The sequence below is a fragment of the Anoplolepis gracilipes genome, chromosome 2 (genome assembly GCF_047496725.1).
Source record: "Anoplolepis gracilipes chromosome 2, ASM4749672v1, whole genome shotgun sequence".
In the NCBI taxonomy this organism is placed as follows: Eukaryota; Metazoa; Arthropoda; class Insecta; order Hymenoptera; family Formicidae; genus Anoplolepis; species Anoplolepis gracilipes.
The window spans coordinates 18,513,266-19,062,268 of NC_132971.1; the positions used below are offsets into that span (position 1 = coordinate 18,513,266).

Genomic DNA, 549,003 nt, shown 5'->3' on the forward strand with positions numbered 1-549,003 from the left:
GTGACGATTATTCGATGGATGGCGGAACCGGAAGTCAAAGATCTTAATCTGTCTTTAATATCCTGCGTCTGAGAGGACTGCCGAGCTACGATCGCCGTTCGATTTGCAGACTGAAGGAAAACTGGTTGCTTTCAACCACATTGCTCTCGAATGGACATCGCTCATTTTCCCACAATGATAAGAGAGAGAGAAATCACGAATGAAGGTTCCGGCGAGAAGAATCTCGCTGAACGGAAACAAAATATCGATGAAGTAGAATGCGCTAGGAATTAACGAGAAAGTTTCTATAGGACTTATAAGTTCTAGTTGCATCGACAAAAATTGATTGCTTTCTCGGCTCTTTTGCGCGACAATAACATTATAAATCCATTTTTTATCAGGCTTGAAGTATCTCAATTTCTCCAACGCGATCAAAATTAGAAATTAAATATGGCATAACTTTAGTGATCTTAATACTATAAATACGTAAATGTAATTTTTGTATCTAATTTGTAATAATTAGGATAATATTATAAATATTAATATTATAATAATATTGTATTAATATTATAATAATATTATAAGAATAATATTATAAAGGATAAGAAGATAAATATATTAGGATAATATTATAAAAATTCGAGAATTAAAGCAGAATAATAATTCAATAAACTTATTAGACAAATATACATATATACATACACACACAACACAATTAAGGAGCACATTTTATTAGATAATTCCTTTAATTAGATAATTAAGTGAAAAATATAAACAAATTAACTTTTGACATTCTGGAAAAGATAAATTACGTAATATATCCCGAAAAAAAATTTTTCAATGTATTGGCATAAAGTAGCATATTTTGAAAAATAATGTTAAGGGAATAACATTTAGAAAATGTCTTTTGCTATAAGTATACTACTTTTCTTTTAAACAGAAAACTATGTACCATAGGACTTGACATTACGCTTCTTTTTCGGCGTTAAGTTCTGCAACGTTACAGAAGCAGACTTTACGATTTGTCCTCGTCGCAAGCTTACTTAGAGAGCACAGCTGAAATTCGTCTTGTCTCTTATCTGTCTCATTTAAAGCATAAGACGACCTAGACGTATAAAAGACTAATAATAAGAAAAGATAAAATAATGATGAGTTATCGATCCAAATGCCATGGAAAACTAGTTGTTATTTTTATTATTTGATCTTTTGATGTCAGTTTAAAAAGCAACTTAAAGTTAATTATTAATATATAAAACATATTCGCAAAACAAGAAAATACAGTTATAATTGACGCAGTGGACAATTTTATCATATAAATTCTTTAAACGTACAAATAACAAACATGATATTTATAACAATTGAATTAAACTGTTCTGTTAATCTTTTATGTTTTTAATTTAGTTAAAAAAACATATTTTACAATTATGAATATAATTTAACACATTAAAATAAATTTCAGATGCGAATTTTTATGCAAACATTGTAATGCATAATATGAAAACGAAATCGCTCTCTTGGACAATATTAAAATACGTTACGTTAAGTGAGATCTGAACAGCTTCGAAAACACGGATTTAGAATTTTAAAGCCACTTTACGGACAGATTTTAATTCCTAAAGCGCTTTAAACTATCCTAGGGGCTATTTAAACTTGCAAATCCGTTCATTTGAGTTAGATCCTGATAGTGCTTGCTTCCCTTTAAAAATGCTCTTCCACTCGGAATACAAGCGACGATGGAGTATTGCATTCCGCTGCGATTAAAGCAATTATTGATTTTGTATTCGCATCGACCAGCACGAATTATTCGAAATATTAACAAATCATTCGAGAAATTTGCCACATTGATTACTCGCGGTTCCAGTCAATATGTGACTGACATGTCAAATTCGTAATATCCCTATCATGTTTAAGACATACTAATCAGTTTATTATTATATATCATATTGAACATTTTAATAAAATATAACTTTTTCTAAAAATTCAAAAAAGAGAGTTACTATTTTTAAAAATCTTTTTAATGTTAAAAACAATGTTTTCAGACTCAGATTTGTCACATTATATTTTTAGAAACTAAAGATAATAAATTGTATCATAGAAAAAAAACTATTTTATACCATGCTACAACTAAAAAATATTACTTCTTTGTAAAGAAAGAAAGAAAGAGAAAGAGAGAGAGAGAGAGAGAGAGAGAGAGAGAGAGAGAGAGACAGACAGAAATTGAATAATTATTGTGGTATTAAAATTATTTTCTCTATTTTTAAAAATTTATTATAAAGATTAAGGTTAACAAAATATTTTTGACAAAATTATTAAAAGTTAAAAATTACACTTTTTGCATAGTTTTTATTTAAAAAATATATATAATAAATAGTATAAAACTTTTTTATTATGCTTATATGTATAATCATTATTTACTAATTAGTTGTTTTTGAGAAAAATCTTAATTGTAATTTGTACGTATAAATAAAATAAAATGCAAAGCAATTAGCATTGGTGACAATCATGCACAGCATGCACAACATGCTTGTCTGTTGATCAGGAGAAGCAACTTTTTCCTCGGCAAAAATGTCGAGATATCCATAATTTTCGAGTTATAAACAGTTGAAAAAGACGGCTTTCTCACGAATCAAACTTATAGAGTTAAAAGATTAACACAATTATATTCTTCAGTTAATTTTAGGTGGAGTTTACTTTACTAAAATTTTTATTTAAGAGTAAGTTACAAAGATATATAGTAGCAAAATTTGGAAGTTTGCAAAAAATAATGACTTTCCTCCACATTTTCGTTGAGAAAAAAGTTGCTTCTTCTGACACGGACAATCACGCATTTCATGTTCTCAACTTCTGAGACACCCTGTCTAACAATAATTTTATTTATATACATTATAAATACCTCAACTTTAAACTTTAATTTTCTTTTAATTACATAGATATTTAGACATCATTTTGATTAACATCTAATTAAAATTTTAAAAGCTTACTAGAAATTGATTTGTTTATTAAATAATACTATTTTAAATAAGATGAGACTAAGACATAGAAGTATATATTGGGTGAATGCAAGTTCGTGCTCTATTTTAATTGATGTCATTATTGATATTGTAGTGTTGTACGTAATGTCTATATATTATATACCGTTTGAAATATCTTCATCTGTCATTGAATGTCATTTAAACATAAAATTGATATATTTTGTTCCTTTTAGTTGTGACAAAAATTATTGAAAATGAATGACGAAAAAAGTATATACATAATATGTAGATATTAGATACGAACAGTGTCCAATGCTGAAACATCAATAACTACATTAATTGAAACAGGGCTCAAATTTTTGCACTTACCTAATATTTTTATTTAAAAAAAGCATATTTAATTTGAAGAACAGCATACAAAGATAATAAATATATAGATTGTTCTCTGCTTGCAATCCGATTTAGAAAATGAATAAGAAATTAAAAAATATTAATATTCTAGATATTGAACTTCTCTATAATATTGACATTTAGTATGCTCTATCTTTTTCTAAAAAATATTGAACTACGCAAAATACTATGCGTAAAAATTACCTGCTAGATCTTATAAATTGAAGGATAATTAATGATATATAAATTTCCTTCGAGAATACTCGAAGAATACTGCTGCGAGCAAATGCGTATGTGCTTTTTACGATTTTACTGCAGTATTTTTCACTGGTCTGACCCGTTTCACGAAATAACAATATTTTCCAGCGAGATCACGAAGAGAAAGAGAAAAAGGAAAAGAAAGAGCGGAAAAGAATTTTCTAGGATCTCTGTATGTCTTAATTTAATTTTTACTCGTGCAAATGCTTTCCGAGTATGCGATCCGTAGGGAAATAGTCTCCCATTGTCTTCACTTTTTCTTTTTCTCTCTTGTAGGCCTATTATTTATCTATAAGCACATGTAATTGTTTGCTCTTAGTTGCATTTGATTCTCTATTATTTTATAAGCACGTTGGATACCTGCCATTCATATTTATTTTAGTTGTTTTATTATATATTTTAATTATTTTTTTTAGTAGTTTAAGAATTGCTGAACGCACAACAGCAAAAGTAACATTTTACAAACGGACTTAGCTGATGTACGCTTGATATTAAAAAAGTTATCAAAATACGCAATTTCTGCAAAGATAGCTTCTCAGAATATTATTGTAAACTCGAAAAATAGTATATTACAACTTTTATCAATCTTCAAAAACAGTGATATTAAATTTGCAGCTAAGAAATAAAATTATTCACTGTTAACTTCTTGAATTTATCGATATTTAAATTATCAAATTAAAGAATCTTTATTTAATAATAAATTTTTATCGAAATAATATACAGTATATCGAAATAACTAATTGTCATTGCGAGAAAAAACATAAGAATAAATGATACTTTCGAGTAATCGATTTTACATGACTTTTTCAAGAGTGAGAGGAGAGAGACATAAAGCACATAATAAAATCATTGTTAAAATTAATATTAATTAATTTAAAATTAAATTAAATTAATAATTAAATTAAATTATTAATTAATTTATAATTAAATTAAATAGTTGGAAAACACAAGAAAAAAATTATAAATATGCAATATATTTTATGTAATTTGCGCAAATTTTGCACGGAAATATTATTTGAGAGTTACATAAAATTTTAGAGAATTTAGATGGAAAAAGGAAAAAAAGAATATTATATAAACGTAGATTGTATACTTTTTTCAATTGATAACAAATTAAATAAAAATGTACTCAAAACGCTCGCTAAAACATTATACTCTACAAGCATATTTTTCCATGAATTTAAAACAGCAATACTATTATTACATTCTACTTCTCCTATATAATATTTTATATTTACAATTAAATTTTACAGAATATATATATTGTTTATACAATTATTTATTAGAAATAACTTATCAAAAAAGCCAGAATTAAATAAAATTTAAAATAAATTTTAAATCATTATCTTACCCTTGGCGTTACTTTCTCTGAATAGAGAAACAGGGTACAAAGTCATTTTGCGTTAAAACCTTTTCATGAACCATAAGTGGACGCAGCGCCCATATAACATCCCTTAATACGATCAACTGCGCATAATACCTTAAAAGACATTGTTAGGCGCGATTACGCCGACAGTCTGGGTTAGCTAACTCTAAGTTAGCGACTCGTTGTCCCTTTCTGGATTATAATGCTATCCTATAACATAAACTGAGAAAGAAAATTTAGTTGAACTGGGTTAGCGTTAAACCACGTCAATACCATCGGCTTTTAATGGCGCATCGAGGATACGGCACTTGCAGTAACGCCGCATTGATTACAAAAGCTAAAGGGGCTTGCTACATCGATATAATCGATATTCAACGGATAATCTCGTAGCTTGAGTGAGCATCAATTAAAATTAGTTTAATAAATTGAATTAAGAATTGGTTACACAAATATAGAATACATATACTGTAGATAAGTAAAATAAATAATTTTAAAATCTGAAATTGATATATCTCTCTCTTTCTCTCTCTCTCTCTCTCTCTCTCTCTCTCTCTCTCTCTCTCTCTCTCTCTCTCTCTCTCTCTCTCTCTCTCAAGATAAAAATAAAAGAGATAAAAAGCTTCAGGAGACACATACAAAATAATTCATGTGTAATATATTTATAATTTATTAAAATTTATATTATTGATAATGTTATATAATATATTAACATTAATATACATTATATGTATATATATATATATAATGTATATGCATACATACATATAATTTATTGAACATCTGCTTTCAAATCTCTATTTTTTTACAGATAAGTAAGTAATTCTACGAGAAACTATTCATTTTCCATGAGATTAGTGTGGATTGTAAGTTTTTTTTTCTTTAGCGAATCATCTTTATTATTGCTTAATGCAAGAGTCGTGTACGTAATTTTTCTTCCACTGAATCCGCAAGTTTTCACACCTCCAACATTCTTGAAATTCGGAATGCCAGTTCAAGGACTTGATAAAATTTATCTAGTTCCCTATCTCTAGCGATAATCAAAGATTTTAACTTTGCCTTTGATTGAATTGTTACAGAAAAACAGTTAGTGAGATTATATTAAATGCGGATAATTATATCAATTTGTATTATAAATATTTTAGCTTTATTTTTATTTTATTATTAACAATCATTATGTGCACAAATTTAACATTGCAATAAAATACATTACAGCTAATTGTTATTTATTTTATAATATGTAGATGCAATAAACTGAAACGTTTATTTCGGAAAATGAAAGAGCATGATGGTGACGATCGTAAATCAAACACGCGTTTAGTCGATAGTACATTTGATAAGTACAGTGTAAACGATGCATTGGTTTATCGTCAAATATCGATTATCAAATATATTGGTCTCACATCTCTTACTCTTATGCTTACTATCAATATTTGCTTCGATGTGTGTGTGTGTGTGTGTGTGTGTGTGTGTGTGTGTGTGTGTGTATGTGTGTGTGTGTGTAATTAATCCTTAACAATATTTTATATAACATCCATTACCATGATTAATTCTTAAACTATATTTTATGTAATATCACTCAATCTTTTAATTAAATATATACTATTGTAATTGATCTCAATATTTATAACATCACAATTTCACAAAATTTTTGCGCATTTTGAATTAGTTTATATTATATAAATTGCATTTACACAGATCAAAATTATAATATAAAGTTCCAATCAAATAAGTTATTTATATGAATTTTCGCACATAACATCACATATCAACTGCGTATTTATGCATTCGCAAAATAGTAGTGGATTTATCGATTATCCATTGAAGTTTAAGTCACTCTTTAATTTATATTAATTATATTTTATCAAATAATGTCTATGTTAAGATAAAATTATTTGTTTTATTAATTGATTTTATTATGTATATATTTTTAAAACTTGTTTTTTACATATACACATACAGGTATTTTATATTAATAAAAATTAACATAAATCTCTTCTAAAATCTCCTAAAAACAGAAAATTATGTAAATTTTAGCCTAGTAATTATACTTTACATATAGTAATTACTAATGTATATTTATTGTTTAACTATTGTTACGAAGTTTAACTATATAATTAGTATATTAATTTATTATAATTAGTATAAAATTTTAAAGAAAAATCATTAATAAGTAAGTTATTAAGTTTATTATAATGCTAACAATTATTATATTTACTTTTTTAATAATAAATAAATAAGCACTTTATTATATAAACAAAAATTTTTGGAACAAAATTAGAAACGCTATAGTTATAATAAATTACTGAGAAAATTATAGTTATAGATCTCCGAAAATGAACATATACATATATTCACAACTGGTTCTCGCATTTGTGCTTAGAGCACACGTAGTTACTACATGTTCAAAATGTGGCAGATAAGATAAGCTTACGGGATTGTAATGCAAGCGATAAAGGCCGACGAACAATCCGTCAATCGCACGCGTTATCTTTGCCATGAGTCAGCTGAAGCAGATAATACTACACGCAGGTAAAAATGCGCCATAGTCTGTCATTCGCAACGTTGACAACAAAAATGTTTCCGCAAGGTCTGCTACTGATACTGCTCTTCTGCGTCCTTTCCTGCAACTGCTACGCACAAGTAATTAAAAGAGTATGTATGTATGTGTGCTCATCGAGCTTTAACATTCTAGCTGTAAAAAACTCAACTATTATTTTAGATAAATCTTCTTTTTTTGAATCTTGTACATTTATGAATAATCATGTATATTTTATATTCTATATTTTATATAATTATATACTTTTTCTAATATATGCGATAAAAGATTTGACATATTTGACAATTCATATTGCTGAAAAATATAAAATATTATCTTAAATATAAAATGTTTAACTTTTAAGCTTGCATAAAATTTTGTATGTGATAAACATTATGTGTATGTAAAAAGTTATTTATAAGATAATTTAAAAGAATTTTCAATTCATACATTATTAATTCATTATAATATACAAATTAAATAGTTTTATGTACTTTATATTTTCAATTTAATTATATATCATAAAATAAATTCTTGATAACCATAAAAAAAATCGTATTATATATGTGTAAAACGTTTAGTGAGCAATATTTTAATCTATCTTACGCTCAAATTGAATCCATTTCAAAATAATTAACCAAATAACTAGATAGTATTAAGAAAGATTAGCGACTCCAAGGGAAAGTCGAAATTGTAGTAGGGCTTGTAGTTATATCGCTTAGGTTTTCGGCATTGAACACGTGCTTAAGAGGGAAGTTTGCACATTTTCATCGACTGTATAAGTATTCTCTCTTGCGTTGGGTCGTAAAGTTTAGCGCCTGGCATGGTGCAAAGTCGATGCGCGCGGTTGTCGCGCGATTAACCCCTTCGCGTGGCCGATATTGCATTTTCGGGTCAAATAATGATAACGAGCCAAGTTAAACAATAAGCAGTTTCTAGGAAGGACGATGCTGTCGGCAAAAGTTTTAATGAGGATCGAAAGACAAGTCGCTCGATTTCCTGTTTGACATGAACAACCTCGATCCCCTGCCTTAGTCAACTAGATGCGAATTTCAAGCATCAATAATTAGTTATATAGTAAATAGGTAGATTAGACGGAAATAGATCAAGTTTTGCAATTGCAAAAAGAGTTTAATTTCAGATTTTTCTTTTGTTTAGTATGTAGTATTAATTAATTTCAATTTTTAGCGACGAGTATACGTATGAATCAATTTTTCAGGTTTGAATTTATTAAATTAAAATCAAAATTAATTTTGGTGCATGCAAAAATTTTTTAGTTTGTTTTAATATACATAATTGATAAAATTACATACCACAGATTTATGCAATGAATAAAGAAGTATTGTATCATACAATTTTAACAAAAAATTTTACATAAAAGTGAAATTATAACTACATACAATATACTAATAAAAATATATAATAATTATGATAATAATAAAAACAATATGTATATTTTGATAAAAATATTTCGTAATGACACTCTTCTTTTTTTCGGTATTGTGTAAAATTATTTAAAAAAGAGGAACTATACAAATATTTTAATATATATGATATATATGTAATTAAAATTTAAAATACGTATTTTTTAAATACTAATAAAACAATACTTTTTTCCATCTCCATAAAGTAGTATATCTTTACTATATTTAGTTATTTATATTATTACTTATAATACAATGTTAATAATTTATATACAGTAATGTTAATATACAGTAATATATGTTTATATACAGTAATGTTAACAGAATTTTTATAGTTAAATAAATTTATCAGAATGCAAGCTTTTTTTCTTATACATACATACATGTGTATACATATATATATATGTGTGTGTGTGTGTGTGTGTGTGTGTGTGTGTGTGCATATGTGTATGTATATATTTACGACAAAAAAATCAATTTGTGGACGTAGAAAAAAAGATGCAAGCTACAATTACATATTTTATAAATACTTATAATTGCAAATTATTTATGAAAGTAAAATAAACATATTAATGATTATAATAATTATTTTTGAAAAAAAACTCTATATTAAAATGACATGATACATTAAATTGACATATGCAATAACACATTGAAGATGATTTCAAATATATCAATGTTTATTGAACTGCAAGCGATAATATCTTTGATCTCGATGTGAAAGGTTGGACGTATGAAAACACATTTCAAGCATACGTTGATAAAATGCAACATTTTATCTTTGAAATTTTATATATTTCAAATTTATTAAAAAATTAAAAAGATAGAAGACTGTGTCAAATTAAAATGTAAAAATATAAAAAATGCATTTTTAGTAAATTTATAACACAATTTTGTATAATGCATTATATCGCCATACATAAGATAATCTTATAAAAAAATCAAATTATATATTTATCTTTATAAATAAAGCAAATTAATTTGTATTATCGAATTAATATTTAATATCGGTATGTCCTAATCATCGAAACATAACCGGCATATAGTTTAAATAATTCTACGTATTATATACAATTTATTATAGAATATCAAAATATTAATCATTAAAAGAAAAGCAGAATTATTTGTAATAAGCAACATATAGACATAAAGAATTTGTTTTGAAATAAGCTATCTATAGATAGTCTAGCGAAAAATGTATTCAATTTCTTAGATTGCCTCGGTTATATTGTATCGTGGTTACATAAGAGTCAAGTAACACCAGTGTAAAAGATACTGGGTACTCTCATCTTTCATTTCGTTTATAATACTTACGAAACTGCTTTTCATCTTCCCCGTCCATTATTTCCTTCCTTGTAACTTAAAGGATTTGCCAGGGCAAGCGACCACTTAAACACTCGGCGGCAAAAGATTTAACTTTCTTTCCTCTAATTAATTCCCCGCTGATTCTTCGGAATATTAAACGACTGAAAAAGAAAAACAAAGCTTATATATAAAAAGATTCTCTACAATAGTGCTTCAATAAACTTTTACGTATTAGATAATATCAGTTAAATATAAACTTCTATATATTTTGACTATTTATCATATTCCAAGTATTACTACAAAAATTTTCAAGTTTTGTTTTATCTGTTTTCCCGTATTCAGATGAATAGAACAAAGAGTGAGTTTTATGATAGGGGCTACAAAAGCGTGAAAAGAGAGCAGGAGGTATAGAAGAGAAAGGTCGCGCTTGAGGGAACACGCATCCAAAACTAGATTATAAAGTTTCATTGTGTTATCACTGCTTAAAGGATTAACGCCTTCTTGCGAAACGCGTGTTGGGAATTCTATTCAGTCGCACTGATTTGTACAAAATCGATGTAGAAATGAGTAAGGTGGCGAACTAATTAGTCACTCTTCCATGTCATAAATATATATATATATATGTGTGTGTGTGTGTATATATATAAATTTTAATCAGAGATCTATATTTTTATTAAAAAAATGTATTTTTGATATAGAACATGACACACCAAAGATTCTATATATGTATATAATGTATCTATATATGTAATGTCTATATGTATAATGTTATAATGTATAATATATTCTATTGTATTATAAAATATAAATGTAAAAATCTCACCATTGTAAACTGTGAATAATATTTTTATTCAAAAGTACAATTTATAATTTTTTAGATTAAAAATAAGCAAAAATAAGTACAAGTAATGATATAATTTTAATAGGAAATAACGAAATATTTCTTACAAATGTGAAAAAATAGAAAATAGTGCATCTATAGTATAATGAATTTTTCACAAAACCTATACATATATCATTTTCATCTATACAATTAATGTACACATGAAACAAGTACTATTTTTTACACATATTGTAGCATAGTCTTTCAAATCAATATTTTTGCATATACATATCGAATTATTTTATGTTATTTTTAATTTTCTTTTTATATTTATTATATTTATTTATTATATTTTATTTATTATATTTATTCACACAGGAAAACACAGCAACGCAAAATGAAACAAAAACTACATTGAACGATTCTATAATTCTGTCAACTGCTATGATTTGCACTATGTTCTTCGTCATGATTGTTCTAGTTCCTACAGTGTTGTATTAGTAAGTATTTTTCTGCAAATTATAAAAAATTTTATCATACAACATTATCTTGATAAATTCAATAAAATAATTTTGTGTTAGACATTTTTTATACATATAAATAATCTAGTATCTGTTTAAATAAACTTTCAATTCTATTTAATTTCAGTATTAAAGATATGCCATTGTATAAAATAAAATGTGTGTATGAAATATTTATATATAAAAATATATTTTACAGTAGGTACTGTTCTAAGGAAGAGATTGATGAATGATGACCAACCAAAAATATTATCAATATTGATAATAAAAAATAATTGCAGACTGCAATCATTTTTTTTTACTAGCTAAATTATCAAATAGCAAAATAAATTGATAAGCATTCGTCATATATCAAGATTGAAAAAGAATTGAAAATGGTCGAACTTTTCATCACAAAACTATTGTACGCCTGTTAATGCGTATATTCATTCAATAAACATACATAAATTAATAGTGGTGTTCACATAAATTAGTATGATAATTAATCTGTCAATCTGGGTTTATAACTCGTTTTTAACAAAACCATGCAAATTGTTTTGCTAATTTTTGATTCAATCAAATGCAAAATACAACGAAATCGGTGCATTTTGTAGAATGAACTTGCATGAAGTCAACAGATTATGTTTAATATGTATGTACAACATGAGAGATGAGAGTTATCTCTCATTAGTTCATATATATATATATCGATAATATAGTTTTTATTCTTAGTTCTAATATAGTTTTTAATGTTAATATTTTAATGTTAATATTCAATTACAAAATCATTATATAGTTAATATTTTTATGCGTGTATAATTGTTTCTTTGTTTATAAAATGTTGTTTAATATTAATTTTATGGAGTTTTGTCTTCTTTTGAGATTTCCTATTTTCTATTGTAAATATTTGAACGTTTAAATCGTTCTCCGGAAGCGATTAAAGCCATTTTTTATGAATTCTCGTATTTGACTAGCACTATATACGAATATGAATTAAAAGCCAGGATAGAATCATGACATTAATCGCTTTCAGAATCATTCAAACTCACTTTCATATAGAACAATATACGTTTTACATTTCGTGTACTATTACATTTTTAAGCTTTTCATTTTTTTATTTATAAAAAAAGGTATGAAAGCGTATAGATGTCAAACTTATTCAATTTAACTCACTTATTTGATATTAAAGAGAAGAACAGTAATGATTTAAAGAATTATTATATAATTTAACTTTACCTATATATTTTCTTATTACGAATAGATGCTGCCATCTTACACTTGCTTCATATACTAAAACGATTTAACTTTCTAATAATAACTGTGATTTAAAATCTATTTTATAGATTTTATAATTTTAGTATTCGTTTAATGATAACTATTTATTATTAAATTTTATTTTTAAAATTTTATTTTTAAAACACTATTTTACATAATTGCGTTTTTTATGAACATTTACAAATACAGAATAATTTTAAAAAAGTATTATAAAATTTATAAGCATACTTTTAAATTTAAAAAACATTAAAAGAATTTTTCTATTCCAGATAAAGCTATTAATTATATAACATAAAATATGTTAAATATTCTTTTGTACACAAACTCGATGACATAGATAATATCTGGAATGATCTCTGTGTTATACTTTTTCTATCTATCTATTTATCTGATAAGTAAAAATTTTCTTTGCTACAGTAAACTACATTTATAATAAAATTTAAAACAATTGTTCTACACAGGCAAAAATGAGAAATTTTTTTCTCTAAGATTTGTTATAATTTTTTTGTTTTAAAATGTGCCTAATTTGTGAAGCTTAAATAAATAAATATGAAAAATTTCTAAATATATTTTTGCTGAAATTTTTTCATTAAAAGTTAATTTTATATTTAATCCTAAATTAGTATTCTCTTATTCAATTACATATTGAACATATACATATATATATATATATATATATATATATATATATATATATATGTTAACAGTACTACGTATGTATATTTATACATTGATTTATGAATCAACTAAAAATAAAGAACAAAGTTTAGAATTTAGATTTGAGTGAGTTGACAAAATAACAAAATTTTGACAAATTCACAAAATTTATTTTAACTTAGCAAAAAAATGGTAAAATAATTATCTAATTGTAAGAACAATAATTATAATATAATTATAATCTAAGAACAATTTTAGTTGCTAATGTACTTTACTGGTACTGAATCGATGAGTACAAAATCAGAAAAGATAAAATGTTCAAGTTGCAATGAAACGTATGACATGAGTAGTTGGCATTTCAACTTCAAGCATTCGCTGTCGTTGAACGATAATGAAACTACGTCCGCGCTACGTTTGACCGAACGATCTCGATAATTTCAGTTAAATAGAGTACTTTATCGATTCGGATAGCTGTGTTTGCAATTGCAGAATAATAATGTGGCGTAACAAAGTGTGCGACATACGCACATATTGCAATAAAAAGTGCGTGTGAAATGCGATATAATATGACCGCATATTCCATCCATTGTTAAACATGTATATAAATCGACGAATGCTTATGTCATTTCACATCTATTTTAAATCTATTTAGATTTGATCTACATATATCATCAAAAAGTACTGTGTTTACTTCAAAGAAAAAATATTTTTCATGCAAAGTTTCTGAAAATTTTAGTAGATAAAGTAAACTACAAATTTTTACAATAATAATTATTGAATAAAAGAAATAGTTAATTTAAAGAATAAAAACTTGCAGTTCAACATTTTATATTTTTATTTATTTATTATTTATTGTTTCTTAAATATTTCTAAATAAGCAATTTTAAGACAGTTTTAATTATGTTTTAATTATGTATAAGTGTTTAAAAATAATTTTTATTTTTAATTTACATTGAAATTCATAGAACATTCTTGATTCTAAATATATTTTTAATATGATGCCTTTTTTATGCATAAGACTATATGATTATAAAGATTTTAATTATTACAGTATAAAAATTTTTATGTAGAAAGGAAAAAACAACTTATATTTATTCTATTTTTCTCTATAATTATTTGGTTGAAACTAATAATAGCATAATTAAATAAAATTATGCAATTTGTTAACATAAATACAACAAGATTTGATATATGTCTAAATTATAAGAAAAATAATTTAATTAATTTTCCCGTATATTTATTATAATTCTACTATAAATAAAATAAAAATATTTATTTATTTTTAATTGGCTAATAGAAAAATTAAAACAAAAATTGCTTAAAAAAATAATTTCACATACTAAGTGTAACTAAATATCACTCGTAAAGTGTCACAACGTGAACGAGATAGTCAACGTAGAAGCGAGAAAATATATATAAAGCTCTTCTCTCAGTGTGCATAGTAATATAAAGTTTAATACAGTCTCAAACTTTCATGGGTTATATGATCAGAACTACTATACTGGTGCACCAAACGCCCAAGCAAAACGCGCGCGTTCTCGGTGCATTGCAAATTTCAAATTCTTCTTTAAGGCATGAAGCACAGTTGGGTTTTACGTTGTGCAAAAGAGCTTATTTGGAAATTTCGAGTACTCTTCGTACGAAGCGAATCCATTACGCTTGTGTCGTAACTTTGGTGACGACAATGCTTAAAATAAAATCACAACAGAATAATAACTACGCGACGCACTAATTAACGAAAATCATATAAGTTAAAATTACGAAAACTACACAAATATTTTACTGCCGAGAAAAAAACAAAATATTAATGTTCGCGTTTGTATTAGTACAAACTGCTGACTTATAGCTAATCACTAAAAAATTACAAAATTACAATTAGAAAAATATGTATTGTCAAAACTTTTGTCAAAAATAGTCGAGAAAGAATTGTGAAGTAAGAGAATTAAAAGTCACACAAATTAATTATTTACGAATCTTTTTTATTACAAAGATTTACATTATTTGAACAGTTTTTTCTATTTATTCTTACTGTTTAATGGTAAAATCACAACTAAAAATATAAGTTATCAGTAAGTTTAATATTATCTGTCGTTGGTAATATAATAAAATATTGTATCATTGACGGTAAAGTAAGACACCAACCTTATGAGTGCTCGCACAGTTTGAAAACTTCACTGCATGCAAACGCTCTTTCAGGAAATATAATCAAAGTAAGCAATAATAAAAATAGTTGATAACACAATAACACAATAACTGTTACTCGACAAAAAAATTTATTATGTCAAAATATACAGGGTGTTAAAAAATAAGACCAACAAACCTTAAAGAAAAATAAATTACGTTAAAACAAACAATTTTTATTAATATTATTAATAAAAATTGTTTGTTCCCTACGACGTTCTAATACTACGTGATAAAATAGGAGATTTGTGATTTTAACAAATTAACAAAATACAAACAATGTATAAGTGGAAAAATTAAATTATTATTTTAACCTTGAGCGAAAAAGAACAATTACATAAAAATGATTCGCTCTTCTTCACTTTTTATTCTCAATTCTTCTTCCGTTTCAATCAAAGTCTTATAAATAAGAGTTTTCACATGCCACTTCAAAGAACAAAATAATATTAATAAAAAGAGTTCGTTTTAACGTCATCTATTTCCCTTCAAAGTTTGTCGGTCTAACTTTTTAACACTCTGTATATGTAAATCTGCGAATTGTGTATGCGTGTGTGCGTGCGTATATTTTGTGTGTGTGTATACATATATGTACATATATATGTATAAGTGAGAGTTATCGATATTAACTAATCTAAATATTTTCAATTTCTTTAATGAATATAAGCGACATTTAAAATAAAAATAAAAATATGAAATAAATTAGCAACAAGAAATAAAAACAAAAAATTGTCTGATTACATTCTATTTCTTTATTAAAAATTACATTTTGTATTCAATTTTAAATTGGTATTCTTTTATTTGATTACATCTTGTGCATATATTATATATATAGAGTGATAAAAAACTGAAAAAGTGCCATAAATTTGTGTGATGAAAAAAGGGACGAATACAAACATTTTAAATATAGGAACATGGGTCGGCGACGTTTCATTACGGCGTGATGGGCGTTCAATTGAATCGTCACAACTCCTGCAATGCAATGATTTTATTCCGTCAATTTGATATGTTTACAATAAATGTTCAAAGTTACGACCGCCAACGTTCCGACAAAAGTTACAGCGACGGAGCAATGCTTGCCGCGTTCTTTGGAATATTTCAGATATGTGTCGGGTGGTTTCAGATGCCTCCACGATGCGAGCGACCAAATCCCCTTCGGATTCGACTTGTTCGGAATAAATCATACTTTTCATTACAACCTAGGAAAAGAAGTCGAGAGGCGTTAAATCTGGCGACCTTGCATGCTACATCACAGGTTCACCACGTGTAACAATTAATCAGATATAATTAAGACTTTTTATGGTAACATATGTGTAAGCATCTTTTATCTTCTAATAATAACATTTTAAAAAAGCATTTTTGTACATATTGAAACTGTTGTGTAGACTAGTGTTACTGATATTCAGACACATCGTGATTTCGTATAAAATAGTATAATCAATATAAATATAACACCTTTATACTTTCGATATTCTTCACAAAAGTCCGCGTTCTATCTATTATTAATTACTTGGGCTAAAACCCAGATAATGTGTCGATTGTCGATCCGCAGAGACCACAACCCTCTCTTTACGTTCTCACGCTTATTACCCACGTGGCGTTTACAAACATGAGTTCAGAGATTGAGAGATCCGAGACCATAGCCGCTGCGGATCGCTTTGATTGTACTGTCTATTTGTTTTCGGTTTCGTCTTCTGATGATACGTGTGTATGTCGTGCACGACTTCCGGTCTCTGTTATAGAAACTTCTTTGCCAAGTATTAAATTTTCTATTTGATCTTCAGATAATGTCAACTTCATGTCGTTAGCAGTCAATATTCATTTTTACATTTAAAGAAATGAGACAAAATTACGTTTGTTAAAATAATTTATTAATTATCACTCCAATTAAACATCCATACGATAAAATATTCTCTTGTTACTAATGAGCTATCAAATTATATCATCAATTTACAATTAACCATCGTTTTACAATTTCACGTCAGATACAGTTTATGTAAGAAAGAGCATCAAACAAGTTTCTTGATTCTTGGATTTTGAAGTCTTCGAATAATGATACAGTTACTTAGGAATATGATACATCAAATTTACCGTTTTATACAAATAGGTGGTATTATAACGAATACGTGGCCGAATGATCCTACGAAGGGAAAGCTTACTTTTATTTTGCGAGAAATTAATTGGGGTTTTGCATTCTTGAACATAGTTGTCATAGAAATGTTATTGTTATTTACTGTTTATAAATATTCAGACAATGCAACGATGATAATGAAGGTTCTATCACAATTTTGCGTTGGAATGGAGGTGATACTCAATCTTATCCTATCCAAATTAAAGCGCTCACACTTACAGGTGAGTTCTCAGTACATTAACTGTTATTCTTGTATATGTCGTCGAAATATTTTTTGTATAGTGGTATACTTACTTGCCCATTACTGAATGTTACTTTATGTTTGATAACTGAGATTTGAAAATAAATAAATAAAGTTATAAAGTAAATAAGTAAATAAAGTTTTTTTATGTACTATTAACAAATTTCATAAATTTCTTGTACACTTATTATTATTAAAATTATTTAAACAAAATATTATGTTGCTTAGCTTTACTATTTACATAGTAGAAGATATTTTTAATTTTTTAATAAATATATTAATTAAATTTAGAAACTTCTAAAAGAAATCGAAGATTTTTTTCGCACTTCCAACGACAATGAAAGAATCGTTCTGCAAAAATATATGGATCGTTATTTCTGCTTTTTCGTATTTATTGCAATATCCAATTGGACAGGTATTATCACCTTTAGCTACAGTCCTATATTTCTTTCAACGAAGTATCCTATTGAATTATGGTACCCATTTTCTACTGAATCATCGATTGTGATATGTATTCTCTACGCTACACATGTATACGGTATCATGATAACTGGATGTCATTATATTGTAAATTTTATATTTGTCATGCTTTTATTCTATTCATCTGCAAGATTAGAGATACTATGTTTAGAAATACGAAATGCAGAAAATGAAAAGCAAATAAATTCATGTATTGAAAAACATCAAAAAATAATCAAGTAAGTGATTCAATAATTTTCAAAAAATGGTAAAAGTATATCCATAAAATGTAAATTTTTATATCCTTTTTGCATATATATATATATATATATATATATATATATATCTTTAATATTATAAATATAATAATATAATAAATTTATAAAATTTGAACATAATAATATTAATATTTTAGCATAATAATATATGTATAGTACATAAATAATGAAATTGTAATTTATTTGTGTAATTAGATTTTTCAATGAAACAAAACATACTATACAAGCTATTCTTTTCAAAACAAATATGGTGATGGAATCAGCTATTCTTTTTGGTGTTTTTCCAATTATTCGTGTATGTTATATTTTTATTAATGTTTAATTATTTCTTATTATAATCATTTTTGCCTTCTAGCAATATGTATATAATATTTATTCTAAACTTATTTTAATATTAAATATAGAAACAATCGTTATGGGTAGTATCTCAATTTATTTTTATGGTACTCAGCGGATCTTCAAGATTGTCCCTTATTGCTTGGACAGCTGACGATTTAAAGGAAAATGTAATTTATAAAAATTAAAGTTTTTTCTCTGTTTATTTAGTAAATTAATAACCAGTTATATTTATTTTTATTTAGTAAATTAATACAAAATATATTATATGAATAATATGAATGTAATGTATTTGATATGAAGTGTTCGATAGTAAGTGTTGTGACATTTCTATAATTGTTTTAGCAACAGATAGATGTTTATGATTATTAAATTAATAATAATTTGATAATGATACTTTTTTTATAATTCCAGAGTGAGCAGGTTGCAATGGAAATATATAATATACCATGGTTTAAAAAATCACGATATAATACTAAAGATATATGTTTCATGATTCAAAGAAGTCAAATACCGCTTGAAATTAGCATAAGAGGTCTAATGCCAGCATTATCTCTTGAATATTTCACTAAGGTATCATATTTTATGTCTTTTTGTAATAAAATATAATAATGTAAGTAATAAATATAGACATAATAATAAATAAATATAAACAGAAAATAAAAATAAAATAAAGAATTATGAATTGTTTGTTTACAGTTTACAGCGACGATGTTATCTTATTTCACAGCAATGAAAGCAATAATTGATGATTAGAATCAAAAAAGATAATTTACATATGTAATATCTTTTGTATCTATTAAACAATTCCATGTGCTATATAGGAAAGGAGATCAGAAACAAAAGTACAAATGTAACAAATATAAAAAATACATATATAGATAAAATTATCCGACTGAAACTGTTATTATTTCATTTTTATTTATACGACCTTCCATTTTTTTAGTAACGGTCGAGATCCGGTGAACAATAGTTAAACGAGTATTACTTATTATATATACATTTTTTTTTATTGGTTTATTTCTAATTATTAGTCAATATTCTTTTTGGTTTTTTACACAAAGACTCATAAAATATAATGTGAGCAAGTTCTATTTGATAGCAATTATTTAAATAATTTGATGTAGAGACAAAAATACAATGTTATTTTTGTTTCAAGTTTAACCTTTTTTTTTATTTTAGTAAATCATTAAAGTATTTTATTTGTTACATTATATTCTCTGTTTCGCATAATGTCATTCAAAAGAAAAAGATCGTGAACTAGCAACGGTAAAAAGCGTCCCGCACTAATATTTTTACCATAAAACTTTTGTATAAATTATTTATTAGGCTCCAATAATTTTCGAGATACATGAAGAAAAACAAAAAGTCATTCTACGTATGAGAAGTGGTTTTATTTCTTAGAAACGTTTTTCTGCCGCAACTTAAAATTTCTAAATTCATCTATTTATATATAGCCTCCTCACATGTGTTTAAAGTTTTATTAAAATCAGCATTTGCGTGTTCGCAAAATTCCTTTGTAATGTTGTTAATGGGAATATATATTTAAACACTTTTTATCTTTTAATAATAACATTTTTGTATATCTTTACTGAAATTTTCATACCAAGCGTTAAGTGATGTTTTAATTACATAATGAAAGCAAATAAAAAAAAAAATTATTTTTTACGTTTATGATGTTCGAAAAATCAAATAAATATATTTAGATTATAAAATAAATTAAATTATCAAAAAATAAAAGTAATGTAAAAATTAAAATTATTATAAATTATATTTTTTTAATTATTAAATTTAAAATTTTATTTAAGAATTAAAAAATATTTAACACTTTTAATGGTTACTACCTCGTGAAATCAATTGCAAGAAATGAAGAAATAATTTTCGCGCGCGCGCGCACACACACACACACACACACACACACACATACAGAGAGTGTCCGGTCGCGACCGCCCCATAGTTCAAGGGTAGATAGAGCAGATCAAACTGAACATAAAAGTCCTGTACCATTTTGCGATTTGCGCAATAATTATTAAAATATTAATTAAAAACGCTCAGCGTGTGAGCGCACGCTGTATATAGCACTCAGCATATGCTGAGCGTTTTTAATTAATATTTTAATAATTGTTGCACAAATCGCAAAATGATACAGGACTTTTATATTCAGTTTGACTTGCTCTATCAGCCCTAGAGAGGTGGAGCGATTATTACCAGACACTTTGTATATATGTATATGTAATATCGTTCGCGCGGGCATATTCTATTCTGTATTTGACCTCGCAGTCGGGGTCCAAGTCTTCCGTGATCATGCACCCAAGGTATTTGAAAGAGGCAACGTTCAATCTGTTTATTGTCGAGGTAGAGAGACACCATATCGTGAATTTGGCGACTAAAAATCATCATCTTTGTTTTATCAGCATTGATGTTCAATCCTGCCTCACGATCAGTTATAGAGATCTTCTTGAGGAGCAGTTGTAGATCCTCTGCGTTTTCGGCCACGATAACCATGTCATCTGCATATTTAACGGTGTTAATTCGTACTCCATTTACTTTTATGCCAAGATCCAGATCACTAATGGTTTCTTTAAAAATCCTGTCCGCATATAGGTTAAACAGAAGAGGGGAAAGAATGCAAACCTGCCTGACTCCTTTCTGTATGACCACTCCTGGAGATGTGAAGCCACCAACTCTTATTTCGGCTTTTTGTTGCCAGTATAAGTTCTTCAGAGAAACACTTGAATTTTCTTAAAAAATAGTCAAAATTCAACCAACTGTAACTTCCTTAAAAATAAACGAAATTTAAATTTAAAAAAGGGTTTTAAAGGTTGAAATCTCTACTTTTGAAATCTCATCATTATTTTTATGTTTCTCTGAGTTTGGTAATTTTTACATGTAGAAAACTACGAGCTGGACAAAATGCAAAATTTTTTCCTCATTTTGTGGGCCTGTCACGTATCTAAAAAAAATCTGCGAAAATTTTAAGCTTTCTAATGTAAAAGCTTAAAGCTTTCCCTACAAAATTGTTTTTTAAACATTTGTCCACGATTTTTTTTACTGAGTTATCATCGATTAAATGAAAAATGAGCACTTTGACTTTGATCACTCATAACTCCGTCAAAAATCATCGTACCGAAATGAACTAAAAAGATTCTTAAACTTGAAACTTTGCTTCAACAAATGGTATAATTTTCAAATTTTTTTAACAAATATGTAAACATGTTACAAATGGATGAAAATAACGTAAAAATTTTCGATTTTTCTTTTTTTTATTTTGACCCAGAAAACAATTGTGTGGAACAACAACAAAAAATAAGTTTTTCACGTTTTTTTATACTTTAAAGTGCACTAAGTTTGACAAAAAATTGCCGAATAGCTATAAAATTTTTTTCATGATAGCCACTATATTTTTATGAGGCAAAATGTACAAGAAATTATGAAGTTTCTTAATTTCAATAAGAAACAATGGAAAATAAAGTCAATTAATGTTAAAAAATTTCCAGTATACTAACACTACGTTAACTTTTACTAATTGTAAGTATTAGTAAGAGAAAAAAAACATTAAAAAATTTTTTTTTTCTACTAAAATTTGAAAAAAATTTTTAAATTGCCAGCGTTAGCGTTATCCAAAGCATACCACGAGAAAATTGCACGGTCGGATTTATGCTTCATTTTGTGTTTGTTTGCATCAAAATTTACACACACGCACACACACAAAAGAAGTGTAAATCCGACCGGACAACTTCCGCGTTGTACACTTTGGATAATGCTAATGCAGGCGGTACTGTAAGTTTCAAGTCCCATAACTCGAAAAGTACTTTACGAAAAAATACATAATTATAATGCTTTCGAAAGCTCTCGAAATAAGCTACACAAATATGCAATAAAATATAGGGAGGGCGTTTAAAAAAATGAAGGTGACCTTTATGTGACTTTAAAACCGCTACCTATGAAAAACTCATGAAATTAGTTAATAGATATTTTTAAGCCCTAAACTTTTGTCTAAAATATTTTTTCAACAAATTAATATTTTCCAAGATAATTCGCCGTTTCAAAACTTTTGACACACACTGTGTATTATAACATATAATCATGTATATATTTTCTCCTTTATTTTATAATATTATATAATAAATTTCACACACATACACATACAAAATTTCATACTAATTATAATTATTAGCATATGAAACATTTATATGCTATTATTATATGTTTAATATAATACATTAATTACTCTAAAAAATACTTATATAAGATTTCCGTACATCTACGACACAATTGTCAATAATATTATTATTTACATTATCAACAATTTTAATTGGATATAAAACAATTGCCTACAAATGTTATAAATTATTTTGTTAAATTTAAAAAATATTTTCTTCAGCACTATTTCAGATTTTATAGTAAAAAATTAAAACATGTGAGAGAATTTTAAACAGAATATGCATATATTGAACGTATTCTTCATCGCACCTAGAACTCAAAACGTGCGTATGTGTAGTTAAAGAGTACGAAAGAAGGCAATTCTGTACCCCTGCGTTAAGATGGTGAAAATACAGCAAAGAGGGTTTGGAGTCAATAAGTACTGAATCTCTCTTATATATACCCTTTATTATCTATTTTCAATTTGTATTAGTCCCACTTTCAATTAATAAGTTTTAAGTACGTGTTTTCATAATAACATATGTGTAAGTATTTTTTATCTTCTAATAATAACATTTTAAAGAAGTATTTTTGTATATATTGGAACTATTGTGTAGACTGGTGTTACTGGTATTCAGACACACCGTGGTTTTATATAAAATAGTTTAATCGATACAGGTATATCACCTTTATACTTTCAATATTCTTCACAAAAGTCCACGTTCTCTCTATTATTAATTATTGGGGCTAAAACCCAGATAATGTATCGATTGTCGATCCGCAGAGACCACGACCCTCTCTTTACGTTCTCGCGCTTATCACCCACGTGGCGTTTACAAACATGAGTTCAGAGATCGAGAGATCCGAGGCCATAGCCGCCGCGGATTGCTTTGTTTGTGCTGTCTATTTGTTTTCGGTTTCGTCTTTTTGTGTTCCCATACAGATATACATGTGCGTGTGTATGAATGTATGTCTATGGATGTATGTCGTGCACGACTTCCGGTCTCTGTTACAGAAACTTTTTTGTCAAGTATTCAATTTTCTACTTGATCCTCAGATAATGTCTCCTTCATGTCGTTAGCAGTCAATATTCATTTTTACATTTAAAGAAATGAGACAAAATTATGTTTGTTAGAATAATTTATTAATTACCACTGTTCAACATTAAACATCTTTACGATAAAATATTGTCTTGTAAATAAATGAGTTATCAATTTACACCATCAATTTAGATTTAACTATGTTTGTACAATTTCACATCACATACAGTTTATGTCAGAAAGCGCATGAAACGAGTTTCTTGATTCTTGGATTTTGAAGTCTTCGAATAATGATACAGTTACATAGGAATATCATACATCAAATTTACCGTTTTATGCAAATAGGTGGTATTATAACGAATACGTGGCCGAATGATCCTAAGAAGGGAAAGCTTACTTTTATTTTGCGAGAAATTAATTGGGGTTTTGCATTCTTGAACATAGTTGTCATAGAAATGTTATTGTTATTTGCTGTTTATAAATATTCAGACAATGTAACGATGATAATGAGGACTATGTCACAATTTTGCGTTGGGATGGAGATGATGCTCAATCTTATTCTATTCAAATTAAAGCACTCACACTTACAGGTGAGTTCTCAGTACATTAACTGTTATTCTTGTATATGTCGTCAAAATATTTTTTGTATAATGGTATACTTACTTGCCCATTACTGAATGTAACTTTATGTTTGATAACTAAGATTTAAATGAGTAAATAAAGTTTTTTTATGTACTATTAACAAATTTCATAAACTTCTTGTACCCTTATTATTATTAAAATTATTTAAACAAAATATTATGTTGCTTAGCTTTACCATTTACATAGTAGAAGATATTTTTAATTTTTTAATAAATATATTAATTAAATTTAGAAACTTCTGAAAGAAATCGAAGATTTTTTTCGCACTTCCAACGACAATGAAAGAATCGTTCTGCAAAAATATATGGATCGTTATTTCTACTTTTTCGTATTTGATTCAATATCCAATTGGATAGGTATTATCATCTTTAGCTGCGGTCCTATATTTTTTCCAATCAAGTTTCCTCTTGAATTATGGTACCCATTTTCTACTGAATCATCGATTGTGATATGTATTCTCTATGCTACAAATGTGTACGTTATCGTGATAGCTGGATGTCATTATATTGTAAATTTTATATTTGTCATGCTTTTATTCTATTTATCTGCAAGATTAGAGATGCTATGTTTAGAAATACGAAATGCAGAAAATGAAAAGCAAATAAATTCATGTATTAAAAAACATCAAAAAATAATCAAGTAAGTGATTCAATAATTTTCAAAAAATGGTAAAAGTATATCCATAAAATGTAGTAAATTTTTACATCCTTTTTGCATATATATATATATATATATATCTTTAATATTATAAATATAATAATATAATAAATTTATAAAATTTGAACATAATAATATTAATATTTTAGCATAATAATATATGTATAGTACATAAATAATGAAATTATAATTTATTTGTGTAATTAGATTTTTCAATGAAACAAAACATACTATACAAGCTATTCTTTTCAAAACAAATATGGCGATGGGATCAATTATTCTTTTTGGTGTTTTTCCAATTATTCGTGTATGTTATATATTTATTAATGCTTAATTATTTCTTATTATAATCATTTTTGCCTTCTAGCAATATGTATATAATATTTATTCTAAACTTATTTTAATATTAAATATAGAAACAATCGTCATGGGAAGTATCTCAATTTATTTTTATAACACTCAGCGGATCTTCAAGATTGTTCCTTATTGCTTGGGCAGCTGACGATTTAAAGGAAAATGTAATTTATAAAAATTAAAGTTTTTTCTCTTTTTATTTAGTAAATTAATAACCAGTTATATTTATTTTTATTTAGTAAATTAATACAAAATTATATGAATAATATGAATGTAATGTATTTGATATGAAGTGTTCGATAGTAAGTGTTGTGACATTTCTATAATTGTTTTAGCAACAGATAGATGTTTATGATTATTAAATTAATAATAATTTGATAATGATACTTTTTTTATAATTCCAGAGTGAGCAGGTTGCAATGGAAATATATAATATACCATGGTTTGAAAAATCACGATATAATATTAAAGATATATGTTTCATGATTCAAAGAAGTCAAATACCGCTTGAAATTAGCATAAGAGGTCTAATGCCAGCATTATCTTTTGAATATTTCACTAAGGTATCATATTTTATGTCTTTTTGTAATAAAATATAATAATGTAAGTAATAAATATAGACATAATAATAAATAAATATAAACAGAAAATAAAAATAAAAAATTATGAATTGTTTGTTTACAGTTTACAGCGACGATGTTATCTTATTTCACAGCAATGAAAGCAATAATTGATGATTAGAATCAAAAAAGATAATTTACATATGTAATATCTTTTGTATCTATTAAACAATTCCATGTACTATATGGGAAAGAAGATCAGAAACAAAAGTACAAATGTAACAAATATAAAAAATACATATATAGATAAAATTATCCGACTGAAACTGTTATTATTTCATTTATATTTACATGACCTACCATTTTAGTAATGGTCGAGATCCGGTGAACAATAGTTAAGCGAGTATTACTTAATATATATATACATTTTCTTTTATTGGTTTATTTCTAATTATTAGTCAACATTCTTTTTGGTTTTTTACACAAAGCATCATAAAATATATTTTAAGAATTTTATTTGATAACAATTATTTGAATAATTTGATATAGAGACAAAAATACGATGTTATTCAGGTTTATCATTTTTTTTATTTTGAAGAATCATTGTAGTATTCTTTTTATATTTGTTATTATATTCTCTGTTCCTCATAATGTCATACAAAAGAAAAAGATCGTGATCTAGCAATGGTAAATAGGGTCTCGCACTAATATTTTTACCATAAAACTTTTGTGTAAATTATTTATTAGTCTCCAATAATTTTCTAGATACATGAAGAAAAACAAAAAGTCACTCTACGTATGAGAAGTGATTTTATTTCTTACAACGTTTTTCCACCGCAACTTAGAATTTCTAAATTCATCTATTTTTACGAACTCCTTTACATGTGTTCAAAGTTTTATTAAAATTAAAATTTGCAAGTTCGCAAAATTCTTTTATAATGTTGTTAATGACAATATATGTTTAAACATTTTTTATCTTTTAACAATAACATTTTTCTATATTTTTACTGAAATTTTTATACCAAGCGTTAAGTGATGTTTTAATTACATAATCAAAGCAAAAGTTATGAAAATTTATTTCTTATCCTCATACTGCTTAGAAAATCAAATTAATATAACAATAATTAACCAAATTAATATATTTGGGTTATAAAAAGAATTAAATTATCAATAAATGAAAATAATGTAAAAATTAAAAAATATTTAAAATTTTTAATGATTACTAACTCGTGAAATCAATTGCAAGAAACGAAGAAATAAAAAACGCAGACAAATGTATATAGATATATACAGGATGTCTGAGAGCTGGCGCAACATCCTTTAAGTAATCATTTAATTTTAGTTATTGTAATATAATTTCCATTGAGCAATATATACTATGTCCGCATCTTCTTATGTTTCGATGCACTGTGCACCGTTATCGTTACAGTTATCGAAAAAAGTAACGATGTTACAAGTAACGCATTACTTGTAACATCGTTACTTTTTTCGATAACTGTAACGGTAACGGTGCACAGTGCATCGAAACATAAGAAGATGCGGACATAGTATATATTGCTCAATGGAAATTATATTACAATAACTAAAATTAAATGATTATTTATATATAATCAAAATACATGTATTTTACATGTAATTATTTTATTAACTTTTGTTGCTGCTTATTTTTATTTTTTTATTTTCTTTAGTGTTTATTTTTTTCTTTTTTTTAAATTTTTATTATTTTTGTTTATTATTAAACTAAATATAATTCAATTAAATTATTATTATTAATGTATATTATTGTTTTTCTAAAAGAATGTATATTCTAAAAACATATATTATTGTTTTTCTAAAAAACTAAATATATTTAAATTCTTTTTTGTTAAACTAAACATAATGAAACTAAATAATGTATAACGTATATTTCATTGTTTTTCGTCTATATTATTATATTTATTATTAAATTATTTTTTTAATATTTTATATAAGAAACAATTTTTAGTTTGCACGAATGTTAACATTGTAAATATCTGATATACATATATCTCATTATATATACATATATAATATCTGCGTATTAAGGTAGTGTAATAGTTAATATAATAATAATAAATAATAATAATTAATTATAGTATTAAATATAATAATTATAATATTAATAATAATAATTATAATAATAATATAATATAATAATAATAATATAATTAAAAAAATATATATTGTCTTAACATTTGTCGGAAAAATCGATGAAATCTATAATTATCTCAATGTGATGTTTATTTTAGACATAAATGCTAAATGTATTTTTAAAAAGTATTATTATTTATTGCTACAATAATGTATTCAGTAACCAAATTAGCAAGCAGAAATCTAATTTGAGAAAAAATAATTTTATTGCTATGTCCGCATTTTAATACAATTCGATCCACTGTGGGTCGTTACAAATTTTGTTTGTTATGGAAAAAGTAACTTTGTTACATTTTTCGATAACGAATAACGAAATTAACAGTTACTTTTATCGTTACTTTCCAGACAGCACATGTTTTTAAAAGATGCTTAAAAGACAACTTAAAGACGTTTTATTATGTTTTAAATATCTTTAAGATGATAAAATTTCTAATTAAAAGTAATCTTTTGGCTTTTCTGTGTATATATACTTGAATATACTTGAATATGTTATACTTTTTTTAAATATAATTTTCAAACAAAGAAACATAAATTTTTTTCGTTTTATTCATATGCGCGCATTTTATATAATACATATAACATATACTATAGATACATGTGCACATATGCGTGAAATGAAACTTAGGGATTGATAAGAGTATTGAAATGCAGTACATCACATAGAAACTGCTGAAATCTTTTTGTACTATGTTTCTACTTTGTAAAAAAATATTTAAGTAGACAGATAATTCTATAATTAGTCAAGAATTCGAAATTATAAAAATTATTGTATTATGTTAGAATTTTAAAATAAAAAAATTGAAGAGAAGTGAAGAAAGCGATTTTGACCATATTTACAAGTCTATTAAAAGTAAACTAACAAAAAAGAAATTATTTTATTTACATTTACAGAATCTAAAAATATTTAAGAAAGCTTGTTTACACTTTTTCCAAAAGCTTATCTTATTTAAAATAATTTATTATTATCAAAATTATTACACACTTTATATCAATAGTACTATCAAAATTATATCATTTTGATTACCTTAATGTAAAATAATGTTTAAAAATTTTTAGTACTTAGTGTAAAAATTTGATCTTGTATTAAAAAAATTTTTATGTAAAATTTATATTGTATACAAAAAAAAAGTAACGGAAATTGTAACGATTCGTTACTTTTTGAATAACAGTAACGATAACGAGTTACTTTTATAAAGTAACTTCCCCAACTCTGTATATATAATATACACGTTATAAAATAATAAATGGCAATGATCATATATTTTGCTACAATTTTTAATAAACTTTTAAACAAGCTAAATCAAGTGTTATACAAATATTTATTCGAGTTTTGTTATTATATGTGAAAATTTTTATTTTGTTGGCAAAATTTTCCTTGTTTTTGGCAACGTTAAAAAATCCTATTTTCCATAAAAATGCCGTTTTCCATAAGAATCAAGATTAAATTTAAACACAAATAATTTGCAAACTAATAAAAGAATTTTGCTTCAGTTTTCCATAGATCAGAAGAAATAGTGAACCAGTATATACAATTTTCATGCTTTTCACAATATTTTGACATATATATGTATGTACAATACATCCTTAAATTTTCTACTTAATTCGAAAGTAATATCTTTTTTATCGTTTCGTCGTGTCGTTTCCAATCAATGCTAATCTTCACATTTGAATAAATAAGTAAAAAATGTTTGTTAGAATAATTTATTAATTACCACTGTTCAACAGTAAATATGTTCATGTCAATTTATACTTAACAATCTTTTTACAATTTCACATCAGATACAGTTTATGTTAGAAAGAGCATCAAACGTGTTTCTTGATTCTTGCATTTTGCATTCATCGAATAATGGCACAGTTATGTTTGAATAAGATTCATCAAATATACCGTTTTATACAAATAGATGGTATTATAACGAATACGTGGCCGAATGATTTTAAGAAAGGAAAGCTTACTTACATTTTGCGAGAAATTGTCTGGAGTTTTACATTTTGGAACATATTTGCCATAGAAATATCATTTATGTGTGCAGTATATAAATATTGGGGCGATGTAACAACCATCATGAAGGCTCTGGCGCAATTTTCCGCTGGAATGGAGATGCTACTTAATCTCCTCATATTCAAATTAAAAAGTGCGCACATACAGGTATTTTTGATGCATTAACTGTTATTCTTATATGTTATTGTGAAGCGAATTATATTTTATATAGTTGTATATATTTAGCTTTATTAATTATTACATCAGTGTACATAATTTTTAATAATTATTAATATAAAGATGTTAATTAAATTTAGAATCTTCTGAAAGAAATAGAAGATTTTCTTCTCAATTCTAACGACATTGAAAGAACGATTTTGCAGAAATATACGAATCGTTATTTCTGCTTTTCTGTATTTGTCGTAATATGCCACTGCTCAGTCGCTATCGCCTTTTCTTGCGGTCCTATTTTTCTTTCAAATAAGTTTCCTCTTGAAGGATGGTATCCGTTTTCTACTGAATCACCGATTATAATATGTATCATCTACTTTACACAAGTTTACATTGTGGTACAAGCTGCATTTCATTTTATTGTAAATTTTATATTTGCCATATTTTTTTTGTATTCATCTGCAAGATTAGAAATGTTATGTTTAAAAATACAAAATGCAAAGAATAAAAGGCAAATAAATTCATGTATTAAGAAACATCAGAAAATAATCAAGTAAGTAATCAAGTAATTAAAAATTTACAAAACTTAAAAAATCGTTAAAGTATATCTAAAAATGTAGTAAATTTTTAGATTTTTTGTACATATTTTTATAGTATTGTAAAAATAATAATATAATCAATGTTTTAATATTTTAACATAATAATATTAATATTTTAGCATAATTTAGCATAATATAGTATAAGTGTAATTTAGTATAATAATATAGTATAAGTGTAATTTAGCATAATAATATAGTATAAGTGTAAAATTATAATTTATTTTTCTTAATTAGATTCGTGAATAAAACAAGAAATACCATACAATATACTATTTTCAAAACAAACATTGTGCTAGCATTAGTTATTATTTTTGGTGTTTTTCCAATTATTCGCGTATGTTATCTTTTCATTAACAATTAATTATTTCTCATTATGCTTATTCGCTTTTTGGCAATATTTATTCTAAACTTATTTTTATTATTTAATATAGAAACAACCATTATGGGTATCATCTCAATTTATTTTTATGGTAATCTGTGGATCTCAAAGATTATTTATTACTGCTTTGACTGCTGATGATTTAATCGAAAATGTAATTATTGAACATTTTTCTCTTTTTATTTAGTGAATTAGTACAATTATAAGAAGTATAAATTATATGAATAACATGAATATATTTCATAAATATGAGAGTCGTTACACTTTTACAATTAGTTTGGCAACAAAACTAATAAAGAATTTACTGAAATAATAATAGATTAATAATGATAGTCTCTTGATTCCAGAGTAAAAATGTTGCAATGGAAATGTATAATATACTATGGTTTGAAAAATCACGATATAACACTAAAGATATATGTTTCATGATTCAAAGAAGTCAAATACCGCTTGAAATCAGCATAAGAGGTCTTATGCCAACATTATCCCTTGAATATTTTGCGAAGGTATATTATATTTTATATTATTTTTATAATAACGTACATTATATATCATATAATATAATAAAATTAAAATTAAGAAATATGAATTACTTTTTACAGTATCACGTAGCGATGTTATCTTATTTCACAGCAATGAGAGCAATAATTGGAGACTAAATATTCTTTTAAAACAGTACTTTGTTTAATGATCAGATTCATTGTAAAGTAAAAATCATAGTAATTAATTAATCAATTTTTATTTTTTTGTACTAGGTAAATCTATCGAAAATAAGTTGATCCATATCTAACGAGTTTACATCGGAAATGACTTGAGCTTTTCGTTCAATGCTCTTTTTAAATCATATTTATATAAATAATAAATATAATTAAAATAATAAATAAATAAATAATTTTTTATGTCTAAAAAATGGAATGATTGATAGTATAGATTATGAAACATAAAGAAATACGTGTTGTTGACAACTGTGTAGCGCCAGAATAATATAAGCGTGACAGCGAGCTGGCTTTTCTCGCCACTTGCTAATACTCACACGAATTGGTCGATATTTTTTAATTAATTTCTTAATAATTATTGCGAAAATTGCAAAATGGTAAAGAACCTTCTTATTCAGTTTAATGCCTTCTACTTGCTCACGAGCGTTGATTTAATCTTTACCGGACACTCTGTATGTGTATGTGTGCGTAATAAAACTGTAATAAAAAATTTATATTTTCTTTGTTCTTTACTTTTATTATTTTTTTAATTAAAATAATAAAATTATTTTAACACCTTGTTACAATCAACCTCAGGAGTAGAAAGAAACATAACAATATTGGATTTTCACAAAACACGTTTGTCTATAACATTGCAAAACTTATTTTAAAAAGTCTTTCATTGAATGTAAAAAAATAACGTAAATTCTAAAAAAAGACAAAAATAAAACGCAAAGGTTAGAAACTTTAATGTGCCAATTCTTACTTTTGTCCATAATCTTCTTTACAATTATTTGTTTGATAGATCGAATCTTCTTATCGTCACATTCGAGATTCCACTAGAAAAATCTCGAATTGATAATTAACATTTTGTTAGACAACAGTAATCTCTTGTTTTACACTTTCAGTGTGATTCAAGAACATTTAAAATTTTTAAAGAATTAAAGGAGAGCCGTGACCGAAGAAAATAATGATTGAGAAAATCATCCTCCTTTTTTCACGATGTATTATATTTCGAGATTTTCCTATTAATTTAAACAAATTCTTCACGAGAGGGAAAAAACTTCAACACAAGGTTATCTTATCTAGGTCTGCTTGCCTTGATAAACTCCGTGGTTTCAGTAAGGTTCAGAAGAATGTAATGCTTAAAGATTCATGCAACAGCTTAATATAAACAATTTTTTTTAAATATTGCAATGCATCCTATATGTATATGTAGACAACATGTATATTTATATATATGTATAAAGACGCAAATTTCTATATTGGAACTACATCCGCGCAAATATCTCACAGCTATTAGTCATAACGAATCAGATTTGAGTGTAATCATGAATTTTTGAACTGGAGTAATATAGATAATATAAAATTTTGTATAGTGAATTCTCGTTCGGGAAAAGACTTATCTCTGAAATAGTATTTATTAATCAAGCGCAAAATAATGATCTGCAGAGTGATACCGAAGGTCTACGTCATGCATTTGCGACAATTGTAAAAAAACTGGCCAAAATCTACGTAATTATATTAACTGACATCTTAACTTATTTATTTATTCATTTTTTTATTTATTAAAATTATAATTCATAAAAATAAAGTTTAAATTTTTCTCGCTGTCTTTTCTCTTGTTATTAATTAAGATCAAGTTGATCAGTATTTATCAGATCGCTGCACCGGCTAATGCACACGAGTCAATGACATTCTGGTATGACTAATCGGTTTGCGCAGGCTCTGTGCAAGTTTTAATGAGTCGTTTCCTCGACTATCCATCTTATTTCAATTTTCAAGCTTAATTCTAGAAAACTGCACAAAGAATGCGTTCGTCGGATTCACTTATTCACTCCTTCTGACGCTTAGTAATCGTAACTAAATATAAAATTTTTATATGTACCGAGTAACTAAAAATTGTTTGGAAGAAAAAATTATTATTCTATTGTAAATAAATTCTAAATTACAAGTTTTATAAAAAAATGTTAAGATAAAAGGTGGAAACAATTTTTAAGGCAGTATTTATAACTTAAATATTTAAAATAAAAATAGCAATATAAATATTTTTCTAAACGGTACTTTGTTTAATAATCAAATTGTAAAATAACATAATAAAATTATTTATAAAATAACGTAATCTATTATTAAGATAATATCTGACGGTATTGTTAACAGAATAGTTCTCTGTGTGTGCGCGCGCGCATGTGTGTGTGTGTGTGTTTGTACAGATAATAATAATTATAATTACTATTAACATACAAAATTATTATATTCTATTATTATATTTAGTACAATGCATGTTTAATATATTGAGTATTCTGAGTAACTTTTTGACCGTCTTAGACTGTCAATGTTCTTGTCTGGTAGTCAAAGTATGGCGAATTACCAAATAATTAGATTTGACACAATTTGCATTGTAAAGTAAAATCGCTTTTCTTACTTTAAATGTTCTTATCTTGCCAAATATGAGACATTTTCATTTCATTATTTCTGTCTATTTTATCCGCGGTGTTATAGCACAACTATTTGTATAAGATTAAACGTGGAAGTTATTGTATGGAATAATTGTAACAGTGATGCGTGCGAAATTACACAACTTTATTATAATTTTGCGACTTTTTAATTGTTTACGCTGAAGAGGGCTCAAAAAAAGAAGCTAGAACGTTCGTTTGTATCATTGATTTATATTTTTATAAACTGTGTTATATTTAATCAACATATTATTTATTAAATCATTTCCTATCAAATCATTTGACTAATTATGCGATATATTTTACTCTCTATAGACTAATTTCGATTCTTAGTTTATTCTGAAAAGAGAGAGAAAAACTCTCGTGTTACATATTAACAATAACACGATTGTGGATAATGTCATTGCATAAATTTTAACAAGTAAATTTATTTTTATTTTTTCTTTTATGTATATATTTACGTATACCGCAAAGAATTTTTGGATTCGAGAGATTCCCTTGTCAGTATTATAATCATGACAACATACGTTAACATGACGTAAGATTATTAGGTCATGATGTCTGATTATTAACATTTTTCCCACATATCATGTCTATAATATAATATTAGCTATTGGAATAGAAAAAATTATGCGCAGCTAATGAAAATCCATGCAAAGGACAAAGATGTTCCCTATTCACAATTTATGAGTACGGATATGCATTAAATAGCGATTTCAATGGTCTCACACACACAAAGATACTCAGAAGAAAGAATAGAACTGTCTTCTCATGCTTTTGTCAATATTTTGACATATATATATCTCTTTTCAATACATCTTTAAATTTCCTACTTGATCTGAAAATAATATATCTTTCATGTCATTTACAATCAATGCTAATCTACGTTTGAATAAATAATTGTTATTAGAATTTTGTTAGAATAATTTATTAATTATGACTGTTCAACATCAAATATGTTTACGATATTGTCTTGTTAATAAATGAGCTATCAATTTACACCATTAATATACTTATACTTACCACATCCAATTTACAATTTCATTAGAAGCATTTTATGCTAGAGAAAACATCAAACGTGTTTCTTGATTCTTGCGTTTTGTATTCTTTGAATAATGGCACAGTTATATTTAAAAATACATCAAATATACCGTTTTATACAAATAGGCGGTATTATAACAAATATGTGGCCGAATGATCCTAAGAAAGGAAAGCTTACTTTAATTTTGAAAGAAATTATCTGGTATTTTACATTCTTGAACGTACTTGTCATAGAGATGTCATTCATGTGTGTTATATATAAATATTGGAGCAATGTAACGACCACGATGACGGTTCTATCGCAATTTTTTGAAGGACTGGAAATACTATTCAATCTTCTCATATTCAAGTTAAAGAGAACGCGCATACAGGTATTATACAGTATATTAATTTTTATTCTTATATGTTGTTATTCTTAGGGTGAATATATACATTAGCGAGCAAACGCGGAAACGAATAGTGAACGCGAACGTTTAAATATTCGCGTTTGCGTTCAAAAGTTGTTTGTTCCTTTTTTTGATTGCACCGAATACTAGCATTCGACCAGATTAGACATTTGCTACAGTAAATTAAGATTTTAATACAATACATAAAAAAAGTAATTAAAATGAAACGTTCGCGTTCGCTTTTTGTTCGATATTCGTTCGCTAGGTGTATACGCAACCTTATATGTGTCGTGGAACGAAGTATATTTTGTATAGTAGTATATTTGTCTATTACTCAATGTTACGTCATATTTAATATTTAAATGGATAAATAAAAGTTTTTCAAACATTAATAAAATCTTATGAACTTTTATGTGCACTAATTATTATCAATATCAAAAAAATATTATGTTGTTTATAACTTTATTTTTTTTATATTACATTATTGTATATAATTTTTAATTTATTAATAAAGATAATATTAAATTTAGAGCCTCCTGAAGGAAATAGAAGATTTTCTTCTCAATTCTAACGACATTGAAAGAACGATTTTGCAGAAATATACGAATCGTTATTTTTGCTTTTCTGTATTTGTTGTAATATGCAACTGTTCAGCCGCTATCATCTTTTCCTGTGGGTCTATTTTTCTTTCAACGAAGTTTCCTATTGAAGTATGGTACCCGTTTTCTACTGAATCACCGATTGTAATATGTATTCTTTATGTTATACAAGTTTACATTGTGATTCAATCTTCGCTTAATTTCATTGTGAATTTTATATTTGCCATGTTTTTTTTATATTCATCTGCAAGATTAGAGATGTTATGTTTAAAAATACAAAATGCGAAGAATAAAAGGCAAATAAATTCATGTATTGAAAAACATCAGAAAATAATCAAGTAAGTGATTAAAAACCTATAAAATTCCTTAAAAGTATAAATTTTAAAAAATGTATTAAATTTTTAGATCTTTCTTATATATATATATATTTATGGTATTGTAAACATAATAATATAATCAATTTGTTAATATTTTAATATTTTAATAATATTAATATTTTAGTATAATTTAACAAAATAATATATAGTATAAGTATTAAAATTATAATTTAATTTTTGTGATTAGATTCGTGGATAAAACAAGACATATTGCACAATATACTCTTTTCAAAACAAACATTATGGGAGCATTAATTATTATTTTTGGTCTTTTTCCGATTATTCACGTAAGTTATATAATTATTTTTTATTCTTACTATTTCTTAGTTATTTCTTATTATGATCACATTTCGCCTTCTAGCAATATTCATTCTAAACTTATTTTATTATTTAATGTAGAAACAATCATTATTGGTATCATCTCAATTTATTTTAACGATAATCTGTGCATCTCAAAGGTTATTTATTACTGCTTGGACAGCTGACGATTTAAACGAAAATGTAATTATTGAAATTTTTTCTCTTTTTATTTAGTGAATTAAGTACAAATTATGTGAATAACATAAATGTATTTGATATATATATATATATATATATCAAATATACATATATCAACTATATAAGAATTGATATATTTATACAATGACTTTGGTAATAAAATTAATAGATGGTTTATTGAATTAATAATAAATTAATAATGATACTCTTACGATTTTAGAGTAAACAGGTTGCAATGGAAATATATAATATACCATGGTTTGTAAAATCACGATATAACATTAAAGATATATGTTTCATGATTCAAAGAAGTCAAATACCACTTGAAATCAGCATAAGAGGTCTTATGTCATTATCCCTTAAATATTTCGTTAAGGTATATTATATCTTTTTTATAATAACATACACTGTATATTATACATGTAATAAATATAAAGCTTGATACAATAAAAATAAAGAATTATGAATTATTTTTTTACAGTATCACATGGAGATGTTGTCTTATTTCATAGCAATGAGAACAATAATTGATGATTAGATATTTTAAAACGATACTTTATTTAATGGTCAAATTGTAAAGTAGAATAATCAAATTATTGATAAAATAACACAAATCATATTTAAGATAATACCAGTCTAATTGTTGTTAATAAAGAAATTTTACACGTGTATATTTGTATAGAGCATTTTTATTTTAGAAAAACACGCTGAGATACTTTGAAAATAAATAATATAGGTTTTGCAAATTAAGCAAACATTCCACGAAAGTGTATTGTAAAACTTATTTTATGACCAGGAAAGGTGAAGCTATGTCATTGCCAAAAGAATATGCAAACAGATGTCATAGTTAACTAATCATTAATTTTTGTCTAGCACGTAGTGAATCTACATAAAAAATAAGTAGAACCTTGTCTAACGAATTTATATTGAAAATACAATAAATTAAGCGTTTCGTCCAATGCACCTTGTAAATTATATTTTATAATTATTAAATAATTAAATTAATAAATAACTTGAATAATTTCTTGTGCTTGAAATATGAAACAATTGGTAGTGTAGATTATGAGCCATAAAGAAAGACCTGTTGTTAACAACTCTGTGTAGCGAATTAAGTAAGCGCAAAAATAATAGCAGAAACCTACGATTGAACATACGCTGTCCATTTTTTTAAGTTTTATTATTGTTATTCCGTTTTTAACTGTTTTACCTGTAGATATGTATTATTTACTACGTAAAAATAAATATTTGGCATTATTTAGATATGCAAATATTTTTAAATATATTTGTCAGTATATAATAATAGTGAAATAAATGAAATATTTTTACTTTTATTTTTATTTTTGAAGCTAAATATATATTTTCTTTCTTAAATAATGTAATAATTACTTTATGTGATAATTATGTTGACATTGATTTTGTACATTGGATCGGATGATACTATGACTTACCATATAAACATTAATATTGAAAACATAAATATTTTCTACAGCATATATCTTATGAGTGCATATGCTATGCGATCACAATTTGATGAACAAATATTACTGGAAAAATTAACTTCATTTACATTTACGAAAACAATTTTTCCTGTTAATTTAACTTATACCATACAATTGTGTCCGATTTAATGTATAAAATCAATATCAACATAATTATTACATTAATTAATTATCATATTATTTAAGAAAGTTTCAGATAATGTATATAAAGCTCTAAAAATACAATTAAAAATATGTTTCTCTAAAAATATTTTAATAACCAAAAAATTATTTAACAAAAAAGCTTTTGCACTGTATATAGCACAAAAAAACTTTTTTCTCTTTTCAAAAAAAGTCTTTTAAAAAATATTTAACATATGTAAATATATTGTATGTATTTCCAAAGAAAAAGAGAAAGAGAAAAAGAGAAAGAGAGAACATGATGGAGAGAATGTGTCCTTTCAATTATCTTTAATAAATTTTCAATAAAAGTATTTGGAAAAAGAACTAATTTTTACAAATGATAAGATAATGATAATTAAAGTTGGAAAGGTTACTTTATAAAAGTAAATCGTTAGCATTACTAATTTTAAAACAGTTACCGAAAAAAAGTAACTGTAATGTTACAAGTACTTCTCAACCCCGATAATAATAATAATAGATTAAATAAACACTTTATGAATTGCTTAACTAAAACTTCTCAGCATTTCAAAAAAAAATCTTTTTTTTTCTATTTTATTTTTCTTTGATTACTTTTCCCTTGAATTGATATACTTTACATCAGCAAAATTTGATTTTTAATAGTAATTTTGAAATTACTTTTTGCAAGAACTTTTATTTCTTAATAATTTTTAATATAAACAATAAGAAATATCCTTTTAAAGATTACAAAAACATAACAACATATATTAACATTATAACAGTAAGACCATTGTTAGATTATGGTACCTGATATTAGATATATCATATGAAATTTACCTACATATTCATGTCTATACAATACAATGCTAGAATGAAAAAGAAATTATGCACAGTTAATGAAAGATCAAATATACAATATGTTCCTTATCTATAATTTTTGAATATAAACATGCATCAAATAATGATTTTAGCAGAATAGTGGCTCTGTTAATACTTTAAAATAAATCATATTATTTCTCTACCTTAAAAAGTAGTACTAGAAATGTTAAACATAAAACGCTTAACCCAGTTTATTGAATTTAACAAATTAATATATTTTTGGTTACTGCATACACACACACACACACACATACAAACACATACACACACACACACACACACACACACATTCAACATAAAATTTTATACAATACTTATAATTATTAGTATACAAAATTTTTGTATACTATTATTATATGTTTAACATAGTCCTGTACCTTGATTATTCTAAAAGGCATGTAAGATTCCCGTTATATCTACGATACAATTGTCAATAACATTATTATTTATATTCTCGACAATTTCAATTCGATATGAAGCAATTGCCTACAAGTGTTAGAAAATATTATTTTGTAAAATTAAAAAAATACTTACTTTAGCATTATTTCAGATTTTATAGTAAAAAATTTAAGAAATGTTGTTTATAAAAATATGTTAAATAAACTGTCGATTATACAAGCTGTATCGATTCTTGGCCTATAATAATAAAAATTAAGAAGAAATATTTTTGACAAGGAATACAATAATATTTGTCTGTACTTTATCTACACTATATTCTATATATTCTATACTACATCTGGAATTTTATTAAAATAGAGAATTATTTATTTTACGATACATAGCAACTCAAGCGACGTTTAAAGAAAATATCAGTTTCGATCAGCTTTACCCTGTCTTATTACTAATTTATAATGGTCATTTCTTGAAGCTATAATTTGGTTTTAATATGTTTGTGGAACATAAAATATGCTATCTATTAAGCTCCCCATCCATATATTAAATATTCATAACTTTAATAATGAACTTCAACTTCTCTATACTTCTTAATTGCGTTCCGAAATACTAAAATAACGTATATTGAATGTTTAATGATAAGAAGTCTAGTACATAGCTCGGGTTGTATTTGAGAATTAATTACACGCAGAAATGGTACGTTTTAGTCTGAAACCTCAACAAGTACTTCAGATTCTTGAAATATTAGGAGTACTATCCAGTACATCGCCAAAACCAATATCTGGAAGATTTTACAACATTCTTCGAAATATTTTTTGGTGCTTTATTTTAGGCAATTTTATATTTCAATTAATCGGCAATTTTCTCTACATTTATCACAATTTAAATGACATTATGATACTAAAATCTATATTAATAGTTGCTTGTGTTACTGATGGGCTCCTAAATCTTATATTATGTCAAATTCAGAAAGAGCGACTTCAAGTAGGTTTCTATTATTTTAAATAAAATATAAGAAATAAAAACGTTTAATAATTAATGTGCAAATTAAACAAAATTAAAAAATGCTTCAAATCCGAAAATAATAAAATATTATATAAAGATTACACAAGGTTCTTATAAAAATTGTAAAAGATTTTTATAATTTTTTTAATAAATAATTAATATTTTAAAGAAATTTTTTAATTTTCTTATTTTATCATAAATGTATTTATGTTTAATTTAATTATCACATTTAATTTTATGTTAAAATATGTCATTAATAAATGTAATCTTATCTTTTACTATTTAATATATCTCATTAAAATTTATATACAGTATTGCTTTAAATATATAGAATATCATATTTATCATTTTAAAACATCTGTTTTTAAGAATAAAAAAAGATCTCTGAAAAAAATTATATTATTTAAGTAACCAACTATATGATAACATAAAAAAGTTATTGTTGCTTTTTTTTGTCAATATCACTTCAAAATCATTATTGTTTTTTAAAATTAAATTATGTATTTTGATCTGATGATGTCCAAGCAGATTTTAAAAAAATTCAAAATATAATACCATAATTGTCAATATAAAAAATAAAAAGAAATTTGAAATAAAAAAAGCAACAATTATAAACTTTTGACATTTATTTTGTAATTTATATTCAAAATAATAAGTAATATTTATCTCATATATTTTTAAACACGACAAATAAATAATCTTATTTTTTCACTTAAATTAAAATGTGCATTCTTCTAAATGTGCATTTTTTCATATTATTTAATATTATTGTAAAAATGTTTTTCCTTGACAATTGATATAACGATACTAGAATTATCAGTCGATAAAGCCTAAGAATGTACACTACTATTGTAAATATCATATTCTCTAATCGTCTGATTGGGAATAGAAAGCTGTCCAGAGCAAACATACTTGCTCTGGTCAGCTCGTTTATCAAATTTAACATTTAAATAATCTAACATCTTTCTGTAGAAAAAAAATATTAAAAATAATTATTTAAAACAACATATCATTATAATACCAAAGCCATATTTTGGATAGATCTCTCTGTAAACGATACTTTTAATTAATTTCCAATTTTTTTATATTTCCAAAAAAAAAGAGAATGTTTAAGATATTTGTAATAAATGGAATAATATATGTATAATTTGCACGAAAACATAATATATGTATGTGTAATGTGTGTGTAAACAAATTTATTTACAGTATCTTATAGAAGAAATTGAAAACTATCTACAAACTGCCAATACGAATGACATAAATATTCTACAGAAACATTTGAATCGTTATATGTTAGTAATGGCAACAAATACATTTGTGCTTTCCTTTGCTGGATTAATCATCTGTTTTCGTCCTTTAATCACAAAAGAACGTTTTCCTGTTGACGTGTGGTACCCATTTTTTATGGATATACCATTGAGATCATTTTTAATCTATGTCTCGCAAATTTTTTGTGGCATAGAATGTGTTTTATGCTTAAATACCGATAGTTCAATCGCCATGTTTCTTTGCTATTCGACCGCTAGACTGGAAGTATTACAACATAATTTGGAAAATACGAAAACTAAAAGTTTTATACACGCATGTATTAAAGAGCATCAAGATATCATCAAGTGAGTAGCGTACTTATTTTAATATTATAAAAAAATATTTCTATTTATTATGTTTTATATAAATTTTGTCGTTATAACAGTGTTAAACATATTTCAATACTGTACATTATGTGTATATATACATTTTTAGCAAAAATTAGAGGAAAACCTAATTTTTTTTAAACATAGACAAAATTTAGCCAGCTGCAACTTCGGTAAAAATAAACAAAATTTAAATCCAAAAAAGAATTTTAAAACTTAACATATCTACTTTATAATACTTACTATTACTATTATTATATGTTTCTCTAATTGTAAGTATGGTAAATTTTACATATAGAAAAATAAACTGAACAAAATAAAAAAATTTCATCTCATTTTGAGCCTGTTTTGAGAAAGTCGCTAATTTTTACATTATTTTTTCTATTTGCATCATATCTATATGTTTAAAAAAAAATTGGCTATTATAATATTTAATAAACAAAAATTTTAAGAATCTGTTTTCTAAATTGTAATGCACAATGATTAATAGTGTTATAAGCAATCAATGCTCATCTTTTATGTAATCCATGATAACTCAAAATAAAAAATCTTAAAAATATTTTTAAAAAATGATTTGATAGAACTTTAAGTTTTTACATTAGAAAAAAAATTTTTGTAGATTTTTTTGGAAAACATGACGGACTCACAAAGTGAGACAATTTCTTATTTTTTCTAGCTTGTAGTTTTCTATATGTGAAAATTATCAAAAAAACACAAAAATAATAATAACTGTTAGAAAGTAAAGATTTTAAACTTGTTTTTTTAAAATGTAAAACTTTTCTTTGAATTTAAATTTCATTCATTTTTAACGAAGTTACAAATAATTGATTTTTGATTATTTTTTTAAGAAAAATTAGATGTTTCTCTCATTTTTGCGAGAAGTATGTATGTGTGTATGTATGTGTATGAATGTACACACTAGCAGAAATATTTAGAAAAACACTTTTAGCTAAAAGATATACATAATATTTTATACATTTATTTATTAATTTGTAATAAACAAGACATATTACAAATTTTTATACCATTCTGCTTATTGTCCAAATATTAGATTTGTTGAACTGACCGAAGCTACGACACAATATTTTATTCTAAAACTCAATCTTACCATGGGCACAACTATAATTTGTAGTCTCTTTCCATTAATTATTGTAAGTTTATCAACGAATTCTTAACTATTTATAGCTTCTTTTTTGTTAATATATTTATTATTTAAATTATATTTAAGATCAGTATTTTTATTTAAAAATAAAAGCTTTCTTTTATTTTTTTTCACACTTTAAAATATTAATTTTTTTCACGCTTTAAAATATTAAGAACTTAATTTTATTTCCAAGGCGGATCAATCTTTGACTGTAAAATGTCAATTTATGTTTACATTTCTTAGTGCGTGCAAACGATTTTACGTCAGTGCCTGGTCAGCAAATGATTTGACTGAAATGGTAAATGATTTATTAAATATCTAGTTTTTTTATATTTCAATGTATTAATATGTGCCAGTTTGTCGATTAATTATTGTGACAAAAAAAATAAAATATTGATAACAAGATTTTATTATAGTTATCTAATTAGTTTATTTTGCAAAATTTTAGAGCAAACAGATAGCATACAGCTCTTCATTTGAAGACTATATGGCACCAGAAACAGTAAATGAATTTTTGTTTATAATATTGAGAAGTCAAAAACCTCTTACAATATCGATGGCAAGTTTTCTTCCCATTCTCTCTTTAGAATATTTTGGAAATGTAAGAAAGATTTATATTTATTAAATGTCGTAATATAATATTATATGTCATACTATACTAAAAATAAATTATTCACATTCGTATTATTTTGCAGTTTATGACAAAGGCTTTTTCTTATTTTACGGCAATGAAGAGTATTATTAATACTTAACTCTATATATACCTATATATTTAGATACGGTTTAATGCATAATCCTGTATTATTATAGTTATTATAGCATTTAATTTGTTTAGCAATTATTCTAGAAACTGCTGTTGCACATATTAAAATATAAGTAATTATTCTTTTTGCAATATAATTTTATTAATTTAAAAATTTTCAAGACTTTATTTTATTTTAAAAAACAAAGCTTGAAAATTATATCTATTAAATAAAAATGTACATTTTTCTTTCTAAAGAATTTACACTAATAAATGTTATATTTATTGTGCAAAAATACAAAACGTATACAAAATTATTAAAAAACCTTTTCAAAAAAAAAAGAATAGAAACGCTCAGTTTTTAAAAGATCCCAAAGCATATAAAAATAATATTTTAACTTTAGTCGTTAAATCAATACATCAATAGTTTTACTTATAAAGAATTTTACAAAAATCAATAATTAAGCTGGATAGAGATAATATTAGTTATATATAACAATAATAAATATTATACATATATATATATATGTACATACTTCCATAACTAAAATATGAGTCAACAATAGATAAAAATAAAATTAGTTTTGACTTTTTTGGTTTTGTGACTAATAGTCAAAAGAAATATATTTATGATAATAATCATAAAATATAAAATATATGTCAATTATATTATCATAAAAATGCATATTAGGGGACTCCTCAATGATCTTGATCTTGACAATGTTGTGACATTCACAAATTTTAGTCATTGCTTGTTGTTTATTAAAAAGTTATTAACAAGTAAAAAAAAGTATAGTTTTTTTTTAAGTTATAAGTAATTAAAGTTTCCTAATGATATTACGCAGAATTCACGAGTTCAAGCCCATAATTACATTCACATACATATCAATATGTCGTATGTTATTGATTTTTATAAAATAGATAAGGAATTGACAGATAATAAATTACTTTCCACACACAAATTCTTCTTTAATCAAAACCAAAACAAATCATTTTTTAAAAATGTGCAAAAATTAGGTTTATAATTTATATTTTATGTAATTTATCCTAAACAAAACATTTACTGTATGTGTATGTGTATGCGTATGCATATAAATGCGTAAGTGTGTATGTATATGAAAGATTAATATTTAGGGAAATAATATTTAATATTTTTATATTTATATACTAACAATAGAAGTTACTAAAGATATAATGTTTTACAAATAAATAGTTTAATTAATAGTAATTGAGTAAACTATTAATTTGTAAAATAGATGACTAATAGTTTTTGATCGTATAGACTTTATGACAATTATTGTATATAATAATAATGAAATAAAAATAACATTTTTATTAGAAATTATTTTACTAATATTTTAAGCAATTATTTTATTAATATTAAAAAACTAAATGATATCAATAAAAAATACTTATTATTTTTTCAAGAAATAAAGCAGACGTCAATGAAAGGAACTCTTAACTTATTTTACATGACTTTTGTTTTCTTCTTATCATGCACATATATATACATATTTCGTGCACATTTACACATTTACTGGTATAAATACTTCTTATAGACATTAACGTTGGATATATTCTTTCCAAAACAATCTATGTAAATTGTAAGGTTTATTAAATGAGAGAGTAATTGCGGAATGATAGAGCGTGAATGATAGACCTATAAAATATAGATTTGATGAAAGCTGAATATCAGAAACGTTTACAAGTTTCATACAATGCATTTTCTTCATATCTCACTTCCGTTTGTATCATATTTCGTTTCCTCTATCATTTGTAGACTATTAATTACTTTCTTCTTAATCATGCACCTTGGGAGGAATGCATAATAAAGCAATGATCGATTTATGTCGTTCAGTATCGTTTACACAGTAATATATAGCTATATTTCGCGCAAGGCAGAAAAGATATGAATATATCTGTAAATATAATACAAGCAGTTGTTCTCAAGCAGTGATCTGAGATGGTGCTAATCCGTATAAGAATTTATCAGGTACTTCGAATACTTGAAATTTTTGGAACGTTTACAAGCACATGGCCGCCAGATTCTACAGCCGGAAAGCGAGAAATTTTCCTTCGAGATCTTGGTTGGACTTTGGCAATTTTGAATGTGTCTGCCTCTTTGCCACCGCTGATTCTTGGTGCATGGTATTCCGAAAATGATGTTATTCGAATGATGAAGGCACTGTCAGAATCAACAGCACTAATGGAAGTATTGCTCAACTTAATTCTATGTAGGATACAAAGATCACGATTACAGGTTTGATTACTTATTATCCTAAATATACTCTGTATACAATATTAAAACCACATGCACATAGACTTGTTACATTAAGATAAACTTTTTTGCAAAAAATATAATGCAATGTAATAGACATATTATGGCAGAGCGCATATAAAGTAAACATTAAGAAAGAATACATAAAATAATCTTACATTTTTTGTTAGTAAAATCTGAAATCTTACAAATAAACTGTACTATTTTTAAAATTAATATAATATATATCCAAATTAATGACAAAATAATTATTTTAATTGCTTAATTAAAATATTTCTTATCCATACAGAAACTTTTAGCACAGATGAGGAAGTTTCTGAAACATTCTGAATTAAATGAGAAGCATATTATACAGAAATATATAAATCGTTACTCGGGCTTCTACGCTTTTGTTGGAATATCCTATATCCTGGCAGCGATCACTTTTTCCTGCGGTCCTTTGTTCTTATCGATAAATCTTCCAATGGAAGCGTGGTATCCGTTTTCTATCGAAACTCCTTACACTAGAGGTATTCTTTACATTCTGCAAGTATTTGCCATCTTGCAAACTGGATTCTGTATCACGGTGGATTTTATGATTGCAATGTTCTTCTGGTATTCCTCTGCAAAACTGGAAATGTTGGAACTGGAATTACAACAAATAACGCACGAAAGTGATGTAAAAACATGTATTCAAAAACATCAAGAAATAATAAGGTGAGAAAATAATTTTTCTTAAATATAAATATTGTCAAACGTTTATTATGTTATTATGCAATCTATTAGTTTCCTATTTTCCATTAATTACATAAAAAGATTTTTCTTAATTATCTGCTATCTCATAATAAAGCATATTATGTATTAGCTTTATAAAATGCAAATTTATGAAATTAACATACTTATTAGCATTGCATACTTATAGAATTAGTTTTAATTAATTAGAACTAAATTTACGTATTTAAAATTTATATTAATATATTTCAATATTTTAAATATGACAATAAAAATCTATTCTCAAGTTCTTAATAATATAGCACAAAAAATGTATAAATTATTGTCAAAATTAATGTTAATATTAGTTTTGTAGATGAAGTTCAATACACGGTTCGATATTTAATTTGTAAATCAAATATTACAATGGCTTCTGCAGTAATTTGTGGAGCTTTTCCGTTGATTCACGTGAGTAATTACAATATTGCCTAACTATTATATTTTTTATTTGTGTTCTTGAAAAATTTAACTACTTTTATATATAAATAATATTTAATTTAAAAAATTTAGGAAAAAATTGCAACATTCTCTTTCATTGTTGCTACATTCTCTGCAATAAATATTAATATTAAATTTTATTATTAATATTAAAGTAATAATTGTAATTATATATTGACTTTCTGTCTCTTTCTCTATCGTTTTTTTACTTTCTCTTTCTTATCTTATGTATTTATATTATGTGTTGCGTGTATTTCGATAATATTCTAATTATAAAACTTATATAAATACTTATTTCTCTATTTCGTATTACGTAGATAATATAAAGCATTACATTAAAAAGCGTAAGATCTAATTTATCTAATATTTTATTATGTCCTATATGCATACATTCGTTGTTTTATAATTTTTGCAAGTGCTATTAAACATTAATTTGATAAATATACATGCAAAACATTAATTATTGTTAAATATTTTAAATATAAATAAATTTAAATAATAATTTAAATAATATGTATATTTATTTAATCTAGAAGCAACCTCTGGCTGTAACAGCACAATTTATTTGTATGGTGTTGGGTGGATGTGAAAGACTTTATATTACGGCTTGGCCGGCAGATGATTTAGCAGAAATTGTAAGTTATTAGCAAATAAAATATTTATTCGTAATAATAATTTCTTGACTTTGTTTTTACTATAAGAAATTACATATTTTTGACAACATTGTTTTTTGATAATAGTTAAAAACTACATTTTCGATTATTTTTAAGCATGCTACAAAAATTACAACATATGTATATATATGTGTGTGTGTGTGTGTGTGTGTGTGTGTGTGTGTGTGTATGCTATAAATATATTATATAAAAATTAAACTTGACAGAATATTTTTCAATTTATATAAAATATTTAAATTGTGTTGAATTGACATTTATCTTTGCATTATTTGATATATACGCAACTAGATTATATTAACAAAATCTGCTTATCTTCATAACATTTAGAGTCAACGAATTGCTTGGTCTGCATATTGTATACCGTGGTTCGAAAAATCTCATGAAACAATCACTAATATATCTATCTTTATGCAAAGAAGCCAGAAACCTCTTTTGATATCTATGGGTGGTTTGTTTCCAGTATTGTCAGTACAATATTATGCTAATGTAAGTTATTTTATATAATATTTTATATATAAAAAAATATTTTTTAACATGTGAAAGTTTACTAACTTCTTCTATTATTAACAATATTTTTCTTAACAATATTTATTTATATATACAAATATATTAAAATATTTATTTATCATATATAATTTTAATTTCTGCATTTTTACAAAAAAGAAACGAGAAAAAGAGAGGAGAGAGAAGTACATTACATTTTAAATTATTTCCCTGTAAAAGCGAAATAATACAATAATACAAATAATCATTTATGAGATAATTTTTTTTTGTCTATATGTATTTTATAAAATATATGTTTTAACTTACAGTTTCTAAAAACGATTTCATCTTATTTTATGACGATGAGAGCTGCAATTGCTGAATAAAACAATCATCTATATAAACGCTACATTTTGTGAAAAATGTAGAAACATTTGGAAAATATATTAATATGATGAAATCAAATTGATATATATATTATATATGTATAACTAAACATATATTATATATATGTATAACTAAAAATATTCTAAACTCTAAACATAATATTATTTTATAATTAAAACTAATTTAAATAGAAATATAATTGTTAACATACTAATACTTATGTAATCATCACATGTGACACATCAATTTCTAAATATATTGTTACGTGCGGGAGTCGCGATATATCAAAAAATCCTCGCGTCGAAACTTTAATTCGTTCACGTGCACACGTAAGAAATAGCAATTAACTTTATAATGATAATAATAAGGAAGAATATAACGAGAGAACATAAAGAAATTACATGTCTTTTTAGCCCAAGAGCTGTCATTGCAAAGACTGTTTATTTACATAGCAACCTTAGCTTATCAGTTTTTTAACTAATCAATATATTGATTGCCGTTGATCGCAGCTGACGGTAAACCAGGCCGTAATAAGATAAATATAATATTAATGTATGTCCGTGTTAGTGTGGTATTTTATTTTATTAAACATATATGTATATACATGTATATACATATATATATATTTTTTATTAAACATATATATTATAATAAATATATAATATCATTTGTAAAGAAACTTTACTTTACAATTTTACAATAATACAATAAATGATAAAACATATATATATATATATATATATATATGTACACGCATACATCCATGTATATATATGTATATATATATATATATATATATATATATATATATGTAGGGTGTGTGCATGTGTGGGCGCGCGCGCGCGCGTGTGTGTGTGTCGTCGGTGTATGTGTGTGTGTGTGTTAAATTTTATAAAGAAATTTTAAATTTTTTACAATATTTAATATTTTTTCCTAAATATATATGTAAATATATATGTCTCACACACCACACACACGCACACACGTACGCACGCACGAAAAAGTCTATAAGAAATGATAAGTTTCATACAAGTGTCAAAAACAAACCAAATTTTGTTGAATAGTAATTACATTTATTAAAAATAAAAAATTTGTTTTAATTGTATTACCTTAAATTGTTTTAGAATTATCACTGCAAGTTAATTCTACTGATGTTCTTTAAACCTTCATACACACTTTTTAGCATTGCTACTACATAAAAAAATAAGTTAATGTTAGCTGAACAACTTTTCCTTTTACTAACAATTCGATACTTAAATAAGGCTATAAGTTCGAAGCTAAACGAAGGAAATAAAAAGGCGATCCATCAGTGTTATTATAAAAAATATAGAGAAAGCAGATTATAGAGTAGAAGCAAAAAACGAATACTATAGATACTTATTGCAATCGAGGGGTTTTTTGCATGCCATATATCCCACGTATTTTAACTTTATTTCCTATGATCGTGAGAGTAGGTACTAGTTAACATGAGAGATCAAACGCTAACCAATGAATAATAAATGCCCTACTGATTGCACCATTCTACCTCCAATTACTATTTTTCTTTCTACACTATTTCCTAGATGCACTTCTTAATGCCTCGTAGTTATTCAGAACATCTTGTACAAAAATTTATATCACAACATGGCACTTATTAATCTGAAGTTTGAACAGCTACTTTATCTTCTTCGAGTGTTTGGGACCATTACCAATACGTGGCCGCCACATCCAAATATTAGAAAAAGCGAGCTCCTTCTCCGTAAATTTTATTACTACTTTATTATCTTTATATTCGTGACGGTATGGATAGGAATGTTTTTAAATACATACAAAAATCGAAACGATGATGTCGGCGAGTTAATGAAGACTATATCTCAATTGACAGCTTCTATGGAAGCTGTCCTCAATTCAATTCTATGCACAATTAAAAGAAAACAGTTACAGGTAATCATATTTATTGAAATTATTTTTTTGATGTACACAAACAATTTTTGAGAACTATATTTTAATAATTATATTTGTAATAACATTTTTGCACTAATTTATAATAATATTTTACACTAAAAATTATTAATTAATATAATTGATTTTAAAGTAAAAAAATAAGCTCATATGAAATAAAAGACTTACAAATGCTAACTATTACTAATAAATAAAGTGTAATATGTAATACAGTTGAATGCAATAAAATTGAAAATTTTATGTAAAAAAATGATTGTGATAAAATATTTCAGAATTGAAAATTTGTAAAATTTGGCAATATTTAAACTTAATCTAACTTTTTTTTTAACATAATTTTAATTATATAATTTTATTATAATTTTGTATTGCATTAAGTTCGAAAATTTTTTAAAATATAATAATAAAAAGAATTATTTTTATTTTCTTTTATTGAACTATATTATGAATTATTTCTAATATGTTTTAGTCTCTGGTGATAAGCATCGAGGAATTTATGAAATTTGCACAAGATCGGGAAATAGTTATTCTGCAAAAATATATAGACCGTTATGCTCCATTTATAACGATTGTAGTCATATCCTTTGGATTAGCAAGCCTTACTGTCATTTGTGCTCCTTTATTTATGCCTCAAGAGTTTCCTTTGAACGTATGGTATCCATTTTCGACGGAATCTCTGTTACGAAAGTTTATTCTTTACATCACGCATATAATTACAACCGCATATACTGGTTGCTGTCTTGATGTGGACATCATGATTGCCCTTTTTTGTTTCTATACAGCAGCCAGACTAGAAATGTTGACTTTGGAAATAGGACAAGCTACAGATGAAATTCATGTCATATCAGCTATCAAAAAACATCAGGAAATAATACAGTAAGATAAAAATAAATTTTAGAGTGAAATAGTTGAGAGACAGAAATTGAATATTTTTTTAGATTTTTCAGAAGATTATGATAGAATAGCATATTAACTATTGTTCTATCTAGAATCCATAAATTTGATTAATACATCAATATATAATCATAGTATATGTATAGAGACTCTGTATTTACATTATATAAAATATATTTTTCTCTCTTACGCAGGAGGAAAAGAGAAAATAAAACAAAATTAGATTAATTACTAATTAATTACCTTATATATTAAATTAATTTCTTTATGAGTGTATACTAAATTTTTTTAGATGTAAGCCATAAAAAATATCTTTTTCTCTTTTATTATTTTTTCATAAATTTTGTAACCTTTATAATATATAATACTGCCGATTTTATTTTTTTTCAATTTGCACATTTTTTTGCATGAGCAGATTTATTTCAAGAACGCAGCGTACTCTTCAATATATACTTTTTAAAACTAACTTTACGATGGCATTTACTGTAATCAGTGGTGGTTTTCCTATATTATATGTAAGTATTTTGTGGTTAAGAGACACGGTAGTGTCTTAGCTAAGTCCCAGCGTAAGCAAAAAAAGATAGACCGTGTCTTTTTACGCGAGTCGATAGTTTAAGATATATCGAGATTATCAGATTTGATATAACCGCTGAACAAATTAAGTTCTAACTGGCTTAACTGATAGCTTGAGTCTGAATTATATAAAGAAAGTGTTTTTATTTTTGCTCTATGTGTATCGTGAACGTCAATATTACGATGCAAAGTCGAAATGTGGAATTTTTTCATTAAGATACGTCGTCGTCATCGACGTTCATTTTTCAATAAACAAGTACATATAAGTTGTACGTTTGATGCATTCTTCGCTGGTGGCGCAAAAAGTTGCACGGTTGGCACATTTAACACAAGATTGCACTAGCGACTAGCAGCGTTTGAGTTCCTTTAATAAGTTTTTTTTCTAAGTTTCTTAATTAAATTTTTTAGGTAAAATACTTTTAAGTTTATATTTTTAATTAACACAAATTTTGTTATTTTTGTAGAATATAATATAGGAAATTAAAACAATTATATTATATAATTTTCTTGCTAAAAGGTTTTAATAAGTTTTTATTTTTACTTAGCACAATTTTTTTTATATCATTAATTTTTGTAGAATATATTTTACACAAAAATTAAAATTTGTGTAAATTAAAATGATTATTTTGTAAATTAAAAAAAAAATAACACGATTTTGGAGATAGATTTTTTACAGTTAACGCACTATTTTGCAAATACATATACAGTTTTTTACCTGGGACTTAGCACTTTTTTTTACATTTTTTTTTTAAGTAATTTTTTATAGATATAAATATACGTAAGTAAATACATAAGTATTAGAAAACTTATAATTTTAGAATTTTTTAATTTGAACACAGCTGCAAAATAGTATTCTGATCCCTCAATTTCTATCTATGGCATTGGGCGCTTTACAACGATTTTTTATTTCCGCATGGGCAGCCGATGATTTGAGGGAAGTCGTAAGTTTTCTAAAAAGTTAATAAGCATGATTTGTATAATAAAACTCTTTCAGGTATATATACATATATTTATACGTATATATATATATATATATATATATATATATATATATATATATATATGTATATGTGAGTGCCTTTGAATACAGCTCATATTCCGAATACAAATCTATTCAAACTTGATTTTGAATTATGTATTATAAGATTTGTGATATATGCAATCTATCATCAACCATCAAAATTACATTGTATTCAAGATCAAGCATAATTGCATAATTAAATTATTTATATGTACCCTTATAATAAAAACAAACGCAAAAGTCGTTATTTCTCAAACTTTTGTTTTTTAAACTTGGCATCTGAGCTACTCATACATATATGTACATATATATATATATATATATATATATATAATGTATAATTTTATATTATACAAAATAAAAAACATAAGATACATAATTTGCAATGTGCTTTTATGTGTAGAGTACACGACTTCCTTGGTCGGTGTACAGTGCTTCATGGATTGATAAAACACGAGAAATGAAAAGTGACATTTTGATAATGCTTCAAAAATGTCAGGAACCGATTTTGATATCTATGGGTAGCTTTTTACCCGCTCTTACTCTACAATATTATGGTGATGTGAGAAACGTTTTCTTTATTTATTTGTACATATTTTAATACATACTTTTATTTAAAAAATATATAATTACTTTATATTTGCGTAATATTTTAATAGATTTATATTGTATATTTATATTGTATATTGTTTACAGTTTGTGACCAAAGTCATGTCATATTTTATGACAATGAGAGTAGTGATTGCTGCATAAATCTTATAGATAAAAATAACTATAAAAGAAAGAAAAGAAAAATGTCAAAATAAATAACATTTAGATTTTAAATTGTGTTACTTTATTTTATTAATAACAAGTTGTACTTTACAACATATTATGTTGCAAAGTACAACTTGTACAACATAATATGTTGTAAAGTACAACTTGTACGTATATACATAATATCATGTATATTCTTCTTTAATTATATAAATTATTTGACACTATTTATATTTTTCTTTAATTTCGTAAACCAAATAATAAACCCATAATATAATTAGTATTACGAATTAAAAAATAATAAATATAAGATTTTTTTAATATTAAGGCTCCCGAGTTGTTGTCGAGAAACTCTAAATTGACAATGGCGACAACCATAACTGCGGTAGAAATAAGAACCTAACCAAATCATTATTGCTCTCTTTTTTTATTTCACATTGTCAGTTTCTTTTTTTCTATTTGGCGTGAAAGTGACGTTTGAAGTGACGTTTTGACAACAAAATTATTCTTGCGTGCCATTTTTAAATAAAAAGGTATTTCAATGAACCTATACTAGATTTAGAATTAAATTAACCCAGAATTTTCAACAATCGATAAGTTTCCACGAAGAAAGACGCCAGCTTCACACACACCAGTTTGATATTTCTAATAGTGCTTTAAGTTTGCAGACGAAAAAATAAATAAAATAATAATCTATAGAGAGAGGTACGTGCTATTAACAAATTATAAAAATTACAGAGCAGACAGTAGAAGCAAACAATGTTAATACGTATTGTAATTATCGAAAGGTTTATGCGTGTGATATATTGCAAGTATTTGAACTGTATTTCTTATGATTATAAAAGTAGGTTCTAGGAATTACATGAGTAATTAAACGCTAGCCATTAAATAATGAATGCGTTATTGACTGTACTACGTTCCGTCTAATTGCTATATTTTTCTCTTTCTACAATATTTTCTTGATGTGATACTTCATGTCTCGTAGTTATTCAGAACATTCTATAAAATTGATGTCACGATATGGCAGTCATTCATCTAAAGTTTCAACATATAGTTCAATTTCTCCGAGTGTTCGGGACCATTACCAACACATTTCCGCCGCATCCAAATGTTGGAAAAAAAGTTCTTTTTTTTCGTAATTTTTATTACTGCTTTACTCTCTTTACATTCTCAACAATGTGGATAGGAATGTTAATAAATGCATACAAAAATAAAAACAATGATGTCGACGAGTTAATGAAGAATGTGTCCCATATGACAGCTTTAATGGAAACTATTCTCAATTCAGTTTTGTGCACACTTAGAAGAAAACAACTACAGGTAATAATATATAATTCTTAAAAAAAACCATTTCTTATATTTGTATTTAATTCTTTTGCTTAATAATTATCTTTTATAAAATAAATATAAAATAAAAATAGATATTTCAATCCAAAAATATTAAATGACAATAAAAGTAATACTGAATAAAGAAATAACTCGTCTAATGTAAAAGCTACATTTTGCGGTAAACATAAAAACAACAAATTTCTTCAATCTTTCCTACAACTTTTTAGTGTTGCTGCTACATAAAAATTAAATTAATGTATAGGACAATTTTTAATTTGCATGGTATTTTGTTTATGGTTCTTACAGGATACTTAAATAGGTGCCTTAAGGATGTATCTGAGCTATCTAAAAATAGTACAAAATTGATGAAACTTTGCGAAACTCTTCCTTTATCTCTAAGTTATGAAAAAAAATTCAATTTGATTCACTAAACCATTAAAAAGTAATTATAATTTTAATTATGGCTGATTTTACAACTATTTTTACGAAGAAACGCGATTTTCTCTAATGTAATAGATAAAAAAGTAAATGGGTAAAAAGTTATGGATAAAGAAATAATTATCATATTAATTATGGCTGATTTTATACGTATTCTTACGGAAAAACGCGATTTCCTCGAATATAATAGGTATGTATATATATACGTATTTATATATGTATATAAAATATATAGTATATATATATATATATATATATATATAAAATATAAAAAATTATGTATATAAAAATGTTCTATATGTATTTTCACTCACAATTTTACCTTTCCATCGATAAGTCTTCATGACATTTGATATCGCAATAGTAGTGTAATTCCAAAAATCTTTACTAACCTACAAGCCAAATGTGTTACGATGTTGCCGCGTTTAACCCATGCAGTGTCAAACATAATATTAATATTTAATAATAAATAATAATTATAGTTATTGTTTAAATAATATATATTTATTTTTTTTAAATATATTTCAATTACTTTTTCTATTTTGCACTAACAAATAATGTTGTTAAATAAATAAGAATTTTATTTTATAAAGTTAAATTCAGAACATTTTTACTGCCAAAAGTTTTATTACAAAAGATTGAAAAAGCGCATGCTAAAGCTAAAAGAATATTGAAAAAGTGGGAAATAATGTTTTAAAAATAAATATATTATATTAACTACCCGCTTGTATCAGTTTTCATTGGATTTACTTATACGTATAGCGTAAATATGCAAGTATTACGGATTTAGAACACTTTTGTCATTGATTGTACCTCAGATACATCCTAAAGTTGCAATCAGACGAAGAAATAAATAAAATAGCAATCTATATGTGCTATTATAAAATTATACAAATTATAGAGCAGAGAGTAGAAGCAAACAACATGTGAATACTTATTGCAATTATCTTAGGGTTTATGCGTGTCATATATCACACGAATAAACCCTTATTTGAACATATTTCTTATAATCATAAAGTAGATACTAGTAATTACATGAGAGATCAAACGCTAGCCATTAAATAATAAATGCGCAATTGATTTTACTGTATTCCGCCTTTTAACTGTCATTTTCGGGAGCGTTCCGTTTGACCACGTCAAGATTGACCACAGCCACTTATATCGACCGATGCCTAAAGTCATCAGCAACGATTAACCAATCAGATAGCCTCATTTTAAACTGGCCAATTGGCGACGTGGTCAATAGACTCCCACCCTCATTTTCTTTTTCTACAATATTTCCCTGATGCGCTGCTACTTTATGCCCCATAGTTATTCAGAACATTCTATTAAATTGACGCCACGATATATATATGGCAATCATTCATCTAAAGTTTCAACAAATACTTTATCTTCTCCGAGTGTTTGGGACCATTACCACCACATTTCCGCCGCATCCAAATGTTGGAAAAAAAAAAATTTTTTTTCGTAATTTTTATTACTGCTTTACTTTCTTTACAATCGCAACAGTGTGGATAGGAATGTTAATACATGCATACAAAAATAGAAACAATGATGTTGACGAGTTAATGAAGAATGTGTCCCATATGACAGCTTTAATGGAATCTATTCTCAATTCAATTTTGTGCACACTTAGAAGGAAACAACTACAGGTAATAATATTTATCGTTGAGAAATATTCTTTTGATGTATGCTAATAATTTTTAATAACTATCTTTTTAGAATAACCTTTTTCTGTATTTATAAAAAATATTAGTGATTAATATAATTAATTTTTCGAATATAAAAACAAGTTAATATAAAATCTTTATAAATGCTAATTAATAGAATGTAATTGAATTCAATAAGATTGGATATATAATAATTTATTATTAAAAATTTTTTACGTAGACAAAAATGATCATTTGAGCAAATATTTTAGATGGGTAAGAAAGAAAATTGCTAATTTATAAAAATTATATCTTTTATAAAAATTATAGTAATATTTATTTATAATTTAATTATTTTATTACAAAAGATTGAAAAAGCGCAAATAAAGCTAAAAGAATGTTGAAAAAGTGCGAAATAATGTTTTAAAAATAAATATATTATAATTTATATATTTATAATTTAAATATAACTAAAAATTTGATTTATATATTTTATGTATTATTTTACTTAACATAAATTAAATTACGGAGATGTAGAAAAATACTGTTAGATTAAAATAAATTTGATATATAAGTATATATGTAATTAAATAGTGATAAATCTTTAGATTAACTTAAACCTTATAGATTATTTTCGTCTTTATTTCATATGATAAGAGGCACATTTCTGAATAATATATACTTTAAATTTTGTGGCACTCTCTCTTGCTTTCTAAAGTATGTGATTTTGAAATATAATAATTTTCCTATTTATTTGTATCATCTGTAATTATATAGTATAGGGGAGACAGCTTAAATGACCTTAACTTTGACATATGTTGTAAAGGTCATGATTATGAGTAACCTTCAAAAGTTTTAATTGTCAAAAGTTTAACTTATTGTTTATTAAAAAATTATGAACAAAAAGAAACTATACAAATTAAATATAATTAATGACATTCAATTTTTACGAAATGTTAAAATCTGTGTGTATTTTTCAAGAGCATGATTTTACATTGAAACTTCCACGCAGTACTGTCAGCTTTGATAGTTTCTACACTAGCAAGTTTTGTTATTTTTATTTATGTGAAAGAGCATGAGGCGAAGCCCCATCCCTCTGTGCACCCTCATCTGAACGTTCTTTCCCAGCATGTATTTTCCAGTATGTCCTGGGAAAGAACGTTTGGGTGAGAATGATAGAGAAACAAGGCTTCCGTCCGCTGTGCCCTCTCACATATGGTAAATATGAATAATAAAACTTGAAAGTGTGTAAACTACTACGGCTGGTTGTATTACGTGGAGGTTCTAATGTAAAATTGATTTTACGATTAAATAAAAAACTACAAATTTTTATATAATATCAAATTATATTTATTCTATTATCAATATAAAAATGTACTGCTAGTGACGTAGTAGCAAATGTAAACAAAAGAAATATGAACACTCAAGTAAGATATGACAAAATGTAAACAAAAATATATAAACACACAAGTAGAATATAACAAAAAGATGATACAATTAAGTACAAAAATTATACAATATAATATTATAAATTTGTATATTTCAGAAACCAAGAGAGAATACCATAAAATTCGAAGTGCGTATTACTGAAGATTATATCCCCTATCATATAAAATAAAGACAAAAATGATTCATAAGATGTAAGTTAATTTAAACATTTATCTAAATTATTTTCCAACTCCTTATCTTTTTTGTCATTGTTGCTTATTGCAACTAGTTCATATAATAATTTTATAAAAATGAATTTATATTAAGTACATTTAAATTTATATTCAATACAATTAAATACATGTATACGCATCTTAAATTAAATATCGTATTATCATAGATAATACGATAAATAGTAACAATGACGCAAATCTAAAAATAAAGAAAACAATTTAATTAATTACATATACATCTATATGCTAGTATATCTATTTCATAAACGTTTACAATTAAAATATAATACACGCAGACTATATTTGCTGTGTGTATGATTTGTTCTTGTTCTTTTCTTCTTTTGTTTTCTTATTTTTATTTTATTCGCTTTTTGATCTTAAAGACTAAAAAACTATTGAAAAGTTTTACAGAACAATCTTTGAAAATAAATCAGCTGCTATTTCAGAAACAAAAAATATTTGGTTTCAAGTATTTTGTGTGAGGCAATATTACATTAACTTTTAAAATAGCATAATAAACTACGTTAAAATAATCTTTTGTACAACCTTAAACTTTACAAAATTGTAAAGTATATAATACTTCTAAACCAAAATCAAGTATTATCTCTCAAAAAGCGAATGACATTTGCGTAGAGCAGAGACTAAGTCAATTTTGATCCATAACAAAATTTCTTTTATACATATTCCAGATTATAATATTGTAAGATTTTAATTTTTTTTATATGTAGATATAACATTATTAAATATTCTTTTTTTTCTTATAGTATATTATTTGTACTTGATAATTTAAACAGAAAGAAAAATATTTTGAAAATAAAATATGATGAAAATTATTAATAATTATTATTGATAATTTTGTACAATGCACACATTACTTATTGAATACAAATTACTTATTTCGATATCTATACAACATTTTTAAAATATGAATCATGAGTGACTTGGTGTCCGCTGACAGAGAATTATAAAAACCTAAATGATTATTTCTAACTCTCGTTAAACTCTCTTATAAATGTTATGTGTTTTAGAATCTGATAATACGCATCGAGGCATTTATGAAATTTTCAAAGGCTCGTGAAAGAGCTATCTTGCAAAAGTATATAAATCGTTATACTACATTTATATTGGCTGTTGCAATAGCCTTCAGTATGGCAGGATTGACTGTCATTTTTGCTCCTTTATTTATGCCTATGGAATTTCCTTTGAACGTATGGTATCCGTTTTCGGTGGATTCATCGTCACGAAAGTTTATCCTCTACATCATGCAGATATTTACAACTATGCACGTTGTTTTCTGTTTGAATGTGGACGTTATGATTACACTTTTCTTTTTATATTCAACAGCCAGACTGGAGATGTTAGCTTTTGAAATAGAGCAAGCTATTGACGAAAAGCATATCATATCATGTATTAAAAAACATCAGGAAATAATAGAGTAAGTAAAATAATAAAAAATTATATATATTTATATATTGTATATATGTATATATATTGTACATAGATTATATATATATATATATACACAGAATGTCCTGGTAAAGGTGGACAATTTCTCGTGGGCATGTAGAGCAGGAAAAATAACGCCATAAATATCTATAATATTTTTATCTGTATACCATTTCTATAGAGATATTTGTCTCTAAAGTTTAAATTTGGGAATCATTCTTCTTAAATAACTTTTATATTACTTTATACATCTTAATAATGTATAAGAACTTTTTTTTATTATTAAGTGAAGATCTTTAAAATAGCGTGATAGATTTTTTTATATTACCTCGGAGAAGCAGAATTAGATCATTTGTAAGCCTTTTAACTTACAAAACTTTAAGGTTGGTGGGCTTTTTTATTTTTAAATTGTTTTTCGATTCTTTACATCTTTCTCTAAGAAAAAGAAAATCTTGTTTCAATTCGTTAAAACTAACTGTTTTCAAGAAAAATCGCATTTAATTGATACAAAGTAAACCTTTATTCGTAATAATTGAATAATAATTTTCAAAATAATACAAAATTACATTGTATTTTCGGTTGAAAAAAATTATTTATTACTGTAAACAAATAAGAAATGCTTCTGAGATATTATGGCGGGTGCAACAGTTATCAATTCATGGTGCACGGAATTACGTTGAAGTCGGGAAATCATTTTAAACATTTTTTTTAATTGTCTAAATTTGTTTTCTTTTAAATAAATTTTAATACACAATGTAATTTTGTATTATTTTGAAAATCATTATTCAATTATTACGAATGAAGGTTTATTTTCTATCGATCATTCTATCGATCCATTTATATAAAGAATATCTGATAATTACGATTTTGTATATTTGCATATATTTTTTTATATATTTAATTATTTTTATTTCTTTTTTTATTACCGTTTTGTCACTTTTTTATTATTTTTCATAAATTTATTAGAAATTTTAATAATGTAACACTTGTAAGTTTATTTTTATACTTGTAAATTTTTTTCGCAGATTTATTTCAAAGATGCAGCAAACACTTCAATATATACTTTTTAAAACTAATTTTACAATGGGATTTACCGTAATCAGCAGTGGTGTTCCCTTGTTATATGTAAGCATTTTATGATACAAAGTAAATCTAAGTAGATGCATAAGTAATAGAAAACTTATAATATTAGAACCTTTAATTTTGAATTACGTACAATTTAAGCTGCAATCTAGTATTCTGATTCCTCAATTTCTATCCATGTCATTGGGTGCTCTACAACGATTTTACATCACCGCATGGGCAGCCGATGATTTAAAGGAAGTCGTAAGTTTTTTAAAAAAGTTAATAAATATGATTTCTATAATAGAACTCTTTCAGGCATATATGTATATACATTTGTATATACATATATACATATATATATATATATATATATATGTATATATAAACTTTGATGGCTCATATGTCAAGTATAAATCCATTCAAACTTGATCTTGAATTATTGGAAAATTTAAGATAATACGATCTATCAACCACCATACTACTTTGTTTTCAAAATCAATCAAATTGCATAATTAAATTATTTATATGTATCCTTATGGTAAAACCGAACGCAAAAATCTTTATTTCTCAAAGTTTTGTTTTTTGAACTTGTACCACTTGGCATCTGAGTCACTTATATGTATATATAATTTTATTATACAAAATAAAAAAAAAATATAAGATACAATAATTTGTAATGTGCTTTTATATATAGAGTACACGACTTCCTTGGTCGACGTATAGTGCATCATGGATTGGTAAAACACGAGAAATGAAAAGTGACGTTTTGATAATGCTTCAAAAATGTCAGCAACCAATTTTGATATCTATGAGTGGTTTATTACCCGCTCTTACTCTAGAATATTATGCCAATGTGAGAAACGTTTTCTTTATTTATTAGTACTTATTTTAATATATACTTTAAGAAAAAAATTATTTTATATTTATAGCGTGATATTTCAAAATATTTATATTATATGTGTTTACAGTTTGTGACCAAAGTCTTATCATATTTTATGACAATAAGAGTAGTGATTGCTGCATCAGTCTAATAGATAAAGATTAGTATAAAAAGAAGAAAAAGAGAAGTCAAATGTTAAAATAAACATATATTTAAATCATAAATTGCGTTTTTTATTTTATTAGTAACAAATTGTATTTTATAACATACTATTTATATTTTTCTTTAATTAAATTTTTTTATTTATATAAACTCTTTAATACTAATTATATTTTTCTTTAATTTGATAAACAAAATAATGAACTCATAAAATAATTAAGGGCTTTTAATCCTTTTGGATATGGCTGTATATCTTAATCTCTGCAGTGAGTTACTAAAGTTTAAAATGTTTAGTATAATATTTTTATATATTAATTGCAAAAATATTGCATTTGTAGAAAATAAAAATCACAAAATCTTTTTTTCATAGATAAAACATTATTTACATAACAATATCTCATTTTAGTGCGTAAAATTAAAATTATTATAATTAAAAATTAAATTTATAATTAAAATTTATAAAAGATAGACTTAACTTTTTTAATATATTTGAATTTTAAAAATATATATAACAGTAATATGTATAAAATAAACATTATACTTTATTAATTTTATTGCCACTTAAATATGTTAAACAAGAAGTTGTTCTGAATAATTCCCCGTAAGATTCAAATGGGGAACATTAATTTAGGAGATATGGAAAATTAAAGTTTGATAATAAAGTTTGTGTACGCTGTAATAATCTGTTATTTGTTTTATTAAAAAAAATCTATTTATGACTTTCTTGCGTAAGCGAAAGAGAAGCAGAATAGGGGCCTCTTCTTGCACCTGAAAAGAACTCTAAGCCAATTAAAACTTCTCTCCAAAAAATAAAACATTACCCGGAATATATATAATATTCAAAAACTATATAATATTTTTAAATGATGGTTTTTTACAAATTGAGGTGGGTTAGATTAAATTGAGATTCGTGGTGAAGGTACACGGAGAGGAATTCCGGACTTTAATTCTCGCACACGCATTCGATAAATAACATTTTTGACAGTAAAAATATTTATTTATTGGAATGAGAAGAAACGAGAAAAAATAATAACCTATATGTGTATAAACATATTTTATTTGCTTTTTTTATCAAAGTAAAACAGAATATTTTGCAAAATAATATTAAATTAATATCAGTTTATTATTCTTAAAGAAAAGCATTAAAATTATCAAACTATTATTTGTTAAATCTTTTCTAATCAATGTCCTTCTGCATTGAGTCTTGCGAGGTATCACACACAATCAGAGCAATAACAAATTTAATCGATATCTAAGCGATAAAATCCATGAGATGTAACTTTTTATGTGTATTTATTCTTAAAAAAAACCATTTCTTATATTTGTATTTAATTTTTTTGCTTAATAATTATCTTTTATAAAATAAATATAAAATAAAAATAGATATTTCAATCCAAAAATATTAAATGACAATAAAAGTAATACTGAATAAAGAAATAACTCGTCTAATGTAAAAGCTACATTTTGCGGTAAACATAAAAACAACAAATTTCTTCAATCTTTCCTACAACTTTTTAGTGTTGCTGCTACATAAAAATTAAATTAATGTATAGGACAATTTTTAATTTGCATGGTATTTTGTTTATGGTTCTTACGGGATACTTAAATAGGTGCCTTAAGGATGTATCTGAGCTATCTAAAAATAGTACAAAATTGATGAAACTTTGCGAAACTCTTTCTTTATCTCTAAGTTATGAAAAAAAATTCAATTTGATTCACTAAACCATTAAAAAGTAATTATAATTTTAATTATGGCTGATTTTACAACTATTTTTACGAAGAAACGCGATTTTCTCTAATGTAATAGATAAAAAAGTAAATGGGTAAAAAGTTATGGATAAAGAAATAATTATCATATTAATTATGGCTGATTTTATACGTATTCTTACGGAAAAACGCGATTTCCTCGAATATAATAGGTATGTATATATATACGTATTTATATATGTATATAAAATATATAGTATATATATATATATATATATATATATATATATATATAAAATATAAAAAATTATGTATATAAAAATGTTCTATATGTATTTTCACTCACAATTTTACCTTTCCATCGATAAGTCTTCATGACATTTGACATCGCAATAGTAGTGTAATTCCAAAAATCTTTACTAACCTACAAGCCAAATGTGTTACGATGTTGCCGCGTTTAACCCATGCAGTGTCAAACATAATATTAATATTTAATAATAAATAATAATTATAGTTATTGTTTAAATAATATATATTTATTTTTTTTTAATATATTTCAATTACTTTTTCTATTTTGCACTAACAAATAATGTTGTTAAATAAATAAGAATTTTATTTTATAAAGTTAAATTCAGAGCATTTTTACTGCCAAAAGTTTTATTACAAAAGATTGAAAAAGCGCATGCTAAAGCTAAAAGAATATTGAAAAAGTGGGAAATAATGTTTTAAAAATAAATATATTATATTAACTACCCGCTTGTATCAGTTTTCATTGGATTTACTTATACGTATAGCGTAAATATGCAAATATTTCGGATTTAGGACACTTTTGTCATTGATTGTACCTCAGATACATCCTTAAGTTGCAATCAGACGAAGAAATAAATAAAATAGCAATCTATATGTGCTATTATAAAATTATACAAATTATAGAGCAGAGAGTAGAAGCAAACAACAATGTGAATACTTATTGCAATTATCTTAGGGTTTATGCGTGTCATATATCACACGAATAAACCCTTATTTGAACATATTTCTTATCATAAAGTAGATACTAGTAATTACATGACAGATCAAACGCTTGCTATTAAATAATAAATGCGCTATTGATTTTACTGTATTCCGCCTCTTAATTGTCACACACACACATTTTCTCTTTCTACAATATTTCCCTAATGCGCTGCTACTACATGCCTCATAGTTATTCACAACATTCTATAAAATTGACGCCACGATATATATATGGCAATCATTCATTTAAAGTTTCAACAAATACTTCATCTTCTCCGAGTGTTCGGGACCATTACCAACACATTTCCGCCGCATCCAAATGTTGGAAAAAAAGAGCTTTTTTTTCGTAATTTTTATTACTACTTTACTCTCTTTATATTAGCAACAGTGTGGATAGGAATGTTAATGAATACATACAAAAATAGAAACAATGATGTCGGCGAGTTAATGAAGAATGTGTCCCATATGACATCTATAATGGAAGGTGTTCTCAATTTTGTGCACACTTAAGAGGAAACAGCTACAGGTAATAATATTTATCGTTGAGAAATATTCTTTTGATGTATGCTAATAATTTTTAATAACTATCTTTTTAAAATAACCTTTTTCTGTATTTATAAAAAATATTAGTGATTTATATAATTAATTTTTCGAATATAGAAACAAGTTAAAATAAAATCTTTATAAATGCTAATTAATAGAATGTAATTGAATTCAATAAGATTGGATATATAATAATTTATTATTAAAAATTTTTTACGTAGACAAAAATGATCATTTGAGCAAATATTTTAGATGGGTAAGAAAGAAAATTGCTAATTTATAAAAATTATATCTTTTATAAAAATTATAGTAATATTTATTTATAATTTAATTATTTTATTACAAAAGATTGAAAAAGCGCAAATAAAGCTAAAAGAATGTTGAAAAAGTGCGAAATAATGTTTTAAAAATAAATATATTATAATTTATATATTTATAATTTAAATATAACTAAAAATTTGATTTATATATTTTATGTATTATTTTACTTAACATAAATTAAATTACGGAGATGTAGAAAAACACTGTTAGATTAAAATAAATTTGATATATAAGTATATATGTAATTAAATAGTGATAAATCTTTAGATTAACTTAAACCTTATAGATTATTTTCGTCTTTATTTCATATGATAAGAGGCACATTTCTGAATAATATATACTTTAAATTTTGTGGCACTCTCTCTTGCTTTCTAAAGTATGTGATTTTGAAATATAATAATTTTCCTATTTATTTGTATCATCTGTAATTATATAGTATAGGGGAGACAGCTTAAATGACCTTAACTTTGACATATGTTATGAAGGTCATGATTATGAGAAACCTACAAAAGTTTTAATTGTCAAAAGTTTAATTTATTGTTTATTAAAAAGTTATGAACAAAAAGAAACTATACAAATTAAATATAATTAATAACATTCAATTTTTACGAAATGTTTAAATCTGTGTGTATTTTTCAAGAGCATGATTTTACATTGAAACTTCCACGCAGTACTGTCAGCTTTGATAGTTTCTACACTAGCAAGTTTTGTTATTTTTATTTATGTAAAAGAGCATGAGGCGACGCCCCATCCCTCTGTGCACCCTCATTTGAACGTTCTTTCCCAGCATGTATTTTCCAGTATGTCCTGAGAAAGAACGTTTGGGTGAGAATGATAGAGGAACAAGGCTTCCGTCCGCTGTGCCCTCTCACATATGGTAAATATGAATAATAAAACTTGAAAATGTGTAAACTACTACGGCTGGTTGTATTACGTGGAGGTTCTAATGTAAAATTGATTTTACGATTAAATAAAAAACTACAAATTTTTATATAATATCAAATTATATTTATTTTATTATCAATATAAAAATGTACTGCTAGTGACGTAGTAGCAAATGTAAACAAAAGAAATATGAACACTCAAGTAAGATATGACAAAATGTAAACAAAAATATATAAACACACAAGTAGAATATATCAAAAAGATGATACAATTAAGTACAAAATTTATACAATATAATATTTTAAATTTGTATATTTCAGAAACCAAGAGAGAATACCATAAAATTCGAAGTGCGTATTACTGAAGATTATACCCCCTATCATATAAAATAAAGACGAAAATGATTCATAAGATGTAAGTTAATTTAAACATTTATCTAAATTATTTTCCAACTTCTTATCTTTTTTGTCATTGTTGCTTATTGCAACTAGTTCATATAATAATTTTATAAAAATGAATTTATATTAAGTACATTTAAATTTATATTCAATACAATTAAATACATGTATACACATCTTAAATTAAATATCGTATTATCATAGATAATACGATGAATAGTAACAATGACGCAAATCTAAAAATAAAGAAAACAATTTAATTAATTACATATACATCTATATGCTAGTATATCTATTTCATAAACGTTTACAATTAAAATATAATACACGCAGACTATATTTGCTGTGTGTATGATTTGTTCTTGTTCTTTTCTTCTTTTGTTTTCTTATTTTTATTTTATTCGCTTTTTGATCTTAAAGATTGAAAAACTATTGAAAAGTTTTACAGAACAATCTTTGAAAATAAATCAGCTGCTATTTCAGAAACAAAAAATATTTGGTTTCGAGTATTTTGTGTGAGGCAATATTACATTAACTTTTAAAATAGCATAATAAATTACGTTAAAATAATCTTTTGTACAACCTTAAACTTTACAAAATTGTCAAGTATATACTTCTAAACCAAAATCAAGTATTATCTCTCAAAAAGCGAATGACATTTGAGTAGAGCAGAGACTAAGTCAATTTTGATCCATAACAAAATTTCTTTTATATATATTCCAGATTATAATATTGTAAGATTTTAATTTTATATGTAGATATAACATTATTAAATATTCTTTATTTTCTTATAGTATATTATTTGTACTAGATAATTTAAACAGAAAGAAAAATATTTTGAAAATAAAAATTGATGAAAATTAATATTAATTATTATTGATAATTTTGTACAATGCACACATAAATTACTTAATTTGATATTTATATAACATTTTTAAAATATGAATCATGAGTGACTTGGTGTCCGCTGACAGAGGATTATAAAAACCTAAATGATTATTTCTAACGCTCGTTAAACTCTCTTATGAATGTTATGTGTTTTAGAATCTGATACGCATCGAGGCATTTATGAAATTTTCAAAGGATCGTGAAAGAGCTATCTTGCAAAAGTATATAAATCGTTATACTACATTTATATTTACTGTTGCAATATCCTTCAATATGGCAGGATTGACTGTCATATTTGCTCCTTTATTTATGCCTCTAGAATTTCCTTTGAAAGTATGGTATCCGTTTTCGGTGGATTTATCGTCACGAAAATTTATTCTCTATAGATATTTACAATTATGCACGCTATTTTCAGTCTTGATGTGAACGTCATGATTGCTTTTTTCTTTTTGTATTCAACAGCCAGACTGGAGATGTTAGCTTTTGAAATAGAGCGAGCTACTAATGAAGATCATGTCGTATCGTGTGTTAAAAAACATCAGGAAATAATAGAGTAAGTGAGATAGAGATAAGATATTTTTTTTAGAGATTTTAGAACTTAGTAACAGAACTGCGCATAAAGCAGATTATTGCTTTAATTGTATTAATTAATAAGTACAAAATAAATATATATAACTATCGTATTTATAATACATGAAACATATTTTTCTTTCTTTTATATGTTTTCTCTTAGAGATAACAATAAAAATAGGATAAAATAAATTATAGATTATGTGTATATGTATATGTATAAGAGTGGCTCACGTAAGTTTTTACAACTCAATATCTTGGAAAGTATACTATTTTAAAAATTTAGATTTTGTATTAGATAGGTCTAATTGACCTTCGAACATAAATGGAAATTGGTTTGTAAACCCAGGTTAGTGTGGATAGAAATAAAAAATATTTTGAATAAAACTAAGTTATTTTTTCCTATAGAATATAAAAAAATGTAATTTTATGTAGGAATACTAATAAAAAATTTTAAAGTTAATCATTACCCTATTCACACAACCAGGGTTTGAAAATTTCTATTCACGGATAAGGTCCATCAGACATCAGACCTAGAGGGGCGTAAAAGTTGTTCTGAGCACTGATTAGATCACACGGTTTGCAAGCTTTATTCGGCCCAACATTTATATACATATATATATTTTTATACTTATACACAGACTTTTGTATATTAACCTAGACTGCTAATAGCGAATGGATGAAACAGAGCGGTCATTTATCATTTGAATGTGAATGCATATGTTAGTAAGTGTGAGAACACACACACACACACACACATTATTATCTTTTATTACACACGTACACATACATGTACACACATACTGTGTATTGAGTGCTTTATTTGCTAGTAGTTTGCGCCCCTTATATCTAGAGGCTGTCTATCTGACTCATACAATTCAAGACCTAAATATTTAAAATCAATGGTATACTTTCCGAGATATCAAGCTGTAAAGCATTATATTTGTATCTCATCATATTATTTATTTCTCTTTTCATAAATTGCTTTTCATAAAATTGATAATAACCTTAATAATGTAATATCTATAAGTTAATTTTTATATTTGCAAATTTTTTGCACAGATTTACTTTAAGAACTCAGCAAACTTTTCAATATACACTTTTTAAAACTAATTTTACAATGGCATTTACTGTAATCAGTGGTTGTTTCCCCGTATTATTTGTAAGCATTTTGTGGTATCATGTAAAAGTATAATTAGAACTGTATAAGTAGTAAGACTTATAATTTTGGAAACGCAGCTACAATCTGGTGCTCTGATTCCTCAATTTATATCTATGACTGTGGGCGCTTTACAACGAATGTTTATTACAGCATGGGCAGCAGATGATTTGAGGGAAGTCGTAAGTTTTCTTTAAGAATAATGAAAAACAATTATGATTAAAAGTTCATAAAAGTTTATCTATTTTGCCATTATATCATCATATGACTCACTTGAGAATAGTTTCAAATTTTATTTCTATTTGTTTAATTCTCAGGCTGTTAAATTTCTAAGATTCTATCATTATTAGAACATAAAATTTACATTACTTTGAAAAAATAAATAAAATAAAATAAATAAATAAATTTATAAAAAAAAATTATATATACATATATCACAATTTAATACAAAAATTGTAAATTTTTAAATATATGCAAAATAGATTATATTTTATAGTTAGTTATATTATTACAGCATTATAAATATATTTATATAATTTACAAAATAATAATAATTATGTTGAAACATTATGTTGAAAAAATTATTTATATATTAATACCATATTGTACATTAATACTATAGACTTCTATATGTAATAATATATAAAGGTCTGTGATTTATAATTCATATGCATAAGTATTTTAAATTTCATTATACACAAAATAAAAATGAAATTTAATACGTGATGTTTTGTAGAGTTCGCAACTTGTTTGATCGATATATAGTGCATCATGGATTGGTAAAACACGAAAAATGAAAAGTGATATTTTCATAATGCTTCAAAAAAGTCGGCCATGTTTGATATTTATGAGTAGCTTATTACCCGCCCTTACTCTAGAATATTATGGCAATGTAAGAAACATTTCATTTTTTTAATAAAAGTATATATTATTTTTAGAATGTTAGTGTAAAATTTCAATAGATTTATATTGTGTGCTTGCAGTTTGTAACCAAAGTCTTGTCATACTTTATGACTATGAGAATAGTTATTGTCACATAAATCCTATAATTAAAAATAATTATGAAATAGAAGAAGAAAAAAAAAGATGTTAAAATAAAAATATATATTTAAATTGTAAATTGTGTTACTTTATTTTATTAATAATAAGTTGTTCAATAATATATATATGATAATAGAGAAAAATTTCTTTAATATCAAAAATTCAAAGATTGTGAATGTGGTTGAACATACTTATAAGAATAAATATCTTTACGCGTAAGTAAACCTTCTATGAAATACATTGTATCGACGTAAGCTATTATCAGTAAGTAAAGTTTATCGTTTGCCGATACAACTATGCCGTTTTTCATACGACGCTTTTTTCTTGCAGTACGCTGGTGCCAACTGAAACCATTTTGGAGCGGATGGAACTACGTGGCTAGATAATTTTTTGGTACCACGGTGAAACGATCGATTGGTTCATGTCCATGCTAATAGATCCATATAATTGGTGTATTTGAAAAGTTTATGAAAATATTACGAATTTATTAATATATTACATTACATATTATATTATTTATTTAATCTACACAAATCCGTTGCCTTAAAATATAATAAAAGCTTTTTGTCAATCACCGACACTGATGCGCAACAACGGAGTTGTCGATATTGAAGCTAATACGTTGTTTATAACATACAAATATAAAGTCTAAATTATAACAGCGCTTAAAATAATTAATATTCAAGAATTTATTATTGTACTCATCAAAATTTTATATTCGATGCGTACAATAATAAGCAGATATATAAATATGGAATAATTCTCTAAATTAAAAAAAAAAGAATTATTTTTTTAAATAGAAACTTTTATAAGATTTATGAGATTAAAAGTTTTTATCTCTAAGTTTCTCTTGTTTTAATTATTCAAATAAATAGACTGAATTAAACTGATGTAAAGAAGTTATAATAATTAATTACAAATAATAATATATAAATAATATTTACCCTAGAGTTGCTCCGCCGGTGCAGGATGCCTCTCCTAGGCCTTCTTCTCCTCTCAGATGTCACGGTTGTAAGAAACTATTGTTTTAGACGCGATATATTTTTTTTAATTTGTTTAAATCACTCAATATTTTAAACCATACAAAAGTAAAAACGCGATAGCTTCGACGGCACTCCCGCATTTTTACGCGCGATACTTTAACGGCACTCCAAAATTTTGCAACGATCGAAAATCCCATTTCATCACGCACGAGAATCATATTTGGACTCGACAAGTCAGGCACGACCAAACTCGAAGCAAGAGTTAAGTCCGAAGCGGAAGAAGACGAAAGATCGAGAGAATCGATCGCGACTAGGGTTTGCTCGATTCTCGTCCGTGCAGATCTGCATCTCAGACCGACTCATTAGGCACGATTTCGGATAAGCATATGTGTCTATCATATAGACAGTCCACATGATACGTCATAGGATTGGTAGACAGATCAAAAAAGAACACCCATTTCATAAATGTTCAACAATCTGAACATTTATCAAATGGATCGGACCTTTTTACCGAGCGTAAATCATGACCTAAGTCCTCCAGTTGACATCTTCAATGCGATACATATTGCTGGTAGACGGTGCAAGAAAAGGGAACCATCAACTATTTATTCCAACAATTGACCAAACTCTAATCGATTGGGGACGAAACTTGTTTGTCGAAACAGACCGCGTTCTCAACAACTGATTAAAATTTTATTTTAATTTTTCTTGTTGAATAATGAATAAATAAATAAATCAATAAATTGATAAATACATAAATAAATAAATGAATAAATAAATAAAGAAGAATAAATACAGTTAGAAATATATACAAATGGAGAAGATGTACTGTAAGAACGAAAGGTCCCATGGCATGCTACACTCCTAAGTACTGGGACACCCTGTATACAGCAAGGAAAGTATACTTTACATTTAGAGCGAGAGATAGAAAAGATTAAGTACAAATTACTTTGGCAGTTTCCTATAAAAAATTACTTATGCACTTAATTTTTATACCTTGTAAAATTATCGAATGGAAGTCTTTTCTATTGTAATAATCGTTTGCATTCCTTATTGGTTGCTTACAGGGTATATGGCAACCATCGATTGCACTAATTATCCCTGGAAATCCATGCAATCGATTTTCAAATATCTAAAATTACATAGTTATATATATTGTTGCGTCCGCGGAACGATATAGTTATTTTCGAACACGCGCGACACAACTATTCCATTTTCCCTTTCACACTCTCACACACGCAATAAAAGGAGAGTTCTTTAAATATACAAAGATTTTTATAAGAATAATAATTATACAGAATATAATTGTAATGCTCATTAGCAATCTCTTTATTAATCAAAGTCCTGAACAAGACTTTTTCTTAAATAACCGTCTTCGCGCGACGCTGCTTCGATTGTCTTCGACGACTTTAGATCGATCGATATATTGATTCTTCAGCTCAGCTGAGAGAGTCAATCAATAATTCTTCAAAACAGACGACACAGACATCACAGACACAACAATGTGCATGTGCGTGTGTGTGTAAACATATTGTAAACATACTTCACAAGATAATAATTGACGTTCTGCTATAGTTGATCATTTTATATATTGTGGTATTAATTGTGTTAATACACCTGTAAGATTTTTAAAGATTTGATGTCCAGTGTTTTTCGTCAAACCAAACCTGTCACCAGCAGATAAAAAATTCTCTGGTTTTGACAATATCCAAATTGCAAACATCAATTTCTTTAAAATGACATTAACATTTTGTATATTGTTTACAAGAGGAGCAACAACATTAAGTAATTCCTGTAATAAAATATCAAATTAGTTATATACATACATGTCTTGTATATTTTCATTTCACTTTTAATATTCAATAAATATCTTGAAAAGATTTGTTTTTTTATATCTCGAAATAATTAATAAGTTAGCATTAAATACAAAGATCTTTTCAAGATGTAGTGTCATGTCACATCATATAAATACACCTTCTTACGTATACATATTTCAAATGTACGTCGTAACATTCTAAAATGATCCATGAATTATATATCGATATATTGGGAAATCGTTATTTCACAATAATTTTTATTACAAGGCCTTACATTTCGTCTTCCATCTTCATGTAGTATTGGATGACCTAAATCTTTTATCACATTATTTATTATATTGTTTATATCAAGGCCTTCATTCAATATAATAAATATTGAATCCATTATTAATAATTAGATGTAATGCGTTTATTTTATTGTATTTCGAAAATAAGTTACAAGTACGCCCACACTATGATATACTACATAGTTCAGAAAAGTGTGTTCAGCAAACGTCATTTCGCATTATTCCGAATTCTTAATTAGAATTCTCCAGATCGTTTTACCACAAGTTTACGCGTAGCCAGCAAGTAGAGTTTATTAAATTTGCTAGAGCTATTATAAAAAGAATTAAAAAATAAAATAAAATAAAATAAAATAAAGCTGTAAAATTAAGTAAATTAAATTAAATTTATTTTGAAGAAAAAAAATATAAAAATATTTTTTTAAATATAAATTTTGTTTAAAATATAAAAATAATATTTTTTAGGAAAATAAAAATTATTTAAATACAAATTGCGCATAAAAAAGATGGTAAAAACAATTACAAAAAAATTATTAGATAAAAATTAAACTTACATATATAATAAAATATAATTTAATTAAAATGAAAAACGTAAAAAGTTTTAACTTTATTGTATAAGGTATACTTAAATCACATTATATTATATGTATTATGTATTACCTATTTATTTATTGTATATATTACACATGTATATTATATGTATATGATATTATAATATTATATATTTTATACATATAATATACAATAAATATATATAATATTATATATATTTATATTATATATTTATAATGTTATATTTATTGTATATCTACTGTAAAAAAAATTTGCTGTAAATTATACGAAATTAAAAGAACACGTGCAATAACACAAAAGTCCATTGAAATTCCAAATTCTTTTAACTGATTGGTTAATAAACGTAATCGATAAGTACATTAATAATTTTTTGGTCACGATAGACTATCAGTTACGTTTGATCTAAAAGTTTCTAATAAATATATATAAACAATAACTAATATATTTATAAGAGAAAAATTTTGATGCTTTGTTAATTAATACACACACAAATGTTTTAGTATTATGTCAAAAAATATTTGAATGTTAATTTACATTAGTATATGCATTAAATAGATGTTTGCTTGTTTATCTTCGAATATCACTACAGCAAAGTCAGAGGAAATCTATTTTTTCCTTTAAACAGAAAGGGATATAGCACTTCCCACACACATTTCTACAATCATTGAATAACTGTTAACACCGTGCATAATATTTAATAAATTAAGTGAGAAAGTTTCACAATAGTTCGAACACCATAGCTTTTACTACTGCTTCGTTGCAACTTGTTATTATCCTTACACATAGATGCAACACTAACCAAAGGTATGATTATGCTAGCGCCGTAAGGGGATACTTTATTCATTAACAAGCTGGTTTCCGTAACGAAGTTCGCACATAAAGTTACAGCGTGTCTCAAAATCGATGTCTATGTAATCACATTTGATTTTCTTAATAATAAACTAAAATTTAGACGACACATCTATGTAAAATTGTTACTTACATTGATAAGTTGATAATTAACATATAATTTAAATATAAGAATAGTCATAAGGTGTTACAAAACTTTTACTACAATTATCATTTATGTGGATCCACCTGTAACTTGCCTTGTGAATAATCCTCGTTGGGCTCTTCTCTTTGCTTTTGCAATGCGCAAACGCAAAATATTACGAAGGAAATTCATTGGCATACGAATATGGAGAGTGCAAAGAGAATTTATCACGGATAACGAATGTGTTCTTTGTGCTGATAACGTGTTTACACGACGTATGTACGACGACCATATCATCATACCATGACATTGAAGATTACGCCAGTCAAAGCTATACTCTTTACAAAGATCAGCGTAGCATTGACGTGCGCCTGGCCGCCGTCACCAAAAATGACGAAATCTAGCATTATTCTTTTTAAAGCTTGCTGGTATATGTGTTACTTCTCTAGTATTTTATTGTTACTTCCGTTGTTAACTTCAGTTTATGAGTATCGTGACGATCCGGTAATTTTAGCAAAGTCGGTCTGCCTCTCTTGTGCGGTCGCTCAAGTGACGATCAAAATGATGGTGTGTCGTATGCAATATAGTTCTTTTCAAGTAGGTATTACATATTAAATTTGAGAAATGTTCGTAAGATAAAATAATTTATATTAATTATTTATATATTAACATGCTCAAAAAGTATATATAATTTTTACATGCAAATTATTATATAAAAACACAATAGTAATGTATATATAATGCATGAATAATTTTACAAACCAGATTGTTTGTAATTTCTAAAAGGTATATTTTATAAAAGATTTTTAAAAAATTTGATGCAAACATTTTAATTACAAATAAATGTACGTGGATAATAGATCTATTCTCTAACATTTCTTTGACACACAATTTATAACAAATATGTGTTTTCTCAGGTCATTTAAATTATTTCTTTTAATTCCATTATAATTGAAAAGTATCACATTGCTTATATATTTTATGTCTATGCCAAATTCTAACTTGTTTTAGCTTATGCAAATTATTAACTATTTTATGTACGTAAATAATATATTTTTATTTAAATTTAAAATATAAAATATTTTTATTTAAATTTCTACATTCTTAAAAAAAATCAAAACATATTTTAAATGTTCAGCGTTTTAAATATTAAATATTAAGTTTTTGATATAATTAGTCTATATTATAATAAGATTAATGTATAAATGAAGTATATATCCTTCAATGATTAGAGACGGACTAATTGTTGTAAATATAAAAATTAATTTCTATAATAATATTTAGTACAAATTATTTATAGTACATATAATTTCAGATGCTTTATCATGACATGGAAACATTTTGCAAGCAGGCGGATGATAAGAAAAATATTACTTTGCAACGATATGTTGACGATTATAAATGTGCATACGGTACTTATACTTTATGGTGTTATCTGACCGCTATTGGTGTCATTTGCGGGCCATTATTTCTTCCACAACAGTTTCCGACTGATGCAAAGTATCCGTTTCCCGTGGTACATCATCCGGTAAAAAGTATTATTTATTTGCATCAGTCATTAGTTGGTTTACAAGTTTCGGCCGGAATGTGTATCGATTGCAGCATTGCGATTCTTTTATTTTACTCCGCAGCAAGATTAGAATTATTAGCTCAAAAGATTCGTAGTGTCAAAACTGAGTGTGAACTCGATGCATGTATTAAACTGCACGATGAAATATTAAGGTAAAAACTGATTATTTATCAAATTTGAATATTTATATCAAGGTTTTAATTATTTTATATATAAATTTTAAATATTTTATATATTATTTTATATATTTTCTGTATATATATAATTATACAGGGTGTCTTATAACTAACGAGCCAACGCTCGTGAACGGATAGAGTACAGTGAACTGAACAAAAAAGTATTAGGTCATTTTGCAATTTTCGCAATAATTATTAAAATATTAATTAAAAACGCTTAGCGAACAATATTATACATATGTACAAGATGTCCGGTAATAATCGCCCCACCTTTCTAGGGCTCATAGAGCAAATCAAACTGAACATAAAAGTTCTGTATCATTTTACAATTTTCGCAATAATCATTAAAATATTAATTAAAAACGCTTAACGTATGAGCGCATGCTGCATATAGCGCTCAGCATACCCTGAACGTTTTTAATTAATAGTTCAATAATTATTGCGCTAATCGCAAAACAATACAGGACTTTTATGTTCAGTTTGACCTGCTCCATCTGCCCTTGAGCTATGGGGCGATTATTACCGGACATCTTGTAGATATGTCTAATATTGTTTGCTAAGCGGTTTTAATTAATATTTTAGTAATTATTGCGAAAATCGCAAAATAACTTAATACTTTTTTGTTTAGTTCACTATACTCTACTCACTCACGAGCGTTGGCTCATTAGTTATGAGACACGCTGTATATATATATATATATACATTTATATATATATATATATATATATACGCTGCAAGACAAATTGCAAGACAAACATAGAAAAAGTTTCTATGTTTTTAAGTTTCTGTATATATATAGAAACTTAAAAACATAGGAACTTTTTTTACTTTAAAAATAACATCTACTAAAACAATGAGAAATATTAACAAAAAACAAAATAAAATAGATTTTACTCTATGCTAAATATTGTTTTTTAATTAAATATAGGTAATTTTCAGATACATTAGCAAAATGATTAACGTAGTGTGGCCTTTGATTTTGACTACGATTACAACAACAGCTATGGGTGTTGTTTTTGGAAGTTTAAACATGGTCACTGTAAGCATCACATGAATTATTTAATATAAAACCTCTTGATCTTGGATAATAATCAATTGTGATGTCAGATCTTCTGATTAAATACAAAAAAATCTTTAATTATTAATATTATATTGAATTCCCAAAAAAGATGTGTGTGTCTGTGTGTGGCTTATTTTTAATAAATAGGAGCAACCAATAATGGTCAAGATCCAATATTCCATCGTAGTGTTTAGTGCCAGTTTGGAACTCTTTATATGCGCTTTTCCAGCTGATAATTTAATGCATATGGTAATGTTCTTTGATTAAAAATTAAATTAATTAACATTTATATATTATACAAATAAAATAAAATAATATACTAATAAAAGTTATATATTATACAAAAACTGTAATAATAATTTGCTTTTCTTTATAGAGTAGCAGAATTTGTCTTGCAGCGTACGAGTCGAAATGGTTTCAAGGAAGTGTAAACATGCAAAAGAAAATCTTTCAAATCATTTTCAGGTCACAGAAACCTGAAGTTATTCGAATAAATGGCATTCTTCCAGCATTGTCATTACGTTATTATGCAGGGGTAAAAATTATATATTTTATTTTTATACATTTTTATTTACAGTATTAACGCCTTGTTAATTTAATCTTAATCTCTTCTTAATAGACTTTATTAACTAAAACTAACTTTTCTTGAGCATTTTGTATATATTTATAGTCTTACTAATAAAATATTTGCGCTTTATTATATAAAAGAGAGAAAAATTATCTAATTATAATCATAACCATAAAAAACAATGAAAAATTTTTTATTACAGTTTTTGTATACATCCTGTTCTTATTTTACTGCAGTACGTATAATGGTCAACGAAAATGTTATAGATTAAATAAAAAATGTTTTGAAATACATGGTAAAGTATATTTATCTTGCTAGCGTTTTTGTATTTTATAAATATTAAATACATTATTTAGATCGTTGAATATGTAAATGTAACACTAGAAATTATATAGTAAAATAAATAATTCTATTTTATTCTCTGCGATCATTGTGTATACTATTTATATTATTTGATTTTGGCTTTTTTATATTCCACATAAAAATTTTGTAATATCTAAAAAACTTGTCGTATACAATATGGAAATGTACATTCCATGAATAATCCTTATTTTTGTATTCAGATATAAAAAATAATGTTTTTGAAAAGCTATCGAGTATAATTTTAACAAATAAGTAGAAATATATTTAAAAAGTTAAGTTTTAAGCCATATATTAAGTTAATCCTATTTCTATCAATAGTTTAATATATCCTTCTTTAACACAATTATATATATATATATAACATATTTTATGTTAATATTTTATATTATATATATAATATTTTAATTATATTTATTATATTTATAAAAGTTTTTAAAGCTAGTAAAATTAAAATTAAAATCCAATAAATTAATTAGAACATTTACTGACTAAATTAAATCTGTTTACCTTATATGTATAATGAAATCTATTTGTAATTTTTGATAGTCTTTAAAAAATACACTTTTTTATTAAAATATTGTATGGATATTATTCCAACTTAGTAAGCTTCTTTTAACACATTATAATGTTTTACTTATCTGTAGAATTACAATTTTCCCTTCTCTCAGAAAATGCACAGCAACTCACAAATATATTACATAAACAAAACTCGACACTTGTTAGAAATACCGGATAACATTCAGTGTAACACATTTTAATACACATGTTCCTTTCACATGAGGTATGTGTATTAAATTATAAAATATGGAAGACATATGATGCGAGGGATAGTACACGCTCAGTTATAAGAGGGAACGCCTTATGGTACTTATAAGCAGAAACACTTTATTGCAATATCTACACCAAGAATCAAGAAAAACATCTAAAAAAAAGTGATAGATAATTTATCAGAATCTACGGTTTCATTTTTCTATAATATTTAGAATATGAAAATAGATAATACCTTTTAGATATCATAGCTATTATTCAGTTTCTTTATTATTCTGTTTATATTTTATTGATCATTATTGTATGTTAGGAAAGAAATTTTTATTTATTAAATATTTAGACGCGCAGCACCATCTCTCATCATATAATAATTTTATCGATGTATATATCATAATTATGCGAGACGAAACACATTGTGTTACAATATATAACATACTTACATAAATTTTCTCTTACCTACATACATATCTGTTATCGCTACATGTCTTTTGACCATTTATAACGGTTTTTCTGGAAAAGTGTCTACTTCAAATAATAATTAATTAATTTTTACGATATTATATGAGTATATAAGATACAAAGTATATTGTAGTCATGCGAGGAAAATTGATGTTAGAAAAAATTATTTTTTTTGTGAAATTAAGTTTGTTTCCAATTTGGGGTTGGCCACTATCAAAAGACGCGACAAAATTGAAAATAGCTTGCATGAAATTATATCATTATTTATGTATTTTTATATTAATGTGTTTAGAAATACCAATGATATATACTATTATAAACCATCTTAATGATTTTATAGTTTTAGTAGAGTTAATTTTGGAACTAAGCGCCATTACTCATACTATTGGAAATTTCATCTGTCACAGAATTAATAAACGTCATATACAAGTAAGTGCTATTTATATGTATTTAGTATCGAAAAACTTAAATGCAAATTAGTAAGGAAATCAAGAGCGTTTTATTACTATACTCTTTTATATCAATAATATGTATTACTGTTTGCAGTATGTTACTTTTGAAATGATACGTTTTTCTAAATTAATTGAGCCACACGAAGATATAATTATTCAACGATATATTGACAAACTTATCTTATTTCATGCTGCATCTATATTAAATGTCTATACAGCTTTTACAGTAGTCGCTTTTATTATACCCATTACAATGGATCAACCGTTTCCATTAATAACCGAATATCCGTTCGATGTATCTTATCAACCGCTAAAAACTATTATCTATATACATCAAGTTGTGGCCGGATTATATGTAGCAGGACAACTAAGTAGCAATATTTTCATGGCTCTTTTGCTTTGGCTTGCATCCGCAAGAATTGAAATATTAACAGATGAATTGCGGAAAACCACAGATGTTTTTCATTTGGTCAAATGTATTAAAAAGCATCACTATTTGCTCAAGTGAATATCATCCACTTTACATTTTTATAATTGCAAACACTATGACTCCTGTACATGTTGCAAATTTCTCAAATATTTAAGAAATATACATATATTGTAATTTAAACAACCAACAATAAAGTTTAATTATTATATTTTATAAATAAATGAAAAAAATCTTACATATAAAATCTTGGTGTATGTGGGTATATCAAAAGTCATATTATTGCTTATATTATGTGATTTGTTAAAAATCATTTAAGTAATGTGAATTTTAAATGTTTAACACTTATTTAGATTTGCAACTGAAACTGCTATTGCTGCTCGTCCTTTTGCACTAACAACTATATGTTGTAGTACAACAAGCATGGTAATACTCGGTATTTTGCTTCTTATCGTAAGTACACTATATTAATAAAAAGTTATTTTTTCATAGATTTACTTCATTATAAATTTATATTCTTTTATAGATTTTTTTGCAAATTATTCCTTTGTAGAACTTTGTATATATATATATATATATATATATATATATATATATATATATATATATATATATATACAGAGTATCCCATTTTAATTCCTCCAGGCGAATATCTCGAAAACCAAGCCCGGGAGAGGAAAATATTTCAGGCAAAAGTTGTTCGATTTCGAGGGGGCCATAAGATGGTACCATTGGTCTGACCTTGAAGAGTCATTTGAAGGTCACATGAACGTCATGTTTAATTTTTTAAATGGGACACCCTGTATATTATTGCATAATTTTGTAGCTTATCTCGAGAGCTTTCCAAAACACAATAATAAAATATTTTTTCATTAAATACTTTTCGAGTTATAAGGCTTCAAAGTTGCAGTATTTTGACATAAAATACAAGATATCTCGTAAAATATTCATTTTTCAATTATTTTACCCTAATACTTTTATGCGCATAATAATGAGACGAATCAATTGGTGTAAAGAAAACACATAGTTATCTGTAAGAAAAAATTTGAATTTGCAACTAGCAGTTACACATTTTTACTTTAACATAATTATGTATTTTAATTCGAAATCAAACAACTTTTGCCTGAAACATTTTTCTCTCCCGGGCTTGGTTTTCGAGATATTCGACTGGAGGAATTAAAATGGAACACCTTGTATATATATATATATATATATATATATATATATTAAAAGACTTCTCAAATCCCTGCATTTGCCCTTCGACCCACGAGAAAACCACGGCTCAAAACCGTGAATGAGGCAGTCTTCTTAAAGAACAGTAATTCTTCAAAGTGGATTTTAAAATCACCTTCAAGAGACGTCGCTCCTTCTAATTAATAAACTGAAAAAAACATTTCAACAGAAAACAATGTCAAACATCAATCGATACACCCGAGAAATCAAAACCATTCAAATCTTTCCAGCGAACTCTCAAAACAAAATAGCCCCTTTTAAATTTGAAATTCAAACATTTTAACAAAATAATTTTTTTTATTGAGAGACTACACTCTCTAGAATTCTCTAAAATTAGAAGGACTTAGCTGGTTTTGAAGAAGTTGTATCGCTGCATCTCTTTCTCGGAGTTTTTTTTGTGTTCTCTCCTGTTCTGCTCTCCTTTCCTGCCTCAATTGCGCCACACTTCCAGAAGAAGAGCCCGTTGTATTTCTGGCTCCACTGTGGACGCTGGCGTCTGAGAACGGATCCTTCTCGGAGAGTGTGTAATCGACATTGTTTGAATTTTTTTATTTCTCTGCACACACACTAATTCACTTATAATATCTTCTGACGGATAGACCCCGTTACGTGGATCGTTTATCCCAGAAGAGCCCCCAAAATGTTACGTCCGCGGAACGATTTCAATATTATTTTCCGAATGCGCGCGACGCAACTATTCGTTTTCCCTTCTCACACTCGCGCACACGCAATAAAGGGAAACTTCTTTAAATATACAACGATCTTTATCAAGATAATATTTATACAGATTATAATTATAATTCTTATTAGCAATCTTTATCGATTGAAGTCCAGAACGAGACTCTCAAAATTCTTTTTTCAAATATCCATCTCTATGCGACGCTCCTTCGATTGTCTTCTACTTGAAAATCAATATATTGATTTTCCGACTCAGCTGAGAGTCAATCGATACTTCTTTCGTTACACGGAAGATACAGACGCAACAATATATACAATACATACAATACTCAAGTTATCAATTATACTTAAGATATATTGTAAATCGTATACAGTGATATATACATATAGATAATAATGGAAAAGATTCTCATTTTAATATAATACAATTTAACAATCATTTTTATTTCAACCACTTAAGTCACATTATCAAATGTAAAATAAAAATTATATTATACAGAAAAAAAGAATATTCTTATTTTGATAATGTCTTTAATTTTAAAATATAAATTTTGAAATGAGATTACTTTGCGTTAAACAAGGAAAATTTTCTTATATAAAGACATTTTATATAGTTCAACCAATAAAAATATATTCTTGTTATTTCAAAATAATTTTTTTGAATGGAGAGGAAAAAATGCATAAAAAATAACACATATTCAAATTAAAAATTATAATTTTCTTGGAGTCAAAATAATTATTATATTTTTAAAATGATAATTATAATATTAAAACATGATTATAATATTGTTGAAATTTAAGATTTTTAAATTCTTCTAAGAAAATTATAAATCGTTGAGTATATATTAAACAACAAACGCGTTTATATGAGTATATAAGTTTTAATTTGACATTTATTTTTTTCTGTGTATGTATTACAAAAATATTGTATTTACCTATATTTTTGTCAATAATTTAAGAGCAATTTAGTTGCAGCAATTTTTCACTCTAAAATTTTTATTGCTTTTATTTTATTGATTCTCTCTATTTAATGTCGTTACCACCTAAATAATCATTGTGATATTTTAGATTGTTTAACTATAGACATACTTTATACTTATTTGCGCATAAAAGAAATATACCTATATAAATGTAGTAGATATGTATAGTATGTACAAAAAGTTTTTGGAGTGATTTTTCGTAAGACATAGTAACGCTATTTCTCAAACAACTAGAACTTGATAGAACAGACCTTCCTTTACAACACATCAGAAAATGTATTTCAATCTACCACTGAGCTGCCTGAAATTTTTATACATATAGAAGAAGATCTGTTCTACCGAGTTTCATAGATGTTCGAGAAGTAGATCTGCTAATGTGTTCTACAAAAATCATTCTGGGAACATTTGTATACACAATATAATTCAATTAATAACGAATCAAAAATTTTAATGTAAAAAAAACATAAATAAAGATATGCCAAATTTCACCTATTTTATCATATTTTTTGAAACAGAATCGATCTAAGCTATTAATAATAAAATATATCGGTTTAGTTTTGACCGGTTTATCAGAAGTATTTGCGTACACATGGCCAGCAGAACAGTTAATTTACACAGTAAGTTATACTTATTACTAAAAATTATTATAAATTAATTTAACTCATGTTTATTATTTTTCCAGAGCCAAGATGTCGCACAGGCAGCGTTCGATATAGCTTGGTACGATCAATCAATTAAAGTACAGAAATGTATACAAATTATTATACGAAGAAGTCAAAAACCAATAACGGTTGCAATAGCTTGTCTTATGCCCACATTATCTCTTAATTATTTTGCATCGGTGAGAAAGATTTCAAATTGATTGAATTGATCAAACGTAGTTATCATATTGATAGCATCAATTATTTAGCTATTGTCATATACAATCCGTATTGATTCCAATTTATATTGATATTTTATTAACAAGTTTTAATAATATTTGACATAAACTAACATAAACTATAACTACAAAGATATAAAAATATATGCATATTTTTATTAATAAAAATTTTCATATTTCTTGACACAATGAAAACTTAATTATCATATATTTGTATATATTTATATGTTTCAGTACTGTTCGACTATAATCTCCTTTTTCACAACATTTCGAGCATTTCTAGATGATGACGAATAAAAACAATGTATAGATTCAATGTAATCATTGTAGTAATTGATGTTTACACGAAAGAAATTTATATTGTATCACATACATTATTATATAAACATAAATTTCTGAACCAATAATTATATATTGTTTGATTTTAAAATTCTTATAAATAAAGTTACTTTTATTACAGATTCAAATATTATTTATGAAAAACAGTGATACATTCTATCTATTTTTCATATTAATAATACATATTTTTATATTTTATTATATTCAGAAAATCATTTTTACATATACGTGAAGTTAATATCTAATATTGTTATAACATACATCAGTAAATACCGCATTAATTAAGTACAGATATATGTATAATTACCAATGATACATATTAATAAGTATATTATAAATACATTGCATAGTGCATATTTATATATTAATTCGCTATTTTATTAAAGTAGTAGTTCTAATTGTAATACTGATAGTAACGGATCTGAACCATTTCTTATCTTATTCATATATTTATTCATTATCAACTAAAAACTATCTTACATGCATCAATGTATGCTTAAAATAGTAACAGCGGTATTAAAAAAAAAATGCAAATGCTCAAAAGGTAATTGCATTGTCTCTTAATAAAAATAAATCTCATACATGTCTAAAATTATTATAGTTCATTTTACATGAATAAAAACTAGCTTGATCATGAGATGATTATAAACTGCAGAAATGCGTATTAATCATAAATGTATTACATATAAATAGAGTTTCGTCCTATCTTTGCCTTAAGTTTCTGCATGCCAAAATAAATAGCATATAGATAAAGAGATAGCAAATTTTCCCCTTATGCACATTCGTGTACGTTTCTTTCGGCGATTGCACGATTGTACATGCGTGAGAAAGAAAAATATACCTTTTATCCTATCTACTTATCTTAATACACAGAAAGATAGATAAAACTCTATCTATATGTAATATATCTATTGTATTAATATAAAAATCTTTTAATTATTAACAACAGATAAAAATTATAACATACAATAATTTTGAAATATAACAACTTACAGATTCAAAATATTTTTTCTTCCAAAATTTGCATCATTAAAATTGCTACATTATCAAATGTACATAATGATTTCACAATATGAAAAGTAAAAAGTAAAAAAATTAAATGAAAATCCAGAATCCAGAAAAGTGATGTAATCTTACAAATAAAAATTATCGAAAGCCTCAAATTTCTGCCATTAGAAAATATAATTTTCTGTTATAAAATCCTCAATAATAAGGAAAAAGAAATTCCAAAGTTTCATATCAAGTTTCAAAATAAATTTATATAATTTTTATAATTTTGAGATAAAATATTGATAATATTATAATGTGAAATAGTTCATCTTGCTAACTATGTATTTCTAGATATATTTATATAAACTTTGTTTTAGTTTAATGAGTTTTGCATTTCAATTTTTAAAAAGTATTTTTAAAAAATGAGAAATTTTCTATATATACACAATTACACATATTTATTCTTTTTATTATTGATTAATTACTTTTCCATACCTGTCAACGATATTTTTCTGTATATTTTTTACATTACACTTTTTCAAGAAAAATATTTTTACAATGTAATTGTAGAAAAAATAAACACAATTGTATTTATAAAATCTCAACTACTAATACACTAAATAGATTTAGTTAACGTCTTTGCGTGTCTTCACAAAATAATGATATATATAACTACAATACTATAAAGATTGTTCGTGTTATAAATAAGTTTAGTTTTTCAGCTTCCTACATAAAATTGAATATTATAAAATATTGCAGATTCATGATTATCGTGTAAAGAAACATTACAATTGTAGAAATTCTCTTATATTTTTCTCCTATATTATACATTAGTTTTGATAAATCGCACTATTCTTTCGTGAAATCACTATTACAAATTTATTACTCGCAGCACCTATAAAACATAATCAAGCAAGTCAATGTACATGTTCCCTGCAAAATATCTTTCTCTTATAATACTGCGTATATAAATTACGTATTGAGCTATGCTATTACACATTAAATATGTATGTATTATAAACCAACGAAAGCTTGTAGCTGTGGCAGAGAAGACATAATACGAGAAACAGTTGAGAACGAATATAGTTCTGACGATTATTATATTGATAAGCTCCGCTGTGTGTGTAATTATGACAAGTAAAATAACACCGGAAACCACAGTCAAATTTACGAAAATAATGATTACATTATGTTTTTCACTGCCACCTTTGAAGAGTGCAACTAGATTTCAAGTGATACGTTTTAAAATTCTACGCTTCTTATTCAGTGTGCATATAATAATATCAATTGTGCCCATAATATATACTATTTTTAACAGTGACTACAATCTACCAAGAAAAACAAAGATGTTTTGCTTAGTGGTACCCTTTATGCAAGCCCTATGGAATATGTTTCTTTTTGCACTGCATTATGATCGATTGCAAGTAAAAAATATCAAAGTGATAGTGAACTAATTTTAGATAAGCCTTTATTAATCTATTGTATGCAACTTTGTATTAAATAGATTAAATATTGTACTTAACACACTATATAACATTATTAATCACACACAAAAAAGCTTTACAAATATTATTCTATAAATAATCTTTTTATCAGCGCTCTACATTAATAATTTTAAATTAAAAAAAATATACATATATATTTAATGAAAATATGTATATACATATACATATATATTTTTTCATAGATTTATTGTCGTTATTTGTAACTCCAAATTTAATTTTTACATTGTTTAAATTATACAAAAACTGCATGTACATTTTATGTATTTTACATTTATATATTCTAAGTCGAAATGTCGAATTAAATTTCAGTATTTGATGTCGGAAGTGGAGCATTATTTCAAATGTGCAGAAAAACACGAGAAAGAAATTTACCAACAGTACGTCGACAAATGTAAAGTGTTTTATGCGAGCTCTACCACAGCGGTTTTCTTCACTGGGATTGCATCAATAATGGCTCCGTTGATATTGCCCGATCAGATGTTTCCCGTAGAAGCAACGTATCCTTTCAATGTGGAACGTGAACCAATGAAAACTATTATTTATATAAGTCAATCCCTCGTTCTTTGGCAGACTTTTTCGAGTGTTTGCAACTGTTGTCTTGTCGGTCTTTTTATATGGTTTACCACAGCTCGTTTCGAAATCTTGTCAAATCAATATCGAAGCGTCACTAGCATTTACGACATCATCGCAAGTATACGACAACATATAAAACTGTTAAGGTAATAAAATAATGTTTTTTCTTGTATTTTAACTTTATATTGTATTTAATTACGTTTCTTATGAAGAGAAACGCAGTAATGTTCCGACTATAGTAGAACTTAATAATACCTTTTCTTTCAGCATTCTTCTCACGTGCAAAATATTCGCACCTTATATGTATCTTAAGGCTCCCGAGTAGTCGCTGAGAAACTCTGAATTGATGATAGCGAGTGGCAATAATCATAACTGCGGTAGGAATAAGAACTCTGTCATTATGTTCTTTTTTATATCGCATTGTCTATCATTTTTTCTCTATTTGTGTCGCATTGACGTTTAAAATTGACGTTTTGACAGCCAAATTATTCTTGCGTGTCATTTTTAAATGAAAAGGTATTTCAATGAAACAACACTATAAATCGCTTCAGCACATTTGTAAAATACTCCGAAAATTAAGCTTAGCAAGGAATATACTATGTGAAAGGAACATTTTCCATTTTTTTTAGACAGCTGACAAACCGCTTTTCCCATATAAGTAGACTTATTTTGACAGTCATTTTACACGACTATTTATTATATAACTATCAAGGGAAAGCTTAGTTTACGGACAATTTTACAAGTGTGCTAAAGCGATCTGTAGTCTTGTTTTATCGAAATATCTTTTTATTTAAAAATGGCACGCAAGAATTCTCAGAGTATTATTTCTCGCTTGCAATATGGCCGCGGTGACTACTGGGGAGCCTTAATATCTTTTTCACTACGTGATTTAAAATGTTTGTTAATTTAAATGCAATTTACTAATTATTTTTATGTTAAGAAAACGTATAGCACAACGTTATGCACAAATCACAGGATCTAGTAATTCAAGTAACAAAGTATCGTGATATATTAACTGCTAATTAATAATTCTAATTTGAAATTTAATAATAGAATTTTTTCAATATATTTATTTGGTAGTACGTTAAATATTTCGTGGCAATAATTATTAACTTTTGTACAAGATTTGCTTCCTGTAACTTATAACACTCTGTTATTCACACGCTGTCGTTCATCTTGTTGTCATTCGTAAGAAGAGAATCAAGTGATAATGAGTCATTTTGTATTATCGCATTAAGGCTCATCTACATAGGTTGCTATTCGTACAACTTGCAACTGCAGAGAACGCAAACGATGCATTTGCAAATTGCAAAAAATTAGTTTGTCTAATTTATTGCGTGCAATGAATTTACGTCTGTGTGGATCTTGTATAATTTTTATTTAATTTTTTACTTATAAAGTTTTTACAAACAATTGCAGTTTTCTGCCGATCCCAATGGATAACATATTGAAAATATAGTGCAAATTTTGTTTATAATGTACATTTAAATTATTAAAATGTTATAAATTTTTTATATTGACAGTAATATAACTTAACGATATATTATTCTACATTTGTGTTTGCAAATTTCATATAGCGACTTATGTATATGACTTTTTTTGATATTGACGAACATTATGTAATATCAAATACAATTACTCCTAACTTATTTAATTAATTAATTTCTTAATGTTCTTATTTATCTTATAATCTTATTATTGCATTTTTAAATCATATTAGAAGTCTTATTGAGGAAAAAATGTATCAAAATACAAATAATTAATAGTGCAATTATTAATGGTACAGCAATAAACAACAAATTATTTTAGATTTGCTCAAGAGGTAATAATTGCCGTTCGTTTAGCAATATTAACGGTAATAATCGCTTGTACATGCTCGATTGTAGCTGGTGGTTTAATAATTATAAGCGTAAGTAGTTATTTGTATTGTTTATTATCATATTGACTTTTTTATATAATTTATGTTATATGTAACGGTTGTATGTGACTTAGTTGTATTTAAAGTAAAGATTATATTTTCTTTATTCGATTTCGGCGGTTAAATTATTAAAATGTTATATATTTTTATATTGACAGTAATAAAACTTAGAAATCTCCTCTACAAAGTGATATTTTATTTATTTTGTTTAGGTTTACTTGTTTTGAAATAATAATTATTTACTTTCAATGCACAATTTCGTTCGTTATATATCAAATTAACATATCATATATATTTATTTATATGTAACTTTTATATACATATATGTATATATATATATATATATATATATATATATATATAAAAGGTATTCTATATCCTATTATTGTCTACCAAAAAATAAATATTTAAATCATCAGATTTCCATAACTCCCTATATTACTTAAATTACTATTTCTATAACTTATTTATAAATTATACTAATACTATGTATTATTATACGTACAGGAAAGCACATTAATGGACAAATCACAATTCATAATTCTATGTATAGCTGGATTTATGGAAGTTTATGCGTATGCTTGGCCAGCCGATTACTTGATGGACGCAGTAAGTTGCATCAAAAAACACATCAGTATAATTCAAGTAATAGACCTAAATATAAATTTAGGTACATTATATATATAAAATATATATATTCTTTATGTAAATATTAAATTACATATTTTTTGTATAAGTGACATCTTTCTGTCATTTACAATTAGTTTGATTTAGTTTTAATTTTAATGATTAATGTTGATCATCTTATTCTAATTTGCATATTATTTACTAGAGCACAAATGTTGCAAAAGCAGTATATGAATCACTGTGGTACAATAAAAACGCAATATTTCAAAGAAATATATTATTTATCTTGTTCAGAAGTCAAACACCAATAGCCGTCTCAGTTTCTTCTATGTTACCAGTTTTATCATTAAATTATTACGCATCGGTAAAATCTCACAATCAACATATTCTTCTTACACAATTAATATATATAAGTAAAAAGATTAACTTTGAATTCATTAACTCATTCTAATATCTTGTTAAACAGAAGATTTTCTAGTAAATTTAAAACAAAAACAAAAATCCAACACGTACAGATATTACGTTTTCTTCGACCTATTTCGGAAATATTATTTTAAGTCATAAATTTCAAAATTTTTGTCCCTCTTTTTCTTAAAAATGCTATTATTATTCATTTAACTTCCACATTAAAGCAAGAAAACATTAATGTTCTTATTTTACATATTTCAGTACGTATCAACAGCTTTCTCTTACTTAATGACATTGCGAGTAGTACTTCTACAATGATAAAATTAAAAATTAAATTTACATGAGTTACTCCAGATTGTATAGAGAAATCATTATATTTTTCTTTAGAAAACACTTTAACATATTTAGCAAAACAAAAATAGATTTATATATATATTTTATCAGTAAATGTTAATTTCAAAAATATATGTCTCAGAAATAATTGGTTTTTATCTTTTTCAAATTTAAAAAATAGATTTAATATTACTATTTATGTAAGTATAATATATGTATATGTAAAAGTATTGCATACCTGCTGTTCCATTCGTAGTCCACTATATGTATCGCGTCTATAAATTTGTCTGGTCTTTAGTTTCTTAGTATTTCTTGCTGAAACCCAAATATTTTTATTTTCTTAACGTGCAAACATAAAATAAAACCATCACAGAGCTTATATTTTACTACTTAATATATTATATATATACATATGAGTATATGAGATTTTCACTTATTTTAATTTTCATCAAATTTTATTCGGCTGATATAATCTCTCTCTTCCTTCCTCTCTCCCTCCCTCCCACTCTCTCTCTCTCTCTCCCCCTTCCTCTCTCTTTCTCTCACACTATATATTTAACTAAGAACTAATAATTAAAATACAATAAAATTATATTAAGGCACTCGCAGTTGCAAGTTGGAAAAAAACTTTTCTTTGTGAATTTTTTCTGTCGAAATTTTTTTTAAAAGTGCCTCTCGAAGATTGTTTGTTACTTGGACACTATGGGACAATCTTCCACGAAAAAATTCTGAAATATAGTTTTAATGTTGATTGATACCATGTAGAAGTTTCAAAATAAGTGACACAATAGTTTCAACAGAAAAAATTTACAAAAAAAAAGCTTTTCTTTCGACCCGCAACTGCGGGTGCCAACTTAAATAAACTTATAAGAGATAACTTATAAACAACACTTATAAAAGATAACTTATAAACAGCACGCACTTATAGATCACAGGCATTAAATTTCTTCCTTATTTTTATATATAATAAATATATTTCAGTGATATCTCAGTTTATGTTAGAATACAATACTTCATCAATGATGCAATGGCACTTAAAGAAATTGCTATATAACGCTACACATTTCAAGTTCTATCAAATTAATTATTAATCTTTCTCTGCCACCTAATTTTAGTCAATACAAACAACATGCAGAGAAAAAGACCACATTTTATATCTCAAGACTGCCACATATTTTGCAATCGATGTTTTATACCTCACAAAGTAAAATAACAAAGCCATACATCATTTTAGTTCATTGCAACGCATGAATATTTTTTTTATTTATAAATAATAGCTTTACACACATTATGTATCAATCTTAGTCTTTGTAAGTTTTCATTTTATTGCATATTTTATAAAAAAATTAAGATGATGTAACAAAAGTATGAAAAAGAAATTTATGGAATGGTATAGTTCCTTAATAAGATATCGTTGTATATAATTCTAACATTTCACCGCACGTTCTTGAATATCGTTGTTCGACAATATGAGAGATAGATTTGCATTAAGTTAAACATTACTTACAATATACTCATATGTGTGCAGCTTATGTACGTGATAATGCAAAAAAGGATACCACTAAGAAAAGTGATTGCTATTGTAAAGTTGAGCATATTCCTTATATGGTTTTGGCCGTTATCGCAAAACGCAAATAAACGTAAAGTGTTATACATGAAGATATACCAATACGTCATTGCATTATTAACTATAGCCGCAATGGCATCAGTAATATTTGCCGTTTTAAAAAATTCAGATGATCTTGAGTTTATCATAAAATCAACATTAGGTTTGTTCCCTTCTAGTCACGTGATCTGGAATAATCTATGTCGCATAGCTACTTATCAACGACTACAAGTAATTAATATAAATATTATTTCTTGAAACGCATATTTATTTTTCGCGTGCGTCTCCAGTTGAAATAATACAATTAATTACAGTATGTCACTTTCAAAATAGAAAATGTTTACGCGCTGATCAAAGGTCATGAAGAAGCGATTGTTCAGCGAGACTACATTGATAAGTTTGCCCATTTCTACGGCTTTTGTACAATATCGTTCTATATGAGCGTTTTCGCCCTCCTCGTAGGACCTGTCCTGCATGACGAACCACTTCCGATAGCCGCTGAGTTTCCATTCGACGCGTCTCGTCAACCGTTAAGAGCTATTACACTTATACATCAATGTGTGGTTGCTCTGTTTATAGCTGCAAACTTGTGTATAAATACTTTTATGGCTCTTTTGCTCTGGTTGACATCAGCAAGATTCAAATTGTTGATTGAGGATTTACGGACAATTACAAATATCTATGATTTCATGAAGTGTATTGAGAAACATCAACAATTACTCGAGTAAAATATTAGTAGTTCTCTAAAGCAATTTGTTGAAAATATAAAAAAAATTTTTATTACCTTTAAATGTTTAGAGAAAGTAAGTACAACATCATGGAAGGTAAAATTATAAAATGCAATATTTTAGGTATGCAAAAGAAGTAACACTGCTAGTTCGTCCTTTTGCATTGGGAACTATATTTTCCAGTACTTTAGCATTAATAACAGCCGGTCTTATTTTTATTATAGTAAGTACATTTCATAAAATTATACCCATCTCATACGTCAAAAATAATATTTAAAAATTGTCAAAAGTGTCATAATTATAAAATTAAATATATTAATTATATGTATATATCCACTACACACAAAAATATAGAAAACACTTTTTATATGTCAAAATATGGGTTATTTTCAAATTGTTGCAGTTCAATGAAAAATCATTGTAAAAAAGTTTTAGAAAAAGCATTTTAAAAGCTTGAAGTTTTAACTTTAAAACACTGTCGATAATTTTAAAAAATTTTTGTATTTTTCTTATAGGTACTATGTTTTAAGAAACGCTTTTTTTCATTTTCCTACAATGATTTTTCACCGAGTATTGACAATATTTCTGAAAAATACAGGTTTAGTTTCAAGGTCATGTAATTCGGTCAAAAAAAATCGTAGGAAAGTTTTAAGAAAAGCATTTTGTAGGTAAAACATTGTACTTTATGAAACTTGATTTGAATTCATCGAGAGAATTTTTCTTATCAAGCTGCAGAGTTTTAAAAATACATAATTTTAAGGAACAAAACAATGTGTTTTTTTTAAAGCATAGATTAAGGAAAATACAAAAATTTGTTAAAACTATCGATAGCGTGTTAAAGTTGGAACTTTAAACTTCAAAATGCTTTCTTAAAACTTTTCTACGATGATTTTTCACCGAGTTGCAACAGTTTGAAAATAGCTCATTTTTGACATACGTATAAAAAGTGTTCCCTATATTTTGGTGCGTAGTATATATATATATATATCAGGTCTTAGATAACACATTTATTACAATTATAAAATGAATTATTTATTTATTGTTTCAAATATAATTACATACAGTTGACAGAATATGTTAAATATTTATCCTGAACTTGATTGCATTTATGACATCGTCGTAACATTGATTATTGGATTGACTCTAACGAATATTTAAGATCTGTATTGAATTTGATTAAAAACAGGGCGTATTCGTACAATCAATTCGTCTTTAGTGTCAACTGATGTGAAATAATATGCACGATACTCATCACATATCCCCAAAGAAAGTTTATTGGACGTAAATGGCAGCGAGAAACGTATAAACGTAATATCAATAATAAATATCATTTAAGATGGTATCGTAGATCTTAATGATTCGTCGAACATGAGTTATTTGGCAAAAGATAATTGTCCCTGTGAGACCTGTCATTCCTCAAAATTTGTTGCGAGTTCTGAATAACTCTATAACTAAGCATTTATAAATAGTAATAGTAGATTTATAATCAAATTATGAAATTTATACTTATATGTAATAAGCATATTTTTTAAACAAGCTTTTTAAAAATATAAGTACGCTTTCTGATAAATATATTAAATAATAATGTTTTATATACATAATCGTACTATTAAAATTATATTATCAAAATTTCTTTTTATGATAACTCTCTCTTTCTATCTTGTTTGTTTAAACAGAAAGTTTCATTAGCATTGAAGTTACAATGTGCCTTTTTAACAGTCAGTGCATTACTAGAAGTATTTATGTACGCCTGGCCAGCGGAACACTTGATTCACATAGTGAGTTCATATATGAGATGAGTTAAATATTAATAAATAATAACGTTATTATATATACATAATTTTGTTATTTCTAAATGCCTTTTCAGAGTAATAATATTGCAGAAATAGTTTTTGAATCAAATTGGTATGAAGAATCCAAAGATTTTCGGAAAAATTTACCGATGATTATACTGAGAAGCCAGAAACCAATACTTGTTGCATTGCCTTGCGGCTTGCCTTCATTATCTTTACATTATTACGCATCGGTGAGATAATAATTTTAATAGTTAGAAGTTCAAAAGCACACATTATCATTTAATCATTATATAATTATTAGAAGTTATCACTTCAGGTAATTCTCTCTACATAAAAAAAAAAGAGAAAATTTTATTCAAAATTATGTTATAGCAACATAAAACAATAATTAAATTTACTTTTGAACGCTTAATTATAGTAATAATTATTACACTAAAAAAATAAGAAATAAGAAATACATATTATTATATATCGATATAACAGTACTTATTTCTGCTTTGATTATATAATGAATAAAAAATAAATACATATTTTTTCAAAAAAAATTCGCTCACATTTGCACATATAACTTTTTGACAAGAAAAATAAGTATATTTTTAATATCATAAATGTTCCAGTATCTCTCAACTATATTCTCCTACTTTACTACAATACGAATAATGTTTGAAGAGTAATAAGATGTAACATTTACAAATTAGCGTATTTAATAAAGCTTTAATATTCGTAGTCATTTTAGATGTAATATGTTTGTTATTGTTTTCGAGGCGATTGAAAAGAATCTGAAACTTTTGACGTTAATATATTTTATATAACTTAGAATTCTAACTTTATTTTAATTGCATGAAGCATTAATTACCACGTATTAGTTCTAACTAATCTATTTTCATTACGTTAATTAATTCTTTCTATTTATGATGAGTTGTCGACCTATTCTCATACAATACCGTATTAATAATATGAATAAATCCGTTATTATTTTTTATTTCATTTTTCGTTATCATTTTTGTTGTAACTTTTAACAATGTAAGTATTTTTAAGTCTATATTTATATAATATTTTTTTTTTGTTTCAACTCGTAAAACATACTAGCACAGTTTGCTAAACAAAAACTGAAACCCCTTTTTTAAAAAAATTAAAGAAAATGTGAAAAGAATTATTCTTAATACACAAAAGACGTAATTTTTATTTTTACTTATTTTTAATTTTTCAAGTAATAATGTTTTGAAAGCAAGAGCTTAAGAGATAACCACCTTGAAGTTTGAAATTTTAAGGCATTTTTTCAAAGAAGTAAATATTACGCAAGGAAAATTTTTTTGGCATTTATTATGAGTACATTAAACTATATAAAAAATTTTTTTTTTAATTTTTGATGTAAAAGTTGAGCGCGTAATTCCGCTATTTTCTGTACGCGGTTTTGAATCAATGTGTACGTTTACCCTGCAGTGCTTAAGGTTGGTAAAAAAAAACCAAAAAAATTGATTTTCTACATATAAAAACGAGAGCGCTACGTAACCATTTTGAAAAATATGCATTTTTGTTAAAATGGTAAAGATTTGAAGAAAAAAACTCATTTTTTTGCTTAAAAAATTTGAATTAAAAAAGCGAAAGCAGTAGAAATTCTTCATATATTGCAACAATTCGACGTAGCGGCCTAAATAATATTGAAATAAAGTGTAACAGAGATCGGAAGTCGTGCACGACATACACGCGTATACATTCATAGACATGAGTACACACACCCGCGCAAACACATGTGTATACAGACACGAAAAGGCGAAACCGAAAACAAATAAACAGCATAAACAAAGCAATCCGCGGCGACTATAATCTCGAATCTCTCGATCTCCAAACTCATGTTTGTAAACGCCACGTGGGTGATCTAACAAGGAAGGTATGGAAGTGTCCTCTTCTGATTTTAATGCGCTTTAAATATATGTAGTCTAGATCAAAATAGGGGACACACATTTTTTTATACGTTAAAATATGACATTTTCGAAAAAATCTGATTACACAATTTTAAAGTACATTAAAAACCATAAAATTTTTATTGGAAACATTTTTTTATATTTCTTACCGTATCGACGGTATTTGCTCAAAAATATAAAAACCGATTTTTCTCAAAAGGGTGTTTCACCCCCTTAACAGCCCAATGAGCACGTATAAAAAAATACCTCTCTCTTATTTTGATCTAGACTACATATTCAAAGCGCATTAAAATTGGAGAGAGACATTTCCATACCTTTCCTTGTAAGGGGCACCAATAAGCGCAAGGACGTAAAGAAAAGAACGTGGTATCTGCGGATCGACAATCGACACATTATCGTCTAGGTTTTAGCTCATAACTAATAATAGAAAGAATGCGCACTTTTGTGAAGAGTATCGGAAGCATAAAGGTGTTATCTAACCTATATCGAATCAACTATTTTATACGAAACCACGGTTTATCTGAATTCTAGTAACACCAGTCTACACAACATAAAGATCTGATTAAATTTTCAAGTCGATCTGATTTAAATTAACGACGTTAGACTGCACATCGTTTTAAAAAATGCTGTTTCGAGAAAAACGCGTTTAAAGTTTTTCGTAACAATTTTTATTATAAATAGCGAAAAAAAGGTTACATTATTATTAATCAGCGATGCCTGCGCCATATAATCCTCTTCACCTCAGCAAAAGAAATCAAATTTTTGAAAGTGCCACGATGGTGTTATTTCTTAAAGTTATAAATTATAATCAAGATAGTTGTCGGACAATCGTGATGTAATGATGTTGACAACAATCTTCATCTGACCATTAATATAAAATAAAAAACATTATAATATATTTTATAAACATTAAATACACCTATATAGCAATTACTTAGTACGAAAAATATCTATTAATGATTTTGTTATAAAGATGAGAATTAAAATTAATTGATTTTAACCTCACACATTTCCTTATATGTGTATACGATATAAATGTAATATTGAATTTTAATTTAGTTTAATTTTAAGGCAATCCAATTTTTATGTATTATTTTTGTATATATGTATGTTCTTAATTTTTCTCTTTTTTATTGTGTTGTTTGTCTTGTTTTTAATGTTTCTCTTATCAAAAGAAAAAACTTTCCCAAACAAAATCTCTGAAAGATTAAGTAATAAGACATAAAGAAGTCGAATAGGTAAGATCTATGGATTGCTAAGAGGTTGTGCCCATATTTTATGGAATCCTCAATTATTTTTAATTAGTCATCTTGATATGGTCTTAATCTAGGTCGCGTGCGTATGTGTTGATATTTTTCAAAATATAATTATATAAATGCAATATATTTCTTTTTCTGTTAATAAAACCATAATTCACGAACATTAAGAAAATAAATTGAGATTAATAAAATTATTATATACATTCTTTTATTGTTCTTGTCATATTTTATGACTATGAGAATAGTTATTGCCATATAAATGCTATAACTAAAAATAATTATGAAATAGAAGAAGGAAAAAAAGAAAGACGTTAAAATAAAAATATATATTTAAATTTTAAATTGTGTTACTTTATTTTATTAATAACAAGTTGTTTAATAATATATATATATATATATATATTAATAACAAGTTGTTCAATAATATATATATATATATATATATATATATATATATGTATATATGTATATATGTGTGTATAATAATAGAGAGAAATTTCTTTAATATCCAATATTCAAAGATTGTGAATGTGGTTGAATATACTTATAGGAATAAATATCTTTATGTGTAAGTGAACCTTTTACGAAATACATTTTATCGACGTAAGTTATTATCAGTAAAGGTTATCGTTTGCTGATACATATTAATCCACAGTAAGTTGTAATAGAGAGAACCCTGATGAAGATAGCTATGCCGTTTTTATACGACGCTTTTTTCTTGCAGTATGCTGATGTCAGCTGAAACCATTTTCGAGGGGGTGGAACTACATGGCCAGATATATTTTTCGGTAACACGGTAAAACGATCAGTTGATTCATGTCCGTGCTAATAGACCCATATAATTGATGTATTTGAAAAGTTTACGAAAATATTATGAATTAATTAATATATTACATTACATAATATATTATTTATTTAATCTACACAAATCCGTTGCCTTTAAATATAATAAAAGATTTTTGTCAATCACCGACACTGATGCGCAACAACGGAGTTGTCGATATTGAAGCTAATACGTTGTTTATAACATACAAATATAAAGTCTAAATTATAACAATGCTTAAAATATTGTAATTAATATTCAAGAATTTATTATTGTACTCATCAAAATTTTATATTCGGTGCGTACAATAATAAGCATGTATATAAATATGGAATAATTCTCAAAATTAAAAAAAAGAACTATTTTTTTAAATAGAAACTTTTATAAGATTTATGAGATTAAAACTCTTCATCTCTAAGTTTCTCTTGTTTTCTTGTTAATTATTTAAATAAATGGACCGAATTAAACTGGTGTAAGGAATTTATAATAATTAATCACAAGTAATAATATATAAATAATATTTACCCTAGAGTTGTTCCGCCGGTGCAGGATCTCTCTCTTAGGCTTCCTCCTCCTTTTAGATGTCACGGTTGTAAGGAATTATTGTTTTATACGCGCAATACATTTTTTTTAATTGGTTTAAATCGCGCAATATTTTGAACCATGCAAAAGTAAAAACGCACAATAGTTTGGACGGCACTCCCAAATTTCGGAACGATCGAAAATCCCATTTCATCACGCACGAGAATCATACTTGAACTCGACAAGTCGGACACGACCAAACTCGGAGCAAGAGCGAAGCTCAAACAGTTTTAAACTTTGTAATTACTATACTATTCTTTAATTTTTATTAAAACAACACATGATAATAAATAACAAGATCGTCAATCTCGGTCTCATATACATATATTGTGTTTATATTACGAATTTACATTATATTAACAATTTGACACGGTCACCAAAACATTATGTCAATTCGTTTCTCGAGGATAATAGACAGTTTCAAGTAAGTGGTTAATTAACAATATTAACATACCTATTATTACCACAACATTGAACAAAAAATACATATTTATATTACTGGTAGTCAATACTGTCTATGGAGATGGCGGGATGACGGACCGCAGAATTCAAAAATCAGTGTGAACGAATCCTTCAAGTTATTTGCTACATGAGAATCGAACAATAATCTACCACATTTTACGTCATATACTAATGTTCATCATACACCGTGTCATTTCATTCAAGCTTATTTTGTATTGAAGAAAATCTCAGCGGAGATAGAAACGTATGTATGCGCATTGTAAATTAGTATCAACTGGACGAATGTCACTCAAGTTTTGTTTTTCTTCGCCACATGTACTCAATATTAGTTACAAAATATAGTTATTACTTTTCTGCACAATTTTTTTACTGTAATAATATTATTATCTTTATGCTCCAACCACCAATTATTATTAATTACTTTTTTATATTCCACATAAAAGTTTTGTCTAAATATCTAAAAAACTTGTTGCATACAATATGGATATGTACATTCCATGAATAATTCTTATTTTTGTATTCAGATATAAAAAATAATGTTTTTGAAAAACTATCATATATAATTTTAACAAAAACGTAAAAATATATTAAAAAAATTAAGTTTTAAGCCATATATTAAGTTAATGATATTTCTATCCTTAATTTAATATATCCTTCTTTAACACAATTATATATATATATATATATATATATATATATATATATATATATATTTTATGTTAATATTTTATGTTATATGTATAATATTTTAATTATATTTATTATATTTATGAAAATTTTTTAAAGCTAGTAAAATTAAAATTAAAATCCAATAAATTAATTAGAACATTTACTGACTAAATTAAATCTGTTTACCTTATATGTATAATGAAATCTATTTGTAATTTTTGATAGTCTTTAAAAAATACACTTTTTTATTAAAATATTGTATGGATATTATTCCAACTTAGTAAGTTTCTTTTAGCACATTATAACGTTTAACTTATCTGTAGAATTACAATTTTTCCTTCTCTCAGAAAATGCACAGCACCTCACGAATATATTACATAAACAAAACTCAACAATTGTTAGAAATGCTGTATAACATTCAGTGTAATAGACCTTAATACACATGTTCGTTTCACATGAGGTATGTGTATTAAATTATAAAATATGGAAGAGATATGGTGCGAGGGATAGTACACGCTCAGTTATAAGGGAGAACGCCTTGTGGCACTTATAAGCAGACTTTACACTTTATTGTAATATCTACACCAAGACAAAAAAAATCTATAAAAAAATGATAGATAATTTATGAGAATCTATGGTTTCATTTTCCTGTAATATTTAGAATACGGAAATACATAGTATACTTTTAGATATCATAGCTGTTATTCAGTTTTTTATTTTGTTTATATTTTATTGACCATTATTGTATGCTAGGAAAGAAATTTTTATTTATTAAATCTAGACGCGCAGCACCATCTCTCATCACATAATAATTTTATCGATGTATATATCATAACTATGCGAAACGGAACATATTGTGTTACAATATATAATATACTTACATAAATTTTCTCTTACCTACATACATATCTGTTATCGCTACATGTCTTTTGACTATTTATAACGGTTTTTCTGGAAAAGTGTCTATTTTAAATAATAATTAATTAATTTTTACGATATCATACAAGTATATAAGATACAAAGTATCCTATAGTCATGCGAGGAAAATTGATGTTAAAAAAAATTATTTTTGTTGTAAAATTAAGTTTGTTTCCAATTTGGGGTTGGCCACTATCAAAAGACGCGACAAAATTGAAAATAACTTGCGTAAAACTATATCATTATTTATGTATTTTTATATTAATGTGTTTAGAAATACCAATAATATATAGTATTATAAACCACCTTAATAATTTTATAGTTTTAGTAGAGTTAATTTTTGAACTAAGCGCCATTACTCATACTATTGGAAATTTCATCTGTCACAGAATTAATAAACGTCATATACAAGTAAGTGCTATTTATATGTATTTAGTATCGAAAAACTTAAATGCAAATTAGTAAGGAAATCAAGAGCGTTTTATTACTATACTCTTTTATATCAATAATATGTATTACTGTTTGCAGTATGTTACTTTTGAAATGATACGTTTTTCTAAATTAATTGAGCCACACGAAGATATAATTATTCAACGATACATTGACAAACTTATCTTATTTCATGCTGCATCTATATTAAACGTCTATACGTCTGTGGTGATAGTCGCTTTTATTATACCCATTACAATGAATCAACCGTTTCCATTAACAACCGAATATCCATTCGATGTATCTTATCAGCCGCTAAAAACTATTATCTATATACATCAAGTTGTGGCCGGATTATATGTAGCAGGACAACTAAGTAGCAATATTTTCATGGCTCTTTTGCTTTGGCTTGCATCCGCAAGAATTGAAATATTAACAGATGAATTGCGGAAAACCACAGATGTTTTTCATTTGGTCAAATGTATTAAAAAGCATCACTATTTGCTCAAGTGAATATCATCCACTTTACATTTTTACAATTGCAAACACTATGACTTCTGTACATGTTGCAAATTTCTCAAATATTTAAGAAATATACATATGTTGTAATTTAAACAACCAACAATAAAGTTTAATTATTATATTTTATAAATAAATGAAAAAATCTTACATATAAAATCTTGGTGTATGTGGGTATATCAAAAGTCATATTATTGCTTATATTATGTGATTTGTTAAAAATCATTTAAGTAATGTGAATTTTAAATGTTTAACACTTATTTAGATTTGCAACTGAAACTGCTATTGCTGCTCGTCCTTTTGCACTAACAACTATATGTTGTAGTACAACAAGCATGGTAATACTCGGTATTTTGCTTCTTACAGTAAGTACACTATGTTAATAAAAAGTTGTTTTTTTATAAATTCTTTTGCAAATTATTCCTTTATAGAACTTTGTATTTATATATATATATATATATATATATATATATATACATATATGTATATTTTAAAGTTATCAATTATACTTAAGATATATTGTAAATCGTATACAGTGTTATATACATATAGATAATAATGGAAAAGATTCTCATTTTAATATAATACAATTTAACAATCATTTTTATTTCAACCACTTAAGTCACATTATCAAATGTAAAATAAAAATTATATTATACAGAAAAAAAGAATATTCTTATTTTGATAATGTCTTTAATTTTAAAATATAAATTTTGAAATGAGATTACTTTGCGTTAAACAAGAAAAATTTTCTTATATAAAGACATTTTATATAGTTCAACAAATAAAAATATATTTTTGTTATTTCAAAATAATTTTTTTGAATGGAGAGGAAAAAATGCATAAAAAATAACACATATTCAAATTAAAAATTATAATTTTCTTGGAGTCAAAATAATTATTATATTTTTAAAATGATAATTATAATATTAAAACATGATTATAATATTGTTGAAATTTAAGATTTTTAAATTCTTCTAAGAAAATTATAAATTGTTGAGTATATATTAAACAACAAACGCGTTTATATGAGTATATAAGTTTTAATTTGACATTTATTTTTTTCTGTGTATGTATTACAAAAATATTGTATTTACCTATATTTTTGTCAATAATTTAAGAGCAATTTAGTTGCAGCAATTTTTCACTCTAAAATTTTTATTGCTTTTATTTTATTGCTTCTCTCTATTTAATGTCGTTACCACCTAAATAATCATTGTGATATTTTACATTGTTTAACTATAAACATAGTTTATACTTATTTGCGCATAAAAGAAATATACCTATATATATGTAGTAGGTATGTACAAAAAGTTTTTGAAGTGATTTTTCGTAAGACATAGTAACGCTATTTCTCAAACAACTAGAACTTGATAGAACAGACCTTCCTTTACAACACATCAGAAAATGTATTTAATCTACCACTGAGCTGCCTGAAATTTTTATACGTGTAGAAGAAGGTCTGTTCTACCGAGTTTCATAGATGTTCGAGAAGTAGATCTGCTAATGTGTTCTACGAAAAATCATTCTGGGAACATTTGTATACACAATATAATTCAATTAATAACGAATCAAAAATTTTAATGTAAAAAAAACATAAATAAAGATATGCCAAATTTCACCTATTTTATCATATTTTTTTGAAACAGACTCCATCTAAGCTATTAATAATAAAAAATATCGGTTTAGTTTTGACCGGTTTATCAGAAGTATTTGCGTACACATGGCCAGCAGAACAGTTAATTTACACAGTAAGTTATACTTATTACTAAAAATTATTATAAAATAATTTAACTCATGTTTATTATTTTTCCAGAGCCAAGATGTCGCACAGGCAGCGTTCGATATAGCTTGGTACGATCAATCAATTAAAGTACAGAAATGTATACAAATTATTATACGAAGAAGTCAAAAACCAATAACGGTTGCAATAGCTTGTCTTATGCCCACATTATCTCTTAATTATTTTGCATCGGTGAGAAAGATTTCAAATTGATTGAATTGATCAAACGTAGTTATCATATTGATAGCATCAATTATTTAGCTATTGTCATATACAATCCGTATTGATTCCAATCAAATATTAATATTTTATTAACAAGTTTTAATAATATTTGACATAAACTAACATAAACTATAACTACAAAGATATAAAAATATATGCATATTTTTATTAATAAAAATTTTCATATTTCTTGACACAATGAAAACTTAATTATCATATATTTGTCCTTATATGTTTCAGTACTGTTCGACTATAATCTCCTTTTTCACAACATTTCGAGCATTTCTAGACGATGACGAATAAAAACAATGTATAGATTCAATGTAATCATTGTAGTAATTGATGTTTACACGAAAGAAATTTATATTGTATCACATACATTATTATATAAACATAAATTTCTGAACCAATAATTATATATTGTTTGATTTTAAAATTCTTATAAATAAAGTTACTTTTATTACAGATTTAAATATTATTTATGAAAAACAGTGATACATTCTATCTATTTTTCATATTAATAATACATATTTTTATATTTTATTATATTCAGAAAATCATTTTTACATATACGTGAAGTTAATATCTAATATTGTTATAACATACATCAGTAAATACCGCATTAATTAAGTACAGATATATGTATAATTACCAATGATACATATTAATAAGTATATTATAAATACATTGCATAGTGCATATTTATATATTAATTCGCTATTTTATTAAAGTAGTAGTTCTAATTGTAATACTGATCGTAACGGATCTGAACCATTTCTTATCTTATTCATATATTTGTTCATTATCAACTAAAAACTATCTTACATGCATCAATGTATGCTTAAAATAGTAACAGCGGTATTAAAAAAAAATGCAAATGCTCAAAAGGTAATTGCATTGTCTCTTAATAAAAATAAATCTCATACATGTCTAAAATTATTATAGTTCATTTTACATGAATAAAAACTAGCTTGATCATGAGATGATTATAAACTGCAGAAATGCGTATTAATCATAAATATATTACATACAAATAGAGTTTCGTCCTATTTTTGCCTTAAATTTCTGCATGCCAAAATAAATAGCATATAGATAAAGAGATAGCAAATTTTCCCCTTATGCACATTCGTGTACGTTTCTTTCGGCGATTGCACGATTATACATGCGTGAGAAAGAAAAATATACCTTTTATCCTACCTACTTATCTTAATACACAGAAAGATAGGTAAAACTCTATCTATATGTAATATCTATTGTATTAATATAAAAATCTATTGTATTAATATAAAAATCTTTTAATTATTCACAACAGATAAAAATTATAACATACAATAATTTTGAAATATAACAACTTACAGATTCAAAATATTCCCTCTTCCAAAATTTGCATCATTAAAATTGCTACATTATCAAATGTACATAAGACTTTCACAATATGAAAAGTAAAAAATAAATAAATTAAATAAAAATCTAGAATCCAGAAAAGCGATGTAGTCTTACCGATAAAAATTATCGAAAGCCTCAAATTTCTGTCATTAGAAAATATAATTTTCTGTTATATAATTCTCAATATTAATAAAGAAAAGGAAATTCAAAAGTTTCATATCAAGTTTCAAAATAAATTTATATAATTTTTATAATTTTGAGATAAAATATTGATAATATTGTAATGTGAAATAGTTCAGCTTATTATCTTCCTAACTATGTATTTCTAGATAAATTTATATAAACTTTTTTTAGTTTAATGAGTTTTTCATTTTAAATTTTAAAAAATATGAGATTCTCTATATGCACACAATTACGCATATTTATTTTTTTTATTATTAATTACTTTTCCATATCTGTCAACGATACTTTTCTGTATATTTTTTATATTACATCTTTTTAAGAAAAATGTTTTTACAATGTAATTGTAGGAAGTATTAACATAATTGTGTATTTATAAAATCTCATATATATTGTTTTATTGTAACATAACATTCTTGTCAGCTCTCTGTTTCACATTAAATATACATCGATAAAATTATTACATGTATACGATGAGATGTGATGTTGTGCGTTTAAACTCGATAGGCGAAAAAGCATCTTATATCAGTACCTACAACAGGAATCGAGAAATATATAATAACCTAATAAATATAATTTATATTTTGGTTTTCTCTTATAAGAAGCACATATTTCCTCCTAAAATATGTATATAATACACTTTAGATATTGTAAAGAAATTTTAACTTACTTATTATTTTAAATTTATATTTTGTCAAAAAGATTTATTGCAGATACTGTAAAAAACGTTTTCACTTATTAAACTTAAACACGCAACATACACACAATCCCTCATTAAATATTTTATAATAACTTTACTAATGTCACACGCAAAACGATAATTTGTCGAAATATACTTGAAACATTTGTATTAATCTAGTTTTTATTCTATATTCACTTGTTTTAATATTCTTAGTCTATCACATAACTCTTGAAGAAGTGCTTTCTTTTCTAATAATAAAATTTACGATATTCTTATAACTTGAGATATAACATACGTAATGAAGTAATTATGTGAGGAAAATTAATGTTAGAAAAATGAGTTCTATCATAAAGTTAATCTTATATCCAATATGGAGCTGATCGTTGTCAAAAAATGCGTCAAAATTTAAGATGTTCTGCAAAAACTGTATCACTATTTCAGTATTGTTCTGATAAGAGATATAAAAGTATCGTTAATATGCTGTTACAAATCATCTTGATGTTCTTATTGCTTTTAATAGAGTTAGTACATGAAATGAGTGGTCTTACTCATATTATTTGCATTAGTCAAACTAATGACACCAACTTATGTCCTCCTATATGTGTGGTAAGCAGGACTTTTGATTATAATAAAGTACGTTTGATTAATAAAGTACATTTGATTAGTAAAGTAGTTTTAAAGTTAAAAATAGCTAAATAATGTATTATTAAATATTTCTTATCTTTTTCAGAGAGTAGCAGGTCGCACAGTATGCATTTGATACGAATTGGTATTATAAATCAACTGAAATATCTACAAATTATTATAGAAAAAAGCCAAAAACCGATAACAGTTAACAGTAAGTGTTATGCATTATCTCTTAATTATTTCGCTAAGATGAAATAAAAATTTCAAATTAATTTAGATAATATTTGGCCAATTTTCTACTTTTTCCTAATATATTTGTAAGAAATAAATTAAGAGAAAAAATACGTAACTACCTATAAACTTGGCAATTATTTCGAATTATTAAGAGAAAAACGTTTTAAAAACATGGATTATATATAGATATATAGAGTGAGTACATGAGGTTTCATTCTAACGCATATAAATAGAATAGAAAAAGAAAATATTATGTCTAATACAAGTTATTGAGAACATAGGAGTCCATATTGTATAATATATGTAAAGTATTGTACGTAAAATATTTTAAATAATCTCTACAATCTTATACTATTTGATTATAAAACTAGTTTCATTTTTTATTCAAGTTTTCTTCAGCCACACTGATTTTACAACACTTACTAACTAATTATTAAATAGAAATTCAAATCTTTTTATATAATATCCAAAAAATGCAATTTAGAATTTAGTATAACCTTATATTAATAAAATCATAAACAAATAACATTTTTACAAATAATTTTTTAAAAATAATTTAAGTAAATGTTTAATACATTTATTATAAATTATACTTACAATTAGTTGAAAAAAAATATCGAGAAGTTGACGTAAAAAAATGACATGACATACGTCAATTTCTAATGCACGAATCAGAAGTTGGCCATATCGCAAGGCCGAAAATGAAATGGTAGACGTCGCCCGCGATATTTCAAGCCGGAAAATCTCGTATAATATGTAAAATATTTACATTAAATTATACATCGTTGTATTCGTTTCAAACAGTGCTACAACTTTTATCATGTCAAAATATCTACATTATTATAAAAAAATTCTACATACCTCTCCGTTCTTCAATACAGATAAATTTTGTAATCAATATATCAATATATCACTATACTCACAATAAAGTTTAGTTCAATCCATTTAATTTCATATATATTTGTTATGGTCTGTCTCTTTTAATTTAAAAGATAAAAGGGGATGGCCACTTCCAGCTGAGACACCCTGTATATAAAACAGTGTAGACAAAAATATTTATTTATTATTACAATTATTAAATATTGCAAATATCATAGATATAAAAGTATTTTAAAAATTCATGCATACTTATTCTATTTGTAGTCTACGTTACGTATATATCATGTCTATGCATTTAATTTGCAATGTCTACTCTTTTTGCTAAAGTGTAAATATTTTCACTTTTTAACGTGACAAACATGAAATTAAAATATCACAAAGCTTATGTTTAATTATAAACACTAGGCAACAAAATTATCGCAACAAAAATGTATACCAAAATTTCACATAACTTCAGATAATCACAACTCCACAAAAAATTGTCGTATTTAAAAAATTTTTTTTTATTTTGTGTAGGTTAAAGTCTCTACTTTAACCAGTTAACTGCAAAATTTATTTTTCAAAGTTATTTAACCTAATTTTTTTTTAATTTATAGCAGGCTTACTGGTATTATAAAGAAAACATACCACTAAATGACATTTGTATTACATCTTTCTGAAATTTTGAGTTTTTATATCAAATAGTAATTTTTTATTTTACACGACGTGTATACACGTCGACCGCACCAAAACGAAGATTTGGATTGACGTGTATACACGTCGAACGCAGTTAACTGATTAAGAAGTATTTATCAGATTTCGAATTTTTCCTTCCCCCCCTCCTGTCTTTTTCTAAAGAATAAGGACGTGTTTTATCTCGGAAAATTTGCACAGTTTGACGCACTTCACGGAGTGGAATGAATTTTTTTCACAAGTATCATAATATTCATTGTAAAATTTGGACTTTTCCTTGCAAATTAAAAAAAAATTGAGATCGATACGATTTTTTTCGCGAACTTACGACGTATTAAAGTGACTATACATTTTTGTGCCTGTTACCTACAACATTAGCATTATCCGATGCGCACCACAGGGAGGTATTGGATAAATTTTTCATTTCATGTGTATGTGTGTATGCTCTGTAGGCGTGTGCGTATAACGTGTGCCGAAGACGAGGCGGAAATACACACTTTTAAAATTAAGCGCAAATATTCCTTTCCAACACACACACACACACACGCACACACACACACGCACACGCACACACACACACACACACACACGCACAGCATACACACATACACATGATGCGAAAAATCCGTCCAGCAACCTGCCCGTGGTGCGCATCGGATAATACTAATATTGCGGGTAACAGGCACAAAAATGTATAGGTCACTTTGATATGTCATAAGTCCGCGAAAAAAAATCGTATCGATCTTTTTTTATAATTTGCAAAAGAAGTCCAAATTTTACAATGATTATTACAATACATGTAAAAAAAATTCATTTCAATCCGTGAAGTGCATCACTCTGTGCAAATTTTCCGAGACAAAACACGTCCTTACTTTTGAGAAGAAGGCGGGAGGAAGGAAGGAAAAATTCAAAATCTGACAAATGATTCTTAAAGCAGAAGCTTTAACCTACAAAATAAAAAAAAATTTTTTTAAATACGACAATTTTTCGTACATTTGTGATTATCTGAAGTTATGTGAAATTTTGGTATAAATTTTTGTTGCGATAATTTTGTTGCCCTGTGTATATATAAAATTTTTACTATTTGCGTTTAATTTTTATCAAACTTTTTTGGTTAATATACAATCAAGATAATTGGTATATTCAACTAATTAAAAAAAAATAGAAAATATAAGAACTAATAATTAAAATTTTGCATGAAAAACTAAGATTAATAATGAAGAGAACAAATTACCTGGCTAACAAAATTTGTTTAACAAAACTTATACAAAAAATTGTATGGAATAAGCTTATAAGAGATAACTTATAGACCACACGCACTCACAGATCATATGCATAATATTTCTTTCTTATTTTTATATCCATATATTTCAATGATATCTTATTTCATGTTAGAATCTTTCATCAATATTGCAATGATACTTAAAGAAATTGCTATACAACGCTACAATCGCTATACATTTCAAGTTCTATCGAATTAATTATTAATTCTTCTTTCACCTAATTTTAATCAATTGCAGACAACATGCAGAGAAAAAGACCATATATCTTAAGACTCACATATTTTGCAATCGATGTTTTATATCTCACAAAGTAAAATAACAAAGCTATCAATTTAGTTTATAGCAACGCATCAATATTTTTCTTATTTATAAATAATTGCCTTACACCCATTATGTATCGATCTTAGTCTTTCTTAGTTCTCATTTTAGCAAATATTTTATAAAAATATTAAGATAATGTAACATATGTATGAAAAAGAAATTTATGGATGGTATAGTTCCTTAATAAGATATCGTTGTATATAATTCTAACATTTTACCGCACGTTCTTGAATATCGTTGTTCGACAATATGAGAGATAGATTTGCATTAAGTTAAACATTACTTACAATATACTCATATGTGTGCAGCTTATGTACGTAATCATGCAAAGAAAAATACCACTAAGAAAAGTGATTGCTATTGTAAAATTAAGTCTACTCGTTATATGGTTTTGGCCGCTATCGCAGAACGCAAATAAACGTAAAGTGTTATACATGAAATTATACCAATACGTCATTGCATTACTAACTATAGCCGCAATGGCATCGTTAATATTTGCCGTTGTAAAAAATCCGGATAATCCTGAGTTTATCATAAAATCAACATTGGGTTTGTTCCCTTGTAGTCATGTAATCTGGAATAATCTATGTCGCATAGCTACTTATCGACGACTACAAGTAACTAATATAAATATTATTTCTTGAAACGCATATTCCTTTTGCGCGTGCGTCTCCAGTTGAAATAATACAATTAATTACAGTATGTCACTTTCAAAATGGAAAATATTTACGCGCTGATCAAAGGTCATGAAGAAGCGATTGTTCAGCGAGACTACATTGATAAGTTTGCCCATTTCTACGGCTTTTGTACAATATCATTCTATATGAGCGTTTTGGCCCTCCTTGTAGGACCTATCCTGCATGACGAACCACTTCCGATAGCCGCTGAATTTCCATTCGACGCGTCTCGTCAACCGTTAAGAGCTATTACATTTATACATCAATGTGTGATTGGTCTGTTCATAGCTGGAAATTTGTGTATAAACACTTTTATGGCCCTTTTGCTCTGGTTGACATCAGCAAGATTCAAATTGTTGATTGAGGATTTACGGACAATTACAAATATCTATGATTTTATGAAGTGTATTGAGAAACATCAACAATTACTCGAGTAAAATATTAGTAGTTCTCTAAAGCAATTTGTTGAAAAAATAAAATAAATTTTTATTACCTTTAAATGTTTAGAGAAAGTAAGTACAACATCATGGAAGGTAAAATTATAAAATACAATATTTTAGGTATGCAAAAGAAGTAACACTGGTAGTTAGTCCTTTTGCATTGGGAACCATATTTTCCAGTACTTTAGCATTAATAACAACCGGCCTTATTTTTATTATAGTAAGTACATTTCATAAAATTATCACCATTCCATACGTCAAAAATAATATTTAAAAACCATCAAGAGTTATAACATTGTTATAATTATTAAGTTAAATAATAAATTACTAAGCACTTATATAAATAGTAATGGTAGATTTATAATCAAATTATAAAGTTTAGCCATATCTATATACATATAATATGTATATTTTTTAAACATGTTTTTTTTAAATATATAAGTATGCTTTTTGATAAATATATTAAATTATAATGTTTTACATTGTCCTTCTATTAAAATCATATTATCAAAATTTCTATTTATAATAACTCTCTCTTTCTATCTCGTTTGTTTAAATAGAAAGTTTCATTAGCACTGAAGTTCCAGTGTGCCTTTTTAACAGTCAGTGCATTACTAGAAGTATTTATGTACGCCTGGGCAGCGGAACATTTGATTCACATAGTGAGTTCATATATGAGATAAGTTAAATATTAATAAATAACAACGTTATCATATATACATAATTTTATTATTTCTAAATGCCTTTTTTCAGAGCAATAATATTGCACAAATAGTTTTTGAATCAAATTGGTATGATGAATCCAAATATTTTCGGAAAAATTTACAGATGATTATACTGAGAAGCCAGAAACCAATACTTGTTGCATTGCCTTGCGGCTTGCCTTCATTATCTTTACATTATTACGCATCGGTGAGATAACAATTTTAATAGTTAGAAATATTCAATAGCACACATTATCATTTAATCATTATATAATTTTTAGAAGTTATTTTAGAAGTTATCACTTGAAGTAATTTTTTCTATATATATATAAAGAAAGAAAAGAAAAAATTTTACTCTAAATTACGTTGTAGCAAAATAAAACAATAATTAAATTTTACTATTGAACGCTTAATTATAGTAATAATTATTACACTAAAAAAATTTGAAATAGGAAATTATTTATATATATTTGCATAACACTAGTCATTTCAGCATTGATTATATAATGAGTAAAAAATAAGTAGGAGAGACCGGGGTTGAAAGCAACATTTTTTAGTTTTGATGAAATAAACAAATTCTATATTTTTGTTAGAGATTTAACGTTTATTTATACGGATAAGTTAAAGATTTAGGATAAGTTTGATAGCGATAATGTGTCATTAAATATTTTGAGAAAAATGTTATGACCATGCAAAATGACCGAGCAGGGTTGTTTATTTTCTACCCCGACTTTGGGGTTAAAAGTAACAACGCTGGAGTAAGTTGTAACACAAATAGATACAAGCTGAATTATAAAATGAGAACTAACAAATAATTAAAAGTAACTTTAATTAATAATATTCAACATATTAAAAATAATCAACATAACATAAATTGTCTTTTCTTTAATTGACATAACATAAATATTATTTCTTAATCAGTAATAAACGTAACATAAATTGTTTTCTTTTTACTTAGCACAACATAACATTAGCGTCTTAATGAGATCAATTAAATGCAAATAATTAATTAAAATAAATTGTTTTAGTTTTCACTCGAAGACTCATCTGAGTAGCAGTTAAAAACACACAAAATTAACCTTATTAGATTTTTTAATACAATGCTCATGTCCCATAATTACATAATTAATTAGGTATGTTGATTTATACATACAATATTTCGTGTTGGAGTAAATTGTAACATGTTACAATTTACCCCAACGGCATATTACTTCTAACCCCAAAATACGATACATTCTAAACTAAAGTATTTATATTAAAAACGTTTAAAATATAATGAAATGGCAACATATATTTGTGTACCGATTAACTCATAAGATATGAAGAAAAAATAATTGCTGATAAAGTGTAAAATTTACAAATAAATCCAAAAAAATATCATTGAAACTTATTTACTCACATGATGTGTAGTTATCTCGTACACAACACTCGTTAATAGAGTAGCACTAGAAGCAACTATAATAATGGCAGCGTAACACTGGTAAACAAGTATTTGACTCGTTTTGTTTTAATGATATCTCTTTTCTTTACAAAGTTATCAGCCGTGTTACAACCTACTCCTGTTACTTTCAACACCGGTCTACATATATAAGTATATATTTTTCCAAAAAAAATTTGCACATATAACTTTTTAACGAGAAAAGAAAGTATATTTTTAATATGATAAATGTTCCAGTATCTCTCAACTATATTCTCCTACTTTACTACAATACGAATAATGTTTGAAGAGTAATAAGATGTAACCTAAACAGATTGGTGTATTTAATGAAGCTTTAATATTCGTAGTTACTTTAGATGTAATGTGTTTATTATTGCTTTCGGGGCAATTGAAAAAAACCTAAAACGTTTAGCGTTAATATATTTTATGTAACTTGGAATTCTAACTTTATTTTAATTTCATGAAGCACTAATTATCGTGTATTGGTTTTAATTGATCTACTCCATTGTGTTAATTAATCCTTTTTATTAATTTATGATGACTTGGCGACTTATTCTGACGTAACATCATATTAATAATATGAATATAAGTCCGTTATTATGTTTTATTTCATTTTTGTTACAATTTTTAATAAAGTAAGTATTTGTAAGTCTAAGTTTATGCAACATTTTTTTTTGTTTCAACTTGTAAAACATACTGATACAGTTTGCTAAAAAAAATCTGAAATGCCTGTATTTAAGGAAAGTTTGAAAAGAATTATTCTTAATACGAAAAAGACGTAATTTTTATTTTCTTTTTTTTTATTTTTAAGTAATATTGTTACAAAAGCAAAAGCTTAAAGTTATAAATTATAGTCAAAATAATTGTCGGGCAATTGTGATGTTATAATGTTGATGATCATCTTTATCTGACCACTAATGTAACACAAAAAATATTATGTATGCAGTTGTAAACATTAAATACACGTATATAACAATTACTTACTTCGAAAAATATCTATTAATGATTTTGTTATAAATATGAGAATTAAAATTAATTGATTTTAACCTCACACATTTCCTTATATGTATATGATATAAATGTAATTTTGAATTATAACTTAGTTTAATTTTAAGGCAATCCGTCTTTTATGTATTATTTTTGTATATATGAATTTTCTTAATATTTCTCTTTTTTATTGTGTTTTATTGTCTTGTTCTAACTTTCTCTTATCAAGAGATAAAATTCTTCCACTTGAAATCTCTGAAAGATTCGATAATAAGAAGTAAAGAGATCGAACAGGTAAAATCTACGGGTTACTGAGAGATTGTGCTCATATGTATGGAATCATCAATTAGCTTTAATTAATCATCTTGATACGGTTTTAATCTAGGTCGCGTGCGTATTTTTCAAAATATAATTATATAAATGCAATATATTTCTTTCTCTGTTAAGAAAATCATAATTCACGAACATTAAGAAAATAAATCGAGATTAATAAAATTATCATTTATTCTGTATATATCTGGTTCAGATTAAACATGCTTTGATGAAATTATTACATGTATACGATGAGATATGATGTTGTGCGCTTAAACTCGATAGGCAAAATAACGTTTTATATCAGTATCTACAACAGAAATCGAGAAATATATAATAAATAAACTAATAAATATAATTTATGTTTTGGTTTTCTCTTTTAAGAAGCACATATTTCCTTCTAAAATATATATATATATAATACACCTTAGATATTGCGAGGAAATTTCAACTTATTTATTATTTTAAATTTATATTTTGTCAAAAAAAGATTTATTGCAAAGATACTGTAAAAAACGTTTCTACTTATTAAACTTAAACGCGCAACATTTTCACGAATATTTCATAATAATCTCACTAATGTCACACACAAAACGATAATTTGTCGAATATTAATCTAGTTTTTGCTCTATATATATATGTTATAATATTCTTAGTCTATCACAAAAAATTATTTTCTGCGAAATTAACGCACTAATATCTGCGTTTGGTTCTTAATCACTCAATTTTCTAATTTGCTTGTTTGTAAAATTTAAGATGTTCTGCAAAAAACTATATCACTATTTTATTTTTATTCTAATAATAAATATAGAAATATCGTTGATATATACTGTTACAAATTATCTTGACGTACCTACTACTATTTTAATAGAGTTAGTATACCATTAGTAATATTAATTGTAAGAAAAAATAGAAAATATAAGAACTAATAATTAAAACTTAGTATCAAAAAGATTAATAATAAAGAGTAGAACAAATTACCTGTCTAACAAATTTCGTTTAACAAAACTTATAGAAAAAATTGTATGGAATAAACTTATAAGAGGTAACTTATATACTACACGCACTCATAAACCATATGCATAAAATTTTTTTTCTTATTTTCATATCCATATATTTCAATTATATCTCATTTTATGTTAGAATTCTTTATCAATGTTGCAATGGTACTTAAAGAAATTGCTATATAACGCTAGATAACTACAATCACTATACATTTCAAGTTCTATCGAATTAATTATTAATACTTCTCTGCCACCTAATTTTAGTAAATACAGACAATATGCAGAGAAAAAGACCATATATCTTAAGACTATCACATATTTTGCAATCGATGTTTTATATCTCACAAAGTAAAATAACAAAGCTATCAATTTATAGCAACGCATCAATATTTTTCTTATTTATAAATAATTGCCTTACACCCATTATGTATCGATCTTAGTCTTTCTTAGTTCTCATTTTAGCAAATATTTTATAAAAATATTAAGATAATGTAACATATGTATGAAAAAGAAATTTATGGATGGTATAGTTCCTTAATAAGATATCGTTGTATATAATTCTAACATTTTACCGCACGTTCTTGAATATCGTTGTTCGACAATATGAGAGATAGATTTGCATTAAGTTAAACATTACTTACAATATACTCATATGTGTGCAGCTTATGTACGTAATCATGCAAAGAAAAATACCACTAAGAAAAGTGATTGCTATTGTAAAATTAAGTCTACTCGTTATATGGTTTTGGCCGCTATCGCAAAATGCAAATAAACGTAAAGTGTTGTACATGAAATTATACCAATACGTCATTACATTACTAACTATAGCCGCAATGGCATCGTTGATATATGCCGTTGTAATAAATCCGGTTGATCCTGAGTTTGTCATAAAATCAACATTGGGTTTGTTTCCTTGTTGTCATGTAATCTGGAATAATCTATGTCGCATAGCTACTTATCGACGACTACAGGTAATTAATATAAATATTATTTCTTGAAACGTATATTTATTTTGCGCGTGCTATCTCAGTTGAAATAATACAATTAATTACAGTATGTCACTTTCAAAATGGAAAATGTTTATGCGCTGATCAAAGGTCATGAAGAAGCGATTGTTCAGCGAGACTACATTGATAAGTTTGCCCATTTTTACGGCTTTTGTACAATATCGTTCTATATAAGCGTTTTGGCCCTCCTTGTAGGACCTATCCTGCATGACGAACCACTTCCGATAGCCGCTGAGTTTCCATTCGACGCGTCTCGTCAACCGTTAAGAGCTATTACATATATACATCAATGTGTGATTGGTCTGTTCATAGCTGGAAGTTTGTGTATAAACACTTTTATGGCTCTTTTGCTCTGGTTGACATCAGCAAGATTCAAATTGTTGATCGAGAATTTACGGACAATTACAAATATCTATGATTTTATGAAGTGTATTGAAAAACATCAACAATTACTCGAGTAAAATATCATTAGTTCTCTAAAGCAATTTGTTGAAAATATAAGAGGAAAATTGTTATTACGTACCTTTAAATGTTTAGAGAAAATAAGTATAACATCATGAAAGATATAATTATAAAATGCAATATTTTAGGTATGCAAAAGAAGTAACACTGGTAGTTCGCCCTTTTGCAATGGGAACTATATTTGCCAGTACTTTAGCATTAATAACAATCGGCCTTATTTTTATTATAGTAAGTACATTTCATATAATTATCACCATTCCATACGTCAAAAATAATATTTAAAAACCATCAAGAGTTATAACATTGTTATAATTATTAAGTTAAATAATAAATAACTACACACTTATATAAATAGTAATGGTAGATTTATAATCAAATTATAAAGTTTAGCCATACCTATATACATATTACATATAACATATATATTTTTTAAACATGTTTTTTTAAATATATAAGTATGCTTTTTGATAAATATATTAAATTATAATGTTTTACATTGTCCTTCTATTAAAATCATATTATCAAAATTTCTATTTATAATAACTCTCTCTTTCTATCTCGTTTGTTTAAATAGAAAGTTTCATTAGCACTGAAGTTCCAGTGTGTCTTTTTAACAGTCAGTGGATTACTAGAAGTATTTATGTACGCGTGGCCAGCGGAACACTTGATTCACATAGTGAGTTCATATATGAGATAAGTTAAATATTAATAAATAACAACGTTATCATATATACATAATTTGGTTATTTCTAAATGCCTTTTTTTAGAGCAATAATATTGCACAAATAGTTTTTGAATCAAATTGGTATGATGAATCCAAATATTTTCGGAAAAATTTACAGATGATTATACTGAGAAGCCAGAAACCAATACTTGTTGCATTGCCTTGCGGCTTGCCTTCATTATCTTTACATTATTACGCATCGGTAAGATAGCAATTTTAATAGTTAGAAATATTCAATAGCATACATTATCATTTAATCATTATATAATTTTTTGAGGTTATTACTTGAAGTAATTTTCTCTCTCTCTCTCTCTCTCTCTCTCTCTCTATATATATATATATATATATATATATATATATATATATATATATATATATATATAAAGAAAGAAAAGAAAAAATTTTACTCTAAATTACGTTATAGCAAAATAAAACAATAATTAAATTTTACTATTGAACGCTTAATTATAGTAATAATTATTACACTAAAAAAATTTGAAATTGGAAATTATTTATATATATTTGCATAACACTATTCATTTCAGCATTGATTATATAATGAGTAAAAAATAAATACATATATAAGTATATATTTTTCCAAAAAAAATTTGCACATATTTACACATATAACATTTTGACGAAAAAAAGAAGTATATTTTTAATATGATAAATGTTCCAGTATCTCTCAACTATATTCTCCTACTTTACTACAATACGATTAATGTTCGAAGAGTAATAAGATGTAACATGAACACATTAGTGTATTTAATATTCGTAGTTTTAATATTCGTAGTCACTTTAGATGTAATGTGTTTATTATTGTTTTCGGGGCAATTGAAAAAAACCTGAAACATTTAGCGTTAATATATTTTATGTAATTTAGAATTCTAACTTTATTTTAATTGCATAAAGCACTAATTATCACGTATTGGTTTTAACTGATCTACTCTATTGTGTTAATTAATTCTTTTTATTAATGTATGATGATTTGGCAACCTATTCTGACGTAACATCATATTAATAATATGAATATAAGTCCGTTATTATGTTTTATTTCATTTTTGTTACAATTTTTAATAAAATAAGTATTTGTAAGTCTAAGTTTATGTAACATGTTTTTTGTTTTAACTTGTAAAATATACTGACACAATTTGCTAAAAGAATCTGAAATACCTGTATTTAAGGAAAGTTTGAAAAGAATTATTCTTAATACGAAAAAGACGTAATTTTTATTTTCTTTTTTTTTATTTTTAAGTAATATTGTTACAAAAGCAAGAGCTTAAAGTTATAAATTATAGTCAAAATAATTGTCGGGCAATTGTGATGTTATAATGTTGATGATCATCTTTATCTGACCACTAATGTAACACAAAAAATATTATGTATGCAGTTGTAAACATTAAATACACGTATATAACAATTACTTACTTCGAAAAATATCTATTAATGATTTTGTTATAAATATGAGAATTAAAATTAATTGATTTTAACCTCACACATTTCCTTATATGTATATGATATAAATGTAATTTTGAATTATAACTTAGTTTAATTTTAAAGCAATCCGTCTTTTATGTATTATTTTTGTATATATGAATTTTCTTAATATTTCTCTTTTTTATTATGTTTTATTGTCTTGTTCTAACTTTCTCTTATCAAGAGATAAAATTCTTCTACTTGAAATCTCTGAAAGATTCGATAATAAGAAGTAAAGAGATCGAACAGGTAAAATCTACGGGTTACTGAGAGATTGTGCTCATATGTATGGAATCATCAATTAGCTTTAATTAATCATCTTGATACGGTTTTAATCTAGGTCGCGTGCGTATTTTTCAAAATATAATTATATAAATGCAATATATTTCTTTCTCTGTTAAGAAAATCATAATTCACGAACATTAAGAAAATAAATCGAGATTAATAAAATTATCATTTATTCTGTATATATCTGGTTCAGATTAAACATGCTTTGATGAAATTATTACATGTATACGATGAGATATGATGTTGTGCGCTTAAACTCGATAGGCAAAATAACGTTTTATATCAGTATCTACAACAGAAATCGAGAAATATATAATAAATAAACTAATAAATATAATTTATGTTTTGGTTTTCTCTTATAAGAAGCACATATTTCCTTCTAAAATATATATATATATATATATATATATATATATATATATATATAATACACCTTAGATATTGCAAGGAAATTTCAACTTATTTATTATTTTAAATTTATATTTTGTCAAAAAAAGATTTATTGCAAAGATACTGTAAAAAACGTTTTTACTTATTAAACTTAAACGCGCAACATTTTCGCAAATATTTCATAATAATCTCACTAATGCCACACGCAAAACGATAATTTGTCGAATATTAATCTAGTTTTTACTCTATATATATCTGTTATAATATTCTTAGTCTATCACAAAAAAATTATTTTCTGCAAAATTAACGCACTAATATCTGCGTTTGGCTCTTAATCACTCAATTTTCTAATTTGCTTGTTTGTAAAATTTAAGATGTTCTGCAAAAAACTATATCACTATTTTATTTTTATTCTAATAATAAATATAGAAATATCGTTGATATATACTGTTACAAATTATCTTGACGTACCTACTACTATTTTAATAGAGTTAGTATACCATTAGTAATATTAATTGTAAGAAAAAATAGAAAATATAAGAACTAATAATTAAAACTCAGTATCAAAAAGATTAATAATGAAGAGTAGAACAAATTACCTGTCTAACAAATTTCGTTTAACAAAACTTATAGAAAAAATTGTATGGAATAAACTTATAAGAGGTAACTTATACACTACACGCACTCATAAACCATATGCATAAAATTTTTTTTCTTATTTTCATATCCATATATTTCAATTATATCTCATTTTATGTTAGAATTCTTTATCAATGTTGCAATGGTACTTAAAGAAATTGCTATATAACGCTAGATAACTACAATCACTACATTTCAAGTTCTATCGAATTAATTATTAATACTTCTCTGCCACCTAATTTTAGTAAATACAGACAATATGCAGAGATAAAAATTATATATCTTAAGACTATCATGTATTTTGTTCAATCGATATTTTATATCGTAGTAGAATAGCAAAATTATACATCATTTAGTTCGTAGCAATGCATGAATATTTATCTTTATATCAAAAATAGTTGATATGCCTTATATACAACTATATATCGACTTTACTCCTTGTAAGTTTTTATTTTATTGCATATTTTATAAAAATATTATTGAGATAATGTATCATATGTATGAAAGAAAAATTTATGAGATGGTATAGTTCTTTAATACGATTTCGCTGTATATAATTCTGACATTTCCCCGCAATTTTCTTGAATATCGTTATTCGACAACACAAGAGATAGGTTTGCATTAAACACTGTTTGCAATATACTCAAATGTGTATAGCTTATATACGTGAACATGCAAAAAAAAATAACGTTAAGAAAAACAATTGCTATTGTAAAGTTGAGTTTATTCTTTATATGGTTTTGGCCCCTACCGCAAGATGCAAGTAAACGCAAAGTGTTATGCATGAAGTTGTATCAATACGTTTCTATATTACTAACTATAGCTGTAATAGCATCGATGACATATGCTCTTATTAAAAATCTGGATGATCCTGAACTTGTCATAAAATCATCATTGGGTTTATTCCCTTGTAGTCATGTAATCTGGAATATTCTATGTCACATAGCTATTTATCAACGACTGCAAGTAATTAAGATATTATTTCTTAAAGATTTAACGCATGTTCCTTTCGTGCGTGCGTTCTCAGCTGGAATAACACAATTAATTGCAGTGTGTCACTTTCAAAATGGAAAATGCTTGCGCGCTAATCAAAAGTCATGAAGAAGCGATTGTTCAACGAGACTATATTGATAAGTGTGCTCACTTCTATGGCTTTTGTATAACATTGTTCTATATGAGCCTCTTCGCGCTTTTCGTAGGACCTATCCTGTTGGATGAACCGCTTCCGGCACCGGCTGATTTTCCATTCGATGCGTCTCGTCAACCATTAAGAGCTATTACGTATATACACCAAATTGTGGTTGGCCTATTAATAGCTGCACACTTATGTGTAAACGCTTTTATGGCTCTTTTGCTCTGGTTGGTATCAGCAAGATTTAAATTGTTGATTGAGGATTTACGAACAATTACAAGCATCTACGATTTCATGAAGTGTATCCAAAAACATCAACAATTACTCGAGTACGTTATCATTATTTCTCTAAAATAATTTGCAAAAATACTAAAGATAAAGTTTTATTACATATCTTTAAATGTTTAGAGACAATAAGTGTAACATCATGTATAAGATAAAATTATAAAATGTAATATTTTAGATATGCAAAAGAAGTAACTCTTGCAGTTCGTCCTTTTGCATTGGGAACCGTATTTTTCAGTACCGTATCATTAATAGTATTCGGCCTTATTTTTATTACAGTAAGTATATTTCATAAAATTATTATTGTTTTATGTCAAAAATATTATTTAAAAACCATCAAGCGTTATAACATTGTTATAATTATTAAGTTAAATAATAAATAACTAAGCACTTATATAAATAATAATAGTAGATTTTAATTAAAATATAGAGTTTAATTACATATTTATGTAATATGTATATTTTTTAAACATTATTTTTTTAAACACATTAACATCCGCGCATGGCTCTCACTGCCAGTTATAGTTATATGTTTGTAAATATTGGAACCGTATATATTTCGAATTATTATTTTTTTTAATATATATCTTATAGTAGTATACGCTTTTTGATAAGTATAGAATAATAAAAACATATTATTAAAATTTCTTTTTACAATAATTCTCTTTTTCTACTTTGTTTATTTGAATAGGGAGTTTCATTAGCATTGAAGATCCAATGTGTCTTTTTAGCAGTCAGTGCATTATTAGAAGTATTTATGTATGCGTGGCCAGCGGAACACTTGATTTACATAGTAAATTAATTTACATATGAGATAATATGAATATTAATAAATAATGACGTTACATGTATAAGTAATTTTATCATTTTTGAATGTCTTTCTTAGAGTAATAATATTGCACAAATAGCTTTTGAAACAAATTGGTATGAAAAATCCGAAAGTTTTCGAAAGAATTTACAAATGATTATACTAAGAAGCCAGAAACCAATACTTGTTGTATTACCTTGCGGTTTGCCTTCGTTATCTCTACATTATTACGCATCGGTGAGATAGCAATTTTAATAGTTAGAAATATTTAATAGCACACATTATCATTTAATCATTATATAATTAGAAGTTATTACTTGAGATATTTCTCTCTAAATAAAAAAAAAGAAACATTTTTTTCTAAATTATATTATAACAAAATAAAGCAGTAATTAAATTTAACTATTTAACGCTTAATTATAGTAATAATTATTATATTAAAAGAATTAGAAATACAAAATTGTTTATATATATCTGTATAATAGTAACTCATTTCAGCTTTGATTAATAAATACGAAACAAATACCTACTTTTCCAAAAAAAATTCACATACATATGCACATTATAGTACTTTTTTTACAAAAAATATATACCTTTTTTAATATGGTAAATGTTCCAGTATCTTTCAACTATATTCTCCTACTTCACTACAATGCGAATAATGTTCGAAGAGCAAAAAGATGGAGCAGGAAGAAATTAGCGTATTTTGATGAAGCTTTAAAAAAATGTTTTTCTGCACTATAAATATGTATATATTATTAAATATAATTCTTATTTGATCAAAAAGAAGAAGAAAAAAAGAGGTTTAATTTTGATTTAGATTAAATTTAATTTTTTAGTATTAATAATTTTCTATATACTATAAAATATATAATAATGTACAAAATATCGAAAAATTTATATTTATTTTTAAATATATAGGGTGTTTTAGCTTTTTTCCATCAAACTGTACAGTGGTATAGCTAGAGAGGGGGTTATGAGAACTCGAGCCTTTCCCAAGACTTCAAGTTAATGACAAAAATCCCAAGAAAAAAATTTGTAATTTTCAATAAAAAATAAACGGTAGTCCCTAAAGATACAGAAATATGTTGGAATTCCCGCCCTTCTCAAAAAAAGATCTGGCTACACCTCTGAAACTGTGTCAGTATATTTTGTTTTTGAGTAGAAATAATAAAAAAATATAAACACGTTATATAAATATACTCTTGTATTCTGAGCTTATATTTATTATTAAATGTGTTTCTAAATATGTATATGCAAACATGTATAAAAAGTCATTTAAAGACACATTTATCGAATGTATGATATGTCCTTAATCTTAGTTTTTTTATCGTGTTGTTTGTCTTGTTTTTAATCTTTCTATTATTGAATAGAAAAATTGTCTCATTCTCTAAAATCTCTGAAAATTATAAGAAATAAGAATTGAAATCAAACTTTGGATCTACAGATCAAAGATTGCTCTCACATTACATGAAGTCATTAGTCATTTTTAATCTTAATACGGTTTTAATTCAGCTCGCGTGCATGTGTTAGTATTTTTCAAAATATACTTATTTAAGTGCAATAAATTTCTGTTCTTAAATCATAACTTACGAATAGTAGGAAAATATATTAAGATTAATAAAAATTTCATATATTGTTTTATTGCAATAAAACATTATTTATCTATTTCTGCATACATCTGTTTCATACTAAACATGCAAAATTATTATTACATATACTTGAGATATGATGTGATGCGTTCAAGCTCAATAGAAGAAACGTCTTTTTGCAGTACCTATGACAGGAATCAAAAAATACTTAAAGTAACAAATAAACTAATAAATATAATTTACGTTTGATCTTGTATAATAGCAAAAATATGCATATAATACACTTTAGAATACTATAAGGAAATTTCAAATCATTTATTAATTTAAATTTATATTTTTGTCAAAAAGGTTATTGCCAATATTGTAAAAAATGGTTTCATTTATAAAATGGGTAATCTCTATCGCAAAATTAATCTTATGCTCAATATGGAGTTGGTCGTTGTCAAAAAAATTATCGAAGTTTAAGAACTTCTACTAAAAACTGTATCATTATATTTCATTGTCAGTATTATTTTGATAATAGGTGTAAAAGGTGTATTGTTAGTATATGCTTTCACAAAGAGAGAGAGAGAGAGAGAGAGAGAGAGAGAGAGAGAGAGAGAGAGAGCATCTTGACAAACATACTTTAATAAGGGGTATGGGGTAAATATTTTAACTCTGTTAAATGTCAATTAATTTTTCCAATTTTTAAGTATATATTTATCTTATTTTATTCTCTATATAAATGCCTTCTATATATAATAATCGTATAATATTAAATATATAACATAATGTACGTATACATATATTACACACACACACACACACACACACACACACACACACACACACATATATATATATATATATATATATACATAACTTAATTAATCAAATAAAAAAACTCTCTTTAATTAAATACAATGAAACAGGTTTAAAAAGGCATAAAGAGCTATATAAACTATAAGAAAGTAAAAATAAAAAGTATAAATAAAAAAGTTATATAAAAAAATAATAATTAAATAATCATAAATAAAGTGCCACGTTACATTGAGAATTTGATAGTTTAACTGTGAATATGGGGGGACGTTTCAACAAAATGATACATATTGTTTACCTGTATAAATGTATAACGAAGTGATAAACAAGCTTCGTAAGATTTAGTCATACATGGAAATTTAGATAAACACTATCGTCACTCATAGTTATAACTACGTCGCGAACAGTCATCGTAAGAATTCTCTGCAAATTTAGCGACATACATGGATTTCAAGTTACCTTATGACAATGTGAGTTATCATTTTATGTCTTTTTATTCTTTCTTGTACATATATTCTACAGTTATTTATTTTAAATTATTACATTTACACATTTTTATTCCTTTCTCTTATTTATATATTTTTTAATTTATACTTTTTAAACCAGATATAAATTTATGTATTTACTTATTCATATATTTTTATTCTATAATTTGACTAAATTTCTTTTATATATTAACGTATTTTTTGTTGACTTCTTTATTCAAATTTTACACCACTAACTCACATACCCGCTTTAATAACTTTGTTTTTAATTGTTCAATACTTTGCTTGACTTCTCATTTCATTGTTGATTCATTTAACTTAAGAATTCTGGTTTAAATTATTTTATTGTGACATAACTGCGTTATTTTTGTTAAATTAACCACCCCTATATCTGCACATAATTATTATACGTTTACAGACAAACAATCAAGCTTGTCTGCAGTTTGAACTTTTGTCAACGACAATTCAAGGATGGCTAAAAATAACTTTAGATATGTGTAACTGTTACGACCATCATATATAGATTTTGATTACCTTATTGCGTTGATATCATTCCTTCTTAACTGTAACATATAGATGTACAATTTTCTACTAAAAAATTTTTTGCGTTTGTTTGTGTATTCTATTCCGTGAATTTTAATTAGAATATTTAATAGTAGGCGCTGAGAACGACTTAAAAATGAGTCTTAACGTCCGCCCACACTCACACTTAAACTGTCAAATTCTCGATGTAACACGGTACTTTATTTAATTATTATTTTTTTCTATAACTTTTTTATTTATACTTTTCATTTTTACTTTCTATAGTTTATATAGCTTTTTATGCCTTTTTAAACCTGTTTCATTATATATAAATAATTTAGACTTCCCTCTCCTCTCTCTCTCTCTCTCTCTCTCTCTCTCTCTCTCTCTCTCTCTCTCTCTCTCTCTGTCTCATATCGCTTTCTTTGAATCCTTTCAAATCGAAATGCACACACACATTTATACATAAATAATTCAGTCTCTGCCCCCTTTCTCTCTTTCTCAATCTCTCTCACTTTCTCATACCTTCCTATATTATTCTCCTCTTCTTCAAATATCTGTCAAACAAACTGTCAAAATTGATAGTTTGACGTTTGACAGCTGCAGACAACACGAATGAAGCAGCACACAAACTTGATAACTAACAACCAATCAGCATCATGGAAAAGAGGCAACAATCACTTCGAGATTTACGACTATCGATATAACATGCCTTTTTTACTAAAGGGAAGGGAGAAGGGATTATCGCGATATCATGAGTTATGTCTTCATTTTTACATTATCTCGTCTTTAAATTATTACGTGAAAAATTTGAAATATTATTGTAATATTATCATACATATATTTTATATAGATGGCTTATTGTTTATAATTGTGGTATATTACTTTTTGTAATAATTAGTTACACCTATCATTAGTTACCCTCATTATTATACAATATTCTAAAAATATGACAAATATCATTTTCAAAATCATTAATTCTAAATAGGTAGAAATGCATATATTTCAATAAACCGTAAAAGCTATATTTATATTAGAGAGAATTAAGATTAAACTTAATCATTGTTTTTTGTATACTTACAAAATAAAATATTTAATTTTATTGTTTATACAATAGAATTTTATTTCTTATTTTTTTATGTGAATTTTCATCTTCTACAAGAAAACAAAGTGTAAGTTTGCAAGTGAATATTTTTCATTGAAATGTCTCTGTATATGTATTATATCAATGATATATATACAGGGTGTCTCATAACTAACGAGCCAACGCTCGTGAACGGATAGAGCACAGTGAACTGAACAAAAAAGTATTAGGTTATTTTGCGATTTTCGCAAAAATTATTAAAATATTAATTAAAAACGTTTAGCGAAAAATATTATACATATGTACAAAATGTCCGGTAATAATCGCCCCACCTCTCTAGAGCTGATAGAGCAGGTCAAACTGAACATAAAAATCCTGTATCATTTTCCGATTTTCACAATAATTATTAAAATATTAATTAAAAACGATCAATGTTATGAGCGCGCGTCGCATATAGCGCTCAGCATACCCTGAGCGTTTTTAATTAATAGTTCAATAATTATTGCGCTAATCGCAAAATAATACAGGACTTTTATGTTCAGTTTGACCTGCTCTATCTGCCCTAGAGAATTGGAGCGATTATTACTGGACATCTTGTACATATGTATAATATTGTTCGCTAAGCGTTTTTAATTAATATTTTAATAATTTTTGCGAAAATCGCAAAATGATCTAATACTTTTGTGTTCACTGTACTCTATCCGTTTACGAGCGTTGGCTTGTTAGTTATGAGACACCCTGTATATATATATATATATATATATATACTTTTTTATACATATGTAGATTTATTATAGTAAATATTTTTTTTATTTTTATAGTATTTATTATTATAGTAAATACATATACATGTATACTTATTTATATTTATGCATTATCTTTTGCGTATTATCATTATGTACATAATTTATGTATGCTAATGTAGATATATAAATATTGAAAAATAAATATGTATATACGCAGTAATAGAAAAATATATGTATAGAGTGAGTCACTTGACAATACTTGATTTTTAAAAAATGAATAAAGTTAAGTAATATACACTGGCAATAAAAATTATCGCATATATAAATTTATGCAAAATTTTGCATGATTTCAAATAAGCATAATTCCGTCAAAAATGGTCGTAAAAAAATTTTTTTTTATTTTAAAGCTTAAAGTCTCTGAAAAGCATTTGTTAGATTTTTAATTTCTCCTTTCCCCTTTCCGCCGTCTTTTTAAAAGTGAGAACGTGTTTCGTTTCCAAAAAATTGCATAGTTTGACGCACTCCACGGGGTGGAATAAATTTTTTTCGCCAATATCATGACAACCATCGTAAAATTTAGACTTTCCGTAATAATAAATTTTTCCGCTCAGTTCTTAACATTCTTAAGGAAACACCCGCAAATGCAGGTTGGAAAAAAAAGCTTTTTTGGGAGGGGATTTTTTCTGTCGAAACTATTGTGTCACTTATTCTAAAACTTCTATACGATATCAAATAACATTAAAATTATATTTCAGAATTTTCTCGTGAAAGAATGTCTCATAGTGTCCAAGCAACGAGCAGTCTCCAAAAGGCACTTCTAAAAAAAAGTTTATTTGCGGTGATCACTCCAGCTCCGAGTAGAAATTAACAAATGCAAAAAAATTTTTTTTTTTAACTGAATAAAATCAAGTAATATACTCAAATCGCTTTTTGTATTTTATTAGCTGAATGAAATTTTATTTATTTATTTCATCATTTATTTTGAAAATAGTCAGGTTTCCGTTAACTCACTATATATATATATATATATTTGTAAAACTTTTGAAATATATATATATATATATATATATATATATATATATATATATATATTTCAGAAGTTTTACAAATTCAAATATCATAATTTCAAAAATATCTAATGGGCTGATACATTACAAACAATAGTACAATAGAATACACTGCATTCTCTTGATGCAGTCTATGAGTCAATCATGAAATAGAGAGAGGGATATCACGTGTACAACAGAATTGCATATCTGATGCAAATAGAAGCTACTAAATTATGACAATCAACATTTGTCTACGGCCATATATACATCAATTTCTGTTTATTAATATTACTATTTCTCATTTGTTGAAAAAGTGTAATCTTCAGTGCTTTTAGTAAAAACTTCTCACTTTCTTTCTCATTTTCATCAAAATGTTTTCTTTGACAGCGTTTTCGATTTTTATTTAAATTCGAGTAACTTTTCTCTTTTCACTAATCAAATACCTTAACAATTTATTTGCATACACACAACTAAAGATACATTGTATACATAAGAGTTTAAGAATGTTTTATACTTACAATTGTAGCAAAAAGTATAGCTAAAATTCGATTTTGGCAAATATATGTTAATATAAACTATATAGTGTAAATAATAAAGATTGTGCAGAATCTTATCATTTTATTTATAGCTAGAGTGTGGAAATATACTTTTAATTTTCTGCTACTTTTTTCAGAGAATTATTAATTTAATATAATTAACTTAAAAAACTATAACGCAATTACTATTGTTTTTTTTATTTTTCAAAGAATTATGTAAAAAAATTTTATTTAACGTTAAATATTAATATAATATTTTAAAAAATTTTACATTGTCTTTAAATTTGTGATGAGTTTACAATATTCCAAAATTAAACATGACTACCATAAAATTAATTATTTAATTTATCAGTCATATAATTATTGGACATAATTGCTACACAACATAATATATCTGATCATACTTTCTTTTCCGTGCAAAAATTACTTAATAAATCATTCCAAATGCACATTGTCACTTGATCTATTTTCTCATTTTCTCATTTTGACATTCAGCTGATACTTATCTTTCGACAGCAAAATCTTTTTATCACAGGAAAATTTTTTATTTTGTGTATTAACAAAAATTCAATTTTTATTTAATTGGTTAAGACATAATACAATTTATTAAATACAAAAATATTTATGATGCAGTAATATTATTGAGTAGTTTATTGGATCATATCAAGGACTTGAGATAAGGATATCTCTAGCAAAATGGTTGCAGATAACTTAAAGATAAATGCAAAAACAATAGCATATAATAAATTTTTTTAATAATATTTAAACAAAAAGTCACTGTCACAGTGTAAAACATACAGATTAAAAACAAAACGTATATAAATTTATTACACTTTATAAAAGTATTGCGATTCTTTAAAGTTTTAAGTTATCCAACTATCTATTATTTTCAGAATTTTACCATGGAAAATAACATTTACAAAGGAAAAATAGTACCTTATACGAGTAATTATAAGAGTATCGGAAAAATGATGTGGATCAAGATTAAAAGCCATGGAGATAAAATCGCACATGTAAGTCAATATTTATGCGTGACATTACAGCATAAGAAAACTTCAGAATTTACAATAATTAAGTAAATAAAAAAATGTGTTTCTTCTTACTTTTGTAAACATTATAAATAAGTAAATAAATAAATAAATAAATATATATATATATATATATATATATATATAATTAAATTACATATAGAGAAAAATTTATATCACTATTTTGATATTAAATACAGAACTAAAAAGTGGAAAACATTTAATGGAAAAGTAAAAATATTATAGCGTTCTATTTGATAGAGATATAATATGTCCTTTTCTAGCTATATGAAAATAACAAACTTATATTATAACAATTAAATTACTTAACAAAACGATTTGTTAAATGTATGCAAATAAAGACACTAAATAGAGAAAGCAATAAATATAAGATTATTATATATAATTTTGCAAGAAGGAAACTCTGTAGAATTTCTATAAAGACAGAATTAAACTTGAGAATACTAAATAAATTAGATATAAATTATTATAATTACAAATTAAGATTTTTTATCTTTTATTTAACGTTGTTCTAATATTAGCAATAAGAGTATAGAAAGTATAGAAAGTATCTAACAAGGAAAGGTATGGATGTCTCCCTTCGATTTTAATCCGCTTTGAATATGTTATAGTCTAGTTCAAAAAAAGACACGTATTTTTTTATTCGTGCTCTTACGACCGTTAAGGGGATAAAACACTCTCTTGAAAAAAATCACTTTTTATATTTCTAAACAAATACCATTGAAATGGTAAGAAATATAAGAAAAAAGTTTCTAATAGAGGTTTTATGGTTTTTAATGTATTTTAAAACTGCATAATCAGATTTTTCGAAAATGCCATATTTTTCGAAATCCCTCTTTTCCCCCTTAATTTGTGAAAATTTTAAAATTTGTTTTATAGCAAAACTTATAGCATATTTAACGACAAAATCAACCATATGTATATGATAAAGTTGTATTTCGAGATCACATTTTTCAAAAATAAGTTAGCAATACCTCTATATTGCTATACGCGTGCCCTATATGTAGCATAATAAATTCATAATAAGTAAATATTTGAAAAATTCAAGATATTTTACCTTATTATTGCAATATAATAGTTTACAATAAAACGGACATCCGATTTAAAAATATAATAACTTTATAATAGAGAACTATGTATCATAATAATATATAACTGTATAATAGTAATAATAGGTGCATTTAATGACACAAGCGTCATTTCATCTTTGTTGTCACTGGGCGTTGAAAAAAGACAAAATGATGCTTATATCGTTAAAATACTTAATATATCGTAGTTAGACGCACTCACGGAAGAAGTAGTTACATATGCGGAGCTACAAGACAAAATTGTAAGATGCGCATTATGGCTTCAAAAACAAGGAATCAAGTCCAACGATGTTGTCAGTGTGTGTACACATAATCATCTTAATTCTATCATACCTTGTTTGGCGGCAATTTATATTAACGCGATTTTTAATCCGTGGGACGAAAAATTGGATTTGCGTAAGTTTTTCCGTGAAATACAATACAAATATTACATTGCACTTGATTAATAAGATCTAGACTCAAAAATAATAATTAAAGATATTATTTTTCTAAAGATATTATTTGTAATTAATTCTTGTAATTGTCTTCATAATTATAAATATTATATAATAATATTAAAAATGCACTTTTAACTTTTATTTTATTTTATGTAGTTTTTATTAATTATATTCTCTGTTTGTCATTAGAAACCGCGCTGCACGTCATAGAGCTGACCAGCCCAAAGATAATCTTCTGCAATGAAAAATCTGCAAATGTTATCTTAAATGCGGTAAAGAAGAATAACTGCGACCCAACGATTGTGGTTTTCGGCCATCATCCCGACATCACATCTTTTTCCAACATTTTGAATTCTTGCAATGATGCTGAAATAGCAAATTTCCGATATATCGAGCTTGATAATATCAAAAAAACAGTGTGCATTTTGCATTCCTCAGGTACCACGGGAATGCCGAAAGGTGTCGAAATATCCAATTACTGTCTACTGTTTCTCATTGAGGGTAAAAGTCTGAATATCAACACGGTGTCAATTTGGTTCTCATCACTTTATTGGATTAGCGCAGTAATAATGAACATCAATGCAATCGCGAAGGGCATCAAAGTGATTATCTATCCAGAATTCGACGAGGAGATGACGTGTTTGCTTATTGAAAAATATAAGGTGAGAGAAGAGTTGATGAAATTGCGACAGTATTTGGCAAGAAAATTTTATTTTATATTATTATTTTACTTATTTTATTATTTTTATTTTATTTATAAGAGACTTCTTTTTATATATTGAGATCTTAATACAAACGATTCTAAATTTTAATTTTTATCTAACAGCTAACTTAAAAAGGAGTTATACCAGCATGCCTAAATTGTTTTGTTCAAAGATATTTTTATAATAATAATAATATTGTTTTTATTCACGGATTGTGTGATTAAGTAAATATTAACTTTTTGAAATTTAATGTTTAATAAATATTATGTAAATATATCACTCTTACAAAAATGACATTAATTTGCTATTGAAATCCATTCGTTATTCAAACATTTACATTTGTAATCAAAAAATATCATTACAACTGATAATATGTTGAAACTTAACATAAGAAAATATTAAAGATATTATTTTGCATGCTTTCATAATATCTATTTAAATTACATAAATGGTTTTACATTTCCATATGACGTGTATGGAAAGTGTATTGGAATGCAAAAACATGAATCATCTTTGGTAACAATCATGTTTAGGTAACAATGACTATTCTAAGTACGAGCATGATAAACCGATTTCTCAAAGCGAGTTACGTAACAAAATATCCATTATCATTTTTGAAAGTTATTTTCTACAGCGGTGCAATAATGAAGCTGAAAGCGCAAGAAGATATGAAACGTATTTTACCGCATGTCCAAATGTTACAAACTTACGGCAAGTGTCTTTCTATGTAATAAAATATCATAAATATAATATCAAAATGTAAAAAATGACATAAAAATTATATCATGGACTTGATTGAAACTTGATCTTATTTATTTGCGTTTGTAGGAATGACGGAACTTGGTGGGTTTGTGACAGTTCAACTTCCAAATCATAAAAATGGATCTGTCGGAACAGTAATCCAAAATGTACAAATAAAGATTATGGATCGAGAAAACGGAAAGATTCTTGGTCCAAATCAATCAGGAGAAGTGTGGGTAAAAACGACGACCATGATGAACGGCTATTACAGAAATCCTGAAGCGACAAAAAATATAATTGATGAAGAAGGTAAAGAAATTGTTTTATTTTTATACAACATTCATAATAATAAAATTAAATAAAAATTAAACAAATGTTATTTATAATAATTAATATAAATAAACTACAAATATATTAAATTTTATTGAATTTTTTTGCTCTTTCTCTTTCTTTCTTTAACAAAATATCTCTAATAATACTATAAAAACTAAATTTATTCCAGGATGGTTACACTCAGGTGATATCGGCTATATCGATGAAGATGGAGAATTATTTATTATCGACAGGATAAAAGAACTTATAAAGTACAGAGGATATCAAATCTCACCTGGAACAATCGAAGATATGTTACTATCACATCGAGCAGTGTTAGAAGCTGCAGTAGTAGCGGTACCTCATGCAACAGACGATGAACATCCTATAGCTTATGTCACTAAGAAACCCGACGTCAAGGTATAATTTTGTTGCGAATATGATATCACGGAAGAGCGACAAGGAGTTTGTCAATTGTCAAATGAAATATACTGAAAAATTCCGATAGCTTTTCTTAAAAAAATTTATAATAAAATTTTTAATGGAAATTTATTGCAAATTTTTTCGACTCTTTAACCATAGAATTTAAATACTTCTGTTTTCTTTCTTTATAATAAATTGCAAATTATTATGCAGATTATTTTAAGTATTAAGCACATGTGCAATATGTGTCAAAACAATACATTTTTGTAGATAATTTTCATGTTATGCTACAATAATCAAATTGCATCTATGTAGGTGACGGAGCAAGAACTAATAGAATTTGTGGCAAATAACATGATGGATCAATACAAGCTTCGTGCTGGAGTAATATTTTTGGACACTTTTCCATATACAAGTTCAGGAAAAATTGCGAGAAAAGATTTAAGAGCAATGGCTAAAAAATTAGCCGTGGAAAAAGAATAATTAATTGTAATTATATTATTTCTTATGTATAATTATAATTATATTTCTTATAATTATAATTGAAATTACATAATTATAATATATATATATATATATATATAATTTATAGTCAAAAACTTTTGAATTAAAAAGACGTTATATAAGTGGAATATATTTACACAGATTGTGAGATATATTTATATAGATTGTGATTATATATTACCTTTACTACTTTATAAAATAATAATATTTTATTTTGACTGACACAAATGAATAACTTCCTTAGAAATATGTTTTAATTTTAATATTATACATATTTATGTAGTGTAGATAAACAAAATGTGATATGTGTTTATTATAGCATATAATTTATTTAGTGAATATTATATATAAACCAGATTTAAAAAAAAATATTATTCACAATAAAACTTCATGTTTTATTATATTCGTGTTAAACATATTTATAATACTTTATTTAAAAGTATTGTAGAGGGTGAAGTGTTACGAAAGCAAAAAATACAATAAAATATATTACCGATAGTTACAAAAGCGTGAAAAACATTGTGTATATTTAAACATTGAAAAAACAAAATTTATTTTTATTTATGTGTTTTAATGGAAAAACTCAAATATAATATCAATTAAACGTAAGTCGTAGACTTTTTGGATATCAGCGTATCTTTGCCTCTTGACACATAGCTACAAAAGAATCCAAAGTCTCTTCCCCGAATGAAATGATTTGATTAGGAGACAACAAAAATCCATAACGGTCACGATCGCCCAATTCATAAGTATACACGATAGGCTTCTGATAAATGCCTTTGATATAATCCATACTAACTCCGGTACATACATCTAGAAATAATTTTACAGTAAGAAGTAAGATTTTTAAATAAATAATTATTTTTAGATAAATTAATTTAAGCAATAAAAAAAATTCTTTTTAAATTAATAAATTACTTATTGTTCAATAGAAGTTATTTTAAATAACTAAAGCATTCAAAAATACAATAGATAAATTAAATAAAAATATTCCAAACTCACAGATCGTTTCAGCAACATTTCCGATCTGATATTTAGTTCTATATCTTTGTTTTAAAGCAACAATTGATTTCAACCCAATATTGTACTGAAATAATAAACATTACATAAATTCTTGTTACAGTAGTGTTCATTGTACGGATGGTGACAATATACAAAATATTTTATCAAAAGTAATATTTCCATTATTTATTTTATTATCACATATTTTTTAAAGTTTACATTATTTTTCTATAATATAATTTCTTACCAAATCGTTGTAATTGTCAAGATGTTTTTTTCGTAGAGCCGTAAGGGAGCATCAATAGCTGCGAATAACTGTAGAACGAGATGTATGCATAAAATTTGTCGGAAATGGTCACAATATACTTAGACATACTCTTCGTCTCTACCTTGGAGAATGGCTCGGTTCCAGCATATGTTGGAGAACAGGGGATGCCAGTAACGCCTTTACATAAAAATACCATAAATTTGGCGTTTTTTTAATGGCATTAACAAATATAAATACAATTAAATAATCAAAGCACAATCCTTATCTTACAGGCTCTTCAAATTCTTACGATAATTTATATTTTCTCACTTTTCTTAGTATTCTTTTAAATTGTTATAAAGAAATGACGGATTTCTGTTTTGTCCAAAATCTTAGAACTCACTTACCCACTCATAATCCCAGTTTCTGTTTGGATCAGCGCCAATGCAGAAGAGACCATACGGCTTACGCGTTTTTCTCCAGATTCGATTCTAGAACGATTTAAAATGTTATTTACGTATATAGATAATTTTAATTCATAAATTATTATATAAAATATATGTTATACAAAAATATTACAAAATAAGATTTACCGTAGTGTGCGCGTATCCGTCAGGATTAAACACGGGAAAAATGTATATCAATCATGACTCTCAGCCAAAATCCTAACGTTCGCGTCCTTGCTGATCAATAGCTGATGTAAGATGTACATGACAGTCGCCGGCGAGATCCATTCTCTAGCGTGAATACCACCTTTAATAAAAATTCCGGGATTGTTTGCTTCAAAGGAGACCTTGACACCTTTGATCTGACATCCCTTGTATGATTTGCTACCTACAATAATCTGCACCTTGTCTGGATACTGCTTAGCCAGATCGTCTAGGTTCTCGTAAATCTCATCAACAGTGTGAAAGCTAGTGAAATCGAATGTTGTCGATCGATTTACAAGCGTCGTTTCATCAATCAACGCTTGAACATCCTCTATATAGACTTGATAGGATACTTCAGTCTGAGTTATAATTTCGTAAAATTCAGGAAATTTGTGCGGTGCTACCATAACATCCACGTTTCTACCCACAAAACTCGGTGCTTCCCAAAATGAGAACTAGATAACATTAAAAGACAATATTATGCACTTGTAATTTTTATTTATTAATTCAAGTTTTCATTTTAGTTATTAAAAAACTAATTGCAGATTTTTAATTGCAAATTTGTTTTTAATTTCATAAACTGCAGTTAATTTTGTAAATTTCTAAAATTAATTTCATGCACAAATTAATTAAATTATATATATATTAAAAGACAAGTTTATAACGCTGAAGTAATAAAAAATAAAAATTTGAATGACAAATTAATTTCTAGAGAAAATAAAGAAATTATTGTAAAGATATTATTACTTTTATTTATAATTATACTTGAAGGTTTACTTACTCCATCAGGAATCTCTTCCAATCGATGTAATTCGTCGGCTTGCATCTTTGTAGTCGGTAGAATCCTGAAGATTTTATAGTTCACAAACGTCGCTTTCTGAGCAGCCATCAAACTCACAATGATACACGATATTATTATCTTCCACATGATGACTCTAATATCAATACATAAGAAGAATTATTTCTTTCATAAAGATTGACTTACACTTTATTCTTTACAAGACAGAAATAATTTTGACTGCAGTCGCTGTTTCGTTCATTATAGTTAAAGATTAAATGCACACGATACTAACAAATATCTGAAACATCATATAAGAAAAATCATATTAATCGATCAAGCAAAGAGCGATTACATCAAATTTTATCACTTGACACGAATTGGTTACAAAAGAATACTACAAAGAAACTTTTTAAAAGAAATTGTCCGCGAATGATCATTCTCTCTAGACCTATGCTTATTTTTGTAATTCTATATATTAATATAGATGATTTTATTGTTTTAAAAGAGTAATTGTATATTTTATATTTTTACACTTTATTATTGTATGCAAATATATTTCTTCTTACAAATATATAATCTGTCAGCTTATGATAAATTATGTATTGATTATTTCACGATCAATAGCTTTTTTAATCGAGTCACAAGCATTTAAAGAAATAATAATCTTAATAAGCAAGTAATGCAAAAATAAATTAAATAGATTTAATAGAATAAATTAGAGAAAATAAATAAATAAATAAAGTAAATCATTAAAATTAAATTATGTAATTATTCAAACAAGAGATGTCTATAAATCCTTATTAGAAAACTGAAAAAAATAAACTGAAATATGAATAAAATTTAGAAATAAAAATAAACTGATTGTTCTCACAAGGAAGTGACGAGGTAATGTGTAAGCTTGTGTATATTATACACCATAAAAGAAATTTGAGATATGCAAAATTGCAAATTAAAATAATATAATTTATTTAGTATTAATTAATTATAAATTAAATTAAGCAGTCAGAGTAAATAAAAACCATGCGCAACAATGATAGTTTTACTTTTAACGCAAGTTTTACTTGTAAATAAATTTTACTTTAAAAATAAATAATTTATTTTATAACGCAAATGTTTTAGTCTTTTTCAAGCCATCTTTAAGTACAAAATTAAATAAATTGATAATATCTAAACAGTAATTAAATCCTGCTCATTGACACGCTCCAATCAATAAATGCTCGCAAGAAAAGTAACGAATCTCCTCATCGATCTCAAATATGAGGATGAAACGTATACTACAAAAAGTCAAAGCTCCTTATTCGCGAAGGATGCAAATATAAAAACCGCGCATATTACTTTTCTCTATTGAAGATCAATTTTCGTGAAAAATTTAAAAAAAATAAAATAGAATTGAAATTTTAATCGTCTACATTTTTTAGTTATTAATAAAAAAGTAGTTAAAATTTTTCCACGAATAATGAACCTGCAAATAAGGAGCTTTGACTGTATCCAATGCAGGTATATTTCTTGACACAACGCAAAACATCACCATAAATTTTTCCATCAAACACAGTCGCACACTTCTTAATAAAATAATTATGAAATATGTAATATTATGTATAATATATATAATTTTATATTAGATATAATATATATATTATATATAATTATATTATGTATGTATGTATATATATATATATATATATATATATATATATATGTATATATATATATATATATATATATATATAATATTTATATATTTAATATATACATATTTATATATTTTTTATGTATGTATATATATATCTATATATATACTACTTTTAACAAAAATAAAATTAATTAATATTGTTAATATGATAATAAAACTAATTTATATTGTTAATATGACACAATTTTTTCTTTTTTGGATGTCCACGTGCTTTTGCTTCCTTGAACATAACTACGAGTGAGTCCACAACCTCCTCTCCGGTTGGAATAATTTGATCAGGGGGCAGCAAACATCCATAACGATCGCGATCACCTAACTCATAGGTATAAGTAATTTGTTTGCCATAAGTAGCCTTAATATAATCCACACTACTTCCGATGACCGTATCTAAAAAGAAATTTACAGTATTTAAAAAGTAATATTTTATATCACAATTAAAATTGCAAATTCAAATTGCGACAATGCAAATTAACTTCATAATTACATTGCAATATGTAATAATTTTAAGAAAACAATTTTAGTTATAATAGAATATTTGAAATAATTAAAAACTGCTTTAATACGCATGATTACAGAACAAAAATTAAAAATTTTTTTCTTACAGATTGTTTCTGCAATATTTCCGGTCCGATATTCAGTTCCATATCTTTTCTTAAGAGCTGCAATTGTTTTCAAACCAATAGCATGCTGGAAAAATAGAATTATAAATTTAAATAATTTATAAGGCTCTTTCAAATAAAACTAATAACGTCAAAGAGAAAAGCAATATGAGCAATGCAGAGTGTAAGAGTGCAAATAAAAACTCAAGTTTTTAAAAATAAAAAACACATTTATTTGAACGTTTTGATTCATCTTTAGACTATCTTCAGCAATACAACGTTAGAATATATAATCAACATAACACACTAAAGCACTTAAGAATACGCAGACATGCAAAATGCAATAATAGTTTCTTATCACTTCCAATCAATTTCTTATCACTTTACAAACAAAAATACCAAATGCTTGCTCAAATGTACTTCCCAATATAACTATAATGGCAAAATTGAAAGAAAAATAATAAGAACTAGAAAGTTCAAATAAATGTTTTTTTAATTAAAAAAACCCTGCTGTACTAAATTGTTATATACATATATGCATTATTCTCATTATCATCATTATCCTTGTCACTAAAAATTAATACAAATTATTCTTTAATAAATCAAATATTAAATTGATTAATTTTTTATCAAAAACAATGTTCATCTTTTTTATATAATATGTATTAATATATTATATTCATCGATTATATATACATATATATATATATATATATATATATATATATATATATATAATATTTTCTAAACCTTTTTAAAAGATCTTAATGTTGCAATAATAAAATTTCTTACTAATTCATCATAATTGTCAAGATGATCTCTTGTGTGACCATAAGGAAATAATAACAGTTGCGCATGGCTGTGAAATGCAATATACGCATAGAACTTGTCGGAAATGGTCTTGATATATTTGGCCATACTTCTTGTTTCTATTTCGGAAAACGGCGCTCTTCCCGCGTAGCCATTGGAACATGGTGTAGTGTTAATTCTAGCTGAGAAAATCAAATTAAAAATTAATGTTAACATTATATATATATATATATAATATAATATAAAACTAACTTCTAATTTCTTTCAAAAAGTTGTTCAAATTTCTAAAAGTTGTTTGAAAAGTTCGTAATAATCTATACTATTAATATTTTATTCTTTTGGCTATTTAATCAAAACATTTAATAAAACTAATTAGTCTTTTATCACAGGATAATTACTATTCCATCTATAGTTCCAGTTCCTGTTAAGATCTACACCAATGCAAAATAAATTGTATGGTTTACGAGACTTTCTCCACATTCGATCCTAGAAACGATTTAAAAAAGTCTTTACTCATGTAATCATCTTTACTCAGGATCATCTCAATTTAAAAATAATAAATATCACAAAGTATTATTTACCGTAGTATGTGTGTATACATATCCGTCAGGATTGAATACGGGAAAAATATACCAATCATGACTCTCAGCCATAGCTCTAACGTCTGTGTCCTTATTAGTTAGTATTTGATGTAAGATGTACATGACAGTGGCCGATGAGATCCACTCCTTGGCGTGAATTCCACCCTCGATGAAGACTCCAGGATTATTTACCGCGAATGATACCTTCACACCTTTGATCTGGCGTCCCTCATATGTTTCGCCACCTATAACGATCTGTACATTGTCTGGATATTGCTTAGCTAGATCGTCTATGTTCTCATAAATCTTGTCAAGAGTGTGATAATTGTTAAAGTCGAAAAACGTCGACCGATTCGCAGGCATTGTCTGATCCATAAATGCTTGAACATTTTCGATGTTAATCTGATAAGATATACCAATTTTAGCCATTATTTCGTTGAACTGCGGCAGTCTATGCGGGGCTACCACAATTTTTATTGTTCTATTTTTGAGAGTCGGTGTATTCCAGAAAGTGAACTGTAAACCACATTTAATTTCGCAATTTTGCTTAATTAAGATTTGATTTTAATCTGTTGAAAAATTTTTTAGCCACTTATTCTTTAATTTTATTTTTACTTTTATGAATCGTGAATAAAAAAACTAGTTTGTATAATTATAAAATTTTCAATTTTCTTGTAAATTGTGTTCCAGTTTACGAAATTTTATATTTTTATTGTACATTCTAATTTTCTTCAAAGAAAAAAAGAAATCCGTGCAAACTATACATATGTACAACGAAAATCTACTTACTCCATCATAAAATTTATTCATTTGGTAAAGTTGTCGAATGTGTTTTTCTGTAGTTGGCATAATACTGAAGACTTTGTAATTCTCGAAAGTAGCTTTCAAAGCGATAGCAAAGCTCACGATCATCATATTTAATATAATCATGCTCAATATGACTCTGTACAAATATTTTCCAATAACATTAATGCATAAAATTAATTTGTATTAATTGTCAAATTACAACTATCAAAAAATAAAAAATTTTTTGGATTATAATATCATATATTTTAGTGTACAACTTAATCATTGATGATATTCTCTTAAAAACTTAATTCTCATAATTTAATTTAAAAAATCAACTTCTCTTTGAGATAAAATTCCACATATTTAATACATTTAATCATTAAATATAAATAATGCAGAATCTAATAGCAACAGATATATGTACATAAATTAATAGAAAAGAAATTATGCTGATCAAATAAAAACTCATATAGAAGTCTATTTTTCTATAAGTTTAATTTATAATAAATCATATTTTTTCTGGTAATTATATATTTATAATAGTAGAATTATATTCTTATATATATAATTCTATTTTAATTACATTATAGTTGTATTCTTATAATTGATTCAAATATATAAGAGCAATCAAAGATGGTAAACAATAAGTAACGACTTTAAAGATACGTTAAAATTACTTGCTAAATTAAAGAACTTGTTCTCATATCAAAATAAAAACAGCATTAAATATATGCTATTCTTTAAAGAGCGCATGTTAAAAGTCCTTATTAAAATGAATAAGCATGATCATACCTTCTCGCAAATCCAGACATTTCGTTACGCCAGGAATAATTGATATCAGAGAGACAAAATTAATCCATGAATGTTATAGAATAGAAACAACGACAATTTTTAAATTATACATTTTCAATAAATATTTTTCTTGGAAATTGATATTTCAAACAATTAGATTTTAAAATATATAAACAGAGCAACTAAGAAACACGTCTGACACCGACGAAGTACAGGCAATGTTTACGTGACTAAGTTGCTTACGTTTAAAATGTAATGTGTACATATGTGTGTACATACATATATATGCGTGACCAACTTGTTTTAAAATATATTCTTAAATTTACAAAATAATTATTTGTACAATATTTCCAGGTTAGGAGAAATATTGAAAAATATTGAAATATTATATATATATATATATATATATATATCATTTTTTCTCATTTCTATAAAGTTGTGGTTTCGGGCTTATGTCCGTATGTTATGAAACCTTCGATATATAATATTTATATCCTATATTTTTACATATATAGTTTTTTTTAATTACGTTTCTACACAAATAAAATTATGCAATTGAAATTAATTTGCTTAGTATAAATAATCTTATAATTAAAATAAATAAATAATAAATTAGACATTATCTGATTAGCGGTTTATAGAATAAAAATATATTTTTTTACATTTTAGCAGAAAAATAATATTTAAAATTAGTTATGTCAACTGTAAAATCTCTTTATCTCTCCCACCTGTCTTTACTTTTTTAACATGACTATAAAACAATACAAGAAAACCCATAATCTTTTCTCCTGTCAGGATAATTTGCCAAAAGAGCAATAAGAAATCGTAATCAGTATTACGCAAAGCGTATATATAAGTGATCGGTTTGCGATAAGCGATCTTGATGTATTATAATTTATAGCACTTTCAGTTATTATACCTAGAAACACCTTTTTTAGAAATAAATTTGCAATTATTGTAATCAAAATATGACAATTAAATAAGTAAGAAAGATATATAAACAATAATTTCTTTACATATACAATCTCTCACCAATATTTCCTGTCATATAAACTGTTCTGTATTTTTGTTTAAAAATTATAACTGCCTTCGAATTGATAATAATATAAAATAATATAATATAAAATAAAATAATATAATATACTAAAGTAATAAAAATCATAATTCTTATAAAATCGAAAAGTAAAACTAACGGCACATTTAATTTGAGAAAAATATAATAAAGATAGAAAAAAATATAGCATAAAATTATAAAATTGAATAAAAATTTATATATAATTAAGAAAAAAATACACATTTTATTTGTAATGTACAGTCGTTTTCTCTCTCATAGAAATGTAATTTAAATAACATTTGCCATAAATGCCTTTTATATGTGCAATGGACTAATGAGCTCGAAGTCAAAATATGATAAGTTTTGCGAAATATGTAAGTGAAAAATGTGTGTAATAATCGATCAAAAGGCACAACAATATATGATCAAAAGCCAAAATTAAAAGCCAAACAGCAATATAAGGGTATGAGCAAGTATATAACATTCAAAATTAAAATAAAGTTTAAAATTAAAAAGCAAATCTTTTTACAATATCAGACTTTTTGATTCTTCTCTTTAAGATCCTCAGTGGTACGCAAACAAAATAATTAAAACTTTATTAAAAATGTCAACATCATGTCAGTGAAGAATTAAAGTAAATAAAGATAAAATTAAGAGTTAAAATTAAATATGAAAATAAGTAACGGCTAAATAACTATCTTAAAGTCATCCAAAAAAGAAAGACGCATGTTTTAGGCAAAGAACAACGCAAAAATTAATTGATCGTCAAACATAAAAAATATCGATAAATACTTATAGCGATCGCTAGTTATAAACGCTCTTGCAGCAAAAAAAAGACAAATACAACGATGTAGTAATCATATTTCGCTGTAAAATGATTGTAATAAAATAATTAGACATTGTTCATGAAAAATATATGCAACTTTTGTATATATTTTAACGTATATATTATTTTTATATATAATATATTTAAATAAATATTTAAATATTTAAATATTTAAATAAAGGTGCAGCAAAATTATCGAAGAGTAATGATTATTTATTATATAGTTACATCTGTGTCAGAAAGTAATATTTTATGACATTTTTCAAAAAGCTTCAAAAATATATTTAATTTTTTATACACATTAGATATGTTAATAACGAATAAAACTTCTGAAATAAACTTTTGAGTTCATGTTTAACCTCAGTAGCTATATAGATTAATACAATATTATGTTTGTTTCAATAAACAACATTTATATTTTGATTGTTTTTGCACAGTTATATTTACATTTATATTTTCACGCAAATATTATATACAGTGAGTCACAACCTGACAAGTTTCAAAATGAAATTAAAAAATAAAATATAACTTAAATGTTTATTTCTTGTTAGATAACAATAGAATTTTTGAGTATATTATTAAAATTTGAAAAAATTTTTTACCTTTATCAAATGTTCTCCGCATTTATCCTTTATTAGCCTAGATCTATCACGTAGATTCGCATCGTTATTAGTCTGGAATTATTAATACATACAGGAAAAAATTACAGTTATACAGTTATACCAGATAATATGGTACAAACAGTAATGTGAAACTACGTCATAGACTAGACTAATGTAGGATAAATGCAGAGAAAGTTTGATAAATGTAAACAATTTTTTTTTAATTTTAAAAAATAAATAGAATTACGTAACACTCAAATGGCATTCCATATGTTATTGTTTTCGACAAGAAATAAATATTTCAGTTATATGTCATTTTTTCATTTTATTTTGAAAATCGACAAGTATTTCTTTGACTCACTTTCATATATATATATGTATATCTTAAATTATCTATGCACTTATTATAAATGATTTGTGAATTATCTGTTATGCGACTGATAGCATCGGTTTTAATCACATCATTTGTAATCAAGGAAATTAATGTGAACGAAGAAGTATGTAACAGAAATAAATATAGTAAATAAATTGTATTAATTTTTCTGACTTTGCGAAAATATGCATATCTAAAGATAATATTATAAAAAAGTTTGATTTTCCTAAAGATAATTAAACAAGTAAGATTCAAATATTGATGATTTCACTATTTACGATAATAAAATCACAACAAATTAAAATTCGAAAAAAATCCATAATTAAAAATCGAAATACTAAAATTGTCGTCAATTGATTACAAAATAATATCACAAAAAATAAAGCAATTTATAAAAATTAATAAGAAATTATTGTAAAAATATTATTATTTTTATTTAAACTTATACTTGAAGGTTTACTTACTCCATCGAGAATCTCTTCCAATTGATGTAATTCGTCGACTTGCATCTTTGTAGTCGGTAGAATCCTGAAGACTTTATAGTTCACAAACGTCGCTTTCTGAGCAGCCATCAAACTCACAATGATACACGATATTATTATCTTCCACATGATGACTCTATATCAACACATACGAAGAATTATTTCTTTCATAAAGATTGACTTACACTTTATTCTTTAGAAGACAGAAGTAATTTTGACTGCACTCGCTGTTTCGTTCATAGTTAAAGATTAAATGCACACGATACCAACAAATATCTGAAACATCATATAAGAAAAATCATATTAATCGATCAAGCGAAGAGCGATTACATCAAACTTTACCACTTGACACGAATTGGTTACAAAAGAATACTACTAAGAAATTTTTTAAAAGAAATTGTCGGTGAATGATCACTCTCTCTAGACCTATGCTTATTTTTGTAATTCTATATATTAATATACATGATTTTATTGTTTTAAAAAAGTAATTGTATATTTTATATTTTTATACTTTATTATCGTATGCAAATATATTTCTTCTTACAAATATATAATCTATCAGCTTATGATAAATTATGTATTGATTATTTCACGATCAATAGCTTTTTTAATCGAGTCGCAAGCATTTAAAGAAATAATAATCTTAATAAGCAAGTAATGCAAAATAATGCAAAAATAAATTAAATAGATTTAATAGAATAAATTAGAGAAAATAAATAAATAAATAAAGTAAATCATTAAAATTAAATTATGTAATTATTCAAACAAGAGATGTCTATAAATCCTTATTAGAAAACTGAAAAAAATAAACTGAAAATTGAATAAAATTTAGAAATAAAAATAAACTGATTGTTCTCTCAAGGAAGTGACGAGGTAATGTATAAGCTTGTGTATATTATACACCGTAAAAGAAATTTGAGATATATAAAATTGCAAATTAAAATAATAAAATTTATTTAGTATTAATTAATTATAAATTAAATTAAGCAGTCAGAATAAATAAAAACCATGCGCAACAATGATAGTTTTACTTTTAACGCAAGTTTTACTTGTAAATAAAATTTACTTTAAAAATAAATAATTTATTTTATAACGCAAATGTTTTAGTCTTTTTCAAGACGTCTTTAAGTACAAAATAAGTAAATAAATTGATAATATCTAAACAGTAATTAAATCCTGCTCATTGACACGCTCCAATCAATAAATGCTCGCAAGAAAAGTAACGAATCTCCCCATCGATCTCAAATATGAGGATGAAACGTATACTACAAAAAGTCAAAGCTCCTTATTCGCGAAGGATGCAAATATAAAAACCGCGCATATTACTTTTCTCTATTGAAGATCAATTTTCGTGAAAAATTTAAAAATAATAAAATAGAATTGAAATTTTAATCGTCTACATTTTTTAGTTATTAATAAAAAAGTAGTTAAAATTTTTCCACGAATAATGAACCTGCAAATAAGGAGCTTTGACTGTATCCAATGCAGGTATATCTCTTGACACAACGCAAAACATCACCATAAATTTTTCCATCAAACACAGTCGCACACTTCTTAATAAAATAATTATGAAATATGTAATATTATATGTATAATATATATAATTTTATATTACATATAATATATATATTATATATAATTATATTATGTATGTATACAAGGTGTCTGGTCGCGACCGCTTCATAGCTCAAGGGCAGATAGAACAGGTCAAACTGAACATAAAAGTCCTCTACCATTTTACGATTTGCACAATAATTATTAAACTATTAATTAAAAACGCTAACTAAACAAGTAAGATTCAATCATTGATGATTTCACTATTTACGATAATAAAAACGCAACAAAAAAAAAATGCATAATTAAAAATTGAAATTCTAAAATTATCGTCAATTAATTACAAAATAATATTATAAAAAAATAAAGCAATTTATAACAATTAAGCTATACATAAAAATATATCATTGATATTATATTATATTTAAAATTAACTAAGTTAATTTTAATTTTTATTACAGAACCTTAAGATTTTTGGCTTCTTTAAATAAGGCTATGAGAGAATCCAAAGTTTCTTCTCCAGTCGGGATAATTTGATCCGGAGGTAATAGAAAGCCATGACCGCGATCACGCAATTCATAGGTAAAGACAAAAGGTTTGCCATGTAAACTTTTTACATAATCGGAAGTACTTCCAGTAGCTACATCTATAGAAACAGTGTTATATTTACTTTAATTACATTTAGAACTGTTTTATATTTATCTTTAAATTAATATAATACTTAAAAACACAGTTTATTACTTTTGTATAATTAAATAGTGTTTAAATATAATTAGTAAAATATCATTATTATATGAAAAACTAAGCTAAGAAAATTATGTTGAGTGAAAATTATTTTACTTACGGATCGTTCTGGCAATACTTCCTGTTATATACTCTGTTCCATATCTCTTTTTGAGAGCTGCAACAGCCTCGGTACCCATAATATACTGAAATAAGAAAAATCACATAAACTCGTATTATTAAACCAGTAATCATCCTAGAGATCAATACGCGATTATTCTTGATAACACTTTTACTTTAAGACAGATATATAAAATTACAAGAAAGCATGATGTAAGATTTTATATTGCAGATTAAATTAGTATACTATTAATATTAATACTTTATCTTGATCACCGAGTTCATAAAAAAGTAAATACTTCGCTTTCAATATAAATTGATCTTTTTTGCATTGATTTATAATTTAGATGGTTGCATGTAATTTATATTATTTTATTACTAAGTGATAATTATAATGATATCAAGAAAATAATAACTTTTTTATTAATTTATAAGAAATATGATTTTTTATATTCTATTCAAAATTTTCTACAAATCGTAATATTTTACGATATTAAAGTTTCCTCACCTCGTTTTTATGCTGCTCCTTACGAAGATCTTGTGAGTCGCCGTAAGGGAACATTAATAATTGCCTGTAACTGTGGAATGAGATGTACGCGTCGAACTTGTCGCGTATGGAGTAGATAAATTCAGACATGGTCGCCGCTTCTCTATCGGAGAATGGCTCACTTCCGGCATAAGCGTCAGAGCATGGATTATTGCTGGCACCTTCTTCTATTAAATGTCAAATTACAATGTTATTAAGAAATATAAAACCAATCTTACTTTCATGAGCTTTTTAAAGATTTTTAAAATTCTTCAGAAATATTATTACATTTAACAATCTTTAAATTTTCTTTTGATGGAAATAACATTTTATTTATTTTTCTTATGGTTATCTATTTAAAGAATATTAGAGTACTTACCATTCCATCTGTAATTCCAATTTCTGTTGAGATCACTGCCATTACAGAAGATACTATATGGTTTAAGTGTCTTCTTCCACAATCGGTTCTGCAAACGATTCATAGAGTTTTGTAGATGATTTCAATTTATTATAAAAGAAAACAATCTCATACAATATCATAAAAAATGACTTACTGTTATATGTGTGTATACGTATCCATCGGGATTGAACACGGGAAAGATGTACCAATCGTAACTTTCAGCCAGAGCTCTGACATCCGCATTCTTGCTGATGAGCAGCTGATGCAGAATGTACATTACCGTCGCCGGCGAAATCCATTCCCTGCCATGAATGCCACCTTCGATAAAAACTCCAGGATTGAGTACTTTGAACGAGACTTTGACACCTTTGATGTAACGTCCTTCGTATGTACTTCCAGCAGTAATAATCTTAACTTTATTCGGAAATTTCTTGGCTAGGGCGTCTAAATTCTTATAAATTTCGTCAAGGGTGTGATAATTGAGGAAATCGAATGTCGCCGTTTGTTGCGCCATTGTTCTGTCAATCAACGTTTGAACATTCTCTATAAAACGCAAAAAGGGTATTTTGATTTTGGCAGCCATATAGTAGAACTCGTCCAGCTTGTGCGGAGGAACCATAACATCTACAGCTTTAAGTATAGTGGTCGGCGGTTTCCAGAAAGAGTACTGTAAATATTTTATTTCGTACAATGTTAAAATCTAATTTTATAATTATTAAAAATAATTTGCTTTCTTTTAAATTTTATTTTTTAATTTATAAATATTTATTAGTAATTATTACATAAATTTGTAAGATTAATTTTTAAAAAAATTTTGGTTAGACTTTCGATCAAACTAAATGTAAAATTTATTTTCATTGAATTTTAATTAGTGTAAAGTTATATTATGTGTGATACTAATTTTCTTCAAGAAGAAGCAAAAGTTTGTAAAAACATTACTTATAAGTTTATAAGTGCATTTATCACTTTTTATTCGCAAATAAAAAATTTACATACATCACACAAAACGTCTTCCAATTGACGCAGGACATGGACCTGCTGTTGTGTTGTCGGGATAATTCTAAAGACTTTATAGTTGTCATATGTAACTTTCTGGGCGACCACCAGGCCCAGGACGATGCACAATATTATTATCTTCGACATGATAATCCTATACAAACATATTTTTAATACTTTTAATATACAAAATAAAATCCAATATTACTGCTAATATTTAATTTAAGATATTATTTTTCCAGATATAAAAGAGTGTTTTATTTATTATTTTATTAATTTAAAACTGAATAAAAACATAAAGTAATAAAATCAATCATTTTAAATCGCATTTTACTATCTCTTTATTATCTTTTTATTGATTTATTTTTAAAAGAATCATATAATTAATTTTCTTTTATACTAATATTTTAATTGTATTATAAAGTGAATGTATTCTTCAAAAGAATGCGGAGCGATATAACAGCGCGTATTGAATATATGTTAAAATATGTTACATAATATCAATAAATTTGTGCACTTATTATTATTGTTAAAGTAAAAGAAAAAATGTTACGAACGTGTTATGAAGTTATATGCTAACAATATTTCAATTTATGTTAGGTATATAAATTATATGAAAAAATAATAAAAATAATTGTCACATATATGTTTATTGTACATTCAAACATTTTATTATCCCAAAAGCTATTAATACGAGGAAAACAATTTTATCCAGATGAGAATATGTATTGCGCGATAAATAGAACAATAATTTTCAAGCGATACGTTCGTTACATACTTTCCTTTGTTAAAAATCGACGTTTTCAACGACCAAATTCAAATTACAGATGTGGAACAGCTCAGAAAGGCATCCGACACCGACGTATATCCAAAGAACACTGGACTAACGAGCACGAAGTCAAAATATATTGGATTTTCCAGCAAGCGATACAGACGATACAGTGTAACACTGTGTCCATTAGTATAAGTGAGACACAACAAATTCCTCACACTATGTCGTCTGTGTTGCTTGTTGAAAAATACTTATTATAAACTAAATATGTAAATAACAAACGATCAAAAGGACACACCATAGCTCTTTAACTTTGTAAAAATTTTCGAAACGCTTTGATATACTAGATAGGTACATTCTTTTTAATAAAAATTTTTATTTCCCTAGTTTATTTAACTTTTCATTGTATGTCTGGAACATGAAAAATGTTTGCAATCATGAAGTAAGAAATATTCTTACATCATGTTTGCAATAAACATATTTAAATTTAAAAGTAAATATGCAATGAAATTATCGCCGATTAACAATTATCTATTATCTATATAGTTATATCTGTGGTGGGACAAATAATATTTTAAGACATTTTAAAAAGCATGTTGTATATACTTTTCAAGAATATATTTATTCTTTTTTATAGATGTATTAATTTTAATTAGATGTATTAATAATGAATAAAACTTTTGAGTTTATGTTTACTCTAGTAGCTGTACAGATTAATACGGTATTATTATTTTGATAAATAACAATTAAATTTTAAAATTTTTGCGCAGTTACATTTATATTTTGAAGTAAATTATTATATCTTTATCTGTGCACTCTTATCACAAATGATTTATGAATTATTTATCATACAATCGATAACGTCGATTTTAATCACGTCATTTCTAATCAAGGAAATTAATTTGAACAAAGTGGTAACAGTAATAGATGTCGTAAATAAATTATATTAATTTTTTTTACTTTGTGAAATGTTTATATTTAAAGACAATATTATAAAAAAAGCTTTTTCTTCCAAAGATAATTAATCAAGCAAATGCAAATATTGATACTTTCATCATTTGCAATGATAAAGACACAATAAATTAAAATTCGAAAATAATGCACAATTAAAAATTGAAATTTATTTCATCGTCAGCTAATTACAAAATAATATCATAAAAATCAGCGCAATATATAATTTATATAATTTATCTACAATATAAATATATTTATAATTATTATTATATTTGTTATATTATATGTATATACAATACAATCATCAAAAATGGATACTATATTTACAATTAATTATGTTAAGCTTATTTTTTGTTAGAAAATCCACGTTTTTCGGCTTCTTTAATCAGAGCTATGACAGAATCCGTAGTCTCTTCTCCAGTCGGGATAATTTGGTTCGGAGGTAATAAGAAACCATAACGACCTTGATCACGCAATTCATAAGTGAAAGAATAAGGTTTGTGATAAACGCCTTTTATATAATCACAAGTACTTCCAGTAGCTACATCTATAAAAACAGTTTTATATTTAGTTTAACTATATCTAGGACGGTTGCATACCTACTTACTTTTAAATTAAAATTAAATATTTACTTTTAAATTAAAATAATATATTTAGAAACAGACAAATCGCTTTCTATATATAATTAAATAGTGTTTATATACAATGAGTAACATTATTAGACATTACAAAAAATTAAGATAAGTTAAATTATTTTACTTACAGATCGTCTCGGCAATATTTCCTGTTACATATTCTGTTCCATATCTCTGTTTGAGAGCTTCAATTGCCTTAGAACCGATAGCATACTAAAATTACAAAAGCCATATAAATTCATATTATCGAGTGATCATCTTAGAAATCAGATACCCAATTACTCTTGATAGTATGTTTATTTTGAGACAGATATATAAAATTACAAGATAGTATGGCATAAGATTTTATATTGCACATGAATTGGACTAATATATTATTAATATTACTTTATCTCGATCATAATCCATAAAATAATAAATACTTCACTTTCAATATAAATCGATCTTTCTTGCATTGATTCATAACTTTATTGGTTTATATTTTGATTTATACATAATTTATATTATCTTATTAAGTATAATAAAGATTTAATGATATTAACGGTGCTAAGAAGAAAGTAATAATTTTTTATTAATTTATAAGAAATATGATTTTCATATTCTTTTCAAAATTTTCTCTAAATCGTAATATTTTACATTATTAAGTCTTTTACCTCATCGTCATAATTCTCAAGATGCGTTTTTGTGTGGCCGTAAGGGAACATTAATAGCTGCGAGTAACTGTGAAACGAGATGTACAGATCGAATTTGTCTTTTATAGATTCGATGAATTGAGACATACTCTTTGTTTCTATTTCGGAGAACGGTGCATTTCCGGCATATGTTTCAGAGCATGAATTGTTGCTGGCACCTCCAGCTATTAAATGTCGAATTACAATTTATTACATTATTAACAAAATATAGGATCTATCTTAATTTCTTGAGCTTTTCAAAGATTTTAAAGATCTTCAAATTTATTATATTTAACAATCTCTAAACTCGTGAGAGAAATAACATTTCATTCATTTTATCCTTATAATTATTTGTCCAAAAAAATATTAGTACTTACTATTCCATCTGTAATCCCAATTTCTATTAGGATCGCTACCATAACAGTTACCATACGGTTTACGCGTCTTCCTCCACATTCGATTCTGCAAATAATCGATAGAGTTTCATAGATGATTTCAATTTATTATACAAAAAAATTCTATAAGATCACGAAAATGGCTTACCGTAGTATGAGTGTATACGTATCCGTCGGGATTAAACGAAGGGAAGATGTACCAATCGTATTTTTCGGCCAGACTTCTGACGTCCGTATTATTGCTGGTAAGCAACTGATGCAGAAGGTACATTACTGTCGCCGGCGAAATCCATTCTCTAGCATGAATTCCACCTTCGAGAAAAATTCCGGTATTGTTTGGTTTAAACGAGACTTTGACACCTTTGATCAAACGTCCCTCATATGTCTTGCCACCTTCGATTGTCTTCACTTGGGCATACTGCTTAGCCAAGTCGTCCAGGTTCTTGTAAATTTCATCAAGTGGATGATAGCTGGTGAAATCGAATGATGTCGAGCGTTTTAGAGGAGTTGTTACATCTATCAGCGCTTGAACATCTTCGATATAAATCTGATATGATATTCCGATCTGACTCATCATTTCATGGAATTCAGGCAATTTGTGTGGTGCGACCATGAGATCCACATTTCTGCCCACGAAACTCGGTGACTCCCAGAAAGAAAACTATAAACAACATTTAATTTCATAATTTAATCATTTAATGTTAAAATTTAATTTTAATACTATTAATATTATTTGATCAGTTATTAATTTTATTTTTGATCATCTATAAATCTTTCATAGATAAATTTATAAATTAACAAAATTAATTTTGATCGAATTGTGTATATTTCATGAAATTGATTTTAAATCAATGGTAACTGATAAAATCATTGCTTGTAATATTAATTTGTATGAAATAAAGAGCATAATTCGATATGCATACTTTACTTGATCTATATATACATATCTATAATATAGATCTGACGAAAAAGATTTACTTACCCCATTAAGGACTAAATCTTCTAGCTCGCGTAAAATTTTGACCTGCGGCTCTGTAGTTGGAATAATCCGAAAAACTTTGTAATTATTGAATGTAGCTCTCTGGGCAACCGCCAGACCCAGGAACGTGCACAACACTACTGCCTTCCACATAATGGCTCTAAAAAACAGTTTCTCTTAAATAGATAAGTAAAATGGCTCTTTATTCTTAAAACTAAAAAATAAGTTAGGCTATAGAAAGCAACAAAAATAGTTAATAAATAATTCGGTTACAAAAACGAATTCAGTTCCGAAACGAATCCCTTAGTATAAAAGAACGGATATACTACAATTTAAAGTATTTATACAATCGAAAAAATAAATACAAATAAAAACGAGTCCGAAATGTTCGCTTTTATTTAACCCTTATTTATTAACTTTTTTTTTTGCTCTCTATAGCCTACTTATTTTTTAGTTTTCAGTTTCTTTTATTTTAATGCAAAATAAATTTTTATGAAAAATTTCTTAATTATAATGTAACACGCAGTTTTTGAAAACTGAAGAAAATTTAATCGTTGATGATTATTACTGCTATCAATTAGTTATTTAATTTTTGTATTAATTTAATTGAGGATACTTCTTTTTCCAAAAGAAAACTTACCTTGTGCAAGGCAGGAGTACTTATGATCGTCGCTGATGTTTCGTTCATAGTATTTAAACACTGGATGCACACGGCACCAAACAATCGAGACAACAGGAGATTTTTAAAAAATCATGTCGATCAATCAAAGATTATGTTTACTTTACGTGGGTTTTACCACTCATCTATCGGATTAACTTTAAAAGAATTTTGTGTTATCGCATCAATCCTGTATAGCTTGACAGCACTCGACGAATATCGCGATTTCACAATTAGTCTAATATCTTTATTGAATGTTTAAACACATATTCACGTACTCTTTTATAATTTGGATCTAAATATTTGCATATTTAGTGCGTACGTATTTTGCAAATTATTTTTAAAAATGAAAAAAGTTAGTTTTGTCTCATATAGTTAAAATATAATTTTTTTTTAATATTATAAAAAAATATTTAAATATACCTAATTTAAAAAGAAAACAATTCGTCTAAAATATGGATTATCCAAATTTCTGCTTCAGTAAGTACAAAGTGTAATACATTATAACATAGATTTAAAAAAAACTATATAATTTGCTTTCAACGATGATTTAATCGTATTCAATTGCAGTATACGTGTGTAAGATAAATGTAATAAAATCTAACATTACTATCAATCATAAATAATCATTAAATATTTGCTGTTATATTCGTGCACGTTATCATATATATATAAAATATTATGTAAAATAATTTGACTTCTTGATAAACAATTTTATCATATTTTTCTACAAATAATGTACTTCTTTTATATTTAAGTAAATCACAAATGGCCATTAATCTATATTTGGATTTTCTTAAGCATAAAACAATTTAATTTTGTTTTATTAAGAGCAAAAATTGTACTTTAAAATTTTATTAATTATTATATATATTTATATAATCTGCTTTTGTTCTATTCAAATGCATAAAAATACTATAATAACGATTAATTGGGAAAGTTCACTTCAATGCTTTTGCGTATAACAATCTATTGTATAAATACGCGCGCATAATCGTCGTAACGAATTTTTAACCGAATTTCCACTGTGCTTAATTCATATATATATGTTAGTATATTTCGTCATGTATATTTATATATATTTATCAAATGCATCAATTTTATTGTCTTATTATAAATGTTTTATCAATTAATTATTGCATAATTGATACCGTTTTTAATCAAGTTCGGTGGCTAATCTGTGTAAATAATTAAAACCGATAAGATTGTCTCGTTACCTCATTATAGATTAAAATCAAAACAGAACTCTCTTAGACATCTAGATATATTGCAAGAATGTCATATATCTTGTCCGATACACCGATTATAATATCACGAGTGTTTTATCATTATCCGCATGATTTACGTTTCTGTGTTTCTTTAAAAATACTGGATTATGATTTTTATCTTATAAACAATTGGCATGTTTCAACATTGCAATGGATTGCAATGGAATCAATAATCAATATTATGCAATTGTTCGCGGAAAATAAAAAATAAAAATAAAATTCATAACTTTTTTCAATTTAATGACTTAGATACTAAATTTTCTGTACAAATTAACTTGTAAATTCATATAATAGAAAATAAAAATTTGTATTTATACTTGCTTAAGTAACAATATTTCGCCGGATGCCACCTGTCTTCATGAAACACGTTTGAAAATATTTCCGATGTTCTGCCTTTCGACTTTTATACGCGCCGTTTTTCTAGGATCATAATACACGTGAGATACATGCAAAGTAACAGAATATATGCGTTAATTTGCATATGCAAAATAAATTTTTTTCTGGACAGTCGGCTAGCTTTGTGAATAGTCAGCATACTCTAGGGTGTCCCACATTCATCGTTTACCTTGATAACATGCGGGTTCTTATCATACATCTGCAGACGTATACTGCAGATATTGTGCGTCTTTTAAAAATGAAGCAAAACTTGTAATTGAAACATTCGATTAGATTAAGTAGACCTATTTTTTCAGTTTAAAATAATCTGTACACGTTTTGTATTTGTTATGATATATTTATTAACAATGTTTTACAAGATCTTATTCATGCCGCACGCACGAATATATCTATAAATTTAGGGTGTCCAGTAGTCTCATTGTCAGTAAAAAAAATTAGACTTTTCTAGGTTTCCCAAAACGTGGAATTTTTCTCTGACTTTTTAGCATTACTTTTTTCAAAATGCAGAATTTGCGTACATCTGTATGGTAAGTTAAATATTAAATCACGAGTTAATATTAAGAATAAATGGGTTCAAGCTTATATCATCTATATTATGTACGGTAATCGAAACGAATGTGTCACTACAAAGAATTCAGAATGCATATATATCAACTAATAATTGCTTAAGTCAATATGATTTTTCAACGTAAGACTTGTAGTATCAGGTATTAACAATCGAACAAATAATTACTTTTACACTTATTTTATGTTAAATATATTTTAATATATTTAATGCTGTATATATAATATCTAACATCATAACAAAACTTTTGAAAGTATTTTAATCAAATTAAATAAACAAATAAAATAAAATTGAAATAAAATTTTTAAACAATTGTATTAATATGTTATGTTATGTTAATAAATCTAATATGATATATTAATATGCTATTAATATGTTATTTTTCTTTAGTCAGGAAGACATTTAATATTACTATCAATATTTTTTAATCCAAATTAAAGAAATTCAAATAAAATTTCAAATAAACACAGTATGGAATCTATCAATATAGAATTACCGAACGTGTCTATAGATGAACCGATTTTTATTTTTTAGAAATTTTTAAGTTATTGAGAAAAAAATGTGGACTGATGTGAAAAAATCCAGATAAAGCATGACTATTTCTGACTATTTTTTGACATTTTCAAATAAAATCCTCTGACAATTCCCGGTTTACCAGATTTTCCTGACCACTAAACACCCTAATAAGTCTATATAATAACAACTAAAAATTTACATATTTATTTATGTAATATATATATATATATATATATATATATATATATATATATATATATATGTAAATATATATACACATATACGCATTTCTTTAGAATTATTCAGAAAAACCGGCTTCTATACAAATTATCGACATTATGATCCTCCGAAATGTACGCATTATGCGCGCGCAATACGCCTTTATTAGGAACGTTTTAATCTACATCTTCAAAATTACGTCTAAAAAGTTGCAGCATCGTAGAAAACGTACACAGCATTCACAATTCTGATTCTTTTGTCGCTTACAACATTCTTCTGTCAGCATAACAGTATAAACTTACAAATTAATTGTTTTAATTAAGGTATTTGTATGATCAAATCAAAAATTTTCTATAATGAATAAATTAAAAACACCAATAATTATGGAAAATTAAGAAATCAACGTTATGGAAAACGTTATATACATATACACATGTCATACACAGTATACTATATTATACATATAAAATGTATATATAGTATATGAAAAATAATTGATATTTTTATAAATCACTATTTTTCCGAGAAAATATGGCAAACAGATCATATACTGATTTTTCTTGTTTCACGTTAAATTATGCTTTTATAAAAAACAAAATATTATTAAAAATAATTAAAATAAGTACACTGAAGTATATATAGAGATACCTCAGAACATAAAATCTATACCAAAAGATTTTTTCGTGAAGAAACATATCTCTAATCAACTTAAAATTAATATAAATTGTAATTAACAAATACATTGAATCCAATTGATTAGCTAATCAATTGATAAATATTTCATATAGCATCAAATATTTTTCGGCAGATAAAGAGTAGTTTTTCTTTAATCAATTCTTATTGCAATTATTCGAAATAACCGTATACATCAGTAAAATTATAGTTTATTATATACGATACGTATCTTGTGTACGCGTACACAATATGTATAATTGTATACCAGCTTAATCAAAATTTCAGGCTACATCACAGTCTGCAGTTTGTTAATAAATTCTCAAATAATCAAAATTGAAAAAAAATACCTACCTTTCCTAGACCACGTTCTAAATATATTCTATAATGAATTAGGAAAATAAAAAAAAAGTAATTTGCTAATATTAAAAAATATATAAAGAAGAAGGAAAGATAAAAATATTAATTTTTTGTACACTCTCTCCCTTCCTCCCTCTCCCCTCCCCCTTGTACTGTATAATATACATATATATATTGTATTTCTTTTTAGAAAAGGAAAAAAATTATAATTATATATTTATTATTATTATTATTATACATATTATATCATCATATATCGTTATTTAATATAAATATGTCAAATAATTACGTTAATTATAAACATGTCAAATAATTTTTATGAATAGATTTAGAATACGTGTTCTAGGATATATTCAAGGATTGTAAGTTATATGTTGCTTATTAATATATCAAAAATGCTTCCTCACAAATTAAAATGCTTTTGCTATTATTTTGATGTTATTTGTAGCATAACTAACGAGAAGATGAAATATACTTTGTAATACAAAATCCAATATTACAAACAATCACAATCCAATCATCTAGACGCAATGCTTCGTTATAAAATCATTCATTCTTTCGAAATTTATTTTTTTGTTTTGTTTTATTCAGTTTGAATAAACCCTGTGAAAATGTTTTCGCTAAAAACACGTAGTGAATAATCTTCTAGGCTGATGTTAAAAAAGATGTTAAAAAAAACCTCATTTGTCAAATTTGTATAATTAATTTGATATGTAATGCAATTACAGCACAAAGAAGATTATTAATATTATTTCTGGCCAAATTAGTATATCTCATCCGACTAATAACTAACTGTTTCTCATATTTGCAGAGAATATTTCTTCAACATTTGTCCTAACTTCAAATGCAGATCTAGCTTTTCCATTAAAGCATTCTTTGCGACTTGCAGTCAAAAAATCTTTCTGAGTTTCCTAGAGAAAAAAACAATTAAATTTAGCCTACTAGAAATAAACAGAAAAATTACTAAGCACATATGTTGCTATATTACAAATTATTTACATTACAAATACATCACAATACGCTAGATTACAAATTACCCAATCATTTCCTGATAATACGCATCGATCGCGTTCTGCTATAAATGAGTGATTTCCATCCCATGAGGAAGTCTATGGCCCTGAGTGTGACTCATACTGAGTTGCCTCGTCGCCATCCCACCACCGCATTGACTGCTCCAATCCGCAATAGGTATCGGCATGCGGTAAAACTTCGATGAAGTCTTGTTAAATATTGGCAACAACTCGTTCGCTTCGGTAGATAACGCCTGAAGATAAAAAAATTTCCGTGTTTCAAATATTGCTTAATAATAATATAAAACTGTAACAAGTGCCGTTAAATGTATTTATAAATTTGTAGCATTACCTTCAAATAGATAATAGCGTCTGTTCCGTAACCCTCACAACTAAGCAGCACGATGTCACCGTGCAAATATCTAGCGTAGAGCCGAGACAATGGCAAACCGTAACCATATCCTGCTAGAGGTACCGTATGAGCATTATCCGATTTACTCGGTTGTGGAGCGGTGCTGTACATATACTTAAATAAATGGTCCGTTTGTGAACGAGGAATGCCGCCACCCCTGTCGGATATCTAAAGAAAACAAATAAATTATAAATTAATAATTATTTTTTATAGCCTCTCTAATCATGCATTATTTTAGAAATCGAAGTTTCCATCGTACCTTCACACAAATATCCTCTTTACCGCGCACCAACAGAACTTCGAGCGATGGATAATTATCCGAATCTGATCCATGGTGCTCCATCACAGCTCGCATGCTGTTCTTAAAGAGCTCGAATAACATATGATATAAATGACTCGGCACATAAATAATTCTAATTTCACTACTGCGTTCAAGCTCTGAAAAAACAACAAATAATTTTGTAACTAGAACTCGGTCAATATTATTTTTTCTATAGCTTTAATTAATTCTTAATTGCATAATTTGACAAAAATCGTGCGTATAGATATAATTCTCTCTTTTTCTTTTTATACACATAATTAATATATATATGTATAAAGATAAAAGAAATAGATGAAAATAACAATTTATAATATAAACTCTACAGAAAAATCATTTATATTATTCTAAATTATTTACTAATATTAATACAGTCAACAGTGTTTAAACTTGCCATTATGTTGCTTGACTATTAATTCCGGACTAGCCAGATAATATTGATCGCACAAAAATCGTGCGTTCTCGTAAGCGTCCTTAATGACGCCAATCACGTCACAGGACGGATCTATACATCCTACGTGTCTACTGTGCCCGTTCAACTGCCCACCAAAAAGGAGCGCTAAAAGAAAAACAAACATTAACAGCAAAATATTGATAACTAATTTTACTTAATTTATACTTAAAATCGTTAAATTACTTAATTTCATTGAAATAATCGATACATACTGTGCTGATTAATTAGCATACGAATGGAAATGCGGGACATCAAAAATCTGTCCAGGAAATACTGTATGCTATTTTCAGTCTGAACGTCCACATCATAGGACTCCTTCAACTCCAGAACGCCTTGCGCCATCGTTTGAACAACGTCGGTGTGTCTGTTCCGAATCTTTATCAGAGCTTGGCAGAATCTATAAAAAGATTCGCGTCGAAGAAATCGATATAAAACGATCGACCTTCTCAAACATCGCAATTCGTCCAAGAGAGTGCTTAATTCACACACTCACTTGTCTAAAGTTGTATCGTTGACTTCAACTTTCTCGAAGTGTATTATTTCCTCGAATGAAGTGACGTATAAATTATTCACAATACCCACACTAGGCATCTTCAGCAGATTGTCCGGTAGCAAGTGAATCTCTTTCATAATATTAGCGAGCCGTACCGGCAATTCTTTTCTCAAGAATATGAAAGACTTCCTTTCGCAGGCACTTAGACCTGAAAAAAATATACACAAGATATAATCACAAGTAGGTACATTCACAAGCTTTAATTATCAATATAATAGAACAGGATAATTAATTTTTATTAAATCAATTAACAGGCAAAAAACTTTAATAAATAATTTTATCATTTCCAAAATTAAATATAAAAATAAATTTTAATAGACATATTTTTAATTCACGCAAGCGTGTGCAAAAAATAAAACTCTAGTATTTACACATTTTATTTTCAAAGAAATCTCTTATTTTCTTTTCAACCGTTTAGTCTTTTTTTTGATTGATAAATTTTTGTGTAACGTGTTGACGTTAAACAGTCATCATAAATGATATACAATTGCGGTACTCATCAAAACAGGTTTTATTCTGTATCATATTTTTTTCACCTGTCAGACATAAACTGCATATTTCTTGCAAGCAATTAGAAACGTCTTCCAGAAGAGAAAAAGTGATAACTCACTGTCGCGTTATCGCTGTAATATAGATCAGTGGAAAAGCAAATCGCAAGTTTTTTACGATATTTTTATAATTAGTTAGCCATTAATTGCATAAACAACAAGTGTCTTTCTAAATAACGTTATATTTGAATATTGTATTTCGTAAGAAAAAAGTCTAAATTAAATGGTCCAAATTAAAATGGTCCGTATTTTGAGCTCACATTTATCGCTAAATGTGCCTCTAAAAGTATTTTTATACATGTAATTGTATACATTTAGAAGCATGTTTGACGATAAATATGAGTTCAGAATACGGACCAATGTATTTAAGATGCGCAAAAAATTTCAAAAAGAATATTACAATATAAGCTTTTTATATAGAGTGACTAAAAAATGATATCAGAGACAATTCTAAATTGATAAAGCTTTATCTGAAATATTATATTTGTACGCTGAATTTTATACACTTTGTATAGCTGAATATAGTCGAAAAAGAAAAAAAGTGAGAGAAAATTTATTAATATTTACATTTCACATTTGAATTAGAGCAAACAGAAAATGTTCACCTATTGACCAATTAATTGATAAGAAATTGTCTATTATAAGATAAAGAATTAAAAGCATGTACATCATCATCGTCTTTTATCACTGAATTTATGATAGTTTAACCAATTATTATTAAAAAGTTATTTACAAAATTAGTGTAGTAGCTTTTTGTAATTACGTAGATACATATACAAATATTCCGACATAAAAAAGTTCAAAACTTTTAGCATTTTATACCAATACTTAATAAATTAATAATTAATATTACAAAACAAATTTATTTAATTTATTATTTTAGTATCTTGCATAAAAAAATTGCACAATATGTTACGGAAAATTCTATACTATACTAAAATAAAATTCATTTAAAAGCTATTATGTATTATTTCATCATCAATAAAATACCGAAAAGTCGATACAAACTTCCTTTAAGCTAAACAACTTCTAATAATCGTACATTGACCTACTTAACAGGCTATTGATAAATATGAACTAAGGCCGCATTCGCATAAATGTTACTCCACGCGCTTTCCCTATAAATATTTTACTATTCAACTGCAAATTGTTAAAATAATTAGCAAAATTCTTCGTTAAAAAATAAAACTTTTTTACTTTATATTTAAAGATTTTTTTCGACTCTTAAGACTTAATATTCTATATTAAAAAATTGCATTTTTAAATTTCGTCAAACACTTATCCTATAAACAAAATATTTGTATTTTACATGATAGTTGTTTAGTAGAAAATTATTATGATAGTATTTGTACGCTCGAGTAAATGTCGATAAATCGATCGTAACATGCCTTATCTTCTCGTGAGAGTGAAAATTCAATTATTTACATTAAATAGACATGCCTCTCTCTGAGACATGTTTCCCGGGTGTCTACAGCAGTGTGCTCTGAAAATAAATCTCGACCTCGTGAGCATGCAACGCGAGAAGATTGTTACTCGGGATTGCAAATCTGAAAAATTGCTACTTGGCATCCCAGCGCAAATGTTTGAACGTTATATGTAATAAGCATCAGAGATGTAATAAAAATGAAACAGTAAGTTCATACTCATTAATAAAACATTTGTTGATCAGTCGTCAAATAGAATTTTAAATCGTGCTTTATATCTTGAAGCTATTAACATAATAATTAACTGATAATTGTGTTCAAAAAAGTAATACATAAAAAAAAAAACTTGTATGTAAAGAATATAGTTTATATGTATTTTCTGCAAATAAAATCCAGCAACTTTTAGTAATTTTTTTCGTTAAATTTATTATTTTCTAACATTGAAAAACATAGAAAGTCAATATTATTTCTGTAAATAAGAGAAGTTCCTCGTATTTTCCAATAAAATTTTGTTCAAGAACAACATATGCTACAAAGAATTAGATAGTATGTTCAATTTTGTGCTTGAAAAACGACTACTTATCACGCGGCATGTAATCAATATAAAGGTTGAGAACATCAAAGAGTCAATGATGATAACTATGCGTTTCTGCGCAATTTTAATCAGCCTTAATAAAGATGAAGGTTGCATCATTTTCAATGGCGGATTCGCTTGTCGGTATAAGATTCCATTTATATCTTATAATTATATTGGATTGACATATGCACGGAACTTCTGTTACCATATTTTGCAGAAATCTAATTTGAAATGAATTCTATTTAAATTAACAAAATATGCGTGACATTACAACATTATATGACACTTCACATATTTAATCGTTGCGCGCGTTTGAGAGACGCAATCTTTGCAATAAATTTTGCATTATCAAGTTTGTCGCAAACACTCGTGGGTGTCAAACGAAATTACATCCTCATGAATTTTCCGAAGAGAATTGCAGCATTCACGATTCGATTCTAGGAGCGACCAGCTGAGAAATTGCCGGGAAATTGAACGTCCTTATCTGCCAAACGCAGCTCGGATGGACTATTATTGTGGCGCCATACTTTTATCGAAAATTTTATTTAACAATACAAAAATGGATAAGCAGAAAATCCTGCAGCATCTGCTCATTGTTCATCACAAACACTGGTCTTAACATTTTCATGAGATAATGAAACTTCCCGGTATCGCGAAGCTATTTCAATTACGTGGAATTTAATTTCATGTTAAGTACTTATACATTTAAACTTAATTACAAACAATAGATCAAATGATAGTTAAATTTTTCTTATCTAATTAAATAATAAATTCAAAAAGAGCATCCTATAAAAATATCAATACAATATTATAAATTTTAAAAATGTATAAATTAATTGCACGTAAACTCTTGCATTTTCTAATTATAAAATATAAAGATAAATTAGTAAGCATAGTACATATTTCTTTACTTTGAATTTAAATAATTTTATTCAAATCAGCTAGTTGTATTTTATTAAATTTTATTTAAAAAATAAGTAAATATTAATCAATATGCAAAAATGCATGGTTCTTTGATTGACAATAAAAGTACATAAATAAGATAAGAAATTCTATGGCATCCGTTCATTGCGCATCACGAATGCTAATCTTAATAATATTCATATTGCTAAGTAATAAAACTTTTGATATCATGAAGCTATTTTAATTAATTTTTAATTTAATTTTAGTAAAAATCTCTAATTTAATATTAATTATTTATACAATTTTATTTACATTTTATTTACATTTTATACAATTTTATTTACATTAACTTCCATTATTGATACATTCTAAGCTAATTACTATTATATACTCATATATTGAATAATAACTAAACTTGTCTTATTTAATTAGAAGCATTCTAAAAAATATCAGGCCTACAAATCTTAATAATAAGAAATATTTAAAATAACTGTATAGACTTGTATTATTTAATTATAAAGTCTAACGATAAAGACAAATTTGTATAAATGTGATTTCTATTGCTTTAGACTTAAATAATTTTATTATGGTCAAATTCACTATTGCTTTAAATAAGTAAATAGGTAATATTATTATTTGTTACATAAAAATGCATGAATCTTTAATAGAAGCAAATGATAATGTGTTCAACTTGAAGACCATCGAGTTATGAACAATTCAGCAAAGATGCTCATGTCCAACATACTGAAAGTAGCACGCAGGGGCATTACCCTTATAAATTACCATATTGAAATACGCCTAAACGTTTATCTCGTGCAAATAAACACATACACTTCCGCTGTTATCCGCAAATTCTGCTTTGTTCGAAAATATTATTTGTTTGAAAGTATCAGCAATGATAACGACATCCGAGCGCGTTCTTTTTCAACTGACATATAAAATAATCCGCTTACAAAGAACAAAATAAATATCTCGTGGTTCGTCATTCTGAGTCATCAGTGGTATGGCATGCCAACGATAATAGCAGATAAGAATATCGTTTTGTCCAAATGGAAATAGTAATCATGAAAATACTACATACATATTGCTATCATACTAATTCTTTTATACCATTCGACTTGAGCCAACAAAAGATGATTCGAGAAGATGATTCAATATTTATATACATGCGTATATATATATAGAGAGAGACCGATTAAGAAAGAAAGAAGCTTAAACATACGTATGCTTAATTATATATATTATGCCTAATACTTAAACATAAGTATTATATTATATTCTTAATACTTTCAACAAAAGAAACACGGATATATTTTCTTAGAGATTATTTGGGGTCAATAGAGATTTAAATAAATAAAAGGGAATTATATTAAAAAATTTTATTTTTCGGAAATACACGAGCTTATCGGAATACTCCGGTAATAAGAGGTCACTGACTTTATCCAGAAAAAAAATAATTTGGAATTTGACCTCAACTATTTCTTGTCCGAGAGACATATGTTATATACATAATAACGACGATTCAAAGTAGTGGGCGAAAAAAAAAAACTGACGGATCCAAGAATCTATCCGAAATAGTGTAGAGTGACGTCAAATGAAATCAATTGTTTACCGGATGTGTGACGATAAAACTAAAGATGAAGAGTCTTTTGGACTTTGTATTTCGTTCTTGACATTCATACCTATAATCGGCCGTACTTATTTTGCCAAATCTATAAATTGACTTCTTTTACTATTCGATGACGCATGTATGATTTGCAAGAAATGCATGTGACATTTCTTCGTTTTAATTGCACTTCCTACATTACGCTTCTTTATCTCAGTTTTTTTTTTCAAGATTTAAATATATTTCATTACATGTATATTCTGTTTTAAGCATAAAAGGTGCGGTTAAAACGGATACAGATCTATTATTTATAAACTGCATTCAATTTTAAAAAATTGTAAATTTATATCATTTCTCCTTAAATAAATTTTAATAGCTCTAGTTTTAATAAAAAATACATTCCATAAAAATTTCATTTGCTATATAAAAAGCATAATATTCAATATTTTGTTGGAAACCTATTTAGATTAAAAAGTAAATTTATATTCTAAATAAATTATACTCACTCACAAGTAAAAGTACATGACAAGTTTCCTAGTCTGAAATATCTACACGTGTGCATTAGCTATCAAGGTCGTATTTGCACAAACCAATAGTCGGTTTTTCATACCAGTAGATAGCGGCAAGAGTTGATTCATTTTATTTTCGCATCGCCATATAAGTATTTAGACACATAGTAACAGATAAAATTAGAAATCATCGTGTTTGTTATAATGACTTTTTGACTAATGTTTTTTATTTCCAAAGAATGCATATCAATACGTGTGTATAATATTTGCATTGTGCATAAAAATGTATTATAATCGAAATCTAATAATCTATTTTTTATTATATTTGTTTATAAATATTTATTAAAATTTTTAAAGTATTGAATATAAACGTATATATCACCAGAAAATTGGTAAAAAATTATAAGATAAATATTCTGATATGTAAAATAAAAATGTTTTTAAGATGTGAGATATATTTTTCAATCACAATAATTACTTACTTTTTTACATCTATTTTATATATATATATATATATATATATATATATATATATATATACATCTATGTAATGTATTAATAACACAAATATATATAAGTAATTTAATTGCTCGTAGAAGAGATAACTCTGATACCACAATTTTTGCCTTATTGCCCGTGTTTTAAAAGTCACTCTATGAAAAAATAATAATTGAAATCCGGTGTCGTATATCCGAAAGCAAACAATTAAGCGAGATTAAATAAAGATAGCTTTGTTCCTTCAAAACAAATGTTTACATGAAAAGCTCATCAAATGTTAACTGCTTCTTTATCAATAATTTCCGATATAGATAGTACGAAATAATTACGAATAATATTGCTGCAACATGTACAACGACACTACGAATACGAATTATGACGTAAAACTTTTAAATTAGATAAACGCAATGAACTTTTAAATTAGATAAACGCAATATTCCGGATTGGAATTTATTTGATTGAGACAATTATGATATTTATTATCTCTGACTTACTTTAATTTTTTATTTTAATTGATTTATTTTTTATTATATTTAATTTCATATATAATTCTATTTTATTTTATATAATTCTATTTTATTCGATTTTTTATTTCTATTTACGCGGATTTATTAGAAAACTAATATTAAAGTTTACATTGCGTAAACAAATATATTCTCACAAAACTAATCTTTTGCGCCGTTTTCATGTTTTATATTTGAAATAATACTAAATAATAAAAAAAGTAAAATTTAATTTACTTCTAGTGCTTCTGTGAAGAAATGTGATGTAATAATTAACTGTGAGTATAAATCGAACAATTTGAGTGCCTGAATGCTCATCTGTTACAAAATATTACTCAAGTATCCAGACAGATATATTATTGAGTTTAAGTTTATTAGTTTTTTCTTAAATAAGAAAAGCATCTCTTTTTAAGATTTTGGAAAACGCTAATACGTTACTAATCTAAATATTATCTCACGTATACTATTTATAATTATGTAGAATAATTTTGCAAAAAATAAATAATCATTGATGATTCTGCACGATAATATGTAGTGATCGCAAACTATTAAGCTAAAACCACATGTCCTTAAACAAATAAGGGCACTTAAATAGTGCGTACTTTGCAGATTATGCAATCTGTCGATGACGTATCACGCAAGCACGTGTAAATTCTTAATATGCATAATTGCATGCGCATAATGGATTTCTTTTCCTCGAATCAAAAATCACTTTACTACTTCTAAAAACATCACATTATATTTTTTAAGTAGTTTTTTCCTTTCGAATTAAATAACAAACAAAAGAAATACATTACAGCTTACATATTAATTTATAATTATGTATTTCAAATAATAAATTTCCTATTACTTTCCTTCTCACAATGAAAAATCAGTTTAATGATAGCCATCTAATATGTTACAGAATATTGTAAATTGTAAAGTAAAAGTAGCATTCTTATATTAACGAGATACATAACATTCTTATAGCAACGAGATATATCGTTTATATGACAAAGCACTTTTTCGAGGTCATCGACGGATGAAACGTAACCGGAACAGGCTGCATACGCATTTCTACGAAGTTAAAACCGGACCAGTGAATAAAAGGTAACATTAACGAAGGTGTACATATAAAAACATGTTGCTCATTGATGTAAAACATCCTCTCGTATGTAGGCAATATATGGTCAAGATGTGTCAAACGCGTTTCTTGGAAATGGTAAAAATAAATCGGTAAGAGAACATCACATATAAAGCCATGAAAAGTGACTACGTTGCTGCCGCGAAGTTATAAATCGGACTTAAATAGATAATTGACACCGATAAGTCTATAGATAATCTATATAGTTTGTACGTGAAGAGAGACAGATTGTTAATAGGATACTGGTTGTAACAAATAAATTCTAAAGTACAATGTATAACAAGATAACAGAAAATGAATGTGATAAGCGCTGCAATTTCGAATAAACATTGACGCATTGCAGTAAAATATACATTAAAATCAGTCAAGGCGAGTATAAAACTCAACAACTGTTCCTTCATGTCCTCACTGGTCTCGCAAAAGGAAGATTTAATATACAAACGTTCTCAACCTGTTTTTTATTGTAACGGGATGCATTTTTGGTTGAGAGAATCTATTAATTTATTTATTATACGTTATCTAAATCTTTAATTTATAAAAATACAAAAATAGCACACAAATATATGTATTTAATATATGTCGCGTAATTTTGTTTAATAAAATAGGAGCAGAAAAAATTAATAATTTTTCACATTAAATCAAATTAGTGATAACAACTATAAAAGTGATTAAAAATATTTTACTTTTCGAAAATACTTTGCAGCAAAAAGGATCTTTGTTTCAACCTATTTAAAATTAAATACTTGGAATATCAATCGGTTCAAAATGTTTGTCACTTATATGTATCCGCAAAAATAGCTCGCTGTATTTTCTTTTAAAATATTCGCATACAAGCCTTGTTTATCGATCTCATAAACTGTATATTTCCTAAACTTATTTCTACTTTACAATAATGTGATTTATAATAGAACTCTAATAACTGTCAGTGTACAAATAATTTAAATTAAAATTTATGATAAAAGTTATATATCTACAATATTCTGATATAACAATTACTTTTGATATATGAAATTAAACAATAAATTTTGTTTCTAGTGAAATATATTAATTTTCGCATAACAATAATTTTATTAAATAATTTGGGCTTTTTATATCCAATTGGTGTTGATTTAAAAAATTAGGTCAAAATTATATTAATTCAGGATATTTTATCGTTAATATTAATAAGATTTAAATGATGCATATGTGACTTTTAAGATTTAATTGCTCTTATAAAGAAAATTAGTTTTTTATGGATAATAAAATATTTAAATATTTTCAGAATATTTAAATATTAAAATAACATATATTTTATTAACATTCACAAAACATTAAATTAACATTAAATTAATTATAAAACTAATATTAAAATTAATTTTATATTTATCATAATGTGAAATTTGCATTTTAGAAACTATAGAACGCATTTTTTGCTTTAACTTTAAAAATCTGATTTCAGATTTAACCCGTCGATTTTACTACTTTGACCTTGATTCCACAAGGCTAATGTCGAAATTTTCAACAATCATTTCGAATAACAAATATCCTTCTCCTTAGTTTTATATAATTGTGAAGTAAAAATGCATATGCGTATTAAAAAAAAAAAGATATTTCGAGAAAAAGAGGAAAAGTATAAACCAATGAGTAGTTTAAAAATATATGATATGAAAAATATTAAACGCACACCAGTTACATATAAAATATTCAATATTCAATCATAAATAGTATTAATTTAACGCCGTTTATATGCGCGCGTATACAAAGTATCAATTTTAATTAGCGTACATTCATTCAATAATCTTAATCGTGTCACTAATATATGTCAAGTGTATGTCATGTATTTACATTTAGACGAATGTATAATTTGGTTTACTATTGATCGAAAACGCAATAGAGAGAAACAGAATTAAAAGAAAAAAACTCATGATCATCGTGTGAGCAGCACGTGGCGATAACGCATGTTGCGTAATACAACATTAATGATCTCTATAGCTTTGTTACATGACAAAAATATCTAATGAAAGTTTAATGCGTTAACGTATAATTGAATATATAAGGTGAAAATATGTATTAATAAACAAAATATATTTTTATAATTAACAATACATATATATTTTGTTTTATATGTTATTATTAAATAAATATTACATAATAAATGATTGTAGTAAAATGATCAACAATTCACAATTATAGTATTATTCTATCTATATAAAACAAATCATCACATAGAAATACTATTCATAAAGAAATCAATATTTAATATTTGCAATTTAAATTTTCAATTTATTTTTAAAAAATCTTTAATAAGTAGTTACGACTCGGAATAAATTTTTCATTTATTTTCTTCAATCCATTTTTCAGTCATAAAAAAATTTACTTATTTACTTGGCTAAGATTTTTTTATGTTTTTATTTTTACATTGCATGCATCATACATTTTTCTTGTGAATAAAAATGTATCGATTTCGCGGTACAAAATTCGCACTAACTGACGTGTGATGTGTATATTTTTGGCGAAATGCAGATATATAGTGAGATATGTGTGGGCGTATAATTGCAAGAGTTACCATCTGCGGGGTACAAACTCCACCAAATCTATATCCGCTCCTGCTTTTCATATTATCAGACTTTGCCAAGTTGTAGGCAACACTTCAAGATAGAGGATGATATCGCGCACACAGTTGTTTTATTTTCACGATTAGGTCTGTGTTGGAAGATCGAATATTATTGACAACGACTGAAATCGAACGCTTTCTCTAAATATATAATATATTGTGACCTTGACCCAGTACGAAGTGAAGGGCGCACGTTCCTTGAACGTGAAACATATTGTCTGTACATCTACATTTTTCAATACAAAGTTAAGAGAATTATTCAAAGATTTTTTTTGGTAGTTCTCTCAGTTCATTATATTAGTGATAATTCTTTAATTTGCTGCTTGTATATTATTCGCGCCGAAATTAGACGGATTCTTTTGTATTCTAAAAATATTTTGCATTCTTCGAAGCGTGTCTCATGATATTCATCAACATTCACGCTCGAAGAATAACATAAAGGAAGTAGTAAAACAGGTAATAGTCTGCGGACAAGGTGAGGCAGGAAGTTGTTGCGATGCATTTACATAATTATAATTATTATTCGCCATTCGACAATATTCAACACGCTTACAATAACAAGTTGAAAACAAAAAACTTTCTCAAATTATTAAAAAATGCGCTTCGTCAAAGAGTATGTTATGAAGAATTCTATTGAAGTGTAAGATTCATTAAAATTTAAACACATTTATGATGCTAAACCGTCGACGTTTTTCAAACAAGGACAACTGCTAGACAAAACATGCATCATACTTGTACTTTGAAAACAGTCATCCGAAGGTGAATGATCTAGACCGTCTATCCCATATTCCCCTGACTTTAAAACAACAATTTTACTTTTAATCAAAATAATATTCTTAATCATGCAAAAAAAGCAGAATTGAGTGATAAATATCGATCACATGTAAATGTTTCTGAATGTATTGTGACACGACAGGAAGAAACTCATTTGGATTGTTCATGCGTACAACAATGCATTACACAAACATATCTGTTAGCGCGCTTTATCGACAAAAACATACATAGAAGGAAGATTTTACTTTTGTAAAGAAACATCAAGGCGAAAGTTGCAGCGTTTTCTTTTTATGAAAGAGAAAAAGAGAGAGAAAAAGAAACCTCAGTTCCCCGAAATGAGAACCAGTTCTTACATACATATACAAGAATATATGTATGTGTGTTCACACATTACAAATTTATCATTGAATCCGCACGTACGCCATGCGTGTACATATGTACACTGCAAAAAACAGACTAGTATAATAACGATGATGTTATCATTAACGCATAAGTGCAGTAACGAATTATACAATGGGACATAAGACACATATAAAGGCTCCAGAAACCCTAAAATTTGTTAAAAATACTAGATAAATATTAATATCAGGAAATATATTGTGTATATATATATATATAATTACTAATTATAGAAAATAAATATTAATTATAAATATAAATATTTATAGTACAAATTAGTCATTTTTTTAAATGACTAAGCATATCTTGTAATCTTTACAATAGTACATAATTTGTTACATATTGTTAGACATTGTTATTAATGATTATTAAAGACAACTTTACTTTAAAATTAAATATATAATTTTTATAATTCAAAAATTGTGTGTGTATGTAAATAATATTTAAACATAATTGTATGCATTAAGTGAAAAATATTTTATTTTTATTATAAAAATATATTTGAATATCGTTTAAACAGAAAATAAAAAGTAAAATAAAATAAAACAAAATAAAAAACAGAAAATAAAAAAATAAAATAAAAAGCTGTAATATATATGCTAATTTTCTATTTTATATTTATGTATAATATTGGAATAAGTGTAATATTGCAAATTATTTTATATACGTATTATATTGCATAAATATTTATATATATTTATATATTTATATATAAATATATATAAATATATAAATCCTGCATATTTATAATATAATACACTTTACTGTACTATGCTTTATATATATCATGCAACATTATAATATTCTTGCAACATCAAGAAAAAAGAGATATTAAGATTACTTTGTTTTGTGAATTAAGTAATAAAAATTAATGTGTAAAATATTCAATCTATATATGGTATATTAACATTTCTTACTATCTTCAATTACTGGAATATTTTAGTAATATTTTGTAATGTTTTTAAACGTTTTTGAATTACACATAATAAAATCGTATAGTTTTGTTCCAAAAATGTTTCATATCAATATAATTTTTTATTGTATTTTATATCGTATTTTACTATAAATTTTACTATGTAACAAATATGTATGTGCCAAAAGAAATATCCCATAATTTTCAACGAAACATGCAGAAATATTTTTTCAGTAATCAATTTTTTTAAAAGAATTATCGTGAAATATTTAATAGTATCCAGCATGAAACGTTTTATTTCTATTTTATTATATCGACATAAACTTTTTTTATCGTATTTTTTATTACAAATTATAGAATTATAGATAAAGGGAAATATATATATGTGTATTAATGATAAAATCTTATTATAAAATATATTTTATACACCATGATTTCTGATGTACAGAATCTAAAATTTCTTGAATAAATAATTTTTTCCTAAAATCATCGTTAAATAATTGATACCGAAATACTACATATACCATAATATTATATACACTGACATGAGCACCGCTGTTATACATTAAAGTTTTACGGACGCCGCATCGCGTCGGCCGGACTTCTGACGCCTCTTCTGTCAATCACGTTTAATCCACATAATGAGTGGAGCGGATGAGACACGGGACACATATGCTACACGCCAGAGTATATAAAAAATCGAGACGATATAAAACGATAAAACGTCTAGACGGTAGCGACGCGCCTGACGGTAAGGGCGAGCGTGTTTGTCAAATGCGACGAGGACGTGGAGGAGCTTACCGAAATCGATGAATTGCTTTATCGAGAGCGGCGAAGGATTGAATTGCGAGTAAAAGTCCAACATCTTGCCGATGTTGCTCAGGCAGTTGCGTGTGAGCTTCATTTCGCATCGCCTTGTTGTTACACATTAAACCCGCGGTCGAAATCCCGTAACGTCGCACGGGAAGATTCGCGCCCGGAGAGGTGGTCACTTGTATCGCACAGAGAATGATATAAAAGACTAACGCTCGCCTTTCGCGCGTAGTAGTAATCGACACGAGAATAAAAAGATATCGCCGATTGTCGTACACAACCACGAGGACTCGCGTCAACGAGTGCCGAGAACTCGACGGAGCACGGTGCGGTATATGCGGGCCAAGCGTCAAGCCACGCATGCGTACTACGAATGTACACGAGTTATCCCTTGTCAAAGAGAAACGCACATATATATATATATATATATATATAGAGTTTAAATGTAATCTATTTTTCCTTTCAATGTAATTGATGCCATATTTGCGTTTATATAATTAGAAAATATATGTATTATAATACACTTATAATCTTTCTATCTGTCTATTTCAAAAATTCAAATTTAAAATTTTAAATATTTTCAAAGTGTTCGAAATACGCTAGGGCGCAGATTACTTTATCATAAAAATTGCAGTGGAAAATTTCCATCATTTTACATAATATTCGTGTATGTAACAAATAATATTAGTAAATAATAAACATTCTTCTACTATATTCTTCTACTATTTTTGTAAGCATTACTGTATATTTATTTATATATAGATGCACAAGTGTTTTTATTCATTTCGTCAATTCATATTCCGGAAATGACAAGCGATATTTTGAAGTGCCATCTATTACAGCCGCGATGACACTGTGAAACAATTAACCTCTTCGTTCTCGCACGCCTCTCACGGTGCGTTTCTTATCATCAATTTTACGCGGTCGGCAAAGATGCGTACTTTCGATAAGTCGGTCTGACGATCTGATTTTTCTCTCGGGACGCGCAAACATGAAACATGACGAGAAGCATGCTCGATCGTCCGTCACGCGTGCAACGTGACGCGTAGCTTTCAGGTTATGAGCTCGCGTGCTCCTTTCACGACGGTCTTCTGCTAGATGATCAGCGCCACTTGCGCGACCCGCGCGACCAGAGTCGCCTTTCATCGTGGATCAGGCGTCCGGCTACGACGTGGCAATGTGAAATATTGTCCCCGTCCCGGGATCATCTTTTCCCCAGCCTTCTCGAACCGACAAGGAATTTCACTCGCACGAAATTTCGCCTTCTCAGGAACGTTTAGTCGTGCGCTTGACTCGCGCGTTGACGCTGCCGACTTCCGGTGGAGACAAGCCCATGTGGACGATCGCAACGAAGACCCAGATCAGTCCGTGATCAGTGTGTTCTTGGTGTACTGCTATTCACGCGCTCTCGCACGTCGAAGATCATTCCCTTGGTTCTCACATCATCCGGATTCTGTTCGCATCATCATGGCGGACTTGGACGACTTTTTTGCTAAAAAAGATCGCAAGAAGGCCAAGGGCAAGAAGTTTGCCACGACTGATGAGGTCGCCAAGAAGTTGGAGGAAACGGGCAAACGAATCGAGAAGCCCAAGCCGAAGGAGAAGCCTGCGAATCCCGAGGGCGAGGAGTCTCAACACACTGAGGTAAGACGACGACCAGGCGACGATCCTTTTCACGCGTTTTCCTAGTGTACATTCCGGAATTCGTGATCGTCGTGCACGACGCTGCCATGTTTGTTCTCGCGAATATCAGGGTTGCGTGGAGTAGCCGACGACGATGATGCGCGAGATTCTTCAAAACTTTAGATGTGCCTTACGTAATCGCCAAACAGGCGAAGTGTGCGTCGCGCCAGCTGTTTTCGAGCACGTGTACTCGGGATCATCCCCTGGTGAACAGCATCCTCATAGATGCGATATTCCTTGTGTTTAACTTTTGTGATTCTTTGTGAATATATTAGCTTGAAACAATTTACAAAGAGTGATATTTGTTATACATGATATTCCAGATTAACAAGATACTTCTGCAATTATGTATAGTGCTATTCTAAATTTGATTTTATCAGTTATAAGAGTCAGTTATGCCGAAAAATTATTTAATTCTGAAAGTATTTATCAAATCACAAAAATAAATTTAAGCTGAGTGCAATAGGAATACCATAAATATATCTTTTTTTCTTTTAGGATGAGGATGAGTGGAAGGAATTTGAAGAGGAGAAAAAGGATTATAGTGGTCTAAAAATTGGGCATTTGACAATAAATGACAGCTTGGATGCGGAATCGGATGATGAAAGAGGCACTGGTGAAAACAGTTCTGACGGAGAATCTGGCGAGGGTGGCACAAAACATACGGGACCATGGAAGAAACCAGATCTACCACCAGAAGCTCCAGAAGTAACAGTAGCACCGCCACCACCTGTAGTATCCACAGGAAGTAGTTACAAAGCGCCACATTTAAGAAATCAATCTACGTTTACTAGTCCACGACCACGAGGAAGGAATGTTGCGCCTGATATACATAGCGAAGAGTATTTTCCAACTCTGAATTCCAAGCCTCAGCAAAGTAACGGCAGTAATCCATGGGGCAGAAAGTAAGATACAAATGTATTTAATAATAATATTTCATTCACTTTGATTCAACTTCAAAGATACAAAAGTAATAAAGATAACCAAGTATTTCCTTTTAATTTTTTTATTTTTATAATTGAACATAAATAAAGATAACTGTAGGATTTGTTAGTAAGAAAATATTTGTATCTCTATAAATATAGAGAAAGGATATAGAGATAAACATTTATTGAAAATATGTATAATAAAAAAATTAAAATCCAGTACTAGCCGGTAAAACTTAAATCAACGTATATTTTTAAAAAATGAAACAAAGTTTTATTTAGATTAATAATTAATTTTAGAGAATTTGAAGTATATTATATTTAAATATGTGGATATTTTCAATTATAGGCGACGAGAGGAGGGAGCGTAGTGAATGGATATTTTTAATTATAGGCGACGAGAAGAGGGAGCTTTTGAAGAAGTTCGCAATCGAGGTAGCAGCAGGTCATATAACGCGTCGGAGTCTCAAGTTCAAGTGCCCAAACTTTCCCTGGGCAACAAGTATGGCGCTCTGTCGCAAGATCAAAGCTGAAAACACCGATCAAATCAAAAAACATCACATCAATATCGCATCGTCACTCTTTTCTGTTTCGTGACCCAACCTCGCCGAAAAAATATATTTTCTAGACTAGGACCACGTATCTCTAGCGTATATCACAGTACGCATGTATACATACTCTGGAGTCTTTATAAGACTCGAGTATGGCAATTTTGGTTCTCGTCGGCAATTTTAAAGTGATCGTGCGACGAATCATCGATCTTAGGTATTTGCACGTGCGCTCATGGACCTTGCGATTGACCTGTAATTAACTCGAAACGAATATCGTGCGTGTGCACAAGCTTATTTTCATACCGTATAGACACGTGGTTGGAAATTGACTTTGATATTTCATTTTCTAATCAGCATAGTGTGTAGTACACTGCTTCCAGAAAAACGTCAGAATGTGCGGAAGAATGTGTTCGAATGTCCTCGAAACGTGCTCGAATCTTCAAAATGATAGATTGGAACAACACTATACGCGTCATTGTTATGCGCAGATTGTGGAGTGAAAAATATTCTTCATTAAAATATTTTACGTGGTATTCGCACTTTCTTTTATACAATGCTGTTTTTAATTTAGCGTACATACTGCCACGATCGATGCCTTTTTGAGTATTGAATTATCGATATAAATAGAACAGATCGCATTGTATGTCCGGAAATAATAAATTTCGAGATCGGCATAGCAATGTCGCGATATTGAAATTCACGCGATTAATTTTAACTGCTCTATAAGAACTATTCTTTAAATAGTTTCAAATGATCGCGAGATTTATCTTGAGCCCTCTCTTTCTCCACTTTCGAGAGAGTATTGCTTCGCTCAAAATGGCAACGTATGTCAACGAAGAAAAATCTCTAGGTAAAAGAAATTATAATTAAGATATATAATATATATATACATATATATATATATATTAATCGATTTTTTGGGGGGTTTGGAACTGGGCTTAGAACGGCGCAAAAAATATAAAAATAAAAGCGAAATAACACGAACGCAATTTGAATGAGAGTAACGAGATGCGAAAAGAAAAATAGTGCAAAACACCAGTGAATGTGTCGCGATGGTGTTATATACAAAATAGGAGGGAGAAAGACACACATACCATATATATCATATATTGTGTTAAATATATAAAGAAAATCTTATGTACATCTTTGTTGACAATTGTATAATTCTCTTTTTATTGAGCTAAGAGTTTCTTTCTCGAGACGCAGAGTGGCAAACATAAATGCCAAATCTGTTTCTTGGAAGACGGTTTCTCGTTATTGGCGGATTCTCCCCGGCGGGGTGACGCATGTTGTTTTCGGAATACGATGAGAGGAATGCCATACGGAAACGATAGATAATATGAATTCTTGTATAGCGTGATAAAATGTGATTATTTATAAATAAATTTCTTAGGATAATTCATATGTACTGCCTTTTGAGCATTTTTAATTCGCCGCACTGTATATCATCGGTTGATCGATCTTCGAAGGGAAAAGAAGTGCAAGGTACTCGCACTGAAGTACTCGCGAGCACCTTAGCCGACCGTCTTTCCGAGAACGTAATCTCTGTCGAAAGAAACACGTCGGCTTTCAATAAACAACGTCAAAAGATATTTAACTTGAGCACGTGGCGGAGATGTGCAGCATCCGGTGCCTCTCAAAGATAGTTTCGAAATCATTTTAGTCGCCGCGGAGTACTAGCCTGCCCTTTGTTACAGAATAGTTGAAACCACAGCCTTCTATATATTATTTTATATACTAATATATAGAAGTATGTGGTTGAAATACACACTAATTTTATCACTACTGTTATACATGAGAGCGAGCGATGGAATGACAGGAAGTGAGAGTGCGCGAAAGTATGGAGTGCGAACATACGTGGCGTATTTAATAAAATTCAATCATCAAATATATTTGGTTGCTATTTTTTTTCCGCTCCTTCGTTAGTAAAATCCTATTTTATGTCAATTACATTTAATTTTATTTTAAAAATCTGAAAAGTTTACGTGTATGACTATTACTAGGTTATTAATAAAACAATTATTACAAAATCAAAAAATATATATAAAGAAAACAATCATACAATACATATAAAAATTTTATTTTTGTATATCTAATATATTCTTGGGAAAAAGTTAATATAAAAATAGTTCATATCAAATCATATATAAATATATGTACATAAACATGTATATATATTTGTCTTATTTTTTCATGGGTTGAAAAAAAATGGAAATATGTGCTTTCTCTTAAAATATAGTGTTAAAATATCACGATTATACGAAACGCACGTGCGACAATACATAATACAAAACAATCTTTATTAATCATTCATTTCCTGCACATTCTCATTTTCTCAGATCACTTAAATTGCGCTCCGAAATTTATTGTAATGGAAATCTATAATATATGTACGTAGCGTGAATTATAGATTTCTAGTACTAATAGTAAATTTCGGAAACAGCTTTAATCACAAGAATTTTAATAGTATCGTAGGAAAGAATATTCGTCATCCTGCGCAACAGATAGTGTTCAAAGAACGTCATTAAGGCTCAACGCATCCTCATCGCTACAAAGAAACAAAAACCGTTGACGGATGATTTATTGCACCTCTTTTCTATGATCGTAGAATGGCTCGCGAACACACCTCTCACAATATTTCAGTCCATGACTTCCATTATTGCTGTAAGATGCGTACATGAGATTATCCAGTAAAGAGGCTCTGTATCTCGGCAGAAAGTATATCCAGCTTTTTGTCAACTCGCCAGTCTAAGAAAGAAATAATCCATCAGAAAATCAATGAAATTAAGTAATAAAGAATACTGATATGTCGTGTTCAATATTGAAAAAAAACTCATACAGAGAATAACGTATCAAAGATACGTATATATATATATTTCATATATAAAACATTTAAAATTATCAAATGTTTTTTTAATAATAGTTTTTTTTATTAATTTAGAATTGATTCTTTTTAAAGAATGACGCAATAATTTTTTAATTATAAGCAATTGAAAAAGAACTTTTTTAGGAGATTAGAAAATTTTTATTAAACAAGAAAGAAAGAAAATGAAATAGATAATAAAACTACATTTTAAATTTTAAATGATTTTAATTTAATAGAATTTTAATTATTGGCTCACAGAAAATTACAAAGAGATATATAAAATTAGAAAATTGTAATAAGTGACTACATTCTTCGATGTTTTTGCTAAGAAAAAATTGACTGCAAATTGGCAAAATATAATTTAAAAAATATTTGAAAAAACCTATATATATATATTAAATACCTCTTCGAAAGTTTTCCCAGAGTTGAGTGCAGCTTCTGGAGCTAATAAAACTTCTTCTTCGGTTCGCTCGTACAACGTAGGATGCTCCTCTAATTCATCCAGTCTTGTCAGCATTTTAGAATCCACATCATATATTTCCCCAAGCACGAACTGCTTATCCAAAAAAACAGTGTGTATGCAATTTCATTAATCTTATATAAATAAGAGATTGATCCTTAAAAGGAGAGAATTAAAATTATTTAAAAAAAATAAAAATTGAAAGGGTTGAGAAAAATTTTCATATCAGATTTGGTTACAAATAAATTCAATAAAGAAGCTAATATGAGCAATAATTAAATGTTTAAATAATATATTTGATAAATATGTGTTTGAAATATATTTGACGGAACGTTTCTGCAATATTATAATAAGAGCTTTTACAGTCATGTATATAGTTCTATTGTATGAAACTGAAATTTTAAATTAAATTGAATTATGTTATTATTTAACATTTAAATTAAATTAATTGAAAAACAATGAAAAATAAAATCACAAGAAACTAATATTTATATATTTATTAAATATTATTAAATATTTATATAAAAACAAAGAGAAATTTGTCGCACATTCTTGGAAAGTATGACCTTATATTTTATCATTTTTTAATTTTCTTTTTAATCCTTTCTTATAATGTCAAAATTTATGACTGAAGAAAGACTAGTTAGTGCAGAAGCGGTTCGTTAAATGTATTTCATTATCAAATTTATTATTACACATTTAAACACTTAATTCTTACTCATAGCCTCCTTATTAAAAATATTATTAATTTAAGCCAATAAATTTCGATTACATAAATTAAATTCTTTAATTCCTTTAATGCTTCTACTTTTATTTCTTTAAAACGTTTCATTTTAATACTATAAGAGATTAATTCTTACATTGCCGACGTCGGCTTTCTTCAGCAAGAAGGGGATGTTATACTTCGTAGCGATCACCAGAGGATACGAAACTGTCGTCCTACCAAGGCCCAGGAATTTTGCATAGCCATTCGCGGCATCCTTAATAATACCATGATTCGGCTCGCCTCTTTTTAACGTGCCATACACGAATACGCGGTGCAACGGACTCTTGAACAGATTTTCATACATGTCGGAAATCGCGGGAAATTGTCTCACGTGACTTTATTGCACTTTACCTACGTGGTATTTACGTCACACGAAATACATGCAATCTAATCTAGAAGTCATCGATAAAAATTACTCAAGGTTGTGTATATTTAGAATAATACTTTGAAGAGATTGGAATGTCGCGAAAAAATGTAATAAAATGCTCGCAGTTTCCTTTTTAAATTCGCATCTAGACAACGCATAAAATCGCTCTAATTCAGTAAAAAGACGCAGAGATCAATGAAATACTTAACTACACGATACTGTCACAGATAAACTGATGAAAATTCGGAATGTCAACACTAGATGTCAGTAATGTCAACTGGCGGGATTATTTAAAAATTTAATATGTGTGAACACACGCAAAGTATATAAAATAATATATCTTATAATTATATTTCTCACATTTTATCTGTCAAATTTATTCTCATTCTTAGTTCATATATATATATATATATATATATATATATATATATATAATTACACAAACAAATACAAATGCGTTAAATGTAAAATTATACTGGGATTATCGCAATTTAATTAAAACGCCAAGAAATTGTTAATTTTTAACTGTCAAATCGATTACAATATAAATTTGCAAAACACAATTTTTTGCACGAAATTTACATCGTCTTACTATTATTTATATGACATAAATGAAAAGCGTTCACGTAATTTACTTATTATATTATACCTTGGTCAATGGATAATCCAGAATCTTTTCCGATGAGAGGGAATAAAATGAATCCAGTTCTATAATGGCAATGTTAATAAACATGGTAACCGCGGCGACATGCAGCAACATTTTCGTAAAGTGTAATAATTGAAATGACAATGACATGTGGTCAGTTCGTGTTCGCATGCGTCGAATAGAGAGAGGGCATCGTACGTGATAAGATAAGATTTTCGTCCAATAAAATTTCAATTTACAATAGCACACTATCACTGATCCCACCATCTCGCGTGATGGTAATGTACTTTAAAGTGACTTCAAAATTTAAATATGAAGACTCTATAAAAAATACAATAAAAAAATTAATACAAAAGAAAATAATTTCCATTCTGTGATATAGGTAGTTTTTGATGTTACCATAATAACTTGCTAAATTTGCATCAAAAAGAATATTTCCTAAGCATATTTTACAAGAAATATTTCACGAAAATTTTCACAAGAAAAGAAGTAATTAAAAAGAATAATGATTATACACTGATTCTGCTCCGTAAGGTTTCACTCTCTTCCGGCACAAGATCCTTAAAATTCTCATCTCGAATTATTTGATTATCTTGTCGTCTGCAACGTAAAAGCTCCTGTAATGTTGTCCAGTCTTCATCCTTTGAGATATCATTACCCTAATCATAAAAAATTAGTTAACCATCGATAAAAGCTTTTTTTATTGAGATTTTTTAGTAAATAATATATAAAGATTACCTTCAAAAATACATATAGTAATCCCCTACTGCAATCATTTAATAGCACATAATTCTGATAATACAGACACGATATCAGTTTCTTCAATGTTTTATTCGTCAAACGATTAACTAACAAAACATATAATTTTCAACCATCAATATGTATTGCAATTCATCAAAAATATATTATATAATATAACAAGATCGTACAACTTAGACTCAAATGTTGCAATTCTAAATTTCCACTCGTCATCACAGAGCCTTTTATTGCCATAGTTTCTCTTGCAAATGGATGACTAATATTGCTATCTAAGAATTTTTCCGAAATCTGTGTAAAAATTATATTTTATATTTTTATTTTTATTTCAATACTTTCTGATTAATAAATCAAATATTATAAAAAATACTTGAATAGAATTGTCTGATATCGATGGGGAAATCATTTGTGTCCTTATCTTTGACGAATTATCACGACGATTCGCTGCATTATGAAAACTATCATGAAATAAATTTTTAAGTAACTTGGAAAATGCTAAACATACTTTTTTTTAGAATTTTGAATTAAATTCTGACGCTGCCCTGTTTTATTTCTCTTCCATCGCATTGTGACGGAAGTTTCTTGAATAGTCCCGTTATCTAGCTATAATTACAATCTTTTATTTATTGATAATGAGTAAAGTAATATGTGACGAGAGATAATCTATTAACCTTGCTCTCTAGCTCGAAAAATCTGCGACGTCGAAGATCGATGACTTCTTCATGGGTCAAAGCGGACCTATCGCGTTTATTATTAAAGATAGTAAGTAACCTAAATCAAAAGTATCTAATTAATCATTTTTATCATTTTTACTATTAAAAATACATGCAAAGTTCCTGAATTATCAGCAAGGCTCCGTCATCTTGTATTTTATTTCCAGTTAAGACCATGCTTTGTAAAGATCTAAATATTGGCAAACATTGCGTTTTATTAAACGTAACTGTATGAAAAAAAAAAAAAAAAATTTATATATATATATATATATCTTAAATTAAAATTATTATAATCAACTATTACCGATTAGTTCGAAGCATCGCAGCAATATATTCGGCACCGATATCTGTAATATCGTTATCTGCTACATTAAGAGCAATTAATTTTGGATCATTTGGTGGGTCTCGGTACTTCAATTCATCTGCGATTTTTTGTATACCTTTGTCAGATAACTTACACATCTTCAACGATAAATAATGTAAACTAAAAAATACTAATTGTTCAAATTAAATGTTTATCGCAATGGTACATATATGTATGCTATATGTATAACGTACTTTCTAGCCGGTGTGCAAAGCAAAAAATAATTCTCTTGCACATTAGGATTGTTATCCAGATTTAAATCGGTCAGACATTCGAATTCTATCAGCATTTGTGCTATTTGTAAGATGCCGTAAGCATTTATTTGACAATTTGGCAATCTGAGAGGATATAATTATTATGTATTGTACATATGTTAAGTCACACGGCACATTTTAAAGTTTCTGTTACTTGAGCACTGTAATAGTGTTATATTTCTGCAACGTAGTATTCAGTGCATCCAGGATGCAAATCGATACTTCCTGTCGTGCAATGCAAAAAGATGTTACCATATTGAAAACATACAAATAACAATATCAATTAATCAAACGTGATATTTTGGTATATTTTTAACATTCTTATCTTTGCATTCCAGTTTCTGTATGTTTTCCATTATTTTAGGATTCTCAAAGCAAACATAAAAGATTGGAACAGTTTCCTCTAATTTGACTCTAAATAAATCACAAAATTAAAGACGAAGAAACAAAAGTTTGAATAACAATTATAATATTTACTTTTCTGGCTCAAACTTCGTATATTCCATGCCATTCTTTATCTGCAAAAACAAAATGTTCACAAAATTATTAATAAATTAGTTTAAGTCAATATGATAACATATTTATAAAAGATTTACTAGAAAACTAGGCAACGGTTCTACTTCATATTCCTCGCAATGCTTTAAAAACTCTGTAATAAAATTTTCTTGAGACATTGTTCCTGAGTGATCTATCACAAAAAATAATATTAATGAAAATCTATATATCATTTATCTTAATAATTTTACAAATGTTTTCATATGTTGCTTTCTTTTCCAAATATTTTTAATAAAAAAATATTAACCATTTATCAAAGATGCTTTATCTCTCATCGAGTACTTTTTTTTAATATCTGTCATCTTTGATTTAACCTTTTGCTAGTTTTGCTGGTTGCAATTTCGAGAGAAACAAATGAAAGATATATTTAGTAGACAATTCAAACATATTCACTTTTTTAATTATATATCAAATGACATAATAGTGTCTCCATTAAAATATTAATTTTTTAAAAATTTTTTAGCAGTTTGTCGTATTATTGATTTTTTTAAATTACATCCCTTGCACTAAAAATTTAAAAAATTTTTAATGATATTTTATATTCAAAAATATTCTAGAAATATTTATAAACATACATTTTTTTAATAGCTACATATTTCAATTTACAAGCGCAATGTTAAAAACCCTGAACTTTCCTAGGAACTTATTGTAATTAAATAAAATAACTTTAATATAAGTAAAAAATGAAGGAAAAATTCACGAAATCGCAATTTATATAGACTTCAAATTTTTCTAATGAAACGTTCTAATAAATTTTCAAATAGTATTGCTTTACATACAAAAAATTATTTTACATCTCAAATTAAACATATTATACTTCCTTTTCTATTATATTAAAATATATATATGTTATATATAAAGAAAGACATGCTTGGAATTGTTGTGTTATTAGATATTTGTTACATAAATCTTAAATTCTCAATATTTTTTATACAGTTTATCTTCGTGCAGTGTCATCGAATCGAATCTTTCAATTTTTCAAATTACGACATGCGTCGTAAATTTATATAGATCTGGCACCTTCATCGGGCACCCTGCTGTGGACTGAACGTAATTTGATGCCTGGAAAATATAGGGGTGACTAACCCCTAGAACCATGTATAACCGGGGATGCCGGGAAAAGCCTTTGGCAAGGTATATCAAGCGAACTTTTGTGCGTGCGTGCTGTACAGTGCAATAGAAGGCAGAGAGCATCGAGTGGCGATAAAGGTCAGCCGTGGGGCTTTCGAGGGATTAAAGTCTGTAATTACGGGGCTACAGGGACGATTACCAAAATGATTTGTGTTGATCCTAACGGCGCCACAAACGACCGCCGTAAAGCCTGAGGCTCGATCGATGACACATCATCGTACGAGAAGCGAACAGTTGCGTTAAATCGACGTGCGGCAAGAATGCTGAATCGAAGAGAGAAAACTAGAATTATACACCTCTATGAAAAATAGAAATCTGTAATTTATTTGCTATATAAATCTCACTATATTGTATATAAAATATTTTGATTTACTATATAATTGTACACACTCAATCCATTATTTCTATACATTTACACATTTTAATATTAATATATTATTTAAATAATTAAACAAAAAAGTGATATATTGTTGTAAAAAAAATAATACATATAACTATAACAATAAAATATAATAATATAATAATAATATTATATATAAAATGTAATAATAATTATTAGAATAACAATATAAATTATATTTACCTTAAAAATCTCTCTCTTCTGTTCTTATATTAATTTTGATATATTCTTCAAAAACTTAAGTATTATAATAATCATTTATTAGTCTCTTTATTCGTGATTTATCATCAAAATAAAGTTGTTCAATTCTGCTCTTGCTTCTACACGGCGGCATGACAAGTTCGCGTCTTGTTATAGCGCCCCTCCGCCCAACGCGCGCGTTTCTTCAGTCGTGCTTCGCGCGTCCAGCGAGCCGCACGTGAGGTGGATTATTCGCGTTCCAATCGCGAGATTAGACACGATCGGTGACAAATTGTGCGCCTTCTGTAAAAATAGTGTCTTCCAATTAAATCCTGAGTACTAAATTAAAATATCACTTATCAATGAGGCATTGGTTTTGCTGCGAAATGTTACTGGATTAAAAGCAAAAGAAGAGCAACAAAAGGTAAGTTACATTACTAATTGTTATCACAGCTTTTTAATTAATTTAATTTAATTTATTTATTTCCAATCAGCATTTTGCAACTTTCATCGAAAGAATTGATGTGTCTCTAGTTGCAATTATTTCATATACAAACTCCTCTCTCTCTCTCTCTCTCTCTCTCTCTCTCTCTCTCTCTCTCTCTCTCTCTCTCTCTCTCTTTTAAATTAATTAGTAATATTAGTAATATTGGAGCAAAGTAAAAATTTGTGATTGCGTCAATTTCTTCAATTTAAGAAATTATTACGAATATTTCAACAGTAATGCAAAAGAGATTTACGTCGTGTAAATCTTTGCGAATGTTTCACACTTCTCGGCATCCGCGAATGCATCCCTCGTCGATTGCATCAATTTATAAGTGTTTACATCACGATGTCAGGGCGCGCCGTAATCACACACGAACATTATGAATTATGCATCCCGGGGTGGTTTCGAATTTCTTTCAGGGTCATTTTGATCCTTACACGAAGAGACGGCTCGCTGTACGCCGGTAGTCATTAATATTAATTTTATGCGACGCATAACCGCTAAATTGGTACAAATTACGACATAATGTAGACGACACGCTCGTCAATTCAACCGCGCATTGCCGCGCTTTCAGAAATTTCTTTCGACCGCGATCAGAATCTTTTCTATTTCTCATTATTCTCCAAGACACTTTTCAAGTCATGTCTACATTTATTTCAAAGATATACTTCACGAATGACGGAAAAATAACATGCAACAATAGAAATTAATGGTAGTCCTGATTATGACTAGATACGATAAAATTCGCAAGTTTTATGTATGATAAACAATTTCCTTATCTAGCAGTGAAATAAGATAGGCATGAAGTGTTTTAAATGTCACTGCATTCGTATATTCTGTTTATGCAAGAAAATCTATCGCCTTATTTAGGTACAATCTACAAAGGAAAAACTGTATACAGTTTTCATTCAGGATGATTATGATATTATGATAGATGATTATTTATTTAAAAATTATATATAAGAGGAAATAAAATTGGTATAAAATATTTGATTTTATTCAAGATAGAAAACACACACGAGAAAGAAAGGAAAAAGATAAAAAAAAAAGAAGAGAAAGAGGGAGATTATTAATCGTGAGAGAAGATATTTAAAATTTTCAAACTCAATCATTTTTCCACACGAACTTTAATTATGCAAATTTAATTATACTATATCCATATAGGTACGCTTTTTTTGCAAAGCGTATGGTAAAGCGCAAAAACACAGGGGCGATCTTTCGAGATCAAGTCGTATTTCTCCAGATGTTGCTGATGCACTCGATGCAGCTGGCCGACCGCTTGTTACAGCCGTGCTCACTTGTAAATTCACCTTATTCTTCTTTTTCTCTACACGGAAGGAGGTTGACTTGCTTTTTTTTTCTCTGTGTAAGGAATGCGGGCGACTCGTGTCTGGAGAACGACTCGTTGAACAAAGGGGGGTTCCCCGCGGTTTCTGTGTGGGACCTTCCGGGCCCTTTCTTTTCGGCTTTCAAGTAGGTCAAAGTTGGATGGACGAGACATAGAACGACAAAGAGCTTTGAGGAAAGAGTTTTGAAAAGTCAATCAAAAAGAGACATTAGATAGACTTAAAGAGAGAGTGTCGGAAAAAAATTAAAAAGAATGTAACAAACTAAAAGACAGATAAGAGGCGTAATAAGACATTATAGTCTTACTATCTCTAAAAATGTGAGGAATGAATCGTTGAAAGCACTAATTCAGATTCTGTAAACTGTGATTATAAATTCTATAACTAATAAAAAATTATTTTTATTCTCTTTTTAGTGCGGAATAGATTCTCACGGATGTCGCGTCCGCTTTATAGGGAAATCCGTTCTTCTTTCTTTAAAGAATTCTTTCTTAAAGAGTAATGTCACGTATGAGCGTGCATTATTTAAGACGAATAGTCCGCGAATAGCAATTAAAATGCGTCACGTGTCATTTCATACAAATGCACGAGTAAGCCGAACACGTGGTAACCTGAGAGCAGACAGAAGAATGGATTGAAGAATATAATAATGACTCAATCGAATCGGCTATTCTCTCTCGAATGGAAAATTAAAATGTTCCAATAAAGAAAAAAAGAAGAAAAAGTCTAAAGAATATTTTGTGTAAAGAAAGACGACAAAATTAAAGAAAGTGTGAAGAGAGAAAGATTTTTTAATTCTATAATACAATGATTTTGTAATTGTAGCTTTTTCAATTAAAAGAAATTAAAAGGAAAATTTTTCTCTTTTGAATAGAACAGTCTTGTAATTTGCAGAAAGTTTGACTTCGCGAAATTACATTTTCTTATAATATTAAACAATTCTATTATTGCACTGCGTATCATTCGTCGCGAGTTTTTCATTCTCTCGTAATCAAGTCGAACGGAAGTGGTAGTAACCCACAAAAGGACAAGCGGTCAAACCGTTTTACATTCCGTGGGTGTTTTCTCTCGCTTCTAACACTCTCTCCTCTTCTCTGTTTCTCTCCTCCTACTCTTGTCAGCCACTCTTCTGTGTCTATTGCTCCTATCTTTTCCTTTCTTCCTGGCCTTCTCTCGGCTGGTTCGAGACCAGCATAGCCAGTCGCTGTGTCATCGAGGCCTGATACATCATAAATATAAATTGGCTGAGCACTCGCGCGTGTGCGCGCATAAATGAAGCAGCGTAAGTGCGTGCGTGCATGCGTTCATGCGTGCATGCCCCTGGCAACGTTAGGGAATGTTAATGTTTAACCGGCAGCGATGCTGGCCAAAAATGATAAACAAATCGCACCGAGAAGTTTCGCATTAACACGCCCTTCCGTACGTAAACACGAGAATTTAACAGGAGGAGTAGCCGCGAAGTCACGGCAATTTACCGCGAGAAACCGGTCTCTCTCTTGCTAAAAGAATATTAAGTTCAATTTTAAAAATTCACTTTATGAAAAAAATGTGATTATTGCTCCTATATGATTATTGCTATAAATTTTTGCTAAGATTTATCTCTTGCTTGCGTGCTTGCAGAATTAGTAACATTGTAAATGCATGAAAATGAGATTGCGTGAACGTCAAGAGCGCGGAAATAATCTCGATTTCAAGCAACTGCGCGATGATTAACAACGTTCGTGGAATCGCCTGTCAGTTTGTTCGTTTTAGTTAAACTCCCTGCATTTAGTTCCTTGTCTCATTCTCTCTCCAGAGAACCTGAACACATATCTATTTTATTTTAAACGCAGAGAGCGCAAAAGGAAACGCGGCTAAAACGAATAAAATCTAACTGGCCTTGCGATTGCCTTCGGCGATTAGTCTGCACGCTCAGGAAGATACGCACGCAGATGCAGGCAACTTCCAGAGGATCGAGATAAGCTCGTTAATGATGTTTGTATTTACTTGAAAGTGCACAAAGTGCCATCACAAATTCGTGCCGGAACCGCGATGATAGAGTTGACGAATCATTTACAACGCGTGTCAATCTAAATAACATATGTATGCCAATCATGATTTAAAATATTAATATAACATATGTACAAGATATTTGGAATTTAACCAGAAATGTTCTACTCGATTTGACACAAGTACTATTTTAATGATATTATTATGTAATAACAATATTATATATATATATATATTAAAATAATATTAATAATATTTTATGTCTTATACAAAATATGACAACTTGTACATATGTTGATTTATAAATACAACGTACAACTATTGTAAGCGGAATTATTGTAATTAAACAGAAACTCCACAGCAAATGGTTCACACGCGGGATTAAAACCGAGTGACAGTTATCTTAATTGCCGGGTCTTCAACGTGAAAGCACCGTTAGCTCCTTGTTGTCGTTCCTTAATTAACTCATCCTTATGCTAGAACTGTGGAAGGCTCTCACATGACTGTTATCACATGGACGGTTCGCTCATAAATAATGTTTTTTAAACTTACAATCGGAAGTATGTAATTCCTCGCGTGCATCATCCTGTAGATCAAGTTACGGATTTATCAATTATATCAATCGACAAAAATTCTTTGGTTTTTTTCTCGATAGACATTGCATTTTTTTTGTTTTTTACATTGGAATCAAATATGTCCTTAAGTTTTAAGAATGATGTAGTAATATAACTTTGTATAAAAATATTTATTTATTACTATATTATATGTCGAGATAAATAGTTAATTTATATTGCAATGTATACTTAATTTCCTGTTATACTTTACTTGAATAATATTTCTTTAAATGCCAATAATCAGCTGACATATTTGATTTGTCCTGGTTATTATATAATATATGTATATGATTCAGATGTTAATGCAATATTAATTTACATTCTCGCTAGATGATAATCATGAATCTCTAGACTGTGAATACGTTCAATGTACCTTCAGGACCAATCGATTGTTTGAAAAAAGATTGTTTTCGGAATCACGATAAATCACTACGGGTAAAATCGATGGTGTAAGCGAGACGTGAAGTTAAAAAGTGAAAAAATGCTTCTTGCAGACTGGATCGAAAAGAGCGAAGAGAGAGAATGAAAACAAGAGATGCAAGGGAGCACCTGTCTAACAGCTGCCTCGCATATGGCGTTAGTATACTCATGAGATTATGTAAAGAGAATAGGTGTCTTGTGTTGTTAAATGCGGGCAAAGGTTTTCAAAATAATTAAGATGATCCATGTCGCATGAAAAAAAATCGACAGATTTTTTAAGAAATCTTTTCTCGCAGAGATGACTCTTTTTCTAAAATTTGGATGAAATACTACTTTCTTCCGTGTCTTTTAATATCCTTACAATTCAACGACAGATTAAAATTCTATCTTGAATGTGAAAAATCATTCGATTTTGTCAAGTATATTTATGCCTATTCACAAAGGATTATATAATATATTTAATCCCATTGTGACCACATCTGTGGGTGGCATCTGAATTTCTCATTTGGCTCACGCATCTTCGCGGAATGTAATATCCTCCCTTCTCTTTTCCAGCCGTTGCGCAGACGCTCCGACCATTAGTCATCCGCCAATGGGTCCTCTGTCTGGTAACTCATGGTCGAAAACCCGTAACTCAAAGGAGAATACTAATAATTTCCTTGTAAATCTAAATCTAACGTTTGCGCTCAATTTCGCCATGATAATAAATCTATCCTCTTCCAGATTGCGAAAACACATTCGTAAATTAAAAAAATGCTTAACTAAAGCGAGCGCAACAACGCATTGTATTCGAAAGATGTACGAATAAATAAAATTAAAATAATAATGAACCAAAAAGATCCGCGTGCTTCTGTGAGATGTACATGTTGAGATCTCGATACAAGTTTAAGGATTAATTCGCGACGGTGGCTCGCGCGTTCTCAGAGAAAGGGACTCACGCACGTATTGCATTATGAGAAGGCGTGGCAAAGCTACGTAACAATGTAAAGCCGACAATTAAATGAGAAAAAAATGCACAGCTGTCCGTTTATTCGCGCAGCCTGCCCACGCGTCCGATGCCAGGCGTTTATCTCTCCCCGCTTGAATCTTATCGAACCATAGATTGTCAATTTAACTATGGCTCATTAATTCTTGATCATGCACGAGAACAGACCACAGTGGAACGCTAAAACAAACAGATTAACATGATGGAAAATCATTTACTTAAGAAGCGATTAACTCTCTCTCTCGGTGACGCGACAATCACGGGTAAGAGAGCCAATTAATTATTCTTAATTATTAGTGAATCTGAGAAAGCAGAAAGTTGCTAGTATTTTCTCGTATTGTTTTTTTTCGAAAGAAATAATTTATTGTTAAAATAAACGAGAATGATCGTCAAACAAATGAGAAAATAAATTATAGAAAACAAATCTGACTAAAGAAAACGTTTTCTTAAGATACTCTCATAATACGTCAACGTCATCTCTTGTCAGAAGGATTCATTATTGTGCCATATTCAGAAGAGCGCAAATATAAACAGCGATTAGGGTGTGATCCTAAGTAAACACAGTTTCTGAAGTGGTTACGAGTCGCAGGCAAGAAGTGACGGAAATAAAGGTGACAACTGTACCAAGTGCGATAAATTTCTCCGGTCTTATGCTATAGTATCTTCTGTAAAATTTATTTATATTTAAAAAAACTTTCAAAAATCTTAATAAATATATATTGTTATTCGAGACAAATCTCTAAATTCAAGACTGTATTTCAAATCTGCGGCTTGTTGTATTGTCCCGAAAATTCCAAACGTATAATCGAGTTTATTAAAATATATTTTTTATTCGATACGCATAAATTAGCTTGTTGATTCGCCGCGTCGCCGGTAAGATCAAAGTGATGCTCTTCAATTGGTGGTAAGAGGACGAGGGCGATTAAGTTTGCGGGTTTGAAGAGCATTGAGAATCTCGAGAGAGCAGTCTCGAGCAGCACGTGTAGTATAAAAGTGAAAAGGCGCCGCCCTCACAAACACGTTGAAAAGACAGACCAAAGCTATTCCGACTAAAAGATAAGAGATGAAGCATTACTTCAGATTAATCCACTTTTAATGTATCATTTTTCTTTTTATAAAAAAAGACATTATCATCATAGATAACTTAAAACACTTGACGACTCAACCATTATGATAAAATTATCAAGAAATTTTCATTTTTTTTACTTCCTTTCATTAGTTTTGCAAATAAATATATTGGGAAAAAAATATTTAAATTAATCTTGAGACCTAATTAAGGTCCTAAATAAAAAATCTTATTCTAATTTACATAATTTGAGTCATAAAGATTACTCGCGAGATATATTTCCGAGAAAGACCAGTATCTTTAGAAAAGGACCATAAGAGTCTGACCCCAGACTCAATCACGGATGAAATTTCTTACGGTGTTCGTTCGTCCAAGATTCCACTCAAAAGAGCGCCGCGAGTTAGATCTTCGGATCGAATGATTCCAGTGCCCGGCGAGGTGGGTCTCGTGCCCTTTCACGATTTCTGTGAAATCGGAATAAAGAATTAGACCTGTGTTAATCGTTGTGCTGTAACTCGAGATTTGTGTATTCTATGTTTCGGTTTTGTGACCTCACTTTAAATACTCGTGCTCGAGCAAAGAGAACCTTGAATAACACAAGCGCGCGTTTCCTCGAAATACATGTGAAAGGCATTTATTCCACCCGACCAAATCTCCGAATTCATCGCTCATTAAATCTTTGAATCTCAGTCGAGAACAAAAACGCGTTCGCGTTAATTGCAAACATCATATTCTATTTATAGAGGAATTATCAAGAAATTTTATTACAAATCCTTACTTGACAATTGTGTCGATAATTATAAATCTATCATTTTCTAATGCAATATATAAATTGCAAGAAATAAATTTGTTATTTTTCAGTGATCGAGCAATTTAAGAATGTGGTGGCATAAAACGAAAGAACAATCGATCGGCAGCATGTGTTATGTGATAGTCACTGGGCGCAGCCTGCTGTGGACGCTCTTGTCTCTGGCAGCGTTGATGGCAGTTTTATCGGGTCTCATCACTCCCAGATGGCTTGTAGGATCAACGACGACTAAGGATACGAGTAAATATCTTTTTATTCCCAACGAAATATCCGTGCAATATTGGAATTCCCGTTGCATACTTATATATAATAATGCAACGATAACATTTGTCAGAAATAAACTATCTCTCCATTTAATATTAACATACTTGCGTTATCGTACAATACACCTACGCTCTATCATATTCATTGCTTGCTCGAAAATTTCAGAAAACGGCACGGAACTGTACACGCCAACAGTCGGAATCTTTAATCGTTGCACGAGATTGTTCGGCAAAACGCATTGTGCGAATTTTAACATCGACGGTTTCGCCACGGATTCCAACGTCTTTCCGGGATGTTGGAAGGCTTCCCTGTTTTTCTTATCCGCGGGCTTGGCTGTGATGTCGGTGACCGTGATGGCTGCTCTACTGGGATGCTGCGTACAGAGCATTGGCCGTAAGAGCATCTTCAATCTGGCGGGAGCGGCGCAGGCCGTTGCCGGTAATGTTGCTCTTCGAGAGAGGAGGATTGATATGAGATGATGAGATGATGAAACTCCGACACTAAGCTTCTTAGCTCAGACGCAAAATAATCTTATAAGATGAACGATATCTTTAGGTATCTCATATATAAAGAGTTTTATATATTTTTTTATATACAATAAAATTAAAAAGTTATGCGCTTGAAAAATATTGACAACTTCTAAAAGCAACTTGTAACTTATTTTTTCTTTTTCTTTTTTTCTTAAAAACATTTTATTTCACGTTTCAATCTTTATTCCAATAAAGCTCGTCAGTCTTTTCTCAAGATTGCTGACAATAGTAAGAGTAAATGCAAATTTTTAGAAGGCAACGATCGCTCTTTGTGCAGTTGGCTATTCCACGTGCCTAACGTGCTTTTAGCCTAACAATGGCATCTCGAGCACCAATGGCACAACTTTCATTGTAACAAAAGATTGTGCCCGGAATAATCAACGAGTATACGCAAATCTTAAAAGTTTATTCACTTTGCCACAATTCTAACAAGTCAGATAATCAGAAAATGTATTCTTGTAATGCGTGATCGTTAGTGTGTTGCTCTAATTTGCATTTTTTTCACAGGAATACTGTATCTTTTCGGAATGATCCTATATCCCGCCGGTTGGGGTGCCGAGAGGGTGCAGAGGATCTGCGGTGCTGAAGCTGATGCCTTCTATCTTGCTAACTGCAGTCTTGGTAAAAAAAAAAAAAACGAGTTATTTGATATTAAAAAAAATTAAAAAGTTGTTTTAAAATCGAATTTTTAATAGTAATAAACATTTTTAATATCTTATCTTGAAATAATTATGATGCTGGCGTAGTTTCCTACTCGATCAATAGTTCAAATGATAGATCCATGCTCTCATACACATAAAATAAATGTAATAAAAACCAATACATTTCAAATTAAATTAATCTTAATTTCACATTAATTTTACAAGAATCTAAAATTTAAAGAAATAATTTTGTTCAATTTTTTCAGGTTGGGCCTTTTATAGCGCGGTGATCGGTGTCGCTCTCACTTTCGTCTGCGCCGTTTTTAGCGGACAGGCGGAGAAGTCGACGGCCAGCGACAAGGTCCAGGATAAAATGGACGAAGGAAAGACTCTAATATGCTTAGCCTGAGCGTGCAAATAAAATCAGCGAGGGGTCTGACCTCGCCAATGGGTTTCCTTGATATAAAGCGTCGAAAAAGAATGCTTAAAGACCAATGGAATTTTAAAAAATATTCACCTCGTTGTGTTCACTGCATGACAGAACAAAGACAAATGTTTTTGCGAATAAAATTATATAATCTGAATAATTAATCTTGCGAGACTAAAGAAAAATATTTACAAATATCATATATATGACGTACCATACAAGGAGTACAGCATTAAATGTACTTACTGTCTTCCTACAATTACTGCCGCAATTTATATAGATGTATAAGCAATGTTTTTGCAGAATTCCTATTTTATATTTTATAAAGTAAGCCATTTTATATATAAAATATAATTTTTTGGCTTTGTTTACTCGATGTAAAGAGAAAATAAATGTATTATCGTAACGGAAGATAATATTTAACAGTGTGATTTCTCTTATAAGCATTTGCTTAACTAATTTTTCATATTTGTTCATATTTCACCAACAAGTTTGATTGATAAATAATGGAATTTATTCGTTTCATTATTATTTTTCAACAGATTGTTTGAAATTCGATCGAACGTATAATTTAAATAGATACATGTACATAAAAAATTATCGACTCACATATCATCGATTATATACACATGTATAAATAATGAAGGCACCAAGGGAATCAACAATTAATAATGTACATGAGCAAATTTATACAAAAATTTCAAAAAAAGAAAACAGATATAATTGACAATGATAGGAAAATGTAACGGGAGCGAATAACGAAATCGCCATTATACAACTCGTGTGTAACAATGCGCGATATGATTATTTACTTAAAGTATGAGTGTTATTTGGTTGATGACTTGCCGTTAAAACCGCTGACCATTGATCGCAGTAACGCTACGGTTGTATAACTATGCAAATAGTGATTGACGTGATGTGATGAGAGAGATGCTCTTATCGCAGGGGAATGTCAAATTCGGCGGATCATGGACATCGAGTGACGTGTCTGTCGATCACAGTCGGATTACAGTGGCGATCCGCGTGTGACGCGCCGCAATAATAAAGATATTATTGACGCATCTGCTATACATTCATTGTATCTTTCTTTCTTCCTTTCTCTCTCTCTCTCTGTCTCTCTCTCTCTCTCTCTCTCTTTCTCTCTCTCTCTCACAAACGTTTCGAATTTATATGCAATATTCGACGATTTATCAAACACGAACATTTTACAAATATCAGCCTTCTGGCGTGTTGGAGTCTCACGCGCGAAACTTGGAGAACAACATTGCGCAGAAAATTGCTAAGAAGAGAGCGGGATTAATTTTTACGTCCACGTTTCGTGCGGGAGACACGAGAAAATATAATTGCATAATAATTATAATTAGAATAATAATAATAATAATAAAATAATATTAATCGCATTGTAAGACAATAATAATAAGAATAATAAGAATAATAGGAATCTTTTTACTCCTACCTGCTGTTGATGATATTTCATTCAACAAGAAAATTTATCGATATCTGATAGAAAAAAATTATTAGGCGAACACTCGGCATAGAGTCGGCCTTGTGCAAATGTGAATATTCTATTTACATAAGCTACCTGTAATAAACTGCCTGTCTAGATTAAGGAAAATTGCTAATTATAATTAAGTTTAGCCAAGAAAAGCAAAAAACAGTGTTGCATTATGTGCGCCGGAACCTTTTTATATTTTACAAATACTTTTAATTTCTCTTTATTCTGTTATTCTTCAGCCTCACCCTTTCCTTAATCTAGACAGTCTCTAGACTTTCAAAAAACGACTGACTCCCATTGGTGAGAACGCTTGCAGGACTGTGTGTGTGTGTGTATATATTTCGTGTTTAATCGCCAATTCTTAAACGTCTACACACACACACAGAATTTACTACTTTTTTATAAATATAAGTTATTAATATTTGCTCCCCCCCCCCTCCGTTGCGATACGTAATGTAGAAAAACAATTCTACAAGTAAAATATTATATAGTAAATATTTCACATTTCGCATTTACAAAATATCTTTATGGATAAGAGGCGACGCATCGTTATTGTATCGCGTTATTGCGTTAAAATGCTCGGGATAATATGTGACACGTCATAGCTCGATGAAAAATGAGAGATCTTTATGGAACGTAAATTCTCTTCGTGTTATCTTGTATGTATTTATATCTTCTCTGGCGGATAATATTAAATTTCTCTGCAACTTCAACATATATTACACAATCTATCTGCTTAATACTTTCTCGTTCCTCATATATATATAATTCGCATTCGAATCGCACGCGCGCGATGATGATATCTTGGATATGAATAATTATAACAAGCGGGTTTGATTTTTATTGAAGCTGATTACTGATGTTGCCATCTCGTACAAAATCGTTTTCTTTCTCCCTCCCTTCTTCTCTTTCTATCTCTCTGCATTCAAGAGCCGACATATCTATACATATTAATATTCCCTAGGAGGCGCAATGCCGAGTGATCGTATCGCTCGTTCAAGTTCCGACTCAATGTGCAACGATTCATCGTTACGTTTCAGGAGCAAATATCTCGACGGAATTATCGGTGTTCTGCGCGTTGGAACGCATTGCTCGTCTTCGCTCCTCGATCATTTGTCGTCGCGCCTGCTCTCTCGCCTCACGCGCTTTTTTATTCGCCTCGCTATTCGCAGTCGGTTTTGCTTTGTGGACTGCTATGACCCGTCGTTTACCGTTCTGTTGCGAGGCTGATGTGGCTTTCTTGTCCGGTACAACCTGCACAAAGTATAACCGCAAATAGTCGTAATCGTGAAACATTAAAATGTTATAAAAACCATTTAATTTTTATTTGAAAAAGTAAAACAAAAAAATTTAAGAGACGTTACATTTAAAATAAAATTTCGCGTAGTATCTCTATTTTTTCCATTCTTATAATAAATATATTCATTAATTCATTTTTTAATTAGGAAAATTTAGATTTAACTTTGCACACTATTTTCAAATTTTGAACAACACGGACAAAATTTACCGTTTTGAATCTTGCATAAATAATAATTTGAATTTATTTCTTAGCGAGATTGTTTAACTTGGTCAGCTTTCCTCGTCAGATTCAATATGAAAACTGATTCAGTATTAACTCTAATAATATTTAAACGTACCTCTTGCCATTGTAACGTTCTCAGCTTTTCTATCTGGTCAAAAAGTTCATTCACTTGAACAACCTGCAACATTACCATGTCCCAAAAGCCAGCTAAGTCTTCATTCGTCGTTGGAAATTCCTCACCCGGTACCTGATTCTAAAATATCAAAATATAAACCGTTAGTTGTGCTCAATCTAATTGCGCACAAGTAGAAAAAAATAATTAAAATATTACTTACGATATTCTTTTGACATAATCCTTCGAATTGCTGCATTTTCTGTGAAGTTAACAATTTGGCTTTTCCTGCAGCAGATCGTAGCTTACCAGCTGCCTCCTCTGGCAGTGCAACAGTGTCACTGGCTAATTCGGCTTCTGCAGATGCGGCCAACGAGAGCAATCTATCTGTTTCTTGTTTAAGTAACTAAAATCGAATGTCTCTATAAATTTATATTATCGAGAATTGCGGCTGCATCACGTAATACATGTATTCTTTTTTCAATTACCTTCATAAAATAATGACCATCCTTCTCTTCGATTACTTTTTCCGTCTCTTGAGTCTGTTTCGGTATGTTTGTCGAACTAGTGCTAGGTTCTAACACAGGTAGCACTACTTTCGGTGCCGCTGGCTGTTGATCGGGTATACTATTACTACTATCGCGCTTCGGTGCATCTTCTTCCATAGTAATCGGAATTATCTTTATACTACTCTGTGAATTTGTTGCAGGAGTCTTCTGCTCGGTTTTTCTTGTTGGTGTTACCCTAAAAATGTAAAATTATTTCATCTCGATAAAGTAAAAAAAATAAAACAAGATAATTATTATTTTATTTGTGAATAAAATATAGATGCTCACCTTTGTAGAGGTTTTATGACTTGCTCCGTTCCGTCCGTAGGTTTTCTATTACCGACTACCGGAAGCTGTGCCCGAAATTCCGGGCGTAGGTGTCGCAAAACAGGCAGATTTTTCAACGACTCTTCCATATTCGCATTATCTGCCGAAATGTTATTGTTATTACTGGATTTATTAAAATTACTGGTGCTTAGTTTAGTGGTGCGTTTGTAGAAGAAACCCTGTGCCAGAGCACCCGGGCCATAGAGCCGCTCCACTCGCTGCTGAATAAAAGATTTTTCACTATTCGATGAAGTATTTAATACTTGACTCTCAACTTCCACCGTTGAGCCGTTCAGAATACCAGAATCACTAAACGATGTATCTGAAACTACATAAATAACAAAGAGAATTAATTAAAGAAATTTAAGAGATTTTATGATATAAAATATGAGTAAAATTAAAATAAAATACAATAGATAAAAATTAATATCAAAATTATATTACGCCGAGAGGTTAGCCACTGAGATAATTTTTGTACAAGGGCTAGATAATTCAGCGGCAATCCCAGCAAAATTTTGGGTAATTCAAGGTTATTTTTGGTAAATCTAAATAATCTTTAGCATTAAAATAATTTAAAGTAAAATTTCTTTTTCAAAATTTATTTTTAATTTAAGATACTATTAGGTAATCTTAAGTAATCCGAGGTATAATTTAAGGATAATCCGTATCAAAGGGTAATTTTTGTACATTCTAACTGTTAGTGACCAACCCCTCATATTACGCTAAATATTTCAATTCTTTTTGGAGCCTCTTTAATTACACAATAACTTAAATTTATTAAATCATTAAACTAATTGTAAGATTTGACAGTCGTAAAGCTTATCAGAAATAATCTAGATATAGAAAGAGTTACAAACAAATATGGAGTACAGAAAATCTAACCAACAATGTACATAGAGGTACTAACAGTGTGTTTCTCGTCACAAAAAGCAACAATCGTCAAATGTCAATAGTAATATCAAAACAAATATAAGTTGATACACATGACCTACGAATTCGACAATATATAACGACAGCAACCATTATATTTAAATGTTAAAATTATCTAATAGAAAGAAAAATACACGTATTATTTCATATTTATACGATCTAATAACGTCAAAAATTAATTTTTAATAATCACAAAAAAACTTTTTCAATTTAAAATTTAAAAAAATAGATAGAAAACTATTAAACAATATGATAAAATTAATAATTAAAATTATTTATTAAAAAGAGTTTCCCTTACGATTAGCAACGCCCTGCTTCGGAGAGGAGAAACCTGTACCGTAGGACTTGTTTTGTTGACCACAGGACATCATCTGCGGTAAGCCGGGACTTCGTTTAGTCGCAGAAGTGTTCATTCTAATAGGACTGAGGTCGGGAAACGTGTGTAACGACACTCCCTTGTCGACTTCCGAATAATCCTGACATATGCTGATCGTGCTTCTGCTCTCCATGTACGTCTCAACCTTGCACTCTTCCTTCATACCATTCGTAAATCCGTTTTGTCTGTCCATCGCTAACGGTGATATCGACTGACTCTTAGGCGGATGTTGGGGCGTCGGAACGGTGAGATTCTCGTTGGATCTTTTAATATTTTTTTAGATATTTATTTAACCGATATACGTGTTTTACACGAAGAAATAAAAAAAAAGTGAGTTGCAAGCATCTCACCTGAAACCTGCAGGACTCGTGTCCCTCGTGATCAGTCTCGCGCCAGGACTGCTGTCTCTCGAGCGGAATCCTTCCCTCAGCTTGCTGTCGTATCTGGTGATTCCCGAGTAGCCGCTTATACTGCACGCCAATCCCAGATAACTTGGTTTCTTCGCTGCCGTCACCTGCTCCGGCTCCGGGCTGCCGGGATGTACATTGCTAACGTTCAGCTTCTTTTCATCAGGGCTGAGGTGCGATTTCTGCAACGTTTCGCTGCTGCCGTTCGCTAAATTCTCAGGTGACGACACCGGTTCGCCGTTGCACGCTGACAGATTCAGACTGTGCAGCGTCTTTTCCGACACAGAGTCTACGGTGTTCTCTGAAAGAGGAAATTTCAATCTAACATTCGCGAAAGCATTCTTCTTCTTGAGCTCTAATTTAGAATCTTATAATCTCTAGAAACTAAAATTACGAAAAACACTAGCGCAAATGTCACATTGCATAAGATTGAATAAGATTTGATAATTTTGAAAAATTAGTTTCTGCATAATTAACCCGATACATGACAAACTAGAGTTGTATAAATGGAAAATTGTATAAATAAATATTTAAATCACGCGTTTAAATCGTATATAAGTTGACTAATTACTCGATCCACCATGTTCTCATTAACTGATCAATGTTCGCGAGCCAACTCAACCGACGAGACATTCACCTTCGAAAAGTACTGTCGCCCACGCGATTATGCATATGCCAGATCGAGTTAAACGAATCTTATTCACATCGTTGCCGCGTAATGCGACCTTATTTTCTACGAATCGAGTGGTTCCAAGCTCGTTACGTCGAAACAACAAAAATTCAACTTGGTCACACAGTTTTAAACTATAATCGACCGGCGCGCCTCGCAAAAGCGAGATGTACCGACGACAATTCTTCACGCTCGTCTAAATCGTAGCGATGGTCCTGGAACACTGAGCAGAGAGTCCCTCGCGGGCATCTCGTCAACGCCTTCTTGGCAACGATGAAGAAAAGAAGCATTGCACTTGGTGCGCTTGCCTACGGTCTAAATCCGATCGGCATGTCGAGTGAGCAAAAAGCGCCCGCGACCTGCGAGAAGGTAACGGTGGGAGAGATCGGTGACCCCGAAAGGCGACCTTCAAGTCTCAAAAATTTGTCTGAATCTTGAGTAAATATCTAAGAATTAGTGTAATAATTCGAAAGATGTATGCGAAAAATCTAAGCTGGTCACGCACAGTCCTTTTTTTCAATCTAATTTTTTTTTAATCAGCATAAATCAGAATATTTAATTAATGTTCAATATTTGTTTTGCACAAAGTCGAAGTAAAAATATATACGTGAGATAGTTTTTACTGATTAGATATTTACGTCGGCGCTGTTGGATGTTTACCGTGCAGCTTTCAGCATCAATTAAGTGTTATATTTTAGGATAATTGAAAGAACTCGTTCAAGAGATAAACTTTAAGAGATCTTTCCAAGCGCACATTTCATCTTTTTTTCCGGAATGATTTCCTCGCTTGAGCGACGCGTCTAATTATTCGTCCGACCGAGTTCTCGCCGAGAATTCCCTGCGAGAAACGATTCTTCCGGCAGGAGACACTTTCTATCATTGTAACAAAGTTCTCTCTTTCCTAAGTTCTACATATCATTATTTAAAAATCCATCCAATTCGTGTCATTTATTAAAAATGTGTGAATTCTTTTTTCGCGAAATTTTATCATATTAAATAGATTACCGGATTATGTATAATATTGAAATTTTTATACGTATATATATATATATATATATATATATATATATATATATATATATATATATGTGTGTGTGTGTGTGTGTGTGTGTATTTCAGATTTCTCTCATTGACAAAGAATTTAGGATTTTCCTAATAACAATTCAATAAAATTAATTATCCACGGAATTTTTCTCGATAACAACGTAACGATCTCTTATCAATAATGTGTCTCGCAATAGCGGGAACGATGTTCTCTCAATGCGTGGATAGCCAACCTGATCGGTCGGACGCGGAGCGGTCGACGTCCAGGCTGCAGCTTCCGATGCTCTCCTGACTGGTCATGTTGGGATGATGCCTGGCGCCGATCGCCGCCGTCGATCTCGAGTCCGGGTCCAAGCGATGGTAGTTTAGGGGTTGCACGGCCAAGGAGAGCGGTCTAGTTCGTCGATGTGAGCGGATGCCGCCGGCTCCGGGTACCGACGACGTCACCGTTGCCACGCAGGAGTCGTCAACGTCCTCCAGGCCCGCCACCTCCCCAGCCCCACGCGTCTGCCCGCTCGCTTGGTGTTCCTCGTCCACGCGATCCTCGTGCACACTGCACAGGTCCGGTTCTCATCCCGTATACTGTCACGCGTGTATCGGAATTTGTTCTCGAGCTCGATATCGGCTTACATTTGTATATATGTATACAATATATGTATATGTGATGTGCGATTCTAAATATACCAATTTTACCAACATTTCTGATTAACAATTGACAATATTTTCTTTATAAAAAACGAAAATTTTAAAGAAAAGTCTATAAATAACGAAATGTTCTTTAACATTAAATTAATTTTTTTTTTAATTTTAATTCGTAATTAAATATTTAATATTTGTTTTTAAAGACTAACTTTCAGTTAAACTTTATTTAAAAGAATACTATTTTAGCATTTAACAAGGAATATTGCTTCTCTTTTCATTTTTATCTTTATTTATTTCAACATTTTTATATCATATTATAACAATATTAAGAAAAAGGCAATTTATAATTCTTAAACAAATCTTATATAAAATATTGATTATGTGACTTTAAAAAAGCTTGGAAATTTAGTAAAATTGAAAAAACTACAGAAAAAATGACCTCAAATGTAATGAGACTTTATCTTTAAAAGGTTCAACAAAACGTTGACCGTCGCATTTCTCCGTATTTCCTTTTTGAATATCACATTATCTCGAAGCACGAGAAAGCGGCACGAATTAGCATTTACCAGTAATCGTTGCGAATGCTTTTTGCACGCGACATTCGTACGGCAACTGATAAACGGGTCTCTGATATCGCTTTCTTTCTTTTATCGTGTATCACCGAAGGAGCTCGAGAACATTGTAGGGACAGGAGCTGGCGCCACTCGAATAAATTCGATAAATTATTGTTTCTCGATGGACCAAAGTATTTTGCATGTATAATATTACACAGCTGGATTTTGCCGGGAGACTCGACAATATAACATTGATGCAGGAAAATCTCGTAGACAACAAAAATAGATTTTATAACACAGTTACCGCTCGATGGAGCGAGCGAGAAATCAATTTCGATGAGATTACCTTGGAATTCTTTCATCGGTATTTTCGCGAATATAATATTAGCAAGTTATATTTTGCCTCTTATTAATGTAATGAGAGTAATTAGCGATATATCGACATAGCACGTGCGTAAATGTCTGACAAAAGCTCAACGCTTTAATGTCCCAGCAACGGAGAAAACCAAGTGGAAAGTTCCACAGCGCAATAACAACCAGATTTGTGAAGTTAATGAAAGCAAAAATCATATGTTATGTGCAGGCAATCTCATTAATTTCACCGTGACTTTCGTATTTTCCTTCATAATCAAGACAATGAATAAATAAGCAATTTTTATTGCCGCAACTCACGCATCAATGTCATATTTTTCTTTTTGCGTAATATTATGCGCGAAACCTCCGTATGTCATTAACTTTTTTTTATCTCAATATAGCGTATTTACTAAAATAAATATTCACAAAAAAAGAACAAAGTAAGATTATATAAAATATTTCGTAATATTTGACATCCATTTCAATGTTTTAATTTTTAAAAATAAAAAATGCATAAACATATGCTCGATTTAATATTCCGTATTATAATGAATTTTATTTTAGCAATCTGTATTTGGTTACTTTCACAAGATATGCTTAAAATAATTATCTTGTATCGGAATGCATGCCTGTTAATGTTTTTACTTAAAACTTTAAATTTTTATTTATCGAGTCATCTGAAATCTATTATATGTAAAGAATATCTATTAACAATATTGAAATACTCTGGCACTAAACAAACTTTTCAGCAAGTCCAAAGAACACTTTTCAAGAGAATTAAAAGATGAATAAAAATGCTTACAGACGTACTTTCAGATGCAAGGAAATCATTTTGAACAGTTCTTACGAAAATAAAAAGATACTAAAATAGAAAATTCAATAACCATTATTTTGAAAATAAACATTTAAAAGAACTATGTATAACAGATTTAGATCTCGAAAACGTTATCGCAGAGTGGCACCCGCTTTCAATAATTGATTTATCGCTAATAATTGGCTCATGAGAAACTCGTGCAAATAGTTCCGGCACACGAATGAAATTGTCGACAAATTGGCGCCGGTGTTAATTGCACGTGCTAATCGTGCGAATGGCATCGCTCATTCGTCGCGAATCGAGCGGGGATTTCAACTACAGGTCCGTTCATTTTAGCTGCACACTTTTTTGCCTTTAAAGTAAGATGTGTAGACAATAATGTGTGTATTATATGTATCGACATTAAAGGAATTAAAGATAGTAAAGGAAAAAAAATTAAATATAGCGCAAAAGTGTGGCCAAAAAGAACAAATCTTACGTACAATCGAATCAGCACAAGCGGGTGCATAATCGAATAAGTGTTGTCAAACTATAATACATGCAGTTAAAGTCACTTTCACATTGGCGACTAAACTCGCGCGACAACTCTTCAACATGTTACATAGGAAAAACGCATCGTCCATTGACGATTGTCGCACGTTTACTCGCTCATGTAATCGCGACGACGGTGTAAGTGTAATGTACACATAGAATCGGAAGGAATTTCTCCGAAAAAGTCACACAGTATAAAACATAGCGACTCATTTCTCAAATCGTTACATGTCTCGATTAATTTTAAGTATTTACAATTATAATAAACGAGTTGTTCCGAAACAAGAACACTTAAAGGAAAAGAAATTTTTTTTATAAATATTCTCTCTATTAATTATATATTACAAATTATAATAAATGAATCTTACGAAATTACAAATGCTGTATTGTGATAAATTTTTTGAATTTTATAATGCATAAAGTTCCTCGGGCAAAAGAGCACCAGACTCCAGACTGCATTCACTGTAAAAAATAATTGCAGACAGAGTGTCCAAAATTTTCTTACAGCCACACTGTTCAGAAGAATGTCTGAAAATTCAGACACTCTCTCTGGACCTTCAAAAAAATGACTTTAATAATTAAGACAGATTGTCTGAAATTACTTTCAGAACCCCAGGTCTGAAAATTCAAACAAAAATGTCTGAATTCTTAGGCAATTTTTTACAGTGTTCATATAATATGCGTATAAAATGCGTATAATATATATGCACGTAACGCAGATTGAAGAAATGAGTGGCGCGAATAGATAGATAGATAGGTAGGTAGGTAGGTAGGTAGATAGGTAGATTGTCCGGTGTTGTACAATGTTGTTTACGATGCGGAAATCGGCGCTGACATAATTGCGAGTTAACGGTTTTAAAGTGCATCGCGGATGTACAGGCGTGCGGTCAAGCAAAAATAAAGTGTATAAGGTGAACGAATCATGCTCGATCGTCGATGATGATGATGATGATGAGCGTGTGTATGAGTGGACGCACGTACGAGCGAGAATTAATCGACGACCCATTGAAGAAAATGTCAAAGTGTTATTATATACGCGTATACATGTAACGATGTTTCTCCGTAAGGTGATGCTGACCGCGCAAATATTCGAACAAATCATCGTCAATGTGTCGAATCTATTAATTTCGCTTGTCTCGAATCTTGGATGCATCAGATAGGAATGACGTTTGAATGCATACCGTAGATGCATCATCGTACTATGCCGTTAATGAATCTCGACGGACCTATTCACGTTTTAATCGTTTACCATAAACATTTAGAACGTAACAAAACACGGTGTGCTTTCAGTTATGCTGCCTATGTATATATAATATAAAATGGAATGTTATTATTAATAGATTAATTCTCAACGATTAATCCATTAATAATATTAATGTATATATATAATGGAATGTTAATTTATTATTAATTGATTAATCGCCAACATACATGAACTATTGTAAATCCGTGTTACTCTCCATAATAAAAAAACATGCAAATAATACACACAATCTCGTCGTCAGATCGGCAATCAGGGAATTCATTCGCAAAATTATGAAATTTTTCAATCGTTTACAAACGTCTTTCCCTTTCTTTCTCCCTCTTTCTCTCTGCCTACCTTCGCCGCCAATGTTTCCAGAGGAGGAATTTGGAGACATTTTTTTTCGTTACCGGATTCACTGTATAAGTACCGCTCTCAATTTTTAAAGGCATCCTTAGCCGCGAACGCGTCACTTTGGATTGCGTTCGATACGCATCGACGTGCGGGCCGATATATCGATCGTAAGATGATCTGCGAATGTCAAAGGAGATGATATTGTACGTGTATTACTCTGCTTGTATTTCGAAACGGCGATAAGTGTCGTTAAAATGCAATTCCAAGCGTTATTGTGCGTTCTGTATGCGTGTCATATTATTCACATATACCTTTTCTTTCTCCAAATTAACGTGTGAGAATTGAGCAATTTTTATTTCTAATTAAATTATTATTAATATTTTGTAATAACGTATTTATAGATACATCACAGTTCATCTTATTGTGTAATTAATCTCATAAGCAAAGAAGATATATCCGTAATGCAATTTCAACAAACGCTACCGATTTATTTATTCTACTCTTGATCACACACGCGGCGATTGTGATTTCTCTCTTTTCCGCGTTGCCCTTTGTCACCGTGATACTCGCGAGCACGTTTCTAGGATGACTAGTTGCTGAAGACTGGCATCTTCCCAATCTCGTCTCTCTATACTGTGATTCTCTCTCTATCTCTATCTCTCTCTCTCTCTCTCTCTCTCTTTCTCTTTCACCCAGTCTCTCTCGTCTTTCCAGCTGGTCTCTTTATCTTTTCTTGAGTCGGGAGTATTTTTGGAACACTCAAAAAACTACGATGGCACACGGTACCGCTTTCTCCCCCCCCCCCCCCGTCCCCGCATGTTGTCTTTTCTTCTTCTGCTTCTGTCTTACTCCCTTTGCGCGGGCATTAACGCGTGAACGAACGTGGAAGGGCGCATGAATTTAAAGAGGACCCACGAGCGGAAAGTCGGCGTGTCTACACGTGCCCGGCACGCGCGTGCGCCACAGAGAGAAGCGCGCTGCAAAGACGATCGACACATAACTCGCGAGCAATCTTCACAAACCGTCATTCACTCTCTTGTGACGAAACTTGAAAGATTCTTAAGATATAAAGAAAAATTATCCTATTTTTTTTTTTAAATTAGAAGTAGAAATTATTTTTTAAAGCTATCGAAGATAAGAATTGTTATCCTTCTTCTCTTTGTTAAAATTATGTAATAAAAATAAAAATGAAAATAAACAGTGCAAGTTAATTTTTTAATGCAATTTTCTAGAAATGATCAAATTACGCATCTCCGGAAGAAGAAAAGCCTGCCTTCGTTTTCACGTGCAGGCGAGCAGATAAATATCGTGTGTAAATCCTTGTTAAGAGCTAATAACCCCTTTTGGTTTCTGTCATCTGGTCTTTTATGAACCGTTAATCCGTAAGCGCTTTTATGGTCGGCGTAATAGTTTCTCTTTCTTCGCAGGGTTGCTTTCTCCGATGTTGACTTTCAAACAGCCTCAATCCACGACTGTTGCAAAGTACGCATTACTATATATAAGAAGCTATTACGCTTTGTGTGCTTTAGTAGGTTGACATAATTCACCTGCCTTTGAAATGAAAAAAATTCCCAAGAGACACGAGAAAATTTTCTGCTTTCGAAGAACGCGTGAATTAAGTTCGTAATAAAAATTAAAATTTATGGCAAAAGCTAAACTTTTAAACTTAAAACAAAAGCTCTTAAGTATCTAAGTTACAATCAACAAATCTCTGGTCTCGAGAGATGTATAAAAAAAAAAAGTTAAAATTTGTTATTAATCTTCACAGAAATTTAATCAACGTAGTAAAAGCTATTCTTATAAACTATTCTTAAAGCCAGCTTATGTCGCAACGAAAAGGTTAAATAAATTTCAGATAAGACAGAGTGAAGCAAAGCAGCGAAAGGGTACGTTTCGTTTCTCCCCAGAAGGTTTCTCGTAATCCCGTATGTTAGACATAATCCGTGCAAACGTTTCCCTTATTATTCTATTTCAGTGCTCCTGGAGAGATTTACGAGGTCGGTAATTGAAACCAACAGAATTCCAGACGTTGTCAACGAGGAAGGATTCGGTGGTTCGTGTCGCCATGGGGTTCCCGGTTCGTTTACACCGATAACATCGAGGGCACTTCGGGATGTCAACGACTCTAACGCTAACAACTCAAACTAGTCAAAGTCTCATTTGCGGAATCGCTATAAAATCTATGAATTCCTCTTCTCATTGTCGAGATCGTTGCAGAGAAATGCTTGATCACAAAGCTCGCACCGAGAAGAGAAAGAACGAGAACGCGCATTCAATTCTGACTTCTCTTCCCGAAGATTTATGCTACGCGGAGCATCAACCCAAAATGTAGGTTTCAGCCAACTACAAAGTTCTGCACTGAACGAAGGTTCCTCGACCTGTGCGCATCGGCTGATTCCTTTACCTCCGCTATACCGGCATCACGACACCTGCCAAATGATCTTCGGTCACGAAAAGCACGAACTCTACCGATAAAAATAAAAAACTTTGCACCGTGAAGAGTCACGAGTAATGATTTATGGCCGATTAGAATTCAGTCACGAATCAGAAATTATGAAAATTTCAGATTCCGCGCCGATTAATTTCTAGCAATTACTAGTTATTAAACCGTATATTATAAGCCTAATAAAATGTCTGATATAATAGATATAATGTTTTATACAAATTTCCATAAAATATTATTAGCGCGGAATTTACCATAATTTCATAGAGAAAAGTTGAAAAAAATACATCAAGGACACAAATAAAGTTTAACCAAATAACGCATGACTAGCGTGAAACAGAAACTACCGTCTGGGAATGCAGAAAGTGCAGCTATGAATTCAAATGTAATGCCAGCGCTCCGCTGAAAGAGTTGTCACGTACGAATCCGATGAAAAATTACATGCACAGATAGAATCTGACATGTCCCAAATATAAAAAAAATAGACTTAAATATAAAATTGAGAATATTTTATTTATACAAAAAAATTTGACGGGAAAAAATAAAAATGCTGTATATTATTATAAAAAAAAATATTTCCAAAATTCTGACTTGAAAACTTGTCTAATCTTCAAAAGTTGTTAACGACTTTACGGTTAAAAGTATAATGTACCTGATCTTATCTCGGGACAACGAGTCACCAGCTCAAGTTCAATATGCTATCTGCGATTCTAATAGTCCTCAATAAAGTCAATAAGTGTGATCATGTGAGATACGACTGTGTCATTTCCGCAACTGAACGAACGGAGGCAGAAATCCCGAGAGAACAAGGTATACAAGAGCACCATAGACTACTTTTCCTATAGATATCAAATCATACAAAGGGACATGTATTATAGCACCCATCACGGTTTACAAAGAAACCTACATAAATATCTTGCATACCAATCTCTCCGTTCCTCGAATACACCTGTCTCTGCATACTTGAAGGCACGAAGGTCCCTCTTGTTTCGCGTATTCATCGAAAAGACACTGATAATGTTATTGATGCAAACGATTCAATATGGATAAGAGTTAGAAGAAGATTAAATCATTAAACAATCCCAGCAATTAATTATCGACGAGCGATGTAAATGTCATTCAAACGGACAACACTAATTAATCGATGACTTCTATACATTTGCGTGATTAAAAACAACATGCAGTTTTTTTGCGTTTGTCACGCGTGACCTAGATGTAGAATATCTCATAATTTCTCGTCTCGTCACGAAGTCCATTGACATGAAATTTTACGTACTTTAGAAGAGGAAAATATTTATCTTCGAATGTGGGTTGGACTCATTTCACGGAAAGTGGAGTAAAATAAAAAATAACATTATTCGCTTAATTCATGATAATCACGAGTTAGGTAAAATTAGATTCTGAGAAAATACACGGTAATTTAAAGTACTGTTGCTAAAAAGATGCGTAAAGATTTTTAAAACTTCAAAGGTAAAATTATCATAAATTCTGCACATTAGATAAATGTTTATGCATGTACATTTATAATGTATTGTATGAAACACGCATGGGAATTCTATCTGGATGTTATGGTTGAGAACTTGTAAGATATATTAAGTTACGAAATGAACGGTAAATCGTGGGGAGACTAGCCTAAAATAGAGAGCCACTGTCGCAGTTACAAGATGGTTCAAATACCGGTAGAATCGTTTTCCGGTTTGCCCATCCAACATTGTACAACGGATTAAATATACGCGCATTCACAAATGAGTTAATAAAAATTTAATTTATGAGAGATAACAAAATCTCAAAATCGATTTCGTATAATTTTATTTCTCGGCTATTATAGGTATGTATTAATTATAAAATATCGAAAGCCGTGTTTCTCTCTACTCTGTCTATGCATGTCTACTTCGCGTATAGTTGCACACTCCTCCGCGAAACTTCTGCAACTTTCCCGCTAAAGAGGAATTCCTCCTCGCTTTCTGAAAATTGTCGGACGAGCGTCGCCGGTATTCAGAGGTAAGTGACACCGGGTGAACTCTCCCGTCTATATATAAACGAAAATAAACTAAAGTGACATTTGAACTATACTCTCACTGTCACCCCTCTTCTTGTACGACAAACCAAAAGAGAGATGCAGGGAGGAACGGGCGTCGCGACGATCGTCTGAGAAAAATTGTGCCAGCTAAATCAAGAGGCGCCTGCGTCCTCCCTTTCCGATCTTCTTTTCAAATTACTCCTTTCTAAATTTACAATTTACATTAACTGCTAATTTTCAACAAGCTCGTATCATCATTGTAGTATATTTTAAAGATTAACATTAAAAAGATTATGTATTTTCCTGAGACTGAAGAAAAAAATATTAATTCACTGAGATGACAAGAATTATAATTCTGAAATTGTAATATCAATGCAACGCTGCATCCTTAATATAAACATCGCGGAAGTAACTACGCGAGCAGTTTTTCCGGTTAAAACGCTCTTGTGCAAAACGTATAATAACGTATGATAAATTAAATAATGAAAAAAACTATCTTTAATTATAAATTCATAAAATTAATTTAATAATAAAATTAATTAATTTATATAATATTCTTTTTATCAAAATATTACGAATATTCAAATATAACAATAATCAAAAAATGAAAAATGTTTTTTATTGCAATTGAAAAATTGAAAAAATTACATAAATTATTTAAACATAATTACATAAACTATTTATCACATGAGATTATTAGAATAACTATATCAAAGATTTTTTTATAATAATTTTATAAGGCAAATTTTTTATTGTTTATAATTATATTCTTGAAGACTTTTGATTCGTTATTAAAACTGTATAATCTTTTAAATGTTTTGATATCTTCAAAAAAATGTGATCAAAAAAAATTTTCCGAAAGCAAACGTTTAATTATTACTCATTCATGAAAATATCCTCGCTATACTATATCAACACTATCGCAGAAAGTAAGAAATAGATATCCACGTCACAAAGAAAGACTGTATATTGGATAGTGAAAGAAAAAGCTTCGATCGATGTCTACATTGAAGACCGCAATCGCTTGGAAGACTCTCGCCTCGTCTGAGAAGCTATTATAGTCGAAATTTGACGTACGATGATGCGTCATAAGTCACGCTTATACGAGATTGCGTATCTCGCTTCAACTGCACGTCATTAATCTCCCACATGGTTTTAATTAAAGATACTGTTCTTGCAGATACGCTAATGACTAGTTACGTATGTAAATGGTTCCGTACTGCAATCATCGAAAGAATGCGTATTCTAACTTGTACGAGACTATTTCATGTTTTATGTATGCGATATTTTAATGTTACGATTCAACTCTGAGACAATCAAATTTTTTTTTAACGAGTCCTCAACCGTGTTTGGTAAATTGAGCGTGGGTTGTACTAAAACCGGACTAATGAGACAATAAAGAATAATTTCGACTTCTGTATTTTAAACGAAAGCCATCGCGTTGATTGTGCCAAGTATTTAAGCAAAGGTCATCGTGTCTTTTCGATTCTGACGTCCGATTTGCACGTGCAAACGATGTCAAGGTTGTACTCTTTTTATAGGAACCAGCAAAGTTAATTTTCAGATAATGTATTTAACTATCAGACAAAAATAACATACGGATAAGAATTTTTTTTTAAATTCAAGCGTGTTTCACTTTTATTCTTATGACGTATGAATAAAAATGAGCCCCGATTAAATGTGCAAAGCATGACGCTGACGGAAAGCATTCTAACGTCGTTGACTCACAATGAGTCTCAGTAATTATTCGCGATGTCGAAAGCTTGACGAAGAACGGAGCTGTTGGTGTTTGTCGTGCAAATGTCTTGTCGAAAATGAAACGAATAATCGTGGCGGAACGCCCGCACTTTATTCGATGCATTTATGGAAAACGAGCGAAGAACGATCACGGATAAAAGACGGAATTCATCGTGCAATTTCTTTTACCGTGATTCTCCTAAGGAAACTATATTTCGCAGCTGCAGCGCACGATGACGCGCGCAACGAAATGTCACGATCACGTGCGTAGCACGAATCAATAAATACAATGTTACGCTCTACATCTTCGATCAAAGTGGCGTGTAAAGTTTTATGCATGACGAATGTATGATATAGGAATAGATGAGTGCGTAAGATTGCGTGCAACTGTGTCGATCTATAGATGCTGTGTGAGATTGACGTGTGCAATCGTATAAACATATTAACATAGTGGAAACATCAATTGAACGATATGAGCGTGTAAAGAATGTCATTCGTGTAGAGCAACATACGTTATAACATAGAATTATTAAACATAATTCCCTCTCCGTGTATTACATGCTTACAAATTTCTATTTAATATGTCAAAGTAGTATCCTCTAATACTACACAAGAAACAAATAAATATATATATTTATATTTAACATGACTAAAATAATGTATATCCACAATAATTTAGCGTGTGTGTGACGTTTCGACGTACACGATACGCAGGCACGCAATTTATGTCGGATATTTCCCGTGTAATTTGCATTCGCGATCTTCGCTTCGAGACGAGCGATCGCGACGGAAAGGAATCCGTCGACATTTGTTTCCGTTTCGAGCGATAAACATTCAAGAGGGGAGGAAAATTATGGGAGTGTCCGAACGTGAATAAAATGCGTGGTCTTTCTTTTCGTTGAGAGTGGGGAAAGGGAAGCGGATTTCCGAAAAAGGGAAAGCGCGGGATGCAGGTTGCCTGTGCGCGTCTCGCAGCACGCACGCACGCACGCCTACGCGAATGCGATAAATTATGCGAAGAGGCGGGCCACGATATAGGGTAGGGGCTACCATAAAAGAACCTGTTACGTTCTAGATATTAGCCCGACCAGCGCGTACAAAATCAGCTGCATCACAAGTGACAAGAGAGGGGAAAGAGGAAGCGGGAGACCCAGGCATCCTTGCTCCCTCTCTGACATGTCGCGACGTAGACGCGATCACAATGAATGCTGGTAGAAAATAAACGCAAACAGGGTCACCGGGGTAATCCTCGATGCGGTTAATGGCACCGTCATAGTTACACAATAAATAAGTACAGGTTTTATGAGCTGTTGTGGCTGCTTTTAAGAACGCATTATATCCCGTATCAGTGTGATTAGTTACACGTAATAAAGGCCATAAATGTGCGTATTCTCCAAGAATTTTGTTCAGTACATTTATATATCAGTTCCTACACCTTGAAAAAATGTCTATAAAAATTAATTTTCTCCAGTTATTCCCCAGTATTTTCATTATTTCATTATTATATTCCTGTTCTATAAATATAATATTTTTAAAAAAATCTGAGCGCAAAATTTTATTTCAGGTTTTTATTCGGCTCTGACGTCTCTCCGCAGACAAGTAAACCTCGAGTATCGTGCGGTTCTTTATTCCTGTTTATCGATCGTCAGCAGAGAAAACCGGTACGTGTACACTGTACGGTGTTTCGTGTAAAACGGGCAACACGCGCAACAAAGAATGGCTTCGTACGGTAATTTCGTGCCGGCCGACGCGTACCTATTGTAATTACGTACCGGGTAAAAACGACATTCCGCGCAGGGAACACGAATAAGGCGCCGCAAATTGTAACAGTCGCGCATCACGGGACAACGCAGACAACAATACCCGACGACAAAGGCGTGACACGGTCAAATTTAGCGCATGTCGAGGGGTAAAAATAAAAGCCGTGCTCACAAACGATACTTCAAACGCGCTTAAATTGCTCTTTAATGAGGCTATGCGAATTAGCCGCATTGTTTTGGCATTCTAATTTGTGACAAGATTGCATTAGTATTTGTAACATAATTCGATCAAGTACTTGTGATCAATCACGTTATGTGCTCAGAGTCACATACTTGTATTTATAGTGTGGTGTAATGCAGGTGATCGAATTTGCTATAGTTGTATTTATATTCAGTAATAATAAAATAATCATTAATCCGGACAGATTATAATAGTCTGATTACGATCAACAATTTGGTTCGTAAATGTCGTAGCATTAAGTTTTTATAGATAGGAGAAAGCACGATTTAAAAACAGCAGAATCGCGTGACTAAGGAAGTGTACTGACAAAACATAAAATTTCAATTACATCTGTCACAACTGATTTGAAACGGCAGTCAAACGATGCGTGATACCAACCGCGATATTACACAAGTTGTGTGGTTTCCTGCTTCGCTTTAATCTTCTTACACTTCTAGCGCAGTATATTATAGCGACTGAGAAATTATGCGGCAATCACCTCGTTGTAGTTGCAACGTAGCAGCTGTGTCATACCGAGTACACTGCATTTTGTCGCGATTATCGTTCGCGATGCATCATATGAAAGTCACCATCACTGCAACGGACTGGAGCAATGAAATGAAATTTCGCAATTTATATCAGAATGTATCAAAACTGTTCATAAATTTCAAATCAAAATTATAAGAATACATCAGAGAAATAAAATTGTGACATTAAAAAAAATTTAAATAAAGATTGTAGAAATTGCATAAAAAAAGGTAATATTAAATTAATTTATATATTAAATAGTACAAGAAGAAACACATAAATGAACAAATTCTCATATATAAGGTTCTCAATACGCGCCCTACATCTGTCGTTCGCGATGATCACCGATCATTTTACTCTCCCCTATCCTAATCACTGCCAATTAATATCGGTTGAAGACCATCGTTACCTCGATGCACCATGCCGGGAGGCGAAGTCGAGAGTCACTATTGTAATGAAACAATGGGAATCGCGCGCATGTGAGATTCGACCACCCGGAATCTCTTGACGATACGCACACACTGCACTCAAAAGCACGTCACACTTTACTGACGGACGATGCCATAAGCGAATCGAACGGCTGCGACGAGCCGTTACGCTGCCATCGCGCTCGTAAAAGAAGAGAGAAGGAAATGCACCCGACATATTTTTGATATGTTGCGTATCGCGTGCCTGACTAATATAAAATACCGCTATGTATGAAAAATAGTCGTATATTATCAATAGAAAAACCAATTAAACATCAAAACAAATATATCATGCGATGAAACTTATATAAAAAATATTGCAACTGTATTCTTTTATACCTTTTCTCTATTATCGTTCATTTTGTCAATTTTATAAACAATCATTTATCAATAATATGCCTGCCTAAAAAAGTATTTCCAATCTACCAAATTTTATATTTATTCAATATTTCATTTAACATTATATCGCGCGTGTATATAATTCATAAACAAAAAATATTTACGTAATAAAAAGGAATTATTGTACAATTTTTTTTTTTAATCATAGTTTTATAGTTATAATATTTTTATATTCGTCAAAAATTGAAATTTACTACTACAATTAAATTTTCTTATAAAGTTTACTGAAATCCGTACGGTATTTATAATGTAGCGAATAACATGTGTGAGCGTCAGACTCTCGGACATTACCGTTATGCTTTATTAAAAGTCATACATCATTGATCAAACTCTCTCCCTGTCTATCTGTAATCTCACGATCTGTCAGACGGTGTCAGCGAAGTATAGGATGTATCGGATAAAATCGAATAACAATGTTCAATAAAAACTGCTTAATCCTTATCATATTTTGATTTAAATAATGCATTGTCATAATTGTTTAAATTATTGTTGGCGTTAGTATTATTCGCTTCCTTTACAAACTAAATAAATTTTTAATTTCTAAAAATGACATTTGCATCAACCGAAATGAAAATTAATTCGCGACGATATCTGAATGGAAAATCTATGAACCGCTAAGCACGCAGAAAGAACGAATAAATGGGTTATGCGTGCGCATGTCTCGACATATCTCGTTCCTTTTTCACGCACAAGAGACACGTAACGGTTCGCGCGTACACTCGAGTACACGCGTGCACGATTACATTAATCCACATACATCAAACAACAACAACGCCTTAATGACACGACTGACAGTTTAGTGACTGAAGTGGCGCAATCATTAAACTCGGCACTCCAACATCGCCGGAGATATTTTGTCGGCAGAGAAGCGGACAAGAAAGGATAATGACCCATCTCATCGCGGTAAGTGCATCGATTAGAGAGCACAACGATCCTATCCTATCAAGAGTATATTTTCTCTTTTTTTTGAGCGATGCATAGATCACTTTAAGTGCCTCTGAAAATGATTTTAAAGCACGCTCAGAATAAAAATCTTTTACTGACATTTCTATAAAATGTCAAAAACCTATCACATTCTTGAAGAAGAATAATTAAAAAATATACGAATATATATATATATATATATATATATATATATATATATATATATATATGTTGCACAGTCGAATGATATTGTTATCTTAACCGAGATATATCCGTCAGAAACAATTTGAAATTTTCATTTTAGGATGATTGTAAAGAAATAAGCTCAACTATGACATTAGAAACGGACTATAAGAAAAACAGCGCCAACGGCATGACATCAGCACACGTGACTGAATTTACTAATCGATAGTAGCCACACAAATTGCGACTCAAGGAAAACACTCGACTACCACGTATAATTTAATGTTAAACTATGCATATTCGATCGGCTGTTCGACGAGAACGCGAGACTCCATGGCCGGTTCGCCTCCGCGAAATGCTGATACGGGTGTCGCGTACGAAGTTTCAAAATTCGATGCCCCGTTCTCGCCATAATCGCGATCGCAGTAGGACGCAAGGAAAGTACGGCTCAAGGACAGAAAGAATAATCTACGAATCGAGATTTAAAAAATTCTATTAAAAACTCAATTTCTGGAAGAGAAACGAACGTTTAAACCCCTCGACGAGTTATCGATCGATGAGTCACATTCGATAATAACACTAAAATATTACCACGCATTTTACAGATGATGCGAGAAACGGACGAATATGTATAGAACTTGTCGTACAAATGTACTCCGAAAATTACGTTGATTTATAATAGTACTAAATAAACGGAGGTTAACCTAATCTGGAGCAGAATATTTATAATTCCTGCCACTTTAATCAATTCATCATATTATTCATCATATTAAATGTTGTTACAAGCACGTTGAAATACATAACACACCTATACACATCGTCAGGTGTAAAAGGAACGATGACGACGCACTACGCACGCACATACATAGACACATTTACTAAACCGGAGCAGGACAATTCAAAAACTTGTCCGACAATGCAAATATCTAAAAGATATTCGTCTGTCTTCAAAACGTGTTTCGAAATACTGATGAGATAATGTAACTCTGAAATTTACAGACAGAATTGATTTTAATACCTTATTCGCGAGGTACCTTCCAAAAAGCCGGTGCGAACGTGATCGACGAGACGATGTTGGCTGCGTGCGTTATTCGCGACGAAAAGGACACTAGCGATCCTTTCGTGTGTCCTGGAACGCGCGTGTTTACCTGTCCGGAAAGACCGCACCCTCGGCCCCTCCAACTCTCGCGAGCGCACAGGCAAGTGTAAAAAGAAACGGCTCGGGAAAAAAGAAACGTCGAGGAGATCGCGAGGAGAAAAGGGAATCAACGTGGGAAAGAGGAACGCGAGGCTCGCGCTTGTCACGTAAAGCGCGTGCACATGAAAGGGTTATAATATTTACTCACGGTATACGTGCGTCCTATCGCTGTCAGGCTCCAGGATGATCGGCGGACGACGTTTCCTCGCGAAACCAATGTCGTACGCGCACGTCCCGACGCGTTCACTTCACCTCGCACGTTTCACCGCGGCGTGTTTCGGGCTGTGCCCTGCGAATCCCTTCTGTCCACGCGACACCACAACGGCACCCGTCAAACGCGACACGCACCCGCCATGTTGCCACGGTGACGCCAGCGCCGCTCGCCGCTCGCCGCTCGCCACTCACCAGCGCTACAGTCAAGCTACGGGCGCGCCAATTTTCGAAAGTGTCACATTTTCCTCTCATTGTCGCGCTCGAGAATCAATTATATATATAATATATAAATCTCATTGAGAAAATCCATAAGAAAGTCATTATTATTTGATAAATAAAATCTCTTCACTTTTAATTAATATCCGATAAAAAACGCAAAAGATGAGATTCGGAAATTTTCGTGGGGCACTAAAGACACGTGTCACATTCCTTTCTCTTTTCCAATCTTCGATCGGGCGGATGTTTTTCGCGAAGGTAATACGCGAATTCATCGTCACTGTTCGCGATATCAGATACAGGAGACCGTACGAGACGAACTATAGCAAATTCTTAAAAATTTGAACATTGTTGCAATTTTTGTGGTATGTATACACGAACGCGCATCAACCATTTGTAAACTGACATTTATTGATCGTGACAATTATGGCAATAGTGCAATCTTCACGATTACAATATCCTTTTTTACTTATGTTCGCAGGTATGTACACACGTAATAATACTGATTGTGAGACCACGTGGGCTGCATAGACCGAATAACGCAAGCACTGCTTCATTCAGCGACTGCATCACGTGATACTGTCATCTGTCACATTGAAAACGTGATCGAGACGACGAGACAGGTCGAAGATTTCGTCAAGTCTACGAGTCAACGATTCTACAAAAGAGGTTAGGTTGCCGGTCGTAAATAGTGTCACGTGCATTCGAAAATTGCGAATCTCTTTTCCAGACTTCTAGAGCGAAAAGGTAGGGAAAATGCAACATTGCGTAAATCGTAACAACTTCTTGTCAAATAAGAATTAGTTACGTCCGATTAAAATTACAGTGCAATTACAGAAATATGACCGGTTACTTTACAATTGCATGAAAAAAGTGTATATATCATAAAATAAAATTCAGAGAATTTCTATTAAAATATATTGTATACATCGTGGATACTCTGAATCTAAAAATTGTATGTGTAGTTTGTTAAGAAAAGAGAGGAGAATAGATATTCAAATTATTTTTACATTGATTAAGCTTGACAAAGATAGGAAAATATGGTAGATGAAGGCTTGTTCTCAGAACACATATATAGTACAAAATTTCAAGAAGAATTCAAAAAGTATTGGCACTCTCAATCTGATTTTAAAAATGTCGATTTTGAAATCATATCAAAGCCCTTTAAAATCTGTAGAATGTCAAATTTTTTAAAAAATGAAAGGTTCATAGAGAATTTAAAATGCGAATTGGAAAATTATGATCATAAACGCAAAGTTACTGATCTTTATCAGTTTGAGCAAACTAATGATTTGTTTAATGCCTCCGACTACTGTATCCAAATGCTGTACAAATCTTTCCAAAAAGATATGGCACCCTGGATGGAACAAAATACGAACATTAAGCTAAACAAAACTCTCTCTATGTCAAGTTCTCGTTACTATGAAACAGACTATTTATTGTGCCATGACGATAATATGTATGATCGAAGAATAGCTTACATATTATATTTGTCGAAAGGTTGGACAGAAGAAGACGGAGGTGCTCTAGATCTTTTTGATACGGATCAGCAGGGTTCACCTATGAAAATAGTAAAATCATTAATTCCAGAATATAATTCTCTTGTATTCTTCGAAGTTGTAGACAATTCCTATCATCAAGTAGCCGAAGTAATAACCGATGACAAATGTCGATGGTCAGTTAGTGGTTGGTTTCACGGTCCTTTAAAAGAATGTTATCGAGTTAAATCGCCAAGATTTGAATTAGAAAGAAATTTTATAGAACCGAGCACCACCGAAGTAGAATTAAGCTCTTGGATCTCTAAAAGTTATCTATTACCCAGTATAATGGATCAAATTCACAAGAATGTCATGAAAGATCCTTTTACATTTCTTGAAAACTTTTTGAAAGAATCTATGTACAAGCAAATTGTGAATGATTTGATGTCTCAAGACATTAGATGGCAGATGGTTGGTCCTGCGGACATACGTCATTATGAGGTAGCCGACGAACAAACCTTACCAAAAGTATTGAAAGACTTTTATAATCTATTTAAATCTATCTCCTTTTTTCAATTACTATGGAAATACACGGGGCTCGATCTTGTACCCGACGAGAAGACTATGAGGCCTAAGATGACGATAGAATTGCAGAGATGGTCAGCGGGTTGCTATACATTACTGTACGATAAATCGCAACTGAAAGATAGCTTAGATGATGCAGTACAAACTCCCTCCCTTGATAACAACACGAGTACTACAGCATCGCCTGGTGCATCGACCTCAAAGTCCTCGACCGAGAGCATCTTGAATACAAATCAATTAAAAAGGAAAAAAGCAGACTCTTCTTGTTCAACTACGACAAGTTCGTCTCACAAAAAGAAAGCAACTAAATATCCCGACACTCAGTCTGACATTAGTAGTCATTCTCTGAAAAAGGACCTTGGACATGACGCGGACGAAACTTCTTTGCTTCAAGATGAAGACTCGTCTCCTAGTGACACATCAGATAGTGACGATGAAAATGGCGAGAATACACTTGACGTGATAATCCAATTTCACACGATAAACGACGAGGGCGTACCAAAAACAGGAGACACGATAGATTTTATAGATCCTAATCAAGAACAAGGTACTCTAATTCAAATACCAATGTTAGATAATCATCTTTGTCTAGTTTATAGGTCATTAACGGTATGTCGTCTTCAACAATATCTGAATCATCTCTATGATGGCTATTCTTATAGTTTGATATGTTCGTATTATGAATAATCACGCATGTGGTATAGTATTAGACTTTTGTTATAATTCAAGATTATATTAATAAAAATCTAACAAACAAAAGACCAAAATTATTTTTAATTTGAGTTTGTTAACGATCAAGAACAGCATTCTTGAGACGAGATAACAATATTTGCTTTATAAATTATTGTAAATACAACATTCATATTTTAATAAAATTTATTGTGAGATACAAATTCTTTTTCTCTTTAAAAAAATACGTAGATGTAATAGCTAGATACGCATGAAAAAATTGCGAATATTATTCATCAAAAAGTTAAGAAACTAATTTAATAATAATATACCAATAAAGGATATTAACGTGAGAAAAATAAAAAAATTTATAGTTTATAAGTATGTATACTCCGGCCAAAACATTTTTTTTCTAATTTTTCAAAAAAGGGAAAACTAACATGTAGTATAGATACATAATAATATGCGTAAAAAAAATATTGGTGCATTAAGCAATTATCGGCAATTTACAAATTTGCAAAAATTTTGCAGCGGTCTTGCTAAGGTGGAGATTAAGATCATAATGCAAAAAACATATACAATCATTTATTCGATGCGATATATACATGGCGTAAAAGAAAATTTCTTATTTCACTTGCGAGAATCACAGCAAACGTTTTCGGAATTCATGCAATCATAAAGTCGGATGCGAGGGATGTTTAAGAGAAAAGTTTCCCCCGAAACTTAAGATTCGCATTTCGAATATGTACCATCTATAGTCAGACTGGAAACTTTTCTTTCGCCCATCCGCGAATTTGTGAATACGCGACGATTGGATATTACGATTTGTATGTGCATCAAGGAAACGTAACTCACACGCTGCTCTTTGCAAAATCAATTGCGAGTCTCTTGTCGCTCGTAAAGTCTCGAGCCATTCCGTGAAGGAAGCGGGAGAGGATGAGAGAGAGGAAAGATTGAATGAAAAATGAAGGCTTACGCTCTGCGGTGATTACACTCGGTGATTTCAGGTTCCTGCACTTGAATCCTGGGTCGTGGCAGATTCAGTTGTCCCGCTACGCCATCCTTGGCTGCGGTCTTTGACGTAACCTGACACGTGATAAAGTGTTTTAATACGAAAACTACTAATAATTGACGGTGACGCGAGAGCGTAATTTCGCAGAAACACGAGTAGGTGGTTTAAAGAAGCGTTAAAGGAGTTTTAGTTGCTCGTCGAACTGAATGAGGAAACTTTATCTCCCTCGCGCGTTCCTCTCGCGTCGTCTTCTATTTTGAGAGCGATCACCGGAAGTTATTAATGGGCGCACCTTTTCGATGCGATTCCGTTCCGGGTGACTTCATCGGACATTCTTTAAGTGATCGTTAAATTCGTTCGTCTGATTGATCGTTATTTAATTTATCATAAGATTAAATAATTGACAGCTGCAAACTTGTCATATTTCTTCCCCGAAATCATGTATATATTTTTACAAGAATTTCTTAAATTATTATCACAAGATATGTTTTTTTTTTTTTTTTTTTTTTTTTTTTTTTTTTTACTTCTGACACATAAGTGATGCGTTTATGTCAAATATATATATTTATTTATTGTTGCCACATGTTACTGTAATTGTATGTTATCGACAAGACGCGCGAATTGACGCTAAGTAACCCCTGTGCCATCGACAGATTCATCGTAATTAGATAATATTGATTTATTGCGCTAGACAAAACGGGGGGGGGGGGGGAACCGGGACCTTTATTCAAATCGTCGTCCGCAGATTACTAATCACCTGGGACGTGGAGGCAATCCCGGCCATTCGTTTTCGTAGCTCGTTCAATTGCAGCTCTTGCTGAAAGCTGGCATCGCTCTCCTGCGACTCCTCTCGCCTGTTGCCCTCGATCGATTCGCTCGAGTACTCGACCTGGATCCAGGGACAAATCGTCGGCGACGATTGCAGCGAGCCCTTGCTTCCGGGTCGGGACAGGCGCGGAGAGAGTCGTCTCAATAGCGACACAAGTTTCGATCTAAGACGATACTTTTTATCATTCTTACGATACGTAGCGTGGAAAACATGACAGAAGCAAAATATAGTGAGAATAATTTTTCCAAAATTAGATGGAATTTTTTTATCAACCGTTTATCAACCTCTTTTATATAGCCTTCACATTCTTACATCTTAAATTCCACAATGTACATATCTCTGAAATGCGCCAAACGAAGACTACTTACACGCCGCGTAGTTTTCAGACATTGCTAATTATTTCACGTGTAATCAATTTTCCGCGGCGAGTTCCATTTACGTCGAGTTGTACATTTTCATCGCATGTCTTCCAAACAAATATCATTACTAGTTTTTTTTCTTTACAACAAATTAATTACCGTTGCCAATGTAACTCGCGTTTCTCCGGTATTCTCCTCGCTGCGTATATGACTTCATCACGATTCACCCACTACATTCAATACTGAAGTCTGCCTTCCTTCTCTCCGTCATTAAACCTTGCTGGTTTCCTCTTGACTCACGTCTTTACCGTTACACTTTTCTACCCGTCTACCGTGCGAAACAACGGCCGCCCCGTTTCAAATGAGCTTATCATAAATTATTCGCTCTTGTTGCGTGTGCACGAAACACGCGAAACGCACGAATTAGCATACCTCGTGCTCGGCGTTTGAAGATGATCGGAAGTGAGAGGCGCACTCCTAGAAAGCTGTTCGGCACTTCGCGTTGCGTCCCTCCAATGAAGTTGATTGGAGCCGAAAGTGACAGATCTTCCTACCCTCCAATCCAGGCTGCTACTCTGTCTGGGTTGCAGATCTGAAAAAAAAAAACGATTAACTGATTGTATATGTCTATGTATGTAAGTATATGTATGTATTGTATTATATGCGTGCAGGAATTTTAAGAGCCATAAACTTTTAGCACACATGCATTAGTTGCAGCAGAGTGATCTTATATAAATCTCATTTGCATATTCGCAGGAAACCATTTGAAATATGGTCAAATATTACATTCTTTACTTAATCCACATTTTTTATTGATAAAGGAGAAAAAAACGCAAATTTTTTTGAAGTAAAAATTAAAAAATTATTTTTTAAGTAAAAAAATAAAATTAATCATATAAAGAAATATAATTTTTGAAAAGATTCAAGTGTGTAAAAGCATTAAAAAGAGAAAAATTTTATATCTAGTAAAATTTAAAAGAAGTAAATTGCTATTGAGTACTCGTGAGCTCACTCAGTTTGCTAATGATTTTATGACTCACAGTTAATGGATTACCTTGCTCGTTGGCGTTCTGGCCGACCCTCCAGTCCAGAGAATTACTATTTCTATTCACGCTATAAATGTTATCACAGGATTTGGTGGCAAGGCATGTCGCGTGATGACGACGTCTCAGCAGTCTTGATACTGGTCCCAAATTTCTACAAAAAAATTCAACATTTCTTAGGTCGACGTTTTACCTCGCACCAAAAAAAAAAAAAATGTTGCAAACCATACACCTTTGCCTTATCAGTATAACATAAAGCAATATACCGAGGTATACGATAAAAAAAAATCAATCGGATGTTATCTCGGTAAAACTGATTTCGCTCTATCGCGATAAGATATTCCGTCTCTCGCGATAGAACGATCGAGCGAAAATGTACTAACTTCTTGAAGCGTCGCGTCTGCTCGATCGGCGGCTTGTTCTCGGCAGTCGGTCCGCTGGCCGTTTCCGGTTCCGGGCAGTAAGTGCCCACTCGCACGTGGCTGTACGTAGCGCGCAGCTGCACCCCGTCCAGCGGCCGGAAGTTGCTCCGCTCGATGGACGAGACGCGTACGATCTCGATCTTCGGCCGCGCCTCGCTTCCGCTTTTCCTCTCCATGATCGACTGATGTAGCGGGTGTCGTCCTCCCTCGTCAACGATGAAATCCACCGACGCGTCGAGAGAGTTCAATTGCTCTCGACCTTATTGCCCGTTCGATCCTCCCACATATCACTCCGCATCACGGAGGGAAATCGCTGTGTCACGTCAAAGCTTTCGACATCACCTCGTATTCGTCATCCTTATCTCTCTTCCGATCACACTCACGTCTTACTATTTCGTTCGTAAAATCTAATATTTCCACTCGCTTTTACGACGCGCCGTAATCATAGGGAGTAGGAGACCAGGAAAAAATACGTTGATACACGAATAAATATTCGCGTATAAAGTCGCGTGTAAAACTGGAAATTCAAAGCCTACGATTTTTCACATTTATTTTATGTGGTAGAAAAGAGATGCAAAGATCATTTCGATGCACGGTACGTTGTCGTAGTATATGTGCTCTTTCGGATCAACAAATGTCTCTCGACCGGGATAATCGACGAGAGCGCGTTCGTCTTCGTATCTTCTCGATGTGCAACACTATCCACGTGCTCAACGTTATGTCACGGATCTCGAGACACGCTTGACAGTCGACGCTTCGATCATCCGCGAGATCCGTTAGATCGCGGTTGAATTTTCCCCGATCTCGCGATCTCTTTTTAATGTTCGGCGATATCACAACGGGTGGTTAGGTTGCTTTTATCGGAGCGACGAGCACGTTCGATTTACCAACACGCACGCTCTGCTCTCGATCGCTTCGCTTCGCTCTCCTTTTCTCTCTCCCTTCTCTTCTTCCTTCTCCTTCTCTCTCTCCCTGAGTCGCGAGCCAGGAGGGAGAAAAAAATGCGCGGGTCACGTTCATTCATCCCACGGAGAATCCTACGACGTAATTATCACGCTGCGCGATCGCGACGCACGCGAGCGAGCGAGCGAGCTAGCACACACGCCCGCGCTTCTCTAATTGAAATGTTCACGCGTGCGTGCGTGTCGCGAGATCTCGTTGTTTCTGGCACTTTTCAAATTAACGTTTCTGGATCATGTCGTTTCACTCACACAGACTCACATTGACACCTTACAATCGTTCTCTCGATTATTACATCTTTTTTCGGTAAAACAAAAAAAAACTGTTCTGAAAAGTTTATCAGACACTTCCAAGCTTATTCTCACTTCCGGCAAATGATAGATGATACTTTTCGAATTGGCACAAACATATCGACACATTGTTTCTATCGGCATCACTTCCTGTTCATGTTGCAAGAGAGAAAAATAAATTGAAAAAACTTGATTTAACATAATCACATATAACACGCTAATAAATACTGGAAAAACCTATTTTAAATTATTGAAAAACCTATTTTAAATTGGCACGATCTTGAATATTAAAACCGCGTACATTCCTCGCTATTAAACATGATATAACATTAAAGACATAAATACTGCGCGCATGTATATTGTTTCGCGATTGGAAAATCGAGCTCGGATATCAGACGTCCTGCATGGCTACTGTCTAAAACGATAGCCACACACTGAATGCGACTATTCACTATTCACATGACACGCGGACACATCGCCTCTCTATTCTTCCTGTTTTATTTCTCTATCTGGAACGCGGCTTCTCCCCCTCTTTGCCCATAAAATGTAACGATGTTCGTCCGTCCGACCCAAATCGCGGCGCGCCACCTCAAATAATGCAAGTCAATCGACACCGATCGAATTAATTTCGAGCGATGACGATGTCCCCTCGACATTTTTTTGCGTGCGAGATCTCATGCGAGAGATGTAACGTGCTGATGTAGTGTGAAACTATGATTTTACACGTCTTTAGTCTCTAAAAACATGATGCTGATTTTATAATAAAAAAAAGAAAAATATACTAACTTTATATTATTAGATTCTCATCTCCTCTCTTACTTTTATTGTGATGCTACTCTGATAACGCGTCGATAATCGCGCATTTGACCGTTGCCTTTTTTTTGATATTTACACTTAGGCGTTTTTTTTTGCAAAACAATCGATCGACATCATCGTCACGCGCGAAACTTGTGTTTTTTATCCCACGAGCGTATTGCGTTTAATTCAAATTTCCAGTATAGTTGAGACAGTGTTATCGGAAAAAGTCTCTCCTCCGAGAGTCCCCGAGTTCTTTCGGAAGACTTGCGCCGAAGCGTCTCCTTTTAGTCCGTGTCCCAATTCCCTTCTTCTCACGTTCCGCAGATATTCCATGGTACACTCGTATTCGGAAAGGTCAGACGAGTATGCTCTAAAATCGCGTGTTAAAGGGCTAAATTTATCCGCGAGGACGACACAAGCGCGCGAGCGCCCGGCAAAGTCCAGTTTCTCTCCATCTTTCGACGTCAACGATTCGACCGCCATGGAATTTCTCTAGGAACCAAACGTGGGGGGAAAAGGTCACCGACACGCCAGAATTGGATTGTGAGCTTAATTATCGCGCCGACCGCGCCGTGAACATGATATCGCGAGCGGTATTACATCGATGGGCAACGTGGAATGCGTTTCCGCATCTTCCTTTCCGCGCACGGATGCAAGTTGCATCATCGCAAGGTCAATATTCAAATAGGATCTTGCCTCGAGAATAAGACCAAGGAATTCAAGCGCTTTCAATTCGCGCGTTGCATTCATACGTGTCTTGCAATCTGCATAGATACGCTCGCATGATAATGCAATATGCTTCTTTCAATTAAATCTACTTACGTTGCCATCGTTATTTTTAATTATATATGTCGTTCAAAGAGACTACATTTCTTAGATTTTTAAGTGTACTTCTCTGGAAAAGTGTTTTTCTGGCTCGTCTAATTCTAATTGAAAATGACTTATTTCGCGACGATAACTTCGTTTTATTTCTACTTGGAAATCGAATCAATGCTTTTAATTGCATCATCGCTGAAAACGATCCAAGTGAAACGGCAAAAAAAAAAAAAGGAGAAAATTTTTTTCTCGGGAGGGTCGTTTAATGGTGACATTTAATCCAGGGGGATGATTTTGTGCAACGTCAAATTAGTCGGTTGTAATCGACGACGCCTGAAAAGTCTGCAGAAATGTTTGCAGAATGAAGCTACTATGTCGCGATTGTAGGCGAGCCGTCGATGCTTTTCGACGCAGCATTCCTTTTATGTCTCTCTCTCTCTCTCTCTCCATTTATAAGAGACCAAGAAGTCTTAATAATTTTCAAAGTTTATAATATGAGGCAAAAGACAGGTAAAAATACAAAATAAATTTACGAAATTTTGAAAATATAGACTTCGGTCTATCATCACTCACGATCAAATAATCTAAATTTTCACATACACACATTTTTTGTAATTTTCGCTCGATTCTATTCATATGTATTCTCCACAAAATTTCAAATGTCGCTCGTTTATTTCATCAATAAAATTAGAACACGTGTAGCCAAACTGTTCAAACAACAAAAAACACCGACGCGAGGATTTTTTTTTTTTTCAACCGCAAGAGTAATTACAACGGATAGGCTTCTATGAAATCTCGTTGCGGACTGCAAGTCTTTTAAAACGGATCGCGAAGCAGTACAGCGTGAAGAAACGAGTTTTGTTGTTGCGCGCTGCTTGCGTTTGCTGTTTTGACGCTACCGACATCAGAAATGGCAGCAGTTTTGTTGCTACTGTATGTTTAACGAGGAAGGGATTCCGATACGCCAAATGAATGAATCGCGCAAAGAAAGGAGACTATTATTATTGTGCCAGGCTGTATCGCGAGGTTGCATCGCGATGCGACGTGGGCGAAGATTTCGAAAGGCGCGGTCTGATCATGTACGAGCGGAAACTACTGCGCGACTAAACGTGATTAAACGGTGAGCCGCGAACTGACATTTACACGTGAATAACACGTTATTTATATCAATCTTATCATGGAGGATCTCTAGATACGTTGTTCAGCGATTGTCTCGTGTGTACAATCGTTGGATCGTGACGAAAGGAAAAACCCGTTACTTTGAAGCATATTTTTAGAGCTACATTAAATTTACATAGCTATATTAAAGTTGTCCCGATATCAATTTTTATATTTCGAATACGAAACGCGGAAATAAAAATCAGAAAGAAAGAGAGAGAAAAAAGACAGAAAATAAATTAGTCGACTCGAAATAAACGAGACACCTACGGTCATCTATATATCTATCAATATTAAAATTAACCATAAGATTTGTGTATGTATAAACGAGAAGCGTCCAATTTTTCAAAAGACTCTAAATATATATTTACATGTAAACGTAGAACACTGTGCAGAGAGAAAGAGACAGAACACTGTGAGCATATTAAGATAGGGGAAAAAATAGCCGTAGGATGAACGTCGAAGAAGTTAGATGTCGGACGAATAAACCGCTGGAATTTGAAGGGTCTCGAATATAAATGTGTAAAGGGAGAACCGCACACTTACGACGTAGGCGTCGGCCGCTCTACGTCCACGCTCCGCGCGTCGTCGGGATTCACTGCTGCGCTGCGTCGCTCCGCTCCAAGCCACGCGCGCGACGAGCGGAGGAAGGGGAACGGAGCGCTCTCCGTCAGCTCTATTACACATCGGTGGCTTTTTGGAGCGGTGAAGAAAAATGTGTAATTAAAGCGTAGCTACCTGTGTAGTTGTGCGCCGGCGAACGTTATACTTTAGCAGGCGGCGCGCATGGAACGATGATGAGGGAGGATTACGCGCGCGCGCAAGCCCAAGTTAAAGATGTTTATTATTCTTAGGATACTATACTAATGATCCTCTGATGATTTCTTGTTTTCCTCTTTTTGTAGCTGCGATGCGATGAAATGATACAAACGTTCAAAAGCAGATTTTGTCCACCATATTTTTCATCTATAATTAGAATTTCAGAAAAAAAAATTATAAAGATATAATAATAAATCATGTAACAAATATTATTGCTTAAACCTTTCGTAGAATTCGTTTTAGACGATTTGTAATCCGCGGTAGAATTCAAGACAGAAATCTATTTTAATAATTAACCCTTACTACCAATACTCCGTATTGTTATTTTTGGCATCTTCTAACTATCAGGTGGGTCAGCATATTTTCGATAAGTTTATTAATATGTAAAAGTGTTTTAAAAAATCGGAAAAAAAGTATATACCTTTTTTGAACATTCTAAATAAAGACTAAAATAATAAATTTGAAAAATAATTTACTTAGATATATTATTTTATGATTATTTATTTTCGAGAAATTGACGTTAGAAAAATCACAGACAAATATGATCCATCAGTACGGAGTAACGGAGTTAAAATAATAATTAAATCTAATAGTAATTAAAAATCTGTTTTAATAATTTTATATGAGTGTATGTGTTGCACATCTCTCTTACTTTATCTGATATGCATGTATTTTGTACACATTCTTCTTTAACTCTTCGAATATACATATATAATATATTCTTATACTTCATCTTATATGCATGTATTTTGCATATATTCTTCTTTAACTCTTCGAATATATTATATAAAACATTATAGATTTCTGTCACGCGAATTACACATTACTTAAAGTAGATTGTAAAGAAAAAAATCCAAACTGAGCACAGAGATGGTAGATGTAAAGTGGGTTCTTAAATTGAGAAATAAAAATTAATGTTAATCCCTTCAAGACACGCGACATGCTTGCCGTAAGAAAGTCCTCTTCGTGTTTATCTATCGCCTTTAGGATTGACGATAGATCAGTTCTTCCGAGCGGAAAACGCTGCAGTAGCGATATGGACGGTTAGTATTGAAGTATCTGTTGTACTCTTGCCAATGCTACGATAAGCACTTTCAAATCGTTACATGCGACTTTTATCGGCGTGACGTCGAGCTACATCGCTTTGATGCGTTATTTCGTCTCGTCTATCGAGCGTATACGCCCCACAACGGGCTCTCTCCATTTCTGTTCTCCACTGAAAACAGTGTGCCCGTAACGCGAACATACGGTCTCTAATACTATAATCTGCGTTCTCCGTGAATTACACGAATCTATTTCGTATATTATATATATATATATATATATATATAGAGCGTTCCAACTCGGAAAATGTACGTTTTCCGTTATCTTGCAATCGTATTAAATTGCAACTGTCAATCTTTAATTCGCATCGAATTTCTGTCGTTTTCCGTGAGAAAAGCGTATTTGCTTGCTACGCGTATATAGTTATATTTGTACTTATTATATATACAGAAATAAAAAAAAAGCAAGGAAGTGAGAGAAATTCAATATCGATAAATGCAAAATCTCATCAGCCGAAGCATTAGAGAGCATATTACATACATGAAAATCGCAAAACGAGTACCAAATATAATATCATTTAAAACTTGTCAGATAAATACATTGTGCAACACTCTCTAATGAAGAGATCAATATAAAATAAATTCGACAGTAAATTATAAAATATTAAATACTAGATTTCTTTTTCTGTTTTTATTCAGAATGAGAAATCTAAAATAAATAGAAGCTATATGTATATCCCTTTGTTTTTTCAACATCATATGATGGAAGAAAAATTGTAGAGACTTACTTTAAGAATAAGCTCTCTATTACAAGATCGATGAACCGAATATGTATAAGGACCTTTTCACTAATCGGCGGAATAATCGACCCGCTTAGACTTTTATCGAAGCACCCATTCGTTCAGAATTCGCATCTCTCGCGCATAGAGAGAGAGAGAGAGAGAAAGAGAGAGTGAGAGAGAGAGCGAGAGAGAGAGAGCGAAATGTACCGTAAATAAATCCATTATCTGATCATCTTCAGCTGATCGTCATCACATGATCCCCCTCTACGCTCCATCATTCGTAATAACTTTACGAAACGGGCCGAGTTCCGGGGACGGTCGCGAAAATATTTTCGGAGAGAGAATTCTGCGTCGACACAAGCGGAATTCTGTCCTGAAATATACCGCGCGTGTAACACGTGTTTTCACAGCGCGTTGAAACGCGCGTGCCGATCTCGCGTCAAACACAAGCTGCTTTCAAGGAAACGACGAATCGCTTGTTTTTCTTTAATTTTTACGCGAAAGCAGCAAAACGAGAAAGTATTTAAAAAATACTACAGATCTGTATAAGAACTTTGAATATAAAAGAATAGTAGAAAACATCATATTTAATTAATGTGCTAATGGAAAGCGCAACGATAAATGATCAGAGTCCTATATATATATATATATGTATACAACATAATATATATAATATAATAATATTAATAGAGGTATAGTTGTGTGAGACAATTAAGGAGTAACTAAACGATAATAATAAATCGTAAAATGTTTTTATGGAGGAATGAGAAAGATGAGTGACTGATGAGTATTTAATCTATACGATAAAACAATATGTGCATTTGATAACATTCGTATTGCATGATTTGATGTTAGAAAAAATTCTAACATTTCGCGTGCAGATGCGTAGACGCCCTACGTTGCTCGTGGAATATTGTATTACGCGCATGTTGGGAACTACTGCAACGGAAACAGCATCGTCGTCGTCAGTAGTGCAAACTGGTATATATTTTTGAAGCCGAGAACGCGCGCGAAGCGAACTTCGAAGTTTCTACCAGCTGAAGAGTCTGTATCTGATGCCTCTCTAATGTTGATATTGCACGTCAAGGTGACATGCAATCAATGCCCGCGACACGACGTATATTTGCACCAAAGTATCCAGAATGCGTTAAATCCGGAAATTGCATTCAGAATATACAGATATATAGAAAAAGAAAAAAAAGGTAAAAAAAAAATCGAACCGAGAGACGACGATATTTTAGAATTTAGAAATAGAAGACGATACAAACTCATTCAGCGTGTTGCCCCGACGCGCGCCCCGCCTCGAGATACGTACATCAGTATCGCGACGACGCACTTCGCGATATCCTGCAGCGACGTCATCGAGGAATGATGCTGTTCGCCGAGTCCTACCGGTAGATCGACAGCCAGACAGTAGCCGCCCTCCCGCGAGCCGCCGACATGAGGGATGAGGCGCTCAACTCTTACGGGACATCCCCCGGAGGAATACACACCCTCGTCGGCGTACACTCGGCGATAGCGTAAACACTGTCGCTTCGCGGGTGGACCTCCGGATGTCGCGAGCGTTTTCTGGGAACGACGGCGTTCTCTTTCTCCGTCGAAGTGTGTTTATGTGTATATATATGTAACGCTCTATTTATGTATGTATAAAAGGCGCGACACGACAATTCTCTCTCTTTCTCTGCTCTGTCCGATTTGTTCTCTCGGGAAAGTCGCAAATAGTTCTTTCTCGCGGATATAGCCTGAGTTTTTACATGCGTCCCTCTTTTTTTGGCGGGAGGGGCAGAAACGGTGAACACTGAAACTCTTCACACGCCGTGAAGAGCGAAAGACGAACGGGCAGAGGCAGAGATGGAGAACGAGAGAAAAAGAGAGAGAGGAAGGGAAAGAGAGTGTGTACGGGCACTCCTCCTCGCCTCCCTCTCTGCTGGTCGGCCCTCCCGCCTCTAGTACTTCGATCGCGACCATCCGCGGGATGCTGTCGACTACTGCACGAGATGCGTCGAGAAAATCCCTACGTTCCCGTGCCCCTCCCGACTTCGCGGGCTCTCGCTGCACGGGCCTGCGCTTTTCGGACGACGTCGTCGCGACGCTCACTGCCGAGATGCCTCGGTGCGCTTCGGCCGAATTTTAATATTGTTTTTGTATTTCTAAAAAACAAGAAATATAAAATTAAATGACGTTTATAATAGAATTATTATCTTAGAATTAAAATATTATCTATTACAAGATTACGTTGGAATAGAGTCACAAACATTCGTAACGCACGAGAAAATCAAAGATAATCGGCCGAAATCGATGTGCACCGTATATTAAGAAAGCACTCACCACATCGTGGTTCATTTAATCTTTATTTCATATTTGTACACGCCCTTAGCATGCCACATACAATCAATATAATACAGTCCAACGCAGCCAAGGTAGAAGTAAAATACAAAAAATATATATATTTATATATTTATATATGTATACTCTACGCCGAGAGATATTATTGTTACCACGATGTGTATGTTATAACGTTTAATATAATAGATGGATAGTAGCTAAGAGTATAATACAAAGAAGAGTGCTGTGGATACGGTAGGACACGTAATTCGGATTGAATGTGGTGCGATTTCGCGCGGATCGCAAGCGCGACTTTTTCTCTCTCTTTCTCTCTTTCTCTCTGGCCCATGATCTCGATAATAAAAACTCTCATTCGGTCAACTATATAAATGTATAAACTAAAAAGAAAGCAAACAAACTTCCTAGAAATTGAGAACAATTTAACGTCCGACCTTCGCGCGAGGCATACTCAACGAAAGCGCAGAAGTTTCCTAGCCGGTTGTTAAGTATGACATGAGAAAGATTCGACCGCGAATTTGAAAAATTTCTTTCGCAAACATTCTCTAAGCAATCATCTAATTACGTCCTATCAATTTACCGTATCTTGTCGCATTTCGAGCTTTTACTCGCAATTTCACCGCTCGTTTAAAGCATGCTGAAGCCTCTTGTGAGGCCGATTGAACCAAAAAAAATTATATAAACTATTTCGATTCTATCTCGTAAAATAAAATGACGCAACGAATTCGTGAAATAAATTACAACGAATTCGCTGTAATTTAACACGTTCACCCAGGGATAGTTAAAAATATTCCGCTAGTGTAACAACGTTGGGCACTCGCCAGGAAGAATAAATAAATCCACTTAAAAATATGAGAAGAAAGAAATTTATGTAAATAACAATTCTCTGTCGAAGATTGTAACATGCAACGAGCACATGAATCTCGTTCAACTGTTAGCACATTAATACTCTTAAACAGTATAATTTCGTACATAATTTAGCATATACAATTCTTTGACTGTCAATTAAAGACAGTCTTCGAAAAAGAGATGTTCTCGATAAAAAAAATGATCATTATTATTGGACGTAAAATCGATCGCTCGGCGAGTATGACCTGACAATTCTTCTTTTTTTTTTTTCCTTTAACATACATACTGCTTACACAGCCATAAGTTTTCTCAAACTCGGCACGGAGACGCCTTCGTCGCGATACTCTAATGCGCGGATGTAACCATTTATGGCAGCGTTATGAGGCCTGCTTAGGGTATAGCGATCGTCATAAAAATGAAAACTTAACCCAAAATGATGAAACGACAATAAGACAATAGTTCATGAGAGTAAAACCATGTCAAGTCTTGTGAAAAGGTTTTCTCGCAGTCGCCGTAAAAGAATTCCTTTATACGATTTAAGACAAGAAACTGAAAAAAAAAACATCGTTTAACATATGATGACTGTATTAACAATATAACGTAAATGAATTAACGTAACTCCACTAAAAATAAAATCGATATATATCGCATAATCTGACTTACTCCTCATCTAGGCGGGCGGTAGGAAAACAAAACGGAAAAAAAAAGAAAAGGCGGTGGTAGAGCAGAGATTTTTAAAATACACCGTATTCTTTCCTGATTTTTTTATCAAACGGATGAAAAGCAGACTCAATTGAAAAAACAAAGAAAACAATAAAATTGTAATTGACGAAATGATTGTATTTAATAACATTAATTAAGTCCCTTTGCCATTTCAATTTTAGATTTTTGCCATTAATTGACGTATCCCTTTTTACAAACTCGCGATAAATTATTTCTCTTCTTTCTTACTCTTGCTCTATCACCCTCTTGTATCTCCCTTTACATCACCGTTTACGCAAGATGGTCCTTGTATTCCGTCGGAACACATGTTCTCACTCGCGAGACTTTTCTCCGACCACCTCGTAGATGACATATTCTCTAAAATTCCTCTATCTTTTTACGCGTGTGTGTGGAATATATTTTTCTCTCTCTATATTTTATAAAATACATTAGTTTACAAACAACGTGGATTAAGTGTCGACGCCCTGCGTGGGAGTCATCGCAGCTCAGACTCGATCGTGAAAATTAAGGAGGAACATGAAGGGAAAAGGGAAGTGAATTCGGGAAACATGTGCATAACGCAAATTGAGTTTGGAAGAACGGCAGTACTCAAGTTCCGCATAATATATTCGGTCGCTACCGCTCGAACGCACTGCGTTAAGAAACTCTTTTCGTAGTCTTCTCGTTCTTGTTTAATAAATTCCGTCATATCGATTGTCAAGTCGTTCCACGTAACGTTTTGTCGAAAGGATTGAAATTTTTATTTATAAAAGACGCTTTCTATGACGTTTTTTTCTCTATCGAACTATCGAATCGCGAAATTGTTACAATCCGGCAATAATACACGAGCGTTTTAACAACGTGTTAACGTGAAACAATTCGGATTATTACTCTAATGATGTATATCGGATATTTTAAGGCGCGACAGAAAGATCGATGTGTTTTTCGCACACGGATGTACGTATACTCAGAGACGATAAAATTCTAAAGTAGCACTTCTCGACGACTTCCAAGTGGGAGTTTCACACACAACTAGAAATTAATTACATATATTTAAACGCTACTATGTGTCGCGTATGGGGAGCTGTTCAAACACTGTAGCGACTTACCTGCAATTTTTACGCAATAAGCGAAAACTACACTGACGAAACGATAAAAGCTCTCGATAAATTTGTAACCGTAATATTACCTATAGTCTATGTCTATCATCTTTTTCAATGACGACCGATAACCACGGAAAGAAAAAGGGATTTTTTTTTCTTCGTAACAAGATCGTTTAACGGAGCTGTGCGACCGATTGGCAAAGACGTCGATCAAGAACAATAAGACTATCTCTTATCGTGCTACATACATATTTACAATTCCTCTAGCATTGCACGCTAGAGCGCCTTTCTCCTTCGCGTCCGAAACGTGCACTAACGTAGGAAGCAATAGGAAGGAATCTATTCAGAGAATGCTGTTCTTTTTCTTTTGCTCGGCCGCTACAGGATAAGTTTTCTTCTCGGAACACACTATTAAATAAATATACTGTTTGTAAAAACATCGGTAGAAGCGCCGCTTTTAAAAGCTCCATAGAAGCTTCAAAATCATTCTTTCTTACATAGATGTCGATATACTGTGATAGTGCATGCTGCGGACGTATCTACATTGAAGCAAGACCAAGTCATCGAATACTTTTCATCTATCCGCTTTGCCTTTGAGTCTGTACAATTTTTTATTTTGTTGTCGCATTCGCCAGATCAATGTTCACGCTGACCATGGAAAAGGTTTAAACGATTTTTATCAAACTATAGCGTAATAAAGATTTCAATTCAATCTTCTTGCAAACACGTTGTAGTCTATCTTTCGCTTTTCTCTACTCGTAATTGCCAGAACATTATTTTTTCAATATAAAGCTTGAAGCTATTAAATACATACTCTATGTTTTCTCTGTAATTAATCTATTGATAATAAAGAACGTTTTATGATGTAAAGCTGCAAAAAAATCAATCGACAGTTCCATTTGGATAATAAATGTTTTATTAACCTTATTGATATTAATAAAGCAATATATTAAATTATAATATTAAAAAAATATATTTTTGACAACAAATCCCTCTATTAAATGTACAATTTTTTCTTAATATAAAACAATCGTATGTTCTCTGGCAAAGAGAAATATACATGTTATTAAATATTTAAAATTAGACTAAGAAAAAATCGGATTAAGAAATTCTAAAATGATGAATCAATTCGTAATTGAAAGGAACTGTCGATCGAAGAACCGACACGAAAAAACGTATAAATATAGGATAGTTCAATCGAAAAGTTCGAAAAAGGATTGATAATAATAGACGAGTAGGAACTGCAAAAATACTGGCACAACGTTTCGCATACATCTGCCGTCGTCCATGTATTTTTATTATATGACGAGGTAGATATGTGAGTAGATGGGAATAGGGCGGTTCAGTATAGATTACTTCGTAAAACTTCGATAGACTTCGTTGTAGTACGGTCTTTACAGATTAACGAGGGAGGGGAAGAGCGCGGAAAGATGTTTTGGGGAGGATAGGCATAACGAACGCATTTTTCTCGCATTTTCGCGTTCACGCATTCAAAGTCGTCGCTATTCAACGACCACATGTTCGGCTCGTATTGATTAGCAAATTGATAATCGAGAAAAATAACGAATGGCTTTACAACGTCAGTATATTCTGGGACCACAGTCTCTTGCGGACCTTTGTCCTCTCGTGTCCCTACGTATCCCTTAAACAGAGAAGCACGTTGATTTTTTTTCTGCGCGAATCCGCCGTGAAAATATATACGCTCGAAGAGAAAGTATTACCTCAGAATAACCTTTTCCATTAACATAGACAAGCGTCCTTCCGAGTGATTGGGCGGAAGTAGAGATTTAATGAGTTCGCGGATAAGGGACTCCGTCATGCCTGGCGACGTGCGTTCCGCCGATTCAAAAGCGCCTCGCAATTCTTCAATAGCACCGCCATTCTTGCTACCGCTACCACCTTCGCCATTATTGTCTCTCGCCGAATATTGGTGCTTTCGTTGAAGCTGCAGGATAATTAGAAACATGAATCATTGCCCTAAGATCTTTATATATTTAAACTTTTATCATTTTACATGTAATTCATTATATACCTCGGAAAGCAGAGGCATGACAACACCGGACAGAGCGACGCTTCGCGGATGCTTGAGTTCCTGCGAACTTCTGGGCCTCTGTTTCTCCTCGCCAGGTCTGTGATCGGCCATCGAAGTAATGGGTACTTCCGGTTTGCTGTTTCTCCTCTTCTCTCGCGTGTTAAACTCCCTGCTAGCTCTATCCCGATCTCTACCTTCCCTATCTCGTTCTCGTTCCCTAATACCTTCTCTATCTCTTTCGCGACCGTCGCGCATCTCCTTTGTCTCTCTGAGCGTGGATTCTCGACTCAAATCACGGTAATCTCGCTCGTCTCGTTTCTCTCTCGTATCCACCGGTGGTGGAGGCGCAGCTTCGTGTGGTCGGGACTAAAAAAGAAAAATAGAAAAAAATATGAATATAAAATATCGCACAACAAAAATAGGTTGCACATAGAATGATAACATACCGGTGTATGTTTTACTTGACCATCGCGCAACGAGTCTCTCGACTCGCTTCTGTAATGATTAAGCGTGGTGTCCTTCGGCGGTGATCGCGAAGCACCGTTCGCATGCGGTTTATTCGGTTGGTTGTGATTGGAGGACCTGTGATTCGTGTGCGTTAGGGTCAAGGATGCGGGCTGTTCGTCCAGTGGCAACATAGGCACCACGGATCCTTTGACCCCGTGCGGGCCTTTCACCGTCATTATCCACGGCTCGTCCATGTCGCTGTCTTGCTTGGATTCCTCCCTGAACACCGTGTAATACAGCGTGTTACAATTTACTACCGCGCTCTTCGGACGTAATCTATTACACCGCACGACTGATAAATGGCTCTAAACTGGTTCTTTCTCTTCTTACACGTTCGAGATATAAATTTATTATGGAGTTAATGTGGCAGAAAAAAGTTTTCAATGTGCGTAACACACGAAGATAACAAGCGGCCGGTTTTTACTTTCGTATGAAACGTGAACAGAAACGCGATACTCACGAATCCGAATTCTCACTCTCGGTCTCCGACTCTTCGCTGCGCTGTGATTTCCACTTTTTGTACCTATCGATCAGGTCGATTAGATACGAGTTCTTCTTCGCCTTTCTGATAAACTGGAACTTTAGTAACTCCTTTGCTGTTGGCCTCTATACAAACACAATACAACGCTCAATGAATAAAAGTTAATCACGTTTGTTTCTTTTGTTGAATTCTTTCATCTTTAAATTAAATTTCTATTGTATTATCTTTCCAACTATCTTGTTTAAGTCACTTTTTTTTAGTAATCACAACAAAGATATCAACTTGTTCGACAGTATCAAACATTTTTGAATGGACGAGATAATCAGCTAATGACTCGAAACACGGACAGTCGTATATATAACGGTACACTCACGTTTTCAGGATCCTTATTGAGGCAGGCTTCGACAAACTCCTTGAACTGTTTCGTGTAATTCCCGGTCAGCTGCGGTGGATTGTTCTTGGGTATTAGGAAAAGGACCCTCATGGGATGCAGCTCGCTATTGGGAGGCTCTCCTTTCGCGAGCTCAATTGCCGTGATGCCCAGAGACCAAATGTCAGCCTGCGAAATAATCGCTCGCAGAGTTACTATTGGCAGTCAAATGAAACGCTAACAATATGCTAATGAAAACGTGACCGCGTTACTTTTGAAGATAATTTTTCAAAATGACAAATAAAGTGATCGCTTCGAAGACAGATAAAGAACAAAAAAGTAAAATAGCGTTAAATTTAAATCTAATTAATAAAATGTTGATTTTATACTTAATAAAAAATTGATAACATTACAGCAGCATTAAATCTTTTAAAATATGAAGATATTTAATTTCTCAGAATTAGTATTCTCTTTCTATTAATATTATATATATTCTTTTTTAACTTTCAACAATATTTATAATTTATAATTAACGCAATTACCTTGGAATCGTAAGCGGACTGTTTGATGACTTCGGGTGCCATCCAGAAAGGCGTGCCGACAAAAGTATTTCGTTTGCTGGTGGTGTTTGTCAGCTGGCCGGCTACACCGAAATCGGCCAGCTTGACATCGCCCATTTCGCTCAGTAACACATTTGCCGCTATAAAAATGGAAAAAAAATTGCCACATGAATTAATCTCTTATTTACAAAATAACAAAAATTAATAAAAATAGATTATATGTTATATGAGACAATTTTTATTTTCCGCGTATATTATAAAGAAAAGTTATTAATAATTGGAATATCTTCTCTTTTTTGAGAGAGAGAGAGAGAGAGAGAGAGAGAGAGAGAGAGAGAGAAGAGTTTAGCATCGCAGTTAAATTTCTGAGGAATTGAGATGGCTGACACGTTATAATTAGCATAATATTTACTGTCTTGCTAAGAATGATCTTATACGAAATCTTTTGGCGGCGAGCGTTAAAGTGAGAGCGCTAAAATCATAAATATCTTTCGAACGTTATCGAGCGGATGTACCTTTAATGTCGCGATGGAGCTTACGCTCGCTGTGCAGATAATCCAGCCCTTTGAGCACTTCGCGTAATATCACGGCAATGTGCATCTCCTCAAAGCTACCGGCCTTCATCAAGTCCAGGGCCGAGCCGCCACCCAGGTATTCCATGATGATCCACAGCTTCGTACCCTGTCAAGCAGAAGGAACATAGATTCGATTGAGCATCGCTGTTGAAATGCGTAACAGATTTGTGCACCGACGATTTCGATGATAAAAATCGAAAAGTCTCGGGCGGCCGTCAATTAACGAAAATAGATCACCGAATAATTATTTCCGATCGGGTTGGACCTTGAGATATTATTAAGGAAAATAGGTCGGAAAGTATTATGATATTATATCGGTCGCGATATTTCTAAGATATTTTCCGCGCGTAACTACAATACAAGAGGATTGAAATGTCAACAGTTTATATGAAGATTTTTCAAATTATATATATAATGTCAATTAACAATTTATGATTTTACGATTAAAAAAATATAAAATTTTTATTAACACTAAGAGATAATCATGTTATTACGTATCATCCGGATCTCTAATGTGAAACAGATTGACTGCAAAGTGGCGATCAACGATACAGAGTAAGCAACAACATCCTGCCACGAGAGTGAGACGACCTTTCCTGAACAACGGACAGCGATATGATTAATCCCGCGGTCGTTCCGGTAATGAAGATTTATCGCTCCTCGAACAGTCGTAAATTATTGTCTAATATAAGGGTTGTTAAGGAAAACGTCGTCGTTTCCTGCGCGGCCTATTAATTTTCCCAGAGCATTTTGCGCTCCAAGGTAACGCGCGTCAGCGTTGACCGGACATCTTACACGCGGTAATTATATCCGACATCGATGACCAATCACTGTGCGACTTATCGGATAAATTATACAGCGCGCGTTGATGATGATAACGTTGACGATGATGGTGGTCATGGTGGTGGTGGAGGTAGTGATGGTACATAATGCGTCAGAGCGATAAAAGCGATGAGTTATCGCGCGTTAATAATCAGCACGGCCTGAGCTAGTGATCCGAGGATATCGAAGAAGATTTAAGCCCTTTGTTTAATCGATTATAAAGAAATAATTAATTGATCCTTTTTCTCACCCCCAGAGGCGTATCGACCGCGGCCTTGCAATCACGTGCCACCGTGTGTATTATATATATATATATATATATATATACACATATGTCGATCTCCTCCTCACCGTATTTTATCTCCCACTACTGGTTTGCCAAGTGAAAGTACATGTAACGTTGCAAAACATGAACCCTTCGCTGCACAATATTACTATTTTTAAAAAATTCTGCAAACTTTCGCAATTTATGCCGAATTCTAATTCCATCAATTACACAAGACTAATTGTTAACAGTGAAACAAAATGTACAGAAGGTTGAACGTTTCAAGATAACAACTCAATTTATGATTTCTTGTTAAAAGAATCTTTCCTTTCCGAAGGACAAGATAAACGGCAGAGAGATACTACCTTGTATAGTGAAAGTACATATATCGTCAGATTTTTTACATTCATCTACCTTTATGGAATATCCTAAGTATCCCCGGAGAGACTCTATAAGTCTTGACTCCGACTTTCGCTCGACGTGCGGTTGACGTGCGCTATCGTTTTATGGCAAATAATTTTCGTAGTTTAAGCAGGTCGACTAGGGACATTCGCTAGGATGGCGAATATGGCTGCCCATAAAATGAGCATCATTTATCACCGTCGGCCGGTCAAGAGGCTTGTTCGGAGAGTACGCCCCACTTTTTTCCCTTTAGATCGTCTCGAGGTAGGTGGCCGTCACTGTCGACACAGAGGGTTCGTTCAACTCGATTTTGACTGGCCATCTCTGCGAATTTCTACGCGGAGAGGTTTGCTATGTCATTCCTCTTGTTCGATAGACCCTTTGTCTTCCTTCGTCCAGGAGAAAGCGGTTGGTCGATTTATCGTTAGAGTGTTATCAAAAATATCAATTCTGAGATAGTCACTGATTAAATTTCTTGAGAGGGATAATAAGAAAGTAAATTGCTCGCGCGCAGGGTTAATCGAAAGGGTTAATCAGCCTGGTCAGAAAAAAAATATCGATCAAGAATCGCAAAATTGATGTTCTTTTTTTCCTAAATTATGTAATACGAATTTTACTTGTACATAAAAATAATAATATATTTTTATTATATCTTTCTTCTAAAATATATAATAATGATTTTTTATTTACGTAAATAATATATTTTTTTGGTTACTATATTGTTTGATTAATTATAATTTTTTTAGGGAAGAGATAGAGAGAGAGAGAGAGAGAGAGAGAGAGAGAGAGAAGTTTTAATTTAAACAAACTTCTGCAATTTATTAAATTCTCAGTTTTATTGCTAGACAGAGAGAAAGCACTTCCGAGTAACGCAAGTGATTTTCTTCATACAATTCGACCCATCATCATCAGTAACGAACTTTAAGGGATCACTTTACGTAACAGGTTATGAATTCTAGGCATTGCAAGGGAGCTATTATTAATCGGTCAATTTCTTAATGGTTTGAATCTCTCGTTCGACACGATCCGAGAATAGACTCTCGCCCCTCGTTTAGTCAAGAATTATTTTTCGCTCCCCTTCCCCGCTCATCCTCATCCGTTCGCAGCAATTATTGTTAATTGAGGGAGTCCGGTAATCGGCCGCTTTCACTCTCGGCGAGTGACGACAGAAGCGCTTAATTTCAGATCTCTTTCAGGGGGGAGAAAGTCCATTCGAATACAGTTATCGGAAATTGCGATCTTTTGTGAAACTAATCGGCATTATTTAGGTTTTTCATTTTATGTGAAATTTCTCTAATGTAATTTCTGAGGGATCGCGAGTAACTCAATCGAGTAACTCAATTTAATCGAAAAAAAAAGGAAACAAAGCCGGGAAATTGAAAATTCAGAGTTCTGTTGTTGAATACTTTTACGAAAAAAAAAAATCCATCGCGCGGTTGCATTTATTTATTTGCGAATATGTTACAATTTATCGATATTTAGTTCGACGTTTACGTCGCGCACGCGAAACCCGCATTGTCAAGAAGAGGACGGAATATCGTAAAGCGAAGATTAATTCCGTTGCATCGTCCATCAATGCCAACAGCACTCCTGCCATTTCGTGAAACGTAGGAACAAAAGGACATAACGCGCGTGCCAAAAAAGCAACGAGAGTTCGACCGGTCCATTAATCATCCATTCGCTGAGCGCTCCCTTGTCTCTATTTTGCATGCCGCATTGCATTTCGTAGACTCCCTCCCCCTCCTCTTTTGTTCCCGCGTAAAATACGGGCTTTAAAAATCCATTTTAAACGGACCTTTGAATTTAAATTTTACAATTTACTTTCTCTCGCTAGTACTTGACCCTCGTATTTATTTTACACTACTTTACATATGTAATCTTTGCGACTTCGATCTAAAATACTCAGTTATCTCTCATGACGACGACAACGACAACACACACGATAAAGCACATTATGTGCATCGCAGCGACGTAAGGTCGCTAAGAGTTAAAGCACCCTCTTTATCGATCCGCCATTATCGGAGAACGTTTCCCAGCGTCGATAGCCACTGACCGTAAATCTCGCTACAAAGTAGAAGGAATGGTAAGAAATCGTGGCAATTTTTACAGAAAAATTGACATGCGACCTACTTGACGTTCCTCGAGCGGACGTATTTCGTGATCACAAACTAGAGATGCAAATTATGATTTTAACTCCGTAGTACTCTAGTGGATTATTTTTGTCCGCGCAGTTTCTAACAGTATCAATTTCTCGAAAACAAATCATCATAGAATAATAAATTTAAGAGCAAAATTAATTTATTATTCTAGCCTTTACTTAAAAGAAGGTATATCAATTTTTTCAGATTTTTTCAAACATTTTTACCTATTAATAAACACGTCAAAAATTCATTGACTCATCTATATGGTTTGAAAATGATGGGAAAAAATAACAATACGAGTGGATTAAATCCCATATGTCGATCGCCGATGATTTTGTCTGCGATGAAAAACAGGTACGCGTTCTACATGTATATATATACCGTACTGATATTCATTGGTTTGAAAAGCGCACGAGGAAACCATGTGGCGAAAATACCGTAATTTACCGTCAAGAGGCTAGACATTCGCCGAGACGAGTGCTCGCATAATAACTGGGCAATTATACTCGTTCATTCATAAAATCTCGGCCGCGACGCTCCTCTGCGCACTGCCGGGCATTGTCTTTTGTTTGGAGCACAATGAACCGACTATAATGGGGTAAAAGAGTAGAAGCGTCGCGGATTTTCGCCTGTATTAATGTAGAGAGATATTATATATAACCCACGAATAAAATCTGTTCCGTAAAAATCTTTCCGCTAATTATTACAATATGCTGATAAAATCCTACAGCGTCATTTAAAAAAATTTACGCAATAATAAATAATCTTAATATATTTTTAAGTTACTTCAATTTTAACAATAAAAATTAGAAATTAAAATATTAAAAACTCTGTATGTATAATACGCACATGCAATACGTATATGTTTATGCTGTATAATGAACGACAAGCAAAAAATGTTATGAGCTACACGTGCAGTGTTTGTTTTATTAATCCGGTGGCTACGATAGCGAAACAATATTTTTAGAAGATCGATAATAAAGTAATATTTTTAGCCGCCTTTCCAATGGATGGTGAAAGGATATAACAAAAAGAATCACAACGAGACGCCCTCATAATCGATAATACATCCGGATTGAGAAATCTTAAGGAGTGTCGCAAAGTATGTATTGCGAGAGTCATCTTTTATTCAACTTATTCAACGTACATCTATGCAATTTCAAATACAATACAAATCCCAAAGATATACAAGATACTGTTTGCGTGATAAACCCGAATAATCCAAATAGTACTTTTTAAACAAAGTATTTCATAATGAAATATAATTGTCGCGAGATGCAACGAGACAGTCTTATTGTTAGATGGTTTTAAGCGTTCCGTGAAATGCAAATTTATTAGAGTTTCTTGGAAAAATGACAGTAGGTATTCCACGCCGTAATATCGCGAACGAGCGCGGGTCTTTTTCAGCGAGAGAGCGTAATGGAAAGCTCGCGCGACGCGAAGTGTTATAGAAACATACGGAGGAATTTACATCTGGCTCGCGCGAGCGAGGAGTGCCGTCGCCCGATAACCGTTGTTGACCGACTTGGTCTTGGTCTTAATAACAGTTTCCGAAGGTAGGAAAGCCGCGACGACGATCGAGGCGGTGGCCGCGGTATACACCCGTTACACGATGACATCAGGCGCGTAGACGTACGCGTAGGCACCCGCGCGCCTTCTTTATTCTCGCAATAATCGTCGATGTGTCATCGTGAGATTATACAGGATCGCGGCATTGTGCGTATTGTGCGGAGGAAGGGGCAAAAATTCCGACGACGAGAAAGTGACAAGACACGGATGTCGAAGGATATGGAAATATCACGCGAAACCACGTGCTTCTCACATTTATCTATCAAAGCTATTATATTTTGTTTTGCACGATTTTATCGCGCATTATCTGTTTATCTCTCCCGCTTCTTAAGTAAAAATATTGAAACAAGAATTATAAATTAATTCTTTAGTGATAAGGCAACTCATTGAGTCAACATTTCGCGCCATTTCATAATTATGCTAATCAGACTGTTATAAACCTCCTTACGTCGATGATTCCTCATATCGTTTATAAGCGTCGCTTCGCAACATCAATCGCGAACATTATAATTATGATCATTTAGCGTTTACGCAATTATCTATGCAAACGGGGAATATTTCTTAGGTCGCGGGCGTCGCTAACGCAAATTGGCGAGAAAATGTATTTCGAGCCGAGCATTCACGCCCACGAGAGAGGCACTAACTAACGATCGTTAATGACCGTTTCGCGCGGTCGTTAAGGAAACTTCTCTCGGCTTGATATCAGCAAACGAGCGCTGCTTTATTTCGTAAGTAATCATACGGAGCTTTCGCGTTCCTCGGTTATGAAAACGATGGGAGCGAAAAGTAGAAGGGCATGTAAGGTGCAGTTAATCTGTTTCTTCGTTTTGTGTATACAGTTTCGCGAAATCGACGTGAGAGAACGGTAATCCATCCTCTCCTCTCTTTCGCTACAATTAACGGTCCCGCAACAATTGTCGATAACGATCGCGTTGATCCAGTTTGTTTCCTTTTCTCTCCTTCCTTATAACGAGGGTTCCTTTCGCAAGATTATAATTTATTTGTTATCGTTGTCACCGACTGACTAATTGGTCGTCGTTATTACAAATTACTATTATGGAACGTCAAGATATAATAGAATATAATAAATAGTGATATAATAAGTATTAAGACAAATGATAAAAATTGTAAGTGTTGAAAAAAATATTTTCGTAAACATAATTAATATTATTTATGTATATTATATATGTTATATATATATATATTGTTATTTATAAAAATATAAAGTATCTTTTTTGATTAAAAATCTATAAATTTTATAGGAAATTTAAACAAAGATATGTTAAATTGTTTGCAAAATTTATTTAAAAAATTATAATTAAAGAAAATAGTAATTTAAAATACTGTGCGTATTACTACCTCATCAAACACGAGCCCCAGTATAAAAAAAAACATTTATAACTTCACCTAAAATTGCCAAAGAAATTCTGGCATTCGTTTCAGAATGCGGACAATGTTTGCCTCTCCTTTTTCTCCTCCTTGTAGAATTATAAATAGTCCCGGCTTGCCGGTAATGCAACAAACCACACGGTAAGAAAACGTGTCTCGTCCTGGCCAATGTCGAAAGCGTGTCGACGATCGCGCAAAATATAACTTCTTGTTGTGGTTCACCGGAGAAAGACGAGACTTATGTAAACAAACGACCGTCCGTGACTTTTCCGTGTGAAGCGCTCGATCTCGATCCCGTTGATCGACATGATTTTCCCGACGCGCACAGAACGGTATGAAATCACGTTCGCTCGAGATGCATGAATGTCCTTCCTTGCATTTCTTTCAGAGAGAGAGAGAGAGAGAGAGAGAGAGAGAGAGAGAGAGAGAGAGAGAGAGAGAGAAAGAGAAATGTATATATATATATATATATACATATAAACAATTTAACATATCTTTATTTAAATTTCCTATAAGATTTATAGATTATTTTTAATCAAAAAAGACAGTTTATATTTATATAAATATATATATATATAACAATATATATATATATATATATATAACATATATAATAATATATAATATATAATATTAATAAATATATATACATATATAATACAAATATTTAATAATTTTGTCAACATATTATTTTTTAATAAATAGGAAATTTTAATAAATAACAAATGTCTGAAAATGAAGACACAATTTCATAATATTGCAACTGACACGACACATGGCGGAATAAATCGCGGAGATTTGCAGTGTTCACGATCGTGAAACCTCGTTGAATCTCTCTCTCTCTCTCTCTCTCTCTTTTTCGCAGGAAGCGGAAGCAATGGACGATCCGACACAGTCGAGCCGGAAGCGATAGTTAACCGAGCATCATACAAGCCCTTCCTATTCTTTGCGTATGAAAAATGATAGAGCGTAACGGCCAAGTACCCTCAATAACGAGTTTTTATTTTTGTCCGTACGTGATTATACATGACAGCGATTCGTCGAGACAGAATAGAGATAAAATGAGAAGTGTCCCGACCGGCATTTTATGTGGCCGATAAATGTAATTTGACACTCGTAACGACAAGTGGTTATGAATTCCTATATTTTACAAAATACTCTTTCTCTTGAAATAAAATGTACTTTTCCACTTACTTTGAGGTAAGACCCATAATACTTGGTGACGTACGGGCTGTCGCATTGCGACAGCACCATAATCTCCTGCTGTATATCCTCAATCTCATCTTCCGCTTCTTCGAGATCGATGATCTTAATGGCCACGACTTGCTGGGTCCTGTTGTCGATGCCTTTAAAGACTTCGCCGAAGCTACCCTTTCCGATTCGCTCCTGTTTTGTAAATATCAGCTCGGGATCCACCTTCTGCAACAGAAATTCAACAATCTCCAGTTATTATTTTTGGTCGTTCGACTTTGTGTCGTTTCGTTCCTTCGCAATATCTCGCGTCATTTCCGTAAAAAGTACTAAGGGCCTTTCCATGGCACAACAATATAACAAGGTATTGGAAAATTTCGCGATTCCTCAGGCAATAGACATGCAAGACTTTCTTCGCTACAACGCGGCCTTCGAGATTAATAAATGCAGCTATTCCACAAGCAGCAATGCAGTTCTCCTTGACTTCTTTCTATGAGATGACACACGATGTCATAATATGCGTACTATCGAAAAAAAATGAGCAAATTGCATCGGTTTTACATACCTCGCATAAATTAATTTGCTGAATAAAAATTATTTACTTTTTAATAATAAATCGCAATTTTATACTCATAATAAATTACAGCACCGAGCTCAGCTTTTGCTGAGCAGTTTGACAAATAAAACGTTTGTTCTAATTCGCTGTTTAGACTTGCATACAAGCGCTATGCGTGCACATTTTTTCTTCGCGCTTGTGGAAGCTATTCGCACCAAGAGACATTACGCCCGGACATTAATAAATTACGGTCACTTGTTTTGCGCTGCTATTTTCTCTCCGGCGTTTTTCCGCCCGGAAATGCGTCTAACGCCGACTAGCGAATCGTCTTTAATCAGCCGGAACGGTCGCTTTACGGTTAGGTAGGCGACGAAAAAGAAATTTCAGAATTCTCTCTATTCCTTTCTTATGAGTTTTTCTCCGGAAGTTGATTCTCTGTGCGGCCTGTAAAACCGCAAAATATCATCAAAGAACATAAAAAAAATTTACCGGAATTTTTTTTTTACTAATTCTTTTTTTAACTAATTCACGAAAAGATTACCTTGCAGTAAAACAGCGACAATAAAGATCATGAGAAGAAAGAATAAGGAAAGACGCAAGTTCTACGTAAATAGTATATATATATTACATAAATTAATTCTTCCTGCAATTTCAACATGCTCTTGTATTCATTTCACTCGAGAAGCTAAGCAAGGCGGCAAAATAGTCCAAAACAAATTGCATTTTCTTGAATACGACGTTTAATGTTTCACCCGTAAGTGTTGCATCTTTTACTCAACTTACGTAAAGTTTTCTAATTTGCATTAAATGTTTATAATTCCTTCTGAAATTCTATTTTTTCTCAGCAATTAACTACAAGAAAAAGGTTTAGCAAGCAAGTCATCTAATCATAGACATAATTTTGTATGCCTGAGAAAAAATGGATATAAGATTATATTTGACGATATATAATTATATCGCATACGCCGAATTTCGGATATAATTATATATGGCCAAATATGATCTTATATAATTACAATAAATATGTCTATTTCTTCTCAAATTATCATTACATATGTATGTCAGAGCTTTTTTCGTTAAATATCATGAAAATAAATTTTCTTTTTTCGGATCTCTCGGACAGTTATGCTCGTTGATTAGCATTGTACATTGTTGATAACCAAAATGCCAGAAACGCTAATTTCTCGGATACTCAAATTAATAATGAATATGCACGGAAGCTTTTTATGCGAGGCAACTCTTCATTCTCTTGCGTTCGCAATTCACGAGATCACAGTCAAAAAGTCAGTAAACTGAAAGCTCATATCAAAACAGCGAGATTAAAGCGAAGCTTCGAAGCCTGGAATGGGCTCTAAGGGCAATGGAATAAAAATTCGCGACTGTCGGTAAAATCCGGAAAATTTGCTTTGCAAATTCTCTCATATATCCAACGGCAGTATTTCGTAACTGTCAGGCCATTTTATCGTCCCAGTGGATTTAAAGGGCATTGATTTTCGTCAGGCCTCAATCATTTCCATTTCATGATTTAGTGCCATCGACACTTTTATGATACTAAAATTGATAATCATATGAACGTATTAAACAGTGTAAAAAATACTCGAAAATTACGGCGTCACTATTTAGCGTTACATTGGTATGAAATTTTATTGCAAATTATTATCTAATTTCCGCATGTTACTGGAAATTATTACAAATTTGTGGTCAGCGGTTTACGGCAAAGTACTACTCGCTTGTTTTAGCAAGTCATATTAAGCCATGGTTAACCACGTTTGTGTTACATGTAATATTTGCAAACGTTATCGGGCTTACATTATATATTTGCGTAAAATATTTAACAAAATTGTACGACAAAAAGAGAGATAAAATCGCATTTAATTGTACTGCATATTTTCTGATATAAACTGCGTTCGCGATGCAACAATATTTAATCAATTAACGAGAGCATGTAAAAAAATCGCGACATATCCAGCTTTTCCATCACAAGAGCGCAGTCGATGCACGCTATATGCAACCTGAGGTGAGCGACGATGAGGGCCATCGAACGAGAACGCGAGAGGCAAGAGAAGAGAATGACTCTCGACTCAGCATGCAATACTGCATCGTCGAGATGCACCGAACGTCTCTCCTCTTTCTCAGTTGCTTTTTAGTGTGCGTCGCGCTGCCTGAAACTCGCGACACAAATTCTAATTAGCGGTTGTCGCAAAGAAATTCGCGGTGTATAGATAACCAAAGTACCGACGACAGTCGCGTTCGAGGACAAAGGCAACAAAGATATTTGCATCGCAAAAATAAGATATGAATATTCCTTGTCTACATATATTATCAAGAATTAGAATTTAAGCTTTCATCCTTTTTTCTTTAGAAAATGTATTTCTTTCTTTCGCACATAAAATAATATTATTTATTATCAAAAAATAAATTTTCTCCACAAGAGAGATATTAAGAAAAAGATTTTATAATATATAATTTATATGAAATTAATGTTTCGGTTAAAAAAAACTTGCGCTGAGGAAGATTCGAAAAATGGACCGAAACGTGTGATTTATAATAATTTATAATCTGATTTTTCTTTTAAAGTAGTTGAGTTATTTCACCTGTCCAGTCATAGAGTGTGTAGAAAAATAATTAATATAATTAAGAACAATATTACTATTTATATTGAAAATTTTTCGTTTTAGTTTTTTAATGATCATAGCATAAACATTGGAATTTCTTAATTTTATTGTTTTTTTTTTTTTCAATTATTAATTGATACATACTTCTCTTATCACGAGCTTACCACGAGCAGATGTCATAATCTATGTTCTCAAATGTAAGCTGCTAAAAAACGAAAAAAGCTACCTCAGAACCTAATGAATTAATTTATATCAAAAGATAATAATGTAGCAGCCTTGGCAAGAAATATGCGGTGTTAAGAGTGCAATTTTCCATTGACATTCGCTCACCATCTGAAATTAATTATTGTAAAAAACCTAGATGCTAGATGGTTTTCAGGTGATTTCTAACTTTTTCTTTTTTTCTGTATTTATTGGGAATTTTTTCAGAATTTTATCTTTTCTACAACCCAAAAAATGTCAATTCGTCCATAAGTTCCCATGTTAAATTGCATATAGCAAACCGTTATTACTAAAAAAACAGTAAATTGTATCAAAATGTTCAAAAAGATGAAATGACCTAAATATCTTAAATAAAATTTGCACTCCTATTACGCTGGCTCTTATTTGACTTTTCCTTATTTATATTATTTATATTATGATTTTGAGTCTTTCTTTTATATTTTACTTAAGGAAAAGGAATTTTGTATATTTGTATCGCCATATGATGCTTCAGATTTCCGACAAATTTATTAAGCTAATTTAGGCAATGGCTCACGTTTTGATGGACTCGTCTACCCTAAACCATATTAGCTATGCCACGCTGTATAAGCATATAGATTTCCTGTTGGGCGATCTTTGATGACCCATGATTGACGGACATGATGAAATTGACGTAGAGCTGCCACAAGAGCACTCAATTAATGGTCATATAGCTTTATTCTATTGTACACGATTATCAGCTGTTGCGCACAATTTACAAAATCTCGCTAAAATAGCGTAACACAATAAATATCTCGACGCGCTGGTGATATGTCAAAATATTAACCGTGTACTGTATGTAAATTGTAATTGGATTATAGCATTACAGTAGTATCTCGTTCAAACATATGTTACATTCAGCATTAATTTCTCGTTTACATCTGGATACGCAGAATTAATTTAAAAAGCAAATTAACGTAAATTTCCTGAAATATCACATTTATTCAGATTATGTGAGAGATGCTAATCCTCACAAAGAAACGTTACAGTTTTGTGAATCTGATATGTAGAACTTATGTGTGAGAAATGAGATAAATTAATAAAGAATTATGTTTACTCGCACAAATATGCGAATTATATGCTGTTTTATTATATTTCTCGATGTATCTGTCACCCGCAAAATTATTTTACATTAAATTTCCATCACTACAAGCACAATTATTTGTTAGATTCTCAAATTAATCTATAAACATATACACACATTTCTCTAAGCTCTTCTTTACTTTTAACGCCACGTGATGAAGTTCTCATTTAATATCACTTTGCTAAGCACTAGGACTGAAATAATTTGCTAGATAACACGAAGTTTGGTATCGTCCTGACACATCTTAATTAAGAAGTGTAACCGCGTCTCAAGAATTTCGTCTCAACCGTCCTTTTAAGAGGGACGGGCTCGAATAGACTCACCGCCTTTCAAGATAAACGTGCCAACTTCATCAGGAAGCTCAACACTGTCAGACTACAACGAGATCGCATTAATTCCAAGAAACTGCGATTGTTCTCCCTCGAGATGGGAACAGTCCGATACCTATTTGCAATATGTATTCCAGCGATTCAACGAAACAACAATTCAGTTGTATATTTCATCATTCGAAATAAGATATTTGCAATGACATATTTATAAATAAATAAATAAATCGAAAATAAAATTCTTGCTGTGATAAAGCAACAAATAAAATCTTTTTATTGCCAATTTACATAGCGTGCAATTGTTTCTGGATCTCGATGTAAATTAACCAAAATATTTGTAGGATTACATTGGTTAACTCCACTGTTGCAAAAAATTACCATATTTTTTGCGACTGAATAAACTTACACGAGAAATAACCCAGACTATGTACGTGCTTCAAATGTGTTGTTATATGCCAAAGGAGAATTTCATTACCATATGTTAAAGTTACTCTTTGAGAATCTGAATGCATGACAAATCGGAAGCTCCGCCTAAATCGTGAATTTTAAAATTCGTCAAGCAAAAATATATGATGCGAAAGTATATAATGTTAAATACGTGAGACTCTAATTTTTATGTTCGTTTTAGTATCTTCGTTTTTTTTACACTTGCATGATAAAATCTGCTCGATGCCTTTTGACTAAATATAAATTGAATCATAGTTGTTTTTTCCCACACACACATACACACATAAAATAAATAAAATTATTACTTGGTTATCTTTCTTTTGTTGAAAAAGTTATATAAAAAAATCGTTTTATTAAATTAAATAAACGCAGAAACACATTCTATACAAAGTATATAAAATTCGTATGAAAAGAATTATGCATAAATCGCTCTCTAGCGAGATTAAGTATAAATTAATATTTCACGTAACATCCATTTTTCTCTGAGATTAAATTGTATGAAAGCTATTTTTAAACTTTCTCTCTCTCTCGCATTTGTGAAAAAAAATGTATCGCGAATTTATCAATACATTTTTTTGTTACGATCTGTAGACGGATAGAAGCAGACAATAGGCGCGCGAATAATTCACTATAAATGAAACTATCGGACGATATCTGGCGTTGCTTTTTTCACGTCTATACAACCGACGGAGAATTGCGATTGCCTATCTCTCACGTACGCGATGTGACGCGAGTGCAGCGAAGCGATGCAGAATGCAAGAGGCAGGTGCGGGCTGACACAGCGAGTGTTCTAGGGTCAATCAACACAGTCAATATTGACGATGATAAAACGAGCGGACAAAAGCACGCCCCGACCGGAATCAGAATGATACGCGACAATTCGCACAACATCTGCATCACGGATTCTGAAATGTACAAGATGCGACAAAAGTTTAAGAGAGATATATTTGTTGAATTTATATTTATATTTTTCGAATTCAACAGCTGTTCTACAAGATAAATGAATAAATTAAAATTCTCCTTATAAACAAATTTTTAATTATCATATAATTATTTATTTATTAAATTATGTATATAATTTTGTATTTCTTTTCGTTATTATCCCTCAAACTGAACAGGTGGGTCTTTCGTGTTCGTACTAGTTTTATATAAAACATCTAATTTCCAAATCTTGATCTAACCTAACAAATAACAAAAATATAATATTTAAAAATATTTTTTCGTTAACTCTACTACATAAACTTTTAGTTTAAACTTAAAAGAAGATGTGTAATTTTTTTTAGAATTTTTAAAGTAATTTTAGAGTACAAAAATTAACTCGGACTCCAGTTACCCACGCGTTCAGGATTACGGTGCTAAAAAAACGTGTTCAGTTTAATGGTTATATTTATTATATTTTTAATTATTTTTCTTGATTAAACAATTAAAGAAACTAATACTGTTGCCCCTCTTTCTAATGTGGAATATTATTTTTTATTGTATAAATGTTTTTAGGTTTAATGTATTTATGTATACATTCTTTTGTTACATTCTATAAAATTATTATCATTATTATTTCATATATATACTCTAGTGCTAATTATTAAAAAAAATAATATAAAATCAGGAATTTGAAAAAAGTATATAGAATTAAGACGCACGAATGTAATTTTAACAACAATACTGTTCGGGATTTCTCGACATCTCATCGCGCAGAGTTCATTGGGCATTAGCATAAATAGGAGGAGCGAGTTCGTAAACTATCAAGTATACGTCCAAGTGTTTTCCTGATAATTTTCCCTCGTTTAATGGAGGAGCGAGCACACGATTCACTGTCATCAAAAGCGCGTCCCGTATTTTCCGAGGATCGCGTCGTCGCGCTCGCTCGAGTGTCATTTAAACTTTAATTTCGGCAACTCACCCCCTCTCGGCCGATGAATTACTCTCGTCGTAAACGAGGTCGAATGACGACACGTGGCGCGCAAGCTCGTTGAACCACTTTCGAAATTTGCAGCCTAGCTGCATCGCACGTCGCTTGTAGTGTTAGAACAACGTGCGAGCGGATGTTGAAATGCATCTTTTACGACCGACGGTTGCCGCGGACGTTCTTATGACCCACCTCTTTCTTTTTGTCTCTCGTTCTTCTAACGATCGCATGCGGAAAGCCCGCATGAATATTCATTTAATTAAAGCTATACGGCCGAATCTCGCGTTTATTATATATAATATATAAGCGGGTATATGTATGCGCTCTCTTGCACGCCACGTTGCATAATATGCAACCGCCCGGTTAATATAAACATTGATAGATTTACCGTCCTCCCATCGTTTGCAGTTCCTGTTCACGTTGACCCCCTTGTTTTTCACGGCGAAACTTAATTTCAATGATTTACTGGGTGAAAGAGAACCGATGGTTAAAATTAAAATGATTAAAATGGCATTTATTGCGAGAGACAAATTAGGATTAAAAAGTGCGAGTGATACGCAACACTATATTTTTTTCTGTACATACTTAGTATACCTAGTATACCTAGTATCATTTTCGCGAAAATAGAACGGATTTACGCTAAACGCGCAAAAAGGGTAACGTATGCGCGCACTTGCACCGAGTAAAGGATAAAGTAACGCGCGGTAGCAAAATTTCGCATGTGTGGCCAGGAATAACTTTTCCGAGTTAACGCTTCTCATATTTACATTTATAATTTTTGCATATTCGCGCGCGCGATAAAAATGCAAATGCATTATCGATTGCGCGATTCCTCGCCGTAAGGCGAATACAAATAAACGGCATGTACGCCGAAAATTGCACGGTTACGAAGCAGCCGTAAGGAGTGCCTCGTACGAATTTAATACGAGGTTACCGCGATCACCAATATAATAGTAATAACGCGACCGTTGAAGCGCGAACGCATTTCTTCCGATCGCGTGTTTAATCGCATCGAGTTGAATGGACGCGCGGAATTCGAACCTATTGCGCAATGCCTTGATCGTGAAATGCCGTTCTACCGCCGATATGAGATAATGAGAAACCGCGGCACGCGAGGTACGCGCTGTAAATCGTTTCACCGGCACGAAGCGATAGGCGCGCTGAAAACTTGACAGGCAAATTGCTTTTAATGTCATTTTTTTTTTTTTTCTTTCTTGAATTATCGTGCATGATTAAACTTCAAAAACTGTATATCAATCTGACAATGTCGTCACAACAATAAGCGAGAATATACCGTGGAAGAAATCTTTTTCTTCCATTCTTTTTCCAGAAAACTTCAGAAATATACATACACCTCACCTGATGTTTGTACAGTCATGCATATAGTCTCGCGCAACTTTGAATAATAAATTCTCTCCTGTTTGTGCCTGTTCTCCTGATATTCTCGTCACAATAGATACGCTTTATCGTGATGAAAATGAGCGCGAGTGCGACACGTGTTCATAATTAGCCGCTTTTTTATCACCTGTGACGTTTGTGCGAACGTCACGATAGCGGATTCTTATCCGAATGATGAATTGCTGTGAAATATTCACAATTTGATTCGCTCAATGCCACACTAGAACGCTGTTTGAACACGGGAACACTTTGATCACGCAATTACAATTAATTAATTAATTAATTTGGATTATGAGACCCGTAGTTCTTAACGTAAAACAACAAATTGTTATCAATCGTGAGATAATGCGGGATAAACTCCACATTGGAGGATAATATAATAAAAGATATTATCGCGATTAATGTGTTATCGTAGCTTAAAACCAAGGTTTCCTATTTATGAGTCATTGGCGTCGCGACCATGACGCCAATGGAGTTATGCGCTATACACGTCCATATCTGTTTATTTATGTATGCGGACGCACGTATCGGTATACGATATGCAGGATCGCGCACAGAATACCAGTAACCGATGCACGCGTAAAGGCAGCCAGGCCGAATCGAGCATCGGTGCATCCTTTGGGACATTACACGCCGCATTCCCGAATCCGATTTATCCTCGACGTCGTAAACACGAAGCGCGGTCGTCTCTTCTGAGGATGTTTATCGGCGGAATACGAATCTACGTACTACATACCGTAAATAAATTGTTTGCCCGATCGAGAGTTTCAGTTTTCGTTCCCGAGTTATTACCCAGAATCACGCCGTAAAATGCTATCATTTGTATCTCTGAGCGGACACATTTCGTCGCATATAAATACGTCTTGCAAACTTGCATTTATAACGAGCTGCAATTATTTTGACAGTCGACATGATGGTACATGAGGGTGACATTAGAGAAACGCCTAGTTTGGCATAAATTTTACTGCTGCGCATGAAACGTGACGTGCAATGGACTACTTTTACTAAATGTTACAAATTTATGTTAATATACAGTATAATTAATAATTAATTATTAAATAACGCAAAATATGTACCGTACTGGTTAAATTCATTAATTCTTAATTACGCAATTCTCGTCACAAAATATCATATAAAATAAATGTCATTTACATCCTATTCATGTTGAATTATATTATATGAGTTAATAAGAGTATCTATCGATTTAATGATCTCCGCCTGAAAGTAATATATTATAGGACACTAAAATAAACATGAAATTGATTATTCGACAGTGACCGACGTTTCGTTCCGATCGCGTGGTCTTTTCAACGCACGCGAGTCCACATATGTGAAGCAATATGAGGCAAGGTGAGAGTCGACCTTGCACTGGCCTCGGTCGAAAGAAGAAAAAAGAAGGAAAAGAAAAAAAAAAAAAAAAAAAAAAAAAGACAAAATATACGCGCGGATGGACGGTCTTCGCGCGAGATCTTACGGTCCACGAGAATCCTGTTACACCGGTATTTCCATGCTGCATCAAAACGTTCGCTCCCGATGCTTTTTTTTATGTCCACGTTTTGTTTTATTATGATCGATAACGGTCAAAATATAGGACGTTTCGAAAAATGAACAAGACGTCTGCATTTTACGGGAGAGAAAACTTGATTTTATCACATATTGTAAATTCGAACGTAAAATATAAAGTTATTAATACACGTAATAAAAATATGAAATTAAAAAATTATAACAATTAATGCAAAAGCAGGTATGAAGAATTATGATCATTTCACAAGTCATTTCTCTCTCTTCGAATTTTGTTACTTTAGAAAACAGCCCCTAATTAATTAATTTGATGTTTGTGGTAAAATTCGTCGACATTAGACATTGTTAAATAATAAAATATCCTCACTGAACCTTGCCATTTATATAATAAAGTTGCAATAAAAATTGGTTTAAAACGCTTTTCTTGTCACATCTTACACCTCCAATGTTTCTCCTAACCGCAAACCGATCAACTTTTTTTTTTAACCCTCAGGGAGTCGACTGAAACATTCGATCGGTTGGAGACTGAAACGCGACACCTCGTCCACTTTCTAGTATCTCGACGTAGCTCGGATTTCAGACTCTCGGGTTAGAACTCCTTCCCCTGCCTCCTCCCCCCATTGGACTTTAAGGTCGAAACTGGTCTCTCGAATCCCCTACCTTCGCGAATCTTCTCGTGCATTCTCCTTGTGCGAGAAGATCTGTGTTTATCTCAAAGTTTTATCCGCAATTTGTTAAGGCTTCTCGAGAATCTTCTCCTCTCCAGAATTCTTGGAAAATCTCAAAGCTAAATACTTTGTTGTGATAATACTTGAGTTTATGTCTGTGGATTTACTAATATAATGAAATTATTGTATAATAAATAAAACTATTAAAGATATACTAATATATTGTATTATTAACAACAAAAATCAATGACAACGATTTAATGCAATTTGAGGATGATACGAAAGATAAATTTTTCTTGATGGCACAAACTATTTTTTTTTTTTTTTTTTCACATTCATCAAGCATTGGCACAAGCGTGGATGATACACAAATATTTTTACATAGATACAATATAGGCGAAAGTGTTGAGAATTTTTAATAGCCAGATACGCATATTTATATTTACTATGCCTCCTCCCCTTTTTCTCTCTCCCCAATACCATGGAGTATGCATGAAACGAGTATCAGTGATTAATATTATATGTATTCACATGGCAGACGTCAAACAATCTGCAAATAGGTTACCGCGTTCTAGGCATTCTCTATTGTCTACCAGTCTTCATTGGCAAGTCAATTTCAAACTATAATTGAATTGCAAAACTGGCCTGTCAATATGACAAGACGACACACTGATCAATAACTAGTCACAGATATATCATTTTAAAACGGAATTATAATTTTCAATTTCGTAATAATAAATATTTAAAAAAATGAGAACGTTAGATTAATCAGAAAATTAATTTCCAATATCAACGCGAGATATATCGCGCGAATAAGAAATTATAAATTCTCACCTCTTCGTAATGATAAATACGTATCAGAAAATGACGAGACTTGTTATAGATTAATTAATCAGAAAATTGATTTTCGATTTTAACACGAGATTTAGATGAAAAATCCAATTTCCTTGATATTGAATCAAAGTGATATGTAATTTCCGACATTTCTGCAGGCGGATATCTCTATAGATTCCGAATAAGGATTAAGTATTCCACAGAGCGCTTTTCTAGACACTCTCATGACGCACGATTTTCCATTCCTCGCCTTTCTCTTTCTCTATTTGTACATCATCCGTTTTTTTCCGAATTATTACCGATCGATTTAACAACTAAATTAAGAAGCTAAATTACAAAACTGCGATGAAATAAAGCGTTAGTCAATTTTGTACGAGTTCTCGAAACCTTGTAACTTTTCGCGCCTTCTGTTATTAAAACTTCTTAACAAACATCTTTCAATATTCCGGTAAACTTTCAATATTAAAATATTTGAATTTCTAAATCATATGGAAGCCGTACAGAATATTGAAGCTTTTGATCTCTAAGAGTTTTTGATTCTTATAAAATATGAACTGTTTGAATGCTTTTGACATCGAGCATAAATCCGAGTAAGATGATCTGTAGTCGTAAAATATCTACGTTGTGTGTCTGCTGCAACACAATTGAGTATAAATTTCAAGTACAGTGTACAAGCAAATATATACATACACGTGTATATATATATATATATATATATATATATATATATATATACTCCGTAAATCGCTCTTCGATTTAGCCCTTATATCCAAAGTGATATCCGTAATAGCGAGTTGCAGTTGCCGTCGCAGCGAGATTTCGAATCCGTTCTCCAAATCGTACTTCAGGGACGTTCTCGAGATCCCTTCTGACTCGCCAAAGGGATTATAGCCGTGCGCGTTCAATCACCCCATCAGATAAAGTTTCGTTTCTCCAGCCTCCGGGGAGGGCACACTCGCGTGACCACCGGATGCCATCGAATTTCTTAGATTATTTATTGTACGGGTCATATTTTCAATCGGCGAACTATGCTCGTAAATAAATGCAGATCGATATCCTTGGTCGTTTCGAGCGAATCTAAAGAATCATGCGGTGAAATTCTCTGAGAATCGTAGCTTTCTGGGTGGATTCCAAGAAACTCTCTAACTCCTTTTTCCGAAGAAGAGTTGGCTTTCGTGTACTCTGTCTCACCACCGGAATGTTTCTGATTTTCGCGGTGCACTTCCTCCTTTTATGCGTTCGATAAAGTACTGCGTAACTACCCGACCAGAGCAGCACAGAGATAACGATCCAAACCTGAATAGTTCCCATCGCTCTCGCGCTGTTAAGACGCCTGGTTTATATAACGCTAGTACTTGTAAAAAAAAATAATAATCCCCTTTTCAGACCTCTACTTTCTTTATATCCTCCGTCTATCAACTCTCTTTTAACTAATTCAATCAATTGCTCTTATCTTTAATTTTTCTTTCGCGAATCGTTGCCTAATATTTCACCTTTTTTTAAGTCCTTGACGAGTTCTAATTGATTCGAAAATACTCGAGATTAAAGAACATCTTTCTCTTAAGACATTGCCGTAAATGTTGAACTCACCGAGGGAGCGGTACTCCTGTGGGTCACTGGTCTGGGATACGGCAAAGATGTGTTTTTAGCATTGACCGGACCTCCGTTGGAAAGCCTCTGATTATCCCGTCTGGAAGGCGGCGGGGGCGGCGGCAGTGACAAGGGTCTGCCGCCGCTCCTGGTCGGATGTTGCGGCGCTGGATGGAATTGACTCCAGGACTGACGTGGCAGGTATCCTGCCGTCATATACCCGCCTGAGATGAATTGCGCCGAACCGTTCAGATGCGGCGGCGTCATCACCGCCGTTTGTTGCGCCGTTTGCCCGCCGTTTCGCATCTTTCGCACACCGCTGAGCTTTGTCCTTGATGTGTTGTTTAGTGCGTTTCTTCAAATGACACCGATGCCGATCGTTCAAGAAGGAAAGCTACATCAACGTACTGCACTCTCACTCGCGATAATACAACACGCACATTTCTTCTCATCATCGAAACGCGCATTTGTCTTTCGTCACTAGATATTTCCAGTCTTTCGATTCTTAATTTTTATATAATGTCTCTTATAACTTTATTAATAAGTTTTATCCGATTGGTCTACAATCAAAAATAGTTTAAGAGATTACTTGCTAAAATTTATGTAATATAATTAATGTTATATAATTTATTTACACTTATTGTTAGATTTTATGACGTTTAATAGATTTATTCGTAAAATTAATATTAATTCGCGTAAATCTATTTTTGCGAGATTATATGTGCAAACATAGATATAGAAGATTACAGAAGATCGCTTCTATCGTGATTGTCAGACATTCGCCTGCAGTTCCGTTATCCCTTTTTTGTCTTTTGCGCGTTCCATCGCGTCCTGTCGTCCTTCGTTATCGAGCGCTAAGCTAGCGAGGCAGAACAAAGTGCCGGTAAAGGACACGGTCGTCTCAGCAAAAAGTCCCCAAGGAGAGTTCAATAAAAATATAGTGAAAAAAGAGCATTCATCTCAAGAGAAAGAAAGAGAGGAAGAAAAAACAAAATTGTTCCGAGTAGTCATCCTTGCCATGGCTTTTTCCACGAGCGAACATAGTCGTTCTCGAGTGTCTCTCTTCGTGAACGAAATCGATTTCACGGGCATTTTCGAGAGTTCGAGCGTCGCGGCTGATGTTAACGGAACGACGACGCAGCAAGATGTGTACCGTCCTTCTCGATTTTTATCGCTGCCGGCCGCGAGAGCGCTTTCGTTCGATTGTAACAAAGCGATAGCTGGTAAAACTCTCGCCTCGAAAAGTTTCAACGCAGAATTTGTGCCGCAAGCTATAAAGTTGCATCCATGTCGTCGTAATTCGGCCCGGATTACGCGGATTACTGAAACTCGCGTCGCGATCGGATTAGCCAATTGTTGTGAAAGTGTTACACAAGTTCAGTAGTGCCGAACGAGAAACGCTTACCTTTGTAAAAATAAAAAAAAAAAAAAAAAAACGACAATCGCGATAATAATCCAGGTCACTGCGGTGTAAAAGAGGAAGCTAACAATAAGACTGATCGGATGTGACCAGACTAAATTTCGGCTCGCGACGACACGTGGCCAGAATATTGATCAACGAAGAATAGTAAAGAAGAAATTCTCGGTCACAACGAGAGTCTTCAAGCATGAATTAGAACTAATCGGCATTTTTTTTTTTTTTTTTTTTTTTTTTTTTACTTTCTTTGTTTTGTAATAAAAAAATTAACGAGTTCCTCTGAGATTTGGTTATATCACACCTTTGCATCTTTAGTATATCACATCTTAAGATCTTGAATTTTCTCTCTTTGGTTCTCAAGAGTCATTATTCATGTTCACATTGACGATCGCTTTCATAATCCCTCGGATCTCAGCGCTGCGGGAGAGAGAGGGAGAGGAAGAGGTAGAAAGATCGTGTGGAGAATCAGCATCGACAAAGAAGGCAAATGGATGGCTTGGCCGATATATCAATCGCGAGGAGAGAAAACAGACGGCTATCGTGATTCTCGTTCCCCGCAATCACGCGAGGGCGATCCGACACGCTCGAATAATTTTCAGGGCGGCAGCTTCCGCCGGAAAGTCCGCGCGTGTACCATCAGGTCGAAAGATTGGGTTCGCTGCACTATCGATATCCGGTGATATCGTACGCGGCATTAAATCGCCGAGACGGATGGCAATTAACTTGCGGCCAGCAAGGATACTTTAGCTTTAGAACACTAGCGGAAGCGAGAGCGGCCCCGCGGCACGTCTTTCCACTTTATAATCGCGGGAATGTCGAGAAATTCGCTCCAGAGTGTTCATTCACTCTTTTTCACGCTTTTTTAATCACGCTTATAACACACATAACGCGTAACACACATCCGCGCCGACAAGAGTTTCAAACAATAAATTTTGCTCTTACATAAATTGATCCGCATGCACGCGTGTTCAGGGTGCACCCGTTTACTTAAAGTTCTATAATTATTTGAAATATTCCGCGGTTATCGAACCTCGAACAATTAGAAAGTTTAAGAGTTTGCGTTATAAATATGGATGAGAAATAGGATCCTTACATTAATATTTTATTACTGTGGAAATTTTCTGGCAAAAGATTTAACGCATAACGCTTCTCCATTTCTCGATAATTTAACGACAAATCTTTATGTACATGTTTAAAGATTGCCGTGTCTAATTAAACTCGGTCATATCACGTTGCGATATCATTGTAGATATATCATCCTTGTATAGTAGTCATCAACGTTGCGAAAACACTCTGTGTATGACACGCCATAAACGTCGAGCATTTCGAATGTAACGGGCACGAGCGTTTGATGAGAGGGATGAGTCGCTTGAAATACGATAACGCATTGTTTTCATGCGTAGCTCGTTTCTAACTAGACTCTCGTTTTCGGTCACCGTCTTTGAAACCTGGCCTTTGTCCTAGCCGCGCCGTGGCTAGGACAAAGGCCAGTGAAAACGTGGGAATATGTATACGCCAGGTATACAAAGGAAAGATATACGTTACGTCGCGCGGGGAAACGAGGGATAATTGAACCATTCACGTTCGTCGCGCGCCACTATTTCTCCCAGATTACAAACGAGATGAATAGCATTTTTTGCGAAATTAACGCGCTGATATATTCCTTCATATTAGTATATTCTCAGATATATCGCATAGCTCAAGTTTTACACAACAACCTAATCAATATCATAAAATATGTTCAGAAGGTATCCCAGACTTGACGAGTCTTTCGACTATTTTTTTAAATCAATTTAGAATCAATTTTCTTATAGAAGAGAGCTCGAGATCGACGTCTGCGACACTCGGTATAGCGACACTAAAGTCTGCAATTACGTATCCGGTATGGAAGGTCAATCACCGTTAGACGATAACCGAGCGAGCGTCGGAATCTAACAGGCACGGCGATTTTTCGAAATGCACACGCGTCCCATCCTGCACATGACACACACGTGTCTCTCGATCGCGTGCGCGCAAACACACATTCCTAGTTGTGTGTCCGTTATTCCGTGAATAATTGGGACTCTCCTGGCTATACTTGCGCGTGCGCAAACGACCACGACGACGGATACGTATTTTTCTATGCGCGCGATGGCACGTCGGGCAGGCGGCAAGTTATATCGCATGGCATTCGTTATATCGTCGTTAATTGTTAATCGTGACGCGTAGGCGGATACATGCCTTTATCGGGACTCGCATACTGTGGGATCGACGGCTCTGCCAAGCGATCGACTCTTTTTACGGCGCACGTCGCCGACGCCGGAAAAGGGCTCACCATCGCGAAAAAGGCGCTACGTATTTCTTGCACAGGTGGCTTGATACTAAACAAAGATCGACAGAGAGAGCTAAGTCTCGCGTTATTCGAGATGTCTGTAATAAAGTTCGACATTAACTTTCCCCAATAAACGTCTTTTATTAACCAGATAATAACATACATTTAATTAGCCTAAATGACGTTTCGTTAATAAATTGCGGAAGTATAGAATATTATTTCTTTATATATAAAAGTATATAATAATATTATTATTATTATATTATATAGTATTTTTTATTAATCAATTTCAAATATTCCAACAATTTTTCAATATCTTTTATATCGACAGATTTATTGTTAGTGTTATTAAACTACATTAAAAATTAAATCCTTAAGAAAAAAGAATAAATGTTAAATTTAATGTTTACGATAAGATGGTCGACTCGAAAGTTGACTTGAAAGATGTCACTTCAAGATTGAATAGAACAGGAAATGCAAATTACAGTAATAGGAAATATAAGTGTATAGAATATAAAAGGAACAAGGTAATATTTTTATTCGTGCGTTGAATGGAGCGAAAGTCAACGACCAATCATTTTTTTTGCAATTTTTTGCGGTTTATAATATGCAGGTATGTATAATATTATCTTGCCTATTTAGGATTGCGCCGGCTTTGCATGTATGTTTTTCCACGCTGGAAATCTAGTTCGACACGAAGGAAAGTCGGGCGTGGAAATACCAGGAAATGTAACAAACATTGAGAGCTCGAGGCATCAATGATGAAGTTACAACAAACAAACAACGAAAATGATAATTATGCCAATTACTTTCAAACTGGTGCATGTAAGAACGTGACATACTTTTTTTACTAGTTTAAAAATACGATTTCTTAGAAAAAAAAAAAAAAAAAAAAAAGAGACAGTTTATTCTCTGTTTTATTACATTTTTTTAATATTAAAAAACCATTAAAATTTCTTATGAAAAAGATGAAAAGGTCTGTTTTTTCCATTTCATTGCTATATTATCGCGGATATTTTTTTAAAGTCGTTTGTTTCTTGCACTCTGGATGATTTATCATTGTTTTTTTTTTCGAAACTTTTAATTCATAACGTTATTTGCGCGACAATTCCGACACAACAGTCTAATAAAATGCAACAAAGTAACATAACTCTATCGTGTTCTCACGATTGTAGGGAAAGCGGAGTTTTTCCATAAGCACGTAGACACACAGATTCGAAGTATGAGGTTCCACCATACATGGCAGCTGTTACTGAAAACCGACCAAGCGTGCGCGCGCGAAGAAGAAACGTTAATTCTAACCGCGACTACTGGCTCTACGAGCCGGCGAGATTGAATACCGTTATGCCAGCTACCGGCATAAAAGTTACGCAAGCAGATATCGCCCGCGGTATCGAAAACTTCCGTGGATCTCTAGTACTGTCAGGATATACAATCGCAACGATCGATGAATGACAGGCCAGGAATTCCGGCACAGCTTGCGTGGAAGTAACTGTCTTTAGTAAGATGCCATAGATGAGACATGCGCGTTTTTTAGAAAGGCATCTTGGCACGCGACCTCACATATGCATTAAGTGGAATATCTATGTGCAAAAATTTTAATCCGTTATACAAGACACATTGAATTTCGAAAATGAAAATTGCGTAATTTTTCGAACATACCATACATGAAAAACAGATTAAAGATTTGTCAAAATGAAAGAGCGGAATATTTTTTTAGTATATTGTGCAAATAGAATTTCGCTTATAATTTTCATATCTGATTAAAATTGCAACCTTATCGCGAAATCGATATCCCGATGCACAACGGTACGCTGGAAAAATTCGCGAAATATCTAATTTATATAACACCTCGGCTGTACACTCTTCGATCGCTTTTCTCTTTCTGGTCGGGGGGCCAGTGAAAGTGAGCGAGCCAGCGCGGATAATCGGCCATCCCATGTGCGACGGATACGCGATAACGCCATCACCTCGACGAAACTCGTTTCTCCTTGTATGCGATGAAAATGCTACGGCTGCGTTTTTTTTGTGCAATTCCGCGAACAAATGCAGCATGACGTCTCAGATATTTTCCACACTCCAACATTATAAAGCTATATTTTTTTATACAACGCAGGTAAAAGTTATTAAATATGATTATTGTACTCTTGGTGTATAATAATAATAATTACGCCGATATAACCAGTATAATGAGTGATAAAAAATGTAATAATGTAAGTATGATATATGAATGATGTATGACACATGTAAGAGCTCAAACGGTTAATCGAAATTAACGGACGACAGGTGGTCGACCGATTTTTAATGCGAGAAAAGCCCCCGTTGCGCGAAACGCCAGGAAGTTAAAGTGCCAACGACCGGCAAAACGCGCGACCGATCGCCGTTAGTTTGTAAGTCTTTGATTTTTTTTTCAATGCGTAACTCGTTTCGATCATGCGAGATGGAAATTTGTTTCGCACACGTTTAGGAAAAATTTTCGGCCAGCGATTGAGTTGATGTACATACTTATATTTTAATTAAAAACCTAACACGCGGATCGATCAAGTAAAACCTGTTTTTCTAATTTCCGAGAGAGATTCGAACGGATCGATTAAATTGGCAACACGTGCGAGAGAAGAGACGACGACCGTTTAATTTCTTACAAAATTTATACGCGCGATCCAACGTAATGTTTGCGCAATCACCAGAGAGTATATTTTCACAAAAGAATGTCGTGAGAATCACGTAGTTATTCACATCCGCGAATTGAAGGCAATGATGGTTCGTCAAAAATTCAGTCAGTCCCCGACTTTGTCGTTTCCAAGGATGCGATTAAGAAATTCCTCATTATCGGGACTTAGCTGGAACAAAGCGCGAGACAATAGATACAATCCTCTACCGGATGTTTTCCAGTTAATTGGCGGGGAGGAAACAACTTTTCCGAGAATGGAGTTAAGTAATGGCCACTTTCACTTATTTCCACGGGACGACCCTCGGGATCCTCGTTCTTTGTATGGAAACTTTCGCGGGCGAATCGCGGTCCGCGACTGCATCATCGTTGCTGTGAGCTTCTCACATTTTTATGACGATGCGAAGCAAAGCGCCGTCCTTTTAAAAGTCCTTTTTTTTTATAGAAAAGAAGCATGTGACAAGACTAAACTATTTTAAGGAAAAAAAAAAAAATACGAAATTTTTTAAATTTAAATTTGAATGAGAAAAATGTGAGAAATTAATTTTCATTTGATTGAAAAGTTTAGGATAACTTTTATTCGAACTCTCCCTGAATGCTTTCCATATTCAAAACCAGCATAAAAGTTATTCGCAATGGTGAATAAATTTGAAAAAAGTTTCAGGGAAACTATTCTGTATAAAATATTATGAATTCGGGTAATTTTCACGGAGCTGCGCGATAGTTTACTTTCAGATATCTGTCGACATCGCGAGGCTTTCCTCGCGAATTATCCTCGACAACGGAGTCGCGGAGAGAATCGTGCCCACCTTCCGAGGAGGGATAATTATTTCGAGTAGCCTCCTCTCTCTCTCTCTCTCTCTCTCTCTCTCTCTTTTTCTTTCTCTCCTCAACCCTCGGACGAGGCGAATCGGCCGTTTTATGCTCTACATAACTCAGCCATCGCCGTAGAGAGAGAATTAACCTACCGTGCCCGAAAACACACTACCTTACTTAGCCGCACGAACGTCCTGGTCGGCGGATAAATTGCATCCGCGCGCTTTAAAAGAGGCTCTCTGAATTGAAAATTTTGTGTGATATCTTTAAGTTTACAAAGAGAGAGGCTAAAGTGTTTCAGTGAGAAACGGCGCATAGAAAGCGCCTTTTTGAATTTCGACCGCGAAATGCTCTTGTTTAGAATTTACCATTTCTCAGTTAACGGTTTGTTGTAAAGCACGCACAACAGTAATTTGCCAGTCGCAAATCTCTCATGCGAATATATGTACAGGTGGAAAACAAACGATTGCCTGATGGGAGCCACCATAAGATATATTAGTCCGGGTGATAACGGAAAATGAATGTCCATAATACATAGAATAAGTGTTGTTTGCTCGACTGTACAAGCACATCCTACGCAATCATACGAGACACAAATGAGCCATTCCTTTGAATTAATTATCATATGCCGCAAACATATAACGCAACAACACTATTGTGTTGTAAAATTTGATAGCTTTGAGTATTTTCTTTTTTAAATTTCCTTATTCAATATTTATTATTAAATAGAAATTTTAGATATCAAATTCTTACAAAAGTTCTTTAATAACAATTTAAACGATATTCACTTAGAAACAATTAAAAAATTCCAAATAGAATTTTTAATTATAAAGATATAAATATATTCAACCAAAATTAATAGTCAAACTAGAATGATGAATGAATAACTTTATACACACACGCTGGATCAGTAAATTTGAACCTTGCACGTTATACGAATCAACGACACATCGTCACAACCGCGAATCCGTATTTAAACGAAACTGACAGCAATAAATCGCTACTAAATTGTCCTCGATGTTATCATCTCGCTATAGAATAATCGAACGCAGAGCAGTGTACGAACGAATACAGATTCTGATAGCATATGCTACGCGACAGATACACGTACGTGTCTAACACACATTTCTACGACTTTATACATGCGCCCGTGATACGCGTTTATCAACCGGATATTCATTCTCGTTTTTCAACGCTTCCGCTCCTATATTACGTTTTCATGTGATATCAGCCGTTCGTATTCCCAAGAATTGATCACGATCGAAAGCCTCGTTCCGTCGGCAAATGCGACGTGAATGTATTTTTTCCATATTTTGCGATTATTTCTACGCCATTAAGTAACAAATTTATATTATTGCAGTTGCAATAATATAAATCTATCGTAGTTATTTTGTTTAATAATTGATTTAATTATATTTATTAATGCTATATGATAACTTACTCAAAATTCATTTATCAGAATTCGTAATTTTCAGAGTATCAAAGGTGCGCAGTTGTTAATCAATAATCCACTAAACACAATGTAAAAAAATACTTCTTATACTATTAATTTTATCATTTTTAGAACCTTGAGACAAGTTAAAGTCCAAGGGACTTTTCAACAACCGATAAGATTAGCGATCGAGTAGCGATCCGTCGCTCCTCGAATTCTCGCATCAATCGCGTCAACAACATACGACAAATTATATGAATAATCAGAAACCATCACCGCTCATCGCACAATTACCGATCACTGTCAATATACGAAGATAGATAATATTCGGCCGGATCATCACCGGATCACTCAGCATACACGCGCACGTCACATTTCCGCGAATTTCCGGAGCAATGTATTGCCACCATGCATCACGCTTTGGATCTCGAATGAACGTCACCAAGATATCGTCGCGAGATCGGCAAGACCGGCCGACCAGTTGTCATGTATTGTCCGCGGTTGCTTTCGAACTGACACGCGGATTGCAGCCGCGCGAAGAAAGGCGCGGGAGAGACTGGCCGCTTCGTGGGACAGCAAAGGCGATCGGAGTAGGGGCACCGGAGTGGGCACCGATAGGAGAAAAACATAACCGATGGATGGCGATGGTGCGGTTTGTACAGGTATTAAATAAAAACAATACTCTAGTAGCTCTCGATACTCGCTTTCGTTACACGACAAAATTATTTCAGTTTCTGATCAGTTCTTGAAAAAAAAATGTGTAATGGTTATTATAATTAAAAATTAGAAGAGACGAGGAATTGTAAGTAATTTTGTAAATAAAAATATTCAAACTATTGTACAATATATACGTTACTGGTATATTTTAAATACCACAGCTATCTCATATGTATAATACACATACACACGTAAACTAAAAAAATACTCTTATGAATAAATTGACAATAAGTTGACTCTTAATAAGTGTCCAAAGTACAAAATACCATTGCTGATATAGATATAGCCATCAATATTCCGAGATACCGATATTAAAACATATCACAATTTTCTCTTCTCTCGATATTTCAATATTTTAATAATTTTTTAACATGACTGTTATTTATAATAGTATAGAGTGATATTGATATACTTTATAACAAGTATATGAATATTCCTCTCTTCAGGAAAATGATTAGCATATGAAAGTGAACTTTTAATTTTCCAATCAATGACAAGAGATCTGTTATAAAGTATTCGAATGTCAACAGTCCGCGCGACCGCGAAATAATAAATGTTAATTTTACCGACTTTCCCTTCAACGCGCGCACACATTATTTTTCATTGTTCCTCGCAATTGTAATCGTAATACGCGGTTTATTACCGGCATCATTGCGGCAGTAATTATTACGTGTGATGCGCGCGTATCACGGAAAGAAAGTAGCCGGTGAAATTACAGCACGACGTGCGTATACACACAATCTCGTGTATTTTAAGCAACGCGGTAATAATACGTGTAGCCACACACCGCAGTGACGCATACATCAAAGGCGAGCAATAGTGAAAATTTATGTGCGCGGGAGGTATGTATATCGTGGAGATCGCAAGTTTTTGCAACTGTGAAAGGAATTGTTAATTACGGGCGCGATATTCATGTATGGCGTATGTAATGATGTGTATCTATACTTTCCTTTAATTTGCACGGTATACCCCCTTCACTTTCCATCTTCCAACCTAACCGCACCAACACGGTGGTGTAACGCGATTTAATAACCGGAGCGGCAGCAGCAGCAGCAGGCATTTCTCATTTACGTATAATTGCGGCAAATTTAACATAATTACGTCCTTTCCACGTAGGCATCCTTATCAAAAGAAAATTTAATTCTCAACGTTAATAGGTAAAATGTAGAAGCATTGAATAAAATTGCAGGCATTATTTACCGTTTATTTACCGTTTTTGGAATTCTTTTTATTTTTTTGTTTTATTTTGTAAAATTATTGCAAAATTTAATTTTATGATTATTAAGTAATAGTGCATCCAGAAAAATATACACACAAAGTATAATAATTATATACTTAATAATTTATGCATTCTCATTTTACATATATTTATTATATATAAACTTATATATGTATAATTGCGCGGATTGTCTTAAAGTCTTTTTGCGATAAAGTGGTAACACAGGCAGGTTCTTTCATTTAGTTAATCGATTTACTGGTTTAATTTTCAAGTTAATTACTAATTAAAAATAATACGGTAAATAGCAATCTCGAAATTTGAAAAACTCGTTATCGCATCTAAAATCCGATCGACGTAACCCTGGTTAGGTAAAGAGATTATTCTCGAATGGCTAAAAGTGGAGCAGAATCAGCTATCGTAGATTAAAGAGCAGCGAGGAAGTCATGTCAATGACAATGTCTGTTTCCATTGGTCAGATATCACTCTTGAGCAGCGTTCGGCAACAGTTTATTTTGCTACATCATCCTTTCGTCAATCAATTCCTCGACAAAGATTGCTTACTCACTTTAAGTTACCTTTACGTATTTTGCAGACTAGTTTGACACATAGGAATTTTTGAGACGCAAATCGCATTAATCCAGAATCATCTTTAATAATACGTGTTATTATACAACTGTCAATGTAATATAACATTAGTTCATTAAGAGAAATTAAAATGATAAAGCTTTAAACAATTAAAACTGTACAATATGTAATGAGCAACAGGTGTGTAACGAGATGCAACTGTGAGTGAAATATAATATTGCAATATTTAGTAAACAGCCGATGGCAAAATGGAAATTTTTAATATATATATATGTATCGACATTTCACAATTAATTCGGTTACGTTATTGAACGCGTATGTCATTTTCAATTAAAATGACGCACATCTGTATTATTCTAATTTCAATTTATTGATATGATATCTCATAAATAAATAGATATTATCGCGAAAATAAACCGATATTGCTACTGCTAGTCCATTCGGAAAATTCACAAGAAAACAGGATTTTCTCTTTGAAGAAAGGCAATCTTTTACGACTCTAGGATTTATTGTCTTGATGTATTATTAATGGGAGATGCTATCGTCCCGCGTCGGCGGGGAGCTTTTAGTACGCTCGCTAAAAATAAATATGGATGAAAATCCGCTTGTGTGCGAGATGTGATCGATCGGTGTTCCCTTTCGAGCGGCGAGTTGAAAACGTCTGAAAGCTTCGCGACGCGGTTAAACCCTGATGTGATTTGTGCCCCGAGAGGAACGAGTTACATCTAGGTAATCTTACTACACGAAAGTATACGCGTGAAATAAGAGCCGCCGGCACTTCTATTCGCAATGCGATTTACGTTCGCCGCTTATCCTTTACCTTCGAGTATGTGTGTTATATGGATTTTATGGCGTCGTCTGTGACACGATCGGCAAGTAATCGTATTGTTCTAACAAATGTAAAAGTATAATAATATAAATAATATTCGAATAAAAATATCCTAATAAATCTGATCTTGAAAAATATAGAAAACATTCACCAATTTTTTGGTTTGAAAATTGATTAAACATTCAATGAAATACAATAATATTTGCATGGCATATTTTCAAAAACAAAACAAAAAATTGTTTTGAAAATAAAAAGTAGAAAAAAATCTATCGAAATCATGATACTTCATTCGATAATTTCGATCACGACATGTCAGTTGCAACATTTTATAGGCGCCTATACATAGCTCTGCGATCGTCTGGCACAACTGGCTCCGACCCATTTCAGACCGATTTCATACCCATGGAACTTGACAGCGTTTCCACAGGGTGCCAGTCACTCGATCCGCTATCATCGATAAAGACCTCGATGTAGGATTAATGTTCTTACACATCAGTTAGGTTTTATGTATGTCCAAATGGCGTACGTAATTTTTCTGTCTGTCGCAATGATATACGATGCTTTATAGTTTGGCAAAGCAAATGAATAAATAATAAATTTAATTGTCCGCGAAAGATAAATCTAATCATTTTGAATATATAGTGAGAGATAAAAAAATCAAAATTAATATCGTATAATATTATTATTAAGGATGTTGATGCAAATATTGTATCATTATCATTGTATTTACACGTTGTAAACATAATTATGAAGAAAAAGAATAAATAATCCTTGCTTTTAAAATGAGTTATTAAAATTGCAATCATCGTCGCAATACGGGCGATTAAAAGAAGAAGCGTTCACCTTTGAATAAATATAAAATACGCGAAAAATACGATTTGACCGCGAGAGTATACCGAGAATCCCTTGATGATTCTCGGTATATTCTCGTTATGACCAATATACGATGTCCCGCGAGATGTGGTTTAAATTTCGGTCGACTGATACGGCGAAAACGGCTTTATTGCGACGCATCGGAAATATATAGGAGCACAGGGAGTTCACTTTCGCACCTGGGCCCGCAGTTCGGAATACATGTCCCGACTTTGCAGGCTGAGTTATGAAGTAGAATGTTATTTCGCATACCGTACCGGTTATTGCGACTGATAGACGAAGTATCGCGTGACGCAACCTATGATTCATACTCCGCATGTGTCATTCGGCTATTAAATATTTAATAATATCATCGGTGCGCGATGAAGCTTGACAAATCTCTCGCTTGATTTATTTATTTCGCTTTCGAATATTAGCGATAAATCGATAGACTACTTTCGGAACAGAATGCAAGATTTTTTAAAGTAAACAATCGTAAGCGCGTAGTTATTAGAATTACAGCTCATTCTCGGTGGGATAACCGCACAATGGATTCACTTGGCTGTACCGGGTCGCCGTCTCGGCGCGTGCCGGAAGAGGACAATCGAGCGACAGCTGCAACGCGACCGCGGCGCGATGACAAGCTCTCGCGTGGTGAACGCGGAGCGTGCGTTCATTTTGCAATATGCTACAACTATAAAATATCGTTGCGCAATCGCCACCGCGCGACTGCTGCACAATGGCGCGAAGTACCGAGTGAAAGGCGACGAGATACATCGCAGCTGCTAGCACGAACGACCGACACACGCGAACAATCTCGCGTAGCGACGCGCGAAACGTAGGGAGGGAGGGGAAAAAAGGGGGATGCCTTCTTGCGCGGAACGAAATATCGATTAAGGTGGAAACTCGTCGAAAGACAAGTGACATAATAGTCGCTACCGGTCGCAATATTGGCCTTTCGAAATCAGAATTGTTGAGGCGATTGCACCGGCAAATTGTATCAAGCATGCCGTTTGTAGAACCGCGCGCAGTGATTAAGCGGTTACGATTTGCTGACCCAATTTGCCTCGATCTGTTTGTTCCTCGAAACTGTCCAACGACGGCGATACAAGCTCGATAAACTGCTTCGATCGTTTCGCCAACCGACCACCTACGGCATATGCCACGACAATCCGACGTTACGTAAAGGTCGCCTTCTTACCCGCGACGCGATTGCGATCCGTTGTCCTCGACAACAATCGTAATAAATTGTTTTTTAATTCTGCTCACGCACATTAATCTGTTATGCGCTTTATCTCGCAATTTACGAACTATCGCGATTTAAGCAATACGTCGATTATAAAAGCCAAGCTGTAAATCGAGATTATAGAAATAATATTATATTTATCTACTTTCAAGGAATTGATAATAAGATTTCTAAAATAGATAATTTGAATCGGTCCATTAAGAGGATCTAAAAAAATAATATAACGCTAGAAAATAGTATTAAAAATGATATAAAATTGGACATTAAAGTGGCATCAAAGAAATTTGTTCATACGTCGAGGATTTCATAACATAGGAACGTAAGCCGGAAATCGCAACTTTACAGAAATGAAAAAAAAAAGATGCAAAATTCGCATTTGATACATATATATCTATAAATTTTTCTTTATTTATTTCCATAATTACTACATCAATTAATATGCAACTTTGTTATAAGATGTAAAGCGTATAGGACTTTCATATGTTATAATATTTCTTTTTTTTTTTTTCAAACTTAAAGATACGCCCCTATGTTATGAGAACCTCGATATGTTCTTTAGCAGTCAAATATTCACTTTTACAACGCAGTCTTAATATAGATCGACGATAACGCGGTCATTACTCGGCTTTAACATACACTTCGATACACACGCTTCATCGCACTTAACGGATCGATACGACTTCCCTTAGAAATACATGTCACCTTAAGAATTTATATACGCATCGTGTTATTCAATCACCTTTCTTTCTCACGTAACAAGCCAAAAGAAAGTGGTAGTAGAATTTATCTAATTTCTTACTCATTCGTGCACAATAAATAAGATATTTTTATATCATTATGTTAAATACATTAATATTATAATAGAAAAGATATAACGAGAGACGCCGAAAAATTTGCATGGAGATAACCGTATGTACCATCTTCCTAGCAATATAAAGTGTACACCAGCAAGTCCCGAGTGCTAACCGGCCGGTGCATACAGCAGCCGGCTGAAAGTGGTTGGTATTAAAGAGCGCGGCGGGCGTTCCTTTCAAATGCCGCTCCGACATTTGACGAGGTCAAGACGGTGTACTATACACGGTTCGTCGTCGATACCGAGAACGGCAGAGTCGTACTACAATATGTTCGAACCACCGCGAGAGGAAAGGTGACGCGAATAGTTCATAGTACTTTCATAGCGGTATACATGACAAACGACGCGAGTGACAGATAATACACGTTGCACGAATTACGACGATTATTGTAGAGAAGCCCGAGTACTATAGACTGACACTATACTCTGATTGAAGTTGTACGTTATTATAACGGCACTGCCAGTTGTTACCATTATTCCTTCTTTGATATATTGCAAGTGTAAATAATGAATTGCGTATTTTATACGTCACTATTAGTAAATAGTCGTAAAAACAAATTTTTACCAAGAATAAAATTAAAAAGCTTCTGCAATAAAATTATAAAATAAATTCCGATAAATATATCAACAACTTTAGATATAGATAATGTACTTTTTTTCGAGATTTTCGTGAGTCACGAGTTCCCAGTATGTTTTCACGAAAACACGTTTCATAATAAATACTTTTTAATAATTTATGGGACACCCTCCGCATCGGCAATTGCGAGCAACAAGATTTACATTTTGGTTTACCATGGCAAGCTTTGGAAATGCCGCGAAGTCTGTAGTTCCCGTGATGCTCGACTAACAAATAAAACATGAACCCGGCGTAACGGTTAGTAAATACTTGATGACAGCTAGTCTCGAGCGATGGAATATCGACGCCAAGTCTTATTCGGAACACCGGGAAGCGTGCCAATTTCGCTATCGCCACAGCATCCTCGAAGATCCTTGAATGGAGGTGGCGGCGCGAATGCCAGAAGGATGGGATGAATAAGTGGGATATTAAATTTTTCGAGGTCGAATAAAACAATGGCAGCTGCGAAGCACATGAGACCGAGCATGTAAACCTGCAAGAAACTAAATGCGCACTGACGTAAGAATGCGAAGCTTCGATATCGCGAAGTGTTCTGTTCTCGTTGGATTTGAGTGAAGGTCTTTCTTCGAATGGTACGCTAAGAAAATTGACATGGATTTATAAAACTCGGTCACTCATTGTTCATCTATAAGAAACATAATAAGTCGCACGGTACTCAACGATCACTATTACATATTACAAATGTAATTTCTCAGGTAATTAAAAATTATTAGCAAGAGAAGAACGTTTAACACTCAATTACTTCAAATCCTTAAACTTAATCTCTCTTTTGTCTTTTACTGAAAAAGTTTAAAAATTTATTTACAGTCTCTGCTTGTTCGTCGCCGGCTGACTTCTATGTTGACATTTAAAATTCTTTTATACCTTCCTCTACTACTTGTTTTGCTTTCTACCGATGCAGTTAAATACAAAAACGAACAAAGGAAATGTTTAAATCATTTTATTAGACAGACTTCGTCTTTCTTAAAAGAACTGACAATGACTTTTATTTGAAAAACAAGAATGTAACTTTTCAACTATTTCACACGAAAATAAAGAAAGAAACTATACGATTATTTTACACGAATAAAATAAAATCCACGACAAATTAATCTTGCACGTAAATTGTCGCCGCACTATCTTGCAAGGAATTTTTCGAATTCACCCTCGCGATAATTCATATCTCCGTATATCACATGTTTCCGTTCAGGACGATATTTTTGCGTTATTTCGTACGCGATATCTTTTATCGATCATAAATATTCAATAGTGATCGTAATCCCAGATTTATCTATGTACATTCCCTTGTCTGTTTATTTGAGTGCGTATCCCCGTGGTAAAATGATGTAACGTTTTGGACAGCAGGCGAGGAAAAATGGAAAACCAAATGGTCTATTTCGTGGGTAAGATTAACGCGTCGAAAATTGTTGCTTAAGGAAGATCTCGAAAGGCGAGTTTTCACGCAAACTAAAGAACAAATATCACGTTTAAGGGTTGAAAAGATTAAAAAACACATAAAAACGTTAAACACAAAAGTCGTGGAAAAAAGAATGTGTAAACGTATATAAAAAAACTTTATTGTGCCGAGTATTATTGCATTTTCATGTACAGTTAAAATGATTTGTGCAATTCAAACGTAAATGTAGAAAAAAATTATATTAAAAGATAATAAATGCTCTTCTAAAAGCCTTTGTTATTACATTATGTATTTAGAGATCATTGCACTCTGATAATTGCAGTAATTGAATAATAAGAATTTAGTGAGAATCTAATGAATGATGAAAATAGTCCAACTTTGGATTATATTTCGATTCGAGACAATCAAATAATGCAACAATTCGAGAGTGAAAATTTCATATCCAGAGAATTGCAAAATTTAATGTCCCATGTAGATTCAAATCTCCGGAACTTTCATAATCGAAAATTCAATTTCCAAGATTGAAGACCAAAAGGTAAAATTGAAACCCGTATAATCAGTTCTAAAATTCAATATTAATTTATATTAGAAGATATGAGATAATTTTAAATAGTATATTATACATGATTTTGCTCTCCATTGCAGGTACAATTTTTTGGACAAAACAACCACTAATAACCTTCCTTTTTTCCTATATTTTTTGCGAGCGCCGTCGCACATATTACTCTTTCAAATCGCGCAAGCACGTACGAAACAAAAATAAGATTTTTATATCCGCCATTATATATACAAATCCGCGAGGAGTATTTCAACTTCGCGGAAGTATCGGCAATTACCATTAAGCGGGAAACCTTCGATCTAAGATCGGCACCGGTTCTTCATAAAATCAACCATTTTGCGTTTCGGACTTTCCACGATGGGCAAGTTCTAGTTTTACGATCGACCCGGGAGACGATAGCGGTCTCCGCTGGCATCAGGAAGCTCGTAACCGGAAGGTACACCGCGCGGGTAAGGTCATTACATCGTTACCATTAGACGGCTTTTGGTTCCGCCTCCTTCTCCTCCTCCTCCTCCTCCTCCTCCTCGACGTAGGGTCGGAGTGCAGGGCAGCTTCCTGCTGTCGACCAACTGCGGGAAGTGCACGTAGGGTGCATTAATAGGCGGCAACGTGAGTGTTTAACGGTGTTACTCCTGACGATGTCGAGACTGGCTAATTAACCGACGCACCGACTCTTACAAGATTAAACCTTCTCGTAAAAAGGAAATTCCTTTGTAACTTTACTAGAAACTTTTATTTTTCGCTTTTGTAATTTTAAATGTACTACGCGAAAAAAATTTTTTAAAATAAACTTTTATAATATAAGATAAATTTAAAGATACTGTTATTAAAACTAAATTTTCTGCTTTTTTATTTTTTGTCAATTATTTAAAATTAAAATTTTATAAAATGTATAAAATTTTATATCTATGAAAAAAGTGTACAAAGAATAACTATTATACAAACGTAAAATTTAAATTTCGTAAAATCACATTATATCATCAATGTTATTCAAATGTGCCAACTAATAATAAATGCACCGTGTAAGATGCACTCAAGTATCAACGATAGCAGTGAGATAATAATAAGTATACCGTTGTACAATCAATCACATGACATGAAACAAAAGGACGAGTGAAACGTGTTACTCCCCAGAGTCGTCTTTGTCGTGAAAATGCCAAATGAGTTCCCAACATGTTTGCCAAAAATTTTCGCCGACTGTCTCAATTACTTTGAAGTACTTGGTATTAACGACACACTCTTCCTCTTCAAGTGAGCTTCCAAAGCTACAGCGAGACACGTCCGCGCGAAAAGCTTTGTATTCAGAACAGGAAGCTCGGCTGATCGATTATCTATCTTGTAATATCAGATCTGTACGTATTGTGTGAAGTTGCTGTATCATCTCATAAATACTCATAACTCACACAATAAGAATTTTAGCTTTATTTTCAATATTTCTTTATAAATGGAAAACTAGACTAAAAACAATTTTCTAACGAAAAAAAACTCTGTAACATAACATTTATTCCTTACTATTTTATTTTATTTTAAAAAAACACAAATTGTTTTAAAATAACTTTAGAAAAAATCTAATTAAAAATAATAGAAAAAGTTTCGCAAAACAAAGTAAGATGCTGAGCTTTATGTCTTTATTTTTTCTGAGGTAATTTCTTTGATAAAAAATATTTAAACTAATCAAGAACTATAACAATAGAACTTTTAATAATTTGATGAATTTCCACGAAATGGGACGCCAGCTTTACAAACATGATATGAATTATCCAAACGTATCAGTATACTCAGTTTGCAACAAACTCGATTTGCTATCTCCAACCGACTGTTTGATTTTAACAGTTTACCAAATCGATTGCTGTCGCGACGATTCCATACATCATTTCGCGATATCAAACGTATGTTCTAAATGTGAGTTTTCGCGTTGATTGTCATAGTGTGAATGCGAGTGACATCGATGCATCTAAATATCTGATTATATATTAAATATGAAATATTTATCAAATAATTTATAAATTTAACGTGAAAATTTTATACAAATTTTCAAAGATGCAAAAAAAAATAAGGAATTTTCCGAAGAATTTGAATCAATATAAAATTTAAATATTTAATAGAATAAAAATTCAGATTTACAAAATTAAAAATATTTACAAATTTTAAAAAATATAATCTTTTCAAATATATACATTGTACTCGTATTTCCTGAGTACAAATGCACGTTCCGTTTTCACATATGCCAGAAGACAAATCAGACAATGATTAGTAATGTGACAGGATAAGAAAATTTATGCGACATTTGCATAATACGACAATATAAAAAAAAAAAAAAAAAGAATTCATGTGTTTTATATGAATTGTGGAGTTAACTCAGTATATAATAGAAAACGACGGCAGAATGGTCGTCGTAGAATGAGATGACGCGATTGTATCAAAACCATAAGGTTTATATCTGTATAAAAGCGACGCGAAGCAAGCTATTACGATAGTCATAGCCGCTCTTCTTTATTTGATTATCCTGTAACAGAAAAAAAATGTCAATCCAATTACACTAATGTCTCTATCTCGCTCATTATTTAATGCACGTGAAACCTTATCGCTTTAAACTATATTTAATTCTTTCGATGCGTCATATATAAATTCACATGAGTATAATAAATTTTTCATTGTGTTATAAGTAATATGGAATCATCAATAAAATTTATTCGCGTTAAATGTTTAGTGAGTTGCAACTTGTGTGCTAAAAGCACAAAGAAGATGATTACACACTAATTCACGTGCTAATTATAAAATAGCGAACAAGCTCGCGAATCATTCTCGAAATAGTCGACGGGCTACTATCGACTGGCTACCGTTGCTGGTGCTGATAATCACCTTTCTGGAAATGACGATCAATGCCGTAATGACGTCGGTGGCGTTTTTGCCATCCACGAGAACGTGGTAGCGCGTTAGTTATTTGCAAAAGCGGCATGGCCGGCCAATTTGTCGAACATTAATGATGGCAACCGACGACGCGTTAAGCGAACACCGTTTATAATCGCGCTGATTACAGCCGGGTCCATTGATTGTCCAAGCATAACCTTGGCAACGCGAACGAGATGTGGTCGCCCGGGCAGCCTCCCTGGTAACATCATCCCCCTGTAGACATCGGCGAGAGGGTGAATTTTCGAACCGATGGATCCGTCTGCTCGCCGACGTGTTAATGGAAACGCATCAACGTTTCGTAAAAAATATCCGATTTTTTTCGGCGCAAAGTTCGATAACATAAAATCTTTAACACAAACGCGGAGAGAATAAATAATTTTGCATAATAATTTCTATCAAACAAAAAAAGAGTTGCACATGTAAAAAATTGATGTATGCCTAAATTCAGTCTAGACTTTCCAATATTTATTACGAAGGAAATATTGATATCCGGTAACTATTTATTCATTTGCCCGACCGGAGTAATTATCGATCTTTCGGGTCCTATTCTAAAAAAGAGCAAATATTCTTTCTTTGAGTCTCCTAGCCGATTGGTTTTTATTGTTGCGTAATCGACTTCTTTGTTCTGTCTAAAGATTAAAGGTTGCGTTTTTAATCACAGTTGACATTTTTAATCATAGTCATTTTTTTGTCAGTCTGTATTTAATATTCTGAACTCATAAGAATACAAAATTACAGCCTCAGAAAGAAAGAGAAAAAAAAAAACGAGATTTCCAGAAAATTATTTTTATGTTAAATTATATTACTATTATTTTAATAAATTGTGAAAATCTTATTTTCATAACTTATAAAGAAGCGTTAGAAGGAGAATCGTTTAACAGAATCGCTTTGAAGTCTCTGCTTTAAGGGGGAACGATTCGCCAAGTTATAAATCATATTTTATGCTTGAAATCGTGCAGTTTCCGTTTTTCCATGTCTATCTGACATTCCTCGTATCGTTTGATATAACACATTACATATACTAGCCGCACGTTTGGGAAAATCGAAGCCCTTCACGAAGTTATTTCAAGCCAGCGAGGGCCCGAGAAGTCGCACAAAGCATAGTCTCGTCGTGCTTCGAAATCGAATTACGCGGTGGTTGAGAAACGACACGAAGACTGAAGGGCGAAAGGTAGATAGGCAGGTATAACATAAAACGAGAAAGTCGACCGGCTCTCCCTTCGAGGGAAAGCGGCCTTTATTTCGCTTCACGTCGATATATATTTAACTGTTTTGTCTTCTATCATATAGCGATGCTTTTATCCTTAGTACGATGGAACATAAGAGTCTTGTTTTCTTTTTCGACAAAACTCATTTAGCCATTTACGAATCTCTATTTTTCAAGCCAGATAAACTGAATCGTACTAATGATAATAATAATAATAATAATAATAATAATAATGGTACAATAATATCGTGATGATAATGATGATGATGATGATAATAATATAAATAATAATAATAATACAAATCTAAATTATTGTAGCTATTACAAGATTTTAGTAACAAACAATTGTATTATACAATAATAAAATTAATCTATTTTTGTGAAAATGTATTATCAATTTAATATTGATATTTCACCTATTACAAATTCCCTATAAAATGCATTCAACTCTCACTTAAAAAAATACATCTAACCTAAAGAGAATAAAATAAGTATTCTGAAAAGGCAGACACAACTGTCAATTTTTAAATATAGGGAGGGATATTTAAATATAGAGAGAATAGATAGAGCGAAAGACTACAAAGACGCTAGATGGAGAATGAACGGAGAATCATTTTAATCTAGTTGTTAATTTATAGCGTATCGAGCGCGAGTCCTTTAACGTGTCCGTTATCAGGACCGAATAGCACAAAGGACTTAATCTCACTACTTCATTTGCATTTAACCCCCTCGAAGTTTCGCCTTGCTTTGGGGGGGGGGGGAAGGTGGAGCGACAGATGCAATTAACTCATTCGTAGTCCTCCACCCTTTTCCTGCTCAAAAAAAATAAACCGCCCGCTGGACGGCAAACAGGATGCAGATCGCGCCGCAGAATAATAAACCGCAACGGTAATTCGGAAAATAAAGTAGAGAAAACTGGGAATGAGCAGGCATCCTGAATGCGCATATTGTTTACCATTCTTTCATTTTATGAAAATTACAACAATAATAACAGTTATTCTGTTGATAACGATAATCTTAATTTCTAACGAATCTTATTTATCGCGATGAAGATGAGAAAAGTTTGTAATTAACAAAGTAGAGAGAACGCTTTTTCGTTCAATAAGAAATTCGAGTATTATAAGAGAACAAAAGTATAGTCAAAATCAATATCAGCCCTCAAAAAATAGATTTCGCGTAACAGGGTGAATCCTATCTCCCGAAGCGCTCACCGCGCTTTACCACTTGTATATAACAAATTCTGTCACAGCGTTACACGTGGAACCGATTCCCCGACCGTACTTCGAAATATTTCGACATCAACCGTTCGCTGAATTCTCTATTTCCAATCTTTCAGTCGAGTATATCCTGGGAAATTGAAACTGGAATACCTTGCGCCACTTTAACGAACCGCACGAAATAGAAGATATTCGCGAGGAAATCCTAAAATATTAAACCGATATAATCCGCCGTGCACTACGTCGAGTAATACCATGTGCGGTGGCATTCATATTTAACCGCAGCGCCGCGTTTACAATCGAGTTTAAATTTTCAGTTTCCAATTTATCACTCCTGGGGTACAACTGGCTCGAATTAAAGAGGATTATGGTTTAATGAAAATTTTTGCTTAATCTTACCCGGCGTATCATCCGTTTCATTTTAACGTCTTTTCGCGCGAAAATATTTTACGGAAAAAGAATGATAAAAGAAACCGCCTTCATGACGCGACATAAGGAATTTTTTTTCCGCATAGTTTCCGATGTAACGTAAAAAAACGAACATTAGATATAAATTGAAAAGAGGTATGATAAACGAAAAGGAGAAATGAAATAAAACTAAATTCACAATCATCGCCGTATTTCGTGAGGCGAGTCGTCCGCGATGTCAGCGAAATCATTACGGTTTTCTCGGAATCGCTTCTGCAACGCGAGAGATAAGACCACCTTTTTCCGCCGTAAACGTGATTTCCCTTCGAGCGGAAAAATTTTCTTTTTTCCGCGTCCTCTTGCCCGACCAAAAGGAACAAGTCGCTTTTTCGCGCTCGGCTGATAAAAATCCTTCTAAATCTTGCCCGAGCCCGCGAAAGCCGGTACCCGTGAGACTGTTCGCTCCGAAAAATACGACGGCGCGACGTTGCAAGACACGAAATTTACATCTAACGACTCGTGATTCGTTTTTATGCGCTTGAAGAATAATAATTCTCTATAAAAACGCACCATCGTTAAGAAGTATTTGGTCGAATTGAAAGACGGGCTTGTCTTTTAATTAAACGGATATGTTGTAAAACGCTAAAACTTTATTATATTTCTTTCTCATGCATAATTCAGATAAAATCCGGTTTCTCATTTTTAAAAAAATCACAGTTCCTATTTATTGTTATAACATAAAAAACATTTAGAAAAAATTGTAAAACATTCATTTTATGAAAAGGCTAAAAATAAAAAGGGATCGGATGCCGCGACACTTGGACGAAGGTATAATTCCACTTACCGCCCTTGTGCTGTACGCCTGGTTTACGTTGTTGACATTGTTATTGATGTGATTGTTGTTGTTGAGATGATTGCTGGTATTGGAGTTGGTGGAGTTGTTGTTGCTCGCGTGATGATTCGAGTGATTCCCATTGTTGTGCTTGTTATGCTTGTGCAGCACCATTGCGGCAAACATGTCGAATGTCTATCCGCGCACCGTAAACACGCGAAACGAGCAATGATTCTTTAGATGGTCCTTTGAAAAAGTACCGATTTCACTGCCCCTCGTTTCGCCGCATCACTCGAATCCTTTACTTCTGACTGAACTAAAATATCGCGCCTTCAATTCATCGCAACCATCACAATAATAAAATAATCGTGTGCCTAGTGGATGGAGAGACCTTCAAACTTTTTACTTTTTTCTTGAAAAAGTTTCAGAAGAATGCTTCCTTCTTGAAACTTATATATTTTGCTCGAGAAAGTCTTTTTTATGTCATTTATATCTCCAACTAAACCAAATAAAAGAAAAATTGTTTTAAAAAAGTTATATCTTTCAGAATTCTAAGAGTTGATCATGTTGTTAAAAGAATAGTTGAAATATGTGCAAAAATTATGAAGTAAATCGTACTTCAATTTCAAGCTCCGAAGAACTCACTATTTTCGATTCGACCTTCGAACACATATACAGTGGGTAATTTATTTTACAAAGAAAGACTAATTTTATTCTAGTGGTTGCGGAGACTAGCTCGGTGCACCGCAAAGATACCGCGCGGTTTGCGGATTCCATAGAAAACCACGTACAAGCATAACCGGAGCGCAATCGAATGAGCGAAAAAGTTTTTTAGACTTTCTCCTGTTAATTTCCTTGGTTAATATCTAACTTGTAATTGAAGACAACGGTAAAAACCACAGAAACGCGGAAATTGGTATTACATGATTGTTTACAATACCGCAGATGAACAAATCAAACGTGCGAAACGAACAAAGTATTTTTTCTATTAATATTATAGAATATATAAAATATTTATCTTTATATATTTTTTTGCTCAATTTTTCTTTCTTGATATTTAAAACATAAGCTTAAAAAAATACGATGATATAAACTTTTCGTATTACATGCTCCAAATCTGTTTAAAAAGACCATTACTATTATAAATATTCCAGAATAGACCGCCAATGAGAAACTTTTGCGATCAATGATACAACACAATGGCCGATTAGTAATTAGAGTAAAATTATTATTTATCCTTGCTGCTGACCTTCGATGACTAATGCGCCGCGACGATAACATGGAGACCTAACGTAACTTTTTACCGGCATAGTGAATCATCGATCACGATTAAAATATATCATATTCTTGAATCGTACGACAAATCTTTTTTACACAATTGTTACGTTTCTATATAAGAGTCTGCGTTACGAACCTTTTCGTTATAAAAATGCGAAAAATTGCGATGAATAATGAAGAGATTGTTTGTGCCGATCATTTGAGACAATAAAATTTACGCGTAATCAAAACAGTTCACGGTGTAGGGTTAACCACATTTCAGATACATTCACGGGAACCGTTTGCAAATGCAAGAAACCTTATGCAGGAACGCACCAGCTGCCGACACCTATTGATTTGTTATAAATAGTCAGGTGCAGCGAACTGCGGCTATTCGTCTTCCCTTCCCTTCTCTCGTGACTTCTCCCGCCACCTTCTGACGTAGCCATCCCTCTCCCTCTCGATTTGTATAATATGTCGATCGGACTTCCACAAACTACGATTTTTCAACATAAACATCACACATTGCACACAAGAAATGTAACTTTCTATTAGTTGACGTAAGACACTGCTGATAAATTGTTTAAAATATCATTTAAACTTTGTACCTCTCTGTCTTTGCCTGTCTTTGTCTCTATCCATTTATCTATTTATCTTTTTTCTATCTTACTCTATTTTTCGATCTGAATTATAAGTTTATCCTCTCTTTTGTAATTTACAACTTATATTATTATGACTGTATTACTATCCGGCATACATCTATTACAATTAAATCATATATAAAATCTTTGCGCTCAGATATTATACAAATATTTTAAAGAGACATCATTATTATGTTCAAATTTAATTTTTTTATATTATTTTATTAAATAAGTGATTGAATTGTAATAAGTCTTTAATTGTCTAATAATAAATAATGCATGTGTATCGTAGACTGTTTAAAATATAAAATTAATACTTTAATATGAAAATTCCTGAAATTTCTTTTTTCTGTCAAATATCACAGAATTTCTCTCTCTCCCTCTCTCTCACACACGCACGCGCGCGCGCAAACACACACAATGACTTAAATTTATAGTAAACAATTATAAAAGCTGCAATAAATTAATCGAGATTATATTCCAATTCTCCTCGACTGATGAAGGAAGTATATCGACCAAGAAATATGTTAAAATATTTCAAAGAGTCATGACAATATACTATCCACAAGCAAAACTGGCGACGTGTTAGCAGTCAGTCAATGTATCTGTCAATAAGAATATTTATCAAGAGCGAAGAGTTAATGACGCGAACGGTAACTCAAACGGTTATATAACATTCTATGAGGAATCATTGCAACAGATCGTTCTTTTCGAGAGACTGATTGGTTCGTACCGTACGTATTTACTGTTAATTGGAATAGTTATTCAAACTCGGTCGAATTGATTGCTCAGCGCAGGCCACTTGACCGGATGTCTCGCGGCCGCAGGTAGGGCTCGGTCGAACGCACGACATAACACGATTAGCGGTAGTAATTACGGCCAGAATATCGCCTTGTAATCAAATTGGGTCGCGTGTGATCCGTGGGTCGTCTCTTGCAATCACCGCGATATTTTCTCCATTAAGATCACCAAGCTTTGCGATTCTATCACGAAAACCGTACATCGGCGAACGCGAAACATCAAGTAAACTTCCAATCGCGCACAGATAATTATAAAGAAATTACATTTCAAAATCAGTGATCCAAAAAATACGTAGTTGCTGTACGATTCTGAATTTGAAGTTACGTAAGCTCGTCGACATCATCCGTGTTGTAATTCATTGTGTTTTTATCGCCTGGGAAACGGCCAATCGATTTACTCGCGACTCTCGAACGACCGATAAGCGACGAGCACAGGTACTTTAATCACAAAGTAAATCGTACAAAATCTCGATAATTGAAAACTTTTCCAACTTAACCCGGCAGTCGCGTTTGAGCCTCTGCCGAGAATTACATCGGAGGAGTTTAGTTAGATAACCTCGTTAAAACCGATTTCAAATTGTACCGAAAGCAATGAGCCGACTGTGTCATTAAAAAGAGGAAATTGCCGGCTTTGTCACTAAAAGAAAAAAATACAGAAATTACTGGTGATCGAGTGTGTTTTCATTCGTGCATCAACTGGGATTCAATCGTGGTAACTTTTCCAATTAACTTGAATGAAATCGGTCGAAGAAAAAAAGGATCTATCAAAATCATTTAAAAGGCGCGTTGCGCGGTAAATGAAACAGGAATTAAATATATTTCTTTCTTCTTCTATTCATCGATAACATTTTTCTTTCTTTCATATTTTTTTTCAGTCACTTATTCTATAAGGTACTCCATCATCGCGCGATCGTTAGTTAATTGCTAATTTTTTCTGAATGTCAAATTAATTATCCAAACAAAATTTTAAAAAGGCAACATTTCTATTTTTTCCATTTAAAAAATATTGCATAAAAGTTTATGCCACAAAAGTTATAGCCGGATAAGTATACAAAAAGTGCCTCCGACGAGTTTTCAAATAATACTTGGCCTGTCATTTCTTCATTGTAAACAAAATTTTCCTAAAAATTTCAGTTCCTTAACTTTATTATTTCCTGAGTTATCGAAAAAATATTATTTTCAGTTTTTATTTTTCTTTTCTGTAAATATTTGAGATGATCCCATATTGATTTTTTTCTGAAAATACTTATCAACGAAAGACACAAAAAAATATTTTTTTATTAATATCGAATAAAAACTCGATTTTCTAAAAAAGATTAAAATTAAGAAATGGCCTTTTTAACATGTTCCTTTCGAGATTCAATCATCAAACTTTTAGAGAATATTCTTTTTATATGTTTCAATATTCTCTAATTTTTTCAATTTTTTCGACTTGCAACATAGCAAAAAAAAATAAATAAATAAAAATCGTTTTTTTATTATTTTTTGATAATAAGATGGAAAATTATTTATTTTTCTTATGGTAATTATAATAGTAATAATAATAATAATAGTTGTAAATAGTTATAATTACACTGCAAAATAGAAATAGTTTTATGCAAAAACAATTTTCACAAATACAACTTTTAAATAAACTTTTAAATTGTTTTTGCATAAAAAATATTTCTATCCTGCAGTATAATTATAACTATTACAATTATTATAATTACTACATAACTATTATACAATATTATATATTACTATTATAATTATTACAAAAACATAAATAATTTTCCGTCCTATTATCAAAAAATAATAAAAAAAAGATTTTCCATTTTTTTCATCATGTTGCACCAACTTGAAAAAATTGAAAAAATTTGAGAGTATTGAGACATGTAAAAAGAGTATTCTATAAAAGTTTGGTGATTCAACCTCGAAAGAAACATGTAAAAAAAAACCATTTCTTAATTTTAATCTTTTTTTAAAAATCGAGTTTTTATTCGAGATTAATAAAAAAAATATTTTTTTTGTGTTTTTCGTTGATAAGTACTTTCAGAAAAAAATCGATATGGGATCATCTCAAATATTTACAGAAAAGAAAAATAAAAACTAAAAATGACATTTTTCTTGATAACTCTGAAAATAAATAGAGTTAAGGAGCTGAAATTTTGAGGAAAACTTTTTTTTTTTACAGTGAAGACATGACAGGCTAAATGTTATTTAAAAACTCGTCGGGGGCACTTTTAGCATGCTTATCCGGCTATAGCCTTTATTCTACAACTATAGATTGTGTCGCTCGTCGAAAAGAGTTCGTCGATTTATTCACTTTAAGAATTTTGTACCATTTCGCAGAATTTTCAATTAACTGTATTATCCTCGAACGAACGTAGTCTTTATTCGCGACAATAGAACGTCGACGAAGGATTTGGACGAAGGTCGGTTCCAGTTCGTAAAGCCGGGCGCATAAAGTTTTCGCTGCGCGTTCGTTGTTTTGCAGAACAAAATGGGTGAGTTTCTTGTCGCATCGGTAACGACAAGGACAACGACGGAGACGACAATTTTAGACAAATATTTCGGCAAGAAAACAGGCTCTCTCTCTCTCTCTCTCTCTCTCTCTCTCTTCCCTCTCTTCTCACTCGCAGTTCTTCGGCGTTGTTATTCCGCCTCTCATGTTTGCAAGATTTTCAGTTCAACGGAACTTTCATAGATTTGCAAGTGCATCTCGTTGCAAAAATGTTATATATCTCGGTAAGTAGAATTTATTTTATTAAGTAAAAAGAGACTCAATAAATTACGTACGTAAAACAAAATTTACTAAACTTTGAGAAATGTTCCTTTTTTTGTAGTATTGTATATACATATATAGAGGGAAGAAATCAAATTATAACACCAACAGTTGTTTCTTGTTTGCAATATTTGCGAGGATATATCTCCGAGAAATTCGGAGTCACGTTTTTTGACGGAACGTTCCGTCTAGGAATGTTCGAGCCTGAACAATATCTTGCTTCATATGCAACGAGCGACAAGAGCACTCGTGTTTGATTTACGATACATTGGACAAGAAGATATTGCAGTAGTATCGCATGAAAATATTGAAAACTCGCCACGGAAAGAATTTACGATCACGTCGAGCAAGAAAGGATGAAGCCATCATATCAAAATATTATGAATTTTGCAACTCCATTTCCCTACTCTTTTTTCTTTTCTTTCTTTTTCATGCACAGGAAATTCCAACCGGTCACATTTAAATTATCCTTCGCCATTTGAAATCTTCGCGTCACTGTCATTAATCATTTATCAATAATTAATCATAATTACAACGATGGTAAAATAATCTATCGAGTACTTTACAGTAGCAATCATTAAGAAACGGACCCTTGTCTGACTTTTTTGTTACATGTTTTATCAAATAAACAATTGTCTCGTTTGATGTATTCTATATTAATTATATAACACAATCTCCTAACTGCGCTTACAGAATTTTAACTGTTTGAGAGAGCTGTTCGTTATGCAGATGCTCTCGGATTTCTCATAGACAAAAGAGTGAAAATTGTTTTGGCCATGCCAATGCGTTGAATTTTTGACCAAACAAAAACGTAGTCTCCCAAACGCGACGTATGCTCGACGCAGTGGGGTTTATATTCCACCTCTCTCGCGCATCCAGTGTTACACAGTCGCTTACATAACGCACGTGTATGCGCGCGCGTGTGTGCGTGTGTATATGGATATACATATGGCGATATATGTGCGTTGCCGAGGGAGGGCCAATATGGATGACGTGTATGTAGCCGCGCCGGGGCATATGTACATAGTACGTCTACCTTTATCGAGCTCTCGCGACATGCGGAAAAAACGCTTGGCCTATGCGGCGGCCAGAACAAAGCGCGGTGATCGTTGCCGGCGTTTTTTCCACAAAATTACTAGTATATCGCCGTTTTCTTCTTTTTTTTTTTTTTTAATACCGTAGTCATCACAACGAGACTGCCCAATAATTGTTGAAAGCTACTACAAACATTCGATAAAATACAAACAAGATAAAAAAAATAATAGAATACTACGCGAAAATATATCGCACAATAAAAAGTTGAAATAAACTATTGGATAATCAGCGATTGTACATTTAAGAGAAATATAAATAAAAATTTATCTGCAAGATTCAGATTATTGGATGCATTAATTAAGGTTGCCTTCCTCAGCAATTTGTGTATCGTAAACGAATAATATTTGAACGCAACAGAATTTGGTGCTAATTGCTTGCTGCACCTTTCACGTTAACAAGGGGAAAAAGATAACAATGGTTACGTTATTAGCTCGATTTCAAAAATTTTATTACGTAACACGTTGCTACATATTAGAAACAGCTGCTACGTATAACTTATATATAGAATCGGTTCGAAAAGAATCCATCACAAGGACACAGAGATATCGCGCTCTCTCGCTCGAAAAAGTAATTTAACCGCGTATATGTGTCCGATATAGCCGCAGACGGTATCCTGACAGCCGTCTGACAGCGCATTGTCTGACGCGTTTGCGACTGTCGGCCGCCGATAGGATTCATGGAAAACTGGCCCATAGAAATCCGCGGTGACGGTGTCAGACTCTTCGGGTTTCATGAGAGAGAAAGGCAGACATACAAGCATATCGAGGAAGGGGCGTATTGTTTGCGACGGACAGATTCATTTAAACTTGTCGCTCACTGGATATATATACCTGATTCTTCATTAAACGACGCTCAAACACGGACTTGTACCTGAACATACGTTTCCGGTCATGTCAAAATTCGTAATGCCCAACATTTTTGGAGCTTTGCCAGCGGAGAGTCTTGTAACACACGATACATTATGATCAAAAGATAAATTGTCTGATGAGTTAATTTTGCCATACAAGATAAAATATTAGCGTAGATTATGATAGCATTATGAAAATGAAAATATTGATACACTTGTTTAGTAATAATTTAATTAATAAAGAAATTTATAGAGGTGTTATATTTATAGAAAGAGATCGGGTTGAATTAATTTTTTAGCAGCGTGTATTAATTTAATAATATTTAAATTTGTTTACTACTCTCAAATCAATTCAATTTTACCAATAAAAATCTCTCGGCGCGCATTAATAGACTGATAAAAATTTAGCATTCAAACTGAGATTCGCAACAACAATTGCGTTAAAATGATAAACATCACATTTGATAACGAGCCAACGGAGAGCGACTAAAATTTTAATAAAACGATTCGGTCAACATACAGTAGTTGAACGCGGTCATCTAGATTATTCGGTTAATGGTGTTTGCGGACAATTAAATCCAATGTTTGTGTGGACGCAGCCCGTATTCATTAGTCTGTGCGACAATTGTAGATTGCGATGCATTGCGAGCGCAAAGTGTATTTTAATAAAATATGTACATTATTAAACGAACTGTCGAGTATAATTTCTCTTTTGTATCTTTATATATTTATATATCTAATAATTAAATAATAATAAACATAAAATATGATTAAAAAAATATGGATTTTTGTGACACCACAGGAGTTTCAAGAGTATAATCATATAAATGATATGTGACTTTGATGGAGTACGCGTGATGTACCCACCCACATAGGTATATTTTACGCGCTTATCCATGGCGACTGTCTCTTCCACTGTCAAATCACGAGCGTTGCCGTGTCATACATAGCATGTACGGACGTGTTACACATATCGAAATAGTGATGCTAGTACGTCAAGACCAATGGATACGTAAAGGCAGCGCAAGCAGAGTAAATAGTGAATTCTAGCCGGCAAATGTGTCTCGCTTCTCATAATAATTCATTATTTACAAAACCATATATATCTCTCAATTAATATTGCAACCAAATATTAACGTATTCTAGATTAAAAATATGTAGACTAAAAAATATTTTCTAAAAAAGGTTATAATTAATATTAATATTATCGCTTTTGCATGTCGTGATTCTATCAGATCACAATTGTTAATTTCACAAATTTTACGGTAGAAACGATCAAATTTATGCATTTTGCGGACGATTTAACGACTTAACGAGATTGATGGAAATGGGGGTCGATAATTCCGTCGGCGGAAATAACTAACTAATGCGGCGGAGAGTGACGTTCATCTAACCATCCAACTGTCAGCTATCTAACGTATCCATGGAATCCGAAGTATTCGGAAATAGACTCGTCTCCAACATCTCCTACCTGCCGCAGCGTCGTCTAAAAATACGGCGACATGTATTTGCCGTCAACGAAAGATCGATGACCGCAAATGTGTTTTCCGCGAATAGTAAGAGGAAGGAGCGTTATAATGTTATAATATTATGCTATAAATTAAAAGAGAAACGATTACTTTCGATTTAAATTATTCATTAAATTAAATGCTTCACTGACGTTTTATATTTAAATAAGACAGAAGAAAATTTATCTTTAGTCAATAAAGAAAAGCAAAACACATCACATTCCGCAACGATAATTGGTTTTGCCTTACATGCAGTCTTACAAAGTTTTCTCGGCTATGTGATTAATCAAATCGATATCAACTTGAGTTGTACGATTAAAGTTTTTCGTAGTACGATGTGATATCTGAAAAACTCGTGTTAATCCTGAGAGTACGGATGTACATGCGACAGGTCGTCTCGTATAATTCACCTTCCATCTCGAGAAAGACCAGTTTGTTTTATTAGAAACAACTAATGTTCTCTCCTTTTCTTTCTCCTCTCGCAACAACCTATAAAACTCGAACAAAATCTTATTCCCATTTATGTCATAAAGTGATAAAAACATAAACGAGGCAATGAGCCATAAAAAAGAAAAGAAATGAAAAACGAGATATGTTCTCCGCGGAGAATCGACGAAGAGAAATTTTTGAAAATAACCCTGGAGCCAATTTCAGTCAGGTAACAGCCTGCCCTGCTCCATACATACATATAACCTAATGGTTCGCGTGCTCTTAATGGGCAAAGAAAGTTTCCACGCGCGAAAAGCAGCGATCGAAGCCACGGCACTGGCCGCGGCCGCTCGAACGTACGCACGCACATACGCACGTACGTCGGCACGCATGAATTTACGGAAAATCAGATATTGCATGAATAACGGAGGTGTTGCATCGATTACACATTCATCGTTACGTAAATTATCTGAAAATACGGATCTCAAAAATCCTTCCCAAGACGAGGAATTCAGTCTTCATCAATGAACCAAGCACTGTTTTATTTCAACCTTTATAATAGATATACGTGTAAATCTCATTATTTAATATACACAAAAATTTTTCTACAATAAGGAGAAAAAATAAGAAATATAGAGATGTTATATTCCTATCTTGTTATTTCAACAAAGCACACACACACACACACACACACGCTATAGTTCATCACGTCACTTAAAATCATGTGTAATCAATAAATTAAGAAATAAAGATTATAACTTATAATTAATGAGATTAGTTAATGGAATTTAGATTTTGTCGTTAGATATTACAATCTTCGCATTCAACATTAGCACAATTAATAAATCAAAGATTGCGTCGTTAATTCTTAACTTCAAAGCGGTAAACAAAACTCGTTGAAAAATGCAAACTTGTTCTATCACGCAAATATTCAAATGTCAGCATCGCAACTAGTTTCGCGGTATTTTTCCGCGACGAAATTACTTGTCACATTACTTACTTATCAGTGTTGCCCAATGAGTAAATTATACGGCTGCCGCGAGATGATTTTACTATCAAAAAAAAGTAATTTACGCTATCATAAAATAGTACACGATATATTAAATGCACGATTAAATGCATAAATATATGAACAAAATTTGTAGGACATCTTGTATTTTATTTGGGAAGAAGATAATTAACACGCAAAAATAAACCGGTCGATGACGTGAATGATTATAGTATCATTCTTTTTCCTTTTTTTTTTTTTTTTTTTTTTTTGTTTCTTTGACACTGACTTTGACACACTTTTTTCTTTATTAAAAACAAGTTATTCAAACAAATAGAGATGTTCTAATCGCGAAATTCGTGGAGACAATAGCAGTAAACGATAATTATGATACAAGAATATTCTGGCAGACGGACTTTTTTTTATTTTCATCTGCAAGAAATAACGGCTCAAAAAGCTCGACAATAAAACTGCCACGTTCTATTTTCTTCCGGTATGATATCGCGCGAGCTCGATGTCTACCGGCGATATTTCGCTTCTACACGGTCGTGCGTTTCCACTTCGTTGAAGGAAAACGCTAGTTTCGCCCCAACGCGAGAGATCCCTATAACCGTTCTCGCTGAGCATTATCAAAGTTCTTCCCCATAGACACCGTAAATCTTAAGGGGTGGAAGGAAAGGGCGTTCCCCGTAGACGGAGCCGGCGCGGCGGGACAAAGGAAGCGCCGCGTTAAAGCCACTTTATCTGAACTTGTCGGGGTTTCCTTGTAATCGACCTGCCTACTTTCAGACACCGCGGCGCATTGCGTCTGTTTGAAAATTCAATTTACAAAACGATATCGCACAATTTCCTACATAATTCATTCGGCGCGCCAGTCGTCTGACTAACGTCAGTTATTTCTACTGCTACTTCATCCCATTATCCCGGTTCACATCACGAACATTTATGCAAATAATATCGGTGTACGATATCAGTTATGCCGCTAATAACAACACTGCAAGTCTAAAGTTTTTCTCTTAATATTTAACCCTAAATTATTTCACTCGAAATTAATTTAACTCTACATTAATATATTCAATTTAATATTTAACATATTGTAACAAAATATGTATAAGGAATAATTTTTTTTTCATATATTTACGGACTTTATATTATTTTTCAGAAACTCGAATCAAAGTAAGCTCACGCGAGTGTAATTGAAAATTTAAGCACCTCCAGCGACACGCGAGATGTTTTCCACGACTTCGTCAATTTCCACAAATGGCCACGCAATCGACTTCAGATTGAAACTCGCCCGAGAAAATTGTCTCCACGTCTTTCGGTGCGAATGGAGATATCTCTACCGTGAGGACTCGCGCTCGAAGAGAGGAACGGTCGCATCACGCGATGCCCAACAAGTTGCGGAAATCGGTACCGGTGTAGTTATTGAGAAGATAGTGCGTCGCAAAAATACCACCTTGTATCATTGTGCCTTACAAAACACAAAACGGTTCCCGGCAATGTTACATATAAGATTCATTGATCCTGACATGAGAATAACGGATTCTAAATCGCGCCCATTGCATCGCGAAGAATCCAAAGAGAGAAAAAGCATTTGTAATCAGTCTGATAATAACCAGAATAATCAAAAATACTGCCGTATAAAGTTAGATATATATGTTTTTTGCCGATGATTTTGTTGCATTTATAGATACAAAATATTTACAATTTCCGTAAAAATTCAAATTATATAATTATCAAATTAGAGCTTTAAAACATATTTAATATTAATGTTTTTTTTTTATAAATTTCAAAGAACTGTACGTTAAGAAAATTAATTCTAGACTTGGTCAAACATCAGAAAATGTAATAGCATACTTCGCGAAATATGTATTTATGTGTTAGTGGAAAAAGTTTGCGGAGTCTTAGTCATCGGGAAAAAGATCACACTATTATATATCTATTGCGATTTTCCACTATTGCATGATCGGCCAAGGGTGAACCAGCATAATGAAGAAACTTTATCTGCGGTTGATCGCAACTCGCAATGTCACGTTCGAGAATAAAATATCAACCGTGAAGATGACTCATATGTACAAACATATTTACATAACGAAAAGTGTATGCAAATGAAAAATATGTATATGTAAATTGTTAATTCTCCATCCAGGCACAAAAATATTGAAACAAAAATATATTAAATTGATAAACCGAAATATGATAGATTATGTATAGATTTAATCAAACATTATATATAATTATTATAAATATTATATAGAATATAAAATTATTTTAAGAACTGTTTTCAAATAATCTATATATTAGGTTAATAAGGGAAAGTAATTTTATTTTTCATATGTTTCTAATGTCAAAAACGAAAAAAATTTCACTTCGATCTAATATATATATAAAATTTAAATTGTTCTTAAAATAATTCCATATTCTATATATTTATAATAATTCTATATATTAGTTGCTAGTATATATATATATATATATATATATATATATATATATATATATATGTATGTATGTATGTACAGTTTCATATATTTCTCTATTTTTCAAAATCTTATTTCTCAAACACAGTTTATGCATTCTCCCTTTATTATCAATACCAAACAAACTGCAGTAAAAAATGTAATTATCAACAATTTTCTTGCAGGATCGATATTTTCCGGCACACCCTTTTAAAATCAATCAAATTAAATCGCGCGAGTCCGACATTCCCCAATTACCTCTCGCGTCCTCCTCGTTGTTCACGCGCTATCACGCGCCCCTTCGATCGGAGCGGCAGGTGCCTCTCACTCGGGGGTTGCAGCGACGATACAATGCAGGTGTCGCGTACAGGGTAGTCGCGCGTCGACTGAGAGCTTCTCTCTTTCGGGGCACCGAATCCGCAAGAAACGACAACGGCGACGCCGCGACGCAACCCCTTAGCGGCCAGCCAACCATCCGGCCAGCCGCCCCCAGCCGCCACCGTCGCCACCCCCGAATGCATCCCCACCGTGTCGGTGATTATCGAGAGAGGGGATGCGTGTATCGCCACGCGGCCGACAAACTGGTGGGGGTGTCTGCTGGTGGAATTACTTTGTCCAGCAAAAAACATCCCGTCTCTTCCCTTCCCTCCCTCTCTCGCTCTATCTACGTCTCCTCGTTCCAAAGGGTGGAAAACTGCGGAGCGGAGGCGCAGGGGCCGATGTACTGTAAGCATGAAGGTCGTGACGACGGAGTAGATAAATCAGAATTCGGCTGGACGAGTTGGTACGGATTTTTCGACATGGGACGAGAACATGATATCGATTCGTCAGGATGAGGCACGACGTAGGAAATGTCTGATATTTAAGAAGATAACCTAGCAGAATAATATTGTATAAAAAAGAAAAAAGAGACTATGGTTTTCTTTAAGATTTTTATGCAATTTTAATCAATAATTTAAACTTAAAAAATTGTAATTTTGAAAAAATTAAAAGCGAATTTTATACATTATAATAAAAAATTATTTATTGAAATAGGACCTTCAGCGTAATCTCCAAGGCCAAGAGACAACTTTCGCGACAACGATTGGATTTTACGAGGGGTTACTGACGGAGGATAAAACGATAAGAAGATCGAAACGGTTGGAAAGAGAATAAATTAAAATTCACTACGCGTGCCACAAATTCCGAAAATAACAGCGAATAATCGATTACCTTCAAAGTATAAAATCCATTGCTATTAAATCACAATCAAATAAGAGTCGAAAAAGTGCTCTTATAAATGCAATAAAAATGCAAAAAATTTATTAAGAAAATTATACATAAACTATTTTTAACAAAATATTATAATAAATAATATCCAGTATATATCACAATATAAAAAGCAATGAGTTGTCTAATATCAAGGCAACGCTTGAAAAACGGTTATTACTTAATCAAATTTTTTAAACCCGGTAGCGCTTCATTATGCATCCCTTATAATACTAGTTATGAAATTACTTGTTAAAAAAAGGTAAACTCGGAAACAAAAGTTTCTCTTCGTCTAGAAAAGTTAAGTTAGTAGTAACGATACCATAGAGACAGAAGAAAGAGGCGAAAGACGAAAAACTAAAGTCAATGTACCAAAGAGTAAAGCTTATGACTGTGACTGAAAGAAAATTAAATTTTGGATAAATAGCGTAAAAACTAGCTTGTTTTCATAGTTAGTTAATAATGTTCTCTCAGAATATCAATTTAAAAAAAAGTCGAAAGAGCAAAAAGATTATCTATACAAAAAGTTAAGATCTATAATTAAAATTTTTGTAGTCCATTGCATAATTCCAAATTTATTTGTACAATAATGACAATATTATAGGCGTAATATTACGATTAGAAACGTTAAGTAAAAAAATTTGATATTTAAATTATATAATCAATGCTCTCTTGAAAAATTCTAAATATTTCGGGAAATAAGGATGTGCAAAAATAGATTTTTTTTATTAATAGATTATTATTTTTAAATAACTTAATTAAAAATGCGATAACCACTGAATTTGCTCGTGGGAATCGTAAAGTCGAGCGCTATAGTGTCGAGAAGGCGTCGTTTTTATGCATCGTCGGAGGACGAGAGGATGATAAATTAGAAACCGTACCGAGATAGGCGGTGCAAAGTAAGGAGAACGAAATCCATATCAGTCGTCAAGACTTGACAATTTCCTCAGGGCGCGCGAAACGACACCGCAAAGATTCTTGGGTGGCTGCACGACGCGATGGAACATGCAAAGGATTGATGATAGGGGGCATTCAACCCGATGACGCGAAATAAGTTTGAGAGATAAAGCTCGGCTGAAATTTGTTCGATCCGCGTCACTCACACATTTCAATAATGTCTAAATAAAAAATATCCGAATAATAAAATATAAAAATTCTAAAATCCTGTAACATCAAAAAAATATTATTAAAATATAATTCAATATTCTATATATATTGTTATAGTATATTATAATGTTTTAATATATATAAAAAAAGATAAATTTTTTATTTTATGCATATACATATGCACTTTCGATTATAAATATGGCAAATATTAATATAGAAAAATAAAATCTGAATAAATCTCGAAATATACAAAGAGAAAAATGATGAAAAGAGAAAGAAACAAAGAGTTATGTATCATTGATTTGCATAAAGTGAAGTTCGTAGACTACAATCTCAGACACGCTCGGCATCTTAGGCGTTTCCTCCCACGGGATGGCTTCTTGCGAATAAAAGATAACGAACGTTTACGAAAAATAGCCCTACAGCCCATTGAGATTGTAGCGATGCAAAAATGGAGGCAAAGCTTTCAAGCCTGTCGCTTCTACCTCCGCGAGGAAGAACAGAGCAAGGGAAAAACATGGAATATGAAGTTTTGAGGTGCAACAGCGATCGAAGATCAGCTTTGCTCCGTGAATCAAGCACGAAAAACCGGTTCTAGAATACGATGGAGGATCTTACGATGCATCGAAGGTAGTCGAAGAAGTTCAATGGGCGGATCGACAAACATGGAAGATCGATCGCGTCAAAAAGGTACAAGCAAGACGAGTCCTTCCCCCTTTGTGTACCATCTAATTTCATCATCTAATTACCTATGTTTTTTTACCCGGTTTTACCCGTGCATAAACACTGGATAAAACGGACCGTGGATAAGTATGTTTTTATTTGTCGAAATTACCCGATATAAATTCGTCAAAAACTCGCGACAGCGAGTACATATATTCGTAAATCGTAAGAATAAGAATTCAATAGGTTATAGAAAAAAATTTCTAAACTTCTTCAATATTTTTCCATCTTTTAGATTTACATTACATTTTTCGCGCTATATCTTTTATATATATATAAAAAAAAAAAAAAAAAGGCCTGACAAACTTAGACAAAATTTAAAAACTTGTGCTTCACAGTGATCAACTTTTTACGTTTTATATATAAGAGTGTTCAAACTAAGTTTTACATTCGCGAGTTATGTAGAAACTTTTCCGGCCACAAAATTACAGTATCGTCATTGGATGGAAATTTTATTGCTATAAAATCTGTAGCGTGTGCTACACCTAATACAAAGATTTAAATAATAATGTTAATTTTTCTTAAATGTATGTGTACATGTATGATTCATAGGATAGCCTTAATCTGGAATGCAGACAAGCAACGAATAAAATTCACATTATCTCTCATGAAATCGATATTATATTTTCATAATTCACAAAATGGATTCGTATGATTTCTAATATATAAACTTTCATTATAACTGAGAAGTATATAAATTATATAATACCACATATATAGATTTCTCCTTCGTATGCACATATCTATATTGTATACTGTAATTATTTAATTTACATAAACTAATTTAAGGGAACAAGATACGATTAAGGTACATTACCAAATATACACCGAGCGAAATATCGATTATTGATAGTAGCATATCTCACTTTCATGTTGATTGTTCGACTTGATTACCCATTGAAATAGCAAGAGCATTAACTGGATCAGATAATGCGAAGACTAAAGCTTTGCTTGGATCACAATCGAGAAGCGGCAGTGAATATCTGATCCTCATCCGGATATCGGCCTCTCCCTCGCGGTCGAGACGAGGGATTGACGTTAAGTATGTTAAATTAATTAACGTTAATTAACGCTCCCCGTGGGACTATAGGTACGGCGAACGAGAGTGGAATACAGCGTAGGGATTACCGAGTCCCTTGACGCGAGAGTCCATTAAAAACTCCACTGAAGCTATTTATTCCGTCGTTCATGCGAACACACGAGGTCACGCATAATTGCCTTTTCTTTATTAGAGAAAAATCAATTTTGTTTTTCCCAGCTAATTACACGCACGCGAGAGAACATAATCATCTTGAGCGCCGAAAGTTGCGACTGCTTTACTGTTGTGAAATGGAAATGCTGAACCTTAATACAGGACAGCCGATCCATCAAAGATTAAAGCGGCGCTCGCGCGTGAAACTTTGATGAATCGGCCTTTTACGATGTATAATTCTAAGAGGATTTGATCGATCTCATTAATTCGATTGTGCCGATTAATATTTATGGTTCATAGAAAGAATCATGCCAATGAATACTTTCTATTATACGCTATTGTTACTCGAAAGATATTCATTGATTATAATTTGTTAATAATTTAAAGTCCTCCTCTTATATTATTGCTAACACATCATATTTTAATTAAATGTTTTTAAAAATTGCCGTTGCTATTAATATTATATTATCATTTTGAGTAAATTATCAAGATTTTGTTTTTCGTATAAAAGTAAGTATCCAAGATCAAGATAGACGCTTGTAAGTGCTTTTATCTACTTCAGGGAAAAACTCTTTCGAAAAATTCCGGTTAGAATGAAGATGGGTTAAAGTTCCCATTTTCCTTTTCCACCACGGCAATGATCCGAAACATCTTAAATTGACCTTCGAAACTCGACCTCTTCGGATAACACTGTATCTCCAGACGATTGTGGAAAAATCCCGTCAACTTCCCTTACTAGAATATCTACAAAGAGGGTGTCTACTCAAATCTTGTAAACAAATTCTTTGAAAATTCCCTGATCTTCTAGATAATTTTGTTTAACATTCCAAATAAAGAAAACATTTTCAAAATTTAATACAACTTTCTCTAAAATAAATTTTTTTATTACATATATTTTCTAATATTTTTTTTCATTCATACAAAAGAAAAACGCAGAGCATCGTAAGTTTCAAGTGGTAGATTTATAAATGTACTAAAAAAAACTAAATAACTTTTCTAAGATAAGCATTTTCTCTTACATAATATTTTCATTTCTTTATCATTAAAAATTACAAAAAATATGTACTTTATATTAACATAATATTGAATATGAAATACACATTCTTTGTATTTTTTAATGATAAAGAAATGTATGAATTGCACAAAATATGCTACGCAATAATCGCGCCAAAAAAAATAATTCCGCGAATAAGTAATAAATTACTTCATACGTAATAAATTATCTCTGCTTCTATAAAACCCGATACCATCCTAAGCTCGTTTATTTTCTCTTAATCCTTTATTGATGCATCTTCAAAGGCACTCACAAAACAGTCGCGTAACATTTAGCACGACACTCCCGATTTCGATACATATTATGTTTATTGATGCACAAAATCTATATCAAACCAGTATTTTCCCGCTTACGTATCACCGTACGAATGATAACAATATCACCGCGTACCGCACATTATATACATACAAAAAATTCGTATGCCTTTTCAGATTAATAAATATGTTTAAAATGAAACAAACGTCTATCTTTCAATTCGACACTTCCGACTTCCGACACTCGTTGGCGTGTAATGTTCCTCTCCTCCTTCCCCCCTTTCGCAATTCAGATTACTCACCGTTTCCGAGGAATTCACGACCTTTAGGCACGTTTCCTGGCACTCGCGGGTATCCGTTGATACTTTGGTACTTTTCGAAATGTTACAGAACTCACGACGTTCATCGGTCAAGCAAATAGCCACCGAAATACGCGCAAAAGCAACGACGAGATAAGAATATGACGAAACGACAAAGTTGCAGAATCGAATAATCTCGAAGATCGCGAAACGTCACCAATCGAGATAAATGCGGGCGCTTAGGGACGGTTTAAACCTCGATCCACTCCTGATATACGCTTGTACGATATTTGCTCAAAAATAATGAAATACGACGCAGAGCACCACGACTTGAATTGACTCGACTTGACACGACTCGGCTCGACTCGGATCAGCTCCGCTCCATGGATTCTGTGCGACTGTGCGACTGCCGTGCGTAAAGTCGACCTCGTAACGCGGATGTGGAGAGGATGCTTGGTATCATTGCGCAACTATGTTGCGTATAACGCTCGTCAACCGACTGAGAATCGTCCGCAATACTTTTTTCCTCGTAATACGCTTCGCGTTGCACGTGTTCATTCTCTGTATTCTTTGCCTCGCGATAAAATAATATAATAGTAATTTTTTTCTATCCGGAGAAAATATAATAATAAAAATTAGAATATATATTTAATACAATCGTAGAATATACTGACATATATACAAGAAATTACGCGCAATATTTTTATTCAATAATATTATATATACGAATATTGAAGAGTATTATATTTTACGAGAGAATATTATAATTATTCTAATATTTTGACACACAAACAAATATGTAATCATTAACAAACAACAAATACATAATTTATCATTATCTATTATGTATTGAAAAAGGATCATTAACGCCTTTATACATGAATTTATGTACATTTCGAAACACACATACATTTTCCATGTATATGTATATAAAATATATAAATGTATTGATATATGCATAAATTCTTTTATAAAGGAATTAATGCCGCTTTCTGTATATACATGTGTACAATTAATTTATTATAGACGAGCAAAGATACAAGCGTCTCACCTCTTATATGCCCGGCATCTCGGATGATTTGTTTGATATATTAATTATTTTTACGTATAGAACATTTTATATAACTATTGTAGAATTTCCACACGCTTAAAATCTGATAAAAAATGCTAAAAAAATCGTCAGCGGACAAAGTAAACAGCGTGAACTTGACGTCTCGGTTTATTCCGAGTCATTTTTTTGTTTAATAGCCAGAAATATTTATTTAATCTATCAAAAACTCTACAACGATTAAAAAAATAACACGAGACCATTCTCAACAATTAATAAGTTTCCATAAAGTGAGACACCAGTTTCACAGACACGGTTGACTTTTCACAATTAAAAGCAAAATGATCAAAAAGAGATTTTTCAGAAAAATTTCCTGAATCCTAAAATTTCATGGGACTTTCCTGATTTTTCCAGATACAAAAGAAATCCCTGAGAATTCCAGGTTTTCCATGTTTTTCCAGGGAATAGACACTCTGACAAAGCCACCGCAAGGGCTAGATATGTACCAGTTTCCTCATTTATGCTCGCTATTGTGAATCAAAGGAGACGAAGGAAGCAACTGGCGGAAAGTTCGATGAAATAGCACAAGTTTGCAAGACCGTCTGTTTGCGAATTGCTATAATTCTAACATGTAAGGAACAATGCTGTATGCATACATATATTAATAACATGTGTTATATATAATTGGCACCAAATCATTTGTTTAATAACTTAGTCCTGTGTAAATCAAATTAATATAACAGTTTTAATACGTTTATTCCTTTTTCTAGCCTACTTTCGCTAGAATATATCAAAATGTTACATCACGGTCAACGCTTATGTATTATATATCTATCTCGGAAGCCCACGTGCCATCTTTCCGATTCTTTTTAACGGTAACTCACGTTGTCATGGAAGTCCCGATTCTAAATTATTGCGTTCGCGTGTCCGTTCTTTGGCATATCGGGATTATCAGGATTCCGTGCCCGGCCTTCCGAAAGATGAATAATCGCTGCAGCTACGATTCCCGTGGGACGAATAGCAATTCGTGCCGTGGACATTGCGCCATCGCTGCTATGTGCATAACGCACACCCGTTAGACTGGCCGCCGCAATAAACGAGATCTCGACGTGGATGGGGATTTGCATGGCGAATGAGAATAACGTAGGCAATTTAGCTATTCTACGCTTCGTCTTTCGTCACGGTAATCAAAAAAAATTCAGGGAATATATGTTAATTATTTAGAAAAGAAAAAAGAAGGCATTATGAATGCGATGAGTAAATTGCGAACGAACGATCGTTACGCAACTGCTTATCAAGCTTTATGTATTTATTTAGTAGCGAACCGCATAATATCACGAGCAAAATAATCAGAGCAGGGAAGTTTATACGAAAAGACGACATAAATTTCTCGCAGTCCGCGCTCTATAAAACCCTCAACATATATTATATTTCTTCTCGTGTTTGTGAAATAAATTAAGACATATTTTGATTAATGCCACAAATACATAAGCGTAATGTTACACACGATACATTATTCGTCGTTCTCTTTCAATCATCGACTAACTTGCGAATAGCTGACCCAGAGAAAACCCGCGATAAAATAAAATAAAAAAAAAAAAAAAAAAAAAAAAAAAATGGTTGCACAACTCTCTTGGACGGGAGAAAATTCCCCCCCAGGCGGCGTTTCCTCACACGCGGCTAGCTCACCCTTATTACGTATATAAAACTCTCCGCTATAAATCCTGCATCCTTTGTTTCGCAGAAATAGTCGGCTGCTGCGCGGTAAGCAAAGGAGAAGCAAGGCCCTTGCACAAGGCGCGTTCGCCTTTATTTATAAATCTTACAACGACAGTAACTGTTACCTATAAGTATCAAAGAGATACGCTTCTTTTCGCGATCGCTCGCTCGAATGAACTTGAACGGAAAATCAGGAAAATTCCTTGGCACTCGTGGCACGTTTACCTCGTAACTATCGCGAGAAAAATACGAACGTCTCGCGTTTACACATCGACGCGGCATGAATTATCCGCTCGGTGGCGACACGTTGCGTGACCAATAACGGTGGAGCGTGGTCACCTCTTATTGCGCTCATTTCGGATTTTATCGGGAAACCGAACAATACCCAGTTGACCCTTGCGTTTGAAGAAACGAGTCACGCTTGTGCTACCGATTATCGCGCTCGCGTTTAATAACGTCTCCCTAATGATTTCTTTTGCGATAATATCACTTGTGGATAGAAATGTGTTCACTATCGAATCACGTATTTTCTCGTGACGCATACTTGCTTAATTTAATATTATCAAACTCAATTGGATTCTTTGTTTATGAATGATTTAGATATGCGCGCGTAAATGAGAATCCGTTGCTCAAAACTCTCTTGCCCTTCGAGAATTCTTATAAAAACGTCATTAAAGTAAAATATGACCCAAAATCTACAATACAATTTACATGATTTCATTTAGCGGAACGGCTGAGCTCGTTACGCTTTCCGAGGCTAATTCCCGAGGCTTCATCCAGTATAGTGTAATCCCGTAGAATCAAGTTTCGTCTCTCGCATTGGTCGATGTTGTGGCTACTAGTTGTCGGTCGAATCTCTTGGAATTACGCAGTCTGAGAGCCGACCGCTGGAAATCATCGCGATCCTCATGATCCACGAAAATCCCCACGAAAATCTAGTTGCGACCGCTACTAGTATATCACAGTCGCTTCTATTTATTCCTTTATATATACAGCCAACTTTTTATAATCGCCCCGATCGACACTCCTTCTTTGCGTAACTCTTGTGAATGTCATCACGTGAATGCAAACAACGAATTTATCGCTTTGCTAACATATTCATTTCAAACGCATATTAATAAGCTATGCCGCGATATAGTTTTTGCGCGGAGATAAAAACGTATCGAAATAGCACGATGATTCATTTCAGAGAAGCATTTCGTTATTGTATATTTTAAGATAGAATCACGAATCACAATTCTATGAAATTCACAGCGAAAGCTTTCTTTACGACGCAATTTCACATTCAATCTTATGGCAGAGAAAAAAACGTATCAATTTCTATATTATACATTTAAAATCTTTTCCAAGTTTCACATGGGAAATTGTGTAAAGCGAAGTAAGCGGCTTTTAAGCTTAGTGTGTCCAAGAAACTAATTTCCTCTCGTAGCTTCTGATATCAAATGCTTCTATGAGATTCCGTGCAAAATAAAGAATACCGTTGGGGTATGAAATTTATGAAAATAGAAGAGAAAGAGCCCACTGCGGCAGACTGGAAGAAAATATTTTAGAATCTCTGGATTATGTCGCGACGTATGATGTTACACAAGAGAAAGTTAAAAAGAAAGACAATAGAAAAATCACAATGATATATGTTAGCATTTTGTACAATTTACATTTTAAATACAACTCGGATGTATTTTGGAAATAAAAGCTTGAGTAACAGAGCGGTGCAAAATTATTGCGCAATTTTTCCTAATATAATTTGATGTGTTTCAAAAGATACATAATGTTATACAAGAAAAATTATGCCATATCACTCACCCTCAGACGTACCGCACAAAATTTGTTAAGCTTGAAAATTTACCTGTAACAAACAAAAATGAAAATATTAACATAATTAGAATATTTAATTAACTTGGATTTCGCTTACGTATTTTACATTTGCAATTTAATGAATTATGATTATGAGTAAACTTCTGGAATTCAAGCTGGCAAATCAACGTCGGCACGAGAACGGCGCATATTTGACTCGTCACAGGAATTCCGAATTAAGTGTAAAGTCGACGGCAGATAATATCATAGATCAGCATAATCCTGCTTAAAAATACTGCGGAAGTAATTAAATGCAGAGCGAATCAGTCTGCGCTTAAGTCGCGAGACAATTTCGCGGTAGTGCACTCGCGTATCCATCGTGTTTTATAGGGGCTCGCCTGCGAAAAAGCTCGCTCAGGTTGGGAAATGAGAGAATAACGATGGTAATAATAGTTTCTCCGTTCGCCTTCCTTTTCCACTTTTTCCGGACGCATTACCAAACTTGTCCATGAATTTTAATCAGTCAGACGAACGCTATATACAACGAGCGTAAACATTGCTCCTTGCTGAACTTCCAGCGTGCACGCACGGCGATGGTTAAAATATTGATTACCCATGGGATGCGTCCGAAAACGTAGGAAATAAAACCATCGTCATGTTCCTCGTGCAAAAATTAACGAATGAAACATACGTAGAAGACTGATATATATTCTTGTTGTAGTAATTGAAATTTCGTTGTGATCGAATATCGACGATAAGTGATGATAAAGTGGTGACTAATAGTTAATTAAAATAGCAGTCGGAAATTGATGATAAATTAGGCAATGATAATGGTGAAAATCCGAAAACAAATTCACAATTAAAGCTCGTAAATAAGATTCGCGTAATCAAAGTAATTTAATTCTTATGTATCCAAGAAATGTTTCTCTCTAGAAAAAAAGAATTCTTAATGGCACATTAAACAGACAACACTATGACTTTTATGACCTAAAGCATTAATGTTTGTTCACTATGTTTGTCGAACTTAATTCGAAGCGCAGGTAATCGTGCGCAAGAATATGGGTATAATAATAACGCGAGATAGATAAAGCCAAGAGCATTACACTGCGCAGTGCGTATTTACATTTAAATATCGTATAATATAAACTACTTTATAATTTATATAATACACACGATAACAACACTAACAATAAGCAATTAAAATTTCATCATCATTTTTCAGAGAAACTATACGCAATTGGATTAGTCAAGTCAAATGTGAATCTGTATTCGTTACAAATCTCCTTTTCGATCTTTTCCCATATATACTTTCTCGTTATGTGTTCGCTGTCGATGCGAGTGACATTCGCGACTTCTCAAATTTGTCCCTCGCTCGTTTCTCGCAGACGGAATCTTCACAGTCCTAGTCGAGCGCGTCACTGCAACGAGCGGATTTCTTTTTGTTCCGTCAACACAAAGCTGCATTACACACGTGATATTGTTGGTGATACGCAAGCAAGCAAGGTATTGTGCTACACGTGACAGTCCCCTCGTAACAATATCACGCTTTATCGTCGCCACTCGCAGAGTATGTGTCGTCTCCGCGTATGATTCACGTTCGTGTCCCGCCAACCCAGTGTGCGATACCGAGAATCGTCCCTTATATGCCGTCACTGGCTTAATATATTTTCATGCCAACCGGTGGTACCCAGTAAACTTGTGGTAAAGCTTGTTTCACAAGACGGCACACGTCTCCGGCGCTCTCCTTTGTGTTAACGACTTTGTAGATTATGAAACTCTGAGTTATACTGACATTACCAACCATTTTTCTCTATATCAGCAGTCTACAATCTGTGACGAAGAGAGGGAAGGGGCTATATCATTCTTTTATAACGATTCAGTGTATTTGTTTCTTATATATTTGTATTTTTCATTATCTTTATATTACTATCTGTGCAATGTTTCAGATTGTAATGGAATTGAACAAGACTGCGGTTATATTTTCACGAGAGAGAGAGAAAGGCGATATTTTAATTTATCATATAAGCCACACGCGTATCTATTATCGCATGTTGTAAAGCTAGTTATCGCAGCTAGGCTTCCAACACGACAATTCTACGCGATAGCAAATACTGGCTAGAATTTTATTTTCTATTTGACTTTTTACGACTGTACAACAGGTTAGCGACGCGATTACAGAAAGATTGAGCTAAAGTGCTATGATATCTTTATTCGTGACGATGAAAATGCATAATCTTTCGTTAACCCACGGTTTCGAAGGTACACGCATTATACAAGACCGTGTACTTACGTCTCCAGCCGCGTCGTTATAAAGTTGTTCCATGTAAAAGCATCTGCACATCAACCGAGGATCGATAGACTGGAGGACTTTTATCACCGAGATAAATTGCGTTTGCATAAGGAAGAGAGTTTACGTGGTGTTACGTAGTGTTGGTAAATGAGCAAATTGCGAGACACACTGAGGGAAGCCGGAAATATACCTGTGATGAAAACGATCTACTGTGGAGGGCTAAATTTAACATCCTGGTGCGAATTGATTGACAAAAAAAAAAAAAAGAAAGCAAATAAATAATATTAAACGTTATTGTACACAATAATTATGAATAATAAATTATATATACAATTTGAATTATTATTTTAGCATTATTTTATTTTTTATCTTAAGCTTGCGATTTCTCTCATTGAGCGCGACAATTAAGCAAACTGTTGACTTTCACGAAATCTATTTGTCTTCGTTAACGAGCGCCATGTGCATAATAGTAAGACGGTAATGCTCAATCAAATTTATAATACGTGCTGCATCTGCGAACCAGCCTGTCTTTGAGTTCTCCAGCGATCCGAGATTCGTTTGCTGAGACTGTTTGATTAGAGGTCTTCTTAATTAAAGATACTCATCTCCTAATGCCATTCTTTTACGTCGCCGTTATCTTCAAAGATAATCTGTTTCTATTCGAGGATGAAAGCTGCAGTATTAAGAGATATCGATTACTGTGTTCTTAATAAAATTACTATTCTATGATTAAATTTTTTAAACGTGTAAAAATCGATATTTCAATCATAAACGTATGTTTATATAATAAACTTTAATTAGTATGCAGTAAAATGTATTGTAATATTATTAGTAATGTCACGAAATTTTCCATGATGTCGAGATGAGAATAGGGAAGACTGAGACAGTTCGTCTGGGGTCCAATTTCAGTACGACTGAGTCAACTTGTATAGAAGGGTAGATATCCCTGTGTGGGGAAGGTACCGTCTACTTCGGTTGTTACCCTGGCCATCGACCGTCTGGCCAACCACCGCGTCCTAGGGCAAGGACCTTCGCTCGTCGTATATTCCACCCGACCGTGTCCCCACGTCTCACGATAAAAATGTTACGTCGCAGATGCGAGTTCGATTTAATGTTTTACAATATAAGCGGCGATGTAAAGCGTTTTATACATACTAGAAAATAATAAGAGAAATTGAATATATCGCGTGAAGTAGTCATGTTTATGATTGAAAAAATGCGCATTTTGAATTGATAAATTATATTTACGAAATTGATCCTGTTGATTAATAATGCGGTGGTGCATATTTTATTGCGAAAACAGATAGTGACAAGAATGGAGCAATGCTGTTAATTAAAATTAGAGCAAAAGCGGGATGCGCTCTAATGTTATCATATTTATTCCAACCACCTGTTTGTTTCTCCTCTATTTCTATTCTCTGGAGAGGATAAAACCATCCTTTTCAGAGTGCCTACTCAAATCTTGTAAAAAATTCCCGGATTTTTTAGGTATTTTTGTTCAAAATTCCAAGTAAAAAGAATACTTTCAAGAATTTTTAATAAAATACTTTCTCTAAAATAAATTTTTTATTACATGCATTTTCTAATGTTTTTCATTCATACGAAGGAAAAATACGGAGCCTCTTAAGTTTCAATGTTAGATTTATAAATATACTAAAATGCAGAACTAACTTTCATAACATAATTTTTCATTTATATAAAACTTTCATTTTCTTCATCATTAAAATTCCAAAAAATATGTACTTCATATTCAATTTTACGTTAAAACATTAAATATATAAACACAAATATATATATATATATATATTTATACGGGATAAACTAAGATGCCAAGTTCACGTTGTCTCACTTTATCTGTCGACGATTTTTTAAGCATTGCTGGACTTTACGGTTAAGAGTTTTACAATAGTTTAACAAAATTCTGTATATATCCGTACAAATTATTAAAATATTAAACAAATTAAATTGTCAAATTAAACGCTAGTTATATTTCCATAATTCTATCAATTAATGAGACTTCGTGTTATTCTGCAATTACTTTTAATTTTCAGAGAAAAAGAGAGAGAGAAAGAGTTCTATATATCAACATTATTAGAATATTTATTAAACAAATTACAAAATAGATCGCCCGAAACGCCAAACGTATAAATATCGAGATGATGCGTTGGTTATATTTTGATAGTTCTATCGACTTTAATGAAATTTTATGTCAATCTATAGTCACTTTTAATTTAAATAGAGATGGTTCTATGTGTAAAAATTATTACAATATATTTATTAAACAAATTAGATCGACCGACCGAAATATTAAATTTTACATTAAAAATTACTATGGTATGTAGTAACTGTGGACTATTAAGAACATTCCAAGTTAAAATGTTATGTAAAACTGTAAAATTGACGTAATTTTTACGTAAATTATGTCAATTTTTAGAGTTTTACATAGCATTTTAACTTGGAATGTTCCTAATGGTCCACAGTTACTACATACCATAGTAATTTTTAATATAAAATTTTCTCCATGTACAAGTACTGACTTAATTGTGAAATGAGACACTGGTCATATTTCGAATGTTCTATCGACTTTAAATGAGATTTTGTGTTATTTTTTTTTGTCATTCTGCAATCACTTATACTTTTTAAACAAAGTTCTAGATATGCATAATTGTTAAAATATTTATTAAACAAATTAAATATCGAAATTCAAGCATAACATGAATCTCATTTACGTCCAGTGTCTCGGGCGATCTAATTTATATAATTATCTAATATAATATTCTAATAATTTTTACACACATGTAAAACTTTTTATAGAACTATTACAGCATTGTCAAGTGAGTTAAAATTTGTAAAGAATGCTAAAAAAATTGTCGAAAGACAAAGTAAGATACAGCGTGAACCTGGCGTCTCAGTTTGTTTCGATTTTCTTCCGGCCTATTCTTTTAATGGCCATCACTACTTGTTTAATCTATGTATAAAGAATTCTAAAATTATTAAAGATTTTTAGAATTATTAAAAGTAAAGCCAAAACTCTCAACTCAATTAATAAGTTTCCCAAGTGAGACACCAGTTTCACATACATTTAAATGGAATTATACAGGAAATATAACTGCAACAAAAAAATTAAGTCCGCGAATAATACATAATAAATTATCTGATTGTTCCCATTTTGCACGACACTCTCGATTTTGAGATACATATTACGATTATTGATATACGAAATCTATGTCAAATCGATACCTTCCCGCTTACGTGTCGCCACACGAAATAACAAAGTCACTGTGTACAGCGCGTTATACATATAAAAAATTCAATGTATTAATAGACTTTTTCGCGGATTAATAATCCGTCTTTCGACACTTTCGCCCATGATGTTCACTTCCCTCCTCTCCCCTTTCTCAATCCGAATCACCATTTCCGACGAATTCGTGATTATTGATATATCTCTTGATACTCCCGGCTATCCGTCGACACTTTGGTACTCCTCGAAATGTTACAGAACTCGCGACATTCGACGGTCAAGCAAATAGTCATCAAAATGCGCGACGAAGTTGCAGGATCCATGATCTCGAAAATCGCGAAACGCCACCGGTTGCGACGATTGCATGCGGAACAAATCTCGAGACTATGGCCCATATTTAAACCTCGATTCATTCCCGATGTTTACCCCAAATTGACGAAAACGACGACACAGGACAACTCGACTAGACTCAACTCGGAGCTGACCTTTGTAGCGGTCATGTGGTGAGGATGGCATGTATGCCTCGTATTACTGCGCGACTGTAACAACCGTCGATCGAGAATCATCAACGATGTTTTTTCCCCATAACACGCTTCGCGCCGCACGTGTTTATTCTCTGTATTCTTTGCTCCGCGATAAAATAATATAATAGTAATTTTTTAATATTTCTAATCGGAATATATTAACATACATATATACAAGAAATCACGCGCGATATTTTTATTTAGTAATATATATATATATATATATATATACATATATATATATATATATATATATATATATAGATGAATATTATATATAAAAGTATTATGTTTTACAAAGGAATATTGCAATTCAAACATTTTGATGTACAAACAAATAATGCTTAATCAACATTAGAACAAATATATAATTTATCATTTTTATAGTTTGTACAAAAAGGGTTATTAATGCCTTTACACATAAATTTATGTTGGAACATACATTTTTCATATATATGTGTTCAAAATATATAAATGTATTGATATGCATAAATTCATTTATAAAGGCATTAATGACACCTTCTGCACATATGCACAATTAATTTATTATAGACGAGCAAAAATACGATCGTCTCAGTATGTCCGGTCTCTCGAACGATTTTGTTTAATTAATATTCTAATAATTTTTATAGATAGAACTTTTTGTAAAACTATCATGGAATTTTTTTCAAGCGCGTAAAATCTGATAAGAAATGCTAAAAAAATTGTCAACAAACAAAGCAAGACGCAGTAAACTTGACATCTCAGTTTATCTCGAGCCATTTTTTGTTTAATAGTCAGAACTATTTGTTTCATTTTATCAAAAACTCTAGAAAAATACTTTACTAAAAATAAAGTCAAAACTCTCAACAATTAATAAGTTTCCACGAAATGAGACCAGTTTTACATTTCACATATACAGCTGACTGTTTACAAGATAAAAAGCAAAAAAAGAACTTTCGAAAAAATTCCCTGAATCCCAATAAAATTCCATGAGACTTGCCTGATTTTTCCAGATACAAAAGAAATCCCTGAATATTCCCGGTTTTCTTGTAAGTAACTTTTCCATGTTTTTCCAGAGAGACACCTTACTTTTCAATATCTTTTATTTCATCAGCTTTATCAGATCGCGGATCTTAATACGTAAAAAAGTATGTTCTACATTGATATAAAAAAATCGTTATTTATTTCAATTATTTTCATAATTCAAGATTTCATGTATAAACAAATAATCAACATAAATTAGGGGAAAAATTACACAATTTAAATATTTCAGTTAATTTGGCACACTTTTATCATGAAAAATCAAATTCGGACGTATAAGATAATTAAGTACTAATTTATTGCTAATTTCTGCTAATTGTTCTGATCTCGAATTTATTGCTCCAATTAGCAGTACATTCATATTAAAAATACTTTAATATTACGCTGACATTCCCACTTATAAAAAACACTTGTAACAAATCGTCACGAATGAATTAAAATTATGTTGATTAATTGCTCAAAGATATGCAAATATATTTCAAAAATATTATATTTTATAAATGCAATTATATAAATTATACAAATTAGTATTAATTATGCCATACATCCAAATTTAATTTCTTATTATGAGAGAAGGAGTGCCAACTTTTTTAACAAAGATAATTTACATAAAAAGCAGCAACTTGATATAAACGATACATGTTATTGTTTGCTGTAATCATTACAAACATAAAATTAATACATACATAAATATAAAACATATATAAATGTATGTTAAGATAATCAGCTTTATAATTGTTATGTGCTTACGTGAATGTAATGTCATTACGAAAAATGGCGAGTATTTTATTAGATTTAACAAGTGAAAGTCAATGTACCATGATCCATAACTGACATAACTGACGCATCGAATATACGAATTATTTCAAGACAGTACTGGCATCAAAGAAGAGAACTTCTACAATGGAATTTATTCTCTAAGAAAATATTCTGAGAGAGAGGGAGAGAACGGGTACCGTTGCTTCCACGCCTCACGACGACTGTTTCGTAGCCAACGTGACAACGCTGTTTTACAGCTTCATCGGCGCGGCGGTAAAAAATACGGAAAAAATCTATCGCGCTCTCTGAAGCCATCTGCTACAACAGACATTCCGCAGTTCACGCTAGCATGGATAAACACGATTGCATTATATTAATATGGATATGTAAAATAATCGTTTTAAATTCAATTTAATTACACAGTAAACTATATCTGTTTTTGCAAAAATTATATGCAAATAGGAAGTGGTTACGTATATTGATGCATTCATATATTGTCCTGGATTGAATGTAACTTGATAATTTATTTTATCACGCAAAAATCTGACTGACTGTATAAAACTATTCAGATAATACGTAATACTTTATAATTATGTCATATATTATATTACTTAATTATATAATATTTTAAAAAATTTGTACGGATTCGCCGGCTTCCTGAAATTATTTAATCATCAATCACACATTCATTGATCGATGAAACGAGCAAACATTTCGCGCGTACCTCCTAATGTTAACGTATTTCGCTACGTTTACTAAAAATACCGTCAGCTTTCGATATTCAAATCCGCCCGCTTATCAAAATGCGACAACATTCCGACCGAAAAACATGTACAAAAGTGGAACGCGTTAGAAAGTAACATATACTCAAAAAGCGAAATAAATAACCTCGAACATATTTTCGGTTGACCGAATTCTACATTTTTGTGCATCCTTCGACATTCCTCGAGCGTAATGCGGGCGTCAAAATATTCACTCGAAATACCAGCGAAAGTAGCTCATCGCGACATGTGCGTTCCTTTATAGAACGCAAAACGGTGTTTTTTTAGCTTTAAATCCGTCACACGTACAGTTCGCGCTTGTGCGTTTATTTGCATCAGATAATATCACGATAACTCCGTGACTAAATTATTATCAAGTAATTTAATTGTCAAATGATTATTTAAAGTCATACAATTTTTTTAAATGAAATTTTGAGAATCTTATACAGTCACACAAAGGTTTAAAAATATAGAATGTAAGGGAGGAAGAAAGAAAGAATATATAAGTATACCATTATAAAATTACTTTTTAACGGACGCTGCCATTTTCCGTTCGAGCGGATCACTCGGAACGCCTCGAACGTGAAATAATGCAACAGAAAATTCCAGCGAGATACTGGGCAATCGATTTTCTTTAATTATCTAGTGAGTACCAGTACGAGACGAGATAAGACATCAAATTATTCAGGAGCTTTTAGATAGTATGGAACTGGTAATCTCGTCACGAGCGCTCATTGGGAATGATACTAATGGAAAATGATAGTGGGACTTTGATGGTTACTCCAAATAGGATTGTAACTCCTATTATCCTAAATATTAAATATAATGTTTTCGAGAAATAAATTGGCTTTGGTTATTTATGTGTATTGATGCAATGAAAAGAAGATGGATTTAAATATGGTACAGCTAATGAGAAATATTCACGTATTCGTGAGTAAAGTGTGAGTGTGTGTATCTGTATAATTAAATCTGTATAATTAATCTGTATAATTCTGTATAATTAAACACGTAATTGTTTGTTGCTTTTATGTAAAAATAACCATTAAGTACTAGTTAATATAGTTAACTATGTTTAACAATTAACTCTCTTAGAAGTATTGATATTACGGTATTAAAATGTTTCATACGTTCGGCCTTGTGTTTAAAATTTATATAAAACTTTTAATTAATATTTAATTTCAGAAAAAATATACGTGCATATAATCTTCCAGTAAATAAATAAAGTAAGGTGTTACTCGAGCAGTATTACATCGAGATATTAATTATGTCACTGAACGGATGTGTTTGTATGCATTTAATTGCGTAACGCAACACGAGCACAATCCCCATTCGCAAACCCCGGCCTGCCAGTTCAATCTAGCAAACATCGACAAAGCTTTATCGAGGGCGCTCCCAGTAAGCGGCACCGCGCCATACCTTAATAAGGTACAGTTCAATTCCCGTGAAATCGAACATCCTGGAAATGGAGGAAATCGATATCGATCGTGCTCTCGCCGGCACTAGTAAAAATTGAACGCGTAATTTGCCGAGTTTGAGCAGCAGAGTCGACCGGACGGGCTGCTTTTATCCTTTCCGCGAGTGCGGCAGCGACGGGTGCAAAATCGCGGGGTCGTGAGAAAGGCTGATGGATATAAAGGAAATGAGGTATCCCGTGCAAAGAACGGGCTATCCTCGAAGATGCGGGAGGCAGAAGGAGGGAAGGAAAAAAGGGGAAGAAGGGATCTCGCGCGCGCGCGCGGGGTATCTGCTTCTGGTCGGAGAGATCCGGTCCTTTGGGATAATGGAATTCCTTTCTCCTCTCGAGGCTCAGCACTGACGAGGGTGGTCTACCCATCGAAGATCTCGAAAATAAAACCGGGCTCTACGGAGCGAACGCTGGATTTCAATCAACGTCGATCCTGCCTCCTCGTGCTTTTCTCTTCTCGCGAGCGGATCCGCCGCCGCCTCCTCTCGTAGCGCGAAGCGTGAATTAACGTCTAACTCCTCTCGTGCGAAATTCAATTATGCCACGAGTACCTGCACGAGAATACATTTCTTTTTTCTACGCTCCACCAATGATGATGCGATATAGCCGTCCGAGCGTGCGCGAGAACAGCGAGTTCTACTATTTTTATTAAACAGGTGCAAATTTATTCTATATATTATTCCAAGAGCCGTCTTTCTCCCTGAGAGAGAGTGGCGGCTCATCCTTTTTTAAATATCTCGTGATCATTGATACGCGAAAAGCGGCAGAGTATTCGTTGAATTCCGTATTTCTCAATTCACATTCCACATTCGTTTCGTCGTAAATATTCTGAATAATTAATTAATATAACGGTATTGTCAATAATAAAACTCGTTTCTAAAATACCTTCGATTTTGCGAAAAACTCAAACAATTAAACTCAATTTTTGCCAGTCAATATCATTATTAAGCAAATAATACTTTCCATCATACTAAATAACATATTATACATTGGATATAAATAAAACAAATCTATATAGACGAGAAGAACATATTACATTTTTCGTGAGCTTAAACATATGTTAGTTTTTAATCTTTGATGCATTCTGCAAATAAAGTTCAAGTTCAGAACCTCCGGCGGTATTAATAAATACTTTCGTGCTGACACAAATTCGCATAAAAACAGTTGCCAGAAATGTACCGTCATGATTTATAGTCATTTATAGATATTATTTATATTTTTCTGCGACGAGACTTGAACACTATAAATGGATTGCAATATAAATTTGCATTATAAAGGTAAGTTAATTTCAAAAATTCAAATAAAATAAAAATTGCGATTAAATCTCTATTTCGAAAGGAAAATAAACGGAGCACGATGAAGTTTATATTCGATCACGAGATATTTTCAGAGGATCACACGGTCCAGCAGATTCCGTAAATACACCCACAATCACAGATCGGAATCTCAGAGGAACGTGATAAATTTTCTCGCTCGCCCTTGATCTCCAGCGAATCAAAGTTTTGTTTGTTTTACGAATCGAACTTTTTAGCCACGAAGAATTTCGAGACGAAGAACAGGGAAGTAATGGCAGCGCCGGAGTAAGAAACCGCGATCGGATAAGAGGTTCAAGTGCGCACTCAAGACGAGATGGAAGGATGGAAGCGCGATTCAACAGAAGTTTCAAAGAGCAGCGACGACGAAGTGAGAAGGCAAACTTAAGCGCGGAAAGTCGGTGCTCCGAGGGAATTTTCAAAGGTCACTTTAGGGAAAAACGAGGGATCGTATAACATCTCTTTTTTTTTTCACTTTGCCGTTATGCTTGAAATTCTTACGCCAAACTTTATACTTGCCAAACTCATTAGTTAGAATCGTGACAAGTTAAGACAATGTGTTGAAAAATAATGAGAAAGAGAAAGAGCAATAACATAATAGTGAAAAGAAAATTTAAACAATCATGGAAAGCTGATAAGAGACGTATCTTTTCAATAATTTTTTTGCAAAATCTTTTTCATATTATTTAATAATAATCACACATAAATTTATTAAAAGATTTGCAAAGAATTATTGAAAAGATACATTTAAATTTTTTGTTTCACTACATGAAAAAGATTTTGCAAAAAATTATTGAAAACCTACATCTCTTATCACCTTCCATGGTTATTTAAATTTCTTTTCATTTAATCATACGCGATCATCAAAGCAGAGGAACGCCAAGGAATGATGCGCTTCACCTTCGTTACGAGTCAGTTCCTTTTTCCCTCTTAGATGGAGTTTCATCTTGATTCGTATGAACGTGCCGCGGAATCGGAATTTCCTTTCACCGTGGACGAGAACCTGTTACACGGACTTTTTTTGTCGTCATGTCTTTACATCATTACGCAATCGCTAGCGTCATCAGTAGCGATAATTTCGAAAAGGTATTAAAAATCTATGGACCACGTGGAAGTTAATGTAGTACGTACTAGTTAGTACGAAAATCTATCGGGCGTGAAGACTGCATTTGCATATCGCCGATCGTGTTCGCTAGACGAATGAACCAGCTATTTAAGTTACTTTCAAATGCGACCGTTCTGCGTTAAATTTTCAACTTTCTGTCACGGATCACTGAGCAGCATCCTTACAATTTCCTTCGTTACGATTTCCTTTTCGTGGCGCACATATGGTTACAGAGATTTTTAAATCAAAATTCTGCAAAGCGAAACGAAATCCTGTCTCATAATGTCAATACGATTGAAGAAAAGTTACACATAATGCACCATATTATTAATGTACTCTATATAAAGAAATTAAAAAATTATTTAATCTCGTAATACCAATACGTAATATTTTTCGATGATTATTATTGTAAAATATTTACCTGACATACATAGTTCGTTTATCAATTATCTCGATGCTACCTCGTGCGCGATAAGCTTGCGAAGAAATAATAGGAAAGCAGCTTGCTCGAACGTAATTGAATGCATCGCTACAACGCATATGCACGTTCCAAAAATTAATTATATGTCACAAAAACATCTCATCCACTTTCACGATAATTCGCCTCGTGTTAACGCGTTTCTATCTTACGACGTGCCAGACGTCGTTGCAAGCGGTCTCTCTTATCCTCTCTTGCTTGCCCTGCACCGTAATCAATTCGACGTACTAACGAAGTTTCACAGCGCAATACGTTGACTTCGAGATTAACGTCGCGTATTGCAACACCACGCCAGATATCAGCCCCGCACCACGCTCCTTCACCCCTACATTAAATACGCCAAAGGCGTCTGCTGTTAGAGGTACGACAGCATTATCACCTACGTACACACACGGGCGTGCATAAACGCGCGGTTACAGGCGCCATATGCTCGCGACCATAGATAAACGTAAGCGCAAATGCGGTATTTATACGTATGCATACGCGTGTACACACGCATACGACCAGCTCGCTGTCGCTTCGCTTTACGAGGGTCTGCGTGCATTCGTGACATTTACGACCGAACAAAACCATTGCAATTCCAAAAACAATTCACCGTGATTTAATTTCTGCGCACTCTGTGTTCTAATCGAAAAGTTCTTCCGGAAAATACAACACCCCAGACCCCAGAGTATCTCCGTTGCATGCGTGATATTCTTTCTGTCCGGTCGGTGAGCTTTAGCCACTATTGCCCTGACATGGTCACAGAGAGGAAAAATTGCTATCAGTATCACAGTAGTTTTGCAGTACCTATTACGTCAAAGTGGATTCATTTTTGAAAGATTTTAGTTTCGGCAAAATAATTATTATTTTTACTTTCTAAACATGTATAATACTTTTTTTATCAGTTATTTTTTTTTTATTTTAATACGTATGTGTTTAGAATTGGAAATGTACATCTTCTGGATGAAAGTTACGTTGTGTCTGATAATTATATTTCCGCAGAATAGGAATACTCGAAGGGATTACTTGAGCATAATTTAAGTGTCTACAGAGAAATTTGCGTTGTTCGAAAGTACTCGTAAACTCGCAATTATTAGATGTGTATGTACAGGATCTTCAGAAAGTAATTATGCACCTATTTCAAATATTAAAAAGAAAGTAGTTATCAAACATTACTAGCAAATTAATCTTTCTTCGTGAAAGGCATATCATTAGGAAAATTGAAGATTTTTTTATAACAAGATTAAATGAATTAAGGCTTATTTGCATGCTCGTGGAGATTAATTACGACATTTTTTATGAAAAAGACTAATTTGTTAATAATGTTTGATAAATTTTTCTTTTAATATTTGAAATAGGCGTATAGTTACTTTTCGTATACCCTATATTACATATATAAATAATGCTTCGAAAAGATTGATAACACTATGTCAAAGTTTCGACTTTACACATATATCTTCTAAAGCCTTAAACATATCTTTTGAAAATAAATATATATACATATGTAGAAAATAGCTCTTTTCTTCCTTTGATTGAATAGAATGACTCACTATTGTAACTGAAGATTTAAAAAATTGATTTTTTTAGAAGCAGTGACAATATTATACAAAAAGTATAGCCGCCGTCGAGAGAAAAGAGATTCATTCGGTCTAGAGATCGACTTATATAACAGCCTTTATTCAGCAATTTCAGTGAGTTCGAGGTTTGGCTGGCAGCATTGCCATTTCTACCAGCGCCTTCCAAAAGCGTACTAACCAAGGTGCAGATGCTCTTTTCTTTTCGGCAACGATATATTTTATCGGGAATAAAATGGACTATGGCCAAGCGCGAGATGCGTATGCAAACGTTGCTGAGAAAAGCCAAAACGATTGCCACATTTCGTTTTTAGATCATATCAACATCGGTGATTTAAATCGTCGGAAATAGTACAAGTATTAACGAAATCATACTCCAAATCGTACGTATAATTTGCATATATAATTTACTTTTAGAGCGAAAACGGAAAAACTAAAATAAAATTCATACACGCATTTCGCATATTGCGTTGTAATTTGTAAGACATATATACGACGTCTCGATATATGTAACAAAAAAAATTAATCGATACGATATCGATGCGCCATGCGGCGATAGAGGACGGCAAATGGCAAATTTTAATTTAGACCAGGAAGCGCAGGCTACGCACCTGGAAACAGAGTACAATGGTGCATTGTCCGCGCACGAGCGTCGAGTTTAATCACGGATGTGCTCGCCTTTGTCAATTTCCATAGTTCGATTCCGAGCTATCTGCTCGCCCACGGTCTCGGTCGTACGTCGATGCATCTAGAACGTGTCCCGCATCGCATCCGGTCTATATCGTATGCGCGCGTCCAAGGAAATGCGAGCCATTAAATACCGTGTAACGCGCGGATCTTACGTAACGATAATACAGCCGCGATCGCTGTCACGCGATTTCTCTTTAAAGCGATTTAGTCGCGGCATGCATTGAAATAAATTTTCTCGTCTTGATTTTCGAGCTAGATTCTAATACAGAAAATTATTTCATTTCAAGTATGAGAATAAAACTTGAGAAGTTTTACGCCACGCATAAAGAGCTATATGCATTCTCTTTATTTTTATATTACCCTTTTTATTTTATATTTATATTTTATTGTATCTGATTTCGCATGCGACAGATTAGTGAAAATTAATCTTTAGATATAAGCAAATCACGCATTTATACAATGTGAAAGAGGAACACGTAATTAATTGACTCGCGAAATAAGTTGTTTAAAATGTCGACATGACAAAAAAAAAGTGAGACAATAACGATATTTGAGCATCATTAAACTTTGTTTACACGAATTAGGTGCACACGATGGCCTGAAAAAGAAACCCGAGACAACACTGTCGAAATTTCGTCGGCCCACATAATAACGGTGTATATACGTACATATACATTCCACGTGCAGGTCTCTGTATATATGATAAAACCGAATGGAGAACAATGTAACGATAAAAAATAGTTGCGTGTACTAATCAAAGCTACTTTAAACTGGTAAGAAAAATAAAACCGATATTTGTAGCTCCTTATACACATATAGACAGAAAAACCTGTTTTTAAGCGATAAACCTGTTTAGCATTCTAACTATGCGAGGGACATTATATTGAAGGACAAAAAAATACTTTCCCCCTAAAATTAAGTATAAAAATAAAAAAATAAAAAAAAAAAAAATGAAACGTGACCTATAAAGAAAGTGCGCAATCCTCGCAGCATCACTTGTGTAGCATACACGAACTGTTCCATTACATTTCATGAAATATCGCAGGCTTCAAACTTTGAGGAAGTTTCAAAACAGCCATTTCGACAGCAACGCCAATAACAAGTGCGCTCAGAATTCTTAATTTGCTACCAAGTTTTACGATTCAAAGCACACACATATATGTACAACTCATATAGTATCAGGTGATGCAACACGCAACTCTACCAGGTCAGCCGGAAAGGTCGAAGGGAAAACTTCAGGTCTAATTCTCGACGAGTCCATTCGATGAGAATAGACATGTTGTTGTAGAGAGGAGAATTCAGTATTATGAGAACGAAGCCGTACATAGATCACGCGTAAGAGGCGTCGAAGAATGATATATGACATTTCGATCGATATCAACGAGTCGCGCAGTTTTGTATTCGCGGTTCTTTCTTTTTCCGTGTCCTGACGGACAGATCACATCCCTCTTGTGAAATCGGAGCGTGACAAAGATAAGATAACGATGACGAACATGGCTTATATAAAGTACTTTTCGATATAGATCTGAGATCCATCGAGGTCGACACGAGATAATCAAGATCAAGATTCCACACGCATTTCCAACAATCATGTTGTTTTACGTTTGACAATTTCGGAAGGATATTTAATCAATCAACTGTGATAAAAGTAACATTCTGCAACTTAGAAATGTAATCAATAACGAAGTAAAAAAATTTCTGCGTCATCGAAAAAAATTCGAGAACTCTTCGAACCGCGTTCGCGCGGAAGGTGAGAAGTTGACGGATCGCGTCGCACATTCCATTGAAAGTATCAAGAGCTACGTGAGAACAGAAGTCACGTTCCACGCGATTATCACACTGGTCGAGAGTTTTATGAACCGTAATGTAACGTTATAGCAGGCTATCGGCGAAATCCGATCGCGGTATATTAATTACGCACCGGCGCGCGTATTTTTTTTTTTTTTTTTTTTTTTTTTTTTTATATGATTCGACCCGACGAAAAATAGACGAGTGCGATAAAACCGAGAGCTACTGTACAATTGCATGCGTCACGCGCGATAATAATGTTTGACGAACAAAACGTGAAGTAAAATATTTCGAATACATATTTATTTATCTATGTTTTATTACGAATTTTATTCTACGTTTCCGTAAAGTCTTTCAAGCGATGTGTGAAACACTAGTATAATAATTGATAATACTTAGTAATAATTAGTGTTGACTGAAATATTAGCGAATATAATAAAAAGCGACTCTACACATAACCGAGCATTGTATATACTAACAAATGATGGGAAGTTTCCCATAGTCCACATAAAAGGGCTGATGTTATCTTCTATTGTGCGCGGAAACTCGGATGCATTTGAAATAGGAAATAAAACGCGCGACCGAGATTATTAACATTATTAAATAAATCGTAATAATAAAAAAAGTACATATAGAATATAATAAAAACTCGGAAAGACTAGTTCAAGCATTATTTTCAAATCAATCGCATGAGAGACATAAATATATAATATGAGATCAAGAGTCAGTATCTCAGTATTTGTGAGGCAAGAAAAAACAAACTTTTCTTTATCAAAATCTACGACAAGTTCATCAATATTATTGTTGTGACTCAAAATTGTGGTACAAGGCAGATTGCAAATTCCTAAAACGTAACATAGCGATAACAAAGCGATAATGACGAACCAATCATCATCGAGCGACACAAAACTACTCAACTACTGTCGAAGTGATAGAATTATTATGTAGCAGATAAAATCTTGTTATATGTATTTCAATGACATTTATCGCATCGTCTCAAGGACGCGAGACAATTAAGCGCGCATTACCACGATGTAAATTAAACGAAAGCTAACAATAAGAATTTATCAACTTTTCCTTTTGGTTTTATGTGTATATATATTTTATACACAATGCTAAAATTTTTGCAACACATTATTTTTTAATAATTGAAGATTAAATATACACAATCAAAATTTAATGCACGCGAATAAGGTCTTAAATAAATACAATAAACATCTTTAACAGTTAAATTTATTTTTACAAATAGCTTGTAGCTACTGTAACGTCTGATTAGAGATCTAAATTGCATATATGAAAGAGATATCAGCAGCACATAATTATGGAACATAATGAATGTCGCTATCAACTTCAATTAGTACTACTGTTTCACGCAAACCTTGCTTTGATTGTTATTATTATTAAACAGATATCGCGTGATCTCGTTCTCCGAATTCGACATATATCATCACGATAACGCGCGAATAAAAAAGGATTTTCAATATCTCGTTCTATTTCGCATTTATTTCAAGCTAATTTACGAAACGACATCCATCGAATCTATGCTTAGTACGTAAGATCGATGTGGAACGCTAATTGTAAACATCTTCCAAACCTGTAACGGAAGAGACGTGGGAGAGCGAAGGACGAAGCGCCGGGAGGAGTAAAGCGGGAGTTGATAGCGTGCCAGCTGTGCGCAGGAACGGAGGTTAGGTTAGGAATGGCGTTTGGGGGTCGCGGGGTCAACCTCGCGGGATCGAAACGACCCGATGCGCGATCGCGACGCGACATAAAAAACAGGCCAGGCTACTTACCTCGTTGAAGGCCATCTTCTTCGCTATGCTTCCGGATTCGCGGCTGCTTCCGGCGCCTCCTTGCCCCACCGCTCCAACAGAAGGATATCCACGCAGGAAGCTGCCGGGCTAGTAGTCCCAGCAGCAATAACAGCAGCAGAGGCAGCTGATCTCGTCAGATGTCCAGAGGGGTTGTTGGTCTTCCAAGGGAGGGCGACAGCGCATCGAGATCGCCAAAGGCACTCGCGATGCAACGTCGACGATAACGTGGACGTAAACGACAACGACGACGAAAACACTCGCGGCGACGACCGACCACCCGTCTGGCAGACGACCTCCGCGAAACACATACGTCACGGAAGAGAATAGCGACCGCGATCACCTTTCTCGGGAGGAAATCCCCCGCGAGAGCACACTCCGCGTTGTTTTTTTTTTTTTTTTTCCCTTTCTTCTTCCTTTTTTTTCACGACTCGTTCACTCGTTCGCGACGCGTCACACTGCCGATCCGTCGACTCGCTGTCGAGAGGAACCGCGGCAGATCTGGCATTCCTCAGGTGGGCACCGTTCGCGGGAGCCGCCTCCGGAGCAGCGACGAATTATCAAGAATTCAGCTGCCTTCAGGGGGTTTCGCGCGCTGCTCTGACTTTGCTACGACGACGACGACGACGACGACGACGACGACGACGACAACAACGACGACGATGACGACGACGACGACGACGACGACGACGGGGGAACAAGACAAGACGCGTTCGCGCGACCTTAACGCGATGTGTGGCGACGTCAACCGGATGCCTGTACCACGACCGATCGTCACCGATCGCTCGATGGTCCGTAACCGTTTCTCGCGGCACTGTTTTTCTCTCTCTTTTTTTATCTCTTCGCGTATTTATATCCGTCGCAGAGGTATTCGCAAACAGACGGGCGCCATCTTGCTTTCTGTAGCAATCACCAGCGGAACGGACCGGAATGGCGCGACCGACACCGACACGGCACAGCTATGGCACAGCTGGTGGCGTGACACGCCGGGTCGACACGGCGGCGGCGGCGGCACTGGCGGCAGCCGGCAGCGCCACGCGCCACGCGCGCTCTCTGAACCGGCGGAACACAACGAAAACGGACCGGCCGATGCCGAATATATTCAATGCGCGCGCGACGCGCGACACGCGACGCGCGATGTGCGATTCTTGCTTCTGTTTTTGCGACACGTTTATGACTTCACATTGTTTCAGTTATGCAAAGTTTCAGAAATACTTGCGCGATTAATTGCCGAACCGATAAAAGTTAAATTTCCGAATATAACGATTGCATTCCAAATATACGATGTACATATTTCTTTTCTTCAAACCTTCCATAATCCCGTCTGCAATGTAAACAGAGAATAGAATTGACAAAAGTTTATGCTAATAAAGTTGCCGCGATTAATTCTCGACGTATTTTGCTTTACAAAGAATTTTAATATGTTAATTGATTGATTTTTTTGTTCGTAAAATCTTTAGTACTTACTGCAGTTTTCTCGCAATTTAAGATTTAAATGTCGAAAGAAAACGTAAAAATAAATCACGATTAAAAGCAGCGATGTGTACTTCGTACAGGCAAACGTCGCCATATATTATTGTCGGAATATATATTACTTAATTTTTGAAAGCGTAAGATTACCTAACTGATAAAGTGCCATTGGTTTATGAAACGTATTTTACAAACAATATAATATTCTTACTACAAAACTTTTCAATATATAACAATAGAGAAAGAAAGCTTTCTTTTCAAAAGAGAGCTTTTATTTGCACTATAAAAATAAAATATTAAATAAATACCTTCCATTATAATCCTGTGTCTTTACTAACATCTACTTTTGTTCAGATTCATAAGCGTTGTGAGAGTGAGAACGCTGTTGTACTAATTACGTATCGGGTTACGTTCTAAAATTTACTTTATCCTATAGAGCAACGTTTGATTGGTCAATTAGGAGAAAATTTTTACTCCTATCCTGTTGTGTAACAGCCTTTGCACAATGCCAGGGAATAACACAGACAAAAAAGAGAGAGATCTTTTTTTCTTTTTCGCGCCTATATATTATTCGTTGTTTTTGTTGCTTTTATTGTTATTGTATTACGCAGCTGTTAATAATTTAATAACAAATATTATTTATTCTAAATATTATAATAAATATATTTTAATTAAAATAATATAATTTTTATTATTAGATTTATAATTTAACTTATTATTATATAGATTATTAATAATTATTATATATATGTATATTGACTTTTACTATTTATATTTATATAATTTAACAGTTATCAACGTTTTTTCTATATTTTATGTTTTTATTATTTTTCATATAACTAACATATTCGGTCTGTCAACATTTTTGATCTTTTTAAATAGATTAGAAGCCAACCAAATAAAAACGTATTGATTATCCTTTGATTTTTATATGCATATATTTTATTAGAAATCAGCCATATTGAATATTAGTTCATTCATGCCCAGATGGCGCTTAAAACATTATTTTGAAGCGAAATACGAAGGTTAGCTATCTATCATCTATCTTCTTATCATCTGTGGTTCAACGTAGGAGGTTCTCGGGTTCGTGCCGTGGGAGTTGACTGCGTATACTTTTATCGCGTCGTAGTTTTACGGTAGTGAAGAAATATCGAGTAAATTTCTTAAATACAAACAGTGGTTCTTTGTGCTTCGCTGAACTGAACTGAACCCGAGGGAAAAACGATCGATCTCGAGAAGATGGGTCGGTCTCGTTCCAGATCGAAATCGCCGAGCAGACGGCGTCACAAGAGCAAACATTCTCGCAAGCGGTCCAAATCGCGTGAAAAACACTCCAACAACAAATACTCAGACAAGCCGAAAGAACGTTCTTCCAAATCCAGGTGTGCTTCGTTGCATTTGACATTTCATCGATGTATCTGATTCTCCAGTATTTCACGACAAATTTGGAGATAAAAGTATTTTTTCGGCCATTTTGTCACGCTCCAAACACGTTAGCACATTTATGTTTGGCGATAGATAATGTATAAATACACTCACAAATTACTTCGTATTTTATTACTGCGTAGTAAATTTTCGATTTTACATAAATAGTGCGTCTTGTCCTTATTATAATTTGTGTGCTATGGATGATATCTACTTTTAACAGATGTACATGCATTAGAAATAACAGAAAAAACATTATAAATTTGTTGCTGTTTTAGAAAACGATCTCATTCCGTATCATCCAGCAGTGGTACAGAAGCATCGGATGATGTGCACATTGTCAGTCACAAGAAACGCTCGTATAGAGATAGGGATCGAAAAATGGATGAAGTGGAAAGACTAGCAGAAATGGAACGTCAAAGGTAAACAGTAGTAATTATGTTGATAATGTTCCTCTTGATAGCTTACGCATTAGGGTTGGAAAATACTGAATTATTTTCTAACCTTATTCTTTTATATATATTTTTTTTTCAATATCAAGAGTGAAACATTACTTTATAATTATTTTATCAAAAATTTTTGTTATACGTTATTTTTTATAATTGTGTTGTCAGGAAAAAGAAATTAATGAACAAAATCTTCACTACGAGCACAGCTGGGTAAGAATGTGTAATTATTTCATGGTGGTGGTTTATATATTTAAAGCAAATCAATTTTTTGTTAAAAACTCTTTTGTTAAAAACATGCTTGACATGTTATATGCAAGCACCCAAATCTTTTAACATTTTCAATATTATCACATATAAATTTTAAGTGTTGATTCAAATAAATATATCGAATAAAGTTCAAAATTTATGGTACTTGACATTTAATGAAGATTTAGCATGTTGTTAGCTTCACTTTTGTAAAAAGAAAAAAAAAAAATCTGGAACGGTGCTCTGGAAGAAGATTACTGCTTATCTGTCTGCAGACGTCAGCGCGAGGTGGAACAGAAGATGGTAGAGGAGGAAGCAGCCAAACGTATTGAAGAACTTGTACAAAAAAGGGTAGAAGAGGAACTTGAGAAACGTAAAGAAGAAATTGAAGCAGAGGTACAAAGACGGGTGGAAGAAGCAAAGAGGGCTATGGAGCGTCAAGTGATGGAGGAGATGGAATGGAGGCAAGCAAAACTACGTGAGGAGGAGAAACGGAGAGAGGTAAGATCTATCAATAGAAATATTGGTCAGTGATAGCCCAAGCGCTGTTATGATCAGCAGAAGATAAATCTAGCATTTTTTTAGTGCAATTATTCCGAAAAGTCGGAACATGTATAGACTGTGTATTTTCGCGAAAAACATAACATTAGTAATATTATTTATAGCTGAGGGATAAATTTAAATAATTATCACACTGTATCACAACATTTATAGAATATGGAATAATAAATGAGAATAGGATCCAACATCCAAAAGATATATTTGTATTAAGACTTTGTTATTAGTTGTTAAACCGGGCTAAGTACAATTTGTAAATCTTGCATATTTTAATCTTGATGTCATCATAAAATTATAGGATTTACAAATTGTATTATTTCTATTTAAGAAATCTTACTATTGAATTTATGAATCAGTTCTACGATAATTCTACATTTTACGATCACAGCGTTTGGGCTTGAAGCATTGTGGTTCGTGATTATATTGTAAGAAATTAAATGAGAAAACCACACTGCTTCCACTTCTCAGCATCCACTGAGGTCGCGTTACTGAGAAGCTATATTCTATATTATTATGAAAGAGATTCTCTGCTATTATAGGCGCATGTATCGATTATTTATGATCAAATTATTTCTACCATGTACATATATTTATATATCTGTACAACATTATAACCTTTTTCATCACACGATATATGGATTGACGTTTGTGTCAACAATTCTAGAAAATGTGCTTAGACTGCTCTGATTCATTTGAATCACAGTTCTTATTCACAATTTTCTGTAATTGTTGTGCATGTTGGCAAGTCTGCTTATCAATCTTCTTATATACTTATCAATTTAATTTTTAAAAATATCCATAAAAATCTATTTTATTGCATTATGCAATCTTTCTAAAAATAGAAAAGAGAAAGTTTTATCTATTTAAAAAGAAAGTAACAATCCTAAACTTTGTAATTTATCGATCATGAGAAGTTTATTATTCTTGAATCTGAAATAAAGTTATTTTTATATAAAATTATAAAAAAGTAATATTCTTCCCTGAACAGTTGTTACTGTCAGTTGAATAAGTGTAATGATGATATTATATGATGATATCACATAAAATGTATATGTCGAGAGGACCTGCAAATAAGAGAAGAGTTTACTATATCAGTTATAAATAAAACTTTGTTAGACTTTTTTAACTTAACTACTTTTATATGATTAAAGATAATGGATATCACAGATATGTTTATAGAAATGTGTAAGAATACTTTTTTATATCTATATATATAAAACTTGATTTACTGACACGCTATTTTATACACCATATATTTACGCACGCGCGCGCGAGAAAATATATATATTTTTAATAGTTTAATACAAAATTCTCTTTTCTCTCGAACATACATATGTAATTATATATATAATATCTATATAATATATATGTACTTACGTATATATGTAAATCTTACCTTTTAAATTCAAGAGAATTGAGACGCAATGATAAGTAATTCTTACGGTATTATTTCATTTTTTAGTTTTAATTTTTAAGCTTGCCCAGCAATTGTTATATATATAGAAATGCATTAATTACTGTGATAAAAAATCCTGTTATTTAATTTACGCGGCAAAACAAACGGATGAAAAACCGGAAATCTTTTTTCATTTTATTTCATTGATTAGGATTGTACTTATTGTTACAATTCTTGTATCTATGCACAATTATTTACTTTTGTACCCTTGAAACATCAACTCTTTCATCGACTAAACAACAATCTTAATTACAAGTTTATTAGAAATTTTACTCTCATTGCTTTGCACATTGAGTTTACGTTGATTATCTCTACAAATTTGGGAAAAAGTTTATTAGAAAGGGAAAAGTTAGAGACTTTAAGGGGGCAGAGAATTAGAATCCCATAGTGACAAAGCACGACCTAGCGATATATAGGTCATCTTCCTTACTGACTACCAACAGAAGATGCCGGTTTTTTACTCACTGCTGAGTGATTGTCGATGAAGAAGGCATCCCCTACGTGCTGGCGTGAGCTTCATTCAGGTATTATCCAATTTATATATTCATAATTCATTTTATACCAATATTATTATCATCGTTCTTTGTTTTTACACTTTGTACCAGAAAGACCATATTAGGGCTCATTATATAGATTCGCTAAATACTATTACCATAGGACACAACGAATTTTCATCGACAGGTCAGGCGGATGGCAACTACCATTCTTGTAAATGTTCTTTAGGGTATTTATTTTTGAGTTATATCATCTACAGATTTCATTTAAAAATTTTATCTACAGACAATATTATAAATAATATCATTTAGTTCTTATCATGCACTTATATCAAGTTTATGGAAAGAAAGTTTTGTGTATATTCTTTGCATGCACACTGGATTCGTTATATAAAGTTGTGAAAAATTCATTCTTTTTTCATTCAAATAACATTCGTCCAAATCATTGTATTTTTATTTGGGCAATCTGAGAAAAAACAATTTGCTGAGATCTAAGAGGAACACATTTAACACAAAATAAGGAACTGTATTTATATACATATCCTCCTCTGTTACTCTCTATTTCTCAATAAGCCATCCTCTTTGAAATCTGACTTGAAAATTTTATATATCCCGAACTTTCCCTCAAAAAGGTTCTTAGGATGTGTAACACTAGGTTGTTGACATAGCAGCACTATGATTTCGAAAACGAACGATGTAACAGATGGTGATCGACAACATCATTGCTTTGTGTAAACCTATTTTGTTGTCATTGTAGGAGGAAGAGCGGAAGAAGCGTGAGGAACTAGAGAGGATTATGGAGGAAAACAACAGAAAGATAGAAGAGGCTCAGAAGAAATTGGTGAGATGTCGACGTTAATATATTCTAAAAGAAGTGTTGATATGCATACGTAACTTAACTTTATCATTAGGCTGAAGAAAGATTGGCTATGGTTGAAGAACAGCGATTAATGGAAGAAGAAAGGCAAAAAATGAGAAAAGAGCATGAAAAGCGTGTTAAGGAAGAACAAAAGAGAATCTTAGGCAAAAACAACTCAAGGCCTAAGTTATCCTTCACTCTAAAATCGGTTACGTGAGTTTATGTTGTTTCATACAGTTTAATGTGATATGTACACAAAATTTTGTCAGTTTTCGTATTGGATCTGCGAGAACAGTCGTTATAGGCTGCATCTACATAGGTACATTATAGACTAGTGCAGTTACATAAGACCCAAAGTTCACCCTAATGTATTCAAAACGGTTGTTGAAATTAGACAAGATTGTATTTTATTTGATTGTGATGTTGATAGATGCATCAGAATTAAATAATGTTCATCTTGTGAGATTTTTAACACAGATACAATGGGATTTCATGTTATGCGAGATTACACTAACATCAGTATGAACACAAAACCTAGATTTTAATTATACAATATTATATATAATGATAAAAAAAACATATATCTTTAATTAAAATATACCTTTTAAAAAAAGAAATTTTTAGCTTTATACATCTTGAAATATTTTTTTGAACCGTTGTGTCGCGTTCTATCTGATGTAAGTGTATTCTAGCCTATTTAAATGTGTTCTATGATTTATACATATGTAATTTGTACATTATAAATTCTCTATTATTATATTAATATACAGAAATACAATATTTTATTTCAGTGAAATGAATCACATTAGATCTTGTGCATTGTAAAAATAGTGAATTAATTGTTCATATTGTTAAATTGAATGTAATTTTTTACGCAAGACATCATTATTAATAATCGTCATTATAATTTTCATTTTTTACAACAGTTATCTATTTTATACACATAAAATATAATAATAACATACGTTAACAATAAACAATTTTCATGACAATGTGATGAATATAATCAAGCAACTATTTTACAATTATATGATTATAACGCATTATATTATAAACATCCACATGTTTAGAATCTAATACAAAATGTATTTATTCTGCAAAATGAAAATGAAATGATGATTTTACATTAAAAAGACAAATTAAAAGAATAATAGAAATTTAAAAGATTATAAAACTAAATAATTGTGTATGAATAATGTATGAACATGGGCATGATACACACACAGTCTTATCATCATAATAATGTATATTCATTGTTTTACGAGAAAAAAATTATTTATCCATATAGGATTGTATACTTATCACGCATTGTTACTTGTAAAATAAACATGTTTCTAATAAATTACTTGCTATTCTTTTGCTAATCGCGCGTCATGCAACGAAAAAACAGAATACAAATGTGTTTTTTCAACACGTTTACCTAGCAATCCATGATGCATTGTTTATATGCTAATACGAAATTGCTTGCATTAGGATTGAACGGATTATGATTGGAATTGAAACAGTTCTGTGCAAAATAGGTTTTCATATTTCGGCAATGTTACAATTGTGTTAAAGTCAGAGATCTCGCGGCAATTTCGGCGTCACGAATAAACCTTTACCACGAATGCCAAGACTCGTACCTTGTCCCAAGACATTGACGCCATAAAACGGATTACGTTGCTTGTAAATACATTCGAATCTTCCGCAAGGTGCTTTTTTATTTTTATGATGATCTAAGACCACTAAAGATTATAACAGTATTTTATATTTACATTGATGCATATTTATATTTTAAAATAACTTACCTTTCATCGCGTCTTCTATGACTTCCGGATAAAGTTTCGCGGTGACTTCGCTGCTTGGTGGATGTAATCGTGGATTTGTATTTATTTCTAGCAACCATACCGAAAAATCATCCGCCACTACAAAATCAGCACCGTACAATTGAAAACTGTTTTTACGATTTACCATATTATCTTGAGACGCCAGAAGTGCTCCTATCAAATTTTGTTTTATTCCTGGTCTGATAATTTTTTCCCAAGCCATTTCTTGATTACGCGATCTAAATCAGGAATTAATTGATCAACTAATTAACTTTTTAACGATTTATAAGAGAGCTTGTAGGATAAATACTGGAGATAATTTTTGAAATCTTGAAGATTCCAATGAAGTTCTTTGGGTAAATCGGAATTGCATCTCGGTAACTTTCGGTACTTTAGCTGCACGGTCGTATTACATAAATGAATAGATTCGTGAAAATCGCTAAGAGTGAACTCTTTCGACGCGAATCGTATCAAGATATCCCTGATTAAATAATTCAAATTAATGGAAGCTCTAAAGAGTATACAAAGGTAATAAAAATGCAAAATACTCAAACATCCACACGATAAGAGGTTGTGTACTGGTTAGCAGAAACCACTGCCTAATATCTACTTTTGTTTTATGGACAAGCAGTGGTCGCTCTAAAAATATAATTATAATTTGACATTTTTTTTTTATAATACAATATATTTTTTATTATATATTTTATATTATTGTGTTCAATACGAATGATCTCTTTTGAGATATGGTACCTATATATTTCTGTACAACATATTCAGTATTTTCTTTTATTGCCTGATTTACTTTGGTGAGGATATCGACCATAGAACTCTTTAAAACAATTCCGCGTCCCAAACTGTCATCGCCCGGTTTTAAAATCCAAATATTGCGTATACCATCGATTCTACTTTGCAATCGATATTTTATTACTGTCTTCATTACATTGCGCACAGATGTTACGAGTTCCTATAAATTTCAAAATTTTTCAATCACATTTTTTCTTCTCAAGATTTATACATATTATATGTACACATTATGAGAAAAAAGTAATATTACAATAATATTACAATGTTTATATACACACGTTTATATCAACTTTATCGCTTTCTTTCAATAAAACACGCTCGTATATTATTTTGTAGTACCAATCCAGAAATTGATACCATGCGGATGGAGGAGCATTTTCACAGTTTTTACGGTCTATATCCTCGTGATTTTGAACGCTGAAAACGTTTTTTATGCACAACGTATAAAACTTGTGTATAATACAAATAATATTTTTTTACAACCTTATATATTCTATACAGCGTTCCAAGGCGAACAAAATTGCATCTATGGGGATTGTTCCATTCGGAGACCAGGTGTTCTTCGCTCCTACCAAATTGGTGAGTAATAAAAACCATTTTAAAATTCCAAAACACGCAGTTATGTAATAATCCTGTATAAACTCGTCCATTTGTATTGACTATTAGAAATAATTTAATATATATTAATATAATTTATATATATATATATGCATATATATTTATATTTTGTAATGTTTAAACGTGTTATACTCATACTTGATACATGTTGTAACATCGAGGAAATTGAACATTTGACACGCCGGTTTCGTAAAACCAATAGGCATTTTCCAGATTGTTACACATGTCAATCTAATAATTTCGTTAATTAGAAATTGTGTTCTTATATAGCATATTTTTTAATTAAATTACCTTTGACGTAAAGTAACTACCAACAAATTTATTCATAATGGTCTTGTCGTCTGCTCTTATATTAGTTTTCCTATTCGTATACCATATAAAATCAGCAGGGGTTTGAAGCAATTTTTCGATTTGTTCTAAGCCATCTTCGAAATGAAAATGTTAACTTTCAAATTCATTTCTCTTGAATAATGACAAAATATTTAAAATACAACCTTCATACGTGTCGGGAGATATCGAAATCATTTTTCTAATTGCTCTTTTCTCGAGCCAGCCTCTATCTGCCAACGGTTTTCTCAGAGCCGGAAACGTGCCGCAGATTACGTAATATTTATGTTCAATTATAGCTCTTGTCAAGATCTTTAGTAGAAAATTTATCTTTGCTTCGTCGTCTGTTATTAATTTTAAATATTCTGTCAATATTATGTTCCCATTTTCCTGATTGTTTTCTCTATCTTCCGCTTCTAATAATTCTTCTAGATTTTCGCGATTGCAACCAATTTCAGCATCGACGGTTTTGATCCTCTCGACTTCGCATTGTGAATTTATGTTCAATTTTGGGACTGTTAGAAGTAATTGTAAATTTTTTTCTCCATTGCTTGCGCTTTTTGGACAGATCTGCAATTATATAAAATTATTATACTGACAATAAAATAAATCGGAGAAATCTGCAATCCATCTTTCGAGAATCTTGCGATGCAAACCTGCCAACCTTTGAAACGTTTTCTGATTGTGCAATTTTTTGAAGTTAAAGTTATCTGCCACTTTGATTGATTGTCTGCACAAATTGTCGAATTGTTGTTGTTGTTGCTGCTGCAGTACATGTTGCGTGCGAGTTGAAAAATTTTATATTTTTTATTCAAATAATCTCTTAAAATATGTTATCTTTAGACTTGACAATTTGCTGTGAAAGAGACAATTTACTGCTTCCGTTTTACTTCTATCGATTATCGTGTGACTCGACAACCTATATTCACGTTTTATAGGACGTGAATCTTTAATCACAGCTACAATAAAAATCTGCGTTGTATATTCCTGAATTAATGCAAGCCTGTTATTCTTGTATTATATGTATTTAAATCTTTCCATTTGTTATTAATTTTTGTATCTCATTAATGTTTTCTTCATTGATTCATTTAGATGCTTTTCTACAGCAGGATTTTGAAAGATTGGCTTCTGAATCTTATCAGTCTGATTTGAGTTTGTGACAGATAATTTCTGATGTTCTTTATATTTATCTAATTGAGGATGTTTAACATCCGGATATTTCAATTGATTTTTTGAAGAAAAACTTAAAAGCGTTTTTGATAAAACTTCATCATCGTTTTTATTCATTTTTTGAATAGCCTCTTCTATAGTTCTTGGTACGCATCTATTTCTTATAGCTTGTTTTTTTTGTGTAAAATTATTGCTTCTGTTATCAGTTGCACTAACATTGGAAAATTTTTTATTTGTTTGACGTGACATTTCAAGGTTTTTTTTTATACAAGAAATTTCATACTATACTAAAAATAATAGAATTGTGATAGAAAAAAATTTCTCAAAATCGTATTGAATTTATTATAATCATTCGAAACACTTCTTTTTGTTTCGATATTTTTCGATATCTCGTATAATAACTTTTTACGATGGTGAAGGAACAAAACAATTGTTAATAGTATAATGGTAACATTTATTGATTGTATACATATATGACTCGTGTAGATAGAATTGGAGAATTGATCAACAGTAAAGAGGAAGATAACGAATAACAAGTGCGATTAGGCTTTCCGATTATTTGGTCAAACTTAAACCAACAGCATACATATCAGTGATATCCCCTAGAACTTTATTTTTCTTATGATGCATTCGTTTTTTCGGAAAGCTGCGGGTTTTACTCTTAATCGTCGACGCGGAGATGACCTTTATTGTTGGCGTAAGTAGAGTCGGCAGTGGTGGTACTTGTGGCGAAGTCGTCACGTTTCTTTTGTACTTTTTCACGGCGTCTCGCATCGCAGTTTTGATAATCTAGTAAGGAAAAACGGAAAATGGAAAAAAAGTCGAATGATTAGAAATTTGTACACGAACCTTTTCCTCATTTTTTCTCAATGGTTTTTCAGATTTAGACATCATGTTCGCCGATTGCTCCTGAAGAGCCATAATTTTTGATATTAACGTTTGTTTAGTCGGAGACGTATCTAATTTGCTGTTTGTAGTATCGGTGAATGTGCGTGACTTTCGTGCCGGTTTATGCAGAGTACTTTTTCCATTTCTCGAAGGTTTAATCTGATTATTCTGTGGAACATGACAAAAGAATCAATTAATTATTTTTATTTTGATGTTGCTCCTTCTAATTGAATTTCAATTACCTGAACGTTATTTCTAGACAAAGTTGGTGATTTTATCTTATTGATAGATTTTGCCGAAGTACTCTTTGTAAGAATTTCCGCTTTCTCATCAGAAATTGAAGGCTTCGTCGGCGCTGTTGCCGGGAGTGCCAGTCTCGATTTAGGCGAGTCCGTATTATAATAAGAGTATAACTCTTGATCAAGCTGGAACTCTAGTTCTTCGATAAGATCGACGATTACCGGTCCGATGTTGTTGTGTACTACTGATTTCTTTTTTGTCTAAGAACACGAATGAAATGCAATCGATACTTGCAACTTTAAATTACCTATTTGTTATCTTTATAAACTCACCATTGGAGACCTCGCGATTAAACTGGCTTTGGAATCCTGATGCAAACTCGATTTCTTTTCACAAGTAGTAAGACGAGTACCCTGAAGCGACAAAGCGGTTCCCAAATACGGTTGACAGCTCGGCATTCGTTGCTTGTATGCCAACTCAAAATTTCCGGTATCCGCATTTTTATCTTCTCGAAAGTCGATCACGACTACCAAAAAAAAAAAAAAAAAAAAAAAAATATAATTTTTATAATCATCTGTGTAATAGTTTAGAAGAAAAGCAATTTTTTAAATTAACTAATCAGTCACCTTTAATGGTGTCTTCAATCACTTGTCGGCATAATCGCGTAGTGACACTGGTGGAATAACTCATGTCCGGATGACTGTTGATCTCGATTAGCCACACAGAAAAATCCTCCATGATCATAAAATCAGCACCATACAGTTCAAAACTATTTTTCCGTCGATCCATAGCCTCTTGACTAGCCAACAACGAGCCCACCAGACCTTGTTTCATTCCAGGATAAATTAGCTCATCCCATGCATTATCATGACCTTGAGATCTGAAGAATTTTTTATGAAAAAACTCTTCAAAAATTATAATTTTAATTAAAGTATATTCAAGAGTTTTTCTTGTTATTATTTTTTATTGACGACAGAAAACATTTAAAAGAATAAAAATTGAGAATTTTAGAAGGATACGCGAACAAAAAGTGGGAATTTTAGAAGAGTATGCGTGTGTAATTGTTTGTATGACGTAAGTCGCACTTGAGAAACTCCTTGAATGTCGTGGCGTCCCACATATTATCCGTAGGTAGAGCAGGGTCCCTGTCGTCGCAGTTATTGTATTTGCATTGAATCGCGTGATTGCACAGATGAATCGACTCGTGAAAGTCATCCAAACTAAACTTTTGCGAGCAAAAACGAAGATAACTCTCTCTGTAAATAAGCAATAAAATGACAAACCTTGCACTAGTGGCAATTAAATAGAAAATAGCGGATAATGCATTCTGTATGTGCACTGTCTGCGGATATTTATATCCACAAACTTAACTACCAAGGGAAACAGGACCGCTTTAATGCCAGCGAGGCATAAATTGATTATTACCCTAGTTCCGGAGCTCTATTATTTATTTCTTACAGTCAAGTTGCTATTGTGCCCGCTAATTGTTCTGGCGTGAGCCAGATGTTGCAAAATGTCGTGACTTATCTAAAAATCCTTGATATATTTATATACCTGTACATCCAGAGAGTTAAAGGTTGAGCGCACGTCACGATGAACCATTGTCTTATGTCGAACTTTGTATTATAAATCAGTAATGGCCGTTCTAGCAAAGAAACAATCAAATTGTTTTTAATTAAATTGTATTAAAAACAAATATCTAAGAATAATCGGCTAATCTTTTTCTAATTATTAATCCGATAATTTTATTACCGATATACTTTTGCACGACATATCGTGTGTCTGGTTTGCCTGTTGAATTTACTTTTGCCATCACATCCTCCAACTTATTTATTAAAACGATACCACGTCCTCGGCTCTTGTTTCCAGGTTTCAGAATCCACATATTCATTATGCCATCCATATCTATCTGTGGCCAGTATTTTCTCATCTTTTTTAATATATGTTTTGAAGCCAGAACATATTTCTATAAATATAATCTTTTAAATGGTAAATAATATGTATAATAGATACAATGAATAAAAAAATGAAGAAATTTTTTGCCAGCAGATATCTCACGTTAAATGGCACATTGGTGCGAATGAAGAGAGCTTGACCTTGAATAATCTGGTAATACCAACTAATAAATTGGTCCCATTGGTGAGACCAGACTCTCTCAGCCTCCTGATCGATGTCTTCGTGTGATTGGACACTGATATAATCATTGCATCTCTTGATTGCAAAATCGAGAGCTTTGAGAGGTATCGTACCAGTTGGTGAATGCACGACATCTTCGTCCTCGGCGTTTTTGACCGTATCCACTAACCATTTCAAGAGACTCAAACAACTTGTGAGTCTAATAAAACATAATTTATAAATTTTTATTACAAGTCAATATATTAATTGAATAATTATATATTTAATAGGTAATCGACCAATACTGACCGAAAGTCCTCGATAAAGGCGTTTATCTGGTCGCTCTGACATATGTTGTAGCAACGTGGAAATAAAGTGTTAGCCACTCCAGCTTCGTAATACCAGTGCATTTGTCTGACGCTTGAACACAAGCCCACCTGAATAATTGATTTTCGAAGAAGTACATGCAGCTTTTCCCTAATGATACGTCGGCACGCTCGTCAAAAGTATCTATTCTCGACAACATACTATATCCTTTATCTAAACACTTCTATATTTTACAAATATTTTTCAAACATCTAAATTAAGCTCGCTAATTTTTTCACAAAACAAGTTTTTTGCAACTAATGTTTTTACTAAAATTAGAAAAGTGATTATTTCACATTACATTTGAATCGTAAATTCTAGATTATGATGTCTATAAATAGAATTTAAAAATACTAGAGTAATTGTGACGTGCTAATGATACCTTGGACGTAAAACCAGCTCGGCAATATCGATTGAACACAGTAGTTTTGTTATCTTGGGCAGGCCAGCCGGGCCAGTCGGACCCCGTATTCCAGAGAAAGTCGACAGTATGATTGGTAAGCATTCTTGATATTAATAAATGCTCGCTATGTTGATCCTTCAATTCGCCGATTCCAGCCAATAAAATTACTGGGCTGGATTCAACATTAAAATGCAGATCAACTGAAACGATTATTATTTTAAAAAATGTAAAATACAGATTATAAAGTATAAATATTCAACTTTTTTATCAAACTAAAGAAGTCTATTAGAAGGGTTGCAGAATGATTTATTATACCGCCACTGTTTCTGCGATAAAATTTCTCGCGCCATCCTCTTTTCAGCATGCAATCGCGAATGACCCGTGACTTGCCATAAATCATAAAAGTATGATGGGCAGTTATAGCGTCCTTCACGATTTGTTTGATACTTAAAAATCGTTCGTGAAGGGTCGGTTCTAAGGGCAGTTCTAAAGATGATTCGATTTTGTTCTCTGAACAATCTGGCTCTTCTATAAAGAAAATTATTTAAAATATACATTTATTTGATGTTTTTAAACTATTTTAATCTATTTGAAAATAATTTTAATAAATATTTTTAACCTTCCAGAGTTTTAATATCACAATTTGCACCCGTATTTATTACTACTTCCTCTCCGGTATTTTCATCTTCGTTCTCGATATCTTTTTTCGTATTCTTTTTGTTCTCGCTTGAACTTTCCAGATTTGAAGAAGATCCATCGTTGGCATTCATGTAGCGGATCTGAAAACTGCAAAGTTTTCTCACGCAAATGCGTATCACTGATTTTCATGGATTCTTCATGGTTTCGTAGATTTCACTAAAAGATGTGTAAAGGAAGCGTGGTTATTTTATCTGAAAATGTTTTTGTTTAAATTTTGATTAAATATGTTTATACTTAAATTTACGTAGATTGATTTCAAGATAAAAAAAGCTCAAGATATTTAATCTATATTAAGATATTTAAAAATATATCTTTAAAATATAAACTAAAAAATTCGCGAAAGTAGAACTTGATGCAAATATGAAAGGCGCGTGTTTAATTTTCAATGCAATTCAATAGGTAGTGACGAAGGCCACTGCGACACTTTTAATACCTGTTGAATCCTCGATACTTGTCCAATAATAAATACATTTCTTGCAGATATCGAGAAGTATTCGTGCGGGACTAATTAAAGACTAGTTAAAGATTGTTACTGTGAAAGTATGAAGCGGAAAAGTAAATAGAGCATAGCCGCACGATAAAAGGAAAACTGAACGAAGATGATATACGGATGGAAGTGGAGGCAAGACTGAACCATGACGACGAGGAGACACGCGAGTCAGATGGTAGAATCTGATATTTCGCAGGCGCGCGCTGCAGGGGTGTTTTAAGGTGCCCTTGTTAAAAGCAATTGGATCATGCTGATATCTCGCCGCGAAAATCATTTAATGAAATCCTTCATTCTCTGTCTCTGAGCTATTAAAAAGCCAATCACTTTAGACCAATCGAGAAAAATTGAATTCATATGAAACTTGATGTATCTTTATCGCATGGTAAACAAAATATAAGATTAAGATTTATGTCAAAATTGTTACGATTGTAAAACAATAGTTATAAAAAAAACTAATTGTTGAAGGAAAATTCTGACGGAAGTCGTTAAAGTGTTAGAAACATTTTTATAATTATATATAGATATATAAATAAGACATGCTCGCTCGAGTATCTTTTAATTGCTGAAAATGACATATATATAATGAACAAGGATTAGACTATATGCTCGTGATAACCTGGGCAATAAAGATATATGAAACGTTCCTGAATACATGAGTTGTACAAGTGATGGTTGAACGATAGCTTAGCGTACCAGGCACACCCCCGCGGCACAATTGCCGCGCAACCCCCTAGTCGGAATATAGGCAAGGAAGTCAAAGCAATCGCATAGTTAATCGGATCACGCTCCTCTCTCCTCGGCTTTACGTGCATTCTGACCCACTTACGGTTGCATCTCCGGTCGCGTGGAGAAGTCGCGGCAGGTGGCGGCGTGATGAATCGCTCGTTCGTTCGGCTTGGTATTTTCGTTAATTACGAAAGGAGGTTTGATCTTCGTCGTTTGATAATGTCTATTTTCGGAAACCGTCCGAATTCGTTTCCAAATTCGTACTGATTACGTGCAAGATAAGAGACACGCGGAGCGAGAGTTTCAACGATACACTGAGATTTTGAGAAAACTTAATAAAATATTAATAGAACACAAAACAACAAGAATTTGTTGGACAAACAATCTGAATGATTGACATATTGCTGTCATTGATGGACGGTATTGGAGAAGTGAAGATCGCAAAAAGCGCGATGACACAAAGACTAAACATATATGTGTATATGAATAAATAATTATGAAGTATAATTCTGTGAAATATAACTTTGTGATATAATTCTTTCTTGTAAAATATAATAGTGTTATTTAAATGAATTTGAATACTTTTTTACAGATGTCATATCGCTCAATATAAAGCTTTGATTATTTAATCTTATTTTTCAACATTATTTTCTTTCGCATTATATAACTGTGTCATTGGGATATTATCAACGAATTTTTATTCTTCTTTTTTATTTGATGTGCAAGTATTATTTGGACCGAGCAAATATCAAGGGTAACTTTAGCAAACTTTAGCGATAAACAAAAATGTTTCTCTTATCGCAAAAATAGATTATCAAAAATTTATCATAATTTATATATATAAAATTTACTTATTTTTTAAAGATGAATAATGACGCAATTTTTGTGTATTACCGCTTTTTATATTAAAATAATATTTTATACATTTTAAAATAATTAAAATAATTATTTTAAACAGGACAATGTGTTAAAATTGTTTTGTTTATTAAAACCTATTTGAAAATTAGTAATAAGTCATAATTTTGTATATGTATAATGAATTTAATTTTATAATAATATAATATTTTCTCGAGCTATAATGTAATATTTTCTTATTTATTTTTTACATCTGTTTTTTAAAATACATTTTTTTATTATTAAAAATATTTTCATATGTCATAATTTAGAATTTAACATATTCACAACCAGCAATTTTTTTCGTGATCCTAAAAATCAAAGAGATCTTGCAATTTTTTAAAATAACGACGAATGATACTATATAAACAGTTTTTAATATCAATATACTTTCATTAGCATATTTTACATGTTTCTTCCGATTTTGTATTACATTGTTCAAAAGCATTATTCAAAGTTTGCGCCACGCGTTGTAGTTTCTTGGTGCGTTCGAGCAAATACTATTCATGCTAAAAGCATTTAACTGACCAATCAGGATAAAGGAATCTTCATTCCTGATTAGTCAATTCAAAGTTACCGTTTCCCAAGGGTACGATTTTCGAACGCACTCCTATGTCCACTTTCTGATGAAATAGCTAAAGTATAATAAATTGACAAGTATCGAGTCGTTCCTAATTATTCATCGTTACATTCCATGCGCATCAGTGCCGCGAGCCGCAAGCAGCCGCAAGATAATAGTTAATACCAAGTGGAGTATATGTCACGGTGATATAATATGGCCGAATTTATTAAAAAAGCATCGTTATTGTTACTTACTCAGGAATGTACGAAAGAGTACTTGGACAAATTCAATTTTCTTCACGGTATGTTTACTCTGAAAATATGATAACGTTGATAAAATTTTATTTCGTGCATTTAATTAATTAATGTTATTATTCTTAACAACCAAATGTTATGTATTATATTTTTTTAATTCTATTTAAAAAAAATATGGTTACTGTGTTGAAATACTATACTTGAACTGTTTTCAATGTAATAAATAATATAAAATTTATTGATAATCTTTTATATGAATAAATACAACTGTATGCAGGTGAACATGATATGATTATTTTAAAAATGTTTCAGTCGCATGTTTCAAGGCGACGTTAAGCAAATTTTTAGGATTGGGCATCATCGGAGGTTCTTTACTTGGTTAGTACAATTATTTTATTAACAAAAATATTTCATTGTTTTATTAAAATATGTATAATATTTTATTTGATAATCAAGATTTCATGTAATAATTTTAACAAAAACTTTTACCATGATTTATATTAACTTAAAAGTTATTTGTAGATAATAATATATTTATGAAATTTATATATGTTAATATATTTATATGATTCTGTTTTACTGGTTTATACATATGTCTTATCTAAGTGTGTCATGTTATCTTTCTTTGTTTTCTTTTTTAGTAAAGGTACCTCAAATTTTGAAAATTCTAAAAAACAAGAGTGGTGAAGGAATTAATGTCTTCAGTGTATTGTTAGATTTATTTGCCATTACTGCGATGTTGTCTTATAGTTTTATGAAAGGATTTCCATTTAGGTGAATAAGTAATTCATTAATGGCAAAACAATATATACAATAAAAATTTCTGCTTAAAAATTTATTCAACATTTTATAATATAATATTGTAATTTCAGTGCCTGGGGAGATACAGTATTTCTAGGAGTTCAAACTTTGATTATTGCAGTATTAGTAATGCATTATAATGGAGAAACAACAAAAGCAACTGCATTTCTAGCTGCTTATTTAGCAGTATTTGTTGCAGCTAACAGTGGACTAACACCTATTCATATTCTTTGGGTGTGCCAATCAATGAATATACCTATTGTTCTTATTAGTAAGGTATATATTTTAATTATCAAAACTACACTAATTCTTAGAAAGAGGATGTTCCATTCTTGTCATCGTTTAACTTATACATGTATCATATTTTATAACATATTAACATTTTCATATAACTTTTTATATGGTTATAGTTTTCGCAAGCCTACACAAATTATTCCAATGGAAATACTGGTCAATTATCGGCGGTAACATGCTTTATGCTGTTCTTCGGTTCTCTCGCAAGAATTTTTACTTCTGTCCAAGAAACAGGTGACACAGCTATGATAACAATGTATGTATGTTCTACAGTTGCAAATGGTATAATAGTGGCGCAACTTCTTTACTACTGGAACATAAATATAAAGAGCAAAGAGAAGAAAAGCAAAAAGAAAGAATAAAATGAAGGAAATGTTTATATACAGAGGATGTTTATATACAGTATGTAATTGATAATCTGATGATGTCTGATGATAACCTAATGATTGATGTAAGTTGATAATAATTATAAATTTGATATACATGGCTATATAAAGTTTTGTGTGAATGATATTTTATAAAGCCAATATAATATTGGAGAATGCTTGGGAATTAGAGAAAGTTTCCATAGAGAAGAAATAAATTTGGAATTGTGTTCATTATATATCATTATGTATTACTAACTATTCAAATTGCACTATATATATATATATATATATATATATATATATATATATATATGTATATATAGCGTTGTAATTTTAATAGCCAGTAATATATATGCACAGTTTGAAACCTCCAGTTGTAACAGTCAATATCATTTTATATTTGGAAATTTAAAATGATATTCATCTTTTATTGAAAGACATTGAATAAGATGACAATACATACTCTAAGAAAATATCACATATTAAATATAAGCAACTAAAATTAGATTATTGTTGAATGCATTACCTCAACATATTTGTTAAATTTTTTCAAATATAAAACAAGGTAATATATCTTATTATTTAAGAGACATTCTAGACAATTAAGCTTTAGATGATTTTGCAACAAAGTTCAAGACAGAAATCTATTTATAATGTTCAGTATATTTTTATACATGTATGCATATTCCAATATTGCATTTTGCATATGTACATTTTACTTTTTTAAATATTCTAAATTACACGACAAACGCATAAAATTATAAATATAATTCTGTCAATTTATATATTATTTGTTTTTTAAAGAAATATTTTATATATGTATATCTATGTTATATGCATAGCTTATAAATGTTATATGCATTGCCTATAAATTGCAATTTCTTGACACATTGTTATTCCATGAGTAATTTTATGTATTAAATGATTATATTGTTGAAAAATTAATGACTTATATTTCAGCCCAATTACATTACATTACGCAACAAGTCAGTTTCCAATAAAAATCGTATATCTTATCTATCAAATTTGATTAGAATTATACTGATAAATTTTTTATTTGAATTAATTTTAAACCTATTTCATACATCTGTGGAAAATTGTAAGCGCAACGAGAACCTGTGTATATACATATACTGCATACTATTCGATACTACTCATGTCTAATGTCTACCTGTCTCTCTCTACCGAGTACTTGGCGCTTGGCGGCAGTGACGCCAGATTTCGGATTCTTGGTAGTCCGATCCCTCTGCTCCTATGCCTATGCGTGTACGTACATGCGAGTCACCCGAGTCACACGTAGGTACATACATACACGGTTTGCGCTTGCGCAGTGTTCTCTCTTCATATCACATAGGCGTAGGAGCAGAGGGACCGGATTAGCAAAAATTCGGAATTTGGCATCGCTGCTTGGCTGCTTGGCGGGCGGCGGGCGTACGGTCGATAAAATAGTTTCGCACTGCGCATGCGCCGACCGATCATTCTACGAGCACTATCGCTTCCGCTTCCTCACAATCGTGACTCGCGCGACGATACTCGATGACTCGACACGCGTTCATCGTTCATTCGTTTCCGAGGATGTTTCGTATCGCAACGTAATTCTTTCTGAGCTTTCATTGTGCCAGATCACTACGGAACGTAATACCCCGAGCGAACGGTAAGTAATACTCTTACAATTACCGGGCCCAGTCCCGCTGGCGAGAAATGAGCGTTGGATAAAAAAAGGTGGTAGCCGAGCGATGGAAAGAGCGTCATGGCGCCGATGCTCTTCGCAGTTCCCGGGTTCTACCCGACTGCTCAACGACCATCTTGTTGTCGATAAATCAATATATAAAATACAACGCACGCTTCTCGCCTACGTGAGCGTTAGTAGGAGATAACTGGCGATAATTCGTTGCGGATCTCAGGCCGACGATATTCATCGGGCACAGGGGACAGGGGACAGGGGGTCTCATTCCGCACGATCTGCAGTTGCTTTGTCTCTCTGATAGCACGATGGCCGCGCGAGAATGCTGCAATCTTTGATAATTTGATGCAATGCCGCCAGACATTCCCGGGTAGGCGCTAGGCGCGCGATAATAAAAGAACGGAAGCGATGACGTGTAGAATTTTTGAATTCGTTGATCCAGGTGAATGACGGTCGGCAACGTATCCTTGAACATGTTGGAACGAGTTATAAACGTTCAAAGGAGGTTTTTTTTATGCATGAGAGATTGTTTATGAATGGTTACGCCTGTGTAACACAATCTGCCGGTATACCTATGTAATGTTGTAACGGACATACTTGTGGAAATCTCACAGTAACACAAAACGAGTGGACGAATAATTCGAACGCGTCGATTTTCACCGTCTTGCAGATTAGATTGGTCTCATTTATTGAGCGAAATGGAATCTATGGACGTGCGTCTCGTGGCGCAAGCATTGAACTACCATGGCCAGCAGTTGCAGAAAGTGTGGGAAGGAGAACGCAACGAAAATGAGCTGGTCATGCTCAATCTCAAGGAACCTAACTTTGAAATATATCAACAGCGACAAAAGACTCTTAGGTACGCATTATTGGTCATCTACACAAGATAATCTAAATATATTGAAATTTATTTGTTGCCACCCTTGTAGTATTTTTAAATAAATAAAATGTTATATATATCTCTTGCAGCTTTGGAGACAGAGGCAAACGTCTGAAGCTTCAACAATTCCTTGCTAAAAAAGCTGATGCCCTATATGATAAATCAAACTTGGAGAAATCTACAGAATGCGTTAAACAAGAACTTGGAGATGAGGGTAATGATTTTTTAAAATATTTTATTTTTCTTTTATCTAAGATCGAAGCAACAATTATACAATAATATCTATTTGTACTTTTAGAATTTTATGCTACAGTACCAGCGCTTGATAATTTTGTCACCATGGAAAAATCTCAACGCATCCGCAATTTCTTGGAGGTATGGATGTATTCAATATTGATATAGAAAAAAATTAATGTATTTAGAAGAATATTGTTTAACACTTTTTGAACTTGATATTCTGTTTAATTTGCAGAGTTTAATAATCGGAGATGTAATTTACGCGCAAGTAATGGGTAAAAGCGCCGCAGGTCTGCTTCTGAAAGTGCTTTGCAACTGCAGTGACTGTCCCAGAGTTGTTACTGAATTAGGAGTTAAGGTATATTAAGATATAACATTATTTATCAATATTAAGAATTTTATCTGTTTATTTTATTTGCATATTTTTATAAAGTTTGCGTGTGTTGTGTTTATCAGGCACTGATATTAAATACGGCCACTGTGCCGGCGGTGGACAAGAAAGGTGTAACAAGGGGCTACATGGCAAATGATCTCGTCTGCGTCGTAGTCAGTGAAGTTAACGTTGAAGCTGAGCGCGTTGTTGCAGTTATGAACATACCTGCACGGGAAGGGCAAGCGCCACACCCACCTATGGGACTTATTCATTCCGATGACCTTCCAGAAGCCTATAAGTAAGTTAATAAAATAAATTTAACTAGATATAATTGCAAGTCTACAGAATCCATAGTATGCTTCACTAACTCTTGTAAGTTGGTTTCTTATATCGTTACGAGATATTTCATTCACACGATAAACGATGAAAGCGTTTTGTGATGTCACACTTTTGTTTATTGTGTATTATCGTATGAGCACTTGCACTGAGAAAGACAAAATTGGAAACTTTATCTAATTGTAATAGATCCAAAATCGATACATTGATTTTCTTCTTTTGTATGTTGCTTTATAACATGATCATTTTATTACATATATTAAGATTTTTTAAAATATAAAGGTAAGAATAATATGGCATGGTGGGAAAACAAAGACGAATCTTAACAGAAGCACTGTGATACTAACAAAATTAGGTAAATTAGATTTGATTCCTCTTACACGTTTTTATGAATTTAGGTGCCAGATACTCTATGTAACGTAAAAAGTTGATAGTCAGATGAATTTCTAATGTGATACAAATGAATTCAGACCTTGAATATTGGTTGACATGGCTCTGTTCCGCACATATTCTATCTACGTTTGCGATATGTTACTCTCAAAACACCAGCCAGACTGGCGCAAATGACTTTTGAGGTTGAATTTCCAGTATGAGACGTTGAGCCTCGAGCGGTCAAATGCAACAGACGGTAGGTATAACACTGATTTAAAGTTGTTTGGTCTCTTATCCAGGATATCCAGAGTATATGTGCATATCTATATGTATGTTTATATTGTGTGTTTCTTCAAATTATATATTAATTTTCTTGCAAATATTTTATATTATAGCAAGAGATATTTTTGTGTGCAATCATATTTTCTTTGTTGAAGGTAAGATAAAATAGATATTTACTAAAAAGTGTAATTTATTAAAAAGTTACATCAGATTTGAAGCAGAGACCAAACAACTCGAATCTTAATCGCGCAACTTTTTACCTTTTTATGTTTAAGCCTCAAAAGAATCGCGCCTTGTCGTATAATAATGCCTTAATGTTTAAACTTACAGCTTATATTGACAAATAAAAAAAAGTGATGTCACATATTGATAAATTGACACCACAAAATGCAAACAGGCGAAAGTACTACATCTAAAACAATTTTTTTGGTCACCCGTGGAAGATAATGTATATTCAAGCGTGGCTCTCCCAACTTATTCTAGGGCTATGCAATTTATTTTATCGCACCAAAAAAAAAATAAAAATAATAAACTTATAAAAACCGAAACCACACCATCGATTGATGATAGGCCGTGTGCTTTTGTATTGAGAAAAAAAAAATCTGATTACAAATGTGATACAAAATACTAGAAATATACGTCTTAATGGTACATGAAAGGTGAGAGACGAGTTTACATAATATTGAGGTTGTGTACCAATGTGAATTTATAACTATATGAAATTATATCTGGTAATAAAGGAATTTTTCCTTCTACTGCCATCCCTGTTTCGGACCCCTGCTGCTTCTTAACGGTAGAAACGGTAGATTTTGAACGATTCTAGTACCAGAAGTTGCATAACAATCAGTCTATAATTAAATCGAAAAAATTGAATTTAAAGCACTTTTGGCATTAGTATCACGTCACTGAATAATACATGCAGATCGAAATAAAGAAGCATCATTATGCAGGAATAATGAATAACAAAACTATTTCATATGTGAATGTGGGAAGACTACAATGGATAATGTGCACATATAAATATACATATATACGAGTATAAAAAATATATATGGGGATGTGTCAGAGAGAAAACCGAGGCGCACACGCATTGCCAAATAAGCGATATTATTTATCACCAGGATCATAAGGACTCGGCTGCCATGTTTATCAAGTCTTTTGGTTTTACCGTTAATGAAGTAGCTTTGGTTTCCTCTTTCTTGACAAAGGTCACGACGACTTTAATAACCTTTGATAAATAATCAAATATTTTCCTTTGTGGTATAGGAAAGCGATCGACAACAAAGGTCAGAGTTATGAAACGCTGTTGGAGAACAGTACTGGCTTCAACAATCCAAACAACATGAAGTATCTATGCGACTTGATCGGTCTCGGACAAGAGAATCATTCTAACATGGTTGGATTAAGGTAAAATTTCCGTTATAAATTAATATACAATATATTAATAAATATAGAATAAGTTTATTATTTTTGCGTGTCTAATTATTTTTACTTTTATGATATGCAGAGAGAGATTTCCACCGAATGAATACGCCTCCGAATTACGACAAACGCAAGCAAGCAAATGGGCGTTCCGAAGCGTTGCTGAGGGTATAAATCATTTCAAGGCTGGACGTCATTCCGAAGCTTTCCAGTGTCTCAACAAAGCTCTCACCGTTGATCCTCGGAATGTTGAAGGCTTAGTTGCTCGAGGAGCATTGTAAGTTTTTCTATTACAGTTACAATAATATGTTTAATATGCATTATAAGCATAGATGCATTTAATATATTATCTTTTGTTTTGCACAGATATGCAAATAGCGGAAGTTTCAAGAAAGCGATTGACGACTTTGAAACAGCCTTAAAATTAAACCAAACCCATGCAAATGCTCGTAAGTATATGGCGGAAACGTTGGTGGCGCTCGGTCGTAGTTACGAGGACGAGAAAAAATATGAAGACGCACAAAAAGCGTATGAAAACTGCTTAGCGATCGCACCGTATCATGAGGAAGCGCGAAGTTCCATCGAGTACATAAAGTCTAAGACCCTTACAACATCACTGAATCCTTTGGATACCTTTAAGAATTTCGAAACTGAGAACGATGTTGCAGAGAATAAGAAAGATAAAAAGAAGCGCAAAAAAGAGAGAAAATCTAGATCAAAGAAGAGACAAAGATGGAGTTCCAGCTCGAGTTCTTCGTCCAGCGGTTCTTCAAGTTCTTCAAGTTCAGACTCTAGCAGCTCGTCGTCATCCGGAAGCTCTCGTTCGGCATCCCGTTCGCCGAATCGTAAGCGCAAGCACAAGAAAGATCATCGCAGTTCCCTTTCACCCCTTAGCAAGCGTATGGCCCAATATAATAATCCTCCGGCTGCAGCTGCCACTACTCATGATACTATCGCACCGGCCTCTTATACTACGAATACGCGCGAAAAAGTTGATGATTACGAAACTAAAGTACGCAAGTTTCTTGAACAGACCAAGGACGATTCCGATTATGAAGATAAGGCAAGTATTGTATAATTGTATAATTAACATTACTCCTTAAATTTATTTAATAACATTATAACATATTTTGCATATGAGCATGTGCAATATAAAAATTTAAATAACGAGATTTTTTTTTTTTTTTTTTTTTTTTAATATATACAGGTGAGAAAATTTTTGGAAGAAACAGCAAGATGGAAGAGAGAAAGAGAAAAGGAAAAGAAACATTCTGAAAGCGAAAAGATGAAGAAAAAGAAGAAGAAAGAGAAGAAAGGAAAAGACAAAGAGAAAGAGGATAAGAAGAGTCGAAAGAAAAAGAAGAAGGAAGAACGAAAAAAACGTAAAAACAAGGATAAGCTTGAACGAGATTTAGAAGCATTGAAAAAGTCGTCTTTACCAGACTTGGAACAGTTAGAGTCCAAACTTAATGCTTATTATGCGAAGGTTGAAAAAGACTGTGCGACGTTAAAAAGGTTGGAATCTTTATTGGAATTGACTCAATATATTGAGTTTAATATCTTTTTTTCTTTAAATTATCCGGTTAACAATTTGTATTTAACTTTGTGTTATATAATGCAATTGTCTTTTTATTTACACTACTTTCATATCCTCAGCTAACGCAATTAGACGGAAATTACGCGGTCGTCAGATATCGTATTCTACTTATGTTTTTATATTTGCTAGGTATGTAGCACAGTATAATGAGATACCTTCCCCTCTTAGCAACGCGGAGAAGCTCGCTGAAAGTTCACGGAGAGAGGAGGAGCTGCGCAGAGAGAGGGAAAGGGAGAGAGACGAAGCTTCGAAGGCATATCATGAGCGAGAATCCAGGGTGCCAATGACTGCGCAACAGAGGAAAGGTATGTATATCTATGTGAAACTTTATTAACATGTAACAGGTTCGCTACCAGACATGACATATATGTGACGCATCGATTCTCATGAGAGTCCATATCCATTACATATATAATAGAAATTAATTGTAGTACCAAAGTCTAAATTGTGATAGATGGTTTTTTAGCTACAGTGGTAGCGAATATGTTAAAGCATACAGTAATGTGCAGATACAACAATACAGTAAAATTTCACTGTAATTATTTGTCATAGAAATACAAAGAAAACCACTAACAGACATATTTGAACAAGAATCGCAACTGATTCATCCAGAACCGAAGCTGCCTACGTTAGACACCGCTGCATTGAATGCAAAATGGAAAGCTGCACAAGCTGCTAGGTGAGTACATGTGAATATACTCAATGAATCTTTATTACAAATCTATAAAATTTAACATTTCAAATTTTACTTATATCAAAATAAACATATGTAAGGGAAAATAAACATTTTGATTCATTTTAAGTATATTCAGTCGACAGTAAATTATACCATACATTAACAAAAAAAAATTTAAATTACTTTTTTTTATGGACATATTATTTATGACATGCATCTATGCCTGGCTGTTATTTACTCTCAAACTCTTTACGTATGTTTATTTTGATATTGTATATTATCAGAATTATTTTCACTTATATTATTAAAAAATTTTAATTTTTAAATGTTACTTCACTGAAAATTTACACATACCGACGTATGATTTTAGACAAAAGGACGTTCCTCCGCAAAAATGGCAGCAAGATATTCCACCAGAAAACAAGAAAATGCAATCTAACGTTTTTGTGGATAGTGACGAAGATGATGATAACGAACTAGAAGAAAGAATTCAACGCGCGGCTCTCGAAAAGTCTTTAAATATACGGAAGCAAATGCAACGCGAACTTGCTGAAAAGAGAGCACCGCCACCACAGCCTGCACCAACACCTCCACCGCCATTGCCAAAAGAACCTCCGATGCCGAAGCAAGCACCCGTCAAATATCCTACGCCGCAACCGCAAAACAAATTCCAATCGTACAAAGATCCCGCTATGTCCATTTCGCAAACAGCACCGAACAAGTTCGGCTCTAGCAACAATTTGGGTGGCAAGTTTCAGCCGATCGGTCAAAACAGTGGAACCGGACATCCACCTGAACCACCGCGTCCTCCACCACCAACCAAGAACCAGAATCAAGCCAAAGGGCCGAGAACCGATTCCGATAGCGAGGCTGAGCGAGGTCATCGACAAACTCCGAAGAAACGTGAATCGAGTGGCAGAGGCGGCATAAGCAAGCGTATGAGTAGAGATCGTCCAACGAAACGATCGCGCAGCAGATCTCGTAGCGCATCCAGTTCGGGCTCATCGAGATCTCGATCACCAAGGCGAAGCCGTTCAAGATCTTATTCGAATCGACGATCAGGCAGTTACGAGAGAAAGTACAGCAGATCTCCTTCGGGTACATACAGCAGATCGCGATCACGATCACGCACTAGATCGTACACGAGAAGTCGCAGCCGCAGTAGGTCAGGTGACCGAGGTTACTATCGCAAGAGACAATTTCGCCCGTACAATAATCGCGGCACATATTACAAGCCACGCTTCCAAGGCTTCAACAATCCAAATCACCGTGGGGGTGGTAACAATTTCCAAAACCGGAATCGTTTCTATAACAATCAGCACAACAATCGTTTTAACAATCGTCGTGGTGGTGGCTTTAATAATCGTGGCGGCCGAGGTGGTCGGGGTAATCGTGGTGGCAGATTCTTCCACAACAAGCAAAATTTCCGTGACTTCCGCGATAGACGGGACTTTAGGGATCGCCGTGCATCCTCGCGCGATCGATATAGCGATCGCAGTTATTCGCCCGATCCAATGAGGAAGGTGGACGAAGCGAAGGAGAAAATCAACAAGATGCTCGAGGGTGGCGACGACGTCGAACATCAGCAGGGTGACAGCGGTGGCTCAACTGTACCGCCTAATAAGAGGCAGGCCGGACCCTTGAGCGAAGGAGAAGAGAGGGACGATGATGACTATGAGAGGTGGGGAGAGGGAGAGGGGGGCGATGCAGCTAACACCAAGGTTGGTTAGAGTTCGCGTAGATTTTCGGCATACGGCAAATGGCCGACTCGTCTTCTTTGCGATGACGATCATGATAACAATTGATGATAAAAGCGAGGAATAGCTGACACAGAAAGTGACAATGATGATCATGATGATGATGATGATCAGCCACACACGCGAGGAACAAACTAACTCTCGTTTGTTGCCAGAATGAAGGGGTTGAACCTGTCGACGGTAACCTGGAAGGCAAGGAGTACTTCATTGAACGCATGAAACAGCGAAGCAAGAACGTTTTAATGCAGAGAGCCATTGCAGCTAAGATTTGGTAGATATTGCCGCCGCCGTCGTTGCTTCTCTGTGATATAAGCTTTCTTCAAGTCGCTCTTAGTTAATTAGTCAACCGATTGAGACATATTGACATTTTCTAGCTAGTAACGATCACTTTATCTCTTTTGTTATCATAACAAATTGTCATAATCGTATTTCTGATAATCTCTATAATTCCATTTTTAAATATATTATTTTAATTTTATTTCAGTCTAAATGCAAATTAGACTTAAAAACTTAAATCTAACTTACCTAATAAATCGAATATCAATATAATCAATTATGGCTATTATAAAGATGATTTTCATAAGTGAAATTTTATCGACACCTTAAAAAAGTATGTATAATTTTATCCTGATCATTTTATGGATTTTACGAATAAGTATCTCAACATGAATCAAGATAAATATCTTTTATATTTGTTCAATATATTACTATTTACTATGTATAGTGTAACCATAATAATTTTTCGTTATCAATTCATTACATAATACGCAATAAGTATTAATGTAAAAATATATAACTGGCGAGAGTGGCTTTTCATTATTGTTCGTTATCAGAAACGGAAGTCAATTTTCTTTAATTATTTTCTAATGAGATATTGAATTTTATATACGATAGAAAAACATTTAGTAGTTACATTGAAACAAAGATGATTTGATTAATCAAAGTCGTGCATTTTTATTTTAAGAATTTGTCAAAATCTAACGTGCCATTAAATTCGAATATGCCTAATAATAATAAAACTTTCGTTTCGCTCGATTTTAATAACTGTAAGAATACGAAATTATCCAGCAACACAGTTGTATTCTCCCTCAAATTGAATTTCGATTCTCAATAGAGGATTGTCGGAAAAATACGTTATTAATCCATTTATTACGATTGTTTAGTTTAAGCTATAATATATCAGTAATTTTAGAGTAACAATACTTATATATGTTGTATGTAAATCAAGTTGCTGTACAATTGAAAGTTCCACAAATACATAATGCAACACCACTGCAAGAGACTCGTTGGGATTTCCCGCCGAAGGAAATGAACATGTATCTTCCTCTTCCTGTGCTAAAGTATATCTAATCGACCCTTTAGTCGTGATTTATGATACGTCGCGCCGATATCGAGAATCTGCATACGAGAAAACGGGTCGCTACGTTGATACCGGCAGTGCACCAATTTGATATACAAAAGCGAGTATTTAAAGTCCGATGGGGGACACATTTTTCTCATATTTCTCGAAACTATCTCTCGGACACAATGGAATTCTTCGAAGCGCGGTTTGTGCTTTTCGCTTTCACTCTTCTTTCCGGCGTTTATTGTTCCAATGATTTGGAAGATGTGTCTGTCAGCAAAGTCGGTGAGAGTAAATTATATTGTTTGAACACACGTTTCTCTTTCACGTTGTTTGCAAATTCATATGAGATTGAAATTCTCAAGCGAGAAATCTCAATCATACGGAAAGTATAACGGTTTTTTCTTTCTTTTAAAATGTGCGGAATAGAGAAAGTTTTTTTTTGGAATTTTCTAGATGTAGATTATCAAAACTATCAAGATCTCGACAAGTTTCTTTCTATGGAATGCGAGGAGCACGAGGAGTACAGCGAATGTTCTGGGGATCTGACGTGCCAGAAAACATGCGAAAATATGGACCAGTGGGAAACGATGACTTGCGCCAGGACGAAGGTCTGCATTCGTGGTTGCATCTGCGAGGACGGCTACGTGCGGGATGATTACAGCGGCGTCTGCGTCAGGGAAAACAGCTGCCCCAGAGTGAAACATTAACTTTGCGAAAAGTAGAATGCTAAAGGAATAAGAGCCTGGATGATTTACAATAAACGCACGTCGCAAAAAAAAAAAACCGTGTGAGTTGTGCAGAATTTATCGAGCTTCATTAATATATATGTTAATAAATGCTTTTAAAGACTCTTACCATGTACCATGCGCAATTAATTGAATGTAATTAATTGCGAATGATTCAATGCAAATGCATCTTGTGTCAACGTCTCGAAATAAAAACGATTATCGAAAAGAATGCCACGATATAGTTTAAATTGGATAAATTATGCATTCCTCAAACATGTTTGCGTACATCGACGTTCGTGCACCTGCGTATACATGCATTCCGTACGATAAACGCGTCTCGCCGTTTAGTATTCGCTTACTCAGAACTGCAGGACTTGACGTAAAAGGAACATACAAGTACAAGCTTTATCGTACGGCGAGCCATTTGAATTCCATTTCAAATTCACTGAAGCCTGAAGCCACTCGTAGACTTTCATATGCTATATTTTCTACTAATCGAGACAGACATCGCGAGAGACCTAATGCGTCGCATGTCTTTAGCGAATAATTCCAAGAGCCGGCTGAGTTTAATTATACAGGGTTTAATTAGATAAAGGAAAGATTTGCGAAGAATTCCGAATGTTTATCGGCTTTATTTCTTTTCCTGAGAAATTTTTTTTCCCTCGCGACGTCGAAAGGAACTGTCTCGCTGATGGCGGTCGAGAGGGCGAAATTCCATCGCCACGCAACGCTTCACAAAAATCCCACGTTACTCCTAACTCGCATGACTTCTCGAGATCCGGTGTCGGTGGCATCGTGTAACCACGCATAACCACGCGCACGCATACAGACACGGACCAACCTTCGTACCACGCGCGGCGACTCACACGTGAACGCGCGCGCGCGCGCGCGCGGCGCGCGGCGCGCGGTCGTTGCTGTTTAGTCCGCCGTCCGCCTCGATCGGTGACGGTTGACGGTGAAGGGGGAGGAGGGGGAATTTCCCCCCTCTCTCTCGTGACTTCCTCCCGTGCGAGGCAGGCGAGGCCAGCCTCGGTCGGCCTCGGTCGTCCTTGCCCCTTCTGCTAGGCAGCACGTCCGTTACCATCTACTAGCTGGCGCGAAAACATCAACTCATTCCCAACGGATTAGAAAGGCTCGTCAGCCGGGGCCCCGGGTAGCGATGGGCCCGATCCAATTCTCTCGACACAGTCTGCTTTCTGATCGGCGTCACCGATCAAAAACTAGACTACATTTTAGCCATCCAGTACTTTCGATGAACGTTTTAGAGACAAAGGAGATATGACAGAAAAAAATTATGTAGTTTGAGGACGGTGGAGTTTGACGATAGAGCAACGGGGTCGAGAATTTATGGTATGCTGTTAACATTTTAAAATATATGGACTTCGCCGAGGACTGCGTTTAAAATCATTGTAAGGTTCCTGATTTATCACCTCCGTTTCAAACGGATCAAGATTATGAAAGTAGGATATTGAGATAAATATAGCTTGCAGCTACAACGTATTCACTTTTTTCGGAGATTATTAATAAATATCTGAAGGGTATTTACAAAGAAGATTAACATATACTTAAGAGTGTGAATACATTATTTCACTTAGGCTTCACTAACAACAACTTACATAATCTTTCAGTAGTCTCTTTTTATGTCTCTCATTTTTGACACTTACGTATTAATTTCTGCAAAGAAAAATTCAAACAAGAGAAATTCTAACTATCTTCTAAAATAAATAAATAACAAATGTACTCGGTGTCTGTATACTAATTATAAATTTTGCAGAAAAAAATATACAATATCTCAAATTGAATGTTCTGTCGCAGTTGAAAAAGTGACATATATGTATTTCGAACGACGCAATCTTAAAATACGATGTAACCGTTACGGAGAAAGGGGAAGAGAATGTGGAAAGACGTTATCGACGATATAAAATAATTGATGAAATCGTAACTGATGAAAAATCACGGTTGATCCCATCGCTAGCATGGGGGAATCTTCTCCCGCTACCCCTCTCTTCGGCTCTCACGAAACCGTTGGCGCGTAGGAGGGAAAGTTACCGGGAATTTCTTCCTCTCCCTCTTCTCTGCCGGCATCGCGTTTCCTTCGGACACCTCGACGGAAGCTGCAACCTCGGCGATCGGCGCTTGGTCACGAAAACGAACGAACGGAACAAAGCAGACGCGTGCTTTTTGTACGCTGTCAAGCGCGCGCCGGAAGAGTCGGCAGGAAACGTCCGTGTAGGTACCGATTCTAGCCACGTTCGAGACTGTCAGATTCTTGTCCTAACTTTCGGCTTGAATCGACGAAACGTTTTAGCACACTGGCGTCTGCGGAAAATAAAATTCTCAGAAAAATATTTCGAAAACGTACAACGAAATAGATGTTTATTGATTATTTCGCATATTTTTCGAATATTTTTGCGTTAACACTTCCGTAGAATTAGGATGGTTTTATTACGATAGGATAGATTTAAATTATTTTATTTAAGACGATCCACGCGTCAGTGTTTATTATTTTACCCTCTATAAAGAGAAATTTATTTGAACCATGTCACGATGTGAAGATTTGCGTATCTCATCTGCATACGTGTACGCAAGAAGATCTCAGAACTACACCGGAAAAGAACGGCGACACGCAGCATTATCTACCGCGAGAAAGATCGCCGATGAATTATGGTCCAATTAAGATCTCGCGTCCGACATCCGCCGTCTTGCTCTCCATCTCCGGCCGATAAACATTAGCTGACTAATGTCTACATTTAATATACCAACGGTGGTATCTTGTAACGAAACTTAACACGCCCTAGTAATGTCATTAGAGATATTACTTCCTTGTCGACGCACTGACAAATTCGAAAAAGTTTCTTTTTTGCATGTTACTGAATAAAGTTAAATGAAAGATTAAAGTTAATTATTCCTTCGTGTATATACTGAGTGTAACAGTATTATAGTCAATATTAAAAAATATATTCGGATATTTGTGAAATTTATATCAACTCTTGACAAGTAAATTAAAAAATATTTTGATGTAACACGCATCCCCCGAGAACGCTCAAAGTATACGTAATATGTTAAGGCATTTTCTCGATTACTTAAATTAAATGTATTTATTTATTTATCTATTTAGCTACACACAAACATTATATATATATATATATATATATATATATATATATATATATGTACATATATACATATGTGTATATATATTAATATATATTAAATATATTTAAATAATCTCTTAAAACAGAAAATGCAGAATACTTGTCAAGTCAAGTTGGCAAGTCTCCCAATGCGCCAATCGTCGATCGGTACCTCAGAAAATGTGCAAGTAGCGTGTAAATGCGTACGGAACGATAGGCAAGCTGTGCGATGAATCACCTGCATCGTCGTTGTCACCGGATTCACGATGGCCGTTACGTTGGCCATCACCTCTAGGAATCTTCCTGACCGTGCAACCGGATGTATAAGATGAGACGAAGACGCAAGATGCGAAGAGGGTGGAAGGCCTCGCATTCTTTAATCATTATGAATGCGATATGCAGCGTCTATCTCGATGGGCTAAAAATGAAATATGAGCAACGACTGAGCTGATATCTTAACCGACATAATATACTGCATTCCTGTACTTTTTCCTTACTCATTATAGCACGATCTATATAGACATGTGCAGTCTTTATGCCGAAAGCACAAAGATATTCGCGAATATGACGTACTACATACCTATGTGTTTGAAGCTTGGAGAGTTCAAAGAATTCATTCTATTTACTGTCTGATGACAGAAAAGATAATTACAGAGCCGAAGTTTCTTTATGTACATTTTTATATTATCTACACATTGTCATTTTTGTTATGTATATATTTGAAAAATTGTGCAATTATTTTTTTCTTTTTTAATGTAACCACATGTTCGTCATACATATCGACGTGTATTATCTGCCGAAACGTGTCCAGAGGCGCATTCCTGCGACGAAAGCAAAAAAGAACAAGAAAAATTGGCATCTGATGATTCATCAATTAAACCTTGCCAGTTATTTTTGCTCGTCCTATTTGTCGCGTTAACATCCAAATTGAATAGCTATATAAAAATGTATATTACGTCATAGTACCCGCGAGAAGGCAATGCGGGTACCCTATCGAGATTGCTTGATTTATTTAAGTGTCGGAAACTGCAGCAACTTATTAGAGAATGTATAAAATACGAGCGCATAGTTGCACAACCGCGATATATACTCGTCCCCTTGACCACTCTTCCCTCCCTCAACCGTTCCCTCCTCTCCACCTCTCCCTCTCGTATCACAGTACCGGTCTTTCGCCGTAAAACCGATAAATTATGCATTCCATTATTCATGCTCGCTTGCCATAATCATGTACCGGCGGTTGACAAGATCCTGTCATGCTTTACAGGCCTCTCGGCTCCGCGTTTGTTTGCTACTTCGAGGTAAGGAGGACCGTTTACGGCAGTGACTGTGAGCTATTCAATTTACCGGCTTGAATACGGCTTGAGCTTTGAGGATACAAGGATCGAAGGATATACGCGGAAGGAGAGACGCGGAACGCCCGTCTAGAAGTTGAGTCCGCGCAAAACTCAAAAGGCCAAAAAATGCCGGAAAGTAATAAATTATTTATAAGCTACGCTCTCTTAAGAGTACCTATCACAATGTTTCATGCTTGTCTTATTTCGCACGCGCGTGTTCGCATATTCAATGAACTGAAATGCTTAGATATAGAGAATAGTAAAATAATTAGAATGAATAATATCACAAACTATTAACCCGATATCGCGTGTATTATTTTTTTTCTCTTCTCTTTAATTTATTGCAAAAAAAATATCGTCAAGTTTACCGCTTGGAACGCGATTAAACATATCGAATGTATTCTCAATCTTTCTTTGGATGTACGTCGACATATTTACATAATTATATTTATCTGAATATTATATCTAAATGCAAAAAGATTGAAAGAAACTATAGACTAGATAAGCATGTCATATAATTTTCTATAACACGTGTTGACAGAACAGAGGAGACGAGAAGGAACGACCGCGCGATTTGACTACCGACAACGATCGATCCTGTCACGAGCAAGTTTTCTCTTCTTTCGCCAAAGACAGGTACGTATATACATATAACTAACTCTCAGTTGTCTCCTTGTGAGGTATATATGGCGTCTTATGGGAAGAAACTAGGAGAACATTAATACACCGTCGCCAGGAGGCTTAAAATCCTAAGCTCGAACTCTCTCGGCGATTCAAAGTAGGAAGTAAACGGGCGCGCATTCGAACGCGCCGCGTTCGGCCATCTTCGTCGCTGCTCGGCTAGCCTCGCGTCACGGCCGCCCCACTCCCACTAGTCGCCAACCTGCTCCCCACTCTTCGCTTCTCCGCCAGTGCCGCCATAGTGGGGACGACTGGAACGATCTGCGGACGTTGGTTACGGTAGAAGGTTCAATTGTCGATGAATCGTTGCGATGAGCGGTCGGGTGCGCGATAAGAGTCGAGCGAGGGATTAAGAGCGCGTGCCTCGGCTGCTGCGATTATCGGTACACGTCGAGAAGGAACACGACGTGTTATTTCATCCGTCGAGGATCCAAGTTTCGGATTGCGAGTACGAGAGTGTCGGCGTGCGCGCGCACGCACGCCGGGCGGCGAACTTCACGCAGGTAGCGCGCGACCGGAGTGCTTTGCTGGACGATCCACTCCGGCTGATTGGATTTTTTCCTTCCCCCCCCCCCTCCCCGACACGTTGAAATGTGTTTTACGGCCGTGACATACGTCGCGCGATAGTGACGCGATATTTTGTGGCTCCGTGGCGCGGGCGGAAGAAGTGCGCGCGCGCGCGCGCGCGCGTTTATCACGATCGCGCGATCAAAAGAAGGAATCGGTTGTGAGTGAAAGAGAAGGGAAGAAAGGGAGAAGTATATACAAAGGAGACGCTCTCGTGTGACGCTTTCTTAGTGTGTGCATTGGTTTCTGGGATTTTTTTACGTTGCTTGGTTTTTGTGCAACCGTTTTTCGGAATTTTCGAGATTCAATTGTGACAGAAGCAACCCTAGCAGCAACGGCCATGACCGCGGACAGCCTGTTTGAGACTACCAGCATCCCGGGGCACCTCGCTCCCACGCCCGAGAGACTGGAGAGACTTCTCTCGAAACAGACCCTCGAGGAGCTCTACGAGGTCGAGGAACAGCCTTTCGCACGGTAAGCTACGACTCGAAACGCGCGGCCCCCTCCCCCCTCTGTCTATCTCTCTCTCTCTCTCTCTCTCTTTCTCTTTCTCTTTTCTCCTCTTTACTTCTCTCTCTTCTCCTCTTGATCGCTCCAATCTCTTTTCCCCCAGATTGTCTTTGTCTTCGAGTAACCTAACGAGGCTTAGACCGCTTCCGACCTGCGCGACTCCGATGACCTCTCGAGGTCGAACTCAACCTCTTTTGTGTATGTGTGTGCGCTCGATGTCTATCAATATTTACGCTCGATTTGATAGCTATAATGAACGCTGATATAGTGAATTTTTTTGCTATTACCAACTTTGATAGAATACACTCGTATATTATGTATATAGATAGCACGACATCATCAAATTCCGCGTAAGGAACTTAACACGAGAGATTAATAATATTCGCTAACGAGTGATTTAACATTCTGTCAATAAAGTTGTTTCAAAAATAGCATTAAAAAATGTCAAGGTTAAAATTGATATCAATTTCACAGTTTTGGTTAAATTACTTTGCGTGTAAAAATGTTGGAGTCAATTTCCAAAAGAGTTAAAAAGTGAAAAATATATACTGAACAAATAGATAAAGCGAAAAAAAATGTCAACATTAAGAAATAAATTTAATTTATTAAAATTTGGAGAGAAGAATTTTGTAATGATCAATTTACAATAATTTAAAAGAAAAAATTTGATAAATAGATTTTTGGATCTTTTTAATATTCATATTTTACAATATGTATGTTGCAATATATTTTGCATTACAATAAAATAAATTTCGATTATATCTATGACATGTCGAGATGTGGAAAATTATACTGAGACTGTGTAGAAAGTCGATGATAGATATGCGCAAAGAGAAAGGCCGATAAGAAAAATATATTTATATTTCTTATTCGATACGATGACGTGGAGTTTTCGATGTCGCGAGATTATTGATTGCAAATTTATACACAAAGTGGAGCAGCAAAGATCGTAGAGAAAATGGAGCGTACCGGTTTTCAATTTACACTTTCATTTCTCGCATATAATATCTGGAAAAAGTCTCAGTACAGTAGAATATAAAGACTTTTCCTTAAAAACACCTCGTTTCGTAAAAAAATTTTTTATATATAAAATATTTATATATAAAAATTTTTAAATATATATATATATATATATATATATATATATAAAATGTGATATATAATGTTATTATATAATATTTCTATATTATATATATATATATATATATAAATTTTGTTCTTTAAACGAATTGTGCGAGACGCGATTTAATACTATTGTACATGATAGCGTAAATGTGCGATCTATCATTGAAGGCGATAGATGCGTGCAAAGTAACGCGAGATGCCGGTAATTAGTATCTCGTGACATGCGCGTGTCTCAATGTGATTACTTGCAGGTTTAATGAAAGCGCGATCTGAAAAGATTTTGAAATATGTACATGTATATCGTACCATACATATACAGGCGTGTATATATACGACGTAGCAAACATATACATTGATAAAGCGTATTGCGTCTTAAAAAGTTGAAATTATCTATTTAATTATCTCAATATGATAAAATATCATTAATGAGTTATTTGCGCGTAATTTAAATCTTTCATAATATTGTAAAAAATTAATAATACATAAACAATTAGTTTTCAATCGTAAGTATTAAACTAAATCGGCTCACAAATTTTTTACTTTAACAAAGGTGAACAGACTTTCATTATTGTCATATTTTTTATCGTAGTTGCAATTATGTACAATCGTTATATTAAAATTTCTGCATAATTGCACATACATAATACGATATGCGCATACTTAAAAAAACAACATGTACATTTGCGTCTCTCCTTCTCTCTCACTGTCAGTATAATTTACCTTTTATTAATTTTCCGCAGACCGTTCGCATATCGAGCTCACTTGCGTAATCGCTTGTTAAATCACGCGCATCGACGGAAACGCGCTCGTTATGGAACCATTTCACACGTGTCTACGGTTTTTTCGCGTTATCCCGCAGAATAGTAATATCACTTTTTGCAATAAATCGTTATATACTACAAGAGTGTAACGACTTTTAATTGGAACATATTTTTTACTATTGGAATACGTTCCGACATTTTAACATTATTTATTTTACTAAATTTTATTTAATAGTAGGTAAGAATTATTTATTGATTAAAGTACATATGTATATCAAGCAGAGAATATATCATGCTTTTAATGCCTTGATGAAAAATAACAAGTATATAAATTTTATGCGATATCACGTGAAGGGGAAAGAGGAGAGGAATGGTGGATGAATGCAAGATAAAAGAGAGAGGGAGAGGGGGGGGGGAAGGAAGGAGAGAGAAAGAGAGGCAGAGAGGGTTATATGTACTTTATATGTGACTTTAATAAGATTGCGCGAGTTTGAACGGATTCTTATGTTCGATATTCAACAATTTGGAGATCAAACAAAAAGTCACGCTAAAATATTTCATCTCTGGCGACAATAACGATAATATAAATTTTTTTAACTTTAACCCTACGCCACATTCATGCATTTCACGGCGCGCTCGTTTCATTCGTCGACTAGGCCTCGGGCCACCCTCGCTTCCTGAGACCCTCTTCGTGAAAGAAAGTGTTCCTGCCGCGAGATCGAGGTCGAGACTTCGTCTCGATACGCTCTTTTATGACCTCGCCTGTGGACTCCCGCTGCTCTCTTCTTCTTTCAAAGGCATCGTATTGACCGACTAAAAACAAACGAGAATAAGGCCGCACACACAGACAAGATAATAATCTCTTCCAAAATTATAGAAAGTCATTCAAGGCTTTTTACGGAAATCACCGTGTGAATAATTGGCGCGTTTAGAAAAAAGTAATTGGGGAAAAAGTAAAGGGGAAAATTTTTATAATTAAAATCTACATTTTTTAAGCAAAGTCAGAATTCAGAAAACTCTATATTTTTTCTACTTACTTTTCTAATCAATCTTGTCAAAATTTTTGTATAATTATCTGTGATAAGCATACTAAATTGGCGAAATACATACGACGCACGTATTCAATTGCATGCATGATATAAGATTTGTTAGCTTGCAATGCGATACGTCAAGAGGGTCATCGATGTTGACTATGGAAAGAATGGAATGTCTTAATTGCGTAAATGCATGGAAAGAAAAACAAGGTTGATAGCATGATAGAAAATAAACAGGAAATTAATCTGCATGTAGAATTATTGGCTACGTTACATTGTTTTATATTTGATTACTTGGGTATAATAGATGATCAGTCGTGTTGGGTCATGTATGTGGCCTCTATGTAAGATTGCGAGCTGAAAAAGCAAATCGAGCGAAACGACGAAAGTACGGGGAAAATCCAAGGTTCAAGATTAATCGCGATAGCGCTAATTAACGATTAACCGGCCGCGCATATAAATCTCTTATACGCCGTGCTAAAAGCACTGGAAATGCAACTACCGTAAATTCTCAATGAACTTTAACGCGTCACGTAGATATAATACCCGATAATTGCTAAGTCGAATAGTTGCTAAACATTTTATTTATGGCTTTTGTATTTACGACAGCAAATATATTTTTGCGAATAGAAAAAGATTTGTTAGCTATCTCATAGATTTTTCTCTTTCTTTTTCTCTTTCCTTCTCTTTCTCTTTTTAGAAAATACATTTTTTTCTAACTGAAGGATTTTTAATATATACACATAATACACACGCAATATGTTACATTCTTTCGTGCAAATAATCTCTGTGACATTTTTGTACATTAATTTTCTGCAAATAATTTACTATTAAATTCTCTGTCCTGAAAATTTTATAATTTGCAAGCAATGTATCTGTGTGTGTGTTGCAACTTCCTTTGCGGTATGTTATAACTTCTTAACGACTGGACGCACCCGAGACCTTCCTGAATGGCGTTAAGCACCGTCAAGATTTATGCAAACCGTCAATCATCGCGCGTGATAGCGCATCGTGACAGCGTGACGTCAAGTAAAGAAAAGTATCAGATAATAATCGCCGCCGCGCTCTGTACCAAACACCTGCCGCGAGAAGAATTTTAGAATTTCTCACGAGATTCGCCCGCGCAAGCGTAAATAATTTCATAATACGAACGATTATCTCGACGCGTTCGTGTACTCAAATAAGATCTCTTTCCCTTTGTGCAGTTTGTGCGCGAAGGTACCGGATTCTCTTAGAAATCTTAACTCCCCGATGTGCTTTTATGCGTGGTGAATTTCCACGTTAGGCTTCTCTACTCTCATGAAAAACGAAAACGAGATAATTTTCTAACAATAAGAAAATTGAAAAAACTTGATCTTCTTGACAAGCAGTGTAGTAGCAATGCAAATGTAACTTATTTGTGGGGAAAAAAAAACTATTTAAATTATATCGAGCCGTCATTTTTTTTTTTTATTTAGTGCATCAATATTTCGTCTACTCTAAAAAATACAAAATTGATAAAGGTAGTCATTAAAAGTTGCAGCGTCTAGTTTCAAGTAGTATATCAATACAGACGTATGATACCTCGCGCAAAATTAATTATTGCACATCGAAGCCGTCAAAGTCGTAAATCGTAACGCGTGCACGGAAAGGTTACGTATATAGTTATGCGATACGCACACATACACACACACATTCGCACCATGTATCCTAATCGCATCGTTACAACGTATCGCCGCGACATTAAATAAATAGAGTCTTCCTGGTATCGATTTTTCATCGAACCCGCCTCCCTCGTCCTCGTCCTCGTCCTCGTCCTCGTCCTCGTCCTCGTCCTCGTCCTCGTCCTCGTCCTCGTCTTCATCCTCGCACTCGCGCGTCACTTCCTCGATCGTTCGTCTGCGAATACGTGCGATGGAGCGCAAACAAGTCGCGACGATGTTTATTTCGTCGCCGGGCGTTTGCAACACCGTGCCGTATGTATCGGGTGTGAGTCGGTATATATACAAATTATTGCACGTGTGAAACGTCGCCGGGCGCGAAAAAGAATCTCGCTTTGCGCAATCTTCTCGCGAGCACGGAAATCGCACGAGCTCCCGTCGTGCGATTCGATCTCTCTGCGAGAGAGTCCTGTCCGTCGTTTTTTTCCTTTTCTCTTTTTCTGTTCATTAACCGGCTGCGCGCGTAAGGCTTATATTCATAATTCCCCCCCCCCCCTTGTATATAGTATTACAATCGGTGATAAGCGGAGCGCGAGACTTCAACGTCGCTTAACAGCGTGCGCTCAGTCCGTGGACTCTTTCAATCGCATGCACGAATCGTCAAGTTGACGCTATAAACGTGGGATGCGGTATAAGAGACTCTGGTATAAATATATTACTATATCCGCCTTAGAGAACGTTAGAGTCGCAAACGCGCGAATGTAAATAAACTCCTAGCGAGGGAGCGCCATTCCGTTCCCACGAATTAAGCGATTCTGACTGTATAATCGATACTTGCGAAGAGAGAGAGAGAGAGAGAGAGAGAGAGAGAGAGAGAGAGAGAAAGAGAGAGAAGTACGAAAACAGCATTTCATATCGAATGTATGCGAACTCATTTGTAGATTTGCAAAAAAATTGCCTCCTACGTTAAATATTTCATTATCGCATGTAATATGACGATTAGGGTTTATCTCAATTTATTTTGAGAAAGCTAATAATAATTTGTTTACACATTAAATTGAAAAAAAACTCATTATATTAATATAAAAAATATTAACTTTTTTTGCGCACTTCTTGCGGACGTGAAAGAATCTTGAGCAAAAATAGTCAAGTTAAAAGGCTCAAAGTTTAAGCAATCCTCGTCGAAGCGCGTTTTAATCTTTCAGGTTGTGTTCTTGCATGATTTATTCATCGAATTCTTTCTAGTGTTCTTCCGTTTGTGCACACATGCCTGAGTTAAATACAACGTGTGTGTGTGTGTGTGTATGTGTAGTCATCTAGAGATGATTGTGCACGAAGGAAAAACGGTATTCGAGAGTCATCGGTGCATTTTAATCAGCGAAAATGTTTGTCGCATGCTCCGCGGAATATCGAGTCGTATGTACATACATATCTTTAGTAAAAGTTGTTTGAGAATTTCCAAGCAAGATGTATAAAACCTTTCGGCAAACCTATCAGACAAGTTCAAGTATACGTTTATAATATTATTACGTTGCAGATAAATATCTCACTTTCTACACAAATGGGAAAAATAATTTGCAACATGATAGAGCTTGGCAGCTTTATACTCCGTAATTTACGTCCTATACATCTTAATATTCTCTATCCACACCTCGTATCCATATTCACAGCAGATGTTGGAGTTCTTCTCGTATAACCGACGGAAGATAGTCCCGCCTCCCTCCTTTGCTTGTATACTTTTCCTCCCTCGGTTTCCGGTAGAAAACGGAAGGTGCGGCGATGGTCTTTGCGTTATGTGTCCGGAACGATAACGAAGGGAATCTCTTATGCTGCCCCTTTCCCGCGTAGTAATCGGTGGAAATAAAATAAATCCTCGTGCTCTGCCTCGATCCCCTTGCCACGTGTAAAGCTCGTAAAGCGAATTGTGTTTCGAGATGTCCCGAGATATTGGCTCTCTCGCGGCTGGTATATCTTCGGTCTGACGAGGATCATCCTTTTGTTGTACGATCTTGCTAGAGGTAAAAGTATTTCAACGTATCTACCTATAAGGGTATAAATATCGAGTGGCAAGTGCATAGCGGACGGTCCCTGCATGCTCTGCCCGGCCACGGGCTATTTTCAACCCACGCCGAACTCGCTCCTCTCGGAGCTCTCTCTCTCTCTCTCTCTCTCTCTCTCTCTCTCTCTCTCTCTCTCTCTCTCTTTCATAGCTTCTCTTCTGCTTCTCTTCGTGTCGTTCCTCTCTTACTCCTCGCGCACCTATATTATTATATTCTTCGTATATACAGCTTTGTATATGTATCCTAAGGGCTAACCTGATATCATAAAGAGCGTCATCGTCTCTTGACAGCGAGTGTTTAAAGTTCTGCAACATCCGGCGCTTTGTAATTGACCGATATCGCGTATTGCGCGACATTTCTTGAAGCGTTCGACCGCCACGCTGGCACTAGATATCGTTTCTCGAAGAGTCGAGTCTCGCATAAAGGTCCACGGGCTCCCGCGATTATTGCTCGCGCCGATGAAATCGTATACGCTTGTATATGATAAAAATTCTTGGAGACCAAGAGCGTAGCTACTGCTTATATCTTATACGAAGATTCGAATATCAAAACACTTTTTACAAAAGTAACAGATAAAATCATATCTGCTGTTTGATCTCAGCTTGTGATAACGTCGGCGTGTCCTCGTATCTTATTGTTAGGGATATAAAAAACACTTTCATTTGACACAGATACGAAACACACTTGCAATACATACGTTCGAGCGTGTGTAAGATATTGCCTGAGTTTAACAGAGTTCAATGGACAAATAATAGGTATGCGCGCTATATGATTTTTCTGTTAGCAGCGTTACTTTGGACAATCGTTTCGGTGACGTCGAAAGAGAGCGAGAGAGACAGAGAGAGCGGTCGAGTGGAAGAAAAAAAATTCGATCCACGAGATTGAACGACAAACGATATAAGTGTCCTGAACGAGTTAACGTGACAGAAACGGGCATGCCATCTGGAACGTACCCGGTAACGGCACTTGCAATTAATACGGCAAGCTGCTACGTCTGCCTACTTGTTCGGTACCTTGTGTCGCGTGATCCGGTCGTTGAAGACGACCTTCCGTCGAGAGGGGAAAACGAGATCAAGGGGGCGAAATCATTCGTCTCGTCGATTCGGCATAATCAAGTCGACGCGTCATGGTCGGTCCTGTATTTACCGAGGGTAGCAAACCATGCCATATGCGGATAATCGACATCTATAGCTTAGATTCTCTACGATGTGTCGGTGTATATAGACTCGGAAAGAAATGTCGCATCTGAAATTATCCGGGAGTACCGTTGTGTTTGCTCAATTGTTAGCGCGACGAGTGCAGCTGTCGTCGTGTAGCAACTTCCAAGCGGGGAATATTTTCTGTATAACTTTCAGAGCGAGATGATGGGGAAAAAATTTAATTACGTCGTTGACAGTATTGAGTCATTGATAGGTATATCACGCGATCGAGATAATTAAATTAAGTACGTTAATTACGCCGACGAGTTTATTACCTTAATTAAGTCGGAAAAAGAAGAATCTCTGATATTCAATCATCGTGTTTCGATGTGAGCGACGTTTCGCTTAATAGCATGCTTTTACTTCGTCTACCATACAATAAACTCGCGCGCATTAGAAACACTTGAAGAATTTTCCCTCGGAACTTTCTCGGGATCGATTTCGAGAAACGTGAAACACGAGAATATTCGCCGAACGAGTTATCGATTTTGTTCTTGGCGAATAACTGACACCGCAAGACTTTTCTTTATTCTCGAGACGACAACTCGGGGTAGAAAACGTCCCGTGAGATCCCAGCTGCTTCTTTCGATAAGCAACAGCTGTCTCCCCAAAGTCTTCGTCGTTGTGCAACCAGACCTCGCGCGCAGTTAGGCTTTTAAGGATGCTTCCTGCGTCTCTGCAGCCGCATTTATTCACTTAGCATGACAAAGCTTTTTCTCTCTCGCTCTCTCTCTTCATTTTTTTTTTTTTCTTTCAAGAAAGACGTTGGTCGATGCTTCACGAATTCTATGGGTTTCGGCGCGCGCGTTGGCGGAGGACCTTCCATCCACATTATTTTGGTTGGTTAAGCCACGACTGAGTAAGCATACGCTGCTTATTTTGGATATCGAACGACGAGTTTTCGATTTAAATACCGGTGTGTTTCTCCGTCAATATTATTTGTTTGCTTTTCGCTTTCCTTCGACGCGACGTAACGTTGATAAACGTGTTGTTGCTAATTCTTGCGCGTGAATATATTTAAGTTAATTTCTATATTTCTTTCTCTCAAAAGAAAAGAGACCTAAGAATTCTGGAATATGAACTTGAACGAAATCGGTTATCGGAACTTGATAATCGCCGATTATTTGCGAGTGTAAAAAATATATTTTTTAAACAGTAGTGTATAAAAAAATATATAATACATATATTTATTTGTTTGGAAACAGTCATACTTTTTAGCGAAAAATCTTTTGCTAATATGTTTAAAGAAATCGCCTGTAATAAAAATTTATTGTATATTTCGACTATTTTATAAAAAAAACATTTCTTTCTCTAACTGCATTTCTTAGAAATTAATAATTAACAATTTCTGTTTCTAAACTTTTGAACAGTAAAATATATGTACAATAGTGTATAGATAGATTTCTTTCTTTGTCTTTCTTTCTCTCTTCCTCTCTCTCTTGTGGTGCAATCCAGCGGCAGTTATCGATCTGCGGCCAATGATCACACGGCGGCCTTGAGAGGGAAAGACGACGGTTGTTCATCGTCGCAATCGCGCGCGCCGTATTTTCTCGCCCTCGAGGAGTCGGAACCTACCGGCTACTTTTTTCCTTCTGCCAGTTCTTTTCCTCTCTCTCTCTTTTTCTTTCCCGAGACTCGAGCCGCGAGATCGCGGCGTTCCGATCGAGCAGACCGATAAACATAATTAAGGCGACGGGACGCCTCGACAGGGTACGCTTTATCAGCGACAGTATCTGTATCGGTGATAATCGCCGTCATCGTGCGCGGAAGGGCTGTTAATAAGACGTCGTTGTCACGGCTGCGATAGTCACGACTTCTGTCGTCTAGCGGCGAGTGATATGGGTGAGGCTTTAGAAACTCGAGGGAACCGCGGACTCTGTGAAAAAATGTCACGCTCGGGACGGAAACTCGGAGCGCGAGATCTGTCGTATCTTTGGATCGACGCTTAAGATCAGTAAACCTCAATCGAACGAAAAACGTCTCGGCTCGAGTGATCTACGACGCGACTACGATCACGACGCAAGGAGAGAACTAGCGTGCATTTCCAGTTGTGCAAAGAGGCGAAGGTGTGCAGTTGTCGAGCTATTACGACACACACTAGCCGCAAAGAAAGAGAGAGATAGCGAGGTTGGATTCGTTCGCGATATTGCAGTGATCTATGAGTCACGATCCCTTACGGCAGGACACCTTTGGCCCAGATCATGGAGCCCGCGTTGCATTGTGTCGTCACGATTCCTTTGCTTAGGGGATACTTCGTAGGTTTCTGCCGCCCCGTCGTCGCATGGGAAAGTGTCGATTCAAATGGAGTAGAATCCGAGGCGCAACAACTTTCGAATTCGCCCGGATCTTCGAGTTACGTCGCCCTGCTCTCGCTGCACGTTCCAATGTCGTGCCACGCTCATCACGTTTCAGCGCGAGCGAGTTAATGTCACGTCAGTCTCTTGTCACACGCGCGTCCTGGGATACTTTTACTTAAATTGTTTACTCTTACATGTGTGCGTATTTGCGTTATATTTTATTTTTATACGATTAAATGGTTCTCGCGCGACATAATATTTCGTAACGCGATCATTCGCGGTGTAAATCGCCTTAAAGCCTAAAATCTCTCTCTTTCCCTTATTTTTCTGTCTTTTTTTTTTTTTTTTTTTTTTTTTTTGTTTATTTATTTATGTCTGTGCTTTCTGTCACAGAACCAGTATTTCCTCCGCTTTCTTTTTTTCTTTTTGCCGTTCAAAGAGACTCCATTCATACGTATAATGTCTGACGATGCGCGAAATGCGTTGTTCCCCATCGCGTTTCTATGTTCTTCTTGTTTCTGTCTCTAGTCTTTATCTCGATCGCGGCGAACCATGCGGCTACTCCGCGCGGCCCTTTGTTACTTTCGTTTTATCAAGTGCGTAGTAACGAGATACCGTCTGGAACAATGTAAACCGTAGAGAGTAGAGAGGAAACGATTCTCGAAGGAGCATGGACTGATGACGAGTATCTTTGTACTTACCGACAGGGATTTGTCGATCCTGTAACGATTCAATTGGTTTTATTAAAACAGCCTAGACAAACTCGGACTAAATTCTTCGGTTTTAAACCAGTCTTTTAGACGCTTTTAGATCAGAGAAAAACTTCCGGAAGCTTTTAAGCTTTTAATCTCTCTCTTTTACGCTCTCCTATTTCGGGAAGAAACGATAAACATCGCGAGATTTCTCTTTTCTTTGATCTGATAATATCGAACATATTGTGCGCGTTGGCGTATATAAAGCAGAAGGTTACTTAATATTTATTAAAAACTTATTAAAAAGAGTGTCTTTAGACACATATTGAATTACTGAATTATTGTCCAGTAAAAATCCATGGTCGTCTATAGTCGGGCGCCCGCAATGGCGTTTATGAATAAAGCGTTAATGAATTTATATTTGCACATTAAGCGTGCCTTAAAACCAGTTTTTACATTAGAGAAGGAATGAGCAAAGACGGGAAAAAAGACGCGTGGGCGTTGAACAGCTTTCGTGGCGCGAAACTTTAATCTGATTTTCGAGGATACAAGTCGCGCCTCGCGAGGTGACGCAAAGTGATCCATGAGCGGGGTCGGAATGAAAAATGCGTCTCGACTCTCGAGTACGACACTCACATACACAAACACACCTTGGAGACAATGATGTTTGTATATATATATATATATGTTTATGTTTCAACATGTTTCACTCCCACACTTTGTCACGTGATCAGAATTCTCCCTCGGGAGTCTGTGGACACTCCACGCATTTCGCTTTAATTAAACCCGAAATGAAACGAAGAAAAAAGCGTAAAAAAATGTCGCCAAAGCCAATGGGTTCAAAAGAAGCAACATACGGTCGTCATTTTACTATTAACGCGTTACGAACTCCATTACCGTATTAATGGCATTCACAATGAATCCAGTCTACAAGGCGAGGGTTAAAGTCACCGTCAAACGCAACGGAAATGACTCGAAAATAGGGGAAGCGTTTATCGCAGAAAGGGTGCGATAGGTTGCCACGTAATTCGCAGGTTCCAAGGACCTGAGAGAGAGAGAGAGAGAGAGAGAAGTATTATGTTTGTTTCAATACACGCATTATACAGCGCATTGCAAAGGCGATGCTCGGCTGAACGAGCCGGTTTGTTTCGCGCGAGATTCTCCGACGCGACTAGACGACATATTTTCTTTTCTTCCTTTGATTTTTTCCGCCGAGAAAAAAAAGGACCGAAAGCGTTTCTTGTCGCTTTGCTGTCGCTCGCTCGCTTCCCGCGCTCGAGTTGGCCGACCTTCACCCGACTACCGTCGCCATTATGCTCGTTACACACCAGTCGCGGTTGTAATTTACGGTTAACCGAACGGAAACCGAAGGGGAGCGACCGCGTTGTAACGAGGTCGGTGCACATAGGGACTCTTAACGAAGAAACCCGCCGCTGCAATTGTCTTTTTCTCCGCCGTCTCTTTCGTCTGATTCTAGGGTTCCGATTCTACTTTGTGCATTTATCGTTGATACTTCGTGCGGATTCAATTTCCCGGAATTGTCGTGTTTATAATTTTTAGTCGAGAAGCCAATCTCTCTCAACTCTTGCGAGAAAATTCTGCTGGCAGTTAGATATGACGGAGCGAATCGATAAATCGGCTCTGAAGATTTCCTCGTTTATCTATTTTTTCCCATCGACGAGATTATATCCCTAAGTCGTCGCACGGGTAGAAAGTCTCGCAAATAACGGACGTTTGACGGTGTCTTTTTTCGCGGCCGACTGGTTCTCGCAGATGCGGCCGATTATCGCGTATCGCGCAATCAGCCGATCATACCCAGAAATCGTTTGAAAGTAGTTAACCAACCCGACGTCTGGCTGTCGCGCGCTCGTTTGGCTGCGTCCCACTTCGCTAAGCCGGTCGCGTTGCGTTGCAATTTCGCATGTTCATTGATATCCATTGAAAAGGGAACAACTCTGTTCGTATATTTCGACCTAACCACTCTTGTATCGATTAGCTCGTAAAAAAAAAAAAATTATTATATTATTTTGTTGAAAGAAAATCTTTTTTTATACACTTTAAAATATTAATAATTTTTTTCCTCTACATTTTGATTGCCCCTTGATATTCGTTTATAATCATACTCGTTATTATAATTTGGCTCAAACTTAAGAATAATGATATATATTGCCTCCTGACTTTTTTATGCTTTCACTCTGGCTCTAATCTTTTTGTATAAATTAATATATATTTTAATGAAATCCGCATTACTTTCTTCTTTAAGCTGTGCAACATTGAACCTCGACATTGACAAATTTAAAACTGACTATTGTCGATCACGAGGAAAAACTCGTTTTCACGCCTGTGTGCGCATCGTTCGTCGTTCAGAGTCGGTCCGCGCGCGAGTAATCGATCAGCTGCGCAAAATCCAGCGCGAAATTCGCCGCGCGACGTTGGATCGACGCGGATTTTTCATTCCGCGCGCGCGTCCCCTCGATTATACCGACGCAATTACACGGCGCGCGATTATAGCCCATAATCAGCCTACGCTTTTCGCGGAGCGACTCCATCTCCTATATATATATATATATATATATATATATATATATATATATATATATATATATATGTGTGTGTGTGTATGTGTGTACGAAGGAATTGCCGCGCGTACGACTACGTCGGACACGGAGGAATTGCGCGAGACGAGAATGGGACAAGTTGTACCGGCTCGCATACCGTCGTCCTCGTCCTCGTCGTGAGTCGTCGTCGTCGTCGTCGTCGTCGGGGACGTCTCGCTGCGTTCGTGCATTAAACTTTTTTTCCTCCTGTAGCATATACGCACGCACGCGGTGCTTATGCGCAAGAGCGACATATTAACGGAGCCGTTATTGTTTCTCGAGTTGGCGCGCGCGCTGTGTCGGCTCTCTCTCTCTCTCGAGAGAGAGAGAGCTGTTCAACCCGTTCACCGTAGGTAGATATTTATTGCTACCTGCTGCTCTTCCCTCTTGCAGCCTATTATTCTCGCATTTGCAAGACGCTGCGGGATCGATTCCCGAGATTATATTCGAGACTTTAATATCAGCAGCCGCCACGCAGCTTCCGACGCATAATCCACCGCAAACTGACTGTTTACACGCTGTAATAATATAAATGTATCTATCGTTATTTTTTCATTATAGCAGGTGCATCACCGTATACTATTGCGTGATGATTCCAATCAAAGATATTTCATTCTATTATTTTGATTATATAAATGGATTTTAAAATAGTTAAAGATAAAATAACGAGACGTTGTATATTTGTAATTTTTTGTAACTTTATACCTCTCTTTTCTCTAATTTTATTTATAACATCAGACGAGTATCCGCTTTGTGTGGAATACACAGAGATCCGCCGAGTTGCTCTCGCAGCCGGCGAGGCAAAAATGAGGTTACGCTCCGGCGAGCGCGCGCCGCGATCCGGTCCGAACGATCCGGCAAACCGCGGCGATCGCCTCTCCGGATCGCTGTACTGCAAATAAAAAGGCCAGCGCGCTCACCCACGCCTCTCAGGAATCCCAAGGGCGAGACTGCTCATATTGCGAGCCCGCGAGGCAGTTGCTGGGCGACGACAACGACGACGACGACGACGACGACGATCGATATAGTTCACCGATATATCGTCTTACCGTCCTCTCTCTTTCTCCGTCCCAGATTCGACCCGACGCGGTACGCACACGACGCGGTAGTAAACAGTCGGGGCCCCAGCTGTGCACGGGGCCCCGACGACGTAATGCGGGTCAATCGACTGAGAACGCGTCTCTCTCGAAGCGCGCGTGCACAACCCCTTTCTTCCTACTAAACCCTTTTTCCGCTCGCGCGCTGTGTGAAAATATTTCCCGCTGTGCATTTTGGGGCAAATTGAGTGTCGCTAAATCCCTCCGTTGTGGGGAACGGTCGGAGATAATTGAAATTGCGCAACACATTTCTCCGCTATTATTATTTTTGTTACGCTTTATTGTTATCGCGCGTTATTGCATTACGTAAAAGAATAATAACGGATAAGGGTTACGCGAACCAACTGAATTTATCGTTCATCACAATTGCGCGCAAGCGATTGCGAAAGTGCGGTTTGGATGCTGGTTTTTTTTTTTTTTTTTTTTTTTTTTTTTTTTTTTTCATACCTCATGTGTCTCACAACGAATTTTAGTTACAACACGGAATGATAAAGTGTCAAAACACTACGTAAAAAACTTTCACTCGCACTTTTATTGCCCTTTTTTGGGAACGAGTGGCCGAATCGTATGTCTCGCGTTTTGTTTACATCTCTCTTCGGGAATACTGATATTCTGCAATTTAAGAGTATCAATCGGTAATGCAATTATGTCGATTACATTGTTATATATTAGGATCGAATACGGTGCACGTTTGCATTTCGTTCTTCCAACGCGCCGCGAAAGGAAAGTGCACGCGAGGCTATATTTGGACGACATTGCGACAATTTTCGCAATCGTGCGTTGCTCCTCGCCCGAGATTTCGTCGTGCGTGCTTACGCGGCACGCACTACTCGTAAACGTTGCGCCAGAGTATACGTATATACGTATATCACGCGAATTATACAACATTCTATACTTTCTGGCTGACCAATCACCGAATACCTCCCGAGCGTTTGCATTTTGCAATTTCTAATCGTGCGTTACGATCGACGCGACAGGAACATTACGTCGAGTACGCGGGGTGAGCGAATAAATTCACATTAGCGATTGCAGTTTGACGCAATTCTACCGTATAAATAAGTGCATTGCGCATATTGTATCGCGGCGTTCCACTTATCCTTAACATTTTTGATTCCGTTTGAAATGATTGACTTTACATTTTTCCACTGAATAAATATTGTCATTAAATAATCAAGATTTAGATTCCCGAAAGAATTTAGCCAAACATTAATAGGTATTTTTCACAAAGATGCGGTTCGTGTTTTTAATTATACCGATGATCTTTTGGAGAAATATAACGCTCTTCAAGACAAGATCCATTCATTTCTTGGTCGAGCTTAGCAACAACACCGGAGACAGCCGGACTGCCATCGTCAGCTGAAACTTGAGAATTCGTTCCCTTCCGACACGCACATTCCTCGCAACGAACGAACGAGCGAGCGCGCGCGCGCGCGCGACAGCTGACGAGCTCGCTCGTGTGCATGCGTGTCTCGCACGCAATCGCGCCGGCACGCATATCCTAATCGCGAAGAGGATGCGTTGCTCACGGTAATGCGAGCGATTTTAATAATAACCACGTCGCACCAAGTCGCCAGCGAGATGTAGAATTCGGGGCGAATCGCGTATTTTCGCATCGCACGAAAACGTTAGAGATTATAATCTAGCGCGTTCTCACTTTCCTTCACTAATAACGCGTGCATATGCACGCAACGTATAACATGAGGAAAGTTTGAAGATATAAACCCATTAAAATACGAATTCTGTCGACAAAAAGAAATTAATGGTGGCCGCCGACAACGTTTGCGGACGAGGAAGAATAACATTAGCGTGGCTCGAAAGGATGTAGTTACCGCATCGTCGTCAATATCTCTCGCTATACGCGGCAATAAACGAAGAGGGCAATAAATCGAGCGGTATAAACCGGCGGCCACACCTGTGCACACTCGGTGGTGGGCACGTAAAAGTGTCTCGGGGGCCGTGCGTTCGTTCGTCGGCGCGGCTCGTATGGCACTTTTGTAAAACGATACTTTACGGGACGAGGACGGCTGCTGGCCGACTGCAGCCGGAAAAAGTCCTTAACGTCGGAGAAAAATACGAAGGAGAAAGAGAAATCGGCCCCGCCGTGCTGCGCTACTATCGCCCACTTCTCCGGCCGTTTATTTCCACCAAGTTCGACATTCCATCGTCGCGGAATGCCAGGTGTGGGCTTGCTTGTGTGCCGGATACTTTTACGTTCTCTCTGTTTCGTGTCTCGAACGCGCGCGGGTATTGCAAGGTGTAACCGCGATTCCGTAGTCCCGTCGCGCGACAAAGTCGAGCACCGTCCACGCTTGGAGCAAGGCAGAAATACGGCCGAGCCAAGATCTCAATAAACTATTCCTTTTACATTTTACTACCGTGAATTTTATGCAGCGAAAAATACGCTTCTCGAAAGAGAGAAATAAAGAAAACTCAATTTTTCTTGTAAATATGATAATTTTGCATATTATACTGTATAAGAATTATTATTAAAAATTTGTATTTTTATAACATATTTATGATAGTCAGGATTTTTAGATGAATGTTCTCTTTTATAGAATCAGTGTATTACTGAAAAACTGTGAATAAGTCACTGATGATCTCACAATCAGTTATGAATCGCGAAATCCTACTGAAAGAATTAGTCAATGGTAATTTTAATCTGTGATATTTGAAAATTTATCTTATACGTGTTGAGATAAAATTTACGATAACAGTTTGTTACAAAGAAATAGCTCTTAATTTTTTACCAAGAGCTTTGTTCATTTTATTTTATTACATCGAATTAAAAACAATTAAAAAATATAATATATATATTTTATATATATATATATATATATATATAATTTTGAATGTAAATATTAGTTATATGTTTTATTACAAATATGTGTGTGTAAGAATTTTCTCCAAAAATAAAAATTCAAAACAAAGAAAATTTTAAAATCTATATCTTAAAAATATATACGATTGTTACTGATTTTTCAATGAAATCTTGTGTCACTGTTTTAACGAATGACATTTTCACTGACTTAATTTAAGAAAGCATGTGCTTTAATGCCGCCGTGAGACATTGTTGCATTCATTTTTCCGTCGTTCCTATCGATTATCTCGTCTCGCAACGCAGTAATGTCGTTAAATTTGCGGCACTTAGACCGACTCCGCATCGGCACAAGGAAGATTTCGCGAGGATTCGACTGTTAAGTGGCGTTTACTTTAATCGCGCTGTCTTGCGGGAATTTAAGCGCTCGCAACGACAGCGAATCGATTGCAACAAATTTCTGCGGTCGTGTTTGCCGTCGTGGTCGATTTCGAAATCAATTTTGCCGACCTGTGGCGAGCGAGCAAAACCCGTCGCGCTGATGCGATCGTTTTGTGCGGTTTTAGAAGATGGAGACATCTTCTTCTATAAAGGGAGGACGCTACGGCTGCAGCTGCGGCTGAAAGTGTCGCGCTGATGGGATAATACGACGATTTCTAAATCATTTCGTGTAATACCAATCGGCTGAAACTGGTAACCCTTTGTCGCGCGATATTCGACTTCCATGCCGCAAAAAAGAAAAAAAAAACAAAAATTGTTAAAATCCCCCGTCGATTATTATTTCGCGATGACGTTTGCCTCGAGAATCCCTGATTTGCGTGTGTCAAAACTCGCCAAACTCGCCATCGTTCCCTTCTTTGTAAGCCATATTATGCTTTTATGCCTTGTTTACAAACGTCGCAACGCATCCCCGTTTCGTTGTAGATAGTTTTCCGACATGAGTCGCTAAGCGGATTTGCATATGTTAGAAAATGTTGAATCCGACGTTACGATTCAACGAAGGTAAAACGATCGATTCAGATCGTCGTAAACACGCGAAGGCACAAGTGCTTAAAATATCGTCGATGGCCATTTCTTACGCTTCGCCTAACAACGATCGCGTTATTTTCTCATTCGTTCGATCAGTTTATTTAACATATTACAGTATAATCGGCTTATGCGATTAAACAAATATCTTTCGCAATGTAGTTTACGGAAAAGATAAAATTTAAGGAGTCCGATTTCATACAATGATTTATTTTTTTGCCTATTTTAATTATATGCCAGAATGTAAATTAATTATTATGGATTCTTCGATGCTGAATTGACAGATCAAAATTTAGTCGAATAAATTGAGAATTACGCTGAAACATGGCGCTGGCGGACACGCTCGCAAAGGTGATTAAAGGGTGACTGTAAAAATGCGCAATGAGTTAAATATATATTTTCAGCCACCGTGGGACGTCTCGTTAAACGTCCGGTCGGCACTTTACACCGGTTTTCCTGATATCGTAGGCGCGTACTCGGTACACTCGCTCGCGCAGAATATTTTCACGTGGGACGGTCAAGCCGCGACGATGACCTGAATGCAGTGAAACCGCGAGTCGTGTGGGACGCTCGTCGCTCGCGGCTCTCCCATCCGCGATTCGCACTCGGATAATTGCAAGAGTGTGCTGCAAGTATCTAATTATTAAACTGCCGCGTTTCATTATTATTAGCTGACGTTTTCCGCGAGAATAATTTTTCAACGAGAACCTCGCACGCGGCGCGCATCTAATTTTATCCGTCTCACTTTCGCCCTCGCGCGAAACACGCTCGCTAATGTATCAAACTAACGAGAGCATTTTCCTTTTTGTTACAGGTGAGTCCATCTATTTGAAGCTTTAGCGTTTACTTGGAATGCGTCTGAGGGTGAGTCGAGAAAATATTGTATTAATCCTTTATCGCATATATGTGAGACAGAGATTGATCAATTGCATATGATAGAGTAATTTATTTTTGGATTAGATAACAAGGCATCTCTTTGAGAGACGCTGACTGCGGTGCTAATTACAACCACGCGGCATCTTCCCACGATCTATAACAGCTGATTCGCGTTATCCCGATCGCGCGAGAGTAAAAAGAGCCTGGCGCTTAGTTCGCGCGGCCAACCGTTAAATAGGCACTGGGCTGCTCCCGGTGTCTGTGGCATCCGCGGCCGTTCGTGCGTCGGAAAGAAAATTCTGTTAACATGATATACGTAAATGTGTAGCGTTAAAGTAGCTACCGTATGGATAAATAGATAGCGATTATCGAGACAGAGAAGCTGTGGCAGCGGCGGTTTGCCCTCCCGTGGAGAACCGCGGGACAACTTATATAGCGTTTTCTCTCATTGAGCACGATTGCATATCGACGTCGTTAGGTAGCCCGAGAATGCGTATATGGCGACTGCGTATACGCGTCGCAGGCCATTATTCTGGGAATCTGGTTGTCCCGCTGGACCCGCGGTGGCAGACGCGCCGCGCCGCGCCGCAAAGTCTTCGTCTAGGGTCGCTGTATTTTCCGACGAGTGTAAACCGAAACGGCTATCGTGTTGACTCTAACTTATTTGCGCGCCACACGCTACGATACTTGAGATAAATTATAACAAATTCCTCAATTTTGCGCGGCTTAATGAAATATCCACGGATTTCTATATTACCATAACAAAGAGAGAGAGGGAGAAAATAAGAAATAAAAATCAATTACATTAAATATTATTATTATTTATTTATTTATTTATTTATTTGAGAATATATATATAATATTATGTGTGAAAAACTGTACTTCAGTATACTTGAATAATATAAAAAAGTATTATTTTATCCACTTATTCTATATGTGTAGAGTATATTTACAACGAATAGTTACTAGATTCGACGAGCAATGTATAATTGTTGTGAATTCTTGTTGCGAAAGTGAAACCAAAACAGGAAGGTTTGCCGATAATAATGCGTTACGACATTGGTTTCATTTATTAAGAATATATCTTGCATAGCATCAAGGAAGGAAATAGTATCATCGTCATGGTCATCCGCCGTTTCGCGTGGTATTTAATCATTCATGAGTTTTTACGCGTAATAATCTTTTTTCACGTGTGCGTAAACATTTTTTACGGTAAAAAATGTAAAATTCGCGCGATCACAATTCTTGTAAATTTTCTTGTAGAATCTTCTTAGAAAATTTATTCCATTTTTTATGATAAAAGTAAGGGATACAATAGACAAACGTATGCGTTTCTAAAGAAACAGTTTTTTAAATCTATTAGTAGTTTACAAACACATTTCTCGCGATCTATATATAGTAATTATTTCACCGTAATAATTTCTCGCATCAAACTATTGTACATATCCCGATCACAGCCTTACGTAATTTGTTATCACCGCGCGAATATCTTTCACGATCGAGAAGCAATGCTCTCCATTTCCCACAACGTCGACGCGCTCTCGCGATTTTATCTCTCGTTTTCTCCGACGGAAAAGCACGGCGCCTTTTATTGGCGTTTCTCGTTCGGCGATCAATCGGCGATCGGGCCGAAGGAATAGGATTCGCGTAATTGATCATGGGGCCAGCAGCACGTGTTTGCCGCGTAGGTTCTGCAGTTGGATCGCGAGTGCGATTGTTCGATGGATTACGCCAAGACTCGCTCGTTCATTCGCACGAATGAGTCGACGCGATGCGAGATGCGAGACGCGAGACACGAGATCTGCGAGGGATTCAGGCCGAGCGGAACGCGCGCCTGAACGCGCGTTGCACCGCACCGGCCAGAGTGGTTACATCGGCGCCACGTCTGCGGCCTCGAGCCTCGACTCGACGGCGTTCACCGCGCCGACGCGCCGGGAGAAAACTGTGTTAACGCAATGTAATACGCGACGGTAAGCGTCGATTATCATCGACTCTCGCCTCGTAGGAGCGCCTCGTTTTCCGCGTTCGCGTTCGCGTTCGCGTTCGCGTTCCGTTTCGCCGAGCGTGCCCGCCAATGCACGCGCGTACATTGCATGCATTGCATATACGCGTTTCATTGTTGTGCCCAAGAAGCACGTCGGACGGACGAGTCGCTGAAACTGCACCGCACGGTTTTTTATATGCAAATATATATATATATATATATATATATATATATATAGAGAGAGAGAGAGAGAGAGAGAGAGAGAGAGAGTTTAAATTTTATTAATTGTTCTTTACAGAAACAAATTTTTTTTACGTAGGAAATAAATTTTTTTTTATAAATATATATGCTTATATTCTCGGTCTCTTTTTGGTAAAGCGTGTAAATCCGAGTATAAAGGTTTTCTACATTTTGTTGAAAATGATAATTGCAATTACATATGTGCTGTATCAAGACGTAATTTATATAGCAGCGCTTTATATATTAATGCATGGCGTTGCAACTCGTGTATCGTGCAATGCCGTATCAAAATGCGTACAAAGAAACATTAGACTCGAGCCGGTTTGGCGAGCAAGATGCCGCTGTTCAGATGCGTATGATCTAATCACGTAATAACCGAGCAAAGAGATCTACGGGGTTCTCTTATCTAGTCGGTCGATAGTTACGCCTTGCGTGCGATGTTGTCTTTGAAATATATTACCCCGACACGTATGTCGGGTCTCGCACCGCTCGTGGAACATCGGGATACATACTTGAATATTTAACCCTTTTAACGAGCCGCAAGTGCCGCTCGAATAAAAACAAATGACTTTGCCACGGGGAATATCGGCGTGCGTCTTTTTGCATCTGTCACGTGATTTTCGTATCGATAAGATTCGCAACAAACGCCTCTTCATTCGCCACGGATAAATGTTTTCTACCAATGCGAAAAGTTTATCGGTCGTATATTATTTGTTATGAGCGTATTTCTACAAGTTGGGAAAAATTCAATGAAAAAAAAAAAAGATATTTCGTTAAAAAATTAGAATCAACGATTGATTAATTTATTAATTACAAATAACGTTTGATCTAACATAAGCAACGAACGCATATGTTTCCTAGTATCGAACAAGTATTCGCTTGTGAGAACTGTGAGTCACAAGTGAATTTTCTTATTTACTGTCTCTCCCTCTTCTCCTTGTCAATTGCTGTACTCGTTGGTTCGAATAATCAAGCAGCGGCGCTGCTGGGGCTCGTATTAATTTACAGACTTAAAAGCGCGCCGCTGCGGCACCGGAAGATTATCCGAACGACTCGATCTCTCGTCGGGACAAGAGGAGCGACGTCCGCTTATAATCGATTCGCGAAGCGCCTCTCATTGCGTCGCATCGCATGAGCGCCTCTTACTTTCCACGCGTCCTTGCGTAAGCCGCGCTTCGGCCTTTGTCGTTGTTGTTATTGTGTCATCGCGAGTAATGGGCCGCTTCACTCGAAGCGCGGGTCGAGGAGGCGGCCCCGGCCCCGTCGCGTTGGAAGCAACGTTAAAAGGCAGCCTCGAAAGCGCCGCTACGTGGGCGCTCGAGGCCTTCGATCGAGACTCCGTGGTTAGGAGGTTCGTGTCGCTGACGTCGAGACTATCTCGGGAACGAAGAGATCGGAGATAAAATTGCATCTTATCTCTGTGATTATTTATCATATTCTAAAGTTACAAAGAAGAGAATTTAATTTTCCATGCGAACGATTTATTTCTCGAGAGAAGCGCGCACGCTTATATTGTCGTGTCATGAGAAAGTTTTCTCACGACGTATACCAACATCCTCGAGCAACGACAGACGTGCCGCGTCGCGGTTGCTAATCGCACGCGTGGGTCTTAATTGGGCTGCGTGCATGGATCAGCGCGTGTCACGTGGGTGACACGAGGCCGCGGCCGGGACTTTATTTCTAACAAAACGGCCAATGTACAAAGATGTTGTTATTCCCAAGGAAGCGATTATTCGTGTTTTTTGTTGTTGTTATATTTGAGAAACGCGCAATTTTGTAACTATAACGATTATAATCGTTTGCAATGATATTTTTTGTCGCAGCTCTTTTTCTTCAAAGAAATCTAGACAGCTCGTTAAGCGGATATAAATTGATACTTGATTGAGAAATTGGAAAGGCAGCCCCGCAAAGATCGTTTCCTTATATTGTAGATCCAGAAACCTAGATTCCACGACAGCGGATTAAAAAGTCAAACGAGTCAATGTTGTTGTTGTTTCCCGAGAAACTTTGCCAATCGATCTGAACGTCGCAGAATCGGTATAAACGTCGTTGAAGAGGGAGAGGGAATTTCAAACGAAACGAGCAGTGAAATTTTACCGCCTTTCACCAATTGCGTGCCTTTTCGATCGAACCAGTTTCCGTTTCTTCCTGCGTCTCTTTCTCATTCCTTCCGTATAATGGGAATATTGCCAATCGCGCGCTTGACGGAGAGATGTAAATGCGCAAAAACGGTCTATTCTTAATTCATAATAAAATTATAATTAGAGAAAAAAACGGCGAGGTATGCGCTAAATTGGTTTAACACTAAAAGTACCGAGCAGTCATTTCTAACCGTTTATATTTTTTTAGATTAATATCCTATTTCGTGGGCAAAAGGTAAAATTTCGAAATTTTCTAACTTTTCATCAATTATTTAATAAAGGAAATATAAAACATTATAACATTTCAGAATTCTATTTTTTTCACACAAGAGGTTACTAATCTTAAAAAATAGAAATGGTTAGAATAGTGCTCGGTATTTTTAATATTAAAGCACCCTAAGTTTATTCGTTTGGCACACATTGATGAAAAATTAATTCTTATCCACTGTAGGGCCACTCTCAGCGAATTATGAACATATGTAACTCAATTAGCAATCAACACCACATCTGCTATAGTAAATTCAGTAATTGTATTTGATTGCATTGTGAAAGGGGAACCGCGTACTTTAATGTAGCACCCGGATAAAGTTTCGTAGATATATATATTGAGCTAATGTCAATTAAGCACAGAACCTATTTAAAAGACGAGTATATGTATGCATTCTACAAGCATGTTTGAGCGTTGATGTGTACGCAGGATTATTATTATTAGGAGCGCGGGAATAAATAGGACTCGCTGCATAACGGACGAAGATACACGGAGAGCTGGCACGCGTTATAACGTCACGGTTGACAAAAAGGCCCCGGATGCGTGTGTCGAGTGCGTCATGCGCGTGCGGGTCTAACGGGGAACGAACTGTGCGACGGTGCGGCGGGCCCGCTATTTTTAGAGGAGTCGGTTTATTCTCGTCGTTTGGTATTTTAATCGGATGCTCTGTTTGGTGACTAAACATCGCGCGGTTGCATTGCTGCATCTCACTGTTGTTCCCTTTCGCTTAGCTAGCTTTTTTTTTTTTTTTTTTTTTCACGCGAACAAGAAAGCGTTTTGCGACAGTTCCGTTTCGCGAGGACGCGCCACGTTTCTTCCATCGTGGTTAAGCGAAACGAATTGATCCGTTTATTATCGACCTTGAATTTCTTCGGACATTTAAGACCGCATAAAATGTGATAAACTCTCTCCTTCTCTCTAAAAAAATGTTCTCTGATATTTTTTTAATTATATATTAAATTATCTTATTTCTTCTTTATTACTAAACAAAACATTCTTCAATGAAAAAAAATATAACAATTTTTAATATCATAAATGAGATAAATATTGACAATTGTGTGTTTTGATTCCTCCAGCGTGATCGATAATAAGCGAAAAGTGAAAATTCTTAAGGTTCGGAACGCGAACGGTTCTCTGCCGGTCGGCTTGCTTCCAGATTCGTCATCGACCGGCCGGCGCGGGCGATGCGTATAAATGCGTGTGCATTCCCGGTCGCGACACGAGCGCATTCCAGAGGAGTGATCACCGCATTAGCGCTGGCGCCAGCGGCTCTCCCTCGCTGGAAAGAACGCTGGAAGGGGGGTAGGACGTCGTGGAGGAAAAACAGTTTTTGCGGTTTTACCGCAACGCACGTGCGTAAATCGCATCTGTATATATATATATGTGTGTGTATACGCGGCTGTCGCTTTGAAAATAAGGTATTGACTCTCTTTCTTCCTCCCGTCTGTCTCAAGTGCGTTGCATCCCTTCATGAAACTGGATCACCGAGCTGAAGTGTGTGCACACGTGCACGCGTTATAAACGACGCGTGATATATCGTCGTTAAATGCGCCGGCCGGGAAGGGTGAGTTGTATGAGTGCTGCTACTTCAACAAATGAAAATTGTATGGCGCGCGGATGTGATTTTATCGGCGGTTAATCCTGAACGATGCATCGATCCGGCTGGGTCTGTAGTAGCCGTGGCTGGAGAAGGGAAAATACTTTTTCATCTATGTGGCCCACGCGTTGTGCTGCAGATGCATTCTGGATGCGTAGTGTTTTAAAAATAGACATCGATCCTTTATGATAGCCTCTTAACCCTCAGGACTAGGGTCCATGAGACTCGTAACTAAAGTCTGGTAACCAAAGTTCAATTTTCAGTCCCACGGATCGATCATTAATTTAAATTAAGAAATATTCTTGTTGAAAAAAATTGTCTACTTTTAATATTTTATTACGTTATTCTTTTTTTTTTTTTTTTACATTTAACATTTAGTTTATTAAAATCAATTTTTTATGAGAAAAAGTAATTACGTTATATCATCAGAGTTAAATAAACGGGTTTTGATGATGAACAAATTACAGATTTAATTGCATATATATATATTATAAAATTAAAAACAAAATTAAAATAGTGCGAAATATATGTGCCTGACGTATTCGACGCATTTTTTACATACTTCCGTGACTAACGTTTCAGAAATTCTCGCCGGACGTTCTTAGCGCGCTTTGACGTTATCATTCAAACGCGCGTTTATGAACCGATTATCTTTTATCTACTGTCAACCCGATAACTCCACGGTTTGCAGTTCAAGGTTCGTCTTGAATGACAGAAATATCTCTTCTACGAGTTTGACAGCTGTTGCGCGATAACGCGACAAAGTCCCGGCACGAGTCATTGAATCTCATTCCGGTTTATTGATGTAGAGATTGATGCTAAAGAGTATAGTGATTCGATACTGAGCAAGAACGTCGCTTATTGAAATTTTTGTGCTATTGCGACAATCATTTTTTAAATTTTATCCTTTCATCATTTTCAATTTTACACTGAATTCCGTGCAAATAAATATATTTGTTCTTTTATCAATAATAAATCCTTAAATAGAATTGCTAAATTTATACAGTTTCCTTTAGTTTTATCAAGATCATTAGAAATTATCGGCTATGTTGTTTAGCCTCCAAAATTGCTTATTTATTATAATTTGTTATGTTAACATATTTAAATATATTATACGTAGACAATTAATTCTTTAGATAAGATTTATAGAAATCTGTTTGTGTGTCTATATGTTAATGTATTCAACAGAGTGTAGAGTTTATGCTTTAAACTGACTGATTGGCATAATCTGTCCTTTTGCACAATCATCGGAAATAATATCTTCCGTCAGGTTTATTTCGAGTGGTTTATCGTGATTTTTGTTTGTTTGAAATCACGACTCGTATCGTTTCGACTTGAAGCCAAAGATAGCGGCAAGGACGTTCTGAAGTAATGGTAAAGGTATTAGGCGAGAGAAATATATACCCGCGCCACAATTGCCTGCGATCGATACTCAATCGTTCCGGCTGTCGTGAAATTTGCATTCGTGCCTTGACACGATTCACTCTTACGCGGCGAACAGTACCGGTTTCTGCTCTCTGTTCCGTTCCGAGAGCGCGTTATTTAAATATCGCGAAAAATTAACATACCGATCGGTGAAAGGAATCTTGCGATCCGACGCATTCGCATTCCACACCGCCGATGCAATTTGACATTCGGTTATAATGCGCAGCAATTTTGAGTTAATATTCCTCCATGTTTTCTCAGAGTCAAAATAAACGAATTCAAAAATTCATAATAATCAAAATATTCTTTATCAATTCTCTTTTCAATCTCTGCTTCTAATGCGCGTAGATATTTATTCTTAATCGATTGTTTTATTTTTATACGATGACTTTTATACAATGTAGTTGATATAATCGGCATCTTTCAATCTATCACTGTTACATTATTTTTGAAAACGATGTCATTCTTTATCTCTCGATCACATGGCATTATCAAGTCCTTGATTGTAATGTACAAGGTTGATGACGATCGTTCACTCCAACTTTGCAATTTCAAGATTCTTTATATTGAAACAAGACGGCATTGAAGTGAGAAGTAACTTTTTTTTTAACGTAGTTTTTATATATACTGGGGCTCTATAATCTATGTGAGAAAAAATCCATGTGAACACCACGTGAAAACAACACTTGTGAAAATTACATAGGCGTAATTTTACAGACGCAACCCTGTTTCTGGGTATGTGTAACAGGCGCATGTGTACGAGGGTCGGCCCACAATTCTCCAGGCTCCGCAAACATTGGTTTTCTATGACGGTAGACATCCTTTCGAGTGCTTAACGACGTTCTCACCGGAAAATCCCGCTCTCTTGACTTGCCCATAAAAATTTCCACCGTTATGTGGATCTCACTTCCATACGGTCTTAAAATACCGGATGAGGGAATTCGTTGCAACGGTGTGATTTCATTAAATTCATTTTTACGCAAACTAAAATAACGGTACATATATAGATGTGCATCTTACAAGATTTTATTTAATTGATGATTATACAAGATCATTATATAGAACGCGTAGTTGCATAAGCCTGGATTTATATCTCCGCTGTTAATTGTTATATAATTATATTCACTATTCATCGTAATCCGCTGTGACACATTGATACAAATTGCTGTATCGCATTTCTTTTGATATAGAATATGAAACTCTTCGCGATTGTGTAATGTCAGTTGTATTCAGGAATTTAAACTGCATCACGTTGGCGTGTTTAAAAAAATTTGACGAGTATAGATATGAGTCACTCCCGTTTTTCTTTTTGCCGACGGAAGATGATGTCGGAAGATGAATTTTACCGTAACTCGAAAGTAGAATAATTTCGCATGCGTGCATCTTTAAAAGATGCAGCGCGCGCGATATTCGACATCTCCGACGGGGAAGTATGTCGACATCTGTCGACACCATATCCTTGCGTGTGCGCACGCGTGTAATAACGAGTGTTCCCATAGAATCCGGTGATAAATCGCAAAACGGTTTACAACGTAGCGGACCCGGCGATTATCTGTTGACGCTCGAGTACCAGCCGTTAGAAATCTCTCTTGCGTATTGCTCGGCATATGTAACATATAAGCTTTTTATCCCGATCACGGAAACGTAACTCTCTGATTTAATGGTCCGGCTAATATCGACGTTGGATTATCGCCGTAGGGATATGTACGTTGATCTGTCGGAAGCGCGACGTCGCGCTCAGATCCAAATAATGCGAACTAATTGCGTAATGATCGCGAACGTTCAGCGATTTCTATTCGCGCTGAATTATCGTGACGAGAATGTCGAATGCGTTTACGTAAACGTGTATTTCAGTCATTGATTTACGATTTCGCTATAACGAAGATGACGCGTGCTAGAAATCCATGCACAGCTGTCGCCGGTAGTGGCTCGTTCGTTACGCGTGCATAGGTTCGCGCAGTGAATGCGTTTTAACGACAGGTCGGAATTACAGAGATCGTACGACGTGAGTATAGCGTTTATTACGGTAAATTGTTGTGTATTATACGCGGTACACGTGCGTTATTGGGAGACTTTAACGTCACAATGTGCGTCGCGTCGACGTCGATCGGAATCTGCGAAGCATCGCGAGGATGCGACGATGACTTTGACGTAATCTCGCCAAAAAGAAAAATGTTTACACGAATCGATCGCTTATCGGTCCGGTTGGTTATCGCGCGATCGCTATACGGAGTAATAACCGCCTTTCATTGTTTCGTCACGAACATGTTATGTTAGAACGTCGGCCTCTCTCGCGGCGATTATAATGCAACTTTGATTTTCAATCTGAGCATAGAGACGCGAGAAACAAGGTACGAGCTGTATAATCGCGCTCGACACGTCGAATTAAAATTGCTTACGCCTTGGGAGAATGCAAAGGGAAAGGTAATATTCGAGAGGGTAAAAATCCAACAATTTAAACATTTTTCAAAGTAACATTTTTGGAAATAGATGTAGCTCTCGCGTGTATTCCATGTCGCTCGGGGATATTAATATACGCGCACGTATATTTCGCATCGCTTCAAATTTAGTTCTCAACGTGACTGTAGCCAAGTCTAGCCTAAAGAGAGGTAGGAACTTAGCTAGCGACGATTACAATAGCCTCCGTCTCATCGCTTCGGTATGAAGAACAGTGAGGTACAAAATAAGCTCCGAATAAGCTCCGAGTCCCAGGCCTCGGAATGTGTCTCGCAAGAAGCGCGCTTGCGCTCTATCTAATCGTGTTTGATTATCGATCTGGATCATCGAAATACGTCAATCTATTTTATCGCTCATAACGATCAGAGTGAAAAGAATCACTTATCCGTGCCGCATGTTATTCGCTGATATTGGCGCGACCCACGCGTTTTGAGATATCGCGACGTGATGGCGGATAATCGAAATGCGCTACGAGGACGCAAATGATATGCGGCCCGAAATGTCGCGCCGATGCCGATCGCGACACTAAGCCACCTTTCCCCCCGTGTCCGAAACGTGCGGCATTAATGAGAGCGTGTCCACGTCGTGCAACCAGTTTTGAAAGCGGCATGATTTACGGGCACGATTTCCTCCAACACGCCGCGATTAGGCGCACCGACAGAGAAATGACAGGAGAGCCGCCTCTCTCTCTCTCTCTCTCTCTCTCTCTCTCTCTTTCTCTCTCTCTCTCTCTTTTTCTCTCCAATGTCTGCTTTATACGTGTGACTGCCGCACGTTGGATCTAATCTATCTATGTATATACTCGTTACGCTCTACGCGATCAACCTTACGCGATTGCGACACCTTTTTCCGTGACACGAGACTTTTTTTTTTTTTTTTTTTTTTTATGCTATCACGCTTCGTCATAGCAAACGTGCGATCGAGAGTTTCGCTGGCATTTGATCGATCCCGCACGCCCCGCGGTCAGAGGTGCGATCCGTACTTGCGATCACGATCGGCCGTTGGATATCTAAGTATCACGACATGGAATTGAAATGAGCGCGATTGTGAACGTGAAAAGGTTTCGACTTTTCGATATCGCGATTCGTTTAATTTATATGAAAAATTAGAATCCTTTTAAAATTATTTCTATGCTGGGGATTTTTTTTTTTTGTAGATACACTTTGGACCTTTGTAAATTGAAAATATATATTTCACGTGCGTCTCACGTGTGACGATATTTAGAGCGAAGATCGAGTTTTGTAAAAGGTCGAAAGAAAGTGTCTTATGAATGGGTCCCTCAAGGATCTTGCCTGAGTGTTCTTGTTTTCTCGAGTATTATGTGGACGCATACACAGATGCTTCTTGAATACCGTTGGGCCGTGCGCTCTCGGGGCCCGCCAACTGACGGCAACCGACGCTTTTTCTTCGTACTCGTACTCCTGACCTCGTTGCTCGTGTATTATCGTAACCGAATAGATGCGATGCGAATTAATTAAACATACTCTCATGACGAAGGGAGCGGGATCTCGTCCCGATTCTGAGTAGCTGGAGCACTTGGAATCGCGCGATCGTTTATTGCATAGTAAAACGGATCTCGCACTCATTTCCTCATTTGAAAATCTCTCCGCGAAACCACTGTCTGTATTGGAAAACGAGGAATTTGAAGATGTTCCGTTATAAGCGTTATGTAGTTTGAAACGGAACGGAAACGGCTGAATGTTAATATCGTATTCCTAAACATACATATTTAAACGATTAGGGAGGAAATGCCTATATATATATATATATATATATATATTATATATATATGATGCGGTGTATTATATGAATACAATCTACTAAAAATCTAGAAAATAAGTTTCTTTGTTTCTTCTTTCTTTGAAAAAAAATATATTTTTAATAATAGGTGCACAAATTGTACGTGTGAGATGAAGATACATAAAATTAAAAAAAATAAATAAATAAATAATAATCGTGAGACTGCGTTTACAGTGATCGCACGATGATTTGCCGACTTTCCTCGCGCGGGCGATTTTATAACAGACATATTACAGACTTACATAAAAATACAGACGTGCCTGCCGAGTAGCCTAACCCCTGTCGCGCAGGAATTCAGCTCGGCCGTCGCCATCTCCGCCCGAGACTCTCTCGTGTCTGCCTTCTTTCCGACTCTTTTGCGAGAGAGACACGCGTCATGTCTCTCGGTGCGGCTCTCGGTGGCTTCTCTCGCGTGTGACCGTCGGTCTTCGGCAAGTAGGCCACGCGCAAAGTAGGCCTCCTCATAAGCGGGCGGTGAGTTTGCTCGTCATCGAACGAAGACGCGAGGAAGCATCTTCGATCCTGCTTCTCCTCCTCCTTTTCCTTCTCGTCGATGATTTCAAAAAAAAAAAAAAGTAAGAAAACGTTTTTTTTTTTTTTTTTAAGCGGTGGACTTTATGAGTTTACTAATGGGATCAAAGGGTAGAACTCGAGGGCGTAGCCTCACCTCCGCCAACTCGGTATCATGTCGGTGCTTTTTAAGTCGAGAAGATGATATGACCCGAGGATCCGGCGATCATGATGATGCGTACGTCCAGACAGATGACGAGACTGAAATTTACTCTGCAATATGCGAACGATAAAACAAATATAATACGCCGCCTCATCACTCATATTTTAAAGATTTCAATTAATTAATTGTATCCGTAAAAATTATGAGTTCTTATCGTCTCATATTATATTAATACGTCATTTATTTATTATCTTATGAAAAAGTTTTCTTGAGATACCAGCTTTTTAATCTAATGATAAATTCCTTTAAATAATTATCAATAATAATAAATCTCTCGATTGAAGGCTTTAAAAGAGAGAATAATACATAAAGATATTCATGGGTGGGACGATTGTTTACAAAAAAACTGTAACGATAGCACTCGGGCGAATTATTTTGCCGACGACGGCGACGGCGACGGCGGTTCTCCGTTGGCGGTGGCTACCGGTCTTAAGGACCGCAAAGTCACACAAAGACGAAGGAAGTAGGAGGCGCGATGCTGCGGCCCCTCACGTGAGACGACGCCGTGTCCTCACCTCTCGTCGTGGTTGGGGACGATGGGGGACCCAGAGACCTGAATAGCCCGTAGCCGGGGGGCCCGACGGGGCAGAGTAACGGTCCATGGATGAAGGTTAGCCGCGTTTATCCGTAACCCGGTGCACCTCTCTGTCGTCAAAGATCGCCGTCAGACGTCAGGACCGGATGGGAAACACCTGCGCGACCAGGTCGCTCTTTTGAACCGATCGGTAGTAAAAAATCCAATTATTTAAAAAATATCGGTATTTCTTACGGCAATAAAAGATCGTAAATCACCGGTGTTTTTATTCATATCCATTGTAAACCATTGATATTTTGCGCGCTGATTGCATGTTTGTTCAACACTTATTACTGATTACATATTGTCTCTCATGATCAGTGAGAATTTATTTAATATTGTTAAATGACATACCAATTTTTTTCTTAATGTTTTTTATCTTTCCTTTTTTTTTTTTTGTATATTTCGATGAATTGAATACAATATTGGTTACGCTTGTCACGATTGCTAAGATACCGATGTCGGGACAAATGAGTTGATAATATTAAAGGAAAACTACTAATAAAGTCTCTAATAATTGGGATGGTTCGCAATGACGAGCACGTAATACGAACGAGTCGATAATGATCCTCGTGTGATTCATGTGTATCTTGGAGCGAATGACGTCACGTGTCTTCCTTTAAAACCGCTTCGGGGTATTACGTGTGCTACGTGACTGATTAAGGATGGACAAATAACTGAATTGCGCGCGCGCTCCGCTGCTTCATTGAATATCTCTTCATTAAGTCACAACTCGAAATAATGACCGCGAAGGTTGATGTAGCAATCGGAAGTAAAACCGCTTCCTCGATATATGGAGTTGCTTCTATTAAACAAGATAAATTATCATAATTACGGACACACGATAATTTCTTATGTAAATTGAGTTTAAAATATTGTAGACTCGCGACATCGATGCGACACGAATTTTTTATTTTGAGATCATTGTCAGGATATTCGCTGCGAAGTTTTCACGTATTGTGTTTTTGGCGTTCAAATCATATTATAACATTCACATTTCGAGCTTGAGAAAACATTTAGTACTTTTTTTCATTACATGTCACATTTGATATATAAAGTTTATCAAAAGTATAGAAATCCTTTAAAATTTTGAAAAATTTACAAAACTTTTCTTAATATAAAATTGGAGCTTATGATCTGCAGAACAAAAAATATAATAGACTCAAAGCTAGATCAGTTAGTAAAAACAGTTTTCATGTCTGACTGGCTTATATTCACTGATATTTTACCATAAAAAAATTTGTTAATTTCGACAAGCTAATTCAAAATAAATAAAATTATAGTGTTTTGAAAAGGTCTTCTCAAGAAGGGCTAAGAATATGTAATAAAAATCTTGACAATATCATTTACGGTTAGATTCGTGCTGCCATTGAATGCGTCTTTTTCTCTTTGAGTCTTATAATTTTTGTATAAAAAACTATTTAAAAATTTTTTCTTTAAACAGATATTTTTCAAAATATTAATTTTTAGTAAATCCTGTATATTTTTCAATATATTTGAAAATTGTGAGGATCAGATTCGTTTTTTGCGACGAAGCGGAATGTCGAAGTTGTGCTTTACGAGGCCGTTTTAAATGCGTAGATTTCTAGAAGGTTCGCTTTTAGGGCTTGCAAAACAAGTTTTCCCCATAAAGTAGCTGGAATAGCATGTGCTCTTTGGTGTTGCATTCGTCTGCCAGTAAATTCAATGCCGTAACGAAAGGGAATAAGCTTTTAATGGTACAGTAGAGAGACTCTTTTCGAGGAAGGCATTCCTGACAATAAATTTAGCAAAAAAGTTTAGTGTCACGAATAATATATTTCTATGAGTAAATTAAACAGTAAATATATCTCAATGTATTTTAGTAATTTTTTATGTAATTAAATAAAAAAAAATATCAAGTTTCTTCACCAATAATACAAATAAATTTTCTTGCGAAAAAAAACCTTCTTAAAAATAATTATTTTTTATATATTACTGCAAAAGTTTTGTCACGTGTGCAATAAATCATAACTTGAAAGTTTGTTAAAATTAATTACATGCATCAATTGTTTTGCAATTTATGTTATGTTATGTTATGTTTTCTACTTGATTTTTCTCAGATTCTTTATTTTCTCTTTATCGGAAAGATAAAGAAAAAGGATAAAAGAGTTCTCACTTTTTATTATGGTGTCAAGATCCAATCTTGCAGAAATTTCGCTTGAAAAAAATACCTTTTTGGCAAAAGAAAGCAGCTATTGCGGTTTTCTTTCCTTTTAAATTCGTGTACATCTCCTCTCCCCACTGTGTCATTCCTTTCTCTCCGACGTATTGCGCCAGGATCGATGTGAGAGGAGAAACTGCTCCTGAATGTGGACAGATCCTTCGAAACAGTCCGGTAAGTTCTGATCCGACAAGAAAATGAAGCGGCATTGCAATTACAGTGTTTCTTACACAGGCCAGTGCATCGAGGTGCTTGCTTTCATCTGGAAAGTTACGCCGGAGGTTCAATTATGGATCTTGACACTTTGTAAATGTATACTTATATAGAGATACACCGTTAAACATGATATCCAAGTTTTAAGATGTTTTTTAAATTACATTCGCATTACATATAGATATAATATACACTCTCTCTTTGCAATTTATATTTATCAAATCAAGAGCAAGTTAATGTATGAGGAATCAGCTTGCTTCTGTAGATTTACTTGGGACACCTTAATGGGCTGTTGCATTCGCTCGACATTAACACCCATTAGCGTACCGAGGTAACATTCCACATAAGAACGCGAAGTCGAGTGGATACTTCTTTGAACGTGTCGATTCCGTTATCTCGCGTGCTTAGATGACCGTCGTCTACCTCGTGTCTTTTAATTGCTCTCAGATCTCGCTTTAGCATTTCGAGCGTCACGCGACGAGTCACATCGAATTTTCGAATGCACGACACACTCCAATTCGGAGTCCATTGTATCCGAATCGACGATGTTGCATTCAACGGCGAATGCTGATCGATGAATAGCGATGCTAAAATATTCAACCGCTGACACGATGTCGCGGTCTGTGTTTTATACAGAGTGTTTCGAGGAAAATGTGTTGTGTGCCCTCGCTATTCACTGTTTCCTTTATTAGCAGAGGGCAAGAATGTACAAGTTATATTCACGGTTCGTGTCCCGTCGCCCAACCATGCTTACAAAGTACCTCGTGCGAGGTTAACAGTCAGAAATCTTTTTTAAGAGAGTAGGATTATCTTTTTAGACTTCTCGCACCGCATCGTGTATATTATTCTAGATTCTAGAATAATGAGTTAAATATTTTAAATATAAAATAATACTTTTCTATAAAAAGCAGATTATATATAAGACGATTAATTTCTTAAAAGTAACTTTTGAGATACAGTTTCGCATTCCACTTTATCATACTTTGGTTGAGTAAATACTTTATTAAATTAAGTGTTATCGTGGATCTCGGCGACTGTTATCGCGAGCTAATGCAAATAGGGACTTGTCGGCAAGTTGACGAGAAGAAAGAAAGAAAAGAGTGCCATAGTAACCGCCGAACCTGCCGACGAATAGTTTCACGCATGCTTCCCACGTGACTCACGCGTAGATACGCATCGTTCTCGAGCCCTCGGAGCACAACCTGCACGCACAATGCGTAGCGAGCGAGCGAGCGACGGTTGGTATGGGCTTCGTGTTTAAACTGCGCGCACCTTATGACTCAACCGAGTCACTAACCTCCCATTGCCATTCTTTTCTCGTTTTTTTTAAGCATTTTTTTTTGCTAGCCTTCACCTTTACATCTCTATGTTAAGTAATTTTTATAACACTTATAAAACTTATAAAACGTTATAACATACAACGAGTTAATTCTTACGTAATAAAGTTGCGGTCACACGACGTGTAATAGTAAAAAACGTGACAATAATAGATAAAAAGTCTAACATCTGATTCTTGATACTTAAGAGAATTTTGTTATAATGTGAAATTGCATGGATATTTAGTATTTAACTTGTAAAAAAGCAGCAAAATTTACTTTTGCAAATATGGGTCGAGAGAGGAATTTTCACATTTTCGCTTTTCAAAGTGTTGGATATCTTTATATAGTTTATTTATCAGTTTATTCGTTGGTGGTAACCAGTGGATTTTATGAAAGGCAACCAGGTGGTCAGCCAAGGTGCATGAATCACGGTCGGTGGAATTACGCTTGCGTCTGATGTGGTTGAACGACGGCTTTCGAACAGACTCGAAAATCTTGGGAGTAATTTTGCGTGCTTCGACTGGTTCTGCATACAAAAGGATCAGGTAGCTGGTACGGTAGAAGTCGTAAACCACAAATCTTGCGGCGAGCGATGTTAGTCTACCTGGATACCATGGATTTTATCTTCATGTATTCGCTCATCTTATTTATCGATACTATTTTTTTTTTAATTTCTTGGCACTTTGAATTCAGTTATGAACGACTTTACTGGTTACCTAGTTATGTAAGTTTCGATAATTTAATATCTTTTTTCTATTCCTTTAACTTGTGTCTCTCTTTTGTCGAAATATTTTAATAAAAATCAATCGGGTTTATAAACTGATATAAATGTATTTCAGAGAATAATAATGTAATCGTTGTGTGACGATCGATCTTACGAATCTTCTTGAAATTCTCATTAACAATTATTGAATTAAAAATTTATTAATCTTTTGAATTGAAAACGATGAAAATTTCAAGAAACCTGATGACACTCGATTAGAATCGTTGACAGCGCGCGTGAATGTCCACGAATTTTCCTTTCGCCTCGTTCCTCGCAACGAATGACGATCATTAACGTTCGCGAATGGTAAGCAATGAATGATTGGCATTCATTGATCGACGCTCGACAGGGGAGAAGACATGTTCGCTTAGTAGCGTGCGAAAGTCAGCGGCGAGACTCCCATCCTCAATGAAATTCCACAGCTATCTTAACATGTTATATCGACGTTTTAACGCACGCAACGTCCTACGAATTATCAACTTTATACGCGTGCGATAAAGGGGTAGGTGGAATCGATCGAGTCTCAGGGTCATCGGATCTCGCGTGCGCTTCCGCGAGGCCAACTTGCTTTTACGACAGTCACGTGTAGTCGCATTGAGAATTCCTGGCAGTAAAGTTGCTATTTCGATAACAAATACACGTATTCGACTCGAGTGCGCTTCTTCTTGTTCTTCCTCTTTTTTCTTCTTCTTTTTACTCGTGTGTGCGGGCTCTCTCCATTTCGCCGATGTTTTAATAATCGTGAGCATTGTATTTGCGCCCTGCATGGTGCAAGAAAGAATTTCGGACCGAGGACGAGAGAGGAAGTTGTCTCGACATTAGGCGACTTATGCCTTTCAATTATTTTTAATGACCACGCTGCCCATAAATTGCGACTCGGATTCATACTCGGTTCTCTCTCGCTCGCATTCTTCTTCTTCGCAATCGCAAACCTGCCGTACTTCCTCTTTGACTCTCCGTTGCTTTATATCTCGCCATCTTTCAACCGTACTTTTTTCTTCGAAATAACCTTTAATAACGATAGGTGAATGAGATCGCAGAAATATGGTAGATTGAAACTAAAAACTCAGGAAAAAATATACAGTAGCTATATCGCGAATATAGACACTTTTTTCTGCTGAGTCGGCAAAATTTATAATGTAAGTTGAAGAGAGTGAGAGTGAATGAACGAGCAAACTTTCCGTTCCTAAACTATATTCTTTTACTTTTTTCTTTTTAGCAGTCATTATTATATTTGCTCACTGATAGATAATCATCGATCGTAGACGCGCTTTCGTTTGTCTAGGCATATGATAACCGCGGGCCATTTCCCAGAGGAGCCAACTGTTTAAATTATAACTTGTACGCGATCGAATTGGTCGATTGCCGGCATTATGTAAATATTTCTCTAGGAAGATGGCAAGATTAAATCTCGGACCTGAACCACTCGTTGTAATATAATAGCGACGGGAAGTTCCAATTAACCCTCTGATATGTTGTGCTCCGTATAGAGAGAAGGAGGAGAATAAAACGTTGTATCTCTACCCGCACTTATATTATTTCGATGTCCGACAGCGCGTTCGTTCCGCCGCGCCTACCATTACGGCTAATTCTGTAATAGAAAGAAAATTTGTTGCGATACGTATAAAGCGTGGCGGGTGTCGAAAAATCGCCGAGTATATGGTACGATCGTCCTAGGTAATTTAATTGAAATAATGCATAATACATGCGCCTTAAATATTCCGGAATTCCGAGCTGCGCTTACGCGTAATTTACTTCTCGCGAGTTCTACCTTTCGACGCGTCTCTCCTGATCCGATAAAATTCTGCGAGCGAAACGCGAGGGCTTTTTGGAGTAAATTTAGCACTTGGGCGTGTGTGTAGAGATTCGCTCTCTTGAAATAGATCTAATGTGTTTTTTACACGCCGTTGCAACGTTGCAATTATCACGGATGACACACGGTTGACTTTAATTATTATACCATGCTCGAGGTCCCTGGGTGAAGCACAATGTTGCGAAATAATTTGCACTTGAATGCAAGGCTCTTATCCGTCTTTCAGGCCGGATGCGAGGCCCACCTCATGCCGGATGCCGACCCTCCGCCATCGCATCGGTACAATCGCGCGCGTGTTTTGTCCGTTTCCGAGGAATTTTAATTCACCGCCTGCGGATTCTTATATCCTTTTTTCCACCTACCCCGACATTATATTTCCTTTTTTCGCCGACATTTGGCTTTGAAAGTGGCTGCGAGTGAGAGAAACTGGCTGTCGCAACAATTGTCAGCGGTCGACAAGTGATCGATAATCCCCGAGGATAATATCTCTACGCGTAACGTGTCTAGTGAATTTTCAACATGAGATATTTTCCTCTGTCGATTTGCGTGATTTGATGAACGATTTAAGTAGACTGTCTACTTAATTCCAATCGAGCGAGGAGTCAATCGAGCGACTTCGATTACCTCCGACCGAGCGCTGTAATGAGTTTCCCGGATGGACAGCTCAGCGACGGCTCGATAATTTATCCTCGCCATTAGGAAAAAAAAAATCAGAAGGAATGTCGCTGCTCGACGGCGAGAGGACGCGTAGGTGTCCGGCAATGAGGAAGTCGATTTCGAGACGCTGCGCGATATCGCGGGGACACATAAACGTCGCACATCATACTCGTTATGATTAAATTAGCCTCTCGAGGTATGTATTTTTTTTCCTTCCATGGTCGGAAATTTTTTTCTCTGTCGTATAAAATTAGCGAATTTTTATGTTCGCGTGCCACAATCTCCGCGTGGTTTAGCGTATCACGATACCGTTCTTCGTGAAATGCGCGGCACGCACGTCAAAGTTGCCGGAATCATTATACGATTCCCGGAGCAACGCGGTGGCGGAGTATTTTTATCTTGTTTCGAAGTAGCTCCTCCTTTCTTCGCGTGCGCGACGGCGACGGCAGTTTGTAACGTTTTACGAGATATCGACTTTGGCGGCCGTCGAGTTCATTAGCTCGCTCGCTCCAATAGAGGAAAAGAGAGGGAAAGGGGCCATCAGGATGGATGCTGGTTATTTTTGCGTTTTTTTTTTTTTTTTTTTTTTCTTATTATTGCCTGCTCGAGAGAGGAAGTAGATTGGCGTTGCCGTAAAGGAATCTTAAGAGTGTATTAACGCGTGTTTATGCGCCTCGAGGCGGCTTGTGAGGTACTCTAATCCTGCAAAGGGAGCCGACTGTGGTGTCGGCGTGAAAAGGGTACGACAAAGGGGGAAGGGAACCTGGAGGGAAAACGACCGGCAAAGAGCGATCCGCTGGCAGTGCTGTAATTAACGAAGTCATGCTTAGTCAATCCGAGTCAAGGCCACTCGACGACCGAGCCAAATTCCCGAGACGGGCGCGGTAAAAAGTGCATCAGGGTAGCGTGGGGAAGGTCCAGGGGTCGCGGGTTGAGCGAGCATAACCGATGCATTCACTATATATAATCGCCACCATCTCGGCGTGGCAGATAAAAAAAAAACGACTTTATTCCAGACCCAAGACTTTTTTTTACCTTGGTAATTTGACTCTCTTATGTGAATTATCGTCGTTGCAAATCCGGTTGCGAATATATTCATCTAATTGTGTTACATCACTTTATATATAATTTAATATAAAAATGGAAAACATTAAAAATAAAATATTAAATCTGACATTGTATAAAGACATGACGGTACGAATGAAAATTTGAAAAAATGAAAGTTTGAGCTTGCCGCAGGCGTGCATCAATATTATGAAACAAAGGCTTTTAACGGCACCAACTTTTCGCATTTTGACTCCCTGTTGTGTTATGAGTTGGATGATTTATTCGCGGAGGTCCGAACGAGGAAGTACGGCGGTTACTTAATGCAAAATGTATATTGTCTACATTGTGGACGACGTAATTTAGCGCGGGCGTTATGCGCACGTTATGAAGAGCGGAGAAACCACTCTTGCATATCAGTATATACGACATATACATACACGCATACACACCAAGTCCATGAAACATTGCCATTCCGGAAGGATAGGGGGCAACGCGATTGTTCTATGATTTCAGTATTTATTCGTGATCGACCGATCCTCGCATAAACCGATAGATCGAGAGCATTAGATCGTTGATCCGTCGACCACACCTTACAGAGACCCGTTCCATTGCCTGGCCACTTTTGTTACGAGCTCGCATCGCATCATACGATGGCGAATTGCATTTCCGCCATCGTACGCGCCAGGTGTTTTTAAACCTTCGCCGTTACTATCGATGAAGCGTAATGTCTTTATATCCCTGTTGGCTAGAGAGACCCAGAAGACTAGCGTCGTACAGCTATGTCTCATCATCTTCGATAGCCAAGCAACTTTCTAGACATCGTAATAATGTCAAAATATTATTGTAATAAATTGCGATTGGCGCACGTGTAGTCCCTGAACTTTAATTAATTTCGAACGAACATGTCGTTTTTAATTTATTATTTATTTATGGCATGTAGACATAAAAAAATTTACATTTTTCATATCACATGATTATATAATTTTTTTACATTAAGAATCTCAATTCTCTTTGTATTTAAAAAGAAAGAGAGAGAGAGAGAGAGAGAGAGAGAGAGAGAGAGAGAGAGAGAGAGAGAGAGAGAGAGAGAAGTATCGATTAAAGTATAATAATTCATCTATTGGCACTGGCCTTGGTGTAAATATCAAATATTTGTTGATCATACCGTTGATGAACGTTCTCTTATAATCTTTCGCAAGCTTAATGTCAATAATTACCGAGATCTCGAGTGCATCACCGTAGTTTCTACGCCAAAGTTTTTCGTCGCGAAATTACTGTGCGCGACGAGCGGCGGCAGCTCTAGAGCCACTTCGAGAGAGGTCATCGCGGGGTCATCTAAATCGCGGCGGGTCGATCGCCGAGAGGGTGCTCTCTCGTGAGTAACGACTACTCTCGATGCGGCCGCACCGCGATAGAAAGTATCTCGAAATAAATCACTCGGCCAAGATGACGAATCGTAAGGTTTCGTCTCATGGCCGAGGCCAGAATCATCGGCCGCTACGTATGTTGTACGGCCTGCACTCGCTATCGCGCAGTCCATCAGGAAAGAAGCTATCACGGTTAACGGACGCTCGGAGATCTCGGGATTTCTCCGAGAATAGGAGTGTCGTTTGCCACCGTGGAATGTCATCGCAAATGTAAAAAGATCCGCGAGACCGACGTGACGAAGAATAACTTGGAGTCGTCGTGAGCGAGCGCATCACGGTGATGTCACCGACCGGCCAATGCATGCGGTAGATGAGCGGTAATACAGAGCCGGTTTGCTCGGATTAATTCGTATCTCGCGCACAGAAAAGAATTCGCCGGAGATGAAGAACAGAAGCCCGACGACCATGATCCATGTTTACGAACAGGATGTCACAAATGAAGGAATGTTTTTTTTTTAGGAGTGAAATAACATCAAGGTTAAAATTCACTATCAAATAAATTAAATACCAATAGTTTAACATTGTTGTAAATACCGAATAAGGCGTGTTAAAATAATATCGCATCTTTTTAATCATAATCTGATTGTTTAACGTCATAGTTTTTCGCGTGTTACGAATGCGGTACAATCCAGGTTCATCCCGGTCTTCCATCGGCGACCGGCCAAGGAGAACGTGTGAAAAGCAGCTTCTCACGTTGTAATACCTCCGGCTATCCTGAATACCGGAAAACGAAGAACGGGAGATTGAATTGCCGGCTCCTCGATAGAAAGGAGGCTCCGATTCGTCGAGTCATTATCGTTCTAGGCATTTCTTGACCCCGCCTTACGCCACCGATAATGCACGTGATCTGCGAAATCCGTGTTTCCTTGATTGCGCGCGGGTGCCACTTGCACCAAATTATTGTACTTATTCGTGAAATTTCTCTCACTGCTCATACGTTCATCATTTAATTATTTCTTTTCTGTCAAATAGTTAAGCGCGTAAGTTATGTACAAGTAGCTTTATCTTCTCGTGAACTTTGTCACTATTATAATTATTAAACTCGTTTTGAACATTGTATACACACAGCCACCGAAAGAGAGAGAAAGAGAGAAGGAAAGAGAAAAGAGTAGTTTCATCGTTCGCGCATTATCGTGCGCCAATATCGGTTCGCCAGTTGCGAAATTATACGCTTCTGTCGATCGAACGAATTGTGATTTGGTTAACACGACGAATACGATTAGACAGTACTGGATAACCTAGTTCCACGAGAGCGCGATACCAGATTTTATATGCCGATTATGCGCGATTCGCGAGCTATGCTTTCGTAAGGAAGTCGAGAATCACGGCGGCAGAAATCGTCTCGTATCGATGGTTTTCTCCCCAATCGACCGCATCAATTTGCACAGATTCAACGCCTTTCTCTCGAAAAGTGTTAGAAGCGAGAATGTGACGAATCTTTACCGTATGATGACAGAAAATTAAAATTAAAATTAAAAGAAAAAAAAAAAGATATCCCTTGAAGTTAAATTAAAAATTTTGCATATCGTCTGCCGAATATAATTATATGTCTCTTATAAAATTGCGGCGTGGCTCTTGCTCAATCGCAAAAAAAGTTTTCACTGACGATCGGCATGAATCGGCCTTAAGGCTGACGCATCCGTCGATTGCGCCATTAGCGCACTTTCGGTTTTCTTCCGCGCGTTAAAAGAAACGCGGCGCACTTTATTAGTCACGGCGTCGAGCATTAAAAAGCCGCGATGAATCTACACACGTAGATATAGGCTAACTTGTATGCACGATCATCGGACCTGCACCGACGAATTTCCGTTAAAATTTACGTCAGAATCGGCCACATGCGCCTTGGCCTACACTCTCGTTGTATTTCATGGTTTCGAAAGCGACGTAGTTTCTTTCCCCGATGATGCATTCGCTACGCGTACAATAAATGGAAATCGCGCGTTCAGATAATAACAAAAAGCAGTTATTTATTATCTATACAATTATTATTTTTTTATTTTACATTTTTATCTTCTACTTGAGAGGAAAAACGAATAGGCGAGCAAGCTTATTTCTGCAAAGATCGAGGGAGATGTAAATGCGAAGCAATGTTTTTCAACGGAAGCAAGCGTATTTAGCGCGATGGTTTAAAGCGAGCTTTTTACTCTCCGCTTTTTGAAATAGACAAACGTGTTTATCGTCACTTTGCGGATGCGACGGTCACGCGACTCTTACATGTATGTATGTATGTATGTATGTATGTATGTACCGACGACTATACTACTCGTACGACTAGTACTCGGATAGAATGTTTTCAGTTAAAGAGATTAACTGAAAGAGATTAAAGCGCCGCGCAATTTACGGTGGATTATGATGTAATTACCTCTTGGTTTTCAACCTTTAGAAACAACGTCGAGAATGTCGAATGTCTACACAGAATCCCACAGTCAACGAGTTAAAGTGACGGTATTGCGTTTACTTTTGTCTTTCACGAGTCACTATAAGCTTCGCGTGTGTATCTCGGTTATCCAACTGAAACGCACGTTGAGTCAAAGAAATCAGATAATTATTCCGGTGTAAAAGGTAGAGCGTATGCTGAAGATCGTACCTCGGCGCATACCTGTGACATTTTTAGCGCGAATAGTCGGCGTGTATACGCGTTCCTATCGCGAATACATATTCGTCGCACGTGAAGAAGAAATAAATTGCCGTCTCTCGGGCCTGCAAAGAAATCCGCGCCGAAAGGCGCGCAACGCAACGACGCCTTTTGCCTTGGTAGCTCGCCAACGAGGTTAGTGGGATTTGAGATTTTCGATAGCTCCATCTCATACGTCTGCCGCCGCGTAACTCTCGCGTGAACGCGTCGCGGAGAATGCACGCACGCACGCACGCATGCACGCACGCATGCACGCACGCACGCGACGCGCAGGTACGTTATCCGCGTACATATCTTCAATCTCCTACCTACTCTCTGACACTCGCATTATTTCAGCATGGCGTATGAATAGAATTCAGTAAAGATTCTAGTAAATCCAGTAAATTGATATTTAATTTAATGGTATTTAGTAATGTAATTTAATATACATTAATATAAATATGTTATACAAAATATATATTATATTAATAATATATATGTCGTTATCGTCAAAATAACACTTTGATATATCTAATCTTTTTTTTTTTTTTTTTCTGTATTACGTTGTATCATTTAATGGAAAGATGTCACGGAGATTACAGCGATAAAACGCATTATCATCGCGGGCAAAGCATCGCGAGATTGCCACACGATTACGTTTCACGGCTGCCGACGACGAGTGAAAGGTTACAAACGAGTTTTCACCGGGCTGCCCCCGATCCTTCCTTCGTCCCGTTCATTCTGACGTAATTTCGGTGGGTGTTAATTTATGCCAGCCGCATAGGTCCACAAGGCCGACCGAAAAAATCTCGTCTCTCGGCTCGTCTCTCGACTCTTCCCTCCCAGCGAAGAGATACGGTTCGAGAGAAATTAACGGTCTGTTGGCGCGATAAATCAAGCACGCATTGTTCGACCGTGTCCGGCCATATTCGGGGAGCCTTGATGACAACGATGACGATAACGATGACGATGACGAGGAATCCGTCGTCAACGGTCCAAACGAGCCTTACGCAATCGCCGGTTGTTTAACCTCTGAAACGTGTGCCGTTGCCAATTGGCAACCCCTTTGCCGGTCACAGCCTTGCCGCTCGCATTTTTGCGGAAACGCGTTGAAAATCGAGTAAATTGTATACGTCGTCGAGAATTAACGATATTGTCGATCTGTCGCACGCGCGTGCTCAACGTTTCATTATGTATTTGCGGGATCGGCGACGGTAATGGCACGTTGCAAACGACTGAAACTCGATATCCTTGGGCGGAATTCTCCCTTGTATGCGAGAAGAGTGGGAGTAATTGAACGCGTTCGTTCGGAATATCGATCACGTGGAATTAGGTTCAAATCAAGTGCAACGTTCCTCTCGTTTTATGCGCGAAACCTTGACTTTTTTTTCATCAGTTACTCTTTCACAAATAAAAAAATATATATTTTTTTTACCTCTAAAAATATTTGTGTTGATTTGTGACGTTTTTTTATAGCATTAAAGAAACCATCGGTTATTTTGCACGCTTCTGTCAAAGAATTTAATTTTGTCTTCTCATATTACATCAGCGAGAATATTGTCAAGGCGAATGATGTAACATTTTAAAGTTTAGTATTATGCAGTCAGATAAATATTTATAGTACCCGCTATACATGGAACATAAGCTTACATTTCGTTGAATTTATGTAATGCGACTTATGAAAGTGTGACACTCAGCGCATTCCTGCTGAATTATGATGCCAATTTAATACATACTTCCTATTTCGCGTTGCCAGATTGTAACGTATTACAAAGTAATATATGTTCGTTAAACGAAACATCGGCGAGTTTGTATTCGTAATCAAGATCAGCAAAGCGTTGCATTCCAAGAATTTGTACAATGAATTATTATATATTTTTGGCCAGCATATTTGCGTCAATATTATTGAGACTGATTTGTTTTTCTGGCTGTTATTAGATTCACCTTTCTTGCTTCATTTCTTCGTGTTCTTCGCGCAATTAAAGTCAGTCACCTCGACTATCCGCGCCAATTGGCAGTCGATTCGAGAATACAACAAAGAATTAAGTTCGTCTACGATTTACGTAACGCCAGAAAAGACGACAAGAAGAATAAGAGAGATAAAGAGCCTATCCTTGATTCGCGAAAGATTCTGATATATGTGACTTTCGTACCGTTATTTTCGAAGTCGCCATGCTCGCGTTACACGTACTTGATAAAGTTCAAGTGCTCTCTTGAACGTAAGAAACATTCTTGAAGACCGGTATAATAAAATGCGGATACGTGATAGTAGTGTGATATATGTATGTGTGTATATACGTATATATCTCTACGCTCTTGCAAAAACTAGTAATACTATTTAGGTGCATTCTGTTATACGACATTTACTCGCATAATTGTTGATCGCTGTCGCGACAGTTTGCGAGCTCGTCACGAGTCAGGCAGACTTCCGTTATATGCTTGCTTGTTTTTCACGTATCATAAATCGCAAAAACAAAAGTATCTTAAACCGATGTTGGAGATTATTTTTTCATCGAAAAATATTCTTAAAACGGCCAATGGGTGTTTCTTATTCGTGCCGTTAGTAATAATTGGAGATACATGGTGAGTCACGCGTAGCTCAACTGGATTTTCGGACGAAAGGACCAGCTTTTCAATTTAACGTCTTCCTTTTATGGCTAATTATGATTCCGATTACGATGTTTCTAAAAATTCCTATTTATTGACCTTCAATTGGACTTTAATCGAGAAAAGCAGCGATAAGATTAGGATTGCTCGCTGTCATAATATACGAACTTTGATGGAACATCCTACGAGCGTTGCGATAAAATTCGACGATATAAGAACGATGGGTTATAAATAGCCACGCGTGCATGTATAGTATTTCTTTTCTTCTGTCACAAGTCAACAAAATGACGTTGCTTATTTTCGTTGCGAGACGTATACAGACACAAAACTTATTCATTATGAAGCATTTGCGCTCCGGAAGAAAACCGGATCGAGAGGATCTGTTCGTTTTTTGGTAGTTGTCACCCGTGATACACGCTTTTCGGTATCCATTGGTTCCACCTCATCCCATGGACCCGATCAATTTTTACTCTTTGCAAACCGGGTCAGCAAACTGCGGCGGCCGCCGAAGGACGTTGCTGTCCTCCTTCTTTGCCCTTCCCTCGCCTTTCTCGTGCGCCTTCTTTTTTCTTTTGCTTTCGTCTTGGTACAGGATTTGGAAGTCGATGTCCGCTCGTTCGTCCGTGAGCGGCATTAATCTCGAGGGCGATAAAAACGTCCGATATTGGCGTCTGTACGCTTGGCGTTTCCGCGCCTAAATCGGGAGAGCCGACTACTTCTTTGGCGACATTAAAATAACAACCACGAGCGCAATCCACTCGCTTTTGTAATTTGAATTTCTCCGCCGTTATCGCCGATTCGTTTAACCACTTAACGATCGTCTTTTTAACATCGCGGCCACATAATATTGGTTCAACAAACTCTCCTTCTCGCGCCGCTTGCTGTAAACAGACCATTTCTCGCGATTTTACGACCTTTAAGAATAAGAATTCTAATTTACTATACTATCGGAGACAATAGACTAATAAAATTTAATATCTGTCAGTGGTTTTGTAAAAGACCACTTCTCGTGTTATGACTTTTATACGTATTTTTATATTTTTAGGATATTAAATTTAAAAAAAATGACAATTAAGTTGATGAAAATAGGAAAAAACATCTTTTTTTTTGCAGATTTTATGAGCAAAAGAAAAATATTGTTTCGGAAGTACAATCATTTTTCGCGATTATTTAATTCGTCAATTATTTAGGCCCTGTATTTCTTTAACCTTCTTTTAATAGAGATATTCTAAAAAATAGTATTTTAAATATATATTTTAATTATGAAATGTGTACATACTTTATTCTTCAGAATTTCACACTCGTGACATTATTTATTATCTCAATGTTCAGTTTCATCTTATTTTCTGTAGTTGTAGCTACTGCAAAGTTGTCATAAATAAGTTTAGGAATTTTATGTGAAGAGAAAGATTAAGAACAAATGGGTGAGAAGGGTGGGTAAAAATGATCAACCCAAGTAGGCACCGGTAGAATTCTGTTTATTGCCTATGATGGAAAACGATGATTTAGTCGATAGTTTCACTCGTTTTATCTGCGCTCGTTAAGTCAGAATTTTTAGGAGAGTCGATTGGGCCGGGCGGTTATATTTCAATCATTGACAGCAGGAAGTCGGCTGGTTGGTCGAAGATAAACGATTGTCGGATCGGTACGATGGGCTAACCGACCACTCTCGGTGTCCGCATTCGTCTGGACTCCTTCGTGATTTTCGACTTCATAGCAGCACATATAAGTAATCGGCCCATACCTGCAAATGCAAATTTCTTTAATTGCCTCGAGATGTCTTTAACGATTTTGACGACTCGATTAAGAGAAACGAGAAATTAATCGCCTTAGGGTTATTTCAATCAAACTCCGATTAACTTGATCAGTGATTAAGATTATCAAGAATAATATCTGCATTTAATATTATTATGTTAATACAGATATGGAATTAACATTTTTTTATTATTTGACATATAGAAAAATGACTATATTGGAAACGACAACTAAAAATCACTTCTAATTGACTTAATCGATAGATTGAGTCCATTAGCAAAATTACATAACAACGTAGACAATTAACAATATATAGACAATTTTGCTAATGGACACAATCTATCGATTAAGTCAATTAGAAGTGATTTTTAGTTGTCAATAACATTATGATAAGGTTAACAATGCAGTATAAATAGTAATTTTTTATTTTAATAGAATTTATTAAAATCAAAAATAAAAAAGAAATTATTGCTTTTTAGAGAAGACTATTTCGATAAATAATAATTATAATGCTACATAATTGCGGAAAAGAATAAAAATTTAATTCGTTTTTTATCATAGGTATTGAGAGAGAGAGAGAGAGAGAGAGAGAGAGAGGGGGGGGGGGAGAGAGAGATAAAGAATAAATATATATGGTAGTCTTTTAACATCGAATACATGAAATACAATGCAATTTATAATGAGACTCGTTAATGGAAACTGATTACTTTGAAACGCAGATTGGCTGGATATATCCTTGCGATACGATTTTCCGAGAGAGGATTCGATTCCGCGAATTCGAGAGTGCGTGCGACATACCAGATTGGAAACGTGGGAAACGGGATATTTTATGGGTTGCTTATCGGCGATTCTCGGGAAGGCACGTAACGAAATAATGCGCATCGGCACGCGACGATAAGACACGAGTCATTACGTCGAGCATGAATCCGTGATACTTTCATTTAGCGTTTACAACCATGGAACGCAATAAAAACGAAACTGGGGATTGAATCGAAATCCGACTCATATATATATATATTTTTTTATTTTTTAATTTATATATATATATATATATATATATATATATATATATATATATATATATATATATGTGTATATAAATGTTGTACATATATCTCACTGTAATTAAAAAAATAATACACGGATGAAAAAAGAAGAGAAGAGAGGATGCGGTAGAATTTTTTACAACTCGACAATGTTCCCCGTAGAAAGATTAAAGATAGATTGCGACATTGTGCGTGCAAGATATTTTGCTTTTCTAAAGAAATTCAAATAGCCTGACGTCGGGAAAGAAATCCGTGGCTTGGAGTGAACGCGGAGACTTAGGCTACCGCCACGCGTTCACTCGGCGCGTTCTCACACACGGGGGGATTTTTATCGAATGGTCGAGCATAACTAAACTTTCACGCGAATCACCGGCAAGCCGAGGCGAGTCGCGCGGCCTTTATCGTTGGAGTGCACAGCCGGCCGGCCTCCTTCGCTCCGAGCACTACGTATGATATTTAACCTTCTCCGTGAACGCCCCGTGCTTGCAAAACAGGCCCGTTCTCGTTTCCCTCGGCTTCATTTTCCTCCTTTTCTCGTCTAAGATCCTATGCTCGGTCATGCGCCGGGTGAACGACTCTCTCTCGGGCGCGAGCGCGGATCAGCATTACGATCGAATTAACTCTTTGTGTATCGTGAACCGTATTATCTGGCTCAGTATAATATGTGCAAGAAGCTGTGCGCAATTTTTTTTTCGCGATTTTAAGAAACATTTTCCTAAGGAGCGAAAGAACGAAGGGAACAAGTCGGTTTAATTACGACGATTATTTATGATTTTTGCAAAAAAAATTCAAAGATTTACTTAATGTCGATTCAAGATTCATTCAACTTCATATTTGTTCTGTAAATACTCAAGATAATTAATATAATTCATTTTATACGTAGATAACCGTATGATATTTTACCACGCGATTAAGTTGATGCGTTTAGTAATTATGTAAACACTTTAACGTCTTTCCATCGTTTCACATTTTGCCGCTATACAAACAACGAGCTCTCTGCCGGATGCTAGTTAGCCTATGGTAGGTGCATTATTTGCAAGCCAAATAGGACCTAAGTCACAAGGATGTTAGTTTCTCGGACGGAAGCTTATCATACCGATGGTGCTTCTACGATCTTATGGTTGCACCGGCGGAAGAGCGGAAAATTACTCTTCCGCAATATTCGCTTTTACGAGTATTGTATTTCATAGAGAATGTTACGGAATGGAATATTACATAATCGTTATAATCATATAGTGCTACCAATATCCAGATTACGTAGGAAGAGTTATAACGAAAAATTATAACAAAGAGAAACTATTATTTAAGATCGAACAGCAATTTCTAATCCCTTTCATTCAATTATCATGATATTTTAATTAAAGATTATACATATATTTTTCTGCATATAAGTAAAATCTGATTTACCAAGAAATTATTATAAATACTGTTCTTAATTTTACAATTTTTTAATTAAACAATTTATAGGGTAAACTAGGGTATGATGGTCATACGGAAAAGATGGCCATAATAGGCTGTAATTTTTTCAATAATCACTATATTGTGCACTTTTTTTAGTCATTATCAAAGATAATCGATATTTACAGTAGTTTATGTGCATGCATTATTCGAAATAACGATATTGTGAATCTTATATCATATTTTTACTTTTGACTACCTGCAAAGTTTTTCATTCGTCCACTAAAAACTGTTATAACGTCGAATAAATTACAGTTAAGTTATCGTGTAACCGACGTTAGACATATTATAAAGATATGTAAATTGTTATATGACCTATAATTTTTATTTTCGTTTTCACAATTTTTTTTATAAATATTATGGTCATCTTTTCCTTAAAAGTTGGGTAAGATGGCCAATGCTTATGGTTGTACTATTTTGATATAATATATAATTTCTATTAAATATTTTCCTTTGAATTTCGATAATATTACGTAATTTAAGCTTCAGTGAAGATAATATGTCAAACATGATTAAAAAATAACAAAAATAAAAGTATGTTTTTTGCATTTAAAAAAACTATGGCCATCTTACCCGAGTTTACCCCATCGAAATAATTCATTAATGAAACGTTTCTAAAATATATTCGCGCGTTCCGTACGAATTGTGTTAACGTAACGCGATGTGGATGAATCTTAACTCGTCTGCGCGCGCGTGCACTCTGTAGCAGCTAGTCTCTTCCTAACGGGGGAACTTTTATCATTTTTACTCGATCAACCACATTCCGCGGGCAAGCTCAAGCTGTTTCACACGAGAGACTGCGGTCGGCGCAGCGGAACTTATCTCAACATCGGGGTGAGTGTTACGACATCACATATGTGATATTTCTAGCCGGCGTCAAAAGTGAGATGACGAGCTTCGATCTTGATTCGGTGCATCACCGATCATCTGTACTTTATGCGACGCGAATAAGACATTCTTGCACATGGATCGGATTTTTTCATTGCTTTCCTTGGCGGAACTTTCTAAACATTTTGTAAGATTCTTGAAGGATTTTACATATTTATTTAAAAACTTATCGGAGCGTATGACTTTCTTTTCGGTAATTAATAATTTTCTCGTGCATCGAGTCTGCATATCGGAGAATTTCGAGAATTGAAATACAAGTCTTGGAAGCGAGATATGAATCGGACTTAAGCAGATTGGGGATGTCACTGCCGGCGCCGACCTCGCGGCGCCGGCGAGAAGAAATCTTGGTGTTTACGAGAAGAGTCGTCTCTTCTTGCGCGCGTGGAACTTGATCACAAAGAGACAACGCTCTCGACGTCGTGAGCCAAGGACTTCGCGAAAGCACGCACTCTCGTCGCGAAAGTTACGTTATGCAGATTCCGTCTTGTACTCCTGCGCGACCCTGAAGCGGTGCGCGGCATCCAAATGCCTGCTTAAGAGAGCTCGTACTCTTGCCGTTCCTTTGTTTGAGCGTGACATCCGTGAAGAATCGGAAGCTGTAGAGGAAGGGAGTTAAGGCCAGAGGTCAAGCGAAGCGCGCGCTCGCGCGCGGAAAACGAGCCTGCCTATAAAATTACCATTCCGTTGCCATTCGACGTTCCTCCTGCCGGGATCATCTCCTTCACTCCTCGCCTTCCCCGGCACTTTGCGCGAGAGTGGCTTTATTTATTTAACTGCGATTCGGGCAATTGGCGATCGTTCCGCGAGGCAATAAAACGATCGCGCAGATCAATCGCGATCATATACAACTTTGAAATTTTTCGTCTCGGTTAATGACGCTTTTGAAACTCGGAAAGAAACATTTATCTGTACATACAAATTTCTTCATAAAATATATATTGTATAAAATGCATTATTAAACTTTTGTTAGATATAAAGAAAATTATGTATTACAGTTTCATAGAAAGAAAACGTACATGTATACACACATATGTGCATACATATATTAGATATATTAATTATTTACAGTTTAATTATGATCCTTGGGTAATTCTATTTGCTATTATAGAATTATATTTAATATTTATTACATCGATAACACAGCTTTAGAAATTGCTGTCCGTGCTGTGACGAAAAGGGTTAAGTGGATCTTTCGTCCAGATCATACAATGTAACGATCGTGTGACTTCAGCTCATCAACTCAGCGCGAGCCAGACTCTCTTTAGTTGTTTCATAATAAAAGTAATAAAAGTAATCGATCCGTTTCATTGATGTCACGATCGCGTGACTATGTGCCAAACCGGCTCTTTACATGTTAGAAACATGTATCTTTAACCACGAGTTATGCTCGCGTCAGCTGTAATTACAGCGGAAGAGACAGAGATAACTATATAAGCTTAATATAGCACCATCGATAATTCTTTAGCGCTGTTGCGTGCAATTGACGATTTTTAATAGGAAAATACGAGTGACATCCCAATTATCGGGCTGTTACAAAGTCATCGTCAATTCTGTCCATCATACTAATTTATATTTGCAATAGTTATTAAAGAAAATAATATGAAGTATGTAATTTTCCGTTTTTCATATTAAACGATATATTATTTCACGAGTAAAACTTTCGCGAGTAAAACTATTAATAGGTTTTGCATAATATACAGACGATTCAAGAATTTCAAACATCAATTAGTATTGAATACGAGAGAGTCATCATTAGTGTTTGTCATTCAGTTTTATTTAATTTTCCAACGTAATGGAATTCTCTGGTAAATTTTCAATGCATCTGTATTCTTGGTCTTTTAATTTCCATAATTGATTGCGATTCCGCTGTGACGTTCAATTACGTCTGCAATTATGTATTCGTGAGCGCGTCGCGAGTCATCAGTCGGATAAAATGACACGCGCGCACGTCGCTCGCGTGTATAAGAGACAAAACAACCGCTACTCGGCATGTACATCGATACCCTACGCACTTTTGTACTCGGCAGAGATCCTGGTGAGCCGCAAACCCCAGCCGCGTATCAAGTGCGTGCGTGCGTGCGTGCGCGTTGCGTAACGCGGCACGCACGTCACAGTCTTGCGACACAATGGCGCTAACGAGCGATGATCGACCCACGGGGCTTTGTGAGTATCCGCTTGATTTGCGGCAACGCGTTTAACTACGCGACTCGTCATCCTTAGCCTCGCGACGAAGCCTTCCCATTCGATTCCGAGGGAACTACACACTCGTGGCGTGGAGTCGATCGTAACGACGAGGCAACGCGTCGAGACGATCCTTGAATGTTCAATGCTATCGCGTTTCTAAAGCTGTCTCAGAAATAGAGAATAGTGTCGGTTGTCACCGACAGTTATGGTAGCGTATCGCCGTTTCAAGGTGTAAATACAGATAAATGCGGCGTGGACTGTGTGACATTCCTACGGGTCCGAATAAATTTTCGAATTAAAGAGAATTCTCGATTGGACAAGATATGTATCGCGAAAACTCGGAGCGATGTTATTTTCACGCAAGATTTATTGCATCCGCTGTTGCAGGCGGTTCTCCCCGCTTTCTTCCCGGTCGCTTCCCAGTTGCTGCTGCTGCTGCTGCTGCTGCTGCTTCTTCGCAATTTTTCGCCCTCGCGCGTAAAACGACTCGCGCCTTCCAGAACAGCCAGGCTCGAGCCCGCCGGGTTGTGCCTGTATCTCGGAAATGGATCTTGCGAGTATTACTCGGGAACGAAATATGATTTCGAGGGGAATCCGCGAGATCTGCAAATGGACGCGGAGCTGTCGCTCGTAAATTTACGCGCGCGCACCCGATATATGTATATATATGTATGTGTGTGTGTGTGTGTGTGTGTGTGTGTGTGTATGGTTGGTACATATGGTTCTCCATTAGAAAGGCCTGACGTGTTGTGTTCCCGCGCGGGATGCACGTGTGCAGCGTGCGCGGCCACCTAACCGAGAGGTCACGACGCCACTCGTCATCGAGATGACACTCGGGACGCCCGAGTGTGCGTCTCGCCCTCTCCACGGGATTGTATCGCGCTGAGATTGAGAGCCGCGACTTATTCGCGTCGGCCTATGCAGGATATTCTTCCATTCACGCCGCGCACGCATATATTTCATTCAAGTTTAGATTTATTAAAAAATAGATTTAGCGCGCCTTTTGCGAAATAATCGTATACGCTGCTCTTTGATGGAAGGAATCTATTGTAAGATAAAATGTCATTGTAATTATTAGCCCGTATTCGTTATTACACGTTTAGTATTTTCAACATCGATTCGTACTGCTTGGATAATTACGCCAAGCTATCCGCCATTGCTCCAACGATATGCGATTAATCTCGCGTCAAAACCAGTCTTCTAGAACAGCCAGGCTCGAGAGTATTTTACTTTCTACACATACGACTACCCGCAGCAGAATTAGATAGTACGTTATTTTTCGTGTACTTTTTTAAAGTTGGTAAAATGATATGTTACATTCAACGCTTGAGTCAGTAACAGTAAGTATATAATGAAACTATATCATACCGTATACAATAAAACGCAACAGGTGTCATGTATGTAAATTTTAATCTCCCTCGAGTAACAGCATATGACATTTTCCACTAAGCGCACATTTAAATAACGGAAAGTGAAATATACAGGACAACTATTTAACCTTGAATTACTAACTGACTATATTAATTCTTCGCCGTTAGTCTAGGGATTAATTTTCTAGAATATTTTTAGAAAGCTATCTATTTGCTACGTAGTCCATAAATACGAAAATACAGTAAATGAATTTAATAGATACAGTAATAATACAAAAATTCATTTTACAGATTAAATAGCAAACATAATTTTCGTTGCTCTTCTCATCTAATTCTTGCGCATTGATCAATCGCGGAATCAAAGTTTCTCGGCATTCCGAGGTATCCGGTTTCGCGTGAATGCCGGACGACCTTCCTCTCGTGTTCGTGAACTCAATCGACCAATTATTGTTTATTGCCGGTCGAACGAAGTTCTTATGCGCCAGCTATCGTGAGGATTACGGCTAATCGCTGCTTGAACGATGCCAATTAGGGTAATACTCGCCGTAAGAATCCAGGACGAATCGTCGAACACAGCAAGTACTCGTTGCCGCATCTTGCAAGACGAGAAGGTGGCAAGAATATCCTGTGTTCATATATCGTGTCCTTTGTTTCTAAATTGCTGCGATAATAAACTATAATAATTGATACTAACAGAATTGATAGTAACGAGGGTGCAAATATAGGCTATTTTATCTTGAAGGAAACCTTTCTGAAAAATGCGAAAATTACGCTCCAAGACTCGTAAAAGCAAACGGCCGCTAACTATTTATAGATTAAATTAATCGAATAAGAAGAACGAGACTACGGGTGCAGGATGCGCGTAGGATTAAGAAAAAGTGAGAAAAAAAAAAAAAGAGAGTGGGGAGGAACATGGGAGGAAGACGTTGCATAACGTTGTGCAATCGTCTAACGAGCAACCGGCGCAACTGGAACGAATTTCACCGTTGGTAGCGACGCTAGCTAGCGCGTCGTTGCACTCGTTGCACAATGAATTTGCATTCGCGAGATAGATAGCGAAGAGGACTGGAAAAAGGAGTGAGCGGGGGGGGGGTGGGGGGGAGGAGAGCAGCAGCCAGCAGCAGTGCCGATGAGATGGCGACGTCGCTCCTCTTCGTGCTCCTAGGTATCCGCTAATTTCTTTAATTACCGCCGCGGTCGGGCGTAATTAATGGCGGCCAGGGAGTAAGTCGCTCCGGTTTCCGCGTTACGGACTATGTAATGAGGTAAACTCTCCTCCATCGACTACTTGCTGCTCCAGGCTGAGAGCTGCTCGTTGAAGGAGGCTAACGCGGAAATTGCTCGAGTCTCGCGTAGGATAGAGAGAGGCGTATCGGGGCTGTTTTCTCAGCGAGACGCGCGTTCGATAACGAGAATCCGTGCAACAATGTGTCCCGCGGCTTTTGCTACGCGATATTAGGAGCTTCGTATCGAGAGCGCGATACCGCGGTACGGAGATATTAATGAATGCTGGGCGCGTTAGAATCGTGATATCCCGCGATGGCAGCCTCGTTAAATCGTGAGTCGCGTATATTGGTAATCTGAGTGCGCGCGACGCAACTTCTCTATTTGTACAATTTATTTTACACGCTCGTTTCTCTGTGATTAGAAGCTCGCCGGTGTTATTCCGCGCAATCTTGTGCCACAAGCGCGCTTAAGGGCCCATTAATCTAATCTGGTGTATGAAAAATTGATGGCTTGTAGGAATTATTTCTTTTTTCAAGAATATGAAAAATTGATCTTTTTGACGCTTTACATATGTTTTTATTGGACGTTTAAGTAATATATACATCAATATTAAATCTTGGATATTTAACTTTTTTTTTTTTAAATACGAGCCTCTCTGTGCGTAACATGTTTAAAAATACATACAGTTTGACAGTGTGAACATCCTTGTTTTTTTATTTCTTGAAGTTTAGAAAAATATTAAATATTAATTTGTTAAATTCTATTAAGGTTTAGTCTTCACAAATACGAAATGAAACTAGACTAAGTTTTTTTCATTTCAGATAATTATATAAAAAGCAGCATTATCGAACTATGCATTTTTGAATACACTTCGCGTAGAGGCTTGCATTGAACAAAAGAAACTAAACATCAAAGATTTAAAAATACTGTTTAAACAACAATAAAAACATATGTAAAAAAGATCAATTTTTAATATTCTTTAAAAATAATTCTAAAAATAACCAATTGTTCACACTGTTAAAATAGACTGAGCCCTTAACTGCGACGATCCGAGGAAACACATCGGTCGCGTGCAATGTCGCCCGGTGCGCAAATGTCGATGACCCTCGAAGAAGTCAGGAGCGAGAATGTAGAGGACAGAAGCGCACGCGAGAAAGAGAGAGAGAGAGAGAGAGAGAGGGAAAGAAAGAAGAAGACGAAGCGAAAGCAACGATGCTTAGAAGGAGAGGAGGTGAATCCTGAAAGAGATGGCGAAGGGAGAGGAAGGGTTAGGTCCTGGTCGTTACGTATGAGCGGGGTCGTCGGACTGATCGTCCAACGTGTTTAGTACTTAGGAGTAGACCTAATGGATGCCCCGTAAAGGACGACGCGGACGATGACGCCGGCGTCAGCACCGATTTCCTGGTGCAGCTCCGTACCGCGGGGCAACCGCCACGGGCCCCCGCGCACGCGCGCCTGACCCCCGTCAGGGTCGTTGATCCGCGCTACGTGGTGCACGCAGTTTTAATGGGCCCGCGTGGAAGATTTGAGCGACGCGCCACGCTCCGTAAATCCGCGCTCGTGGGAACGGGACTTTCCTTCCTCGAAATTACGGATATGCGGCCGAGAGCGAGAAACGCGTAGTTTTCACGCGCACGCGTGCAGACATTAATTAGGATCCGCGACGAATCTCTATTGGATATCAAGCATTGTAACACACATACAATTGTGAGAAATACTTTATTTCGTTAATTCATGTACATTCATCGCCAAATTGTCATTTCAAGTAAAATGTAATTTTACGTCGAATAGCATTTGTTGTGTTTGGGTTTTCGTTTTTCAAATCATTTTCAATCCCACAATTGGTCGGGCACGTTGCTGCTGCACTCCATAATTCTTAACGCTCAAAGACACATTGGATTTCTACGATGATGGATGTATACACATATTTGTTGATCTTAATTAATTACACATTGACAATAATATTATATAATTTATTCGGTTAGCGTTCCCAGGAAATTGTCCGAGTTAATTTTTGTCGCCGCGATAGAAACGTTAGGAGTGCGAAAGAAAGGCGAGATCTTGCGCGAGATAGCGAGAGCGCTTGTCGCCGTACATATATAGCCGTTGCACCTGTGGCATATTGTGCGCGCGCGCGTGTGTGTGTGTGTGTGTGTGTGTGTGTGTGTGTGTGTGTGTGTATATATGTGTAAGCATAGCGACATAATCTCTCCAGAGAAGCGCTTTAATATGCGCGTCTCTCGAGTCATACGCACCTATACGAAGCACCCGCGAAAGACGCCACGGAGAAAGTATGTACTTTCTACAGCATCCGCGCGGGACTACCGCGTTAAGTCGTTGTCGAAACGCTTCCGTTTACGCGGCAGAAAAGGGTCCTGTAATTTTTTTAATACATGAAATCTAATTATGTATCAATTGTATTCTTGACGAAATCGAGATAGAAATTGTTCTTTAACAAATATATCGACTTATAAACGACTTTAATTTTAAGCTCAATTATTTTTTTAAAGTGATTAAATTAATATCGAGTCGTGACAGGAACTTAAAATCTGTACTGACACGAAAAATATTGGCGAGAAACGGTACTTACAAATAATAATCACCGTACCTGCTGCTTTAAGAGAAGCAAACATCGTGAAAGTATTGTTGTGTCACTAAATATTAACGTACTCGCGTAGCCTGCCACAGCGACAGAACGAAAGTAACCGATTAAGGGTCCGTTCCATTTTCCTCCCGACATGAAGATCGATCTGGAACGATTTAGGTCGACGCCGCGAAGAAGGTAAACAGGAAAAAAGAAAAAAAAGATTCGGATGGGATCGGAAAGTCGTGCGAAAGTCGATATTCGTATCGCTCGAAACTCACCGTTCCGCGCGAAGCCGCGTTAAAATTAAATACGATCGGTAGAATCCCGTGACATGATCAATTTGTCGCGATTCTCGCGTCAAAGATAATCGCGAGACGGAAAGAGCAGAGCCGTGAATCTCTTTGATCGTGGAAGCACGACGACGGAACGCTCGGAACCTCCTCCGAGATCGACTCTTCGTGGTTCGCGGAGCTCATAGAGCAGTCGCTGACGCGATGATGGTTTTCGCAGAAGAGGAAGGAAAAAAAAAAAAAAAAAAAAAAGAAGAAAAGAGAACAACGCTAACACGCAGTGTCACCGGTAGATCCTTGGCCTCCACCACTGCAGTCGACTTGATTCCTGGTGCGTAAAATTGGGCCCTCGCCACCGCGAACTTGAAGCGACTGCTCCTCTCCTCTCGACTTCCTTCCCCTTCTCGGAAAGAGCTCGATCCTCGGGATCGTAAGTGCGCTCGCGCGCGCGCGCGGATCGGACCTCCTCGGAGAGGCCGCTTTCTTGCCGCGCGCAGGTATGCCAGCGGACGAAGCTTGATGATGTTAACGTCGCAAAAAGGGCCAGTTACCGGAGATCCATCTTGGCTTTTTACGGAAAGCCGCGGGATGTCGTTAAAAATCGGTAGGTGCGCGGTAAATATAGTAGCGCGGAATGATGTTGCGACTTGCTTCTCTCGCGAGATAGAAACTCCGTAGAAACTTGCGAGCGATCCGGGGAATTAGCGTCCTGTTTCTTGATCCCTCTCGCCTCTACCTCCCCCGCCCCCTCCCTTCCTCCCTCCCGTTCAATCCAGTTTTGTCCCGGAGCAAATCTGCCCGTCGCAATCCGGATCTAATGCGATTCGTGCGAACGCGCGCTGCCTTCTAGAATGTGTGTAGGCTTCTCGCGATTCACGATCTTTTGCAGATAGCTCGCGCGGTCGCTTACTTAGAAAATGTTGTAATTGCGATTCTCACAAGCGTATATTACGAATTTTAATGAAATCTAAACTGATATTTGGAGTCAGGTGGCGAGATGAAGTGCCGTTATAGAATGCAAAATGCTGGCAAATGCCGCGGCGAGCGGCCGTTGGCCGATCGGCAAGCCGGCGGCGGTAATGATAGACGAAGGAGAAGCCGCGCGGTAGTCGCGCGAGATGATGTTTTGCTTTTAGCCGGGGGGGTCATTGTTAAAAGAGAAGAGGGGCTGGGTCTCTCCCGTTTAAAGCCGCGGGCTTTAAACGCGCGCGCTCTCCTCGCTCTCCTCGCTCGGTTCCTCGTGCGAGAGGTCGGAGATGAGGGGGCGTTTCGTAGCTACGCGCTCGTGAAAAGCGATCGTGAAGGATCACGGGTGCCATTAGCTACACGCCTGGTCTTTAAGCGACCGCCGCGCCGGTCGCTCGATCGGCACGTCGAATAAGAGGGGTATCTGCTAAATTAAAGACTTTACAGACTATTGAACATACCGCTCGTTCCGCGCTACGTCTTTCGCGCATCGCACGGTCCCGCGATCTTTGATCCGCGGCGGTAAATTCTTCCCCTCTTGCCCGTTGGTTAAGAGAGATAGCACGGTAGTCGTGCCGTCGTTAATTTCGCTGCGGTGATACGCCCGTCGGCGCGCCGGAGTCGCGAAATCGAGCGAGCTCCTCGATAACGCATTCCGGAATCCTTAGCTCGCGTTCCGCGAGGGATGCGTCCGCGGAATGTTTGAAACGTAATAACCTCCCTCTTCCAACGATTAATGAGCCGCTTTGATCGGATCGAATCTCTTGGAATGGGAAGACGCGATGCGCGACGAGATGGTGTTTATCTCGATGAGCTAGCTTTTCTACATTATTTATATAGAGTCTGTTAATTATACGGCAAATAACTTGGTATTAACTGCATCGTTACTATAGCGTCGCAAAATGATTTGCAAAATTACGATAATATAAATTGAGGCTAACTCATGCGCGTATGAAAAAAATTGACAAAATATAATATTATATTTTAAATTGTGTGCACGTAAATACACGTAATTGAAAAATGTTTGCAGCTATTATTTTTGCTATAACTTGAGAGAAATGGCGTATATACTGCCGCTACCTTCGATTTCTCCGCGGAAATGCAAAGTAATATCGCAAGCAGATAGAACAGGCGAGCCACACGAAGCACATTAATTCCCGCATCGAGTAAAACCCCGCGGGAATATCCCGCGTTCGAGGCACAGCGCTCGACACATTCGTGACATAAGAAAACACCGCGCTCTCGGGAAGCACATGTCCTCGATAAGATCTGCGGTACGCCTGGTTGATTGAAACGCGTTCCTCGCAATGAAATGTTGGCCGTAGCGGAAAGTAATGTAGTTTTTCTCATTAACCAACTCACACGCGCTCTCTCGACGACACGTGCAAAATATGCCGCGACCTAATAACAATATTGCGTTGTAGGTATCAAGGGTACGAGTACAAATAGAAACGATCTCGTCGCATCGAAATTGTCGACGATTCTCGGAGAAAACAAGCTGTTTTTCCCATTCTTTAACGACTCCAAAGAAGGACTGTTCAAAGCACGCTCGCCACTTTTCTTCTCGGCGTTTCTCCGCAGATGATACAAAACGATGGCGGAATACTTGATCAAGGTTAATGACGCCTGCGTATTTAGCCCCGACCTTGGCAAGCGCGATCGAGATGGAAACCTCTCGACCCGTCCGTCCATATGTACTCTCACGATCCTTCGCGCATTCTTCTACCTGTCATGACCGTGACTTTCCTCGGATTTCTCCGTCCGAGAGTAGTGGCGTACCATATATACCAAGAATACCCAGGCGGAGGTTAATGACGGCGGGAGGAGTGTACATCGCGACGAGTTGCTTCCCTCGGGAGGGATGCCGCGAAAAGAAATCGGGTTAACCTTTCGAGTCGTGCCCACGCCTGTAATAGATCACGACTTTTCACTCGCGAGGCAGGCTTAATGAGAAAGGCCTCTCTGAGATCGTCTCTCTAAGATTCGCCATGTTAATAAACAGTTTCCAATTGACTGTGATTATAAGCTTGCGTCTTTTAAAACACGTAATAATAAAATAATTCTGAATTTTTCATTTACTCTGTATTATTTGACGATTATGTAAAAGATAAAATTCACGCGAGTTATCCGAACATTAGCATCGAATTACACTCAACACTAATGGCAATAAAGTAATTCGCCGACTAATGGATTGGTACTTAACACCAATCATAGCTAGGCGTTATTACTCGCACGCGAATGTAATCTCGCGATGTTTAACCGGGTTATTGGCCGTCGCTACGAGATGCATTCTTAATCTCGGTCGTGCAGCTTAAGCGTTGACCCTGTTAATGACACGTATAGTTGATATTATCGAAGGCCTCGGTTCGGTTGCAGCCTGTCAGGCGTTAAATTGCATCTGCGCTGCAGGATGCGCGAGAGGAAAAGGGTGCATATAAACAGCTAATTGAAGTCGCATGATTTTTTAAAAATCTTTCACTGGTCCATCAAACTCCGACTATTCTCGATTACATTACGTCAATTCGTTGCGCTTGATATTTAATGATATTAATGATTAGAATCTCCCATCGGTTTTTATGAAACTTTTTTTCTCACAATCTTAAAATAATTTCAACATACCTAGTATTTTGCCTGCAGTTATTCGCGAAACACGAGTCTTTTTCAAGCGAAATATCAGTTGTCCGTGCATGGCAACAAAGGGCTTCATTACCGCGTCGCATCCTCGCCGATCTCGTCATTACGTTCCATTCGGCTCAAAGCCAGCAAAGGCAATGACGTGGACGTTTCCGCGAGTCCGAAGGCGCGTAAGAAGAGAGAGAAGTCATTTTTCAATTTCCATATTAAACCATATATTACTGCAATGCAAATTGATCGATGGCAATACTTGGATTAATCTAAAAATTAATCATTCGTTATTGAAATGTAGAACCATAAATAAAAATGTTTGATAATATTACGTACATTGATAATGTCACGTGAGTCTTTTTTTGGCAGCGTCTTCTCTTATCATCTTAAAAACAATATTTACTATAAATGAGCGCAGCTTGATGTACCACCCAAAGTTTCGACCGACACCTGCGCGTCTGCGAGGGGGATATTGTAAGCAACAAAATCCATGGTAATAGACAGACGGCAGCTGCAACAGACAGGTGGAAGAATCGAATCGCAACTTAAAATTTATGCAACAAGCCCGCCCGACTTCCTTTCGTTAGATTAACGCACGTGCGTTGCCTCCGCAGATGCGTCTATCTCATGGATAAAAAAATAATTTAAGCTATATTTTAAAAATCACACCTGTCGATTCATTAAAGAGATACGTAAATCAACTCTCGTTATAGATTTTACAGCTCTCAAATAATATAGCGTACATAAAATTAATCCAAATGGCAAATAACAGTATAAATAAATCGTTCGAGTTTCTGTGCAAATACATTAAATTGCATTAAATCTTGTAAAACTAATGAACTATAAAATAATGTAGGAAATAAATATGTAACCGCAATACGCGCGGCAACGAATACATTGGTAGAAATGAACGACGGTTTCTCTGTCGGCGAAATTATATCGAGATATGTTTCACGGAGACGATTTCCTTCGCCGTCTCTCGATTTGATTGCTTCGTCGAACGACCGACGTCGGAGGTGCCGCCTTCATTCGTGCTACGAGGAGGGACGTAGAGAAGTTCATTTCTTCGGCGAACGAGAGGTCGTAATAATCAGCGGTTTATCCTCCGGACTTCCATTCGGCTCGCTAATCTCCAAGTACGATAGGGCATTAGCAACGCGACAGTATTGCGATAATAATACCATCGTCGTTGTTGTCAACATTGTGATGTCAGGTTTACAGTTGCGCCATTAGTAGACGACGGGGACGACGGCGAGATTGCGAGGAGAGCGCGCTTATTTTCTTGCCGGAACGATTGTCTTATCCATATCGTCGTCGATGGTATTTCGATTCGCCACGGTTTATCGTTCGTCGATGCGACGACGATTCGCGGAAGCGAATCTCTCACCCACCACCACGGTATTCCCCTTCGTTTCCACCTTATCAAGAGGCTCCAAGGCCGGTCGTCACGCACGGTAGTTTAGCGACTCCGCTTTCGCGTCGCGTAATCGCAGATTACGCCTCTGCGACGTGCGAGGAGTTAACGATACGACCTGGCCGGATGTAACGGTACTTGGACGTGTTTTCCCGATAAAATGCGTATAACTACTCTGGGAAACTGATATAGACACTTTTTAACGAGCACGATCTTTCGATGAAATCGATACGATCTACGCAATATCTCCTCTCCTAGATGGAACACGACAACGTATACAGATATCGTGTTCACGTTTCACGTTTCAACTAGTCTCTTTAGAAAAAAAAATTCTGCCATAATTACATTCCTCTTAATATTAAATTGCTTTTCTCTGTGTATGTGTATGTGTATGTGTGTGTGTGTTAGGTTGGGAATGCACGCGAGTTACGGATAACGAAGATCAATGTTTCCCTTCGAGCGGAGAAGCTCGCCGAGCGGAACGGAAGGATTTGCGCGGTGGCGACGTCTGTCAGAGATTAGATCGCTAATTGCAATCGAAATCGCGCGAGCCGCGATCGTTAACCCGCTCCGCGATCCTATACGTGTTCGGTAACTCGCGCGCGCGATCGTAAAACCGGCTGTGTCACGGCACGTGTCATTTCTCTCCCCTCATTCTCTTTGTTCAGCGGGACAGAGAGGGGGAGAGAGAGAGAGAGAGAAAGAGACACGTCAGATAGATTTGCCTCCGCGTTAACAGCCTGCAATTAGAACGTAGATAACGATTCGCTTCGCGATAGAGAACGCCCGCGATTACTCGCTCTCACAAGTCGCGTTCGCATTTGCCAACCTACATTTCGAGAGACAACCAGCGGTTCTCACCTGTGAAATCGTCGATTATCACTCTGTCGTCCATCTCGACCTGCGTACTTTAGCCCTGTGATTTTAATAATTAAAATTGACAGAGCAAAGGAACGCGGTTAAATATTTTTATACAAATCCCTTGCGCTTTACCATAATATATACTAAATTTTTTCACATTTTTGTCACATCATTTATTATCGATTATAATTAATTTCTTCAAGCCTCGCGATATATATACGATGGCGTCATCTGGGTAAAAGGACCACCGTGAGGACGAGTCGAGAAATACTGACGTGGCGTTCCGACTTCCATCTCATTCCCGTCGCGTTCCCAGCGGGATATTGCCGGGTGGACAATGGCCACTAATGATGCTTACTTTGACGCCTGTCGAGCGGTTCTTTCGTGCCGTATCTATCTCTTGACTGGTGGCCGTCTCTTACCGCGGGAAGGCCCTTCTTCGGATACGTCGCGCCTTTAATGGACGATATCCGAAAGATATTTTTCCGCGTGCCTTTCTTAGGCAAACGCACGCTTTCCCATCTTCGGACATAATGAACGACGTTCGACGCTTCCTACGTAAACATTTTGCCTTTCGTCACACATTTCTACCATCGCGCATTGATTTCCCTCCCGATCGTTCGTCATTGGTCCTCCTTCCTTACAGCTGCCTTTTTTTTTTTTTTTTTTTTTTTTTTTTTTTACAATGAATAAATTAGCGACAAACAATTGTTATTGAGATATTTTTAAACTGAAACATAATATGCGCACTTTATTATGAAGTAATCTTTCATCGAAATCGAGATCAGGAAACATGAAACGCCCATTACCGGTGGCAGGCAAAGCTTCGCTTCCGAAGTGCGCGTCGCACTTTCTCATGGGACACGACAACCCTTTACGTAATAAAAGGTAAACGCGTGCTTTCACTACTAATGCTGCTCGAATTTAGGCCCGCGGATCTAACTGCGTGCATTGCCCCAGCGAGTTTGCTTTCTAGCGCCTGTTTAGATCGTCGGATTACAGCGAGTAATTTTCTCGCAAGACTCTGCGTGCGAGGAAACTTCCCTTGTTCAACGATATTGACGCAAATGTGTGTATTTTCATATATTATGACTTCCCATATTCCCATAACACGACTATCTCGAGCTTTACGATTTTTTTTCTTTCTTTCACGGCAACACGTTTCCGCGATAACGGAACAGAAATCGATAATCTTTCGCTCTTAGAGTGGCCTCGGGAAAAATGGAAAGGTCGGAGGAGAGCACGAAGAGACTGTTTGAGATACCACTGTGATCTAACGGAGAAGGGGTGCTTAAATACAATAATTTTAAGCGGGCGTGCGTGCTTGCTTGCGCGAATTGTACGCATAACTCGCGGGGCTTACACAATATCGACGTGACGTTAAGGCTGATAACGGTATTATTACATCCGTTCGTATTATTACACCCGACAATATCGTTCCATGAAAAATCCACGATCTATACCGACTTACATTCTCGCCGCGATGATTCAACCCCTTGCGCACGTTCCAATATTATACACTTAACGTGCGGGCGTATGTAGGACATTCTTAGTCGCCGCATAATTGGAAAGGAAAATTTTGCAATCACATGGCGAGATTCAATATTGCAATCAATTGCAATCTTTCCGTTACATTACGTGCAAGCGTTCAATTCCGCGATTCAATCTCGGATTCCAATTCGCAGTTGTAATTTGTCATTCGATCTACAGCGAAAAAATTGAGATTTCTAATATTGTTATGTAATCTTTATTTCATATTTAAATATATATATATATATATATATATATATATATATATATATATATATATATATAAAACTTTTTCGTGAAAAATCACACTTGACGTACCGTACTTTCTGTAATTAAAATAATATAAGGGAAAGAACGAAGTGCTATTATTAACAGAAATAGTGAAAGCGATCGTTTTATGTGTACGCGACTTGTGCAATATTATCATTTGCTTGACTCTCAATGTCTTCATTAGGATGTATGTGTCGCCTACAGAGACGCAAATTATAGTAATTAGCGTGCTGACACACGCCGATCGTTCATAAAGTCACGATTACGCCTAAAAAAATGATGGAATTCAATTATTCTCTCGGCGAAATGAAACGTCCGTGATTCGCAATCAACGTTTTAATGAACGGACGCGCGCCACGACGTGAAGGCAATCTCGAATTACAAGTATTTGCTTCGGTGCGATTTGTCATCCTCGAGGAATTTTGAATTTGAATTCTTCAAATGTGTTGATGAAAATTATCCTTTACTATTTGTTTTGTATTTATTTTTTCTGTTTCTCGACGTTATTGTTTTTATTCTTCTTACGTCATACATATGTATGCCACGTAAATTAAATATTAAATTTTTATAACGTGCTATGTATTAATACATTGTATAAATGTGTATAATATATTTATAATAATTTTTATAATCAATTATATATTAAATTTTATTAAACTCATAATTGTTAATAATAATATTAAATTTTTTTTAATAATTACTTTTATAATATTAAATTTACATTTCTCTTTCTATTACAGAGGTAAATACGCGACAGTGAGAAGATGCCGCGAGAGGTCCAGTGGCATGCAGTGGGCCGCCAAGTTCCTGAGGAAACGACGGCGGGCCCAAGAGCTCAGAGCGGAAGCGCTTCACGAGGTCGCTGTGCTGGATGCCGCGGCCCATTGTTCTCGTCTTGTCTCCCTACATCAGGTCTTTGAGACCAACACCGAGATGGTGCTCGTCCTCGAACTGTAAGTACAAGGACGTTCCACGTCTCCGCCTACATTTCCGATCGCATCATTGTAAATCATATAGTCTTTGGATCTCGTGTGGAAGAATAAAAATACTCGCTTTTATTCTTCCACACGAATAAAACACAGGAAAGATAGTTACGTTTCGATTACATATTATTAGCATCGCGCGACCAAGAAAGAAAATAAAAATGAATGGCGAGGCGGCTATACTACTGACTATGATGGCGTAGCGTGTAACTTTCTATATTTCGTAATCTCTGCTAATTATTTAAAAAGTAGGACGGAGCATAAACTCGTGATTTAAGTGTGCGTGCATCGCGTGCACGGGTCAATCGTAAAATTACGAACTGCATCGATTCGTTTTGACGCGTGTAATGCACTGAATTTATTCGAATACATTTTTACATATACGTATTATAGATTATAAACTGGCGCATCGCGCGAAAAAAAAAAGTACACATATAAAAAATACATAAAATGTAAATATTATGCGAGTCGCACGAGAGATACAGATATGTGTTTATTGTAACAGAGCTCCTGGCGGCGAGTTACAAATGATACTCGACCGAGACGAAGTTCCGGAGGAGCGGCAGGTCGCCAGATTGCTGAAGCAGATTTTGGACGGGATAGCTTTTCTGCATTCTCTCAACGTAGCTCATCTCGACATCAAAGTAAGTGTTTAAACATTCAAGTATTTATATGGTGAAGATGGACTAAACAAAATGATTAGGAAACTGTGAAAAAAAATGCGGCTACTAATATTTCAAAATCTACTTTTACCGTATATATATATGTCAAAAGATGTACATAAATATGATCAAACATCGCTTACCAATTCCTTTTTAATACATATCTAATTACAACGTCATGTTTATAATGTTTAACTATATTACGTACAATAATAACTTTCTTGCTTGATTTAAATATGAAGTAAAAATTATATCGCGAACGAGTATTTTGGCGGAAATATTTTTAGTAGTTCATTGCTCGTAATAATGTCACAGTTTTATCTGTAATACTAAATTTCCCGCGTTAGCTCCCATTTTTACGACTGAGATATTGGAGAGAATAATCATTGAAAATGCGAGCAAGATTCTGCACAAGATTCGCTTCTTCGGTATATCTTCAGATGTTAAAAATAACAAGCACGAGGAGAGATAACGGGCGGAGATTGTCGTTCGTGTAAATAATTCTTATCTCGTTTTTTTTTTCTCTGCGTCTCTTGGAAGAGCGCACAAAGAGAGAACTTACCTGAGGCATCTTTTAGCAATACGTTCAATGTTGAATTAAATCACGATTAAAAGGCGAAGGAATTAGCGATTTCGGCGCGATAAAGATCATTTTTATGAGGAGCGAAATGTTGAGGAAAAAAAAAAAAAAAAAAAAAAAAAGAAAGTTTAAGTTTTATCAGTGAAAATATCGAGGGAATAAAAAAAAGGATCCGTCGCTTTCTCGCGAAAAAGCGTCCGTGAATCTCGGCCGAAGATTGCGGGCTGGTTGCATCTTTATCGCGCCAAATCTGCGGCGGACGCTGCACTTTCGGACGGCGCGAGAAAGAGATTCTCTGGCAAAGGAGCGACGACATTTCGGGCGCCTCTGGCAATTTCTCAGCTACGGGGCTATGCGCCGCGTTCCGTGTCGCGGCCCGTACGATCGACCTAAATCGTTATGTAAACGTTTACGTTTGTAGCGCGCGGCGACACTCTTTGCCAAACGACTGATTAGCGTAAGATTCTTATGTGTCGACAGCGATATACAACACTTTGCGGCGATGTGGCACGTTTTCCAGATAGATAAATTTTTCGGCCGTCTCTCCTGTGAACATAATTACGATTCCATATATCATCGCAGTAACGAATTACACCGACGAAAATTGAGAAACGAGACAAAGTCACTCATGGATTGCGTTAAATATATTTTATTTATTCACTTGCTCAAATAATTGATTGTACAATGTCTAAGGTATATATGTGTATATATATATATATATATATATATATATATATATAGTATTTGGCACGGTTAAAGTTATACGCGCGAACGCGTGGAAAAATAAAATGTATGAAACAATGAGCAAAAATAATTGTCTCTCAATTGTTGGACGTAATTCTAGAAGATAGAAGCTATAGATTTTTGCGCATAAATTTCGCCAAAAGAAGAAGAGAAATCTCGCACTATCGTCCACACACCGTTATGTCACCTGACACTTCGCGGTGGAAGAAATGAAAATAGATCGAGATCGTATCGAGGGCCGTACACTCCTCGATGATTCATCTAATCCCACGCGCCTCTCTCCCCAATGTTTCTAAATTCCATTTAAAACGTCATCGTGGAGCGCTGTGTCGCGCGTACGATACTTTTTTGGAAGGGGACAAATGGTAAATCGACGACGCGACGCGTCCCATTAAAAAATTGATGATACGCGCGCAAACACGTGCATGGTCTACGAAACGATGTAGCGCCTCGAAACACAACGCGTGACGATGGAATGCCGACGAAATTAAGCAGGCGCCAATGGGATGTTTCCGTGCCACGAAATATTCTCGTACGCGGTGACATACGAGAGGATTTCTGTACGGAAATAATCCCTCGTATTTCGTCGTCGCTTACCTCGAGGACAATGTGACAACGTTTTACATTATAAGCGAATCCAGAGATATCCTGCACAATTTTCTCGGGACTAAAAATAATCCTTCGCGCTGCGATGAGGGAGCTCCATTCACAAACAGCGCGTTTGTGACGTTTCATAAAAGTCACGTAATTGAGCTAATATCTCACTTGTTTTTACGCGGGGTAGATTTGACGTGCGAGAATAACTGGTTCGACGCGACGGAGCCGATCCATAAAAAACGCAATTGAGTCGATGCCACTTAAATATTAAATGTAATCTCTTCGGTGCCAAAAATAACTTGTTTATCGCGGCTCAAAGTCTTATTATTGTAGCAATGATCAGAAATAAATCTCTCTTTAATTTTCATACGCCACGTATATGTCATCTCATTGTATCGAGCATGTCGCGTGTCGGCCCACTGTAAAAAAAGAAAACGCAACGAATAATTTCATCTCGATCGGCAAAGTAGCCGAAGCGGACGATGAGTTTCGTACACGCATCGCGTCATAATACATGACACGTCGCACCAAGTGACAACCAGTTTTCCTATTTGGCGGCGAAGATTTGCAATTTACACACTGCACTCGCGCGTAGGTATACGGCGAGATACGTGTTTATCGATTATCGGCGTGATCGATATGGGTGAGCCAAGGTAAGCGAGTTGTATTAATAATGTTCCGGCGGCGATATACACGTACATAAGCCAGGTTCTCGCGCGTTTCCACCTCTCGATCCTATATACGTGTCTCCTTTTAACGTGGCTCGCATAACGATGTGATGGCAGTTATACAATCCAATTTACTCGGCTTTCGCAAATTTACGTTAATCGCTCAATTCATCATTAGCCATCATTAGCCAGTAAATGCCTGTCGATTTTACGCTTGCTGTTTCGCGTCCATTATAAAATTTGTTAGATCGTAATTATGAAGTGTCTTTAATTATCACGTTATTCGATTTTGGATTCGTTTACAGTAATCACTACGAATAAACGGTCGTAATCTCACGTTTTCAAACGACCTTCGTGGTATCTTATCCGATCCTGTGTCGTCGCGATAAAGACCGAAACGATTACGCATCTGAACGAGGATGATTTGTCCTGATATCACGGTGTTTTTCGAAACCGATAAGATAATTTTGTGCGCGAATAATACGACTGCTATTGTGTTCACCACGAAGCAATTTCAACTAAAGATTCGCCACTATAACAGCAATTTCGCGCAGTTTTATCACGAGGCGGAAATTTGTCGTACATATAATACAACGCGATATTTTCAGATCGTTAGTTTCGTAAGACGGCAGTTTTATTAGCTCGAACGGATAGGAATATCTCGGCTTTCTCGAGACGGCAGTCTCTCGGTTAGCAGTGAATCATCATTGCTCGGATACCCTCCACGGCGTTTTCGATTCATTGACCCGCGGGAGGGAACGCGGCGGCGTTTATTTTTCGCGCGGCCATTGAGGGAACGCGCCGAGAAAAATAAGCCTTCGACGGCTTCAATATACTTTGGAAGCCGGCCAGATGCATCAGCCGGCTTTGCATTTTGCAAAAATACACGTCGCGACGAATCGCACGCTTTTGTTCGTCGATGTATCGACGCGCATCAAAGCCCAGACGTGCGGTGGAATTCTTTTAAACGCACGTTGCTCCGCGATGGTATCTACATACTAAATATACAAAGAGATAGATCGCAGACTTTTATGCGGTTGAAGAGACTACGACGCGATATTTATTCTCGTTTATCTTTGATTTTGCGCAGTATTTTTTCTTTCTTTTTTTTTTTGTTTTTCCGGAAAAATTGAAACGTTATCTCGCGGAATCTTTGGTCAAATTTGATAATATTTTTCTTCCCGCATCCTCTTTATCAGTAATATTCTGAGAATTTTTCACGACAACTTCTTTGTAAAATAATGCATTTTACAGTAGAAGAAAAAAATCCTGAAAGCAATTGTTTCTCTGCACTTAGGGAAGAAAGAAAATATAGTCATTTCGTTATCACGCGCGCGAAATGTAAAAAAAAAAAGGCGGTGGCTAGCATCGACCGAGAAAGGCAATTGGCCGGCGAATAGGTTAATCAGCATGCATTGAGGGTTCATCCTAAAAATAACGCCGCGCCACGAATTCACGCGATATGTCGCGGCCAGATATAGATTTCGCGGTTATGAATGGAAAAATGCACGCGAATTCCTTGGCCGGCTTCCAAGGGGCCTTCTTGGCCGGCGGCCACGAACTTTCGGGCGCCTTCTAAAGCCGGCCTCACACCGTACTAGTTCACGCTCGAAACGGAACAGCTATATCCGTCGCCGCGCCGCGCCGCGCCGCGCCGGAAAACTCGCCGCGCGATGAAATAGCTCGGCGTCCGCCGGCCGTGCAAATTCGAGAATTTGCACGTCGCGTTAATTGCGATGTCTCCATGTGTTCTCGAGCTTTCCCGAAGCGGCCGGGCGATCCTGATGCTTCGTTTTGCATTCCGTCGCGATGAGTCGCTCCGCCAAACGTTACTCATGCGCATCCATCACGCAGGGAACGTTGGCAAATGTTAATTAGATGGAACGGACAAAGTAGAATCGTGACAAATTAAATTAAATAATTTGGGATCTTTTTTTTTTTTCCCCTGTTTCATTAATTTTATTTTTGTAATGTAAGAGAGTAATGTTTCTTCAAGCTCTCTTTCTTATCCGCTTGAGACGCGACACCGACAACTCTTTCGAAGATTTTCTCTGGTTTTCAAGAAAATTACCCGCGTATGCATTAATGAGGAAAAAAAAGGCATCGTTCCCGTTATCCAGCTGTGCGATCCGCGACTCTGCGGCTTATCCTTTGCGGCCGTTTCTAGCCGCGGAATGCTTACCGTTGATTCAAGAATAGACAAGAGCTGGTCAGTCCGCGCTGGTCAGGGCACGCTCTATCGAGTAGAGAGAGAGAGAGAGAGAGAGAGAGAGAGAGAGAGAGAGAGAGAGTTTGCAAAGATGAAAAATGTGGCGCGTGCATTCGCCCGTGAAATTTGTATAGAAGCGATCATAAAATTCCGATAAAAGTTGAATGCTGTGTACTGGAATGTTACTTATTCCGTCAAAACTGGAAGCCTTTTTCGCGTGACTATCAAAGTCATCTTTACGTATTATATACTTACGATCACATTTGTGGTTTTATTGTCTTTTATACAAGATAATGAAAAAGTTTGCTGAACCGTAAAAAGGAATATAGTATCCGAATCTAAACAGTTGATAATGTTCGCAATAATCGGAACGTCTTCGAGAATTCTATCGACGCATCTAATTGTTAAAATTAAAGGAATCTAGAAACTAGAGGAGAGAGTAATATATTTTTGCTTAAATTTAAATTAATGTATCATCGTGTATTCAGTGAATTAAAGCACGTCTCTTCTTTCTCGACGACAGAATATCTTTCTTTGATCGCAATCACGTTACAAATAGGTCGTCTGTTCTTGGAGAGCAATCTCGGTGGCCAAGTAATTTCGGTCACGCGTAGATATTTTGTAGATACGGATATATCGTTACGAATTTAATTCGCCGACGACTTGTTTATTCGAGCAACAAATCGCCGCGGGGATGATAAACGTGTGCGAGAGCGAGTGATGTGGGGGGGCGGCGCGAATATTACGGCGTGCTAATAATAGGCGCGTGCAATAATATCGCGATAAAATCGGCGCGAAATAGCAGCGGGGCTACTTTTATAACCACGCGCTATTACAAATTACAGACCGCCGCGCCTTTCCCCTGACCTGGGTCGCGCAAACGTGTGTGGGTGTCGCGAATCGAAAATCAACGTTCCCTTCGAATCTCGCGAAATCGTTTTGCGGTTTCTCGCCAAGGACTCGCAATTGGCTGGCGCGCTTTTTAACGAACGGCTAATCCTTTCACTAGCGAGACAGCAGACTGAGACTTTGGAGCATTTACTCGTACACTTTTCTTTTTTTACTCGCGTATCGTCACACTTCTCGGTCAATTAGTAGCCTTTTAGGTGTCGCAAGATGACAACTGGTTGGCCAAGAGCAACGACAGCCGGCGAAGCGGCAGAAGCTAATCCTGTCGTACGAGGCAACGCATCCCTCTCTCCTCTTTCTCTTTTTCTCTCCGAATCTAATCATCCGAGTAATATGGCATACAATTAGCGTACATCTACAAAATTATTATTACTGTCAATATTTCATTGTGAGGATAGTGAGTAATGCTGTTTCACTTGATTGCGCAGTAAAAACTATAAAGTCGACGGAAACTCTCGATGAAATCATTTCGCGCAAAGATATCAATTATCATTCTTTACCCGACATTGTGTCTAGTTTTGATACAGCATCTATCTCCTGTTTATGACGGCAACAAGACAAATTCCCTTTTTATATTTTACTTTACGCTTCTTTCTTGGTATTATTCAACGGAGAAGAGAAGAGAAGAGAGAAAGAATGGCGCGCGCCCCGAAATTTCAACATCCGCGCTCGCGCGTGTCGTTTGTTCCGGTGGGACACTTTAGAACAAGAAAGAAGATCGTGAAGAGCGCACGCGGCACGATAATACAAAAAACGAATAGCGTGCCCGTAACGAAGTGCTGTCTAAGTAATTGCGACACGTTTTAGTGCTTGTCGCAGTTTTACGTGCTCGCTTTCGCTAACAGCAGCGCAGCAGCAGCAGCAGCAGCAACAGCAGCAATACCAGTAATGACGAGAAACACCACGGGAGAAGGTAATAATCGTTAAGCAATGTTACATCACACGCGAGAGAGAGACTTTCCTGTATCTGTGTAACGGCGACAATCTGGCGAATCGCACTGATTTTGTAATCACAATTATGTCTTCTTCCTTCAACTGTGAAATTGAATTGCTCGATGTACATGAAGTATATATAATATTGTATTATACATAGTATCGATTTTGCTTTAGCATATCTACCGGAAATGCACATTGCGTACGGAAATGAAAATATTAGCTTCTCTGAGCGAAACGTTGAATAAAATATCGCCTTTAAAGAGAAATAGAAAGAGAGAGAGAGAGAGAGAGAGAGAGAGAGAGAGAGAGAGAGAAGGAGAGACGCACGCGTGATTGCAAACCGAGATATTGCGCCATTAACTTTTTACTGCTCACAATAAGAGCATTCTCGTCATAAATCCCTCAAGCGCTCCGTCGTATAACGAGCGTGATTAATATAAACTAAGAGAAAAATATTATACTGCGTATCGCATACATGTGTGGGCAGCTTTAACAAATATTGTTTGCACATTCGATTCGCGTGGTATCGATTCTCTGGCGTTCGTAAACAACACGCACGCATAAGCACCCTAGAGCCATAAATGCGCGAGTTTAGAGCACGTCGGATCCACGCGGGTGGAGCTATCGGATATCCCATTAAGAGCTCGATGAATCGATTTCATCGAGTGCACCGCGCCGTGCCTAATGAACGGACGGTGATATATATATATATATGTGTGTGTGTGTGTGTGTGTGTGTACATGACGTATACTATGTATGTATATCGATCGTTTCTCTCCCCCATAGATGAGAGATGCAGTTCCTAGTAACAGTTTACCGCGAGGCCAACGAGCAGTTCATTGATGAATCTCGCGCGAGCGGGGTCGATTGCCTCTCTTCCTTGAAAAATCCGATGAAAAGCGACGGATGTCCGACTTTGCTTTAATAAAGCAATCCGCGCTTATCGCCCGAGGGAAACTGCCGACCAATTTATCTTACGAATTAATTTCTACGAATCGTCGATTAACATCGTGTTTCTGCGTAACGTTAGCGGCCAATTAAACAAAGAATTAATTATTTGAAATAACGAATTTATGTACATATCTAGATGTATGTGGTGTGTATCTTGCGAATAAATGGTCAAATACTTTTATTATTCGACGTATGTACTGTAAAGAAGTTCAAAAGAAGCTATCGCGTTTATTAGTCGGTTAAAAGTTAAAACGCGATGCGAATTAGTGCGCGTATTTCCCGTGTCACGAATATAATGGCCAATGAGTTCTCCTTTATTACCACGAGCAGCGTTTATTACCATAACGCGCAGATAAAACGTGCATGTCGTCGCGATGTACGTTATCAACCGACGCATTTATCAATTATTATCACGCATCGTATGTATGTATTTACACATACAGCGAGCGTAGCACAAATCACTTTTCAACATAATGTTTATTTATTCAGCTACTCATTAGGATAATTAAAGCAAGGTAATTAAGAATGGTATAATATAACATCTTATGTTTTATTCTTTGTCGAAATATCTTTTCTGATTGTGATTTTGACATTTGCTTAATTAAAATTATGAGCAAAGAAATATGGTGTTTATACTTATATATTATATATTAATTATTATCTTTCATTTATCTCAAACGCGATCTCTAAAGTTTCAGAAAAGAAGACGGTTCGTTCTTTAAACGAACGGAAAAATATGTTTATTAATGCAAAACTTAAAAATTGGCCAATTGCAACGTGAGATTTTTTAAGGGAAAAATTTAAACGCGCGAAAAAAAGTAGCTAAAAGGCCGACGCCTGTAGGGCCTCTGACGCCTTTTTAACCGACGGATTTATGAGGATCCGTCTCTTGCGTTCATTGAAACTTCCGGCGGTTGAGAAAAGGGGAAGGCGGGCAACAACTCGGCCGCGCGTGCGAAACTCTTGCGTGCGCGTATGCGTGCTCCGGCATATTAGGCACGCAATAAAGTTCGAACAAACAAGAGAGAGAGAGAGAGAGAGAGAGAGCGAAAGAAAGAAAGAAAGAGAAAGAACTCTCCAACAGTTATCTTTCGGATTGACTTATGCGTAATAAAAGTACGAAGACATGAATATTGATCGTTCGCTCGCTCATAAACTCGCTCGGCGATATAATTTTAACTTTTTCTACGAGAAATAAGAAATTATTAAATAATTGGCACACATTTTAATCGCGCGTGTATTACTATTCAATCATTGATTAATTAATTGTAGAGTAAACTGAGTGCATACATTATTTGAAATAAGATATTATGAATCTTATATTATATTTTTACTTTTGACTAGCTGCAAAGTTTTTCATTTGTGCACTAAAAACTGTTATAACGTCGAATAAATTACAATTAAGTTATCGACGTTAGACATATTATAAAGATATGTAAATTGTTATATGACCTATAATTTTTATTTTCGTTTTCACTATTTTTTTATAAATATTATGGTTATCTTTTCCTTAAAAGTTGGGTAAGATGGCCAATGCTTATGGTTGTACTATTTTGATAATATAAAATTTCTATTAAATATTTCCCTTTTAATTTCGATAATATTACGTAATTTAAGCTTCAGTGCAGATATAATATGTCACACACTATTAAAAAATAAAAGTATGTTTTTTGCATTTTAAAAAACTATGGTCATCTTACCCGAGTTTACCCCACGTCTATATTACAATTAATTATATTCTGCGTTCGTTTCGAAACGACCCCGGAATGTTTATGCCGGACAACAAAAACGGGTAAAGCGACTAGGTCGCCCAACCGTTTTTTTTTTTCGAAGCCTTTCGCTACTAATTGCCGTTTGTTCACGTACGCGCGAGGTCGTTCACAAAGTGTCACACATTGTTAAGCGGATCAGCGGGTTAATTAGCAGGTGCTCATTGACACGCCTAACGAGCGCGAGATGCGTCTAACACACAGCCGCGCTGTTGAAAATCTCGCGCCCGAGTTTCACGCGCGCGAGATTCTCTTCTCTCGCGGCATTGTGCGGTAAAAAAAAAAAAAAAAAAAAAAAAATAAGAACAGAGAGAATCGTCATTTCAAAGACGGAAGACGCACCGTTATACCGCGGATGATTTCTTGCGGGGACAATGTACTCCTCGCCGGATAATGACGTGGAGATTTGCTCCGTTAACTCCCGTGAAATTTCTTCGTGATCGCCTTCGCGATCCAACGGGGACACACACGTCTTCAAACTGCTTAATTGCAGAAAATATTTCTCCACATTCTCGTTTCTCTAATTCTATAGAGAAATGTCTTAATCCACGATAAAGCGGCACAGTTAAAAGCACGCACGGACAATTCTCACGTCCGTGAGAATTGTCGCGGACCGATGTTTTTTGTTCGTGTAAGATGAATAGCCGTTGGCATTTTCGATTTAATGACATACGTCCTTCCTTCGTTTTTGTGCGGGTCGCGGCACTTAAGTGCTAACATCCGACAGAATCGCCCGCTGCGAGACGCAGAAACACCTGTTACAATTCGCAAGGGTGCGCTCGATCGATATTACGTCAGGCCTGCCGCATACTGCTTCTATAGAAGTTGTGCAAGATTGCACAAGAACGGTAAAATATAGATGGCATGTTGCAGGAAGCATGTAAGTCGCAAAAAAAAAAAAAAAAAAAAAAAAAAAAATGATCAATTTGATCCAGTCATGCTTTATCTTCGTTTGAAACTAATCGAGCGAGAAGATATTTGAAAAATATTTTATTAAAACTGACATTTTTATACGCATTTTTCGAAAAGTGATCGATTATGGTCAGCATATCAATGACAAAGAAACCATAAAGGGCGACGATAGTTTCGACAAGCCTTTTGTAATATAATATGCCAGGAATTTACAGTTTGTACCTTCACGCGTTAATTAAGGATAAAATATAGTTTTGAAGAATGCACACGTGACTTTAGATTGTGATAAGAAAAAAACGGAATAGCTCGGCTCGTTTATAAGCCGAATAATGGAAGGAGAATATGTGCCTGCGACACGATTAATTATCTCGATTATGTGAACGCGCCGTCGAATCGTCCTTGTTTATTAAATGCGTTATTAATTAAGTGGCGCGGGATTGCGTCCGTAATGAACGTTGAAACTGTCGTCATGCGACCCCTCGAAAAATGCCGGTACGCAAAGTACTCATAGACAGCCTACGACTACTGGTCCGTCGTTATTGAGAACATGTTTATCGAGAAGAGACGATCTTTCAAACACGCTTTATATCACGATTCCTATATGCTCGAAGCGCTCTCATGCAAATTAAATACAAAATAAATTATTATTCTCTTCACGATTTTTATCAATTATTCATGTGATATGTCAAGGTGTCTACTCCCTGAAAAACCATAGAAAATCTGAAATCTCAGATTTCTTTTGTACTTATTGTTAGAGAAAATCAGAGAATTGTCAATGGAATTTTATTGAAACTCATTGTCAAAATTTTTTTTTAAAAGTTCTCTTTTTCATAATTTTCCTGCCATTACGTGTTAAAAATATATTATAGATATATATCTCTATTTATTCAATGTCTTAACAAAATATTAAATATGCAATATACATATTCTTTATTGTAATTTTTAATGATTAAAAAATAAAAATGTTATGTAAGTAAAAAAACGTTTATTTTATGAAAACTAATCAATTTTTTAATACATTTGCAAATCTAATACTTAAAATTTAAGTGACCATTTTTCCTTTCATGAGTGAAAAGCATTAAAAAACGCATACCATAAAAAACTTATAGAAAGTCGTACCAGAAAATCTTTAAAATTTCTCTTTTATTCTCTGTATGAAATTTTGAATAAGAATATCTGAAAAATCAAGGAGTTTTTTTTTAGATAGACACCTTATATATAGTTTTAAGCATTGACAATTAAAACTGTATCTAAATTCTAAACGTATGGTTATTGAAAGGAGCACAGATTCAGGTAGAAACGTGCGTATTGTATAGTAAAAGGAAGTGTAGAAGTAACAAAGCAGACCTCGCATACTCGACTCGTTGGAGGATTCAGTTTGTGTGTTACGTTTCGTTAAACCGAGTTACGAGACGGACGTGACCGGGCTTCGTCATGAGCTACTCGAGGTACGACGAATAACGCGATTCAAAAGCGACTTTCATGACGCCGCGAGGTCGCAGGTCGGTTTCTTTGCGTCACGTTTCTTTCTTTCTTTCGAAATTTCGGCCGGAGCTTGGTCGAAAAACTCGACGTTGTCCTAATTTCTCGATTTTCGCTTCGTCATCCTAACTTTGCGATTATTCTTATTCGTTTATTCAACCTTATATAATTTCGTAGAAACAATATACGTATAAAATTCAGATTTACACATACAACTAAACATCATAATTAATGAAATAATTCACGCTAGTGAAATCTCATTACGCGCGTCTATAACGTCTTATTGTATTTCGTACATTTGTATCATTACACGAGTTGTGAGATTACGCTCGTCCGGCTTTCGGACAATTGAAACGTCAAATAATGCGGAATGCGAAAAATCTAGTAGGTACTGATCCAAGGCTCCAATCGCGCGCGTTTCCTTTCTGCGCGTACGGCGTAGAAAGCAATTCGGGATCGCGTCTCGCGAGTCCAGGAAGTCGCTCTAATAAGGAACAAAGACATTTCCATAATTAACCATTAACGGGCAGCTCGTACGTCAGCTCTCGCGACTCGTATGTTTCTCGAACGTCGCTGTTTAGCGTGTCAATTGGGCGTGGGCGAGCCGATCGATTACCAGGAAAATTGTCCCTGAGAGATTGCATCTCGTATGCATCGCGCATTGCAATCTCCACCTGGCGAGGCTCTCGTGTGTCATCGATCATGCGCGAAAAAATTCTGCAAGCCATGGACGTTATTTAAATTTAAGCGATTTTATATCGCGAGTGATGAAAGAAAGAAAAAAGAAGGGAAAGAGATACGATGTACCAGCACGAATCGCAATTTCTTGTGGCCAGCCCTTAAAGAATAGTGTCATCGATCATGCAAATTCCGCATCATTCGCGATAAGGATAATAACCTTATTTGAATTTAGCGTTAAGTCTTCAATCTTCATTACTACGTCATGATCCTTGATGCTTCGATGCTTGCTTGCAATCTGTGTCATATCAACGTGTTATTGTGTCTGCGTAATATGTACGCGTAGATTTGTTACAGAAAATTATGTTAATATCAATTATGTGCGTATGACTCTTAACGATCTATCATTTCTTATCGATATAAAAGATGTAGAAAAATTTAATCATATAACAATTATAAATTTAATTTTCTGCTGTAGAGAAATTATTCACGGGAACAAAGCGCTATTAATTTATCATACAACTTGTAACGATATTTGTACGTCACTTTTAGGGTGCTTATATTCCTGCATCTCTTCCAACGTAATTTTCGTTTTATAGAAATTACATGTTACAAATACATTAATTGCACAATATTACTAATGCGGCAATAAACGAACCTTGAATAGGTCCATATGTTTCGTATCCCTTCATTCTTACTCTAATTGAGTCGACGCCTTTTTTATGACCATGGGCAGGCCCGACGACTTTTGTCACTCTCATAAACGTAATTGTGATCCGCACTCTTTTATTAGGCCCTTTGCAAACACTGCACGGCAAACATCTGCGCTCAGATTCGCATGAAACAGAGTCCGTTCATTGCCTTTCTTCGAAGATTCGCTTTACGAGATTAATCCAAACTATTGGGCTGTTAATTAAAGGCATTTAATATAACAACGACATCAATAGTCTCCTCTCTCTTTTCGTCCTCGGATAATCGAAAGAAGCGATCGCCACGTGGTTCGCCGTGCGCGTTCTCCTTAATAAAGCGTCTCGATAATGGCGTCCTTTAGGAGTCGCGACCCGGTACTGAAGACATAATTCTCGGGCAACCTAGGTGGTCGTAAACCAGTCGCGAAGCGTTGACAATGGACCGGCAACAGGCACGAGCTTCTCCTCTCGTCTCACTCACCTCCGACGATCTGGTCGTCCATTGGCCTCGTCGTGGCCTCTTCAGCATTGTTCGATTATTTTCTGGGGTAAGAGTCGGCGCGGAAAGGGGAAAAACACGACATGTAGGCATCTAGAGTCGCTCCTAGGCCGCGCGACGACCTTTCTCTTATCGTGGAATCGTTTACATTGGCATTACCTCGTGCACGATGCGGATGATGCGAGACTCCTACGCCACGCTCTCGCGTTATTGTAACGTGACTGTTGGATGCCTCTCCCCCCCCCCTCTCTCTCTCTCTCTCTCTCTCTCTCTCTCTCTCTCTCTCTCTCTCTTTCTCTTCCACCTGATTGTCGAAAATTGCCGCATCGCGTTTTTCTTTCTTCACCTCGCCGTCCCGGTCTCCGGCGATTAATCATACGCTGCGCCGCGGTAAAAAAATATCTATCGCGCAGTCTCGACGCGGAAGTTATTATTTTTCGAAACTCTGTGAGCCACGCCGGGCGTATCTTGATATAATTAAGATTCGAATTAAAATTCCACCAAAGTAGAATGCGCTCAAGGCTACCGGGCTAAAAATAAAATGGTGTATCGCCAACTAATGATCGCATGACTGTACTTTAACTTGAAGATGCAAACGTATAATATAATTATAATTATAGTGTAATTTACTGCTACATATATTTGCATGGCGCCGAAATTCCTCAAGTGTCGGGAACAAAAATTTGCTTCGTTCGTTCTTGCATGCCACTTGATAATTGGCTGGGACCACGAAAACGTGCAAAAGTGTTTTGTCCGTTTGTTAACCGACAAGAAAAGAGAATACCGGAATGTCGTCCTCCACTGAGAAAAGGAACTTCACTTTCTCCATATTATTTCGCGGCAGGAAATTGACACTGGCGAGAGATCACCGCGAGATAAAGCGCTTGTTCCTTCTCCGTGAATTTTACAGGTCGCCCGCTATACGCTTCGTACAAATTTCCAAATTATATAAGTGTATAATATATACATGCACAGCTAAAAGAAATTGCAATCTACATCTTAGCAATTTTAAAAAAATCACATGTACACAAATCTTATTTTGATAAGACAGTCCTTATTGTTTAATAATAGAGAATTGTTCTTTATCAAACTGTTTTCCTTTTAATGTTTCAGCCACAAAATTTGGTACTTACTGGAGAGTTCCCGGACTGCGACGTAAAGTTATGCGACTTTGGCATATCGCGATATATCAGCCATGGAGCGGACATACGAGAGATTTTGGGCACGCCCGATTATGTTGGTGAGTCTCTTACTCCACGCGCGTAATACCATTCGTTTTCCGCGAAGATTACTTCGAAATGTGTCGTTTGTGAAACCGCGACTAACCGCGAAAACGTGACTAAGGTAGAAGGACTTTCGTGCTAATCTGCCAGTGCAAACACTCGGGAGTTGGCGTGAAAACGGTTATAACCGTACTCGACACCTGTGCGTTTTCCTCACACCTCGCCTCTGTGCGTCATTTAGAGTAATGTAACCACACAATTCTGATAGCGAGCCCACTTTTCACACGGCACCATATACAGCCGTGCGGTTTCTATCCTCGGAAGTCGATTTGAGTACTTTTGTAAGCGTTCCACATGCTTTTTCCGACTTGTGTCTTGCGCCACGAAACAGTTTGTTGAAACGCGGTTCCATTAGGAAAACAGCCGCCTTGCATAATTGAACAGAACAAGGCACTTCGCGGCTGGCTGAAGAACCGCACGTGGTCGTCCGATCGGTCAGAAGGAACCTTTTACGATATCCTCGCGACGATTGCCGTCGCAATTACGCGCATCGCGCTAACGGTCCTCTCTTCTAAGTGGACCAAGTTGTTAGGTAATCGCGAGTCACGCGAGAAACAGAGAAGCTCGGAAAGCTGATCTATCGGATTTTAGACGATTACAAAACCATCTGAAATTGTTCTGAAAAAAAATATTAGGCTAAACTCGGGTAAGATGGCCAAAATTTTTTAAAATGCAAAAAACATACCTTTATTTTTGTTATTTTTTAATAGTGTTTGGCATATTATCTTCACTGAAGCTTAAATTACGTAATATTATCGAAATTCAAAGGAAAGTATTTAATAGACATTTTATATTATCCAAATTGTACAACATAAGCATTGGCCATCTTACCCTTATCTAACAAACCATATGGACGGAAAGATGGCTATAATATTTATTAAAAAAATAGTGAAAACGAAAATAAAAATTATAGGTCGTATAACAATTTACATATCTTTATAATATGTCTAACGTCGGTTACGATAGTTTCACTGTAATTTATTCGACGTTATAACAGTTTTTAGTGTTGACACATGAAAAACTTTGCAAGTAGTCAAAAGTAAAAATATGATATAAGATTCACAATATCGTTATTTCAAATAATGTATGCACATAAACTACTGTAAATATCAATTATCCTTGATAATGACTAAAAAAGCGCATTATTTAGCGATTATTGAAAAAATTTCCAGCTTATGATCATCTTTTCCGTATATCCATCATACTCTAGTTTACCCTATTTCGAGAATCGCAAAATTAGCTAAAGAAATAACTTTAAAATTACGCGTATTATAAGATTAATATAAGAATAAAAAAAGGATATGAGATGAGTTTTAATTCCGAGCAAAAAATCTCGATCGTTATTTCCTCGCTCGTAAATTTATAATCGGTCAATTAGCGTCAGCTTTGAAATGATTCGCGGAAATTAGCGAGACCTTTCGCGCGATAAAACAGCTCGCGGATCTTCACGACGATTAAACGGAGTCGGACGGACAGTGGTCAAGGAAAGAGCTTGGAAAAACTGGCGCGGTCCGGGCGGAAACGAGCCGATACAAAATAGCGATTCGAGCACATGGTTAACGTTATTATTACGCAACGAATGAGTCGACTTTACGTATACATCGCGCTCAAAGCCTAATATGTCCAAAGTTACGATTAATATTATCCCGTTGTGAAGAGAGAACGTGCGCGCAAATTCCATTAAGTAAGTTGGCGTGGCGTAATAGCGGTTGTAATGATGAAAAGAGAGAATTATTTTTCTCGGGTTTAATTACGCGCGCGACTTACACTTTCTAGCATTAGTTTAATTCACTATCCGAGTGCATAGGACTTTAGCCTCCTCGTACAGCATGCTGTCTATGTCTTACAGCCCCGGAGGTGCTAAATTACGAACCGATCAGCCTGGCTACCGACATGTGGTCCGTCGGTGTGCTACTCTACGTGCTGTTAACGGGATGCTCGCCGTTCGGCGGCGACACCAAGCAGGAGACGTTCTGCAACATCAGTAGATGTCGTCTGGACTTTCCGGACGATCTCTTTGAGGATGTCTCCGAGGAGGCGCGCGATCTCATGCGCAAACTCATGGTTAAGGATCCAAAGTAAGTTTTAATGAATATACGTACGATATTCTCGTAATAAATGCGCGTAATTGATGCAGACGTCAGATGTAAATGAGAGAGAAAAAAAAAAAAAAAAAAAAAGAGGCTCGAGAAATTTAACTCGGATGCGATTAAAGTAATGCATAGAGCGCCAATCACGCGAAACGGCGAGATTCATTGATCATCCCAAGCTATTCGTCGTCGTCGTTCGCCATTTATCTTCATATGTTCCACTTGACTCGACTCGAAAGATTTCCATTCGTTATTCCGACGCGATCGAGACGTCGTCGCCGTGAATTAAGTTACACACCCACGTCGTAATTTCTGTGCCGCATTTCTCGCTCGATCGACTTCAGCCTCGGTCGTCGAGTAGAGAGAAGCTCGTTCTTAGGTGACTCGAGTATCGAAGAGCGTGTTACCGGAGATGCCGAATTCCTGGACCGGTGCAAATAATTCCTTCACGGAAGGCTACAGCGATCTACCGAGAAGGTCCGGCGCTTACCTCGAAGCGAAAGCGGATACTTGTACTCGCGTTGATTATACATTTATAGTTAGTGTTAGTTATATGTATATGTCGGTATGTTAGCCGATTTCCTAGAACGAAAACAATCGTGTTACGTAGATGGGAATCGTTGCAGGCGACGCGACATTCCATGCCTGTAACCGAGATGATGACATCGACGACGACGGACGGGATCCGATTCTGAATCAGTGGCACGCGAGACGTTCGAGATTTAATCTCGCAACGAGAGAAAGCCGTTTTGCGTTCATCGAGAATCTCGCGAGATATTCGCTTTTGCTGCTCTGGAATGGAGTCCATAGACTCTTGTAACTGTCCGTTGATCTTTTATCATACATAGATCTCGAAACGAGATTCTAATTAGATTTAAGCTTCAGATTTTACTTTTTAACATTTAACTTTTACTTTAATTTATAAGCTCTAGATTTTTTATTTGATTATACAGGATGCAACGTAAAAACAATGTCAAAAGTCATTATTATTCAAAGTCGTAGGAATTTATGTAAAATTTTCAAATTAATAAAAATCACTAGTCTAATTTTGACTGTACGCAGCCTTCCTGCGTTTAGCAATCTCGCGTTTTTCTCGAGCCCATCTTAATGCTTCGTGGATTATACCGTACAATGACGACACTGTGATTCCATCGAGATGCATTTATTAGCTCGTCCGGTCGAGGATAGGAACTGTCATCGTCGAGTCTTGCCTTCGCGAATACGGCAAGAAAAACAGTCGGCGCCACATCCGTCGACTTTCTTCGAAGCGGGAAGAGCGAGGAAGGCGAGTTCCGCTGAAAAACTTGTAGGTTCCCTTATCGCGCGGACAGCTGAGAGGAAGTCGCTATCCGGAATATCCATGTCCTTCCTCTCCGCGCGCGGTACTTTATCGTGCGAAACCCGCATGACTTATCGTCACGTCCGACAATGTTATGTGTGGCGGTCGTCCCGCTTCGCTGACCTATGAATTACCATGTCTAGGCTCGAAGAAGCTGCGCGTTACGAAGAATCGAAATTAAAGGCAGCCAACGCGTGTGAAGAAAAATGCTTTATAATTAAATTTACATTTGCTTTTTTTTTTTTTTTTTTTTTGTAATTTGCCATTGTGTCATTTATATTAATGTGTTAGATTAACGTAACGATTAATGTAATATAAACGTGATCTACAAAAACTGTCACCGTAATTATGATAATTGCTACGTCAGTTATTCTTCTATTTTACTTTTACGTTACTTCGTGGAATTATTACGTCAATCCATTCAGTGGCAGACTTTGTCCGCGCCGATGTTTCGCCATTCGCGTGACCTAAAATTGTAAGCAACGTAAACTCACGCAAATGACGTGGAAGACATTAATTCGCTTATGTGAAGAAAAAAACTTTGCTCGGATAAGCATTTTTTGCTCGGTCGATTCTGGAATTAGAAGCAAAGGAGATACCGGTCTTTAAAACTTCTTTTAGTTTAATAGTTGCTCGATGGGGCCGGCATTCCACGACGGTTACTTAGGCGGTTATGCAATCTGTGACTCCGTTATTGAAGACATTTTGCGTCGTTCCGCATGCCGGAAGTCGGCCGATACTCTCTTCAGGCATGTTTCGCTACACGATATACGATACACGCTCGGCACGAAATAGCCGCGTGAAAAATGTCCCGCTGCGGACATTTTACCGCCGCAATGATGGCCACCGTCCGGCTGGCGGTGGCCGTTTATGTGACGGGGTCTCTTAACCCTTTGACACTCTCGCTCCTCGAGTTAACGAGGATGACGAGAACGAGTCGTTCGCGGAACGAGCCTGTTATGTTGGGATATATACGTTCAAGAACGTCGTACCGAAATAGCCGACGACCGAGCCTCTTATTCACGACTTTCCAACGTGGATTATCAGAGTCCACTCGAATGAAAGCTTATCAGAAAGATTGAGTCCTGTCGCGTTGAAAAACATGTAGAATTAATTTTTTATTCTTCGCAGTCTCTTCATTCTTGGAAATATTTAAAACGTTCCTCTCTTCAAGTAAACGATTCTTGTTTGTCCGCAGTGAACGCCTGACGGTGACCGAGTGCCTCCAACATCCCTGGTTCAGCATGTTTGAGCAGCCGTCGGCGCCACTTCCCTCAACGACGTGTTCCACGTCAGATGACAGTCCTGCGGCAGATTCTACGACAACGCTCTCTCAAGGAGAAAGTTCCTCGTCGAAACCTTTACCGATCGCCAACGGTCAGACGGCGTCGAACACATCGTCGACACCGAAAAACAACGACGGTGAGAAGCAACAACATCGATCGTCCACGACCAGTATGTGTCACAGTCCTACGGAACCCTGCGCGAAGCCGACGAGCCCGCGCGCCGTCTCCTCGCATACGGAGAACCTGTACTCGACATCGAGATCATCGCCCAAGCCTATCAGATTCGGCCTGAGCCCGGATCGCAGGGACACCTTCAAAAGGAACATGGACTCGCTGGCGCAAAAGTTTTCCGGCACTGTTCTGCCGGAAATCGTCATCATCGAGACGGCTGCGAGGTCGTCGGCGAACGCTGTCGGCAGTGGTGTTACTCATCAGCGTCGCGCTACCGCCACCCACACGATGCCCACGAGCGGCGGCGAGGTGTTCAAGTGCACGCCCGTCTTTATTCTCGGTGAAGCGGAACAGCAGTGCAGCAGCGACAGCGGCAGCGACACCGTCTCCGAAATCTCGACCGACAGCTCGAGCGATCGTAGCAGCATCTACTCGGATGACTCCCTGGATTTTATCCTGTACGGTAAGAGCCAGGGTAGAGCGAGCTATCCATTCACTGCCGCCGACGCGACCGCCGACAGGTGGGAACAGCAAAGGCATCACCGCACCGCGCACAGAGTGTGGCCGCGCGAATGCAGCGGCGTCGTCAGCAAGGCGCTCAGTCGCTTCACGTCAGAAACTTCGTCCGGTGGAACGAAGATTGCAAAGATGCCGACACCGCCGATGGCGACGGCAGCAATACGCGGCGGTAGCAAGGCTGGCCTTGAGGCGCTCCGCGAGCGGAGCGGTAATCTGGTGGTTATCAGGGAGCCTGTTCGCGCCGGCAGGTACACCAGGTATAGCGAGGTGCAATGCGAATCGGTACAGGCGCGGATTCGGCGGTTTCAGGTACACGAAGCCTCGTAAAATCGTCCCACATAGGCGTTGCGCCGGCAGGTGTCCGGTGTTGAATTGTATTCGCCAGACGTCTTGGCAGTCTCATCAAGGAGCTCCTTTGAAAGATCAGGAGCTTCGAGGCAAATGTACATATTACATAATTATCTGTACAGTAATGCAAAAGAGAAGAGAGAAGGAAGGGGAGAGGAGATTTTGAGCAACGAGATGTACCCGAGGGACATGCGAAATTTAAGCAAAAAGGTAGAAGGAAAGGGACGGGCAAAGTTCCTCGAGGTTTTTTTTGAAGGCTGTGACGACAGAATTTTCTCGGAAAGATTCAGGAGATTGCGCGTACGTTTTTCTTCTATAAAAATATAGATTATATGAGCTTTGCGAAAAATTAATTTAAATTCTCTTTATTTAATTGACATGGATGATAAAATCAAGAGAAAGAACGGTACTGTGTCATTTGACACAGTGTCAGTTGTATGTAAAACAAAGAGAGAGATTATTCCTAAGTCTATTTTTCGTAAAGCACATAATGCTGTGATAGCGTTAACGAAAAGTTCATGGTGAATGCGGTGTATCTTTGCTTCTCATTTTTGCCGAAACTGGGTGCAACTGGATAAAGATGATCCATGTTTGTAAGATTTAACCAAGAAAAATTTTGCGAAGCAGCATCGTATAATTCAATCGCAAAACAATACTAAACAGTATTTCGTAACAAGAATAAACAATTGTGCGCATCACACCACACCACACCACACCACACAAGCCCGATCTCCAGAATCATTCATCAGCCTCTCGAAGCCCCTAGCCCGATTGTCGCCGGATTCCTCGGAAATCCGAGATTGTACGTAAGAGCGCGCGCGGTCCGTTTGTGATTCACCATGTTGTAACCGCGTAGCGTGAAACGTATCGCGCGCGTATACGTGCTTGTACACGTGTGCCTTTGCGAAGGTGCCGACGAGAGATCGTAGCTTGTATCATATCAAAGCGAACAAATGGCTGTTGTAAATACGGATGAGAGCGCGCGCGTGAGTATGTATGTATGTATGTATGTATGTATGTATGTATGTATGTATGTATGTACGTGTGCAATGCGTGTATGTATGTGTGCTGATGATCTTCGTGGAACGAGCGAGCGGCTTCGAAGAGGGCGGTCTTGATGTACATATCGAATAATCAGAAGGAATGACGAATCCGCGCGTGTCTATAGTGGCTTGCGAAAAGATGCCTGCGGTTTCGGTGACGCATTCCGACCACGAGGGTGGTCACGGATCGGACGAGTGGAGGATTTGGACGGAAGACTGAATAAGATCGTTGCACCATCTGACGTTGAATTCCGCCGAATGCGAAAACGCAGATTCGTTGAACGAAGCACGGTCTGGAACGACGATGGTTCTCCGACAATCTGGCCGCTGAGATGTCCAATTTACGGATTGTAAATGAAAGTATGCGCCCGAAACCGCAGGTATCTGAAAAGATGCGAATCAATGCGCGAGATATTTTGAGGCAGCTCTGTTTAGCCTGCTGTTATCAATAGACTGATCGACCGTCCTTTCGAACTGAAGGAAGCTCGAACCACATCGCGTGCATATGCACCAAGATGAGATTTAGACGCGTTGTACTTTTTACTCGGAGCGATGTAACTCCAAAGAAGGCTTAATTTTTGAGATATGATTTCCTTAGAAATGAATTATTTATTAATGAACAATCACATTTACATATTAACATTGTAATTAATAGTGCGATTGTCAGAGTTCAAACTCATCCGATTTTTAAGTAAATTGCTTTCGTAATCTCACTCTCGATGCATCTCACGCGATTCCGTTGAAATCGCCATATTAATTGACCGTCGCGTTTAACGACGACCAACGACAATCCAGATAGATACATACACTTTCGGTGCCTTTCTTAAAGAAAGATCACAATGCGTGCGCAAAATATGCCAGTCGTCAGTGCCTATGTTTATTTTGTCCGATACGTGACAACATTTTTCGAGTCACGAGAGACTGCGATGTACAGCAGAGAGAGAGAAAATATATATATCCGTGGTGTGAAGAGTGCCTTAATTACGCGCGACTTTGCGGGGAGATCGAAATTGAGAGCCTAGACGAGATTTTTAGGCGTCTCTAATTCCAATTAGCTCGCATATGTCCTCGACGGAGGAGGTTAACAAGTTCTTCAGATGTCAGTGAACTCTTCGCACGAACCACCGAAAACTCGAGCTCTCGGCGTACGTTATCAAAAAGAACGCTTCCCCGTATAAGTCATATCGCGAGTACATATTTTTTCTTTTTCTTTTTTCTTGTTAATAAATGTCAGTTATGCTATTTTAAATACTTTGGAATCAGCATTCTTTCGTTTTTAAACCGTGCGATGTTCTATATCTGTGCGCAAAATATAAAGATATGATCGTTCTCTCGTCTGCTCCCCGAGCTCTCGTAGAAATGTAAATCGCAATAAGTAAAATTTGTATCTGCGGAATTCATTATGACGCGCAAATTGAAACGCGTAACGAATGCTAGTCATATAAGCACAGTACGTTCTGTTTCTCACGCTCACTCCCCCTTTTTTCGCGCCCCCTAATTTTCGTTCACTTCGCCGCGGACACACGCTCACGTTGGTGAGACACGCTAACGAGCGACCTATGTCTTCGTCGTGTGAGACGAGATGGGAAAGAAAGAAGAGTGGACGAGAGCACTGCAAACATAATGGACTTTGTTGGCCTCGCTTTGAGCAGGATGAGAGAGCATTGTTCGAAATCTGCACATTTTTATGCATAATAAATCCGTAAGATGTAAGAGAAAATGTAATAATTTTCCAGTAAATATCTTATATTTTAGTAATATAAAGAGATTCTTGCAATATATGTATATATACACCTTGAATTTTTTTATTACGTGTATATATTGTTCGTGAAAAGAATTAATATTGTTTTCGGTGGTTCTATTCTCAAACGTAGCATACTTTTGATATGTTGACTATATATTTCAAGAACTTCTACTATTTAGACTGTGAAAATATTGACTTTTCACAAACGTAACTCACCGAAAAACAATTGAAAAAATATCGAGCGAAATCGCGTAACGTTTTGGTCTCTTCTTTAGTGCTTGTTTTCAATCATTATATGTGTCGAATCAAAGCGAAACTGTTAAGTATTTTCCGACCTCGTCGATCGAGGCTGTTATTTAATTGATTCGACCTTTCGGGAGATTTTGGAATCTTGTTGGAGAAAACATGAGAATACGAGGGGCGATTACACGGAAATTGAATGAGCGTGAAATACATCACACGCCACGCATCAAACGCGCATGCTGTACGCACAATTTTAACGCGCACATTTTCTTTCCAACTGCATGTGCACGTCTGTGCGCGAAAGAAGTCTATCGTTCGAGAATGTGTCTCCGAAAATCAGAGAGAGCGGAAATATCTTGTAATATATTTTTGCCACGGGCGGCGCGATTCGAGCGGAGCCGACTTACCTTCTCTCGCGGCGCGAATTCGCAATTATTTATTCTTTTTTTTTTTTTTTTTTTTTTTTTTTTTGTGATATATTATTAATCAGAATTAATCGATTTTCACATCATTTCTTTGTGCTAATCCAACTCCGTGAGAGAACGCGTCGTCTCTCTTATTTTTTGCGCGACACGCCGCACGTTGCGTCCGATACCCGATATATTCTCTATCTTTTATCATTATCATTATATTATTATCTCTTCTATAGATATATATAATTATTATTATATACACTATTATTATTACATAATTATTATTATTATTATTATTATTATTATTATATTATTAATACCGGAATTAATCGCGAAAGTTACAATCGCGCATATAGCTGCTAAAAACCTCCTGTAAATACTTCTGTCATTGTATTAATTTTAATAATACGTACGAAATAAAACTGCAACAATACACTCGAAAATATACAGCGCAAATTTCTTTTATCACTCCTGTCACTTTTCTTTCGACAAGATCAATCTGTCATTACGTTCGAATATCAATTTCTTCGCATGCAACAATGTTGAACGGGTTGCCTAGTAAAAGGATACTATTACATGTAATACATAGAGGAGATATTGTAACACAAAGAAATTTGCTTGCCTTGAAAACTATTTATTTATTTGCATTTTGTTACATACATTTTTGTATTTTATTTATATTATGCGCTAGAGAATTTTTTATCTGTGTATACATTTTTTATTATGTTTATATATATATTTATATTATACTAGAACTAGAAAGTACTTAGAATAAGAATAGGGAAAGGCGTTGTTTTGACAAGAAGATAAATTATGCATTAAATTTGCATTTTGCCATAAGTAACGCGCGAAGCAGAACTCCTCGGGACGTCCTGGCGTTACATGCACTGGTCAATGCACTCGGGGCACGAACAGGGAATCCGTTTCGCGCATTAATGCCAGGCGGTTGTTCCTACCGGCATTATTATAAATAATTCAACGCTTCCTCTCGCGGGACGACCAAAGGGTGGAATAGCAATGCGATTAAAAATAGGGAAGCCCAGAAGGAGAGCGTCTGCGAGAGATGCGTGTGTGTGTTGTACCCGATTAAAATCACGATCACAGACCGAAGGTAGGGCGGCCCTGGATCAGCGTTTGCTTACCGATATGGCGAATGGAACACTTTTTCCGAGAACGTCGCCTTTTATCCTATAAATAGGTATACATTAGCGGCGGCGCAGCTGCCACGATGATTCACCTTTAAAGAGCTTTTTGCAACACGAAGATTTGGAAAATGTTCTGGCTTTCGGAAAAAAAATACGCAATTTTCATCGTAAAAATAATTAACTCTCTATTATAATAAAAATTATTATCGAGAATCAAATGTTTTTCTCTCTTATATGTATATTAAAAATCGATATATTAAAATTCTGTTGAATACTCGGCGAGGTTCTCTCCTTTTCCATTATAATATTATATAACGCTCGGGGTTTTTTAATTCGCGATATATATCTGCCAGAATAATATTAGCAATGATCACAGGGCAAACGAAGAAACCACGATTTTATACATTGATACGATTGTGTCACCGTGCGACTACGTAATCAGCTGATACAGGCAGATACTGCCATTTTAATAGATAATAACAGTGTGCTCGCTATAATCGTGCGTTTTGTAATTGAATGAAACGTAATATAATCGTGTACAAAACCGCACGACTTCACCTTGAAGTAGCACGCCCACGCGCCGCGCTTGCATATTCAAGAAATTCAGAAATTCACGGCGTGCATAATAAATTTTGATCTTCTGATGCAGATACGATATCATATTTAAATTTCTGCTTATTTACATCTCATTTAATCCTTGCAATTTCTCGTTGATGAAACAATAATGATTTTGTAGAAAGCGCGCACAAAATAGAAAGTTTGAAAATTTGACATTCGAGATATGTATATACATATATATATATATATATATATAAACATGTCAAATTTGTTGGAAAATTATGTTGGAATTATATCAGCATGGAGAGAAATTTTCCTGCAATCTTTCTTGAATCGTTTCTATTAACGAGGTGCAAAATACAATTGGGGATTGCTCATGCCCGATGCGATGGAGGCTTTCATCCGCGCCGCATCGAATTTTGCAGGAAAACGAGAGATGACGGCGGAGATTGTGTCTCTTTGCACATTATCCACCGTGACGACGGCCTTCGTGGACTCTCAGCCTCTCAGTATGCCGATAATGGAAAGTGCCGGGGGCGACGAGCGATTACTTGGCGATTCGTGGCGCCTAGAAATTGCTAAATCAACGCCGGCGTGCCGATCGTAACACCTGGCGCGACCAAATAAAGTCGCGCCGCCGCTGCTCGCGCTGTCGAATGATAATTCGTCAATTAGCGTATAGGTCAGGGTGCAAGTTGCCCCGTGCAACCATCGAGAAAAAAGAGAGAGAGAGAGAGAGAGGGAGATATGTAACACACATAGCGTAAGGAATCGCTCAAACTCGAAACCAAAGACCGACAAATGCGGCGTGCGAGCCTCTAATTACAAGGCAGACCGATTTCATCCTGGCGATGGATTTAAAGCCGATTCACACACCACGTGCCGCGACAATTAAGGCCGCGATCTTGGCTTTCCTTAGGCGATTCGTGTGAGTTTCGATAGCTTTCGCTCTCACGATAGTGGCGAATTTAGACTATATAGCCTCGTAGGTTCTCTTTGTGATTCTTACGGAAGTATCCCACAATCAAGAACGAGGAAGGAGTCGTGAGACTTAAATCTCTCAGACGACAGCCGAGATTGCAACTCATCCGTTGGCGAACCGACCTGTGTTTCTTTCGATTAGCGATATTCATTTCCAAATCGGTAATCGCAAAATTCTGGACAATGCCCGTGTCGGTACCGAACATTGAACCTTCTCCTTATACGGCGACAAGCCGATTATTAGACGCGCGATTCGGATCGTTCCTATTGTGTCTAATTCTAAGATCGTAAATCGTAAGGAAACATGTGTGCACGTGCAGCTTACAACGTCACGCGCGAACGGTACGCACACATCATATCATCTTTTATGGTAGCCGATAATTTGCATTCCTCGCGAAACGCCGTGTCGTGAATGTCGCCTTCGTGGTGCGAATAACGAGCCGAGTTGTAGATCCGCCGACGAATTCAGCGACTTGCGAAAACTCGGACCTTGTGCGTGATAAAATATACTTGTATATAAATAGAAATATTTTTCGTCTCCTGAAAGATGCGATAAGTTTCTTAATTTATGTACGCAGCATAAATACGAGTTTGCTTGGATATTTATAGTTTTCACTATGGTGAAAACACCCGACGCGCTTCCACTTTGCTGACCTTTATCATATCGTTCGCACGGGATATTCTAATTTTACTCGCGCACGCGGACTGCGCGACGATAAAAGTTCCAATCTTCAAAAGGAGCCACGTGTTCGACGGGCTCGAAATGGAAGGAGCCCGAAGCCCCGTCCGATCGGTCGCGCGTCAAGCTCGTAAATCGACGATAAGACTTTTTTTCCCTCGAGGCAGCCGAGCCGGAAGAAGACTCGGTTGAGGTCACCGGTCGCTTTTCGCATCGCGACGATGTACAACACAGGAAAGTGAGACGTACCGATTTTATTGCGCGTTCGAAAACGTCAACGTATCGTGCCGAGGACAGTGCTACGAATAACGAGCCCCATCAAAGTCAACAATGACGCGCGGCACAAATTTATTGCATCTTGTCGGTAGAGACAGACCTATAAACAGAGATCATTAAGCGCGCGCACATACATGTCGCCCTCTCATCTCGGGGATAATTGATTTCGAACAGCACGATAGGAGCTGACCTCGCGTCTGTCACGTCTATCTCTTTCCTCCTGTAAATGGTACGGCTTTTCCGACTTATCGGCGAGTTATTGCGGATGAGCAGCCGCTGGAGAGTTGACATTTTAATCTATCGGAGACCGCGAGATGAAAAATATCTACGTAGTAGAGCTACTTGCGCGTAGCTATTTCAATATTTATATGATTACGAAGAAAAATTCTCACTCGATAGCTTTTCGATAATAGGAGAGCGAAAACAGCCAATCATTCTCTGCGAGTTAGATGGATCAGCGTTTCGGATTGAACTTTCAAGCGTTGTCCGTCTGTTTATCCTCCTCCGGTGACAGTGACGGGTCGAAAACAGTCAACGTCGCGAAATAGAATTCATGTCTAGCATCTCTGCCGATGCTAAAATTCCCTTCTCGCTTTAATACCTGCCGGCAGCCACGTGTGAAGGCCTCATGAATAATATTACCGGTGTATCGATACGAGTTCTGCCCTCTCTCTACACTATATGTACATCAGAAAGAGCGAGTTTAGATTAGCGACGATACCGATTCGGAATCATTGACCTCCGTCTCGTGAAGCTATTTCTCCCGTGAAATGAACGAAATGCAATTTACCCGCGAGCAAATTAGCAGCGTAAATTGCTGACATTTTATATATACGACTATAAAAGTATCTTACTCTAATGGGCTCTTATTAAAGTCTCATTTATAATTAAAATATTTTTTATATGCATATACATATACGTGAACGTAATATCTTACAACCAAAAAAATCATGTCGCGATACCTTGAATGTTCCCAGATATTCTCGATTAATTTTAAATCTCGCGATATTAGGATTCCGTGAAGACGAAGGCGATCTCCGTGGGATCGACAGTCATGTGATTACCCGAGTGTCTCGTGTCTTGGAAAATAAATCGTCGAGGACCTCGAGCGACAGAGAGTAGCAACAGCAGCCTCCGTTTTCGCGCGCTCGCGCGTAAAGACCCATGAGACACCGTCTGTGTAAACTTTCGCGGAATGTTCTTTGTCGCTCCTTTGTGGAATCGACACGGTCGCTATGTGTGCGCGACGTGCCTCGTATCCCCAAGAGTGTTCGGTGTCGTACGTAGAAGCGTACGTGCGAATATCCCGCGAGTCGCGCGAGCGCGCGGTGACAAGCAATTAGTACTGACAATTAGCGCCGCGCGGTCGATCGTGCCAAGGATAGTCGCTCTCGTCTATTCGCTACCTTCGATCGACCAGCTCGAACCAGTTCCTTTTCCTTTCTTTTCGATCTCGCCTTAATATATACGCGCACCGTCCGCGTCCCTCGCCTCTTTGCGTCTACGCACCAGCGTAAGAAAAATTCATCTTTTATCCACGGAGTGGGTAAATAAAAGTGCTTTATAACGATTCCTCTCATTAGAGAAGTTTCCGATCGTTATGGTTGCACGGTATTAAATTACAGATAATTAAAGGAGATGCACACACGTAAAATAGTGGCATATTTTATCGAGAGTCGCCAAATGATACTGGTATCGAATTTACGGGAGATACGTCCATCGAGATATATATTTATGAACGAGGCTTTGGAAAGGCCTTGCGACATCGATGGCAAATTCCGTCGTAAACAAGCGCTGATTCTCCCTTCGGTCATAAGTATCGCGAACATACAACGACACTTTCTCCTCGTCACGTTCCGCTCGCCCCCAGGCCCATCTAATTACCATTAGTCCCACGCGCGATGCATGGCGTTGAACTCAAACATCCACTTTTCTATGATATCGCGGAAAGAAAAGGATATACTTTTTGGCGCTCTTGACAAATGATGCTTCCTAATTGGCTGCTCGAGGGCTAGCCTCCAGTCTCAGCCGTTACAGCTCGTCTCGAGCGATGTAATTATTTCGATATACATCTGTAATAATCCACAATTTCATAATTTATTGCTCGAATTTGGATTGATTTTTCGATCTACTTTCAAAGCAGTATAAGCGGATAAAATTCCCCTCGACCTCGCATTTATTGATGCATTTTTTTACGTAACGTGTTTGCTTCTCGCATCTGGAAAAAAAAATCGACGCCGGGAGAGACGAGCGTGTTTGTTCCTCTCATCCGCAATGTCGTAGGTGAGGTCGAGCCGCGAAAAAAAAATGCAGTTCCGAGAGATTTCTCTCGGCGACAGCCTCTCTTGACTCTCGCTTTGGCGCGCTTTTCCGTGCGATCGCGAGCGGGTTGTTCCGGGTTATCTCGCACGAACCCACGGGTCATCTTGACGCAAATCCGCCGTACGGCGAGACGCGCCGATGGGCGCGTTTTTTTTTTTGTCGGCGCGCGCTCTCTCGTGACCTGCCATGCGCGACGACACGGTAATTTCCAATTATCGTGCGATCAGGTTCTATTATTGTAACGAGAGAAGAGCTAAAGGTCGATTCGGTTACACGGATCTCTTCCTTAAACAGATATTTCACGTCGATGGAAATGCGATTGCGAGAGATGAAAAGACGATCTCTCTCCTTTCCTTTGAAAACTAAATTTAGAATACGGAGTATTTTATATTTTTTTTAGGTTTTTTAGAGCGACATTTAGACATCATCGAGAACATTATCGAGCTAAACTATATTTTTTTTTATGGATACAGAAGTCTCGAATTTGATGAATACTTATATCCAGAAAAAATTACGATTGGTTTAGCCTCGTCCAAGATTATCTTTTTCCACTTCTTCCTGGACATCTCGTCATTATTATTGCCGCTGGTACTTTTTTTAATTGCATTCGCGGCGCCAGTGATGACGATGATGCTGCCAAGTATCTTCTGTGACGTAGGTGGAATCCAGTCGTGCAGCGATCGCAACGTAGATGTCCGGGCGCGAGTGCATTATGCATGTGCATAAATTGCGCCTCGAGGAGAAAAGGGAGAGCGGGAAAGGAGAATTTCTGCCACTTCCTTTCTAGATTCCTCGCCAAAGTAGCTCCTACATGTCGTCGATCGTAATAACGCGATCGAAGATGCTCTTTGTGTGATTTCCGTGGGAATCTCTCGAGAATTGAATCATTTTTGTCATTTTCCATGGGTTCAATAATTTTCGGTATTTAAATTATTCGAGAACTCAATTGAGCGAAAATACGGTTCTGATACACACATGTATACACATATAGAGAGTCAGTTAACATTATTAATTTTTAACCAGTAAATAATATAAAACGCTATATATATAGTCATTAGAAAAGTAGACCGTTTTAATAAGATTAAAAGTGCGACGTCCGAATGGTTTATTTTACAAATGGTCTATCGATCAATTGTTATCACGACTAAATAGATCGTCGTTGTAAACCATATTCGAAACGCAATGTCAACATTAAGAAAGATTCAATTAATACTTGATTGAATTTTACTTTTTTCTACACTCTATAAAAAATTACAATATTTATTTTAGCAATAATACTAATCTATTGTACACAGATCCGCTAGAGTAAAATTGCAATTGTCAAATCGCGAAGTCGTTTTTCGCGCGAGAACAACAGTAAATCCCGCTACTTTATTTACATATTAAAGCGCTATTTCATGTCCACTTATAATTACGAAGCCGGAGACCGCGGGGAGAGGATTTCGATTCGACCCTGAAAAGAGAGGAGGAAAAGAATCGCGACAAGAGGAGAACCGAGGGAGATGTCGGGATTTCGGTGTCGGTGTCGGACTCACGACGTGCTCTCTGGCGCGCGAAGAAGGAAGAGAGCGAAGCGGAGAGGAGCGCGCGGAGGAGGTCCGTGCTCTCGTTGACTCCGACAGCGGCCAGTTTCAGCCTCGGCGCTGGACCGTGAGCCACGCGATCTCTGCTCTCTTTCTTTCTTTCTCTCCCTCCCTCCCTCTTTTCTCTCTCTCTCTCTCTCTCTCTCTCTCTCTCTCTCTCTCTGTCTGTCTCTCTCTCTCTCTCGCTTTGTCTCTGTCTGCGGGCGGACGATTTTAAAGATGTGAAGATTGACGTCGATCCGTCGTCGCGTCGTCTAGCGAGCTAGAGCTGTCGTCTTCCCGTCATGATATAGAATGACACCGCGCGCTTCGGCTCGCTCCGTGTGCGCGATCGATCGAGAGGAGATCGAGCGCGGAGAGTGCAGCCCGTAAGATCGAGAGCGAGAGTGCGTATCCCGTCTGGATCGAGGCCGCGATCTCGCAACTCCGACAAAAAAAAAGTGTCGAAGAAAGAAACGACGCGACTGATCGTTAAAATAGGAAATTGTCCGACGTCTTGAAAATCGCGGGAAGAAATCCGAGGTAAAAAAAATTTCGGTAAAACGCGAGTGCACCAAGCGTTGAAGTCTCCGCTGTCACGGGAGAAACAAGCAATACAAAACATCCAATAAACGTGCGACTCCGCGGATATATTGACACACAAGTACCTAATCCTCGCAAGTCCGCGTGATCTATTTACCATGATCTATCAGTCGAGTCATCAAGCGCCGACGATGTCGTCCACTAGGAAAATGTCGCCCAGACCGCAGCATCGCAATCTGCAAGCGTCCTCGGGCAAGTGCGCGAAGACGAAGCGAGCAAACGATCGGAAGATCAACGAGGAGAGATGCAAAGGGAGATGTAGGGTACAGTGGAGTGAGAAACACGTGAAGGAGGGCTTGGTCCTCGTCCAGGAGGCGCAGCTCGCCAGAGTGGTCAAGACGGGACCCATCACGGAGCACTACGAGATCGATCCAAAACCGTTTGCGAGGTAAATTCTTTTTTTTAACACAACTTTCAGTAGGTATTGCAAATTTTGTTGAAAGTTGCTAAGTCTTAAAAATATAAATATAACTCTAAATAGCAAATATCATAAAAATCTTATAAATAAATAAAATATAATATTTATTGTTATATTTATTATTATATTTCTTATTATCTTTATATTTGTCGTATTTATAATAAACTTTATATATTTATTTATTTACTTGCAGAACGTTGCAATTACATTGTAAAATTTTTACAATGTTGTAAAATTGTTTTGATTTTTTACACGTGATTTTTCAGTGTTTTATTATACATATAAATTAAAAAAATTTTAAATTATTTTCGGACCAGTTTAGCGTTATGCTTGAATTCCTAAACGAACTTTCTCTCACGAAAATGGATCGCCACTTCGAAGAGTTGCAGTTGTAAATTTACTCTCGACGATACCGTCGCGGATCGCATCGCGCGTAACGAGCCACGCACGATGATTAATCGCCTTTGGATGCGACGCGTAATTTGTCAAAGCGTTACGCATACGGTAGCAGTACGTGCAACGATACGTGACGCGCGTCGTACATTAATCATATTTATTGCACCGTCGCTAATCGACGCGCGAATTAGGTTTGTAATGATCACCGACGAGACCAATAGTGACGGTGCGTCGATAATAGGCTACTGATTGTCCAACCTGTAATTTCGTGCTAATAATTTAATTTAGAGTTGCGTGCGAAACGTGTACTACAGGCATGATATTTATGGGTAGAGTGCCGCCGGTGAAATGCACCGTCGTTATCCTTCGTTACTTTCATTTTCGTCAAATTAATCGATAACTACTTTTACATAATCATAATTCAAACTGCTCGTCGAAAAAAAATTTTGTGGACAATAAATAATCAATCTTGTTAAATATATACATTATCTCAAATTTCTTAGAATAAATGAATAATATATCTTAAAGCTGTAACTCAGTTAGAGATTCATGCGATTCATTATCGTGTTTGCATATTATTTGTTTATATTTTTTTAGAAAAATATTTTAGAACGAAAGTGCCCATCGTTAGACGATACGATATTCATATTGATGGACAATATCTATCGCTTGGGTTATTAACCCAAATTGATAGCGAGTCCCTTTCGAGAAGGCGTGACAAAAGGCTGCAAGTGTATTTGTTCGCGTGAATTTTTAAAAACGTTTCGTATTCATGGCGTCATGGATATGTAAATGCACTGTTTTTTATGGATAGCACATGCATTGATAACTTGTTGCGCCCTCGTTATCAGTCGCCCGCGATTGCCCGGCAGCGTTTTTGCATCGTTAATGAAGTTGATTTACCTGCTGCACAAAGACGTTTCGCATAACATAAAACAGTCATCAAGCTACAGATGTAATCGTGATATTTACGGAGATGTTTGCACGTGTATTCGTCGCGATCGCACGTATCTTGCATGTCAACGTCGGGCTATTAAATAGAGTACTCGTGTAATTAATGACATGTATCAAAATTGATATTTTTTTCTGTCGCGATTAAACTACATTCTGACATGATTAAAATATAAAAAATACAAAAATATATTAATAACGAATGTAATATGTAAAAAGATATAAAAATATCTACATATATAAAAAGATAAATAAAAATTTATCTACTAATAATAATTTAATTGTAATAGTTCAGGCATATAAAACGCTTTTTATCGTTTGTATCACAACGATAAGCAGGTAACAAAAACGTCTCAGGGACGATCGCGGTAAATTTTCATAAATTATTCCATCGCGTCGCGACGGCTTTCAACACCTCCCTCCCAGTTGCCGTCATTATCCGCGACCCGATTGCTAAAATCCAATTTTCTATGATTACTGCTCGTACCGATCTTTAATAATGGCAAAATGCTTTAATCGTTGCGCCGTATACAGACGGGTATTATCCAGGTAGCAGGGCCCGATGTGTCCCGGCGATTCAATGCTCTCTCTCTCTCTCTCTCTCTCTCTCTCTCTCTCTTTCTCTCTCTCTCTCTCTCTCTCTCTCTTTGAACGTGTTCTTTGATACTGGCTTTGCCCGCGGTAATTACTTTTAGAAGCGAGCCTTGAGAGTGCCTGCGCGGTAAAGGGCAGTAAAAATTATGGTATCGCCCTCTTTCGTCTCTGGCGTCGTTTCTTTTGTTCCTTCGCCTCTGTCTCGGTCGAGCTTTTACATCGGGATCTCAGATGAGAGGGAGAGAATTCGGGATACACCGGCGTGCGGCCTTAAAATCCGAATCGATTAAAGTTAATTGCGTTGCCCGCGCTATCAGATGCTCATTATTCTTATCTCGCGACCGCGACGATCAGCCAATTTACACGCGAGGCATGTTTTACGTGAGAATTCTTGCCATTCTGGTACGTTCTTCCAATCACACTTCCGGCTCCCTCTTAAAGTTCTAGACGCGTCTGTCGCGCGTTATTAATTTATTTTTCGTGCGATTAATTATGATAAATAAAAAGAAATTTAAAAAATTTATTTACGCGGACAAAAAAGTAAAAAAAAAAAAAAAACGTCAGATTATTTATGATCTCAATATAGAAAGTTAATGAGCGATATATCATCTATGATCGTATCTTTTACTCGGTCGCACTTTATGTAACGCGTTCTCTCGTGTACAAAGGTGCTTGCTTAAATACGGGTGAAAACGTGAGATACGCATTACGAGCGCAGCCTTGCCAGGCGCCGCTGTGTCGACCTTGCCGAAGAGACGACCGGAATCTTCGACGGCGATTCTTAATACGATGAAGAGTGCATTCGGGATTGTAAATAATGTAATCACTCGACGGGATGTTAAATTCAAGATAGTGACATTAAGTATCGCGAACAGGACATTGTCTGTTAAAATAATAGCAGGAAAACGACGAGCAAAAGGTCGATGAAACAAAAGTCAGAGAAGTTTCGTGATAATAAAATTGACAAATTAATGTTTAGCTCGAGAAAAAAATATATCTTATACAATGTATCAGCAAAGGTCATAATTGCTGAAGACGACCGTGTTAGAGCGTTTTCAGAAATATCGGAAAATTTCGAAACTGCGAAAGCAGATTGCGATGAATGGAGGGGAAGAGAGAAGATACGAAGCAGAAAGCATTTAGAGTGGTAATGAAGGATGCCAGGAAGGTGGTTGCGTTCGGGCATCGACTCGTTTTTCAAGGACGAAATAAATTCTTCGTGAAAAAGTAAAGTTAAGCCGGCAGTAAGAGTCGAAGTTATATTGGAACATCCAACTAAAAATGTAATGCTGCGTATCATATTATATTCCAAGAAAATTTGTGACGTTAAATAATATATTTTATATAATTTATTTTTTATTATATTTTTCAGCACATATCTTAAGTACATGTTTTGAAATTGAAATATACAAAAAGATTTTGCAGCGATAAGAGAAAGGCCTACACATTTCTTTGTGAAAGAAAAGAAAATTAAATTTTATCGATATTAAATATTTGTTAATACTTTAACAGCGGTCAATGGGCGAGAGTCTATCGCTGCAGATCGCGATTAACTGGGATACTTTACGCGGCCAAGTTCTCGTCCAGAAATCGATTCAACGCTGATTGCAGCGCAGAATTAAGACACGAGATCGCCCTGTTATCCCTGTGCTCGCAATCGCCACGTGTTGTCCGGCTACACGATGTCTACGAAACGCCGAAGGAAATCATCTTGGTCATGGAATAGTAAGTATATACCATGTTTGTTTTTACCATAATAAACATTTTTCATTTTTAAAGCTTTCGCGATAGTAATTATTATTATTGAAGAAAGAGAAAGAGAGAAGAAAGAATATCATGAAAAATATTTACGCAAAAAAATATGACAGATATTTATCACGTCAACACAATGGTATTTCTAAACATCCTTTTATATCTTGCTGATCTCAATAAAAGAATGATAATTTCTTTTTCAGCGCGCCCGGAGGTGATCTGCAGACGCTCATCGACGGCGATTTGGTGCCCCTCGAAGGTGACGTCGTACATTTTGTGCGGCAGCTAGTGGAAGGACTCGCCTACCTCCACGAGAGAAATATCGCCCATTTGGACATCAAGGTAAGTTCGACCCATAAAAGGTCGATATAAACTTGTCATGTTTCTCTCCGGCTCCCGGAACCGTCGATGCGTCGCCTGAAATTTCCAACTGTGCTTACGCTCCATTGAAAAAATAAATCAGAAAAATTACAAATAGGTTTCTGATATTACGTGTCAAGAATTTCTTTTACTCGTAATAAAAACTTGTGTAGAACTGGCCAGAACTCAATACAACATGAAGCTCGAGATTGATATCTCGATATATTTCAGCCCGTAATTAACTAGTTGAACAAGTCAAGAGAGACAATGCTAAACTGTCATCAAACAACTGAACTCTATTTCGCGAAATCGATATACAGCTGTCGATAGACGAGAATTTAATTGCGACCAGTCATCGATCAAGCGGTACAATAAACGATAAACCGTCGAAAGCAAATTGGAATCGTCATTCATACCGTGCACAAAAGCATAAGCACACATATCGATCGATAGGACCTCCTCGATTGTAATGAGCGACTGGAGAGAAAAAAAAGATCGACCAAGCATAAACGGTATTGAGCACTCGTGCGTCCTCTCGACGCGATTTATCATGTCTGCTGGCATCCGTGTTATTTCCACATTCGCGAAAACCAGACTCGCTTTTAAAATACGAACGCTTCGTGAAAAAAAAAGCAATACTACGTGTCGCGTTTGTTGTCTCTGGCGAGCCGAGAGATAGAATCGGACGACGAGACTTTCGAAATTTGAGACACCTTCGCAGAGGGCGATGTTTTCTCTCTTTTGAATCGACGGTGTTAATTTCGTCCGTCGTTCATCAGTGAAAAGAGGCTCCTGCGCTCGGGACATGATGTATCGCACTTTCAGCACAACATATTTTCTTCTCTCTTTGTCAATGTTACATAAATTATTCTGGTCTTCTTCTTAGTCGCTCTCTCTGTGAAAATCGGGCAGCCATCAGGAGATAAATTAAGCTACGTCTATTGAACGACGAAGCGACTCGTTCACTCGAGCTCACTTTATTCCTCGAAGCCGGCGTCATAATTTTTTGCGAGTGCTTGTTCGAGCAGCGCAAACATTTCTCTGACTGGCTTACTTTTGTCTCGTTTCTCTTTATTTCGGCCATAAAACGCTCGTAGTGGCGCAATTAAGCGCAGACGCGCTGTCGACATTTACACGTGAAGAGGTCTTTAATCTCCAACGGTCTTTAATCTTGACAGCATTGTTTTATCGCTTGAAAATGAAAGAGAAAAGGAAAAAGAAAAACCGTTCACGTGTTGCATAGACGTCATGTCGGCAACTTGGAAGTCTCGAAAAGGGAGCGTTTCTTGTACCGAGAACTGTGCTAGGTTCGACTATGAAAACCTTTATGACTCTATAAAAAAAAAAAAAAAAATAATATTTTGACCCGCTCTCTCCCGTACACGTTTTTATTACAAGACAAGATATTTACGACATGCATCAATTACCGTGTCGCTCTTCGCTGATCGAATTAGAGATATATGTATCTCGCGTCGCTGTGACAACTTTAACGTATAGGTCTTATCGTTAACTCGCTAATCAAATTAGGAACGCCGACACCGGTGTCCGATTAGCGTCGCGAGACGAACGTGTGTCAGGATGTAAACCCGTGTGGGCGTGCGTGGAAAAAATAAACGGACGACAACAACAAGCGAGGAGGCGCAAAAGCAGCTTCGTGCCGTAAAGTACATTTTGATCCGACGAGGTCGTCGGATCGCTCGTTACGGATGGGAGAATTTCCCCCTCGTTATCCTCGCGAGAGCGGGATAGAGAAAGACAGAAGAGTCGTCGAGCCTTTAGCAGCTCGAGCAACATCCTCGAGCGAGGTAGCGGATACCCGGTGCCGTTCGCCAACGTCTTGCACTTTTTATCCGCGCGATGCGAGTTAAGGTCAATTTGCATTACACGAAGAAGAGGTGGCGATCGAGCGGGTGTTCGATACTCTCTCGCGCGAAACAAAGAGTCCTGGGCTCGGAGACGCAACTTGATCTATCAACGAATTAAATTAATTGTACAGAGTTCAGTTATGAATCGATTAATATTTATCGTATTCGCTGCGGTGACGTAATGAATTAATTCCAGCCTACTGTAAGCTCTACAGTTGCTCAAGTTTCGCGACGAATGGGTTCCACTTGATTTATTTCGTAAGCGTTACGATTGCGAGCGCGCGTATGAAACGCGTCGTTGCGTACGACGTAAACGTATTATTCCCGCGCTCCATAAACACACTACCGCCGTATTTGGGTGTAGTATATATAGTGCGTGTGTAAGAGGAGATTGGTGAAGAGATCGCTCATGAATCCTGAACGAGAGCGAAGCCTGTCTTACGCCGTGAGTTCGACTGCGATTCTCTGGTCGAATAAACGCCAAAAGAACGAGGAACTATAAAGTTTCTGCATTAAAATATATCTGTAAAATATATCTCGCGTACGGATCCATAAAAAGGATAAGAAAAAGACGGAGAAAAGAACGAAAGCGATCGAGTCCTCGGGTCATCGGGTGCGCTTTTAGCTCGATGCCACCCACTCGAGGGCCTCGCGGTCCATAGAAGCGTAACGCTTCCGTTGCGAGCGATAAGGCGGTCGCGTTGCACTAGATCCGACGTGGATATGCAGATGAGAAAGATATCTCACCGAGCAAAGTCGTTTGCGTAAAAGATCGCAAGCAACTCGCAGCGCGGAGGAAAAACAGAACGCGCGAGCTGCAGCAGCCGACCACGCCCTGCTCCTTCGCCGATACACACTCTCGGTGAATCACACCTGGTTCCTACCTCCGTTGGGTACCCATGTCTGGCCACCATAACGAGAGCAAGTAAGTCGCGATAACCCGAGTCCCCGCCAAGAGAAAAAATGGTAGCTACCCCGATCGACCATTTCAGATTATAGCAACCTTTTTCGCTCTCTAATGCCTCTATAATGTTAGAAATATATGTAATTCTACATGTGTAAGATATATTAATATTAATTTTTCTATCGACTGATCTTTCGAGTCTGATACAATATATATTTATCTTTTTTCTCATAGAACAAACATGGATTGAATGGTCAGACGATTTTGACATATTTGTTTAAGCCCACGCATCTATTTGGACAACGTAAAGCGATATTTCGCAGATTTAATCGTGTAGATGAAAGATGTGAATTGGCGATTACATCCTTCTGCAGAGTCTGCCGATCGTCAGATATTTACCAATGTCATAAAGTTTAAAGGAAATGATTAACAATAATGCTCGAGGCCATAGTTGAGATCAGACTTCGCATTCGGTTCGTCACAGATTCTGCAAAATTTGCATGTAAAGATGCGATTTATTAAAAAAAGTCAAAATTAGCCAGTAGAAAAAAAAAAAAGAAAGAGAGAAGAAAGTGCATTATTAAAATTCTGAAAATTAATATTTGTAGGTTTAATTCGATTGAGCTCTCAAATAAAAAACGAACAGTTTTATATGGAATCGATATCGTAGTCCAAATGTTTGTTCAGAGTTTCCGGAGCAACGGAAAGTTTTAAATGAAATTGACAATGTACATTTCATCGAGCGAAAATCCATCGTAAATTAAATTCGCGTACAACGAGAAAACGCGCCGCATTCGGTCTATGTATCAATCGCGTCATCTGATCTCTCCAAGTTCGCAAACGGCTGAATAGTTGAAATGAGAATCACTTCGCGCTTCTCGGTGCTTTAATCGGCAGTCATTCCACGGAAAACACGCGCGCGTTAAGAGCCCGGCGGAAAATAAATGTCTAAAAAAGGCTGCGAGCAACGAGAAGACGGCAGACCGCGCGGCGTGCCATTTTGATGACAAGCACGATTGCAAACCGCATTATTCTTTATAATCTTCCCACTAGCGTGTGGCCTATTTATCATTCGACTGCAACGCGTTCGCGAGCTTCTGCGCGATATTATTGTGTCGTCTCGCGGGCGCGAAGAGTATGGCCACGTAATATTCCCGCCACGTAATGGCCCCGTCCCGAGAGAATTACATATCTCGAGGGCCGAGATTTATTTTTACGTCTTTTGTCATTATTTATTAGTCGCGCGCGACCAAGAAAGAAACTTTGAATATTCAGACGCGCCTACGAGAAAATGCCCAAGGCTCTCCTCGCGTTAAACCGACGAGGATTCCAAACGAGCGGAGCGCCGATGACGCTCGGAAAGGGTCGCTATGTCCTTCTGTCATTGCCCCGTATCATCTTTAATGGAGAAGTAGTCAAATAATTGTAATATATGTATACAGCCATTGACAAAATTATTACACTCTTAAATTTTCCGTATTTCTTATTTTGTAAATACTAAAAGGATTAAAATATTTTAAAAAACTATCGATAGCACTTTAAAGCTGAAATTTCAAGCTTTAAAATGTTTTTTTAATTTTTCGTTTGCGATCATTTTTCGCCCAGTATATCGACAACATGTCTGAAAAATACAGATTTAGTTTCAAAATTATGTATCTCGGCGAAAAAAAATTGTAGGAAAGTTGAAAAAAAAAGTATTTTGTAGGCAAAATGTTGTAGTTTATGGAACTTGACTTAAATTTTTCGAGAGAAATTTTTTTACCGAGTTGCAGAGAGTGTCAAAAATACAATAAAATTTTAAGAAACAAAACAATGTTCTTTTTTAAAGCACAGAACAAGGAAAATACAAAAATTTTTTTAATTACCGATAGCAACTTTAATGCGTTATCAGTACATTAAAAAATTTTGATATTTATAAGGAAAATTTAAGGGTGCCTAATAATTTTGTCAATGGCTGTACACATACATATTTCTATATCGTAAAAAATTAATTCTTCTTTTCGATCGGCACCTCTCTCTATGGTTGATTTTATCACATCTTGCTCAATCACATGCTCCATATGCGAATATAAAATATGTATATACATACATACATATATGCACACACTCTCAGTTATTCGATTGAACGACCGGTAGCTGGTGAAAGCGATTCTAGTACGAACATCTCGAGCCGTATAATCATTACGATTTAGATTATGTCAGCAATTATAATATCACGCAGCCTTCGATGCTCACAATCAGCCTTCGCGTCGGTTTCTTGGCGATTTATGGTAATTGGATTGTCGGCGTGTCTTTGAATTTCACGGCGATCTGTCGCAAGTTGCGAATAGCGCAACGATTCATATATTTTATTCGATACATTTTCATAAATTATGTCTCGCGACAATGTCGCGTCGATTCTTTACGCGGTTAGGTTAATTATTTTCCTCATCCATCCGAGCCGCGGTAGACGCGCGACTGCGTCAGAATCGATATATGAATACTCGCGTTATAGTCAGCTGTCGTCGAGATGGTACGTATGTTTACATTAGCGGACAGACGCCGCTATTCACCAGGTCGTCGCAAAAATGCATCGAAAGTGCTCATCCTCGTCGCCAAAGATTTTGCTTGCCCCTTCTTTCCCCTCTCTATCCTTCGAGATAAAGAAACGATTACTCGAATGCGGAAGAGAATACACACACAATGCACACTCTGTATGCACTTTGAAATGAATACCGAAGTGCGGTCGAAATATTGTGCGATTCCGCAATCTCTAAACGGTGTACATACACCGAAATTCCATTCACTGAGAAACCCGTTGACAGTTATCGGATGTGCTTTCCGCAACACGATACAGAAAATCGCCTTCCTTTTGCTTCCTTCTTAGCATGCTTATCTGCACGAACACGCGGAAGAGCGATTGTATCCCTTTGGTTACGACCGCGATAAAGCGCAAAGATACAGACCAATGTTTAGCTTTTTCGAGATATGGAAACGAAAGAACCATCTGGTTCCGCGCTAAGCGATTCGATCGTGCAGTCGTAAAGATCGCAAAGCTGTTAACGATTGAGAGACGTCCATCTATTTATATACAATGTATGAAAGCTTTTTTATTAAATATACGCCAATTCTTTTGAATTTTACAGCCTCAAAATCTGGTCATGATGGGTTCCTTCCCGGATTGCGACGTTAAATTGTGCGACTTCGAGATTTCGAGAGTAATCCTCGAGGGTACCGAGGTCCGCGAGATTCTTGGCACGCCGGATTACGTCGGTGAGTGACCTTCTTTACCAAGTTTTCGGTGAATTATTATCGAATCGTTGTTGTGAAATTTAAGATATTTATTAAAGAATAAAATCTGCCTTTTTTATGCAGCCACGTATGTGTATCTGTAACTGGTCCTTTATTATATGACCGAACGAGGGAAACAAAACGAGCCATTTTTCTCGCGTTAACATCGCGTTTCGAGGTTTCGAAAGTTTAATGCACGTTATAAATCTCTCTCGAGCATACAACAATTCGGAGCAATTCACCGGTTTGAGCGATCACTGAGGGATCGAGCGTCGATGCAACGACTTGACAAACTTAATAAGGAACAAAAATATAAATTGCCATATTATATGATTGTCGAGATAGTCCGAGTATATCGGACGTTAGGATTTATCATGACGTCGCTTCGAAAGGAGGGTGAGAGAGGATACTTGTCCAGGTGTGTCCGCGCTTTACTCTTTGCCGCGCAGCTTAATTGCTACCGATCATTATCTGAGTCTGCTAATTGACAATCACCGCGGCGAGATCGCAAATATAATCGATATTAATTGACACGTTAGCCTCATTGCACGCTGCCCGTACGCCCTTAATAAAACCGCATGCAAGGAAGGAAAAGGAGGGAGAGAAAAACCCTCCGTTACGGTATGTGCGCTCGCACGATGTGACGTACACATACACATATACGCAACCGGGTCCCCGTAATTGACGTCGGTCGTTTCAAATCGTGCCGTTTCCAGGCAAGGTAATCGACGCGCGTCTGATGTGACCTTACGTCGCGGAGAATGAGGTAAATAACAAAGTCGGACAGGCGATGAATTAACGTTCCTCGTTTGTGCACGATTTTCCTCTTTCTCTCTCTCTCTCTCTCTCTTTCAATCGTTCAAAATTGAGATCTCGCGCGAACAAATGTTCTTCTTCGTCTGGACTGTCATAAGTCCAAATATGAGTTTGTAGTTTAAAGAACGACGCGTTTTTTCTCGGACTCGGCACGAAAATTATTTACCGATTAATCATGGCCGTTGTGCGTCGGTCTCACCCGCCCACCTATTTGATAGCAGCAAAATGTCAAGCGGTGAGAATATCGGAGGTGGTACCGTTACGCCTTGTTAAAAAAAAGGTGCTCCGAATCCGTCAGACACTTAATCGAGACAGAGAACTGGTGAACTACCCGCCGCGCGATTTAATTGATACGTATCACCATCATGCAATGTCTACGAAATAATAATAGGATCGACGGGGTGTTTGGCGGTGGGCAGTTAAGATCGTATCGAGGTATAATCCAGTCTGACGTTTCTTCGGCAATAGGCCGGGAACAGTTATCGCAATCATATTTCTTCGCTCCGTTTCGCTTCGACAGCATAAATCGAGCTATAAACTTTTATAAGATCTCTTTTTTTACAGCTAGGTCGAATTATGATTTTAATAATAGTTGTAAATTGAATTAAAAATAAATGCAAATTAAAAGTCAAAATCACTGGATGAAATCCGCGAGTCGGATTGTCTTGACTCTATTTCCAAGTGGACGACCCACGATTTTCGTACATAAATAAAAATGACGTGCGCGTTCGAGTGACGTCACGTGCGAGGTCACTGGACATAAAATAAGTGGACAGACGGACGGGGGAGACCTCGGCACGTGAGATCGCACTGAATGCTATTGTGCGTATACATTTCCATATATTCAATCGTGTTTACATTTCTCTTTCAGCGCCCGAAATACTGCATTATGAACCGATCACGTTGGCAGCCGATATGTGGTAAGATCAAGCATGACGTTTGTATTATTAACTTCTATTATTTGTTCTTTTACATTTCAAATCTTCGTACGGATATATGTATATTTTAAATTTTCCTCCTTCTATTAAAAAATATATTCCTTCCAGGTCGCTCGGTGTCACGACCTACGTACTGCTGACAGGCTTCTCGCCTTTCGGCGGCGAAACTGATCAGGAAACCTTTCAGAACATATCCTTGGGAGACGTGGACTTTCCCGAGGAGCTGTTCGAGGATGTCTCGGTGCAGGCAAAGGACTTTGTCGCGAAGCTCTTGGTGCTAGACCCGAGGTATAATCGCCATTCGATTCATCGCGCGTTTTTCTCAAAAATAAATTTTCTTGGAGAATGATTTATTCCTATTTTTTTCTTTCTCACTTTTCTAGTGCACGAATGACCGCGAAACAATGCCTACGCCACGATTGGCTGCGCGGCGCCCCGATGCAGGCGTCGCCTCATCTACGAAGGTATCTGTCCAAATCGCGAGAAGTTCTTCTGGAACGCGTCGTCAGCCGCGAGAACTCGAGACGAGCCGCGTTGATGACCCAAACGACTAGCCAAGCAAATCTCTGTCAGACGGATCTTCAGAACGATCAGAATCATCATCAACGGCAGCAGCATCAACAGGGCTTGCAGGATTGCTTATTAAGTCAGAGTGAGATGTGTCTGAGTCACTACCTCACGGGAAGCCATTCGAGTTTAGCAGGTAGCGAAGAATTCCCCAGCCCGGCAGATTCCCAGGCCAGCTTGGATTCTTCCAGGACTAGTCTGAGCTGCGCGAGTCAGAGCTGTTTGTTGAATCAAGAGCAGACGCAAGGACTGCTGAGTAAAGCTCAAAGCCGATCCCAGGCTAATCTGAATCAAGGCCTGAGCCGCGGAATACTGTCGAGGATACGCAGTCTGAATCGCGTTCAATCTCAGGCATGTCTGCTGAATGGATCTACAGCGATCGGCGCCATCGCCGCGATGAATCCTATCATCAGTAAATCCCGCGAGAAACTGTATGGCTTAAGATCCTTGTCGAAATCTCAAGGTGTCTTGGATATCTACAGAAGTTTAGAATGTTTGAAGCGTCGAAGGAAGAGCCACCAGCGCGCTAAGACCGAGGATATGTTGCCTATTTTCAAACAACTCGAGGCCGAGATCGCGTCTTCCAGACTTACATCGTCAATGAGCGACGACCATATAGTCACTAATGTAACATCGGAGACTGACTTAATGTCCGATAAGATTAAGAAAATTAATCAAGATATACCAACAGCCTCGTCGACGGATATGAAGACACCAAGCGATTTCAACGGTGGCAATCAAGATAACTCGCGCATCTCATCAAATAACACGAAACGTGAAGCGAAAAGTATATCAGTACATCAGTTGCAGATCCCGAAGAAGCTCACCTCGGAATCCGATGAAAATCTAGATTCTCTAAAGTCCATCGAGTCGGACACCTTGACGGAGGATTCCGACGAGATGCCGTTAAGACGCGAAATAGAACCTAATAGTTTAGACAAACGTCCTTGTGAACGTCAACATTCTGACGTTTCTAGCCGTTCTAACAATTCAGTGGCGTCCGACGATAAAGAAGATCGTTCAACGGAATCGGAGAACGATGAGCCAAAGTACACGGTGGCGCAGCTGGTCTCTGCATTCAACAAGCACCAGGAGGTCGCTTCGAAAACAAGCCTAAAAGCAATCATGTCTGAGAGGCGAATTAACGAGGTAACATTTCCGACCGGCACGAAGGCCTTACGTCTCTTCATCCCGGATATTAACATCACTGAAAATAAGATCGTCAGACGAAAGACGAGCTACAAGCCGCGAAAGAATTGGGAGGAGCTCAGAAAACGCAACGAGAAGAACGAAGGTGTTCTGAAGAGCATTGATAATGATTCAGACAAGGAGGATGACAATAACGAAGATGAGACGCAGGACGAGCTCGCGAAGAAAAAGGACAAGGAAGATTCCGTGAAGGATACTGAAAAGAATGTTAGTGCTGTTTCACAAGGGTTAATTAATCAGAATGAAGATATGAATTTATCCTTGGATCATTGGTCGCTTTTGCAGCCCGAAGAAGGTAATGAACAGTCAATCTTTATTGATACCATGAGTATTCAAAGCAATCTCGATACCATGATAGATGAAAAGTATAAACAGTGCGTGAAAGGTGCTATGTCTGGCAAAACGGAAATACCTGCGAAAAATCAAAAACAAAATATAAAATTGCTAGAAACGCAATCTAATATTACCATCTCGATTCGTCAAAAGGAGAGATTGCCTAATTATATATATCCGGACATAACTTTGAAAGATGACAATCACGAAGTGCCTAAAAAAACAACTGTCACTGCGACTAACGGAAAATCTGGTCCTAGAATCGGGTCTAAGATTGAACGAAGCAAATCGAGTTTTGGTACTGATACCGCAAACGTAAATCTCAAGGATATTCTGCAGCGAGTGGACAGTTCTCAGAGTACTCCTAAAGAAAATCTAGAAAATCTTAGGAAGAGAACATCGATCGCAAAAATTATCTTGAATGACAATCTCGTTCATGATAATCAAGACAGTTATGGAACAAATTCTCGTGCGAAGAGTGAACCGTCATCGACCGACAGTCAACCGGAAGAACGAATGAAGCTGACAGTTCCGCCTTCCTTCATCCGATCCTCCTCCTTATCGAGCGATAGCAGTTGCCCTACGCCATCCAGCGTGCAATCCGACATAAACGTGTCATGGGAGGACGTCCAGGCTGCCGCGGGTTCCAGCATGTCTCTGGAGAAGGAGGACGTCTGCAGAATCGCAAAAAAGAGTGATATCCAGCGGACGTTCAGCGAAGGAAGAAATAGACAGTATACGGAAGAACGAAAAGGTGTCTGGGGTCGAATCTGTACTGGCTCTTACACCAGAGCCATGGAAAAGTTTAGCGGCAAAAATATAGACACCACGAGAAAGCCAACGAGTTCAACGATCCTCGCAGAACAGACGGAAAAAACCAGAAGGAAGAGCAGTCCTGCGATGCCGCAGTATATAAACCTTTAAGTATCTTGACCTTTAGATGTGTGATTGCCGTTTAAAGTATAATACGCAAAAACATATTTCGAATACTGTGAGGTCTATGTTCCTGAAGAAATGCAATCCTTCAGATTACAATGACGCGGAACAGAAGAGAGTGAGGATAAGATTGATTGATATCTTTTTCCGGAGTATCTTAACCGCATGGCAAGGCGGAAGATAATGCTCTTGCAACCTTGAGAAGAATAACCATGAATACATAAGGACCTTGGGCATTAAAAACTCCGTTGCAACGCCACGCGCCGATCGGAATGCGGTTTAATGATGCGGATACGCGTGTCAGCGGTTCTATTGATGAGAGAGCCATCATTAACGTCCTACTCGATCGAGTGTCGGCCGATGCGTGATCGATGGCTTTTATCCCTTTGACTTAATCTCCATATTAAGCGAACACTTATCCTTATTTTCATATGCTCGCGCAACACGAGTGGTATCAATGCTGAGATCAATGATGAGATAGTGATGTGTTAAAAAAAAAAAAAAAAAAAAAAAAAAAAGAAAAGGTAATATAAAAGATGAAATTTCAAAGAAAGTAGTCATTTTGATACCTTGATATCTATCTCAGTTACGTTATGTGTGTGCGCGCGCTTTCTCTTTAAATATTCGTAAACTATTTTTCAACTTTCTTTCGTGCGCGAAATATTACAATGCAATATTTTTTAAGATTTCAAAAATTACTATTGAAGATTGATAATTTTAGAAAATTATATGTAGAGAGATTGGATTATTCATCTCTGCATTTTTTTTCCAATGAATGCCATACTTTATATATTGTATTTTTAGATATGTAACCTATTAATAAATTTTATGTCTAAAAGAGTAAACATCATTTTTCAGCGGCGCAGTTACTGGAAAGATAATCTTCATCACTTTTATAAGGTACAATTAGGGGTACGATCATTAAAATTAAGAGGATCATTGCGTCGATACATGATCACGGCCACGACTCCTTATGGGATAATTATGGAGTGATTCACTCTAAGCACAAATTGCGATCAGATGCATAAGCGCGTCTTTCAAAGACGCGATTACAGAGCCCGTACAAAAACTGCACGCAATTTGATCTCCGCGGAATTGCAGCAAAATAAGATTAATATGTCGTCAATAAAGCTATATAAGCCGCGATCAGACTGATGATCAGGTACTAGACATGATTTCGATCGAATTGATTCGATCGATAATATCCGTATAAATTGGTAAAATTAAATTTTATTGTAATATAAAACAAGTCAGTTCGTTATCGTTCCGATATAGCATAATAGCGGCTATATAGTATACACAAATAATGGTACATTACATGATCACTCCCATCGACTTTTTCGCACTCTTTTACGCTCCGGTCCCGTGGAATTGGAGGCTTGATTGTTATCCTGAGCTGTTGGCTTCGGTGGAGGTACAGTCGGCGGTGGAGGCATTATCACAGAAGGTGGAGTGATCGTCTGTTCCCAAGTATGATCTGACGATGCTCGAAACTACAATATAAAAAAAACAAAATTATTAATTAACAAAACATTCGCTAACTTTTTTTGAACTTTATTCTTTAACGCATTTTTCCAAAGTACGCAACTCACCTGAGAATTATACTGACTTCGAAAAGCAGCTTTCATAGCGGAAAGTCGATCGCTACCAGGTCCGTGTCTTTCTAACTTTTTAACTACCTCACTGATATCCTTGGACGCTTGCGTTGACGATGATCCACTCTAAAGTATACAGTAATCGTTGCAGTTTCAGAAAATATGTATATAAAAATTTTATACAAATTATTGTTAGCTGCGATACGTACTGAACTCGACGAATCTGGTCTGCCTCTGAAGCCAAGTCCAGCTCCACCGATATTTAAACTCTTCCCTTTTCCGCCTTTGAATCTTGATTTTCTGAACCATGCACTTTGCATGGCTAAGTCCATCAAGCTCTTTGATACTTCTTGATTTGCTCCTTCCAAATTTCTTACTAAATGTCCGGCAAACTCTTTATCCTTTTCAGTTACAAGAGTATATGCTGTACCCTTCTCACCAGCTCGTCCAGTTCTTCCTATTCTATGCGTGTGAGTATCGATATCTCGCGCTACATCGTAATTCACGACAGTCTTGATATGTGGAATATCCAAACCTCGCGCTGAAACACCACATGACAAAAAGTTTACATATATATATATTTCAATATCAAGAGAAACATATAAATAATTTAATTACCGGCTACATCAGTAGCAACCAAGGTGCTGACATCCTTCTTTTTAAAAGCTGTAATCACTTTATTTCTCTCGATTTGATCCATATCACCATGCAAAAGTAATACATCAAATTCTTTCAATTTCAGATTGTTGGCAAGTTCTTCTGCATTCAGCTGAGATGTGAGGGAAAAATAATATATTATAAATCCCTTTAACATTGTATAGTTAAAAGTTGTTTAGCTTTCGCACCTTCTTAGTGACAAAGATTAAAAGACTGCCAGTGCTTAGAAATTCAACCAAGTTCTGCAACAGCCAATTCCATTTACCAGTAGGATTGTTATGAAACATGATAACATGTTGCGTCACATCAGTATTGGCCTCACCGACATCACCTTGTACTATTCTAATAGGATCTGTTAAAACATCTCTAGCCAGCTTTTCTACTTTCTTTTTGAATGTTGCACTGAACAGTAATGTTTGTCTGTCGGGCCTCACATGATTACATATAGAACGTACTTGTGGTTCTAGAAAAGGAAAAAAGATATAGTATCAAATATATTAACATATATTTAGATCTGTATTAGTTTGTTTACTCACCAAATCCCATGTCAAACATTCTATCAGCTTCATCCAGAACCAAAAATGTAACTCTAGTTAAATTCGTTGCTTTCATTTTAACAAGATCGATCATTCTACCAGGAGTAGCAACCACAATCTCCGCGCCGCTTTCCAGCGCTTTGCTCTGCTCCCATTTGCTACCACCTCCGTAGCAGCAGCACACTTGAATATTGTAAACCTTCCCAAATTTCTTTGCTTCTTGATAAATCTGTAACATTCACATATAGATTTTACATTTTCAAACACGCGTTTGCGATTTGTAACATAGGATCAAAATTAGAAAAAAGTTTACCTGTTGAGATAATTCTCTCGTCGGTGCCAAGATAAGACCGATAGGGCCATCTCCAGGTTTCAATTCTCGCTGATCCATAATGTGCACTAGCATCGGCCAAATAAATGCTGCTGTTTTACCGCTACCAGTTTTTGCTATACCTATGATATCTCGTCCACTTAAGGCAGCAGGCACTGCTTGCGCTTGAATAGGTGTAGGTTGTGTGTATTCACTTTTCCGGATAGTTTTTATCAGCGCGTCATCGAAGCCAAAATGGCCGAAACTTGTAACCGGATTAGGCGGAGAAGGTCCAGATACCTTTATACCCAGAGTTTTTTTCAAGTCATCAATCTGTTGTTTACTTAAACTTGCAATTTCTTCATGCACATTGTAAAAATTTTTATCAAATGCTTCGTATTCTATTTCACTGTGATCAATTGAAGGTAATGGATCAATCTCTTTTTTCTTTGGTGGTGCGATAGGATTACCGTCTTCATCATATTCGATTTCTTGATCAGATTCTTCTTGTTGTAAACCAGCAGTTGGATTCTCTTCCATATACCTAAGAAATAAAACACAAAATCAAATATATTTTTACATATTTCTAACATATAATAATATATAAATAATATATAATATTTAATATTTTACATATAATTATATAATTTTATATGCAAAAAATAAACAACAATATTTTACCACCATATATTACCCAAAAATTGTACCTATAGTAACTCTCTTCATCATCTTCCCCATCAATATCTGCCCGAAATCCTTTTGATTTCTCTTCTTTACGATTATCACCATATTGAGCTGCACAACTGTTTCGCTTCACTTCAGCATCAATACCTGCCATGAAAGCATCTAAAGGATCTTCTTCACCATCGCTCTCCTCTTTTGTTGCAGAGTTTTTCATTAAATCATATGTGGGAGAACCAGGAGCAGGTATATATTCCAACGATGAAGTCGGAGGTTCATCATCATCTTCGAAATATCTGATATTTTACATAATAATGTTGTAACAAGTTTGTTTCTATTTTCTTTCATAACAAAATTTTCGAAATATCATTATTTTTAGAATTATACTCACTCTTCCTCTGTTTTGCTGCGTTTTTTAGGCATACCCCAACAAGCGGATAAAGCATTTTCTGTAATAGCATTCATTGTGTGATAGCCTTGTTTACTCAAGGCCGAGTTTGGCGGAGGTGGAGGTATATTAGTACCACTTCTTTTTGTCCCAGACATTTGAAAGCCAGCAAAGCCAAAACCTTTTGGCTTATTACCGCTTCCTCGGTGATAGCTCATTGTGTCCACTTTAACAATCATTGAAAATTACTGATTACTGTAAATTCTCTCTCCAATACAATTATCAATCAGAAATAATCGTTCGTGCTCCCAACAAATATAAGACAAGTATGATATAAATATAATCAAGTAAACAATTAATTTCTATTACGCAATACGACGCAATGTTTTCTGCCGCAGAAAACAACCAATAAGTTTAACATACTTTTTATTTAAAATATTTTTAATCCTAGTTCAATAATAGAGTTGACCAAGGTTTTCATAAACAACACTTATTTGCGTATATAAACTAATGTTTAAAGGTTAAAGGTTAAGATTCTATTCCGCCGAATTTTGTGAAATATCGTTAACATGGTGGAGTAACTTTGTCAAACTTTTTCGCTTCATCCCTTGCACGCAATAATCGTAAAAATTTAATTATGCAATAATTACCTATGCACTAAACAAATTCACAAATTTATTCACATTTATCTAGTACCGTGATATCGAACGGTAAAATCTTCTGTCACAATCATAAACGCTGAAAAACATAGTGTTATCACTATGCAGTCACTGCAGTCAGAGAGAAGCCTGAGAGGCGCCATCAATCCGCTTTTGAGGGAACCATTCTCACCACGGTACAGTGGCGCTAACTGGATTGATTTTAGAGCCGGTGAAACTACGTAGTTGGATCGACTTTCCAGCGGTTCGCGTCCGTGCTAGATCCACAAATTATGGATCTCAAAAGTATGAAATATATACATTCATTATAATATTTTATTACATATTAACTGCAACTGCGCGTGATCTTTTTTCACTTTAACATATATTATGAAGTAATATATATACGTGTATATATGTATATATATATATATATATATATATATATATGTATAAAAAATGCTCATTTTATTTCACATAAAATTTAATGTTTGAATGATTTCAATGAAAGTATTTTGGTAAATATTCATATAAGGTCACCCCTTTCATCATCAAGCATCAAGCTAGCTTGACGCTGATTGGCCAGTTGAAAATGAGACCTTTTAATTATCAAGCAGTGTATATACATATATATATATATATATATATATATATATATATATATAAGTTCTATGTGCATGCGTGTTTTTAAAAATTTTTATCTTTAATTAAATTAATTAATTAATTTAATTGTTATCTGTCAGCAAACTACAAAAAAAAGTTTGAGGAGACGCTACTAGCGTGCTCTGTCCTTGTTCAACTTTTAGTAACAAAGATAGAACAACGTTTTTAGCGCGAATAGCAATTTCCCGAACGCACCCAAAATATGCAGAAAGCATCTATAGATACGTAAGATCTATGGCGACAGAGAGATCTCTGGGCTCTGGCGCGTATCCAGTGGTCACGCTACGAACTAAGATGACATGGCCGACGTATGGACCTATATCGACGAACCTGGGTCCTCAGCCCTCATTTCTCTGATGCTCTTCGATTCTCTCGTTAAGCTCAATCCTACCGAGCCGGTTTCAATCCGGTGATATTTTCAAGCACGTGGTCGTGCAAGCGAACAATCGTCGGTGCGATTTAAAGGCTCGAAGGGACTAGCTTAATTAACGAGTGGCGTCGAGCGCGGGGCGAAGAGGGGAAGGTATCCCGAGTGTGAGAAAGAGCATACTCTGTCGTGTCATTCGGGTAACACGCGTCGCACGATACGGTACACGGGCGTCCTCGTGAGAAACGCTAGATTCGCTGCGTTGTGTGTCTATGTGTGTGTGTGTGTGTGTGTGTGTGTACGCGTAATTCACGATGGATTACGTGTTGATAAAGGATATCCGGGCGGGCCAGAAGAACATCAATGTAGTGTTTATCGTTTTGGAGGTTAGCCACCCTACCATCACTAAAGAGAACCGCGAAGTTCGAACGTTCAAAGTGGCCGACAGCACCGCCTGCATGAACGTCTCCATCTGGGATGAGCCCGGCCAGCTCCTGATGCCGGGTGACATCGTACGGCTCACCAAAGGCTACGCGTCTGTCTGGCGACAATGTCTGACCCTGTATTCGGGCAAGAACGGCGATATACAGAAGATAGGCGAGTTTTGCATGGTGATCAACGAGCAGATCAACATGAGCGATCCGAATCCAATGTTGTCGCAACAGTTGGTCAATCAGAGCGGCTCGGGTACACCTGGTAGCAACGTCAACAATAGCATCACCAACAACGGCAACGCTAATAGTATTTCAAATCAGTCGGGAAGGCAGCCCTTGGTAAATGAAATCTTTGAAAATTTAGCTAGTGAAATATTTCAGGATTTTCCTTGCGATATGATGTTCAATAATTTTGCTTACGAAGAATATGGTGGTGAGTGTGGTCATGAGGCGCGATGCTCCAATTTTTTTTTAATTCTTGTGGCATGCTCAAAATTAGTAATTTCCACTTGTATAATAATATCTAGAGCATTCCGGTAAAAACAGTATGTCTAATTTCTCGTAGGCTATCCAAAGCAATACGACTTCCAATACTGGGGCGACAGCGAGTTCGACGACTCCAAAAAGCGGAAACGGGAGTGGAAGTGGTAATGGCAGCAATGTAGGCAATGCCGGTAGTGGAAACGGCACCGGCGGTAGCAACGGCGGTAGCGGAAGCAGCGGCACCAGCGGAAGCAGCGGCGGTGGCAGCGGAAGCGGCAGCAGCAGCAGCTCCGGTCTACCTGGTGGCTCGGTGCGATATTCGTCGACAGATTCGACGTCAAAGTCAGCACCGACAACCAAGAGCAATTCACGTGGTCGCGGCGGTTACAGAAACGGCAGTCGCAGCGATCGGAGATAACATACGAGAAGGAAACGGCTGATCATATACGTGTAACGAATATACGTGTGTGCACGCGCGTGACAAATTTGTACGTTGTGTATAATATACTGTTTTCTTTTAAACTTTGATTCTTGACGCGTCCCTGAGCGAGAAGTATATAGGGCGACTGTTGCACGTACTATTATCGAGTAGGGAACGAGTACTTGAATGCGAGTGTCACGCCAATATCACCAATGATGGGTGTTTGAATCTTTCGAGAAATTGTTTTCGAATAATTCCACCGCGTATCAAATATTGATTGTCTTGTAAATTTTTAAACAATTTGTAAACTTCTTTTTTTCTGTAATTAAAATTTATATTTATTAAATTTTAATATTGCGCGCGGATTTTTATTATCTCCACACGATATATTTAAGAAAAATTTCAAACTGTATAAAATTTTTCAAGACTTACTATTGTTAAGACTTTTTTAACTTAATTATTATGTCTTAATTTTTATAACTTAATTATTATGTCTTACAACATTCAATAAAAAAATTCTCATTTTGTATAATAATTATTTAGAATTATTCAAAACATGCTTGTATTAGTGTTTTGCTACTTGTCAATCGTTCCAATCTGTAAATAATTCGTGTAATTGGAAAGCGTGTCTGCTAAAGGAATTTTTTATGAACGAGCAAGTCTCCCTCTAGCATCAATCCTTATTCATATATTCTTAGTTGCAATGAAAACAGATATGACATTCTATACATATATATATAAAAAAAAACAAGTAAAACAATGTTATATATATAGAAGAGTATTCTTTTTATTAACATAATAATTTAAAATTATAACTTAAAATTTTAAGAAAAATACAGCAAATAATATATTTTAGAGTTTATTCAAAGAAAAAAATGAGATCTGAAGCTTATTTAATATGGAAAGATTTCTTAATCATTTACATGTGTTTATAGAAGAAGATATGCAGAGTGATTATTGTTAATTAAACATCGAGTTTTTTTTATATATTGCAAGAAAATTCGAACTGGTTATAATTTCGTAAAATTATTTTTACTAGTTTTTAGGTATAGAATATTATTTTGTTATCTAATGTGTATATATATATATATATATATATATATATATATATATATATATATATGTATATTTTACGCAATTTATTACGCAAATATTCGTATTTGAATATATGTTAAACATTGAATTTATCTTGACAATTATCCCGGTGATTAACGCTTTCTTAGACGCTCGCTCACGCAGCCCCTTTAAATCTTGAATGATAACAACTATTATTTAAGCAGAATAGTCCACAATTAAGACTGACAAAACTGATGATATTACAATAGGTAATAATAAAAAGATCTTCTTTAAGGTGCAAATAAAAAAAGTTTATTGTGAGACTAATGGAGAAGAAATTAATTAAAAAGACAAATTGGATTAAAATAAAAAAAAATTTGTTCATTGATATACATACATTTTCATTTATTTCAGTCCATTAATTTTAATCAACAAAATCTAATTTTTTAATGTTTCGTCTATCTCTTTTTTTTTCTTTAAACTAAAATTGTTCTTTAAAATAAATGCATTTTGCAAAATCAGGGCCGATCATTTTCGATAACATTTTCGACAACAGTCGTGCATTTCTCATTTTAACATTAATATTTTATTATTATAACTTTTCTATAAAAAATATTTATTAAATATTTAGAGCGTGTGTTAAAATATTATTTCTAAATATATGTTCTTGTAAATATTTTTACCAAATAGTGTTGCATTATTTTACTCATAATGATAAAAAAAATTAAAGAGCGATTTATTCTGTTAAATTCATTTATATCTCGATTAAAAATACCGCGAAGGATTAAGCAAATTTGTTGTTGCAAATGTGTTAAAATTTCCAGCAACTATTTAAATAACTCACTTTATTTTTATATCATCGCACAAAACTGCTGCTACACGGAATCTTATCGTTGAAATGTATGATAATTGCAAGGTTAATTTGTTTCCGTTCTCGAATGACCGCAAGTTTTTCTCGGACGATTAGTGTAGATATTTTATATATTTAGCACATATGTTTTGCTACTTGCAAGAATTTACGTGATTTAATATTTTTTTTAGAAGGTATATGTAGTTCACAAGTGGTGTTAAAAATTGACAATTGACATTTTAGTTGATAAATTAATAATTTGCGTTTGCAAAATTTTTTAGACATATTCTAATAAAAATATTGTAATAAGTTTTTCAATTCATCGATTGATCAATCGATTGATCAATATGTATAGATATGTTACATAATTTCTCAATTCAGTTTTAAAATAGTTTAAAAGAGATGATATATATATATATTTAAACGCAAATTTTAATCAATATTAGATTAATTCGCAATAAAGTAATATTAAAACATACTTTTAAATAATTATTTTTATGAAAAAAAATTTATTTTGGAGTACAGCGAGCGTTGTCAAATATATGATAATACTTTGAAATCATAAGAAAAAAGAAAATTATAGAAAAATTGAATCAAATATTTTAATATTTTAGATACTTATTAATTCGTTGAAAAAGAAAAATATTATTCATATAGGTGGAGAAAAATAATTGTTATTTTTCAATTTTTATTTCAATAATCTAATACTAATAGATACAAGGTAAATCGATTATTCACAGCGATATCGATCTTACATTATAACGCGGTAATTTTTCTTTTTTTTATACACTTTATATGATTTACGAGTTACGAGCCAGTAGGTATAATTACGAGATAGCGAGTGTGGGTTGCGACAGGTCGACAGGTGATCAAAGAGAAAACGAAAATACAAGCATGTTTGCTTTATCATTGCCAACCTGATAAGCGAATTATTCTCGCAGACGCATCCGCAGCAAAAGTTTTTGATCTTTTTTAAGGGTTATAGAATATAAGTCACAGTGACAATTGTCGCACATCGCTTTTCAGGTTATGTCGGTGCCGAATTATATTATCTTATGTTAAAATTAAGGTGGGTGACTATATTTTCGATAATATTTCCTTTATCGCCGATTTCTCGGTTGTAATCTCAATATTTTAATCTTTATTTTCAAGGAAGCGATGTTGGTGTTATGAGTGACATATGGACGCTATTTGACTTTTCATATGAATGATATACGTATCAATTCCTAGAATACAATCGTGATGATTTATCAGTGATTTTTTCATGTATAAAATTCCATAAAACGGTATGTTTTTTATGAATATATATTATTTTTACGACTTATATATTACGTTTTTTGTCACATCTCATATAGCACAGAAATAACAGTGCTTTGTGTGCTTCATTTTGTAAAATTCATAAAAAAGTAATAAATAAAAATTTAATAAAAATCAAAGGAAAAATAAGATTCTTTTGAAGACTGTAGAAGAAAGTTTCTTTTGAAGACAACAGAAGCTGTTATTTTGAAAACTTTATATTTTTATGATATACTTGCATTCATTTAATAGTTTTGTATGTACAAAGATTTATATTTATTTTTTATTATCATATTGTGTTATAAACAGTAATTTGTGTACAATAAAAAGATGTACGATATATTTATAACTATTAAAAATTATTTAGATACATTTTATATAAAGCATGATAAGTTGCAAGAAACATGACTGAAAAATTATAAAGCTAAATCTTTGTTACGAGGGGTTGGTCACTAACAGTTATAATATATAAAAATTACCCTTTGATACGGATTACTCTTAAATTATACCTTGGATTACTTAAGATTATCTAATAGTATTTCAAATTAAAAATAAATTTTGAAAAAGAAATTTTACTTTAAATTATTTTAACGCTAAAGATTATTTAGATTTACCAAAAATAACCTTGGATTACCCAAAATTTTACTGGGATTGCCGCTGAATTACCTAGGCCTTGTACAAAAATTACCTCAGTGACCAATCCCTCGCTTTGTTATTAACAATATAATATGAAATAAATGAGACAAGCTATGCTTTATTTTTTTGCTTTCCTGATTCTTTTTTTCTTTTTATTTAGTAGCGAATGTTTGTGCTGTTAATTATATATTTCTAAATTTTTTTTTCAGAATTTTTTAATTTAGAAAATATGACACGCTCGCATATAAAATATCAAATTGCTAGAGATGATGTAGATACATCAGAGTATTTGCCACAAAATGTTCCAGATTTCCAAAATGTAACAAGTCCAGAACCCACATTTTGGAGGAAAGCATACCAAGTGTTTTTATTGATTTCTATTTACTTTGTTTTATCAATAGGCCTTACATTTTATAATCCATGGCTTTATAATACATATGTGAGTAATTACATACATAACAAATTAATTTTATTTTATTTTTCACTATTATATTTAAATTATTTAGTTTTCATAAAGCTTTATTTAGTTATTATAAAATTGCTTTATAGGAGCAAACTCTACATATTTAAAAATATATATATATAAATTTATTAATGACTCACAATATTTTTAGGGATTTAATTTTCCACTTGGAGTAGTAGTTTGCCATTTGATTATAAAATTTACACTGTCTGCATTAATACGATGCATTAGAAGATGTTTTACTGGTAGGCGGATAAACCTACCATGGAAAAATATAATTTATTCCATAATGGTACCTGGTATAGCCAGTGGTGTTGATATTGGTTTATCCAACTGGGCACTTTCATTGATTTCAATATCTTTGTAAGTAAAAATAATATCAAAACACTAATTACATATAGATGGCATAAGACATTTATTATTATTTATTATATACAGTTAAATTCCTTCCTAGGGTTACTATGACTAAATCAACTACTATTATATTTATTCTTGGATTTTCTCTTCTCTTTAAACTAGAGAAAAAGGTATAAAACTTACTTTTAATTGAAAAATTATAAGTTATTAAAGTCGCTAGTATTTAATTATAAACAACGGGTTAATTAAAAACGACCTGACTAGCCAAAATTATTCAATTTATTTACACTAAATAATATGTGTAAATAAATTGAATAATTTTGGCTAGTCAGGTCGTTTTTAATTAACCCGTTGTTTTTAATTGAAAAATATAATTATTAAAACTCTTATACATGTCCTTCTATAATAGGCAAATAATTATTATCATTTATTGTAGTCATGGTCTCTAGTAGGGATAGTGGTGATGATAGCGGGAGGATTAGCAATGTTCACTTATAAATCCACCCAATTTGGCGTTCTTGGATTTATATTGTGTCTCTTGGCATCATTTGCAAGTGGTATTCGATGGACCATGACGCAACTTATTATGCAAAGATCCAAACTCGGTCTTCATGATCCGATAGATATGATGTATTATATGCAACCGTGGATGCTATTACCTGCAATATTTGTAACTGTTTGGTTTGAAGGTAATTCACGATATTTTAAATAATTTTAATGAAATTTTATAATTAACCACATATAACTGAAAATTTTTTAACTGATCATCAATAAAATTTTATGATTGACTTTCACGACTTAAATCAACATCTATAGACTACATTCGATACTTTACATTTTACACACATGACTTTTTAAACTGAATTACATATTAATCAACATAGATTTTTGAGGGATGGATAAGAACAAAATAAAAAGAAACACATCATTGATCTTTGGTAGATTTACAGGACAGATCAATTTTTCACTTACACATAGGTCTTTTATGACTATATCTAATTTGACCATGCTAGAATCTGAATTTTATATGTTTTGGCTGAAAAAGTACAAATAAATATGAAAACATTCTAAATATTATTTATCGTTAATACAATTAGTAGATTTTGTCATTTTCAAATAAATAAAATTCAATTAATGCTCATTGAAGCCCTTTAATTATTTTATTTATTGAAATTTTATAATTAATTAAACATATGTCATATAGGTAATTGCGATTAAAAATTATTTTTTTTTTAGACATTTCATGATTTAATCATAATATGCATTGTACGTTTTATTATATAATTTATGGAATATTTAAAACATTACATTAAATTTTAGGAAGTAGAATATACACTGGTATTAGAGTTACCGATTGGAGTGATATCAGTAGTATTTTATTAACTACAAGTGCTGTAATAGCCGGTGCCATTTTAGCATTTAGTATGGAAGTGATGGAATTTTTAGTTGTTACTTACACTTCTAGTCTGACATTATCGATCTCGGGAGTATTTAAGGTAAATAGCGGCATTTATTTATTTCATTATTTATTTCTTTTTATATTGCATGGCATATACCTATTATATTTAATTTCCAGTAAAACATTGTGACAACTTTAATAAATCATATAAATATTATAATTCACAAACAAACAACATAATATTTTATATATTATTGTTAGATATAATATTAGACATTACATTTATACATGCTATCAAATTTTATTATGCATTATTAAAATATTGTATATGTATATGTAAGTTCTATTTAATCAATATTTTTCAATTTTTATATCTTCAAACGTTCTAAGTTTTCATGATTTTTTACAGGAAATATGTACATTAGCGCTAGCCTTTGCATTGAAGGGTGACCAAATGACGGGCCTTAACTTTATAGGATTGTTAATGTGCCTTGGTGGTATAATGCTTCATGTTGTCCAGAAGGTGTTAGTCAATCGAAAGAAAGTGATTGATAATTTGGAATTACAATCAAAAGTGACTAGCAACAGTGCTAAACATGAAGAGGGAGGGATTGATTCAAATGTACCATTATTGACAGAAAAATCAACGTCTTTAATGAATCTTCTTAATGCTGAATTTAGTTCGGATGAAGACGGTGATTTAAGAGAGGGTGATAACTCAAGCCAAATATTGTCAGATATTTTGCAACGCAGGGAACAGTGATACATCATGAATTTTTAGTTTTGATATATGAAATTAATTTATCAAGAAAAGTATTCCAAAACAGTATATGTTTACGACTTGCAGCATTTTATATTTTATATTTTTAGTGTAAATGTCGCAGTTAATAATGGAGTGCTAACGCCGTAAATTTTGCATCACAACTTTATGACTTAAAAATAACGTAAAATATAACTAAAGATAAAGCGCATTGTAGATTTTCTAAAAGATGTCTTTCTTCAAGATTTTTTTAGTGTATTCGGGGATATATTAAAAGCATAAAAGACTTAATTAATTAATATATTGCATGTGTAACATGAAATGTTATGTAAGAAATTGTCCGATAAATTTCAATGTATTATTATTGCATAAGCTTGGTATATGAATATCCTATAAAATTGCAAAGTACAAACATAGAAAGTATGAAATGGAACCTTTTCATATATGTCAGATATAGATATTGGTATAGAAATGTCATTATCTGTGAAGAACATTATTATTAATGTTATTGCTATTGTTATTTTAAATATTGTTATTTTAAATATTATAAACAAGAGCTTTGCATGCATTATATATGATAAATTCTTTCATTATTATGACACTAGTTTTCTACTCTTAAACTATACTTCCCAAATAAGACAATGATAATTTAATATTTATGTATATAATAATTTTTGATTGATGAACGCACAATAAATAATATATTTGAATAAAACATACTAATTGACACATATTAATATATATAAAATTTATTTAAATATATTATATAATTTATTTTAAAAGAGATTATATAATATTCTGTTTATATTTATATAAAATATGACAAAAACTGCTAATAAGTTACATGCACTTTATTGAATATGTATAACAGTAATATATCTAACTATACCAAAAAATTTAACAAAGTTATATATAATTTTTATATCGTGTCAAAGATAAGTTTTATAATTTGATGAGCTTAATATTTTACATTATGTCACAATCCATAATATATTAAGTATTGTAAATGTTGTAATACAGTAATTGGCAAAATAAGCTCCAGAAAACAATTTAATCAAGTAAAAAACTGATTAGAAAATAATTATCGAGAAAGTGCCGAGTTAAAGTAATATATGCAATATTGTAAAACAAAAAACAGAGCATGTGACATTGATCAGAAATACCGTGCATCCATTTTCCAATATTGAAATAATATATAAATCGACAGCAATGTAAGATCAGTTCGTAATTTCCAAAATTTAGTCTGTAATCGCGCACATCTGAAGATTCTAATGTGCACAAATCAAGATTATCTGTATTGTATCTATTTAAATATATTTTGTAAAGAAGCATAAAGCTTCTCATTTGTGCGTTCAATTTTTTGAAGAGAGAACAATTCCTTAAAAGACCTATATTGAATATGAGCACAATATGAATGTTTTAGCAATCTATTCTCTCAATTTGCATATTGGAGAGGAAGAAAGAGAAATATTAAATATGTAGTAATAAATAAACGTCCACAAGATACATACGATACTTTCATCTCCTTTGTCTCTCTTTCTCTAAAGATTATATAATTTTTAACAATTTATCAAATTTTAAGGAAGAGGTTGCTCTAAAAACTATATAAAGTAAAATACATAGCAGATATATTTTCTGTGTCAATATATTATGTTATATTTATTAATAATCAAATTTCGCGGACACAGATATATTAATAGATAATTTATAATATTTTGGAATATCCTTATTTTTTTCTATTGTCAAAATCTTATTTTAAACGCATATTTCTTCTTAATAAATAATATATAATTATAAAAAAATTATATGTTACTCTACAATATACTTTACTATTATTACTAGTATTCTATAATCTAAAGTCAAGACAATAAGTCAATCAATAGTCGAGACAAGAAAAAATCAAGATAAAGACAAAATCACATAACAATAATTTTAAAAACTATGGATACATAATGTTTTGCTTCTTTGGAAATTTGCTAATATTTAGTAATTATATTCAATATGGATATTTTTTTAAACTGCAGAAAATTACTACATAGATACATCAATAATATGATTGTTCGATTATTTTTGCCATTTCAAGAATGTTGGATCAAATTACATAATAGAAAACTTCACTCTTATTTTTTAAATATAAGGTTGTTTACAATATCTTACTATATACTATACAGTCATTATATATGACTATAATGAAATTGTTTAATCTTCTATTGTAATAAGCGAGACAATATGATCGCGTTTCCTTGTTCTAATAATTATTCTAATGCTAATTAATAAATAATAGTCAACTTTCACATTCTTTATAAATTAAATAACAAACATATCCTTTTTACTTATTTTGTTTTATTTGATTAGTTTTTTTAGATTTGGCTTCGATCCTGCTTTCCAGTTTGTGAATCAATCCATCTAATTCGTCCTGAGATGAACAACGTTTAATTAATTTTTTATATTTTATAGTTTTTGCATAATTAGAAAGTATTAATTAAATACAATTAGAGATATTACTTACTTCGTCGTAGGTATACATTAGAGTGCAATGCTTCAGAATCTGCTTTTTATGATTGATTAATTGTAATGCATGCGGCAAACAGTAGACACTATCATCTTGTGAATTGTTCATTAATGAGACAAACAAATTGGCTCTACATGTCTCACATTCGAAATCGCCGTCATCCTCTTTCACTTTTTTCCCCTTCTTTCCTTTCCCACTATCTGGTAGAGGCAATCTTTCTTTATTGTTAAGACCCACATTTTCCAGTTGTTTACGATAATTTAACTCGTTCTCACGAATCTTGATCACGCTTGGTAATATCTAATGATACACGGTATTGATGTATATTTAGTGCTCAAAAAATTTATATAATAAAATTTATATAATTTGATTATTTTTTTAAATTAGAATCTTATAATTATAGTATAATTTTAATTTTACCTGTTTTAATATATCTATATGAGATCTGGTATCATTAATAATATTAAATAATAATCTCTCGAATGAAAAGATAGAAGGTTCACAACTGTCTTGTATGTCCTGAAAGCATATCATGTTTCAATTTAGTTAACGAAAATTACAAATTTCAGAGAAAAGGTTCTGAACACATCAGCACACATACCTTGAATACTTGTTCGGCTGTTTCCAACCAGGATGGTTGTGCGAAATACACACTTTCAGATACAACGTAACCGGTGCATATACTCGATGTGAACGCTTTTGGAAATACAATTATAAATTGTCCTGGCTCTTGTACGGTTTTACATAATGGTACACTGTTACTGACTAACAACTCTGGTGGGACCATGGCAGTGTCGGAAGGTAACCATATAGTTTTATTTTTACAATATCGTGGTACCATCTTCGAGAGTGCCTCTCGGAAATTATTGTTATGTTCATCAGGTATTCCGTACCAAATTTTTTTAGCACCTGTATGTAGATATTCTATCCATGGTAGACCATGCGGATCACGATACCAACAACAAGCGCTAAACAACATACCCACGTGCAGCGTTGGCACAGTTACACCTAAAAATAAGTGAGAGTTAGATGGTTTGTACGAAAATATTATCTGCGGTTAATTAACCATAAACTGCATACCCATTAACGGGCCCAAGGCTCTCAATACTGATCCGGCATTATTAGTGAGTACTTTGAGATTCCAAGAGTGTCTGGCGAATGGGCTATTTTTGGCAACGGAAAAGCCAAATCCACGCCCGCTTGAATCGATGCTCGCCGCGTGTACACAGACATGACGTTTCCTTTCGGCGACATGTTTCCAAAATGCACTCTCCACTTCATCAGCTGAAGCGCCTTCGGCTTCGTTTCCTCGTTGATTTTCGCCAAACCACATACGTTGTGTATTACGAGCGATTCGGTAAAAAGCGTTCAACGGCATGTTTCTTCCCTTTATAGATATAGATATGCAATTAGTATATAAATCAATTTAATTATGCTGCGATAGTATAGTATACCAACTCATATCTTCTGATTATTAACTAATAATTATATGTTGCTCATATAGGATGCAAAATATATAAAAAGTGTTATAATATATTATTATGTTAATTTTTTAGTGAAATAGTAAAAATTTACTGAAAATATTAATTTTCGGATTTATTTAAATTTCAGACTTGTTTAAAATTGAAGACTAAAAAATATTTGCGAATTAAGAATTTTAAGATAGTGTACATAAGAATACACATAAGAGTACACATAAGAAATTTAAACTATTTTGGAAAACAGATTAAAAGTACTATAATTATTAATGTTTCTTATCATACCTTCACAATACATTCTTCAATTTCATCAGAACTGTCATCTTCTTCTTCATCATCATCATTAGATGATGCTTCTTGCCTTTGCAAGGTTTTGCTTTCCTTTTTCTTCCATTCGGCTTCAACCTCATCAAACAATTTCTCACGTTCCTCTGTGAAAAAAAAACAAGTATATAAAATAATTTATATAATATAAAAGCTTTAACACAAGATATTTTTAAGATTTAATTATTTTTATAATGTGCATACCTGGAGATAATGTATCATATGGTAATAAATATTTGCAATAAATATCATCTAATTTGGTAACGCGATCTTGTGCAGATTTAGGTATCTTCATACCATCTGCTACCTTTTGCCATTTCTTCTTTTCAATAACTTCTTTCAGTCCACCCAAATTTTGAACTGTTTGATATAAGTGAGGTAAATCAACTTCCATCCCGCCAATCTAAAAAAATTAATTATATTGACAATTATTAAACTTTAAATCTTCTCAAGTTGAACAATATGCAATATACAATATTAGAAAATAAAATGATTTTACCCATGGTGGTTGAGTTAAAGTAATACTCTGAGTGGCTAAATATTTCTTAATAGCCATCATTTCTTTCACATTAGGGCCCCATCTATGAAGCATGCGATGTACATATTGATTATAAGCAGTGAATCTCATATCATCAGATACCTTGCATTCCGGCTAAAATATTAAAAAAAAAAAATTAATACACACAATCGTGATACTTAATTAATATCTATTATATATATATTATATATATTTAATAAATATAGAGTTAATGTATTTTATATATATATATTATCTATTTGATAGTATTTTTTATGCAGTATTTACTTTAAAATTTGGCGGAGGCACGACTCTACATATTCCAAACTTTTCAGCAATCGGTCTTATTTTGTCTATATACTCTAAAGGATCCTGGAAATCTTTGTCAGTCGGATGAAATGTTGGTGCCTCAACTACGCGGGCCTCATTATTTGCGTTTTTCGCACTTGGAAACGTTGTTTTATTACTTGAAGAGTACAGTTCAGATGCTTTCTGTTTGCATTTCATTTGCGCCCTAGAAAATATTCTAAAAATTAACTTAGAAAATTGGCAAGTAAGAGCAAAACATTATTTGTGCGTAAATATTTATTTTATGTAACAAATTAATCTATTATAATAACGTAAAACGTGCAAAAGTACAAATCAAATGAGAAAATGCAAAGATTTTGTACTTTTGCGCTGAAGAAAGAAACGCACGTTATTAGAATAGATTAATTCGTTACATAGAATAAATACTTACGCACTAATTACAGCGTTTTGTTCTTATTCGCCAATTTTCTAATTAATTTTTTATCTTATAAGAGCTTATATTTTATTTTATTAATATTTATTATATTATTATATATTTATTATTATAATTTAACAATTACTTTTTTGCTCTATATTAACAATGTAATGTTTAATATACCTCTTGCCACTTTTTGTTGAATCTATAGAAGTTTTCCTTTCTCTAGATAACTTTGGAGACTTTGCAAGTTTCTCCAAATTGTTATTGGCGCTCGTACTGACGTTTTGACGATTCAAGTTTGGCACTGAGATATCATTCTTCACTGGTGAGATCGGCTGTGTCTCTGGCATACTTGCTACAGCGGTCGAAACAGTTGTTGTCGTTGAAGTAGATGGAACTTGTTGCTGTTCCACTGTGATCGCCGTGGGATTGGGTGGAGTACGCGTTGTCGGCTGTACCGTTCCTATCGGTGGACAACGCGCTACGGATAACGGTGGTTTAGTGACCAATTTAGCCCGAAGTAGTACTCTTTGATTAGGACCGGTCGGTCCTTCCGTTCCGAGTTTAACAGCTACACCTTGTATCAACTGTTGCCCTTGTACTAAATTTGGGCCGCTCCTCGTAATAGCTTGCAATGGAATGTAAAATAGCTGCCCGTCATTGTCATCATCATTCTCGTTACTCGTTTCGGTCTGAGTAGATATCTCGGTACTTTTTTGTTGATTCGCATCGTTCTCTTGTTCTTGCGTAGTCTCATCAAGATTTACCTGCACCGCTATAGAAGCGCTGCAATTTACGTTGCTCCAACTCGTCGTGAGCTTATCAAGCGGCAATACTTGGACGTTTGTTAAGCTTGCAAAATTCTTGGGCAACTGCCCAATAAGTTCCAACTTATTCAGTGTCGTATTCGTTGTGTTTATCGGGCCTTGTGTCTCCTGTTCTTTCTTCGCAAGCGTCTTAGTATCGGTCGACGGTCTCTCTTTGTCGTCCGTTGATGTTCCAGCATTATCTTTAAAATTCGATTTATCAGTTTTAGCAATTACTTTGTTTTCTGCGGCTGTAACAGATCTCGTGTCCTTAATCTTCCTCCTGAAGGGTGTGCTAATAGGAATTTCAGTGTCACTTTCAAACGCATAAACGCTACTCTCGTTCTCTGGTGAAAATGCATTCGCATTCGGAATCACCAACTTACGTTTAACCTTAGGTATAAAGGATTTTCGCGGTTGAAATATTTTCTTTTCTGTCGGTGATTTCTTCTCTACAGATCCGTCTGTCGAGTTTTGATCAGATTTTGATACAGTATCGCTAGTATCTTCAGTGAGAACAGTATCTTTACTTGCTTTTTCACATTTATTCTTAACAATATCCTTCGCAAACTCTGTATTAGTTTTACTTTTATTGGCAGTATTCTGCTGTTTTGCTTCGACATTTTGTACATCAGATGCTACTGATATCACATTTCTATTCTGTACGATCGCAGAACGATCTTTCAAACTCGTCCTATCTGTTAATTTTGAAAGGGTTACATTGACGGGACGTACTAGATGCTGGATCTTCGTCGAAATAGATAGATGTGAGACATCCGTCTTCAACTTCTCTGGTTCGTATTTGAAGGTGCCAACATTTTCCATCTCCAATTTGCTCTCTTCTTTGGCGAGCGAGCTTTCATTCAGCCACTTTTCTATTTGTTCAGTCGACATATTCACCCGTTCTTTTCTTGTGTGCAAGGTTGATAACGGTATATCTATAAGATTAGGAGAAACCTCGTTTTCATGATTGCACTTTTTACTCTGTATTTGTTCGATCGATGGTAATAAGGAGCTTTGTGTCTTGAGGGACAGATCCAATATCGATTTTTGATCCTGCATAGACTTGCTGCATTCGTCGTTTAATATATTTGCGACTGGAGAACCATCTTTGATCAATAAAGTCTTTTCTTTATTATTTTCTTGTAAAGTTGAGTTCTGATTCGCTGTTTGATCCGGTACGTCTAACGTTTTGAGTAAGTTTAGTTTGTCATTGGATTCTGATTCTAGTAAATTAACATTAGCATGACACGAACTCAAAACGTTTGATATCGCCTTCTTGGTAAATCCGCGAAACGATTCCTCATCGTCTGATACTTTTGGCAGATCCGGTTTCGTCGGCGTGTTTTGCGCATCGTTAGAAATTGTCTCGCTATTTTTCATATTATTAGTATTATCTGGAATCCGTTCTTTTTCTTCTTCATTATTTTCTTTTTTCTTTTTCATTTTATTGAGCAACGTTCCCAATGGTTCCTCTTCGGATTCCGTAGTTTTTTGATCATTTTTAAAACTTTTCTGTTTCGAGCTACTAATCTTATCTGATGATGTTTTAGATAGATTTTGATCACGTTTACGTTTCATCACAAACTTGTCCCTAGCAGATTTCATACTTTGAACTTGAATCTTCGGTTTGTTATTTGTGTTACTTTGTATTTCTGCTCGTACAGTTGTATTTTTCGAGGACGATCTAAGACTTCTACCGATTGGTTTGTCAGCTTTTCCAAGACTCTGTCTGGTAATAGGTCTTGTATTGTTCGTTTCTATCGAGCTTTCAGATTCCTCGTCGCTTTCTTCCTCACAATATCTTTGCACTCTCAGCAGACGTTTGCTTTTTAGAATTAGTTTGTTGTTTTTGCTTTTATCCAATCTCTTATTATTGTTACTGTTGAAGGAATTAACTTTAGAATTCTTAGGTTTACTAATAGTTTTCATACTAGTTTGTTTTACTTTGGCTTTAAGCTCGTTTTCCGTTTGTGCTATTCTACGAGCATTTGGCAATTCGGGAAAGCTCTCGACCGAAACATTATCCTCATTCTCTAGATCCGGACTCACCAATTTCCTACCAAGAATTTCCATATACACAGCGGCTGCTTCCTTAGTTTTTCTGGTAGGTCTTCTAGAGGGATTTTGCGAGATTATGCCACTGTGCGATCTCGTAACTCTCCTCATCTCCGATTTGCTTCTGGTACAAATTTTTTTCTGAATACCTCTTTGTATGTTACGTTTTATCTGCGATGTCGACTTTTCCACAGGTAACTCTTCTTCTTCATCATTTTTTTCATCACGTTCCTCTTCGGACACATCTGTATACGATGTATCATTATTTTTCAGTTTCAGATTAACTTTCTTCTTTGGTTTGGGTGGCACGAGTTTCGGCTTTGATAAAGGTTTGTTGCTTCTATCCGGCAGCACACTACTTCTCAAGCCATGTCTCTTTGTTTCCAGTCTAGGTAAGATTTTTCTCGGTGATATTTGAATACCAGCTTTCATCACAGATCTCTCTGTACATGATCGTGTTCTCATAACACATGTCGCTTTGAATTTAATCCTTTGTTTAGCAAGACGTTGTTCTTGATATTTCTTTTTAAGTGCTTGAACTGTAGATGTTGCTGTTTTAAGTTTTGTAATGTTTTTGTGTATCGTACTAGGCACTTTCTTTTTGTCTGGAACAATAGGCTTTACTTTTGTCATAGTCTTTTGGCATGTATCTTGTTTCTGAACCTCTGTAGAAGTACTAGTACAGGATGATATCTTATCTGTAGAAGCACGAGCTATAGGTCTTTGTTTCTCTTTTTTATTGCCAATGTTGAAGAAATTTAAACTGGGAGGCAAAATGGATGTTCCTAAATTTGGGAAAAAAATATCATTAAAAAAAAAATATTTCAACTCTAATTTCAATAACTATAACCAAAAAATATCGTAACAATTTATTAAATTAATTCACAGTTTCTTTAGCGATATATTGATACTCTTGGATTTAAAAAAAAAAAAAAAAATATATATATATATTACTTTTGAAAAATGTTTCAACTTGTATTTCATAAATAGTTTGTATAAACTACAGAAAATATAAAAATTGATCTTAGTATCTGTTTTTTAAAATATAATACAACGTATCATTCTTTAGATTTTTTAAGAGAGTTATAATAAAAATAATAGATTTAATATATAAGATTTGATATTATTTTTAAATATAATAATAATTAACCTCTGAAGCATAAGAATGTTAAAAAATCCTCAGTATTTGGACGTTTATGAGTTATTAATTCTGTAATCATAGCAGGTTTAGTTTTCTCTTTGTCCTTGACAGGCGTAGGTGATGTAGTAAACACTGTATTTGCACCTTGTGCAAACTTTCTTTGTGCATGAACTTTGGTTCTGAAGTAAAAAAAAAATCACAAAATTAATATATTTCATAAATGTTACTACTTTAATGTGCAATATAAGTGTCATTACAAATATATATTTTGTTAAATGTATTTTATTTTTAAAGAAATGAATAAATATTATTGTGACAATTGCAATTAGGAATGATGTATGCAAAGGATTACCTCTTAGGAGATTCTGAAAGCGGTTCCATAAGATCCACCAGATCTCCCTCTTTCCTCTTTCTCTTATCGTTACGATTCAGAACCATTCTGAGACAACGGGGATTTAAATATTAATGACAAACCACGCTGAGCGAGTATAAAATTGTCATTCCAATGATTTCACGAACCGTCTAGAATATGTTCGATTAAAAGCATTTCTCACACAAAGCTTGACATTTCCGACAAATAATATCGCAAAAATCGATATTCCGAACAATCGTTGGAAATCGCGAAATGTGAGCGTACGTGCAACAACGTAGACATAATAATGGACCCGATCGCCTTGTGAAAAAAAATTATGCCAGGTGATTTAATCTAAGTCATTATTGGCGAGTTTATGCTTTCAGCTGATCACAAGGTATATATGTATATATATATCGGTAAAAATTATACAAGTTATCCACAGCATTTCAAAAGAATCACTGGCTCCACATTTTTCCTTGGACAACAATTGTCTATTATGGTTTATTAAACTTTATTATCTGTCAAATTAAAATTAAATACCACGATTCCTCTCGACCAGTATAATACAAGTGCACATAGATACGTATCGCGAAATAATATCGATTTTTTTAAGGCCCATTTCTATGCCGTCATAGAACTTATGGAGATAGAAGGACCCTGGCACTGAAATAAGGTCTGTTCTTTTTAGCTGATCTGGCTACATTATAGTTCAGAAGTTCAGCTAAAAAGAATAGACCTATAGACTCGACAGAAAGAGCAGACTCCTCTCCGACTGCCTATCCTAGACGAAAAGACACGAAAGAGTGAGAGAATCGGATAGGACTGGTGGAGACCGGAGACCCCTTACTTTTGTGACACTCTTGTTATTTCTTTCTTTCATGGAGGGTGAAGGTTCTCTAGGCTACTCGAAACGAGACCTTACATGTAACCGTGTTATGTGTGATGGTGAGGCTTGACAGTGTTAGTGAATATAATACATAAATTAGAGTGGACATTGGATTGTTGTGCGCGATTTTCCAGGGCGGAACAGCTGATAAGTTAGTCACTGCGAAGTTAGCTTGAGTTGAGATATTTTTCTTGAAAAAATTATACTGAATTACATATTATTCAGCCAAAATGAAAAAGAAGGTAAAGATATAAAAATATGAATATATTGTGTAAATACAGAGTTTAGGATCTAGAATTAACATTTTTTTTTTTTTTTATTTAATGCATAAATATATAACTCATTTAATGTTTAAATATATATAACTAATTAATGCTCAAATATATAACTCATATATAACTTTCTGAGAGTAATGTATATAAATATTACATTTTATTTAGGTATTATTAATGGGTAAAAGTGGGTCTGGAAAGACAAGTATGCGTAGCATTATCTTTGCTAATTATATTGCTCGGGATACTCATCGTCTAGGAGCAACAAGTCAGTTATCAATATATAATATTAATTTCAATCCCTTTAAACAGGATTTATTAAAATAAAATTATTTACAGTTGATGTAGAACATTCTCATGTTCGTTTCCTGGGCAATTTAGTACTGAATTTATGGGATTGCGGTGGCCAAGAAGCATTTATGGAAAATTATTTTGCATCACAACGTGATAACATATTTAGGAATGTGGAGGTATTAATTTATGTCTTCGATGTGGAATCAAGAGAATTGGACAAAGATATGCACTATTACCAAAGCTGCTTAGAAGCTATACTACAGAATAGTCCAGAAGCAAAAATATTTTGTCTTGTTCATAAAATGGATCTTGTGCAAGAAGACCAACGTGATTATATATTTAGAGAGAGAGAGGAAGATTTAAAAAGACTGAGTTTGCCTTTGGAATGTACTTGCTTTAGAACTAGTATATGGGATGAAACATTATATAGGTAAACATTATATACAAAGTTTTATAAACAGATGCATTCCAAATATTCTGATTACAAATTAAATATAATTTTTCGTTATTATTTTAGGGCTTGGTCGTCTATTGTATACATGTTGATTCCCAATGTGAAAGAACTTGAGCAAAGTCTGAATCAGTTTGCCAACATTATTGATGCAGATGAAGTTCTTTTATTTGAAAGAGCGACCTTTTTGGTAATAAGCCATTGTCAGCGACAATTCCATAGAGATGTTCATCGCTTTGAGAAAGTTTCCAATATAATAAAACAGTTTAAATTGAGTTGTAGGTAAGTATAGTAACATACAAAGAGAAGATATTAATAAGAACAATAAATATAATACTCAAGACATTATTATTATAATTTTTAAGTAAATTAGCGGCACAGTTTCAAAGCATGGAAGTTAGAAATAGTAATTTCGCGGCTTTTATTGATATATTTACTTCGAATACATATGTGATGGTCATCATGTCTGATCCAACTATACGTAAGCATCCAAAATTTATTCTATATTTTTAAAACTTTATATTAAAACTTAATCTATATTTTTAAAAATTGTGTTGCTAAACATACGTGTTTATTCAGCATCTGCAGCAACATTAATCAACATTCGCAACGCACGAAAACACTTCGAAAAATTGGAACGCGCTAGTCAGACCTCGGCATTAAGCAGATAGAAGTCGGCGCGACCCAGGCGCCTCGTCACCCGGGTCCAAACTGTTAATAACTGTTGAGTTTATGAAAACAGAATTTTGCATTGTGCTGTTAAGAGAATAAAGCATGTGATTGGAAGAATATATTTGGTAATGAAGGCGAGTCATAAAATATTATACTTTTTAATGTACGGTTTTCAACATGAGCGTCTATGACAAAGTAAGTATACATATAATTGACGTGACTGAAAGAGGCTGATATCCATAGTTTAGAGATCGTAATATATAAAATGAGTTCATCATTTCTATTGTATATGTATATGATAATACATCTATAATTAATGGATGTAAAACTTGTACATGCACAACTCCTCCTCTCTTCTCGCCTGATTCTGTGAATTATGTTTAGTTTTGACTTGAGAATTGATGATAATTGAAGTGGACTTACAATAATATCTAGAGAATGTTATTAAATGAATCATTATGATCATCTGTCTTTTTTTTGTATCATTAATATTCATCTAACAATATAACATTATAAAACTGTGTCTACCTGAAACTTTAGGTCTCAAAAGTGACTTGCAATGGTAAAAGTTTTTGATGATAATAATTGATTGCTCTTAATTATGGATTCATTAAATTGATAAATTTTACTATTGAGAGTTTTTTTCTCTTAAATATAAAGTAGACTTTTAAGTTTAAGTGTACAGCCTGTTACATTAAAATGTCGTATATAATAATTGTAAAATTAATAAATAATAAATGCTACTGACGGATATTCTATAGTATATTTACGTCATCAAAGATTTGTGTACGAGATTTCATAGATTAAGGTATATTTTTTAAATGTGCAAATAAAAAATAAATATCTCAAGCTGTTTTTTTTTTGCATCGAATATTTGCCTTTATAAATTAAAGAGTTGATATAAACCTTTCTGATATAAATTAGAAATAACATGTAATATAAGAAACTGTTTAGCTTTTGCTTTTTTTATTATAATATATCATTCCAATCAAATTCAGATTAATTTTTAGTGCTCTTATTGTAAGAGTACTTATATCTATTTAAAGGAATTTTTAGTTCTCGAAACATTTAGGATTGCACATATAGTTGTTTTAAAAAAAAATATATTTTAAATCTGAATGTCTAAAACAGAGAAATTAAATTTCCCGCCTTTACGTCGATAAATGGTGGAATTGTGAACTATCACTGCTCTTTCAGGAAAATAAGTTTTTAAGAGTTATTTCATAGTTAGTTGCTTGAATGCTACGATGGACAGAATACTCAAAGGAATCATGAAGTACAGGAAGTGTCATCGAGAGGGAATGGTGAAACAATTTCAACAAGTCCGAGATCATCCCGAGGTATACTCGTATGATATCAAAGAAATAAATCTCGCATGATTTTTCGGTGCATAAGTACTCGCTCTGTAATATCACTAGTAATAGGGTCCACGTGCTACTTGTTGATATGATTTTTACGCGCAAATGCTCGAGGCCGTCTGTCAAAAATAAAATTGCAAATTAATTTATTAATACAACCCAGAAATTTAATTAATTAGACACAATCGAACAATTTTTTTTTTAATCCAATGTGACCGAAAATTATGACCTTGAATCATATTGATTGGCCAATAATTGATTATCTAATGGTGTGATATTATAATGTCACGAATGTCATATAATAATAATAATAATTTTATGCGTATAGACTTAATAGATTGCGCACAGTAATGATAAAATTGAAGGACAAGATATGCGTTTAGATGTTTCTTCTTCTCATAAAATGCTCTGAGGAGCAATGTAAAAAAAAAAAAAAAAAAAAAAAAAAATAAATAGAAGAATGAGAATAAGAATAATCCTAATACTTATATGCGAGATTGTTTGCTTTCTTTCTCGCACAAAAATAAAAGAAAAGCTTCTATTTTGTCATCTCTTGTTAATGTTTTCAAATTTACAACGAAAGCGCGCAGTCTATTTATAATATATAAATTTATGTTTACGTGGCATTTGGAACATCTTATCGATGTGATATTTACACGATGTTACAGAACGTTCTCTGTTTTTACCAGTAGCATATACTCCGTCGATATACTATTTTAGATTAGAATATTTACAGAGCAGAACATCTACCTTATTCATCAATGGTAATGCATAATGGAAATATTTCGAATTTCGATTACTTTGTATTTTATTAGTATAAAAATAAAGATCCTCAAGTAAAAGTCCTTACGGATGGTTTTGGCAAAAATGATAACCAGATAATTAAAAGTGTATTCTATATATAGAAGAGTGTTTGTAGATTAATATATTAACACATTAAAATTTTTAATTTTTCGATTGATTCATCCGCTATATTTTTAATTAAAGCCAGTTAGGTGAAAGTTGGATAATATCTAGATTTTTACTTGAAAATCTTTAGTGTTAAAGATATTCTACACTAAAATATACAGTATATTAAAGACTCTCTATTGTGCTCTTTCTCTTTTTTGAGGATGTTAGGATATATGCTATTATAAAATAATTTTTAAAAATCTATGAAAAGAAATGTTACTGTCATTATTTAAATTTCACATTTAATGATAAAAGTCAACAAAAGCATTGAAATGACGAAAGATTTAACCGAAAGACCTTTTTTATTTTAATTCTAAAAAGTACAGTTATAGTTGTAACATCAGCAAGATTGTAATCTGATGTATATTGTTACTCTTATCTCTAGCCGAAAGCAGTGTTCTTTACCTGCATGGACTCCCGGATGATCCCAACTAGATTTACGGAAACAAACGTTGGGGACATGTTTGTCGGTACGACAATCTATTATAGCATTATCGCGATCGCTCGCACTGTTATCTCTGTTGATTCATTTTTTATTTTGTTCGATTCGAACGCAGTGTATTTCCTTTCCTCTAATGCAATGTTTCTTAAGACAAAGATTTCTCTAACGAGAGACGTACGATATTTGATAAATTATATTATTTTAATTATATATAATAATGTATTTTTATTTGCCAAAATATTTTATTTGAATAGAGAAAATCATGGGAATCTCATATACATTATCAGGATTAATATTTTATAATAAATTAATATTTTGTTATTTATACGTACATGTTATTTTTTGCTATTTTATATAGGATAAGCAAATCTATTTTACATCCATTTCGAAACATGATTTTTTTGCGTCAACGTAATGTCGGATTTTAAACGGCAAAGAGCATTTATAGGTTCCCTTACTCTATATAAATTAAACAAAGAAATCATAAAAATTCTCTTTTTTAATATAAAATATATTTGTAAAGATTTTTGTATTTTTTGAAATATTTTTAACTACTGGATATATATGTAACTTTTGAACTTCTCAACAAAGAGAACAAAGACAAACGAACAAAGCCTAACAAAGTTTTTTTTTTCAGTCCGAAATCCCGGTAATGTTGTTCCAAATTCGCAACATTTTATGGACGAATTCACTATGTGCGAATCGGCGGCACTGGAGCTTGGTTGCGTGGTGAACGATATAAGGCACGTTATCGTTTGCGGTCATAGTGATTGTAAAGCGATGAATCTACTCTACGCTTTACGGGATGAGGAATTTGCGTCGCAAGTGCGTTTTTTTTTTCGCAACATTCTATATACATTTACCATATAAAATAATTACAATAATTATAAAACGCGAAATATTTTTCGTGTTTAGTTTTTAGGCGCAAAATTGTAATGCCTTTTGAAATTTTTAGATGAATAGAAGAATATCTCCGTTAAGAGCATGGTTATGCGCTCATGCCAGTAGCAGTTTGACTAAATTTCAGCATCTTGAAGTCACCGGTTTCCACGAACCCATCATTTTTCAAGCTGAGACACCACTGCGAAAATTCGTCGCTTATATCGATCCGGAAGATAAGTTTGCTATCGAGGACAAGTTGTCCCAAGTTAGTATTCGCGAAAAAGGTGTTCGTGCGTGAAAATAGTTTATATTAATTTTATTATTCTAAATTTATCTTGTTGCAGATCAATACGTTGCAACAACTTCAAAATATCGCGTCGTACGGATTCTTGAAGAAACGTTTAGAAAGACACGATTTGCACATTCACGCGCTGTGGTTCGATATTTATACTGGAGATATTTATTATTTCAGCCGAGCCAATAAGAGATTTGTGGAGATAAATGAAACGACAGTGCCATTCTTGCTTAAAGAAATTAAAAAATATTATTCGTAAACATTTTTGCAGAAAATTTATTTTTATAGTTTATATTCCCAAAAACGTACAAATTATGTGAATCACAAAAAATTTATTTATATTTTTATATACTCAAATTTGGATTATATTTATTTCGAAAGATTGTATTATGAATAAATTCTTGTAGCACCAAACTGAATACTTTAGTTTATTTTATGACAGTTATATTAAATTATATTGAATTATTAAAGAGAGTTTAATGTAAAATATATTTTTCATTGATTTATACACACAATATATAATTATATTTTATATACATATATCTACGCATACAATTTTATTTATACAGAGAATATATTATAAATTATTCCCAAATATATATTCATTATAAAATAAAAAAATAGGTTTTATTATATTTTTTTCTGATTTTGTAATTTACACTTACTATTCACTTCTAATTCGAAAAATAGAAAAAGTTAAGATTCAGAAAAGCATCAAAGAGTCAAATCAATGGCAAGAACTATCTATAGATGGATGGACGACTTTAAACGAATTAGAGCATGCCGGTTCCGAAAGAGAAAGCAAAACAACTAAAGAAGTTATAAGGAATCAGAATTACGCAGCGTTGTATCGTTATTAAGATCAGCAACTATACTTCTTGATGGATATAAAATAAAGTAATATAACACATATACGATTTTTCTATCACTGTACTATTTACATAATGTAAGTTTAGAGAAATTTCAAATAAATATAATATATATAAAATATTTTGACACGAGTCTTAATATTAAAAAAAAATTGAAAAGACCTAATGTTTAATGCTTATTATATTTTGAGCTGAATTTATATTTTTAATATTATCAAAAGGGAATACAATATAAAAGTCTACATTTCCAATTGATATTACATAAGTTTATATCGATATTTACAACATTAGATTTTTATATACGCCAAATATCTAAAATATATTCTTTCTACAAAAAAATTATATATATTATGTATTACAAAATTAAAAAAAAAATTATTTCAATATCAATATTAATTTGGTGTTATTGTTTTAGAATCAAATCACGAAATTTACAATTATATGCTCTCTCTCTTTTTCAAGACAAGGAATGAAATAAGCTAAGCACTTCATATAGAGCGTGTACGTAGATTAGTGGGACGGAGTTCTTACATAGCTCCGGATATATATAAGTATACGTACAGAAGCGATGCACGGATACTTGTCCGCACTTTTCTAGCCACTCTTTGCGGTAAAAGTGAAAAGAATTCCCTCAACTTCCCCAGCGGAATCGTCCAGTTGGGCCGGTTACGCTGTCGTGTAGAATGTTATAGAAAAAGAGAGAAGAAAGGAGGAAAAGAATGGTACTCCGCGCCGAATTCTTTTATTTCCGTTTGATTTTTGTGACATTAAACGATGTTGTGGGTCCTTACCGTTGAAAAAGTGTGACAAGTGCATAGAGTCTTTTTCGAAGACGGCGAACAATCAAACAAACCTGTAGAATCGTATTGTGCGATTAGATACGCTCTGCGAAACAAACTTTATTTTTCCTACTTACCTACCTACCTACCTGTTGCTTATATAAAGTAAACTTTTGTTTTGTGTTTTATTCTATGGCTAGAAATAGGGTTCCCAAGTTCTCCAGGTTCTTCCTAAATAACTTAATATAGAGTTTATTAGAATAGAAACTGTGAAGTATTGCGTGTTATATCTACTTTCTTCCGTAAATAAAGAATCCCTGCTTTACGCTATCTTTTTAACTTTTTACCTATTTCAGGTAACTTCCGCTACGGTTAAATAACTAAATAAGATTAAATAACTGCAATGTAAGGGTCTGTCTTGTCAAAGTATATGTAATAAGATTTACAGATATAATATGAATTATATATTATATATAATATGAATTATTATATATTAATAATAGATAATATGTACACACACACATACATACGCATATTAAGCAATTCGAAGGAATTAAATATGGATTAAATAGTAATAATCAAATCTTGTCATAAAATACTGCAATATAATTTAGAGAATTTTTAATATTAATTTTTCATTCTTTCGCAAAGCTTGTCTTAAAAAAAAGAAAAATTAAAAATATAGAATCTAAATATATAAAGAATATACACGTACTCTGTCAAGAAATAAAATTTTGCACATGATTGTAGCTGTTAGCTAAAATAAAGTTATCCAAATTATCGCTTAATAATAATTAATAAAAAGATAAAGAATTACATCGAATAATTTAAGCAAACAATTTAGATAACAATTTAAATAATATAGAAAATGGAAAAGAACATAATTAATAATTTTTTTTTCTAAAAAATATTTTCTTCTCCACAAGGCATTAAAATAAAAGAATTAAAGGGTAAGGTTAATAAATTTTCCATCTTAATCTTTTCTAGATCCTCGAAATCCTTTTCATAAACAAGACCTGCTCAAGATTTTATACTATTGCAAATTTTTATATTATTGCATATTCAGTTTCGTACATGAACACAAGATATATGCTATCTTTCAGTATACTAACTTTTATCATGCAAAACTAGACTGAAAATATATTTTGACCGTTAAAAATTGCATTATATAAATTGTGCAATATATGGAAACTGTGCGTTCGGCTCAATAGACGTCAAAAATTGAACAGAAAGAGCATGTTTTGAGTCACCGTTGGTGTGACAGCTTTATTTGATAATAACATTAGAAAAAAAATAGAATGCTGATCCAAAGCATGCGCTCTCTTTTTTATTTTCTAATACGTCTTGACAATTGAATTGCGCAGTCTATACGTCTATGGTTGTCTAGGGTGGTTTTAAAAAGCTTAATTGCTTGTAATAAAATACAACCTTCTCAAAAGGCTATTATATTTAATGACTATTCGTGCAGAATTGTGTTTGTCAGTACTTTTGTTTTGCTTTAAAATAATGGTTTCTTTATAAAGGATGTGATTCTTTAATGATACAAAAATATTTACATTCTTTTTGAGATCCTTAACATGTTCCTTATACTAATACTTATAATTAGCTGCTTTATTGATCTCATCTGGCATCAGATTAGGAAAATTACAAGATATCCTTGTTATTTCTAAAGTGAAACTTCGATTTAATTCAACAATAGTCAATTTATTTGTTGCCGATTGTTTTTATATCTTATTTTTTTCTCTCTTATGTCTTAAATGAATATGTCTTATGCCTTTAATGAATTATTAGTAAAATTTTTAGAATATTTTATAAAAAATAAAAAAGATAAGACAGATAAAATTTCCTTTTCCTCTTAAAAAAATTAATGAATAAGCTAAAGTAAATAAATAAATAAAATAAAATAAAGTTGAAAAAAATTAATCAAATCAAAAATGAAAAAAGAAAGAGAGGCAAATGTAAAAATAATAGTATTCACAGATTCGGAGGAGATACATATTTTGTTAAAAATCATTTATTAATTATTATATTATTACTTCAAATTAAAGAGAAAGATTTGCACGGCAAGTATAAACATATATACGCAACAGATTTGTCGCAATAATAAGCTATGCATTGTGATATCCCATGTAGTAAATGCACATCAAAATGACATACGTTTGTTACCTGGGAGATTTGTTGATTAGATATTTAATAATGTTCTGATGAAAAATTTCAGACTAATATTTTTCCGAACAATTTTTATTGATTTTAATTTATTAATTTACTTTGCGTGCACATGTATGTGCATGTATATATATATGTATGTGTGTGTGTGTGTGTGTGTGTGTGTGTGTGCATATCACAGTGTTCTTCGAAATTTTAATATGTTTTATCGACGAACCGAAAAGAATGATGTCACGACTTCGTACGATCTCCTTTTCCACGTTATACTCGTCCGAGAAAAAGAAACGACCAGTGGTGCGCGCCGAGGCATAACGTGCTCTGCAGCCACCGCATTATTTCGTTACGCTCGTATCTTTCCGAAACTTTATGTCTCTGTCATTGCGATGGAAAATAGTCGGACATGCAGTAATTAATGATGGCGCATTGCACTCACGTAATTAATTAGTAAACTAAATACTTCGGTAGGCCGTTTAATGCGAATGTCTAATATCTGAGTTACGTGAAAGGTGCACATAAAAAAGTTAAAAGACTTATATGCAAGAGGTACAACAAATAAAAATCAAATAATACATCCGGGTTCTTATAAATCAGACTAAAAATTGATTAAGTTACAGAAAAAAATTAAAAATATATATGCCACACTAATAGAAAACAATTAAGCTGTATTTAAATTTAAAGCTTCTCATTACTCATTTAATCTTAATGTTCAGAGTTAGAATTTACAATTTGTACGTTGATACAATATAATTTACATTTATTAAGCACTTTTGAATGTTTTTGTCAAGAAACTTAGATTATTATTAATAAGAGATTTTTTTATAACATGTATAGAATTACAAGCTATTGATGTACATACACACATATGTTTATTATATCAAAATTATAAAGTCCATTTTTTTCTCATCCATCGCACAAAATACTTACATTTGTATATTTGTTTTTATGTGTAAGTAAAAGTGAATTCTACGTAAAACAATTGTTATGTGTTCATATGTGATGCCACATCATGCCTGTGTGATACACATATCTTTGTAGAAGAAACACAAGAAAAACGTTATAATTATTATATTTTAAAACTCAAATAAAATTTACGTTTCATATTTATGTGTTGCATATATTATATTTTGTAATTCTTATTTTTAATAAACTATTGAGGAAATTATTTTTTTAATTTTAATTTATTTTTTTAATTTAATTTTATTTTTTAACTTTTATTTAATTTAATTTTATTATTTTTCTTATTTTTAATTATTTTATCATCAGTTGATTGTTGATAAAAGTTTCTATAAATAATAGATTTGTATATGTGATTTTTTTAAAATAAAAAGATACTCCATAACACACATACATATTCACATACATATACTCCATCAAAAAAAAAAAAAAGCGGTACACTAGAAAAATAGCAAAAAATTATGAAACAAATGCTTATAACACAGTTAATAATAATCGTATAATGATGATTAAAATCGAAAATAAAACTTAAAGTCCGTATTTTGAGAAACTTTTAATGCTGATTGCGTGAAATGACTTGTTTTATAATGGCGGATGACAAAATAAAGACCTGTAAAATCGGTTAATTAGAAAGTTCAGTTTAATGAGTTGTATGGCATGACTCAATTGACGTAGCTCATTAGAATAAAAGTGTAAAAGTTCAAATTCTCTCTTTCAAAATGCGGTATAGTAGGACGTGATATGATGATTTTTTGCCGAGTCATATCAATCTAAAAAAATATATACTAATTTAGCAAATATGTATACTGATGCCTTCGAGAAGTCATTTTTGAAGTTATTTTGGATTTCTTGAGTAAAAGCAACTGTCTCAATATTTTATTCGAACTTCAACATTTTATTTGATTGTATACATAAATAAGTACGCAATTATCTATTTTGAAAGATGAAAGAGAGAGAGAGAGAGAGAGAGAGAGAGAGAGAGAAAATAAGAGTTTTAAGATTAAAATTAATTTAAATATTAAATTCTGAAAAATGCGTTGAGAAAATTCATAATAAACATGAATGCCACGTATCATGCAACCGGAGACACAATTAACATTATCGTTTTCATAGTGTTATGCTATCAAAGATAAAAGTATAAAAGTTACAGTAACGCTGGCATTGTTCAAGATGTATCATATGGAGATTGCACGATTGCATTTAAATCTTTTGTGTGTGTGTGTGTAGATAAAATATTACATCAATTCCATTATCGCACCGGTTTGTAGCCCACATGCTTAACTGAAAAAAGAATTTATTTAAAAATTTGATATTATTTATAAATATTGTAACATTTTTCGAAATTTTAAAATATATTTCCATACAAATACTTACTTTATTAACGATCATCGCGTTTCATTCAATTCCATTGAGAGTTTCATGATCGAAACTACTCTGAGAGATTCTTACGAGTACTCGTTGAGCTAACAATTAGCTAAATTAATTAACAGCGGTGTACATCTATGTATATACGAACAAGAATGTACAACGAACAGCAGGATTTGTAAGCAAAAGGTGAGCATTTTAAATAATTAATAAAATTAATATAATTAATATAATTAAGAGAATAATATTTATGTAAAAATTATAAAAATATCTTTGGTATTTTTTTTTACTATATGTTAATAAATTGTGTACATCTCGATAACTGGGTCGAATTGATCTACAGTGTGTATAAATTTGTTTGCTTATTTTAAGTTTAAAACGAATTCTATCTGTGATCTCTAGTATATTTTGCTTACTAATTGTTGACAGGTTCAAATAAATATTTAAGGTTTGCTTATCTAATGGAAATTACTGTATGTGAATATTTTAAGCGAGGCGGAGTCAGGATAGAAGCTTTTAAAAACTTTATATTAATGACAAGAATTAAATTTTTTATATCTTAATAATTGAAACATATACAATTTTACACTTCTTTATTTTTCGATGTTAGATATTTTGAAGAGTTTCAAAGTAAATTTTTATTAAAATTTATATGAATCGAATTATATTAATCGAATATAAAATTTCCTGCTTTTGTAACTTATCTTATTTGTCAGTTAAATTTTAGTATTTTCGGTCTTATCATGTTTGATCAAATTTAGGTAAAAAAAGTCACGACCACAGTACATTTGACATTATTATCTCTTTGCTCATCAGTCGAATATCAAGATCCCGCAGGGCAAAAAAGCCCTGCGTACGTGTTTGACTCGCTGTTTCTAAATGTCCGAAGTCCTAAGTAAAACCGTTAGAACAGCATGATAACTGTATAATCCTCGTAGACCAGTTCTACGAAACAATCCCTTCCCTCCTTTAAGTCCGTCCACTTATCCGCTTTTATGATAGCACCGTTTTTTTTAAGGATCTAACCATTAGTATCTTAATGAAATTTTAAATATCTTTAAATATCTTTTTAAGTTCTTAAGAAAAAGATGCAATTAATGTTTCAGTTAAACTTATTTGATTATTTTTTTTAATAGGCTAAAAATGATATTAAATAATAGAAAAGATAAAAATTAAAATATAACAACTTTTTTAAATATAGTATTAAATCATAAGTGTACTATATATATTAATACTTGATAAAAAAATTAATAAGTATTATTAAGGACTAGTAAATATTACGCAATTATATTGCATATAATTAAAATCTAAGATTATAAAAAGATACGTCCTTGGTCAATTCCCGATTTCACAATTCCGTCAAAATACACAATCGTTTAAAATTGCACGGGTCAAGCACGTCGACAGAAATCGTCATGCCCACGGAAACTTATTGAGTAACTCCGTTCAGCGCGGTGTGTCGAATGTTCCCCAATGATATCGCGCATTTTTGCACGATGTTCGTAGAACGTAACGGCGGCGGCGGTCGTAATTATACAATGTCGCAAAAGGGTGCAACGAACTCATTCGCCGTTGCACTGTTTCCGCTAAAGACCAGACGAGTTCTTATAAAACAATTATGTTATATGTTAACATTGTATAAGTTCTTCTTTATCACATTTAATGATATTTTAATAATCTATATTTAATAGAATAGACCACTATGTATTAGTTTCCTTATCACATTGTCAATTTCATCCCTGCATCAGTTGGTAAGGAAAAAAATGAGGCAAAGTAAATCTTTTACTTTTGCGAGTTGAAAATAAGAAATTTCAAATAATTTTACTAACTCTCTTAAAATCGTATATTAAAGAAAAATGTTCAAATCGTATTCAAAACAGTCTACAGTGTTACAAAAATAAATTATGACAATAGTGCGCAACGATTAATTTAAATATATATTCCAATGGCAACTTTAAAAAACACAAATCAAAAGATTTCAAATCACAAGATGTAGACTATTTAAAAAAAAAATTTTTGGTTTGTAACTCTGCTTCTTCACATCGTAAAGTAATTATTCAAGGTTCAGCGGAGTGAAGATAATGAATTTCACCTAATTTTATCGTCACATTTCCTCCTTGAAGAAAGAATCTGGGGGACTAGCCCCTCATATTTTGGCGTTTATCGTGGCTGTAAAAGGCTACACTTATTCTTTAAAGGAATCAGCTAAGGACTATGTGAAATGATTCCTTATAAATCTAACAGAGATAAAATATATATTATATAATATATATTAAATAAGTTATCACACCGTTATACACAAAAATTGTTACAACAATTTTAACATAAATTTTCCATATCAAAGTCAGAACTTTGAAAACTAAAAATTCTGACTATATCTAAACTATACTAACACAAAGATATATATATATTTATAAATACAGTCCTAAAATCGATTATATTATGTTCTTTCGAATTGAAAAATTAAAAAGTTATTAAGCAAATGTAAGCAAATTTACTGATAACTGAAAAAAAAGCAGACATTTTAAGCCTATGGAATATTTGCGCCTATTAGAATATTTGTCTATTCACTACGTCCTATCGATTGGCAAGTTATCTTTAGATAGCTCGTAGGCCATTTTGATTTTCTTTCTTTTATATAACTTTATAAATTTTTATACAATACTGGAAAACTTATATTTTTAAGAGAATAATTAAATTCTTAATACGTATTATATGTACAATATATGGGTTAATAAGTGTTCGCGCGCGTGATTTTCCTCGCATTTTATCATATTCATGACAGAATTATGTTAAATGAATGTTAATCTTGAAAAAAAGAGTTAGAAGTACAATGGAACCAACGTGCATATCCATCTATGATACTTTATGCAAACTAATATCACCGCATGTTTGTCAACGCCTCCTCGACGCAATACGGGTATTAGTTTGTCGTGCGTAGATCATTCGTGCGTGAGCGCATAAGTTCAAGAACAATGGTGCGTGCTCCGGTGCTCCGATCTATATAATGTACATAAGTACGATTTTACTTTAACCGGGCAGAGCGATGGCTGCGGCAGCGACTGTTCATTGTGACTGCGATGGTGGCGAACAGTTCTTGTCCCACTGACCCACAAGCACACTTACCTATGTTATACTATGCTTGCTGTATTCGCGGTTCCGTTGTCGCCGCTCTGTGCCTTAATGCCCGTATACATACTGTGACGCAGAACGTTGCTCGTAGTGCGTTCTCGCAACGAAAAAATTCATAATTATCATCATAACGTGTCGATCGATGTTCGGTTCGATTACTTTTAATGAAATCTTCAAGTTAGCGAAGCGAATCTTCGGCGTTTGTTCATAATGCGAACGCTAGCCTTCTAAGCGTATAATGTCTCATTACGAGCGAGCAGATTTAGAATTAATCAAAGTATGTCTTCGGTAAATGGGACAACGCTATTATTTTCTAATGATAAAATTAATATCATTTTCTAACGGTTTTACTAATAGTTATTAAATGTATTGTATAATTCGTCATTATTTCGCAATTTTATAATAAATTTTATAAGTTTTATTATTATATATTTAACATATATTTTTATATTAGAAATTTAATAATTAAAGGGTGAATGGTTATATTACAGATTTACTATTTTCCTGATTTCAGTAACTAAAGCAAAAAGTTTAATGTATACAATAGTATTGTAGTATTATATAACTATTAGTTAGTATTATATAACTATTATAGTACAACTATTAGAGGCGTTATTACATTTCTTCTCGAAAACCCTCATTAGTCAGAGACCGGGAGAGAAGGAATTTTACATTTGTCGCACATCAATACACTTATATATTTTCATTAGAAATAAATATATAAAGTTTTAAGTCAAATTCAAATTTTTTTTTGAAAAATTTTCTTTTGTAGATTCTGAGGTATAGAATATTTCATACCTAGGCTGTGTTCCGATATTTACTGCCAGTAATAAAAATCTAATTTACGTCACGTAATTTATACTATAGATTTTCAGTACTGACAATGAATATCGGAACGCAGCCGTACAGTGTGCAGTGAGGTCTGTACGATGGCCACCATGGCCATATAACGCTCTTGTGTAGTATTACTATTGTACTATTGTAGTAATACATAAAAATGTATTTATTGCATTTTTGAAAGAGAATAATTTCTTTTACAAAGTTAAAATAGATGGTTTTGCACAACGAAAAAGAAAAGATAAAATATGATGGAAGATAAATAATCCTTTGTCTTTTCTTTTCAACAAAAGTTCGAAAAAAACTAAAAAATATAAAATAAATTTCTTTCCCTAAATTTTTTTCATAAATTTTAATAAATAGTAACGCTCGTATCTTCTTTAACAATAATAAATAGTGGTATAAAAATTTTTTAAATTTGTAATATATTACATAATCATTTTTTAAAGTATTTTAAAATGTTTTAACTAATATCTTATAAATATTTACGATATATTTATCTTCATATATAAATTTTATGTATTTGTTTTATAGAAAAATGTTTAACATTTGCTAAAGACGTAGTTAGATATAAAGGTGTCTGTCTAGCAGATGTGCGATCGTTGAAATCTCCAGGCGGGCATTGAAATCTCTGAAATTTATCCCAGTGATTTCAACGATTTAATCTTATAAATATATTTTCATGTCATTGTGTATTGTGTATTCTATCTTCTTAAAAATAATTTATACACAGTATTAAAAAGAAACGCTTCCGTAAAAGATTATTTACAATTTTTTAAATAACTGATTTGCGTTTGACTGATTAAAACAGTTCAATGTTTTATTGTCATATACATATAATATTTCATATATACGTGTACATTGTGCACGCGCGACTGATGTTTTGGCATTCTGAAATTGTTTTTATTATCAGCTATATGGTTATCGTCATGAATGCGAATGAGCAGTAGCTACTCTATCATCGCAGTGAAAGTTACGACAGGTTCTCTCGTATGTGGCGTTTTCTATTTAGGATACTATAAATATATCGACGATGTTGTGAATTTAATGAGGTTTTAAATAGGACACAATCTGTATGATTGGTGGAATTATACACGTAAACAAACATAGTTTACTGTGTCTTCAGGCATCGCTAAATAAGAAAAAAATCTTGGTAATAGTAATACAGTTTATATTGAAAAGAAAACACGGATGATGTTAATTCCTTAATAGTAAAATATGTTAAAGTATATTAATATAAGATATATTAATATAAAGACGTTAAAATGTATTAATAAAATTATATTTTATTCAAGTGATACTCGCGCGTTATTACTGTCGTAACTTATGCATAAGCACTGCATACGTAACGTCAGAAATGCTGTTACATTTGACATTGAAATGGGATTAGTAGCCAATGAAAGGTTTAAAATTCATATTTGATGATAAGATCTCCTCTATAACTATCAACGAAAGAAAGATACAAACGCACGCGTGCGCGCGGGCACGTAACACGCACGGCGACTCCTTCGGCTTGAGCACGCACGAGCTGGCTCGTCTCGCAATTTACTCTCCATCTCGATTGGCCCACTTGCTAAACAGGACAAAACCGGAAGAGTGACGGCGGCCCTGCGCCGCGACGAGAAGGGAGAAGAGAATTCGCTCGACTTTTTCATTAGAGCCCGAGGCCACGAGAGAGAGAAGGACCGCTCGATAGTGTCGAAGGGGCAGGGGAGGCAGAGAAGCGACAGAGAAGCGGCAGAGAAAGAGAGAAGAGACGAAAACTTTATATCCTCGAGCGGTATAGCACGCGCGAAAAGACAAGATTTAATATATATGGAAACTATGTCGAGAAAGTTGTAAAAAATTTTGATAATTTAAGATTGCTTAAAAAAAAAAAACTTTAAAAAATGCGTAAACATATATGATTTATTTTCTACTTTTTAAAATAAATTTTTTCGAAAAAGAAGTTTTGTACAAAAAAATCTTATTTTATATTTTTAATTTATTTTCAAACAAGGAAATTTTCTCTCTCTCTTCGATTGTAGTACACAGTTCTCGATTCTAATGCGTATCTTAATGATTATTGTTACAACCTGCAGCGAGAGGCGGAAGCCACGAATCCGAATCTATCTGCAAAAGATGATATATTAGAATTTAATTAAATAGATTAATGACTTTTCCTTAACTGATAAGCAGTAAGATATGATAAGATAGAAAAAAATATTTCAGAAATGTTAAATCTACATTAAGAAATCTATATTTTCAAAACTACGATAAGAAATTCAATGGAAAATAGATAAAGGATAAAAGGGAAAGAACAAGCATAATATAACCTGTGTAAGAGATACGGAAAAAGAAGAAAAGCAAAAAGAATATAAAATACTGTGTATTTATAACTCGTTATCGGCCGCCGTAAAGCGAACACGACCTACTCTTAGTTTCGGATGGAACGAGCAAACACTGTGGAAAGAATCTCTCCCTTCGCGTTCTATTCTCGCGTTTCCGCGTCGACGCCGCCGGATCGCTCGGTCTCTTCTTGCTCCAATTGGCCTGGCCACAACTCTGAGAAGAATCACTAGCAATTGGCCACAACTCTTGTGAACGGACTTTAGTTAGCGCTGAGATAAAAGCGACGGTTGCCTGGTGCGAATTAGGACGTGGGGGAGACCGTGATACTTTTCACTTTTCATCTTTCGCACTATGCTATTTTATTCTGGCGTTCATTGTGTGATAGTTATATGTTAATAATATCACAGTATTGTGATATACATCATCTTAGTGCACGTGAAAAGAGATAACTCTTTGTTTTTCTTTTATCACCTTATGTCGATTTAAACAAATGTCTCTAATAAGTTATTGTTAACTATTTTTAGAACAAAATGTTAATAAACTTATAGAGAGATTTATTATTTAATAGATATTAATAACTCACACAATATATATATATGTGATACATATTTAGGTTAGTATATTTATTATAATTAATCAGAAAAAATGGAGAATTAAAAAAAAATATATAAGAGATTATCTGACATTCGATTAGTATTCTTTTCTTCAAACGTATTTTTTAATATCGAGATTCTCATCTTTATGATAACTATGATAATTTTATGCTGTGCTTCTGGTGCAGATAAATTTCCGGAGAGTAAACAAGAAACTTGAATTATACGAAAAAGAGCGGAATCTTGGTTTATCCTTATCTGGGCAGAGAATTAAAAATTCACAAGTCAGTAATGCGCGCGTCAAAATAATTAGAGCCATCGCCGTATTTCTTTCCAGCAACGTAATTGGGGCGTAATTTTTCCCGTCCGACACGGTTCTCGGTAAAAAGATTTTGATGAGTAAAACAACGAGCGCCACTATATAATCCATTTATATACAAGATCCACTGCGCGCCGGTGTCTCAAGTATAGCCACGCATAACAAAATTAAGCCAGTCATCCGCTTCTTCGTTCGCGGCTGACTGGGTTCCAAAACCGGGTCACATCTTTTTCATCGAGCGCTACATAATTGACAATGAGCATTTACCTAGTTACGCTTTCGAAAATAGGGCTTTAGGCCCACTGTCGGTACCGTCGAAGCTGGTACATAGGTATATCACGTCTACCACATGCTTCGCAGGGCCCCGGTCTGGTTGTGTCCGAATCCGGAACCTTGTTCGGATACACCGAGTAGTACCCCACGCTCCTCGGAATGTCCTCATTTTTTTGGGGTCTCGAGGGCCACGTGATTTCCTCAACATAACACAGTCAGATGTCCCGCTCGTGTAGTACAGCGAATATGGCTTGCTTGCCCTCTTTTGAGGTCCACGTATTACTGTTTTGTCATCACGATGACTATCCAAAAAGAAAAAATATTGTTTTTAAATTACTTTTTGTAAACAAATTTTTATGCACCATCTATCCGTTTTACTGAAGAATTTAAAATTACTGTTGGAATATATTTTCAAATTTCAATAAATGTATCATTTTACATTCTTTAGAATATGTGAATTGTTTAAATTTAAACAATATCCAATTTAAGAAGACATTAAATAAAATTATATAAAAAATCTAAGAATTTTTTTAAAAATGCAAACGAATAACGAAATTTTATTCTTTATTTAATGTCAAACGAAAAACTTACTATTAGAAAAATTCTATACTAACAATTATTCACATGAAACTGTTTAAAGTTGGATATTAAAAAGTTACAAAAGTTGATCAAATTTTACCTAAAATACGTAGTATAAATTATTTTTTTCACGATAGTAACAAATATCTCTCATGTAGATATCTTTTTGAATAAATCCAAGTTATAAAGATAAGATTAATATCGTTGATTAAAGTCGTTGATCATTAATGCACGTACTATAAAATAGCTCTTTCATTATTTTAAAAACATTATTTGCTTCTTTAGTTTAAAAGCTATTAATTTAAAAGTTATTAATTTACAACATCAATTTATTAAAGAGAGAGAAAAAGAGAACGATAAGTACTGTGCGAAAGAAAATTACTAATTCTTTTATATGTTTATATATCTTATATTCCTTTATATTCTTTTTCTTATTGCATCAATATGCCTAATGATTTTGGCTTTATCATCGTTATTAAAATTTATTTTAGAAAGTTGTTATTCGTATTTCATTTTAATCTTTCATCAACATTCTTAAGACATATATTACAAATTTTCATTTTTCACTTCCAAAATTAAATATTTCATTAATATTAATAATAATTACATTATTTGTGAAGTATACTAGAAGGTACGTAACGTAGTTACTTTCAATTATATATACACTTCTTAAATTGCTCTTGTGCGACTTATTACGCGGCAGACCGTTCACCGGCCTCGTCTCGGGGTGATAAACAATTACGAAACGTATTGTTAAAAAAGGCAGCAATGCGCGCATATTTATGTAACAACTGGCCAGCTAGCGCTGCTCAGGTGTGGCTACAAGTCTGTAACGGCAATTCTAATAAGTTTCCTCGTGTAAATTACATCTTCGTAAATATAACGGCTGTATTTCACATATATGTGTACAACTCGGTCTCGACCGCATCTCATCTTTTCAATTTTTTCAAATACAACGCAGTAAAAGCTTCATTCGGAAAGCGAGTGAGATTCTGCCGTGAACATGAAAAAGAAAGAAATATAACGAAAAAATTAAGTTTAAGTTAAGAAAAATACACGATAATAAAATAAAATTCTTATTCTTCATATTTTTATTATATATCTATTTTATTTTTTCCAATCTCTTTAGTTTATTTTGTATGTAATTGAGTTCGAATATATTTTAAAGAAATATTCACGGTTAAAAAGTTTCACTCGCTGCTCCACTGGACAACTTGATACTGATCGAGTATAAGTGCACACATACGCACTGTGTGCGTATTTGTATACGTGTATGCAGACTTCTTCGCCGGAGAGTGGTTAGGTTACACACAAGTCCTTGACAAGGCCGCGCTCAGGATATTTTTTTCAGCAATATTCGAGGCTACTTTTTATAATATACAATTTCCATACAATTGTCTATCAATTTCTATGTCTATACAATTTGTATACAATTGTCTATCAAATTTTGATGCGTAATCACATGCTCTTTGTACTGCAAAATAATGTAAGATAAAAATTCATCATCTGCTTAAAATTGTGTTTTATTTATTGCGAGTTTGATATATAAGTATTTTTATTATTATTATTTTGTTATATTAAAATTCTCAAGTCATTATGCGAGTTAATAATTCTGGTTTTATTTTCAGTAGTTAATTCCTGATAATTTAAACAAATAATTTTTATCATTAATCACTAAATTTTGTCGGATTACTTTTATCATATTTCATATTCTAAAGTTTTAGTCATGCAATAATCGAGAAATAAATATTTGTGTAGTACAATGTATAAAATATTTAAGAATTTTTTATTTCACACAAAAAAACAAAAATTATTAGAATTTTCAAGATAGAACTTTCAAAAATTGACCATTGTCTCATTTTCATATGCATAGATGCATCTTTTTCAGATAATATAAATTGTTTTAAAGGATTTTTAATTACTTCTTTTTAAATTTGTTATTTTACTAAAGTGTTTTTTTATTTTAAAAAAGTGTTTTTTTATTTTACTAAAGTGCAATAATAACCAGAGAATTATTTTTATAGAAAGACTTATATCATAATAATTTTTGTTAGAATTCATGTCAAACTGTATAAATTTTGTAAAATCTGATGAAAAGTGATAGCACAAAGACGTGAGATTTCAATATTTTATTTTGTCGCGAGGTATTTTCTTTGTTTTAATATTATCAAAAGAAAAACTATAAACTTATTAAAAATATAACCAGAATTATATTAATTATTTATAAGTTTGAAATAATGCACCTACTTCATACATATTTAATACAAATTGTTCTATCGTATCTATTGTAAATATATTGCATTATGATAAAAATTATACAGGATCATATCACATATGTATGCATGTATAATATGCAGTCTTCTTCATCAGAGAGCGGTTACAGACAAGTCTAAAAAACTACACGGGATATTTTCCCAGCACTATTGGTTTACTTTTTTTGATTAACAATTTATGGATAAGTTTCTATTAGTGTGTTCCGTTTAAATAATATTTAATATCCCATCTCCTCATATATTGTATAATATAAGATTATTTGCTCTTTCAATGGCAGTAAAAAGAGATAATATGTGTGTCACGATATAGAAATTTGTTCGCCTCCCAAACTCCTAGTCTTAGAGGTTGTTAGTCCTTAATGAAGATTGAGTCAAATTTACAGTTAGTGAAAGTGGGAAAAATAAATAAAGCAGAAGCATTAAATGGATTTTAGGGCTAACAACTTTATCTTTTAAATGTCATGCTTTTTATTATCATGAAACCTTCTTTTGTCTCGGATGTTGGACTGGATCGGAGACCATAAAATCGGAGAACTGCAATTTAACAATCAGATATATACTTACATACAGAGCGAGGAGGTCTTTAAAGCGATTATTTTAAATGTCTTATTTTTTGATAATAAAAAATGTATAAAATAAAGAAAAAGTTGCACCAAGTGAGGGGACAATTATAATGACAGAAAAAGTTTTTTTTCAAGATTGCAATGCTGGAGTAAGGAAAATTTAATTACGTCGTGGTATTTTCTCCTTTCTATTCCTCTACTGATCTATGATCACCAATCAACACGTTGCTAGACAAAGATGGATATTAGGGAGTTTATAGCATCTTTTTTTCTAATTTTTATTCATTTTTCTACTAAATTTTGTTCATTTTTTAAAGCTGAAAACATAACGCTGCGCAGTCTATTTATTATACGTTTATAGGTTTGACGCGTATGCGTGATGGTTTTTTATTTGTTTTTGCCTTTGTTTTATATACGAAAAGAAAACTGTGTAATTCATCACAGAATTGTCTTGAGTATTTCTTCCTTTTTTAATTAATATTTTTAAATTAATTTTCTTTATTACTTTTATGTGTCATTAAGAGTCTCTGGCTAACAATAAGTATAGCAACTTTTGCCTCAGCGAAAATGTCGAGAAAAGTTATCATTAGTTTCCAAATTTTGCTATTATATATCTCTGTAACTAAGTCTTAAATAAAAATTTTAGTAAAGTTAACTTCATCTAAAATTAATTGAAGAATATAATTGCGTTAATTTTTTAATTCTACAAAGTTTGGTTTGCGAAAAACCCGTCTTTTTTTTTAATTGCTTATAACTGGAAAATTATTAATGCCTCGACATTTTTGTTGAGAAAAAAGTTACTTCTTTTGGCACGAACAATCACGCTGTGCATTCCGTGTTCGCGAATTCTGGGACACTCTGTATATTATATAAATAAATAAATAAATAAATATACAGAGTGTCCCGAAATGACCGGTAAATATTTTAATGTTCTTTAAAAGATTTTAAGACAAAAAGTTTAATACAAAAATGTCAAGGCTACAATAATTTTCAAACTGCAAGCGATTATATTTTACAAATGGTAGAGCTGAGATTTCGCTCAGATAAACGTACAGCAAAATAACAAGTGATAAAAGAATTAAATAAATTAGATAAATTCATAGAAGCACTTTTATCATTTGTTATTTTGCCGTACTTGAACACCCGAAATCTCATTGTCAGCCTTATCATTCGTGAAATATAATCGCTTTCAGTTTGAAAACTATTATAGCCTTGACATTTTTGTATTAAACTTTTTATCTTAAAGTGTCCTAAAGGAACCCGTCATTAAAATATTTACTGGTCATTTACCGAACATTTTGTATATATGTATATGTATATATATATATATATATATATATGTGTGTGTATGTGTGTGTATTATCGAAGTATAAAGAATGATTCAAATGAGCTTATATTAAAAGATTAATCAATATTTTATTAAGTTTGTATATATATATATATATATCAGAATGCGGCGCTAGAATCTGGACAAAATTCGATTTGAAGTTCCCGTTATATTATATAATATTATGTAATAGTGGAACACGTGTTGTATAGTGCATAATCGAAGAACAGCGATAATCGAAAGCTTTCGCGCCGGCCGGATACTGCTTAAAATAATTAATTTCTTCGGATACTGCCGACAGTTACGACATTGTACTAAAGTATGAGGCTTTAAAGAAGTCTGTGAAAAAGACTGCTACTCCAGCAAAAAAGATACATAAGCGGCAGAGAAGTACAAAGACGTCGGAGCTTATAAATAGATTTCAAGAGCTGATTTCGGAGGACCCGAGGACATCTCTTCGAAAATTAGCATACACTTTGAGGGTGAGCGAAATAATTGTGTGTCAATCGCTCAAAGAAGTGCACAGCAAGATGGTGCACCCGTTCACACCAGCCATTTGGTGTAAAATTGACTTTCGGATAACGTCGAGCTCTTTTGGTCCAAGGACTTCTGGCTTCCTAACAGCCCTGACTTGAACTTATTCAATTATTATGTATGGGGCGTTATTGAAAGGGTTACTAATAAGTCAAAACACCCTAATATGGCTTCCTTTCAGACCGTTATTGAAGCAGCGTTTGTGGAAATGGACCGTGCGCATTTAAAGACCGCGCAAGCGATTCAGGACCCGAGTCGAGAAGAAAATAACGGCACAGGGAGGTTATATTAAATAAAAGGGATTCCGAAAGAACCCACCAACATGTATATAAAAACATTTTTTGTATGTTTTATGTTGGATTTAATACATGCTTTGTTCGAAAAAAACTTTTTTTATCCGGATTCTAGTGTCGCGCCCTGTATACATACATATATATAATATACAAATCTTTAATTTCTAGCTCTCCGGGTACAAACATAATAAGATATTAGTCACGTCAATCTTTTAATTTTTTAACATAAGCTCATTTGAATCATTCTCTATATTTCGACAATACATACATTAAATTTTATTATTAATTAGCATTCTCAAAACCATTAGCTTGTTTTATAAAATTTATAACTTATTTTTTTTTAATATTTAAAACAGATTATAGCAGAAGTAATTTTTTGTAGATAAAACTAGATTTGTAAAATTACATAAATTTCCTTAATACACAAAATAATTAAGAGAAGCTCTTTAATCCTTATATTTGTGCAAAAATTGTCACAAAAATGTAAATGTGTTAAATAATAGTTTCTAACAAGTTCATCTTTTAATTTAAAGATATAGCTTTACTTGAAGATTATATCTTAATACTTTAGCTTGTTTTAAAATTTTTAAAAAATTCAGAATATAATATTTTCGGTGCCCTAATGAAGGAAAAATGACCTCAAGCAACCAATACAATATTCTTTGTTACTATTGTTACAATCAGTAAAAAGGACCACATAGAGTGTGTCTAATTTAAGGAGTATGCCAAAAGCTTACTGTGAAATGTCAGTCTGGTTTACTATAAGAAATCATTCTTAATATATTGAGATGCTTAGCATTTGAAAAAGATTGCTGTCGTGCGCAAATATTTGTAGGTAAACTTTTCGTCCAACGTTTCATTTATATCCCTTAGCGGATGGTTAATTACCGGAAGTCCGATGAGCAAAATGATGGACAAGGTGCACGCTCGGTGTGAATTATTTTTTTTAACAAAATTCCAGATTATATTTATTGTAAGTCACCAAAAATATAAATTATGTAATGCTGGCAAAAATAATCAATTAATATACTATATAAAGGATTTTTGGTAATATTTGATATAATAAGTAAACGATAATGTAATTTGCTTGCGTTTTCTAAATAATACGCACATGTCTTAAGTTAGAAACATTTACAAGAATCTTCATTTTCACAGATAAAAACTTAATGTCAATATTTACTTTGAAAACCTGTTTTTTCTAAACCAAGTATTAATTGAGCTTTCATCTATGAAAAGAAAGATATTTGTAATTTTCTACCTTATAATTAATTTTATAAGATTGTATATGGTTAATTAAAGATATAATGTTTTGTTTTTGGAATCAATTAACAAAACATTTATTTTCGAAACGGAAATTCATTCTGTTATAATTTTCCCATAGTTTTGATCGTAATCTTTTATTTTAATTATAGATAATTAAAGTTGCAATTTTCCAAGTGGTATAATGATTGTAAATAATTTAATTCTGAATTCTTCTGTATATTTAGTAACACTTATTTAATAAAACCTTAAGAAACTTTTTCTTTTAAGAAACTTTTTATTGAAAAATGAATAAATCACATTTTTTGGATGTTTATTTAAAAGCATCTAAATTTTCAAAAATTAGAGTACAAAAATTATTTTGTACAGATAATAATTAAATTTTTTTCAGGCTTAAACTATTAAAACTATATATGTAATATATAATTACATATATAGTTTTAATAGTTTAAGCCTGAAAAAAATATAGCCGTGTAGCTATATAGATATAGATTTAAATAAATAACATAATCGACACAGATGAGCATGAAAACTATCTAAAGTCTCAAATTCGAGCACTAAACTTTGAATAAACAGTTGTTTAATCGTTTTGCAATGCTTGACTGGATTTAAAAATATGATAATAAGCAACACATCAGGTGATACAACATATGAATTTTATTACTCACAATCAATCTTATTTACAAGATTTACTGTCATCTTTAAGCTAGGTCCAAACTGAATTGATTTGGTCTTTATGTGCCATCTGTTGCAAAGATGACAAATATGTTCTATAACATAATACCTAAAATCTTCGAACATTATTTGAATAACTGTTTGATACATGAATTTATCAATTCAGATCATGAGTGAACACGAATACACTTCTTTTAAAATAAGTTATCATATTGATAGCTTTACATATTAATAGTTTATTTTCAGAGAATGTAGATTTAATATAAAATATATATATTTGGCATAGAATATACAAGATATACAAATATACAATATACAAGCATATGTTCAGAATGATCAAGGACAGAGTAACGAAGAGAGAGAGAAAGATAGAAGACTGCTTGATAGGAAACACTGGGGTACACTCCCAAACAATGGAGGGATAGTTAGATTTCAACATTCCAAGAGGCACCTTATTGTAGAAACTTCTTACATTAGGCTTTAAGATTAATACAAGAAAAAGAAGAAGAAGAAGATATATTTTATAAAAATTATAGATATAGCAGATTTATATTTATAGTCTATCTAATAAGAATGTGACTGGCATAACTTCAAAATTGTTTATTATAAAAAATAAAAAATTACACTACATATACTATATTAATATAAAGACATTATATTAGTTAAATATAGACGTAATTTTTTTTCATTTTTTTTATAATAGACAGTTCTCAAATTATGCCGATTATGCTTTTATTAGACAGACTTGTTGTTAGATTGAAAATTGCATATATAGATTGAATAGAATAAGTAAAGCAAATTTTTTGAATTATAATTAAAGTTAAATACTTATAAAATTTTAACTTTATTTATAACGCAATATTTATTGTATAGTCCAGTGAATAGTTTTAATTATGCGCGTCCAGTGACTGGTGTTAAGACGCAAATGACAAAAGAGAGAAGCAGTGAATATAAACTACGAAATCGATTGAAACTAATTTCAACTAATTTCCTACTTTGCAGAGTATATTGTATATATAAATCGCGTTTATTATTAGATAATCGGACTGAAACTGTATAAAATCAAATAATAATCTAATGGCAAAATTTGTTTATTTAAAATATATAAAATATATTTTAAATATAACATATTTAAAAAATATAAATTTTCATACTATTAATATATTTTTAAATAAAATGTTTTATTTAAAATATATAAATAAAATGTTTTATTTAAAATATATAAACTATATTTAAAATATCGTTTCATTGATGCAGCACGAACAATCACTGAGTGGATTAGTTTCTGGTTCTCTTTTAAAATTATTTCAAACACCCTCGCCAAAACCACTTGGATGCCATTCTTGTAAAAAATCGTGTCTTTAGAGACGTTCGGATTTTTCCGCTAACATTCTTACAGTCATATTTGCCGTCAATTTTCAATAATTTGTACACTTTTCCGATGAGATTCGATGTCAAAATTATTTTCGATTCATTATGTTTTCGTGGCAATTTTTACTAGTTCTTTCAATCGAGATATTTCATGCCGCGTATATCCGATGATGAATGAAATTTTTATTTAGTTGATAGATGTGACTTTGAAATAGTGCCATTCTTTGATAATTGGCAATAAAACAAAACATAAAAAAATTAATCTGAATGCTAGGAATTATTTAATAGTACCTCGTATACTTTTATCAATACAGCACTATTTGTTTTTATAAATACTGTGACAGATACTGACAAATAAATATGGCATATCTTTATTATCTTTTAACAAGTTAACAGATGATAAACAGTATTGAAAGAGAATGTTTTCTAAGCACAAAGATATAACCTTCTAATTGTACTGCATTAGTCCTTGAAAAAAACACCCTGCTGTTTATCGTGCGAAGAACATATGTAATGTCAAACTAGTTCCTTATAAGCACCTTATAAATAACAAAAAGCCATTACATTTTAGGCACGTGACTATTCTTAATTTACAATATACGTAAAAGATATTTTGAACATCTGCAATAAATATGTTCAGCACACTTCCACATACTTCTGAACACGCGACTAAGACACATGTGTTATCGAATGCATTTGCGTGGTGTGCTTTTTGGTTAATGTTTATTTGAAAAAATATTTCTTCATTTGAAGGCTAAGTTTGATAAAATTGCAGCTACGTATATCTCAAAAAGTATGTTTGCGACTGTATAATTTATTGTCACCTCTATGCACAAATTATTATGAGCAGTAACCAAGGTAGATTTTCTGACCTTATATATAACTTTGTGTTTAACCTTTTTTTTCTTTACAATAATGTCGAGATATAATGCAGCCTTTGTAATTCTTTGTATATTTTTAAAAAATTTTTGTTCATTTTTAACGTACATTGTAAAAATTTTGTAAAGGAGATATGCAACGATAATTTTAAAGAAAGATAAAGGTATATCTTATCACTTCTTTGATGAATACGCAAGCCAATGCAAATAAAACAATATGTATTAACAAAGATTATATACCTCATTATAATTTATTCTGTAGTCATAAAAGCTTTTATAAAAAAATTTTTATAAAAAATATTTTCCAGCAAAATTTTCCGTTTTTATTTTAACATGTTCATGTCGATGCATAATTCGTCATGTTTCTCTTATCAAGCGGCGCGACGCTATAATATCTTTGTTGTATGACGCCGTTTTTAATTTGACCCTCTAGTGTGTTATGCCAATAAATGTGTTGAAATTTCGGTGAATTCAAGTTAATACCAACAAATTAATAAAATAGTAACAATTTTTAATTATTATGTAGCTAACATTTTTGTAAATTTATTGACAATATAAGACAATTAATTTTTATAACATATTTCGAATGTAATGAAATATACGTGTACATATGTTGACGCGATGACCTGTTTACTCCTCCGACGATTGAGGAAGATAGTTGAATAATACTACTGGGCGCGCACGGCAATGAAAGTAACTGTCTGGTTTGCCAGAAGTGGGGCTTTATTTCTTCGAATCCTCGGAAAGAATCCCTCTCCTCTCTTTTCTACCTTCTTGACGTGACTACTATTCTATATACGTATATATGTACATAGATATAATTCATCGTTCTATATTGCAGCGAGAAAAAAAAAAGAGTATCCCCACTAACACACTGCCGCCACGATCATAGGGCGGAGGCATCGACGCCTAAGTCGAAAGTTATACAACAATTAGCGTGACGTAAATATGATTGCAATACACGGCTAGCGCGCCCGCTATTCCGCTGCTCACGTTGCGATATTGTAATAAATTAATGAATTCGCTAATATATATAATATGTTTCTTTATTTATAATCCTTTGAATTTTTCGCAAATATTTTTATTACGCGATACATATTCTGGAAATTCCTAACAAAAATTGCAATTTGTTTATTTTCGATCAAGTTCTATCTGTCGAAGAATCAAAATTTTTTAATGAATCGTTTTTTCGCTTCGAGTGTAGATTAAAGTATTTTTGCCAATAATAGCGTTTTATTCTTTATTGAACATTATTAAATAGAAAAGACTGACAATTTCAATCATTTGTGTATTAGCCTGCGAACAATTTATGATTTTGCCATTAACATTTTAATTGTTTTATTAAACATATGTCATTTTTGTTTCATTTTAAATTAGAAGCTTGATTTATATCTATCTTTCGGATAATAGTAAACTTTTTTTTCTTAATATATATTGCATATTTTTGTGAACATAAGAAAAAATTACGATCCATAAAACTGTGTCAGAATAACTGTTGCGGCTTCTTTCAAAAATGAAAGGGTTTAACTTCGAAAAAAACACTGACGATAAATAAAGGGTTTTCTTTCCCGGTTTCAACTTCTGTTGAATTGTTTTGCAACTAGCGGTAGTTTCTTCTCCCGTTTTTCTTTCCCGAAAAGTTCCGTGTTTTATATTACCGGAGCGAATCATGACTGGCATAGAATAACGGTAAAGAATTTTTTTCCTTTTTAGGGAAATAGAAACAAGGTCTTTTATATACACATAGTTTTTTTTTATAGAGATATAGGTTTTTTTTTTATATCTGTGGACAAGAAGGTTAACCATGAAACATCTTTTAAATAGTACAAGAAACATAGAATAATCTTTAATGTACAAAATTAGTAAATTCTTCAAAATTCTTACAAAGTTAATAAATTCTTTTCCGGTCAGAAAATGTCTGAAAGTTACGGAGCAAAATATTTTATTACAAAGATATAGTTTTGCCATGTAAATTGTTGATAAAAAAAAGTGTTACATAAGGATCCTTATGTAACACTTTAGTTTCATATGATTTTATTTGCTGTTATTTATAATTATTTCTATGCATTAATTTTGTTTTGTGTAAAAAATACAGTTTTGAAAGAGATAGTTATCTCGATATAACAAAAACAATTTGCATAATATTTATATCTAATTATTGCATTTGTATTAATCTAAGATTCTAATATGATATATAATAATAATTATAATATAATGGAAAAGGAATAAAAAAACCTAATAAGAGAAAACAATTATACGTTTTGTTAAATTTATGCAACTCAAGTCTCACAAAGAAGTGGATCATTGATAAGAACGTAAAAGTACAACTGGTAATGAAGAGGCGTAATTAATAAGCGCGTTACGCGAAGTATACTCATGCTATGAAATAGAATGTGTGATGTCGTCGTCGTGGATAGAATTAGTAACCAAAACGAGCTGTGCGCATTATACGAAACATTCGAGGCATAGGAATAAGGCACCGTGACAAAATGCATGTGTTAAAAGTGTACATTCCTTTTACCTGAAATTTTGGGTCCGTTAAAGTAAAGTAAGGTAAGGTAACGACCATAGTAACAATGTAATAATCATAAACTTCCAGTCCCTATTGACATACTCTGCCAGAAGAGACAATACGTTCTGACATACTTTGTTAGAAGAAACAATATGTATTTTTTTTTCAATAAATTTATACTGTGTCGTCAATTCTGATTTTGATTCTATTATATCTATACTGGATCTCTTGCATTTTGACTGAAGTAAGTTTTAGGAATCATAAATTAATACAACCGAATCAAATGTATGACTATAAGCATAAATATGATGTTTTTCAATTTTGTTCTCTAGTTATTGGTTTCCTCTTCTTTTGTTAAAATCAGTTAAAATTATTTCTATATTAATTTTTATTTCAATGATGATTATAATATACCCGCATACACTCACATAACTATAAATATTCTATATATCATAGCAAAAGTAGATTTTATGACAATTGATCAGGATTTGAAGTTATTAATTCACGAATTGAAAAGAATGATCGATATATTTAACTAACCTATATTATTGAATACGAATAAATAGATTACACATCAGATATATAATATTAGTCGAAGTAAAAAATAATACAGAAATATGCTGATTTTAGCAAAAGAAGAGGAAACCAATAAACTAGAGAAAAAAATTGAAAAATATGCCATTTATTAACACAAATTAACAAAAGAAAGTAGTTTTTGATAATTTTCAATATGTAGTATCAAACGTATTGTAGCATATGATAAAAATCTAATTTATTTATTGCAAGAAAAAAATTCACATAATTGTGAAATATCTCTCACTTCTGTCATTATAATATAAAAACAGCAGTCTTAATAGCATCGGTTAAGTGCAATTCTAATCCTCAAAAAGTACATGTGTTTTTAATGAAATGTATTAAAATCAAAATAATCAGCATCCATAAGTAAAACAATGTATCTTAAATTAATATCTACAGTTTTATAAAAAAAAGAATCATTAAAATATCTATTATACATAAATATTGAGAAATATGTAAAAATATGTCTTGTCTCTTGAACTATATTGATAATATTTGATTTGAATTTGATTTATAAATTGATTTTAGTTTAATTTTTATCATAATTTATTGAAAGTAATTTACCGCGTTTTAGGCCATAATTTAGTGTACTTTTGATCATATTTAACAATAAGAAATGCATATACTGAATAAACCACATAATTGTTGCAACTCAATATCTCAGAAAGTGTGCCATTAATTTTAAAGATTTATTTTTTAATTGTATGAGTCTAATGGTCCTAAATCTAATGATCCCTATACAAAATTACATTTTTTTATTGTTTGGAAAAAAACAATTTAGTTTTATCCAAAACTTTTTTTTGTGCTGCTTCTATGAAAAAATATGATAATTTAAAATTTTGTCTTATAGCTATTTGAAGCGCGAGAGTAGTCACACACAAAGTCAAAATTACAACACTCTACTCTTATTTATTTAATTTATTAAATATTTAAAATATGTTTAATGGATTTGTAAACATTTTTTATCTAAATTAATCTGAATTCTTAACATTTGATAATATTTCAGAAGTCATTGAAGTATAAGCGTTGCGTATCTTCACAAAAAGTATTCATTTTTTATAAAAGTATTTGTTTCTTATGAAAAATAAAATATGTTTAAATTGAAGGCGGTTAAAAAATATAAAGCATTCCCATTAAATATAAAGCAATCTCATTTAAAATTTTATAGTTATAAATTTTAAGGTTAACTTCTGCAATCATGGTTTTGAAAACTAACTTTTATTCACGTTTGAAGTCGTCTATTAAGCCCATGTAATTCAAGATCTAAATCATTAAAATCGATCATAGATTCCGAGCTATAAAGAATTATGTGATATATGTATGTATATTGATCATGAGTTAAAAGATATTTGATTATTCCTATTAAAAAATTAATAATTCTGTTAAACATTAGAGCTCATTAAAATCTTAAGGATTTCAATAACTAACATTACAACTCATTAATGTCTTAAGGGTTTCGTTAAACAGCATTCTTAAATCATGACTCAGAACACTAATAGTTTGGCATTTATAAATGTTTGAATATGAATAGAAAATTAAACGTATAACATTTTCCCCCCCAAAAAAAAAAAATAACATGTACAATATTAAATAAAATAAATAATTTGTACAATATTAAA

The 549,003-nt window shown here is 33.3% G+C and overlaps 37 protein-coding genes, 1 long non-coding RNA gene and 1 pseudogene across 55 annotated transcripts; 28 read left to right on the forward strand and 11 right to left on the reverse strand.

Annotated features, from left to right (window-relative positions):
• Positions 1 to 7,473: 7,473 nt before the first annotated feature.
• Positions 7,474 to 12,271, forward strand: LOC140662875 (uncharacterized). Its single transcript, XR_012046191.1, has 3 exons — positions 7,474 to 7,617; positions 11,432 to 11,553; positions 11,774 to 12,271. It is a non-coding gene; the product is annotated as an uncharacterized lncRNA (long non-coding RNA).
• Positions 12,272 to 24,806: 12,535 nt separating this feature from the next.
• Positions 24,807 to 26,685, forward strand: LOC140676278 (uncharacterized). The gene is made up of 7 exons (XM_072911169.1): positions 24,807 to 24,881; positions 25,166 to 25,289; positions 25,470 to 25,530; positions 25,798 to 25,897; positions 26,007 to 26,108; positions 26,349 to 26,507; positions 26,629 to 26,685. Exons 1-7 carry the CDS (start codon positions 24,807 to 24,809, stop codon positions 26,683 to 26,685), a joined length of 678 nt encoding a protein of 225 aa, XP_072767270.1.
• Positions 26,686 to 30,735: 4,050 nt separating this feature from the next.
• On the forward strand, positions 30,736 to 32,459 carry LOC140676279 (uncharacterized). The gene is made up of 5 exons (XM_072911170.1): positions 30,736 to 30,819; positions 30,969 to 31,244; positions 31,853 to 31,954; positions 32,148 to 32,306; positions 32,403 to 32,459. Exons 1-5 carry the CDS (start codon positions 30,736 to 30,738, stop codon positions 32,457 to 32,459), a joined length of 678 nt encoding a protein of 225 aa, XP_072767271.1.
• An 8,886-nt stretch (positions 32,460 to 41,345) lies between these two features.
• On the forward strand, positions 41,346 to 45,309 carry LOC140662822 (odorant receptor 30a-like). Its single transcript, XM_072886476.1, has 6 exons — positions 41,346 to 41,727; positions 42,955 to 43,361; positions 44,434 to 44,533; positions 44,720 to 44,824; positions 44,975 to 45,127; positions 45,222 to 45,309. The coding sequence occupies exons 1-6, from the start codon at positions 41,437 to 41,439 to the stop codon at positions 45,276 to 45,278; spliced, it is 1,113 nt and encodes a 370-aa protein (XP_072742577.1). The 5' UTR covers positions 41,346 to 41,436; the 3' UTR covers positions 45,279 to 45,309.
• A 1,899-nt stretch (positions 45,310 to 47,208) lies between these two features.
• LOC140676280 (uncharacterized) lies at positions 47,209 to 55,457 on the forward strand. The gene is made up of 13 exons (XM_072911171.1): positions 47,209 to 47,528; positions 47,836 to 48,242; positions 48,605 to 48,704; positions 49,268 to 49,369; positions 49,736 to 49,894; positions 50,221 to 50,262; positions 50,846 to 50,849; positions 51,864 to 52,201; positions 52,686 to 53,092; positions 53,526 to 53,625; positions 54,523 to 54,624; positions 55,108 to 55,266; positions 55,401 to 55,457. The coding sequence occupies exons 1-13, from the start codon at positions 47,232 to 47,234 to the stop codon at positions 55,455 to 55,457; spliced, it is 2,274 nt and encodes a 757-aa protein (XP_072767272.1). The 5' UTR covers positions 47,209 to 47,231.
• A 2,934-nt stretch (positions 55,458 to 58,391) lies between these two features.
• LOC140662794 (uncharacterized) lies at positions 58,392 to 64,116 on the forward strand. Its single transcript, XM_072886429.1, has 6 exons — positions 58,392 to 58,879; positions 61,566 to 61,972; positions 63,009 to 63,108; positions 63,208 to 63,309; positions 63,743 to 63,901; positions 64,017 to 64,116. Exons 1-6 carry the CDS (start codon positions 58,580 to 58,582, stop codon positions 64,077 to 64,079), a joined length of 1,131 nt encoding a protein of 376 aa, XP_072742530.1. The 5' UTR covers positions 58,392 to 58,579; the 3' UTR covers positions 64,080 to 64,116.
• A 4,341-nt stretch (positions 64,117 to 68,457) lies between these two features.
• LOC140676281 (uncharacterized) lies at positions 68,458 to 72,609 on the forward strand (annotated as a pseudogene).
• A 4,826-nt stretch (positions 72,610 to 77,435) lies between these two features.
• LOC140662793 (odorant receptor 49a-like) lies at positions 77,436 to 80,925 on the forward strand. 2 transcript variants are annotated; one of them, XM_072886428.1, is made up of 7 exons: positions 77,436 to 77,837; positions 78,556 to 78,775; positions 78,872 to 78,962; positions 79,926 to 80,025; positions 80,194 to 80,295; positions 80,423 to 80,581; positions 80,817 to 80,925. In XM_072886428.1, exons 1-7 carry the CDS (start codon positions 77,544 to 77,546, stop codon positions 80,883 to 80,885), a joined length of 1,035 nt encoding a protein of 344 aa, XP_072742529.1. In that variant the 5' UTR covers positions 77,436 to 77,543; the 3' UTR covers positions 80,886 to 80,925. The 2 variants fall into 2 exon arrangements, with proteins under 2 accessions (XP_072742529.1, XP_072742528.1); XM_072886427.1 differs by having other exon boundaries at positions 78,556 to 78,962.
• Positions 80,926 to 82,909: 1,984 nt separating this feature from the next.
• LOC140676282 (odorant receptor 22c-like) lies at positions 82,910 to 87,151 on the forward strand. Its single transcript, XM_072911173.1, has 5 exons — positions 82,910 to 83,160; positions 83,437 to 83,536; positions 86,490 to 86,591; positions 86,657 to 86,815; positions 87,089 to 87,151. Exons 1-5 carry the CDS (start codon positions 82,910 to 82,912, stop codon positions 87,149 to 87,151), a joined length of 675 nt encoding a protein of 224 aa, XP_072767274.1.
• A 2,044-nt stretch (positions 87,152 to 89,195) lies between these two features.
• Positions 89,196 to 98,442, forward strand: LOC140676283 (uncharacterized). The gene is made up of 11 exons (XM_072911174.1): positions 89,196 to 89,607; positions 89,998 to 90,407; positions 92,071 to 92,170; positions 92,687 to 92,788; positions 93,012 to 93,170; positions 95,028 to 95,384; positions 95,468 to 95,877; positions 96,005 to 96,104; positions 97,558 to 97,659; positions 97,749 to 97,907; positions 98,295 to 98,442. Exons 1-11 carry the CDS (start codon positions 89,314 to 89,316, stop codon positions 98,349 to 98,351), a joined length of 2,250 nt encoding a protein of 749 aa, XP_072767275.1. The 5' UTR covers positions 89,196 to 89,313; the 3' UTR covers positions 98,352 to 98,442.
• Positions 98,443 to 104,276: 5,834 nt separating this feature from the next.
• On the forward strand, positions 104,277 to 107,635 carry LOC140662880 (uncharacterized). Its single transcript, XM_072886566.1, has 6 exons — positions 104,277 to 104,726; positions 104,844 to 105,253; positions 105,529 to 105,628; positions 106,913 to 107,014; positions 107,080 to 107,238; positions 107,509 to 107,635. The coding sequence occupies exons 1-6, from the start codon at positions 104,433 to 104,435 to the stop codon at positions 107,569 to 107,571; spliced, it is 1,128 nt and encodes a 375-aa protein (XP_072742667.1). The 5' UTR covers positions 104,277 to 104,432; the 3' UTR covers positions 107,572 to 107,635.
• Positions 107,636 to 113,735: 6,100 nt separating this feature from the next.
• On the forward strand, positions 113,736 to 117,681 carry LOC140676554 (odorant receptor 13a-like). The gene is made up of 6 exons (XM_072911719.1): positions 113,736 to 114,149; positions 114,233 to 114,642; positions 114,770 to 114,869; positions 115,210 to 115,311; positions 115,403 to 115,561; positions 117,029 to 117,681. The coding sequence occupies exons 1-6, from the start codon at positions 113,844 to 113,846 to the stop codon at positions 117,083 to 117,085; spliced, it is 1,134 nt and encodes a 377-aa protein (XP_072767820.1). The 5' UTR covers positions 113,736 to 113,843; the 3' UTR covers positions 117,086 to 117,681.
• Positions 117,682 to 119,677: 1,996 nt separating this feature from the next.
• LOC140662808 (odorant receptor 67c-like) lies at positions 119,678 to 122,220 on the forward strand. 2 transcript variants are annotated; one of them, XM_072886456.1, is made up of 6 exons: positions 119,678 to 120,065; positions 120,149 to 120,558; positions 120,692 to 120,791; positions 121,138 to 121,239; positions 121,406 to 121,489; positions 121,967 to 122,220. In XM_072886456.1, the coding sequence occupies exons 1-6, from the start codon at positions 119,760 to 119,762 to the stop codon at positions 122,021 to 122,023; spliced, it is 1,059 nt and encodes a 352-aa protein (XP_072742557.1). In that variant the 5' UTR covers positions 119,678 to 119,759; the 3' UTR covers positions 122,024 to 122,220. The 2 variants fall into 2 exon arrangements, with proteins under 2 accessions (XP_072742557.1, XP_072742556.1); XM_072886455.1 differs by having other exon boundaries at positions 121,331 to 121,489; positions 121,967 to 122,219.
• Positions 122,221 to 124,746: 2,526 nt separating this feature from the next.
• On the forward strand, positions 124,747 to 127,065 carry LOC140662816 (odorant receptor 4-like). The gene is made up of 6 exons (XM_072886470.1): positions 124,747 to 125,046; positions 125,132 to 125,541; positions 125,676 to 125,775; positions 126,189 to 126,290; positions 126,384 to 126,542; positions 126,925 to 127,065. Exons 1-6 carry the CDS (start codon positions 124,753 to 124,755, stop codon positions 127,003 to 127,005), a joined length of 1,146 nt encoding a protein of 381 aa, XP_072742571.1. The 5' UTR covers positions 124,747 to 124,752; the 3' UTR covers positions 127,006 to 127,065.
• Positions 127,066 to 129,094: 2,029 nt separating this feature from the next.
• On the forward strand, positions 129,095 to 138,354 carry LOC140676417 (luciferin 4-monooxygenase-like). The gene is made up of 8 exons (XM_072911450.1): positions 129,095 to 129,165; positions 134,011 to 134,130; positions 135,443 to 135,650; positions 135,881 to 136,353; positions 136,929 to 137,106; positions 137,224 to 137,445; positions 137,639 to 137,868; positions 138,187 to 138,354. The coding sequence occupies exons 1-8, from the start codon at positions 129,139 to 129,141 to the stop codon at positions 138,352 to 138,354; spliced, it is 1,626 nt and encodes a 541-aa protein (XP_072767551.1). The 5' UTR covers positions 129,095 to 129,138.
• Positions 138,355 to 139,003: 649 nt separating this feature from the next.
• Positions 139,004 to 141,249, reverse strand: LOC140675750 (zinc carboxypeptidase-like). Its single transcript, XM_072910370.1, is given in 8 exon segments — positions 139,004 to 139,188; positions 139,378 to 139,462; positions 139,625 to 139,654; positions 139,656 to 139,822; positions 140,028 to 140,115; positions 140,218 to 140,265; positions 140,268 to 140,729; positions 141,056 to 141,249. Coding segments are annotated over 8 exon segments (1,212 nt in total). The 5' UTR covers positions 141,203 to 141,249.
• A 1,641-nt stretch (positions 141,250 to 142,890) lies between these two features.
• Positions 142,891 to 146,549, reverse strand: LOC140675729 (zinc carboxypeptidase-like). Its single transcript, XM_072910356.1, has 7 exons — positions 146,320 to 146,549; positions 145,528 to 145,681; positions 144,739 to 145,254; positions 144,556 to 144,643; positions 144,140 to 144,339; positions 143,351 to 143,435; positions 142,891 to 143,135 (listed from the first exon to the last, which is right to left on the reverse strand). Exons 1-7 carry the CDS (start codon positions 146,337 to 146,339, stop codon positions 142,906 to 142,908), a joined length of 1,293 nt encoding a protein of 430 aa, XP_072766457.1. The 5' UTR covers positions 146,340 to 146,549; the 3' UTR covers positions 142,891 to 142,905.
• Positions 146,550 to 150,668: 4,119 nt separating this feature from the next.
• Positions 150,669 to 158,541, reverse strand: LOC140676284 (uncharacterized). The gene is made up of 14 exons (XM_072911175.1): positions 158,385 to 158,541; positions 157,551 to 158,063; positions 157,385 to 157,469; positions 156,990 to 157,192; positions 156,465 to 156,549; positions 156,049 to 156,248; positions 154,838 to 154,983; positions 153,976 to 154,129; positions 153,134 to 153,646; positions 152,959 to 153,046; positions 152,562 to 152,767; positions 152,055 to 152,139; positions 151,675 to 151,856; positions 150,669 to 151,368 (listed from the first exon to the last, which is right to left on the reverse strand). Exons 1-14 carry the CDS (start codon positions 158,532 to 158,534, stop codon positions 151,240 to 151,242), a joined length of 2,739 nt encoding a protein of 912 aa, XP_072767276.1. The 5' UTR covers positions 158,535 to 158,541; the 3' UTR covers positions 150,669 to 151,239.
• Positions 158,542 to 161,019: 2,478 nt separating this feature from the next.
• On the reverse strand, positions 161,020 to 179,313 carry Pdk (pyruvate dehydrogenase kinase). Its single transcript, XM_072910363.1, has 8 exons — positions 178,955 to 179,313; positions 165,724 to 165,931; positions 165,443 to 165,627; positions 165,171 to 165,335; positions 164,717 to 164,895; positions 164,398 to 164,625; positions 164,073 to 164,299; positions 161,020 to 163,946 (listed from the first exon to the last, which is right to left on the reverse strand). The coding sequence occupies exons 1-7, from the start codon at positions 179,055 to 179,057 to the stop codon at positions 164,111 to 164,113; spliced, it is 1,257 nt and encodes a 418-aa protein (XP_072766464.1). The 5' UTR covers positions 179,058 to 179,313; the 3' UTR covers positions 161,020 to 163,946; positions 164,073 to 164,110.
• Positions 179,314 to 179,873: 560 nt separating this feature from the next.
• On the forward strand, positions 179,874 to 184,018 carry LOC140676335 (protein CDV3 homolog). 2 transcript variants are annotated; one of them, XM_072911277.1, is made up of 3 exons: positions 179,874 to 180,610; positions 181,148 to 181,554; positions 181,970 to 184,018. In XM_072911277.1, exons 1-3 carry the CDS (start codon positions 180,065 to 180,067, stop codon positions 182,106 to 182,108), a joined length of 1,092 nt encoding a protein of 363 aa, XP_072767378.1. In that variant the 5' UTR covers positions 179,874 to 180,064; the 3' UTR covers positions 182,109 to 184,018. The 2 variants fall into 2 exon arrangements, with proteins under 2 accessions (XP_072767378.1, XP_072767379.1); XM_072911278.1 differs by having other exon boundaries at positions 181,925 to 182,111.
• A 389-nt stretch (positions 184,019 to 184,407) lies between these two features.
• On the reverse strand, positions 184,408 to 189,992 carry LOC140676285 (uncharacterized). Its single transcript, XM_072911176.1, is given in 17 exon segments — positions 184,408 to 184,874; positions 185,396 to 185,545; positions 186,313 to 186,501; positions 187,235 to 187,396; positions 187,398 to 187,591; positions 187,686 to 187,890; positions 187,970 to 188,079; positions 188,161 to 188,278; positions 188,358 to 188,431; positions 188,524 to 188,590; positions 188,659 to 188,725; positions 188,813 to 188,890; positions 189,005 to 189,184; positions 189,259 to 189,402; positions 189,473 to 189,543; positions 189,650 to 189,721; positions 189,915 to 189,992. Coding segments are annotated over 17 exon segments (2,127 nt in total). The 3' UTR covers positions 184,408 to 184,706.
• A 1,814-nt stretch (positions 189,993 to 191,806) lies between these two features.
• LOC140676168 (LHFPL tetraspan subfamily member 2 protein-like) lies at positions 191,807 to 203,090 on the forward strand. 4 transcript variants are annotated; one of them, XM_072910950.1, is made up of 7 exons: positions 194,683 to 194,699; positions 196,515 to 196,596; positions 196,996 to 197,688; positions 199,353 to 199,539; positions 199,729 to 200,001; positions 200,601 to 200,714; positions 201,001 to 203,090. In XM_072910950.1, the coding sequence occupies exons 4-7, from the start codon at positions 199,371 to 199,373 to the stop codon at positions 201,141 to 201,143; spliced, it is 699 nt and encodes a 232-aa protein (XP_072767051.1). In that variant the 5' UTR covers positions 194,683 to 194,699; positions 196,515 to 196,596; positions 196,996 to 197,688; positions 199,353 to 199,370; the 3' UTR covers positions 201,144 to 203,090. The 4 variants fall into 4 exon arrangements, with proteins under 4 accessions (XP_072767048.1, XP_072767051.1, XP_072767049.1 ...); XM_072910948.1 differs by lacking the exon at positions 194,683 to 194,699 and having other exon boundaries at positions 196,250 to 196,596; XM_072910947.1 differs by lacking the exons at positions 194,683 to 194,699; positions 196,515 to 196,596; positions 196,996 to 197,688 and adding an exon at positions 191,807 to 192,008.
• A 465-nt stretch (positions 203,091 to 203,555) lies between these two features.
• Positions 203,556 to 240,444, reverse strand: LOC140676164 (uncharacterized). Of its 3 annotated transcripts, none has more exons than XM_072910937.1 (15): positions 239,771 to 240,444; positions 231,751 to 233,189; positions 231,379 to 231,521; positions 230,757 to 230,916; positions 229,894 to 230,128; positions 229,101 to 229,210; positions 213,088 to 213,261; positions 208,826 to 209,145; positions 206,822 to 207,179; positions 206,394 to 206,734; positions 205,127 to 205,493; positions 204,779 to 205,034; positions 204,514 to 204,696; positions 204,294 to 204,431; positions 203,556 to 203,910 (listed from the first exon to the last, which is right to left on the reverse strand). In XM_072910937.1, exons 2-15 carry the CDS (start codon positions 231,963 to 231,965, stop codon positions 203,686 to 203,688), a joined length of 3,225 nt encoding a protein of 1,074 aa, XP_072767038.1. In that variant the 5' UTR covers positions 231,966 to 233,189; positions 239,771 to 240,444; the 3' UTR covers positions 203,556 to 203,685. The 3 variants fall into 3 exon arrangements, with proteins under 3 accessions (XP_072767038.1, XP_072767039.1, XP_072767040.1); XM_072910938.1 differs by lacking the exon at positions 239,771 to 240,444 and adding an exon at positions 236,358 to 236,480; XM_072910939.1 differs by lacking the exons at positions 213,088 to 213,261; positions 239,771 to 240,444 and having other exon boundaries at positions 231,751 to 236,483.
• Sud1 (Prolyl 3-hydroxylase sud1) lies at positions 225,572 to 228,357 on the forward strand. Its single transcript, XM_072910946.1, has 2 exons — positions 225,572 to 225,757; positions 225,874 to 228,357. Exon 2 carries the CDS (start codon positions 226,433 to 226,435, stop codon positions 228,140 to 228,142), a length of 1,710 nt encoding a protein of 569 aa, XP_072767047.1. The 5' UTR covers positions 225,572 to 225,757; positions 225,874 to 226,432; the 3' UTR covers positions 228,143 to 228,357.
• Positions 240,445 to 241,648: 1,204 nt separating the features above from the next.
• On the reverse strand, positions 241,649 to 336,094 carry Gckiii (Germinal centre kinase III). Of its 5 annotated transcripts, none has more exons than XM_072910943.1 (11): positions 306,102 to 307,103; positions 293,068 to 293,371; positions 255,760 to 255,984; positions 247,918 to 248,083; positions 247,385 to 247,542; positions 246,846 to 247,031; positions 246,452 to 246,597; positions 245,931 to 246,210; positions 245,485 to 245,850; positions 245,174 to 245,397; positions 241,649 to 245,094 (listed from the first exon to the last, which is right to left on the reverse strand). In XM_072910943.1, the coding sequence occupies exons 2-11, from the start codon at positions 293,239 to 293,241 to the stop codon at positions 245,085 to 245,087; spliced, it is 1,935 nt and encodes a 644-aa protein (XP_072767044.1). In that variant the 5' UTR covers positions 293,242 to 293,371; positions 306,102 to 307,103; the 3' UTR covers positions 241,649 to 245,084. The 5 variants fall into 5 exon arrangements, with proteins under 5 accessions (XP_072767044.1, XP_072767042.1, XP_072767041.1 ...); XM_072910941.1 differs by lacking the exons at positions 293,068 to 293,371; positions 306,102 to 307,103 and adding exons at positions 268,942 to 269,501; positions 277,880 to 278,072; XM_072910940.1 differs by lacking the exons at positions 293,068 to 293,371; positions 306,102 to 307,103 and adding exons at positions 268,942 to 269,501; positions 277,595 to 278,072.
• A 1,511-nt stretch (positions 336,095 to 337,605) lies between these two features.
• Arglu1 (Arginine and glutamate rich 1) lies at positions 337,606 to 343,404 on the forward strand. 2 transcript variants are annotated; one of them, XM_072910767.1, is made up of 6 exons: positions 337,606 to 337,937; positions 338,259 to 338,402; positions 338,595 to 338,639; positions 338,951 to 339,176; positions 341,941 to 342,024; positions 342,095 to 343,396. In XM_072910767.1, the coding sequence occupies exons 1-6, from the start codon at positions 337,795 to 337,797 to the stop codon at positions 342,257 to 342,259; spliced, it is 807 nt and encodes a 268-aa protein (XP_072766868.1). In that variant the 5' UTR covers positions 337,606 to 337,794; the 3' UTR covers positions 342,260 to 343,396. The 2 variants fall into 2 exon arrangements, with proteins under 2 accessions (XP_072766868.1, XP_072766870.1); XM_072910769.1 differs by lacking the exon at positions 338,595 to 338,639 and having other exon boundaries at positions 342,095 to 343,404.
• A 195-nt stretch (positions 343,405 to 343,599) lies between these two features.
• Positions 343,600 to 346,372, reverse strand: LOC140676286 (tubulin glycylase 3A-like). Its single transcript, XM_072911177.1, has 9 exons — positions 346,253 to 346,372; positions 345,764 to 346,166; positions 345,561 to 345,694; positions 345,408 to 345,500; positions 344,598 to 344,811; positions 344,396 to 344,486; positions 344,158 to 344,328; positions 343,830 to 344,086; positions 343,600 to 343,766 (listed from the first exon to the last, which is right to left on the reverse strand). Exons 1-9 carry the CDS (start codon positions 346,370 to 346,372, stop codon positions 343,600 to 343,602), a joined length of 1,650 nt encoding a protein of 549 aa, XP_072767278.1.
• Positions 346,373 to 347,206: 834 nt separating this feature from the next.
• On the reverse strand, positions 347,207 to 352,092 carry LOC140676090 (tubulin glycylase 3A-like). The gene is made up of 14 exons (XM_072910766.1): positions 351,911 to 352,092; positions 351,398 to 351,633; positions 351,094 to 351,306; positions 350,758 to 350,978; positions 350,319 to 350,446; positions 349,953 to 350,229; positions 349,647 to 349,860; positions 349,449 to 349,539; positions 348,980 to 349,150; positions 348,521 to 348,774; positions 348,227 to 348,420; positions 347,897 to 348,154; positions 347,616 to 347,822; positions 347,207 to 347,555 (listed from the first exon to the last, which is right to left on the reverse strand). The coding sequence occupies exons 2-14, from the start codon at positions 351,546 to 351,548 to the stop codon at positions 347,322 to 347,324; spliced, it is 2,613 nt and encodes an 870-aa protein (XP_072766867.1). The 5' UTR covers positions 351,549 to 351,633; positions 351,911 to 352,092; the 3' UTR covers positions 347,207 to 347,321.
• A 2,103-nt stretch (positions 352,093 to 354,195) lies between these two features.
• Positions 354,196 to 356,625, forward strand: LOC140676195 (mannose-P-dolichol utilization defect 1 protein homolog). The gene is made up of 5 exons (XM_072910993.1): positions 354,196 to 354,450; positions 354,716 to 354,781; positions 355,045 to 355,177; positions 355,276 to 355,480; positions 355,615 to 356,625. Exons 1-5 carry the CDS (start codon positions 354,363 to 354,365, stop codon positions 355,858 to 355,860), a joined length of 738 nt encoding a protein of 245 aa, XP_072767094.1. The 5' UTR covers positions 354,196 to 354,362; the 3' UTR covers positions 355,861 to 356,625.
• Positions 356,626 to 357,362: 737 nt separating this feature from the next.
• On the forward strand, positions 357,363 to 366,760 carry LOC140676046 (uncharacterized). The gene is made up of 14 exons (XM_072910684.1): positions 357,363 to 357,520; positions 358,221 to 358,409; positions 358,520 to 358,644; positions 358,729 to 358,805; positions 358,903 to 359,025; positions 359,124 to 359,338; positions 361,297 to 361,437; positions 361,538 to 361,729; positions 361,819 to 362,515; positions 362,660 to 362,967; positions 363,179 to 363,354; positions 363,602 to 363,728; positions 364,096 to 365,446; positions 365,638 to 366,760. The coding sequence occupies exons 2-14, from the start codon at positions 358,249 to 358,251 to the stop codon at positions 365,755 to 365,757; spliced, it is 3,813 nt and encodes a 1,270-aa protein (XP_072766785.1). The 5' UTR covers positions 357,363 to 357,520; positions 358,221 to 358,248; the 3' UTR covers positions 365,758 to 366,760.
• A 93-nt stretch (positions 366,761 to 366,853) lies between these two features.
• Positions 366,854 to 368,395, forward strand: LOC140676045 (uncharacterized). Its single transcript, XM_072910683.1, has 2 exons — positions 366,854 to 367,109; positions 367,281 to 368,395. The coding sequence occupies exons 1-2, from the start codon at positions 366,854 to 366,856 to the stop codon at positions 367,532 to 367,534; spliced, it is 510 nt and encodes a 169-aa protein (XP_072766784.1). The 3' UTR covers positions 367,535 to 368,395.
• Positions 368,396 to 372,931: 4,536 nt separating this feature from the next.
• Positions 372,932 to 466,470, forward strand: LOC140662750 (uncharacterized). The gene is made up of 6 exons (XM_072886370.1): positions 372,932 to 373,745; positions 442,073 to 442,285; positions 442,821 to 442,959; positions 457,714 to 457,840; positions 459,733 to 459,961; positions 462,511 to 466,470. Exons 1-6 carry the CDS (start codon positions 373,612 to 373,614, stop codon positions 463,613 to 463,615), a joined length of 1,947 nt encoding a protein of 648 aa, XP_072742471.1. The 5' UTR covers positions 372,932 to 373,611; the 3' UTR covers positions 463,616 to 466,470.
• An 8,279-nt stretch (positions 466,471 to 474,749) lies between these two features.
• LOC140662749 (ATP-dependent RNA helicase DDX42) lies at positions 474,750 to 495,473 on the reverse strand. Of its 2 annotated transcripts, XM_072886369.1 has the most exons (11): positions 495,332 to 495,473; positions 494,685 to 494,907; positions 494,320 to 494,589; positions 493,616 to 494,156; positions 493,303 to 493,531; positions 492,955 to 493,229; positions 492,728 to 492,878; positions 492,319 to 492,650; positions 492,107 to 492,235; positions 491,833 to 492,007; positions 474,750 to 479,733 (listed from the first exon to the last, which is right to left on the reverse strand). In XM_072886369.1, the coding sequence occupies exons 2-10, from the start codon at positions 494,897 to 494,899 to the stop codon at positions 491,837 to 491,839; spliced, it is 2,313 nt and encodes a 770-aa protein (XP_072742470.1). In that variant the 5' UTR covers positions 494,900 to 494,907; positions 495,332 to 495,473; the 3' UTR covers positions 474,750 to 479,733; positions 491,833 to 491,836. The 2 variants fall into 2 exon arrangements, with proteins under 2 accessions (XP_072742470.1, XP_072742469.1); XM_072886368.1 differs by lacking the exon at positions 474,750 to 479,733 and having other exon boundaries at positions 491,729 to 492,007.
• Positions 475,304 to 491,037, forward strand: LOC140662748 (uncharacterized). The gene is made up of 7 exons (XM_072886367.1): positions 475,304 to 475,593; positions 479,077 to 479,289; positions 479,520 to 479,658; positions 485,571 to 485,697; positions 487,403 to 487,451; positions 487,578 to 487,757; positions 487,853 to 491,037. The coding sequence occupies exons 1-7, from the start codon at positions 475,304 to 475,306 to the stop codon at positions 490,500 to 490,502; spliced, it is 3,648 nt and encodes a 1,215-aa protein (XP_072742468.1). The 3' UTR covers positions 490,503 to 491,037.
• A 792-nt stretch (positions 495,474 to 496,265) lies between the features above and the next one.
• Positions 496,266 to 498,635, forward strand: LOC140662923 (SOSS complex subunit B homolog). 2 transcript variants are annotated; one of them, XM_072886639.1, is made up of 2 exons: positions 496,266 to 497,216; positions 497,349 to 497,534. In XM_072886639.1, the coding sequence occupies exons 1-2, from the start codon at positions 496,664 to 496,666 to the stop codon at positions 497,432 to 497,434; spliced, it is 639 nt and encodes a 212-aa protein (XP_072742740.1). In that variant the 5' UTR covers positions 496,266 to 496,663; the 3' UTR covers positions 497,435 to 497,534. The 2 variants fall into 2 exon arrangements, with proteins under 2 accessions (XP_072742740.1, XP_072742739.1); XM_072886638.1 differs by having other exon boundaries at positions 496,267 to 497,122; positions 497,349 to 498,635.
• Positions 498,636 to 500,298: 1,663 nt separating this feature from the next.
• LOC140675414 (solute carrier family 35 member C2-like) lies at positions 500,299 to 506,555 on the forward strand. Its single transcript, XM_072909877.1, has 8 exons — positions 500,299 to 500,662; positions 500,746 to 500,879; positions 501,735 to 501,964; positions 502,140 to 502,351; positions 502,443 to 502,515; positions 502,782 to 503,034; positions 503,666 to 503,841; positions 504,154 to 506,555. The coding sequence occupies exons 3-8, from the start codon at positions 501,755 to 501,757 to the stop codon at positions 504,505 to 504,507; spliced, it is 1,278 nt and encodes a 425-aa protein (XP_072765978.1). The 5' UTR covers positions 500,299 to 500,662; positions 500,746 to 500,879; positions 501,735 to 501,754; the 3' UTR covers positions 504,508 to 506,555.
• Positions 506,136 to 515,005, reverse strand: Jarid2 (Jumonji, AT rich interactive domain 2). Of its 2 annotated transcripts, XM_072909857.1 has the most exons (13): positions 514,705 to 515,005; positions 514,420 to 514,589; positions 514,077 to 514,246; positions 510,243 to 513,711; positions 509,624 to 509,861; positions 509,318 to 509,470; positions 509,023 to 509,221; positions 508,780 to 508,925; positions 508,097 to 508,403; positions 507,618 to 508,024; positions 507,437 to 507,535; positions 507,014 to 507,316; positions 506,136 to 506,920 (listed from the first exon to the last, which is right to left on the reverse strand). In XM_072909857.1, the coding sequence occupies exons 2-13, from the start codon at positions 514,503 to 514,505 to the stop codon at positions 506,834 to 506,836; spliced, it is 5,664 nt and encodes a 1,887-aa protein (XP_072765958.1). In that variant the 5' UTR covers positions 514,506 to 514,589; positions 514,705 to 515,005; the 3' UTR covers positions 506,136 to 506,833. The 2 variants fall into 2 exon arrangements, with proteins under 2 accessions (XP_072765958.1, XP_072765966.1); XM_072909865.1 differs by having other exon boundaries at positions 509,624 to 509,849; positions 514,420 to 515,005.
• Positions 515,006 to 515,221: 216 nt separating this feature from the next.
• Raga-b (Ras-related GTP binding A/B) lies at positions 515,222 to 517,459 on the forward strand. Of its 2 annotated transcripts, XM_072909899.1 has the most exons (7): positions 515,224 to 515,367; positions 515,443 to 515,550; positions 515,749 to 515,848; positions 515,920 to 516,304; positions 516,392 to 516,607; positions 516,691 to 516,806; positions 516,905 to 517,459. In XM_072909899.1, the coding sequence occupies exons 2-7, from the start codon at positions 515,539 to 515,541 to the stop codon at positions 516,994 to 516,996; spliced, it is 921 nt and encodes a 306-aa protein (XP_072766000.1). In that variant the 5' UTR covers positions 515,224 to 515,367; positions 515,443 to 515,538; the 3' UTR covers positions 516,997 to 517,459. The 2 variants fall into 2 exon arrangements, with proteins under 2 accessions (XP_072765990.1, XP_072766000.1); XM_072909889.1 differs by having other exon boundaries at positions 515,222 to 515,550.
• Positions 517,460 to 518,141: 682 nt separating this feature from the next.
• On the forward strand, positions 518,142 to 521,332 carry Cahbeta (carbonic anhydrase beta). The gene is made up of 5 exons (XM_072911246.1): positions 518,142 to 518,337; positions 519,692 to 519,776; positions 520,386 to 520,573; positions 520,704 to 520,895; positions 520,975 to 521,332. Exons 1-5 carry the CDS (start codon positions 518,245 to 518,247, stop codon positions 521,182 to 521,184), a joined length of 768 nt encoding a protein of 255 aa, XP_072767347.1. The 5' UTR covers positions 518,142 to 518,244; the 3' UTR covers positions 521,185 to 521,332.
• Positions 521,333 to 549,003: the final 27,671 nt, after the last annotated feature.

Excerpts from the sequence above, each read along its gene's own strand:
- LOC140676279 (XM_072911170.1), top strand. The coding sequence starts at position 30,736 with ATGAAGGCTCTGGCGCAATTTTCCGCTGGAATGGAGATGCTACTTAAT. Across the intron at positions 31,955-32,147 it reads CTGATGATTTAATCGAAAAT|AGTAAAAATGTTGCAATGGA; the intron begins GTAATTATTGAA and ends TCTTGATTCCAG. Across the intron at positions 32,307-32,402 it reads CCCTTGAATATTTTGCGAAG|TATCACGTAGCGATGTTATC; the intron begins GTATATTATATT and ends TACTTTTTACAG.
- LOC140676284 (XM_072911175.1), bottom strand. The coding sequence starts at position 158,534 with ATGTGGAAGGCAGTAGTGTTGTGCACGTTCCTGGGTCTGGCGGTTGCC. Across the intron at positions 157,193-157,384 it reads TTGGGATTACAGATGGAATA|CTGGAGGTGCCAGCAACAAT; the intron begins GTAAGTACTAAT and ends GACATTTAATAG. Across the intron at positions 153,047-153,133 it reads ACGTATACACACATATAACA|AACCGATTGTGGAAGAAGAC; the intron begins GTAAGTCATTTT and ends AATCGTTTGCAG.
- LOC140676090 (XM_072910766.1), bottom strand. The coding sequence starts at position 351,548 with ATGAATGCCAACGATGGATCTTCTTCAAATCTGGAAAGTTCAAGCGAG. Across the intron at positions 349,861-349,952 it reads GCACCAATGTGCCATTTAAC|AAATATGTTCTGGCTTCAAA; the intron begins GTGAGATATCTG and ends TTATATTTATAG. Across the intron at positions 348,421-348,520 it reads GATTGAAGACACCATTAAAG|TCGTGATCGACTTTCGAGAA; the intron begins GTGACTGATTAG and ends TTTTTTTGGTAG.
- LOC140676335 (XM_072911277.1), top strand. The coding sequence starts at position 180,065 with ATGATCAGCGCCACTTGCGCGACCCGCGCGACCAGAGTCGCCTTTCAT. Across the intron at positions 180,611-181,147 it reads AGGAGTCTCAACACACTGAG|GATGAGGATGAGTGGAAGGA; the intron begins GTAAGACGACGA and ends TTTTTCTTTTAG. Across the intron at positions 181,555-181,969 it reads AGTAATCCATGGGGCAGAAA|GCGACGAGAAGAGGGAGCTT; the intron begins GTAAGATACAAA and ends TTTTAATTATAG.
- LOC140676195 (XM_072910993.1), top strand. The coding sequence starts at position 354,363 with ATGGCCGAATTTATTAAAAAAGCATCGTTATTGTTACTTACTCAGGAA. Across the intron at positions 354,451-354,715 it reads CAAATTCAATTTTCTTCACG|TCGCATGTTTCAAGGCGACG; the intron begins GTATGTTTACTC and ends AAAATGTTTCAG. Across the intron at positions 355,178-355,275 it reads ATGAAAGGATTTCCATTTAG|TGCCTGGGGAGATACAGTAT; the intron begins GTGAATAAGTAA and ends TTGTAATTTCAG.
- LOC140676280 (XM_072911171.1), top strand. The coding sequence starts at position 47,232 with ATGGTGCTAATCCGTATAAGAATTTATCAGGTACTTCGAATACTTGAA. Across the intron at positions 48,705-49,267 it reads GAGCTTTTCCGTTGATTCAC|AAGCAACCTCTGGCTGTAAC; the intron begins GTGAGTAATTAC and ends TATTTAATCTAG. Across the intron at positions 49,895-50,220 it reads CAGTACAATATTATGCTAAT|TTTCTAAAAACGATTTCATC; the intron begins GTAAGTTATTTT and ends TTTAACTTACAG.
- LOC140676046 (XM_072910684.1), top strand. The coding sequence starts at position 358,249 with ATGGAATCTATGGACGTGCGTCTCGTGGCGCAAGCATTGAACTACCAT. Across the intron at positions 359,026-359,123 it reads TTACTGAATTAGGAGTTAAG|GCACTGATATTAAATACGGC; the intron begins GTATATTAAGAT and ends TGTGTTTATCAG. Across the intron at positions 363,729-364,095 it reads AAAGCTGCACAAGCTGCTAG|ACAAAAGGACGTTCCTCCGC; the intron begins GTGAGTACATGT and ends GTATGATTTTAG.
- LOC140675729 (XM_072910356.1), bottom strand. The coding sequence starts at position 146,339 with ATGTCTGGATTTGCGAGAAG. Across the intron at positions 144,644-144,738 it reads ATGTATACACACATACTACG|GATCGAATGTGGAGAAAGTC; the intron begins GTAAATAATACT and ends AATCGTTTCTAG. Across the intron at positions 143,436-144,139 it reads TTGACAATTATGATGAATTA|CATGCTATTGGTTTGAAAAC; the intron begins GTAAGAAATTTT and ends CTATTTTTCCAG.
- LOC140676283 (XM_072911174.1), top strand. The coding sequence starts at position 89,314 with ATGACAAGTAAAATAACACCGGAAACCACAGTCAAATTTACGAAAATA. Across the intron at positions 93,171-95,027 it reads CATTAAATTATTACGCATCG|ATTTGCATTAAGTTAAACAT; the intron begins GTAAAATCTCAC and ends TATGAGAGATAG. Across the intron at positions 97,908-98,294 it reads CTTTACATTATTACGCATCG|TATCTCTCAACTATATTCTC; the intron begins GTGAGATAATAA and ends TAAATGTTCCAG.
- LOC140662822 (XM_072886476.1), top strand. The coding sequence starts at position 41,437 with ATGGTACGTTTTAGTCTGAAACCTCAACAAGTACTTCAGATTCTTGAA. Across the intron at positions 41,728-42,954 it reads TTCAGAAAGAGCGACTTCAA|TATCTTATAGAAGAAATTGA; the intron begins GTAGGTTTCTAT and ends ATTTATTTACAG. Across the intron at positions 44,825-44,974 it reads CAAATGATTTGACTGAAATG|AGCAAACAGATAGCATACAG; the intron begins GTAAATGATTTA and ends GCAAAATTTTAG.
- LOC140662793 (XM_072886427.1), top strand. The coding sequence starts at position 77,544 with ATGACATTGAAGATTACGCCAGTCAAAGCTATACTCTTTACAAAGATC. Across the intron at positions 77,838-78,555 it reads TGCAATATAGTTCTTTTCAA|ATGCTTTATCATGACATGGA; the intron begins GTAGGTATTACA and ends ATATAATTTCAG. Across the intron at positions 78,963-79,925 it reads CTGCACGATGAAATATTAAG|ATACATTAGCAAAATGATTA; the intron begins GTAAAAACTGAT and ends GGTAATTTTCAG.
- LOC140676164 (XM_072910937.1), bottom strand. The coding sequence starts at position 231,965 with ATGGAGAGGAAAAGCGGAAGCGAGGCGCGGCCGAAGATCGAGATCGTA. Across the intron at positions 231,522-231,750 it reads CAGACGCGACGCTTCAAGAA|AAATTTGGGACCAGTATCAA; the intron begins GTTAGTACATTT and ends ATTTTTTTGTAG. Across the intron at positions 205,494-206,393 it reads GAAGCAGGGCGTTGCTAATC|TTTCAGATACATCGTTTAGT; the intron begins GTAAGGGAAACT and ends TTATTTATGTAG.
- LOC140662923 (XM_072886638.1), top strand. The coding sequence starts at position 496,664 with ATGGATTACGTGTTGATAAAGGATATCCGGGCGGGCCAGAAGAACATC. Across the intron at positions 497,123-497,348 it reads AGTCGGGAAGGCAGCCCTTG|GCTATCCAAAGCAATACGAC; the intron begins GTAAATGAAATC and ends AATTTCTCGTAG.
- LOC140662749 (XM_072886369.1), bottom strand. The coding sequence starts at position 494,899 with ATGAGCTATCACCGAGGAAGCGGTAATAAGCCAAAAGGTTTTGGCTTT. Across the intron at positions 493,230-493,302 it reads AATGTTTGACATGGGATTTG|AACCACAAGTACGTTCTATA; the intron begins GTGAGTAAACAA and ends TTCCTTTTCTAG. Across the intron at positions 492,651-492,727 it reads GGTTGCTACTGATGTAGCCG|CGCGAGGTTTGGATATTCCA; the intron begins GTAATTAAATTA and ends GTGGTGTTTCAG.
- LOC140662816 (XM_072886470.1), top strand. The coding sequence starts at position 124,753 with ATGCAAAAAAAAATAACGTTAAGAAAAACAATTGCTATTGTAAAGTTG. Across the intron at positions 125,542-125,675 it reads AAACATCAACAATTACTCGA|ATATGCAAAAGAAGTAACTC; the intron begins GTACGTTATCAT and ends GTAATATTTTAG. Across the intron at positions 126,291-126,383 it reads CGGAACACTTGATTTACATA|AGTAATAATATTGCACAAAT; the intron begins GTAAATTAATTT and ends TGTCTTTCTTAG.
- LOC140662808 (XM_072886455.1), top strand. The coding sequence starts at position 119,760 with ATGTACGTAATCATGCAAAGAAAAATACCACTAAGAAAAGTGATTGCT. Across the intron at positions 120,066-120,148 it reads CTACTTATCGACGACTACAG|TATGTCACTTTCAAAATGGA; the intron begins GTAATTAATATA and ends AATTAATTACAG. Across the intron at positions 120,559-120,691 it reads AAACATCAACAATTACTCGA|GTATGCAAAAGAAGTAACAC; the intron begins GTAAAATATCAT and ends GCAATATTTTAG.
- LOC140676045 (XM_072910683.1), top strand. The coding sequence starts at position 366,854 with ATGATACGTCGCGCCGATATCGAGAATCTGCATACGAGAAAACGGGTC. Across the intron at positions 367,110-367,280 it reads TGTGTCTGTCAGCAAAGTCG|ATGTAGATTATCAAAACTAT; the intron begins GTGAGAGTAAAT and ends GGAATTTTCTAG.
- Sud1 (XM_072910946.1), top strand. The coding sequence starts at position 226,433 with ATGGTAGATGAAGGCTTGTTCTCAGAACACATATATAGTACAAAATTT.
- LOC140662750 (XM_072886370.1), top strand. The coding sequence starts at position 373,612 with ATGACCGCGGACAGCCTGTTTGAGACTACCAGCATCCCGGGGCACCTC. Across the intron at positions 442,960-457,713 it reads TAGCTCATCTCGACATCAAA|CCACAAAATTTGGTACTTAC; the intron begins GTAAGTGTTTAA and ends TTAATGTTTCAG. Across the intron at positions 457,841-459,732 it reads GGGCACGCCCGATTATGTTG|CCCCGGAGGTGCTAAATTAC; the intron begins GTGAGTCTCTTA and ends TATGTCTTACAG.
- LOC140676417 (XM_072911450.1), top strand. The coding sequence starts at position 129,139 with ATGGATTTCAAGTTACCTTATGACAAT. Across the intron at positions 129,166-134,010 it reads TCAAGTTACCTTATGACAAT|AATTTTACCATGGAAAATAA; the intron begins GTGAGTTATCAT and ends TATTATTTTCAG. Across the intron at positions 137,869-138,186 it reads CTAAGAAACCCGACGTCAAG|GTGACGGAGCAAGAACTAAT; the intron begins GTATAATTTTGT and ends GCATCTATGTAG.
- LOC140676286 (XM_072911177.1), bottom strand. The coding sequence starts at position 346,372 with ATGTACTGCAGCAGCAACAACAACAACAATTCGACAATTTGTGCAGAC. Across the intron at positions 345,695-345,763 it reads ATCTCCCGACACGTATGAAG|ATGGCTTAGAACAAATCGAA; the intron begins GTTGTATTTTAA and ends TTCATTTCGAAG. Across the intron at positions 345,501-345,560 it reads GTAGTTACTTTACGTCAAAG|ATTGACATGTGTAACAATCT; the intron begins GTAATTTAATTA and ends CGAAATTATTAG.
- LOC140662880 (XM_072886566.1), top strand. The coding sequence starts at position 104,433 with ATGCGAGGAAAATTGATGTTAAAAAAAATTATTTTTGTTGTAAAATTA. Across the intron at positions 104,727-104,843 it reads TTAATAAACGTCATATACAA|TATGTTACTTTTGAAATGAT; the intron begins GTAAGTGCTATT and ends TACTGTTTGCAG. Across the intron at positions 105,629-106,912 it reads TCGGTATTTTGCTTCTTACA|ACTCCATCTAAGCTATTAAT; the intron begins GTAAGTACACTA and ends TTTTTGAAACAG.
- Cahbeta (XM_072911246.1), top strand. The coding sequence starts at position 518,245 with ATGGACAGAATACTCAAAGGAATCATGAAGTACAGGAAGTGTCATCGA. Across the intron at positions 520,574-520,703 it reads ATGAGGAATTTGCGTCGCAA|ATGAATAGAAGAATATCTCC; the intron begins GTGCGTTTTTTT and ends TGAAATTTTTAG. Across the intron at positions 520,896-520,974 it reads TCGAGGACAAGTTGTCCCAA|ATCAATACGTTGCAACAACT; the intron begins GTTAGTATTCGC and ends ATCTTGTTGCAG.
- LOC140676168 (XM_072910947.1), top strand. The coding sequence starts at position 199,371 with ATGTGGTGGCATAAAACGAAAGAACAATCGATCGGCAGCATGTGTTAT. Across the intron at positions 199,540-199,728 it reads AACGACGACTAAGGATACGA|AAAACGGCACGGAACTGTAC; the intron begins GTAAATATCTTT and ends CGAAAATTTCAG. Across the intron at positions 200,715-201,000 it reads TCTTGCTAACTGCAGTCTTG|GTTGGGCCTTTTATAGCGCG; the intron begins GTAAAAAAAAAA and ends CAATTTTTTCAG.
- LOC140676278 (XM_072911169.1), top strand. The coding sequence starts at position 24,807 with ATGTCACAATTTTGCGTTGGGATGGAGATGATGCTCAATCTTATTCTA. Across the intron at positions 25,290-25,469 it reads TTCAATATCCAATTGGATAG|TCTATTTATCTGCAAGATTA; the intron begins GTATTATCATCT and ends TCATGCTTTTAT. Across the intron at positions 25,898-26,006 it reads GTGTTTTTCCAATTATTCGT|AAACAATCGTCATGGGAAGT; the intron begins GTATGTTATATA and ends TATTAAATATAG.
- Jarid2 (XM_072909857.1), bottom strand. The coding sequence starts at position 514,505 with ATGGTTCTGAATCGTAACGATAAGAGAAAGAGGAAAGAGGGAGATCTG. Across the intron at positions 509,862-510,242 it reads TCAACAAAAAGTGGCAAGAG|AATATTTTCTAGGGCGCAAA; the intron begins GTATATTAAACA and ends GTTAATTTTTAG. Across the intron at positions 509,471-509,623 it reads TGCCTCCGCCAAATTTTAAA|CCGGAATGCAAGGTATCTGA; the intron begins GTAAATACTGCA and ends TTAATATTTTAG.
- LOC140662748 (XM_072886367.1), top strand. The coding sequence starts at position 475,304 with ATGATCTATCAGTCGAGTCATCAAGCGCCGACGATGTCGTCCACTAGG. Across the intron at positions 475,594-479,076 it reads GATCCAAAACCGTTTGCGAG|CGGTCAATGGGCGAGAGTCT; the intron begins GTAAATTCTTTT and ends ATACTTTAACAG. Across the intron at positions 487,452-487,577 it reads ACGTTGGCAGCCGATATGTG|GTCGCTCGGTGTCACGACCT; the intron begins GTAAGATCAAGC and ends TATTCCTTCCAG.
- Gckiii (XM_072910941.1), bottom strand. The coding sequence starts at position 269,247 with ATGCGAAACGGCGGGCAAACGGCGCAACAAACGGCGGTGATGACGCCG. Across the intron at positions 246,211-246,451 it reads GAGAGTGAGAATTCGGATTC|GGAGGAATCCAAGCAAGACA; the intron begins GTGAGTATCGCG and ends CACGGTGTTCAG. Across the intron at positions 245,398-245,484 it reads TCATGCCTCTGCTTTCCGAG|CTTCAACGAAAGCACCAATA; the intron begins GTATATAATGAA and ends ATTATCCTGCAG.
- LOC140676554 (XM_072911719.1), top strand. The coding sequence starts at position 113,844 with ATGTACGTAATCATGCAAAGAAAAATACCACTAAGAAAAGTGATTGCT. Across the intron at positions 114,643-114,769 it reads AAACATCAACAATTACTCGA|GTATGCAAAAGAAGTAACAC; the intron begins GTAAAATATTAG and ends ACAATATTTTAG. Across the intron at positions 115,312-115,402 it reads CGGAACATTTGATTCACATA|AGCAATAATATTGCACAAAT; the intron begins GTGAGTTCATAT and ends GCCTTTTTTCAG.
- LOC140675414 (XM_072909877.1), top strand. The coding sequence starts at position 501,755 with ATGACACGCTCGCATATAAAATATCAAATTGCTAGAGATGATGTAGAT. Across the intron at positions 501,965-502,139 it reads CATGGCTTTATAATACATAT|GGATTTAATTTTCCACTTGG; the intron begins GTGAGTAATTAC and ends CAATATTTTTAG. Across the intron at positions 502,352-502,442 it reads TCATTGATTTCAATATCTTT|GGTTACTATGACTAAATCAA; the intron begins GTAAGTAAAAAT and ends ATTCCTTCCTAG.
- LOC140676282 (XM_072911173.1), top strand. The coding sequence starts at position 82,910 with ATGGATCAACCGTTTCCATTAATAACCGAATATCCGTTCGATGTATCT. Across the intron at positions 83,537-86,489 it reads TCGGTATTTTGCTTCTTATC|AATCGATCTAAGCTATTAAT; the intron begins GTAAGTACACTA and ends TTTTTGAAACAG. Across the intron at positions 86,816-87,088 it reads CTCTTAATTATTTTGCATCG|TACTGTTCGACTATAATCTC; the intron begins GTGAGAAAGATT and ends TATATGTTTCAG.
- Pdk (XM_072910363.1), bottom strand. The coding sequence starts at position 179,057 with ATGAAGCTCACACGCAACTGCCTGAGCAACATCGGCAAGATGTTGGAC. Across the intron at positions 165,628-165,723 it reads AACGATACAACTTTAGACAA|ATTCTGCCAAGCTCTGATAA; the intron begins GTGAGTGTGTGA and ends ATCTTTTTATAG. Across the intron at positions 164,300-164,397 it reads ACGCTATTATCTATTTGAAG|GCGTTATCTACCGAAGCGAA; the intron begins GTAATGCTACAA and ends TTTTATCTTCAG.
- Arglu1 (XM_072910767.1), top strand. The coding sequence starts at position 337,795 with ATGGGTCGGTCTCGTTCCAGATCGAAATCGCCGAGCAGACGGCGTCAC. Across the intron at positions 338,640-338,950 it reads TTCACTACGAGCACAGCTGG|ACGTCAGCGCGAGGTGGAAC; the intron begins GTAAGAATGTGT and ends ATCTGTCTGCAG. Across the intron at positions 342,025-342,094 it reads AAGAGGCTCAGAAGAAATTG|GCTGAAGAAAGATTGGCTAT; the intron begins GTGAGATGTCGA and ends CTTTATCATTAG.
- LOC140662794 (XM_072886429.1), top strand. The coding sequence starts at position 58,580 with ATGGCAATCATTCATCTAAAGTTTCAACAAATACTTTATCTTCTCCGA. Across the intron at positions 58,880-61,565 it reads TTAGAAGGAAACAACTACAG|AATCTGATAATACGCATCGA; the intron begins GTAATAATATTT and ends TATGTGTTTTAG. Across the intron at positions 63,310-63,742 it reads CCGATGATTTAAAGGAAGTC|AGTACACGACTTCCTTGGTC; the intron begins GTAAGTTTTTTA and ends TTTTATATATAG.
- Raga-b (XM_072909889.1), top strand. Across the intron at positions 516,305-516,391 it reads TGGGATGAAACATTATATAG|GGCTTGGTCGTCTATTGTAT; the intron begins GTAAACATTATA and ends TTATTATTTTAG. Across the intron at positions 516,608-516,690 it reads CAGTTTAAATTGAGTTGTAG|TAAATTAGCGGCACAGTTTC; the intron begins GTAAGTATAGTA and ends ATAATTTTTAAG.